The 561288-nt window shown below is 43.6% G+C and overlaps 16 protein-coding genes and 4 long non-coding RNA genes across 63 annotated transcripts; 8 read left to right on the forward strand and 12 right to left on the reverse strand.

The window, feature by feature from the left end:
• Positions 1 to 9955: 9955 nt before the first annotated feature.
• Positions 9956 to 11725, forward strand: LOC110017575 (uncharacterized). Its single transcript, XR_002293005.3, has 2 exons — positions 9956 to 10182; positions 11385 to 11725. It is a non-coding gene; the product is annotated as an uncharacterized LOC110017575 (long non-coding RNA).
• Positions 11726 to 30393: 18668 nt separating this feature from the next.
• myt1lb (myelin transcription factor 1-like, b) lies at positions 30394 to 157744 on the forward strand. Of its 23 annotated transcripts, none has more exons than XM_078940892.1 (24): positions 30394 to 30701; positions 30936 to 31195; positions 69169 to 69274; positions 79122 to 79167; positions 80974 to 81007; positions 106686 to 107140; positions 110197 to 111339; positions 117909 to 118043; positions 124357 to 124447; positions 126941 to 127048; positions 129370 to 129596; positions 131292 to 131578; positions 139849 to 140079; positions 141634 to 141755; positions 142140 to 142202; positions 142797 to 142865; positions 144310 to 144372; positions 144458 to 144541; positions 147383 to 147604; positions 148496 to 148590; positions 150611 to 150714; positions 150796 to 150939; positions 154423 to 154485; positions 155183 to 157744. In XM_078940892.1, exons 4-24 carry the CDS (start codon positions 79122 to 79124, stop codon positions 155321 to 155323), a joined length of 3927 nt encoding a protein of 1308 aa, XP_078797018.1. In that variant the 5' UTR covers positions 30394 to 30701; positions 30936 to 31195; positions 69169 to 69274; the 3' UTR covers positions 155324 to 157744. The 23 variants fall into 23 exon arrangements, with proteins under 23 accessions (XP_078797018.1, XP_078797019.1, XP_078797017.1 ...); XM_078940897.1 differs by lacking the exon at positions 30936 to 31195 and adding an exon at positions 73682 to 73707 and having other exon boundaries at positions 30556 to 30701; XM_078940896.1 differs by lacking the exon at positions 30394 to 30701 and adding an exon at positions 73682 to 73707 and having other exon boundaries at positions 31056 to 31195.
• On the forward strand, positions 119402 to 121454 carry LOC144989060 (uncharacterized). The gene is made up of 4 exons (XR_013653204.1): positions 119402 to 119472; positions 120190 to 120379; positions 120459 to 120588; positions 120764 to 121454. It is a non-coding gene; the product is annotated as an uncharacterized LOC144989060 (long non-coding RNA).
• A 6967-nt stretch (positions 157745 to 164711) lies between the features above and the next one.
• On the forward strand, positions 164712 to 217648 carry pxdn (peroxidasin). 2 transcript variants are annotated; one of them, XM_023951435.2, is made up of 23 exons: positions 164712 to 165077; positions 173835 to 173906; positions 174867 to 174938; positions 182122 to 182193; positions 186123 to 186194; positions 186857 to 186928; positions 187727 to 187896; positions 189003 to 189120; positions 192017 to 192186; positions 193047 to 193319; positions 193474 to 193749; positions 194756 to 194868; positions 195016 to 195172; positions 199721 to 199829; positions 202005 to 202162; positions 208150 to 209156; positions 209231 to 209727; positions 209822 to 209956; positions 210058 to 210266; positions 211220 to 211331; positions 211522 to 211654; positions 213396 to 213509; positions 215442 to 217648. In XM_023951435.2, exons 1-23 carry the CDS (start codon positions 164884 to 164886, stop codon positions 215580 to 215582), a joined length of 4446 nt encoding a protein of 1481 aa, XP_023807203.1. In that variant the 5' UTR covers positions 164712 to 164883; the 3' UTR covers positions 215583 to 217648. The 2 variants fall into 2 exon arrangements, with proteins under 2 accessions (XP_023807203.1, XP_078796483.1); XM_078940357.1 differs by having other exon boundaries at positions 164836 to 165077; positions 187727 to 187862.
• Positions 217649 to 225472: 7824 nt separating this feature from the next.
• On the reverse strand, positions 225473 to 227472 carry ccr6b (chemokine (C-C motif) receptor 6b). Its single transcript, XM_004082718.3, has one exon. The coding sequence runs from the start codon at positions 227470 to 227472 to the stop codon at positions 226402 to 226404; it is 1071 nt and encodes a 356-aa protein (XP_004082766.1). The 3' UTR covers positions 225473 to 226401.
• Positions 227473 to 235296: 7824 nt separating this feature from the next.
• On the forward strand, positions 235297 to 285167 carry crybg1a (crystallin beta-gamma domain containing 1a). Of its 2 annotated transcripts, XM_078940358.1 has the most exons (23): positions 235297 to 235706; positions 252234 to 252378; positions 261748 to 263054; positions 264447 to 266338; positions 266778 to 272740; positions 275879 to 275917; positions 276009 to 276127; positions 276337 to 276511; positions 277704 to 277843; positions 278548 to 278674; positions 278747 to 278782; positions 280515 to 280678; positions 280765 to 280891; positions 280968 to 281116; positions 282288 to 282414; positions 282486 to 282515; positions 282592 to 282704; positions 282783 to 282915; positions 283000 to 283139; positions 283305 to 283428; positions 283588 to 283746; positions 283818 to 283980; positions 284489 to 285167. In XM_078940358.1, exons 1-23 carry the CDS (start codon positions 235414 to 235416, stop codon positions 284575 to 284577), a joined length of 11754 nt encoding a protein of 3917 aa, XP_078796484.1. In that variant the 5' UTR covers positions 235297 to 235413; the 3' UTR covers positions 284578 to 285167. The 2 variants fall into 2 exon arrangements, with proteins under 2 accessions (XP_078796484.1, XP_011488957.3); XM_011490655.3 differs by lacking the exons at positions 235297 to 235706; positions 252234 to 252378 and adding an exon at positions 259127 to 259281.
• On the reverse strand, positions 261172 to 261694 carry LOC144988954 (uncharacterized). The gene is made up of 3 exons (XR_013653060.1): positions 261555 to 261694; positions 261397 to 261485; positions 261172 to 261310 (listed from the first exon to the last, which is right to left on the reverse strand). It is a non-coding gene; the product is annotated as an uncharacterized LOC144988954 (long non-coding RNA).
• A 1534-nt stretch (positions 285168 to 286701) lies between the features above and the next one.
• On the reverse strand, positions 286702 to 295015 carry rtn4ip1 (reticulon 4 interacting protein 1). 2 transcript variants are annotated; one of them, XM_004082677.4, is made up of 9 exons: positions 294540 to 295015; positions 294283 to 294434; positions 292239 to 292307; positions 291897 to 292021; positions 290686 to 290734; positions 289818 to 289954; positions 289562 to 289745; positions 287614 to 287706; positions 286702 to 286985 (listed from the first exon to the last, which is right to left on the reverse strand). In XM_004082677.4, exons 1-9 carry the CDS (start codon positions 294817 to 294819, stop codon positions 286866 to 286868), a joined length of 1209 nt encoding a protein of 402 aa, XP_004082725.2. In that variant the 5' UTR covers positions 294820 to 295015; the 3' UTR covers positions 286702 to 286865. The 2 variants fall into 2 exon arrangements, with proteins under 2 accessions (XP_004082725.2, XP_023807812.1); XM_023952044.2 differs by lacking the exons at positions 286702 to 286985; positions 287614 to 287706 and adding an exon at positions 289262 to 289466 and having other exon boundaries at positions 294540 to 295009.
• On the forward strand, positions 294974 to 305198 carry qrsl1 (glutaminyl-tRNA amidotransferase subunit QRSL1). The gene is made up of 11 exons (XM_011490621.3): positions 294974 to 295222; positions 295882 to 296041; positions 296115 to 296213; positions 296289 to 296385; positions 296512 to 296667; positions 296760 to 296935; positions 298850 to 298962; positions 303342 to 303534; positions 303607 to 303724; positions 303801 to 304006; positions 304787 to 305198. Exons 1-11 carry the CDS (start codon positions 295199 to 295201, stop codon positions 304990 to 304992), a joined length of 1548 nt encoding a protein of 515 aa, XP_011488923.1. The 5' UTR covers positions 294974 to 295198; the 3' UTR covers positions 304993 to 305198.
• A 2991-nt stretch (positions 305199 to 308189) lies between these two features.
• LOC101171712 (uncharacterized) lies at positions 308190 to 308916 on the reverse strand. Its single transcript, XM_004082675.4, has 2 exons — positions 308746 to 308916; positions 308190 to 308626 (listed from the first exon to the last, which is right to left on the reverse strand). The coding sequence occupies exons 1-2, from the start codon at positions 308899 to 308901 to the stop codon at positions 308447 to 308449; spliced, it is 336 nt and encodes a 111-aa protein (XP_004082723.1). The 5' UTR covers positions 308902 to 308916; the 3' UTR covers positions 308190 to 308446.
• A 1358-nt stretch (positions 308917 to 310274) lies between these two features.
• Positions 310275 to 330230, forward strand: iars2 (isoleucyl-tRNA synthetase 2, mitochondrial). Of its 4 annotated transcripts, none has more exons than XM_078940362.1 (24): positions 310275 to 310348; positions 314113 to 314235; positions 314337 to 314490; positions 314562 to 314710; positions 314863 to 314912; positions 314988 to 315097; positions 315183 to 315270; positions 315762 to 315877; positions 316070 to 316239; positions 316492 to 316582; positions 316655 to 316806; positions 316871 to 317031; positions 317099 to 317201; positions 320747 to 320840; positions 321116 to 321196; positions 321503 to 321611; positions 321683 to 321785; positions 326676 to 326798; positions 326876 to 327007; positions 327079 to 327185; positions 327258 to 327403; positions 328423 to 328613; positions 328875 to 329019; positions 329800 to 330230. In XM_078940362.1, the coding sequence occupies exons 1-24, from the start codon at positions 310292 to 310294 to the stop codon at positions 329955 to 329957; spliced, it is 2913 nt and encodes a 970-aa protein (XP_078796488.1). In that variant the 5' UTR covers positions 310275 to 310291; the 3' UTR covers positions 329958 to 330230. The 4 variants fall into 4 exon arrangements, with proteins under 4 accessions (XP_078796488.1, XP_004082722.1, XP_011488924.1 ...); XM_011490622.4 differs by lacking the exon at positions 310275 to 310348 and adding an exon at positions 313342 to 313819; XM_020713588.3 differs by lacking the exon at positions 310275 to 310348 and adding an exon at positions 313342 to 313819 and having other exon boundaries at positions 321116 to 321190.
• A 59-nt stretch (positions 330231 to 330289) lies between these two features.
• rab3gap2 (RAB3 GTPase activating protein subunit 2 (non-catalytic)) lies at positions 330290 to 352727 on the reverse strand. 4 transcript variants are annotated; one of them, XM_023951993.2, is made up of 35 exons: positions 352336 to 352727; positions 351087 to 351175; positions 350892 to 351000; positions 350732 to 350813; positions 350090 to 350137; positions 349938 to 350013; positions 349749 to 349850; positions 348009 to 348108; positions 346577 to 346675; positions 344885 to 345033; positions 342262 to 342341; positions 341868 to 341960; positions 341634 to 341773; positions 341317 to 341512; positions 341064 to 341207; positions 339084 to 339166; positions 338941 to 339005; positions 338534 to 338624; positions 338329 to 338450; positions 338049 to 338259; positions 335090 to 335187; positions 334919 to 335027; positions 334674 to 334834; positions 334426 to 334600; positions 334142 to 334261; positions 333611 to 333717; positions 333465 to 333531; positions 333289 to 333359; positions 333175 to 333210; positions 333022 to 333096; positions 332611 to 332826; positions 332449 to 332538; positions 332160 to 332366; positions 331922 to 332086; positions 330290 to 330692 (listed from the first exon to the last, which is right to left on the reverse strand). In XM_023951993.2, the coding sequence occupies exons 1-35, from the start codon at positions 352442 to 352444 to the stop codon at positions 330540 to 330542; spliced, it is 4038 nt and encodes a 1345-aa protein (XP_023807761.1). In that variant the 5' UTR covers positions 352445 to 352727; the 3' UTR covers positions 330290 to 330539. The 4 variants fall into 4 exon arrangements, with proteins under 4 accessions (XP_023807761.1, XP_023807760.1, XP_078796486.1 ...); XM_023951992.2 differs by having other exon boundaries at positions 332971 to 333096; XM_078940360.1 differs by having other exon boundaries at positions 338049 to 338450.
• A 4912-nt stretch (positions 352728 to 357639) lies between these two features.
• Positions 357640 to 360693, reverse strand: LOC144988955 (uncharacterized). The gene is made up of 4 exons (XR_013653061.1): positions 360207 to 360693; positions 359780 to 360114; positions 359534 to 359605; positions 357640 to 359389 (listed from the first exon to the last, which is right to left on the reverse strand). It is a non-coding gene; the product is annotated as an uncharacterized LOC144988955 (long non-coding RNA).
• Positions 360694 to 367242: 6549 nt separating this feature from the next.
• kcnk5a (potassium channel, subfamily K, member 5a) lies at positions 367243 to 377138 on the reverse strand. The gene is made up of 5 exons (XM_004082715.5): positions 376401 to 377138; positions 370404 to 370515; positions 370137 to 370303; positions 369885 to 370053; positions 367243 to 369766 (listed from the first exon to the last, which is right to left on the reverse strand). The coding sequence occupies exons 1-5, from the start codon at positions 376584 to 376586 to the stop codon at positions 368814 to 368816; spliced, it is 1587 nt and encodes a 528-aa protein (XP_004082763.1). The 5' UTR covers positions 376587 to 377138; the 3' UTR covers positions 367243 to 368813.
• Positions 377139 to 397596: 20458 nt separating this feature from the next.
• On the reverse strand, positions 397597 to 403645 carry kcnk17 (potassium channel, subfamily K, member 17). Its single transcript, XM_078940369.1, has 5 exons — positions 403300 to 403645; positions 403037 to 403151; positions 399778 to 399944; positions 399513 to 399681; positions 397597 to 399418 (listed from the first exon to the last, which is right to left on the reverse strand). Exons 1-5 carry the CDS (start codon positions 403513 to 403515, stop codon positions 399171 to 399173), a joined length of 915 nt encoding a protein of 304 aa, XP_078796495.1. The 5' UTR covers positions 403516 to 403645; the 3' UTR covers positions 397597 to 399170.
• A 102-nt stretch (positions 403646 to 403747) lies between these two features.
• On the reverse strand, positions 403748 to 406865 carry LOC101160611 (potassium channel, subfamily K, member 16-like). Its single transcript, XM_020713876.3, has 5 exons — positions 406526 to 406865; positions 405149 to 405263; positions 404897 to 405069; positions 404633 to 404801; positions 403748 to 404484 (listed from the first exon to the last, which is right to left on the reverse strand). The coding sequence occupies exons 1-5, from the start codon at positions 406736 to 406738 to the stop codon at positions 404276 to 404278; spliced, it is 879 nt and encodes a 292-aa protein (XP_020569535.1). The 5' UTR covers positions 406739 to 406865; the 3' UTR covers positions 403748 to 404275.
• Positions 406866 to 410182: 3317 nt separating this feature from the next.
• On the reverse strand, positions 410183 to 457032 carry kif6 (kinesin family member 6). 9 transcript variants are annotated; one of them, XM_011490627.3, is made up of 23 exons: positions 456750 to 457032; positions 455603 to 455712; positions 453603 to 453677; positions 449377 to 449524; positions 447070 to 447179; positions 439345 to 439469; positions 437777 to 437983; positions 437512 to 437655; positions 437240 to 437326; positions 431067 to 431170; positions 421490 to 421595; positions 421106 to 421256; positions 416266 to 416709; positions 415955 to 416057; positions 415458 to 415513; positions 414468 to 414518; positions 414076 to 414160; positions 413822 to 413957; positions 412834 to 412901; positions 411507 to 411566; positions 411341 to 411418; positions 410517 to 410614; positions 410183 to 410330 (listed from the first exon to the last, which is right to left on the reverse strand). In XM_011490627.3, exons 3-23 carry the CDS (start codon positions 453652 to 453654, stop codon positions 410314 to 410316), a joined length of 2430 nt encoding a protein of 809 aa, XP_011488929.1. In that variant the 5' UTR covers positions 453655 to 453677; positions 455603 to 455712; positions 456750 to 457032; the 3' UTR covers positions 410183 to 410313. The 9 variants fall into 9 exon arrangements, 8 of the variants coding, with proteins under 8 accessions (XP_011488929.1, XP_078796489.1, XP_011488927.1 ...); XM_078940363.1 differs by having other exon boundaries at positions 411341 to 411394; positions 439345 to 439474; XM_011490625.4 differs by having other exon boundaries at positions 439345 to 439474.
• An 8884-nt stretch (positions 457033 to 465916) lies between these two features.
• On the forward strand, positions 465917 to 523415 carry daam2 (dishevelled associated activator of morphogenesis 2). Its single transcript, XM_011490628.4, has 26 exons — positions 465917 to 466449; positions 479014 to 479299; positions 487296 to 487385; positions 490183 to 490257; positions 491789 to 491883; positions 493642 to 493975; positions 495855 to 495965; positions 498864 to 498967; positions 499521 to 499587; positions 499693 to 499810; positions 499906 to 500038; positions 502322 to 502380; positions 504912 to 505096; positions 508815 to 509126; positions 509402 to 509509; positions 510127 to 510156; positions 511584 to 511690; positions 512575 to 512659; positions 512746 to 512852; positions 513388 to 513476; positions 515956 to 516124; positions 516341 to 516448; positions 516689 to 516749; positions 516883 to 517014; positions 520609 to 520779; positions 520874 to 523415. Exons 2-26 carry the CDS (start codon positions 479132 to 479134, stop codon positions 521084 to 521086), a joined length of 3231 nt encoding a protein of 1076 aa, XP_011488930.1. The 5' UTR covers positions 465917 to 466449; positions 479014 to 479131; the 3' UTR covers positions 521087 to 523415.
• Positions 523416 to 525082: 1667 nt separating this feature from the next.
• mocs1 (molybdenum cofactor synthesis 1) lies at positions 525083 to 538445 on the reverse strand. 5 transcript variants are annotated; one of them, XM_011490629.4, is made up of 11 exons: positions 538119 to 538444; positions 537565 to 537676; positions 534787 to 534954; positions 533889 to 534053; positions 532650 to 532711; positions 530491 to 530602; positions 528574 to 528686; positions 528326 to 528436; positions 528117 to 528237; positions 526498 to 526560; positions 525083 to 526402 (listed from the first exon to the last, which is right to left on the reverse strand). In XM_011490629.4, exons 1-10 carry the CDS (start codon positions 538368 to 538370, stop codon positions 526505 to 526507), a joined length of 1272 nt encoding a protein of 423 aa, XP_011488931.1. In that variant the 5' UTR covers positions 538371 to 538444; the 3' UTR covers positions 525083 to 526402; positions 526498 to 526504. The 5 variants fall into 5 exon arrangements, with proteins under 5 accessions (XP_011488931.1, XP_078797525.1, XP_004082759.1 ...); XM_078941399.1 differs by having other exon boundaries at positions 525083 to 526425; XM_004082711.4 differs by having other exon boundaries at positions 526513 to 526560; positions 538119 to 538443.
• A 2189-nt stretch (positions 538446 to 540634) lies between these two features.
• Positions 540635 to 550872, reverse strand: atp6v1c2 (ATPase H+ transporting V1 subunit C2). Its single transcript, XM_023951991.2, has 14 exons — positions 550757 to 550872; positions 550321 to 550514; positions 549815 to 549882; positions 548427 to 548512; positions 547698 to 547760; positions 547476 to 547570; positions 543935 to 544017; positions 543761 to 543856; positions 543614 to 543682; positions 543360 to 543452; positions 543184 to 543271; positions 542995 to 543092; positions 542785 to 542908; positions 540635 to 541032 (listed from the first exon to the last, which is right to left on the reverse strand). Exons 2-14 carry the CDS (start codon positions 550447 to 550449, stop codon positions 540952 to 540954), a joined length of 1173 nt encoding a protein of 390 aa, XP_023807759.1. The 5' UTR covers positions 550450 to 550514; positions 550757 to 550872; the 3' UTR covers positions 540635 to 540951.
• Positions 550873 to 561288: the final 10416 nt, after the last annotated feature.

The following is a 561288-nucleotide window of genomic DNA, read 5'->3' on the forward strand; positions in this document are numbered from 1 at the left end:
CCCTGCGTTGGGCTCTTCCGGCGCGGCGGAGGGGCTGCTCTCATGGTTGGGCGGGGCCGGCGCTCTCTTTCCCCCCATGCCTCCCTGCTCTCTGGCTCTGGGGGCCTCGCGGCGGTCCTGCTGGCCCTGGCCTGGGTGGCGGATTTGTTCGCCCGGGGGGTGGTTGTTCCCTGCCTGCTGCCGTGTGGTGTTGGGGGGTTCTGGCTGCCGCTGCTGCTGCGGTGGGGGTCTTGGTGTGGGGGTGGCTGGGCACTCTCCTTCCTTCTTTTCACATTCCACCATCCATTTTAGAAGAACATAAACACTCACCTGAGCACAGGTGTTAGCTCACCTTTGCACTAATAGTTGCGTGATTGAATGAATGACATATTTCACACTAGTTGGTTTAAAGGCATAAGTATGCGTGTGTGAACACTATCTGTTTTGTGTACATGTTGACATGTGGACATTTTTGCAGCTAGCAGGTGTTGATAACATTTGAGTGTGTGTGTGGATAGGCCCCGCACTTTTTGTACTACATTTGAACCTTACCGTAATGATAAACAACCAGTAAACTTGCTCCTCTATGCTGCTTCATAGTCTCATCCCCCCCTCCTATTATCACCCCCCTACCCCCCCCTCTCTCTAACGTCCCTCTCTCTTCTTCCCCTCTTTCCTTTTCCGTCCGATCCAACACCAAAGATTTTCAACCATGATTGAAATTAATAAAGTTTGGCCTCAATTACAAAAGGGATTTATTCAGACATATCTTTGGTTTGTCTGAAGATTAACAATCCCTGTTATTAAAGTAAAATATGGCCAACACAAGAGGCCCTCAGTTCTCATCTGTCTGCCCAGCTGTTGGACAGGACAAGTTAAACAAAAAAAACAAACATGTAAACTGGTTACTCTCAGTTTTCCGTAGGTGTGAATGTGAGTGTGTATGGGTGTGCTATGGTAGCCCTGCGACAGACTGGTGACCTGTCCAAGGTCTACCCTTCACCTACGAGGGGCCAGGTTAGGCTCCAGCAGCCCTGTGACCCCTAAAGGGACAAAAACAGGTTTAGAAGATGAATGAAAGAATCTCAAATGTATAAATGACGTTTGTTCAGTAATTGTTTTTTTTCCATCCTTAACTGTATGATTTCCTTGCATGACAAATACACTTGAGTCCGTCAGGCTGATCGGGGTAGGCACTATTAAAGGCAGCAAGATGAAATAAGAAGGGACCCAAAACCACTCAATGGGAGCACAACCTTTATTCCAAATACAGACCCCATCCCAGCATGCCAGATAGCAGGCATCAGAGACCGAGCCATATAGGTAGGACCACAATCAATGAACCCGGCGTGGGGGGGGCTTGGCAGCGGAAACAAGGTCAGAGCCAGTAATGGGCTTCAGAACAGAACCGATAGCCTTAGACACTGGAAGAGATCCAAGAATTGAAGAGTTGTCTTCCTGTTTCTCCATTTGGAGAGAAAGATCAGAAGTTGTGTACCAAACCCTCTTTCCCACTCAGTAACGAGGAGCCACAAGTCTATGCCGGTCAGTAAACTCACAGAGATATAGCTTTTTGCTCCCACTCACAAATATATTTACATTTCCAGTCATCGAGCCAAACTCTGTTTTAGGGCACACACCAAAACAAAAGTTTAACAAGTATTAATGTAGCAATTGGATGATTTTTTTCATTAACAAAGCTAAAATAATCTTTTAAGTAAAATTTACAAAAGAAAATATAGAATCAAGTCTACACGAACATGGAAGTTATAGATTCTGTGTATCATGATAAACAAGATAGTTACACTGTGCCCTGTAGAGAAAACCCCAAATCAACATGACAGAAAGCCTTTCATGAGAAATTTCCCAAATATTTCTCTTGTATCTTTGCACCAAGCAACAAAGAAACCGTCATAGTCTTCTCCTTTGCTCAGAAAGCGTCACATATGAGATGTGTTCATGTGTCAGAATTTCAGGTCACCGCAGCTTTCAAACTATTTTACAGAGAACCAGTTAACTGTAACAGTTTGCCAAATTAATCCTTTTTCAGACTCTTTTTCTTTGGATCTCTGGTCAAATGAAAACATGGCCAACAATAAAATGATCCTTACTCTAAATCTTGACATTACAATGATCAATACTTTTGTTACTGGGTAAATTAGCAGTTGACACTTAAGACATCACAGAAAAGACTCAATCAGAATCACAGAAAAGACTCAATCAGAATCAGCTAAGTATTAACAGGCTTGCCTGGATTGGTGTATGGTATATTTAAATAAAGATCCTCTTTAGTCATCAAGGACTTTGTGGACTGGTGTGAGCGTAATCACCTGTGCTTGAACACCAGTAAAACAAAGGAGATGGTGATTGACTTCCGGAGGAGAACACCACAATACACACCAGTGAGCATCCAGGGCTCGGACATTGAGGTAGTGGACACTTTTAAGTACCTGGGTGTTCACCTCAACAAGAAACTTGACTGGACTCAAAACACCGATGCCCTGTATAAGAAAGCCAAAGTCGCCTCCACCTTCTGAGGAGACTGAGGTCCTTTGGAGTGTGCAGGCCTCTCTTAAGGACTTTTTGTGACTCTGTGGTAGCCTCTGTTATCCACTACGCCGTGGCCTGTTGGGGAGCAGGCAGCACAGACCGGGACAGGAAGAGACTCAACAAGCTGGTCAGGAGGGCCAGTTCTGTCCTGGGCTGCCCACTGGACTTTGTGGAGGAAGTGGGTGAAAGGAGGATGTTGACCAAGTTAACATCCATTATGGTCAACACCTCTCACCCACTACATCAGACAGTGGAGACACTGAGCAGCTCTTTCAGTGGCAGACTGTTACACCCCCCATGCAGGAAGGAACGGTTCCGCAGGTCATTCATCCCAACAGCTGTAAGACTGTACAATGCCACAGTTTAAAAATGCATGTACAAACCGGTTTTCATACATCCATAGCTCATCTGTATATTCTGTGTCTTTACTTTATTTATTTAATTTTATTATTAGGCATAACATGTGTTATGTTGTAATAGTGTACATAATTTATTACTTACTTACTTTTTACTTTTTTCTATTTTTGCACATTTTTTGTATTTGTATACTTGCACATTTGGGAACACCCCTCACTTTTGCACATTGCTGTCACTTTTCTTTTCTCTGCTCTTTGGAACTGCTGTGACAATTGAATTTCCTCAATGTGGGATCAATAAAGAATATCTATCTATCTATCTATCTATCTATCTTAAAGGTGTCTTAAATTAATTTGACATACATTTGCATTACATTTTGCATTGATTCAGAATACTTAGTTACATGTCTCACCTTTATACACTCACTGGCCACTTTATTAGGCACACCTGTCCAGCTGCTCGTTAACACAAAATTTCTAATCAGCCAATCACATGGGAGCAACTTAATGCATTTATGCATACATTCCCCTAGTTGTCATGCCAACATGTCTAGAGATTGTCTAGTTGATCGGGTAAAAAAGTTCCAGTGTGTCTAAAAAATGTAGCTCCAGGGATAAAACCTTCTAAGAATTACTAGCCTTCTAAGCAGGAGTATTACTTTGCAGACATGTACCACTAACACACACCTAATCGTCCTCACACACACCAGCCCACACATGCAAGAAAACACACACACACACATGCAAAAAAACACAATCACACGCGCACACAAAAAACACATACTTTACGCACACAAACACATGGATGTAGGTACTTACAGCATTTACACACAAGTACCATTGATAGTCAAAGAGGAGACCGCAGTGAGTATAGATTACCCCTGAATCCTTTGTCTTTGTTTGGAGCTTTACACAAAAATGTAATAATATAATAAAACAAAAAGGATTCACTTCAACTCACCTCTAATGTGATTTACCCTTGTGCTATCCTAGGCAAGGATTAGGAGTTTAATTCACAGTTTTTTTTTTCAATTGTTTACCCACAATTTCTCAAACTGGGTCATTTCTTTTCAAAAATGATCAAAATGATCCGAACAGCCCACTCAGTTTGCACAATTTTCTGATTTCAAAATTACACTCTTCAGTCGTAACATACAGTAACCTAACCCATTTGTGAAAATGTTGTCAGTTCCCATTCAGACAACACAGTCCTCAATGATCAGACACTATTGAGACCAGCTGCACACTGCCATGACAAAAAAAACACATTTGTAAAATATTTAAAAGAAAGCATAAAAAGAATGTTCTAGATTTCTGGCCAGAAATGTTTAAGAGATAATTTAGAAGAAACGTAAATAGTGACAAATCCACAACATTCCTCCTGATTAGTCTGAAATATTGGGAGGATGTACAAAAATAGGCCTGCCAAAAACTCACCAACCACCAATGCGGCAGGCTGAATGCTTTAAGTTTTTGTGCCTATATATGTCAATAGCTCATCTGCTTTTTGAATGAAATGTCTAAACTATTGATGCAACTGAACTCTGTCCAGTTTCCATGAGTGTCAGTGCATTGTTGATAACAAGGTCATTGGCTATTCTACAGATTTCTTGAGTTGAATTTGGTCCTCGTCTTCTTTGTTCAGGTTCTATCAACTCATCAAGTCCTCATTTCCTTTAACTAGGCCTTTTCCTATATTCTTCATCTACCTGGGCCTCTCTGCTTTGAGCTCCCCCCCTTTCATTCTCACTCTTCTTTTATCTCCTTCCATTTTTATTGAGGACAGGTGAACTCACCTTCTGCCTTTTATGGACCACCTGAGTGCTGGGCTTTCAAATTAGCACAGGTGTGCCTCCACACCTGGAGGATGTGGGCATCCAATTTTTTTGTTAGTGTAGTCATTTGAATATCAGGGCTTTGCAATGACAAGGAAGTGACCTCCCAATCCTTACCTGTGTCGGAGATGTGAAATGTGTACAGGTTTACAAATTACTGTGTGCCATGTTTTGCTAAAGGAAGGAAGCAGATGTTGTGTGTAACGTTGTACGAATCTGCTGAGGTGTTTTGCTCAGTGCAATAGAATTTGGCAAATTGTGTGGAAATTTTTCTTTTAGGGTGTAAACAATTGTAAAAACTGTTATTGTACCTTTGAACAGCAGATGTGCTAACGTTAAACTTTACATGCTTGAAATAAAAAACAGAAGCACTTAGATTTTGTAACTAAAACAGCAAAGGTCCTAAACAAAAATGTCTGGCTTAAGTCGGTTGTGAAAGTTTAAGTCTAGCTTCAAACAATCACAAAGCTATACTAGAAATGGAACATAAATACAGAAACGCTTCAGTTTTACAGAGCAATGGAGCAGCTGAGTAATCCCGTCTTTGACAATGATTTATTTTCTCACTCTGTGTGCATAAGTGCTTGTAGTTTGACTGTTTGCCCAGATTCAGGCTTGTTCCCTGTACTTGCATGTGTATTTGTGAGTCTGTGTCAGAGGAAATGAGGTGACCTGCTGCGTGTGAGTGCAGAATTCTTCTTTGGGAATCTGGGGTGCAGCCGGGCAATAAGGTCTGCTTTCTGTATGGAGACTCGTCCACAACAGGGAATGTGTGACAAAGTAAGGCCGAAAAGACTCACAAACATAAAATGCTTAGTTTTAATTGACGTGTTTCTCAGAACAACATACATCATGTCAGACAGAGGCATCATGTAAAGAACAATTTTTGTAGTCAAAGCTTTATCAATGTTTCCCAAACAGTGTAGAAAACACGGTTCACCACTACACCCAGGACTTCTGTAGCAATTGGACCCAGATGTCACAATGTTGCCCATTGATGGGACATCCCTCTGGACATGTATCCCCACTGTGGAAACCACAGGATTGGTGAAGATAGGACTGGAACAAGACTTGACCTGGCCGGAAAGACCATGATGAAGAGATCTGTTTGTCACCCAGTGTCAGTTTCAAGAAAACGCTGCAGGGAAAAATATGGCTGTGCCGTTTGATCACCAGTGGCTTTCAACACATAAAAAAAGAAGAAAACAGAACTCTACATGATTTCCTAGAACTGTATCCACCGACTGGTTCTGACATGTAGACAGTGTATGGATTAAAATCAATACCCAGGAGGTGGAAGAAGTTGTTAACCACATCAGTGGAGTGGACAGATCAATCAGGTTCCCTTGGCGGGCTTGAGATATTCTGTCTCTCTGTACGATTCAGTTTTGACCTAAGAGACTTGGGTCCCATTCACACCTGCCACACCCACTTGTTTTTAGCAAACAGTACTAGACATTTGGCTTCCAGCAGAATACCACCCGAGCGGTAGAGCAGGTCGTCTAATGATCGAAGGGACAGTGGTTCGATCCCCACTCTCCCCTGCCAGCTCTCGTTGTGTCCTTGGACAATTCACCATCCCTGCCTCCACTGGTGTGTGAATGTGCATGAATGTCCCGGTGATGGTCAGAGGGGCGAACTGGCAACCACGCCCCCGTCAGTTTGCCCCAGGGCAGTAGTTACCATCATCAATTGATACTTTATTTATCCCACAATGGGGAAATTCTTCTCCGCATTTTGAGTTTGAGATACAATCACTGAAGAAAAAACATTCCAATAGAAATAGTTGCGTAACTGCCTAATTGTTAAAAGCAAAAATCAATAATAAAAGCATCAAAGAAAAATCGATAACATTGAACATTTTCTCCAGAGATTGAGTAAATGTTGTCATGGTGCATCTGGCAGTCTCTCCTTCCCCTCCCCTCTCTGCTTTGCTCTCATCATTGGAACCATCTGTGGACATTCACCTCATCTACTACCAGCCTACATAAGGAGATCCAGCCCCAGTATTCATCGCAATTTCGTTGCTCCTAATGGTCCATTTCTACGAGTGTCCACCTGGAACAATCCTCTCCAAGAGCCGCCACGCTTACTCCTGCCACGCCACAACTCTCGCGTCATTTCGTATCCAGCCACGACAAAACTCAGACTACAGCAAGACTGCTGTCATTGCTAGCCATCATCAAGTTACAAACTCTAAAGACTCTCCTGCTTTTCCCATCTGGAAAAATAAATCCGTTTGATTATCTCTACAACTTCTGAGTTTTCTTCCAGGTTCCAGCATCTGGGTCTGCTACGTCATACATATCATGACAAATGTTATCAAATTAAAATATTTACTTTAAGCAGCTTTTACTTTGACGCCGATATTTAGCTAGATTATTATTAGCTTTGACTAACAACAGTGCTTCTCAATTATTATTTGGTGAACCCAAAACAAAAAATGATGTGCCCCCCCCCCCCACGCCCGGCCCCCACTTCAAAGTCGTACTTTCCGTTTTGACTATTAATATTATTTATTTATAAAGTTGTACACCGAGAGAGAACTTCACATTGATACGTAAACTGACACTTTAGCTACTATTGATAGGTGACGTCTTTATTTATTTTGATGCCGTTTGGTCATTGGGCGTCACTCCGTCTGACATCATTGATGGTCCAAGATAAATAATTTATATTTACCAATTGGACAAACTTATACTCCCCCATGCAAACTGACAATGAGAGTGCCAGCTGTTGTTGAAATGCAGTTACACTGAAGGGGAAAAAAAAGATTTTCACTGATCAAACACTTGATAACGCCCCATAGATATGTGAATACAATGGATCAGCTTCTCCTTGATGTACAGAGGTCCAAAAGAAAATGTAAGGGAGGAACAAACATTTTTATCTGTGCTCCGAAGCTTTGAAATGCTAACACCTCATGAAAATTAAGTGTTGCGATGCAAAGCCAAAGTGACGAACAGCTTTTCTCCACATCAAAATCAGCGGATTCCTGGGGATCATGTTAACGGGTCGAAGGGTTACAGTATGTATGTTCTTTAGATGTGACCATTGACAGTCGTGGTGTTAAAAACCCTTTGCATCTTATTCAGGGGGTAAACTAGGGGTGTAACAATTTGCTTTAACAATGATTCGATTCACTTCATAATTTGTGATTTCCGATCCAATTCATAGTCGATATGGTTCATTTTAAAGATCCGATTCACAGAAATCGATTCAGGACATTGTTAGCCAAACAAACAAGTAAACTAGAATGAATGTCAAATCCATTCACATGTTTGTTTCCTAAAGTTCAGCCCACTGTTGTTTTTCTACAACCAAAGAATCCACAGGAAACATTCTTAGAACATTCTAGACACTGGATGGTCACATGACTTTCTTCAAAGTCTGTCCACACATTGGACTGGAATGATGGACTGATCCATGTTTGCTGATGTCATCACATGTTTGTTTTCCGCCATGATGGTCGGGGAAATAAGCCTTGGCTTCACCCGACACCTTTTTCGGTTAATTTTGTTCAATGTTTATGTTGACAGTGTTCAGTGTCAATGCTTATGTTGATGTTTTATGTTTGCGTGTTTAACATAACCGAAATAAATGTCTCTTTCACAATGGTCATTTTAATATTTTAGTAAAATAAACCACCGTGTCGCAAATGGTAATTTTTAATATTGATTATCGAATTTTCTCAGTTTTAAATGATTTTTTTAATGGTGTAGGTAAATTCCATTCGATTAACTTGCCTCAGAAAGATGGATCTGCTTTGATCATAGGACTAGAAAGCCATTCATTGATTAATCGTTACACCTCTAGAAAACACGATCTTTGGTCTCATTACTTTAGTTGGAGACCCGTGTTCCCCACAAAAATGTAGTAGCCACAAATTGAAAATGTCTTTGTGGCCCTGGAGAGGGCGTTCGCAGCCCACCAGCACTGCATTATACAATTGCACTAGTAGACACCTTGTCACACACTGTCTCTGTCTGTCCTGCAACCCCCCATGTCTACCAGCCAGACGCTCTCAATATAGCTCAGCTCATAAACACAGAGACAAGGAGAGACACGAGCCTGGAAAGGAGAGCGAGCCTCTTGTGACTGTAATAAAAAAGAGAGAGGGGCCAGGCAAGAAATGGAGACCAGGGTGAATGAGTGTGAGGAGAACAGAAAACAGGAGACAACACAGTCATGCAGTGCTTCCTGCAGCTCTGTGCGCATCCACGTGCATGTGCACGTGTGCCGCTGTGTCGAGAGAAGGGAGGGTTGAATCAAGCAAAGCAGAATGATAAGTCAATGAGCAAGACAGATGAATGAGGGGGGAGGAAAACCTATGAGGAGACTGACTAAAGAAATTTGCTGGGATACAATAACGAGGACAAACTTTTTGTATTTTCTCGGGGACTTTAGAGATGACACTGTCCGAGTCCAGCTATATCACAGAAACAACATTTGGAGGGACCACAAACAAAAAACAACAAGTATTGTCTTGCACTTAAAACCAGCTTTGGTAGGAAGATAGGAGTTACAGAGTACTCTAACAAAACTAATGCTGATCTGAGTTTTAAAATAATGGGAATTTATTTCTCTGGTAATGTTGGATGGCTTTCTATGGTACTTTAAAATGGCATTTTGGTTAATGAACATCCACAGTTTTTCTGTCATCAAACGTAATGTCCCCACTGCTCACAAAGAGACCAACATGATATTGATGAGGCTGTGGCTCATCTGAAAAATAGAGTTTAAAAATACATAAAATGAACACAATTAATACATATATGTTTTAAATAAAAATAAAAATGGAATATTTTTTAGACATGTCTGTTCTATGATTCTGCTTTCTGTGTGGGTTTTCAATGCTTATTTGGTTAAAAAAAATAGAAAAGTAGTGAATTTACAAATTTGTCTGTCAAATACACTAGAAAGCAGCAGATGATGCACCAGCAGCCCGTGCCTCACCTCCGCCCAGCCTGCATCGCAAACACGTGACGTATTCTCCTTGTTGTTTTGGCCTTTTCATCATCATAAAAGACGCTTTATATTTATTTACTTTATTTGATTATTTCTGGCCAACTGTCTAAATCCATTGGTGCCAATTTGTGACTTATTTAATCTTTTTATCCACTAAAAATGCACATCTGACATACACATGGTGAGACCTGCAGTACACCTGCCTAAAAGTAGAGGGCGCTGGTGATCCCAGAGACTGTGACACCACAGCTAAGGAATGATAGAATTAGTGGTAGGAAGTCAAGTGCAGCCGTCAGGTTCTTCTTTATTATTGTTTAGCATCATTTTCTAAATGGAGGATTTTGTGTCTAAAGTCAGGAATTTGTGGATGCGTCTCTGGCAGTGGTCTCCATGGAGACAGAGAGACTGAAGAAAGAAAAGAAAGACTTCTACTGGCAGGTTATCAAGGTGTTTCTTCAGAAGGAGCGGCACCCAGACTTCATTTAGGAGTAAAAGTAAGTCAATAATAACAATTTTTGTGATTTTTTTTTATTTTATTTCTATGCTACATTTTTTAGAAAGAAGAAAAATGATCGAAGGAAATGTTAAACAACACACTTTAACTGTTGTCAATCAAATGGTGAAGAATCTTCTGTGTAGGGTTCATTTATTTGGGAATCTGACTGATGATGTCACTGCCTCACCTGCTGTGAACCTCGCCCCATGTCACCCTGTTAGACTAAGCATTAACATCAGCTCATACGAGAACTTATTGGGTTCCCTTAAAGCTTTTTTTTCATGTGTAGACTTCAGACTTTCAGCTTTTAAACACATCTGCATGATAAAAAATTAAAAGTAAATGCCAAAAAGCTCCTCATATGGCTAGAACTGTCATATCAGGCACTCAGAGGGGCTGTTGAGTGTCTGTGTACATGCATCTTTAGTCATTCGCCTCCAACTTCCTATTAACCTTGAGCACACCGGCTTGTAAAACAGAGAGGTGTGAATGGATGGAAGAGAAAAAAATTGAGCGTGTGAGGGGGGAACACAACATGGAAATTACTGGCTGCATGCTGGCTGGCAATCATAGCCACTCTCCTGGCTTGTGTTTCCTCCCTTGCCTCTCCCTCCATCCTCCTCTGCTGCACACCGCCACCGCCTGTCTTCCTCTCTTCTGTCTCCCTCTGCAGCAAATGCAGGGGTTATGAACAGACCGGCTGCAGCCTATTGCATAGACTCCTGCTATGCTGCTATCGATGTAAATGTACAATTTAGCTATCAGACATCCACTTTCTGTCCTGCACAGAAAATTGCACAGACTAAAGAAAGTGGGCTGGAATAATTACAGCCATCAACATTCCCTTTCATAAAAAAGATGCCTCAGCCCCTCCTTAGCTGTTGTACCCTGCAGATGTAACAAAATGTCTTGCTGATGGATATGGTCCCATTGAAAACTAGTTGAATGTAAATCCAGCACATCATATGGTCCTCTGCAGGTTTTTTTGTGTGAAATTTATCTACAACAGGTTTGTTTTGAAGAATGAAAATAGGCATTCACGCCCAGGAATATGAACTTAATGTTCAATAGGAAAAATGATGCAAGTTAACTTGAAACAATCAATTTCCTCAAACGAGTTTTTGCCAAGTCATGGAAGAATCAAACTAAGCATAATAATTAAATGTGTTCTTCTCTTTTGGGCTATGCTACAAATACAAGGCCACAACAGGTATCCCGGTTGAAGCAGGAAAGAGTTGGATGTGTGTACCTGGAGCTTCAGTCTGCGCCAAAGCCTCGATGCTGGAAGTATTCAACTATTCATGAGTGCTGGAATCTCATGTTCCCTCTCAGAGAGAGTGAGCTGAGATGAATGGTTGGTTGGAGTGCAGAGGGATGCTGCTGTTCTTTCTGTTGCAGAGTTTGGGGAGTCATGTTCTCTGCTGCTACATTTGACGTTTGAAACAACCAGGTTAAAAAAAATGTTAGCCTATATTTATGACTATACAAATAAAAGTACCACACCTGCAATTTTTAAAAAATAAAACCATGTTTAGTTCTCCATACAAACTTGTATCATTGCCAAATGAAATGTATGTACACAATCAAGATGTCCACCTAGTATCAAAGAATCCAAACATTCATTTTCGTTATCATGGCCACATAAAAACCCTATCCATCCATCCATTTTCCAAACCCCCTTAACCTCTTTTGTAATGCTGCAACTACCTTGGGGCAGAAAAGGATTCAGTCAGCCACCAATTGTTCAAGTTCTCCCACTCCAAAAGATGACAGAGGGCCTGAAATTTTCATAACATAAGGTGCGATAAGATATTCTTTATTGATCCCGCGTTGGGGAAATTCAATTGCTACACCCGATCAGTGAAAAAAAGAACAACAGCAATGTGCAAAAAAAATAAAAGGGTATTTAAAATGTGCAAAAAAACAAAGTAATAACATTTAACAAAAAGAAGAATCTACACCTATATGCACTATTACGACTTGACATATGTTATACGTAATAATAAAAATAAAATAAAGTAAAAGACAATATATTCGGTTGGGCTATGGATGCATGATAACCGGTTTTGTACATGTCTATTTAAAATGTGGCATTGTACAATCAAACAGCTGTTGGAATGAATGACCTGCGGAACCGTTCCTTCCTGCATGGGGGGTGTAACAATCTGCCACTGAAGGAGCTGCTCAGTGTCTCCACTGTCTGATGTAGTGGGTGAGAGGTGTTGACCATAATGGATGTTAACTTGGTCAACATCCTCCTTTCACCCACTTCCCCCACAAAGTCCAGTGGACAGCCCAGGACAGAACTGGCCCTCCTGACCAGCTTGTTGAGTCTCTTCCTGTCCCGGTCTGTGCTGCCTGCTCCCCAACAGGCCACGGCGTAGTGGATAACAGAGGCTACCACAGAGTCATAAAATGTCCTTAAGAGAGGCCTGCACACTCCAAAGGACCTCAGTCTCCTCAGAAGGCGGAGGCGACTCTGGCCCTTCTTATACAGGGCATCAGTATTGTGAGTCCAGTCCAGTTTCTTGTCGAGGTGAACACCCAGGTACTTAAAACTGTCCACTACCTCAATGTCCGAGCCCTGGATGCTCACCGGTGTGTATTGTGATGTTTTCCTCCGGAAGTCAATCACCATCTCCTTTGTTTTACTGGTGTTCAAGCACAGGTGATTACGCTCACACCAGTCAACAAAGTCCTTGATGACTGACCTGTACTCCAGCTCGTTCCCCCCCGACACACAGCCAACAATGGCTGAGTCGTCAGAGAACTTCTGGAGGTGACAACTGCTGGTGTCGTATGTAAAGTCCGATGTATAAAGGATGAAGAGGAACGGTGAGAGCACCGTCCCCTGAGGAGCCCCGGTGCTGGAAACCACCACCTCCGACTCACAGTTGTGTAGCCTCACATACTGTGGTCTGTTGGTGAGGTAGTCGGTCGTCCATGCAGCCAGTCGTCGGTCCACTCCAGCCCCTTCCAGCTTCTCTCTCAGCAGAGCTGGCCGGATGGTGTTGAAGGCGCTGGAGAAGTCATAAAACATGACCCTCACAGCGGTTCCTGCGTCCTCCAGGTGAGTCAGCACCCGGTGCAGCAGGTAGATGACAGCATCATCCCCCCCGATGTTCGGCCTTTAGGCAAATTGCAGTGGATCCGGATCCGATGCCATCTGGACCTACAGCTTTTCCTTCCTGGTCTTAAGTCGCATCAGTTCTCTCCTCACCTGATCAGAAGTGATGCAAACGGGGGTGGAGGTGGGGGGGCAGTGATGGTGTGGATGGGGGTGGTGTGCAGTGATGAGAGTGCTTGGGGGTCTGTGTAGCTGCTGGACTGAAGATGTGTGAAGTGGATGGAGGAGGGCTGGAGTCAAACCTGTTGAAGAACAGATTTAACTCGTTGGCCAAGCCCTTGTGTTCATCAGATGCCACCGTGCCTACTCTCTGTAAGTGACCAGTGATGGTCTTTAAACCTCTCCACACACCTCGAGCGTTGTTGTTCTCCAGCCGCTCCTCCAGCTTCTTCCTGTAGCTGTTCTTAGCCTGTCTGATCTTGCATTTGAGTTCACGTTGAACTCTCCTCTGCTCCTCTCTGTCCCCTGATATAAAAGCCCTCCTCTTCTCCTTCAGTAGGGCTCTCAGCTCAGGGGTCATCCAGGGCTTGCTGTTGGAGAAACACCGCACCCTCCGAGTTGGTACAGTGTTCTCCACACAGAAGCTGATGTAGTCGGTGATGCAGTGGGTCAGGCTGTCGTCTCCATGAGAGCTGCAGAGTGTCTCCCAGTCTGTGGTCTGGAAACAGTCTCTCAATCTCTCACTGGCCTCATCAGTCCATGCTCTCACTGACTTCTTCTGGGGTGGTTCTCTTCTTGCCCTGGGTTTGAATTCAGGAAGCAGATGCACCAGGTTGTGATCAGAGCAGCCGAGTGGGGGGAGGGGTTGGAGTCATGTGCGTCCTTAACGTTTGCATACAGCAAGCCTAGTGTGGCACTTAACGTACTGAGTGAAAGTGGGGAGAATGGAGGAGAGCGAGGCATGGTTGAAGTCCCAGCTGATGAGAAGCAGCACAGGTAAACCTCAACTATGAGAAACAAAATGACAAAAAGAAAATCCAGAAAATCACATTTTCTGATTTTTAAAGAATTTATTTGTAAATAATGGAAGAGAAAAGGTATTTGGTCAATAACAAAAGTTCAACTCAGTACTTTGTCATTTACCCTTTGTTGGCAATGACAGCAGTCAAACGTTTTTTGTAAGTCTGCACAAGGTTTTCACAAACTGTCGTTGGTATTTTGGCCCATTCCTCCATGCAGATCTCCTCTAGAGCAGTGATGTTTTAGGGCTGTCTCTGGGCAACAAGAACTTTCAACTCCCTCCTAAGGCTTTCACTGGGGTTGAGATCTGGAGACTGGCCAGACCACTCTAGAACTTTGAAATGTTTCTTATGAAGCCACTCCTTTGTTACCCGGGCAACGTGTTTGGGATTGTTGTCACGCTGAAAGACCCAGCCACGTTTCATCTACAATGCTTTTGCTGATGGAAGGAGGTTTTAACATATATGGCCCCATCCATTCATTCCTTTGCACGGATCAGTCGTCCTGATCCCTTTGCTGAAAAACAACCCCATAGTGTAATGTTTCCACCCCCATGCTTTACAGCAGGTATGGGTTTTCTATGGATGCAACTCAGCATTCTTTCTTCTTCAAACACGATGAGTAGAGTTTTACCAAAAAGTTCTATTTTGGTGTCATCTGACCATAGGACATTCTCCCAATCCTCTTCTGGATCATCAAAATGCTCTCTAGCAGACTTTAGACGGGCCTGCACATGTACTGGCTTTAGCAGGGGGACACGTCTGGCCCTGCAGGGTTTGAGTCCCTGGTGGTGTAGTGCGTTACTGATGGTAGCCTTTGTTACTTTGGTCCCAGCTCTCTGTAGGTCATTCACTAGGTCCCCTTTGTGGTTCTGGGATCTTTGCTCACCGTTCTTGTGATCTTGGGGGGAGCCCCACATGGATTGATATTATCAGTGGTCTCGTATGTTTTTCCATTTCCTAATAATTGCTCCCACAGGTGACTTCTTCACACTAAGCTGCTTACCTGTTGCAGATTCAGTCTTCCAGCCTGGTGCAGGTCAACAATCTGGTTTCTGGTGTCCTTAGACAGCTTTTTGGTCTTGGCCATAGTGGAGTTTGGAGTGCGACTGTCTGAGGTTGTGGACAGGTTTCTTTATATTGAGAACCAGTTCAAACAGGGGTCATTAATACAGGTAACCAGTGGAGGACAGAGGATCCTCTTACAGTGTCAGGGTGTTCATCTTGCTGAAGTACTGCTATAAAAAGGACTTTTTCATATTTTTAACTAGAGATTTTCACAAAGGAAGCACAGATGTGAAGACTGAGAGCAGTATTTTGGCTGTTTTTTGAAAAAAAAACCAGAAACCAAAAGCAGTGTAAGCCAAGTATATTTGGTGCCAAAAGACAAGAAGGATTTGTAAATAATGATTTAATCTCAGGATTTCTTTAGAAAGGTCTTCCAACATTGTCTGAGCAACCATCTTGGCACGTGGACACTCAGCATGCCTTCAGCTATATTAATAAGCACACAATTAATGAGTGAGACTATTTAGAAAAAACGTCTGGTAAATCAATTACATTACTTGCAATAAGTCATGGTACTGTGAAAAACTAAGATGTCATATACATAGTTTTTGTTTCACTTCACAGCTTTTCAGAATAGAGACTGTGGCAATTGTATTTGGGTGATAGACACACCTCATTTAGTGTTTTCCACATCCAGCGAGGCAAATATGTATTTGAGCCCCCTGTAATTTTGCAAGTTTTCCTACTTAGAAATCATGGAGAGGTCTGACATTTTCATCTTAGGTGCATGTCCCCTGTGAGAGACATCATCTAAAACTAACATGGGGAAATCAAGGTCTCACTGTGTTGTGTTTCTTGGTTAGAAACTAAAAAGGTTCTAAAAGATAAACATTTTCATTGTGGGATCAACTTCAACATTCTGTGGGGATAAAAAGCTGATTTAGTCAGAGTCATTCCGAGTTCATCATTAAACAGCCATGAACAAGATGTCGCTAAACGGACAAGCAGCACCACCTGACCATAGCGTCTTTAGGTTGGTCATTCAGGTGTTGCAGGTGAACTTGTCTCAAAGCTTCATCAGCAGACTTGTATCAAGACTCTGAACTACTGTCAGAGTTTGGGACAAACCCAGGAGTGACCAGAACCCAACGACCTCTGACCTCAGACACGGTTTAGCAAACGCCACACAGCTGCAGGCCCGTTTACCAGATGTGAGGGATACTCGGGTTTCCCGACCAACCATTCACAACCGACTCCACAGCTTTGACTGGAATAACACTCGACCGCTGCAGGTGACTTCACTGACACCAAGACACCGCCATGAAACTCTGTAGTGAAGACCATGTGACCTGGACGATGCAGCAACCGTCAACCGTCCTGTTCACTGATGACGGTCGGTGTTACTTTCCACAGAAATGGTGGTCATCAGTGTTGATGGACAACATGGTCTTCAGGGTTCTTTGGTGGAGGAGGAGCAACAGTCTGGACGGGGATCACCAGTCAGAGCAAAACTCATTTGGTTCTTGTAGATGGTCCAGCACCTTCAAGTTCTGACCTCAAAGACATCATAGAACCATCATCGTCACCAAATTCCACCAGAATACCCCAACTTTCCGTTTATGGATGATGATGCTCTACAACATGCTGGCAGAATTGTCACAGCTGGACTTCGTAGTTCTTTATAGGATTTGGCCAAGAATATGTCCTTACCTGAACCCAGAGGTGAAATTAAATTCTTGTTTATGCTGGTACTATAACAAATTACATCAACTAAATCTTTTAAATAGCAGTAAATGCAGGTTAGGGTTGTAATGCTTAATCCATGAAATGATTTATCCAACCATATCGGTCCGTCTGAAGTAAGTTGTTAATTGAATCAAATGCAACACTACCATTATAAGAGTGTTTCAAAATGAAATAATATAATGATTAATATCTGATAATGGATGGTAGGTTTATTTTACTATGAGATAAAAACAACCAAGTGGATCACAGCGGACAACACTTGTGATGCAGCACAACCTGAACTGAATTGAAATGTAATTTTTAGTGTCGTATGGTAAATTGCAAAATACATTTTCATTTGAATTATGGTATCAATAAACCATCCATCCTTGTTCCGACCCTGTATTATCCTTTATGGTGTCACAGGGCCGCTGTTGGGCTAAGGTGGGGTCCTTCCTGGACGGGTCGCCAGTCCCTCCCAGGGCCACATTCCACCAGGGCACATACACCTTCACACGCCGTCACACCTAGGGAAAATTTAGAGTAAACAATTGACCTGCAATTCATGTTTTTTGGACTGTGAGAGGAAGACGGAGTGCTCAGAGAAAACCCACACATGCATGAAGAGAACATGCATCTCCACAGAGAACGGTCCCAGCCGGGACCTTAATGGGGCATTCTAGCTGTAAGGCAAGAGGGCTGACCACTGCAGCCCATCTAATACCCATGATAAAATTGAATAGTAATTTTCATATTGGATTCTAAAATGCAAAATACACTTTCAAATTGCAAAGTCAACTGAGAATTGCATATTACTTTGAACTGTTGTTTATCTTTTGGCGGATCCCTTCAGGTGTTGCCACAGTGTATCAGCTCTCACTGCTTTGCACTGGTGGTTTGGTGGAGAGTTTTACGCCAGATGCCATTCTGACACAACCCTGTATTTTTTCCGGGCTGGGGACCCAGACTGAGGCCCCCTTGTGGCTACATAGTTTGGCATGTAGGGTCTTGCCTAAGAAACCAAACTCGCTGTAGCTCATTTTGCAACCTTGGAATTGAACCCCCATGGTGAAGCAGTACTGCAGTGGCAGGGCGGTCGACCTTATCAAAAGACTGCAGATTCGATTCCCACCTTGCCTGCCAAACCGGACCCCACCTTGTGGAATGTTGGTGCCTGTGTTTGGCAGCAGAGCCACCATCAGTGTGAGAATGGGACTGTGACTGGCAAGAGCATTTCTCGAGGAAGGTTGAAAGGGCAATACAATTATATGCCATTTAAGCCATTGACCAGATAGATAGATAGATAGATAGATAGATAGTTAGATAGTTAGATAGATAGTTAGATGGATAGATAACTATATTAATCCTGAGGGAACTTCCATATCCACATTGACCATTTGCCATCTCTACACGTAAACAACTGAGCCATCCAGTGCCTTTGAATTATGGGTGAAAAAATACTCACAGGCACACCTGTCCAGCTGCTAGTTAACACAAATTTCAAAAATCAGCCAATCAGATGGCAGCAACTCAATGCATTCAAGTAGACATTGTCCAGACGATCTGCTGCAGTTCAAACCAGCATCAGAATGAGGAAGAAAGGTGATTGAAGGGACTTTAAACATGGTTGTTGATGCCAGATGGGCTGGTCTAAGGATTTCAGAAACTGCTGATCTACTGGGATTTTCACCCACAACCATCTCTAGGGTTTACAGAGAATGGTCAGAAAAAGAGGAAACATCCAGTGAGCTGCAGTTCTGTGGATGGAAATGTCTTGTTGATCTAAGAGGTCAGAGGAGAACGACCAGACTGGTTCCAGCTGATAGAAAGATAGAATGTTTGCCATTTTGAGAGGGGATAAGGATCCAGCTGTATTTCATCCAACAAACCTCTGTAGACACCTAAAAAAAACAGTTTCCTAAATCAACACAGACCACACAGCTCCAAACAGCAACAGGCTCAAGTCAGACGATGTGTTGATGTTGGTAAAGATGTTGGTCTTCATCAGGAAAAGCATACATTTTATTTTTGAAACTAGTAAGAGTTTAGAGTGCAGTTCTAAAAGCACAATACTGGCCCTGCTTAACAACACTGCTGCACTTTTATCCGCTGATGCCTGTGGGTGTTTTGAGCTAAGCTGCTGTTGTCATTTTTTTCAAATCTGTATTTAAATGTGCTCTAATTTTCTAGTCAACTATGAACTATGTTTACTTGATTGTTTAAGCTATCTCAAGTGTTAAATGATAAAATAAAATAGAAAAGGACACATTGAGGGACAAGCATTTATTGTGCGTGTGGTAAGTGTATGGGGAAGTATTTGTGAGAATTATGTAAGTTGCCCGCTCTGATGCCAAACGGGTGATGCTGTCGTGCGGTGTCCTGACGCCACACTTCAGCCGTTAGTGAGGTGTAGGCACTGGCGCCTTACTCACCACGAATAAATGCTTTTACTGTCGGATTTTATCATCTCCAACATCCAGGTGGCGTGCAATGGCCGCGTAAAGAGTACGCACCTTTCCCTTTCAACAGCACTAACGAGATCCCTGCATAGTGAGCAGGATTTAGGGGTAGAAAAAAGGAAACATCCTTATGACACGCCTGCATCTCAGCTCCTTTACCCTTTTCAACCCTTACATGTTGCATGAGGGTTCACTACAACCAGCCTGCAGAAGAAAATATGCAGGAACATTTTCGCCAAACAGGCTCAACATGAGTGGTCTACGAACTTAAAATGTCTCAGTGCTCGCACAGGTTTTCACCCGCAGACGGCCCGTATCCACCCATAAGAGCAGCCGTGGCCCAGGCTTGAAGTCAGTCAAACGGATTAAAAAAGACTGCAGTCGGATGTTGTTGACTTGTGACATGGATGGTTTCCTGCTTATAAGCGAAACAACTGTTTCATGTCACACAAAAAACAGTTTCAAAAATAAAAAAACAAGAATTTTTTTTCTAAAACCAAGTATTATGGTTTTTTTGAGCCATTCCACTTTTTTAGTCTCAAACGAGAAAAGAAATTTTGTTTTTGTTACCGTTAATAATAAAAAAGGAAAAAATAATATAAAACATAAATATTTAAAAAAAAAATTAGGGCTGCACGATATGAGAAAAAGTTGCAATTTGCGATGTTAGTGATCAGTGCGTATTGCTCAGCTTGATATCGTGATCACGATATATATACATATGTGTGTGTGTAAATACATATTTTCATTTAAACACTTTCTACTGCATGAAACTTGAATGTGTCCTGCTCCCTGATCCAAGCCTGGTTACTTTATCAAACAATCCTAATTTATTTAATAATTTCGTAAAAAGTTAGACAACAGTGTCAATAAAATGTGTTCATGACCAACACGTTCAAACCCCTCCTGCCATTAAAGGTTTTCTTCAGAAAGTTTTTCATATTTTCTACATCAAGTCAATCATTAGAAAACCAAAGAAGTGTGAGAAAAGAGCTTAAAAAAGTAAACACCAAATAGGTATTTCTTTCATTTTTGTAACAATATCACATCTGCTTGTATAAAAGCTGATTAGGGATTTTAGTAGGATGTTTTTTAAAAGAGTTCATGGTCCATCCTGCCTCTAACATCAGCAGATGGTGAGTGTTTGTACATTTCTTTGGAAAAGTTTTGTTGTGCAGCAAAGAAGATGAGCGGTTAGTTCATAAAGCATTGATGCATGTGTTCCTAAAGCAACTTCTACAGTCACTACATAACCCAGCAAAATTGTTCGGAAAGCTTTTTTTTAACGTTTTTTTTCTTAAGGATTCGTTTTAAGGTTGATATGATGGAAAGTCCAGAGCCCTCCCACGTTTACCACTGAGTTTGCCAAACTTTCCAACAGACCTTCTGCTCCTTTTTGTTTCTCTTCCTCTTTCTTTTGTTGTGTCCCATCATGGGAGGTTTTGATTCACAGGACTGACAACTTTATTATGTGCCACGCTTATTATTGATATTATGCCAGAGAGGCGCAGTTGCCATGGTCACCGGGTAAGAGACATTTAATTTTCTCTCCTCCATCATCATTATCTATGGGGCCATCTGTTGTGGAAAATGAATTCAGCCTCATTTGCATGACTGATAAGCACATTCTTTATCTGTCCCACAGAAGGTCATATGCCATGGATTTAGGGACTTGGGAAAGAAAGAGCGTGAGAGCGTGAAATGATGCATGGTCTTACCTCTGTAAATGAGGTAATGTGTATGTTTAGGTGTTCAGTGGAGCATGGATGTGTGGATGAAAATGTGAGCATGTGAGGATTTTGTACTTGTGCCAGCTCTTTGTTGTCATTTGAACGATTTTTTGTGTGTGACTCTACTTTTGTTTAAACAGCATGTATGTAAAAAGAGGATTTTGTAAATGTGTGTTTTGTGTAATTGTGGGTGTTCTGAGGCGTAAACTTCTTTGTGTTTCGGTGCACGTCCTGTCCAATATTCCAATAGTCATATGTCCAATAGTTTGACTGTACATTCTGTGGCGCTGCTGCGTGTCTATAACAGTAGAAAGGTATGAACAGAGACATGGGCAGATATTTTTATCAGTTTTGGATGAAATAATACAAAATATCTTTTAATAAAAACATCTTAAGTACTGTAAAGAAACCTGCCCACCCATCTACCAACATACATACATCTTTCTCTACATGCGTGTGAGCATGAGGACCCTGTGCAGCACGTTAGCTGCACAGGGTCCTTCAGTTGATGTCCACTGTCTGTTGGAGCCACTCCTTCATTTTCACCTTCCTCTTTCTCTTGTCTTTCAGCAAATAAACTTGTTAGTTAGACATCCATATATTTTTGTGTCTCATCCAAAACATTCCACAAGATCATTCATTGGGAGAATTGTGTCCTTTTGTCGGCTTAGTCTTTCAGTTGTTAAGCAGCAGAAGGATGAGAGCTGAGGGCCTCTTGTGTTAAACAGCTGTCACTGTTACGATGAGGGGTTATGTAGCTTTGGACACAAGAGGTGTTTATTTGTATTAACCCCTTTTATTTGGGGATAACATTTATTTTCATGGGATGAATGTTATAAATCCTTCAACCTTTGTTTTCCTGTTTCTCCTTCTTTATTCTAGTATCGTCCTCCATGTTTTGCTTTGACTTTTGGTCCTTCAAATCTTGAACTTTTCCAGATATTCCAGGATTTCCAGTATTTTTGCCTCCATTGAAATACATGGGGAATCCTTGGTGCAGAAGCTCACTGGATCGACACCCGGCTCTGGCATTTTTCACAAAAATATATTTTTTCTTATTGTGCTTTTTTCACTTTATTAATGCTCAATCTTGATTATTTCTTTATTTATTATTTGCCAATTATTCCCCTTTAAGTTTCATTTTCATTCAGCAATACAGCATTCAACCCTCATCCACACACACTAATGCTACAAACATTGGCTGCAAAGACACACACACAATACTAATCAACTCACAAGCACATACACGTGTGCACACAAGCAAACACATGTCTAGCATGTAGTGTAATGGTTTTTGCCAAGGTGAGCAGACACCTTTGTTCAGGCGTGTGGTCTACTGTGGATGATAGCAATGCTATGGAAAGTAGAAAGCAAGACAGAAAATGGGGAGCACCCAGTCCCTCCCACACACCAACATCTGTGTCCTCAGAGGTTTTTCTTTTATATTACGTGGTGCTCGGTCAGAAAATATTATGTGAATTATGTGAGAGCCTATTCTTGTTATTACTAACAATTAATCAATGAATCATTATTTTTCTCTACTACCCAACCAGATCCATCTGTCTGAGGAAAGTTGTTAATTGAGTCCAATCAACCTTCTTATAGAATCTTTTCAAAATGAGATAAATCAATTATATTGATATTGGAAAATACCATCTAGACTGAGGTACTGTAGGTTTATTTGACTACGAGGTAAAACCGACCAATCACAGCAACAACACACATGTGATGTCATTAACACGGATCAGTCCATCATTCCAGTCCAATGCGTGGACAGACTTTGAATAAAGTCATGTGACCATCCAGTGTCTAGAATGTTCTAGAATGTTCCCTTTGGATTCTTTTGATGTGGAAAAACAACAGTGGTGAACTTTAGGAAACTAGAATGTAAATGGATTTGACATTCATTCTAGTTGACCTGTTTGTTTGGACACATGTTTCATTTAAACTTGATGATCTGGAAGAAATCCAAGAATCTGGAAAACTTCAGTGTTCAGTAGCAGGAATTTCTGTCTGAGTCTCACTGCTGGAAGTTTGGATGAAGATGATCTGGATCGATCTTAAGTCAAAAAATAGGATCCAACAACCTTGCTCCTACCTGGACCAACCTTGGGCCGGGTGGGTGGCTGCCTGGAGTGCGGAGCGGGTCTCCCTTGGGGGGTCCTGGCTCGTACCTGGTGTTGGGGCGGGGTGATGCCCGGAACTCCTGGGTGGTGGTGGGGTGCTCGTCTGGTGCTGTGGGCGTCCTTCTCCGGTGGGGCCCTGCGTTGGGCTCTTCCGGCGCGGCGGGGGGCCGCTTTCCTGGCTGGGCTGGGGCGGCGCTCTCTTTCCCTCCGCGCCTCCCTGCTCTCTGGCTCTGGGGGCCTCGCGGCGGTCCTGCTGGCCCTGGCCTGGGTGGCGGTCTTGGTCGCCCGGGGGGCGTTTGTTCCCTGCCTGTTCCCGTGTGGCGTTGGGGGAATTCCGGCTGCCGCTGCTGCTGCGGCGGGGGTCTGGGTGTGGGGGTGGCTGGGCGCTCCTCCTCCTTCTTTTCACATTCCACCATCCACTTTAGAAGAACATAAACACTCACCTGAGCACAGGTGTTAGCTCACCTTTGCACTAATAGTTTGCATGATTGAATGAATGAAAGATTTCACACTAGTTGGTTTAAAGGCATAGGTATGCGTTCGTGAACACTATCTGTTTTGTGTACATGTTGACATGTGGACATTTTTGCAGCTAGCAGGTGTGTTGATAATATTTGAGTGTGTGTGAACAGGCCCCGCCCTTTTTGTACTACATTTGAACCATTCCGTAATGATAAACAACCAGTAAACCTGTCTGCTCTATGCTGCTTCATGGTCTTACCCCCCTTCCCCTCCTATTATCACCCCCTACCCCCCCTCTCTCTAACGTCCCTCTCTCTTCTTCCCCTCTTTCCTTTTCCGTCCGGTCCAACACCAAAGATTTTCAAACATGATTGAAATTAATAAAGTTTGGCCTCAATTACAAAAGGGGTTTATTCAGACATACCTTTGGTTTGTCTGAAGATGAATAACCCCTCTTGTTAAAATAAAATATGTCCAACACAAGAGGCCCTCAGCTCTCATCTGTTTGCCTAGCTGTTGGACAGGACAAGTTTAAAAAAAAAAACAAAAAAAAACAAATAGGATCCAATCGGATCGTTGTTACAAAGGAATCATTACACCCCTACTAAACAGTGATTCTATAAAAAATTTTAAAGTGCAATCTCTTACATGTTTAGCTGAGCTAAAGAAGAAAAACTGGATATTTTTTCTCTTTTTGCCATAGAAGAGATGTAATTGTTGTGATAAAGACCATGCACACTTTTCTCTGTAGATTAAAATGTATCTTTTTAAACTCCTCCACTTCTCACAGACTACATCTAAAATCCATTTTAAGTTTTTTGTTTTAAAACATCAAAAAGACAAGCCCCAGAGGGTATTTTGTCTATATCTTCTGCTCAGTCATCATCAACCTTCTCAGTTGTGAGCTGTCATTTTAGGGCATAAACTAGCTGTTGAAACATTCTACTGATGCAAGCATTGAGTTGAATTTGGCTAAACTGCAAACATAAAAAGTTGACACGCATGTGAGTCCACATGCATGTAAAAAGTGTGAATATTAAAGTAAAGAGGTATCTGCAGGGGTGTTGGTAAATGTGGATTTAAAGGTGGAAGCCCCGCCGCGCCTGCATCTTCAGCGAGCCTCAGCCAACACGTATGTTCAGAGGCTCATTCTTTCACGAGGGGCGAAAAGCTTCTCATGAAAGGAACCTAATAAGTGTCTTTGCATGACAGTGTATGAATGGTACATATTAAAAACAAAGCTTTAATTTTTAAAATCTGTTCTGACAGAGAAGCTATTTGCTTTGGAGTGTTGAGGATTTCTTTACTGGTCACCTACAACATTTCTATGTTCAGGACAGATGCAGCTTATTTGCTTTCTTAAATAATCCATGTTGAAGCTGTTCAAGGTGGGATCCAAACACTAACCTTTCAGGCAGTGGAGACGGATTTATGGCTGGAGCCACAGTCAGTCTTCTGTCTTTTGTGGGATGTTTAAAAATCAATCTTTCAACGACTGTTTCTGCTCTGTTTTGGTCTACTGAAAAAGATATGAGCTAAGCGTGAACAGCAGCAGTTTCAACCCTCCTCTCCAGCTCCGGTTTTCTGTCTGGTAGCTCTCTGTGAGGCTTCTCCCACAGCCCCAGACCACGAAATTGACTGCAAGGCTGCATGGTCGTTTGTCTTTTTGTGTTAGCCCTGTGATGGACTGGAAACCTGTCCAGAGTGCAGTGAGCCTCTTACACAGCATCAGCAGGGATAGCCTCCAACCCTCTGACCCTCTTCAGGGTAAATGGGTGCAGCTAATGGATGGGTAGATGCTCGGCTGTAAATACACTTTCAACAGCAGTTGCCACTCTGCAATAAGACGTAAAACTTGTAACTCTGGGATTTCAAAGGTGAAATCTCGTGAATCTTCATCCAAATGTTTCCTGATAGATGCAAATAAATAAATAGGGACTAAATGAAACAGACTGTTCCTGGGGTAATATTTGCTCTCAGTGACAGTGTTTCAAAAGGATGCACTTTTTGATTTTTGATATAAGCAAACATGAATGTTGGTGTAGAAAATTAAAATCAGCTCAGGCTGAAACAGATACAGCTTTTATGTGTTAATGTTTGTCCCATGAAACCATGGCTGTGTGCTGCTGTTGCCTGCTGTACAGGTAAGGACACTCCCCATGGGTTTGTGTGTGCTCTGGTCTTTCATGTCTGGTGCATTTGTCATCCCGTTCCTAAGCCCCCCACACACACACACATCCAGGCACACCTATGCAGTACATGAGCAGACTGAGGCTTGTTATACTCCACTGTCTTACTCCCAATACACCAAGAATACAGCCTCCTCCTCTTCTTTTAGAATCCTCCTTTTTCTTTTCCCCTCCACCCTGCCTGATCTCCCCTTCTCAGTGCCACTGAATAACAAGCCTAACCTTCTGCAGCATTATCCCTTCAAGTCCCAAAGCACACAGATCACCCCCCCCCCCCCCCATGGCTCGCTGGGGCTTGCTTACTTCCACTCTGTAGCATCAACTACTCTAACCTCTCAGCATGCTACTTTCTGCAGATTTGCATTTTGTTTTATCTTTCAGGTCAGACGAGTAGAAATAGAAATAGACCTTTTATTAATAAAAAAAATCAAATCAAGAGCTTACATAAATCAAATCCTCATCTATGATAATATTTAGTTCTTTACATCAGGTCCAGTTGTCAATCTAATGGTAAAATTTCAATCCTAAAATTTCCCATTAAGGCCCTCAACCTTTTTGACCTTTCTCTAAGTATCATTGCAGTGGAAAAATCTCAAGATGTATACGTCCCATACTACTGTTGGTAGAAGCTGGTTAAATTGGTTAATGGCAGGTTAGGTTAGGTTTTGTTAAAAAATACATTTTTTGTTTACATTGCATAGTTAGTAAATGTAGGCAGGATTTCATTATGCTGGTTCATAACCCGGATAAATCCAGAGGGTCAGGTCAGGAAGGGCAGCCGACGTCAAATCTTTGCCTAACCAAATATGAGAATCAGATCTATGATATCCATACCAGATCGGTCGAGGCCCGGGTTAACAATGACCAGCATCGGTGCTGTTCACCAACAAGAGACAGGTGGAAATTAGACCACTGTTGGTGGAAGAAGGAGAGGAGGAGTAAGGTGTGTTGATAGGAAGAGAGAAAAGAGGAAAGTCGTGAGTGTTGAGCTGAGAGTAGAGACTTTGAATGTTGGAAAAGAAGGTTCATGAGGAGACTTGGCACTGAGAAGACTAAGGAGAGTGGACAGGAGTACAGGGAGAAAGAAGAGAGGTCAAGGAACTTATTTATTTATTTTTATTTTATAATACTGTATTCTTACCACCTTACCAACCGAGCTATCGAGCTGCTAGGAAATTCTTCTCTGCATTTGACCGATCCCCTGGGGGAGCGGTGAGCTGCAGACGAACCGCAATCGGGAGGCAGTAGCGTTAGGAGTCTTGCCCAAGGACCCCCACTGGGTGATGTTAAGTGCTCGCCCCAGTACCATTGTTTGTTCCCCTCCGGGAATCGAACCCTGGATTCCTGCGTGCCTTTCGCCTTACCAACCAAGCTACTCAGCTGCTTATGATGACTAGCATGCTAGGTTGGGCAGTAAATAGGGAGAGACTGACCTATACAGATTAGCAAGCAGAGAGACAGATATGGGAAGGACATGCAGCAGGTTTGGGTGATTGAAGATAGGGTTGGTGCGGGTGAAGTGAGGGGGGCCATTAAGAGGATAAAGGGTACAAAAGATATTTGGTCCTGATGATACACCTGTGGAGGTATGGATGGGTCTAGGACAGTGTTTTTCAACCAGTGTTCCGCGGCACAGTAGTGTGCCGTGGGAGATGGTCAGGTGTGCCGTGGGAAATTGCCCTCATTGACAACATTAAAAACATTTACCATCTCGAGGATATCAGCTCTTTGTTCATCCAAACAGGTCCTGTTAAAACACCGAGTAGTTAGGAATATAAAATATCATAAAATACATTTTCTTTCTGTTTATTTGATTCTATTAAAGACATTTCGATAAGAATGACGGTACCGCGATTTAGCCGTAGCATCAGCTGTTTGGCTAGGAAAGATAGCAGTGCAGTTTCTGACTGGATCTTAAAGCACGCTCCCAATTATTATACAAATGCTATTTTTTATGATTTACTTAAATCCTCCATGCAAATGACAGTCAACTTACAAACCATTAGAGTAAATAATAAATGTTATTGAACAAACCTCCAAAAGATAATAGTATTTTCTTCTAAACTAAAAACCTTCAAAGTCGCTGTTCCACATTCTTTCACACAACAGAGTTCCACAACATTTGACAGATTCTAGGGAACCTAAAATGGTCATTTGTTGAATTTGCTGCATTGGGAGGTCAGATTTACTGAAATCTAAAGCTATTCCAATTAAAAAATCTGGTCCATTCTTCCATGCAGACCTTCTCTAGAGCTGTGACACTTTGGGGCTGTTGCTAGGCAACACATACTTTCCGCTGCCTCCACAGATTCTGTATTGGATTGAGGTCTAGAGGCTCTCGAGCCTTGAAATGCTTTTTGGGTAGTCCCTTCTTTGTTGCCAGGGCAATGTATTTGGCATCATTGTCCTGCTGGAAGATCTCGTTTCATCCTCAATGTTCTCACTGATGTCAGGATGTTTTTGTCCAAAGTATCACCATACATGGATCCATTCATTCTTTACTTCGTAAGGATCAGTCACCCTGTTCTTTGTGCAACCCCAGAGCATGATGTTGGGGCGGCAGCTGCTCAGGAGGTTGGGCAGGTCGTCCAATGATCGAAGAGTCGGCGGTTCGATCCCCGCTCCCCCCAGTTAACTATTGTTGTGTCCTTGGGGAAGACACTTCCCCCTCCCTGCCTCCGGTGCAGCTCCACTGGTGTGTGAATGTGTGTGAATGTCCGGTGATGGTCAGAGGGGCAGCTGTGGCTACATCAGTAGTTACCATCACACAGCATGAATGAATGATGGACACATTGGAAGAACTTTGAGCGTTTGGAAAAGAGCAGAAAAATCCAAACCATTAATATTATAATTATTATAATGCTACCACCCTCATCACCAAAAGTAAAAAACATTTAGTTTATGACATTTATTCATTTATTAATGCTTTATGTTATTTTTTGTTTCAACAAATGCATTTTGGACAGTAAAGTATGAAGTAATTCGTAAGTTATTAGACACATAATGAGTATAATATTATTCCAGATTCAAAGTAATGTCTTTACACTATGTTGTTGCTCCAAACAGTGATTTGTTACTGTAATATAACATTTTTGTTACTGAAATGAGTGACTGTGACATACTTTACTGTAAACTGTCAACAGTAAGCATTTGCCTGTTTGATAACACAACCAGAGCATGATGTATAAATGCTTGGAAAAGCTAATTATTTTCTGATCCAGATCAGGGTTGGCTAATGACAATCACAAACCTTGGAGGCGACAATGTTTAGAGTCATTTCTAGTGACAGCCGTCAGATAGAGGGGTTGCTGAAAGGCCAAGTGTCCCGCCATCGTGATTCCTGAAATTACCCGTTCGTTTCCATGACGTTCTCATTTATTGACTCAAGACCGGGGAGTACATTAATTGTGTTTGGTTGGCATTAACATAGTCAAATAGGAATTTGAATTTGGTAATTTTGAACTCCCTTGGGGGCATTTGGATCCCAACCCACTGGAGTATTTATCATGGCTTTGTCAGCTGACGAGGGGGGGGCAACATGGACTTGGTAAAATTCTGCTTCACCTGGGTTGTAGGATCCCAAAACATGGTGTTTTCTTTGCCTATTCTTCTGTTTTAGATACAAAATTCTTTTGTCTTTTTGCCTTATAAGTCATCCCCAATCTGCTTTTTCTGCCTGGAGGGGCTGCTGCATTTTTAGCGGATTCTGTCGCACCCTGGGAACATGAATGAATTAGCACCTCTTCTCCGTAAGAAATGAAGCTAATTTATAATCTAATTATGATGATGTCTTAGGGATCACATTAGCATTCTTTATGTTTGCTTATCTGAGTAAATATGGAAATCATGGTGTTGTTGTCCATGTTTTCTTTTCCTAAAGAATGCACTTGATTGTCACCTTCTTTACGGCGTGAGCACTGCAAACACTTCTTCTGTCCGTGTGCAGCTCTGAACACATGGCTGCAGCTAGCCTGCTTCCACACTCATTCATCTTCCCCACTCCTAATTCTGGTGCCCAGCCAGCATGGAAGTCTGGCATGTTAATTAACAGCGAGCCGACCCGACACCTCCTTCGGTTTGCATCCCGTATCTTTGTAAACTCCCCGAAAGATCCCCCATCAAATAATGTGCAAGGCGCCGTCATTTGGGCTCCTTTAGTCTTTTCAGTCGCCCAGTTTGGTATGTTTTCAATTTCGAATGGAAGCACTGCTCAACGCTGCTCCCATCATCCTGTTTCTATCCTCCCTCTCGCTCATCTCATCCCAGCCCAAGGCCCGTGGGAAGATCTGACTCCAGGAGCAGACAGTCTGCAGCCCTGAATAAATGTAAAGAGGGAGAAGGGGAAGGGAGGGCACATTAGCAGGCAGAGAGAGAGCAGGGGCGGGAGGACATCCATGCAGAGAGAGGCGCAGACAGATAGAGAGGAGATCAGTTTGTAGGAGCGGAGAGACATAGCATTTCAGCTTCCTTCGGCTGCCTCTCCCTCTCTCCCTAACACAAACACATGCTCGCACACTCACACAAACACACACACACACACACAGCGCCACCACTGCTTTAGGGGATACCAGTCAGCTTGGAAATCCTCTCCTTTGTTGTTTTTGCTGTTGGTTAGTCTGAGCGGCAGCACGGCGTGCGCCTCCATCACTGCTGTGTGTGTGTGTGTGTGTGTGTTTGTTTGTGGGGGGAGTCGTGGAGGCGGCGTGTGAAGGATGCCACTGGCAGCACCCTGGTAAGTCAGCGTCTTCCGTCCTCCCTCTGTCTTTCTTTCTTTCTTTCTTTGTGCTCTCTCTGATCTGCAGTCTCTCCATCCCGCCTGGGATTCTCGCCTCTCTCCTCCTACCGCGCTCCTCCTCTGTGCAGCTCCTCTCTCTCCCTCCCTCTCCTCTCCTGCCATCTCTGCCTCTCTCTCTACCGGCTGCGCCTCATTGGTGTGTCCTGATTCTCTCCTATTTTTTTTCATTAGGCTCTGGGCCCATTGGTCGTCTGCCTTCCAACCATTATCTCTACTCCTCCACCCCTCTGTCATCCTTTCTGCCTTCGCTCGCCCTCCCCCCCCCCAGCCATCTCTCAAGTCGTAAAAATGATTTGCATGCAGGAGCAAAGCAGAACTTTGCAGTGAGCTCAGTGAGGGAATTGAGAGAGAAATCAGGGAAAGACTGATAATAAGAGAGGAGGCGCGTTGTGGAGAACTGGAAGAAAAGTTTCAAGAGGCGAATGCAGCTGGTAGGTAACTTCTGCTCCTTTATCGCTCCTCAGGTTCTTACATTGCTGATGATCCAGGCTGCTTGAAAATATCTGTTACTGGATTTTTGCTCATACGGCTCAGCTAGTTTGGTGTTTTGCTGTTCCTTCAGTGGGGTTTGTAATACTAGAAGTTTGTGAAAATCTCTCTTTGTCCTTCTGAACCTGAGTTAGGGTAGAAGATCGCTAAAAGCGTTGAACAGGAGTGTTGGTCCACCCCATGTGTTGTGCTGCAAACTTTTTAGGGGCTTCCTTCCCCAGCATACCTGCTTTCTATTCATCCATCTATCCAGGGACGGTATTCCTCATGCATGCTGGTCAGAGCTAAGCTGGAGTCAGTCCTTGTTGTCATTTGGTGAAAGGTCAGGTGAAACAGATTCTTAATGTTTTGCTTCTTTCTTTGGCTTTTCAGGATGTTTCGTTCCATTTCACAAACTGCTGTCTCCTCAAAATCTGAAATGACTGAAATCATTTGTTCAACTTCATCGTGTTTAGTTAAAACAGATTTTTCCCTCCTGATTCAAAGTTTCAGCTCTGATTCCATCTGAAGTCTGCAGGAAACTACTAAAGGTGCTGCAGAGTTTGGAACTGCACTAATATAAGACACTTTCCCCTCAGCTGCAGTGCCTTTTCTCTGTTTGCATGTTGCTGTGTTCCTATGTGCTGCAACATCCGTCATTCGCCACAAACTGTGTTGACTTGGCATTGGCACATGTCTGTGTTAAGAACCATAGACGGTGTGGACACAACTGGGGTCACTGAGGAGCCAAAAATAGGTGGTGAAGGTATTTTTGTAATTTAGTCAAACTGGATTAGAAACGGCCCAAATCCACACGATTTCAATCTAAACTATGAAATGAAATCTAATATTTCACATGATGGTTTTCATCTCCGTATGTGGAGGTTGTGTGAGGAGAAGGGAAGAGCAGCTAACTGAGTCAAGCTGGATCCTTTGGTTCTCCAGCAGCAGGATGAAGGAGAGGTCCTTCTCGTTAGAAGGAGACTTGTGTGGCAAGAGTGTTTTTTTTTATTGGTTTGTTTGTCATTGCAGCACTTGATGTGCTTTGCAGAGAGACTTGAGGACAGGGAGACATTCGAATGGGATTAAATTATGGTGGGAACGCTGCTCCCTGGGTCTCACTGAGACCAACGCTGCGGGAACAACCTTTCCTCCCCGGCTCTTTCTCTCTTCCTGCCATCATTCCTCTCATCTCTCAGCCTGCAGACGGAGAGCAAAAGAACCCAGCCCCTCTTAATCACAACAATCTCGTCAGAGCTGGAGGGGACAGGAAATTGGGCGCTGATGGGATTGCAGACTGTGGACTGTTAGGTCAGAAGATGCACTGTACACAGCTACTGTACTGGAGGCAGCTACTGCCTGCAACCAGGCAGGGCTGGGTCATTTTTGGAGAGCTATTAGTCAAAGTTGTCAAGTAAGAACTAAATTGAAAGAAAGGGAAAGAGGGTTCAAAGAGGTGTGGAGAAATGATCCAGAAGGTTCTTTATGTTACAAAGAGGCCATTCTGTGTTTTTGCTGTTCCAAATGCTTACCACCTGGCTTGAAGTGAATGAACAAGACAATTGTTGTTGCCAGACGATTTCTTCTTAGTGTTTTCTGTTTGTCAAACAGCAGCTGATGTGAAGTGTGTCTCTGGGATTGCTCTACAACCAACATGTCGAGATAAACGATGAACACAAAAGTCACATCCTTAGCACTATCCTGGTTAGAGGGGAAAAGGTGGAGACTGTAAAAAACACTCACCTGCCGGGGAAGTGTGATGACATGAAGCAGAAATCACAACTCTGGGGTAGGAAACGCTCCACACAGTCTTCCATCCCCGAAAAACAAGCAGCAGTAATTAGTAGAGCATGTTGATAGCTAAGCCATGCTTATAGGAGAAGGAGATGACGACATGAGGACGGCATTTCCATGGACACCAAAAAAAATCATCTGGCAAAGTATATCTTGACGCCTGTCAGACCATTAAAGACCCACTCTAATGAAAATGGTGTTTTGAACATGTTCTTGCGGCATTTTTCTCATGATGAAGAACAAAATACAAGAAAATTAAGATGAAAACTGTATTTCTGAGGATTTCTTTATTGTTGTGAAACAGGAGCAGAGAAAAAAAAGTTCGATAAAAGCTTGTCATTGTTACGTACAAACGAAAATGGGCGGGGCCACAGTCTCCCTGCTCCGCCCCTTCTGATCATCCACCTGCAGACTCAGTATTTGCTTTCCTGGTCTGACCTGGAACCTGGATCAGAACTGGACCGATGGATAGATCTTATTCTGCTGCCATTTCTGTTACAACAGCAACTGTTAGCTAGTGGGAGAGAGTGTAAACAAAGGGATCATGGGAAATAAGCGGAGGCTTACTTCCGCACAAACAGTCCCCTCCATAACTCAGAGGTGAATTTCTGCAACAGAAACGACAACAGATTTTAGATTTCGTCTAAAACAGCATCATCAGAATTAAAAGACCACTAGAAACCCTAGAAATAGATCAAAAGATGATCCGAGAGGAACTTTTAAGCTGCATTAAAAACCACCGGGCCTTGACTTTCAAAGATCCTACAAATGGTTTTGGGCCAGTATTTAATCTGGTATAAGTGGCTAAAGAAACTTGTAGTCAGTTTAATGCACATTTAGTGATAGTTAGTAGAAACCATTCCTCTCTTTTTTTCCTTCATGAACTTGTGCAGAGCCAGAAGGAGCGCACTGCTGCTGCAATGGGAAGCCATATTTCTGTGGATGTTTGTGAAGATACCAAAGGGAATCGATGCGTTCTTCCAATCAGCCTCAGTGACACGGTCAGATGAGGATGCCGAGGGGGAATGATCTATTTGAGCAGATACATTGTCAATACTGACATCTACTCAGTGTAACGTGGAGCCGCTCTGGTGTCCTTCACACATGCAGTAACGGTGCACCAGCTGCTATGCACCATTAATTATGCTGTAATGTAAATTTAATCCCATTCAAGTTCATGCAACAGAATAGAGAAGAAGTTCATCTAATGTTGGAAAAATGTTAACAGAAACAAACCGATATTGATTTGACTCTTTTTTTTCCTCTCACATGGTCACCATAATTTCTTCCAAACACCAAGGAAGGGAAAAGATCCTGAGTTGATTTTTTACGTTTTGTTCCTTGCATCATTTCTAAGCTGTGACAGGACGACTGAGACTGTGCTGTTCCTGTGCAGGAATCCTAAAGCTGGAAGGTTTTTGGATTTCAGCGCCTTACAGGTGCAGCCTGTTTGTAGAGTCTCAGGTGACATTATTAAAAATCATCTAAAAAGATCAAATGATTGTTGCTTCAGGAAAAAAGGATGATATTTGATGAGGTGGCAGAAACTCACCATTGCCCATCCATGAGGGCATTCCTGCAGGGACATCATCCGGCTGCCCCTCTCTGCAGACACACACACACCGTTCACATATTCGTGCTTTTCCGCTGGGAAAACGTGATCTATCTCCTGGCGGGCAGGCCAATTAAAAACCAATCAGGCTGCTTGGAGTGTGCTGGTAATGGGAAAGCCAAGCAGTGGAGGAAGTGGGGCTGATTAATGGACATTTTCACCTTGTGGCATAACAGCCTCCCACAGGCATCCATCACCTCAGGAGACGAGGCTGGCGGCACACCTATCCACAAATGTTTGACATATTGTAGAAGTTGCAAATGTCTGAGTGTTCAATGATGAGCGTAAAGTGCCTCACTGGGCTGCCGTAGCTTTATAAAAATGGGTCTCATCCACAGGCCGCTGAAACATTTGATGTATGACAGCGCTGGGATTAATAGCAGGCTGTGCATCTTGGCATCTTTTCACTTTTAAGACACTGCAGCACATTCAGACAGAGCCTGAGCTGTTCACTTGTTTTGACTAGTTTAACGTTGATAATAGTTTTTCAGTTGTGCGGATATTTTCAAAGCTGCCGTTTTTAATAATTGTTTTTATAGATGTGATGTTTTCCCACTTTTGCTAAAACGTTTATGCTGGAGAGTCGGGGAAGCCGTACCAAGGTGGACTGAAAACGCTGTTGGTGTCTTTCCCCTCGCTGACATTGTAAGGCAGCAAGCATTCAAAGGAGAATTATGAAGCGATGTGAGCGAGGTTTGTTCCATTTCACAAGCTGCTGTGACCTACTTCACACAGCCTGGCAGCCAGCTGTAAATAAAGATTTTCATAACCTGCTTTGGCCTTTTCCCATTAGCAGCACAACTGGGCCTTGAAGAAAATTAGGAGCTCAGGAGGAGCAGCTGAGAGAACTGCCACCAAACCATCAGCGCGCTGGATCTGAGGCTGCTGCTGCTGCTGCTGCTGCTGGCAAGAGAATACAATTAGCTTCCCTGCTAATATGACTTAGGTTGCATAAGCAGGCATGGAACAAAGGAAGTCTGCAACACAAATCTTCAGGACGGAAGCAACGCAATAAACTGGGAGAGAGCTTTTCCTGCCCTAATGCCACATCTGCTCCAAAACTGTGCTATGAGGAGCAAAACAGCAACACATCCTGCAACCGTCTTTTTGAAATTGAGTCTGCATTTACTGTTTTATTCCCTTTGCAGATCTCTGTATTCAAGGACTAAACTAGTAGAACCTACTCAATACCTTCATTTATCATGCAAGCGCTTCTTAAGAACATGTAATACTGGACCATTCAGATTGTACATGATTGATATTATTTTCTGAAATGTATACTGGGATTCATGATGTTGATGTGTTTGGGTTAAAAGGTTTTGTTCTCTTCAAATTTGCTGCTTCTAAATGTTTCATAGTGTAAAAACCAATGGTTTCACTAATAACATTTATAATTATGATTGGCACCCCAATAGAATTTAAGTGAACAAAACAACATTATTAAAAACCAAGCATTGCGTGGGTCAAAGAGATAAGAACTAAAAAAGGAAGATTGTTAATTATTGAAAGAATTAATTTAGCACAAGGAGCCTTCTGTTCCCCAAAGTTGTTACTAGAAAAAAAGACTATACATGCGTGTTGTTTTTAACACGGCAGTCAGCAAAGCTCTGTCTCTCTGTTTACAACGTTCCTGTAAATCAGATTTGTCACTTTTGCTCTCTAAAATCCTGTCACACGTGGCCACTATTAGGTGAAAATCCCTCTGTCCGGCGGGTAATTGATGATGGCATATGACAGCGGTCAGGCTGAGGGAGGGTGAGCTGATGAGACGCGGGCTGATTATTGAACGCCATGCAGAGTGCAGCTTTCAGAACATGCAGGCGCCGGGCTGCTCCTGCTTCCAGAGGCACCCATCGCTAAAGAAGGAAACCAGTGTTGACCTGCGTTTGTTTCAGGCACAGCTCAAAGTGATTATTAGTGACGACAGTAAGACACCTGATTGCATCCCCAGTTTTGGGATGTGTTTTCGGTTTGTTGGCAAGGAAGAGCGGTTAATTGAAAAATTCACATCGGCTGATTTGTGGAGCTTGAGCGCGCATGCATCTGTGCCTGTGTGTATGCAAATGAAGGTGTTCATGATTATTCTGGACGTGCCTGTGTGCGTGCTTCTGCGTAAGTGGCGGAGGGTTCTGCTGCGACGTCGGGCAGACATGATGTGCTCTGAGTCGCTGCGTCTCTGTGAGGGTGGCCTGACCTCTGCCATCAGCTCCGCTTCACAGGACAGCAGCAAATGAGAGGTGTCATTGCATGACAGCAGCAAGGCTCCTCTTTAGGACTGACGGCTCATCGAACACACACGAGCGCACACACTGGCGTTACCCAATGCACAGATGGGGGCGGGAATACTTGCACACATTCACGCAAACACTCAAGTAGAAGCAATGCCTCTAACAGTTTGAACATAAACAGACATAGATGCATAAATATTGACAAACATGCAGACTGGAATCATGGCCCAGATCAATAGCTTTGTTTTGGGAAGCAGACCGTTTCTGTTTGTGGAGAAATGATTTGGTTTCTGTTCGGACCAATTACTGCTTGTGTTTAGCTTTGCCTTGCTAGAAAATTCTACTGGGATGAAGACAGGACGGGGTGGAATAAATGAGCTCCTTTGATTTGCTTCCATCGTCACAGGCTTTTGGGAGATTAAAAAGGCCATTTTTGTTCTTAAGATACAGTTTTTGTGCAAAATTTCAGTCAAATCAATCAGGCTACTTAGTTGAAAAGTGCAGCAAGTTGAAGCTGCATTTAGTCACATGGGCAGTTATCAGCCGAGACAATATAATCCCAGGAAGGCATCGCAAAATCTGGTTGCTGCTTCTTTGGGACTCGGATGAGACTTGAACAGTGGGATGGAGAGGAGGGTGTTCTCTAATTCAGAGGGGGTCCAAACTTTTTGCAAAAAGGACCGATTTGGTGAGGTGAAAACGTTTAACCCTTGTGCTATCATAGATGACCCCACCCTTACATTGACGTGTTCTCCCTACCATGACAAAGGTGGATAAAGGTGGAAAGATTTCATGTAATCCATGGATACCAGTGAAGATCACAAATCATTGAAGAAAAAAGTGGGTCTAGATGACCCAACTCCCAACATTAAGGTGCCTAGGATAGCACAAGGGTTAAGGACCGACCAATTGGCCTTCTTTGAACTATTTAATGAACATTTTAGTGCAATGGCTCACTTCTTATTTGTTCAAATAAAAAACATTTACATACATTTTTCCCAGACTTATTGTTAATTTGTTTAATTTTCACACCCTTCAGTCCCTGTTAGCTTGTCATAGATAGCCTGTCTCGTCCGATAGCCCCTATTTATATTGAACTCATTGATAACAGACAGTCTCCTGCTATGTTAGGCACCCATAATTTTTCATATTTCCCTAAAAAACATGCAAGTTCCCACTTGTCCTTGAAGTGGTGACCCTAACTGTCACCTTTTCGTTTTACCACAGGTTTACAACGGCTTATAATGGAATTTAGCCAAAGACTCAAAGTAGGGGCTTCAGTGGTTAGCACTCTTGCCTCACAGCAAAAAGGTCCCCAGTTCAAGTCCTGGCCGGGGGACCTGAACCAGAACGTCAATGGGGGACCTTTCTGTGTGGAGTTAGCATGTTCTCCCCGTGCATGGGTGGGTTTTCTCCGGCTTCCCCCCAACATTCAAAAACATGCTTCATAGGTTCATTGGTCACTCTATGCTAGGTGTGCATGTGAATGTGCGTGGGTGTGTGATTGTGGCCCTACATCAGACTGGGACCTGTCCAGGATGTCCCCTGCCTTTGCCCATGAGTGGCTCGGATAGGCTCCAGCAGCCCGTGACCCCGAAAGAGACAAAACGGATTAGAAGATGGATGGGAGGACTTAAAGTAGAAAAAGTCTGAAATAGGCTTTTTTTCCTGAGAAGTATGAGGTGTTTTGTATAGTTCTCTGCATGCATTTTTGTGTGAATTTATTTGTCTTCTTCTACCTTACACAGTACATCTATGTATAGATATTTACACTCTCGGGATAATTACTTGTGGATTTTTTAGAAAACAATGTGATGGATGGATGGATGGATGGATGGATGGGTGATGGAGGGATGGATGGATGATGGATGGATGGATGAATGGATGGATGGATGGATGGATGGATGGATGGATGGATGGATGATGGAGGGATGGATGGATGATGGATGGATGGAAGGATGGATGGATGGAAGGATGGATGGATGGATGGATGGATGATGGATGGATGGATGGATGGATGGGTGGATGATGGATGGATGGATGGATGGATGGATGGATGATGGAGGGATGATGGAGGGATGGGTGATGGATGGATGGATGGATGGATGGATGGATGATGGAGGGATGGATGGATGGGTGATGGATGGATGGATGGATGATGGAGGGATGATGGAGGGATGGATGGGTGATGGATGGATGGATGATGGAGGGATGGATGGATGATGGATGGATGGAAGGATGGATGGATGGATGATGGAGGGATGGATGGATGGGTGATGGATGGATGGATGAAAACAAACTTATTCCAAAAAGGGGGGGGGGTGAGGGGGAATTTGATTTCATTTAATTCTATGATGAAATGGAGATTTGCAATATCGAGTGCACAGATGCACAAAGACTGCAATGTCACACAAGATAATCCTTCATTTGTACATTGGGGTGTTTATTTAATGTTGTCCATCAGAATTTGTTTGTTTCAGTAGTACCGGCTTATGCCAACCGTGGCCGTGTGTTTGATTTGGCTAAGTTGCATTTACCAGTGACTGTAATAGGTAAAGGGAGAGTAAGGAGAAGATACACTTTACCATTAGAAATCCTGAATTCAGAACGCTGCGTTACTTCATGTTGACACCAACCTTAATTAGAGTTTACTGTTCGTGGCCTCCATTCCCATCCGAGTCTTTCTGACTGGTTTATAAGTTGTCTTTTTATTAGCCAAATTACATTTGAAGGTTAGTGAAATTCTGAGCTTGCTTGTTGGGTTTTATTTTGAAAATTGCACTGATTCTCCGTGTCACTGTCTTGGCTGACTTCCTGCCAGCTTGATCTGCTCTGTGTAGATTAACATGGCTCGCCTCTGGCTGAATACCAAAATAGACTTGGCACGTATCGTTAATGAAGCAGAGCGGAGGACGCGTCTGAAATGCACTGCAGTGATTCCGATCAAACCCGGGGACCAGACCGGCAGACCGTAAGGCTTTTGGTGGAATCATACTGTGGGGTCACCCTGACCCATACTGTGTGTCAGCTTTAGCTTATGGATTTCAGTTGTCCTGCAGCCCCTTTTGTTCTGTAGAAGGGACGTTTTTGACCTGAACTCTCCATCGTCCTGCTTTCAAGTCACAAACTAGGACCCTTGTGATGAGATGTCCACTGCTTTAATTGTGTAGCTAAAAATGTTTAAACTGGAGTTTACTCTATATTTCCTTATTATGTCTATAGCTGCTTTATCTCTTTTATGTTGTAAATTACTTGTGTGCTTTGATTACCATAGGTCTAGATTTTAACATGACCTTCTTTGACTTTCCTTTAGCATTTTTGTGTCACAGCCCAAACTGACTAAATTCTCCCTACATGCTATAATATCGAATAACAATATTGATAATATTAAAGGATTTTTTTAGAATGTAGAGAGAACTCTTGGCAGGCCTCAACTGTCCAGGTAACACAGAGAAAATTGCAGTCTTTTGCATTGGTAGTGGATGGTGCCATCCTCATGACCATCTGTTAGTCTGTCTGTGCTCCACACCTCGGTTGGTCTGGATCTAAATGTCGTGGATCTTTCATTGTTATCCCACTCCCTGTAACAGGATTTTTTGCGTCCTTGTGGATGATTTGCTCAAATGGATTGTGAAGGAGAGGGGGTGTCAAAGCAAGTTTGGCCTTCTCTTCTTCATCTCGGTGCAGTGCTTAACGAGCAGGATGGCTCACATATTTACTGTTAACAAGGAGGATGCCGTCGTTTCTCATTCTCCCTCACCAATTGTGCCCCACAGTCCCATGCATAATAAATCAGACGCTCTGTGTCAGCATCGTTCTCTGCATACGGCTGAAAAAGTCTCAGTCTGGTGTGATCTGCTGCAAAATGCAGGAGAAATATGAAGCAGTGCACTCAGAGCTAGATCCTTGTTTCTCTTCCAGAGCTGCAATGTATTCAGGTCATTGCCAGGTCTCTGCTAAAACATTCCTCTCTTTGTCTGTGAGATCCAACATCTTGTTCATTTTACTCAAGTGTGCATATATCCTGCCCTGAATAAATTGTACCACACATTTTACTTTTTCCGTTTTAGCCCTCTGCAGCTTGCACCCTGAAAGGAGGCCCTGCCCTGTGAATGTGACCTAATTTTCTTGCTCGGCCCAGCATTTTCCAAAATAGCTTGGCCACAGCAGCGCGTAGAAAACTCATTTCCATCTTGCATAAGAGAGACAAACATTCCTCTCTGAATAAGCTTAGTGGTATGAGGACGATGGTGAAAATGCCAATTTTATCCTGCATTAAATCGGAGAAGTCTTAGTAATTGAACCCGTCTATTTAACAGATTATATAATCTAAACTTTGTCAAGACTGAAACAAAGAGGAAATCTATTTTTGAAACATAATCTATACAATGATCCACATTATATGTCATAACTGCGTAAGAATAGGAATTTCTGTACAGTCAGAAGCATGTTTTACCGTTAGCCTCGTGTTCTATCATAGCAAGAGGACATTACAGAGCACTACAAGGCATGAACATGCAATTTGCCCATATCTCCTCCTTGTTACAGAAACTGCTTTGGACAGAGATAATGAGGAGTAGGGGGCTGAGAGACGAATCATTATTTTAGCCGAGGCTGCCGCGTTCCTTAACGGGGTCTGTAGGGCGCCTTCACCAAGCTAATGCAGAGAAAGAGAAACAGATGGAAGGCATGATTATTTGATCTGCAAAGAGCTCTTGGTGGGCTTTGTAGTAACTGGACTAGACTGCTTAGAGGCAAGAGAGTGGGTTGTATACATCAGTGGGTGTGTGTGTGTTCTGAGTGATGTGCGCTTAATGCGCCTGGGTGTGGGAAGCTTTTGCTTGTGTTTGGATTCCCGCATGCATGCATTAGGTTCATGTGTTTGAATGCATGGGCTTCTGTGTGTTGACTCTGTTGGCGCTCACTCCAAACACACAGACTTCCAAATAATAAACAGTGGCACAGGTTTGAGGCTGATTTAGGCTTGCCTGGTTTGTGCATGGGACAGGTCTTCCCTTCTGTGTCCCAGACTGAATGTCTTCCCCTGCAGCACGCTAACACGCTAGCAAAAGGCAGTTCAACGAAACATATATGCCATTGTGTTACTTATTAGGAAGCAGGGGCGTACGGTCAGGGGAGGCAGGTGAGGCACTGTCATCATTCTCACCTGCCATCATAAAAGAGCAGTAAACAAATAAATGTGGTATAAATGCAATTTTTATGTCTGATTTAAATCATTTTTTATACCTAAAATTGTGGAATTTTACAGACTTCCTTTTCATTTACAGCATAGGCTGTGAAGTGAGGCAACACTCACCTTAAATGGTGCAACCCCATGCAAACCGGGTTGATTGTGTGATTATAGCTTACTCAGTGTTTGCTAATAATGCAATGCTTTGTTAAGTTTTTTAAACATTCTAGATATTCTTATTATATGTCCTGACTTTATTTGTTTATGTATTTTACGTTTGTCTGTCTTTCATTTCGCATTCGGATCTGACATAAAGCTGCGCTTGAAGCCCCTACGTGAGGTAGGCGGTACCTCTGCCTCCATGTAGGGGGCGCTCGTGAGCTCAGAATTGTCCCTCAGTTGTTGCTAAAAAATGGAATACGTGTCTGTTATTTTATGTTTTGCTCTGACTGACTGAAAAAATGGAGGATGAAATTTCAGTAAAAATGTCTTAAAGTTGTAACTTTCAATTGAAATGGATGAGCGATGTCAGATCAACACATCTTCATTGAGAAATGAGAGACTTTTAAAACTAAAAAAAGATCAGGAGGACTTTCACGCTAAAATCAGAGATTTTTGTCCAGAAGGAAAGCAAATTCTGTGTGTGAGTACGTGTGTGAGAGAGCGTGCATCCTCTGAGGTGCTGTCAGTGTTCTAGTCTGTGTAGAATTCATCTTGGTGGTTTTCTGGAGGAACTCAATGTACATTTGACATTCTTCCCTCCCTCCAATCTCAACCAAGTGTTTGAGAAGAATACTGCAATGCCATATGAAGCACGATCAACAGTTGATAAATATATTAGGTGTGTATGTTTGTGAATCTGCCTCTGAGAGCGTCAGTGCCTCATCAGTGACAAACGTCACCACACGTCCCTACTGGAAGGATTTGTGCATTTACAGTGTGATTATTTTTCCCTTAAAACTTCTTCAGGGTCAAACAGACCAAAACAAACGATCAAACATCAATAGACAGATATGGTTCCCTCATTAAAGGTCATGTCACACGGCCAATACGTACATTTTGTGCGTTTTCCATTGGCGTTTTTAGCTGTTCAGAATTTTTGGTTTGGTTGAGAATTACACAGATTCTGTGTGTTTTACAAAGTTTATACGCAATTATTACGTAAATTTTACACAACTGTGTGTGATTTTTGTGAGATGCATACAGAAAGTTGTGGTTTTCCACGACCGTTCCACGTGTGTCGAACGGATTTTTCATGCATGAACCACACATATCTTGTTCAAATGATGTTAATGATGCATGAATCACTCATGAATTGTATAGAAACAGCACAATAATCACACGGTTCATGTGCTACGTTGGTTTACGCGTTCTTTGCGCGGTTCATTTGTACTTCTGTGGTTTTAATGTGGTTCATCTGTGAAAGTTTCACGTAAAGACCATAACTGTTCACACTTTTTTTCACAGAGATTCACATATGACCATTTTCATCCATGCAACATGCACATAATGTATGTAGAGCTGTAACACGGGCTTTAAAGCTCCCATTTTGGAGAGCCTGTATTCCTTGATTCGTCTTTCTGCATTGCCCGAGCCACGGATCTCTACATTACGGTCACAGCTGCATGTCCATGTACCTTAGATTACTGTGAGTCTAAATACTCTGTATTGTATGGAGAAATGGTAGAGACACATGCACTTTGACAAAACATACAACCACTCTCTTTGTCCCACTGTCTTTGTCAGACAGACCGACGCAGCCTCCGAATGGGGCACATTATCACATGTGGCTTCCTGTCAGGCGAGGGCTCGGATGACGTGGCTTGCTGGTGTGTGTGTGCGTGACTGGCGGGCCACACCTGTCAACAGCGCTCTACAGGCGTGGTGGTGATGCTATCTGACAGCCTGACTGCCAGGGAGGACGTGTGTGCGTTTGTGTGCTTCGTGACCATTTGGATGAGTCACTGTTGTGCCTCCGCTGCTATATTCCCCAGAGGACCCACTAGTGTCTGACTGGTGGATGCAGTGTGTGTGTGTGTGTGTAGGTGTGTGTGTGTGTGTTTCCCTGGCTGTGAGTTCAGAACATATTAACAGCTGGCCTCTTACTCATACAGTAAACAATTACGTGAAACCATCAAAATTTTTAGAGATCCAGTCTAGAGTAGTGTTTGCACCCTGCGCCTCTGCAACACTTTCAAATATGCAATGTGCTGAAGCACTCACGCTCTCCATCTGCCGCGCCCGTATCTGCACATGCAATCTGTTTTAATTCATCCGGCAGATTTACATTAACAAATACCTTAGCAGGACCAAACACAGACGCTCATTGTATGAAAATCCTGCCGCGTTCAAAATGCTTTTTTTCATCCATTTGCATGCCGGAGTTGCAAGGCTCGCTTTCGGGATGTGACGAGAACAAACCATTCTCCAATCAGGACCACTGCAGAACCAGCTCTGTGAGGCATTCGTACCCTCCAGCGTTCTCAGCAGCACATGCATTTGGCTGAAATATTCAGGCCTGCTCCCAGTGTTACCTTGCATATATAATTACTGGATATGCTGCTTGCTGCTGATAACTCTCCCAAACAATGTTTGAAGGGGAAGGCGGCGATGAATTCCCAATGAAGTGTGAAAAAGACTGATTAAAATTGCTGTGGTCAAAAGCCAGCGCTCCAGTGTGTTCTGCTCCCATGGACCAGGGGAGATGGGGAGACAGGCACTGCAGCTGAGAATGCAAGCTCTTATTGTAACAGGAACTGATGTTTTCTGGCCTTTTTTATCCATAAAGGAAAATGTATTTCCAACATTGAACCTGGTAAACAGTTGTGTTACAAAGGTCTGCATTAAGAACTTAAACTTAGCTGGAAAAATTGTTTTTAGACATTTAAAAAATCACCAGAATGACAAGAACGCTTTGTCAATCTTTAAAAGGATCCTATTTAAGATCATCCTGCATCCTTAACTCATACATGCTAGATAAAACAAATAAAATAAACAAAGGAATAAAATAAATACATGACATTTAACCATTAAAGCTCATTCAAAGACATGCAGGGTTTGATGTTTACTTCTACATCAAACCTGCATCATATTCCTCTTAAAAAAACTTGACTTACATTGTGTTAATATTATCAAAGCTGTTGCTGTGTTGGAACAGGAATCATTTTTGACCATGAATAAATAAATGTTTTTTAAATTGAAGTCGATCTGTGTAAGTTGTGAACACAAAAATATACTAATAGTTTATTATTTTACAGAGGTATTTTTAAACGGCGTGCTTAAGAAAACCTTCTGCATGGTAAAATACCAGGATGACATCACTAAAGCTGCTGTTTGTCCACATTTCAATGATCTGAAGTGGAAGTATAGCAGAACATCTCTGATCCAAATTTCATTTACACTTATTTTTTCTTAAAACAAAAGTTTTGCACATTTTTATTTAATCTATCCATCACAACACTTGAGATAATGAATCCATAATTGTTGTAGTGTACCCTGTCCTCACTGTTTAGCTTTGCATTGTCTGCATTATAGTGTCCACTGAGCTCGACACCATGTGTCAACCACAACATATAACCTGAGGGAGTATTGACTGAGTATAGACCATGTATTTGACCGCTTTGGTGACGGGTTAACAATCTACTATTGTAAATGTTGTGATGCAAAGGGTGGAGTAAAAAAAAAACAATGTTCAAAGCAGCTCCATTTTTCCTTTGTGGGTGGTTCAGATTACAAGCTAAAACTAAAAAGGTATAAAAGTATGACAGCAAAATGAAATTCACGTGTAGCTATACAAACAAAAACAAACCACAGCTTTATCTTTTCGGTTCCGTTGCACAAACTGACTTCAGGAAGCTTTTTGTAGGATTTTGTACATTCATGCAGTAATGTTCTGTTTGTTAATGGTTGGATATCTTTGTTGTTGTTGGTGGGGTGGCGGTGGGGTGGCGGTGGGTAGGCGGGGTGGGGGTGGGGGGGCTCCTGGAAGGCCTGGGCATCAAGCTTAGGGTAGTTAATTACCACCTTGGGTCCCTTAGCCTGCTTACCTTTCCCTCAGCCCCTGTTGGGAGCATTCGTTTCTAGTATTGCCAGATGACATGGTTTCCTTTGTCCCCCCCAGAATAGCTCCCAGGAGGGCTCCACCTTTTTCACAAAGATGTCTGATTAGCTAGCTCAAATGAGATCCCGTGTTGGCCGTCTGTATTGTCAGTTTTTCTCTTGACAGTTTGGTGATGGACTTGTCAGACAAAAAGGCACTTGGCATGTTTAGTTTCTAAGCTTATCTGAATGCGTCTGCACAAACTCGCAGCAAAGCTACTTAGACTGCTTTAATCAAGTGTGCGAGCTGCCTTGATATGTGCCTTTGGGCCAACAAACACTTGCAAACTGAGGCAGTCGTTCTTTGAGTTATTTCCTTAAACTCTGATGTAAAAGGTCGTAATCAAAGAGAAACTTTCCAGATGTTTGCCGTTTCCTACCATAATGAATATGGTCCTTTCATCTGATTCAGAGTTATAGACAGACAGAGACCGAAGCAGAGATTGATGCATATGTTGGGGTTATTTTACCTCAGGTGCCAAGCGCAAGGGTTTCAACCAGGCACACTTTAAAGCTCAACACAACTACAGTCTCTGCATCTTTGCGCCTCATTGAAAGAGAAGGAGGAGACAGTGGGAAATAGGAGAAAATGATATACAAGAGGCAGAGTATGTGAGGTAAAAGAAGGAGGAGAAAGACTAGTGAAAAAGAAAAGGAAAAGCTGACACAGGTGACATCTATCAGCACAGCAAAAGCATGGGGTGGCTTTACCACCGGGTAAGACACTAGTACACCCCTTCCTGCATAAACCCCTGTTCTCCCTTCCCAAAATCTGGGAATGACTAGCAGGGCGGATTCACAACAGGGATTAGTGCTCCAGCTGCAGATGGTTTGAGCCGTGAGCTCAGTGCTCTCCGTGGGAGAGACTGCAAACACAAACATCAAGGTGTGATGAAACCGGAACGGACTGCGACTTTACTTCAATGTCCTTTCTCATGAGAAAACCTGCATACCAAATATAGACACATTTCCTTGTGACCAAGCATTCTTGCTGTTTTTTTATGAGAAACATACAAAGAAACTAAGTAATTAAATCCAGAAAAAGAAGTTGAACACGCAGTAGAAGGTTGCAAAAAGAAACACCTTCCAAAGAATAAGCAGAATTTGAATGACTATGGTACTCATGGCCGGCCCTCCCTATACGCGAATTACGCAGCCGCGTAGGGCCCCCGTCACTACCAGGGCCCCGAAGTGGCGACAAAAATTAAATAAAAAAGACCCAAATCTGGCAACCCATTTCATAGAACTTCCGTACCAACGTGCGCTCTGAATGTTGTGCAAAAGAAAGTTGCCTGCACTTTAATGATCTCCCCTTTCAGCACACCTGAACCAATCTGGCAACCCAAATAATGACGTTACACCACTCTTAGGAACGATTGGTCAACATATTTGCATCTGAGCCTGGCACACACTGTGCCATTTACGAGCGCAGTTTGTTTCAATAAAGTTGGGGGAAATAAAAAAACAGCACATTTTGTCACGACAATCAAAGCGATAACAAGAGAACTTCATGCCACAGAAAAAGATGAAGAACTTCAACATCAATCAAAAGGTAAGTTTGGAAGATGTTGGGGTATTTTTTACATTATCCAGTATTTCTGTGCAGCTGCGCAATTTTTTCGTAAGATACTAATTGATCCGAGGTGAAGTTTGCACATAACGACCCAGTTTGTCGTAATTTCCAATGGAAAACTCGAAAATAATTCTCATTCAGTTTCTTCTGCTCTCAAAAAGCATCAAAAGTATTGGAGGTGGTGCAGCGTCCACATCCCAAGAGGTTCCTGACATCACTGAAGATGTCATCTCAGGTAATTTTAAAAGCATGTAAAGTCATTAAAAAAAGTGTCTGCATAACCCTTTTTTCATAAACAGCAGCTGAAAAGTATGGAGTCCCAAACTTTTCATTATTAAATTACACAACCAATAAATCTCGTATTAATATATAAAAAGATCATGAAATTGTGAAAAACCTGCACACAGATTTTAAATGAGCCAGTAAACTATTATTAGTATTCTGCTATAGATATTTTATTAGCTTTATCATTGCTTATTGTATATTAATAATTCTTGTTTTTTAGCTGCAGAAGAAACTGCTGTCACCACTTCTACTGTTGAAAGGGAAACATTTGACTGTTTGACTTTTCACTGTTTGCTTTTATTGAAGTTCTGTATCTCATGTTCCAGAGGCTCCAAGAGAGGCGTGTATGAAAGAGGAGCAGACTGGATCCAAAATTCCACCTACCGGTACCTCAAATCCAGTTGGTCCAGCTGAATGACCAACCACAGTCTCTGATCCAGTAAGAATGGATTTGGTGCAGAGAGGTCCTTTTCAGACCGATAAAGACTTTGACTTTCCAAATTCCCCTCATTGAGCTGTTGTGTTCTTTATGTTGGATTGTTTTATCGTAATTTGATTTTCTGTTAAGTTGCTGTTTTTAAAAGTTGGAGTTTTAGGAATGTCATTTGTTGAGTGCCTAATGTTACATTAAAAAATATATATTTATATATCTATATACATTTGTCATTCATATTTATTTCTTTGCATTTAAAATTTGTTGTGCACCACTAAATGTGCATCCAACATGCAGGCAATTTACTGTATTCAATTCTTCGGCAGCAACAATAATTCACAAATGTATTAATAGAGAGATCTCATTTATATTACAACAACAGTTGCGTTTTTTTGGTGCTGCTGACCAGTTAGAGGGCCCACAAATTAAATTTCGCTTAGGGCCCCCAGAAGACCAGGGCCGGCCCTGATGGTACTCAATGGTGTTTCTGCCTGCTTGAAATGGCTCAGAGCTGCTTTTTGTAGTATAGATCAGTGTTTTTCAACCTTTTCTGAGCCAAGGCACACTTTAACCTTAAAAAAAATCCTGCGGCACACCAGCATCCAAAAATTAAAAAAAAAGGAGAAACTCAGTCTGTATTGATCTACAGCCCCTCCCTCCACAATCTCACATGCATTTTTGAGATAATTGTTGCAGAAAAAGCTGGAAACTGCAGCTGTTTTTTTCTAAAAGATGCAATAAAAGTTAAGTTAGAAGATTTAAAAACAGTTTGATGTGTGTTCGTTGGTTTCAAGACGTTTAACAACAGATCTCCTTGTGCGCTGTCACTCTCACAACCCAATGCATCATGGGAGATGTAGTGCATAAAATGGCAGGCGGAGATCGCTTTTCGGAGCTTTATTGTTTTGTTCACTTGTTCCACGGTCTGATACCGGATTCTGTGGAAAGCTACACCGCTAAAGACGAGCTTTAGCTGGTATTTTTGTTAGAATTGAGCGACTTTACGAGCTAAATCGGGACAAGGAAGTGAAGACTTTAACCACTTCTGATTGGTCAGACTGATGACATGTGATTAAGCTCCCCAAGAATGATTGGTGGAGACAGTTAAAGGGGCGGGACTTTTCCAAAATACAGCCGGAGCTGCAGCTGAATCGTGGTAACGTCATTCTTATCAAAATGTCTTTAATAAAATAAAATAAACGCAAAGAAAAAGTATTTTACGATCTTTTATATTCCTAACTCCTCAGTGTTTTATCAGGGCCTGTTTGGATGAACAGAGAGCTGAAATCCTGGAGATGGGAAATGTTGTTAAATCAGTTAATGAGGGCAATCTCCCACGGCACACTTGACCATCTCCCATGGCACACTAGTGTGCCGCGGCACACTGGTTGAAAAACACTGGTATAGATAATGATTTAAATGTTCTTTATGTCCCACCTGTGGATGATGGAACGAGGCAAAAGCCAGTGCCATGAAGGGATTTACAGGCTAGGATTTCCTTCCAACGTGCACAATTTCAAAGACCCTGCACCACAGCCTGCTTGTTTCTCTTCATCGCTCTCTCTCCCTCTACTCTCTTCTTTTGTTCTACCTCTATTAGACTTGTCCTTGACTGCCGAGCGAGCACGCAGTGCAGTCTCTGCTTGAGAGGAGCCAGTCAAACGTCTTTCGCTCTCCTGTTGTGACAAGAATAGGAGAGGACACGAGGAAGTAAAGAGAAAAAAGACACAGGGGAAGGGGCTGAAAGACTCTGTAGTTTCATTTCACAAACATTTAGTTGAAGCTATTAGAAGCTGGGAATGAGACGGGGTAGTGTTAGCAAGATGCTAGTGTAATGACTAAGCATCTGGGGACAAAGTGAGAGAAGAGCTTTCACAAACTTTCACAAAATCTTACCCATCATTCCTGTCGAGACAATTTGTTGGAGCTTTCAGGTCAAAGTGAAAAACATGTCTTTCAGGGCTCTCATATTTATGTTGAAGTCTACAGTCTGACTCTGACTCTTCAGTGACTGTTGTGGAGCGTCCAGGCGTTTCTCTCTGAGTAACCCTTGTGCTATCCTAGGCACTTTAACCTTGGGAGTTGGGTCATCTAGACCCACTAGACAGTGCTCTGAACCTTTTTTCTTCAATGATTTGTGATCTTCACTGGTGTCCATGGATAACATGAAATCTTTCCACCTTTATCCACCTTTATCATGGTAGGGAGAACACGTCAATGTAAGGATGGGATCATCTAAGATAGCACAAGGGTTAAAAGGTAAACCTTTTGAGACACGTTCACAGAGGAGGCTGCCTAACCGTTGTGCACTTCTATGCATCCTTATATCATAAACTGTGTGGCGGCTTGTCCACCAAGTCTTTGTGCTCTGGCAGCACTGCAACATAGCAACAAGCATCCCACCAGATATGGTAGCATCAGAAACCTGTTTACAGAGCTTCCTAAAGTGGTGATATATGTCCATGGTTCTTTTTGTGCAACACCTTCTTTTACAACAATATGATTTACAGGAAAAAGTGCTTCCATTCCAGCGAAGTCACTGAAGTCACCATCTATACATTTCACATGCTGTTGTTCTGTTAAAAGAACAGTCTGCCTTATGGCTCAAGGTATACGTGCTGTATGTTGTACATTAAGGTATATTAATGTTGTGATGAAGAGCCACTCCCTGCAGTGATAATAACTCGGTCATGTGTCTGGTAGCTACTACAGTTGGCCTTCAGCACCAGGATAGCATGTTGGTTTGACATGAAGTGAGAGATTGATGCTCACCTAAGCCTAAATACAGGTTTAGATTAATACCATATGTGTTTGCTTTTCATTCATCTGCACTAAGCCTCCATTACTGGGAATCTACATAGTGGTATTGACGGTTCTTTGAGCAGCTAACTATGAAAAATATTAATTTGTTCCTTATGTACCAGTATTGGTGGGTGACATTTTCATTTTTCTAGCACCTCAAGATACAGGAAAGCAGGCTGATAAACAGATCAGAGACAGATGGAAGGAGAGACAGGTAAACAGACAGATAGACGAGCAGATGAACAAAAACAGACGCAAACAGATGACAAAAAGACAGGCAGATAGCCGGGCAGATTGGCAGGGCAGCGCACAGGCTGGACGCTTTCTGGCAGAGAGGTATTGGCTGGAGGAAGTGGCTGGCAGGGAGACAGGCAGATGGACAGACAGCCATGCGCGCAGACAGCAGGACTGGAGAAATACCAGAGACAGGAAGGCAGAGAGGCTGCCAGACAGTCGTGCACCATCGGTGGAGAACATGCAGTTGGTGAAGGAAGGAGACACAGGGACAGCAGGCGCCTCTGGCATAAAGGAAAAGCGAGATCGAAAGAGACAGAAATTAAGCAAGAGAGAGGGACAGGGACGAGGTCAGTGCACAGCTGGCTGGCTGACTGTTGATCTGTGGCACTAGGCTGGCGGTGGAGGCTCCTCTGGGTGAAAGCAGTTCCACCCAGCATCCATCTGCAGCCCTCAGCCTTTCATCTCAGCTGTGATGGAAAGACGAGCCTAGACAAGGAGCCTCACCAAACCAGGGCAAAGGGGGGCAAAAAAGCCAATACTGTTAATCAAAATGATAAAATCATTAATACATTTAAATGAATCAAAGTGCTGGAAAATAAGAATGAAAACATCCCCTTCTAAATGTGCTGAGGTGTAATAAAAACACGACTTTTGAGATGAGAGCAGTCGGAGAAAGTACAGGACGTTTGTACCTCTGAGGGTACAAAAACACAATTTTTATATAATTTGCCTGATAAACTTTTAACTCCCTTCATGTTCCACTTCTGTACATCCCCTCATCATAGAGTTATACATCAAATTCAGCAAATATTACCTAGCAGATCAGCCAACATTTGAAATAAAACTATAAAAGTGTCAGCAAAAGCCACATTAAACTTAATACAGACCCAAACTGAAAACATCATGTTCCTTTAACAGAACTAAATATTGTTGGTTCATTAAATTTTGTGGCAGTGTTTTCTGTCCAAAACACTTTAAGTTTTTGTACCTGCTAAAACAGCTAAAGAGTGACGCCATATTGAAAAGGTCTGTAAATAATGAGACATGGCTCAGCAGATACAGAAAACTGACATTAAAATGCTTAATAAAAAATTAAAAAAAACTCTGATCATCACAAAATAAGTCCCAGATCATGGTATGCTTTAGTACAAGATGCAATAGATGAATGTCATTTCGAACTTTTCTATAAATAAATACGTCATTACATAAGAAACGCAAGGCATACCTGAGAAATGGTTGTGAATATATTCTAATCTACTCACTGACACAAACTGTTAGACTCCTCGGTCCATGTTTCAACACGGGTCGGTGGGTAGCCCACATCACCGCAGGCCGCTTGCGCCTTTTGTAAATGGGCGCCGGTCAGGGTGCCCACAGACGGCAAAGAGGACGCAGTGAGCACTACAGTCCACTGCCCTGGTGCGGTGGGGTCTAAAAGCACGCCAGCGTTTGTGGAGCCGGTTGTGATGCACCGCTGCAGGGAGATTCATCTGGAGGTCTTTGCTCGCCACTACAGAGGGAATCCTGGTTAGTTTCTTTTCCTCCACTTAATAAAGTGCCTTGATTAAACGGGTCATCCTCCAAAAACTTAGAAAAATAGTGGTTCTGCCAGAAAATGTGGAAATAATGCAAAGTCTAATGCTACCATTGACTTTGAATATACTAGTGAAAAGTCACATCCTTGTTTTTCCAGCTGTTTCTGTAGTTGTAGCACAGCGGTGGGCATTTGACCTATTCGACATGGCGTCCAAGTTTGTGTACGCAAGAAGCTAGCGTGTAGCCAGTCTAGTCTATATAACTCTTCGGCTAAAACAACTAAACATGCTAAAACCTACTAAAACAGCTTTGCAGGGCTAGTTTAAGGACTCTAGGTAAAAATAAACAGTATTGGGATTGTTACTTTCCTCACGCTTTGACAGCGGAAATACGGAATTATTATGTCAGTACATTTGTTTAAAGTTTTAAAAATAATGATTTTACTTTAAGTCATTCACTTGACTGCAGTTGGGCGAGGTTAATGCTACAGCTACGCGTAGGAGTGTGAATGTGTTTGCTCTCGCGTATGCATGCATGTGCGTTTTGCTTCAGGGCGAAAAGCTGCTCCAAACGTCCATCTGCTGGGTTTACAACACACCTGAGCCCACTCACATATGCACACGTGCACCCCCACACTCACATTAACAATCAACTGCACTTGTACTTACACTCGGACTCAGACTCGGACCCCAGAACCACAAAGCTGTACAGAGTGTTCCTGTGTCTTCCCTCTTTCGGCCTGGGAAGGCTCGTCTTCATGTTTGCATCCATTTACATGAAGAAATCTCACCTTTTCTCACGGTGTCACCTTGATGTAGCTGCAGCACGCTGTGCGATATCAGCCTAACAAGTTTTCCAACAGGAATTCAAAAATGCACACATATTTCACAACAGTTGTTACAAAAAGTATGAAGGAAACAAAAGAATTTCACAGAACAATTCAGGAAAACACAAACCTCTTACAGTGTCTTAGCCAAACGCTACACATGCAATACACATTTTCTGAAGCTGCTTTATTCCACAGAGCTGCTGGGGGCCGCCCGGCTACTGAAGGGCAAAGCTGGGGTGCTCACCAGCCCCCCACAGGGTCACACACGCTCACACCTAACAAACAATCAAGAGTCATCAGTCAACCTGAAGCTTATGGACTGTCAGAGGATCCTGATGGTACATGATCATATGTAATGAATATAACATGCACACTCTACACAGAAAAGCCCCTGCAAGGATCTGAGCTAGGGTCTTGTCACTGTGAGGTGAGGGCGCTAACCACTACACCACCATAGGTCTTGGTACAGAGCTATGTTCACCTGAGTGTCATGTCAGCTTGGCTATAGACAATAAAAATAATCCTAAAATAGAAAATACAGATGTTTTCCACTCATCTTAGTGTCAGAATTTCACCTTTGATGCAATATTTGTCTTTCCAGCAGATTGTATAATTGTTACAGCTTAAAATAATAACTTATTCAAATCAGTACTTGTATCCCCCACTTTCTCACCTCTTTTCCTTTTACTCTCTTTCATCCCCCCCTCACATTCTTCCCCTCTCCCTCCCCACACACACTAAATGTAACAAATAAATGAAAGAAAAAAATACGACAAAAAAGGGGTTTGTACAAATCTACACCCTGGTTTCTCAAAGTTCTATAACCTCTTTTTGTGATAGTAAAACCTGTCCAACACAAAAAGCCTTCAGCTCTAATCTGTTTGCTCAGCTGTTGGACAGGACAAGTTAAAAAAAAAAAATACTTGTGGCTTCTCTCATCTTGCATAGAAATCATGTATAGCCTACTTACATAACATGGCAATAAAAACCCAATAATAAAGTAAATACATCAAATAATATTTTTAACAAAGCCACCAGAAAAAGGAAACGTTTCTAGTTTGGTCTCAGACATAGAGTTAGGGATCACCTGAGATGATCGGGAAGCTGGTTCCAGCAACTAAAAGCAGTTTCTGCCAGCTGATTGCTTTCTCCTGATCTCCAAGAGGAAAAGGAATAGCCAGGTTAGCTTCAACAATCAGGCAGTCAGGGAGCTAAGTTCAATTTATTACCAGCCAAACTCTGAGAAGCATTGAGGTTGAGTCGTTTTCTCATGGAAGACGTCTTGGTGACCTTTCTCTGGTAACAGTGCTGCAGTGCTGTGACATCATTTCTTTTTTAAATGGTTTATTTAGTCAGCTTAAATGAAAACCATTCATCGAAGCTTAAGCACTGCATGTGTTTGTGGAATCGGCACATATTAGAAATATTTTAGCAGGCACCTGCAGAAATGCTCCTGAGTATTTTCAGCCAACTAGCCGTCACTGCTGGCAGAGACTTGATGTGAAAAAACCTCCAGGGAAGGTTTTGTTGTTAACTGTCACCTTTAGCTGAAAATTTAGGGAAAGAAAATGTAAAAAATAAAAGTTAAATAAAGCAAAGCAGGGTGAGGTTATATAAGTTCACTTCCTGTCAAGCAATCTATTAAACTCCTTGTGACAATCTTACAGGTTAATAGTTTCATTGTGTCATGAACAGTGTAATATGTTTATTTGTGAAAGTAATAACTGAATTATTTACTAGTCTTCATGGACCTATGCATATTTTCCAACCATTTTTTGACTAATTTTACCCTATGTTTGATATGTATCCCTGTATAACCTCCAGTTGTTGGTCTTCTGTTTGCTTGGATTGCTTGAAATAAACAATTTTCAAATTTCAACAGTAGCAACTATAAGACAGATGATGACGTTTTGGATGAAAATATATAATAACCCAACAAATTTTCTGATCTTTCCTGGATGTATGAAATAATGAGGCAACAAATAATGTTCAGCGAAGAATTTGTTTGTTTTTTGGTGAAAGTCGCAGAAGTAAAGAAATCACCTCTTTAATGGCTGCAACTCCGTGGTTCAATTAAGAACTAGCTTTTGCGTGGCACAAAGAATAAGCAGCCGTTTCATGAAGGAGTAGAGCCAATAACATGGAAAAAAGGCAGTTGGATTATTTTGACTGCAGTCTAAAAAAAAAAAACACATTTTACAAAATTCTTTAAAAAAAAAATGCATTTAATAAAAATAAATTGCACTGGTCTTCATGTAAAGCTAAGGCTTCTTTTCAAAAATAAAAGTAACTCAGAAGTTACTTCTTTATCTTTTGGATACCGGCTCCCTGCTACGACGCATGACTAGAACGGAGGTTGGATTGCAGTTCAAACTGTAACTATAAAAAATACGTGTTAACAAGGTTTATATTTTTAAAAACAAACTGTATTCCTATGGCGGCACGCCTTTTATTCAGTACATCACTAAAAATGTCAGTCAAAAGTCTTAGACCAAACCACTGAAATAACTTCAAACTGGGTTGTCAAGTATTTTACTCTAAACCCGTCAGTTCTGGTCTTTGGGTCAACATGCTGAGTACATACATTTGTCGATGACACACGCTTTCAGGATGAAGCTCTGGTTTAGCAGCACCTACAGGTGAACACTGATGTGGACTGAGGAAGGAAATCCCCAAGTCCTCTGACAACAAAACAGCAATACCAAAGCTTGCAAAAGTCAGCAAACTGCTGTAAAAACACTCCAGAGGTGCAGAAGAGGCTTCAGGTGGTGACTAGCGCACTGTGTGTGTTTGTGTGTGTGTGTGTATGTGTGCACTGCGTTTGTGTTCATCTCTCACTGTCTGAGCTCCTCTGAATTACTGTGTGATTCATTCAAATCGAAACAAATTTCAGCTCATGCTGTCCGGCGCCTTTGACTCCCACAGTGGAGACACAGAGCCCGCTTGAGCGGCGAGTGTGCGGACATTTTCTATTCTGTTCTATTAGGCTGCTATTTTTGGTGCCACAGGATGCCCGGTGACTGTGTGGAGCCTTGTCAGTGATGAATGTGTTTGTGTGAGAAACATTGGTGGGGTGCCTTCCCACAGGAACACGTGGATGTGTGTTTGAAATGGATAGAATTGGGGGAGATATTCAGTGTTTTTCTATTTTGCCTGCAGGACAGAAGGAGGTAGATCGAGTATGTGTGTGCATTCCCTCTCTCTCTTTCTGGCTCGCTCCCCTGCGGTGATTCAGAGCGAGTGTGCCCATTAGCTTCCCTGAAAGTGTGTATACCGCTGCTGAATGTGTGTGTGCATGAGATGTAGCTTGCCATGCTGGGGGCACCTTCATGTGTGTGTGTGCGTGAATGTGTGTGTGTGTATGCGCCTGCTGTCTTCCTGGGGTAAAGCCCCGGGACATATAGGGTCATGTGACAGGCAGCCTTATCTATCTGTAGCCGGCATCATTGGTATTCTGGGTAGACACTGGCAGTGAAGCAGGGGGCGGGGGGGTTGGCAGGAGACGGGGTGAGAAATGTGGAAGGGGGGAGGGGGGAGGAGAAGACAGAGACACGGAGAGAGAGCATTGGAGGAAAGAACAATGGAGCTCATCAGTGCATTGGGAACTGGGTGCAATCAGACACACAACTACCAACACACACATGGACACTTCCGCTCGCATGCCTGCACCTGCACACAGCCATCAGTCCTGATTCTGCACACACGTTTTCACTCTTATTATTTCATTACAAAAAATATGCCTGGGACAATTAGAGAGACCTCTTCACAAGCCCAGAACTCTAGAAACAGCAATCAGCAACAACACACAAAGAGGTGTTTCATTAGAGGGACAGGCTCCCCAACACTGGATCCCTACGGGTAAACCTCTGCCTCGTGTGCTAAAAGAAAGCTAGCCTTCAGAGACACACATCCAGCCAACCTGCATGTCCCTGCATCGATTCTTTGGATTGGGTCTCGGGCTGGGATGGCGTTCTTCTCTGTAAATAAGCATTCAGTCTTTGTGGGAAAACCTGGTACATGAGAGTATCAGACCACACAGATCTGCTTTTACCAAAACAACTGAGGACAAGTGGAGCATTAAGTGATGTCTAGGGAAATCAATGTTAACTATAAATGTACAGCCAAATCTCAAGAACCCTAAGTGAGTTGGAGGTTTGAATCCCCCCTTTTTTAGTGTCTCTGCAGAAACAAAACGTGGAACGAACAAAAAGAAGTGCCTTAAATGAGACTGTGGCTGTGTCCGAATTCCCTCCCTACTCCCTGAAATACTGCAAACCTCTGGTTATATCAGAAGCTATCCGGACAGCATTGGGAACGGCGAATGTGACGTCACCGATTTCACAAAAGGAAAATCAAATCCGACTGACGACTTTAAGAATCCACTGTGTTCTGAAGATGAAAACGTTGATAGTTCATTGAAAAAATGCATTTAAATACATTTTTATCACAAAAATTGTTCAAACGTAATAGTGGTCTATATTCACCAATCTAGTGAGCATGGATGCACACTGGTTTTTTGCAGAGATTTCTGGGAAATTCCTGGGGCACTGGATTTTGGAATTGTAGATTGGGACAGTTTTATGAAATGGTGAATGCGCTGTATAGTGCACTATGTTCTGACAGTGTGTTTTTCTTACCTGATTTATTGTAAGAGTTCCTTATAAACCAACCAATCAGATGCCTCCATAAAAGCTTGTGGTGACTGCTGGCCCCCACCTTGAACATTTGGAAGGAAACGTTGGAAACGTTGAATCAGGCTGACTCGAACCAATCACTGTCGTCTGGCTCCAACGTGGTGGAACCCATATCATGAAATTAAGGCAGCTGTATTTGCTTCATTTAGCTGGAGCCGGAGGTGAGGCGTTTTTTACATTTTTTTAGGCGTTTTTTTTTTTTTTTTTTTTATCATAGTGTGTCCAGTTCTCTATACGGTCTCTGCTCTGATATCAAACGCTGCAGCTTTGGAGCTTTTACAGGTGTTGCATGAACTGATACGAGGCTGCTGGTTACATGGCTGATCAGGGTCTGAGGACCGAGCCATGAGCCGGTCTGATAGGTGACATAGACAGTGTCTAGCTTGAAGAGAGTTTGATGGGTTTGAACTGCAGCCCAGGAGGACACCTTCCATGTGTGCTGTTCAACAACAGCTAACAAACGATGAAAAACCCGACAAAATGACAAAAAAAATGAGTTTGACAAGTTTTGAAGGGTAAAATGTTAGTTTGAGCGCGTGTGTGCATGTCAGTAAAAGGTCTCTCAGATGCCTGATGCTGCTTTAGCAGAGCAGTGCTTTTACTGCAGCCTGTCCCTCTCTCTCTTTAGTAATTTGGTTGTGGTGTATGTTTGAGGGAAAACATCTGTTTCTTCTCCCAGCTGAAGAAAAACAAAAAAGCAAAATGTGGGCTTGCTTTCAGCATCTGGGTGTCTAAAATCCAGGAGTTCCTCTGCTGGATTTTGTCCGGTGCATAAGTGGCGTCATGAGTCTCGAGTCTGCTAAGGAGAAGTGCTGCTCCTCTGAGCCGTGAGGTAACAGTCATGCTGGATGCAGTCCTCTGCTGAAAAGAACACTTTTTAGCCTTTAAGCCTCCTAAAAACCGACCTAATCTAATTTGCATTAGAGCCATTTTGTGAAAAGTGAGACGTCGTCCAGTACTGATGCCCCGACACTAAAGGTTATCAGATACCCTAACCCTCATGGACTATGAGGCTATGGACTAAAGGCTTTTGGATGTGTTTGAGTCCTTTACACTAAAAATTACAACATTGAAACTTTTGAAATGCTCAAACCCTTTGATTTACAGACTCCACTTCTGGAGCATCTGCACGCTGTGTAGTATAACTAATGAACTTTGGATTTGGAAAGTATTCAATCTTCTTGAGGTGGAACTTCTTCTCATGGCCACATGGTTTTAAAAGCCGGCTCGGTGAAAACGTGGCGTTGTGTTGACCCAAACTGTTGTTTTCACCTCACTATATTACTATATACATGGTAGCTTTTTTAAATGACCCACTGGCAAGACCTTTGAAAATGCCTTTAAAATTATTTTTGATGGTACCTAAAAAGGCACCACACTAAAAACTGAAGCCAGACCCATGTTTACTACCAAAGTCAATGTTTACGGCTGAAATCAGTCATCTGACTCAGTCTGGTGACATTTATCAGTAGCAAATATTTAGGTAGTCATGCTAAACAACCAAAGGTCCGAAGGGTTTGGGTCATGTTGGCCACCTAATGTTCTGATTCCAGACTTTGTTTTTAACTCACCAAAGAGAGCTAATGTGTTCTCACATTCATGTTTCTCTCAATAAAAGGTGGAATGGAAGAGGAGTCATGAAAGATTATTGAAATATTAACCTCTTAACTTAAAGCATAAATAGTAATACTTGGTTTTGCTTAACTTTCCCAAAGTAAAATTAGATGATCAAAGATGAAAACAAAATCAGCTGATGACCTGACCCCCTTCTTGCCGTCAGTGTTCACGCTGCACTTTTAGGGACAATGTCTTCACTACGATTGCTGCAATCTACAGTTTTTTGTCTGTGATCAGCAGATGCTGCATGTACTTTTTGGTACCGTAAGGCATCATTTTTCCACCGGCTGCTCCATCACATCTACGATAGTTTCTATTACAGTTCTGTTCAGCTTCCCTCTGTGTTTTAGCCAATCTGTGAGGTCAGGTGCATACCCTTAAAGGAGATGCTCACAGGTCATTTTTACAAGTCAAGTCTGATGTCTTTTGTTGTTTTTTAAGTCTAAAATGTTAAAGTTCATATTATTTTTGTAGTGTCACCAGTTGTCAGGAAGCCACTTTCAAACTACTTTTGGGGAGACAAGGCAGTTGGTGTTCTTGCATTTTATGCTAAACCAGAAAAAGAGAGCTTTAATTTCTAGATCTGACAGCAATGTGATAGAGCTGCAAAATGCAGATAAACAAATGAACATTGATCGTGAGTTCCAAACATCAAGTCTCCCGTCACTGAGCTCCAGTTTCAAGTCTGTGCATGTGAGACTCCAGTGTGGATTTGGAGTGCAGTTCCCACAGCTGCATTCGGCTGCACGGCTCAGTCAGGTATCATCCCGTCTGTGCTGCACGTGTGTGTTCACAGTCGCAGCGAGCATGCATGTGTGGCTTTTTAGAGTCAGGGGCGGAGCACAGCTCTGTTTTCCTGTCTTGGCGGTGTCACTCCTCGACCTTGGTGTTCTATAGCTGCTGGAGATGAGCGATGGTGTTAGCACTTCTGAGGGTGCAAATCAACCCTGCCTGTCTCCCTTTCTCCCTCCTTTCTGCCTCTCTGGCCACATTGTTGTTTTCCTCTTTTGCTTTGCCTGTTAAGAGGCGATTGGAGGCTTTCCAGTCGGATAATGGGTCACATATAGGCACTTCTGTTTCCCTCTCTCTCACACTCACCCTATTTTACAGCCACGGCGCCGAGAGAAAGTGAGAGAAGAAGACTCATCAAGTAATTAAGGCCCCAGCTCTCCCTTGGAAATTAAAGGAATGGCCCTTTGCTCTCCCCTGTCTGTGTCTCTCTCTCTTCCTCTTCCTGCTGGGCTGATTGCTGTCTGGCTTCTTTCCTCACCTGAGTATTTCACTCTCACTCCCAGGCAGCCAACCCACACTGCATTGTGTTTGTGATTACCCCACTGTGAGTAATCGTGGCAGCTGTTTGCCCAGTCTTATTTCCCCCACTCTCTGCCCTCCAAAAAGACGCCTCCCCAGAGAAAAAGAGGAGGAGTGCACTTCTTAGCTTCATGCCTTTGTGTCCTGCATGAGTAAATAACGAGACTTCTATCGGCTCTTTTCTGTGTTCTCTGTGCATCTAAGTGTGTGTTTGGCGCTCTGTTAAGCTTAGCAGGTCATGCACACGGTCAGTTCTATCTCTCATGTCCTTGAAGAGGAAAGTGGGTCAGAAAACTGCTTTTACGGAGGCTCACTCTTCCTCTTTGATAGGAGCCAAAAGCCACAAAGAGCCAGTCCACTTCACTACCTGACAGCTTCTCTCGCTCTTGAACCTCAAAGTCCAAAGCATCCCATCTCTGTCCAAAGATATTTTCTCAGACGTGCAGGCTCTGGATTGCTTTCTGAACTTTCAGAAATGGAAATCTCCATGCTTGAAACTCTCAGATGCTGTAGCCGTGATCAGCTCCATCATTTCCTGGTGTGTGCCATCGCAGCCAGCATCCTAAGCAAAATCTAAAGAAAATCTAAATAAATCAAAATTACACAGATGTTTTTACATATTCTGATCAAATGTCTTACCTCATACCTGTTTCTACATTTGTTTAGTTTATTAGCAAAAATACCTTTCCCCTTCTTTCTACATTTGTGAGCATGTGCGAACGCCACTTCATCAGAACAGATTCTTCTGTATTTTTCCCATCACACACTGAACATGATGCTGCTATACTGGTCTGCAGGCACAGATGACAGACCTTTACCAGCTTTAACCTAAAACAAGTGTTAAGAGGCGCAGAAAGTAACGCTGAAATCAGCGGATGTTTGGACCAATCGTGCTTCAGCCACACCCTCTTTTTGCAGTACAGCACTTTCTTTGAAAGTCTTAACTTGCACTGATCACTAACTGCCCCTCCCTTCTCATCTGCATAATCCCACTCATCTGTGACTGAGTAAAAAAAGACGAGAAGAACATAGATTATGTCCAAATATTCAACATGACTGAAATAAGGTGAATTGTGGCCATTAACTGGATGGATTTCACTGGGCGGCCGCAGAATATTGAACAAATATTGACGGTTGTATTCATTCTTAGGGGGAACAGCAAAAGATGTCAACATCTTTATGGGGCGGGGGGATCGACACTTCCAGAGTTAGATGTCTCAGGCTCATCTACAACTATTCAAGATTTACTTTCAACTATAGTTTGAATCAGACAGTCAGAGGATTGATGCATTTTTGAAAACTTGTGACTGAAGCTGAAGCATTCTGGGCCTTTCAACCCCAGATAACTGATTTAAAATCTCTTTGGACTGCTGTGGTATTTATGTTATTCGTAGTCAATACGATTCCATTTAGGACTTTATAACTAAGTTGTGTTTTCTGCTTTTGCACATTCACTTGGCTCCATGAAGACCCATGAGGAGAAGTGCCAAGCAGCCAGTTTAGTTAGGAGTGATGAACTTATACTGTGACAAGGAAAAACAGACGCAAAGCAGTTGTTTTTAAATAAGAATGTATGCACTTTAAACAAATGGGGTGGATAATAGATAAATGAGCGCAAATGAGATGGACCGGTCTGCAGCACCAAGAAGGTCTCACTTTACACACAAGGTGGGCTAAGGCCGTCCAGGCCAGAGACTCATCTGTATCTGCTTTGATGAGGATGGGGATGGGGACCAGGCGGCGGTGAGGGATCCCGGCAGCTGCCTTAGCGCACAGCTATCGCTGCTTGGAGAAAAAAATGAGCCCACACAAGATGGAGGGGAGGAGTGTGTACAAAAAAACCCATCCAAGTAGAAAATGGGACATTGGAAAAAAGAAAAAATATGATCAACGTAAGTTTTGATCACCATCACTGCTCCATGTCTGCCTTTTTATCATCGCCAAGCTGAAAAACATGCGGCGCTGCATATGCAATAGCCCGTGTCTCTGTAATCTTTGCCTCCAGCATTCCAAACTATTATTTAGCAATGATGTTTCCACTTGTGGCTGTACGTCTTTCCACTCTTGATACCGTTCCTTTAGTTTTCCTTTTGTGGACAGAGCAGAAAAGATGTGTTCTCTTTGTTCTTTCTTGTTTCATCAACGCCTCCTCCTAGGAACAAAGACTGCAATCGTTTGGTGGGGATGGTTTGCACTTGCGTTAAAATCCAGGCGCAAATCCATGGCTACACTCCTGCTTTTTCAAAATTGATCTCTGTGCATCCATTTCTCTTAGTTGCGTGCGTTCTGCCAGAAACACCTGTATCAATCATGGGCCACAAGGCATTGCCTGTTTTAGGAGGATTTAGTAGGTAAATTATGTGCTCTCATTTTATCGCGTGCTGTCACGAGTTATCACATGCAGATCTCTTATACATCGGGCTCCACATTCCTTCTCTGTTTTACGGAACGATTTTTACATTTGTCTGGACTAAAGAAAGGATTTAGGTCAGAATTGTGAGTAAAGGCTGGCATCCAAAGTTATCCAAACTATACAACTATTATTTTTACAAATCGTTGACAGTCATGTGAAAATCAAAAAAACTTCTGAGTTTCATGTAACAAAACTTATCTGGTCCACAACACATCTCTAAGTGGGATACTCAGACAAACAAAAAACCTAAAAACCCTGTCATGATTTAACTCAAAGTTTGTTCTTGAACACCTTCACAAAATGCCACTCTGCCTTTGACTAAACATGTGTTCTATGTTTACAAAGAGAAAGAATAGGCTGTGTGTGATCCACACAAAAATATTAAAAATGACCTCACCTTGTGTTCACTGAGTCAACTATGAATCCCTGAATGTTGGGGTTTTCTGTCCACATGCTGGCTCACTTGTTTGATAGCATACTATGTGATCTTTGTTTTGTGCAGATAGTTAGTGTGTGCCAAAACTCTCAGCTGCTTCGTTTCAAAGACTTTGTGAGGTTTTGTGTGTGCGTGTCTGCATGTGTGTGCGTGTCTGCATGTGTGTGCGTGTCTGCATGTGCGTGTCTGCATGTGTGTGTCTGCATGTGTGTATCTGCATGTGTGTGTGTCTGTATGTGTTTGCGTGTCTGCATGTGTGTGCGAGTTTGCATGTGTGTGCGAGTTTGCATGTGTGTGCGTCTCTTCATGTGTGTGTATGCATGTGTGTGTGTCTGCAGGTGTTTGCGTGTCTGCATGTCTGTGTCTGCATGTGTGTGCGTGTCTGCATGTGTGTGTCTGTATGTGTTTGCGTGTGTGTGTGTGTGTGTCTGTATGTGTGTGTCTGCATGTGTTTATGTCTGCGTGTGTGTGTGTGTGCATGTGTGTGTCTGCATTTGCGTTTCAACATGTGTGTGTGTGTCTGCATGTGTGTTTGTGTATGTCTGCATGTGCGTGTCAGCATGTGTGTGTGTGTGTCTGCATGTGTGTGTCTGCATGTGTGTGTGTGTTCAACTCTAAGAGGCAGCAAACACTGAGATGGGAGATGCAGCAGGAAGAGGGAGATGTTCTCTGCTCTCTGCATACAGATCTGCTGGTATGTAGGTCAGACAGACCCAGTCACTCCCACAGCCCAGCAGTAGTAGCTGCTCTATGCTCACCTCAACACCTCACAGGAGTGAAGTGTGCATCTTTGTTATAACAGGCTCACGTAATACTGCCCCTTGTTTTCTGTACATTTTACTAGTGGTTAGGGTTTTTGGGACTGGATTGCGACTTTGCTGAAGCTGCAAGTCTGTTTGTTTTGTCAGAGTTTAGTGCAGGACTGGCACATGGGGAGTCGGGGTTTGTTTCCCAGGGGACGCAAGGAGCTTCATCCTGATCCCTAACCATGTTGCCTCCCTGTGCCAGTCTCTAGCCTGGATAAAATACAGGGTTGTGTCGGGACATCTGGTGCAGAAAATCTCTGCCAAACCACCGCTGTGAATCAGTGACAGCTGATTGGCTGTGGTGATCAGGGAAAGCTCAACAACAGTAAAGAACAAAACTGTAGCACTTTTAAGAGATTATAAGTCTTTCAGTTTCATTTTATAAGAGGAAAAAAAAAGCTCCAATGCAGGTTTCAATGTAAATGCTGTCACTGTATGAGGCTGAAGTGAGCTCCTTTGTGTGCTTGTTCCTATTCCAGCTGAAGGCCACGTCCTCTTTGCTGTGCACTGTCTGTCACTGTCCTTGGTGCTGAAACTGCCAGACAAGAAGGAGCCTGAGCACCGTGACTGACACCCCACAAACATAACAGACCAGCAAACCTTCTTTCTCCAGCGTGTTTATTTATTTATTTACTATTTTAAATACTGGAGGGGGGGGGGGTAGATTGCACCCTGATGAAGAGTTAGTAGCTTTGGATTTTCTATTAGCCTCCACATGAAAACCTTCATTGAAGGACTGAGCCATCAGTTCTACCCTTATTGCATACACACACACACACAGGTTTGAGTGAATAATATGAGCTACTGGGGGACATTACTAATGCCCTCCACAGCTGCTATATCTAAATTTGTGCATTATCATTTGCATTTACATGTCAGTCATCACATTCATTTGTCTTTTTTTGTTTGATTTTTTTTAGAGGGAAAATTCTTATGGATTACTGTAATAAACTACAGATCAGGCTTTGATGAATTTTTGATTAAACAAGAAAAAAAGCAGTATAGTACTACAAAAATGAAATCAAACTTTGGATTTATATATACACTCACCGGCTACTTTATTAGATCCACCTTGCTAGAACTGGGTTGGACCCCCCTTTTCCCTTCAGAACCACCTTAATCCTTGGTGGCATCATTCAACAAGGTTCTGGAAACATTCCTCAGAGACTTTGGTCCATGTTGACATGACAGTATCACACAGTTGCTGTGGATTTGTCATCTGAACATCCATGATGTTGATGTCCCGTTCCACCATGGGGGTCCAAAGTGTGCCAAGAAAATATCCAATAGAAAATATTCCCCACACCATGACACCACCACCTCCAGTTAGAGCTGTGACAGTGTGGGATTTTTGAACATGATGAACCAGCAGGGAGCGCGGTGTCGTGTTTACCGCAGCCCCCCCCCCCCCCCCCAAAACCCACAAGATCCCCAAGCAAGAATGACTGTGTATGTGTGTCAGCGCTGCGTGTGTAGGAGGAAGGAGCGCACACAAGCAAGTGTGTTGGGGGTGCGTGTTGATTCTTCTGCAGCGCACGCGAGCTCTCACCTCTGCTCTTTGGTACAGACATCCTCTCAAGATAAAATATTTTGCCCAGTAATAAACGAGACTGCAGACACTTTGTCACCTTTCCAGTAGCCATGAAGCCTGACACCCATGAAGAACACGGGGCAGGAGGCTCAGCCTTTCTTTATACAGACACGTAACTTTGCGCTGCACAAAATAGTTCCCAAACAAAACATGTAGTGAAATTCATCTAAATCTAACAGTGAGCGTTCATGTTTGGTGTTACAGAGTGAAGGAGAACAGTAATACCCCCCCCCCCCCAACACAAAATCCTCCGGTAGGCGGCCGTGTCGCGCACTTAAGAACGCACACAGCTTGTAATGGAAATGAATACAATGGAAATGAATAATTAGAACGCAGTAAATTTGTCGTATTTCCTCAAGAGACGGAAACTTCTGTTGTAGAATGAGGAAATGTGTGTGTTTCTGAAAGCGCGCGCGTGTGTGTGTGAGAAGAGGGACCAGCGTGCAGTGTAGAGGGAGTGAAGGAGAACACTAATAAAAGGTTTCCCCCAGAAACCCTTGAAGTCTGAACACAGGAATAGCAGAAAACGTAAATTATCAGCAAAGATGAATGTGTTTAATGTGTTTATTATAGTTCCAATCACGCACCATATTGCAGAACTTTAAAAAAAAAAAGTGCGGTGATGCGGTTATTGTCACACCCCCACCTCCAGTCCGAGCCATTGATACAAGGCAGGATGGATCCATGCTTTCATGTTGTTGAGTCCAAATTCTGACCCTACCATCTGAATGTGGCAGCAGAAATGGAGACTCATCAGACCAGACAATGTTTTTCATCTTCTATGTTCCAGTTTTGGTGAGTCTGTGGGAATTGTAGCCTCAGTTTCCTGTTCTTAGCTGACAGCAGTGGTACCCGGTGTGGTCTTCTGCTGCTGTAGTCCATCTGCCTCCAGGTTGGACGTGTTCTGCAGACCTCGGTTGGAACCAGTGGTTCTTTGAGTTCCTGTTGTCTTTCTATCAGTTGGAACCAGTCTGGTCATTCTTCTCTGACCTCTGGCATCAACAAGGCATTTCCATCCACAGAACTGCAGCTCACTCGATGTTTCCTCATTTTCTGACCATTCTCTGTAAACCCTACAGATGGTTGTGGGTGAAAATCCCAGTAGATCAGCAGCTTCTGAAATCCTCAGACCAGACCTAGCACCAACAACCACAATCAAAGTAACTTCACTCACCCTTCTTCCCTGTTCTGATGCTCATTACTCGTACTGTGGACCACACCTAGCACATTTCTAATGCCCATTTTTAGCAGATAAAAAGACTAAATGGGTCACAAATAAAAAATAAAGTGTCTTTGATAATGATAAAAATCACAAGAACAATGAAGGGCATGCATCAGCAGCAGCTCAGTTAATGTGTGCAGTGTAGTTCACCTGCCACTTTCTCATTTGAACAGGAAATTTGTAAATATGTTACCTTTACTTTTTTATTATTTTTACCAAAGAAATGTTGAAAACCAACACAGAAAAAAGTAATCATAGAATAGACATGGCAAAAAATATTATTGGATTGCTTTACTGAGAAAAAAAAAGTGTATTCTTTTTCTTTTAATTATGTCTTTTTAAACCCCTGACTTCATGTCACTGCTAAATATAAATATTTCTTTATGCTACCTACTGGTGATTCCATCCTTTACTTGAGTGTGAGAAAAAGCCAGTTGTTGTGTGCAATGTGAGTTGGGGCAGGAAACCCCCCTGCTGGTTGAAAGTGATGACTGCACCAGGGAAGAACTGCGGCTGCTTTCACGTAACTGGATCTCAGCCTCGCTCCTGTTTGCTCAAAGGAACCAGCTTTTGCTTTGATTATAGCAGCACTGAGATAGGTAGTGGGAGATGGAGTGTGTGTGCAGAAGTGTGTGTGTTTGTGAACACTGACGGCCGTCTGGTGGGGCCCCTCCCTCTTTTGTGATTCTCCCTATACACCATCAACACCTCATCTGTTCTCTGCCATACATTCGCTCAATTAGCGGGAGCAGATGGAAAGAAAGAGTCAGATCCACAGGCAGGATTTAATGCACACACCTCCATCCTACTTCTTTTTATCGCTTAGGTAATTTTTTTGACATGGACTCCCTTCCCTCTCCCACCTCCTCGCACTTTCCTCTTTCTTTGCTCGGCTTCTCCAGCTCAGCCAAGGATGGAGAGCTGAGGAGAGAAATCATGGAGGCAGGCACGGATCATTAGCTATATTTGTCCCCACTTCCTGCAGCAGATGATAGATCCAGCTAATTACCCCATGTTGCCAAGCCTATCGCAAGCGACACGCGGCTGTCGTTATGACGGAAATCAGCGTTCACTCCGGTGTGTGCCGCATCGCTGGTGATGCTATATGATTATTCATGAGGCTGGAGTCAACGGAGAGGCGGAAACCTCCGATCCTGACAGGGCTGTGTGAATGGGATTGTTCTGAAAAGCCTTTAAAATGATACATGTTCTTCTTCTCTTTGTGCAGAAAATGAGCACAAAGGAGATGTGGTGAGCCGTTCCTCTCCAGCCGAATGTTTCAGTGGTAGGAAAGCTCTGGAGCAAAGCGCCGTCTGAAGCCTGAAACATTTCAGGTAGAAGGTTCTGTTCTCTCACCTCTTCTCTTCACCTCTCAGAAACTCCTCACAAACACAAAATATCACACAGTACAACTACAAGAGCCGTCTATGGTGTAACATATCCATACTTTTTTATACTTTGGTTTAATTTTAAAAAGATCTGTTTGACTCTCCCTTTTTATTAGACCAAACTATTAAAGTTATCTCACTGCCTCCAATGAAAATGTTTTTTTTTTCTTATCTTTTTTACATGTCCCATTTTTCTCATGCTAGAGGACATGCTGTTTAATATAAAAGAATTCAACACAAAAATTGTGTTTCTGAGTTTTTCCTTATTTAAATTATAATTGATCAAGTGCAGGCAAAAACGTTTAAAAAAAAAGCTTGTGTTTGTGATGCAGCAACTAAATTGGGCGGGGCCAAATTCTCCCAGCTCCGCCCCTCTCTGCTCATCCACCTGCAGACCAACAGATCCACGACCGTCTTTGTTTTCCTGGTCTGAGCTGGAATCTGGATCAGAACCGAACGGATGGATAGATCTGATATTGCAGCCATATTTGTTGCACTGCTAATTTTAGGATGGGGGTGTGAGGGACTGTAAGCTAGAGGTAAAGAGTGTAAAAAAGGAATGATGGCTAATCAGGCTAACTTTTGCATTAACAGTCCCGCCCACAACTTAAAAACAAATTTTCTGAAGAACTCATGCAGCTCTGCAGAAATTATGTCCTAAAAATGACCCAGAATGAAGGTCTCATCATTCCGAAGAGAGAGGTGGGCTGACTTTTTTTTTCCATAATGGCCCTCATAAATGACCATCAGATTAAATTAGAAAATTTTAGGAGCAACACCCATGTTGAGAAAATAAAAGCAACAAAGGGGATAAAAACTTCAGAATAAAGAAAAAGAAGAAGAAGAAACCTTCAGAAGGAGCAAACTCATTAAAAGACAGGAAAAAGAATCAGAAACATCTGTTGTAAGACAAGTTAGGGACACATTAGTAACTGCAAAAATGAGAGGAAAGGAAGCAAACAATGATTCAGACTCCAGGAAGTCACTCCAACCAGAAGGGTAAGAAACAAAGAAAAACAGAGGCACAGCAAAATCTGTTTCAGACAAAAATGTAACACTGGAACAAATAAACCCAACTTTCTCCTCTGAGTAATCTTTTTACGTGGACGTATTCTATAGAATTTACTTTGGGATGTTGACGCCTACATTTTCCTGGACTTAGTTGTGAGCGTGACTGTTGGTGCAAAGTAAGTCCGACCCTACTTCCCATCATCCAGCTAGCTTACAGTCCTTCACACCCCCATGCTAACATTAGTAGTGCAACAAACGTGGTGAGCAATTTTGTAGGTATCGTACATTTAGCTAGTCGTACAGTTTACATCCAGATACCATCCAGAAGAGGACAACAAAGACTTTCATGGATCTATTTGTCTGACAGTGGGTGATCAGAAAGGGGCGGAGCAGGAAGACTTTGGCCGCTGATTAAAGCTTCTGTGTCACCGCTACAAGCTTTTTCCGATTTTCAGCATACATAATAATATAACTATAGTTTAACCATCATGATTGTGTTGCTCTTCATCATAAACACAACTACTACTACTTCTACAACAGCTAATATTTGAGTATGTTAACTGATATAGGACCATTTGTTATCTGTATTATATTCAAACTGTATTGTTTTTGTCATCATAATTTTTCTAATGCTTACTGATACACAATATCTTATATGTCAATATTTCGGTATTTTTTCCATATTGTTTGTTTGTAAACATGCTTAAAGTTTTGGATATTTTTGTATAGTCTTTGTTGTGGATCTTTGCTCTGCTCTCAAAGACAGATCATTTTCTGTCCGTGCTGATAGTATCTTAAATTTTCCAGTTCCTCTAAGTTAATTGGTGTGTCTTTTTTATTATAACACATTTCTGAATAATGTCTGGTAGTGAGTATTTTAGTGCTTTACATGCCACTAATTTTGTCTGATATTGTATTAAATCCAGTAATCACTAAGTATAATGACATTGTGAATTGTAGTCCAGGAAGTAGTTAACTTTGTTTAATGTTGAAAGATTTTTGGAGATTTTCATTTTTCTATATTTATCGTGATAGTTATCTGTCAATAAGTAATCCTAAAAACTTGTTTCTGTTGGGACAACATTTATGTTTATTTGTTTACATTTATCTTTGTTGTTTCCAAATAATACAGTATTAGTTTTCTTTAAATTTAGTGATTATTTGTTGCAGTTCCTTTTTTAAATAATATGTAGTTCTTTGTTTATAATCCCAATTAGATCAAGATTATAACCATTATGGTCATTTCTACAAAAAATATGTGTGTCATCTGCAAACAGAACAAGTTTGTATAATTTAGTTACATTAAATATCTCATTAAAGTACATAAGAAACAGTTTTGGTCCCAACACAGAGCCCTGAAGCACACCACATGTAATTTCAAGATGGCTATATTGACCAAAGTTAACATGCTGTATGCTTCCTGTTAAATAACTTTTTATCCATTTCCCTGACTCCCCTTAATCAATATCATTCTAATTCACTAAGTAATATTTTTTGGTCTATAGTATAAAATGCTTTTTGAAATCAATAAATACACCAGCTGAGTGTTTTTTTGTTGCCTTTGTGATTTCTTCTATGACATCAATTGCAGTCATTGTTGTGTGCCTTTTGTTCTAAAGCCAAACTGTCCTTCGTTTGTTATTGAATATTTGTCAGTAAATTTACATGAACATATATTAAATTTTGGGAAATTGTGGTTGCAATGAGATTGGTCTATAGTTTGTGAACATGTTTTTATCTTCACTTTTATGAATCGTAATAACTTCAGTGATTTTCATTTTGTTTGTGACACAGCCTGGTAGAAATGATAAATTACAGATGTGGACGCCGATGGGATTTGAATCTAATTTTTGACCTTTTTCACCAATGGCATATCTATATCATAGCAGTCTGTAGATGGTTTACTTTTTTGACATTTATACCTTCTTGTTTTTGTGTAAGGAATATCGAGTGTTGATAGATTTTTATGTTGATTACTTTTCAGAATCTGTATTTCTGCGCTTAAATCTGGTCCAATATTGACTAAATGTTTATTAAAATGATTTATTCGAACATTCATATTTGAATTTTCATTGTCTAGATTAGCAGGACTATCTGGGTAAATTCCATTTACAGTCCTATTTTTAATCAGGCTATTTAAGATTTCCCAAGTTCCTTTTATGTTGTTTTTGTTTTGATTCAATATTTTTGTAAAACGGTTTTTCCTTGTTCTAATGACATCAGTAAGTTTGTTTTTAGGTTCTACATGTTTCTTCTGCTTGTTTGGGTTTGATCTTGAAAAATATTTTGTAGAGATTATTTTTCTTTTGACAAGCATTTAGTATTCCTTTAGTGACCCATGGAATGTTTATTATTAAAGGATATGAATATTTCTCTGTACCTCCGTTATTGTATGCTTTGTCCACCTCCAGTGCTGTACAGACAGACTTCTCTTTAACTCATTGATGTTTTCTGTTTTCATTTGTTTAGATTTACAGTAGCTGATCTGGTTTTCTTGTTTTAATTTCTCTAAAATTGTCGCACCAGGTCATGTTGTTGTTCTTGCGTTGGTGTTTGTAGGATGGAAGGACAGAGTGTCTACACTGCATGGATAAAGTCACCTGTTGTCTTTTGCTTATCTGGGTTAATTAGATCCGTGTTAAAGTCGTCCCATATAAATGTCAGTTTATTATTCATAGTGGAAAATATTTTTCCATGCACTCTTGGAGGGGAGTATTGTCTGCGTTAGGTGGTCTCTATATGCAGCTTATGATCATGTTTTTGCTTTTCATTGCAAATTTCCACTGTTAGTCATTCCAGAACATTTTGTATTGTTCAATTAATCAAAACTTTATTTGTAAAGCACTTTAACATCCACTAGAGATCCAAAGTGCTGCACAGGTAGGATAAAATACAATTACAAGTAGAAATAATAAAATATAACAGTCACAGTAAATTAAAAATTAATAAAAATATTGTTATTGACGTGTTTTAACTGGGTTGTTTTATACAGAGCAACCCCCCCCCCCCCCCTTCCCTCCGATTGTACCTTTTTCTTCTAAACACCATGTTTCTGAGCTGGCATTAATGGCTAAGCACATCTTTTCAAAAATTATTTTATAGAATCTGAATTTTGGTTCACACTTCTGTTAATAAAATGAATTACTGAGAATTTGCCATCTGAATTGACTTTAGTGTTAAATTGACTTTGAGCAGTGACAGTTATTGTTGCACAGTGTGGTACAAAAAAGTTTGTATCAAGATCAGGTTCTACATTTTGTGTGTTATTTTTTTGTGTTTTCCAAAGTTTCTGATTCGATTTTATTGAGTTTACATGCCACTAATTGCAATCTTTTGTTGCAGGGCATTTTCCTCGCTCTTCCTGTGGGGTGAGTGTAATTGTTGTACTAGTCGTGATCAGATTTAAAAACAATTTTAAGCTTAATTTTTGATGTCCTCCATCATCAGAAAAATACTAGAACAACATGCTAAAACATCAAACAGAGCGGGTCTTCATTTATGAAAGTCATCTGCTCACATGGTCTAATTTGATACTTAAACATAAGATAGTCACACATTTTGCCTCCATTCTCAAAGGTTTCTCATAGCTTGTTAGTTTCAGGAACTTTCTTTATACTTGTGTGTGATCTGGATTTGCCCTCTCATTCTCTACCACCTTTGGAGGTTTTTCCCATTTTGACTTTGGGGTTTCCAGTCTATACTCTGCACACATGTTTCCCCATGCTATATCCATTTTACATTCCCTTCCCCAGAGTCTCTAGAAGGAGCTTAGAAAAAGTTTCATCTCTTCCTTGGGAAGCACAGCTGCTCTTAGCCAGCAGGACAGTTTTTCATGGCGGTTGGAAATCAATCCCAGGTCTTCGCCAGTCTCACTCCGTCACTTTCTCTCTGTCTCGGTCTGGACTGTTTGCCCAGCGCCTGTTCAGATGATATCACTGGAGCGCTTCACACTAATTCAGATGCACTCAACATCAGTTGGTCATACATGTTTACTGCCTCTTCATGGCGCTTGGGGTAAATACATGTTTACATCAATATTTGACAGTAACAGCACAATTTTTGTGGCACTCCACTGCTCACCTGTAATCCCAGTGCTAATTTTTCTAGTTTATTTATTGCTATTTCCGTTCTATATAACTGATATTTTGATTAGCAAACAGAAAAACATTTTAATTCATCTTTTAGGCTTCCATAAAACCCTGAAGGTCCACCATTCTATAAATTAAAGAGACTATAAAATTACTGTATGATTTTATGCATCAAGTTATTTTTAAAAACAGACTATTTCCTCTATTCTAACCCAAAGACCGTTCACATGAGAACAAAGACTATTTCTTCTAGTGAACTTAATGAGCAGGTTCACATATTAAAAAAAGAATTTAGTCCTCCACTGATGACACTTATCTAGGACTAGCAGATTATGTGACGGTTTCCTCCCTGGCTTGATCTGCAGTGTCATATATTTCATAATATGGGCTGCATAAAAATAATAAAAGAGGTTTAGGTGTTGCAGAAACCTGGTGGACCAGCACTGTTTCAGAGAGAACTCTTACTTGTCATTATCTGCAGTTTGAAAACCCCACTATTATTCAGAGACGTTTGGCTGGGGAGAGCTCTGTGAGGACCTTAACTTTGGCTACGTTCACACTCCAGGGATCAATGCTCAATTCCGATTTTTTGAAAAAAATCCGATTTTTTTTTGCCAGGCCGTTCACATTTCCAATTAAATGCGAACTTTTGTGATCTCCTGTGTGACCGTGAAATGACCCAGAAGTGACCCGCATGCGCAGAAGAGTACGGTGAACGATGTCACTCGTTGTTTGCGGAAGTAGCTAACATTAACAATGGATGTCAACAACAGTGTTGTCAACAGCTGAGCCCTCTTTGCAGTATTACATTTATTTTCACAAAGGAGCCAGTACAATTACAATCTTCTCATTTTAAGATGGCATTGGAGCCAGGATCGTCTGTACCCACTGTTGTGGAATGGGGATGTGAATGTGGTGGGGCCGCGCGCGTGTGTTTAAGAGAGAGGAGAGAGCGCGTGCAGCGAAGTAAAGAATGAGGGGGGGAGTGGGGGCGCGCATTCATGTTGTGTGTTAGGGAGGAAGGAGAACGGTAATAATAGACGGCTTCCCCCAGAAGAACTGCTATTGACTCTTTATTAACCCGTTCTGGAGAATCTGAGGGTCCTAACAGGGAAGTGAACCCCCAAGGATGATCCGCCTTCTGTCCCCCGCGCTTCTGACCACGGTCGGAAAGGGAGACAAAAAACGTCATCCCTGGACAAGTTCAACACCACGCTCGGCCATTTCGCTGGAAAAAATTTAAAAAAACGCCCGGTTGCGATAAGAGCCCTGAAGTTTGGCCTGAATAGAGCTGTCACCCCAAATATTAATCCAATCGGGGACCTCGCTTCCCTTCTGACTGGTCTCAGCAGCATCGCCCGCCATGGTTTATTGTTTATGTTCTCGTTCCCGCTTACTTTAGCGCAGAATTATGACTTTTGTAGCGTATCAATGACGCACGGGTCAGATTCATGTGGCCTGGCCGTTCAGACGGAGGTCCCATTTCAAGGGTCTTATACGTATCGGATTCAGGACCACATACCCAAGTGGCCTGGGTCGCATTTGAAAAGATCGGATCTGTGTCGTTCAGACTGTCATGAAAAGATCAGATACAAGTCGCATAGGGGCTAAAAAATCGGAATTGGGTCGTTTCAGCCTGCGGTATGAACGTAGCCTTTGATGCATAATCAAGGAAAAGGTTGTTAAGTTGGGACTGATTCTAAAAAAAGTTTTGTTGTGAATCTTCATTTACTTTTTCCTCAAATAGATAACACCACTGTTGTCTCTGTCTAACTGATAAATTGACTCATGTTTAGCCTGTTCGGTCCAATTTTGTCAAAACAGACATAACCCTTTTCTTTTTACAAAGTACATTTTCTTTCCAATCAACAGCTTTCAGGTTGTATATGTAGAGACGGGGGTTTTGATTTTGACCAACGTTTGAAACATACAACAAAACTGTAGAAGGACATTTCTTTTTATCTGTCATTGACATCAGCATCACGGCTCTGTTGTCATGAGGGGAAAATAACAGCATTGATCCAGGAGCTAATTGAGGCGCAGGCAGTGAAGAAGCTCCGCTCCTAATCCCTAATACTCGGACCAACCGTCATTACGGACGTGACAATTTCTCATGAGAAGCCGATCGGAATATTTATAGAGGGCTCTCCAACATCTGCAGACATGAGCACACTGCGTAACGTGCTCCTGTTTTCAGTTGTATTGTTGTTTTGTCTAGCCGGATTGACCTGTTGACGGTGTGATTGGAACTGAATTGAGTTTTGCAGTGAAGAGCAAGGGGGACCCCCAGCAGGAGCCGCAGCGGAGTTACATTCGCCCCCATCGTACCTGGCCCCCTCCCACACGGGGCCGTGAACCACCCCGCGAGAGACCTAACCCCAGCCTGGACAAGCCGGATGGGGGAGCAGTAAACCCCCACTCTGTTTAGACTGCTGGAGGGGTGAAAGATCAGCCGATTTAAATTCCTGCCACACAATACGCCATTTGTGTATGAACCGTGCATGATTGTTGCTGTTTGTGTGCAGTTCATTAGTGATCTGTCCCTCAATTACGTCATTTGAACGTGATATGTTCGCCGTCTACACGATATAAAAGTCATACATCGGTGGTTCATGCATGAAAAGTTTGGTTGACATACGTGGAACGTTCGTGGAAAGACACAAACTTGTGTATCTTCCAAAAATCACACAATTGCGTAACACTTAATTGTAATTATTTATAAACTACATAAAATATGCATAAACAGCGTCATTCTCAACAGACCAAAAATGTTGATCAGCTCAAAACCGAATTCTCGTAAAAACCCGTCGGCCGAAAACCTTGACGGACATCTCAGATGCCTTGTCTCAATTGATCCTGAATCCTTGCTGGCGCCTAGCTACTGTCTTGCTTTAGCGAGGATCCCTCCCTGCACCATCTGACATCTCTCTCACCCTGGGAGTTCATCATGTTATTCTGAGCTCACCTTGGTCATAATAATGCGGAAACTATGGATGATTGTTGCTCTGTCTGAGCTGCTGCATGAAGGTACATCAGTGAATTTTATGGGACTCTATTAAGTCTCTCGTAAATCAACCGGACGGTGTGCGGTAAAAACTGTGAATGTTGAAGGGACCATCACCAGTGCCATAGAAACCAGAGTTCCCATGGATTTAATGTGTTGATGTGTTTAGTGTGGCATGGTGGTGGAGTGTCCACACCACCATCACCTCCCTCCGTAAACTGCTCCAATAAGATTTACAGCCTATCCTTGCTTTTCATCATTATATTTTCTCCCTTTGAAACATTTATGGGCATTCATAAAGAAACACACCATTAGGGCTGAGGGATTCTACAGTAAAGTGAGGCTGATCTTAATAAATCATGTTTAATAAAACAATACATCTAAACACGGCCCCTGTCATAGGCCAAACCTACTAAACATTAATATTTAGAGGCCTCGGAAAATACTGGAACACTCTGAGGTGTTCATCTTCTTCCACAATTTACGATCTGCTGTAGATCCAGAAGCAGCCTCTCTGCAGACATGGAGCTGTGACATCCGTGCCGGTGGAAGCCGGTCATCTGCCAATGTGGTTAGCCCTGATAGGATCAGCATCCCCTGACAAGGAAGCACACACAGCAAGACTGTGTCATCACACTTCAACAAGGTTTTCCCAAGAAAACAGATCAAATAGGCCAATGGCACTGCCTACGTCCCTGCACAGCTACAATAGGCTTAGTACTGAAACCGCGCCTTATAAAGATAAAAAGCAAGTTTGATATTTTCATCTGTTCCTTCAACGTAACTCTTCTTTAGGACAAAATGTTGTTTTTAGTCTGCCTGAGAAGTTGCTCATTCTTCTTTTTTAAAGGGGTTTATATTGATTTCTTTTTTCTTTCTTTCCTAAACAATAAGTAAGTCGGGGCAGCTCAGTGGCCTTGTGGTAGAGTGTACGCCCTGTGACTGGAAGGTTGTGAGTTCAAAATTCAGAATCAGAGTCATAGCAAAGACTAAAAAATAGGACCCAATGCCTCCCTGCTGGACACTCAGCATGAAGGGGTTGGATTGGGGGGTTAAACCACCAAATGGTTCCCAAGTGCAACTGTGTTTGCAGCTCACCACTAAACCAGGGGAGGGGTCAAATGCGGAGAACAAATTTCACACACCTAAGTGACAGATAACAGGACTTTAACTTTAATAAGTAGAAATTATGTTATGTTTACTTTTGTTTATTACTGATCTTTATTTAATCCCATTGAGATCACAAACGTCTTTTGCAAAGGGAGCCCCTGCAAAAGGACCTCCTAGCATCGGTTACCTTCTTAGCATTTCGTACTGCCCCAGTTCACACCAGACTTCATTTCATCTTTTCTATGCTCTCCACTAATCAGATTGAAATGTTGACATTTTGCCTCATAAACAGCTGTCCACAGTAAAACCACAGTGTCTGGAATCCCACTTTCTGCAGTCATTATCTAACGTGGAAGCATTCTTAGCCGACCCCCAAAACAAACACGTGTGATCTGTATGTGTGATTCAGTAAATCAGGCATCAAACGTGAAGCACAAATACCAGCCCAAGGAAAAACATTCTATTGTAATTCTATTGGATTAGTTTAAAAGGAGAAAAATCCTGAAGAAAGTGTTCAAATTGAAGATAACTTTGCTACGTGGCTCGGCGTGTTAACAGCTGGTTTGTGGCGTCTTTTCAGATGGAGGTGGATGCAGACGATAAGCGCCATCGCACACGCTCCAAAGGTATCTGCACACACTAACACGCCGCTGTTCAGGGTGACCTTCACTCCCCCAATGCAAACACGCACATACGTGGCACGCACACACTGTTGCACAAATCCTGTGCAGTCACACTTGAGTCGCCTCCCCTCCCTGCTCTCCCCACAGCATCCCCCGTTTTATGTATCGGGCGGAACAGAAATAGGAGTTATGGGATCTTTGCTCAGAATGGAGCCTCTGTAACAGGAGTCCGTACTCTGACTACACACCGTCTCAACACAAAGGATGTTAGACAAACATTTCATTTTTATCAAACATCTTCACCTCAGAAAACAGACATCTTCCTTTTTTTCCTTACGACACAATGCAAACATGAACATACTAACTCTGTCCGTTAACATGGGAGAAACCATCAGAGTCCCTGTGGATAATGTTATCTGACGGTGTGTCACATCAAAAAAGGAGATATTGAAGGGTCCAAAGGCTTGTGAGGGACACAAATCAGCACAGCTCCATGTCTGCTCCACTTGTCCAGCCATTCTGCACGCTTTGCTTTTGCTGTGTTTTTTACTGGTTTTCACATTTTAAATGTAATGTTTCACGTTTTTAAGACGATTCGTGTCCCTAATCCACACATCCACGTTCCCAAATGAACTGATTTCACTGATGACCTTCAGAACGCCTGAAACTGTTTTTCAAGAAGTCCTGTTACCCTTGTGCTGTCCTAGGTACGTTAACGTTGGGAGTGGGGTCATCTGGACCCCACAAGATAGATAGCACAGGGGTTAAAGTTTAAATCCCACAAATGAGACGGAACTGTTTAGATGCTGTCTATCAGCTCATCCATCTTGATGCAGCAGCAGTTAATTCCTGAATCTTTCCAGAAGATTTATAACAGATATAAATTTAAAAAGGTAAAAAAAAATACAACATACTAGTGCATTCTTGGTGCTGTTTGGTAACAAACAGACAATCCAATCTGACCTGCTGTGACCTTTTCCACAGGAATCTTCAAAGCTGCTGAGAGAATGAGAAGCTGTGGTGTAGCGTTTGACTTGCATGAAGCAGCTTCTATGTGATGCAGAGAGATTTCCTGACATCTAAACTAAATCAGGTTTACATTACATGCACTGCAGTGAAAAAGTCGACAAACATTTTTTAATCTCAGCCTGAGCTCGTCTCTGTAAGAGGTGTGTTTAAAAAAGTCTTATAGATTCTGTGACTAAAAAGTCTATTCTATAAAATACAATGCTACTACAGAGAAAAACAATGAAAAAAAACAGTTGAGGTAAAATTGTAAAAGTTATTTTAATAATCTTTTGTTTGGGATTAAACAAAACATAGAAATTCTTGGTTCTCCTAAATTTTCTTTTTTAACTTTGATCTGAAATGTTGTTCATTAGGAAAAAATAGAAAATATAATAAAATATCAACTATAAACATGGTCTTGGATTTGATGTACAGTATAGCTTGTTCTTGTTTACAGTAAATATTGTGCAAAAAAGGCAGTGTGTGTGTGTGTGTGTGGGTGTGTGTGTGTGTGTGCGTGTGTGTGTGTGTGTGTGTGTGTGTGTGTGTGTGCGTGTGCGTGTGTGTACTTTGACACCGAGACTGTTGACAGAGTCCAGCTCTTTTTCGTACTTCCTTTTAAACTATTCCTAAATCTTTCTTTCCTCCTTTAACTCATAGTGAACTCCACGGGTCGCTAGTCGCATTAGCTCAGCCTTTTTCACATTTTCCTGTGTGTTTTAAGCAGGAAGTCTTCTGCAGAGAGGAGTCTTCAATGTCTTCCAGCTGTAATGCTTCTCTGTTTGTCTGCTTCTCCCTCAGTGCCTGTGGATCCAGCATTAACGGAGCTTTTCAGGTCAGTGAGACCGCACGGCTTTATGACACGCACACACATGCACACACACCTACACTCACACACACATGCACACACACCCGCATGCATACAAGCACACACATGCACACACAAACACACGCAAACACACATACACCCACACACACCCGCATACATACAAGCACACACATGTACAAGCACGCGCACACACACACACTCACACACACATGCACACACTCCTACACCCACACACACCTGCATGTATACAAGCACACACATGTACACGCACACACACACCTACACCCACACACATGCACACAGTCCCGCATGTATACAAGCACACACATGCACAAACACACACATGTACACACACATGTACACCCACACACCTACACCCACACACATGCACACACTCCCGCATGTATACAAGCACACACATGCACAAGCACACAGACCAGCATGCATACAAACATACAAAAATATGCAAAAGCACACACATGCACCCTAACACACACACTCAAAGACACACCCAAACACACACACACAAACATGCACACACACACACACACACACACCACAGGTCCTCAGTGCACTTGTATACCGTTCACCGGTCAGTTGTTTTCTCAAAAAAAGTCAATGATTTCTTCCACTTTTTGGTTTTGTTTGTCTTTTTTTTAGAGACATTCGTGTTGTTTCTCACTTTTTCTGCCATATGTAATGTTGCTAAAACGTTAAAAGCAGAACGGAATGACTTGAATTAAATTCATTCTGTTTTTAATTAGGTGTAACATTTTAAACATGAAATATTCAAAAAGAATTTATTTTCTTTTATTTTGCAAAAGACTGACTAAAATAATTCAGATTGTGTTTGATGTGCTGAGAGTTTTAGCACGATGATAAATGATGAATTCATTATCCGTGTAGCACCACTTTTCTCGCTCTCTACGCCCACAGCTCTAAAGTTCTCATTGAGTGGAGTGGGTGGAAGATGGAAAACAACTTTATTTTAAAATGTTTTAAAGTTTTTGATTTTAGTAAAATTAGAAAACTTTTAACCGTGCATTCAGGAGATGTTTCACTTTTTCTTTAAACTGATGAAACCATATTAGGAATAAATCACATATCAGTAAAATAGGATTCAAAGTGCGTATTTATTTATGATTTGTTGTATTATGTATATTTTCACCTTGTTAAGAATTTCTATCTTTACATTGTTACAATATAATTAAAAGTCAATCACACAAATTCTGAACCGGATTTTATACAAGCATGTTTTATTCCTAAAAATAATAACATGTTTCCATATTGAGGGTTAAAAGGTTAATGTGGGTTTCTGCGCACTTGTCCTGTGTGTATAAATATATGTATATATTTCCCTACACTACTCTAACCCTAACCAGTGGCGGTTTTTGATATGGGCGATGTGGGCGGTCGCCCAGGGCGGCACTTCATAGGGGGCGGCATTTGCGTTATAAATAATGTGCTACTATATTCAAAGAGTAAGCTTTGCGCTTTTAATTTGAAATTGCTTCAGCTGCCGACACTTGCCACTTTTTTCCAGACGCATCAGACTCTTAAGAATGTCTTCATCCTGTTTCCCCTTCACACTTATGGTGCAAAAAAAAAAAAAAAAAAAAAAAAAAAAAAAGAAAGAAAAAAGATGAAATAACTCAGAGTGAAACAACGTAAAACAGGCACATGAAAAGGAATTAGGCAGAAGAAACCCCCGTACTCAACCCAATTTCGACAAAAGCAGGCAATGGGGATTATTTCCCACAATTACTTGCTCCGACACAGCAGACCCGACGCGCACGTGACCACCGCCCTCTGCTGCAAGATGCCTCTTTGCGGTAGTCTTTGGAACATAAGTCAAAAAACTCGAGAGGGGGGCGCAACTCGCCGGTGGCTGGCTGAATCACACTAACAGGTGATTCGGAGAATTTTCTATCTGACAATCAACTCTGAGCCGCAGCTGCGCCTCCCGTCATAGAGACGGAGCCGCGTGTGTCAGAGGGAAGGGGAGGGGGAGGGGTTGTTACGGGGGGAGAAGGGAGGAAGCACCCAGGCGCAGAGAGCGAGAGGAGGCAGGAGGTTGCAGGGGAACGGGGGCTTTAATAAACAAAACTAAGGACACAAAACCAAAACCACTGCAGACGGCAGGCTAGAAACTCGAAACACTAAACCCCCCAAACCGGGGGAGCAGACTAACATTCTATGGACCAACCCAGGAGGAAGGGAATGAAAAGACTTAAATACATACAGACAACCGAGACACAGGTGAACACAATCAGGAAGGATGGGGAACCAAAGTAAAACTCACAACAAAAACGAAACAGGAAACCCTACAAAATAAAACAGGAAGTTAAACTCAAAACATGTCAGAACAAAAAGGACACAAACTACAAAGGGCAAAGAAACAGAAACCGTAACAGGGGTGCTGGGTGCAGACCATTTTTTATGGATTGAGTTTTTTTTGGAGGATTTCTGCTGTTGGTGTTGCACAAATTTAGGGAAATGCCAAATATTTTTGGAGTAATCCCACTGATGAGTTCCAATGATTTAGTCTTTAATGTTTTATAAGACATAAAAATATTAATCACTATAAGTTTTTTTTTAGATCTAATCCCTCTGTTATGTTTCACAAAGACACACAGGACGTCACACATTAAGAAATTATTGCTAAAAATGAAGCAGTAGTCCAGCTCTAAAAAAAAAAGCTTTAAAAAATGATTGAAGAGCAAAAAATACGGAAATATTTGATTTGTAATTTATATTAATATTTCCAGGCTTTCTTTGTTTTGTTCTGCAGCATGTTCATATTTGTATAATTTTGACAGAATATATTTCTATGGAGAGCAAAATATTACAAGTTATTTAGGGTTTAAGTTAACTTGTGTTCCTGTTTTTATTCATATTTATGTTGAAAAAGTTCAGTTTAAAAGGTTTAAAAGTTTAGCTTTAGTGTGATCAGTAAATGTTTATCTTTTTTGGCCCAAAACCTTAAGCATGTTTTAACTTAGGCCCCCTGTGTGACTGAGTTTTAACCCCCCTGTAATACGAGTCTAGAAAATTCATGCATTTTTTGTGTAAAATGGCTAAAAAGAAGATAGGGAACACAACAGGATGTTGTCAAATTTTGTATGTGTGCGGGGGGGGGGGGGGGGGGGGGGCGCTGGTGGGGTTACTCGCCCAGGGAGTAAGTTAGTGTAGAACCGCCACTGACCCTAACCCTGCACTCGCATGCCAGATCTGCAGTCATAACACCCTGAATGCCTGAAAGGGTCTATAATATACAGCATGACCAAACAATTCTCTGTTTAGGACTGAGCTGTGGTGTAGTGGTCAGCATCATGGCTGAAAGCAAGAAGGCCCTGGTTTTAAGTTCTGGCCGTGTCCTCTCTGTGTGGAGTTTGCATGTTCTCCATGTACATGGTGTCACACAGCCACCATGTACATTGAAACATGTACATGAAAACTGGTCATACATGGAAAAAGTGAGAAAACTTGTGGCCTTCATGTGAAATTTTGACATATCAGGAATGAACCACGCTAAAACCACAGAAAAAGTACGAATAAACCACGCAAAGAACACGTAAACCAACGTAGAACGTGAACCGCGTGATTATTCTGCTGTTTATCTGCAATTCATCAGTGATTCATGCATCAACTACGTAATTTGAATATGATATCAGTTCTCCATATTCACCACTACGTTCAATGACTGCACAAAATAAAAATGATGTCATGTTTGAAGGGAAAAAAATTAAAAGTCATCAACTTTAGGATGTGTTTACAAAAATGATTTCATCTCATTTTTTTCTCAACAAACTTCATTCTTTGATCTTTCAAACCCCTATTTCCATGCCCCCCCCCACCACCACCACCACCTATGTGCTTCATGCCACAGTGGGTGGATCATTCCACAGTGGGTGGATCATTCCACAGTGGGTGGATCGTTCCACAGTGGGTGGATCGTTCAACAGTGGGTGGATCGTTCAACAGTGGATGGATCGTTCCACAGTGGGTGGACCGTTCCACAGTGGGTGGATCGTTCCACAGTGGATGGATCGTTCCACAGTGGGTGGACCGTTCCACAGTGCGTGGATCGTTCCACAGTGGATGGATCGTTCCACAGTGGGTGGACCGTTCCACAGTGGGTGGATCGTTCTACAGTGATTGGACCGTTCCACAGTGGGTGGATCGTTCACAGTGGGTGGATCGTTCCACAGTGGATGGATCGTTCCACAGTGGGTGGACCGTTCCACAGTGGATGGATCGTTCCACAGTGGGTGGACCGTTCCACAGTGGGTGGATCGTTCTACAGTGGATGGATGGTTCCACAGTGGATGGATCGTTCCACAGTGGGTGGATCGTTCACAGTGGGTGGATCGTTCCACAGTGGATGGATCGTTCCACAGTGGGTGGATCGTTCCACAGTGGATGGATCGTTCCGCAGTGGGTGGACCGTTCCACAGTGGGTGGATCGTTCTACAGTGGGTGGATGGTTCCACAGTGGATGGATGGTTCCACAGTGGATGGATGGTTCCACAGTGGATGGATGGTTCCACAGTGGGTGGATGGTTCCACAGTGGGTGGACTGTTCCACAGTGGGTGGACTGTTCCACAGTGGATGGATCGTTCCACAGAGGGTGGATCGTTCTACAGTGGATGGATCGTTCCACAGTGGGTGGACCGTTCCACAGTGGGTGGATCGTTCTACAGTGGATGGATGGTTCCACAGTGGATGGATGGTTCCACAGTGGGTGGATGGTTCCACAGTGATTGGACCGTTCCACAGTGGGTGGATCGTTCACAGTGGGTGGATCGTTCCACAGTGGATGGATCGTTCCACAGTGGGTGGACCGTTCCACAGTGGATGGATCGTTCCACAGTGGGTGGACCGTTCCACAGTGGGTGGATCGTTCTACAGTGGATGGATGGTTCCACAGTGGATGGATGGTTCCACAGTGGATGGATGGTTCCACAGTGGATGGATGGTTCCACAGTGGGTGGATGGTTCCACAGTGGGTGGACTGTTCCACAGTGGGTGGACTGTTCCACAGTGGATGGATCGTTCCACAGAGGGTGGATCGTTCTACAGTGGATGGATCGTTCCACAGTGGGTGGACAGTTCCACAGTGGGTGGATGGATGGTTCCACAGTGGATGGATGGTTCCACAGTGGGTGGATGGTTCCACAGTGATTGGACCGTTCCACAGTGGGTGGATCGTTCTACAGTGGGTGGGCTGTTCCACAGTGGGTGGACTGTTCCACAGTGGGTGGACTGTTCCACAGTGGATGGACTGTTCCACAGTGGGTGGATAGTTCCACAGAGGGTGGATCGTTCTACAGTGGATGGATCGTTCCACAGTGGGTGGACCGTTCCACAGTGGGTGGATCGTTCTACAGTGGATGGATGGTTCCACAGTGGATGGATGGTTCCACAGTGGGTGGATGGTTCCACAGTGATTGGACCGTTCCACAGTGGGTGGATCGTTCACAGTGGGTGGATCGTTCCACAGTGGATGGATCGTTCCACAGTGGGTGGACCGTTCCACAGTGGATGGATCGTTCCACAGTGGGTGGACCGTTCCACAGTGGGTGGATCGTTCTACAGTGGATGGATGGTTCCACAGTGGATGGATGGTTCCACAGTGGATGGATGGTTCCACAGTGGGTGGATGGTTCCACAGTGGGTGGACTGTTCCACAGTGGGTGGACTGTTCCACAGTGGATGGATCGTTCCACAGAGGGTGGATCGTTCTACAGTGGATGGATCGTTCCACAGTGGGTGGACAGTTCCACAGTGGGTGGATGGATGGTTCCACAGTGGATGGATGGTTCCACAGTGGGTGGATGGTTCCACAGTGATTGGACCGTTCCACAGTGGGTGGATCGTTCTACAGTGGGTGGGCTGTTCCACAGTGGGTGGACTGTTCCACAGTGGGTGGACTGTTCCACAGTGGATGGATCGTTCCACAGTGGGTGGACTGTTCCACAGTGGGTGGATCGTTCTACAGTGGGTGGATGGTTCCACAGTGGGTGGACTGTTCCACAGTGGGTGGACTGTTCCACAGTGGGTGGACCGTTCCACAGTGGGTGGATCGTTCCACAGTGGGTGGATCATTCCACAGTGGGTGGATCGTTCTACAGTGGATGGATCGTTCCACAGTGGGTGGACCGTTCCACAGTGGGTGGATCGTTCTACAGTGGATGGATCGTTCCACAGTGGATGGATGGTTCCACAGTGGGTGGACTGTTCCACGGTGGGTGGACTGTTCCACAGTGGATGGATCGTTCCACAGAGGGTGGAGCATTTTACAATGGGTGGACCATCCCACAGTGGGTGGACGGTTCCACAGTTCATCAATGACCCTCCTTGGGTTTCGAGGTCTTCACAACTTCCTGGTTATAATTCCAAATGTCACTAGACTGATTTCATGACAGATTTGCATTCTGCCTGGTTTCTACTTTCTTTGAGGTACAAAATCATAGCTTCTGATAGTCAGTTGAGTCTTACTCTTGCTATAGAACACATGGTACAAAACACTAATAGAGTACTTTATTTACTTCAAGTGCTTTAATTGATTGAAGTCTTGGTGGTTTTAAAGAGCGTGTCACAGTCTACCAGCAGCTTTTGGTTTGCTTTGCAAAGGTTTGGATGAAGTAAACAGCTTATTTTCTGCAAAGTGGAATAACTAACATTCAGTCTTGACTGAAAGGGGCTGGTTCTCTCAGCATTCAAGTACGCCACCTGGTCTGGAGCGAGGGGCGGAGCCTCTGCTGATGCTGTATTTGACTGATGTTACGCATGACACAGCAAAGTCTAGTGGGAGGTGGAAGAGGATGTAACTGGAGATCATTAATGCAATGATGTCTACACTTCACCTTAGGCTCTCCTGCTGTGCGCTCAGGGTACTGAATAATATTTCCCAATTTTTCTCACCTTTCCCTTTTTTGTTTTCATATTTTAGTATTTATAAGAGTATGACCAACATATTTAACCATCAGTGTTAGATTATGGGGTGTCCTCTGCCTGTTTTTGCAAACTGTTTCCAGCCAGTAGCATGCGAGTTCATCATTGTCCTTGGCTTTCTTAGCATTCCAGCCTTCCTACATATCAATAAATAATAATCCACCCAGAGGATTACTGCTCAGCCTCTAGCTGATATCTATAGATAGAAGAGGTGGGTTCTTGCTCCACTGTCCAGCGCTCCTAGTCCTCCTTCCTACTCCTTTCTCCCTTTACACCCCCCCCCCCCCCCCATATTTCCTATATTTCTTTTTCTCTCATTTTTCTTCTCTTCCTTCCATCTGTTCAGCTTTCTCTCCCTCACCGTGGTGCTGCCAGCAGAAAGTAATTAATCAAGGGATCGATGAGAAGCCTATCTCCAGGCGGAGGCGTCTATAATGTCAATAACGCTGCTCGATGGCTTCTCTCTCCTTGGAGAGCTGATAGTCTTTGGAGCTAACACTGACTTTGCATAGAGCGGCCGGGCTTAAATGATGCTGTGCGTCTGCCTCACTTTGAGATGTGCACCTCCATTCTGCATGCATTCTTCTGCAGCTGTGACACATCGGGGCATGTGTTTTTCACCCATCATTTTCTCAGTTTTAAGACTCAAAATGCACCTTTGGAGGCCATTGTTAGCCTCCTTCATAGAAGTCAACTCCTCACAACTACAACCTTAAAATGATTGCATTTAAACACAACATGCAAAACTGTACATAATTTGTGAGTCATTCAAGTAACAAATGCTTCATATAGGAGATTTATCAAAATGTCATAACAATTACAGTTTAAAAACCAACAGTCGACACAGAAGAGGTGAAGTGTTTACATAAAACGCTAAAACGCCTTTTGGTTGGTGGCCATTAATACAGTGAAAGTAACAAAAAACTTCAAATTTCATGAAAAGCTAAATAATAATTTTTAGCAGACCAAACCAAAGAATTAAATCTTGTCCCAGTGTTTCTGTTTGTGCTACGCTAAAACCTCTCTGCTTCAGCATTCCCTCCACATCCGTTCCATTTGCATATTAACACTCTGCTATGCTAATCATGTTTATTGGGGTGTATAAGCATTGCAGATGAGCTGAATAAGGACAGCTTTGTGCGATAGACCACAGGGTAAAAGCAGGAGGGAAAAAAATCGCCTCACCCCTTCTGGAAACCAATGGTTTCTCCTTGTGCTAATCTGTTTTCAAAAGACAAAAATTTGGTCCAACTTAAGCAGAATTTTCTGCATTAAAAGTGAACAGGATTTTAAACAAAGGTCACTTGACATTACAACATTTTGATCATTTTTATTAAATCATTTCACAAGTGTTTTTTCTTGCAACACAACCTAAAAAATAGAACTGAGACTTTATTTCCAAGAAAAAAAATTTTTTTTTTAGTGAAATTGTCAAAACAAGTCAGTCCCAGAAATGACCAAATAAAAAGCGAAGTAAAACAAGCCTCCATGCGTGTCCAAAGCACCATCTCCTTCTCATTACCATGCTCTCACACACATCTCAGTCATTCTGAATCTAAGAAGCTGTAACTGTTGGTTGTCCACAATTTGTTCTCCACATTTGACCCTTGGGAGGCGGTGGGCTGCAGTCACAGCCACACTTGGGGACGTCTTACCCCCCCAAACCGATCCTGTACTGCTGGTCGTCAAGCAGCCAGACACTTTCTCTCTTTCATCTGGTCTTTGGCCATCTTTCTGTGTTTTATCCTAGCACTCATTTCTGCTTTCCTCCCCAATTTTCTTTCTGGTTTCTCTTCAAAGTTCTCTGCCCCCCCCCCCCCCCCCCTGTTCCCCTTATTTTCTTCCTTCCTCTGCCACCCCAACCCCCCGCCCTCCTTTCTTCTTCCTAGCTCTTGCTTCTTTTCCGCTGTCTCCACCAGAGCTAATTCCCTCTTCAGATGGTGCGGCTCTCATTTGCATACTTATCAAAGTATTTGGACCCTCTGACGAAAGCTGTAGCAAGGTTGGGGTCATTAATATGTTAATTAGCTTTACCATGCCCCCCCCCCCATCCACACTCACCCTCAATTCGCCTTAAATGCTAGCACACTGTCCAAATCCTCCATCTAACCGTGTGCTTCACACTCAGCCCTGGAGGCCATGTGAAATGCCACAGGACTCCACAGACAGGAGTGGGGGGGCGATCACAGTCCCTCTAACATGATCGTTTTCCTTTGATCATAGTCCATTCTCAATCCGTCCATTTGTTCATTAATCCTCTCATTACTCTTCAACCACTGAAGAATTTTACAAAGGAAAGAATGATGAAGCAGACGGATGTGTGTGTTTGTCAACAAACATTGCAGAAATGGATGGATGGGAAACCAACGGTCTCATGTTTGTCTGCTTAAAGGATTGTCAGCAGGGATAAAGGAGGTCAAACATCGTCCTACTTCATTCATTACCAAGAAAACAACTTTGGCGTGGACACGGAAAATAGAATTGAGAGATATGTTATCATGCATCACAACAAAAGAACAAAAAAAAACGCACATTTGGAAAAAGCAAATGTGAAATGTCTCCAGTTCCAAATCTTCAGCTTTGGATCAAGGCCGTGTCACAAAGCCGCTACGTACATTTGCACATTTTCCACGTACGATGTGTAAGTCTTTAGCGATACATGTGTGATGAATGTCATACAGTGTTTGTTGCGTTTGTCAATGTGCTCAGACGTCCGTCAAGGGTTTCGGCCGACGGTTTTTAGCTGTTCAAAGTTGTTGGTCAGTTGAGAATTACACAGTTTATGCGTTTTACGTAGTTTATACGCAATTATTACGTGAATCGTGTGTCGCTTGTGTGACATTTCTGCAAGATGCAAACAGAAATGTGTGTCTTTCTACGACCATTTCACGCGTGTCTAACAGACTTTTCATGCATGCAGCACCGACGTATACATTTTAGATCACGTGTACGGCGCACATCTCACGTTTAAATGACATAATTGATGCATGAATCACTAATGAATTACAGATAAACAGCAGAATTATCACACGGTTCATGTTCTTCGTTGGTTTACGTGTTTTTTGCGTGGTTCATTCGTACTTCTTCCTTGGTTTTAATGTGGTTCATTCCTGACACTTCTGGAAAATTTCCCGACAGCTAATCTCACTTTTTTCACGTAGTCACGTATGACCAGTTTTCATCCGTGTACTATGCACAAAATGTGCGTAGTGTCTGTGTGACACGGCCTTACCAGACACCTAAATGTAAGTCTATCAAACAAATTCTCAACGTGTTTTTGCTTTGCCCCCAGATTTGTGCGTGGACTGTTTGTCCTTTCTGTTGCAGCTTTCATTTCTTTTTGTTAGTTCAGTTACTCTGTCTCTGTTCGTTATTATCATCAGGGACGCATCAGCTTCTGATGAACTAGGTTTTTCTATAGTGCATGATCACAGTCTGCACGTGAATCCACCTCTTTCTGTCTTGTTCTGTCACATCAAAAGCCAGGCATGAAGTTGAAACAGCCTTGTTGAAGTGATCACTGAAGGCCTCTAAGTCACAAAAGCAACTTTCAGCTGCTTTTTATTTGTACAGTGGAGGCCACGAAAGGAAGTTCTTGTTACTCTAGACGTTTGTCCAGAATGACTTTAGAAAGACATTCTGCACAATAAAATGTAAAGAAAGATCAGTTCCACTAAATGTGAAATAAATACATGTTTCATTCTTGCATTTCATTGTGAGTCTTTTACACAAACTTTCAATTTAAAACAGATAGAAGAGTCAGAAACGTAAGGCTGCACAAAGAAATGATTTCAGAACGATGCACAATCTCTACAATGAGCTTTATTCTTCTTTACAAAAAAAACTTTCATGACAGCATTTTTCTTAAATGAGATGCCTGAAGAACTGAGAGGGGGTGGGGGGTCTCTGACCTGTATCTCATTCATCTCATTGTTGATCTGTTTGGAGTCACTATCAGGTTTGAAAATGGCTCCAATGAGAACTAACAATTAATTGAAAATGGCAAGGGGGTTCTGAACAAATGCTGGTGCAAAGCATCTTGGGAATTTCTCTCCTTGAATAAATCCAAAATAATCATGTATTTTAGTTTGTCTCACAGGAATTTGTTGGACATTTCCCAGTCAAACATCAATGACTCACAAAAATGAAGAGTTTCTCTACTTTAAATGTATAAAGGTGTCTTCACTCAGCAGACTGACAGGTCTCCCATTCCTCACACTTTCCTGAAAACAAATCTGTCATTTACTGCTACATGTGGATTAGCAGAAGAATGCAGTTCAGTACAGTTTAGGCTGGTTAGGCTGCCTCAATGGCTGTTCAATGGTTCACATTCTCACCTCGCACTGTTAGGGCCCTGGTTCGAGTCCTGCCTGGGACCTTTCTGTATGGAGTTTGCATCCTTTCCTCATGAGTGTATGGGTTTTCTCTGGGGAGTCCGGCTTCCCCTCACTGTCCTAGAAGGCGATGAATCATGTGAGCAGTTGTGAGGCCCTGCAGCAGATCTGTCCGGGGTGTATGCTGCCCCCACCAAACTGTGGCTGGGATAGGCTCCAGTAACCCCATGTCCCCAAAAGGGTGAAGTGGGTTTGAGAAACGTCAAACCAGTCTAATGTATGCATTTCTATGAGTGAGGTCTTTTGAAATAATTGAAGGTTGCTATTCTACGTCATTAAAATGGCCAAATTCTTTAGCTTATGCCGTTTAGATGACCGGCAAATTGCATTGACGGGTTCTTTGTGCAAACTCCTCTACTGAACAAATTAAGATAGAGAATCCTTTTAGCTATTACAAACATTTAGAACAGCGTCTCTCATCATTGAACATTTCTAAAACCACCAACTGCTTCTAAACCAAATCATTACATTATGACTCCAATCCTAAGGATGCCCTGATAAATTCCTGTCAGAGTGTAGGCAGAAGAGTTTGAAATCCCGTCTTTTATGCAGATTCATTAAAAAAAAGAAAAGGATGTTTCTGATTTTTACTGCAAGAAACAAGTGTTCCTAATATTTTCCCTTTTTGCCAACTGTTTATGATAAAAGACAAAGCAGGAGTCTATGACAGAAAAGTTGGAGGTTTGATAATAATTGGAAAATAGGGTCAGAAAAAAAGAATGAGATAAGAGGAGGTGAAGGGAGCCTTTACCATGTTCTCTGCAACAATAGAAGCTCACAAATCCACCTGGCCTTGCCTCTAAAGACATACTTTTCTCTGTAGCAAACTAAGAGGGTGTTCAATTCAGCCCACGCAGAGCAGACTTAATAATCACTCTCACTTTGAACACAATCTCCTGTCTGTGGAAGATGATTGACAGATTGCATCCCTGGTGTCAGGTAGGCCGCCACACCCCTCCTGAGTAAGGCAGAAATTACAGAACGGCAGCAGCTAAATTACACCTTAGCAAAGACCCCTGAAAAAGGACAGGAAGGATAGCATGATGAATGAGAGAAAGATCAGAACAGAAAGGTAGAGGGTGAGTCGCGTGGGAGCATAGAGATGATTGGAGGAACAGCTCGGAAACACATTTGCTGCTCCATGCGAGCGTGCACGCCGCTGGCAGACACATCAAGGCATGCGCTGAGGTAATAGCTCTGCAGTGCCGTCGGAGTGCAAGGGGGAGACACTTAAATGCCATTTCTGCAGCCGGGATGCAGTTCATTCCCTCACACACACTGCCGGTCGGCTCTACTCTCAACCATTTCATGCTCCCAAAACACTCCCTCATGGAGCTGTCCTAGCTTCCTTTGAGGCCCAAAGCGCTGCAGAGGTTATGGGGCCATTCCCACGTGCACACACACATGCACTGCCCTACCCGTGGACACATGAACGCGCAAAGGTGGAAGTCGAACCTGCCATCTCCCCATCAGAGGTCGTCCGCTCTGCCTCTGCATCACAGCCGCCCCACAGCGGGCCGAGTACCACGAGTCTCACATAGACTTCAGCCGCAGAAGAGGTCATGAATTATGAAGCAGATGAAGACAACCTCAACCGCTGTGGAGCCGTCTGAATCTGAAACTTTAGACATTTTTATCCAAAAGTCATTTTTATCAAACATCTGCTCAACTCCAAAACAAAGATCTTATGAGTTTTATTGAAAATCTCCACACCTATGCAATGGGATGTCAAATCACTGCTTTGTTAAAAACGGCAGACGACCACGTTTTTGGACCTAATTGCTCGCATATCCCTTCATTTCAACAAGACTGAAAGTATGGAGTTAATTCAGTCTCAATAATCAGAAATGCACACAACCTGTTCATATGAAAGTGCTTCATGGTCCTGATATTTTGTTCTTTATCGCTGGAATTATGCTACATTGAGTTCTGCAGGGCTACATGCAGGAACCAGAAACACTTTTTGATCAAAGTACGGTTGTAAGTTACATAAAAGCAAACAGTAGGAACTTAAAATGTTCTTTTAAAATTCTTTTTAAAAGAGGTAATTGGCTATAAAGTTAATGTTAAACCAAGTGTGGTTCTGAGTTTTGGGCTCACTGCACCAGAAAGGATGCCCACGCTGTAAACGCTTAGCACAAACATTACTGTTACCTTCTTGAAAAGCTAAAATAAACTAAAAGCAGCTGCATTTCCAGAAGAAAATGCAGGGTTGAATGCTATTTTGCTGACTGAAAATGAAACTTAAAGGGAAATAATTGGCAAAAAAGAAATAAATAAATCATCCAAGCTGAGCTTAAATAAAGTGAAAACAGCACAATAACATAATAGATATTTTTGTGAAAAATGCCAGAGCTGGGTTTCGAACCAGCGAGCTTCTGCACCAAGGATTCCCCATGGATTTCAATGGAGGCAGAAATCCTGTAATATCTGGAAAAGTTCAAGGATTTGAAGGACCAAATGTCATAGCTGGAAAAAGCTTAAAGAGCTGAACATTTGAATAGTTGACTGGATAAAATAGCTGAAACATTGAAGGAGATAAGCGGCAAAACAATGGTGGAAGATACTAGAATAAAGAAAGAGAAACAGGAAAACAAAGGTTGAAGGATTTAGAGCATTCAACCAATGAATGGAAGAGGTGACTCTTTACCTTTTTGAGAGGTAACCCTTCAGACTCTCCTATTTAATAGTCTGGTAAAAACATTTTTAGGAAAGACATGAAAAACACTTTTAGAAATGGACATGTTTCCCATAGAGCATTTTTTCCCCATGTTTTGAAGTCGTTTGTGGATGAGGATCCACTCTGAGTATGCAGCCAAGACAGAACTATGGGTTTTTCTTCACCTGGGTAGAGTGCTATCAGCCTGACATCAAGGGCCCTTGACAGGAGCAGAGCCCTCAGAACAGACTCCTCACCTAAAGGAAGAGATGCTAGAGAGGTACACACTGACACACACTGACACAAATGTAGACGTGTGTGCTGCACACACACACAGCACACGCATCCCCTAAGCCCTCTCACACATGCACAACCTACTTCGCATGTAGAGCAGCATTCCCAGCTGAGTGCCTCTCACCAGTCTGGTAATTTCAGCCAAGAGAGAATCCAGCTTAAGTACACAGGGCGTCATGCTGACTTCACAACAGGGGGGTTGAATGGCAGAATGGCCTCACTACAGCCCTTGTTACTGATCTGGCAAGATCCAACTCATCTGTTTCAATAGCACTCCATCGTTCACACTTCCATGTGCGTGCACACCGATCCCAGTTTGTGCAGCTGTGTTGCCTCCTTGCTTCACACGGGACAATAAACGTTTGCACAGCATTACACCTTCCAATTAATACATGCACAGGCATTGTAGGTACTGAGACGCGGTCATGTGACACGCGCTTAACCTCCTTTGCTATTGAAAGGCTTTCTGTGCTAGAAGAACAAAAAAGCTCCAGACAAACCGAGATTAGTTTGGAGAGTTTGTGATCTAAAACATAAAAGCAGTGAAATAAATTCAAAGTACTCGACTTAATTCAAAACCACCTGCACCCCTCTTTGCTTCAATGGCCTCTTGAAATAACCCTGCCCATCATTATGTTAAGTTAACAAAGACCCGTAGACCACAGTTCATGACATTCCTCTGGTTAAGGTCTGCAGACGTTATAAGTTATTGTAAACTCACAGAATCTTATTTTATTACAGAACAACCACCTGATCCAATTACAATGTTATGATTACTCCACATATTTTTACACAATATTGATCGTGGTCTACAGGAAAGGTACCATCTTGATGGCTAAAAATACAAAACAACCCTCAGCCTTCCACCCCCATGCTGCAACACTTGTTAGAAAAGTTTTTGCTTAATGTATTGACAAAGTTAAGGCCCGTACACAACGGCACAAATATTCGCCAGCCGTTTTTCGCCAACGTTTTTCAAAACGTTTTTTGTGTTCACACCCAGGCGATTTTCGCTGACGGTGAGCCGAGTGAACATGCAATTTCATTCCCTGACATTAGATGGCACTTAATGTAAAACAGAAATACCCCTGTACACAAGGTGGCGCTGCGCAACTTCACGCTTCTTAAAGTCGCTTTTCCCTCAGAAGAAGAGAGCAAGTATTTACGCGCTTGTCAGAATCATACAAAGAAAACATGAATATTTCAAGCACCAGTAGCTCCAGCTCCAGTTCCAGCGATAAAGAAATTATTGTTCTGTTGAATGATGAAAGACCCCGGAAAAGACGCCGATTTTGGGTACATCCCATAGTTACGAGAAGAGAAGAACATGGGGAGTTTTATCGACTGGTACAAGAGCTGAAAATGTATCGTGAGCGTTTTCGGGGATATTTTAGAATGTCCGTCAGTGAGTGCATCTTCTTCGTCTTATTTCTTGACGGCAGTGTAGACGCTACTTGGCGTCTATCTTCTTCGCTGGTATGTGTGCTCAAAAAGGCAGTTTTGTGTTTGAGCGCCCCCAAGTTTTGTTTTACTGTAACTTCAGAAGCTCCAGACACGTGTGGAAAAGCGCCATTCTCATTGGTTGTATAGTTTTTGACGCGGCGCGTCAAACCAAAAAAGCGAACCTGAGGTGTTTTTTTGTTTAGTCACGAGGCGTTAAACGTCGGCGAATATCTCGCACGAAATTCGTCCCGGTGTGTACGGGCTTTTAGGCTGTGTGGTCTCTGGTGACCCCTCTAAACAAGCTATTTTGTGCATGTATGATCTTTAATGTTCTCACTTGATGCACACAGAGTCCTAGATGGTGGATTATTTATCTATACTGTCTTTCTAAGGACTGTGACTCACTTTAAATTGAGTCTGCTGTGTTTTCCACAACTTAGAAAAACTGCATTTTTATGGCTTGCTAATAAAAAACAACAGTTCTATGTGTTTTAGGAAATGTACCGATGCAGAATGCCTTTTCTCCATTTTCTGTTGTTTTTTTCCATCTTATGTGGAAAAAATGAACTTAAAGATTTAGCTAAAGGCCAAATGATGAAGAAAATGAGAGAAGAAAGAATAGAAGAGGTGACTGTTGTGGAGCAGGAAGTAGGAAAGATTAGTATATGGGAAGTGAGGGGGGGCATTGAAGAGGATGAAGGGTAGAAAGGCACTTGGTCCTGATGAAATACCTGTGGAGGTATTGATGTGTCTGGGAGAGATAGTAGTGGAGTTTCTGACTGGTTTGTTCTACAGGATCTTAGGTGGTGAGAAGATTCCTGAGGAATGGAGGAGAAGTGTGATGGTGTCCGTTTTTAAGAATAAGGGAGATGTGCAGTGTTGTGATAACTACAGCAGAATAAAGCTGATGAACCACACAATGAAGTGATGGGAAAGAGTAGTTGAAGCTAGACTAAGAAAAGAAGTGAACATTTGTGAGCAGCAGGATGATTTCATGCAAAGACAGAGCACTACAGATGCAATCTTTGCTTTGAGGTTGTTGGTAGAGAAGTACAGAGAAGGTCAGAGAGAGACACACTGTCTCTGTAGATCTGCAGAAAGTTTGGGTGTCCAGAGAGGAACTGTGGTAACGTATGAGGAAGTCTGGACTGACAGAGAAGAATGTCCAGGACATGAAGACTGTAAGACAGTAGTGAGCTGTGCTGCAGGGGAGACAGAGGAGTTCAAGGTGGAGGTGGGATTACATCAGGGATCAGCTCTCAGACACTTCCTGTTAGCAGTGGTGATGGACAGACTGACAGATAAGGTTAGACAGGAATCACCATGGACTATGATGTTTGCAGATGATATTGTGATTTGTAGTGAGAGCAGAAAACAGGGGGAGAAGAAGCTAGAGAGGGGGATGTTTTTTTTCTCTTTGGGAGGGACCAGGAATGATCAGGAATGAGGACATCAGAGGGACAGCACATGTTAGAGGTTCTGGAGATAAAGCCAGACTGAGATGGTTGGGACATGTCCAGAGGAGAGACTGAAGGATGCTGAGTCTAGAGCTGCCAGAGGTCTAGAGGAAGACCAGAGAGGAGGATTCTGGATGCAGAGAAGGAAGACATGAAGGTAGCTGGTGGTAGAGGATGCAGAAGACAGATGGGGGAAGCTGATTGGCTGTCGGGAATAGAATTGCTAAAAAGAAAAGAAGAACAAGAAACTTTGAAGTGGAAAGGTGGAGGGTGCCATCCTTTGCAACAGTGCTGCAAAGGATAATTGTAATCATGTTTTGTCACATAAAAAGCTACTTTTTAATCTGTGTTGTGAGTTTGACGACTTGCTTGTGATTCTACACAGCAACACCTGACAGTTGTGTTTTTTTGGGTGCCATTTAGTTTCTAGGTTGCACACGATGCACCATAAATGAATTATGAGTAAATCTGTGAGCTGTAAATAATAGATGGGAGGAGAAGTAAAAAACAAAGGAGTGCTGTTATTATTTGTTAATAAGACACTCTGGAGCATCACTAACTAGATCTCATTACCTCAGTACTCGCAGGCATACATGCACACACCCACATGCACATGCACCCAGTGCACTCACCTCACATGCTAAACACATGCCACGCTCTCTCTTGCTGTGTGACTATTTTTACCTGTGAAGCCTGTCGTTGCCTAGCACTCTGTAATTACATCCCACACTCTTCCAATGCATGATTGGAACCAGTCATGCATGGGTTAACATCGTCACCTAAAGATGCCTGGGCGCAAAGCTAATTATGCCACCCTGCATGTGTCACATACCTGATACATGTGATAGCCCTCCCAGCCTGCTGCATAACTACGGAGAGGAGTGATAAAGGTGGATGCCGTGTCTTTTGTTAATTAACAGATAAGACATGATGAAGTAACTCCATGTCTGATTAATGGATCTTTGTGGTTTTAAGGCTAAAATCTGGAAAAGGGAAGAGTGGAAACATTTCTGCAGTCTCCTTAACACTACATTTCTGATTGTGCTTTCTTCATCAGAGAGCTGTTTTCATGTAAATACTGTCTGAAAAGTCCTGAGCCGTTCATTCATCGCCTCAGTTTGTGGACATTTGTAAATGAAGAACAGATATCGACTCTCTGTCATGTATGGAAGAAACCATATTTTATGTATGTCTGCATGCACAACTTTGTAGTTATTTGAATTTGGAGATGCCGTGTGTGTGTGTGTGTGTGTGTGTGTGTGGGTGTGTGTGTGTGTGTGTGTCTGCTTATGCATGCAGAGTGTGTGCGTGCCGTTTGTGTGCAGAGCGGGATGTGTGGGGTTGCGTCTATGATTGCCTCAACTGCAGCTGGGGCTGTGGGCTGAGTAATTGCCTGTCTTGGTGGTAGCGAGCTAAAAGTCAAGTGCTCTCTTCCTGCTGTAGCCCTCATTTGGATTCTACAGAGCTAGCTAGCAAGCTAGTGCCAGCCTTGGGCCTGTATTATTCATAACTTGACAGATAGCTCTCACTAAAAGCATTGGAAGTGGGCCAGGCTGGTGACAGAGCGACAGGGAAAGAGGCACCGCTGCACCTCACTTGGTGGCTGGCAGTGGAGGAGAGGAGACATGAGGACGGGATATGGAAATGGAAAATAGAATGGAGAGGGAGCTGACTACCTGCAGACACACAAAAATCCTCCCAAAGCCAAGGTGTGATTCCAAGACATTCCAGTATTAGTTCAATTACATTCATAGTGTCTGTATAGTTAACTGACTTCTTCTGTTATCAGGCACGGTTGTGTTTTGTCCCAAACCTGACATATTTCGACGTCAGCAAGACAATTCCAGCAACAGCAGAAGTTGAGACCCAGAGTGATTTGAAACTGAAGAGAAAAAGAGGGATGAGAAAAAGAAGAACAGGCAGCCATCCACCCCCACCAAGCGCAGGAAGCCCTCTGTCTCCATGTGCTCCACCAGATAAGGTCCCATTAATCAAAATCTGCCACTTCCCTTTCTAAAAAAACAGAGGACATGCCATCAGCCTCCTTCTGTGAAGTATCTGCCACTAAAACAGAAATTTCCATATTTAATGGGAAGCTTTATTTCACCAAGACAAAGGCGACGTGGCCGACCGAGGGTGAAGGGAACAGAGTAGGTTGGAACCGTCAACTCTGTCATTAGCTTCTTCACTTGGGAGTGTGCTTTGAGCTGTAGGGTTCGTTTGAGCTTGGCTGTCATTTAGCTGGATTTTCATTGGTTCATGTCTTGTTGGACTACAATCACTGCTAAAATATTAGTTCATGTAATGTGGAGTTATTCTATTGTCCACTGCACATGATCTCAGCTGCTGCACCTCCACTGAAAGCTTTGTAAAGCCATTACTGGCTGACTCTTCCTTTGTAAGCCTCCCCTCTGTTTGCCTCCTGTGCATCGCCACAAGCCTGCAAACCGTCTCTCTGACATTACCTGCCGTCACATAAACAGGTGGTGTTTATACTTTTTCATCCCTTTTTTCCTCTATTTTATTTTCATAGCCGCCTCCCCGAGGAGAGACATCAAAGAGAATAACAGATTATGTGTGGCGAGCGCGAAGCGTGCTGGGGAGGGGGGGGTGCCGGGCCGTGGCGAGGGGAGGCGTGGGTGGGTGCAGCTGCTCAGGGCCAGCTTCAGGCTCAGACACATCCTGACCCCTAAACTCTGAACTCAGCTCTAGCCCTTCCCGGATGATTGCCCCCGCATCTCCCTACCCACAACCAGCCCTCTGCTCAAAGCAGTTGCCAAAGAAATTACATCAATGTCAGACACCCCCCCCCCCCCCCCCCCCCCGCTCCAAAGACAGGGCAGAAAGCAGATAAGCTGGAAGCATGAAGCAGAGCACAAAGGGCAGATCACTTATTCTGCTGGATGCAGCTACTACACTAGAAAGCACACTGCTGGTGTTGGTCATCACCAAAGACAGACGCATGCTCCCCCACTGCTGTGGAGCTCTGTGCCAAAACTCCTGATCATGTTTATTCTGAAACAACATGGAAACATTTGTTTGGTTGCCAGACTAGATACAAGGGCTGTGTAGAATAGGCGATCAGACGTGAGTGCAGGCATCTCTGAACAGCAGCAGATCAGCGCGGGTCCATGAAAACACATACATGACGGGTCAGAGTTAACACACAGAACTGCTGGGATCTCCTTTCCGTCAGTTCCAGCACAACGAAAGCACTAAAAAGATGAGAATGGGAGGTTTCATGTGCGATGGCGTGCAGGAGTCGTTCATTATGCAGGAGAGATTCGCTCTTCACACAAACGAAAGTCATTTCAGACGTCCATTAAGGTTAGCGTTAGTCAGTCCATTGAGACCCGACATCAACAGACCCTCATCGATCCACTGCAGGAGTCACGGGTTTGTACTAAAACTTTACTGCTTTCAATCATTATCTGTATACTTTTATTACAAAGATGACTTCAAACTAGCTTCACAGTTAATATAAATATGTTAAATGTCTGCCATAGAGTCCTCGCAGAGAAAACGCCTGCGTCTCCCTCTGCCTCTCCCCTTCATAACAGGACAACACCAATCCAGACACTCATTCATTTGCTGCCGGTTGGACGGATACATGGAAATGCCAGGGAAGAAGGAATTCCTTCTCCAAGATGGCTGATAGGCCCTCAGCTAACTAGCCTGGCTCTTTCTTTGTGCGCGTGGGAGTTTAGGTGATTGATTGAAGTCATTACAGTGGTGGAGAGACTTCTTACCTGGCTAATCCAGGAGTGATTTCAGCTGCTGGATGACAGATAGCCACATTACACCCCCTGAATCAGCTTCTTGATGAGCTCCTCTGCATATGACTTCCACCTACAAATTATGTTAAATAGCCAGTATGATGCATATATCAATGTTTGCCTGGAAAACAAAATCCCCCTGGATATTTGTTCTTTCTGTTCAACAGGTGCATGTTCTCAGGTGTCTTTCTACACTTTTTTCAATCACCTGATTTATTATTTGATGACATGTAAAGTGCAACCCAAGACAGAACCATCACATTCCAATCTGTAGATGTGTTATGTTGGATCTTAGCCCCAGCCTGTATTGGTATCAGACAAGAAAACATGTGTAACAGTGAGAGAGCAGGACAGAGAGAGACCCCCACCAAAACCCCGAAATCCATTCATTCTGATTTGGGACAATTCTTGATAAAAAGGGAAAACTGTTAACGTCTGCACACAAATGACAGATGCTGTTTGCTTCGGGTTAGCGGGCGATCGGCAAGAAGCGATTGCACAGAGGACAATAACGGCAAACAAGAGAATTTGATGAGGATTTACAAAAGCGCAGCTCTAATCAATGCAATGGTGAGCAGAGAAGGAGAACAAGGACTGGAATGCTTCTCAAAAGAAACAGAATGTAGCCCCAAATCTGGTGCAAACTGATTCGAGCACTAAGGCAGAACTCCGGGGTCACACACGGCTGACGGGCTCCAGCGGGGCGGATCAGAGACGGGGTACAGGTGGCGGTGAGGGCTCTTCATGCCAGCGGCCGGGACTGGAAACCGGCGAGAGTAGAGCTCTGGAGCAGACACAAAACAAACAGCCAGGTTCAGAAGTGACACTGACATAAAAGGGAAACAGAGATTTCAGTTCAATGTCAGCTTTATTTGCAACGACTGACTCCAAATCAGTTCTCCGTTCTCAAAACTTCAATGCTGGAAGGGGAAATGTCCCAAAGATCCTTTGCTGTGGCATTAATCCACACAGAAACGTGGGTTCATCGTCTTTTGTGCCAATACAGCAAACCAACAAAGTGGATTGTGGTGCCAGTCAGTATTTGGTTTTTATACATGTTCCATATTAGTAAAAACCGCCGCTGGAATCCGTGTTCTTTGTTAAATTCCCCTGCATGCTGTTTCTGTTTGCATCCATTTGACAAACACATGTTGGTAAATTAAATGCAGCTTCTTTTGCAGGTGCTGCTAAAACTGTCATGCTTTCTGTATTTGCCTAACTGATTGCTGAACTCATGTGATGAGTTATTAGCCTGATCATCCTAATCTTTGTTGACGGGTGTTTCCAAATCATTCTTAGACTGGACTGTTGCTCTCACTCTTAAGGCTTGCTTCCATTCAACAAACATACAACTTAAGCTTGTGAACTTTTGCCTACACACAGAAATCTTCTGGGTTTCACTAACAACATGGATTATTTCAAGACCGCAACCATTAAGTCAAATTTTGGGGGCTTTAGGACAATCTGACAGTTATCCAAGTGTCTGTGTGTGCATGCACACATGGACAAAACCCGATGATATGCAAGCTGGAGTCTTAGTCTGTTGAAAACGCCCCAAATTGCAGAGTCTGCCTGGAGCTGAGCCGCCTGCACCGAGACACTGCCTTTTGTTCTCCTCTGCAAGCAGAAGCAGCCTGACAGCCCTGAAATGATCCGCTCTCCTCTTTCACACAATCACACATGAAACTGTCCTCTTCTTTTCAGCTCGGCTACCTTGTATTCCACTAGAATGTGCGTGCACAGAGATGCTCGTCCACACATGCAGAAACGCACTCAAATATACAATCTCTCATGTGTGTCACTTCCACATTCTCTAATTTTCCTCCGTTTTTTCTCTCCCTGCATGCCGTTCTCTCATTTTTCCTCACTGACTGCGATGATGGTGAATCCCTCATGGATTTCTGGAGGGTATCACCATGGAGACGGTGCTCTGCCACACGTGTCTTTAGATCCTCCTGCTGGATATGGAGCACAGTCAGAGGTGGTTCATTCCCTCCATCTCCAGAATACTCTGTGGAGGCATAAGTGCAATTAGGGGGGCAACACTGTGGGAGAAAATTGGGGGAAAAGGGAGCATATGCAAAGTGCGATTCATGCTTAAAAAAGCTAATGTACTGTAAATTAAAGGTGGAGGAAGTGGGTGTATAACAGTAATGGAATAGGTGAGATTACAAAGGCTTAGAGAAGATGTGAATAGGAATGAATGAAAAGTGCTGGATAACAGGAAAAAAGGAGGAGGGAGCCGTGGCAGCGGCATACCTACGTCTGAGAGACAAATAGTGCACGATGCTGATGACGGGTTAAAGCTTGTGCCCCTGCTGTGAACAGCCACTAATATGACGTTTAATAAAGGCACCGTGGGACACTGTCACATTCCAGCAGTCATTCAACTGTCGGCCAAAATTAGGCAAACAAGAGCCACTTTTCTCCACTTCGCTCACGTTAATGCTTCATGACTGAAAAGCCCTCTCGTGCTTCACGAAGGATTTATTCTGCATTAAATTCCCTCTTGTTGATACTGTAAAAGTAATTGATTACATCTTGGAATGCTGGGAACGCACACAGCATCCCAAAAGGTCTTGCTTTCTTCTGCCTTCACCTGTCACCGCTGCAGCCCTCTTGGAGGATTTGTGGCTCTGCCAGGGACGATGCAGAGGGAAGAACTTGCCCTGTGGAGTTTATCTTTTTCCAATTTAAATACCACATCATTATTTTGGGAATTTTAATTATGGAGCACGGTAAGTGGGATGCAGTGCCTCTCCACTGAACATATGCATGAATCTTGAAGCCAAGGTCAGGCAAAGACGGCGCTAGGGAATGTGGGATTGCCAAGATGTGGAGGCTTCATGTGGCTTAGTCATTGTGGGGCTGAGAAGCAGCAGAGCAATCATCCCGCTGCAGCAGCCTGACAGCTCAGGGATGAGCAGGATGCTGGAGGAAACTGTTCAACACCAATAAGGTGATTAAAATTCATTTACATGCTGGGAGGTGGCTGTTTTCAGTGGGCAGACACATTGCAGATGCAACCTTTAGTTTGCATCTGCATGTTTTAAAAAAAATGTTTTAAAAGATTCTTTCTGTTTTTTCTGCAATTCTTTCTGTACAGTCCTGATCTGATCTAATCTTTTCTAAAATATGGTGAAAGAAAACCCATCTCTCTTTATTTCCTGTGTTCCTGACCTGCCATTTAATCAGTTTTAGAGACATGAAACCTCGCGGGCGCCATCACTCCAGCCCCACGGGCCCAGTGACAGACTGGCAACTGTCCAGGTTGAATCCCGCCTTTGCCCAACAGTAGCCGGGAAAGGCTCCGGCAACCCCAAAAGAGCAGCAGCGGGTTAAAGAATGGACGCTCACATCGATCAGCCATATTGGATCTGTGTTCTGCTCGCTGATGGAGACGCTGAAATCCCTGATTGGTTGACGCGACGCTTCAACCTTGCCAAAGTTCCGATTTTTGAGCTTTTGACACGCCCAAATCGCGCCGCAGGACTCAGATCGCGTCTGTACATTGACTTAACATTAAAACTTGACGCTCCTGACGCGTTTGGTGTGAACGCAGCGTGGGTGAGTTTTGAATGCTGCAGAAATGGGCCACATTTGACTGTTTGCTCTTTGGAGCTGTGCTGCAGGCCAGAGGTTGATAGAAAAACGTTGGATGAATGCTTTCCTTTTTATTATTATTCTAAAAATATGGAAAAGTGATGACCTGGAATGTCAAACACGAAAGCAAGAATACGTGTCTCTGGATTTCACGCCACCTCTCCTTGTTTTGTACCCCCCCCATTCATCTCAGCTGCTCTCCTACCTGCTGCCTGTCTTGGCAGCCGGTAACCTACCGGGACCAGTCTTTGATTTATTTGGAGAGGGACCTTAACAGAGGGACCCGGATGAGTGGCATTTTAATGTGCTTTTGAGATGTTTGGTAGCAAGAACTATTGATTACTGTGCTGCAGACCCTCCCCCATCCCCGTCTACCCCCCCCCCCCCCCCCCTTCCCTCGCTGTCTCAGAGATCTTCGGTCGCTCTGGGGGAGAGCTTGTCAGGAAGAAAACGGTTTCTGCGCAGGCTGAGATGAAGACAGTGAGACCTTCAGCTGTGGGTGGTGGTCCATGTTAGACTGTCTGAGCCAGGTGAAACTCCCACCTGACCACGCGCCAGCTGAGGGAGTATGGACAGAGTGTTGGACGAAACGTGGATATAGAAATGGAAAAACAGCAAATATTCATCCTTTCTTTCTCAATTCTTTGTCTTTTCTGACATGTATGTGACGTGACAAAGACCACTTTCTCACAACACGCTTTTTTTGCAAAAAAATCCACTATTTACCAAACAGGACGCAGGCTGCCCATAGCTGGGTAAAGATGATTCCACTCCTAAAGCAAACGCACTAACATTCAGCTCCTGTTTGAAATCTGTTTGACTTTTCATGTTTGAGCCAAGGTCAGAGCAAACACTAGAATGACAATGTTTGACTTTTGATACAGGTTTTTCCAGAACTACAAGAACTACAGAACTTGTTTTTTAACCAGTCAATCAAATTTGGTTAGTGACCAAACACATAAAGGTTCTCCTGGAAGCAGCTTTTTACTATAGTTTTTAGATGCAGCCCCTGAAGTTGTCAAAGTGTAACGTATATGAATGACTTGACCGGGCACGTGGTGCCGGAAGCTAACAGCTCCAATCTTGTGTCTCCCCTGCAGTGTGTACGGCTGCCCTTTGGCCAAGAAGAGGAAGAGCTTAGATATCGAACCCTTGGAAACCTCTCCAAAGAGGAGCACCTTACTTGATGACATGGACAACTCCACAATGGAGGAGTGCTACGACACAGACGGAACCGAGGAGATGGACGACAGGGAGGAAGAAGAGGAGGAGGGAGCCATGGAGGGGGGAGGAGAGGTAGTGGAGGAAGAGGAAGATGTGGGAGGCTACATGGACTACAATGTAGAACAGATGGAGCATGAAAATGAGGAGGGGGAGGAACGGGGAGAAGAGGAGGACATAGAAGAAGAGGACGTAGAAGTGGAGCAAGAAGAGGAGGAAGACAGTGATGAAGTCAGGGTGGAGGAGGCAGAAGAAGAGGAAGAAGAAGCAATTGAGGAGGTAGACTATGAAGACGATGAAGAAGAGGAGGAGGAAGAGCAAAATATGGGGCAAGGTGAGAGCATGACGTGAGCTGGGTGTGTTGTAAACGGGAGTGGGGGAGAGGGGGAGTCAAAAACATTTAAAGGAACGGACATGGTTGTCAGCAGCTCATCAGTTACAAACTAAACTGTAAAGATGCAAAACAAACCTGTGCAACTCTGAAGCGACGTCAAAACTCGCTTCAATGATTTGACCTCAGAGATGCAAAAACTACGTTCAGTGTTCACCATGTTAATGTATTTTGCTCTTAGCTGGTCACCATGACACCTTCCTGTCATTCAAAGACTGCTGAGTCATCCTTTACATCAGAGATGAATAAATTATGAGTGTTTCCAGTTTCTGAATATGTACAGAGTAGGAATATTGATAGATACATACTACAAACTATCAATGACCTGGACTCCAACAGCCGAGCATCCAACGCCACCGTGCAACCTTTGGCTTGTTTGTAGTTTTGGACAACAGTTCATTAAGCCATGACCAACAATCATCTGACACACTACCTGAAGGAAATCGCTGTGAATCCAAGAAGGATTTATTGACCAAAGCATCAGATCTTCAGACTCCATCAAAGGAGTCTATTAGATTCTGACTTTGAGACCGTTTAAGCCCAGATACAAAGGATTTCTTTACAGTACAGACCAAAAGTTTGGACACACCTTCTCATTCAAATGAATGGGAAGGTGTGTCCAAACTTATGGTCTGTACTGAATGTGGCTAAGAATGGTGAACCAGGCCAGATGTTGGTGGATGCAAAGCATCAGTCCTGTTTAGGATAAATTCTCCACTTTCTTCATTTATCATTTGAGGGATATACTCTTCCACTGACTATAGAGACTTTGGAATGTCTTTATGACCTGCTAGAAAGATATGTCCTTTCTGTTTGTGCTGCTTATTCACAATAAGTGAATATTTCCATCACTGGAATGTTTTCATTAAAACACTTTAAATATTATTTCACCATTAAAAAAAGCAGTCAAAATCTAAAATGCTGAAAGTGCTGCATTAATGTCAATAAAGATTCAGATTGGTTAACCCCCAAAACACAGCCAGAATATTTACGTGTAAAGACTCTAGATTCTAATGAGTTTTATTCATGAACAGCTTTTTGTGGTCCAATACAAGAATTCTGGGATGTTGCTAGTCAGAGCATTGGTTTAACTGTTTGTTCCGACAATTCCAAACATCCCGCTCCATATGTTATCTGGTCTTTCTCCTTGTGATATGCCCAACACCAGAGCTGGCAGGTTTCTCTCCAGCAGCTTCTGCTTTGCACCCCCGCATCACGATTGGACCTGACACTGCCTTCAAGTCCAATTAAGAGTGAAGCTCCGACAGAGCAGTGTGTTAAAAGTGTTTGGCGCACAACTATACCCAGAAAAAGTCTAGATGTAGCATCTAAGCAGCCACGCGCTGATTTTCCTACATACATGTGAAAACCGCTCACATGTGAACTGTTGTTCATCCGAGCCCCCAGCAGACGTCTGATCCCGAACGTTCCCGCCCCCGTCCTGAACTGTCATTGCATCCAGTAGAGAGGAAGCTGCCTTCAATTCTTCTCCCAACTTAATTTCTTCAGATCTCTTATTCTGCTCTTAACAAAAATCTTTACATTCAGATTTACAATTTAAAAATGTGCACACCTTTTTCAAATGCAGAGTAGTGCCTCGGTTCTGATTCACTTCTATACTTGTTTGGCACTTTTGTGTGCCTTGATTGCTACTTTAAGGCCGTGTCACACAGCCCCTACGTACATTCGAGGCATGTTTCACAGATAAAAGCTGGTCATACGTGAAAATAGGTGGAAAAAGTCAGAAAAGTTGTTGGCTTTACGTGAAAATTTCACAAATATATCACGAGTGAACCTCACTAAAACCACCGAAGAAGTACGAATAAACCACGCAGAGAACAGGTAAACCTGTGCCTCATTGAATTTCTTCTCTTTGCACCGGACACCACCCCATGACAGACCTGACCCTGGACGAGCTGGACGGGGGGAGTGGGAGAACCCCACTCGGTATAGATTGCAGGAGGGGTGAAAGACCGGCCAAGTTATATAACCGTCACACAAGACGCCAATGAACCGATTGTTGGCTGTTTATCTGCAATTCATCAGTGGTTTGTGCATCACTTACGTCATTTTAACATGATATGTGCGCCGTATACGTGATATAACGGTGACAAATATCCTGGAGTTTGTGTAGGTGTGTGTGCTGTGAATGGAAGGTGTGCCCTGGAGTTTCTGTAACTTCACATGAATATATTACTTTTGGGTAAATGATTTCCGTTTACAGTGTTATCCTGTTTTTGTCTTGTTGTTTGTTTGAGCGAAACAAAGGTGACGAAGAAGCTCACTGCGTGTCCGTTTGATGTGTGCATGAGTGTGAGAGAGGCCCTTTGGCTTCCTTTTGTGCACAGGAATGTAAGTGGCAAATGTGACACCAATGTGAGCAATGTGCTTTTGGTGGATGAGGGCGGAAACGCAAAAGAGAAATTGGAAGTGCTCCAGAAGTGAGTGCTTAAAATTACTGACAGAGGAGGTTCAGTAACCTTTCGCAGTCTGTCAGAATCAATTAAGAACTGAATAGAACTCTGAAAATGCTGATGATTGAATGAGAAAAGAACTTTTTAGGCCAGAGATAAATGACTGGTGGCTGGCATCGGTTGCATCTATTCCTGCAGGAATGTTTTTATCTGTTTTAGGATTTCTATAAATGATTATTTTTGAATGTAAAGGTTCTAAGACAGGTTTAACATTTTGAAAGTCACAAAAGTTCTCATTTTGTTTGGTGATTGAATAATTAAATATTTCAATCTATTTCAATCTATTCACTGAAGCTCCTAGACATTCAGAAGAATGAAGGTCAGTACTCTAAAATTTCATTTAAAGATCCTCATTGGACAAAGCATTTCTCTGAAACTCTATCCAAGCTGTTGTTAAGACTTTGAAAGTAAATCCTCATCATTAATATTTCCTTTTCCTGTTTCCATAGACCTGAAATTGGATTTATGTGTCAAAGTAAACACTAAAAATGATCCAGAAGATGATTTGTTGTTCTTTCCCAACAGAGGACAATCAGTTGAGCCCTGGAGACAGCACCAGTGAGGGTGGAGGTGGGGATGGATACAGCAAATTGGGTCCTGCAATGGAGAAGGATGACAACAACAACGATGAGTATGAAAACTACGATGAACTCGTTGCCAAGTCCCTCCTCAACTTGGGGAAGATTGCAGAAGACGCTGCCAACCGTGCCATGACCGAGTCTGAAATGAACAGCAACTCCCCCAACAGTGCTGAAGACGAGGGAGAGGAGGAGGAGGAAGAGGAAGAGGAGGAAGAAGAAGAAGAAGAGGAGGAGGAGGAGGAGGATGAAGAGGAAGAGGACGAGGAGGAGGAAGAGGAAAGTGAATTACAGAGAGGAGATCTGAGTTTGGATGTTGAAAGTGATGTTGTTCGGGAAACTGTGGACTCTCTCAAACTCCTTGCACAGGGTCATGGTGCCGTGTTGTCTGACAGTTTAGATGGACAGGACTTCGAAGGGTCAGCCAGACCTGGGGACCAGACTAACTACTCCCACAATGGTGGTAATGGACAGATGAAGACCACCAATAATGGAAAAATAGAGGGAAGTGATGAAGAAGTGTGTCTGAGCAGTCTGGAGTGCCTAAGAAACCAGTGCTTCGACTTGGCTAGGAAGCTAAGTGAAACAAAGTCTATTGACCGAAACGGACCGTCCCAACAAAATCATTACTCGTGTGGGGACCCCAGTCAACAACCACAGCACCATGGATATGGAGACTTCCACAACAGCCAAGACAGCAGACGGACACTTGATAGGAACTATTCAGACATGGATAATCTCATGAAGCTGGAGGAGCAACTGAGTCCACGCTCCAAGGCTTTCTCCAGCTGTGCTCAGGACGAGCGGTATCACACCAGCCACAGGGACTTTGATGAGGACACTGCTTCCATCACGTCGGACCGATCAGAGGAAGTGTTTGACATGACGAAGGGTAATTTGTCTCTACTGGAGAAGGCGATCGCACTGGAGTCGGAGCGCGCAAAGGCGATGCGAGATAAGCTCGCAGCCGAGGCAGCCAGAAGAGATGGAGTGAGGTATGCTCATGAAGACCATGGCCCGCGGCATGGCTACGGTGTGGAGCGTAAAGCCCGTCTTCCTGATGGCATGAAGAAGCCTTTCTTCCATAAAGGTGAGGGCCTCTTTCACAGATGGACACGGTCAGATGCACACCCAGATTCCACCAGTTTAGAATAGACGTGTTTACCTCATTTGACAAGCTCAGGTGAAATGTTTGTGTGTATGCATTGGGCTCTGTATTCCATCTGCCCTAGAGACTACACATCCCACATGCATTCTGGAAACCCCACTATAACCCCAGGACAAGCTTTTTCAGCCAATTTGGAAATTCGTATCTTGGTAACAGCATGAGCGGCAGCAGCAGCTTATGTTGTTAAAATAGGCCAGCATGGAAACATCAGAGGGTAGTCTTGTCAGGCATAAGTAATGGCAATCTGCATGGCCTGTTAGGACTGCAAATCTCATCCCTGTGATGCAGCTTGGGGTAAAGCCGCCTATTTTTAAACCTGCACAAGCACATGGGAAAAAATACTAAACACAGGCCGTCTGCTTTTCCACGAGGCCCATTCTGTGGGGAACAAGGAGCTCTGTATTTACTTATTGACTCGCAAGATAGACATAAAAGAAATCCCACAGACTCTCTGACAGCTGCCATTGCCATCCTCAGTAGAACCTCTGCTTTTTACCTTTAAAGCCTGATTTTCTTTTGATTATTCGTAAAAGCGTTCCAAGTGTTTTTTTTAAACTATGATGATTCAGTGTTTGCCGAATTGTGAAAACCTGTGTTGTTTTCTAGGACATAGTTTCTGCAGAGCAGCAGGAGTTCTTAGAAATTCACCTCTAAGTTGTGGGCGGAGTAAGCCTGCAGACATTTCCCATCATCTCTTTGTTTACACTCTCTCCCACTAGCTTACAGCCCCTCACAGCCCCAAGCTAACATTACTGCTCCAACAAGAACGGTAAACAATATCAGGTCTACCCAGTCCAGTTCAGATGAGGAAAACAAAGACGTTCATGGATCTGTTTTTTATGACAGTAGATGATCAGAAGGGGCGGAGCCGGGAGATTGGGCCCTGCCTAGCATATTTTCTACGTCATGCAGAAGATCTTTTTCAAACACCATTTTTTTCGTCTGCTCAGAAACGCAAGTTTTATGTTAATTTTTGTTACATATGTCCTCCATCGTTAGAAAAATCCTACAAGAACATCTTAAAAACAGCATTTCCCCTGGACCGGGTCTTAATTATTTCTGACTTTACTTCGTACAATGACCAACAGTCTTTATTGAGCTAAATGGTTGTGTCAATGTCAGATGACAGCAACAAATAATAGCATGCTAATTCACAGCAGGAGGATTTTACACCTCAAATGCCACACTACTCACTGCAGGTTTATATTGCAACTTAAATGCCACACAAATGCTAATTTCAAGAGCTTTCCGTGGCCTTTGTGTCTGGATAATGTTGGAATAATGAGAGGGCGTAAGGCAGTTGCATGGAGATAGCATCTGTCCTGAGGCAAGATAGTAGCAGACACTCAATGATCAGGGTTCTTCTGTGTGATTTATAAAACAGCATGACAAAGGGGGGCTTCCAGAAGAGATCTGTTCCCTAAAAGAAGCATGAGGTTGAGATGAAAATTGAACAGTATCAGAATGACCGATAAGGAACGACAGGCTCACTGACTGCACATTAATTATCCAGAGATGGTATGGTAATGGCAACCATTTACTATGCAAAGCACAGACCGTCCCCAGCCACAATCAATATCCCCTGCTTTCTAATATGCCTTCCACTCGGCTGCCTCCGCTTTGTGGAATAGATGTGTTGCGGGGAGAATAAGCATCGCATCTGTGTGCGCTTGCACTCACATGTACGGAAAATTATTTCTAACATACAACCGAAACATTAAGAGCAAAAGTAATGATGCTCTTCAAAAGGGCCCATTATAAAGAGCCACGTTTTACGTGCATTGAAAGTTCCTTATCAAGATGATAGTTGCGCTTGAGTCAGGAATGACATAGCGATACTCCTTCTAACTCACGTGACATAGATGGATAACGGTCCAACAGGAGGATTGTAGCCACGACGGGCTCAAACCAGGGTCTCATTGTACCGGTACCAAGCCCGGATAAATACAAAGGACTGTGTCTGGAAGGGCGTCTGACGTAGAATGCCAAAGCAAGTATGTGAGCCAGACCTATTATATTCATACAGGATCAGTCGAGGCCCGGGTTAAGAACCACCTATGGAGGAGGAGTTACCTTAAAGGAGGAGTTTTGTTGTTGTGGAGGTAAAAAGAGTCTCAGAGTGAGTCTGAAGATAGAAATGGAAGGTGTAATGGTTAATGTTAGTGGGTACGCCCCACAGGTAGGATGTGAGCTGGAGGAGAAATTCTGGTTGGACCTTGATGAAGTCATGATGAGCATCACTAGAAGAGAGAGAGTTGTCATTGGTGCAGATTTCTATGGACATGTTGGAGCAGGAAACAGAGGTGATGAGGAGGTGACGGGCAGGTTTGGTATCCAGGACAAGAACGTAGAAAGACAGATGGTGTTTGATTTAGCAACAAAGATAGAAATGGCTCAAGTGAATACGTTCTTTGAGAAGAGGCAGGAACATAAGAGTGGAGGTAGAAGCACCCAGATAGACTACATCTTGTGTAGACGGTGAAATTTGAATATCAGTGACTGCAAAGCAGTGGTAGGTGAGAGTGTTTCCAGACAGCATTGGTGGTGTGGTGGATGACTCTGGTGATGAATACGACGAAGAAAGAAAGGACAAAGGCAGAGAAGAGGACAAACTGGTGGAGGCAGAAAAACGAAGAATGTTGCAGGACTTTGAAGAAGCCGTTGAAACAGACTCTGGGTGGTCAGGAGGTTCTCCCAGATGACTGGAGAACGACAGCTAATGTGATCAGGGAAACATGTACGAGTGTACTTGTTGTGTCATCAGGAAAGAAAGATGATAAGGAGACTTAGTGGTGGAATGAGGAGGTGCAGGAGTGTATATGGAGTCAGAGGCTAGCTAAGAAGAAGTGGGACACTGAGAGGAATGAGGAGAGAAGACAGGAGTACAGGGAGATGCAGTATCAGGTGAAAGTAGAGGGGTCAAAGGTAAGAGAAGTGTGATGGTGTCCATTTTTAAGAATAAGGGAGATGTGCAGAGTTGTGATAACTACAGCAGAATAAAGCTGATGAACCACACAATGAAGTGATGGGAAAGAGTAGCTGAAGCTAGACTAAGAAAAGAAGTGAACATTTGTGAGCAGCAGGATGGTTTCATGCAAAGACAGAGCACTACAGATGCAATCTTTGCTTTGAGGATGTTGATAGAGAAGTACAGAGAAGGTCAGAGAGAGAGACACACTGTCTCTGTAGATCTGGAGAAAGTTTGGATGTCCAGAGAAGAACTGTGGTTTAGTATGAGGAAGTCTGGAGCGATGATCCAAAACATAAAGAAGATCTACAATGGAATGGTTCACACATAAGCATAACCAGGTGTTTAGAACGGCCAAGTCAAAGTTCAGACCTGAATCCAATGGAGAATCTGTGGAAAGAACTGAAAACTGCTGTTTACAAACGCTCTCCGTCCAACTTCACTGAGCTCCAGCTGTTTTTAAGGTGGAACAGGCAAGAATGTCAGTCTCTGGATGTGCAAAACTGATAGAGACAAACCCCCAGCCACTTCCAGCTGTAACCACAGCAAAAGGTGGTGCTACAAATTTTACGCCCAATTTTTCCGTTTTTTCTTTGTTAAACAAGTTTGACATTTCCAATAAAGTTCATTCCACTTGATGATTGTGTCCCACTTGTTGTTGATTCTTCACTAAAAATTACACTTTTATATCTTTATGTTTGCAGCCTGAAATGCAGCAAAAGGTTGAAAAGTTCAAGGGGCAGAATTTTTGACTGTAAGTTAGCGCAGTACAGGACATGAGGGCTGTAAGACAGTGGTGAGGTGTGCTGTTCTTCATGAAGAACTGGAATATGGGTTTGTAAATCAAAGGACACTGCTTTTGTCTAGCTGGACTTTTAGACATTTTTAAATATTTGCTTAAGAATCTTCTGAAATAGACAGTCAATTGTTCCAAGTTATTCTTAACTCAGATTCCACAATGACTGCTGGCTCAGCCTGACACAACGTAAAATAGTTTTCTGATTGACAGATCGAAAACATCTCTTTACTCTTTAGGTGTTTTTGGCCTCTTAAAATACTTACTGTTAATTCAGCTCTACTTTTTGAAGTATTTGGTCTACTGTATGTTGCAGAAAACAAAAATATCATGTTAAATAACACCCAAATAATATTGACCTGTCATTCTCCATAAACCGATGACAGACACATCGACACATGGGATGGAAAATCTCAAACCTCACCCATGGGATTATTTTTGAGGATCTGTAATATTTGGTTCTTCCTGGTTTAAATCCAATTTGGGGGAGGAAGTAGGAGCATGCGGACAGACATGTTGACTTCAATAGAAAGTTATTATTGGACAGACAGTTATATGTCTAGCATGATATGATTATTAAGTGAATTTTCAGTCTAGAATTAGAATTTAAATCCTAGATACTACTGTAACCTTTTAGAAACTTCTCAAAATTGGATGCTTCCAGATGTGGCAGCCTGGGATTTCTCAAAATTGACTCATCTTTAGGAGAGGACATACTTTCAAACCACTCCAGTAACCATGTTCCATTGTTACTAGTCCTTCAAATTTCCATTTAATGTTTACATGAAGTGATAGAAATTAGGTATTATGTTTACTTCCATTTTTATTTTACAAAAACAGTTTCCTTTTCTATTTTTTATCAAATGTGATTCCTTTTTGTATCATCCATCCCATTGTAGAGGAGAGCAAATGCTCTGCTGCAAACACTTGAGTGGTTCATCAAACTTACACAACCTACCTAACATGTGATACCGATCATATTTGGGCTGGAACAAATCCCAAGTTGGAAGCACACAAATCTAACCAAATGAAATACTTTTAGGATACTTGTTTTCTTGAAGTCTTTCTGAATTCCTATCATCCAAATGTCAAAGAAACTCCAAACAACTTGGGTGTCATATCTTCCTGGCATCCAATGTTCAGCTCACTTAATGTCGTGTGCTGTGTGACCCTCTCCACTTACCAATTGCAAATGTTAATGTGTTTTAAAATGAGAAATAGTCATGCTTTTGGCATATTTAAGGATGGAAACGGTTGCAAGCCCCTCACAAAGTTGCCTCTTTGGTTTGCTGCAAGTAATTGCAGCCCAGTTTACAAAAAACTAAAAACACATTTTTCACAACAGTCAATAAAAGAACTATTGTGGGAGAATAATCACAGTCAACAGTAGAAAGCAAGACTTAAAAAGGCTTTTGTTAAGCTTAAAAACTGTGGTCTCAGCAAAGCTTTCCTACAAAATGCTTATTGTCTCTAAACATCCACGCTGACTTTGACTGCAATTTGTAACATAATAGATTCAGAATGTTTTCCAAAAATTCGGTTTGATGGAATGCTGCAGTAACACATTTGAAGGGTCTATATCCTGCTGTTCTTAAGCCTTTCAGAGGAAACTACATCCATAGATATGATCACATATGACTTTTGACACACTAAAGAATTACTTTTTATGAAATACGAGTTCTTTTCAGCTCATTTTCCTACCTGGAAGTAAGACCACTCCATCTCTGAGGCTCCGCCTTTCTCTCCTTGTGGGTGCCGCCCATTTCATGACATCATCCTAGAGTCAGTCTCAGCAGCATGTCTGAGTTTCTCCCACAAAAACAAAACATCTGAACTTTTAAAAACATGGATGTTCATATTGTTCACATAAATAAAAGCGTTTAGCCGATCACCACTAGCTCCACTGAGAAAGTGGGCGTCTGTGTTAGACAGGGGGCGGAGCTGGCAAAGCAGACTCTTCCTGGAAGGGGCGGTTCCTCACTTTGTGATGTCACAATGTGAGAACCCACTTGTTTTCATGGATTGGGAGGGGCTGGTGCTCAGAGAGCAGCTTTATAGAGGAATACTCAGAAATGCACGAACAGATAAAATACCACTTTGGGGGATGTTTATAGTGAGGAAGGAAGATTATGATAGACTTGAAACTCAAAAAGGTTCATTTTTATGATATGGGCCCTTTAAAATCACTCAGTCTTTGGTGTGTAGGACATTGTTGTGTTGAATAAGACAGCAGAAACTTTAGAAAAGCTTTCAGTGTTTCAAGCTTTTCAAGCAGCAAACAACTGATCCAGGCAGGTTTTTCCCCGCCGCTCTGTCACTGACTAAAGCCCCAGCACACACCTTTCACCTGTGTCTCATGCAGTCTCTCTTTATACACTAGCAGGTTGACCTTTTCTGTTTCAAATATTAATTTAATAATTTAATTTTTGTTTGGAAAAATGTGCAGTCATGACATCACATCAAGGATTCAAATCCCATTTTTCTGTATTTTTTGTTTGTCTTTGTGTTTTCTTTTGCTTTAACAGTCACAAGCTACATAGAATTCAAAAACATCTTCACAGAATGAAGCCAGCACCTCTGAAAGACAAAGTCAGGGTTTTCTCCTCCAGCTCTGACTGAACTGGACTGTTCTGCCCAGTTTCCATAGAAAGACCATGATCAGAAACACTGAAACTCAGCTCTGCTTTTTGGTAAAAGGGTCTCATTCATGCAACTTTGTGGGTGCAGATCCTTCACGTGCAGACAAGAAGGAAAGCAGGTGTCCAACACCAGGGTGTGACGGCACAGGTCATGTGACGGGCCTGTACCCCCATCACCGCAGCCTATCTGGCTGTCCGCACAAGGACCGGGTGCCACCAGAAAGTGAGTACGCCGCATCAGATTTTCCCCAAAGTGTTTATCTATGTATTTAGCATGCTGCAAGCAAACACTTCAGTTTTTTTGTTTTTAGTGGTGTCTAGTTACTGTTGTGTTTGTTATTGGAGCACAGGCTGCAGCGAGGGGGGGGGCAGATGGGTTGCATGTGCACTTCTCTCTTGACCCTTTGAAAAGACACGTCTTTTTTAGATCCACGCCTCCCTGGTTTTGTGCTTGGTGTGCTGTGCTATGAGGGGGCAAACGAAGCCTTGCTGATGCATCGGGATGGAAGACACCATCTTATTTTCTTGGCTGCAGAAATGAGCCGATCTGACCGAGAGACACCAAGAAAACGTGATGATTCATGGCTGTTGTTTGTCGTCATAGGGCTTCTCATGTGAGGTGCATGCTCCTGCACAGCATGTTAGTGCATTTATGACTGAAAGGAGGAGGTTCGACACCGCTTTCTGGGTCTATTTCATCCGTTTTTGGACTGTGATTGAGTTACAGTGTCTCTGTTTTAGGAAACTGGAAATTTCTGACAGGACTTGATGAAAGTGAACGTCCTGTAGTCACCCATACGATGCATCCTCTTTAGTACTTTTCTTCTTTTCTTAACTGAGCTCCCTTCTGTGGACAGATACTCTGATGCAGCAGCAGGTCAAGTGAGGCAACAGGAAGCATTGGCCCTAAATCAAACGTGTTTTCCTTCAGAGTACTGAGCTATAGGCTGTTCTTTCTGCCTCCTCTCCCTCCAGAATCTTAACAAAACTGTTTGGGAAATGTTTATTAACTTTAGGATCCAGTTTAAGGTTAAAAACGCTGACGTGACCCAAACGGCATTAGAAATTAAAGGAGGTTTTAAGGATGACAAAGTTTTCCCAGTGTGAGAGCAGACTTGTAAAGACAATCTTGAAGAAAACACGTAGAACAGCTGACCTTGTGTGGAATTAAGACTCCAAAATAGAACCAGGAATGGCCCTGAATCGATTGTCACTGGATATTTGGGAAGATGATATGAGGTGCCGTGTAGGACATTATTCAGAATTAGCATTCACATACACATGTGAAATCTCTCACACACACTAGTGAAATGCTTGTATACATACAACTGAAAATGTATTCATTCACATACACATGTGAAATCTCTCACATACACATGTGAAATCTCTCACATACACATGTGAAATCTCTCACATACACATGTGAAATGCTCTCACACACACTACTGAAATCCTCTCACACACACTACTGAAATCCTCTCACACACACTACTGAAATCCTCTCACACACACTACTGAAATCCTCTCACACACACTACTGAAATTTTCGACAGAAACGGAAGGCATTTCAGTAGAAACGGAAGTTGGCTGATTATCGCGAGATAATCATTCGAAAATGGCAGCCGGTTGCGCAAGGAAAACCACCGAAACGTGTAAGTATATTAAAAAATATCCAGTATCTGTTGTAAAATATATTTGTAAATACTTAAGATGATGTGTTTAATATGTTATATTCCTCAATCAACAACCTAGATTGTTTTGAAGCTCATCAATTTCAGTAATGCTAAAGCTAACGCGAATTAGCGCCGAAGGCTAAAAACAAACGCTAGATATTACATCAAAAAGCAGTGACTTCTAACCGTAGTCACAAGTTATTAACACATGTTTTAAATGTGTTCATATATGTAGGGACAGACGAGGATGAGGAAAATCCGATCCATTTGCGGATGGAGAAAGATAGCCTGTTTGTTTTCAAGCTAGCTCGTGCCAGATGGGTAGAGACACATGATCAGATTTGACTTCATTTTAATAAACGGTTAATCGTTGTCGTACTGGGTTAAAGGTTTATGTCAAAGAGCCAGAAGAGAGAGGAGGAAAGGGCTAGAAGGGAGGAACAGCGACAGGAGAGTCTGTTAAGTTTACTTGAGTTGAAATTATTGTTCTAAAATGTAATGCAGCCATTGTTTTTCCAATTTGTTTAATAAATGTATGAACAAAAATGAATAATTTACATGTATTATTTAAATCTGAGCTATTTTTAACAATCTTAAAAGGATTTTCATATAAATATCAGATGTACATATTTAGAATTTCGTTTTATATGTTAATATTTATTTTTATACATGTTAACAATAATCCTGGTCTTCTAGAGTCATGTGTGTCACAGTTGGAGCTGAAAGGAAAGCAAAGATTTGTCCTTGCAGACAGACGTGACTCTGCTCGTCCTGCATGTTCCTGGTGTTGTCCTGCTGTGGCTCAACATCTGTGGCTAAGCAGTCGCCTTTGCTGATGCACAGAATGTGCAGAATTGAACTGCAGGCAATGATTTTCATTGCAAAGGTTGGTTTTACTTCCAGTGCCCTCAGAAATATTGCTGTCCTCCTCATCTTTATCATGCCAAATGCTCTCTTCACAACAGAGCGTGTTCTGGAGTGGTTCTGGTTGTAACTGCCTCAATGGCATTCCTCATGGGTTCCCTGTAGGGTGTCAGCAGCATGATGGGATGTGCAATGCAGGGATACCCACCATCACCCAAAAGGATCCTTCAGGTGGGTTTGTTTGATTTACATAAATTGGGCTTTTACGTAGAACCCGTGAATCATGGATTGATCCTGGATTCTCAACAAAAATATCTATAAATTTGGCATCAGAGTCACATACAGCATGCATTTTAATGGAATAAAAAAGCTTCCTGTTAAAATAACAAGCTGCATTTTCTTTTAGGGCCTTTATTCTTATGTGGCAGCCATCAATGCTCCTTGTGACCCTTTGGAAGGAGAAAGACCAAGCGAGCTGCTAAAATCCAGAGGCGACTTATGGTAGTTCATTCCCACTGGGAAGCTGGGTGACCCTGCTCATCAGCTGGAGGATGCGGTCTGCCGTCCTGTGGACAACATCGCTCACGGTGGACCGTGTCATGTCAAAGACTCTGGCTACCACACTGTAAGATGTGCCACACGCCAGCCAGAAAAGAAACACCAGGACGTCAGTCTCCTGTGACCCCCCAGAGTGTGAGGAACCCGAAGCTGATGCTTCAGGACCATCGACCCAGATGCTCGATGGTCCTGCGGGTCAACCGAAAATCCAGTCTTGTGTCGGACTGACCGTCAGCGTAAAGGGCCAGGACAGACACCTTTGTGTTGGTAAAGCAGTAGAGACGTGGAAGACCCTGGAAAATGCAACATTAATTATTTCATTGAGGAAATTAAATCACATTTTTTTAATGTTTCTATTTATTTTGATGTCTTACATTTTAGATTATGAAGTATTTATTAATTCTGGAAAATCTCGTGGTTTTTATTTGGCTGGGTTTTTGGATTTTCATTTAAACTTTTAAAAATGAAAGTTTTTGTTTTGTTTTTGTTTAAAACAAGTGATATGGTTTGACTCTGAATAAAAAATTCTAAACTTTGAACTCACAAGTGTTTCATGTAATTGGACTACACAACTCACTTGAAAAAGAATGTTAAACTCTTACCCAGCAGACTGTGTAACCTTGAGCATGATTAGTAACAAAGTTTAAGTTAAAGTTTAGGTTTAACTAAAAAAAAAGCTTTAAGTTTAACTCACAAGTTATTCTGTCTGGTCAGGGCATCCAGAGGAAATCTTCTGAGATGTCTGCTTGTCCTTGCCGTCCTGTGATGCTGCATATCTGCTCGTTTTCAGTTTGATCTCACGAAAAACGGTTGAATTATTGCCAGGAACACGGACAGATTCATTTTCAAAGCCATTTTCAGTAAGGTGTAAGAAAACTAAAGAAAAAAATGCCTCCTTGCAAGAGCCCGTTAATCGTTCAGCGGCACAAAAACAAAATAAATATTGGCATGAAAAAATAACTTGGGGGTTTATTTATGAACAAATACATTAAATCAACACCAAAGTGTTTGTAATTTAATTATTTATAAATCAGTCACGTTTTCTATGATCAGAACACAGCAGATTCATAAATAGTCTTTGTAAAATGTTCATATTTATTATGTTTTTACTCTGACAAATAAGTGTCATTCTCCGCGTTAAATAGGAGTAGTTCGCCTCCAGACCAGGTGGTGGCGGTAATGCGCCACTTTGTTTCCGTGTCAAGCGCGTTATGAACAACACCCAAAAGAAAAAAGTACTGAGCACGGGTGTCTGAATTGCTTTTAAATTCAGAGAACTATATAGAACTATATAGTTCTGCACTATATAGGGTTTTAGTAGTTAGGGATCAGGGCAGGAATTCGGACACAGGTTCATTTCCACTGAAATGCCTTCAGTCGAGCAACTTCGTTTCTAACAATAAAGTAAAAAAAAAAACGTTGTTTCTACTGAAATGCCTTCCGTTTCTATTGAAATTTTCACATGTGTATGTGAGAGGATTTTGGATAGTGTATGTGAGAGCATTTTCACATGTGTATGTGAGAGCATTTTCAGTAGTGTGTGTGAGAGCATTTTCAGTAGTGTGTGTGAGAGCATTTCACATGTGTATGTGAGAGCATTTTCAGTAGTGTGTGTGAGAGCATTTCACATGTGTATGTGAGAGCATTTTCAGTAGTGTGTGTGAGAGCATTTTCACATGTGTATGTGAGAGCATTTTCAGTAGTGTGTGTGAGAGCATTTTCAGTAGTGTGTGTGAGAGCATTTCACATGTGTATGTGAGAGCATTTTCAGTAGTGTGTGTGAGAGCATTTCACATGTGTATGTGAGAGATTTCACATGTGTATGTGAGAGATTTCACATGTGTATGTGAATGAATACATTTTCAGTTGTATGTATACAAGCATTTCACTAGTGTGTGTGAGAGATTTCACATGTGTATGTGAATGCTAATTCTGAATAATGTCCTACACGGCACCTCATAAGATGAGGTCAGTGTTCTTCCTCACATCGGCCCAACTAGACTTTTTGGGAAAGTGATACTGATGCTGTCCATTATCAATAGAAAATTGTACTTCGGTCAAAGTATCAAACACAGACACACAACTAAGTGTTTCGGATTTAAAAGAAATCTAAACGATCAGTCTTAATGTTGATTCCAGTGTCATTCATACTGTTTGCTCAGCTAAAGACACAATATCTTATGAGAATATTCTTCAGCCCAAAGGGAAACATTTGACTGAATTTCAAACATCTTGTTCTGATTTCACGAAAGCAGCTCTTTCTGAATAAAAAACTATTGATGTTTTCAGATAGAAAGTCTATTGTAAGAAAAAACTGATGATTCGTAATTTACAACTTTATGTACATGCACTATGGTAAAAGTTGTGACCATGAATTTCCCTCCAAATGGGGAGGGAATGGATTCCTCTCAGGTTTTCATTTTGAAAAAAAAAGTGACTTTTCTGAAAAAACAAGCACTTCATTGTTCTAAAAGCTCCATAACGCTATAATGGCTGAAAACAAGCATGACGCAGCCCAACTCAAGGCTCACATATGGTGCAAAGCAGCTACAGGGAAGCTTTAAACGGAGTGTTCTTCGCCTCCTGTCCTCTTCGCTCTGAATGTCCTCTTTCATCTGAGCCACGGAGCAGAGCTGCAGCTTGTGCTGCTCTTTTTGTCCCTTGGCAGAGGGCAGAGCAACCTGAGATATGCATAATGTATGGGCTTGTGGCATGTTGAGGTGGAGGGTTTTGTCCAATTACCTGCACTGAACACCAATTAGTATGTAGAGGAAGGAGGATGATGAGGGGGTCAAAGTTTGAGGGGGGGTTATAATGATGAAGCTGATGCCGATGGGGTTTGGCACGGCACGCCGTGGGTTTGGAGGCGACTCGGATTCCCCTCACACTCCTCTCCAGACCCCTCTTGGACATGTATAGATCATTAATTTAATTGGCTGGTTGCCGAGGGGATCTGAGAGCATTATGGACTGTTTTAATGGTAAACGGTAATGAAGACTGAGTTGGGCGCCTTAAACAATGCTCAGATGACAGCAAAGCACAGCCTGTCTAGGCGCTGGATTCCATTCGTCTGCCTTCACCCCTGTTCTAAGACTAATACTCTGCATGATTACAAGCTGTTTGCATGGCCCAAACGTCTCCCCACCCCTGTCTGTTGTTGGCTTTGTCGTCTCAGACTTAAATGACATCTTTTTATTCATGAATGTCACCGTACTGTGAATACTAATTTGAAAGAGCTGAATACGTGGAAGCAATATGGCGGGAAACCTCGCTTGCCCTTTCAAACTAGTGTTCATTAAAATGAAAAAGAGGTCATTTGAGGTCATTTCTTAATGATGTTTATAATGCCAGACTCCTCAAACACTAATAGAGCTCATGCGTGATTGTGAAGGGACTCCTAACCTTCCCTGTCTTTCACTCCTATCTCCTGTCTGTGCGAAGTTGTGGCAATGTATGAGAATGTTCTTAAGTGTCCTACGCCTGGCTGCACGGGACGCGGCCATGTCAATAGCAACAGAAACTCCCACAGAAGGTAAGAGCACAGCCGTGTGGAGCTTTTCATGACCCTGTGTGTTACCATGGGATTACGTTTGACCATCCCTTTTCAAATCTTCCTTTTTTCCACCCTTATTCTTCTGTTTGTCTGTTTTGTTTGATTATTCTCCAACCCGACCTCCTTCCAGATTTTTTTTTTTGTGTGCGTGTGGATGTTGTACTGCAGCACTTAAACCGCCATCTATTTAACTCTTCTCTTTGAGGCTGATGAGAATGCAGCACTTCACACCTGGAAAAATCGCATTTATCAGGTTCAAGTTTGGAGGTTGAAACTGAAATAGCTGCATGTTGTTGGAGGGGGCGAGGTGATAGAGGAGAGGAAAAAAAGAGTGACACCCACAGCAGATGCTCAGGGACTCAGGCATCGCAGCAGCCATTAGCACCTTGCTGCCACTCAGCTGGGGTGACAGGAGAGGTGCAGACCTGGGAGGACCAAAGCAGCCCCTGCTGTGCTCAGTGACACTGCTGCACAGCCACACAGTAAACTTTTACTTTGGAAGAATGAACTCATTCCAACCTTCCTTTGCAGGAAGGTTGCAGCCCCCGCCCCTGCACATCCTTGCTATTGCAGGTATTCATGAACAGAACTGCTGTCAGAGATCATTGTTTCAGTGCGGCTGCAGTTTGTCCACTAAGCAATGGTGGGAAAGGACGGCAACCTGAAGCTCTGGCTCATTGGGTCAGCTGCTTGTCAGAGGAGACGTAAACTGTTGAAATTTATCCCAAAACTGGATGGCTAGTAAGGAGCCTGTTTAATCATTCAAGCCACTTGATGTTTTAGAAACTCCTCTTGTTCCCCCATCTTGGGCAGATCTTCCAGACTGGACATTTTTCTTTGTGATGTCTTTGGGTTGAGTTGACAAGATGTTGTTTTTTTTCTTCATGTTTTACATTTAAAAACCTCAGATGTCTGTTCTTGTGTTTTTCCATCTCTGTATGATTTGTCTGTTGTGGATGCGTGTCATGCACGGATCACATTCTCATCACAGACTGATCGTTGTCTGAAAAACTCCTTTTGTCCAGAGCTTCAATGATGTTACCACCACACAGTTCTCCTCGGGCCGCGGCCCGTCGCAGAAATACAAACATCTGCAGAGAAACTCAGGACCGAGGAGGAGGGTCTGAGGGCCGGGACCCCAGTTTAGTCTAGTCGAGTCGAGTCGAGTCGAGTCGAGTCGAGTCGGGTCGGGTCGAGTTGAGTTGAGTTTAGTTTAGTCTGTTTAGTTTAGTTTATTTTCATTTAGTTTAGATTAGTTTGGTTTGGTTTGGTTTGGTTTAGTTTGGTTTAGTTTGGTTTAGTTTGGTTTAGTTTAGTTTAGTTTAGTTTAGTTTAGTTTGTTTTTTGTTTGGTTTGTTTTAGTTTAGTTTAGTTTAGTCTGTTTAGTTTAGTTGAGTTGAGTTTAGTTTAGTCTGTTTAGTTGAATTGAGTTGAGTTTAGTCTGTTTAGTTTAGTTGACTTGAGTTGAGTTTAGTCTGTTTAGTTTAGTTGACTTGAGTTGAGTTTAGTCTGTTTAGTTGAGTTGAGTTGAGTTTAGTCTGTTTAGTTTAGTTGACTTGAGTTGAGTTTAGTCTGTTTAGTTTAGCCATTACCAGTTGAATTCTATGACTTCATGTTCTTTATGATTTCATGTTTATTACACATTTATCTGCATGAAGCCCATTGAGACGACTATGGTTGTAATGTTGGGCTGTAGAAATAAAATTGACTTTCTGCAGATTCCTGTTGTCTGCAGTGGTTGTGAATAACTTCATATTACAGCTATAACTGTAAATAAACTGTGGTAAATAGTTGATTATATTCTTTATTGAAGCTACTACTATCTGTCTGAATTTAAATGACTTTTATCAACATTACCTAGAAAAAGGCAGCAGAGAAAACCCTTCTTTGCTAGTTTTTGTCTCTTCATACACAACATATTCTGGGTTCATTCTGTCTGCTATGATAATAGGTTGAAAAAAGCAAATATTTCTTAAAAAACAGAAAGTTTCTAATTTCACCTTGAAGAAACTTTTTTGCCTGAATTTTAAACTCTTCTTCTGGCCCGACTCACCGTTTTCTGTCCAGCTCCAGCGCTTTGTCTTCTGTTTGTGTGCATGTCGGTGTGTGAGAACTATCAGCTTGAAGGAAACAACCTGCAGGACGCACTTTCAAATGCACGGCACGAGAATTATTTTAAGCTGCTCAACCAGAAACATCCAAGCTGTTGTAAACCCTCTTCCTATCCAAACTGGGAATAGTGAAGGGAACTAATGAATTAGCATTTGAAACAGAGACTTTGTGAACTGCAGTCCGTGCTTTCAGACTGGGAAACGTGTTGGAGTGGCTGACGGACAGATGTGCTGCATCTGCTTTCAGCCCAGTAAACAGGCTGACGACCACTCCCTAACAAGCTAAAGTGCGCCTGATGCAAAGCTTTGTCTTTCAGATGCCTGTTCCACAGCTTAGATGATGTTTATTTTCTTATTGCAGTCTGTCAGGGTGCCCCATAGCTGCCGCTGAAAAGCTGGCAAAAGCCCAGGAGAAGCACCAGAGCTGTGACGGGCCAAAGTCCAATCAGTCATCCGACCGAGTTTTAAGGTAGTATTACCTCCTTCTAATTTTTTTTTCTCAATGGTGGGACTCTGGCACCTTAAATGTGACGTGTGTTCCAACATAAAGCACTGCTTTAATCACATTTAGGTCCGCATTTCATGTTCTGCTTCCTCCTTCTTGTGCATTGTTGAGGAGAGGCCTGACGTACCTCGGTGTTTGTTCCATGTTGGTGCTCCGTCATCCCCTGAGATCCCATTTCAGAGACTGCGTTCATTTCTCCACCGCCTGTCAAGGCAACTCGCTTTAAAAGACTTTTAGAGAAACTGACCTTGTTATCAATACAAGGCAGTGAATGAGAAGGATTGAAAGGGAGATTGGAGGGCTATGAAAACACTGGGATGAAACTAAGTGTGAATCTGAAATTCAGCTGTCGTTGCTTGATGCTATAAGAGAAAATCACATCATAAAAATGCACCAAAAGTTTACAAAATTCATTCATGACATGTACCATATTTTTTGGAGTACAAGTCGCATTTTTTGCATTGTTCTGAGGAGAAATTGTGTGACTTAAATGCGATTTTTAATAAGAGAATAGGAATAGCAATAAGAGGCTGTATGCTTCAGTATTTGCTACTGACAGCAACGCAGAGAAGAAGAAGCCCGCTCTGTCTGACGCCGAACTCATAGGAAGAAGAATTTAACAAATGTAGGGATGTGACGTAAAGAGTTTAGTAGACTTGTTAGGCTCTTCATGCTTTATGCTTATCTTCATAACGGCTCACACGTTCTGCTCATTTATTAGATTCCACCAACGTTTCATGAAGCTAAAGAAGCATCAATGTTATGTTAGGGAAGCCCACAAATATTCACTCTTTTATTGTTATGAATATCACTATCTTTTATTTATTTAAGTTAGGGAAATGCATATTAATCAATGATTTAACAGGGCTACATGGCTAAATGTGCCAGAATTAGCACAAGAGTTAATTTCCATCTGTAGTCCTTCGGCACATAAAGGAGATTCAGTACATTGAAACATCACAGACGGGATTAACACATGAAATTGACACACAAAAAAACACAAGCCCTCTCTGATGCACCTATAGAATGATTGTAAGCGTGAGCACGTGATTGATTGATTTCTAACCAATTATTCAGAATCGCTTTGAATCTCGCATAGTTTTCATAGTTTCTGATGTGAACTGAGGGTGTATTCCAAAGTTTTGTGCCTCTGATGGAGAACACTATTTCCACTATTTATTTGATAGAAGTTCCCCCGTGTGTGTTTTTCTTCAATTATTTTACTTAATACGATCTGCTTCCATAGTAACGCCATCATTACCCGTTTTCTAAAGTTCTCTGGCCATCTGCAGCGTTCAGCAGCCGGGTCTCTCCAGCCCCGCCTCTCTCATGCTGCGGATGTCCAAGGAGCAAAGTCTGCATTTTGCAGGTTTCTGCTGCAGAATGCGCTTCAGGTCTTTCAGTGGCCTCAGTCGATACCTCTCCTTGAAAATCTGCTCGTCGTTAAAGCTACATTTCGTAGCGTTTCACGATCTGTGTCTGATTTGAAGTTGAACTGACGATAACTTGACTGCTTTACGGCAACGTGGACTCCCACGTCTGATAGCGGGAGGTGGAATTTCTGCCACATTTAAGTTTGAATCTCTCTAAACTCTGATTTTTTAATGTATTTTTGCATCCAAAATAATAAAACTTTTCCAAAACTTTTCCAAGCTTTCCCAAAACTACAGACGATTTTGTTTCAATTTCCAAAACTTTTCCTGGTTTTCCATGACCGTACGAACCCTGTCAAATTCATTAAAAGGGGAGGAAGCCCATTTAAAACGTTAAAAATGAGAAAAATTATGATTTTCAAAATCCAGTATTTACTATGAATGATTCTACAGTGATATAAAAATTGTGTCGCTTGCTGGGGACCATATAAAGAGGCAGAGATAAGATCTGGTGTGTCTAAAATTTGATACATTTCTGCCAAAATAGTTACTTAATACATGAGATTTTCTTCTTTATTATGTTTATATTTATATTCTTTGGCTGCTGGAACTCATACTCCGGAGAGACTTATAATCCAAGAAATACAGTACTTTAAAATGATGGTATTTTATTGAAGGCGTGTGAGGAATGTACATGCAGTGGCTGAAAGAGAGCACAACACTCACCACCTTCAGTCATCCTTTTATGTTTTCCCATCATTTTCCATTCTTCATCCAGGAGTGCCGCTCCTTCCCCTCTCCCCCTCTAAAAAGGTTTCACACTTTTAACCACACCCCGAGTTTCTTTTCCTTCCCCTGGGCGATGTTCAGTGCCTCCGTCCAACTTCCACCACCTCGTCATTTATTTTCCAGGCCTATGTGCTTTGTCAAACAACTGGACTATCCACAGTATGGTTACAAGAACAATGTTTCCACCAGCACGCCCCGCTCCAACCTGGCCAAGGAACTGGAGAAGTACTCCAAGACCAGTTTTGACTACAGCGCCTTTGACAGCACCAACAACCACCATGTGTATGGGAAAAGGGCCATTGCACCAAAAGCTCATGGCCAACGGGACGCTTCTCCTAAAGGACATGACGGTACGGCTTTCTGCAGTTATCATATGTTTTCCCTGACAGTAGGAGCATCAGTGCTTTTAGGATTTCCTCTAAGACTTTGTAGGTCGTCAAATGAGCTCCACTTTTGGAAATGTGATTCTAAGTAATACTACTTCCAAACTGTACAAACCAAAACTAAAGACCAATAGTGTAGAAAATGCTTCCCAATGTCTTCTGTTGCAAAATATGACCACCAATCTCTGTGACACTGCTGAATCAACATGACCAGTGCTGGACGTTGAGGGAAATGGAGGTGTAGTCAGCTGCTCAGCCTCTGTAATGCCGCGTTCATATGACTGACACTTGAGGAAGACAAACATACGCTACAGATACGAGCAGGGTCTCACTAGCTGTGTTTCCATTGACTAGGAAATTAAGCATATTAAATATGCGATAGTAAATTTGCTTAATGGAAAAGAAAAAACTTGTAAAAAATTCCTAAAAAATTGTTTGTTCTTGGAGGGGGAGGTTTCTGAGGCATATCCAATTGGACGCATTCCACTAAACTGCAATGGAAACACTTTTTAAATAAATCAATCAACCGGATGGCGACACGCTTCTTGGTAGGAACTGGCGGCCTTGGACGCTCCACAGTGTGCGCCAACAGAGCGTCACACAGCTCATCAGAAGTTGAGCGTGTCATGTGGAATTGTTGGATCCACAGCTCCTCTGGAAAATCACCAACCACCATTTCCCAAAATGGCTTCATCCTTAGCCCCTCCCACATGTAAGGAGCTTGCCGCTCCACGACCTGAAGAAGACGCCGACGTCTAGTTTGATAGATGATGATGAGCGCTAGTGCCGTGGCAGAAATGTGAATGAATCTTCTGTCAATCAAAGTATTGGTCACATCCGTGTTTCTGAATGACTTATGGCGTGAGTCGGTTTGTGTTTATTCACTTAGTTAGGATTTCATGGAAACTGTGTCATTAAGAAATTATGTTTTTTCAACATTATAAAGTTTTGCATAGACGTGTAATGGAAACACAGCTAGTGACCATTGCACCAAGCATCTCTTAAAGGCAGCCAACATATGCTTCATCAAGTGCTTAACTTTATGAATACTACTTCGTTTAAATTGTACAAATGACCATGATGAACTGATCAAAGAATGGGTCTTTTGGAGGGTTCCATGAGTTCCCGACATGACCGTTTCTTTCACTAAAACAAAAAAAAAAAACACTGTTCCAAGATTCCTTATCTGCTGCATCGGCTAACAACATGCACTGTGAACAGAAAAGCACCATGATGTGGCAAAAAGTGGTAAACAGTGGAGCAGTAGATCAGGTTTTGCCATTTTAAGCAGCTGAAAGTCTCTTTTTAAACTATTGAAATGCTCTTTTAAAACAGAGGTCTTCAACCCAGCCCTGTTGACATCCACTATTGTTAAAACCGTCCTTGTCCAGCTCATCGCCCATTATTTGGATCAGGTGAAATGAATGGACGTGATTCAGATCATAAACAGTAGGTAAGACATGGATGCTTGAAAAAAAGCAGGATTGCTAGGGATGAAGAGCCCTGTTTTAAAGCCTTATCTCACCAAAAGATGTGACCAATTGACTTTTACCGTCAGGTTAGTTGACTGCACTGAGGCGTGAACATTGTAGAAAAACAATTTAAAAAAAGCCAAATAAAACCTCCTAAAGTCCTTTTTGTCATCTCTTTTTGCATTTGCAGCCAAGCGCTACTGCAAGAACTCCAGCTCTGCCAGCAGCACCACCAGCACCTATGCTCCAAGCAGCAGCAACAGCAGTCTCAGCTGCATCGGTGGTGGAGGAGGTGGGGGAGGAGGCGGAGGGGGTGGGGGCAGCAGCGCCAGTAGCACCTGCAGCAAGAGCAGCTTTGATTACAGTCACGACATGGAAGCTGCCCACATGGCGGCGACCGCCATCCTCAACCTGTCCACTCGCTGCCGGGAGATGCCCCACGGCATTGGTGGGAAGCCGCAGGACTTGTGCTCACAGGTAGGACGAGAGACGCCACCTGTCCGGACAGGTTCTCCACTCTGATACTGGCGAGCAGATCCAACTCAATTCCTCATCGCAATGTCTACTTTAACCCTTGTGCTATCCTATGACCCCATCCTTACATTGACTTGTTCTCCCTACTATGAAAAAGGTGGATAAAGGTGGAAAGATTTTATGTAATCCATGGACACCAGTGAAGATCACAAATAATTGAAGAAAAAAGGTTCAGAGCACTGTCTAGTGGGTCTAGATGACCCCACTCCTAATGTTAAAGTGCCTAGGATAGCACAAGGGTTATAAGAATCGTTTTTTGCATTTTGCTGCATTTTCTGACTTTGTGCTTGTGGTCTAGGTGGTAAAGGTCCAAACTGGCGTAGCAGTTTTTTTCTACCCATTCACGCTTTCATATTCACACAGTAACAGGGGAGTGGCTCTGCTGCCTCCCCAGTGCCACAGAAACATCCAGCGTCTCCCTTTGGGAGATGCCCGGTGAAGCCAGGAATTGAACCCCCAACCCTTCAGACTGCTTTAGCCTCTGGTCACAGCTCCCCACAGGAATACCCAGACGCATTTTCTGCATGCTGACAAAGATAGGGATGTTTTAGCTGGTAATCCCATTGATACACATTCCATGAGGCGTCCACTTGTCTTACAGTTCTATTTTGTCCAGGAATTGTATTTAAACAACAGCATAAATGGCATTTAAGATAGCACATGTTTGGGATGTCATGTCTGCAGAGATGCGGTGATGGTGTTTTCTGCCATCAAGCACACGAAAACCAGGCTGAAAGGAAGTGCAAGGCAGAACGGTAATGCCGTGTGACAGCGGAGCCTGCAAAGGAATCAGGAACTGGACAATTCAATTCAATTTTATTTGTAAAGCCCAAATTCACAACAACAGTCGTCTTGATGGGCTCCGTATCGGTAATTGAAAAAGTTAAACATAAAATCAAAAGGATCATGAATACATAGAATTCAATAGGAAAATACTAAATTGAACTAACAAACTGACTAAGCTAAACTGGACATCCCTGCCCTTAGACCCCCCCTTCGGAGACAAAAAGGAGAGGATTTAAGGAAAAATGGGCTTTAGGTCATGAAAGGACCACTATAACTGTCCTGGATGAGACGAGAAACACCTAGATACAATAAACAGACATAGATTTAAACAGCAACCGGACCAGAGTGTTACCACCTTTGCGTAACGGTAGCTTGGACAGGCTCCAGCAACCCATGACCCCGAAAGGGATTTAGCGGCTTCATGGATGGATATACAGTTTTATTTCCTCACACTTCCAACCAGTTCAATCAAATAATATCTCAAAAATCATCCAGGAGTGCCGGTAGAAGAGGTAAACATACTAGGGGTCACATTTTTAACGGAGGCGGGAACTTGTGGCCCGCCGGTTGTAGCGTCTACGTCGCTGCTACAAGCTTTTTCAAGCTGCATTTTTTTATCTGCAATACTTAGAAACACAGTTTTAATTTTAATTTCCTTTATACAACCAGAACAATGCTACAAGAACATGCAGGAAACTGCAAAAACACAGTTTTCATTGGAGTGGGTCCTTAAGGCGACAGCGCGAGCCTCAACGGCAGGACACGCCGGCGCTCCCCTTAGTGGTAAATGTATCACGAAGCATTTTACACGCATTGTGTTCCCTCATTTAAAAAGAGGGAAGCAGTCCGTGAAGCAGGACAGCAGATGATTTAAGGCGGTAAAACTCCTCAGTACACACTTTCTCACTTTTCTCTCTTGTTTAAACTGTCAAAGTTCAAACCTTCATAGAAAAATATATAATTAAATTCTGTCAAATAAAATCACATAATTATAGAATGAAATAAAGATCTGATCATGATTGAGGATCCGTGTAATCTGAACAGATTCTATACAGGAGAAACGACCCACAGATTATTAACAAGGTCAACAGCCAATCAGAGAGTTTTATAAAAAAAAACATGAAGAGTTATACAGAAGAGACCACTAAAGGTGAACAGGGATATCAAGAGACCCCCTGTGGTGTTAACTACATAGACCAGGGGTGTCTAACTCATTTTCACAGAGGGCCACATCAGCATAGTGTCTGTCCTCAAAGGGCCAGATATAACTTAGACATGTAACCTCATGTAATGAAAACTAAACTTAACTACTCCTTAATGTTAAATAACTTATTATTTATTTACTATAACATTTTAAAGTGACAATTACAGTTGCATAGAAAACATATGTTTGCTTGTTCCTCTAACATAAATCCTTTTAAATATTGTCTGCTTACTAAAACCCACATAACTGCATTAAGGAAGGTTCAAACTGTCCAAGTGAATAAAGAAAATTAACGATAAACTGAGCTACAAAAGAACATATTTTACATGTGTTACATTTCAGAAAAAAAGGCTACCACATAAAATGACATGGTGGACCACATTTGGCCCCCGGGCCTTGAGTTTGACACGTGTGAGACATACTATATGAATATTTCATTAATACATGAAAATATTAGAGTTTATTTACAAATCAAAAGCATTGCTGGCCTGTTTAAAGTTTAATAGATGTGAAGTGAACATTAATAATTCTGGTTTAAGAGGTCCAAGCGTAACTTTATGACCAAATGAAACTTTTCTTTAGTTAAAAATTTCACAAAACCAAATACAAAGAGTTTCTGCTGTTGACTGTAAAAGAGCATTAAGCAGGACTATTAAAATGATAATCAGTGAAGTCTAACAGCAAGTTCTGCTTGAAAGGCAGAAAGTGACTGACTGCCAGCAGGTTTGGTTTGTGACATTCATGAGGGTTATTTTATCACGACGGTTACCTGTAAAGGATGATTCAAAACGTTAGCAGTGCCTCCCACTGCTTTGTTATAGCAAAAACTCACGTGTTCCTGTTTTACCTGACCTTTCTTATGAGCCGTGTCCAGCAGTGATGGCTGTTAGCCCTCAGCTACAGCTGATTGTCTTTGCCAGCCTCCTGTAAGCACAGACGGTTTTTCTGAAGCCACATCAGCTGCTGTCGCTCACCTGCTTTGACAGCCTCACTCACACAAACCCATCCCGCAGTGCCGGAGGAAGTGCAGTTGTACTAACAGAACCATGGAGGAGCAGGAGAAGGCAAACAGCCATAAGCAACCCATTTCCTGAGAAAAGTGGGGCAGGAGATACTCAGTGGGACAACCTCCTGAAGCTCTGAGTCTCTGCTTAAAATTCCTTTCATTGCGTGTCCTTCCTGCTCCGGGAGCAGACGTGCAGGAAGCTTTCAGGACAGGAGAGGCCGATCAGAGACTTTTCTTTCATCTCCTCACCTCATGGCTCCTGCTGTTCCTGTTCAGTATTCAAATAAACCTTCACTGCCACATTTTCAGCCCCTTCCTCTGGTATACTCAGCATCTCCGCTCCCTGGCTCTGCATCTGCTCATTGGGTTTATTCATCGTTGCTTTGACTAAAGCTGAGTATTTTAGGTATTTTGCTCAGAATTGTGTTTGTTTTTTTTAATGATGCAATGTATTTGATGAACATATCAAAGGTGTGAAGACTTTTTGAAAGTTTAATCAGGACATGATTTCAATCTCCTCCCTGTTCATGTATGACAGCTCCTATGTGACGTGTTATATTTGTGACTACTACTGAAGCTGGAGCACTAAACACCATCAAACCAACAAGTTTTCATGCTTTAGCTTGTATTGGACTAATTGAACATCATCTACACAGAATGTGGATGTTTTTGTGTCTGTGTGGCAAACAGCATGACAGTAGCGGCGCTGACTGGTGCAGAAAACTCACCAATCTTTATGCTGTGAAAAACGTTACAAAGACTTTGCCAAGATGTCAAGCTCTGATTATAAGCAGGCTTGGACTAGAGAGCATCTAAAAATAAAAAGGTGTGGTCCATTTGAAGGCAAAGCCTCAATTCCTCACAGCTGAGTCCAACCAAACCTCAGGAATCCTCAATAAACGTCCCATGGAAGAACAAACTGAGCTATAAAATTATGAAGTGATATTTATGCCACCACATTGCGTTTGCTTTCAAAAACTTTCTTTTTTTTGCTTTATGAACTTTTTCTGCGTTTACAACACAAATGTTGCGAGATGAGACATGCGTTGTGTCTCATTTTTCCTATTTTTGATTTTGCTGACAGTTTCAGTTTAGCGTGACAAAGCTGCCATCAAACAGCTGCTGATTGGTCCAGATTCTAACCAATCAAATCACCATATTTATCGAACAGAAGAAACTGAAACAGCGCTGCTTACCCTTAATTTAGTCTCTTTACCTCTAAAAATTTTCATTTTTCATCATTTTAACAATAATTCATGCTTTCCTTCTTTCCTTTCTTTATTAGCATTGATTAATTTTTATTTATTCAGATTTGTGAACTTATGGCTGAGAATCTCTCTGAAACTGTAAAATAAACTGTAAAGTTTATCTGCTGACATTAAATCAACAGACCTGTGTGTGATCCGTGAGTCGTCCAGAGCAAAATATTGGTAAAAAGGGATTTTCTTTAAGATCAGTTCGTTAAAACAAAACAATAAAAGATTTAAAGCACATATTATTTTATGCTGTACAAGTGTTTTGAATTAAATTAACAGCAATAATAGGCAGAAGAAGGACGGCTCACCAAAGCAGACTGAATGATTTTAGCAGAAGAAGCATTTTTAACTTTATGTTCATTTTCGCAGCGCCTTATTTTTAAGTACTCGTGTTCTTTTGTCCAAAGTGAAAGAAAATTACTCATGAAAAAATGATATTTTCTCTTTACATTTAAACATTTATTGATAAAAAATAAAACAATAGTTCAGATATAAATCTAAATTTTAATAAAATGTAACTTCCAGCTGAATGGAGTCGGAGCTCGGACATTTTTTTCTGCTGCAGACGTTGTAACCCCTTGTGCTATCCTAGGCACTTTAACATTGCTAGTTGGGTCATCTAGACCCACTAGACAGTGCTCTGAACCTTTTTTCTTCAATGATTTGTGATCTTCACTGGTGTCCATGGATTACATGAAATCTTTCCACCTTTATCCACCTTTGTCATGGTAGGGAGAACACGTCAATGGAAGGGTGGGGTCACAGGATAGCACAAGGGATAAGATGTTGGTCACCACATTGACGTGAAAAAATACTAAACCTGTTTGATTTTAGCTGCTTTGCTGCTCCTTCTGGATTTTACTCTGTTAGAAACGGACCAGAATGGTTGAACAGAACCAATACAACTTCCACTGTCCATGTCTGTCGTCAAGCACCATCACTACGAGACAGAGACTCCTGATTGGTCAGAATCTCGACCAATAAGCAGCTGTTTGATGGCAGCTTTGTCACGCTAACCTGAAACTTATTAGAGCAAATCAAAGATAGGAAAAAAGCTAGATGAGACACAACGCATGAAAACATTTGTTTTGCAAACGCAAACATTTTTCTAGAAAGCAAAAAAAGAAATTGAAAGCAAATATTTAATATTTTCATTTTCAACTTCACAGCATAAATATCGTTCCATATGATCGGAAAATTATCTCTTGGAAACACAAACATCTGTGCACATCGATGAATGACGGACACCTCTGAATTTTTAGATCACGCAGGTATCATGAAAGACCGACATTTCATTCGTGGACAATGCACAGATTGTACATAGGGTGTCTGTGTGACGTGGACATAACAACAAAAGATGTGTGACAATCTGAGCTCCAATCTGGATCAAAGCATGAAGATGTCCAGGAGTTGGACGTCACAAAAGGCCCAAACTGCAGTTATAATCATTTTGGTCTGCCTAAATCGAAACAGTTTTGAAGAGGTCAGAACCTTTTCCCCAGAAAAACTTGTCCTGAAATTTGGAATCCTATCCTTAAGGAGGGATTCCTCAGCAGATAAAAAGTTAAACACTCAATTTTCTTTGTTTTTTTTCCCCAAAAAGTAGCCTTCCCAGTATACAGTCTCTCATCGGCACGTTTGTGAAACATCATTTCTGTTTTTTATTAGTATTCACAGCATTCCTTTTTCTATTTTAAGGCTTCCATTTAGCACACCTGTTGTGGTGTTAAGTTCTAATAAGTGTGTTTTTGAGTTGGGCTGAAACACAAAGGAATCAACATCAGACACCAGGAGAATCTTCCCTCAGGGACTCAGTTGAATTCGGGCTTTCCTGCTCTTCAAAATGCGAACAATTACTTTGGAGAGCAGCAAAGAGTCGGGACAGGAGAGTCAGTGATACCACATGAAAGCATGTCAGTGTCTGCAAAAAGACAAACCTCATCAAACAGAACTATTTAACGGGATTTCCTCTTGTTTGACATTCGAAGAACGTGCGCTGATTGGAAAAGGCGGGCCTGAACTCAGAAGGGGAACTCAAGGCTTTGGTGGACGTGGCCCACTTTAGCACAGAGCACACCACAGTGCAGGATTTATTTTTGGGTTTCTCAAGACTACTCCTAACCTTCAGGGCCTGCAGACCCCCACCAGTACCCCTGTGTTGTCCAATCACATTAGGTTCACACAAGATGAGGTCGCGGTCTTCTGAACACAGAGGCGTGGAAGGAAAGCCACAGAGCAGGGCTGTGTAGAGACATGTACTTGTCTCTGAGGACTGAAGACTTTCTCCTGATTTGACCCTCTTTAAGCTCACATTTACACGGGAAAGAATCTACCAGAAAAGGTTCAATCATCTTTCCAAATCGGAAAGGAAGCTCTAATGTGCATCCTAAGCAGTGATGCAAAAAGTGGGCATGCAGCGTATGTGTCGCACAGGGGCGCCGGCCATATGGGGCGCCAAACCGAAGTTGGGAAAATTATTTATAGTCCATATTTCTTAATTTCACAGCTGTTTGTGCACATATATTTACATGATATGATCAGTAACAGTAGCACATCGTAACTGATTGTGCGCCGCTCCTCCCTCTCGTTCTCGCGAGGGCCTGCAGTTGATTGTTTTTATTTGAATTGTGTGATCATCTGATGACAGCATTAAATGGAAAGGGAAAAGAAAAAAACAATCTGGGGGATCAAAACAGAAAACACAAGAGGGACAAAGATGTGGTGGGAATGAAGAAAATCTTCTCTAAATGGTTGAGAGAAAGCAGGAACGTTATAGCAGTGATAAAAACAGGCGTGGAAACATTCAAGCTAAAGCTACTATGGTAAAATGGTCAAAAGTGTCTTGCAGCTTTACTGAGCAGCATTTACAGCATCAATTATCATGAAGAGAAAATAAAGCAGCTTGTTTGTTCTGATTTTGTTTTAAATAATTTCTTTACTTAGATGTACCAAAACACTGAAAAGGTTTTTATCCTATGGCTGTAACAGCTCTAAATGTTGATAAAAGCTGCTCCTATGGGCAGAAGGGAGAAGTATGTGTGATGTGGGTTAGATGGTGTTTTTGTTTCTTTTTATGTTAAAAGTTTGGATAATTCTTTTTTTAACCCTTGTGATATCTTAGATGACCCCACCCTTACATTGACGTGTTCTCCCTACCATGACAAAGGTGGAAAGATTTCATGTAATCCATGGACACCAGTGAAGATCACAAATCATTAAAGAAAAAAGGTTCAGAGCACTGTCTAGTGGGTCTAGATGACCCCACTCTCAACGTTAAAGTGCCTAGGATAGCACAAGGGTTAAGGACTATTTAGTTTACAGCCTGTTGCTTTTACTATCACTTTGGCTGAACGACATTTTGGGTTTTAGTTGAACATTTGGAGATGTTTGACAACAATAAAGAAATCTGTTTTATTCTATCCCACCACAGAGGAGAGGGCTGGGGCAAGGCATTACTCAGAAGATTCTTCTGAATGGCCTTCAACACACAAATTTGGGGAACCATTAAGGAAATACACAGTTGAAAATAGCTCACAAAAATGTTCAGCTGGGTCAAATCCATAATCAGATCAGTAGTAATGGGATGTATACCTTTAAACAACAAAGGTGATGTGTGGATGTTTAGATAGCTTTAGGAGGGGTGAATGGGACGTTTTATTATTTGCATTTGTGTCTGTGTGCGTATGTGTGTGGGGGTTAATGTGGTCGCATGCCCCTATGACATTAGGTAGTTGCGCCCCTGATCCCAAGCGTGCACGTCTGTGACAGCCTCATCCTGAGCGAAGGTCTTTGACTGCTTTTTAATGGCATCCTCTCTGTCTTTTATCCCTCTCTCTCCATCCCCATCTCCTTGTGTTTTGTACATCCCTCTATCGTTCCTCATAATCATCTGACTTACCACAACTCTATGCACCCATCTCTTCGCACACACAAACGCACACCTTTCACATGCACCTTCCAGAGTCCAGGTCTAGATGTTGATGAGAACGGTACGTTGGACCTGAGTATGAGCAAGCGTCTGTGCGGCGGTGGTGCAGGGGATGCAGTTCTAACCCCTCTAGAGCCAATGTCCCCCCAGAGGCAAGCCGCCCTGCTGGGTTCCCGCTGCTACGGCATGGGGGACGCCGCAGACTGCTGGGACCTGCCTGTAGACTACACCAAGATCAAACACATAGATGAGGACGAGAAAGAGGTAATGGGAAAACGACACTCGACAGCTGCTCCACATCTGTGGCTCCAATATTCTTTCTGCTGTGATGGAAGGTCAATGACAGCCTTCACTTAGGACCTAATGCAACTCTAACGAAAGGTTCCAGTTCTTCTGTCACGAAGCCCCAGCGCTCCTCTTCACTGTAACACGACAGGCACGACCAGAAAGCTGCTTGTCCTTCAGAAATACCTTCAAGTGCAATGATGGTAATGGGAATCTGGAGGTCCAAATGAAGAGGAGCCTTGCTGTTGATTCCAGTCACACAGCAGCAGCTGCTGGCTGATGGGCCATAGAGTTCTGCTTTGTGCTCCGTGTGTTTAGCCCTGTTCATCTCCCTCCAGCCATTGATTCAACTCAGTGTTTCTAAGTCAAATGTTTGCATTGTCTACTATGCTTCTCCCTTCTTCTGTCTGGCTTATTGTTCTGTTTGGAATCATTACAAAGTCATTGTTTTTCGGGGAATCTTGATGAATCTGCATGTTAATTGACATCAGCATCACAGTGCATGGAGTTCTCTGCTGTTTGTGTCATGGTGCCTGCATGACGGCTTTTTTGTTTTTACATTTTGCTCTTCTTCAAAATGAATTATGCAAAGTAGCACCTTGGGAGGGAGTGGGAATAGCTCATCTCATCAAAGAACCGGTGGAAATCAATGCACCACTGCTGGGCGCGCCTGCTGGAGCGCTCAGGCGCATGCATGTACAGTATGCAGGCGTCTTTTGCCGCGTTTGAATATTCATATGCGTGTGTGTCTCTTCGGGAGGTTTTCCTCACATACATTCAAGTCCCATCGCTAGCCTACTTTTTCCTCTGCAGCTCTGCATGCATGTGTTGATGTGGCTTCGTGCCTCAGCTTTGGCTGCGTCTAATTGGAGAAACTTTTGGGCAGGAGGAAGATTCCTAGCCGGATTTGAGAGCTGGATGATTTGGGCTGCATCTCTTTTCATGGGCATTACTGTACATGCACTGTAAAGCATGGACCAAAGGATTTGCATCAATGGATGTCACTGGCTGACTGCATGCACTGCAGACAAAGCACAGTTCAGCAGTGTGGTCTGTGTGAAGTGTGACGCCACACCACAGTGACATCTAGCGACTGACTAAATTATTGCAGGAGACAACTCCCTTTGCATCCATACCTCCACATTCACGGTGCATACAGTCACATTGACTGTTTTCTAGGCTCTAAAGAACTTTCCAGACATTATTCATTTAACATTCAGACAGAATTTCCTTCCTGATACTTTTCTTGTCCTTTCCTAACAATTTCCTAGTTCTAAATAAAAAACTGTAACTGCCCCGTGTTAATGCTCGCCTTTTGTAACTGTTCAGGTTGGGGAGTCTGAGGGTAATCGTTGTGTGTTTGCATAGAGACAGAAATTTAAAATAACAGAGATTCACAATTTCGTTTCTTGCCTTGTCAGTTTGTAAAATGTGTCTCAATTTTCAAAGTTTAAGTATGACGTCTTGACAAAATGTAAATCAAACCCCACTGCCCCTCTGCTTTTCTTCCCTTTCCTCCTCAACCGCCCTCAGACGGACGACCTCGATCCTTTCCAGGACTTACTGGACGATCGTTCCTATACCACAGATGTAAACATGCCCAGCCCCAAGCCCAAGTATGTCCAGTGCAAGGAGACGAAGAAGGACCTGATAACGTGAGAGTCCTCCTCCTCCTCTCTACTCTGGCCCCACACATCCTCTGCTTGTTCCACCTTTTCTTTTTTGTCCAGTCAACGTCATCCCCCTTCTTTGCCACCACTTTCCTCTTGACAGACCCCACCGGCTTGCTGTATGTCTTTAATTTAATCATCCATGTGTCCATCCAGGATCCATGATGACGGCTTCGGTTTTGCAGTATTGTATGTGGATATGACATCACTGTGCGTCAGTTCTAGCTTTAATCCGGTCATTAATCACAGACAGTGAAGCTAAACTGGAAACAATGAAAACCAACACAAAAAACCCTTTTTAACTGTGGTTTTCACATTTGCTTCTCCTTCCTTTTGGGCTTATAAATCTGTCTATTTTTCCGGTGGCAGATGTCCCACACCGGGGTGTGATGGAAGTGGTCACTTGACGAGCAATTTCGCCTCACATCGAAGGTGTGACTTCCCTTTCTCCTGGTGCATATGAAGTCTATTTCTCTTTATTGTTTTCAGCTTACCTCAACAATGCTGTCAACCCTCTCTCTGTTTTCCTGGGCCTTTGACCACTGACATGCAAAAGCAGGAGTGTCATGGAGCTAAATTCATTCAACACCAGGGTTTCACCTTGAAGGTTTCAAGCTAAACCCAAGGATGGAGTCCATTTGTCAATGGACCTGATGTCGAGTCTTCTAAGCTGGCGTTGCTTTCAGGACAAAACGATCAAGCCTAATGGCTTTGTGTCGCAGCCTGACAGGAGTCTGCGGCGCCGCGGCTCGACATTCCCTGGGAACGATTCCAGGCGGAACATTCAGATGTTAGACTCAGTCCACGTTATAGTTTCTTAACGTTCTGAACGCTCAGAGGATTAACTGGTTTTAGCCGACTCTCCGCTCTTGCATCATGGCCTTTTTACATTTTCTGGTTATATATTTATTTCTGCATGTGATTGGTGTGAAAACAGACGTTTTTGTCTTAGAGCTGTTGCACAGTCTGTTTAATTACTGGTACTGTGTTTGTCTGTGACTAATGCTCCTCCGGTGTATTTTTCAGTCTCTCAGGTTGTCCTTTAGCAGATAAAAGCATTCGAAGTATGCTGGCCAACAATGCACAGGAGCTCAAGTAAGGCGCGAGATGACTCACTCAAATGTTTGATTTGGATGCATGACTCACTCTTCTGGAGTCTGGTGTTATCTTTGTCAATGTAAATGAAGGAAAACAGAGCATCACAAGAGCAGATCCTAAACTATCAAACAGGAACTGGTTGTGCTTTTATCCTAAAGATTTTTCCAATAAATAGGATCTTTGTCTGATTTAAAATTCAGATTTGAAAAAAAACAACAAATGCTGTAAATGTGATTGCTCATTAATTAACGAGTTGTCCAAAGCCTGTCAGAAACACAGAGTATGTGAAGAACAGTTGGTTTTTACTTACTCCTTCACTGTAAGTCAGTAAATCTTTATTTGTATCACACTTTCCTCAGAGTGACTCACAAAGTGCGTCACAATGTTAAAACAGCATCAAATCAGAGGTCATTTCTGGGAACATCCAGATGTTAGACACAGTCAACGTTTTCATATCACTCTGTGAGAACAAATATATATTTACTAATGCACAGCTGAAAACGGACACAAGAGTCTTTTATTAGGGGGAAACAGAGAAACAAAAGTTATGGTTGGAAATTGTTGCATCTTGTTTGATCTCTTTACAAATGCAACATGTTTAGTTTTGCATCAGGGATTTTTTAGGAAACACAGTTTTCAGCACCAACTGCCTGAATAAGGGCCCTGTGCAACAATTCCCATGTCAGGCTGCCTTCACTGAAGTTCCACTCAGAGGTTCTATTATCCCTCCTGCATGTGTGCTTTTTACACATTTGCTGCAGTGAGAAGGTCTGGACAGTAAGTAAAGGCTTCCATGCTTCCTCTTAGTGACATGGCTGTGACTCATGATGAGCCGTCGTCCTGGTGTTTCTTTGGCTCTCTACAAAAAAGAAACAGGCTTTGCTTTTGCCCTCTTTTGCTAACTGACCCTTTAGAGAGTACCTGTGCCTTTGCTTAAAAGGGAGGCAGAAGCTCATAGGAAGTTTTGATCAATGTCTTCAAATGGAAAACTCAAGTCATTTAGTTTTTATTTTATATATTCAGTTATAACCGGAAAATAATTGCCGCATTTCAGGACTTTGCTCACATTTGACATGATGTCTGCTGATTTCCAGTCGACGAGTCGGCATTGCTTCGGTTTGTAAATCCCTCTGAGCTTTACAATCTTTTGTATAAATCAAATATACTGTAAACTTGGCCCTGCGACGTACCGGCAGCCTGTCCAGGGTGTGCCCGCCTTCGTCCGCCGGCGTTGTGACCCCAACAGGGATATAGCGGGTTAAGAAAATGGATGGATGGAAGCTGAGTCCATAGACCTCTTTCAATGATCTAGAGTAGCCCCTCCAACATTTAACTTAGCAAATAACATTGTCTTGTCCGTGTCCTCATTTGCAGGTCAGATATGAAGCCTTAATCATGACTGATATTCATTTTTGTGTATTTCATTTGTTTTCTTTAACAGGTGTCCAACACCAGGATGTGACGGTTCTGGACATATTACCGGCAACTATGCCTCACACAGAAGGTACAGCACTAAACTCTATCATTCTGTTTGCGCAATACTTTTTCATTCAATACTTTTATTTTTATCTCACTTCAATCATCTGCAGTCTTTCAGGGTGTCCACGAGCCAGGAAAAGTGGGATAAAGATCATCCACAGTAAAGAAAATAAGGAGGATCAGGAACCCATCAGGTGCTCTGCTGATCTTCAGTCTTCACTTAGAGTCCAAGACCTGAAAGGCTGCAGTTTCCACCTGCATCTGTTCACTGCTCACCATGGGACATGCCACATGACTTTTTCATTTCCTGTTTTCAAATGATGCTGACTGAAACTGATTTGTCGAGTGTCACTCAGTTTGTTGCCGTCACTGAGTGTCCTGAATCCGTTTTTCCCTCTTTCAAAAAAAACAGGAGTAAAATATTTTAGCTCTTACAAGAGTAGGAGGAGCTCTGGAAGGCAATGTTGCCGATTGGAGGCAGAGGTTCTGCAGTCTGTGGTGAACTCCTGCAGACGCACACATGCAGAGAGGCAGCCACAAAAGGCAGAGACAAAGCAGAGAGAGATTGATCGACTCCACCGAAATCCCACAATGGGATTCTGTGGCCTCAGCCCTGAAGCTGCATTGATTTCTCTGGTGCTGCAGAGCACAAACAAAACACTTCGTCCATTTTATACATAGATAGATAGGTAGATAGGTAGATAGATAGATAGATAGATAGATAGATAGATAGATAGATAGATAGATAGATAGATAGATAGATAGATAGATAGATAGATAGATAGATAGATAGATAGATAGATAGATAGATAGATAGATAGATAGATAGATAGATAGATAGATAGATAGATAGATAGATAGATAGATAGATAGATAGATAGATAGATAGATAGATAGATAGATAGATAGATAGATGGATGGATGGATGGATGGATGGATGGATGGATAGATCTGCGACAGACTGGGGGAACTGTCCAGGGTGTCCCCCACCTTCGCCCACAAGTGGCTGGGATAGGCTATGGCAGTGCCCAGTGACCCTGAATAAACGGAAGAAGATGAATGAAGATATGTATATACATATATATATATATATATATATATATATATATATATATATATATATATATATATATATATATATATATATATATATATATATATATATATGGTGAAATATACAGTGAAACAAATAAGTATTGAACCCTCTGTGATTATCCAAGTTCTCCCACTCACAAATCACGACATTTTCATCTTAGGTGCATGTCCACTGTGAGAGACATCATCTAAAATAAAATCTGGACATTTGTTATATGATTCATTTTTATGCTTCTGTTGCAAATAAGTATTTGAACCCCTGTCTATCAGCTAGAATTCTGAACCTCAAAGGCCTATTAGTCCACCTTTAACTAGTCCACCTCCACTTCTTATCCTGAATTAGAAGCACCTGTTTGAGGTGGTTACCTGCATAAATACACCTGTCCACCCCATACCATCAGAAATACTAAAACTACTAACATGATCAAGACCAAAAAGCTGTCCAAAGATACCAGGCACAACATTGTAGACCTCCACAAGACTGGAAAGGGCTACAGGGCAATTACCAAGCAGCTTGGTGCAAAAAGATCCACTGTTGGAGCAATTCTTAGAAAACGAAGAAGAAGCAGAACGTGACTGTCAGTCTTCCTTGGACTGGGGCTGCAAGATGTCACCTGGTGGGGTCTTAGTGATAAGAAAGGTGAGGACTCACGGGAGGAGCTGGTCAATGACCTGAAAAGAGCTGAGACCACCGTTTCCAAGGTTACTGTTGGTAATCCAGTGAGACGTTATAGTTTGAAGTCACAGAAGGTCCCCAAGAACACCATCCCTACTGTTAAGCATGGGGTGATGGCATCATGCTATGGGGGTGTTTTTCTCCACATAGGACAGGATGTGTTAAGGAGAGGATGACCAGGTCATGTATTGGGAGATTTTGGGGAACACCTTCCTTCCCTCAGTCAGGGCTTTGAAGAATGGTCTTGGTTAATTACCCGAAGCCCACAGCCAGGACAACTAGGAGAGGCTCCGTAAGAAGCCTATTCAGGTTCTGGAGTAGCCAATCTCCAAACCTCAACTCATTAGAAAACCTTTGTAGGGAGCTCAAACTCTGTGTTTCTCAGTGACAGTCCAGAAACTGATCTAGAGGAGATCTGTGAGGAGGAGTGGGCCAAAATCCTTCCTGCAGTGTGTGCGAACCTGGTGAAAAACTACAGGAAACGTTTGACCTGTGGAAAGGCCACTGTAGCAAATATTAACATTGACCTTCTCAGGAGTTCAAATACTTATTCTTTATAGTGAAAAAATATAGATGCCACAGTGGGATGGGATGAGTTTTCCAGCTGTAGCTGTGAGACACTGGGTTGCAGGTGATTTAGGTATACTGAATCCTTTACATGTGGTAGGATTTCAATGTCAAAAGGAAATAAAACTGTGCTCAAGACAGTGAAAGATTTTTTTACATTAAGCTGATGTATGAGAGTACGAGTTTTCTGTTTACAGCAAATATTTTGGAAATCTGATTAAACAATGAATAGTTAATCAAGTTCATCTCAGAGTCAGATGGATAAAGCATAGAAAACAAGCATAACAGAAATCTTTGTTTCAATTTTTCTGTGTTTACAGCAACAAGCCTTGACATTGTCAGAAAACCGAGGAGTTTCTGTTTGCAATAATGCAGATGCTTTGAGGACTAACGTCAGCCTTAACCACAAGCCAATTAGTGGGAAGTTACATTTGAAGGAATTTTCTGCCTCATTGCATTGAAGTAGCACTGATGCAATGCCACTTTTCTACAACTACACTATAGCAATGACGTCATTTATGTTTATGTCCATTTTAGGGTAAAACAATCAGAGGAAATAAAAAAAACAAGTTTTTGTGGTATTTTGTGTTTAACATTGAGAAAGATTCACAAGTGTCAGGTTTTTTCTTAAAAGATAACTCAATAAAAAACTAATCAAATGTTAAGCCTGCCTAACCTTGGTCTTGTATATGTGCAGGTGTCCAGTCCCAGGCTGTGATGGTCAGGGACATGTAACAGGAAAATATGCATCCCACAGAAGTGCATCTGGATGTCCCATAGCAGCCAAGAGGCAAAAAGACGGTTATCTGAACGGCATTCAGTTCACATGGAAGTCTGGAAAGACAGAGGGCATGTCCTGCCCAACTCCCGGCTGCGACGGCTCAGGTCACGTCAGTGGCAGCTTTCTGACACATCGAAGGTGGGCCTTAGGAACCTGGCTGGAATTTTAAGCAATGATGTCAAACAGAATGACAGCTGTGCTTTTTCTGCTAGAAGAAAAATCTTTATAACTAAGGAAACTAGGGGTGGTGCTGATCATTTCAACAATGATTCGATTTACATCATAATTTGTGGTGAAAGATACATTTTGTACTCAATAAGTTCCATCGTTTGTTTAGAACGATCCGATTCTCTGATCTAAAGTGGATCCAGATCATCTTTCTCCTAACTTCCAGCAGTGAGACTCAGACAGAAATCCCTGCTACAGAACAGTGAAGTTTTCCAGATTCTTGGATTTCTTCCAGTTCATCATGTGTAAATGAAATATGCGTACAAACAAATAAGTAAACTAGAATGAATGTCAAATCCATTCACATGTTAGTTTCCCAAACCCTAACCCTAGTTTCCCAGTTCAAGCACCTTGAACTGTTAGCTCCTCTGTTCTATCCTCCACAGGCCCAGACAACCAAAAGACCAGAGGCACCTGTACTGGTCAACCCCGTACAGGTGCACTATACCTTTATGTAGATGTTAGCTGTGTTCGCGTCCACTTATTTCTCCTTTCCTTTTACCCACCACTGTGTTGAACACAAAATGTTTTCTTCCTTTTGTTGAAGGCTCTGTGATTTTCACAAAAATAAAACATATTATTGGGCAATCCCAGCAAAAAATGAATAGAATACTTGACATAATACATAATACACAAAAGCATACCTTGACGGTGTTGTGTAGGGCTGTTGTCTTGTTCTTTCTGTCTTTATTACTAAAGTTGTGTTTGCCAATTACAAAAATTGAAAAATGATTGTATATTTATGTGGAAATGCATGTTCATGCACTAAAACAATTCCTGTGTTCTCCATATTGCTTGCAGTCTTTCAGGTTGTCCTCGTGCCACCTCTGCCATGAGGAAAGCCAGGCTCTCTGGAGTGGAAATGCTGACAATAAAGCAGCAACATGCAAGCAACGGTAACTATGATCACAGCTTAGTCACACATTGCAGAAACTCAAGAGCTTGTGGATTGTTTTATTGACATTTGTTTTGGTTCTAATGATAGTAGACCAGTCACTGTTTTGTGAGAATACACAAACATGAACTGGTCTACACTGAGCAAAAATATGAATGCAACACTTTAGCTTTTACAACATGGGATCACTCTCCAGTGTCCCACCACCTGCATGAGAGCGCAAAAGGAGCTGATGCAATGTGGTTTGGGTGGCAGTCAAAGGCGGGTGCTTCGGTGGGCCAAACCCCAGTCATGGAGCATTGTCTCTGGTAGGGAAAGAACCTGAGCTTGTGCCGGAGGTTGAGCGGTACTGGCAAGATAAAGTTGGGCTCACCTACACACATAGTCGGGCTCTGAAACATAGTCCCTCTAGTGGGGTTAGACTTGGTGGGCTAGTGTAGGCTTACTTGTGAGCCCCCAGCTCAGCCACCAAATGTTGGAGTTCACCACGGAGGACGAGAGGGTCATGTCCCTTCACCTTCGGGTGGAGGATAGGTCTCTTGACTGTGGTTTTGGCTTACAGCACTTTGAAGTACCCAGCCTATCTTGGTGTCTCTCAAAGGCGTACTGTAAAGTGCCCCAATAGGGGACTCCATTGTCCTCCTGGGGGACTTCAACACCCACATGGGCAACAACAGTGGCACCCGAAGGGGTGTGATTTGAAGGAATGCCCTCCTGAATCCGAGTGGTGTTTTGTTGTTGGACCTCTGTGCTCACCATAGTTTGTCCTTAACAAACACCATGTTGGAACACAGGGGTGTCCATCAATACACTTGGCATCAGGACACCCTCGGCAGGAGATCAATGGTCAACTTTCAGGCGACCTTTGGCCATCTATCTTGGACATTCAGGTAAAGAGAGAGGCAGAGCCGTCCACCAATCACTACTAGGTGGTAAGTTGGATCCACTGGACGGGAAGGAGGCCAGGAAGACTTTGGAGACCCAAACATACTGTGAGGGTCGGCTTCATCGGGGGTCCTCAATTCCCATATCTCGGAGAGCTTCAAACAGTTACTGAGGGAGGAATGAAGGCTGACCCACAACAAGACAGAGTATCTATGGGTAAATGAGAGAACTTCAAATTGAAAGGCAAGGTTCCCTATGAGCAGAGGTGAAGAAAGTGAAGGACTTTAAGTACTTCAGGTCAACAGTCCAGAACAACAAATGGGTGTGGGAAAGAGCTGAAGAGGCCAGTCCAAGCAGGTTAGAACAGGTGGAGGAAGGATTCAGGTGCGATGCGTGAAAGGAAAGGTGTAGCAGACTGTTGGTTTAGAGATTCTGATGCAGAAAAAGGAAGCAGAGATGAAGATGCTGAGGTTCTCTTTGGGACCAGGATGGATTATTGAGTCCATCAGAGGAACAGATCATGGTAGATGTTCTGGATGTTCAGGGTAGTATTTAGATATGTTTGGACATGTTGACAGGAGGAACAGTGATGCTATTAAGAGAAGGTGGATGAGGTTGGAGCTATCAAGAAGAGGAAGACCAAAGAGGAGGTTCATGGATGTGAAGGAGGACATGAGGGAGGTTGATTTAAGCAAAGAGGATGGAGAGGAAAATTAGACAGAGAGGGATGATTTACCATGGCAACACCAAAAAGTTTAGTAACAAGTAACAAGTAAGGTTTAAGTTTGATTTTAAAAACAAGCATGAATGAAATTGGGAAAGGGGCACAACGTTTTTGCTCTGTGTACACTGGTAAATGTGTTTTGGTGTTTTGTGTCTGCTCGAAGGAAGTTCTGTCTTTATCTGCTGTCTTCTTTTTAGTTTTCCTGTTGTTCTTTTACATGTAGGCAAATCAGAACACACATGTTGTCGGCTGTTGAACGTTTTTTATTTTCAAAGTGCATTTTTCCATTGAGGAGCTAATTTTATTTCATTTTTCTTTTCTTTTTTTATTTATAATTGCTAATGTTGTTAACCTGTCTGAACAGGCCATAATAGACAGAATGGTCAGTGTTGTTTCCATCTGTCATTCATAGTATTGGATCATGAAGAAGAGATCAAGCAGCTGGATGAAGAAATCAAAGATTTAAGTGAATCTAACTCGCAAGTGGAGGCAGACATGATCAAACTCAGAACACAGGTGGGCCAAAGTCCTCCAGTCGTTTTGTTGTGTGTCTTGCTTCACAACATGGTCTGCTTACAAAACTCTTCTGCTGCACAGATTACAACAATGGAGTCCAGCTTGAAGTCCCTAGAAGAGGAAAACAAGGTGATTGAACAGCAAAATGAATCTCTCCTGCATGAGCTGGCCAACCTCAGCCAGTCACTGATTAACAGTTTAGTTAATGCCCATCTCCCTCATATGGTAAGGGCCACCAGGAACAGCAAGCCAGCTCGTGTCCAAATATAGCATCCAGTTGGGTTGTGTGAGAGTTGGACCATACTTTTTGCACATTTGTGTTCAAAACTGTGTAGTGATACATTTCTTTACATACAGTAGAGATGACATGTGCACAAGATCACAATATTTGTTGAGCTTCAGTCTAGATTGTGCAGGTATACCTGTCTCTCCTGTTTGTAGTTTTGTTATTGTACCAATGAATCTTTAAGAAAACAGGACTGGACCTTTAATGTACCTTAAATTCTATTTGTTTTCTATATCAATGGCTTGTTTTACTGCTGAAGCTGCTTTCACACCAAACACAATTTAAGCATCAAATTTGTGTCGGACGCCTCTTTTCGGCACGTGTAAACTTACAACCAGATGCTTGTCCAGAAATGTGTTCAGAAACTCGACGCTTCAGACGCGTGTGGGAGGAGCTACCGCCAAATGTTTTTAGCCTCATCATGGAAGCGATGACCGTATGTCTTATTTACATTGCATTGAAGACATGGATGTTGTTTGGCAATCAGATTTTCTATTATGAAGAGTTCGACAAAAGCATCGGTAACCACATCTCCATGTTTGGGTTCATGACGTCATTCAGAGATTCTCCCGGTACGGCGAGCTTCACCGTCTACTGCAGGAGGTGTGTCTGAATGACGCCGCTTTGAGAGGTACTTCTGTCTCTCTGTAACCCAGTTTAATGACTTCCTGTCCCGCATTAATCAGAGGAGGGAAAAAAGATTTTTTATCTTGTTGTTATCTTCTTAGAAAAATAAATGATACAAAATTCAGGAGTAGAAAAATCAGATTCTTTTCCATATTGGTTTTGAAATCCACCTACTAATTGCGTCTGCAACAAGTCGTGTCCCAAAGCTGAGTCCTTGATTGGTTCACACAACACATCTTCTTTGCTACACTTCAGATTTTCAATTCTTGACGTGCTCCAAAACAATGGATGAATTGAGGTGTGATGTCACCTGCAGAAAATGGCTTACCCCCAACTCCAGGCCCCCCAACTCCAGGCAAAATCCCTCACCTTTGATTCCTGATACGGGCGCCGCCATGTTGAAACCAGTTGACAGTGATTGGTCCGAGTCACTCTGAGTCATCGTGTCTATGGCAACTATTGTCACAAAACAGGTGTGAGCTTATTGTGAGTCCCCACCTCTTTCCACGCCACTACCACTGGAAAGCTGGGTTTCCATTGACTATGGAAATGCGCAATTTGGATTTGTGATAATAAATTCGTCTCATGGAAACATGTCGATTTAGGAAAAAAAAATGTACGGTTGGACGAGGTGGTATTTGAGCCGCATCAAAATGGACATATTTCGCAAAACTGCAATGGAAACAATTTTCTTCAAATTCAATGAGTTACATGACCAACGACTCTGTACAGTAGTAGCGGCGGAAAGATGTTTTTGCAGCTGGAGACTGAACGATCTCATGAACCCAGACATGGAGACATGATAACCGATGTTTTTGTGGAACCCTTAAACAAATAAATCTGAACTCTAAACATCCTCCGTGTCTTCCATGCATTGAAATGAGATAAACACAGACAGAAACGTGAAGGTATATGCTGACAATCCAAGTATTGCTCAGATCCGTGTTTCTGAATGATGTGAGATGGTTTGTGTTTATTTGCATAATTATGATTTAATGGAAACAGTGAAATATGTGCTACATCAACATTTCTAGGAGGTCGATAAAGTTTTGCGCAATTGTGTGATGGACACTCCGGCTGTATTCTGCGTTCCCTTTAAACAGTCAATAACACAGCTCTGGAGATTTGTACACGCCGTTGAGAGAACCATTCCAACATTTAAATCTGTCAGCATTTTTTTGAAAAATCTTAAGGAAAAAGCCTTCATGGAGGAAGTCTACTGCCATTGGCTACCCGGAATCTGTCAATCAAACACCTCAGACGTTAGACGTCAGACCAACATGCTTTTACTGAGGCTTCTGATTGGTCAGTTAAGAACTTGAATAACTTGCAATAAAGAAAAAAAATCTTTTTTAAAAATTCAGGATCAGGAAGAAGATGTTAAGATGAAGGTATTGGAGCAAGAATAGTCATTCTGACAAATAAAATGACTAGATGAGTAATAACTGTCTGTTTTCCATAGAAGTCTATGGGATTTTGCCTACCAGCGGGTACTTCCTGTTTGGGAACACTGCTGTGCACTGTGCGTTTGCACAATGCCTTATTATTGAAACTGGAGCCCCTGATGCACGAATCACGTTTGGAGTGAATCATAGAATCCTGTTAGGATTGATCTGTTATTCTGGTTTTTGACTTTACAAGATAACGTAGGGGGAAAAAAGAAAAACTTGTGGAAAAACATTTACTGCAGCCGTGACATCAGTGATGGAGCAGTGACAGACACCTGATTGCAGACAAGTTGGAGCAAACATCCAAACCATTTTCAATGAACTCGTTGAGAAATGCTGAAGACTGTAGAAGGGTTGTTCCCCAAAAAGCAGTCGACCTTTGCCAGCATGAGTCTGTCAAGGATCACGATAAGATCCAACATCTCAGAGGTGATGCCACAAAATTCAGTCAAAAACCAGGAAAAGATTCTTGGACATTTCATTACTTTGCTCACTTGAATGACAGTAAATGTGTTTCTGATCAGGATCTGAATCCTGATAGTGATGGACAGGTGAAGTTTCAGGAGAGAAAGGAGGTTAACTCCAACTTCTAATGTTCACAAATGTTTGCAAGTTTAATTTAGTTGAATTTTTCATTGATTTGCACATTTACATTCTAGGCAGGTGTTTCATTTTTCTCTGTAGCCTCTCTTGAGGCTAAAAAAAATAAAAACAAAGCTGCTTTTTGCTTTAATGTTACTGGTCCGGCCCACTTGCGATCAGACGGGTTGAATGTGGCCCCCGAACCAAAATGAGTTTGATCCCCCTGGTCTAAGGGCAGGGATGCCCAGTTTAGTTTAGTCTGTTTAGTTAGTTAAGTTTAGTATTCTCCTATTGAATTCAGTGCATTTATGATCCTTTTGATTTTAGGTTTTACTTTATAATTATTGGTATGAAGCCCATCAAGACGACTGTGGTTGTGAATTTGGGCTATATAAATAAATTGAATTGAAATGAATTAAAGGGAATCCATCACCAAGATGGACCTGATAAAGTGGACGGTCAGAATTTGTTGTGTGTACCCCTGCAACAGACTGTAGAACTTCTTTGCCCTGGCTAAAGCTACCCTGAGACCCCAAAAGAGATTAAGCGGGTTCAGAAAATGGATGGATGGATATATTGTTTATAATTGATATAGACACTGGCTCGTGATGACTCATACAGCTTAATCTCAAAAAGGGTTTGTTCTTAGTTGACTTTAATTTGCAGCTTTTAGCCAAATAGCCCTGCCATTTGTTAGATTGTAAGAACTGCTTCCTCTCCCAAATAGAGCTCACAGAAATGTGGTCTTTTTCATTCCCTCCCCAGAAACCACTGTCCCACAAAGAGCCTCTTCTGAGGACCAGTAGCTGCTTACAGCTTCACCAGCAGGTACGTTCGCCTTTGCACTACTAAAATAATCCCGCTAGCTCATACACGCATGGGGTGTGCACATGATACATGTCTGAAGGAACTGGAAGACACACCTGGCCTCACCTCTTCGCCCGTTCAGGTCCCCCCCTGTACGATTGCATGTGACGACGGCTTTATGGAGTGAACACAGAAAATACAAGCCGAAACATTTGCAACAGGTCCACCATACATCTTTAACACGATTTAAAATACTTATCTTTTCATTAAATATTTAAACCATCAAAAATATTTTGCGTTTAGTCTTTGAGGGCCGGCCTCCTGCCTTATCTGCTGCTGATCACCTGGATCAGGTGTGTTCAGCCAATAAGGAACTTCAATGGCAGGTTGATTGGAAAACATGTTGAATACTGGCCCTCCAGGCCCTTTGGGCCGTCCTGGCCCTCAAGGCCCTCCTGGAGTGGCCTGGAGGCCAAAGCACAAAGGCTTCATGAATAAACCTGAACGTGACAAAAAGCATGACCTGAAGGAGAAACAGCATGAAAACCACACACATGCTAAAGAAGAAGCTGTGGATGTTAACCAACATGAACCTGTAGTGGCTGACAGGAGAACACCTTACAACAGAACATGACCCAAACCAAAAACGTACCTGAAAAGACCAACAGCTGCCTTTTTTTTGTTTAAACTAACGAGCTGCGTGTCGTTTGTCCTCCAGGAGTCCCTCAGCGAGCAGAACTTTGACGCCTACGTCACCACTCTAACAGACATGTACACGAACCAGGACCAGTACCAGAGCGTGGAAAACAAGACCCTGCTGGAAAATATCAAACAAGCGGTTCAAGGGATCCAAGTGTAAGCCTTCGGCAGAGGAGGCCTTCCATTCCCTCAGAGACTAACACAGGCAGTGACAATTGGAACTCCTTGTGCGAAAACTTATATAGTGTTATATATTCTAAACTTTGTTCTCAAACAAAATAAAAAGAGGTATTATGATTAAAAAGACCTCAAAATCATTTTTTTTGTCTTGCTTTGAGGAAGAAGGAAAGTACTCGCAAACTAGTTTTTGAAAACATTCACATTTTGTACGTTTTCATATGAGCTGACATAGTGTCATGTAATGTTTCTAGCTGCTCATGTATGCACATTTTTAGTGTATATTTCTGAACAGTAAGCTAATGAAAACAGAGATTCTTTTTATTGCTCGACATTACGCATTTTAGATGAAAAACATTGAAACAAAGAAAAAATCTGCAAGCTCCATACTTTTTCTGTTGGATGAACGACTATGGACTTGATCATTTCAAATCTTTTCTGTCGTTGGATTCTTCCTCCTTTTTTCTTCCTGCGTGTCGATGATTTAAGATAAGAATTGCTTTGCAAATTTCTTTATTTTCTGAAAATGCTTGAGAAAAATGTCTAATGCTTTGTTTCGATGAAAAGTAAGGATGTTTCGCTGCAGATGGGGGCATTTTCAATCGGTGCTGTAAATGATTCCCACAGGGAAACTGACCGGATGTATGTATGAATGTATGAATGAGCAGTTCTATTGTAAACATCATTACACGGAAACCCGATGGTGGAAATCCCATGACTCTATCTGAGAGCCAATTGAGTCCTCGAAGAACATATCATGCATGTTCACAAACTCATTTTGAATTAGTCTGAGGTAGAAACGATGTAAAGACGTCGATCTGGAGACGCCACATTTTATTAGCCTTTCTAGGATCGGATTTGCTCAATTTTGTGTTGCTAGGATCATGAAATGTCTCAGCAATATACTTGCAAAATTATTTCTTTCTAGGGATTATATGTGATGCAATCTGAAAAAATTCAAACATATGGGTATATGCAATTTCTTCTTTATAAGCATAGTGGGGTAACATGAATCTTTTTAATATAGCCTATGTAAAAAATATTGATTTTTATACAAATCTTTTAATACAAAAAGTCTTTTTAAAAAAAGAGAGAACCTGGACATTGAGTTTCAGAAGCTAAAGTATATGAGTTCCACTTTTTTTCTGTACGATTTTGCACAGGGACACCTTCGTTTCCATGTTTTGATGTTATTACAGAAACTAAAAGCGGCACCTGAGAGCCTGACGAAAGGGTTTACAAGGTTTTTGTAAAGAGTATTTATAGAGTATGACTGCGGGACTTACAGGGTCACTGTCCCCACTTATGTGCCAGTAGACTATTTGCACTTGTCCTTGAAGATATTATCCTTGTGTATGGCAGCGTGCAATTTTCCAGGTGACCTCTTTGGCACACGGGTGGAACAACAAACTGCTTGGAGCCACTGCAGGCGTGGATTTACTACCACTGAGAGTGACACGGGCAGAACAGGGACTTTGAAATCAGACAAAAGGAAGATTATGACAATAACAGTTATACTGGAGGCTATTTTCAAGTGTAAAAACATTACAAAGGTTTTTCATTTTGCTATGTTTAGGATGATAAAGTTATCCCCCAGCAGCACTTTATATCTAATCACTGTAAAAAGAAGTAAATAGTCAATCAGTTCAAGACTTTGACAGAAGGCAGAGAAGAAGAAGGCTTGGAGATGTTTCTGGGGAGACACAATCCAGCTGACATCCCAGGGAAAACCCACCCTTCCATTCGGTTCTGCTAGTTGGGATCCTGTTCAGAATTTGCCTTGTGGGGAGCTAATGCAGACGGTTTTGGGGTTCAGCTCATCTGAATCGTATCTATTGTACTTTACTGTCCTCTTCCAGGACTCTGCTACCCATCATTCATGACTGCATACGCCTTTTCCACTGCATCGTGTCTGCAGCTTTTTGCCAATATAGTAATGCTTCAGTAGAATAATAGCTATTACCAGTTTTGGAATAATTTTTCATTATCAGTGAAAAAGGACAAGGGACTTTAAAGCACAAACCGGCTGCTCATCTGACAATGGTGCATAAACGAAGGTTGTCACACGTTTAGACTTCTGAATTTTCATATCAATTATTGTGAATCCATAAGAGTTTATTACTTTGTTCAAGCCAGTTCATTTGAAGTTGATTTCAGTGGCCATCAACAAAGACAGGATTTTGTATAAACTATTGTGCTCTGTGGAACTGAAGTTTGATTTATTTTTGTACTACACAGCATGGATTTGTTGACATTTTAATTTTGCTATAAATGTGTGAGATCACAAGTTGCTGTGATATTTCATTTATAAATTGTGAACTTTGTACAATTTTTGTCATGCTGGATGTTGACACATCTTACTCAGAATAAAAAGCAAATGTGTTGCCAGAGGCCTGTGAAGACATGTCAGCTGAGTGTTGTTGTGTTTCTGCAGAACCGACTGTTTGCTCCAACAGGTGGCAGTTGGACGAGGTGGGACAGCAGTGGACACCATGCACATCAAGTATTCACTTCAGAGCCTCTTTTGGGAGACAAAGGTATCGTGGGCCTAAAATGTCAAAAGTCTGGTGCTGTTTCTGCTTGCAGGAGTCGTGGCTTGGGGTCAGATCATCACAACCTGCTTCTCACTGCTCACAGACTCAATCTGCTCTGTTCATGGCACTTGGAACATTCTGCATGCTGTTGTGCATCAGAAGCTCCTCCATGCAGTCCAGCAGAGAACAGGCCAAAAACCTAAGTGTCATTAAGCGTGTGCTCCTTACATGTGACACTCTTGTAGGACACTGATTCTTGAGAGTCATGTCCCACAAAGAAAAGTCTTATTTATATTCAAAATAAATATTTAAAATAAAGATAAATAAATTAAAAATGATTGACATACTCACTGAGTTAGATCTAAAGGAATTGGGAATACTGGTGTTTTGTTTTAGCTTAGATAATTGCTTTTTAGAAGTATTTTTGCTTAAATGGTGTCCGTTTTTAAGAGCAAGGCAGATGTGCAAAGTTGTGGCAACTATGGAGGAACAAAGCATATGAACCATAAAAGGAAGTTATCTGAAAGAGTAGTTGAAGCCAGACTAAGAGCAGAAGTGAACATTTGTGAGCAGCAGGATGGTTTCATGCAAAGACAGAGCACTACAGATGCAATCTTTGCTTTGAGGATGTTGATAGAGAAGTACAGAGAAGGTCAGAGAGAGACACACTGTCTCTGAAGATCTGGAGAAAGTGTGGGGTGTCCAGAGAGGAACTGTGGTAACGTAGGAGGAAGTCTGGAGTGACAGAAAAGAATGTTAGAGCAGCCCAGGACATGAAGACTGTAAGACAGTGGTAAGCTGTGCTGCAGGGGAGACAGAGGAGTTCAAGGTGGAGGTGGGATTACATCAGGGATCAGCTCCTGTTAGCAGTGGTGATGGAAAGACTGATAGATATGGTTAGACAGGAATCACCATGGACTATGATGTTTGCAGATGATACCGTGATTTGTAGTGAGAGCAGAAAACAGATGGAGGAGAAGCTAGAGAGGTGGAGGTTCTTCCTGGAAAGGAGATGAATGAAGGTTAGCAGCAGTAAGAGTAGAGGATGCAGAAGAAAGGCTTAGATGGAGGAAGCCGATTCGCTGTGGAGACCCCTGAAGGAAAACATCAAAAAGAAGGGAGGAAAAAATAGTTAAAAATTGGGGTTGCAATATCCAAAAACTAGCTTGCTAGCTGCAGTACTTTTCTGCAAAGAAGAAAACATGCATTTGGATGTTCAATTGGTTGGGTGTTGGGCTGGCACACAGGAAACCTGGGTTCATTTCCCAGGGCATGCAATGAGCCAGAAAAAGAAAAATCCAGTGTGTGTCCTTAAGCAAGGTCCCTCACTCAGCTGTCTTTCTGGGTCTCACTGTCTCTGTACCGGGCATCCGACATAAAACTCTGCCAAACCACCTGTGCCAATCAGCGAAAGCTGACCCTTTCTGGCGAGCACCAAAAGGTGAACAAGGAAAACACGCAGATTTGTCGACTCCGTCAATTTATATGTTTGATGAAGTTGACTAATCCAAGAATAAATGCTTCATGTCATAACAATATGATGTTTTCTCATGGTAAAGGAAGAGAATGATATTTAACCCTTGTGCTATCCTAGGCACTTTAACATTGGGAGTTGGGTCATCTAGACCCACTAGACAGTGCTCTGAACCTTTTTTCTTCAATGATTTGTGATTTTCACTGGTGTCCATGGATTACATGAAATCTTTCCACCTTTATCCACCTTTGTCATGGTAGGAAGAACACGTCAATATAAGGGTGGGGTCATAGCACAAGATATCACAAGGGTTAAATGATATTTAACAATAATAATTGATACTTTATTGATCCCACAATGGGGAAATTCTTCTCCGCATTTTGACCCATCCCCTGGGGGAGCGGTGAACTGCAGCCTAACCGCGCTCAGGAGGCAGTAGCGTTAAAGGCCTTGCCTAAGGGCCCTCACTGGGTGATGTTCATTGCTTGCCATTGACATGGTAATTGACCCAGTACCATTGTTTAGCCCCCTCCGGGATTCCTGGGATTCCTGCATTATAGCCTCTAACCTTACCAACCGAGCTACCCAGCCATCATTTATCTGCACATTTATGTTCAAATGTAGCATGCAATTAATTTATTTTTCATTTTTGTATTAAAGGAAAATATGTAGACATTAGGAAAATTCGGAGCAAGGGAGGAGAAAGAGAAGAAAACAAAAAGAGATCCAGAAAAAAAGTATGGTTTGCAAGCTGAGAAAGGACAGAGATGAAAGACTTCAAGATAAAAAAAAATGAAACCAATGGATGATAAGAGAGAAAGGCCATGGAGGAACACGGAGAAGACCAGAGAAGGTCCAGGAGGAAGAGTTGTAGTTTGTATTCTTATTGCAAATAAATAAATAAAAATTATACAAATTAGACATCAGGTATTGCTCATAATGGTTCCTCCAATTGTTTTAAAAAAACTCTTTTTCATAAATTAGAAATACAAATGTTTCTGCTCCATTGGTTCCCGGTAGGCTCTGTCAGATCATTATAAGCTCCGTCATCCAGTAAGGTTTCGACAGATGTGAATTTGTTTCAATTATTTTAAACATCCTACCTGCACCTTTACATGGGACACCAGCAGTTAGTAGAGTTTTTGTGTTTTATCCCAACTCTCAAGAACCAGTGGTGTAACGTCTGCTGACGGTTCAGGATGAGTATTCCTGGCAGAACAGACTGTACCCATGTTAATTTCTGACTTATTTCTGTAAATAATATAAACTAGACTGTGTTACACACATAACAAAGATTCAGAAAATGTTACTTTCAAACGAATAAACTTAATTAATGGAGCATCACTGTTGAAAAGTGATTTATAATAATTGTTTCTAGTTCATGCCAGTAGATAGTGAGCCATTCTCCTTCCATCCCACCTCACAGGTGTGCCATAACAAGATGCTGTTATGGAGTCACGATTGCACAGGTGTGCCTTAGACTGGCCACAAGAAAAGGTCACTCTGAAATCTTCAGTTTTGTTTTATTGAGGGGGTCAGGGGACTCAGACAACCAGTCAGTATCTGGTGTGATCACCATTTGCCTCATGAAGTGTGACACTTGTCCTTAGCATAGAGTTGATCAGGTTGTCTATTGTGGCCTGTGGTATGTTGGTCCACTCCTCTTCAATGGCTGTGCGAAGTTGCTGGATATTGGCAGGAACTGGAACACGCCGTCGTATACGCCGATCCAGAGCATCCCAAACATGCTCATTGGGTGACATGTCCGGTGAGTATGCTGGCCATGCAAGAACTGGGATGTTTTCAGCTTCCAAGAATTGTGTACAGATCTTTGCAACATGGGGCCGTGCATTATCATGCTGCAACATGAGGTGATGTTGTTGGATGTACGGCACAACAATGGGCCCCAGAATCTCATCACGGTATCTCTGTGCATTCAAAATGCCATCAATGAAATGCACCTGTGTTCGTCGCCCATAACATATGCCTGCCCATACCATAACCCCACCACCACCACCATGGGCTACTCGATCCACAACATTGACATCAGAAAACCGCTCACCCACACGACGCCACACACGCTGTCTACCATCTGCCCTGAACAGTGTAAACTGGGATTCATCCGTGAAGAGAACACCTCTCCAACGTGCCAGACGCCATCACATGTGAGCATTTGCCCACTCAAGTCGGTTACGACGACGAACTGGAGTGAGGTCGAAACCTCGATGAGGACGACGAGCATGCAGATGAGCTTCCCTGAGACGGTTTCTGATGGTTTGTGCAGAAATTCTGTGGTTATGCAAACCGATTGTTTCAGCAGCTGTCCGAGTGGCTGGTCTCAGACGATCTTGGAGGTGGACATGCTGGATGTGGAGGTCTTGGGCTGGTGTGGTTACACGTGGTCTGCGTTGTGAGGCCAGTTGGATGTGCTGCCAAATTCTCGGAAACGCCTTTGGAAATGGCTTATGGTGGCGAAATGGACATTCAATTCCCTAGCAACAGCTCTGGTGGACATTCCTGCTATCAGCATGCCAATTGCACGCTCCTTCAAAACTTGCGACATCTGTGGCATTGTGTTGTGTGATACAACTGAAGATTTCAGAGTGGCCTTTTCTTGTGGCCAGTCTAAGGCACACCTGTGCAATAATCATGCTGTCTAATCAGCATCTTGGTATGGCACACCTGCGAGGTGGGATGGATTGTCTTGGCAAAGGAGAAGTGCTCACTATCACAGATTTAGACAGATTTGTGAACAATATTTCAGAGAACTGGTTATTTTGTGTATGTGGAAAATGTTTCACATCTTTGAGTTCATATCATAAAAAATGGGAGCAATAACAAAAGTGTTGCGTTTATATTCTTGGTCAGTGTATATATACTGTATATATATATTTGTGCAATCTGGTCCTGGTACACAATTTCCAATAACAAATAGAAAAATAAAAAATAGAAAAGAGAGGTGGTCAATCCAGATAATAAAAACAACAGGCTAAATAAACAACGGGCAATTTGCACTTCAGCAGGATTTCTCCTTCTTTCTGCAATATTTGTATTTTCCTGAAAGATCCCATGTAATGTGAATTTTCTGACTGTATCAGAGAACGGAACTGAGGGAGTGTGACGTCACCCATAGAAAATGCCGTCCACTTCCAACCAAATGAAGTCAATTTATTCACCACCAGATCGCCTCAGTAAGCTATGATGGGTCTGTGTCGGTCTGAATCTAATTGACTGTACGACAGAACTGGACTGAGTGACCCCTCCCCCCTGGCGTTCCTGACAGGAAGTACCTGCTTGTTCCAAGAAGCCAAAATCCCACAGACGTCTATAGAGAAACAATCAGCTGTTACTCTGTCATTCTGTTGGTCAGAATGAACATTCTGGATCTGACACTTTTTATAACATCTTGATAATTCTCTTTTTTTGTCATGTTTCTTTATTGCAAGTACTTGCAGTGAAATGGAGCTGTGGAAGATAAAGCTCGTACAGCATGAAAATACAAGTTTACTCCCATTGTGTCATTTAGATCGTCTGTCTGAAAGCATAGAGGAACGAAGGCCCCCTGTGTTTGAAAAAGACGTCATAAAACATTGAGTTATGGAAAGTAGGCATGAATATAACTAATTCCTACTTAATCTGTCAGTTTACTAAACAGGGAACAGGACGGCATTCTTAGTCCTGACACAAGTTAAAAGTAAGGAAAGTGTTGAAAAGGTTGACATTTTGTCACACCCATCATGACTTTAAAAGTTTGTGTTTCCCAAAGTCGCCAGCAGATGTCAGCAAAGTTCAGCTTCTGGAGAATCTGGTGTATGGAGAGAAAAGACGTGTGTGTATTCTGGCTCTGAACTTGTGTCTGTGTGTGATTTTGGATGTGTGTGTGATACTTGTTTTGTAACGCACACAATACATTTTGTGTGTTCGTGTGTATACTTGTGTATTCACATGAAATACAATTTACGCACAATCAAGTCAAGACTGCAAAGCCCTGCAGAGAGTTGTGCGCTTAGCTGAACGCATTTCAGGATCTGCTCTCCCCTCTCTACATCTACCTCAAACGCTGCAGAAGTAGAGCTGCAAAAATCATCAAAGACTCCAACCACCCCAGTAATCATTCTTTCACTTTGCTGCCATCTGGTAAGCGCTACCGTAGCCTGATGGCAAAGGCCGAGAGACTCAGGAGGAGCTTCTACCCCCAGGCCATCAGGCTCTTAAACTCTAAACGTGTATCTTAATTATTTAAGTCTACAGTTTACATTCATGCACTTTATTTTGCGTTCTATATTTAATTTTACAATACACATTTTTTCTTATTTCATCTTTACATAGCTTTACTTGTGTATATTATGTATATTTTCATCTGTGCTGTTTTCCTTAATTATTTCCACTGTCCCCAGAGCGGACCTGGCGTACATTTCACTACTGGTTGTATTTGCTAAATATAACTTTGTATGTCACAATTAAAAATTCTTGATTCTTGATTTTTGACTTGAAATGACAGCAGCTTAAGACTAACTAGAAATTTAAAACAGCTCCTACAAATCTTGAAATAGAACGCACCAGTCGTCTGATACACAAAACCACATCTACGCACAGATCGGTTACAAGTACACCAGCGGTACTTCTATGCGTTTATATGGCATAAATGTCAAGTTTTTACTAGATTTTATTAACATGACTGTATCAGAGAACTGGACTGAGCAGCTGTAATCTTGCCCATAGAAAAGGCCTCACTCCCGCGAAATGAAGCTAATTCAGTCGCCATTTTTCTGCAATACGGACGTCGCCATGTTGAAACCAGATATCCTCAGTGATTGGCCTGAGTCGCCGTTTCTATGGCACCCACTGTCACCAATCAGGGGTGAGCTTGTTGGAAGTCCACACCCCTTCCTCTTGAGAATCTGTCAATCAAACATTGAGCTGGGGAGAAGCGGGCAGCACATGCTTTTACTGAGATGTCTGATTGGTCAGTTTATAACTTGAACAACAGAAAAACAGCTGGCAGTCGCTCCTCTCTGCCTGCAGGACTAACGCCAGACCCGAGGAGCTCTCCTACTGGGACCCATGTCCGTGCACACTTCACGTGCACGTCAGGGACCTGTGTTACAGACACCATCTAGTCAATGGATGCACGTTTGACAAATCCAGAATAAAAAATGTAGAAAATCACCCATTGTTTGTGTGTTTGCATTGAGCCTGTATGCAGACGCTGCAACAACCCAATTTCCAAGGCTGGGGTCAATAAAGTATCTTGATTTTATCTTAGAAAGTACATAGAATGTGAATATAATATTAATAGAAATGAATTAGAATATAAATAGAAAGCAGAAGCTGCAGGTGTCTCTAACACCTGTGTGCCACCGTGTCTGTCGCCAGGGGTCGCTGCTGCTGCTGCTGCCGCCAGGCTGCAGGCGGAATGAATGGGCCGTCAGGGCGGTTCTGCTGGACTTTGACGGGACGGTGACGCTGCAGCTGCAGGCGCGCGCCACAGAGGGGGGAACGGGGCAGCTGGCGGGCTGTGCTCTGCTCTTAGCAATGGCGGTGTGGACTCGCAGGCTCGGTTCTCCGGGGGTCGTCGCGGCGGCGGCGGTGTTGCTGCTGCTGCTCGCCTGCGGACCGCCGTCCGCGCTTTGCTGCCCGAGCCGCTGCTTGTGCTTCCGGACCACCGTGAGGTGTATGCATCTGAACCTGGAGGCTGTGCCGGCCGTGTCTCCTCTGACCACCATCCTGTGAGTACCCCCCCACCAGTCTGCACGCGCTCTTTTCCACCACGTTCACGCGCGTTTCCGGCGGGTCCCGGTTGAATCCGGTGTGGGAGTCAGCGGGTTCGTTTGGCGGAGTTGAGGAAGTTTGCACAAAGTTGTCATTCACGCTTAAGTGGGTCCAGCCGTGGACCGCAGAGGCTCATGGTCTTCTGGGGGGGGGGGGGGGTCATGAGGTCAGTTTGTGCAGAAACATGCCATCCATGACTGCCTTCAGAATCTCCCAGAGTCTCACCTGTTTTCTTGTTATTGAAGGAAACTGCTTCCTATTTAAAAGGAACCCCGTCTTCACTCTGTGTCTTCCAAACATTTTCTAATCTAATCCAGTGATTTTCAACCTTTTCTGAGCCAAGGGACACTTTCTCCTTAGAAATCCCACACCAGCACCCAAAGAAATTCAAAAAGGAGAAACTCATAGTCTATATTGATGGACAGTCCCTCCATGATCTCACGTGCATTTTTGTGATGATTGTGACAGAAAAAGCTGGAAGTTGCAGCTGTTTTTTCTAAAAGATGTAATGAAAGTTAAGTTAGTTTTCAGTAATAATTTTCAACTAAATTATTTGAAATTTTACCCTGATAGTAGTTTTTTCCTTCAGTTAATTAACATGCAATGTTATGTAACCTCACAAAAAAACAAATATATTCTTTCTTAATAGTGATTTATTTTTTAAACGTTAGTGTAAAGGGAACTGTAATTTTTGAACAATTATATGATCACAAGATGTTTGATACATTTTACACAAAAAAGACTAACATTATATTTCTGTTTTCTGTAGCTACACAAAAAGTGAAAATGTTAAAGTTTTATTAGTTTTTCTTTTGTCTTAATCAAAGATGAAGTCTTTCAAAACTTTAACAAAAATGTTTTATTTCTTTTTAGATGATTAAATTGTTTCAATTTAGTCTAATTGTGTCTGTTGGCCACTTCACCTTAATCCTGTTTATTAAATGTTGTTATTACTTTTTCTTAAGTTTAACACATAAAATAATCCAGACGTTATTAGAAAAGTGTTTCAGTTAGAAAGATGACTTGGAGGAACTAAACTGTTCATCTCTGATTTCATCAAGAAGATTTAAAAACTGTTTGATGTGTGTTCGTTGTGGTTTAAGACGTTTAACAAGGAAGACTCATTGTACGCTGAGACGCTGTCACTTTAACCCGATGCATCATGGGAGATCTAGTGAAGGCAGCCAGACTCTAATCTCCAAGCTACATTGTTTTGTTCACTTGTTCCACGGTCTGACTCCCGATTCTGTGGAAAGCTACACCGCTAAAGACGAGCTTTAGCTGGGTTTTTTTTTTGTTGGAATTGGGAGATTTTATCAGCCGAGTCGGAACTAGGAAGTGAAGACTTTAACCACTTCTGATTGGTCAGACCGATGACGTATGATTAAGCCTCCAAGAATGATTGGAGGAGACAGATAAAGGGGCGGGACTTTTCTGAAAACAGAGCTGAAGCTGCGGCTAAATCGCGGTACCGTCATTCTTATCAAAGTGGACAAAGAAAAAAGTATTTTATGATCTTTCATATTCCTAACTACTCAGTGTTTTATCAGGGCCTGTTTGGATGAACACAGAGCTGATATCCTGGAGATGGGAAATGTTTTTAGATCAGTGAATGGGTCATCTCCCGCGGCACACCTGACCATCTCCCGCGGCACAGCGGTGGAAAAACACTGGTCTAATCAGCCACAGCCATCTTCTCAGTGTGGAAGCAGAAACACTTGAATCATTGGGACAAAGACCAAACCGGGCCCCACCGCAGACCGCCATTCCACCCGTCTGCAGCCCACAGCTACAAGTCTGGAGATGAAAGTCCTGCCCCCCTCCAATGAACGGGTTGTGTTTGACTGGTCTGTGGGAGGGGCCCATCCCAGCAGCTTTGAAGCTGCAGCCTCTGGCACCCCCACCTCACGGGTTGTCATGTCAGGACGTGACTTCCTACCCAGGTTTCCTCCAGCCTCTGAAGCGCCTTCCAAGCAGCAGCTCGACCTCCACACGCAGCATGAGCTCACACGTATGTGAGGAATGTGGAAGAGTGAAGAAGACTTCTGCTGCTACAGTGTGGCTCCAGCGCACTGGGATCTCTTTGAAAGGACGTGATGTCATGGAATAGTCGAAAAATTTATGGGATAGATTTTGACTCACTGAAAAGGTCTTAGATAGTTTTTTTTTAACTCTTTCCTTGAAAAAAAATGCTGCTTGCCAAAAATAATGGAAATACTCTGGAAATCACTTTCCAAGTGTGGTTACAAGCAAAGAAGATGGAAAGGAGACTTTGGCTCAGGCGCTGGTGTGAACAACAGTCAACAACACTGAATCCTTAACTCTTCTGGATAGCAAAGACCTTCACCCAGAGATATTCAGACAGAGAAACACAGATTCAGTATTTTCTGTTCACCTTCTTTATTGGTTTAGTTTTGATATTGTCAGAACCTTCTCCTGTGACCCTTCGTGACCCTCATGTAACTTGAACATGGACATAGCTTTGTGGCGTCCAGTGTGAACTTGCAGTTTTCGCTGGAAAATGGTGATTGGATCCAAATATTTGGGTTCTGTTATGCTTAGCACATGAACCGTGTTTCAAATAAAGCTATGAGAGAGGATGGCTATGAGGTCATAATTATTTATGAAACCAGCTCTAGCTACTGTGAAGTCGATTAAAAAGCCGTGATTCCCTATCTACAAAAATGTCAGAGAAGATTCAAAGGCGCCAACTGTTCCCCAAAGCTCACCCGCCCACAGCCCTCTGACATGTACTGAGACCATAGCACTAGTGAGGTTCTGGGAGGATAGAGCTGCCCCAGTTTCCCCTGCTTTACTCTTTAGCTGGATGCCAGTTGAAGAGCCATGATCCAGGAAGGGCAAATGAGCAGAAAAGTCCAACGTCTTCAATCATCTGCAGGAAAGTGCAGACATGAGCCTACAAAACAGCTGCTGTTCCAAAGCTAAGTAAATGAAATAAAACCCCTGGCTCATGTATTCCACGTCCCGGATTGTTTTTTGCATTTCTGACTTGGTAGCTGTGGCAGCAGCTTGTTACGACATGCATGGTGTCTGTTTGTGAAGCAGCTGTCTGAAAACCATGTTAAATTTACCATAAATCCATAGACAGCAGCATCAGGAAATGTTGAGGCTAAGCATTTTCTGAGTACATCTACTGTGTGCCCATCAAATGTTACTCTGTCTGTCCAGTATTGGAACTGATAAGCGGGTCTTTGAAATCTATCAGCATTTTTTCCACTGTAAGGATCGGGAAGACGGATCCTTACGGCCTGAATGATACTTTAGCTGCTAAATACGCCAACGATCCATGAGTCAAGTAGACGTTTATGTGTCTGTCCCAACTGTTTGTGGAAAATGTTGACGATGTGTAGCAATCCAGTTGTTTGATAATCAGGTTCCAGGCTGTCGGGATGAGAGGATTTCTGATTTATCCAACAGCTTTGTGGGGAGATGCCATGTGGTTAAGACTGTGACCCAGAGACAGTTGCAGTTTGATCAAAAGCTTGATGCCGTACTTGCCCCCAATAGGGCAGATTGCTTGGGGTCTTTGAAATTCTACACAAATGGATTACAATTTGGAGAAACTTTCTGCTGGGGTAACTGTTTCAAGATGCCCTGGAGTTTTGGCCATAAAAAGCTGCCTCACAGACAGACGGTCAATGCAAGGACATAGGTGGCAGACTTCTTGGACCAAAAATGATTAGCTCATCAGACTCCCCTGATTGGGGACGTTACCCTTGACGTTACAAAATCTCTCCACTCCAGTAGGAGGTAATGCAGTCTGTCGTTTGCAGACTGGGACATCCGGCTGGTTGGTTGGCTCTGGTCTCCAGTCCACCTGAAACTCATACCCTTCCCTGTACAGGGCCAGAAGCTGGTGGTGCCCTTGGAGGCAGCTGCTGCTCGAAGGAGTACATTTCTTAGCATTTTGACCTCAGCAGTTCTAAAGGGCCCTGTTAACAGTCAGGTGGTGCTGAATGGATGGGCTGTCTAAATCATGGGAGGAATCTGGTATTTATTGGTGATGTCAGTGTCATGTGGCTGTGAACTGTCCCCATCTTGATCTCATCAGCCACGGTCTCTGTAGAAATGCATTCATGCTTATTGCCCTAAGCTGGGGCATGCAGTGCCTCGGTTACACTGGACATTAGACGGGCAGTAAATGGAATTTGCTGCTGTCAGATTTTGCACGGTGCTCTGTCTCTGCAGCTTTTTGGAATGCAAAGCCAGAAATCCCTAAAGCGTTGTGCAGTTGTACAGGAGGAGGAATCTAGGAACAATTTCAGTTTAGATCACTGCTGCTGTTCTTCAGAAAAATAAAAACCTGAACAGTTTTTGTTGGTCCATCACAGGGCCCCACAGGGAAAAACAACCACACAATCACATCTGAGGATGATAGAGTCACCAATTCACCAATGAAGCATGTTTTTGGACTGTGGGAGGACGCTGGAGAACACCTACTTATGCACAATGAGAACATGCAAACCCCACACTGAATTGTTCCTGCTAGGATTTGAACTAGTATATTTTGGCTGTGAGGTGAGAGTGCTAACCGCTACACCATCGTGCAGCCCTTTAAAGGAATGCTTTTCTGCAAGTCTCCAAATAGTTTTACTATTATTACCTAATTATGACTACATGATATACACTGAAGGAAATAAGTATTTGATCCCTTGCTGATTTTGAAATTGACAGTCTGTCATCCTGATGGTGGTTTCATTTGGGCAGTGAGAGATGGAAAATCACAAAGTCAATGAAATCTGATTGAAGTGTTTGATTCCTTAATATTCATCAAGTGTTCTGGTTCCGTCAGTCCAGTTAGACTCTCCTAATCTACCTGCCCCTTGAACGGAAGACACCTGTTTAAACTCATCATCTGTATAAGACACACCTGTCCACGGAATCAGTCCATCAGTCAGACTCCAAACTCTCCAATATGGAAAGACTAAAGATCTTTCAGTGGATTGAAGGGAGAAGATTGTAGACCTGGACCAAACCAGAATGGATCAGCAAGAGGCGGGCGGTTAAGGGGACAACCATGCCAAAATAAAAGAACAAGACCGTCAATCCACCGTTAGGCCTGGGGCTCCAAACCAAATCTGACCTGGTGAGGTCATGAGAACCGAGAGAAATGGACCTGAAACAACACGGCAGGGGTTAGTTGATGATTTCCCAGCAGCTGGAACCACAGTCACCAGGAAACCATTGGAAATACTTTACGCCACAATGTTTTAACATCCTACAGAGTCCCATGGTTAACAAGGACCATGTGCAGGCTCACCTGTAGTTTGCCAATGAACACCTTCATGATTCAGAGAGTGACTGGGAGAAGGTTCAGAGTGAGAACCTCCTTCCCTCCCTAAGCCAGGAGGCTTCAAATGGGTGATGATGACCCAAAACATACAGCCAAGGCAACAAAGGAACGGACATGTCAAGGTCAAGGAGCGGTCCAGCCAGTCTCTGGACCTCAATCCTAGAGAAAACCCATGAATAGAGCTGAAGCTCAGAGTTGCTAAGCGACAGTCACTAAATTTGAATGATTTAGAAGTCATTTGTGACTAAGAGTGGAGCAGAAATCCTCCTGATCTGTGCAGAAACCTGCTCATCATCAGTCAATAATCAGGGTCACAAAGTCCTGATGCCTCTTTAAAAGCTCAAGGTGGGATATGAGAACATTCAATGGAAACTTGCATGGTTGTGGGGCATCCCATTGAGTTTTAATGTTGCTCTAGTTGTTTTAAGTGAAAGGCTGCCAGCGTCATTAAAAAATGAGTCACATCTTTATGAAAGACATTTAAGGGGTTCATGTCTGAACCATCAGGTAATGGAAACATGGCTTTTGATTTGCTCAGTATGTAAGTTTTATTGTAAAATTGAAACTTTCACACATTTTTAGGGCTGTTGGTTTGGTCAGTGTGCTAAACAGGAATGTTTTCTTACTGGATCGAAGGCGACGGGTAGCTGGGCCTTCTGTCTAGTACGTTTCCACAAACAATAGAGATGTTTATACTGACCAGTAGGATGTCAGCTGCGGGCAGCTGCTCATCTTCTAAATGCAGGAGAGTGCAAACTTTATGCAGAAATTATGCTTTTAATCACTTGGAAAGCAGAGGGTCAAACTCAGCAGAGTGGGTTTGTTTAGTTTTTGGTCTCTTGGTCTTTCTTTTGGGCCCGTATTTCATTCCAAAGCCAGATTGACTGTATCAGGACTTTCTCTTTGTCTTTCCCGGCTAATGGGCTCCTGAACTGACCTCAAAAACAGAAAAGCCGGTACCGGAACGCTCAGCTGGTCCATCGTGTCCGAAATGAGGCCATAGATAAAAGCAACATACCAACCTGCAGAAACATTAGGACAGTTTGTCCACCAGGGCTTTGGAAGATGCAGCCCTGCTTGTTGCTTGGATCTCAGGTAGTGATTGAAGCTGCACCTACCTCGCCCCCCTCCCCTCCCATCCCTCTGAGTTGTAGCTTCAGGCATTTGCTGCCACAGCACGTCTGGATGGTGTTCTCTGCAGCCTAAGCCCCTCGCCTCGTTGGCTGTTGCCCCGCTTCCATGAGCTTTACTCTGCTGGCTGTGGCTGTCTTTGCCCCATTCTCTGTCCTCCACATGCTTTCTTTGTCTTCATGTTGGAATGTTGTGTAGGGGTCCCATTTAAAGCTTTTTCAGAAAAACCTTCACATCAGAGGCGCAAGTCAACGTAGAAGCCATGATCTGCAGCCAGAAAACAGAAAGTTTTAACCCCTTTAGTGCGTTAAAGTGTTGATTGTGCCGCCTGCTGCCCCTGCTGTTATAACAAACCATCTTGACGTGTTCATTTACACCTAAATGTAAAAATACAGCCATTCTGTCCGCACATAAACGCCTGGACTTGTGTGAAGTACACGCTTATTCAAAGCTTTGCAACAACTAACTTGTTTTATTGTCTCTTTTTTTGGTTTAGTTCAGGAGTTGTTGTTTTTACCACGTCAGCTGATATGTCCTGACTAGTCCCTGTGTGTGGCTGACTCGTTCAAAAGATTAAGTCAGAATGGGGGGGGTCCTGAGGAGGAACTTTATGGTAAAACTGAACTAAAACTGTGGCTGAACGTTTTTCTGGGCCACACGGACCTGGAGGAAGGGGTACGGCTAGGGTCACTTTGAGGTTCATATGGACGTTTAGGCTTGGATGCATTTAAAACAGTTTGGACATTGTAGCAATGTGCATAGCGGCATGAGTTTCCATCAGGTTTTGGGATTGGTCACTGGTAAATAGGTGCAAATAACATCAGCCTTTTGGCCAAATAAGTGCCTTAAAGAAAATGAGAAGTCATTTGGGGGGGGTGAGCGACTACAGCTGGTCTCAGTTTACAGACGAGTAAACGACAGTGTTTGTGTAACACGGGGGGGGGGGGGGGGTAACCTTTGTGTGTAGCTTTTTGGTAAAGTGTTACGGTGTGAACAAGATCTGAATGTTCTTTGGTTGAAAGGGTTTCGAACCTTTTCAGCCTTCGTGTCAGCCTTTAGTTTTGTTGGGATCTCTCTGATATTGTGACTGTTTCTAAGGATGAAGCGTGTTACATTCATTTATGGACTTTTATGGTATGATGGCGACCAGCTGAACTGAAAGCAGGATAGTTATACTTTTTGGAAGTCCGTTTCTTTGGTTGAAGAGGTAAATGTCTGCTCTCCTGATTTCAGGTTTAGGCTTTACCCATTCTTTCACAGATGAGTGTCAGGTTCTTGTTATCACTACACCGTCTCTTTAGATGCGAAACACGAGACGGGGACAAAAACCTGCTGAGGACCATTAATGTCCCTCTGCTTGTTGTCTTTGTTGATTACGTCCCGCTTGTGATTAAAACCTTCAAAGGAATTCTTGTAAGGTGAGATCTGCGTCCAAATCTTCCTCTGGGTTTCTGAGGGAGGGAGGGAGGGAGGGAGGTTACGATACTCGAAGAAACAGCAAAAGAACCAAAAACATGATTTCCAAAGAGTCAACATACCTTAAATTATTCTCCAAATGAGCCTCGTCTACATAGGAGGCAAACATCTAACATGAAAGGCTCCATCTGATTGGTCAAATGCATGAATGGATACATTTGATTCGTTAAACACTTCAAGCTGCCATAAGACTGTTTTGGCACATTTAAGGTCAACATTTATCGCAATTTTTGCCGTTTCGTTACTTGCGTGAGACACAGTTTAATATTGTGATAACTATAAATTTGTAATTTATCGTGCAGGCCTAGTGAGTGAGTGAGTGAATGTGTGTACTCACCCTGTGTGTGAATGTACTCAACCTGTGTGTGTGTACCCACCTTGTGTGTATGTGTACTCACCCTGTGTGTGTGTTTGTGTCTACTCACCTTGTGCGAGTGTGTACTCACCCTGTGTGTGTGTTTGTGTCTACCCATCTTGTGTGTACTCACCTTATGTGTGTGTTTGTGTCTACCCATCTTGTGTGTACTCACCTTGTGTGTGTGTGTATTCAATTCAATTCAATTTTATTTGTATAGCCCAAAATCACAACAACAGTCGTCTCGATGGGCTTCGAAGTAAAACATGAACTCACCTTGTGTGTGTGTGTGTGTACTCACCCTGTGTGTGTGTGTTTGTGTCTACTTACCCTGTGTGTGTGTTTGTGTCTACTCACCATGTGTGTGTGTACTCACTGTGTGTGTGTGTGTTTGTTTGTTTGTGTGTGTACTCACCTTGTCCTCTTCTGTCCTCACAGAGACCTGAGATTCAACAAGATCAAGGATTTACAGCCGGCCTCCTTCAGTCGACTCAAGAACCTCAACACGCTGTAAGAACCGCAGACCCTCACTGATCGTTCTCACAGGAATTTAGTTTTCACCTCAGTTTGTTAAACAACAGTGTGAGTTGCTGAAGCAACTTGAACAGTCAACTGCCTGAAATGAGCTGCTGTCTCTGTGAAAGGCTTTCCTGAATCTATAGTGATTCTAGGATCCTCTGACAGATTAAGTTTGTCCTGGAGGTGAACGTCCGTTCTGTTTGCTTTCACACTTCACTGAACTTATCCTGCAAACAGTTCAACAGCTGGTCATTTGTCAAAGTATAAACCATTGAATTTAGTCTGTCACTTAAAAAGATGGGAATATGAATAAAATGCAGGTGAAATTCCCAGATGTCCTTGAGCCACACGTAGAAACCGTTTCTGTTTGATTGAACATATAAAGGCACATCACACCAGCTTTACTGTTTATTACGCTGATATCATGGCCACACAGCAGGACGTCCCAGGCGTCCCGCGGGGTTAAGACTGATGGGATTTAAACAATAACAATGTTTCGGAGTTTGTTGCTTCATAGGTCAAAGAGGCTATGATTGCTATGAAAACGATCGTGCCACTGACCAGTTCTGGTTTAAGCAGATCTATGCGCTCAATGTGATCTGAAAGATTCAAAACAAAGAATTCATGAGAGGAGGAGCTAGCAAGGCAGGTAGTGACACCTGTCTGTTCTCACAAATGATTCTCTGCACAATGATGGACTCAGAGAGACGCTACCGTGTCCATTAAAGCCCTGTTGTAGCACTTTATTTATTATTAATCATATTTTTAGGAAATATTTGAGTGGAAGAAGGAAAGGTGCACCTCATTTTTGCATACCATCTTTATTACATTGAAAATTAAGACTTAGAAATGACAAATTCTTTCTTTTGTTAGTTTTTGATGCCCAGCTGAAGCACATCTGTGAAACTGTCAGTGTGAAAGTTTGACGTTTTTCATTAATATTGCCTACAGGCTCCTCAACAACAATCAGATCCGGAGAATCTCCAGGGGGGCGTTTGAAGATCTGGAAAACCTCAAATATCTGTAAGTTTCTCTCAGCGGTGTCGAGTTCTGTAGTCGGGTTTTGCTGTTTTGTTCTGTCAGACACACACATCATGTTGTTGTTTTTTTCATAATTGATCCAAAAATCGGCCTCGCTGGCTGTGGATGACGGATCTAGAGGCTCTGCCTGCAGACATGCGGCGCTGCAGCTTTCAGCCGGACTTCAGGTTGACTTCTGTCCGAGTTTAGGCTGCCGGCAGACGAGGCCTCTAAGGCGTCTGCAGGCTCAAGAGTCACGAAGAAGACGGTTATCTCAGGACGACAGTCGCTGAATAACAACCACATGCAGAAAAGTTCAAGGGTTATAAATATAGGATGATGCAACATTTTGTTTTCTGAATATCTTATTTGTGCTTTGATTACATGTTTGCACGAAGAACTGTATGTTTTAAACCACAGACGTCAACAGTGTGATAGATATGTGTTTGAAGGGAGGCGGGGTCGGACATCTCTAGCTGCGTTTCCATTGGCTATGAATTTGAGCGAATTGGATTTGTGATAATAAATCTGCATAATGGAAATATTTGATATATATATTTTTTAACTTGTCACGACTCCCTTCTGCTTCTGATATGTGTTTGTGAAACATGAGTTATCATTAATTATAAAGGAGAAATGTCAAATCTATCATTTGATATATCATTTTGCAGGAATGCAGCATTTTAACTGGGAATTCCATTTTAAAGTTACAACAGAAAGAGAAAGGCAGCATTTCCACTGACTATGACATCAGGGAAATTGGGTTTGCAATATTACGTTTGTCTAATGGAAACCGACTATTTAAAAAAAAATAACTTGCATTTATCAGACAAAAAAACCTTTTAGCGCCTGGTGGTGTTTGAGGTGTATTCAAATGAACACATTTCACTAAACTACAATGGAAACACTTTTCAAATGAAATGAGTCATGTGACCAACAACCGGATGGCGATGCCCTTCTTGTGTCACAGCTCATCAGAAGTGGAGCGTGTCATGTGGAATTGTTGGATCCACAGCTCCTCTGGAAAATCTCCAACCACCATTTCCCAAAACGGCTTCATCCGTAGCCCCTCCCACGTGTAAGGAGCTCGCCGCTCCACGACCTGAAGAAGACGTCTCCTTTGATAGATGATGATGAGCGCTAGCGCCGTGGCAGAAATGTGAATGTATCTGCTGTCAATCAAAGTATTGGTCACCTCCGTGTTTCTGAATGACTTATTGGGGGAGTTGGTTTGTGTTTATTCACATAATTAGGATTTAATAAAAACAGTGTCATTGTGAAATTGTGTTTTTGTCATAGCTAGAGTTACGGCCCACAGCATCACAGACCAGATTGTAACCGCAAAATGTTCTGCCCCATTGAGTGAAAGTTTGAGCCCCGCCACATGCCGTGAAAAGTAACCAACATTTGCAAACACCCAGGACCCGGCGAAAATAAAGTTTTGACATAGTAAACTACCCCCTCCCCTCCAAGATGATGACATCACAGCGAGCTATACCGTGAAAAAATGAATGCTTTGTTTTTTCCATTGATGTTATTGCCACATGTGTAGCAGGAAGGGAGAAGGAGGCATGTCTGCAGTCAGAAAAGCATATCCAGATGTCATAAAGCATTTTTAAATAGAGGCGTGGCAGTTTGCTCCAGAACCTGCCAAATCTTCTGGACAGTTTCATTGCTGGAAAAGTGGTCTTAAGTAAATGCTGCAAACATGTTCATGTTCATGTCTGCCACAGCAGCTCTGTGGACTGGAAGAAGCTGCTACAGCCTCAATGATCTGCGCTCAACAGTCATAGTAAATGCCATTGCAGTCATGGCTACCACTACAACCCCATAGGCGTCATATAACTTTGGCTCCATGGTGAAGCCAATTAAAGATAGAGGTGGACTTTCATTCCAGGAAAATCGCTTCTAATGCTTCCATGCTCCCAGTCATTAGTCACCAGCTCTGCTTTTATCTTGCAGACGTCTCGCCTAAAGGCCGGTCGTGTTTAGAGCGTCTGCTTTAAATCTGTTAGGGCAGTTTAGCAGCAATGTGGCGACTGTTCTGCTATCCAGTAAACATGCTGGTTGTGACGTAGCTCTGTTTGGGAGGCCTTCCATGCCTCCACCTTAAAGCACAGCTGAAATACAGAGCCGTTTCTGGGGAGGAGCTCCTCAGCTGCAGTTCAGCTGAATTCCATATCTCACATGTCCACTTCCTCTGGACCTCAGGAACATCCGCCCCATGTCGTGTCTTTTGTTCTCAAAGCCGATGGCAACGTGGTGATGGACCCCTAACTCCATTAACAAGTGGAGCTGGGGTCACGGCGCCACATCCTGAGGATCCTCGTCTGTTTATTCATCCCTTTTTAGACCGCCATGCAGACGCACTGCTGCACGCTTCCTCACATGTACGACTTTGGGTTTTGCAAATCAAAGTTTGACTTCTGTCAGCGACTGCTAAGATACGGTTAACAACCTCCAAGAGGAAGAATGCAGGTTTGAACCCTCACCTAAAATAAGCTTTGATCAAGAGGCGCAGGCAGGATACACACTTCACCAAATGTACGCAGACAGACTGAAACAACCACACACGTATGCAGGCACATGCACACATGTACACACAAACATGAACATGCACACACAAACACGCACACATAAACACGAACATGCACACACAAACACGCACACATACAAACACAAAGGAAATTTTATTGGCTTTTTCTTTTATCTAGTGTCCTTGAGTGTTTGATAAGCGCTTTAACAAAATGGATTGTTATTCCTATTCTTTCTCCACTTCGAAAGCATCGCTGATCTAAAAGACTTTAGAATGACCTCTGGATCTTTGGAATGACCTCTGGACCTTTGGAATGACCCCTGGAATGACATCTGGACCTTTGGAATAATCTTTCGACCTCTGGAATGACATCTGGACATTTGGAATGACTTCTGGACATTTGGAATGACCTCTGGAATGACATCTGGACCTTTGGAATTACCTCTGGATTGGCTTCTGGACCTTAGAAATGACCTCTGGACCTCTGTAATGACCTCTGTAATGAACTTTGCACCTTTGGAATGACCTCTGAACCTTTGAAATGACCTCTGGAATGACCTCTGGACCTTTGGAATGACCTCTGAACCTTTGGAAAGACCTCTGGAATGACCTCTGGACCTTTGGAATGACTTCTGGACCTTAGGACTGACCTGTGGACTTTTGGAATGACCTCTGGGAGGACCTCTGGAATGACCTCTGGACCTTAGGAATGACTTCTGGACTTTAGAAATGACCTGTGGACCTTTGGAATGACCTCTAGAAGGACCTCCTGACCATTGGAATGACCTCTGTAATGACCTCTGGACCTTTGGAATGACTTCTGGACCTCTGGAATGACCTCTGGAATTAGCTCAGGACCTTTGGAATAAGTTCTGGAATGACCTTTGGACCTTTGGAATTACCTCTGGACCTCTGGAATGACCTCTGGACCTTTTGGAATTACCTCAGGACCTTTGGAATAAGTTCTGGAATGACCTTTGGAATGACATTGACCATTGAAATGACCTCTGGACCTCTGGAATGACCTCTGGACTTTAGGAATGACCTGTGGACATTTGGAATTACCTTTTTAATGACCTCTGGACCTCTGGAATGACCTCTGGACCATTGGAATGACCTCTGTAATGATATCTGGACCTCTGGAATGACCTCTTGACCTTTGGAATGACTTATGGACCTTAGGAATGACCTGTGGACATTTGGAATGACCTTTGTAATGACCTCTGGACCTCTGGAATGACCTCTGGACCATTGGAATGACCTCTGTAATGATATCTGGACCTCTGGAATGACCTCTGGACCTTTGGAATGACTTATGGACCTCTGGAATGCCCTCTGGATCTCTGTAATTACCTCTGGACCTTTGGAATGACTTCTGGAATTACTTCTGGAATGACCTGTGGAAATACCTCTGGACCTCTGGAATGACCTCTGGAATGACCTCTGAAACATTGAAATCACCTCTGGAATGACCTCTGGACCTTAGGAATGACCTGTGGACATTTGGAATGACCTCTGGAATGACTTCTGGACCTTATGACCTGTAGACCTCTGGAATTACCTCTGGACCTTTGGAATGACGTCTGGAATGACTTCTGGAAAGACCTTTGGAATGACCTCTGGAATGACCTGTAGAGCTCTGGAATTACCTCTGGACCTTTTGGAATAAGTTCTGGAATGAACTCTGGAATGACCTGGACCATTGAAATGACCTTTGGACCTCTGGACCTTTGGAATGACTTCTGGACCTTAGGAATGACCTGTGGACCTTTGGAATGACCTCTGGAAGGACCTCTGGACCATTGGAATGACCTCTGGAATGACCTCTGGACCTTTGGAATGACCTCTAGACCTCTGGAATGACCACTGGACCTCTGGAATTACCTCTGGTCCTTTGGAATGACTTCTGGAATGACCTCTGGACTTTTGGAATGACTTCTGAGCTAAGTTTCTTCCTGAAACTGCAAGCTGTTCTGCAGGCAAAGGGTGGTCACATGAAAGTTGATTTAGTTTTTGTTGATGGTGACAAAAAGGATGAATATATACCATATTTTATTTGTGTCCTCATCCCTAAAACTTTTGATCAGTAGTGTACTTTGATAGATGAAAAATGATTCATAGGACAGTATAACATAGTCTGTGCTTCCCAGAATTCTTTCTTCCCCAGAGGTTTTCTTCATTCCAGGGAACACTGTCACGGTCCTGAAACCTCAGCTGCATGGTTTGTCGTGCCAGTGTTTAGCTCTCTCTTTGTGTATCTGTATCCGGACGTTTTCCTCTCTGAGGAGGATTTTCAGCCGATGTGTTTCAAACATATCGGCTGTCTTTTGTAAATCGGTGTTTAGTTAGAGCAGCTGCGTCAGAGCTGTGAGAGCAAAGTGAACTTCAGTCCAAGTCCGTCTGTGCCGAGTCTTCTTCCCTAGGAAGAGTTTTTTCATATCAGAAGCTGCTGCTGTTGAAAACTTCATGGTTTAATCTAGGTTGGAGCGGATGGACAGTGTTCCAGCTTCTTCTGCATTATTTCAAATCACTACCTTTAAGCTTCAGTCTCATTTAGTGAAGTTGTACATTTTGCACTCTTCTTGAAACGTACACGTCCCAATCCTGGTTTTGGGTTGACAGAGCAATGCACTCTAATGCTGGTATATAACTTTAGAAAGAGGGGTCGTGTCTAGCGTTTTTACCGGTAATGACCAGATTCAGGCATTTGCCAATGGTTTAATAGTCTCCCATGTCATTTAATGAGACATTTTCAATCACGCTTGGTGACAGTTTGAAAGTTCCATTCCTAATGTGGTTACAATGACATCAACAACATTTTGTTATATTATTGTATCACTTTTTTACTTCATTTTTGCAAATTCTCCAGAAGGATGTCACACTAGCAGCGTTTCCATTGACTATGAAACTGAGCAAATTAGAATGACGTTAATAAATTCGCCAAATGGAAACGCGACAATTCAGAAAAAACTCGCAATTATCCAAAAAAACATTTTTGTTCTTGGAGGAGGAGGCTATTGAGGCGTATCCAAATTAACACATTTCCCAAAAACTGCAATCGAAACACTTTTTAAATGTAATGAGTCATGTGACCATCAACCGGATGGCGTCACGCTTCTTGGTAGGAACTGGCGGCCTTGGACGCTGCACAGCGGGCGCCACCAGAGGTCCCACAGCGTAACACAGCTCATCAGAAGTTGAGCGTGTCATGTGGAATTGTTGGAACCACAGCTCCTCTGGAAAACCACCAACCACCATTTCCCAAAACTGCTTCATCTGTAGCCCCTCCCACATTTAAGGAGCTCGCCACTCCACGAAGACGCTAATGTCTCCTTTTCATAGATGATGATGAGCGCTAGCGCCGTGGCAGAAATGTGAATGTATCTTCTGTCAATCAAAGTATTGGTCACATCCGTGTTTCTGAATGACTTATGGCGAGAGTTTGTGTTTATTCTCATAATTAGGATTTAATAAAAACAGTGCCATTGTGAAATTGTGTAATTCAACATTTCTAAAATTTCGATAAGGCTTTGGTCATACGTGTGATGGAAACACAGCTAGTGTTAAACAGAAGTAGGTGAGAGCAGTGAAAGTCTGGTTGATGACTGTGGGTTTGGGCATTACAACTTCATGTTTTTTTTAAAATGTCTAAAATAGGTTTTCACAATAAATCACAAATGTATCGATATCAAGCTCTGTCATACACATATCCCAAAAATCGTGATAAACGGTAACCTTAAATGTGCTAAAAAAATCTCATGGCAGCTTGACGTATTTAACGAATCAAATAAATCCCTTTATGCATTTGACCAATCAGATGGAGCCTTTAATGATAGATGTTTGCCTCTTATGTAGACGAGGCTCATTTGCTCTTATTTATAATAAACTGTTGCAGTGAAATGAAAGTGATGTTTTCAATTGTTTTGCTGTTTTTTATATGTATTACATGTTATATCATCGCAATATTGATCACAAGTATGGCGAGTTTTCCTCGTAACATGCAGCCCTAGTCCAAAACCTTTTTCCATTTTTCAGCGTTGTAGTAAAAAGGTTGATGTTCTTTGTTTTTAGTACTTTTCCCCTCATAGTTATTGATCTGTTGTCCATTTTAGTTCTCTCTGCTCTGGTGAAACATTCAAGTCTTCTTTATTGAGCCTTAGTAAAGTCTTAAACTAAACCTCTAAACACCTGGAGCAACCCTCATCGAAAACAACATTTTTGAAGTATTCTCATACACGTTTATATTCCTTTTCATACCAAAACATCTTTTTGGAGCTTCAGCGGAGACCTTTTCAGAAGGCTGAACGTAGACATAGCACAAGTTCAGCTCTTCTTTGTGCTGAAAGTTGAACCTGAGCGGAGCAGACAGCTGGAAACTATTGCTTTTCTAGTATCACATTTCTATGACATATTATGTGAAGGCGAAGCATGCAAGCAACAGAAGAATGTTTAGAAGACCAAGAACCAATGACACACTACCAGATGCGATCTTCTGAAACACTTGATTCATATTTACTTAATGCTTAGTTTTGTTCAGTAAAATCATATATTCCTGACTGTTTCATTCTTCAAAGTGAAGCCGAGCCGCGTTTAGTGGGATTTAGTGTCAGGGTCTGTGTCACTAATTCTACTGGTTGTCTTATTTTTCAGCTATTTGTACAAGAATGAAATCCAATCAATAGACAGACAAGCATTTAAGGGGCTTGTCTCTCTAGAGCAACTGTAAGTGACCCACCTTATTTACTTCTTCTTTTCACTTCTGCTCATGTGTAAACCTCTGCACCGCCGCAGCTTTGTGAGGTCTTCCCGCTCAGACGTCACATGTTGCATAAGCACCAAGCATGTTCTTGTGATGTGAGCCCCTACTGCTTTGTGTGGCCCCCATTTCTTTTCTTTGTGTGGATCTAATGCATGCCACGTGTGCACCCACCCCTGTGTGCGGTGCTGATTTGCCCCTGTTGTCTGCATGAGCGGCCCGGTCGGGCTGATGGCCGTGCACCCGGCGCTTGGCCTTCACAGCCTGCCGCCGCTGAACTGCTCTGCCATGTCTGTCCTGCTGCTGCAGAAACCAAACTCTGCTCTGATGTCTTTCTGTTCGTCTGGCTTCATGTCCCTTTGGTCTGTGAGGAGACACTCAGCTGCTTCCTGTAAGACGCCGCCTGCAGTGCCTGACACGCATTCTCTGCAAACGACAATATGTTTGTTAGTTGTTGTGATTTCTGTTGTCAGAGGGACCATTGCAGCAGTGTACAGCAGCTCTAGATTACTAAAAAGGGAATGTCCAACTCAGCTTTAGGCCTGCTGTTTTTGGACCGGATGAATAGTATCCGTGCTTAAGCATCCGTTAATCTGACAACTATTCATCCGTACAGCTAATAGTTAATGCAGCCGCAGTATATGAGCAGTCGTTTTGGAAGCGCTCTTTGACCAGGATCCCATCTGAACAATTGGAAACACCCTTTTCCTGTTAGTACATTGTGGCAGAAAAGGACTTGTCGTCCTCACATTTTGCAAGTTTGTCCCACTTAAAAAGATGAGAGAGGTCTGTTGTGTCGTCATTAATACACAGATTTTAAAGACCAAGGAAATCCCATATTATGATTTGTAAAAGAATTTATTGTTAAAACCATGCAGAAAAGAAGTATTTGGTCAGTAACAAGAGTTCATCTCAGTACTTCATGTAACCCTGGTTTTCAATGACAGAGGTCAAAGGTCTTCAGCCGGTTTTCATACACTGTAATTGCTATTTCGGTCCATTCTTCCATGTAGATCTTCTCAAAAGCTCTGATGTTTTGGGGCTGTTGCTGAACAACACAGACTAACTGCCTCCACAGATTCCCGGTTTGATTCAGGTTCAGAGACCGGCAAGGACACTCCAGAACCTTGGAATGCTTTGTGTGACGATGTGTTTGGGATCGTTGTCCTGCTGGAAGATCGTGTTTCATCCTTGACGCTCTCACTGATGGAAGGAGGTTTTAGCCCAAAATCTTACCATGGATCCATTCATCCTTTGCTTACTATGGACCAGCAGCCCCAAACCATGATACTTCCACCCCCATGCTTCACAGTGGATATAGAGGTCTAAGGATGTAACCAAAGAGTTCTATTTTGGTCTCATCTGGCCACATGATGTTCTCCTAATCCTCCTCTGGATCATCCAGATGGTGTCTAGAGAACTTTAGAATGTGTGCTGACTTCAGGCAGGAGTCCTCTGGAGCTCTGCAGGATTTGAATTCATGATGTTGTCGCCTGTTATTCTAGTAACCTTTGTTTCTGTGGTCCCAGTTCTCTTCAGCACCTTGACCCCCCCAGTGTAGATCTGGGTTGTTTCCTCACAGTTCTCAAGTTGTGCCCCCCCAGATGAGATCTTTCATGGAGCTCCAGGTGGAGGAAGATGATCAGAATGTCTCCAACAGTGGATCTCTTCTCTCCAACCTGCTGCTTATCATAGATTGGTTCATTTCAGTCTGGTCCAGGCCTACCATGTGGTCCCTGGTGTCCTCAGACAGCTCTTTGGTCTAGGTCATGGTGGAGAGTTGCAGTGTGACCGTTTGAGGGTGTGGACAGGTGACATTAATACAGGTAACCAGAAGAAACAGGTCTGTCAGGGACAGTTCCTGCTTGTCTGTAGGAGATAAATGACTATTTTCTGCCCCATTATGACTTCTGTAAAATGGGATTTCCTGGATTCTGTCTGTACATTCTGCCTCTCACAGTTCTATGATGAACATTCCAGACCTCCCTCAGCTTATCAAGGGGAACAATGGGCAGAATGTGTGACTGACAAAGACTTTATTACCCCACTGTATAAGTTTCCAGTTACATTGTCCTTGTACAAAAGATTATGGGAGTTCATCAGAACATTTGTGGATCCATATTTTGTTGTTTTATATTGATTGATTGGGTAACTGTTGCTATTCTGTGTGAAAACACTGCAGAGCTGACTTATGAGCTGCTCCAATAGTATGGGTTGGATTTCTTTGCCGTGCGTTTCATCTGAGAAATGTCTCTGTCCATCAAAGCAGAACTCCACAACCGTTTCTGGCTCATGCACTGTTTAAGGCCAGACGGTTTGGTGTGAGGAGGCAGAAGTTGGCATCAGAGATATGACTGATGGATAAGAGCGTTATTTCAGTGTCCAGTCATGTGAAGCTGCGTTCACACCCAATGCGATTCACACGCCAATTCTGCATCAGAGAGCTCGTGTCGAATTCGCTGCTCAATACACAAAAATGTGTTCATGAGCTGATGACGAGTTTGGGAGGAGCTACGGCCAGATATTTTAGATAGATAGATGACTTTATTAATCCCACAATGGGGAAATTTCATTTCTGTGGCAGCAACACGACATTCAGAAATAATCTATATAATATAACATCAATAAAGGACATCACAAATGACATTTATATTAGATAATTAAAAATATTACTAAAATTATTATGAAAAATTATTATCAAAAATGAGATTCTTATTAAATAAAGAAATAAATATTAAATATTAAATAAATACAGCTGCAAAAGTGTAAAAAACATGCGGTCTGCAAAACATGTAAACTGTAAAAAAAAAACATTACAAATTTTTTCAAAATACAGAAATAACTAATGAAGTTCACACCAAAAACAAAAACAAACAACTGTTCAGGAACAAAAAACAATTTAAAATTGAAAAACAACAACTACAACAAAAGTAAATGAATCAATGACTAAACAGAAAAAACACCCCTGGGACCGTGGAGTGTCACTTTGACACGGTGTTGTACAGTCTGATGGCTGTGGGGAGGAATGACCTGCGGTAGCGCTCCTTCTTACACTGAGGGTGCAACAGTCTTGTGCTGAAGGAGCTGGTCAGCGCCTCTACAGTTTGGTGCAGGGGGTGGGAGGAGTTATCCATGATGGATTTCAGCTTAGCTAACATCCTCCTGTCCGCCACCTCCTCGATGGATAGCCTCATCACTACATGAGGTGGTTTCTGTGTGCATCTCATTTACATGGCATGCAAGACCCAGATGACGTTTAAAGATCAAATTATGAAAAAATAATAAAATTCTAAAAAGGCGTCTCGATGTCTGGGTTCATGACATCATTCATAGACTCTCCCGGTACGGCGAGCTTCACTACCGCTAGGGGAGCTGTGTGTGAATGACAGCCGCTATCTGAGGTCATCTGTGACCCAGTTTGACGACTTCATTACCCCCCTCCCCCTCCCCCAACACTCTTAACATTCAAACTGGATGCCTCTGACGCACGAATGGCGTTTGGTGTGAACGCAGTTTGACAGCCGTCTCCTGATTTCGTTTCTAGAAAAATGTTCAAAGTAAAAATGATGGACATGGAACCTTGTGACTGCTTCTTGTGATGAGAATGTGATGTGGGCAGAATAACACCAACAGTTTATAAAAATCCAAAACATTAAGCATAAAATTAGATTTCATTAAAAATGTGTTGTGTAGTCTGTCAACTGTTACTATAGTATTTTGTTATTGTACACCAGCATATAAATGTGTAGGAATAGTTTAGACTGCATTGCATTGTTTGCTAGCTCGTCTGCATTCATGTGCTCAAGGTGTGCGTTGTGTTCCTGAAGTTATGCAAACGGCTGGTGTGTTGAATCCAGATCCCACACAGTTGTGTCTTCGTGTTGCTTTTTTCCAGGTATCTGCACTTCAACAACATCGAGTCCTTGGAGCCAGAGTCATTCAGCCATTTACCAAAGCTGGAACGACTGTAGGTGCAGCTTTAACGTTTATCCAAAGAATTAACTGACCGGAATTTGGGTTTTAGCTAATCGGAGCGTACCATTTCAATGTCTTTCTGACAAGACTTTGGGTCCGTTTCGATCTGTCTCACTTGAAAATTCCTGCTCAAACCAACAGACTTTGGGGGAGGGGGCATTAAAGCAGCAGAGTAAACCTTTAAAATGTATTTATTTTGAAGGAAAATAAATAGATAAAGAATAAAAGGCTAAAATAATTGATCAATTAAAAAAGTCATGCAAAAGCCAGATTAAAGAGGTGGGTCTTTCTTGAGCCTCTTCTTGAAAACCGCTCTGGTCTCTGCAGCTCTAAGATGGTACAAACCAGCAGATTTGGAGGTTTTTTGCCCCAAATGCTGGGAGTTTCACCAGTCCAGCCACTTATTTACACTCATTAAATAAACGAGTGAATTTCTGTTAAACGTCACCATCCATGAGCCGACTGTAACCCTGCAGTCAGACTCAAGAGTGTGATGATGAGACCAGGCATCCCTGCAAAACGCACTGGTTTCAGGTGCTGTGCTGTTTTTAGACTCATCTGAAGCCAAGACGGGTGCTTCCTGTCTACTGTTGGTTGTTTTATGCAAACAGCACACATCATTTTAAATCGACTTGTCTCTCTTCTTGAACGTAGGTTTTTGCACAACAACAGAATAACACAGCTTGTTCCAGGAACATTTTCTCATCTAAGCGCCATGAAGAGACTGTAAGTACAAAAAGACGACACACAACTGAAACACACGTGTGCTCGCCTGTTTCAGCCTCTGTAATAAAGTCCCTCTAGTTTAAAGAGGATTGATTCCCAGGGTGAAGGTGCAGGATTTGGCTGGTTTTTCTCAAGTTTAGCTGTGAGTCTGTAAATGTACAGCATTGATGAGTTCCACAAAGTCCCACTCCAACCACATTTGGATCTGTAGGCAAATTGTCCCCACTGCTCTTTTAAATATGGTTCAGCAGTTCTAGCCAAAATCCAAAATCCTGTGTGGTTTTTAGGACTTAGTTTCTGCAGAGGGCAGAATTTCTTCAGAAATTTGCTGTTGGGTGAAAAGGAAGCTTCCACTGACATCAGAATCAGAATTCTTTATTGTCGTTGTTCATATTTATACAATATCATTGTAGCTGCCTTGGAGTGGTAAGAAAAAAAATACTTTAAATAATCCAAAATATGTACAACAATTAAATACAGAGTATGAAAATAAAATAAAAGATATCCCATCATGCCTTTGTTTACACTCTTTCCCGCTAGCTAACAGCCCCAGCCTGACATTAGCGGTGCAACAGAAACAGCAGCAATATCGTAGCTATCCAGCCGGATTCCAGGTCAGACCAGGAAAACAAAGACGTTAATGGGTTTGTTTGTCTCACAGTGGATTTCTTTTAACAGCACACTGTGTTCTTCATCCTGATTGGCTGTTGGCCTCGTCAGTCAATCTCCTCTGTGCCTCCAGCACAGATAAACTGGGGTCACCTCTTCTTCTGACGGCTCTATTGTGTCTATGTGCAGGCGGCTGGACTCCAACGCCTTAAACTGCAACTGCGAGGTGCTGTGGCTGGCCGACCTGCTAAAGCTGTACGCAGAGTCTGGCAACGCCCAGGCTGCAGCCACCTGCGACCATCCCAGCCGGCTGCAGGGCCGCTCGGTAGCTACACTCACCGCTGAGGAGCTCAACTGTGGTACTGACAGAACACTTGGTTTGCAGATATTTTCGATGGTTTTCAGTCGTTTGTCATCTACTGTTTTTTTCCCTCACCAAGGCCATGTGTGGGGACATAACATGGAGTCATGACATTATCTCTGTGGAATTCGCTGCAGCATTCACAGATTCAGCTCAGTGGGACAATAGAGACTTGTTATGAAAACACTCACAATCTATTATTCAGAAGTTACACAGACTGGCGTTGGCATTCACCTTGAGAGGAGCGCTCATTTATGCAAGAAACATAAATCATCCGTCCAAAACGGACTTGTTTTTCATGCGTTACATCTGCTCGTGTTCTTCCTCTGATTGATCTAAAACCCAGTGAGAAAGCGCTACAGCGTCTTTGTCTTTACTTCCTGCCAGGCGCAGACGTCATCCTACCGCGTGCATTCACGTCTCTTTGTCTGAGGCCTGCAGACTGTTCCTGTCCTCCGGCACAGCTGGCGCTGCTGCAGACCTGGGAAACGTGCTAGACAAAGAGTCTTGACTGCAGAAGCAGCTTCTTGTTCAGTCTCTTAGAAGTCTTGGACGCATCTAGATCACCTGAACTTTGCATCTGTCCAGAGTCCTAAACCTATGAGTTTTACAGCAAAGTCTCAAAAGAAGAGAACATTTCTACCTTCCCTGAATCCAAACTGGTTCCCGTACCTGTACTTCCTGTTGCATGAAAGTATTATGTATGACCAAGTAAAACCGAATAGTCTCTGATCCAAAGTGGCCCAAACAGTTTGAGCTTCTTATATTCCTGATTATTAGCGTTACTTTGGTGCGTGTCCATCTGCTTTACGTCATTCTTTGTACGTAGAGGCCTTTAGACTGCCTAGCGGACTGCTTCCGAGCAGGACCCAGGTCAGCCGCAGAGAGTCTGTGCTTTTGTGAAAACGTATGGATACTAGTCAGGAAGTCTGTCCGGACTGTGACAGACAATGATTCAAGACTCGGCATGGGTGTGTGTGTGTGTCTGTGTGCATATGTACACACACATGGATTAATGCACACAAACATGTGTGTTTGTGTTTTCCTGTGTGTCATAACTCTTCTTTCATCACAGTTTGGTTCTCATCTGATTCTTTCTTCCAGAGCTGCCTAGAATCACCTCAGAGCCCCAAGATGTGGACGTTACGTTAGGAAACACCGTCTACTTCACCTGCAGAGCTGAAGGCAACCCAAAACCCCAGATCATCTGGCTCAGGAACAAGTATGAAGCAGTCTGGCTCCCAGGTGTCGAGTAAACCTGGACTTAGACCTCAGAAGAGATGGAAATATGTTCAGTAGGACGGGGCTGGACCCAGAAACAGGACAGAAACTGTAGGTGGATGAAATGATAGTCTCTTATGTAGATCCAGTGGTGGTAGAGGGTTCTGGATTGAAAGATGAATCTAAATCTGGCAGGATGAGCCGCTGGTCTGGTGGAGGTTGTGACTAAAGAGTAGAGCCTTGTTTGGTGTCCCGTTGGATGGCAGTTGGTGCCAATGGTGGAAGTGAAGCTGGTAGCAATTCCTGAAGGGGTAAAACACAGAGTGGATAAGCGTGTAGGTAGAAATTGGCACTTGGCATAGAGCTTGGCATAAGGCTTGGCTTTGAGCTTAGCATGAGTCAGTACTTGACTGCAGGAAGCAGACGGACTGAAGTGGGCTGAAGGGTGAGGAGTCCAGATAAAAGCTGCAGGCTGATGCGCTGATAAGTGTGGGAGGAGACCAGGATCCTGACAGAAACCACCAACAAATAGATTTATCTATAAAGATTTCTAAGCATGTGTCCGCGGACAGAACTAGACTGTTGACTGAGATACTTGCTTATTTTGAGACTTTTGATGTTTGTCAGCTGAGATCATTTTCCAGAACCACTGAGCCGCTGATCCATCACTGCAGTGTCATTCGGAATTCAAAATAAAAAATGAGGGAATTTAAGAAGAGGTAAGAAATATTTGGCCATTGCAAACTACAAGAAATCAAATGCGGTTCCAGAAAAGGGATCAGCTGAACACCAATCATGTTTGAGGCTTTGGGGAGAAAATTAGATAAAGACTCTACAGCAGTGGTCCCCAACCCCCGGGCCGCGGACCGGTACCGGGTCCTTTCATCTGGCAGTTCTGTTTTTTCACCCTTAGTTATTTCTTCCTGTTGTGTTTACTTCTTTTTAGCACCATGAGTGTGGGAAGGGGAGAGGATGATGACACCTGTGTGATGTACAATGTTTAGTGTGTCTCTGCCTCTATTGTAGCGTTGCTGCAGTGTGTCCACCACATATAACATTCCAGTCCGTGAGAATTTTGCCAGACATCAAACCGGTCCGTGGCGCAATAAAGGTTGGGGACCGCTGCTCTACAGGATGACTGTCTAAACCATAATCTTTGGTGGTGAAGAGTTTTCATCATACTGCTATTTGAAATGTGTGTTTATTGTTCATTGTTGTTCATGCCAGCTCAAGTAACAACAACAAAAAGAACTAAAAAATGATATCCAAACAAGACTTAAACAAAAAAGAGGAATGGCTTCTGCAGGCTGAGAGGACCATCCTTCAATGTTCTCATGAAAGGAAACAGAAAAAACATAGTTTTGCTGCTTTATGCTCACGTAATCCTGTTTAAAATCCTACTATTAAAATCCTACAATACTACTATTAATAATAATAATGACTGGACTTTCTGCACTTTTCCAGACACTCAAAGCACAGACGGTCATTTCTATATAAAGGACGAGTCTTGTTTTATTAATGGAAGTTATTGTTCAATGATGCACAGGCTTCATTAAAGCAGCTTCATAGCTAACAAACAGAGGTGATACCCAGAATTCCTTTGGTGTTCTCCATCGAAGCCTTTCAAAAAGTCCAAAATGCAAACGTTATGTTAAAAAGGCCATACGTTTTCAGCCGAACTTTCCTTCAGTCTGGCTCAGCTGCACCCCAAGATGCATTTACATTACATGTTACATTACATGTTACATTACATGTTACATTACATGTTACATTACACGTTACACTGCATGTACCGTAACTTTAACCCCTCCAGATAGTTTCAAACAGTTTTGTGTGGTTTCATTTCTTGACAAAATAGGATTGCTTAATTTCTGAAGCTGTGGTGTAGCGGCTCTCTTTTTATTAGCTGTGTTGTATTTAGATGTGAGGTTTGTCTACACCCTGAGAAGACTTATCTGTACGACAACGTGTCCTTCCTTTGGGAATTCAGACACTATATTGACTTATGGCAACTGCAAAACAATAGTTTGCTTAACAATTAACTCTGAAAAGGATGCAGTAAATGAGTAGAAAGTACAGCAAAAGGTTGAAATTCTTCTGCCGGCAGATGTGGTAGTGTGTGTTACATACTTCCTGTCGTGTCTGTTACATACTTCCTGTTGTGTGTGTTACATACTTCCTGTCGTATGTGTTACAAACTTCCTGTTGTGTGTGTTGCATACTTCCTCTGGTGTGTGTTACATACTTCCTGTCGTGTGTGTTACATACTTCCTGTCGTGTGTGTTACATACTTCCTGTCGTGTGTGTTACATACTTCCTGTCGTGTGTGTTGCATACTTCCTGTCGTCTATGTTGCATACTTCCTGTCGTGTGTGTTGCATACTTCCTGTCGTGTGTGTTACATACTTCCTGTCGTGTCTGTTACATACTTCCTGTTGTGTGTGTTACATACTTCCTGTCGTATGTGTTACAAACTTCCTGTTGTGTGTGTTGCATACTTCCTCTGGTGTGTGTTACATACTTCCTGTCGTGTGTGTTACATACTTCCTGTCGTGTGTGTTACATACTTCCTGTCGTGTGTGTTACATACTTCCTGTCGTGTGTGTTGCATACTTCCTGTCGTCTATGTTGCATACTTCCTGTCGTGTGTGTTGCATACTTCCTGTCGTGTGTGTTACATACTTCCTGTCTTGTGTGTTACATACTTCCTGTCGTGTGTTATACATACTTCCTGTCGTGTGTGTTGCATACTTCCTGTCGTGTGTGTTACATACTTCCTGTCTTGTGTGTTACATACTTCCTGTCGTGTGTTATACATACTTCCTGTCGTGTGTGTTACATACTGCCTGTCGTCTTCGTTGCATACTTCCTGTCTGAATGTGTGTTTTTGCTTGCAGCAATGCGTTGAACATGCGGGATGACAGTCGTCTGAACCTGCTGGAGGACGGCACGCTGATGATCCAAGACACCAGAGAGACGGATCAGGGAGTCTACCAGTGCATGGCCAAAAATGTGGCTGGGGAGGTCAAGACGTCTCAGGTCACTCTGCGATACTTTGGAGCCCCCAGTAAGTGGCGGCGTGAAACCTGGAGCTTTTCTCCTTTCAGTCTAACATTCGTCATCTCCTTATTCGTCATCTCCCTCGAGTCTCTCGGCGTCTAAAAACTCTGGCGCTTTATAGATACGGGGGTATCCACTGTGTTTGGAGCGGTTCACTTCCTGTCCGTGTGAGGACGGACACTCAATTCCTCAATATATCTGTGATATGTGATTCCTCTGAAATCACAGACCAAATAAGGTCACATAGTTCTAAAAAGCAAACTAACAAAAGGTTTTGGCTTTCCAACAAAACCAGTTTTGTTCCAGCAAGCATACGGGCGATCATTTCATGGTTTCTGACCCGACACGGAGCAAGATAATCTAGATCACGTGTCAAACTCAAAGCCCGGGGGCCAAATGTGGCCCTCCATGTCATTTTATGTGGCCCGCGAGAGCATAAAAGTTTTTAATTTCTTAAAATAAAAATTGGTGTGTATTTATTCATATCTAGGGGGAATTGGACTTCAAATATCAGATTGCTCAACTATACATTAGGACTGAAACACTGTCCATATAACCTAACCTGACAGAATCAAATTTAAAAGGATTTGCTTGAGAAACAAGCAAACATGTGTTTTCTATGCAACTGCAGTTGTCACTTTAAAAAGTTAGAATAAATAAATAATGAGTTATTTAACATTAAGGAGTAGTTACATTTATTTTTCATTACATTTAGTTACATGTATAAGTTATATCTGGCCCTCTGAGGACAGCTACTATGCTGATGTGGCCCTCGGTGAAAATGAGTTTGACACCCCTGATCTAGATGATCATGACCATAATAATCTCAGAACATTCACTGCAACCTTTCTCTCTTTGCTCCTCCAGCTCGTCCAAGTTTTGTAATCCAGCCCCAGAACACAGAGGTTCTGGTCGGGGAGAGTGTGACCCTGGAGTGCAGTGCTACGGGTCAGCCCCAGCCCAGAGTGTCCTGGACAAAAGGAGACCGCACCCCACTGCCAAACGACCCCCGCATCACAATTACCACCTCTGGGGGACTTTATATCCAGAATGTGCAGCAGGCTGATGGAGGACAGTACACGTGCTTTGCTTCTAACAATGTGGACACAATACACGCAACGGCTTTCATCATCGTCCAAGGTAAGGCCGCGGCGCCGTCCCAGGTTCCCTCCACACGATAGAGTTACTACCTACTGTAGGAAGTTGCAGCCCTTCAGGAGCGTATTATTCAAAAAGGCAGCAGCCTGTTTGTCATGTGCATCGCAACCAAACTCATGGGCCTCCTTTTGTGCAGCCACCCCACAGTTCACAGTCACGCCGCAAGACCAGACCGTCCTGGAAAGTCACACCGTCGAGTTCCCCTGCGAGGCGAGTGGCTACCCGCCGCCGGTGATCGCCTGGACTCGAGGAGGAAGCGCGCTGCCTCTGGACCGCCGTCACGTCGTCCTGTCGTCCGGTATGCTGCGCATCACCCGGGTGGCGGCGCACGACGAGGGCCAGTATGAATGCCAGGCTGTCAGCCCTGTGGGGACTGTTCACGCTTCAGTGCAGCTCAGGGTCGAGCAGAGAGGTGAGTGTGTAGGTGTGTGTGTGTGTGTGTGTGTGTGTGTGTGTGTGTGTGTGTGTGTGTGTGTGTGTGTGTGTGTGTGTGTGTGTGTGTGTGTGCATGTGTGTGAGAGTGTGAGTACATGTTAACTCTGATGAGTGAGTCTGTGTGCGTGTGTGAGTCTGTGTGTGCATGCACGTGAGAGTGTGTGTGTGGCTGTGCATGTGTGTGAGAGAGTGTGTGTGTGCATGCATGTAAGAGTGTGCGCATGCGTGTGAGAGTGTGTGCATGGGTGTGCATGTGTGTGTGGGAGGAGTGGTCGGTATCCTTCATTTGCACCTACTTTGTCATGTGCTCATGCCAGTGTCCCACTCTGACGGATGAATGCCGGAGTGTGTGAGTCTGTGTGTGGTCCTAATGTGGTTGGTTGCTGTGTTGACTTATGTCTTTATGCAGACGTGTTTGTACCAAAGACGTGTGCAGCGGATGTCGCTGGTGGGGAAATTTCCATCTTCAGTCTCTGAAGTTTAGTTTGGTCGTCACAGAGCTCATAGAGCTTTCTAAACCAGACTGAGTCATACAAACACTGACACGTATACTTGATGCAGGGGAAAGCCGTGTTGTGTCTTTGCCCATGTAAACATGTGTGAGTGCACACACACACACACATGTGGGTCTTAAATTACAGGCTTTGGTCACACATACAAGCTTGTTGGTGTGTAATCCCAAAATGACGGGTTTGTCCGTGTAGCAAAGCCTGTTAACATCTTTTAGAGTGTATGCTTCGTCGTGTTTCCTTGCCGTTACAAACTGGCTGAAAGGCCACAGCCAGGCTGCAGCTGTGCTAGAAGGCCGCTGCAGGCCGCAGAGGTCTGCCTGCATGTCCTCCCTGAAGCCAGTGCTGCACACATGCTGACTGTTGTGTGAACGAGTTTCAGACCTGCTGTAGTTTGATTGCAACATGCTCTTGACGTGTACATTTCAGTGATCCATAAATAATTAACGCGTGTGTATGTTTTAACTCATTCAGTAACGCCTGTTTTCACAAATGCTCCAAGGGACCTGACCGTGGAGTCTGGCCAGGATGTGCAGATTCCCTGCAGAGCTCAGGGCCAGCCGCCGCCTGTCCTCACCTGGATCAAGGTTAGAGCCCTGACTTCAGCCCAGAACCTGAGCTGAAGCGGTCAGAACCGATTAGGAAGAATGTGTAGCTCAGTGAAACGGTCTCTGTTCAGAGGTCACATCGGGGAAAGGATTTGGGCTCAGTGCATCTTTGTTTCTTTGCTTTAGGATGGAGTACAGGTGACAGAAAGTGGAAAGTTCCACATCAGTCCTGAGGGCTTCCTGGAGGTGAGGGACGCGGGCACGGCAGATGCTGGACGCTACGAGTGTACAGCCCGCAACCCTATAGGCTACCAGGTTGCTGGCATGGTCCTGACTGTCACTGGTAAGGGACGCTTTTAGAGTTTCCACCTTTGGAGGGAGGAGTCTGTGCAAACGGTTCATGTTATGGTTAGAGTTCTGCTTCCTGTTTTATTTTGAAGGTTTCCTGCTTGTCTTTGTTTTTTAGTTTGACTCTCCTGGTCCCTAATCTCCCCTGATCGTTCTCACCTGTGTCTCGTCAGTCCTGTTTGTACATCTGTCTGTCTCTGTGCTGGTCCATACGTCTTCTTCCTGTTTTCCTGGTTAGCCTACACTTAGGTCTGTTTGGTTTCCCTGCTCAGCAGCACTTCCTGTTATGTTAATAAACCCCTTACCTTGGAACCGTGTGGGTCCATCAACAACCCTCGTACCTGACAGTCCAGCATCAAAGTAGCGGATGAAGGAAACCCTATTGTCACTCAAATAACTTGAAAGTGACAAAACGATGCAGTAGATGTTACTGAAAATGAAACGATTCAAATGCAGAAATGAATTTTGAATTGGGGTTCAACTGAATATTAAAGAAAAAACTATATTTATCAATGGGCGCACACAGGAGGAACAGTGGAGATGCTGAGCTCAGAGACCTGGAACTGTGTGCTCTGCTAAGCGTTACGGCGGGTCAGAATGTTTGATCTCCGACTTCCAGCAGCATCCAGAGCCAGAAGCTCATCGGCTCCTCTGAGCCCAGATCTGTTCCTCTGTTTGCTAAGGAGAGCTCTCAGGACAACTCTGAGCACGGCAATGTCTGCAAACAAAGGTCATATGACACCCCGGAGTATTGTTGCGTATCCATGGCAACCGCCGTTTCTTCCTCGTTGAGAAAAAATGCAGAAAAGCAGCAACAGGTTTTGTAGTTTCAAACGTATGAGCTTCCACTTAATTGAAATAAACCGTCCATGATTGCCGCTGCCCTAACCCACATAGAGGTGGAGGGTTTTCTGACAGTCAGGGTTTGAAAGGAACAGGAAGACGGAAAGTTGGATAAGAATGTACATGTATGATGATGTCTGTAAGTTCAGACAATGCTCTACCTCTGAGACCAGCCTTTTGCTGTGATTTGGTGTCCAGTGGACAGAAGCAGCTTTCAGTCCTGCATCACGTCACTTTGCCATGATAGCATTTGATGCACACAGGTGAAAACAATATAGTAGATTAAATGAGAGAAAGAGAGAGAGCAGTTCTGAGTTTTAAGTTGTTAAAGACCCACTCCAGTGAAAATGGGGTTTTTGGTGTTTTAACTTGTTCTCGTAATATTTTTCTCATGATGGACGACGTAGATAAAGAGAATTAAGATGAAAACTGCTGCACGGTGGCACAGTGGTTAGCGCTCTTGCCTCACAGCAAGAAGGCCTCCGGTTCAAGTCCCGGCTGGGGAATGTGAAAAACTACATCAACGGGGGACCTTTCTGTGTGGAGTTAACATGTTCTCCCCATGTATGTGTGGGTTCTCTCCAGGGTCTCCGGCTTCCTCCCACCGTCCAAAAACATGCTTCATAGGTTAATTGTAGTAGTTTTAGGGGATGTCATCTGGACTTGGTTTTAAAGTTGGAAGACGTTTCACCTCTTATCCAAGAGGCTTTGTCAATTCTGAAATAGCTGGTCTAAGAGCTGGTATATATGCGCTCATGGGGGAGGAGTCAGACCTGAAACTGGAGGTGTTGTCCACTTAGCCTACGTGGTTTCGGGTCGTTAATAGTCCTTTGTCCTCAGCTGGGGGTTGGGGAGTCAGTGACTCCCTCTCCAAATGGTCGTCTCTTTCAGCGGTTAACGACTCAGGTGGAACTGGTTTGGTTTGTGGCCTTCAGGTGGAGATGTACTGCAGACTCAGGTCCACTTGGGTTGGCTCTGCGATGTTGGTAAAGCCGCTTGTGTAGCGGCTTTACCAGTCCTGTCCAGGTTGTCCCCTACCTTCGCCCACAAGTGGCCGGGATAGGCTCCGGCAGCCCCGTGACCCAAAAAGGGAAAAACGGTTAAGAAAATGAATGAATGATGAAGATGAAAACTGCAGCAACAGAAATGGGTGGTGCCAAATTCTCCCTGCTCTGCCCCTTTCTGATCATCCACCTGCAGACCAATAGATCCATGAACATCTTTGTTTTCCTGGAATCTGGATCCAAACTGGACGGATGGATAGATCTGATGTTGCTGCCATTTCTGTTGCATCGCTAATGTTAGCTTGGGGGGCTGTAAGATTGCAGGATTAAGTGTAAACAAAGAGAAGATGGGAAATGAGGGGAAGCCTCACTTTCACGGCAACAGTCCCGTCCACAACTCAGAGGTGAATTTCTGATGACCTCCTGCCGCTCTGCAGAAATTGTCCTAGAAAACCACACAGGTTCTTAGATTCCACCTAAATGCAGCGTCATTATCATAACTAAAAGACCACTGGGAACGCTTTGAAATCAGGTCAGAAGATGGTCGCAGTGGGACACTGGTCACTGTGGTGGGGTCCAGAATCCTGTGTGGTGGTGGACCTACTGTACCTAAGGCTGCAGCTCAGAGCGTTAGCTGGATGAATGATGAACGCCTTTAGTGTTTGTAAGAGACAGAAACTGCTTCACATTAGTCAAAGTCACTGACAGTAACCTAACCACAGCCCACGAGCAGGGCTTGGCAGGTGTACAGAGAAGAGGTTAGAGATCCAGTGTCTAAAACAACAATCTGGCCCTGAACGCCACAGAGAGGAGAGTGACTTCAAGAAGCACGAGCCCTAAATGATCAACGCAGCTTCCTGTGAGTGCCGTGAACGGACGCTGATGCAGAGGCACCGTCTGCTGACCAGTGGCATCTCAGTCCGGCCTGGGCTGATGGGTACCTGACAGGACGTCCGTGCAGAGGACTGTCTGTCTTATCAGTATTCTACTGTGCATCATACTTTCTTATTTGACTTTATAAATAGTTTTAGTTGCTGCTTTAAAGAAGGCAACAGGCCCCGACAACATCACCTCCAGGCTCTTCAGGGAGTGTCCAGACCAGCCCTGTGAGGTGATGATGTTCATATTTAATATGAGCCTCAGACTGTAGAAGGTACCAGTCCTCTGGAGGACTTCCTGCCTGGTTCCGGTTCCAAAAGTACCTCGTCCTACAGAACCGAACCACTTCAGACCTGTCGCCTTGACCTCCCACCTGATGAAGGCTATGGAGAGGATCATCCTCAGCCACCTCCACACCCAGGTGAGCTCAGGACTGGACCCGCTGCAGTTTGCATATCGACCAGGCATCGGGGTGGATGACGCCATCATCTACCTACAGCATCAGGCCCTGTCTCACCTGGAGTCCCCTGGGAGCACTGTGAGAGTCATGTTTTTGGATTTCTCCAGTGCTTTCAACACAATTCAGCCATCACTGCTGAGGAGGAAGCTGGAGTTCCAGGCGTGGACCAACATCTCACTGCCTGGACCATCAACAGCCTCACAGACAGACCACGGTTTGTGAGGCTGTGTGTCTGTGTGTCTGATGTGGTGGTCTGCAGCACGGGGGCACCTCAAGGGACTGTGCTCTCCCCATTCCTGTTTACCCTGTACACATCAGACTTCACCTACGACTCCCACCACTGTCACCTGCAGAAGTTCTCAGATGACAGTGCCATTGTGGGCTGTGTGTCGGGGGGACGAGCAGGAGTACATTGGGGGTCATCTCTGACTTTGTGGGCTGGTGTGAAGTTAACCACCTGCTGCTTAACACCAGCAAGACAAAGGAGCTGGTCCTGGACTTCAGGAGGTCCTCACCACCACAGTCACCAGTGAACATCCTGGGCTCAGACATTGAGTTTGTGGACACTCACTTTTAAATACCTGGGTGTTCACCTGAACAACAGACTGGACTGGACCAATAATATGGATGCTCTGTAAAGGAAGGGCCTAAAGGAGTCGCCTTCACCTGCTGAGGAGATTTAGGTCTTTTGGCGTGTGCAGACAGTTGCTCAGGACCTTTTATGACACTGTGGTGGCCTCAGTGGTCCTTTATGGAGTTGTGTGCTGGGCGGGGGGCAGTACAGGCAGAGACAGGAGGCTTAACAAACTGGTTAGGAAGGCCGGCTCTGTCCTGGTTTGCACACTAGAGTCCGTGGAGGAGGTGGCGGACAGGAGGATGTTGCCTAAGCTAACATCCATCATGGATACCCCCTCCCACCCCCTACACCAAACTCTAGAGGCGCTGACCAGCTCCTTCAGCATGAGACTATTACACCCACAGTTCAAGAAGGAGCTACTGCAGGTCATTCCTCCCCACAGCCATCAGACTGTACAACACCGTGTTACAGTGACACACTACGGACCCTCGGGTGTTTTGTTTTTCATTCATTCGTTTGACTTATTTTATAATCTGTTGTTATTTTCAGTTGTTCTTTATTCTTCTACGGCTCCTTCTGCTGTGTATTTTTTTACTTAGTTATTTTCCGTTTGCTGTTTGTACTTCTGTTTTATCTTATCTCATCTTAAAGTCTTTAATGTACAGATGTTGTTGGACTGTAGTGATGCTTTGATTGATGGAACTGGACTGGAACAATCAGAAAAACTTGATTTGAAGTGTTTTGTCCACTTTAATCTTTGCGTTGCGTGTTTTCTGGCAGTGCCTGCAGTCAGCAGAGAGGGCGACACCTTCGTGAGCACGTCCATCGAGCAGGCCATCCGTGACGTGGACAGCGCTATAGAATCCACGAGGAGGCGGCTATTTGACGGGTAGGAGGAGCCTGCACAGCAGCCACACAGACAGGATCCACCAGCACTGTCCACGCTAGTGCAGCCATGGATCATGGTGTATCCGTGATCCGCACTGATCACAGATCCACACACCCTTCATTTCAAATAATTGTGCGTTTACACCAACGCCATTCGTGCATCAAAAAAACGAGCACGCTCTTTCTTTAAATGCATCAAAGCCGCTGCTCGACGCTTGTCCAAAGTGTGTTAATAAACCGCTTGTGGGAGGAGCTTCTGTCAGCGGTTTCTAAATGATGAGATCAGGTCTATTTATTTTGAAGAGCCGCATGGATGAGCATCACACATGTTCATGTCTGGGGTCATGACATCATTCAGAGACTCTCCCAGGACATGACTGACGGCGGCGTTCAGCAGAACCGCCGTCTCTCTGTGACCCAGTTTGATGACTAGCTGTCTGGAACTGTGGCAGTCTGGAATGATTGGCTTCTATAAATAGAACATTTTGGGATGAAATATAAATATATTTGTGTGTATGCATATATATGTATTTTGAAGTACGTCATGTTGTTTTGAAGCTTCTCCAAATATCTACTTTAGTCTTTTATCCTTTTTTTGTCCTTTTTTCCTTTTTACTGCTGTAACAAAATAAAATGATCTGAACCGTGACTCTGAAACCGTGAGTTTGGTGGTCCGCTGCACCCCCACTCCACGCCATTGGATCATTTGAAAGTGTCTCATCTCACCTTTGATTAAATTCTGATAAAAATAACAGAGTAAGGAAAGGAAAGTTCTCTCAGTGCAGATTCTTTTTTCTTTTGGCTAAAATAATTTCCAATGTTATTCTCATAAAGAAAATGACCTCTCTCAATGACCTTTCACCTAGAGACTGACGGTTGTGTTTTTTCTTAGGGCTGATGTAGATTAGTAGCAGTAAAGAAGGCGGATCATCAACATTTGTAGTTGATGTTCAATTGCAGTAAAAGTGAAAATATTGTCATGAAAACTTAAAACGATGCAAACACCAACGATTCACTTTGTTTATCTAAAAAACCCAAAGTAAAATGGATTTCAAACATGAATGTAAATGAACTCTTTGCTTGGGCGTGTGCAGCTGCACGTCTGCCGTTCTCCTTGTTTTTCAGGCTCACTGGGTTCATAAAATAATGCAAAACAACATTAGTGTAATGGATCCACGTGGAATGTTCTGATGACATGAACTGTACAGACGTGTTTGTGGCGACCGGGAGGTGAGCCAGATTTGATCCACAATTCAACCCACAGAATGCAGAGACCACTGTTCTGTGCTGCCTCATGCCTGACCCCAAACACGACACCTGTGTGTTTATTCAGTTGACATGCATGTGGAGCAGTGCTTAGCGCTCTAGCCTCGCAGCAAGAAGGCCCCTGGTTCAAGTCCTGGCTGGACCAGATCACCAGTGGGGGACCTTTCTGTGTGGAGTTTGCATGTTCTCCCCGTGTTCTCCTGTGCATGCGTGGGTTTCCTCCGGATTCCTCCCACCGTCTAAAAACATGCTCCAGAGGTTCATTGGTTTCTCAAAATTGCCCCTGGGTGTGTGATTGTGGCCCTGAGACAGACTGGCGACCTGTCCAGGATGTCCCCCGCCTTCTCCCACGAATGGCCGGGATAGGCTCCAGCAGCCCCGTGACCCCTAAAGGGACAAAACGGAAGATGATGATGAATAAATGTGTTTCTTTTGGCAGTCCGACACGGTGTGGTGAATGCTGGCTACACAAACAGTTTCGACCACATTGCAATCATCTTTTGGTTTTTGTGGCTCCCTGAAACTCTTCTTTAGCCTCAAATGAATCCAGCGTAGTGTTGTGACAGATGATGCGAAGCTCGTTGTTCTTTTTGAAGGAAGGATTCCATTCCCGGTTCCTCAGCTTTGCTTGCATCTGGATTTCAGCTTGGTTAATGAGGAAGTGTTGCAAACATCTGCTGCTTTGTTTGACGTGTAGAAGTCAAACATGAGTAGTTTGATGGAGAAACATGAATGTTTATAGACTGAGCTTTGGAGATGGGCTAAGAGACAAAAACAAGAAGAAATGATAAAAACAAGGCAAATTTAAGTTAATAGTCCATCTAATTATCTGAATTTCATAGGAAAACCTTCTTGTTGACCCTTTGTTTGGCTCCGCCCCTTACTCTACTTCCTGATGTCCTCTGTTCAGCCAGCCTCGTACTCCAGGAGAGCTGCTGGCTCTTTTCCGATATCCACGTGATCCATACACTGTGGAGCAGGCCCGGGCCGGGGAGATATTTGAACAAACGCTTCTGCTCATCCAGAACCATGTCAACCGCGGTCTCATGGTGGACACCAACGGCACCGGTGAGCCTCACCAGTTCCTTTCTTTTCGTTACGGATGTTTGTGTATCTGAATGACTAACAGTTTTTGGGGAAAGTCAAAGTTTAGTATCTGACAATAACAACAGATAGTTGCCAGAACTTCAGATAAAACTGTGGAAAGAAACACAGTTTGAACAAGAAACGGCAATATTTTCAGACAAGGTTCTGGTTCTGTACTGCAGTTTTTAAACTTGAGTGCTCTATATTGAATTGGCCTGCTTCCACTCTAATGTAGAGGCCGTGTCACACAGACACCATGTTTATTTTCCACATACTACATTTCGGTCTTTGGTGATTCATGATCTATGGCTACGTTCATACTGCAGGCTGAAACTACCCAATTCCGATTTTTTTTTTTACCCCTATGCGACCCAATTCCGATATTTTAATGACAGTCTGTACGACACAGATCCGATCTTTTCAAATGCGACCCAGCCCACTTGGGTATGCCGTCCTGAATCCGAAACGTATACGATCTCTTCAATTGCGACCGCTGTCTGACCGCCCAGGCCACCTGAATCCGAATCGTACGTCATCAATATGCAACAAACGTCGTTGAAATAAGCGGGAACGAGAACGTAAACAGCAGCCATGGCGGACGATGCTGCAGAGACCAGTCAGTGGAAGGGAAGCGAGGTCACCAATTGTATTAATATTTGGGGTGACAGCTCTATTCAGGCCAAACTCCAGGGCTCTTATCGCAACCGGTCGGTTTTTGAAAATAATTCCAGCTAAACGGCCGAGCGTGGTGTTGAACATTTCCCGTGATTACTTTTTTTTCTTTCTCCCCTTTCCGACCGTGGTCAGAAGCGCGGAAGACCCAAGGCGGATCCTCCTCCTCTTCCTCCTCCCTGTTCTGACCCTTAGATTCTCCAGGATTCTCCAGAGCGGGTTAATAAAGAATCAATAGCAGTTCTTCTGGGGGAAACCTTCTTCTATTACCGTTCTCCTTCCTCTGTAACACACAACATAAATGCGCGCCCACACTGCCCCCCCCCCCCCCCCCCCCCAATTCTCTCCGGCTGCACGCGCTCTTCTCCTGTCCCTTACACAAACGCGCGCGCCCTCAACACATACACATTCCCATTCCACAACAGTGGGTACAGATGATCCTGGCTCCAATGCCTTCTTAAAAATGAGAAGATTGTTATTGTGCTGGCTCATTTTGTGAAAATAAATTTATTAATGAAAAAAGAGCTTCGCTGTTGACAACACTGTTGTCGTTTCACGGTCACACTGTAGATCACAAGCGTTCGGAATTACTTGGAAATGTGAACGGTCTTGCAAAAAAATCGGATTTTTTCAAAAAAAAATCAGAATTGAGCATTAAGCCCTGCAGTGTGAACGTAGCCTATGTCATCCAGAAGTGTCCGTCGATGTGCAGATGTCCCTTTAGGGTTTCTGCCAACTGGTCTGCACCTGAAATTGGTTTTGAGCTCTTCAGAATTTTTGGATGGTTGAGAATTATGCAGTCTATGCATATTTTATGTGGTTTATATGCAATTACGTAACTCTTATGCAATTGTGTGTGATGATTTTGGTGAGATGCATACACAAATTTGTGTCTTTCCGCGACCGTTCCACGAACATTTAAGACTATGATCAACTTTATTAATCCCCGTAGGGAAATTCAGTTGTAGACTTTTCACAAACAGACTTTCTACGCATGAACCACTGATGTAAAAGTTGTATATCGTGTATATGGAGCACATATCACGTTAAGATTACCTAATTGAAACATGAATCAGTACTGAATTGTATAGTAACAGCACAATAATCACACGGTATATGTTCTACATTGGTTTACTTGTTCTCTGCGTGTTTGTTCGTACTTCCTCTGTGGTTTTATTGTGGTTCATTCCTGATATGTGAACATTCTCGTAAAGAACACAACTGTTCTCACTTTTCCACGTGGATTTATGTATGATGTAATCTACGTAGCGGCTGTGAGACACGGCCCTCAGCAAAACCTAAGAGAAACTCTCATTCCTGCATTTCCCTCTGGTCTTCACAACCTGGAAAACACACTACGACACGTCCAGTGATGATCAGCTGCATGAAGAACACACGTGTTTTGGTTCCAGGCATTTGTCAGGTTTCTGTACCAGAATCTTTTGGCGAATTTTCTTTTTGTGGGTTCCCCAGACCCATGTAAATCTAGTTTTAATCGGCCACAAAGTGTAATTATTTGGGACAGCTGTGTAAAGCATCAGTCATTTCCTGTTTTTCCTCCCAGTTTTATACGTACTGCCATTTATAAACCGTTGCCTAATGGTTTATACTTGGTGGACAACTTATTTTGCTAATGTGAAGAAATCCAGCTTTTTATTTTTATTTTTTAAACAACTAGAAAAGGCCCATTGAACATTCATGGGTTTCATGTATGACTGTAATGTTTCATTCATTTAGAACGATCCGATTCTCTGTCCTAAAGTGGATCCAGATCACCTTCATCTTAACTTCCAGCAGTGAGAAATTCCTGCTACTGAACAGTTTTCCAGATTCTTGGATTTCTTCCAGATCATCAAGTTTAAATGAAATATGTGTCCAAACAAGTAAACTAGCATGAATGTCAAATCCATTCACATATTAGTTTCCTAAAGTTCACCACTGTTGTTTTTCCACATCCAAAGAATCCAAAGGGAACATTATTAGAACATTCTAGACACTGGATGGTCACATGACTTTATTCAAAGTCTGTCCACACATTGGACTGGAATGATGGACTGATCCATGTTGTCGGCTGTGATTGGTCGGTTTACCCTATGGGAACATAAACCTGCTGTACCTCAATCTTGATGGTATTTTTACAGATTTTTTAATGGTTTACATCAATTGGATTAACAGTTTGCGTCAGACAGATTGATGTGGTTGGATCAATCAAGTCATGGTTACACCCCTAGTCCTATCTCTGTGGATTCAGTAAACTTCATCTAAAGTATTGTGACACAATCATTGCCAATGACTGTGCTGTCATTTGCAGCTGTTGGCAAAGTTGCCGCCCTCCATCTGTCTGCCACCTTTTCAGAATGGCCTGAGGGACAGAGACGTAATCATGGAGTCCCTGACCAAGACCCTGTAAACCGCTTTTTATTAGTCTACCGTTAAACTGCAGGAGAGTAATTGGACAAACTTTAAACAGTGGGGACATTTTATGAACTGTGTTTGCAGGAACAGTAATAAAGATTTGAATGTGTGTTTGTGGAAGCATTTTACTTCTGTGTTTTCAGATGTATACATGAAAAAATCTCTGGATTTGTTCTTGGTTTGTCATTTTTCCCCATCACAAGTTCTGATGATGGATGATGCTGGATTTAGAAAGTTAGCTCTTGGTGGACAGAGAGTTATGTGTTACTTCTGCCAACGACCTGCTGATCGTGTGGCACTTTTCTAAATTCAAGCCAGAAGACCATAGAGATTCAGAGAGGATGGTTATATAGTTTAAAAGTAAATGCTATCCGTATGCTATGGTCATACATGTCGAATGTCACCGCACGGCGACCTAAAAGCAAGTTTTTTTGGAAAATTCACAAGGTGGACGCGCTGCGCCACATTTCTACGCACAGCTGTGGCCGGGGAGGTTCTAGGGAAAAGTTCGGATTTTACAGCGACCAGACGATGTCTTAACATCCAGCAGTGGCCACCAGGGTACATTTGGAAGCTGCGCGGTGGCAGTCCAGTGACTGATAGGTGGCAGGAAGACAGCAGTACAATAGTTGACTGATAGGAGGGTCTCCTAGGTCCCCAAGATTGTCTGATGATCAGCTGATTTCAGACTCCAACCACCCCCCTTCCCCCGTGCTGCGTTCCCACTGTTCGATGTTTAGAAATTGCACGGTAGCTGTGCGGGCACTCAATGAGGGCTGTTAACATGGGCCGGGGATGAAGGGATGCCAACTTGGTGATCCCATCCCCCGTTGGTCCAAATGGGGAGACGGCTTTGATGCTCCTCATCTGATGAAGACTCCTGCTGTGGTTGGACCGCTGGGACCTTTGTTTTTTTGGGTGCTGGGAGGTTGCCCTTGCTGGGTTTCTTGGGAGGTATCTTGTCTAAAAATGTGTCAATTTGTAAATTGACTAGAATGTGTGCTCAAAATCTGAGTTGCGAATGACCAATAGTGCTGAATCGCCTGCTTTTTTTTATACCCCTTGGCTACCAGGCCACTGGTGGTACTTGGTCTGGACAGTCGCCGTACGGAGACGTTTACACATCGTCCAATCAGAGCAACCACCCGCAGGTGTCGCCCAAGTTCGTGATGGCGTCATCCCCGCCTGACTGACTGCAGCCGTCTACGTTTATGACTACGTCAATAATTTTCCAAAAATCTGGTGGCGGCATGAAATCTTGAATATTCTCCCGATGCCTCCCCATCGTGACATTTGTATTTGTGACGGTAACATTGAGTTTGGTTCAGCCAAAAGTCATTTTTAGAAACTACCACTTCGGCTTTTTATACCTATTGGCTTCTTCTTTTAGTGGTCACTAGAGGGAATTATCCACCTCCACCCAAACCCTGTCCTCCTCCACTCCCTATGCAGTGAAAGAGGATGGTCTTCCTCTCTTTCCTCTTCAACCATAACATCCTTTCACCATCATCATCATCACTGTTCCTCCATCTGCTTCCCTGCATGGATCTCCGGAAGATCTATGGTCTGTTCCTCTGATGGACTCAATGATCCATTCTGGTCAAAGAGAAGCTCAGCATCTTCATCTCTGCTGCCTCCAGCTCTGCTTCCTGTCTCTAAGCCAACAACATGGCTGCTCTTCTTCACCTTTTCTTTCACTCTTTTAAAGTACCATTATCTGTCACACACCTAGGTGAGTGAAATTTGTTCTCTGCATTTGCCCATCCCCTGGGGGAGGGGGGAGCTGCAGACACAGCTGCGCATTTGGTGGCTTAACCCCCAATCCTACTCCTTAATGCTGAGTGTCAAGCAGGGAGGCATTGGGTCCCATTTTTAGTCTTTGGTATGACTCTGCCTAGATTTGAACACCCAACCTTCCAGTCACAGGGCGGACACTCTTCCACAAGGCCACTGAGCTTGGTCACCTTGGTCACACATCACACCTGAAACCTTCCTCCACCTGTTTTAACCTGCTTGGACACGCCTCCTCACCTCTCTGTTGCTCTGAACTGTTGACCCCAAGAACTTCCTCACCTCTGCTCCCTGTCATCTCGGGGACGCTCACGCCTACTCCAGTCCCTCTCATTTACACACAGATAACTTGTCTTGCTGTAGCTGACATTTATCCTCTCCAGAGTAGATCTCAAGCTCCCTGGATCTTCTTCTCTATTTACATCCACCTGGGATCCACCTGGGACACAGAGAAATGCATTGACATGCCTAAATTAGATGCACTGTGTCTGTTGGGAGTCCTGAAAGATGCTTTTCCACTCTTTTAGCCAGAAGCAGTAAACATTATTTAGCATTTAGTAGCTATAAAAAACAATTTAAAAGATGTTTCCTAATAATTCTTGCACTCTTCAAATATGAAAGGGATGTTTTGTTTTTTTCTCTGAAGGACAGTAATGCACCACTTTTCACCATCACACATTCGTCACAACACTAACCTTTTGGTGCCTGACCTTATTTCCAATTGGCATAGGCCTATTTAAAAAATATTCTTCATATTTCTTCCTTCAAGGTGGCGTTACATCAAGGGAAGTCCTGGATTGAATGGTACAATGCGAAGTACCGACATACAGCATGAAGGGATCAATAAACCTTAATCTATCAGCTGTTTTTAATAGAGCTGTGGGATCAGTAAAGGTTTATTCTATTCTGTTTTATTCTGAAGAAAACTGAGACATAAACAAATATGTTTTACTGACATGGACAGTCATTCCTCCAAATTTTAGGTGATATCTAATTATCTACCAGTTTTTAGTCGTTTTATTTTAAACATATAACCAAGGTTTCATTTGATTCACATTATAAAGACACTGAACTCTCCTTTTTCTCCACAGCATTTCGCTACAATGACCTGGTGTCGCCCCGCTTTCTGGACATGATCGCCAACTTGTCTGGATGCACAGCACATCGCCGCATAAACAACTGCTCGGACATTTGCTTCCACCAGAAGTACCGCAGCCACGACGGCACCTGCAACAACCTTCAGCACCCCATGTGGGGAGCTTCTCTCACTGCGTTTGAGCGCCTCCTAAAATCTGTCTATGATAACGGGTTTAACCTGCCGAGAGGCGCCACCGACCGGCTGCAGAATGGCTACAGGTTGCCTTTGCCAAGGCTGGTATCAACCACAATGATTGGAACGGAGACCATTACTCCTGATGACCGCTACACTCACATGCTGATGCAGTGGGGTCAGTTCCTGGACCATGACTTGGACTCAACAGTGGTGGCCCTGAGTCAGTCCCGTTTTTCGGACGGCCAGCTCTGTGCTCAGGTCTGCACGAACGACCCCCCATGCTTTCCAATCCAGTTTCCGCCCAATGACCAGCGCCAGCTGCGAACTGGTGCCCGCTGCATGTTCTTTGTGCGATCCAGTCCAGTGTGTGGCAGCGGCATGACTTCTCTTCTAATGAACAGTGTTTATCCAAGAGAGCAAATAAACCAAATCACGTCTTATATCGATGCCTCAAACGTCTATGGTAGCTCACGGCACGAGTCCGAGGAAATCCGTGACTTGGCTAGCCAAAGGGGACTGCTCCGTCAAGGCATCATTCAGCGAACAGGGAAACCCCTTTTACCATTTTCCCCAGGTCCCCCAACTGAGTGCATGAGGGATGAAAATGAAAGTCCCATCCCATGTTTTCTGGCAGGCGACCATCGAGCCAATGAGCAACTAGCTTTGACTGCAATGCACACGGTGTGGTTCAGAGAACACAACCGCATAGCCACCGAGCTGCTGAGGTTAAATCCTCACTGGGATGGAGACACAATATATCACGAGGCCAGGAAGATAGTGGGAGCCCAAATGCAGCACATCACCTACAGCCACTGGCTGCCAAAGGTAACGTCTCTGCGGTCCGGGTCCCACTTTTCACTGGTGTTGGTGTGTTTATTGAAACGTGTCTTTTCTCCTAGATTCTGGGTGAGGTCGGTATGAAGATGTTGGGACCATACAAGAGTTATGACCCCAATGTTAATGCTGGCATTTTCAATGCGTTTGCTACAGCTGCTTTCCGCTTTGGACACACCCTCATCAACCCCATTCTCTACCGCTTAAATGAGCACTTCCAACCAATCCCCCAGGGGCACATTTCTCTGCACAAGGCCTTTTTCTCCCCCTTCCGTATTGTAAACGAGGGAGGCATCGACCCTCTTCTGCGTGGCCTCTTTGGGGTTCCCGGCAAAATGCGGGTTTCCACTCAGCTTCTGAACACAGAGCTGACAGAACGGCTGTTTTCAATGGCCCACGCTGTGGCCCTGGACCTGGCTGCCATGAATGTTCAGCGAGGGCGGGATCATGGAATTCCTCCGTACAACGACTACAGGACGTTCTGTAACCTAAGCTCCGCCCAGACGTTTGATGATTTGAAGAACGAGATCAAGAATCCCATTATCAGAGAAAAGCTACAGAGGTGAGTTTCTCTGTTTTTGAAATCACTAATGAAATAATAAAAAGAAACCCCAATGCGCAGAGTTTTATTGAACGAGTCACCGTCTTCATGGCAGGCTTTATGGCACTCCACAAAACATCGACCTGTTCCCAGCCCTGATGGCAGAAGACATCATTCCTGGTAGCAGGTTGGGTCCCACCCTGATGTGTTTGCTTACAACACAATTCAAGCTCGTCCGGAACGGTGACCGGTATGCTGAAGCCACACCCACAAAATAAATCCAATGTAGGGAAAATCTGTCTCTAAAAAGAAATGAACTTTTGTCAACTACGTCTCTTTGGCTTTGGACAGGTTTTGGTACGAAAACCCAGGTGTGTTTACTCCATCCCAGCTGACCCAGCTAAAGCAGGCCTCTCTGGCTCGGGTTCTGTGCGACAATGGAGACAACATCACTCGCGTCCAATCAGATGTGTTTATGGTGGCTGAACTGCCTCATGGATTTGGCAGCTGTGACGACATCCCTCACATTGACCTGCGCATGTGGCAGGACTGCTGTGAAGGTGAGGAACTTTCACCATGTTGGATTCTACGATGTTCTTCAAAACCAGTTCTAACCCCATAAAAGTCAAATCAACTTCAGTAGCAACATGTTTGACTCCGCCCTTTGGAGGTCGCTGCAGCAAGTTATCCGCCTCTCTGTAGCCCTCTCCTCTACCCTCTTCTCGCTCACGCCAACCTCCTTCATCCATTAACCTCTTTCTTCCCCAACCATAGCATCCGTTCACCATCATCATCATCACTGTTCCTCCATCTGCTTCCCTGCATGGATCTCCAGAACATCCATGATCTGTTCCTCTGATGGACTCAATGATCCATCCTGGTCAAAGGGAACTTCAGCATCTTCATCTCTGCTGCCTCCAGCTCTGCTTCCTGTCTCTAAACCAACAACATGGCTGCTCTCACCACAGTCTGCTCCACCGTTCCTTTCATTCTTGATGACACACCTTCCTCCACCCGTTCCAACCTGCTGTCTTCCCTACTTCTCCCTCCCTGATCTTTGCTGCTTCTTCCTAACGTTTACCTCATTCATCTTTAAGACCTTGACCTCCCAAAGTCTGTTTCAACCCCTCCCTGAAAGCCCCACACCTTCAGTTTTTCCATCAACTCTCTAGTTTTCTTTACATTCAAGCTTTCTGCTCTAAGTCTTCATTTTCTCGCTCGGTACCCCCCCCCCCCCCGATGGCCGTTCTTGAACTTTCATACAGGACTGGACCTCGTGTTCCAGAGTCAAAGTTCTGCCTGGGTTTTCCATTGGATGCCCTTCCTGACAGAACTCTGCATTTACCGTCCTTATGGTTGCGTTCAGCCAGAAAAGACAAATTCTTCTGTTGGTCCTCATAAAAAAACGCTGTTAGACGTAGCATGTTGTTTAAAGTGCTGTGAAACTCTGCTTGTGTTCCTGCTTCATTCTTGTTTTTGTTAGTGAGCAGTAGTGTTGTCTTTGATTCACTAGACTGCAGAACCAAGGGTCAGTTCAACGCACTGTCCTACCACTTCAGGGGGCGCAGATCAGCCGAGCACAGCTACAGGGAAGAGAGCCCCGCCCACCGCATCCAGGAGAAACGGTAATCGTCTCAATCAGGATCCTGTTGTGCCTTCAGACTAACCAGCACTACATCACTAACACTCTAAGACTACTTTATGCCTTCTGTGCCACAGTTTGGTTTATGGTTTACATACAGGCTTGTTGCACATGAATCTAGGTGAGGATTATAGAAGTGTCATAGTTTAATCATCTGTTCTTTGTCTTTGCAGTTTAGTGGAAGAAGCTGGAAAAAGTCTGCAAAATGTTAGCGTGACCTCCATAAAAACCACCGAACCTTCAGTTGGTGACTTCCAGGACTTTGTCACAGACATGCAGAAGACTATCAGCAGCTTACGAAAGCAGGTGTGTTAGCATTTACAACCTCAAACTAGTCTGGTATTGTCGGCTTTCACAAAGAGTTCATATGAGGACGTTTATGATGTGATAAAGAACTGTGACTAGACAAAAATAACAAATACTTAGCTGCTGCAACAGTAAACAATGTTGTCAGCTTATTGATGAGTTATAGCCATGCCTATAGTGTTGTTCCACTGGTGTGTGAATGTGCATGAATGTCCCATGATGGTCAGAGGGGCCGTAGGCGGGAACTGGCAGCCACAGCTAAACACTTTATACACAAACAGACATAATCGTTTTCACATTTTTCTCTTTTGTTTAAAGGGCCTATATCATGCAATATTCACTTTTTTTAGTGTTTTATAATGTCCTTCCCTTACTATAAACAATCCTGAAGTGCTATTCTGATCTGTTCACTCATCTCTGAGCATTCCTCTAAAAACCTGCTCTCTGAGTACCAGCCCCTCCCAATTCACGAAAACAAGCGGGTCCTCACATTGTGACATCACAAAGTGAGGAACCGCCCCTTCCAGGTAGAGTCTGTGCTGCCAGCTCCGCCCTCAGGCTAACAGACATGCCCACTTTCCCTGTGGGGCTACATCAGTATTTACCCTCACCAAGTATGAATGGATGATGGACACATTGGACAAACTTTGAGCGTCTGGAAAAGCAGATAAATCTAATCCATTAATATTATTATTATTATTATTATTATTATTATTATTATTATTATTATTATTATTATAAACTATTCCTTTGAACCAATGGTTGACATGCTGTGGGTGACAACCATAAATTAAAATGTTTTCTTTTGGAGCATAAAACAAAAACCTTTTCAGATTTCTTTGACTTATTTTCTCACTGATGTTGAGGATTTCAGCAAAACTCTTCCATAAAATCACACTGAATCTTGGATTTCTGAATGGGATGTGATGTACCTCTCTGTGGATTCTCAAAGGTTCGAACAGAGGTTCACCGCTGTAGTGTGATGCAGTGGCATTAAACCAGAGCTCTGTTGTGCCTTGTGACCCCGCCTCCCCCCGCGGTGATGCCAAGTCAGAACTGCAGCTGTTGCTATGGCAGCTGTTTTCAGTCTGTGTTCAGACTCCTGCTTGATGCGTTTAGCATTTTGATGTAAAGAGAGTTTCTTTCCACTTAACTGAAGGTGTGTCTGCATTAGAAGAGCAGCAGGAGCGTGTCAACAGAAAGCTGAAGTTTCGAAGCGTTTCCACCGAGACGACATCCATCTTTCTGCCGCAGGAAGCCTGAAGCCGTCTAGACAGGCTGGAAAAAAGATTCATCAGGAACTCTTCACACTTGGTTCCTTCATATCTTAGAGGGAGAGATTCCATTGATGACTGTAAATCTCTCCATGAAGAGAGGTGTGCCTCAGGTGTCCATCGTCAGACTCCCGATGGATCAGATCCTCCACAATAAGAACTATTCATGGACTGTTATGCAGACAGCACTCAGAGAACACAGAAGTTCGTCTTTCTGCTCCAGTTTAGCTTGTTTTATCTTTTCGGGGTTCCTTCATTCCTTGAACTTCTATCTAACTTGATATTTGATTAGGTATTGGTTCATTTTTAAGTAAATATGAAATCCATGTTTTTTATTGGTCACTGTGGAACAAAACCAACAGACACTTCTGTCTGTCCCTACACGTTTATTCTCCAGCTGATGTAGAACTGGCTGTTTGTGGGAGGCTAGGATCCTCACCCACTGCTCGCTCTTTCTTCTTCAACAGATTAAAAGACTTGAATCCCGTCTGAGCAGGACTGACTGCACCGACCGAGACGGCCGCGAGCGCAAAGATGGGGAACGCTGGAAGGACGACTCCTGCTCCACGTGTCAGTGCAGAGTACGTGCAACAGTTTGGATTCCTGCTCTAGGAAATGTTTTCCTGCAGGATTTCTGTACCTCATTGTTGATCTTTTTCTTATTTGAGTTGGACATATATCTGCCGCTATCTCCCCAAGAAGCCAAAGAGCTGGAAAAAAAAATTAGGGTCTGGAGTTCAGCCATGCCAATCCATGTCCTCACAATTATTTCCATGTAGAAGGAAATAATTCCTTCTGAAATGTCCTTCCAGTGTGTAAAGGAACATAAACGCCCAACCCCATCATTCAATCCGGTCTGTTATCCAGTGGCCAACAGGAAGAATGCATTTGCATGGGTTTTCTGACATCAGAGGTTCAAAATGTCCCTGAAAGAATCAAACTGAGGTCCTTTTAGGTGAGAAAGGATAAGCAACTGCTGCAAAGTCCCAGTTGGAATTAGATCTTTAGACTGTGTATGGGAGATAATCAATTTTCTTAGCAAGTTATCAAACCAAGAAGTATTACTTTGTAAGGACAGATGCATGAATGTTGTTGTTCTTGAGGCAAAAGGCCATTCTGAAAAACCAGAAGAAGCTTCAGTCCCAGCTGAGTTTTTACTCTGATCATCCATCCATTTCCTGAAGCTGCTTGTTTTTGGGGCCGCTGGGTTACCATAGCCTCGCCAGCTCCTGCTGGCTGAAGCCGGAGTTCACCCTGGACAGTGTGCCAGGCCGTTCCTCTGATCCTCTGATCCTTTTCTCCGATCCGGTCCCTCCAGGTTCCTGCACCTTTTCCTAAACACTACAACTTCATCTGCAACTTTGCAGAACCCCCACCACCCCCCAACTCTGTGCCTCTCAAAGTTCTGTCATGCTGCAGTCTCTGGTAAATGTCAGCATGGTTGATGCAGAGAAGAGGCGAGAGACCAGCTCTCTCACTCATGCAATAAAACCACACCAGTAGTAAATTCAGTACCAGCTCTTCTTTCACACCCAGGTCTTTTAAAGGCGGGGGGGGGGAGCTGCGCTCAGGACCCATCTGCTGGTTTTTGGAAACACTTATAGCTCGCTTGGAAAAAGCAAAACTTCCCATGGAACCCTCTGACCAATCGTCTGCCTGCTGGGCTCTGTGGTTGTTGTAGTGATGCCAGAAGTCCAGCTGTCCCTGCCAATCAAGTTCATCAGTCTCAAACAGATCGCTCGCTGACGTGTGGGAGTCCAAAAGACGTCCAGAGTTCACGTTCTTTCTGGGAAATCTGAGCTCATTCATCTAATCAGAAAGAAATGCCTCGTTTTTAAGACCTCATTAAGTTGATGTGTTGATAGGAATAATAAACAAAAAAGCACAAAATACACAATTCCTACAGTTATGATGTATTTAAATGATTTGATTGACTATCCAGTGTTTAGTCAAAGGGATCTTTCTAAATAAAAAAAGTTTGTTTCTAATAATGGCGGGTAAAAAACAAATTCATTTTCAGAGGAAAATGGAAGTTGAGATTAAATATTAGTAACAAGTACATATTTCAAATAAATCCCAGTTTAATAAAGAATTTCATCCACTTACACAAAATTACACTTCAATAAACGGAAAAAGCTGCTTTAAAATTGTCTTTAGTAGAAAATTATGATTGAAAAATTTGACCATTTTTAGAAAAACCATTACAACTTCAGGCTTTTTCTGTCACTGTTGTGAAAACAAAAAAAGCCCCAAAACGTCCATTTCTGCAGCGACTGATTATCGTCGTTCCCACTTCAACAGTTTTTAGTTTTTTGCCTCCAAACCTTTTTTTTCAGACGGTTAGTCTTTTCTCCCATTTGGGCTTCTTAAATACGTCTTATCTGTACCGAAGGCAAAAGAAAAGGATGTGTAGTCATCAGCGCTCGTCCCTGACCGCCCTGTTGTCAAGGTTCCTCCACGCGTCATTGCCGTGCTGTTTGTGTGGTTGCATAACTGACTGCTCCTCCCTTTAGGACGCCCAGGTGACCTGCTTTGTGGAGTCCTGTCCACCAGTCGCCTGCCGGAAGCCCATCAAAGCAAAAGGGGCCTGCTGTCCCGTTTGCCCCCAGGAGGCAACTCCGGACGAGGCAAAAGCAAAGGTCCAGCTACAATAACCCCAAACGGACAGACACCCCTTCCCACCAGCAAACTCTGGGAGACCTTCATCAGACACTTCTTTGGGGGGACCCAAGACAAGAGTCCTCTGATTTTCCTCCACAACGTTAAGGATTGTGAGGACAGGTTGTGTTTTTGAAGTTTGCTGCACTCAGAAGAGAAAACATGGTCGTTCAAATCCCGTCAGAACGCAGGGAAGGGAAGTCGCACATTCTCAGGTTAGAGATGCCAAAAACTGGTGCTATATACTCATTTGTTATGATATAAAGACGTACCTTCAAAGTATTATCTTTTTCATGTAAGGTAACAAATCCATATTTAGTAAATGTCTGCTGTTGCGTCACATCTGAAAGATTTGCTCCTTCTGAGGCTTTTTACAGGTAGACTGAATTCATCTTTGCATCCATGGTGCTTTAGATCACGTTCAAGTACTTTTGACCCTTTTTAGAAAATGCTTATGTATGAAGAAAATGTGAAAAATGTTTGCAATACCAAAGCAACACGCCTACTGATTACTGCTGGTGTTGATGGAGAACTCCTGATGACGGAGGGAGGCGGGGCTTTACAGCGCTCTCTTCTTCTTTTCCCTCCCTGAAAGCCGTGAAAGAAACGTCCGTCATCCCAGTTTTATAGTCGGCCTCCAACACCAAAACTCTGGTTGCCCAGCTTTGTCAAAACTAGCAGACGTAGAAGACATGTTGTCACGGTTTGGATGCTCACGTGACCCCAGCGGCGGTCCGGGTCTCCTCTGGGGGCGGTTGGGGTTTGTGGACCTGCTCTTTCTCTGCGTTCTGAGTCCAGCTCCGCTGCCACAGTGAACCTGACGTCATTGAGCAGAGCGTGTGTTGGAGAACAGGCTCCTCCGGCCCTCTGACCCTCATTCCACTGTAATGGAAGCCATATGAGAGGGGGGGAGCCAGGGTGATGTTTGGGGAGGAGGCTCTGATGACTGCAATAGGAGAAGAATGTAGTCTCCTGCATACTGCTTATGTACTGTATATAGACAAATACCACTCATACTTCATGCACTGGCCCGCTTTGTGTTTGTCTTCCTTTTTGGCCCCCGGTTGTGCCGGGGGTGTCAGAGTTCCTCTGCATTGTCCTCTTCATGTCCTGAGGGAGCATCCAACCCAAATCAACAGGATCTGTGGAGTCACAGTGCTGTTGGGTCCAGCTTTCCTGCATCCTTCACCTTTCTGGATCTTCTCTCCTGGTTAGTCAGGACAAATGTTCCAGTTCTTGGGTTTCTCGGTAGGAAACAGGCCAGAAGGTTTTTCTGCTAAACCGATCCAGTCAGTCTGTGCCGCTTTTGGATTCATCTGCTGTTTGTTTTCAGTTTCCTCAGCCATCCCTGTTTTCATTTCCTTTTGGTAGAATTTCCAAGGGCCAGTAAAAGGCTCCACCCCCAGCGTGATCGGTGTTGGAAATACCCATCATGACTGTTGTGTTGTAGTTTTGCCAAAGATTGGTTTGCACTGTGTTGTATGCCTCCCAACAATAAAGAGCCACGCTTGACTTGGCCTTGTGCGTGTTGGTGCCTGCTTGATACAGAACAGATGAGATAGCGTCTGCAACGGTCCTTTAGCTTCGTCTCACCTCAGCAGGTTTTATCACAAAACTTCCTTCAGCAAACATCCGTTGGGTCTGAAGTCTAGAGATTTCTGTGACTTCAAAGGTTCACTTGTGACCAAGTAGGATTTGACGTTCACCTTTCAGCACATCCCTTCAGGGGTCGCCGCAGCCAACCAGCTTCCACTGATCCTCACAGGTGGTTTTTACGCCGGATATCCTTCCTGACTCGCCCCTGTATTTTATCCGGGCTGGGGACCGGCACAGGAAGACCCAGACTACCCCCCGTGCTACATGCCAGGCAGTAGTGGGAAGGGTCTTGCCCATGGACCCACACTGGATGAAGCTAATTTTGCCCCCTGGGAATCAAACCCTGGTTTTCCGTTTGCAGCCAATGTAGCCATTCAGCTTTTGGGACTCCAACAGTTTGTGTTAAAGCTCATTTTGACCAACAGTGTCAATCTTTTCACAATAAAGGTAATGTTTTAATGTTGTATTTTCTTGTTGTTATTTTCTACTATATTTCAATCCCTGATTATTTAGCCTAAACTTTCAATATGTTACAAATATTATAAGAAAGCGAAAACAAACTTTTTTTTTTTTTACTAAAATATTTTCTGCTTAAATTCTGCTGATATTCTTAAACGGGGACTATATCCAACATTATTATGAAGGGCAACGCTTTGCACCAGATTAGAGCACTTGAAGCTGTTTTCTATACAAAAATAGTGAAGAAGAACATTTAAAACAAGAGGCCCATGTCGTGATTATAAAAAATTTTTTTAAAATCTGTTTACATCGATCCATTCATTCGTTTTCTTGTCCAGGACCGGTTCCCAGATTATATTGCATCTTCTTTTTATCCTTTTTTTTTTTTCACTAAAATCCTGAAACGTTTGAATTTCTATTTATAATCTTACCTTAGACTGCTGACCCCCCTGGCCCCAGTCCCAGATGATGGATGGATGGACCGGGTCGCGGGGGCAGCAGTCTAAGCAAAGATGCCCAGACTTCCCTCTCCCCGGCCACTTCCCCCATCTCCTCTGGGGGGAGTGGGGAGAGGGTTAGAGAGAGACGTAGTCTCTCCAGCGTTGGAACTACAAAAATGCGACATCGATTTGGTCTGTTTTTCCATTTCTCGTAAGAGTAAACCATTCCTATAGAGATATCTCTCTTGTTTGGACATAGAAATACCTTCAATGAGCAACGACCAACAAGAAAATCAAAGAACAGAAAAGATGGAGAGTGGGTCCATAGGAAGCAGTTTTCCTGCTTTTCTTAGTTCATATTTTTTTCTGAACAAATCTTCCTGCATTTTACTGCCACAGTTGCCCCAGCTGCTGCTCGGCTGCTCTTTGCCGTTATATTGAAGCCGTACTGTGGAGTCTGAGCTTCCCGCATTTTTTCTGCCCTGTTTTCCAAAACTGAAATATGACTCCATGTGAATGAAGGGGGGGGGGGGGGGTGCATCTACCCTTACCTCATTCCCACACATTCCATTCTTCTTCTACTCTGAACCATCCAGATGTTCAAATATGGCCAAAGTATTATACCCAGACTGGTGAAATTAGTGTGTTTCCATGTTTATGTCATGTAGCTCACATGACCTTGTTCTTTAGTATCAGCCCAGAGTGTCAGAGGTTTTGAAATGTTTGACTTCCAGCTCAATGCTGGTTTGAAAATGACCACATAACTTGGAACGTTTTGTTCTGATCTCCACCAGCACACGCCGTGTCTCCATCCGTCTCCCTCTGCACCTCCTACATGCTGCCAGACCCCCACATCTCTTCCTCTGTAAGCCCCTCCTCCCAGACTGCGTGCTGGCTGTGGGATGTGAGGCGCCGGATCCCCCAGAGGAGGAAATGAGGTTTCCAGTGGTTGAGCAGATAGGGGAATTCACTCTGACACTGAGAGAGCTACCTTAGAGCAAGGCAGACCTGAACGTCCTCAACTGGGACTGTGTAGGAATTTTGATTGATGGATGGAAAAAGGTGAACAGATTGTTATGAATGGATTCTAGAAAAACTGAAATCTCAAATTCGGAAAGATAAATTGGAATATTTGTTTAAAGGTTGCTGAAGACAGAAAGCTGCAGCTGCATAACCCCCATGATGCACTGCTGTTCCCGCTCACTACACAATCATGACCTGATCAACTTAGTTACTGGAACACCGTTGACATTTCCACAGCTACATTTGTGAAGAATCTCATTCATCCAGGATGCTGTACAGCAAAAAGAAGACATTTTACAGCTTCTCCACGAGAAAGCCTCTTGGAGAAGCGGCAAAAACCTGCGGAATGAAGTCCAGATGACTTTTTTTGAAAAACGTCCAAAGCTATGAGGATGAAGGCGTGGAGTCCTAATGGCAACAAATGCTGCGACTCAACATAGCAGAACTTAATGATGGTTTTAAACGCTCAGCAGGAGGCCAAAGCCATGAGAAGAGTGTTTGCTGCCATTGACCTCTCTACTGCAAAGACAACTTTGCTCTGCAGCTTCTACAACAGAAAAAGTCCACACATCGTCCATGCTAAGAAAGAGAGAACTCACCTCTTTCCCTTACAGAAGATAATCTAATAATAAAGAGGTCAAGTTTAATGATTTGGAGCCCTTTGAAAGACTCCAAAAAGCTCCAATCAGAAGCTTTAAAGGCACCGCTTTGTCTTTTCTAGACAAACGTTCTCTTCAGTACAGAACATGTCTTCAGGTCGCAGAAAGGACTCTGATGGGTTTATTGTCTGAGTGGGAGAGCAGAGTAACCAGCCTGACAGCTAGAGGCTGTAGGTGAAGCTTAAAACAAAGAAATCCTGTTTACTCTGCCAAACTAGGAGCAAGAGAGCGATGTTTAAGGCTGCTGGGGTTTAAAAACGTTTGTTGCTCTACATTCGTTTTCACATGTCTGAATTACATGAACTTGAACCCACCTGGCAGTCGGAGAAATCGTGTCTTTTTAAGCTCCGATAACATTTTGGTTTTAAGCCACCACGACAAAGCTGACATGAATAAAGAGTACAGCCATAAAAATGATAAACGGCTTCAGAAACCAGGGCATATATCGGTTGATTTAAGGATTATAGTTATCATGTTTCTCTTTGACTTTTTCCTGTCTGGAGCCCCCCTCCAGAGATCTTTGGAGGACCTTTAACATGTGGGACTTCCTGGTCTGTGTGGGCTTTGTTCATGAAGGTGGGGGCTTCCTCCAGCCAAGCCTGCTGCTGCTGTGGCGTGGCCCACTCTATATGTTAAGAGAGGAGAGAGATTCATTTTACGTAATGTCTTTTTATGAGACTTTCTCCTGAAAAAGTCAATAAAAACCAGAGTCTGAAATGTTTTCCTGACCCTCTGAATACCAACAGTCTGCAGCTAAAGTGACTGCTGCCCTCTGCTGGTTGGTGGATTCCTTGCAGTCTCTTGCAGTCTAACTTTCCTATAAAGGTGTTGAAATGAAGCATTTCAGTGGCCTCTTTGGTTTTTGGCCTTTGGGCCTGTGCTAGACCATTCTTAGAACGGACTAGAACAGACGAACCAACGTGGACCTCAGATGGATCCAGGACTTTGGTAGTCCTGGTAGTCTTGGTGTTCAGCTTGTTAGAAGTTGAACAGTTTGAACCAGGGATCTGCTGGTCTAGTCCCAGTCACTTCTGCTTCTCCACTGTTGACTGCCTCATCTTTAAAAAGTGTAACAAATAATCGATTAATTGATGAACTGATTTCTATTCCTACGATCCAACCAGATCCATCTGTCTGAGGCAAGATGTTATAGAATTGACAAATACTATTATAAATCTTTTCAAAATGAGATAAATCAATTATATTGATATTAGAAAATACCATCTAGATTGAGGTACTGTAGATTTATTTGACTATAAGGTAAAACCGACCAATCACAGCAACAACACACATGTGATGTCATTAACACGGATCAGTCCATCATTCCAGTCCAATGTGTGGACAGACTTTGAATAAAGTCATGTGACCATCCAGTGTCTAGAATGTTCTAAGAATGTTCCCTTTGGATTCTTTGGATGTGGAAAAACAACAGTGGTGAACTTTAGGAAACTAACATCTGAACGGATTTGACATTCATTCTAATTGACTTGTTTGTTTGGACACATATTACATTTAAACTTGATCTGGAAGAAATCCAAGAATCTGGAAAACTTCACTGTTCAGTAACAGGAATTTCTGTCTTAATCTCACTGCTGGAAGTTTGGATGAAGATGATCTGGATCCACTTTAGGTTCGAGAATCAGATCGTCAACCACAAATGATGATATGAATGACATCATAACCTTAAGTATAGCAGAAATCAATGAATATGTCTTTGACTAAAAACTTTATTTAATCGTAGAAATCCTTGTCAGATCCATCTGATCACTGGCTTCACTCTGGGAACAGTCCATGGCAGAGCGGCTTTGTTTCCTCACCTTTCCCTGAGTAACACTATTTATATATTGTTAACTTAATAGCACAACTGCATAAATTATACATTTAATGACATAATTTCATTAGATGATAGAGTCAATCTGAATCTATTGTCCTATATACTTTTTTTTCTTTAAAAGAATAAAAATCAGAAAAAATGATAGCAGTTGTGTTCTTAGGGTGATGACATGTACTTTCCATCCTTACTCCTTTACCAAAACACACCTTTACCTGTTTTTCAATCCATGCATAAACTTCAGCCATTTCACATCTTTGAGCTGTTGCTGCTGTTCTCTTCCTGCAGGGGGCACCAGAGTACCTTCAGTCAGCGGTTATTCTAAGGTTGAGGGGTTTTGAAACCGGAAGGAATACTTTGAGGATCTTCTCAATCCCACATCAGGCTTCATTCACTTTAGAAACGTAGAGATCATTGGTGGAAGCACCAACCAAATTTAATTTAGTACATAAACTACACACTAAACACCAACATACACAGAAACACTCATGTAGGGCCCTGTGGTGGACACGTCTGGATGATCAGATTCTGCTGGTGAAGAATAGAGGAGTTTGTATCGGCCAGTCCACCAAATTTTAATTGCACCTCTTACACACACACACACACATGCACACACGAGAGGGAGATGGTCACATTGTTCCCTGTCTCCCGCCCCCAGACTGGGTGGGATGGGTCAGCGTCTGCTGCCCCGCTCCGGCATCAGACGGCGGCTCTCTGTCTGTTCCCCAGCCAGCCGCTCGGAGTAGAGACCGCCTCGCTATAGTCCAAGGAAACATCAATGATGCTGGGCAGCAGAGCTCGTTTGCATGTTATGACGGTAGAATACGCATATTCTACACAGACGGAGCTAAATGTGGGCAGTTTTAGTCTACAAAAACTCTGACAGGAGAAGAAAGGGCAATGTTTTTGTTTGTTTGCTTTTTTTCGTATTGGGTGCTCAGAGCCCCCCCGACAAGATTGCGCCCTGGGTGACCGCCCACATTGCCCAAAGGAAAAACCACCACTGAGAGACAGCCTGTGTCCCTGTTCATGTGTAAGTCCAAACACACACTGCATGAAGTTAAAAGAATCAATAATGGATAAAACAGGGAGAAGAGATGAAGGAGCAGGAGGATTTAAAGGATCTACGGTCAACAGTTCAGAGGAATGGAGAGAGTGGACAAGAAGTGAAGAAGAGTGCAGGCAGGTTGGAATGGGTGGAGAAAAGTGTTGCAAAAGAGTTTCAGCTGAAATGAAAGGAAAGGTCTAGAAAAGTGTGGTGAGAGCAGCCATGTTGTTTCCTAGAGACACTGAGGAAGACAGGAGGCAGAGATGAAGATGCTGAGGTTCTCTTTGGGAGGGACCAGGATGGATCAGGAATGAGGACATCAGAAGGACAGGACATGTTAGAGGTTTTGGAGATAAAGCCAGACTGAGATGGTTGGGACATGTCCAGAGGAGAGACTGAAGGATGCTGAGTCTAGAGCTGCCAGAGGTCTAGAGGAAGACCAGAGAGGATGATTCTGGATGCAGAAAAGGAAGACATGAAGGTACCTGCTGGTAGAGGATGCAGGAGACAGACGGAGGAAGCTGATTGGCTGTGGAAACCCTGGAGGGAATAGCTAAAAGGAAAAGAAGAAGAAGAAGAAGGTCTGTTGCATGTTGGGGGTCTGATGACATCACCAGCTGTGAGAGACCCGCCTCAAACAAAGACACCTCAGAGCTGTCACTAAGGACAGAGAAGTCCACTGTTTGCATCTGAAACTGTCATTTAGAAGCTTTTCTTAGATTTAGGAGGAGCACCCCTGAGAAGAAGTGGACTCAAAAATGTTAAGAATTTTTTTTTGATCATTCTATGAAGTGTTCAGAAAAATCTGTTAAAAAGGAGCATGAAGAAAAGAAACATCAGAACCAGAGGTGAGTTCACGTGTGAGAGATGAGTCACATGACTCTCATGCAGATTTGACTGAGCTTGGAGACTTCTTTTGCTGTTGAGCTTACATGTCACGTTTGGGGGAAAGCAGTGTCCAAACATAAGGCTTTAAAACTCTAAAGTCCCCTGAGAACTGACTCCAGTCGTCTTTTTGGTAAACGTATTCTCATCCCCACAGACATCAGTTACAGGCTCTGCCTTTCTTGTAGGTGTTGGTGAGAGTTGAGCGGATTTGATCTGTGGGCCGATCACACACGACGACATGAAAGCCGTAATCTGAAGCTCACAGCTATGCTCACTTCTGCTTTTGCTGCTACTGTGGTTGTTGTTGTGAGGTTATTGTGTGTAAAGTTCACACAGTTCCTTTCTGTCTGCCGCTCGCCTGTATGTAGAATTCATGATACGACGCACAGCGCTGACTTTGGTTTGACTCTGGTTTGACTCTGGTTTGACTCTGGTTTGCTGTTCTTCCCATCGTAGGAACGTCTCTCATCGAACAGAAACATCTTCAGACAATTATTTAGTTCAAAATTTACTGAGACACTTCAGAAATGTGCAATTACAGTCAATCACACTGAATGCTGGTCTCTATTTTATTTTTCTTTATTATATTTTATTCTTATTTATCATATTTTGTTGCTATTTTTTATTATTGCTTGCTTCTTTGCTCTGTATGCTCTCTATGCTAGTCAGAAGCAACATCTCGTCTCACCTGTGTATTTCTCTGCAAATACTATGTGTGGAATGACAATAAATCTTGAATCTTGAACTAATGGACAACATGTTACATACAAAACACACGGATGTGGGAGTCCTACATTGGATTTATTTACCTAACCTGTACTTACTGTCAGAAACAGACAACAAACAGGTTTATCAGATCAGTTCAGATCATTTAATAAAAGTATGAAACAGAAAAAAACACTTTGAAGGAAGTAAACAACCTAAAATGAACAGAAACAAGAAAAATGAAAAAATTCAACTCAACTTTATTTGTAAAGCACTTTCACACAACAGCAGTAGTGCGGACCACAAGAAATACAAGAAAACAAACACTAAAACACGTTAAAACAGAAGGTTAAATATAGCAAGATAAAAACATTAGAGACACTACAATAATAGAACCACATGTTGGATAAAAATGAGTTTTAGAAATGGACAGTGATGGAGGATCTCTGATGGGCAGCGGCACAAATGAATGAATGAAAAAATGAACAAAAACTGAATCAAGTAGTTTGGTTTTCTGGTTGTGTCCCAAATGAAGAAGGAAACCGTTTCCAAATCCTCTTCGGTTTGCATTTGTTGTGGACATTAAAGGTTTTTGCAGATGTGAAAATGTAAAACAGCCACAAGGTGATCAGGTTTCCCACAATCCTTTTTTAGCCTTTCATTTCTCTGATTAAGAAGTTTAAAGGGTTTATTTTCTGATGTTCATGTGGGGTAGTGTTTAGCACTTCCACCTGACTGTGGTTTGAATCTCAGCTTGGTCTTTTCTGTGTGGAGTGTGCACGTTGTCCCCGTGCACGTGGGGGTTTGCTCTGGTTTCCTCCCACAGTCAGAAACATGCTTCACAGGTGAGCTATGGGTGCATGTGAGTGGGTGGCCCTGTCACAGAGTGGCATTCAGGGGGGGCTTCGCCTTCACCCCGCAGTAGCTAGGTTGGCTCCCCCAGCCTCGAAAAGGCTTCAGCAGGTTCTGACAATGGATGGACGGCATTTGACAAGCACAATCCCCAGTCCTTCACAAAACACTGAGTCAGACAGTGGATCCATCATCCGTCCGTCTGAACCTGCTCTGTTCATGGTCGGGGTCTTGGGAATGCTGCAGCCTACCCAGCCACCGTCAGAGACCTGTCCAGGCGTGGACACCGCGGACAGGATGATGGTTTTTCTCCTTTATGAGGGTCCAGCATCTAAGTGCCAGAGGAAGCTGTTCTAGTCCCTCCGTTTGGCTTCTCAGTGGAAACTTTTTATTTATTTATTTAAGCTTTATTTAATAGGGACAGTGCACATTAATGAACATCTACCATCTGCTGGATTATAGCAATGATGCTAATTTGCATCCATAGTCCCTAGGCAGGAAACATAAAACAGGACAAAACAAAAGACAGAGTCACAGATACAATAAGAACACAAGAAAGTGGTACATTATGAGAGTTAAAAGTCAGTGGTTACAGGACTGGTTTGCTTTCAGCCACTGCTTGAGCTGTGTGTTGAAGGTCTGTAATGTTTGACACTCCCTTATGTACAGTGGAAGACTGTTCCAGAGTTTACTGGCCTTTACAGAAAGAGAATTTTGTCCAAAGGCTGTTTGTCTGTATGGAACCTCACAGTCCCCTCGAGACGAGGCCCTAGTCCTGAGAGCACTGTGAGACCTTTTTTAAAAAAAGTCAGACATGGGAGACGGAGCAAGTCCATGTAACACCTTGTACATCAAACAAGCAAATTTAAAATTTTTTAAATTCTCAAAGCTTAACAACTTGTACTTTTTCAAGCTATTACAAACATGGAATGACATTGGTTTTCTATCTAAGACCTTAAGTGATTTTTTATAAAGTGATTCTATGGTTTTGCTCGTATTTACACCCGTCAAGGACCAACATGTACAGTAATACAGTATTCAATATGTGATAGTATCATTGAATGCAAAAACTGAAGGAAATCTTTGCACTAAGTGATGATAGACCATCTTAACGCACACGGCTTTGCTTCTGTCCCCTATTTACAGGACATATATAATCTATTTCTAAATAACTGTTTGATATATAAAAAAAATCAAATAAATCTCGAATGTGGGTATTACAGAGAAACAATCCAATCATTCTTTCTGAAGGCGTCTGTTCATAGCAGTGGATCCGTTTCATACCAGCTGACCAACACAGCATGCTGAGGGTTTTCATGCACTGAATGAAGACATATTATGGGAAACATCTGATGACCTCACCCCCGAGGCGCACAGATCCGAGCCCCCCCGCGTTGAGCGAGCAGAGTAGATGTACTTTTTGCTGAAGCACCAGATGTCTGAAGTGATCTCCATGAAATGGCTCCTGAATTTCACCCCAACAAAGGCGTAGAGGATGGGATTGAGGCAGCAGTGGAGGTAGGCTACGCTCTTGGAAACGTTCAGGACGTAGAGCTTGATCTGCTCTGCCTCACAGCTTCTCTCCTTGAACAGAGATGTGGTGTGGATCAGCAAAGCCATGTTGTAGGGAAGGTGGCAGACGAAAAAAGCTACCACGACGGCCACAATGACCCTGATGGCCTTGTGCCTCTGGGTCTGAGCTCTCAGTAAGGTGTATGCAATCCAGGAGTAGCAGAATCCCATCACCAGCATGGGCAGCAGGAAGCCTATGGCCATCTGGAAGCCAGGGACCAACACCTTCATCAGTTTGGCTGTGTCAGGCTGGTTGAAAGACAGCTGACACTTCCTACTGGACGTTCCTGTGATGGGATCCTTTTCCTCAAAGAGTTCAGTGAAGATCAACGTTGGCAGAGTCAAAACCAGCGCGGACACCCAAATTGTTGAGCAGATCAGGCGGCTGTAGGTCAGCGCGCGGGAGCGCGAACCAAACGAGCGTCTGGCGTGAACTATGGCCACATAGCGATCAGCACTGATGCAAGCGAGCAACAGTGTGCCGCTGAACAAGTTGACGCTGTAGGCTGACTCCAACAGTTTGCAAGCCACAACACCCAGTGAAAAACCAGCCTGCTCGTTGAGTATTATCAGAGGTAGAGCAACCACAAAGATCAGGTCTGCCACTGCCAGATTGAAGAGATACACATCTGTCATGGTCTTGCTTCTCTTGTAGAAGAAGTAGGTCAGCATCACAAGGAGGTTGCCCACGAGGCCGGAGGCACAGATGATGGCGTGGAGGGCCGTCTTCGTGACAACCTCTGCTTGGACGGTGCCGAGGTTGCAAAGCTCGTCTGAGTCATTAGACTCAAAATAAAAAGTCTCATTTTCCATGTCTGAGGAGAGAAAGAAACAGCAGATGTCAGGTAAACGAGGCGCCGATTTCCAGAAATAAGTTTTAGTTGCTCAAAAACGTCACAGAAAACACAACGATGACAAAATTATGGACTTTTAATTGTTTTTAGCTGCCCAAAACACAACATTTCCAGACTTTTCAATTCGACTATTTTTGTTACTTACCGCAGAAGTTGTTACACTATTCAATAAATTCATGAATTTATTTTTTCATTTCTCAAAAACCTTTTTCATTAAACAACTTTCAGGGAGATTTCAGCTCTGATTGAGGGTTTTACCCCGTTTGTGCAACAAAAACAAGTGTTCTACTTTAGACGTTTAATTCCCACTAAATGACCCAATTCCAGTCCAACAACAAATGTTGAATGCTCGCCTCAGGCGCAAAAATACCTGGTTTGATCTAAGATGGTGACATGATTCTTATCAGCCGTGATTGCTGATTGACAGCAGCTACTCCTGCAGACAGACTGTAAGTAAAACAGCTGACCGGCAGTAAATGATCAGCAGTGGAGGAGTTTCAAAGCTTCCAAAGCTCTTCAAGACTCTGTTTTTAGAAAATGAGGTCGTGTTTCATCTCCAGCGGTTAAAAAATGAGCCAACAATGGTGCCCTTTGGTATTTAAAACACCTTAAAGATGAGCATTTTCTCAGGAAGTTGAGTCAGAGCGTTTTGGAATCAAACTGCTTTTGTCGCTCAAATATTTCCCAAATGATCTGCTGCACAACAAGTTCCATCCACAAAGCAGGCGTAAGCCTAAACTGAATCCACCTGTTGTTTCTATTTGGTCCGTGTTCAACACTTTGACAAGGAAAAACCCATTAGTCCTTATAATATGAGAAAGCATTTCAAAAGCCGCAAATACGAATGAGGCTTTTCTCTTTTGCACGCTTTGAGAACTCTGAAGGACACGGTTCTTTTACCTAAAAGAGAACTTTGCTGAATGATTAAGATCAGAAAGCTGAGAAAAGATTTCCCTCAACGTTATCTCAAATTCTGTGAATAGAAATTCAAATATTCAACAGATATAAACTGCTGGACAGATCCACACATGAACCGCACAATCTGGTAGAACAGCTGAAACCTTTTTCAGAACCTCTTCCTCTGTCACTCATGTCACTGTAACTTTTTCAAAATACCTTGTTTTTTTAGATGTGTCCCACATTTCAGTAGAAAAAAAAAGAACCAAACAACATTTTCCCCCTTTTTACAGATTTTACATCCAAGGTAGAAAAAAAAGCACATGTGAGAAAATAAAACCTGCCTCTTAGTTTCCAACCGTTGACTTTTTAAAAGAACAATTCTCAGACATAATAACAGAAAATATCTATCTTCACATTTCTCCGCCTGTAATATTCTGGCAGAATTGTGTTCCATAGAAAATCTTTGAGGAAGGTTTATGTTTTCAGAATGAACAACTATTTTGTTAAAGCTAAGTTTTAAACTATGAGCTCAACAGGGAAGTTTAAGTGATAAAACGTGGATTTATGATCTGATACACGGTTCTGTTTTCTTTCAGGCTTTTTTTCCAGCTTTCAGAAATCATAGTCAAAATCAGTGTTCTACATTTTTACACTAAACTAATTTCTCCAAACATTTCATAAAGAACAGAGGACAAAAACAATATTGTTGGTTTGTTAGGAGTCCATACCTGGCAGTGACATCTCAGCACAGTGACGGTCCGACCTCGATGAGCAGCAAGAGATCAGCGCCTTCAGCTCAGAAAAGAAAAGCAGAATCAAGTTAAAAGCCCTGATATCAAAGATGTGCTTGACTGATGCTCCCACTCTGTGTATCTGTGCGCCTCTTATCTGATGCTTTCCACAGGGCACTGTCACCTCCTCTGCTTTCACAGCTTGAAGGTCTGTGGTGGAATCAGAGCTTCGATTTTTGGTGACTTTGACCTGCATACTCAGTCACATCAGCAGTGTTTTCAAAGTTCAGGCAGGAACTGGTTTCTGAGAAAATGTGTCTGCGTTTGTTTGGTGAACATGCCTGACATCAGAAAGACTTTCTCTGTTTTGAACTTGTTCTGTCCAGCAGCTGAGCAGATTTTACTGCTACATTACGGGTTATATCAGGTTCGTATTTGTACAAACCCCTTTTGTTATGGAGGCTAAACTGTATTTTTTTAATTGCAGTTAGAAAATGTTAAACCCTTATTCTGATCTTGAATTCTTTTATTGGGGTTGAAATATGTTCTGTCTATCTTAAGTGTTTTTTTATTCCTTTTATCATCCTAGACATTTTCACTTCCCTTAAAGAAATTACTTTGATCAGATTAGTCTTTTTCCCTTTTCTTTTCGAAATGAAAACATTTATTCTGAGGCTGCTTTCTTAATTGAGCTGAAATAAGCTTCTGTCTTTCCTTGTTTAGACCGGCAGATGAAGCTGTTGCTTTTTTTATTGCATATTTAATGAAATTCTCCTACATAAAAGTCTGAGTATTCCTCTAAAAACCTGCTCTCTGAGCACCAGCCCCTCCCAATCCACAGAAACGAGTGGGTTCTCACATTGTGACATCACTTAGTGAGGAACCGCCCCTTCCAGGAAGAGTCTTTGCCAGCCCAGCCCCCGGGCTAAAAGACACACCCACTTCCTCTGTGGAGCTAGCGTTGATCCGCTAAACGCTTTTATTTATATGAACAATATGAACACCCATCTTTGTAAAAGTTCAGATGTTTTGTTTTTGTGGGAGAAACTGAGGCCGGCTCTGGGATGATGTCATGAAATGGGCGGAACCCACAAGGAGGGAGAGATGGAGCCTCAGAGATCGAGACGTCTCACTTCCAGGTAGGAAAATGAGCTGAAAATAACTCACATTTTATAAAAGAATGGTTCTTTAGTGTGCCAAATGTCATCACTACAGAACTTCAGACACCCAGATGCTGAAACCCGGAAGGAGACACAGGGCAGAGATGGCGTGGCCAGTAAGCGGATTTAATGATCAGGTCAGAATGAGAAGGCACAGTTCCTGGAGGTCCTGAGAGTGAGAGGCAGATTCCTGTGGCGTCACTGGTTGATCCGTCCGAGGGGTCCGGAGTCGACAGCGTAGGAGGAGTCCCGTGAAGTCGGTGGTTCGGAAGAGGCTCGTGGTGATGTCGGATGGAACAGACCAGGTGAGATTTCCAGACAACGGCTGATTCAGGCGACCACTCGTGACTTGAGGTTTTCCTGGAGATAGGTAAGACAAAGGTACATTAGGCGCAGGCTTGGAACAGGATAGCAAAACATGAACTAGACGTGAGGGCCAAGTATGCACCATCTGTCATGATTTGAATTTGTTGTCTTGTTTTTGGTCCTTGTTCTGTCTTGTTTCTGTTTCCTGTTTTATTTTGAAAGTCTTCTGTCTTGTCTGTTTTCTTGAGTTTTACTTCCTTTGGTCCCCATCAGCCCTGATCGTTTCCACCTGTGTCTTGTCTGCCCTGTCTGTATTTAAGTCTTGTCTCTGCCTTCCTCCTGTGTTGGTCCATTACCCCTGTTATGGTGTTCATGCCTTGTTCCTTGTCCCTCGCCATGCCACAGTAAGTTTTAGTTTTGTTTTGTCATCCTGCTCTGCAGCGCTTTTTGTTTCTATTAAACCCCTTGCCCTTGAACCGTGTGCCTCCGCCTCTGCATTTGGGTCCAACCGGCTCTCGAGCCACCCCACCACCGTGACAGAATGGACCAACCTTATTTTCTGGACCCAGCAGAGCGGGACATGCGGCTTTTAGAGGCCTACTGCCTGGAAGCAGAGCAGACCAGGACATTCTGGGTATTTGACCAGGCCCAGTTTGCCTCATATCCCTGGAGTGGGAGCCACCAGGACTTTGCTGGGAGCCGGCTTGCCCTGAGGGGGGGTCGTCGTCGCCGCCACCGTCCCCGTCCTCGTCCAGTGGTGGTCCCGGACGCACCACAATCTCGTCCTGTGGTGGTCCCGGACGTCCCCCGACCTGTTCCTGCTCCCAGGGGGGTGCCGCCTGCGCCCCGACCCGTTCCAGCTCCCAGGGGGGTGCCGCCTGAACCCCGACCGGTCCCCGCTTCCACTGGCACGCCCGATCCGCCTGAGCTCGGCTCCACGCCCGACCCGCCTGAGCTCGGCTCCACGCCCGACCCGCCCTTGAACCGTGTGCCTCTGCATTTGGGTCCAACCGGCTCTCGAGCCACCCCACCACCGTGACACCATCAGGGGCAACGGACTGGAGATGAATACTGGTCCAGGAGCTCCTTAAGTAGGCCAGCTGTGATGATGAAGTGAGTGGTCGCAGCTGGGCTGAATTAGGAAACCAAGCGGAGAGGAGAGGGGGAGGAGTCTGACAGAGGCACCATGAAACCAAAGATCATACATGATCATATTTGTGGATGTAGTTTACTCTGAAAGGCTAAAAAACAGCAGAATATAGACCCTTATAGACAGAACATGCATGAAAGGTATGAAAGTGAAGAATGAGCACTTCTCCTTTGCTGAGATAATCCATCCCACCTCACAGGTGTGCCTTATCATGATGCTGATTAGACAGCAAGATTACTGCACAGGTGTGCCTTCGACTGGCCACAATAAAAAGCCACTCTGAAATGTCCCAGTTTGTTTGATTGGAGGGGGGGTCTGGGGGCTCAGAAAAGCGGAGATTTAGACACATTTGTGAACAATATTTGAAAGAAATTATTATTTTTTGTTTGTAGAAAATGTTTTAGATTTTTGAGTTCATCTCATGACAAATGGAAGCAAAAACAAACATGTTGTGTTTATATTTTTGTTTTGAGTATTTAAAGTAAACGTCCTGTAATCTGTACAGAACTGGGTGTATAAATTCATTTTCCATTTTTGTGGGTGCAGTCACAGCAGGAACTGATTGTGGGTTTGAACCCTAGTCCAACCCTTAATACTAAGTGTCGAGCGTGGAGCCATGGAGTCCCTCCCAGCTCAAACCTTTGGCTGGGCTGAGCTGGAAAACTAAGTTTAGTCTTTAAGGGGATAGGAACTTTTGCTCTCAGACTAAGAAAACAGGAGAAATCCTCAGAAAGGCAGGATTCTGAAAGTTTGTCTTTACTTTAATAACAGCTCACTATGAAGCAAATGGTTAGAGGAAAACCTTCTGAGGTTTTTTCCACTGAATGGGAAGGTATTTCTCTAAAACAGAATGGAGACAAATGATGCTGCAGTACGCCCTGTGACGAAATGGTGACTTGTCCAGGGTGGACCCTGTCTTTGCCCACCAGTAGCTGGGATAGGCTCTGCCAGCCCCATGAGCCTGGAACAGACTCAGTAGGTTCAGAAGATGGATGGATGGATAGAATGATGGATGGATGGATGATTGATGGATGAGTGGATGGATGGATGAGTGGATTGATGGATGGATGATGGATGGATGGATGATGGATGAGTGGATTGATGGATGGATGATGGATGGATGGATGATAGATGACTGGATGGATGCATGGATGGATGGATGGATGGATGGATGGATGGATGGGTGGACGATGGATGGATGGATAGATGATGGATGGATGGATTGACCCATGGCGCCGCAGGAGTCAGTGATGCCTCCAAAACAGAAGGGGAAAAAGGTTTAATTTATTTCATTTTATCTATCTGTATCTAGGGGTGAAGGTCTTTTTTGTTTTGGGGTGTGCGGGTGCCCTGGGAGGGGGACATTGAGCTAGTTCCTCAGCTGCCTGCGACGCTGGGCTCCTTCCTTGCTGACTGTCTCTCAGCACTGGCTCCGTCTCTGGCTGAGGGGGCCAGTTGCTTGCCAGCACCTTCCCGCTCCCACCCAAAAAAACTTTTCACAGATGCATATGGGGCTCCGGGAACTGGATGGGTGGGACATGCTGGCGGGGCTCACTGGGGGTGACTCTCTTTGAGACCTCGTCTGCACCCGCCCCCCATTCCACTTTTACTTGCATATGAGACACCTTGATTCATCCAGGGTCTGGTGGAAGGGGGCAGGGGGGCTCATTTCTCACCGGTCCCCCACCCACCCCAATTTGAACTCTCACTTTAGACACCACACACTGCATGTTGGCACCACACACGCAGCAAACACACACTTACACAAAGGGGCCCGGTGTGTGTGTGTGTGTGTGAGAGTGCATGGGTGAGGACAGGCCCGAGGGCTACCTCGCCAGGACTCGCTGGGGCTCGCTGGTGTGTGAGGGCGCCGGGGGGGGGGGGGTGTACGGGAGGAGGGCCTGAGGAAGGTGAAGGGTGAGGGGGCTGTAGAGGATGGGGGGGACATTTAAATCTGAGGTCTGATATGTCTGCTCAGCTGCTGGACTGATGCAGATACTCAGAAACAAAAGGGAAGAACGGTGCACTGTGGTGCAGTGGTTAGCGCTGTTGCCTCAAAGCAAGAAGGCCTCTGGTTCAATTCCTGGCTAGATGACCTGAACCAGAACACCAACCTTTTTGTGTGGAGTTTGCATGTTCTCCCTGTGCACATGTGCCCCCCCCCCCTGTGAGTGTGTGTGATTGTGACCCTGAGACAGACTGGTGATCTTCCCCAACGAGTGGCCTCATAAGGGACAAAACTGGTTTAGAGGATGGATGGAAGGACAATGAAAGAAACACTTCATGTGAATGTGTGTAATGTTATGAGTAGCTGTGTTTCAGCTAACTATCAAATTGCACAAGGTGGTATTGCGATAAAAAGTTTGAAATATATTGAAAAAACGTTTTTGCGCTAGGAGGAGGAGGTTTTTGAGATGTATACAAACTGACATATTTCCCAAAACTGCAATGGAAAGACTTTCTTAAATAAAATGAGTGATGTGACCAACAACCGGATGGCGATGCCCTTCTTGGTAGGCACTGGTGGCCTTAGTTGCTGCACAGCGGGCTCCGCCCCAGGTCCCGCGGCGTCACAGCTCATCTAAAGTTGAGCGTGTGTGTTAGCCTGGGGGCGGGGCTGACAGCATAGACTCTGCCTGGAAGGGGCAGTTATACACTTTGTGATGTCACAATGTGCGGACCCACTCATTTTCATGGATTGGGAGGGGCTGGTGCTCAGAGAGCAGGTTTTTGGAGGAATACTCAGAAATGAGTGAATGGATCAAAATACCACTTTGGGGATGTTTATAGTGAGGAATGGACATTATAAAAGACTGAAAAACTCCAAATGTTTATTTTTCATGATTTGGGCCCTTTAACAGGGCCCCAGATAAAACCTAGAATGTGATGCTCTTGCATGTGGATGGCAGGTCTGAAGAGGTTCAAATAAAGAATTCCATATTCTCCAAAAAAAAAAAAAAAAAACAACCAATAACATGAGCTAGTCATGAATATTCCTCATCATATTTATGCTACCACAACAGTTCTAAAGAAAATCCTTCTGAATTTTGAATAATTTAAATTTAGATGAATCACATCTAATCAAAGTTGTTCAATAGTTTTTAAGAAAATGAATTCACCAAACTTTATGACTAACTATCATGTATTATTATTCCAACTACGTCACAGAAGTGCTCTGTTTCAGTGGTAAATGATAATAGAAGGTTAATAAAAGAAAATCGGATCATTAAATGAGTTCAAGGATCGGATCGGGACTCGGAATCCTTCATATCAGCTGATTAAAATGGATCAGGGCCACAGACCGGGACTTCAGATCTCTCCTTTGGATGTAGATTTCGGGGGAAAAGATGATCTGCTTGTTGTTGTTTTTCAGAGTCCTTTTATCAACAGATGGGTCCAAAGTCCCGAATCTCTGAGTTTTTCGGAACATCTTGGGGCCGCAGGAGCTTCTGGATCATCCAAATCTTCGGTTCTTGCTCCTTTCTGGGTTTTCCGGAGCGGATCCAGAACTGTCACGCCGCTGTTCTCGCGCGCGCGTGCGCGCGTGACAGCTGAGCACGCGGGAACCCGCTCCACAGGTCTTCCCGGTGACTCCCCGCCTCCTCTCAGCCGCTCCGCAGCAGTTCGGCTGCGGGTCTCCTCCGGCGGACAGCATGAGCAGGTCGCTGAAGATCGGGCGCCTTTTCCGGTCCAGCTCCTCCGACAAGAAGGACTCCCTGACCGATGAGGCCCCGCACCGGGACGGCCCCGGGGCGTGGACCCCGGGAGCCGCTCCCGAGGGACCCGCGGACAGCGCTACACTGTCCCGGGATGCTGAGCTTGTTTCCCCGGCGAAAGGAATGAAGAGAATCGGACTGCTGTCGTTACGGAGGAAGAAGAAGAAAGCCCGGCAGAGTGAGGAGGTCTTCCTCCAGGACGACCGCGAGGAGGATCCAGAAGACCCCATGTGAGTGTTTGGAGGGGCCCCTCGGTCCATCTGTAGGGCCACGGCCTTTGAAGTGGTCCTGCAGAAATGTAGAGCTGAATGTTTGTGGAGAAGCAGCTTCTGGTGGCGGTTTAGCCTGAGGCTGTTGGTGGAATCTGAACCCGGATTTGAACCTGCAGTTCAACTTTAACACCAGTTTAAAAAATGCTGCCAAAGGAAGTGAGATGTCAGCCTCCACCAGGACTCCCTTTGGAGCCTGGGCTCTTAGCTCACACCTGACCCCTGACCCCTGACCCCTTTGGCCCTCTGCTGGACCCTTTCTGACATTGTGCAGCCCTGCATCTCTGCGCACAGCTGCTGCCGCTGCTGCTGCAGTCACAGCTGCTGCCGCTGCATTTCTGCATCTCTGCAGCTGCATTTCTGCATCTCTGCAGCTGCATTTCTGCAGCTGTGACTGCAGCAGTAGATTTTCCCTCGTGGTAACAAGAACTTTCAGATTCAAAGCTTTTTTTTATCTGGCAGTTGGGCTGAGGGCAGTTTGGTACTTTTTTTTTCCGGCAGTGATGGTTTTGCTCTTCATGTAATGCATGTGTGACGTATCGTTTTCAGACATTTGAGGTTCAGACTTCAGCATCTAAAAGAAAGCGATGACTGATGTCAGCGTCCGGTAGAAATGGTCAGAAAAACTGACTTTTAGTCATTGCCACAGGCTTTTTTTTAGCAGAAGGATGAAGATGAGGCTTCAGTGAACCACAGAACGGTCCTGTTTAGAGGTTCTGGGGTTATTTTATTAAAAGGACATGCTAACAGAGTCTACGTTTGTCCTACTTTGAACATTTGATGATGGATTGTAACACGGCACATGACCTGTCCTCGTGATCTTAATTAGAAACGCTGCCAATCAGAGACAGAAACCTGCCGTGCAGGTGTGGTTTCCCCGTCAGCTTGGGCTGAATGTGACTCAGTCCAGAGGTGTTTTCCTCGTGTTTTTAAACTTGCACAGGAGCTCGATAGAAACGGGTGAAAACGAAGCTGAAAGCATTCAAGAGAATGTCATTGGTCATTAGAAAACCTGTTGCTCAGCTGCTGGTTACCTGTTAGTCAGGAGATGCTTCAGACTTTTAGAGCAGGGGGGGTCCAACTCTATGGGACAGGGGTCAAAATCCAAAAGACGCTTCAGGTCCCGGGCCCAACAGGATAAACATTTATGAAATACATGAAAAATATACTTTAATTAACATAAATATGAATAAAAATAGACAGGACTATTATTCTGGAATAAATCAAAGTCAACTTCAAACAATATTCATAAAATGACTAAACTAAAACTAAACTAAAGAAAGACAGAATCAAAGTGACCCGTTTTTTATTTAAAATGCTAGTTTAGTGAAGATTGAGAGAAAGTCTTTGCTGAGGAGTTCTTGTTTTATCTGACAGCCCGATGAAGGAGATGTGGGTTTTTATTGACTGGAGCTGTGATTGGTGGCCCAGTTGCTTCATGAACGTCTCAGACTCTTGAACGTTTTTTGGAGTTTGCATGAATCCTCCACAGGTGGAAGGATTGCTTCGGCCTCCAAACGAAAACACGGCTGACTGCCGTCAAACAGAAGCAGCCCGTTCAAAAGTACTGATCCAACAGAGCCAGAAGATCCGCTTCGAGTTTGTGTACTGACAGCCAGCATTAGAAGGAACACAGAATGTAGAGATAAAGCATTCTGCCTGGTGAAAGTCAGCACATGCATGGTGATGCAATCAAAGAAAAGAGATAAACTATCAACTCTGCAAAGACGATGTAGATTCCTGCTCTCACACCGTATGTGCTGTGCAGGAATCCCTGATGATCAATGGCTCTGGATTCTGATCAGCTGAACCCGCTCGCTCATTGTTTGTACAGTAGACTACGCTTTGGCTCGTTTCATTATGCTTATACAGGGTGCTTATTAACAGTCTGGTTAAGTTCTGCAGTGATGTTTATTTTGAACTCAGTTTCCTGTCAAGTTAGTCTGATTTGTGGACCACAAAACAAGAAGATCTAAAATTTTCAGATGGGAATGCTTCAAAATACCTCAATTCTGCAGAAATGAAGAACAAAAGAAGACTTTTCCTGAATTGGAAATGTTCTTTACTTTCATCCACTGCATATATCTGCACATCTTTTTTGTAGGAATCTGACATTATGTCATGTTAAAATATGCTATATTTCATCGTATTTAAATATTTGCATGCATCATGGAAATGAACCCTGCAGGATTTAGAGCAGGGGTCTCAAACTTCGGCCCGCAGGCTATTTGCGGCCCCCAAGATGATATTTTGCGGCCCCCGCCTTATTATGAAAGTTTAATGTTAGTGTTCTACAGTCACACTCACACTCACACAACACTGGCGCAGTCCTATAACCACCAGGAGCACCGTAGGGTTCTGTGTCTTGCCCAAGGCCACTTTGGTACATAGGCAGGCAAGGCGGGAATCAAACCTGATGCTCTGATCAGATGTTGACCGCTCTACCTCTGCCCCACAGCGGTCACCTAAAATCCAGGAAATTGAACTTGTGGTTTAATATGTTACATTTTCTAGCCTTGCTTGTTCAGTTAAACAGCCTTTTGTTCTAACTATTCTTGTTGTTGATTCTGTTTCTTATTTTTGTAGAATTTTGTTTGTGTTTTATTTACTTTACTTCAAATGTTTCTGTTTATTTCTTTACACAAATCCGTTTTTTAAAGATTATTAATTCCTCCTTTGGCCTGATGTGCATTTAGATCCTTTTCCAGCACCAACTGTCCACTCTGTTAGGCTGGAGACATGTTTTAAGACCAGAAGGTGGGACTTTCTCTGCTGTCCGGTGGTATCTCTGCTCTGCGTAGAGGTGAATGTCAGCGTCATCCAATACGAGGACAGTAAAAATGTCTGTTTCATCCTCAGCATCTTTCAGTGCCGTATCAAATGTAGGTTTGGTGAGCGAGCTTGGCACAGCTGTACAGTTTTAGAGCGGAGACTCAGGCGTTTGCTGAGCTTCTGTTTGGACACATCTGTTCACGCCAGCTAATGACAATGCAAACATGGACATGACGGTTTCTCTGGGGAACAGGATGTCTGCCCTTCACTGACACTGACTCGATAATGTTAGTCTATTGAATCACATAACAACTTGGCAGCAAATATTTGCAGTTTACATGTTTGCTTTGCAGCAATAGTATTAACAATACTAATGAAGGAGTAGGGATACTTTGTAAAATATTACTCAAGTGTAATATAAGCTTATAATTCAAATAGTTCATTGAGTAATTGGAAGAAAAAACAACTTCAGTAGGTTTTTATCGTCTCGTGTCATTTATGAATAAAGTTTGATTTAGTTTGATCGAGCGAACAAAAAATACATTCAATGTGTAAAATGTGTTTGCAGATACTCTGGTTTGACTAGAAACATCCCAGCAAATAGACTCTTTGGTAACAAAGCTGATATCTGAAATCTGATCTTAGAACTATAGATCAGGACTCCCCAGTCCTGGTCAGATGGACCGCCCTGCACTTTTCCTGCTTTCTGCTGCCTGGACACATTTGAAGGTTGCGTGGTTGGAGTCCAGTGACAGGTGGATGACAAGGAAGGCAGCAGGAAAAGAATTGACTGATAAGGGGGTCTCCAAGGTCCACAAAATCCAATTGTAGACTGCTACCCCTTGCCCCCATGCCGACTTCCCACTGCCACCGTCTGATTGTTAGAAATCTTCGGTAGCAGCGCCGGAACGCGATGAGGGCTGTTGACGTGGGCCGGGGGCCAGGCAGTGACCAGACGACAATCTGCTGATCCCGGCCTCCGCGGGTCTAAAGACGGCATTGATGCTGCACAGAACTCATCATTGATGGCACCACGGCGAGTCAGAGACTGCAGATTGATGATTTACGGTTGAAGCTGAGAGGACCACAAAGAAGACAGAACATTGTGCGTTCTTGGGAAGGGGGTCTAAGGGCAGGGATGTCCAGTTTAGTTCAATTAGTTCAATTTAGTATTTTCCTATTGAATTCTATGTATTCATGATCCTTTTGATTTTATGTTTAACTTTTTCAATTACCTATACGAAGCCCATCGAGATGACTGTTGTGAATTTGGGCTTTACAAATAAAATTGAATTGAATTGGGAGGCGTGTTGCTTAAACCAGGCGGCCGGTGGGACATGATGTGCAGAGACATTTACAAATCGTCTTATCAGAGCTGCTGCCGCCCAGCTGTCACCCAATTATGTAAAAGCGTTATCCATAAATAGTTTTTTTTAATACCTTAAAAAACGTAAGTAATCCAGCTACCTGCCTCGGCTACAGCAGAGTCTGAAGAAAGCAGTGAATTCGAGGATCTACAGTCTTAATCTGAAAGATAATGAAAGAACTTGGATTGATGACTGAAGGAGAAATGAACCAGAATTCTTGTTCAGTAAAAGTGGTTGTTTGGGCTTTTAATATCTCATAAGGCATGGGAGGTCCCCCTGGTGTTGTCTGCAAGTGGACCCCATTTCAACCATCATCGGGAGTGCTGCCAATAATGACCACTCTGCCAACAACCACTAAGACATGTTCTTTTCTTTTGGCTCCTCCTTTGAAGGGTCCTCACAATGCCCGGCTTGGGACCGGCTTACAAAGGTCTATATTGTGTCCCCTGTTGGTTACATTTAAAGTTCAGAAACAAGCAAAAGCCATATGACGGACAGCAACTGTCATTAAAGCTCTGACTTGATGACAGTCACAAAGTGATGTCTCAGCTATTGTCATAAATAATCAACTTTACAACAGAAACAGAGAAAAATAAGCTGTATGGTTCAGACTTCTTTGCATCTGCAGTTAGATGCCATATTTGGGACATTTTATGGTGGTACTTTTTACTACATATTTTCTTTTACATTCATGAGTGAAAATGTCCAGAAGAGGGCGTGGTCCTTTGACAGATGGACATCAAAGCTTCATTTTGATTTGGTTTGTCCTTGCTAGCTGGACGTTTTTTTAAAGAAATTTTGTGGCATCATATTTTTCCAGAATGGGAACAACCACAAAGCTAAAACACTTTTCTAGCGACCTGATCCAGGTCATCATGAGCCGGCAATGAACAGATGAGGGTTCAACACATCAGTCAGGATGTGCTGTCAGCATGCCTTAATTCAATTCAGTTTTATTAGTATAGCCCAATAGAACAGCAACAGTCGTCTCAATGGGCTTCGGACCGGTAATTGTACTGGTTTGACCCCCTAATCCAGTGCTTCTCAACTATTTTTTGCAAGTCCCCCCTAGGAATAAGAAAATGTTTCGCCCCCCCACCTCCTTCACACACACACTCGCGCGGTATAGCTTAGTATCTATAAAAATTGTGTAAGTATACCTAAAAATGTATCTTTTAATATTAACAAAAGAAAAAAAGCAATAAAAATCCACTTTTAACATATAATAACTTTATTTAGCCACAGAAACCCAGTTATAGTGTAAAACAGAAAAGAAGATAAAAGTGCCTGAAATAAAAAATCTGTCATTCCTCATTTAAACTAGAAACATTTAGACCAACTGAACCATTTGATGCTGAGAAAAATAATTTAATCAATAGATAATACTAAATGTAAATTGATCGGAAACATAAACACAGCAGCACCAATATATTTAATGTTTTCAGTCTGAAAAAACATATAAAAACATAGATCTGATTTTTTTTTCTAAGCGATGGATTGTTTATTTATGATCTCAAAAAATGCATAGCATGAGCTGAGTAATCTAAAGGCACGCCATGATCCTGGTGTTGCACAATCCAGCTCTCCGCGTACGCATTCCACCTGCAGCCTGAGCCCCCTTCCCCTCCCCTCTCCTTCTCACACACGCACACGCGTGTGACAGGAGACAGCAGCAGCTGCACGGACGGCAGTTCACAGTTTCAGGCTGTTACAAACTCTGATAGAACAGATAATAGGAAACCAATAGTGGAGCAGATTTTTTTCCAAGCACTGAGCCGCTGTCACCACCGTGCCCCAATAAATTTGCGCCCCGGGCAATTGCCTGTATTACCTGTGCCTAAAACCGCTACTACTACTACCACTATTGGAGAAGCACTGCCCTGATCCAAGCCCTTTTTGCTGAGTGCATTGGCACTCAGCAAAAAGGGCTTGGATCAGGTCCCATTTTTGGGTATGACTGAACTCACAATCTTCCAGTCACAGGGCGGACACTCTACCACAAGGCCACTGAGCTGGTCATAAGCTGATCATCTGCATTTTTAAGATATCAATATTAATACAATATAGTATTAATCTAAGTAGGGGGATGGGCCGGCCTGGCCCGGTTTATGAAACCATCTTCCCTCTTTGGAGAAATATGTATAATGGATGTAATGAAAATTGTAATTATTCCCCAAACTTCCTTACATTAGGTGAGGTAGGGGGCAATACATTAAATAATTTCTGATTACTAGCTAGTCTAACAATAAGCCTCTCCAAAGAGGAATGTTTTCAGTCTAACTTTGAATGTAGAAACTGAGTCGACCTCTCTTACATGAGCTGGGAGCTTATTCCATAAAACAGGGGCTTGGTGGCTGAACGCTCTACCTCCAACTGTACTTTTACTAATTCTAGGAACCACAAGCAGTCTTGCATTTAGTGTGAAGTGTTCTGTTTGGATGGTAAAGGACTATGAGGTCTTTGATATAGGATGGGGCCATGTAAGGCCTTATAGGTTAACAGGAGGATTTTGTTGAACTTGATTCTAGAATAAACTGGGAGCCAATGGAGCGAAACCAACACAGGAGTCATGTGATCTATCATTCTAGCTGCTGCATTCTGAACAAGCTGGAGACTTCTTAAGGAACTCTCAGGACACGCTGCTATCAAAGAGTTACAGTAATTCAGTCTAGACGTAACAAATGCAATTGACCAACACCTTAAACATCCTAGAGTAGAAGGACAAGCTGAATATTCTACAGTCTTATGTTACGTCAGAGGTGTCCATGCAGGTTATGAGGGTTGATGATCTGCTTCTTGCAGATACCTGCTGCTGATCACCTGCATCAGGTGTGGCTCCTAATGAGAAGCTGCAATAACAGGGTTGTCTGGACAGGAAACTGCAGACACGCTCCTCTACTGTTGCCTATGCTTTTTGATCTGCATTGTCTTCTAGACTAGTTCTGTAGCTTGGTGTCCTCTGCTGCAGTGGGCTGTCTGTGCTGACTGTGCTCTGCAGCAGATGTGTTTTATTCTAAGCAGCTGACATCATCAGGTACCAGAAAAACAATGTTGTCCTGGTCTAATATCAGAAGATGATGTTGGACCCTGCAACAACAGCAATACCTGATTATTTCAAATGCAACAGCATGATGTGTTTGTGGGTCTCTGTCAGGTCTTTTGTGTTTGTGAAACCGAGGAGGGTTAGAGAAGCCCCCGCTTATGGTTTAAGTGTTTCTGTGAAGTTGCCAAAGACGAGCACCGACGAGTTTCACTTGATTGAGGTTTGCCTCACACCTCTCACTAGTTTCCACCGCAGTGTTTGATTCAAAATGAGGCATTGCTGCTGGAGCCGTCGATGCCAGAGGTAGATTGTGTGGTGTGTGGCTTTTATTGATAGTTAAGTCACAAATCCCAACACACCACACTTGTGTTGTCTTTTATGGTTGTCTAATTGTGTTAAAGGGGAGGAACTTGAGAACACATTTTGAACCATTTTTCCACCAAACATGTAAAAAACATCATCTTTATTTTAGTAAAGTATAATTTATGATATTATGTAGCTATGCTGACCCTGAAAGGGATTCAGCAGCTTTTGAAGATGGATAGACAGAACTACAATATAATAATCTTAATGTTTACAATATTTTTTATAATTATACTTATTATTTGAAAGTATTAATTTAATATTTTTAGTACTGGTATTAGTAACACAGAAATGATGATGATGATGATGATGATGGATGCTGAGCCTGCAGCTTCTGTCTGCTGAAACTCTGAAATACTTTCAAAACGTTTTTTCCGTCTGTCCCTTTAGCTTACATCTCTTCAGACCTCCAACATCACATAAGCCGTGCAGCAACATTGACGCTATCATCCGGTCCTGATCCAGATTCCAGCTGATGTATGTTTGTGATGTATGTATGTTTCTACATCAGGATGTAAATATAATCCCGCTCATTATAGTCTCAGACATGGATCAGGGTTACAGCATTGTGTTTGGTGTGAGGTTTAAACTAAGCCGCTGAAGGCAAACCTAGTCTGTCAGCAGAGCTAAGTTAAACCAGGTCAAACCGTTGAACTGGTCTCTGTTCAGTGTGAGCAGCTTTTGTTTATCTCTCTACACATGCGTTTCTCAGGAAGTTCTTCTCTCCTTCGTTGGTTGATTGACAGCTTTTGACAGACTGTCAGTGCTGGTTCAACCAGAGTAGCATCATTTTTGGTGCTGTAATATCTGCACCAGATGCCAGTGACTGTGGAAAAACTGAACTTAAATGAGCCTGACACAAAGCAAATGATGATGGGACCTCAAGGTTTGCTCATTCCACATTGGTCTGTCTGCGTTTCCCACTGACCATTAAGACCAGAGACAGAACCTTACCAAAGGAGCAGAACCAGAGTGAGAGTGTCATCAGGTGATGGAGCATGTGCAGACGCCTGTCAGAGAACACAGACAGCAGTAGAGCATCAGTATCAGGTAAGAAGAGGGTTTCATTGGAGGGAACGGAGCTGACATCAGGGAAACCTGCCTTCAAAGGCTTTAGTGGTGCAGAGGAGACTATTGAACGTGTGACTGAGCTAAAGCTTCTTCAGGGAGGCGGCTCTGCTGCTCTGTTGAGTAGGTTTGAAACCTAACAGTGGTGTTTAATTTGCTGGTGAACGTTTCATTGCAGCACTTTGACAGCCACATTGTGAAACTGCAACAGATCATCTTGTTTTGATTCTTTATTGGTGCATTTTTCCTTTAGTGTTACCCGGTGAACAGGAGTGTGAATCAACACCGTCTCTGACACTCTGCTGTCTGTATGGAGGAGACTAAAGGGAGACATAGAATCAAGACTACATAGGTTTCTGGTTCCAGACCATCTTGTTCTGCTGGCATTGACGGACTTTTCTCCTGGTAAACATGACCCTGTCCAGCTAAATCAGGATTACCTCTGTGTCTTTTGCAGAGTAGAGGCTTTCTGAAATGGTCTGAAAGCTCCACAAACCCGGTGGCTGGGTTAACTCTGCACACACATGTTGCCGTGGTTGTTACTCTAAAGGCTGCTGCTTACTGGCTGCTGCAGAACCGCCCCGTGTTTGGCAAACACTTTGCCTGCAGGATTTGTTCCAGACACTCCCTCATGCAGTCAGGCATCTGTACAAACATCAGCTGCCTGAAACTAGAAAACACAAGAAATGTTCAAACTTCTATTTCTGTTTTCTATTTTGTTGGTTGTGTTTCGTTTCAAACATCACTACAATCCTGCAGAGCGTGTGCCTCCACCTTCTGCCAAGTGGCCTGTTGTGGGATTAATAAAGTATCATTGATTGATTGATTGATTGATTTAAGTCTGGATTAGCCCCATTTCACAGTATGTACTGAGGCGAGGTCTGATCTTTGGCTTTTGCCGAAGCTTTAAGGCTTGTTTTCTGTCATGTGAAATTCGATTTACCAACAGGTTCCAATGACTCATCCAACAATTCTCTCAGGATGAGTGAGTCAGAGGTTGAATATCCTCCATGCCTTGTTAGAGCTTATTCAGTAGCAGCTGCAGCTTTTCTTTCCTACTAAAACATTTGTGGGGCAAATCTGTACGGGGCAGGCAGGTGACCTATGTCAAAGTCAAAGACCGTAGGGCGTCAGTGGTCACGCACATTTTTGTCTTCACACCTAAACAACACACAAGGGTGAAGTAGGTGAGAAGCAGGCATATCGTATGGATTCCTCATCTGTTCAACCCCCCTGAACTGTGTGCACACTGCTAGGAGCCCGGTACTGCTGTTCAGGTGAAATCACCCGTTCGTCATATGTCCGTGTATCTAAGGCTGTATCCAGACTGGACACCTTTGGTTCCCTCTTTGGTTCTCACTGTTTTTCCAATAATCTATACATCAGTAACCCTTGTGCTAACCAAGGCACTTTAACGTTGGGAGTTGGGTCATCTAGACCCACTAGACAGTGCGCTGAACCTTTTTCTTCAATGATTTGTGATCTTTACTGGTGTCCATGGATTACATGAAATCTTTCCACCTTTATCCACCTTTGTCATGGTAGGGAGAACACGTCAATGTAAGGGTGGGGTCATCTAAGATAGCGCAAGGGTTAAAAACGTTTCAGCGTTCCCTCTTAGCCGTCGTCTCCTCAGTAACTGCCCTGCAGCGTGACTCCACCGTACCGATGTAAAAACATTTGTTCCTGACGTTGATACAGACGTTCAGAATTGGTCCATGAAACATAGTTTATACGACAAGGATTGCAAAGCGTAGGACTTCCATTATTCTTTCTCTTGTGGCTTTGCCCTGCCCTCATGATTCCTGGCCTGTGACTGAAGAGATCTTTAGTCCCGTTGTTTTGTTTAGAAGCTTTAGTTTAAGAAATTTTTGCCTGACGACAGTCTGAATACAGACCAAGCGGAAGGTTCAGGACTTGATTTGGAGCAAAATAAGTGGATTGGGTCTGAATACACCCTTACATCATCCTTAAAATACTTCACTATATACATCCCAATGCGTACTACAATAGTTTTCATGACGTCCCTAAAGGGAGCCACATGTGGCTCAAAAGAACTTCCAGGAAACACCTGTGCTCTTCTCTTCGACCCTCTACGGGCCCGGACAACCCAAAAACCTGCTGCACTCGTACAGGTCAACGTCTGTACAAGTGACTGAGATACTCTACAGGTTCAAAATTCATTTTCAAAAACAAATTTATGATTAAACTTTTGAATGAATGAATGAAAATTTATGATTAAACTGTCCTAAATAATGTCTGAAGGAGATTAAACTATTGATATGGTTCAGCAAGAAGCAAGGATCAGCAGGTTTTTGGAAGGACTCTGCAGTTCCAGCTGGACTTCCACCGTCAAGGCTCTGAGGTTGTGGTCTGTTTCTGGTGTAGCTTCAAGAGGTCTCATGATGGGCGGGGCTTACAGCCCTGCTGACTAGTTTAAACCAGCTCAGTGGTCATCAGATAAGTCTCTGCTAACGTCTGATGAGCGTTTGCTCGTATCTGTTTCCGTCGTTAGCCATGTTTGCTCTTCTTAAGGAACTTTTGCATGACAGCGTTTTTTACCGGAGCTCCAGAATTTCCTTTCTCAACCTTTTTTTTTAATTCAGTCGAGATCAATCCTGCTGTCTGTCAGCAGTTGTTCCTTTCACATTTTCTTGGCTTTGTGAACATATTCTTTTTATATGAAGTTCCAACTGTTGCACAACTACTGTTAGAGTATGATAAAGCTACATACCTATCACAAAAAATCCTGACTTGTGGTTTGTCATGCATGACTCTTGTGAGGTTTTGGTTAGAAAAAGTAAAAGCAAAGTATTTATTTTGACATCAGATACATTTACAGCTGTGCAATTTTAGATTTTTTTGCCTTTTATTATATCTTTCATTCTGAATCAAACCTGCAGAAGTCAGGATCTCTGCTACGTCTGAAACACTAGTTCATTGACGTGAGATGAGTGAACTCCTGAAACACTGGAGCTTTGTCTGTTCTGGAGGAGGTTGGGACGAGTCAGAGCTGGTTTCAGCTTGCAGATTGACTGTGAGGATTCTTCCGGGCCTCTGAGTGTCCTCAGGGCTAGAAGGAGCTGACTGTCGCTGCTCGCTCTATGCAGATGAGCTGCTGGAGCAGCCAGAGAAAAGCTGTAAAAAGTTTGTAACCTTTTTTGCTATCCTAGGCACTTTAACGTTGGGAGTCGGGCCATCTAGACCCACTATTCATTGCTCTGAACCTTTTTTCTTCAATGATTTGTGATCTTCACTGGTGTCCATGGATTACATGAAATCCTATCCACCTTTAACCACCTATGTTATGGTTGGGAGAACACGTCAATGTAAGGGTGGGGTCATAGGATAGCACAAGGGTTAATGGAGTTCCTGAGAAATGAGGCTGAATTTTCTTATAACAGTGGACTTCATGTATGAAGACGAGAACTGTGGGAACTGCTGTGGTGACCTTTGGATGGGGGTCATCCGGTTAACTAGCATGAACCCACATCATGTGCTGCAGACTAGGAGTGTGCCAAAATATCAATATGGTGATATATCACGATATTTGGTCCCGTGATATATTCTCGATGCGTCTTCATCAAGTATCAACCTTTTATTTACGTTTGAAGACCATGTAAAACGTTATATTAATCATCCTTTGGTAATACGATTCTTCGGAGGGTAGATAGGGGGCGCTCGTTGCGAGATTGGCTGTTGCGGGCAAACGAAAAAGAATACACATTCAAACAAAAATGGTGGATCGGAAAAACAAGGAGAGTAGCAAGAGCAGCAAGTTAAAAGACGCGCCGGCAGCATTGATTTGGGTTTTTATTGAATGCATCAGAGCCACGCTTTGACATTCCCTCTAGGAAATACTGAAAAAATTATCCCTGCCGTGTACAGACCAGAGCTATGGTTGAGATGGAGACAGCAGAAGGGGCATTCCTGCCCTTAGACCCCCCCTTCTCCTCAAAAGGCAGACGAGCGGCGTCTTGACGCTAAAAAGCCTGTGGTTCTGAAGAAAAACATGAACAAATAAACATACATCACATGCAGCTTTTCCCCAAACGTTTTTTTCACAAAGATGTTTACTTTTAGATGCACTTTAAGTTCATGGATTTTATCCCTGGTCATTTATTTTGAAAGCAGTTTATGTCTTAAATAACTTAAAGGAAAGTTCCTAGCTACTTGATTTTAATTTCTGTGAGAATTTTATTTTTGTTTCCACCACATTTGCACTAAATGGTGTAATTTATTTTTAACAAAGAAACTATATATTTGTTCACATAATTAATATCTGATTTACAGCTATTTTTTTAAATAATGCGATGGCTAAGGCTTTGTTTTTCAAAAGTTAATACCAATGTGCCTGGCAGCTACTTGACTTATTCATTTTTTAATCTGTTTACAGCAACTTTGTACTAAATAACGGCTGCTGTTCATGTTCCCTATTGTTGAATGAATGAATGAAAAGCAACAGAATGGGCGGGGCCAAAGTATCCCTGCTCCGCCCCTTTCTGAATATCCACTGTCAGACAAACAGATCCATGAACGTCTTTGTTTTCCTGGATCATTAGCAGTGCACCATTTTTGTTGCACTGCTAATGTTGGGGGTGTGAGGGCCTGTAAGCTAGTGGAGAGAGTGCGTACAAAGGGATGATGGGAAATGAAGGCAGGCTTGATCTACACCAACATTCCCGCCCAAACCTCAGAGGTGAATTAGTGCTGAAGTGCTGCTGCTCTGCAGAAATTAAGTCCTAGAAAGCGACGCCGGTTTTTGGCATTCGTTTGTCTGTCAGGAGATCAACGCTGGTTTTTATGGATGTGGTTGACATCCTGAAGACGTTCTGTGACAGCCGCTGCTGAAACAAAGGCTAGTTTTGTGGTTCTGGCCTCACAGTGGTCCCTGTGGGCTGCAGAAGCCCCCCACCCCACGTGTTAGACATCTGATAGTGTAACTTTAAGCAAAGTGGAAGCAGACTCAACAGTCTGTCCTGCAGTCATTCAGTGAAGCTTCTGCTTAGCAAAGTCAAGTAGCTGCTTGCTGCCGCTGCATTGCTGGGAGCCAAATCCATCTACTACTGCAGCAAAGGCGTGACGGCTAATAAATCAAACCATAAATCAGACGTGTGCTGGGGGCATCGATGGAACGTGACGTCAGACAGGATGACTTCAGAGGATCCTGGTGGCTGCTTTTGTCTGGACCTGCATCCAGTGGAGGAAGCGTGGCGTGGTTCCGTTTCCCGCCTCGCCGTGTTGACTTGATAATAAGCAAGAGAATTCTTGCTTTCTGATGAGTCATGAATAATTTCAGAAATGTTTTTAGCTTCCAGAAAACAAAAGGCTGCATGGATCTTTGATAACTAATTAAACAAGAGAAAGATTAGTTGTTAGTTCACATCCAAACCCCTCTTCTCACTGGTTTCTCACCTTTTCCAGGCTTTCTCCAGTTCTGGACTGAGTCCCTGGTATTTCTCCAGTTTCTCATGTTCCTTTTTCCTGATGTTCCCATCGCTTGGCACTGCCACATCCACCACCATGGCTTTCCTCTGTTCTTTATCCACCACTACAATGTCTGGTTGGTTCTCCATTACCATCCTGTCAGTCTGGATCTGGATCAGGATCTTTGCCCTCTCATTCTCTACCACCTTTGGGGTTGTGGAAACCTTGGGGTTTCCAGTCCATATTCTGCACACATGTTCCTGTATATTATTCCAGCCACTTGGTTAGAATACCTCAGACAAATGGAAGTCTTTTTTCACTTTTCTCTGTCACTTTAACCCTTGTGTTATCCTAGGCACTTGATCATTGGGAGTGGGGTCATCTAGACCCACTAGACAGTGCGCTGAACCTTTTTTCTTCAATGATTTGTGATCTTCACTGGTGTCCATGGATTACCTGAAATCTTTCCACATTTATCCACCTTTGACGTGGTAGGACATCTGGACCCCATAGGATAGCACAAGGGATAAATAAATCTTCTTAGACAAAAAATCTAAAGATAACTTTGAAGCCATATTATTCTTTTTTTCTTTAAACTGTCAAAAGTCAAGCGGCTATCAACACCTACTTAACATATTTAGTGTCATTTGGTTTTTGTCTACAGTGAGAGGGCAGGGCTGTTGAGAAAGTGGAATTACAAAAATATTAGACCAAACTCTAAACCCAGTTCTATGAAGCGTCCTGTATTTCACGGCTGAACACAAACACTACAGTCTTGCTGTGACTACGACTACCGGGACACTCCTGAAGCCGTCGTCTTCACTGCCAGAAACTTCATAAGGGCTTTGGGTCTGCCAGACCCCGTCCTGTCAGCTTTGGGGGGCTGGGGGTGGGGTGTGAAGGAAACTGTCCTCATTGGCTTCCTTTGTCCCTCCTCTCAGCCAGTAGGACCTACACCGTCAGTGTTGTGTTTCTGTTTCCTTCACCACTCCTTGTTACCATCTGTAGAGGTAACGGATGATTCAGCTGTTACCATCGGCTCTGTTCAGAACTGTTCAACTGACCCACGGACCGCCACCGGTCCACAGCTCCAGGCTCAGATTAAAACAGCTTGAATTAGGGGGTACATACATGTGTAAGTAAGGGGAGGGGGATTATAAAATCTGATTCTAGTCAGTACTATGACTGAAATGGACCAGAACCACATCAGAGTTAAAAAAAAATGTGAGTTAATTTCCCCCAAACTAAAAGCTGACATAATTTTTCAAAAACAGCACAACAGCGACGCCTTGTGGCCAAACAGAGTGTTGCACGCATCCGTCCTCCGTGAATAAACAACTCATTACAGTACGTAAGCATCATAAAACTGTCTGCCTTTGAATTGGAGTGAACTCTGCAGAAGTCATCCGACTCTTCAAAGTCCAACATTTGTGTAAATAAACTTTTTGTTTGTCTGACGCTTGAATATTCAGTAGAGCTGCAGAGTCCAGAGTTGGCCCTTTAGCTTTAACGAAGCACTTTTGGGTTTTGGGAGCTGACCCAGACAGTGAACCTGCCAAAGCCTCTGCTGACCCCCCATTGGCTGTACGGGAGAACTGGACTGAGTGTGACCACACCCCCAGAGAACGGTTTACCAACCAAATCTAAACAATCCAGTCGCCATTTTTGCACAACACGGACGCCATCATGTTGGAGCTAGATGTTGTCCATAGGCAGTGATTGGTCCGTTTCTATGGCAACCACTATTGCCAGTCAGGAGTGAGCTTGTTGGAAGGCGACACCCCTATGCCTGAAAGCCAGCTCAGGGGAATCTGTCAATCAAAGGTTTTGAACGTGAAACCGCCTACTTTCATTGAGGCGTCTGTTTTGTCAATTCATAACTCGACTAACGTGCACATCAGAAAAATTATGAAAAAAGAAAAGATGCTAAAAAATAAAAAGGGATTAGATCCAGAACGGTTGTTCTGACTGAGGAACGACTGAGGAACAGCTGTTATTTCTCTGTAGACGTCTGTGGGTACTTCCTGTTTGGAACGCCAGAGGGCGGAGTCACTCAGTCCAGCTCCCACATCCAGTCTATGCGAACACCCCCCAGCCCACCCCCCTTAAAATAGATGCACCTTCTGAAGCCCCCCGTCTGCACAACCATCCTCTGCACATCTCTAAGGTTCGTCACTCTTCCTGTCTGAGGTTTTAGTCCATCCAGTCAGTGCTGTAAGAACCCAGACCTGTTGATGCCGGGATTATTGTAGATTATTGCAGATTATTGGAGAAAGGGCCTTCAACTCATCAAAGCAAATGTTCCAACTTCCCGAGCCTGAAAAACCTCCAGCTCACAGTTTCTCATCCAAACTGCTGCAGGAAAAGGTAAATCTGTGAAAACAGCCGTAAGAAGAAGCACATCCTAACATCCTCCTCTCCCCTTCCTCTGCTTCCTGCCTCCACCAGCGCCTTCGACCAGAGGAGTGTTTGCACAGAGGGCAGCTTCCCGGCAGCTCTGGACGGACCGGACCCCCACTCCGACTGCTCTTCTATGATCAGCGTAGACATGAGTCAGCCTGGCAGCCCCATGTCCCCCTCCAGGGGCTTCAAGGTGAGGTTCACTTTTTCCTTCTTTCAGGGAGCTCGTGCTGCACGTTTCTGTGTTCCTACGAGTCTGCAGTAACAATAAATGCAGCAGGAAAACATGCTGCTGCATTTACGCCAAACTGGAGCTTTGAACAGTTTAACCTTTGGCCTGAATGGCCCTTGGCCCCGCCTCCGGTCTCTCTTACAACACCGACAGCGCAATTCCTTTGTGATTAGCGAGGACTTTAGGATGTGGGACAGGAATGGCGGCCCGTTTACAGGTTCCGCCCCTGTGGGCCTGATGCTTTATCTTTAGGCCTGCAGCAAAACAGGAGTTTTTATCTGAAACACGTCTGAGCTCTGAAGAGCTGTCACATGTCTGTGGTCACATGACCTCAAGCCCAGTTTGTGAGACAGCTAACATTTGTAATTATTCAAAACTGACCATTTAGAGAAAGAAGGACGTCACAGAATCCTGAGAACAGATGCAGATCTGAAAAAGGCTTTGGTCTGAGGGGCCCCCCCTGGAGGACGGGAGACTCAGGGAGGAGGGGTCCCTCATGACGCCTTCTGAAATCTGGATGAACGTGTTTAGTTTAGTAATTAGTCTTTTGAACGCTAAAGGTTACAGGAAAGACCAATAGAATCACCCAAAGGAGGCATTTTTCCAACATCTTTTTAATGCATGTCTTCATTTGAGGAAACAAAAAAAGATGAAAGATTTTCTCACAGACACGCCACAGACGTGTTTAGAACTAACACAAGGCTGTCCGTCCATGCTGCCTTTTTCAGAGCTTTAAAAGCAGAGAGGACTGACGGCAGCCATTCAGAAAGACACGAAGTCCCACTTCAACTATATTTTTGTCTACTGCAAAAGTGGTCTTTTAATTATGATCATGCAGTTTTAGGCAAAATCAAATAGTCTGTTGTTTTTTATTAGTTTTATATCCTGTTCTTAAGCCTTTCAGAGGAAACTATATCCACATATATGATCATATATGACCTTTGGCAAACTAAAGAACCATTCTTTTATGGAAAATGAGTTATTTTCTCCGCTTATTTTCCTACCTGAAGTAAGACGACTCGATTTCTGAGGCTCCGCCTTTTTATCTCCTTGTGGGTACTGCCCATTTTATGACATCATCCTAGAGCCTCAGCAGCATGTCTGAGTTTCTCCCACATAAACAAAACATCTGAACTTTTACAAAGATGGACGTTCATTTTGTTCATATAAATGAAATAATTTAGTCGATCACAGCTAGCTCCATGGAGGAAGTGGGTGTGTGTTTTAGCCTGGTGGCGGAGCTGGCAGAGCAGCATCTTCCTGGAAGGGGCGGTTCCTTACTTTGGCATGTCACAATGTGAGAACCCACTGGTTTTCATGGATTGGGAGGGGCTGGTGCTCAGAGAGCAGGTTTTTAGAGGAATACTCAGAAAAAGTGGATCAAAATACCACTTTGGGGTTGTTTATAGTGAAGAATGAAGATTATGAAACATTCAGATTAGTTGGTTTACCTTGTGTAGAACATTTAGGACATAGTTTCTGCAGAGTAGCAGCAGGAGTTCATTAGAAATTCGTCTGTGAGTTGTGGGCAGGACTGTTGGTGCAGAAGTGGCTAATTTCCCATCATCCATCTGCTTACACTCTCCCCCAGCTAACGTGAGGCACCTCACAACCCCAAGCTAACATTAGCAGTGCAACAAAAATAGTGATCAATTAGGCCTGGGCGAAAAATCGATTGAATGAAAATATTCAAATTTTTTGTTACGGGCAATTTAGAAAAAATAACTAAATCAAGTTTTTGTGTAATGGCGTATTTTGGCTCCCCAGAGCTTTCGTAGCGTTAAGGCCCGTACACACCGGGACGAATTTCGCGCGCGATATTCGCCGACGTTTAACGCCTCGTGACTAAACAAAGGGCACCAATGTGAGTGTGCACACCGACGCGAAAAACGCCACGCGTAAAAGCGTCATTTTTAAAAAAACGCCTCGGGTTCGTTTTTTTGGTTTGACGCGCCGCGTCAAAAACTATACGACCAATGAGAATGGGGCTTCTGCACACGTGTCTGGAGCTTCTGAAGTTACAGTAAAACACAACTTGGGGGCGCTCAAACATAAAACTGTCTTGCTGAGCACACATACATAACGGCGAAGAAGATAGACGCCAAGTAGCGTCTACACTGCCGCATAGAAATAAGACGAAGAAGATGCACTCACTGACGGACATTCTAAAATATCCCCGAAAACGCTCATGATACATTTTCAGCTCTTGTACCAGTCGATAAAACTCCCCATGTTCTTCTCTTCTCGTAACTATGGCATGTACCCAAAATCGATGTCTTTTCCAGCGTCTTTCATCATTCAATAGAACAATAATTTCTTCATCGCTGGAACTGGAGCTAGAGCTACTGGTGCTATTTACACGCTTGTATTATTCTGACAAGCGTGTAAATACTTGCTCTCTTCTTCTGAGTGAAAAGCGACTTTAAGAAGCGTAAAGTTGCGCAGCGCCACCTTGTGTACAGGGGTATTTCTATTTTACATTAAGCGCCATCTAATGTCAGGGGATGAAATTGCATGTTCGCTCGGCTCATCGTCAGCGAAAATCACCTGGGTGTGAACACAAAAAACATGGCGAAAAACGCTGGCGAATAACGGCTGGCGAATATTCGTCCCGGTGTGTACGGGCCTTTAGTTTCACACGGCGGTATGGCAGGCGACAAACAACAACATCATAGCAGACACGAAACAGCAACCGACAGCATGGCTACCGGTGAGAGGAAGTTTGTTCCCAAGAAAGGAAGAAAATCATCTGTTGTTTGGACCTGGTATGGGTTTTTGCCACAGATGTGGAGGAAGAGACCCCACGCTGCAACAATTGCCTACAACACTTGTGCACGCTCTCAGTAACTTGCACGGCACAGGGCTCCAGACTAACTTTTTTCACTAGGAGCACAGTGGCCCCCAACTGAAAATTTTAGGGGCACAACCAGAAAATTTGGGGGCGCATATGGTAAATCAACATTTTAAGCAAATCTACTAATTTCCACTGTATTACAAATAAATACTTTAATAATAGATGCAGAATTTACAATGTACTGTTTCTAATTCAGTGTCACATTTTATTCTGCACTTTTGAAGATGCAACAACAAAGTAAACAACAGCACCATTGCTGTCATGACAGTACAAATGGTAAAAAAAACGGATAGAAATTCATCTTTGTGAAACCAAATAGGTGCAGCCAAGATGCACAATAAGCGTGTTTGAGATCACCCAGGTGGACTCAACGCTGCGCAGATCACCTGGTGTGTGACGTATATTTTAGCTCCAACATCACCTGTCAATCATCACAAAAATATCAGGAGAAAGGGGTGGGAGCAAGGGGCAAACCTACCCGAACACAGCTGGAAATTTAGTACTGAACTGACTGAAAGGTGCCCTACAGACTACAAAAACCATGTGTCCTGATGGTTTTTGTAGTTGAGTGATTAATTAAAATAATTTAAAATACCAATTGATTAAAAAAAGGCTGCATATATTACAAAACATTCAAATAAATATAAAATATGTAATAACACAGATCACAGTAAGGGGGAGAGGAATATTAAAAATAAATAGAATGTTAAGGACAACTCCAATTTCCTGTTCTCTTTCAGTCTCGCTGCAGATCCGCCTTCATCTCACAGCCCCCCTGGTCTCCCCAACGATCCAGGCGAGGCGCTGGTTCATCTCAAACACGTCTATCGTTGCATTTTCCACACGTGTTTTCAGTGTGTCTAAGGCTAATCTTGTTGTTGCTCGCACATATTTAAAGTTCAAGCCCCGTTAGCTGTCACGCATGTAGGTGTGGGACATTTATTCTCCTCAGCTGACCCGACTCCCGCGGGAGCGGTGTGCTGCCGTAACGGCCGTGCATAACCGTTTGATGCGCCGCTGTGACCGTAACCAAAACCTAAACCTTCCTCCGGTTCTGTGTGACCCAGAGAAAAGTTCAGCTCGGACTGCATGTATGTAGAAAATTACGAGCGAATAGCTACGTTCTAAAGGAAATTAAGGAACTCCTTGATGTCATTCATACAAACTGGCGGGCTGCATTAACATTAAACTTTCATATTAAGGTGGGGGCCGCAAAATATCAATTTTGGGCCGCAAATAGCCCGCGGGGCACGAGTTTGAGACCCCTGCTGTACACTCTGGCACTGGTACACTAGCCGCAGGTCGGAAGAACGAATCAATAGTTCGCTTACCCGTAGTTCAGACGCAAATACCAGGTTGTGATGACATTTGTCTCCGTTTCCTTCCCACAGATGTTTACGCGCGCTTGATTGTCTCTAGGCCCCTCCCCCTCCACGCATTTTAGCCACTTACAGTGGCTTTCCCTATTCTTCTCACGACACATGCATTGGCCGCCTCACAGACCACGCGAGTGTGTGCTAGCGTTTCATGAGTATGTGCGCGAGTGTGTGTGTCTGCCTGTGTGCGTGTGTGCTCACGTCTCATTGATTATTTCATTGATCATTGACGTGCCCCTTCCACGTTTAATGTATAAAAAATACGATGGTTGGGTCAGGCAAATTTACTGGTAGCACATGTGCGACTGGATGTAAAATTAAGTCGCACACTCTCAAATTTTGGTCGCAAAATGCGACCAATTGGTCGCAGTCTGGAGCCCTGCTTCTTCCTCTTACACACCCAGCGTGCTGACACACACACACATACACAAACTCATTCAACAACACCTATATAGTTATTTCATTAGTTAGATTGTTAGTTGTTACTGTTATTTGTTAATAAAGAATACAACGTTGTAATTATGAATTGTATTCATTTGAGACGCAGCCGCCGGGGGATTTTGTGTTCGGCGGCAGGGGGGGTTGCGGTTGACCGCGACACCGAGACTCCTGCTGCTTCATCAGCTCGCTGATCAAAAGTCCCACACCGTCACAGCTCTAGTTGAGGTCAGATCTTAACGATACTGCGGTCTTGAAGAATGTTGCCCCGGGGCTCGTTCAACACCGGGGCTTGGTACCCATCACTAGGAAAGGGGCACGGTGGAGAACAATCACCAAAGCGGTCGCTTTGCATATAGCCAAAGACATGGTACCCATATATGCCGTTGAGAAGACGGGGTTTATTGATTTAATTAAAACCTTAGACCCCAGATAAGAGCTGTATTGTTAATCCTTTAGAAAATGGTGCTACTCTCAAGGTGAATGTTTGTCTCCTTTTAGTCTAGACTACAACATCAAGCCAACATTAGCGGTGCAACAACAACGGTGAGCAATATCAGAGCTATCCAGATGTACAGTTTTGTGGCAGATGACAGCTCGGACAAGGAAAACGAAGATGTCCAAGAATCTATTTGTCTGCAAGTGGACCTGAATGGAGCAGAGCAGAGAGGGTTTGGCCGAATTCTTCCCCTATCCCTACGGCTTCTCCCTACCCCTACATTTAGCCCTCCAAATGGAGAGTTACAGAAAAATAGTGTCTTGTAATTCGGACATCACTCCCACTCGATGATGTCATCAATAGTCACCGGTCATCCACGTTAGCGCGTAGCTGTCGGTGCTCAGAAAATGCAAAACAACATCAGTTTTATAGCTTCAAAAAGTCACACAAAAGCAAAAAGTTATTACTTACATTTGCAAACTGTACTTCAGAGCACACCCACGTGAAGCAATGCGTGCAACGCAGATTATCTTCACGGCGGAGGGCTCTGTTTCCCTCTGCTGCAAGGGTTTCCCCTTCAAAAGACTATTTCAGACCCCCCTATCCCTCCCAATGTCCCTACAATTGGAGGGATAGGGAGAAGCCAGAAGGGTAGGAGAGGAATTGAGATTCGGCCAGCTGTGTTTACACAAAAAGTGTGTAAACACAGCTGAGACTTTGTTTCAAAGAGTGACAGTGCTCTGAACCTTTTATCTTCAATGATTTGTGATCTTCACTGGTGTCCATGGATTACATGAAATCTTTCCACCTTTATCCACCTTTGTCATGGTAGGGAGAGCACGTCAATGGAAGGGTGGGGTCATCTAAGATAGCACAAAGGTTAAATAAATCAAAATTTGCTTTAAATTGTCTGCCGTTTGTACTTATTGCTTTCCTTAAGTACGGGGGACAGAAAATCTGGAAAAAATCGGAAATCGAATTAAAAAATATAGAATCGGAAATTGATTTTGTTTTTAGGCCATATCGCCCAGCCCTATGATCAATATCAGATCTATCCATCCGTCCAGTTCTGATCCAGATGCCAGCTCAGACCAGGAAACAAAGACATTCATGAATCTATCTGTCTGCAGGTGGATGATCAGAAAGGGGCGGAGCAGGCAGACTTTGGCCCCGCCCATGGCAGTCGCTGCATCACAAACATGAGCTTTTTCAAACTATGGGTTTTCATCTTCTGGTCCAATTGGATATGGATAAAGAAATCTCAGAAACAGTTGTAATCTTGATTTCTTGTCTTTAAAGCCAACATGACCTGATGGGATCTGTTTTTTCTAGCCATCTTTTTTTCAGACTCAAACCTGTCCAGCTAGAACTCTCATAATCTTCAGGAATTCTTAAATTCCGCTCTTGTTTCTACAAAACAAGGAGTTACGTCACGTGTTTTTCTAGTTCCAACTGTTGTGTGGACGCTAGAATTAAAGCTGGTAGTTTGATTCCTGCGCTGCTGAACTCTGCCGCAGAGGGCAGAGGATGACGGCGGGCTGTTGCTGACGGAGCACAGCGCACATTTATGGCGCAACATCTCCACCTACCTGACATGTTGCTCCTTTGAGCAAACACAACAGGAATGCTAATCCCACAAAAGCACGTTTCAGACAGGAAGTCCTCGTGAAACTCCAGGGACATCAGACTCTTCTGTCTTTTTGAACGTCTTCCTCAGCACGCTGGACTCTTTCTGAATGGCTGACAATAACCTGAAGGTACGCTGTCACACAGCCAAACCCGGTCAGATGAAGGTGAAGTTCTCTGCTCGTGTTTCCTGGTTTCATTTTGTGTGAATGTGACCTAGAAAAGCCTCCATTGACTGTCTTCTACCGACAGTCAGCTCGGTAAAAATGTGGACATTTGACAGCTTTTCTGATGTAAACGTCTCCACGCTGTTGCTTCATTTGCCGCCACTACACGGCACAACTGGGATGCCTTTCATCCATTTTTTTCAAGGATTTTTGAGGATCATTTTTTATCTAACTCCAGAGAAAATCAAACCTTTTGAGCAGAGAACTTCCAGATCAAAGTGATGTGGTATTGATATGTGTGACTCTAGAATGAGGAAGGGCGGGGTCGCCTCCTGCAGGAAAGTACCCCCCCCCCCTTATGTTCTGTCTGCTCCTCATTTGTAGGTCATATTAATTGTGACAGCCTGTCCTGCAGTCTGAAGTCATAGTTAGCTAATGTCTTTGTGACCTTGCACATTCTGAAGCCATAAAGGTCGACGTCGCTTCTCAGCTTTCAGACAGAAGAAATGAACCGCAGTGCAGGTCTGCTGTACTGTGGAGGAGACTTCTTGTCAGAACTTGTGCTGTTTCTTTTGTAACGTCTGTTGGGTTTACAGGGGGGGGGCTGATACTCAGCTTTTTGTTTTTGGCTTTTTTAGCAAAGAGGTCAAACTGAAGCTCCTCCTGGAAACGGCTCCTAACGCCTCCTGCTTTTCAGCATGCTGTTGCAGCAGCAGACATGCCTTACTGTCATTGTGTCCCTTTGAACATCCAGGTCAATGTTTCACTAGTCTGCAATCAGCTGACCGGTCTTGTTGCATGTGTAGAACGTCTGTTCACTTTGTGTTGTTGTTTGGTTCTGGTGAAAAAGCAAAAGCGCTTTTGAACAGACCACAGTGAAACAGGAAAGAGAAGAGACAGACGGACATGAAAGGCAACTGGACGCCTCCAAACACGTCAGAAACTTTGACTTCCTCAGACCCCTTAAGACGAGAGACGAGCGCTGTGTGCCTGCAGAACCTCAAAACATAACAGACGGTTAAAAAAAGACGTTAGTGAAACCAAAACTCCATCAGTCCTCTTTATGCAAACGGGAAACCTCCAGGATTTCTCCCAGCGACGCGTGTTCACATGTTCTTGTCCAATCAGTGTCAGCCCTTTTGACATAAAGGTGTGTGTGTGTGTGTGTGTGTGTGTGTGTGAAGGGGGGGTGTAGAAACTTTCCCTCAACAACTGCTGCATCTCAGTCTTTTATTATGCTCAACAAAATCAATAGAAAACAAGTTATAAGAAGAACAATAAAGGATCAAATGTAAAGATAAAAGTCATAAAGACAGTTGGTCTACCTTCAGCACGTTGGACCAAACCGATGTGGGCCTGACGGGGGACACCTGTCTCCTCTTTGTTGGCTAACTACGCCTGTCCCGCTGGTATCAATCATACTGATCAGTTATCAATAGGCTCAAACCCTGCTGCAGATGCAGGGTCTGGTTTCTCTCAAGTGTAGATCAAATCAATGACTCTATGAAAGCTGGACTGAGTGACTCCTCCCCCCTGGCGTTCCAAACAGGAAGTGGCTCCAGGAAGCCAGAATTCCATAGACTTCCATAGAGAAACAAACAGCTGTTTGTCAGAAGAACCGATCTGGATCTGATAACTTTTTATCTTTATTATAAGTTATTCCAGTTATAAACCGACCAATCAGATGCCTCAGTAAAAGCATGTGGTGCCCGCTGGCCCCCACCTCAATATTTGATTGACAGATTCTTCCGAGCCACTTCCAGTGGAAAGGGGTGTAGACTTCCAACAAGCTTACTCCTGAATGACGACAGTAGTTGCCATAGAGACGTGACTCAGGATGACTCGGACCCATCGCTGTCGTCTGGCTCCATCATGACGGCGTCTGTCGCCAGAAATATGGCGACTGAATTGGCTTCATTTGGCTGGAGCTGGAAGTGAGGCGCTTTCTGTGGGTGACGTCACAGCCGCTCAGTCCAGGTCCACAGTCGATGAGCTGGATGCAGAGAAGTAGGAGGGAGGGGTCAAAAGGTCATCGGATCAGAAATACGTTTTAAAACCCACCATTAGACACGCTTCTACCTCTGAGTCCCAGCTGGACAGAAGTTTGTTTCTTCATGAGTGGAAATGAAAATCATCTGTCAGTATTTGATCTTCATGTGAACGTCCATCTGAAACGAGAGACGGTCATTTAGACCTAGTTATTGTAACACAACTACCTTATTGTGTTACGTCCTTACTGAGTGTAAATGTGCAGGACTTTCTGTCTAATGACCTGTGCAGACAGCATGAAGCTGTCCTTCTAAACTAGAGCTTTCTGTTCTCTTTCTGCTGTCGCAGTGAGCTGTCCGTGGACCAGAAGGCAGAAACCTGCTTCTCTGTCAAACACCAGAAGATTTACCAAAATGTTTCCTCTTGTCTTTCCTCTCTTAGATCTCTGGGGAAAAAAAGGGAATGCTCGATCGCTTCACCAACTTATTCAGCGTCCGCAGGAAAAAGAGCAGCAGTAAACATCATTCGGACGCTTCGGTGAACTCGAGCTCGCCGACGTCGCCCGTGTCGCCACACTTTATCCCGTTTCAGCAGCGGGATGGCGGAGCAGCAAACCCAGCAGAGTCCCAGAACATGAAGAAGAGTGGAGACGGCGTCAGCCAGAGCTCCAGCCTGTCCTCCCTTAAGACAGATGACGGCGATCTACCGTTTGCAGACAGTAACAGCAGCGGGGGGGGCAGTGTGAGGGAGCTGAGCGTGGGTCCTGTCAACGGGGAGAGAGGGCGGGACGGGGCTGCAGCGCTTCCCTCCGCCAGCTCGTCACAGAAGGTCTTTTCAGACTCAGTCATGGAGGAGGTCAGTAAAAGGCTGCAGGTAGACCTGAAAGAGACGAAGGTCCTAAGTCCCAGTGAGGACAAGCCGTTCAGCCCCACCACGCTCGTGTCTCTAAACATCCCAGTTTCCATGGCAACGGAGACCCCAAAGTCTCCTAATTTAACCTCCATCAGCTTGGGATCCAAGAAAACTCTGGTGAAGACAGGAGAAAAAGGCCACAGCACCGCTCTGAGAGGGATAACCTTAGCCTCGTCTTCATCGCGTGGCGTCACAGCTCAGCAGGAAGTGGAACCGGAAAGCTCGGGAGGCGGGACCACGGCCGTGACATCATCCAGAAGCTTCACGGGGGAGGCGGCAGCCGCTGCATGGAGCCATCCACCAACCACTGACAGCCAAAGGGGAGGGGGGCCGCCTGCTCTGCCTTACAAAGCCGTATGGGTGGAAACTCACCTGGGGGAGGAGGAGACGGAGGGGGTGGGGGTGGCAGCAAAGGGTGGCATGCAACAAGAGGAGAAGGGCTTCAGGGCGGAGTCTCCTCCTTTGCTGGCCATACCTGTTACTGTGATACCTGAGGACGACGCAGAACCTGCGGGGGCCCTGAGAGGCCCCTCCACCCTGCCACAGAGGCCTCCTCCTGCCACCCTTCCACGGGCAACCATCTCCCTGGCAGCGTCTGCGCAGGAATTTCAAACGGTCCCACGTCGGCCGGAGAAGCCCCAAACAAACATACGACCACAGCAAGGATTCCTTCAGGGGAAACGGGGCGTCTGGGAAACGTGGCGGACTGTCAGCCTGCCTCCAAACGACACTTTCTTTGCCCAGAAGGTGGTCGTCAGCCCAGAATCCAGTTTGGAGGAGGAAGAGCTGCCTGCAGGGTCATCCTCAGAGTCCTTTCACAGAACAGAGGACAAACTGTGAGTATCGCCCGTTTCTTTCCTGCAGGAATGATTTATTGATGCCGTCGATCCTGTTAGGAAGATCTAAGCTTCCATGCAACCTGAGCTGCTGTTTCCCATGTTGCATTGCAGCAGCAGAGAACAATGAGCTCCGGGACCCACACTGAAATATTCACACACAGTAACACCTAAGCAGACCCTGTGGGGGGGTTCTAGGTTCTGTGGTTCACGTGTCAGACTGTATGTGACGTTCCAAACATGAGAAACAAGATGATCCCAGATTAAACATGAGAAACGTGTTCATGGTCACTGTGAGTCTGCCTTTGTTTGTGCAGAAGCTGCTGCTGACTTTGTTCTGTGCAGCCTTTTGTTAGAGCTTCATAGAGCTGCTGCACTTTCAGGAAAACATATCCAAGCATCAGATCGAAACTCTGGACCAGCAGCTGCTGAGAAACAACCAGACGCGTTAAATGACTTCATGAAAGTTTGGAACGTGACGCCCGGCTGCTTCTGTCCTGTAATGAGGAGAAACTGTTCTAATGACTTTGTATTAAACCGACATTTTTTAGGTCTCATAGCCTTTCTGCTGCTGGACCTGAATGTCTTCAGCTAAAAAACCATTCAGACCCACAGAATACCTGAAACCACTAAGTTGGTCTGCCTGAATGCTTTTTAACGGACGTTTGATGTTTGGATGAAAGGAATTGGGTGCAGCGGTTTCTTTGTGTATTTACACAAACACACACACACACGCACGTACACACCCAAGCACGCACATACCCCGAGCTCCACGCTGTTTGACTAGTTCAAACGCAGTCATGCAGTCGAGCATTCAGGCGGGAAAAAGTCAACCTTAAAACAGCACCGAGCTCTAGTGGAAACACGACTGTGATCATGTGATCGTGTGATCATGTGATCGTGTGATTGTCTGATCGTGTGATCATGTGATTGTGTGATCGTGTGATTGTGTGATCGTGTGATCATGTGATCGTGTGATCATGTGATTGTGTGATCGTGTGATCATGTGATCGTGTGATCATTTGATCGTGTGATCGTGTTGGAACGTCCTCACTGTTTTTCAGAGGCTGATGTTAAAAGACGTTTCTGTGAAAAGCTGTTTCTTTTCAGAAGACATATGTTTGCTTCTGATGAATCCTGCAAACATAGTAAGCATCATAAACATAAGGAATGAGAGTTTCATCCTAAAGCAAACCTGCAGATGTTACTACCACAGAACTTTTTTAGTTCTTTAACCCAAATGTTTCAAAAGTCCCAAAACCCACAGCAGGAATATCAAACCGGTCTCATGTACAAATTGACTGAAGAATTTATAACATTTTCTTTTGTGATTTTTATTTAATTTGTATTTATTTTGTTTTCCTAAAACCCTGTTTTCTGCTCCTGTGACAGATTACGAGGCCTCCAAAGTAACCGCGACACTGAACTCAAAGACAACAGCTCACTAACAACCACACAGGACAGCAGACAGCCGCACAGCAGACAGCTGGAAAACAGACAGCCAGACAGCAGACAGCTGGAAAACAGACAGCCGGACAGCAAACAGCCGGAAAACAGACAGCCAGACAGCAGACAGCCGGAAAACAGACAGCCAGACAACAGACAGCCAGACAGCAGACAGCCGGAAAACAGACAGCCAGACAACAGACAGCCAGACAGCAGACAGCTAGAAAACAGACAGCCGGACAGCAGACAGCCGGAAAACAGACAGCTGGAAAACAGACAGCCGCACAGCAGACAGCCAGACAGCAGACAGCCGGAAAACAGACAGCTGGAAAACAGACAGCCGGACAACAGACAGCCGGACAGCAGACTGCCGGACAACAGACAGCCGGAAAACAGACAGCCGGACAACAGACAGCCGGAAAACAGACAGCTGGAAAACAGACAGCCGCACAGCCAGCCGCACAGCAGACAGCCGGAAAACAGACAGCTGGAAAACAGACAGTTGGAAAACAGACAGCCAGACAGCAGACAGCCGGAAAACAGACAGACCAACAGCAGACAGCTGGAAAACAGACGGCCAGACAACAGACAGCCGGACAGCAGACTGCAGGACAACAGACAGCTAGAAAACGGACAGCCGGACAACAGACAGCCGGACAACAGACTGCCGGACAACAGACAGCCGGAAAACAGACAGGCAGACAACAGACAGCCGGACGACAGACAGCCGGACAGCAGACTGCCGGACAACAGACAGCTGGAAAACAGACAGGCAGACAACAAACAGCTGGAAAACAGAAAGCTGGACAACAGACAGGCAGACAACAGACAGCTGGAAAACAGACAGCTGGACAACAGACAGGCAGACAACAGACAGTCGGACAACAGGCAGCCGGACAGCAGACAGCCAGACAACGAAACCTCGCTGCCCGTAGTCGAAGGAAAAGCACATTCTGAGAGCCCTGGATTGGTTGATAAGTCTGCATTTTCAGTCATGAACAAATCAAAGGCACCGGTGGTGAGGATGGGGTTAAAAGGTCGTGAATCCGGCCCTGCTGGTAGGGTGAAAGCAGCAGTAAGTCAGCAGACCACAGGCACTGGACCGAAGGCCCCCTCCTCAGCTGCTGCCCAAAAGGCCAAGAACGTCACAGCAAAGACCCACGGCGCCAACGACGGAGCCAAAACAGAACCTTTGAGTAACCGTGCCTCTCCACAGGACCACAGCAGCACCGCTTCTCTGCTGCCAGTGTGGAAAAACCAAAGCACAACAGAGTCTAGGTCCAAACTCCCCAAAAGGTCTCAGTCAGATTCTGATGGAAAATCCCAGGACAAAGCATCAACAGGGTCTCACTTTTCACAGAAACAACTCAGATTTAAAGAAGCTGCCAAACTGCAAACCCCAGCTGGTGGCAAAACAGATCCTGATGGAGCCAAAACCCAGAGATCTGGGTCAGGTATCCTCTCTCCCACTAAATCCCCCAAGATGACTGATGTGAAGCTTGTTCACAGAAAACTGGACCAGAACTTTGAGTCTGCAAACCTCTCAACCTGCAAGGAGGAGGAGCCTGAGAAGAGAGGGGTAAAAACCTCCCCGTCAGGAGAGGAAAAGGGTAAAGATGCCAGAAAACAGCAGGAAAGCACCGCCTCCTCGGCTTCTAAAAGCCGCCTGCCGGTGTCCTCCCCAGTAAAACGGGAGGGGGACGATGTCATTCAGAGAAGCGGGTTCAATCTGAGAACATTCTCTGGACCAACAGACCCTGGCAGAGAAACCCGGACTCAGAGCCCGGACCCCATTGAGCCTGAAACAGCGCCCCCGCCCCCTGAAAGCCCAAAGACAGGTAAAAGCTCATCATCATGTCATGTTTCTGATGCTGAAGTGATAAACCAGCAGGCTTCCTGCTTTCTGTTTGGTTCTGCTAGACAGATTAAAGCCTTCGGCGCTGAAACCCATAGACTGTGCAGAACTGCACATAAAGTCTGCATATTGTTAACACTTTTTAGGCATCTGTATTTCTCTGATTATCAGGGCCTCTAATGTTGTGTCTTCATTCTGAATGTCAGATGAGAATGAAACATGAATATTCTGCTGTGAACCTCAGATCAGCTGGATCAGATAGTCTGATCCAGATAGTCAGATGAATCTACCAATGGTAGGTTATCTGATCAGATAGTCTTCTGTTTTCACTATCACAGTGAACTCAAGTGTGACCACATTCTTCCTCACATGATCCTTTTTGTGGGTTGTTGAGTGACAGTCTTGTTTTTTTTTTCTTTCAGGAACAGGAGGTGTGTCTTTGACCAAAGCCTCTAAACAGCTCCCCAGGAGAAGCGTCAGCCACAAAGACGCCGACTCTCCCACCAGCTGTGATCCGCTGTCACCTGGAACGGAGAAAAGCACAGTTTTAAGGTTCCCCAAGCAGAACGACAACCTGAAACAGCCTCCCAAGCGGCCTGTGAAGGACCCGGCTGAGGCCTCATCTGGGTCCCTGCGTCAAACCAGAGGCCCGAGGAGTCCCACTAAGGTCACACTCAGGAACTCCCAGCACCCTGCCAAACTGGAGCATTCAGACTCACTGATGGGCTCTGCTCCAAAGACCAAACACTTCACCACAAAAGATCACACCGATGGGAAAACAAGTGATGTGACGTCTAAATTCAAGCTGGCAGAAGAGTGGGCAGCACTGACGGGGGATCAGACCGAGACGACTGCAGACAAGCTGATGGACGGGGAGACGAGGGTGCTGGAGGCCAGTCTGAACCCTGACGCTGGGGACATTCCATTACTAAAAGACCGGAATGCAACGTTAGCTGAGGAACGACCAATGAGGGTCACAGAAAAACCTTCATTTCAACCTGCAGCCTCTGAGGCAGGAGGAAAGCAGGACGTCAAACAAGACCAGGCTGAAGCTCCGCAGCAACATGTGTCTCGCTCTCAGAGTATGAACACAAAACAGGAGCTGGAAACAAAGTCATCATGGAGCGCCGCCACAACACTGACAGACTCTGATGTTTTTGGGAGGCAAACGCAAAGCTGTGATCCTCAGTCAGCCCGCGAGAAGGAGGATAAGCCTGCATCTCTGGACGGGAACACCACTCTGATTCATGAAGATGCAACTGAAATGACATCCAAGCCTGTGGTAGGAGGCAGTGTTTACCGTGAACAGCTGACCCAGACTCACATGGAAGCTTTTACAGCTGGACCTGACTCTTTCACAGAGCTAATGCAGGTCAGGTCGACGGCAGGAACCGAAACAGAGTCCTTCAACGATGAGTCCGGACCTACTGATGCAAAGGCAGTTTCACCAGACCCAGCCACAGAGGAAACTGACAAAACCTTACAGATGCTAAAGCTGGGTCCAGGAAACAGTTCTGAGGCAGAGGAGGAGACGGAATGGAAGGATGACAGGAAAGTATCTGAAGACCAAACAGAGACTCCGGCTGTTTGGGAAATGCCCGGTTATGCTGAAAAGCAGTCAGACAAGGAGGTTCTGACCCAAATAGCACATCCAGGATGGAAGGAGAAAGACCCAAAACCAAAGGAGACGCCGAATCACTCTGCTGCAGAAACAAGGGAGTCACAGAAGGTTACAGAGGAATTCAGAGAAACCCCTGATGAAGGTAAACTGAAGAACAGCATTACAAACTCATGGAGACCGAAACATCCAGTCCCAGAGGAGAAGGGTGAAGCAAATGAGGAACCACGGTCTGTTGGTGTAAATGTCGTGCAGGACATGAGAGCAGAGACAGAAGAAGAAGGTCCCACCTGTATGGCTGAGGCCAAAGAGCAAGGGCTTTTACAGAACAATGGTGGGGAAAACAGCCCCGCAGCTCTGCAGCAGGTGGAGGCAACCGCCAAACAACTACTGACTAAAGGGGCGGAGCTCAAAGACGGTGTGTCCTCCAAACACATTGATGACGTAAAGAGAAAAGCAGCTCAAGAAAAAACATCCATCAGTTCTGAAACATCTGATGCTAAACCTAAAGACGGCAGCAACAGGATAGAAAACAACCTGACTCCTGAAGATGGAGAGACGGAATATAAGAGAACAGGAGGAAAGGCAAAAACAGCAAAAGAGTCCAAAAGCCAGAATGTTCACAGAAAACAGAAGCAAGACACGGTCGAAGGGAAAGAACGACAAAAGCATTCCGACGATAACAAAGACGACACAGACATGTCTAAATCCTCAACTAACAGTTTGGTCTGTGAGGCAGAAACTGTCAAAGTGGAACAGATACCGGCAGAATCTAAAGATGCCATAAACCCAGACAGGCCTTCACTGCAGGATCCAGAGTTCATAAGACCCGAAGAAGAGAAGAAATCACCACACAGAAATCTGGATTTAGATCAGAAACAAATCATTTTGAGCAGAAACACTGAAGCCATTGAGTCTTCAAAGAGTTTGATGGAGGAAACCAGGGTTTCTGAAAATGAGTATTACAAGGTTCAGATATTAACCACCATTGCTGCTGCTGCTGACCAAGACCAGGACGGCACAGAGAAAAGCAAACCCACTGAAGTCAGACCAAATCCTGGCATGAACAGGATGTCAGAGACAGAGGAGATCCAGGATTTAGAGCCAGGAACTGAAAGCCAAAGTCAATGGCCAAACGGAGAGACTGTTAGTGAAGCTCTGCAGGACCGAAGGGCCCAAACGACCCGCAAACATTCAAGCCACCAATCAAAAGAAGATCTGCAGGTTCCAGAGAAGACCCCTGAAGGGGGGACAGCAGAAGAACTTCACGGCCCTGACTCTGGGAGGTCTCATACCAATGTCAGTGATTCATCATTAAAGACATTAGAGAATGAAACACACAGGAATTCCCTCTGCAACCAACACAACACAACCTCCACGACTGTTGGACAACAAGGCGTGGAGCTTAAGAAGCCAGAATGTGCATTTATGAACTCTGGTCTAGAACAGGAACCTGAGGCAGAGGAGTTAGAGGCACCAGAAGACGAAGGACACAGCCAAAGTCTGCATCTGCAAATAGAAAGAACCGAAGAGGAAAACGGTGAAAATACAAAAGAATCCGCAGAAAATGGTGTGAGATCAGCTGCTAAACCAACTTCTGATCGTCTACTGGATCAAACACCTACAAGTGTTGGAGATCAAAATATAGAGAACATTCAAAAAGATCTAGAAACACTCGAACAATCAGAAAATGTAAACCTTCGATCACAACAGGAATCAGACACAGTCAGAGCTGAAGGTCACGGTGGAACAATGAAAGAACCCAACATAGATGCAACTCCTGAAACGGTCAGAGTTCCCCCTGAAGATACCAAGGACCACGCTCAAGCCGAGAGATCAAAGAGTTCAGAAGAGGGAGGGGCTACAGGGGCTGCAGTTGACCTTAGCAGTCAACAGGTTGAAACGTCAAATGTTGCACGGCAAGAGGAAGTACCAGAACCAGAACAAAGATCCAATCATATACATACTCCTTTAGAACTGAGATCCGAGACGGAGAAAACAGAGACACAAGAAAACACAACAGGATCACAAACTCAAAGGATTATTGATACGAAAAGCAGGAGTGAGAGTCCTGAATCAGAGAAAGAGAAGGATGGAAACCAAAATGTTGCTGAAAGCTTCATCCATGTCCCACCAATGGTAGATTCTCAAATATGCACAACTGGGGGGGAATGGCATGAAGAAACGGCAAATTACAGAGAAGAAGGAGCAGCAACGTCACACCCTCCAGTTCATCACATGGAGCGTTACTCAGAGGTCACACTTGAAGTTAAAGTTCAAGATCAAACAGTTGGAGGACACAGCTCAGATACGACTCACGCTTCTGACTCGGAATGCACCGAAACCATCAGAGAAGACACTGAGGTCATATCGTCACTGGAGACCAAACCATGCAAAGAACCCAGAGTTTTAGGGAAGGATTTAGGGAAAATTAAGTCTACGACCACGACGACAGAAGTGATGCTGGATGAAAGCAAGAGCGCAGTTCAAGAAGACGCTCTGTATCCGATTGAAACAAAAACGACAGCAGTAAAGAGTTTGGTGTCTGTGGATAGGGTCAATATTCCTCTGCAAGATCAGTTACCAAAAAATGTTACTAACCTAGAGTCAGCCCTAGCAAAGGAAGGCGGACTGACCGAAGCGGAAACTTCAAACACTCCATCAGAACAAGAACTGGAAACAGTGGAAGAAGATGAGCCTGAGTCACAGAGCACCACTGCTGAAGACGCCAACATAAGGAATGAAGGGGAAAGTTTCCCTCTGGAGAGTGTGATGACAGACATATCAGGTGCTGCACAGAAGATTCCTGTTGAACGAGAGGTTGAGATGGTGGAATCAGTGCAGACACTAGAATGTTTGAATGATCAAAACCTGAGAGTGGAGACAAGAGAAGGGTTAGAAGATCCAGCAAAGATCCAAGTCCAAGAACATGTAGATGGAAGGAGCAGCAGTGACACAAGCAAAACAAGCAAAAGCCAGGGCAGAGCGACAGAGTCTGAACATCCAGACCACCAAACGGAGCAAAGCTCTGAGACTCTGGGAATTGAAGGGAAAGAGACAATATGTGGGGAAGACGAGCACTTTTCAGTAAGGACGCTCTCTGAAGATACCAAAGGAAGCATTGATGTCCAACACAAGAGCTCAGCAAGTGAGACGGCGGACTCTGCTGGAGGCATCGGTGCACAACAGGTCCAGGAGATCCCGACTGCTGATCAGCACCGCGGGGAGACGGTGGAATGTGTTTTACTCGAGAAAGCTGAAAGTGAGCCTCCAATAGAATGGACTGTTGCAGAGGAAGGGGTTGAAATGAAAACGTTAGAAAAAGACTCTGAAGCTCCTGATGCCGAACGAGAACTGAAGATTCCAACACAAGAAGCTCAAGAAAAAAAAGGCGGTGACTCTGATTTAGCTCCAGGTAGTAAAGCTGACACTGACCTGGAACAGAACGTCCTGAATGAAAAGGCGTTTGAACTTGTTAGAAAAGTGATAAGTGCTGCTAGTCAGCAGCTGACGGCGTTAGCAGCTGATGCCAAACAAACACAAACCTTGGAAAAAAGTGTGTCCAATAAAGTAGACGGTGGAGACCAACAGGGACAGTCCACAGCTGTTTCTGCTAAGCTAACCCTTAAGTCCAGTCCTCAGAATAATGAGGACAGTAAAGAAGAGTCTGCTGCAGGCACTTCTGGGGATTTGAACCTCCAGACTCTGGAAAAAACCCCACCAAGACTGATGTTTCAGGAGCTTTTGTCTGCTTCAAATGAATTATTTTCAGTCCCTCAAAGTCTCGAGCGAAACGCTGGATCTCCATCCTCCTGGTTAGATGTGGAGCATGGCGGTCAACAGAAGAAGGAACACAAACGAGAGCTACACTCGTCAACAAGCTTGGATGAATCTCTCAAGCCGGATGATATTAATGATTTCATAAGGAATATCAAGGCCGGGGGAATCCCCTTTTCCTTACCCCGAAAGAAGCCAGTTCTTAAAAAACCACCATCACCACATTTTGCTTTGCCGCCCATCAAAGAGGACCATTATGAGCAAACCTTTGATCCACTGGAGTTTAAGTTTGGCTTAGGAAAAACAGGTAGGACTGTAACAGATCTTTCACCGGCCATGTTCATTAAACACAAAGCAGAACACAGGGAGAGCCAAAGCGATGCCACAGCAGCACAGCCGGCAAATGCCTCCTCTGGGGGGGAAGAACAACATCTACAGAAAGAAGAAAAACAAGCCGAAGCAGGAAAAAAAGAGGGGCAAAACAATGAGCCCGGGAAGGCCAAATCAAGACTGGAGAGCATCTCCATCCTTTCCAACCTACTGACCTCCCCTCGGACTCCTAGGAAGACTAGGGAGGAGGTTTCTTCCAGCAGCACGCTGTCTTCAGACAGGCATAGCGGAGGCAATGACGTACCTCTGCCCACCGTCACTCCCGATACAGGCACTGAGACCAGAACCCATCAAGGCCAGGCCCCAGTCCATGGGGCTGAATCCTCACATAGCCTCTCTCCTCCTCTAGCTGCTTCCCCAGAGATGGTTTTGTCAGAGCATTCAAAGGAGGACCCTAAGAGGAATAACTGGGAAGTCCAGACCCCCCAAGCCTCTGCACAAACAACCCAAAGGAACCAGAACCTCTCATCTGTGGATCCGTTCTTAAAGTCAGGCATTGACGCCTCCAGCGGGGCCTTGAAGAGCTCAGCAGGACTGACTTCACCGACAGAAAACACAGAGAAGACCTTCAGAAATAAAGGTTCTGTTACTAAACCCAAGGTAAGGACCAACAAACTGACTGATGTCAACACAAAACCAGCGCAGTATGTCAGAGGTAGAGCAGTCCCCCTCAGAGAGAAAGCTTCCCATTTGTCCGCCCGTGTGTTGAAGTGTCCTTGAGCAAGACACTGACCCCCAATGCTCCTGGTGGTTAGAGGCTGGCTTCAGAGCGCACATGTCATTCCACGCACGCTCTCACGCCATTCCACGCACACGTCATTCCACGCTCATGTCATTTCACGCACACGTCATTCCACGCTCATGTCATTCCACGCACACGTCATTCCACGCTCATGTCATTCCACGCACACGTCATTCCACGCTCATGTCATTCCACGCACACGTCATTCCACGCTCATGTCATTCCACGCACACGTCATTCCACGCTCATGTCATTACACGCACACGCTCACGTCATTTCACGCTCATGTCATTCCACGCACATGTCATTCCACGCACATGTCATTCCACGCTCATGTCATTACACGCACGCGCTCACGTCATTCCACGCACACGTCATTCCACGCTCATGTCATTCCACGCACACGTCATTCCACGCTCATGTCATTCCACGCACACGTCATTCCACGCTCATGTCATTACACGCACGCGCTCACGTCATTCCACGCTCATGTCATTCCACGCTCATGTCATTCCACGCACATGTCATTCCACGCTCATGTCATTTCACGCGCTCATGTTATTCCACGCACATGTCATTCCACGCTCATGTCATTCCACGCTCATGTCATTTCACGCGCTCACGTCATTTCACGCTCATGTCATTCCACGCTCATGTCATTCCACGCACACGTCATTCCACGCTCATGTCATTACACGCACACGTCATTCCACGCTCATGTCATTTCACGCGCTCATGTTATTCCACGCACACGTCATTCCACGCACACGTCATTCCACGCTCATGTCATTCCACGCACATGTCATTCCACGCTCATGTCATTCCACGCACATGTCATTCCACGCTCATGTCATTCCACGCACACGTCATTCCACGCTCATGTCATTCCACGCACACGTCATTCCACGCTCATGTCATTCCACGCACATGTCATTCCACGCTCATGTCATTCCACGCTCATGTCATTCCACGCACACGTCATTCCACGCTCATGTCATTTCACGCGCTCATGTTATTCCACGCACATGTCATTACACGCACGCGCTCACGTCATTTCACGCTCACGTCATTCCACGCTCATGTCATTTCACGCCCACGTCATTCCACGCCCACGTCATTCCACGCTCACGTCATTCCACCTGTCATATAACAGCAACAGTTTCCAAAGACGTGGTCATTATCACGCCGTTTTTTCTTTCACCACAGCTAACTCCTTTTTCTTCTTCTACGGTACAGCATTTAATTTCATGAAAGCTGACGCGGACAGTAATGTCATGCGATGTGTGAAAGTATAAAGTTTTATTTTTAAAGGAAGTGTCATCACTTATAGAGGTGGGCGGAGTCACAGTAGTGGCGCTGCGTGAATGGACCCTTTCCTTACGACCTCTGAGGGAAAAAAGCTCACTGTGAAAAGAGACTGTTTTTAAAACCAGATCAAGTGTTTTCACACGCACGCACGCTTGCAGGCACGCACACACACACACAAAAAAGTCTTTCAGAATATCTGAGACATGTCATTCCACGCACACGTCATTCCACGCTCATGTCATTCCACGCACACGTCATTCCACGCTCATGTCATTCCACGCACACGTCATTCCACGCTCATGTCATTACACGCACACGCTCACGTCATTTCACGCTCATGTCATTCCACGCACATGTCATTCCACGCACATGTCATTCCACGCTCATGTCATTACACGCACGCGCTCACGTCATTCCACGCACACGTCATTCCACGCTCATGTCATTCCACGCACACGTCATTCCACGCTCATGTCATTCCACGCACACGTCATTCCACGCTCATGTCATTACACGCACGCGCTCACGTCATTCCACGCTCATGTCATTCCACGCTCATGTCATTCCACGCACATGTCATTCCACGCTCATGTCATTTCACGCGCTCATGTTATTCCACGCACATGTCATTCCACGCTCATGTCATTCCACGCTCATGTCATTTCACGCGCTCACGTCATTTCACGCTCATGTCATTCCACGCTCATGTCATTCCACGCACACGTCATTCCACGCTCATGTCATTACACGCACACGTCATTCCACGCTCATGTCATTTCACGCGCTCATGTTATTCCACGCACACGTCATTCCACGCACACGTCATTCCACGCTCATGTCATTCCACGCACATGTCATTCCACGCTCATGTCATTCCACGCACATGTCATTCCACGCTCATGTCATTCCACGCACACGTCATTCCACGCTCATGTCATTCCACGCACACGTCATTCCACGCTCATGTCATTCCACGCACATGTCATTCCACGCTCATGTCATTCCACGCTCATGTCATTACACGCACACGTCATTCCACGCTCATGTCATTTCACGCGCTCATGTTATTCCACGCACATGTCATTACACGCACGCGCTCACGTCATTTCACGCTCACGTCATTCCACGCTCATGTCATTTCACGCCCACGTCATTCCACGCCCACGTCATTCCACGCTCACGTCATTCCACCTGTCATATAACAGCAACAGTTTCCAAAGACGTGGTCATTATTACGCCGTTTTTTCTTTCACCACAGCTAACTCCTTTTTCTTCTTCTACGGTACAGCATTTAATTTCATGAAAGCTGACGCGGACAGTAATGTCATGCGATGTGTGAAAGTATAAAGTTTTATTTTTAAAGGAAGTGTCATCACTTATAGAGGTGGGCGGAGTCACAGTAGTGGCGCTGCGTGAATGGACCCTTTCCTTACGACCTCTGAGGGAAAAAAGCTCACTGTGAAAAGAGACTGTTTTTAAAACCAGATCAAGTGTTTTCACACGCACGCACGCTTGCAGGCACGCACACACACACACAAAAAAGTCTTTCAGAATATCTGAGACAGTCAGCTGGAGGTGCTAGATTCAAAGGAGGTGATAGATGTTGTCAGCATTCCCGCTTCATCCTGGAGCTTAAAGCTGTCGGATCGTTCTCTACTTGAAGTTGAGGAAAGTTGTTTTTTTCACAGGTTCCTGCAGTGAGAAACTTCCACAGAAGACCTGGAAAGGTAGAAGGCCCAAGCATGCTGCATGTCTCTGTCACTGCGCTGTTTCTGTGTCATCACTCCGTTCACTGTGTTCTGTGTTTCTGGACTAAAGCTCGTCATACATGAACACGCCCAGTTTGGCGGAGAGGCTTTTGAGGTCTTTGCAGACGTCGAAGACGCTACAACCATGAAGTTGTCGGCAGTCATCTCAGTCAAAGTGGTCAGAGGATGGTAAGGCCTTTCTGCTGCTGTCTCAACATTGCAGTTCCAACTACAACATCTGTCCGTTTGCTTCAGCTGCTTCATGTGTTTGGCTGGAAGCTGAAGCTTTTCTGCTCAGAGAATCTTTCTAATTCAGAGGAAGCATCAGTGACCATTTGAAAACCTCCTGTTTTAGCAAATCAAAGTAGTAGGGAAGCTTCTTCTTCTCTCTTTTACAGCTGGCTTCTCTATGAGAAACCTGGCTTCCAGGGTGGGATCATTCCCCTTGAGGAAGGCGCGATGGATCAAATAGAGAACATGTGGACGGAGGAGGAAACTCTGGAACCAAACCAGACGGATCACCCGGCTCCAGCGTCACCTATGGTCATAGGGTCACTGCGACTGGCTGTCAGAGTATGTACTTTTTTACCACTTTGAGGTTTTGCTCTTTTTTATTATTATTGGTATCGTTTGATGGCACAAATGGATTTAGCTTCTTCTGGGTTACCTAGTTTTGAAATCACTCCTGTTAGAGTATTGTGGTGTTTTTCTGCATGTATGAGTAGCAGCATCACTGACTTTGGATTTGGTTTGTGAAGTTTAAACATATTATTTTCATCTCCACACCAATGTTTAGTAGAACATATATGTATTTAGGGTTTCATGTAGAAATAACATGGTAACAATTTCCAATAAGGGTCCCTCTAATAATGTTAGTTAATGCATAAATAAGCATCAATTAACTGTTAAATAACATGTTAACAGACACGTTTATGCATTACTAATGTATTATTTCATACAATAGTTAGCAGTTAATAAAGATTTAATGAATAAAGCATTAATAAAGGTTTCCCTATGAAATTGATTAGTGTTATGTATGCATCAATGTTTGCATGCAACTTTAATTTAGAGGAAGGAATGTTGGAATTTAGTCTTTTTAGTGTGTTTTAAAGTTCTTTCTTTGAGAATGAAAACACTTTATAACAAGGATATGTCATCTTTTTGCAAAACATTTCCTATGAATCGACCGGAAGGATTTTAAAAGAAAGTTTGGTATTCATTTAAAACCAAACAAAAATTAACGACATGGAACGAAATGAAATGAGACAAGACGAAAATAAAATAAAATAAATGAAACAACACTAGCTCTTGCTTACATAAACACAGTTTAAAGCATGAAATCACAGTAATAGAGTAAAAAAGTTGATTATCTTCCTGAACTGACTTGAGATGGGCAGAGAGCGGTGACTGGAGCAGACTTAACTGACGTGGGTGAAGGAAACAGAGAAAAGATGGAAAAGTTTGATGTCATGACAGGAATGCAGAGGGACAGACAAAGGAAATATTAGTGCTGAAGACATTCTATTGCAGGAAAAAGGAGCATAGAGAGACATAAAAATGGGGGGAGGAGCGCCGCTATGTTCTCATGCTTTCCTCTGAACAAGAGGTGGTGGAAGATGAAAAAAGAGCAGCGCTGTGCGTCTTAGAGAAGAGTTTCACAAACTTTAGACACTAGCAGTCAGTCAGGCTTATCTGTGATAGTTGTTGCAAAGCACAAACCTGCATTCCTTCCTAAAACCTCTTCTTTGTTCAAACGCGTCCTCAGGATTACAGCATTCCTCGGATTGACCTGTTTTCAGAAGTGAATGGGATGGGGAGGGTGTCCTCCTACTGCGAAGACACGGCTGAGCTCAGCTCCTATGGCCTCCCTCAGACCACGGGCTCCATCAAGATCCACTCTGGAGTGTAAGTCCAGCCAAGTTCTGCCGGATGCTTGATGCGTAAGCTGACAGAGGAGTCAGACCTGGATCTGAGGTCAGATGGTACCTTTTGGTCCTAAGTGTCCCCCCACACCTTTTAAAACGTCACAATCTGCAGCTCGTACAGTAGAAAAACTCTTCCTAGGACTCACAGGACAAAGGAGGATCAAGTTGGGTCTCAGAGACTCGGACTTCCAACTTCTCCCTCTCTTGGTGTGCTTAGTGAAATGATATAAACTTATTCTGCCCTCTGTATAGCTAAAAAAACAATCTTAGTAAACTGGAGGAGTGACAACAGCATCAGTATTAATCACTTGTGGAATCCAGACCGCATCAGTATGGAGGTGACATCAACCACCAACAGAATATTGAAGAACTTCAGTCCCTCTGGTCCCCCATAATTAGCATCACCTAGTGGGTCCGGTGGCCTGTGTGCCCCCCTCTGGGCCGGTTGGCGGGGGCTGCAGTGGTCTGGTCCGATTCTAGGCCACCTGCGTGTCCCGCACAGATGTGCACATTTTGGCCTGCAGACAGCCGTGTCCACCTGTGAGGGCAGTCCTGGCGAGTCTGGGGTTGGTAGTCGCAGCCCCTTTTAGCAGTGGCTCAACTAAAGAAATGTCTATACTTCTAAAAATGTTTGACCTGCCTGTCCCGCCTCTGCTCACGTCTGTTTCTGTGTTGTGTGTCCAGCTGGTTGGTGTACATTGATCCAGGGTTTCAGGGCTTCATGCAGGTCCTGGAGGTGGGGGAGTACCCCGTTCCTCAGAGCTGGGGCTTCCCCGAGCCGTTCATTGGTTCCCTGAGGCCTCTGCGGATGGTACAGTGAGCTGAATGTCGGCAGCACCGTTGCATTTTGGGGATTCAGTTTAACCATGTGTGTTCCTTTCAGGGGCCGATAAAGGTGGAGGGTCCCGCTGATGTCAAGGTGAGTGTTTCACTCGCTCCTGGAGGTCTCTGTTGGAGAGAGAGAGAGCGGCTTATGCTGGCAGGATATCCAGAACCTCCCTTCTGATTTATGGTGTTGATGGTTTGGCTCCTAACCAGCGGGTTGGGAAAGCATCCTCATGTCGGTGCACGCTTCAAGCTGGGGGGGTCTTAGTAACAGGAACAGCACGCTATAAACAGAGACATTTATTTACACTGTCTTTAGTGTTGTTTGACCTCTCTCTGGGTCAATGATAGAGACTGAGCTCAACACATTCTCCACCTTAAAGCTCCAGAAAGGGATTGATCAGGCCTGACTTTTAACCAGAACCTGTTCCACTGTGGGATTTAAAACAAAGGAAAAAATGGATGCAAAATGTTAAAGTTTGTCTTCAATGAGCACGAAATCCTTTATGGAGCAGAAGAAGCTGTTAGAATGAGTTTAGTTTTACTTAAGACCACCAGTGTCCAGAATCCCTTTAAATGCTACTTCAGTTTTCAAGTTTTTTGCTTCCTGGAAATTTTTGAAAGTTCTGGATGCTGCATGTCGTCTGCAAAGCTTTTCTTCCTTCTTCTTTCTCTTTCGGCTTTTCCCATCAGGGGTCGCCACAGCGAATCATCCTTTTCCACCTCACTCTATCATGGACATCTTCTACCCTAACATTAGCCAACTTCATGTCCTCTGTTAAGACATCCATGTATCTCCTCTTTGGCCGTCCTCTTGCCCTCCTGCCAGGCAGCTCCATCTCCAACATCCTTCTACCAATATATCCACTATCCCTCCTCTGAACATGTCCAAACCATCTCAGTCTGGCTTCTCTGACTTTGTCGCTAACACAGGCAACATGAGCCGTCCCTCTGATGTACTCGTTCCTTATCCTGTCTAAGAAGAAGCTGTTAGAATGAGTTTAGTTTTACTTAAGACCACCAGTGTCCAGAATCCCTTTAAATGCTACTTCAGTTTTCAAGTTTTTTGCTTCCTGGAAATTTTTGAAAGTTCTGGATGCTGCATGTCGTCTGCAAAGCTTTTCTTCCTACTATCTTAAGATTTTATTTGTCGTTCAAATGTGGAATACAGTGATCCCTCGTTTATCGCTGGAGTTGCGTTCCAAAAATAACCCTCGAAAAGTGAAATCTGTGAAGTAGTCAGCTTTATTTTTTTATTATTTTACAATGTAATACCGAACTATAGAATGAAACCAAAAACCAAAACCTCTTTTAAAGCCCATAATTTGTTTAAAACAACAATTTTAATATAGTAATACAAGGTTGGAAACACTGTCACTCGCGTATTTTCACAGTCCCAGGTGTGCCTCTTCGTCCTGACTCCGCTCCGCTGTAGCGTCTGTTTCTACTGAAGGCCCAGGAGTCTTGTTCCGAGAGAAGAACTTTGTGATGGGTAGTTGTTGGCGCTCTTTCTTTTTCTGAGCAAGAAGATTTTTATAAACGGATTTGCCACCTTCGGTTATATTTGATAACTGCAATGAACGACTCATCAAAGGGTCCCATTCTTGTGCCGTGCGCTGAAGTTCAGTGGCCAAGTTCAGTGCACAATGCACTGTAAAAATATCCACACTGTAAAAAAAATCCGTGAAGCAGCGAAGCCGTGAAAGACGAAATGCGATATAGTGAGGGATCACTGTACACTTTAAATGAGGAAGTGACAGCCCTGAAAGAAAACTCCTCCTAAACTTGGATCCAACTGAAGACAATCCCGTCTTTCTGTAAACCAGGCGCTGGTGTTTGAGAAGCCCCACTTTGAAGGGACATGCTTGGAAGTAGACTGTGACGTCTACAACCTACTGGAGCAAGACGAGGAGGAGGAGGAAGCAGACAAAGCTGGAGTGAAGAAGACATCCTTGTCTGGAGTGGGGTCTTTAAAGATACTCCGGGGTCTGTAAGTATACCTGACGACCGGAACCTTCTTGGCCCTCATCGGTTGAACAGCCTCAAACACTCCAAGCTGTCTGTTCTTGTTCCTAGCTGGGTGGGATACCTGGAAGCAGACTTTGAAGGTCAGCAGTACATCCTGGAGGAAGGGGAGTATTCTGACTGCAGGGACTGGGGAGGGTCAGAGGAGGGGCTTCTGTCACTGCGACCTGTGCTGGCTGTAAGCATCTTCTCTTTTGGTTTCATCTCTCACTCAACATTTCCTGGTTTCAAATATTTCACCGTGGTTCTTCCAGGGTTTCCAGGCCCCCCACGTTGAGTTGTTCAGTGACAGTGTCAACTTTGGTGGGAGGGGACACAAGGTGGACTTGGTGGGTCCTGTCCTGAACATGGAGGCGAATGGACACAGCACCAGAACCCAGTCCATCAACGTCACCAGCGGAGTGTAAGTCGGACCACATTTCATCCCAAACAAAGCGGACACAACTGGAGCAGGTGTCCCATGTGGAGGGGGCCAGAACACCTGTCGACAGGTGCAGGCGTCTCATTGGCTGGGAGTGTTTGTGTGCAGCGATTCCTTCAAGAGGTTGGACAGCAAAATCTAACGTCATCAGCTTCTCCAGGCTTGTTTGAGGATTTTCTTTCTATAGATAATTGTTGGAGGACGGTAGAACAGCGTCTGACTGTCATTGGTATCATCTGATAGAATCGTTGTTACTTGAGTCAGATTCAAGTTAGTACTCAGACTCTTGGGAGTTTCTCACCAACATTTGTGTCCATGTGTGGATTTTCTCACCATGACAAACTCGTCCACACTGGAAAACATGTAGAAACTGTAATTTTTCAGCCTTTTGTTAGACGTTTTTTAAGAAAGAAAAGCCAGACCTGCATAAAATTAACGGTGCCTTGTTGAAATGGACCTGGAAATGTACTGATAGAGCAGAATGAAAAACATTTTTGTCCTTTTCCTGCAGACAATAATGCTGTGGTGTGCAGGTACAAGGGGGGGGGGGGGGGGATACAGTTAAATCTCTTTATTCTAAAATCACTAAATGGTCTGGAGTTCAGTTTATGAAAATATAAATGAAATACATAAATAAAAGTTCCTAAACGCCGTTTTCAGCGGTTTGAACCAAAAGTGACGTCACATGGGGGGCAGGCTGGTCCACAGCTTGAAGCTACAGCAGAGGAGGTCAAGGTCCCTGAGGACGATGGAATCGTCTTCACGTTGGCTTTTATAACTCCGCCCACCTGTCCCCGCCTGCCGCCTGACTCACCTGTGTCTTTCTCAGAGCCTTTGTCCTTTTATGATGTTTGCCTTGCAGTTAAAGTCAGAGATTGAATCCGGGACAGAAATCTCCTCGCCAAACAAACGTAGACAAACTATGATCATCAGAAACATCTTTAAAGTTTGTTGATCAAAGTGATTAAAATCTGTTTGCTTCTGTTCTTCTGATTAGGCCAAGTTTCCATTTTTATGGAGGTTCTTAAAAGTCAATAATGAAACGGTGATAAAAGTTATGGTTTCATGGTCTCCCGTGTGTCCTGCATTGGTCTTCCTGCCTCCCATGAGCCCATGTGTGCTGTGACCTGAGGAGTTGTGTCTGTTTGTGTAGCTGGGTGGCCTTCGAGCAGCCCGGCTTCAGCGGGGAGCTGTACGTCCTGGAGAAAGGCCTGTATGCCTGTCCCGAGGACTGGGGGGCGGAGAACGGCCGGATCTCCTCCATTCTGCCCGTCTTTCATGTAAGACTGTTGGACTGAACATTTTCCTCTGAGTCTTTGTGGTTGCTGAGAGCTTCCTCTTGTCTCTGCAGGACATGCTGTGTGGATCATCAAAGTTCAAGGTCTGATTTCCTCCGTCAGGAGTTTTGACCAAACGCGCTCTGGAGGGAAACTGAGGCGCATTGGTGTGTGTTGCAGGTCCAGCTGTTCTCTGAAGAGGACTTTCGGGGACGAGAGCTGACTCTGGAGGACAGCGCTGCTGCGCTGGACGAAGACTTCACCCCCCGGTCCTGTAAGGTCCTGCTGGGCAGGTAGGGTTCCAGTGAGACTTGTGTGCTGACTGAACGGATGGACCTTTTACCAACCTGTGTGTGTGTCGGTGGTTCCAGCTGGGTGGCATACGAGGGAAGCCAGTTTACAGAGAACATGTATGTTCTGGATGAGGGGGAGTACCCCAACACGGACGCCATGGGGCTCCTCCTACCAGACTCCAAGCTCAGATCCATTCAGACGGCTGGAAACGTGAGTGTGCTTGGCAGGAATCAGGACACGTGTGGCCTCGTCTAACCCCTGAGGACTGAGTTCTGCCCCGGTTCTCTACTGCAGGAGCTGTCTCTGCCCTCCATCACCCTGTTCAGCAAAGGTGGCTGCCGAGGTCGCAGAATGATGCTGACAGGCGGCGCCGTCAACCTGCAGAGGGAAGGCATGGATCTGCACATACGCTCCGTGGTGGTCGGGGGGGGCATGTAAGTCAGCTTTTATGTTTGGAGGCTTGATGTCGTTGCTTCTACAGGACCAGGAAGCGTGGAACAACAACGATCACAGCTAAACCCAGATTCATGACGGCTAAGCTAACCTGGTCTCACTGCAGTCATGTCTCTCTGAATGGACTCCATCTGTGGTTTCTGCAGGTGGGTGCTGTACGAAGGCATCAACTTCAGAGGTCAACAGCGGCTTCTGCGGCCAGGTGAAGCCAGAGACCTGTTCGTGGTTACGGGCTGGGAGCAAATCGGATCCCTTCGTCCCTTAATGCAGGTGTGGAGGGAGAGGAGTATGGCTCGGTCATAAACAGTTGAACACATTTTCCACCTCCAGAAGATCTTGTTTGACTCCCAGCTGCAGCTTTTTCGGTGAACCTGCAGTTCCTGGACTTGATGGCAGGTTCTCTGTTGTGGTGTTTCCCCCCCTGCACAGCCTCGGGTGTACTTCTGTCTGCGAAACGGAGCGACGGGATGTCTGATGACCCTAAACGGAGAGGTGGACGACATCAAGCTGATGAGAGTTCAGGCCGTGGAGGACACGGGAGGAGCAGAGCAGGTCTGGCTCTATCAGGATGGCCACGTGTCACCAAAGGTAACGGTCCGATCGCCATCGTGTCTTGGTGGTGTTGGGTTCTGGTCTTGACCCGCCCGCTCGGTCCTCAGGTGGCAGAGGATTTGTTCCTGGGCACAGCGGGCGGCGTGGTGATGGCCGGAGCCCGGCTTTGTCTTTCCCCCGAGCGAGGCAAAGATAACATGCTGTGGAGCATCACCCAAGAAGGGCTGGTGCATTGTCACCTCAACCCTCAGCTGGTCCTGGAGGTCAAAGGTCAGTGAACACCACATTTCTGCAGCTGCAGTTCAGATTCAGGGGAGTCAGTAGGATTTTAAGTGCTGAGCAGGGATGAAGCCAGAGGATCTGGAAGGTTTTAGGACTGTGATGTGTCAACACTTACAGCAGTGACAAAAGTAACACAACAGCTCCATCTGCTGGTGGGCAGAGAGAAGTGCAGCCAGGAAAGCACTTACATGTTTGGGCCTCAAATACGTACTTCACTTTTATTATATTAAATACTATAGACTATAATGTTTGTATCATGTATATATAGAATGCATATTTGCCCTAGACATGTTAGTACAGTGGGGCACCTCTGTTTTGTCCCACTTTAATAAATGGGAGAGGCTTTTCTCATAGGTTCACTTCAGAGAATACAGGAAATCACTTTTTATTCTTTTTAATTAGGAATCAATCATGTTCTAGTAATCCTAGAGCTGGACCTGCATCAGACCTGAGAGGCTGTCATTCGGAGTCTTTCTTGTGTTTGTTTGTCTTCCAGGTGGGAATCAGTACGACAAGAACCAGGTCATTCTCAACAGTTTCAGTGAAAGCAAACGGAACCAGAAGTGGACTCTGGAGATCCTGTGACGCCAGCGAGTCTCGGGAGCAGCGCCGCAGTCGTCCTTGACGACTGTCCGTCTCTGTGATGAGAACAAGATGCTGTCGGGCTCAGAGCGAAGTCCACAACCTGGACGGTCCACCTTCAGGCCCGTCCACCTCAAAGCCGTCTGTCAGGTCGCTGGAGCGTACCATCGGGCGAAGGCGGGGTTCACCCTGGGCACTCCATCGCTGGGTTAGAGCATTTTGAGGCCTTTAAAGCATTTTTTCTCTTGTAGACCATCATTTTTTTAAATCACACCAACCTTTTTTTTTTACTGTGTGCAGCAAAAACTGTTGAAAAGTCACTCTTCTGTTTCCTTTCTGGTACTTCTGTTTCTGTGGTTTTGGTCTGTTTACTCAGATATGAAGCTCTCAAAGACCAAAGAACACACCGTCTGTGCCTGTGAACACTCCAAAGACGTTTTAGATAAAACTTCAGTCCAGTTTTAGATCTATTTTTGTAAAGGTTTCATGTCCGTGTCCTTCAGGATTGTTGCGTTCTGCTGTGAAGGCTCAGAAACGGTTGTGTCTCTGCTGCCGATTGTAAATATCTCACATTAAAGCGACTTGGAATAGAAGTTCTTTGTTTTTTTCATCCAAACTGGTCCAAATGTGGGGTAAATGTGAGCAGGTTGAGTCTGTGCTTGGCTCACAGGTCAGAGGCCTTGACCTTTTGACCTTCACCTCCAGCAAGAGGACTGCTCTTCTGGACACAGTGGACCTTTGTGATTACGTGAGTCCATCTGAAGCTTTCATTAGCTCTAGTTCCATTAGCTGCCACCTTTGTAGAACATGACTTCTGTCATGTCAACAGTCGTTGAAGAATCATTCAAGCCTCCTAACCTCAGCTGGAAATCTCTGGGACTCTTTCCAACAGAGGCCTTTGACTCCTGAATCTATTTCCAACTATCCAATTCAATTTTATTTGTATAACCCAAAATCACAACAACAGTCGTCTCGATGGGCTTCGAAGTGAAACATGAAGTCAAACGGATCATGAATACAAAGAGTTCAATAGAAAAATACTAAAATGAACTAACAAACTGACTAAGCTATACTGGCATCCCTGCCCTTAGACCCCCCTTCGCGGTAAGGAAAAACTCCTAAAAAAACGGATTCCGGAAAAAACTAAGAAACCTCAGGGGTGCCCACATGAAGGAGGGATCCTCCCCCAGGACGGACAGGGGATTTACCAGAGCTCTTAGAGAAGAATTAACTTATCTAACTCGTGGTTTGATGCATTTCTGCATGGATAGTGGTGAAGGGTTAAGGCTCGAGCTGCTGTTCAGAAAACAGGATCAACAGTCTCAATACAATACTGGTTCTGTTAGTGAGGAGCTACAGAACTTTAGGATTTGAATGCTTCAGTACTTCTTCAGCACTTTAGTACTATCCTTTTAACCCTTGTGCTATCCTAGGCACTTTAACATTTGGAGTTGGGTCATCCAGACCCACTAGACAGTGTGCTGAACCTTTTCTCTTCAATGATTTGTGATCTTCACTGGTGTCCATGGATTACATGAAATCTTTCCACCTTTATCCACCTTTGTCATGGTAGGGAGAACACGTCAATGGAAGGGGGGGGTCATAGGATAGGACAAGGGTTTAAGTTTAAAACAATGGATCGTTCCATCCTGTGAGGACTGGAACTCTGACCCTCAAACACAAACTGGTTTTCCCGTTCCCTTATCCCGAATCCTTTCCTTCATGCCGTTCTCTTATTCCCACCAGGAATTTATGAGGGGCAGGTAGAATATCAGGGGGGCGTTCTGAGAGTTTGGGGTCTCATATATCCTAAAAGACCCTAAAATTCTCAGAACACCAGGCCGTCATTCATCACGCCCTTTGACCTTTTTAACATGTGTTGAAAACTCTTCCTGACACCACCCTCTGTCCTTACCGGACTTGGGACATGCACTTTGTTTTTGTAGTACAGTGTGTGTTTTGTGGGCCATCACATTCGGGGGGATTTTCCCAGCATCTAGGGGGCCATGTCCCCCCTCCCCCATGCCTACATCCGGCCCTGGTCCAAGCTCCCCCTGACACGGCCAACAGGGAGGACCCAGAATGCCCTGTGCACGTTTATTCAGGTATAGAGCCCACGTGCACGGCTGCTGAGAGAAGCTCCTTTATTTTTGTTTTCCAGAAAAACAGAAAAGACGAAGTTCAGCAGCTGAACAAGGAATTTCAGAAAAACAGCAGCAATGAGGAGAAAGCGTAACATCCTCCCAAACAGGATCCCACGTGCACAGCGTGCTCTCCAACAGCTCGGGGGGTCACGTTCCCCCTGTGCTGACCCGGACCACCGTCTTCCCTCTAGCATGGCCCTTCTCTAGCTTCTGGAAGGCCTGAGGGACCTGGCAGAAGCTGAAGGTCTCCTCCACCACAGGCCGGATCTAGAGAGGGAAGAGGGAAGGTTCAGTCAGTGCCGATTCCCTCACCCACCCTCTGAAGGTTAAGTCGTCTGGACCTTCCCCCAAATTAAACCTGCTCTGTAGTTCAGGAGGAGTCGTGATGACACCAGACTGAGGTCACGGTTCCAATCAGAAGCTGCCACTTTGGTAGAAAACCGCCTGAATTATACAGCATTAAGCATTTTGGAGGAGTCTTCTCGGAGTTGTAGTTCCACTGCTGTAGCGAGTCTGGAAGAGCTGTCCTCCTCACAGCTGTTCAAAACGTTCTCTCTAACTAGACATGCAGCTACAGAGTCCTTTATTTTTTATTATTATTTATTCCTCCATGAAATAGTTGAATAAAAACTGGAACTTTTATAGATTTTCCTCAACTGATAACCAGAAGCTGGGTTTCTGTTCAGATTTCCTCTGAGTGAAGAGGAGCGCAAACGTAGAAAACACAGAGAGACGGACACTTTTTCTAGAAATGTTTGACGCCAGATGATTCAAGCAGCTTTCAAAGTAAAAGCCTCGTCTGTGATTCATGTAGCTTTCAAAGTAAAAGCCTCGTCTGTGAACCAAAGGTCCATTTACATTTCAGTAACAGAAACCTTTCTGGGTCAGCTCGTACCTGTCCCTTGTCCACCATGTCTCTGATTTCATCCAGTGCAGGACCACTCGGGGCAAAGAATCCCCAGCGATAGTGGACTCCTCTGAGGAGGTGCTAAAGGAAAACCAAAAGAGCAAAGGCGGGAAAACATGAAGGAAACGTCTCAAGCAATTGTCTTTGTAAAAGTGCAAAAAGAAACGTGGACGTCACTCATTTACAGGCTGTTATAGTAGGACTAAGAACGCCTCATTGAATCGACAAACTTTGGACTCTGCACTTGTTTGTGTTCTCCCTGTTCTCCATGTTTTCCCTGTTTTCCGTGTTTTCCCTGTTTTACGTGTTTTCCCTGTTTTACGTATTTTTCCTATTCTCCGTGTTCACCCTGTTCTCCGTGTTCACCCTGTTCTCCGACGTCCCCAGCAGAAGCAGGCAGACCCGTTCTATGGCATGCCCTCATTGGATCACATGGGACCTCAGCGTTAGAAATAAGGGGGGAAAATGGTTGTCATTTGGTTGTCCTCCCCAATTTTTGGTTGTCCTTGGATAACAATATTCAACAGCAACAAACCCTACTCAGATGTCAGCACTTACATCTCATTTCTTCTATACATCTAATATCAACTGCCTCTTATGATGGACATTTAAAAAACTCTTTAAATATTAAAAACAAACATTTTACTAAATATTGAAACCTCTGGTTACACAAAGCATTGCCAAAAACTTGAAACTAATGTCTTTATAACTAGTATCTTTACACAGATTTAAATATATTGGTTCTTTTTTATCTTTGGTTTTGATAATTGTTGCTTAAAGAATTTAAAATACAAAGACTGTTGTACAAATGTAGACTATCATATCAATCCCAAGGAAAAAGGTTTTTTTCAGCTCATGTCAGTCTGTTCTGTTATGAGTGAAAGTTTTAGTGTTTTATGAATGTGTTTTAAATCTTCTGTTAATGGGCCGATTATTTTGAACGTGTTGCTCAATACATTATTTGAATAATCTTTATTGAAAAGTGCACATGTAGAAACAAAGGATTCGCTAGCATCCACGCACTTCGTTTGTCAGTGGAAAGAATTTGCTGCATAAGACTCAATTCAGAGGTTGCCAAAAACTAACCTTTGAAACTTGAAAAATAGTCGAAAAATACCAAAATGTTGAGTAAAAGACCAACCAGGTTGTCACACGGATAACCATCAGGCTCATTTTTGGTTGTCCTCCGTGAAATCTGGTTGTCTCGGACAACAGGATAACCGCGTATTTCGAACGCTGGACCTGCAGAGAGCTGGTCCATAAAGTCCAAAGCTTCATGTTTGGTTGGGTGAACTTTCCTGTGATGACACTTTCATCCAGGAAAAAAATTTTAATTCCACTGAACAGTTTTGCCTTTTATGCAAATTGTTACAAGGTCAGACAAATATCAAACTACGAGCTGATGGGAAGAGAATAATCCCACCTCTATCAGGATATGCAAAGTCAAATGAAGATAACGTCGACACATGAAGCATGAACCCCGTAGAAAACACACATTTTAATAGAAGCTTCGCCGCCCAGGCAGACGGCGAGGAAATAATAAAAGCAGCCGAGTCATTTCCTGGACCGTAAACACAGTGTCTCTGTCTGCTGAAGCGTATCTATGCTGATCATTAATGACCTTTAGCTTTTGGTGGAACAGCTGGTCTGCTGTAGATCTTAGCTACAAGCAAACACCCACAAAGGGCATCTGGCTAAACTGCAGAATGCTCCAAAAAAGCTTCTTGGAGGGATTTCTTCAGAGTGAATAAGGCTGGTTGACCGGAGACGATGTGGTTCTTCTGACAAACTCAGAAGAGAATCTTTCTGAAGTTAAATGTCTGAGAACCGGCCCGTTTCATCTGTCATGTTTCAGGATTAAACTGTTAGTAATTCTGAATTTTGTTCAGTAATGCTGACAGCTTTCAAGCACCTCCGGGTCACAAGGCCGGCTTACCTTGAGGGCTTTGGAGGCCAGCGTAGCTGCAGTCTGCATCATGCCGTCGGCCACGCCCAGCCTGTCCATGTTCTGCATGAAGGGCGTCACAAGGGTGACATACTTGGACCCACTCCACGGTTTCAACAGCCCCAGCGCCCAGCGCTCGGTGTCCCCCCCAATGTTGTCCAGGATCAGGTCAAATCTCAAAAGAGCAGAAGAAGAAGTGAGCCGACGCCTCAGCGATCCACCGCGCTCGCCACAGAGAGGCTCTCACTTTTCCAACCCCGAGAGCGAAACGTCAACAGGTCCGTCCGTGTAATCCACCACATGGTCTGCCCCCAGCCCCCTCACAAACTGCTCTGCATTCTGGGAACAGGTCACGGTCACATGGGCTCCCCAGGCCTTCAGGAGCTGAAAACACACCGGGTCACTCCATCAACACGAAAATGAAGACAGAGGTTCGTCTTCCAAGATTCTGAAGAGGACGAAAGTCATAGAACATTCCTGAAAATGTCTTTTCTAATCATGACAGACATGAATCCACTCTGGATGGAACAGTGTTGAGCTGCAACTTCACCGTCACTGACATCATGGCAAGAATCCAAAAGATAAAATGTTGTAAGGCTGTTTTTGGTACGATTTCATCTCAAATTCATCTCCTGGAGTCAGAATTAGGAAAAAAAGGAGGCCCCCCACCCCCACCCCACCCCCTTACTGCTGGATGACATTGAAGACATCTTCACACCATCTATTACTTCAGTTTGTGAAGTTCCTGAAACTATTTTTATTCTCATCAGCTGGTTTAGACTACAGGCGACTGACTGACAGCCCTCTCCTCATGGGGGGGTACAGGGGGGCTTTTATCTGCGCTGAAAGAAGAAACTAGTGATGGAAAATAATCAATCATTTCATAGAGGGGGGGTAGAGAGAAAAGACTGATTAGAAATCAATATAGAAGAAAAAAACTGTTTTTATCTGACGTCTTCATGAAGTTGGGACTTCCTCTCTGTTTAAATCTAAACATCATTTTTTCAGATTTTCTTTGTAAAATAATGGAATCATTTGGTTGGTAGATTTGTTTATCTACCATCTCGTCTGGTGAGTCAGAAATGAGATTTTCTTCTCCATTTAGGAAAACATACCTGTATGGCAAACGTCCCCACACCCCCAGAACCTCCAAGGATCAGAATCCTGCAGAGATTCAGGACAGTTCAGTGATTAAAGTCCTGTAGTGTCGCTGTCCCCCCAGTGGTGCTGAAATTCAGACTGGAATCATTCTGACTGCAAATGAGGGGGTTCTAGTGATGTTCTGGTGGGGTGTTCTGGTAGGGTTCTGGTGGGGTTCTGAGGGGTGTTATGTGTGGTTCTGGTGGGGATCTGGTGGGGTTCTGGCAGGGTTCTGGGGGGTGTTATGGTGGGTGTTCTGGGGGGTGTTATGGTGGGATTCTGGTAGGGATCTGGGGGGTGTTATGTGTGGTTCTGGTGGGGATCTGGTGGGGTTCTGGCAGGGTTCTGTGGGGTGTTATGGTGGGGTTCTGGTGTGTGGTACTGGTGGGGATCTGGGGGGTGTTATGTGGGGTTCTGGTGGGATCTGGCAGGGTTCTGCTAAGGTGCTAGTGGGGTTCTGGGGGGTGTTATGGTGGGGTTCTGGTGTGTGGTTCTGGTGGGGATCTGGGGGGTGTTATGTGTTGTTCAGGGGGGGGTCTGGTTCGGGATCTTGTAGGGTTCTGGCAGGGTTCTGGTGGGTGTTCTGGTGGTGTTATGTGGGGTTCTGGTGGGATCTGGCAGGGTTCTGGTAGTGTGCTAGTGGGGTTTGGGGAGTGTTATGGTGGGGGATCTGGTAGGGTTCTGGTGGGGTTCTGGGGGGTGTTATGTGTGGTTCTGGTGGGGATCTGGTGGGGTTCTGGCAGGGTTCTGGGGGGTGTTATGGGGGGTGTTATGGTGGGATTCTGGTAGGGATCTGGGGGGTGTTATGTGTGGTTCTGGTGGGGATCTGGTGGGGTTCTGGCAGGGTTCTGTGGGGTGTTATGGTGGGGTTCTGGTGTGTGGTACTGGTGGGGATCTGGGGGGTGTTATGTGGGGTTCTGGTGGGATCTGGACAGGTTCTGGTAAGGTGCTAGTGGGGTTTGGGGGGTGTTATGGTGGGGTTCTGGTGTGTGGTTCTGGTGGGGATCTGGGGGGTGTTATGTGTTGTTCAGGGGGGGGTTTGGTTCGGGATCTTGTAGGGTTCTGGCAGGGTTCTGGTGGTGTTATGCGGGGTTCTGGTGGGATCTGGCAGGGATCTGGTGGGGATCTGGTGGGGATCTGGGGGGTGTTATGTGTGGTTCTGGTTTGGGTTCTGGCAGCCCCTCACCGTTTGTTCCCACACTTGTCCTTACTCAGTCCTCCCGTGTTGACCAGAGCTGACCAGGCGGTGGCCGCCACGTACGGCATGGCTGCTGCCTCCGTGTGGCTCAGGGACTTTGGCTTCCAGGAGATCTGCCAACATCACAGCAGAAGTGAGGAGCGGCGCCATGCAGCACAACAGAACCTTTGATTTCTGGAAACACAAAGAAACTAAAGAACCAAACACACTGAAACCATGAAGACATTAGGGGAACAGAGACCTGATGCTGGGGTAGAAAGATCCAACTCCACGCGTAAAGGTCAGACACTCACCATCTAAACACAGAGGCAGAAATGTGATGAGCCGTACCTCGTTTGCACTCAGCACCACAAACTCAGCCAAGCTGCCCTGTTTCCACGGCGGGATGGCAGCCCAGACCTGAGAGGAAACACAGCATCCCCTCAGAACGGCGTTTCTCTGCAGCAGCAGCAGTTCTCAATATTCTGTTTCATTAGCAGGGAAATCTCAACCAGTCTGGAAGCAGAGTAGCACTGAATACAAGGTTTTGGTTTCTAACCAGGATCAATAGACAATATTTGACCAGAAGTCTGTGGAATATTTAAGAACATGGATGGGAGCAGAAACACTCATTCCTCTCACAGCTCCAGTTCAGTTTAGTGATGTGGAGATTGGATCTGCAGAGCGAGCAGCCCGATCAGAATCAAGCAGAGCCAAGCGACGGGGAACGACCTTCCTGAGGTTTGGGGTTTCTGTGACGGATTTCAAAGACCTGAGATGCTTGGGAATGTTCTGTTCTCCAAATGTGAGATTCTTTGTTACCAGACTGACAGGCTGCTACGATCAGTCAGGAGACGGTCAACATGCTGCTCTACTAAACACAGGAGGTGTCCAGGAATCCTGCAGTCTGACGCAAACGTGCCTGCATCACGTTTGGAGCTGCACAGCTGAAACGCCATCAGCTCCGGCTGGTCAAGCCGTCTCAAACTCAGAAATCCTGGAATGACGTCAGAACCACAAGAGCAGCTCAGCTTAGCAGCTCGACGGCGGATTGCAGAGCTCATCCTGCTGCTCTCATCACAGACTTGGTCACCGGTGTAGGTACAAAAACTGTTCGGCCTGCAATAAGTGCTCAGGGGCCTGACACTAATGATGATGTCACACTACGGTAGCCCCACTAGGACAAACTACGTAGCGTGGAGATCTGCTCGGGTTCTACACGTTTTCATTTCACGTTTCCTTTTGTAACCTAAAGTTCTTTTCCCTCATAAGTTGTGTCTGACATTATTCTTTGTAGTGTTTATAGAGAGATCTTGCCACAGCCCACTTTGTAAAAAGATCTGTGGCTGTTAGAATGAACCTGCTGCTCCACAGAGAGAACCGTGTCTCTGATCAGAGCAGCTGGAGTCTCGTAGCTTCGTGTTCGCAGGCAGGGAAGGTGCTTTGTTATAGTGTGCGGTCCGGAGGAGGGTTCTGACCGCAGTCCGTCCGGCCGCTCTGCGTGACGCGAGCGTTTGCAGTCATCTTTAAATTATCAAGATGCCGTTTTTACCCTAAATCTAAGAACCTGTCGCTTTCTAGGACATAGTTTCTGCAGAGCGGCAGGACTTCATAAGAAATTCACCTCTGACTTGCTGTTGACGTGGAAGTATGCCACTACTCATATCCCATCATTGCTTACAGTCCCCCACACCCCCAACCAAACATTAGCAGGACAACAAAAGTGACAATCAGCATCTGATCTATCCAGCCGTCCAGTTCTGATCCAGATTCCAGCTCAGACCAGCAAAACAAAGACGTTCATGGATCTGTTTGTCTGAGAGTGGATGATCAGAAAGGGGCGGATACTTTGGCCCCGCCCACTGTAGGTTGTACGAAACAACTACAAGTTTTTCCAGCTTTTTCGGCTGCTCCTGATTCACAGCAATTTTCATAAATACGCAGAAATGCCGCTTTAATCTTAGTTTACATGTCCTCCATCATGAGAAATGCTACAAGAACATGTTAAACCACCAATAACACCATCTTCATGGGAGTGGCTCTCGAAATACCTGAACTATTCCTAACAAAAGCCATTGAACTGCAGCTTCCTCTTTCTAACATCAACCTTCTGCGTTGCTGCATCGTCTGCAGAGCGGCCTCATGTCTAACGTCACAAACTTTGATTTCCAAGCATGTGTTTCACAAGAACTCAGTCCACCTGTTCCATCTCACCTGCTGGAAACCACCTGTACTGGCTGCTCAGAGGACCTCCACAGCCTCTTAAATGTCTGAAGTGACCTGGGGGCCATGAGGGCTCTGATCCAACAAACAGCATTTTCTAAGAACATTAGAAGTTCTCTCATTTAATGTGTTTCTATCCAATCTTCTGCTTTTTTTCCTTTCTTTTTTTTACCTCATCTCTCTCTTGGAAGTATTTGACCCCCAGGCCGCACTCCATGATGACCCCGGACACATCCCTCCCCAGGATGAGCGGGAACTCACTGCCGGACCGCGAGATGCTGAGAGGATCCCGCTTCATGGAGAGAGTGGCGGCACCGTAACCACCTGGAGGAACCAAAAGCTCAGATTCACCAACACAACCGGTCTGTTCATTCCCTCTGCTTCAGAGATGAAAGGGTTCCGCCTGGCGCGCGTGCCGCGGACGTTTACCTCTCATGCTGACGTCCAGCGGGTTCAGGCCGGCGGCAAACACCTTGACCATCACCTCATTGGGGAAGGTGATGGAAGGGAAGCTGGCGTTCCGAGTGAACCGTAAAACGTCATTGCTGCCGTATTTGTCAATGACCCAGGCAGGCATGACATCCCGGCACCTCCTGGAGGTACTGATCCGCCTGCTCTGGTTCTGGAGTCTGGTAGGGGGGTTGCGCGCGCACGCTTTCCTCAGCGGAACCAGCAGACGCGTGTGCACGAGAATGTTGGCCGAAGTCATATTTACACGTTTCCAAAAAAAAAAAAAAAGTACACGTTTCCAGAGGCGAGGAGGGGGCGTGTCCAGCCACCACTAGCTAACAATCATTGCCTCGAGAAAAGAAAAAAACTTAAATATGTACTTTATGCGTGTTTATATATGTGGTTCGCTTCAGTTCAACGACCTTAGCTTGTGGAGTTTCGCTTCTTCCGTAACCGGCATCCGGACCAATGGTTTGGACAGGAGCTCTGCTCGTCCACCAATCAGAGCACTCGTTCTTCAAAGATTGTCCAATCACCGACGGGGACGTTCGGGGACCGGAAATACCCCAATCAAAATGGCGACTCTCTGGTGCAGCATCCTACTCCGTTCGTAAATGTGAGGTTTTCCCAAACCCAACATGCTCGGCTTGACCTTAAAGGAGGTCAGTATCACTAATCTCTGCTTTTCTGTACATATACACTATTTTAAAAGATGGTAGTTCACTGCGCTCGTGCTTGTTTCATGTAAAATAATGATCCCTGTGGAAACGGCGTGAATTAAAGTATTTATCGTAACTCGATCTCTTGTTTTAAACACTGGATTACATAAATAATAATTCGCCTAAAGTTTTCAGTCCTTAAAGTTTCTCTTACAGCTCAGTTTTGTTGGTCAAAAACGCTACTGAAGCCCACGAGGGACAAACGAGGAAAACCAAAATAACACTGTTCAAACACACTTAAACATCTCTTGTGTGTTTGATCAACGGAGACTGAATCTGACCAGATCAAAGCAGAACATTAAAAACAAAATAAGTATGGAGCTGAATATAAGTGAGATGAAAAAAGGGAAACGGGAGGAAGAAGAAGAGTTTTGTTTTTGTTGGGATATCAGTGCAGCATCACTGTGTGTAAAATAAAAGCTGCTGTTGAACATTCAACACAGAATTCAGAGTATGAGACTGTAAAGGATTTCACCTGAAAGCTAAAGTTGAAATAAAGTCAGCCAGAATGCAGATCTCTGTTTGGTGAGAATGACTGGATGGTCTGCAGGCCGTCGGCATGTGTGCTAGAGGACTTTCAGGTGGTGGTCTTTGGTCCTCAGGTGTCCTTGGCATTCAGGGAGGGAAGAATATCTCCAACTGAGCTTTGCAGGAAGTGTCTAAACCGCATCAAGAAAACTCAACACCTGAACGCGTACATCACTGTGACGGACGAGCTGTCGCTGACGCAGGCCCAGGAGTCTGAAAGGCGGCTGCAGCGAGGTGCACACGCATGAGCCGTGCATGACGTGTCCCACAGAAGCTGCAGGCTCTGGCTCAACCTGTCTGTGTTCAGGTGTCCCTAAAGGTCCGCTTGATGGGGTCCCCTTTGCAGTCAAGGACAACTTTTGCACTAAGAATGTCAGGACCACATGTGCCTCCAGGATGCTGAAAGGTCTGCGAGCTCAGTTCAGCTCCTGTGTTCATCTGTGTCCATGCTTTATTGTTAAGCTGCTCCTGTTTGTCACAGACTATGTTCCACCATTCAACGCTACTGTCGTGCAGAAACTTCTGGACCAAGGGGCCGTTCTGATGGGGAAGACCAACATGGATGAGTTTGCAATGGGGTATTTACTAGTATGTGGTGTATGGGTCATACGGTAGTTACTTTGGACTTTCTTAAGTTTGTAAGTGTGTGCTGGTCCTGAAATGAAATTTGAAGCCGTGTGTGCAGCTGTATGTCTTCCACGCAGGGCGGGCAGTACTGACGGGGCGTTTGGACCTGTGAAGAACCCGTGGAGCTACACGGAGCCCTACAGAACGCTGGCAGGCCCAGAGGCCGACTGGGTCATCGCTGGAGGAAGTTCAGGTGGAAGCGCTGCAGCTGTGGCCTCGCTCACCAGCTACCTGTGAGAAAGCCGCTTTCCAGCTTTATGGAGAACCTGTCAACCCAGCGGCTGTGGTTTAACCAGCGTTCTTGTTTCTGGTGATGTTTCGGCAGAGCTTTAGGATCAGACACGGGTGGCTCCACCCGTAATCCTGGCGCGCTGTGTGGCGTTGTGGCCTTCAAGCCCACTTACGGTCTGCTTTCACGACACGGTCTCATCCCTCTGGTCAACTCCATGGATGTCCCTGGCATTCTGACGCGAAGCGCCGGAGACGCATCCGTGGTTCTAAGTGAGGACATGTGATCACGTTTACACGAAATTTCAGTGCTGAGGCTGATATTAAATCCTGAAATCTCACCAATCATCAAACACTTCAGGCCTTTTCTGGTTAAAAGAAGGTGTACTGATAATGAGAAATAGAATTCTATTGAATGGATTTCATTGTTTGCGATTAGAAACACTAAGGACTCAATTCTGAACCAAGATCTAGACTGTTTTCTAAGTGGATGACAAACGACACTGATGTGGACTTTAAGCTATTTATTTAATACCTTTTACACACTTCTGTCAGTGGATGTGGAGTAGTGAAGGGGCGTTTCTGCATCTAACTGACTGCACCACGTGGGGGTGCACGATATGAGGAAAACTCGCAATATGCGACATTGGTGATTAATATTGCGATATTGATATAATTTGCGGTATATATACAAATATCAAACCAACCAAAAACATAATTTCCATTTCAATGCAACAGGATAAAAATGATACTCCAAATGACCCTCGTCGACGTAGGAGGCAAACATCAAACATAAAAGGGCTCATCTGATTGATCAACAATGTAAACGGGTCCTTCCGATTGGTTAAATGCATAAAGGGATTTATTACATTTATTCAATATTTCAAGCTGCCATGAGTTTGTTTTAGCACTTTTAACCCTTGTGCTATCTTAGATGACCCCCCCCCTTACATTGACGTGTTCTGCCTACCATGACAAAGGTGGATAAAGGTGGAAAGATTTCATGTAATCCATGGACACCAGTGAAGATCACAAATCATTGAAGAAAAAAGGTTCACAGCACTGTCTAGTGGGTCTAGATGACCCCACTCCCAATGCTAAAGTGCCTAGGATAGCTCAAGGGTCAAGGTAACCATTTATTGCGATTTCCGCCGTCTTTTGTGGTATGCATATTGCACAACTTGATGTCGCGATAACGATAAATTTGCGGTATATTGTGCAGGCCTAGCACCACGTAAAGATGGTCCTCCTCCAGATCTATTTCACGACAGGTGTGGGAGGAGCCATGATGCTCGGGACACAGAAGTGCACGCTCAGCAACTGTTCAGGGCTACATAGAAAGGAGGAGAACGCTGTACACAAAGGGCTGTGCCTAAAAGAAAAGCCAAAGACCAAAATACCATGTTAGAGAAAGATGTGGTTCATTGTCTGGCATTTCCCATCAGCTTTCACTGATCCGCTCAGGTGGTTTGGCAGAGGTTTTTACGCCTGATGTCCTTCCTGACACAACACGGTATTTTATCCAGGCTGGGGACCGGCACAGGGACACGCAGACTCAGGCCCTCTGTGGCTATATAGTCAGCAGCGTTGAAGGGTCTTGCCCACGGACCCACACTAGATGAAGCTCATTTTGCACCCTGGGAGTCAAACCCGGGTTTCACATTAGCCAGTCCTGCACTTAACCAACAGACCGCTAAACGAGAGAGGAAGAGTGCCGACATTATTTACGTCAGCACTTAAACCTGTGTGATGTGCAGCGATGTGTCTGCAGAACCTCAGGCTCTGGCGGTCCCAGTGCTCTCATGGTGTCGGCCGCCTCCTCCTCGCTACAATCGCTGCATGCGTGTGGACCGAATGTTTCCAGAAGAGGGCAAGTTATGCAGAAGAGGGGCAGCCGTCTCTGCATGTGCTACATTGATCTGTTTGCAGCCCTACCTCTGTGTGTTCCTCCTGACATGCCTGTACTGCGTATTGATCAAACGCAAACATGAATCCCAGTGCAACAGTGTTTGTGCTTTCAGCTGTCTGTAGTCGCACAAAGGATCCAGCTGTGAAAGTAGCCATGAGGGTCACATGGCCCAGCGGGTCCCCGCCCTCTGCAGGGTCATTAGCATGTAACTAGAGGTTGATCTGCTGTAAAACTCACATAGCTGTTCTTCACGTTGGCAGTAACTGTGTTGTCCACAGGTGTCCTCCAAGGTGTGGACGTCAGAGACTCCACCACAGTTCCTGCTCCTTCGTCTCATGCAGAGCTGCCTGAAGAGTTTGATGTCAGGAACCTCTGTGTTGGCATCCCTAAGGTGAGTGTTTGAAGTGGTGTGTGTTGGGAGGACTGCTCAAAGACGCACGCCGCGGTACCGGACCATCCACTGTATAGAGAACTGGCCCCCCCATACAAAACATCTCACCTCTAGCTTCTGCTAAATGAAGCCTATTCAGTCACCTTTTTTTCCGTGATACAGACGTCGCCATGTTGGAGCCAGACGATAGTGATTGGACTGAGTCACGTCTCTATGGCAACTACTGTCTCCAATCAGGAGTGAGCTTGTAGAAAGGCCACACCCCTTCCACTGAAAGTGTTTCAGGAGAATCTGTCAAACGTTTGAGGTTGGGGCCAGCGGGCACCACATGCTTTTACTGAGGCATCTGATTGGTCGGTTTATAAGTGGAATAAGTTAAAGAAAGAAAGAAAGTCCTGAAAAAATGAGGATTATCCAGAAGATGTTAAAAAAAAGTACCAGATCCAGAACAGTTCTTCTGACCAATAGAACAACTGAAGAACAGCTGTTTATCTCTCTGTCGACGTCTGTGGGAGTTTTGATTCTTGGAGTCACTTCCTGTTTGAGACGTCAGGGGGGCGGGGCCACTCAGTTCTCTAATCCAGTCAATGGACTCATCAGTTCTGCTGCTTTCTTTCCAAACATCTAAATGTTAGATTCACTGGCGGTTTTTCATTGAGGGGGGGTTTAGTAATGAAGGTATATTGATCCTTTGGTGAGTTTTTAGTCGCAGCAGAAGGAAAAAGCAGCTCAGTGCCATACTGCATTCCAGTTTGTTTCATTTTAGATTTTTGTGAATGTTTTCTCTTGTATAGAAAGCTTAATGATGTCATACAGTATTGACCTAGAAAGGACATCTTTTTCCTGTAGCAGCTGAATGACTAGGGCAGGGGTGTCAAACATACAGCCCCCGGGCCGTATTCAGCCCGCCAGATGGTTCAGTCAAGAGTATTAATTAATTATAAGGATGTATGAGGTTTAAAAAGAAACAAGAACGTTTCTAGTCCATTCCTGTGACGAGTTAAGATTTTGTAAAGAAAAAACTGAAATGCGCCATTCCACCACTAGGGGGAGCAAAGGAAAAGCAGACCAGGTGAAACAGCACATCTCTACGTGGCCGACAGGGCTCACACTACACACAAAAGAAAAAACGCAAGGCATTACTCGAAGCACAACGAAATTACCCGCAACACGACATAACGACATAACCGCAGCAACGACATAACCGCAGCAACAGCATTAACCTCAGCACAACGGAAATGAGGACTTTTTTTCCTACCGGCGGAAAAAAAACAATTCAGTTTCAAACTATTCGGCGCTCCTGAGGGCTGCATGATATTTGGACAAGATTAGGGTGTTTTCTTACTAGATAATGTAATTTCTTACAAATATACGTTTGTCTAAAAATATAAATTTACCCAGCTCTCCACATAGCGACCTCTGCATCTAATGCTGTTTGTCTTTTTTTTTTAAATTACGACTTTTAAGCCGTAGACTTACAAGAAAAAATTCATAAATTAACGAGGAAAAAACACCAAAGTTTTCCGTTTATCGGAGCCAAGCTAGAAGATGAAATATGTGGAGCATTTTGTAAAGCTTTATTTCTGGATAGGTTTAAAAAAAACAGAGATTCTGAACCTTTTGGCGACTCAAAATCAGATTATTGTCAGTGTAGCCGTCTTTCCAGGGTTCCGTGTCAGGAAAGCGGAGTTTTATATGATAAGGAGCTCAGAGACACATTTAGGTGTAGAGGACCACTGCAGCCTTTATTCTCCTTTTCATTCACATACCCTGAAGTTCATCTGTCCCCCTTACGTCATGAACCTGTCATCCAAACACCAATACGGAAGTAAACAGTGTTACATACGCCCCCGCCTCCAAATAAAACGTCCTGTTTCAACAAAACAAAGTTGAATGAAAATGGTCTGTTATATTAGCACTTAAGTCCAAAACGGCGACTGACCGCGCGTGTATGCGGTCCACACCCTCACACGCGCTCTCCCCCCCTCTTCCTGCATCGCGCAAGCACCGGTTTCAGCACGCACACACACGCGTGCGCGCGAGAACGCACGCACACACAATCACACATCCCAAAATGCTATGTTTCTTTTCCTGTTAAATATTTTCCGTGGGTCTTTAACAATCTGTTTACTGTACTTTAGATCTGTGTTGTGTGCAAATACTTGGTGCAAATACGCCACATCATCAGCAGTGGTGGATGTGTCATTACTTTTTATTAATAAGTAAAAAAAGGATGTCCCTGTCACAAGCCACTCATTTTCATGGCACTATTTAAGCACTGGTTGTTGTGTTACCGCAACATTTTGTCATTAGTTGATGCTTGTGTCTGTCCATTTTCAGAGAATGAAGAGAAATTCAACATATAGTCTTATTTTAAGAATAAAAGTGCAGCAGAAGGAGTGAAAGAGATGGTAGGGGAGCAACAGAGGAGTAGTGAGGAGGAGGAGGAAGATGAGACCGAGCAGCATGAATGACAGAAGAGAATGAGGAAGACAAAGATGAGACGGCATCAGAGGAGGGACAGTCAGCATCATTGGTCAGAGAAACAAGGCAGAACTCAGCATAAGCAGGGGCTCCACCTGTTCCTGGACCAACTGGTGAAGTTAGAATTATGTTACCCTAATAATAAAAAATTTTCATGATTATTAGTCTGAATAGAAATGTCAACAGATATAATTAATAATTAGAAGGATATTTTTATTATTATTTCAGAACAACAGATTTCATTTTTTGTTTATTATAGATATCTCTCAGTCAAGAGCCTAACACCCCAAGCAGACACACCAAAGCATTAAATATAAAAATATATATATATATATATATATATATATATATATATATATCAGTAGTAGTATCTACTAATGGTATCTACTAGTATCTATTAGTTATTATACTAGTAGTATCTACTATAAGTTTATGTTCTACAAAATATCAGTAGGCATTGATCTTTCTGTTGGTTTTCTAAAGGTTGTTTTACTACGTTTGGTAGAATGAATTTTAAAAATATAGCTCATGGTTTTTGTGTGCCACCCCAAGATTTAATGTGGCCCCCCACTGGCCACCCCCATGAAAAATTTCTGGAGGCGCCACTGTGCTCACCTCCACTTTAATCTCGTAAAATTACGAGGCTTTTTTTCCATACACTTGCTTACGGAAGAGGATTAGGGCCATGGAGAAAGAAAAAAATAGGGCATAGAAAATTCTGACCTTTTTCTCAAAATTCTAAAACTCCGTCGCACCGAATAGTTTGAAACAGATTTTTTTTTCCGCCGGTAGGAAAAAAAAAGTCCTCATTTCCGTTGTGCTGAGGCTAATGCCATTGCGTTTTTTCTTTTGTATGTTGTGTGAGCACTGTCAGCCACCGTAAATCTCTGCATGTGCTAAAAGCAAAACCTAACAGCTCTGCCTCTGGGTAAGATGCAGTTTGGTTCCCCGTGAGCCTCACCACTGTTCTATTGCTATTAGAAGGATCTGTAGGGACACCCTAATGTTCAAAATGTTGTCAAAAAGAAAAGAAGGTTGAAGTGAAGTGCTGAGCTATCCAGTGACAGACACCTGATTGCAGACAAGTTGGAGCAAACATCCAAACCATTTTCAGAGGTGAACTTATGGAAAAATGCTGAAGGCTGCAGAAGGGTTGTTCCACAAAAAGCAGGCGACCTTTGCCAGCATGAGTCTGTCAAGGATCACGATCAGATCCAACATCTCTGAGAGGTGATGCCACAAAATTCAGGCAGAAACCAGGAAAAGATTCTTGGACATTTCATTGTTTTGCTCACTTGAATGACAGTAAATGTGTTTCTGATCAGGATCTGAATCCTAATAGTGATGGACAGGTGAAGTTTCAGGAGAGAAAGGAGGTCAACTCCAACTTCTAATGTTCACAAATGTTTGCAAGTTTAATTTAGTTGAATTTTTCATTAATTCGCACATTTACATTCTAGGCAGGTGTTTCATTTTTCTCTGTAGCCTCTCTTGAGTTAATTATTGGGATTGTTTAAGCGTCAGATGTAAAATATTCATTGTGTAAAACAGAATAAACCAATTTCTTTTAAGTGAAATGCATTTTCTTTTAGATCCATTGTCCTCTGTGAATGAATGTGTCATAATAACTGATTAGTTACTATGCTGGTTGAGGCATTTTTTCCAACTGAGTAAACTGATTTTTGCTTTTATGTTACTGGTCCGGCCCACTTAGGATCAGACGGGTTGAATGTGGCCCCCGAACCAAAATGAGTCTGGACTAGGGCGTTGGTGGTCCAGCTCCTTCTTCCCTGGTCTTCCAGAAGTGCTTTCCTGTTGTGTCCAGAGTGTCGGTGTCTTTGTGCCCCTCAGCAGTGACTCTGGTTAACATGCTGGTGCTGTCTAAACCCCGGCAGGAGTACCACGCTCTGGGCCTGTCTCCGGACACTCGGGCTCAGTGGAGCCGTGTTGCAGACCTGTTTGAGGCGGCTGGCGCTCGCGTGGAGCAGGTGTCCCTCCCCCACACCCAGCACTCCATAGTGTGTTACCACGTCCTGTGCCACGCCGAGGTGGCCTCCAACATGGCCCGTTTTGATGGCGTGGAATACGGTAGGGCCTGAGCTGCCGTGTGGGGAGTAGAAAGCGTCATGTTGGGTTTTAATGGCGCTGTGACTCTACCAGGTCACCGGAGCTCGATGGACAGCTCGACAGAGGCCATGTACGCCACCACACGACACGAGGGCTTCAACGATGTCGTCAGAGGGAGGGTTCTGTCTGGGAACTACTTCCTGCTCAAGCAGTGAGCCCCCCGCCCTGTCTCTGCTGCGGTTTTTGGGTTTTTGGAAAAAGTCACATCCCCTCTTTGACCATTTCAGGAACTACCAGCACTATTTTGTGAAGGCCCAGAAGGTCCGCAGGCTGATCTGCGATGACTTCCGACGCGTGTTCGCTTCAGGCGTTGATGTGCTGCTGACTCCCACCACGCTGACAGACGCGGCTCGTTATGGCGACTTCACACAGGAAGATAACCGCACCCGCAGCGCACAGGAAGACGTCTTCACGCAGCCCGCCAACATGTCAGGTACGAGGAAGAAGAGCAGGAAGTGTGGGATGTTCAGAGCAAGTCAAACAGATGACGAAGGCTGAAACACAAACAGACTGACAGGATGTTTGCAGCTTTTACTGTAGGTCAGGAAGGATCATAAATGCTGAAGCACTCGTCTGATCCTCATGTTCTTCACAGTATACATTGTGGAGTTTGGCATCGCTTGGTGAGGGCTGTGACTTGTACTCAGGAGCAACTTTTCTTTCCTTTTGGCATGGAGACATTCTTCTTGTTGTCCCTTTTCCCTCCTGTGATGATGTGAGACAGTAAGTCATCAAAGTGGGTCACAGAGACGGGGAGGTGCAGATCCCGCAGTACAGAAGGTTAAAAATTAAATGAAAGAACTCAAGAACCCAGACATGGAGATGTGACAACCAACACTTTTGGAGGAGTTAAAAATAAATGACCCTGACCTTTCAGCGTCATCCGTGTCCTCCGCGGATTCAGCCAATGCTTCAATGTAGCCACTATAGGCTGAGAAACAGACGGTAAGACGGTAGCTTCTCCCACAGGCGTCTAGCTTATGAACACATTTTTGGACAAGCGTTGGCATCGACTTGGACCCATGAATGGCGTTGGGTTTGAACTCAGCATCACCAGGCTTGGCAGTTAGTTCAGAAGCGTTGCGCTTTTCTCCCAACTTCTACTCTGAAAGAAGGACCAGGAGCTTCAGTAAAGGGCTTTAGAGTGAAACGTGTTCCTGGTTGTCACTTAAAGCAGCGTTAGCATGTATTTCTGTGAACTCGTCTACATCAGGTTTGCCTGCAGTCTCGGTGCCGACGGCCTTGTCCAGCCGGGGGCTTCCCATTGGTCTGCAGCTCATGGGCAAAGCTCTGGACGACCACAGGCTGCTCGCCGTGGCTCAGTGGATGGAGCGGCAGGTGGGGTTTCCCTCCATCGGGGTTCATGACGACTACAGACAGTGCAGTGACACCAGCAGCACCGTCCAGACTTCGGCCTAAGTGCAGCTCTGCCAAACGGACACTCTTTTTGTCCCAAACCTCTGCAGCTTTAGGGAGAAGAAGCTGAAAACATCTGCAAGTGGCTTTCTGACAGGAAAGTTCCTTTATATCACATCCATTTGCAAGAACACATACAAACAGCAAAATGTACAAATGTATTTATGAATGCACTGTGACTGTAGTGCAATAAAGCAGAGGTACAGATACTTCAAGTGAATTTCTGCTCCTTTTTACTTGCAGTGGTTTAGCGTTTCTCACAGTTCCTGTTCTTCACATGAGGTCATTTCTCTGTGGTTTCTCTGAGTCCCCATAGCAGAAGTGGAAATGATTGCAATTAAAAGATAAGGAGCCGTTGGACTGCTGGTCGCTTTCTTCTCAGCACAGGCATGCATGTCATGTCAATCCTGTTTAAACCTGCGTCCATGTTAGAAACCTTCTGCAGGACCGTCCACCTCCAGCAGAACTACCAACCGCAGCCAGCAGGAGCTCACGCCACGGTGCAGATCTCTGCGCTGACGCGAAACCGAAAGGGTGAGGACCGAAAGCTGACCTCTGCAGCCCAACCTCCAGAGAAAAGCTGGAAATGGTTCAGCGCGACTGGACGGGTTTCTGCAGAACTCTTCACTCGGCAGAAACTAAAGACCGTCTCACAAACACGGCCTGCATTTTGCATAAACGAAAAGTGGCCATACGTGGAAAAAGTGAGAACCGTTGTCGTCTTTATGTGAAATGTTCCCATATCATGAATGAACCACAAAAAAACCACAGCGGAGGCACGAATAAACCCACAAAGAACACGAAAACCAGCGTAGAACATGAGCCGTGTGATTATTCTGCTGTTTATGTGCAAATTACTATGTAATTTTAACGTGATCTGTGCGCCGTATACGTGATCTAAAAGTTATACATTAATGGTTCATGCATGAAAGGTCTGTTAGACGCATGGTTGTGCAAAGACACATTTTTGTGTGCATCTCACAAAAATCACACACAACTGCATAAGATTTATGTCAAATTGCAAAGAAACTACGTAAAATACACAAACTTCGTAATTTTCAACTGATCATAATTCTGAACAAAACTGAACTGAAACACCCGCCTGCTGAAACCCTTGAGGGACATCGACAAATGAAAACGCAACAAACACGTATGAAGTACGTTTATCACGCATGAATGACGGACATTTGATTTGTGGACAATGCACAGATTGTACGCAGCAGCTGTGAGTTAGGCCTACAGAGGACCGATGCTTTCTTTTTCTTTTTTTCAAGTTTTATTAACATATTGATAAATACTCCAGTTGAGAGATACATTTTACCATTTTTTACAAGATTCAACATACTTGAATAGAAACATCAAAAAGGGAACATGGAACAAACCACCCACCCCATCTTAGCATGAAAATCAGAAATAGAGAAAATAAATAAATAAATATAAAAAAACAATATTGATATAGATCAATAGACCACAGGCACAGACTCAATTGGGTAACAGTTCTAGATTTGAAAAATAGTCAATAAAACATTTCCATTTGTTGTAGAATTTTTGCCTGCATCCTCTTAACCCTTGTGCTATCTTAGATGACCCCACCCTTACATTGACGTGTTCTCCCTACCATGATAAAGGTGGAAAGATTTCATGTAATCCATGGACACCAGTGAAGATCACAAATCATTGAAGAAAAAAGGTTCAGAGCACTGTCTAGTGGGTCTAGATGACCCAACTCCCAATGTTAAAGTGCCTAGGATAGCACAAGGGTTAACCAATAACAAAGCTTTTGGATATGAGCAGCCCAGTAACAGGCTGGAAATTAGGCAATGCCAGACCTCCACTAATCCTACACCTTTGCAATAGTGTTTTACTAATCCTCGTGGTTTTCCACCCCAAATGAAAGCCCCAATGATCTTGTCTAATGTATCAAAAAAGTGTTCTGGTAGGAAAAGAGGAAGTAACTGAACTAGGAAAATTAGTTTGGGCAGAATATTCATTTTTACAATATTTATTTTCTCAATGAGAAAGGGAGACTACGCCACCTCTGGATATCAGAGTTCATTTTAGTGACAAGAGGAGTGAAATTAGCAGATACAAGATCTGTATAAGAACGGGTCATGTTGATACCGAGATACTTGAATCCTAATGGGCTGAATTTAAAGGGCAAGTCTGATGGTCTGAGAGCACGAGCGCAGGATTTCTTGGAAAAAGACTTGCTTTTCTGTAAATTTAATTTATAGCCTGACAGGGAACTGAATTTCTCTAAAATATTCAAAACTAAGGGAAGTGGAACATGTACTTCCACTCCACTATCAAAGGCTTTTTCAGCATCTAGAGATATAATCTCAGGAAGTTCAGCTGGGCGTTTAGAATAAAATTGAAAAGTGTGCAGGTATTTAAAAATAATTGTCGCCCTTTTATGAAGCTGGTTTGCTCTTCAGATATTTTAGACGGCAGCACGTTCTCCAGACGGGATGCTATAGCTTTGGCTAACACCTTAACATCAGCATTGAGCAGCGATAGTGGCCTATAAGAATCACATCGCAGTGGGTCTCTGTCCTTTAGGAGAGCTATTGAAGCTTATGTGAGGGTTGGTGGTAGAGACCCCCATGCTAAAGGATTCATTAAACATGGATAAAAGTAGCGGTGCCAATTTTTCAATAAGGACTGATGCCTTCTATGCAGCATGATATCATTTCCATAAAAGGTGTCAGATGAGCCGCTGCAGAGCAGTCAGCTGTTAGACATTTGGTATCTAGAGTTCGCTCTGACCGTAACTAAATTAAGTGCTTCAAGCCAGAAGCATGAAATGTTTCCTTAAAACCACAAGTGAGCAGAATTTGATGTAAACTTTCGATGTAGACTGTTTGAATTAGACTGGCCTTATACAGGAGAGACATTTAAATTTGCTTCTGCTGGAGGAGGACACCCCAGAGCCTGCTCTCACCTGTGATCACCCCCCCAGGTGATTTTAGGGTAAACACAGTAAAGCTGGAGCTCTGCCTGGTGAGAAACCCGAGCCAGTGAGACCTGAACAAACGAGGCTTTGTAATGGGGGGAGCGGAGCCTACAAAGAATTTGGTGAATAACTCCAAAAACTCGTTTTAGTCAATGACCAACCCCCCCACCCCACAAGTCAGGTCAGAAGTTCCTCTTAAGCCCCTCCACCCCCACCCCACTGAAAGTGACAGTGATCAGAGTCAGACTGAAACGTTAAACATCTTTATTCAGGTTTTAAAAAAAAAAAAAAAGACTACAGCAGAGTTCCTACAGATCAGATCCAATCCCCCCACAGACACCAGTGATTACAGATCCAGTCGGTCCCGTGGACCTGGTCTACAGAGCCGGACCTGCTCCGGTAGTGCTCCTGTTGGAACCAGTTCCTCAGCAAACACAGCCACGAACAAGTCCACATACAACCGCGGGTCCAGCAGAGCGCAGAAGAACCACAGAACCCGTCCAGCTACTGGAACCAGCTATACAGCAGGGGGGCCAGCACAGCCAGGGGCGTCAGCAGCAGGGTGGAGCAGCTCGATCCCCCCATGGTGGACACGGCGCTGGAGTTCGCGGAGTTGTTGTTGCTGCTGCTGCTGCTGCTACTGCTGCTGCTGCTGCTGCCGCTGCTGGCCTGAACCTGGGTCACCTGTGGACGAGAGTCCCTTAGTGGACTGACACGCAGCAACACACCGGCTTCCCGCTGCAGGGACGGTGTCCCGCACGGTTGTAGGGATTAAACGCGGCTGAGATAAAGAAACAACTAACCAGCAGGGAGACGTGGACCGCCAGGACCAGAACCGCCAGGACCGCGCCGTACTTCTGGATCATCTTCAGCTTTCTTGGCGCTCGAGTCGTTAGAGGGAGAAGGATGCGAATGAAGCGGGAACCGCGGCCACGCGCTTTAAAGCCCCGTGACGTCATCAGGCAATGAGAGACACCTGCTGCAGCCGCCTTCAGTGACCGTCCGACAAACCGCTACTCAACACTGTACCCCGTTTGGACAGTCCAAAGCGCGGCACAGAACCCAACATTCTCTGGAAAAAAGAAACCGTTGAGTTTCGTGATATTATGGTCTTTATTTAAGATGTTCAAGAATACTCCACTGTTCCTATACTATGAGTCTACAGCACATAGAAGGTCTCTTTGCCCCCAAAGTGCAGATGACTGCCCTCTACGCCCCCCCCCCCCCCCCTCAGTAATTGAATCCATCATAAACAAATTCTATAAAACATTCAGATGCAAAATGCTGCAATGCATCGTTATGAGGAAAGTCTCGTCTCTCCCTTCCTCTTGTGCTGGTCCATTAACTTCTGGTCATGGCGTTACGTCTCCTTGTCTTTGTGTCCTTGTTCCTTGTTCCATGTCCCTCGCCACGCCACAGTAAGTTTTGTTTTAGTTTTGTCATCCTGCTCTGCAGCGCTTTTTGTTTAGTTAAATAAACCCACTAGTCTTGAACCCATGTGCCTCCTGCCTCTGCGGCTGGGTCCTACCGGCTCTCGAGCCTCCTCCCACCGTGACAGAATGGACCAGCCATATTTTATGGACCCAGCAGAGCGGGACATGCGGCTGCTAGAGGCCTACTGCCTGGAAGCCGAAAGGACGAGGTCTTACTGGGATTTTGACCAGGCCCAGTTTGCCTCGTATACCTGGAGTGGGAGCCACCTGGACCTTACAGGGAGCTGTCTTGCCCTGAGGGGGGGTCGTCGTCGCCACCGCCGTCCCCGTCCCCGTCCACGTCCCGTTTTTGTTCCGGCGGTTGTCCCGGATGCACCACATCCTGTGCCAGTGGTGGTCCCGGATGCACCCCAGCCCCATCATGTTCCGGTGGTGGTCCCGGACGCACCACAACCTCGGCCAGTGGTGGTCCCGGATGCACCCCAGCCCCATCATGTTCCGGTGGTGGTCCCGGACGCACCACAACCTCGGCCAGTGGTGGTTCCGGATGCACCACATCCCCGTCCTGTGCCAGTGGTGGTCCCGGATGCACCCCGACCCGTCCCTGCTCCCAGGGGGGTGCTGGCTGCACCCCGACCCGTCCCTGCTCCCAGGGGGGTGCTGGCTGCACCCCGACCCGTCCCTGCTTCCAATGGCATGCCCGACCCGCCGGGCCGACTGCTTTAGTTCTTGTTCTGTCTTGTTTGGTTCTGTTTCCTGTTTTATTTTGAAAGGTTTCCTGTCTTGTCATGTTTTTTGAGTTTTACTTCCTTTGTCCCAATCTGTCCTGATCGTGTTCACCTGTGTCTTGTCTCCCCTGCCTGTATTTAAGTCTCGTCTCTCCCTTCCTCTTGTGCTGGTCCATTAACTTCTGGTCATGGTGTTATGTCTCCTTGTCTTTGTGTCCTTGTTCCATGTCCCTCGCCACGCCACAGTAAGTTTTGTTTTAGTTTTGTCATCCTGCTCTGCAGCGCTTTTTGTTTAGTTAAATAAACCCACTAGTCTTGAACCCGTGTGCCTCATGCCTCTGCGTCTGGGTCCTACCGGCTCTCGAGCCTCCTCCCACCGTGACAAATCCACTTTCAACAAATATTAACTTTATTTAGCCACAAAAACCCTGTTATGGTCTAAAACAGAAGAGGCTAAAAGTGCCTGAAATAAAAAATCTGTCATTCCTTAATTAAACTAGAAACATTTTGACCAACTGCACCATTTGATCCTGAGAAAAATAATTTAATAAATATTAAATGAAAATTGATCTGAAACAAACACAGCAGCACCAATATATTTAATGTTTTAGTCTGAAGAAATAAAAACATTGCTTTGATTATGTTTTATAAATGGATTGTTTATTCATGATCTCAAAGTGCAGCTGTTTTCCTGCATTACCTGCTGTCTTTGTCAAATACTGACACCAACTAAACCACAGGCAGACACAGAATACATTTATGGAAAATAAAGACATCAAAATGTCTACAATATTTCATAAAGAATGACATTAGCATGAGCTGAGGAATCTAAAGGCACGCCATGATCCTGGTGGTGTGTAATAGGCAGCACTCCGCGTACACGTTCCACCTCGCAGCCTGAGCCCCCTCCCCCTTCGTTCTCACACACGCGTGTGACAGGATACAGGGGCAGCTGCACGGACGGCAGTTCAGTTTCAGGCTGTTACAAACTCTGATGGAACAGAGTAAACCAATAGTGGACCAGATTTTATTCCAAGCACTGAGCCGCTGTCACCCCGCCCCCCTTTTGCCCCCCCGAGCAATTGCCCGAATTACCTGTGCCTAAAACCGCTGCCCCGCCCCACTATTTGAGAAGCACTGCACTACAGGAAAGTGTGTGTGGGTGGGGGGGTGATCTTCTGTCCCCTTTTCCACTCCTTCGTGTCCCTTGGGGTTCACAGCCCTGGCATTCCTCAAGGAGAGGAATCCCTGAGTTCTGTCTAGGCCATGAGCCGGGGGTCACACCACATCTGAGCCTGGGGGAGTCCATGTCCCTGTGCTGCTGGTCCTGGTCATTGCCTCTGAGCGCTCCATAATTCCAACAGTGGTGGAGCCTGGTCTGCCCATGTTTACCACACTTGTTGGGGACCCCCACCATTATGGGCGTCCTCCTCTTGGGCGGGGGGAGTTGGCCCCTGCCTTGCTCTCTATGGGACGTCCTGCAAGTCGGGTGGGTGGTATGCTGCGGTGTGGGGCAGATCTTCCGGGGTCTCTGGTTCGTAGAGAGGGGTTGAGGTGTAGGAATTCATACCTAGGCATTAACCAGAGGAGACTTTGAAGGACTCAGGACCACATCTAGCTTTATGGTGGTGTTCAGGATACTCTGCCAGTGGTTAAAAACCAGACTTCAAAGTGTTCCTCAGGTCTTTTTTCATGTTTCTATGCTCATGTCTGCTTTGTGCTGTAGTATTCTGTTTAGGCCGTATGCTCTCACTAATGTTTGCTTTTGTCAAACCTGCTCGATGTGTTCAATCGAGTGTTGTCTTTTGTACCCGCCTTAGGACAACAGATGTAGTTTAGCAGTTGTGCTAAGTCTGGCATATTTATGTTTTGTTATGCTTTGCCACTATTAAAAACCAGGAAATGACCATACTATTGCTGGATGCTGAAAAAGCTTTTGACAGAGTAAACTGGAAATTTCTCATTGCCGCCCTCCAAAAGTTTGGGTTTGGGGAATCATTCATTGACTGGATTAACATATTATATCACAATCCCAATGCATCAATCAGAACTAATAGACAGACTTCTGACAGGTTTTTTCTGGGAGGAGGAACCAGACGAGGTTGCCCACTCTCCCCCTCTCTTTTTGCTATATTTATTGAGCCTCTAGCTCCAGCAATAAGACAGAATGAGAGCATTAAAGGAATTAAAACCAAACACAGCCATCATAAAATCAGTCTTTATACAGTACAGACCAAAAGTTTGGACACACCTTTTCATTCAAATGAATGGGAAAGTGTGTCCAAACTTTTGGTCGTTACTGTACATTCTTATCACTTGTACATACCATCTGCTTATAACAATTTTAAACATATTTAGATTCCAGCTCCAAATTATTCCACAATCTTATTGTGACAGTAAAAGCTGTCCAACACAAAAGACCTTCAACTCTGATCTGTCTGCTTAGCTGCTGGACTGGACAAGCAAAGAAGAAAAATTTTCCTCTTTTTCTGACCATTCTCTGTAGGGATGGTGCGTTTGACACGGATGCTTCGGCGCTTGTTTCACCTTCATGGAATTTGTTTCATGCTTTGACTTTGCACTCTGTAGTTTTGTTGTATTTTTCCGTCTTTGGCCTAAAGTTGTATGCTGAAAGTCTTGGATAAAGATGTCCTGGATCCATTTTAGGTCAGAGAATCTGATTGAGTCATAATGAACATATGGACTATGAATTGTATCGTCAGCCACAAATTATAGAATTCTTGGAAAAATGAACTAACCACCAAATTTAGAACCTTAAAACAGACAAGATTCTATGTCTTTGTGTGGGAAAGGGATGCTGCAATACTTTAACAATCACAAAAGTTACTGGATTTGGCTTAACGGTGGAACCCAACACAACAATTAGCGATACATTCAATAAATGCAGGTGTGCTGTGAGTTATTCATATGTTTCATAAGAATCCTACAAGTTGGTACATGAATGTTTTCAACAATTCCATCAAAAGGACTCGTATGGGACTAGGAGATGTTGCTAGTGTGACCGACATACACAAAGTCAAAAGTTTCTGTCACAGATGTTTTTTTTTGTAACCAGTAATTGACTAAATAAAGGAAAATGATTGAATAAAGAAACAAATTACACTGTTCTTGTGTAATGGAACTGTTGTCAAAGAAAACTCACTCTTTCAGTCTGAACAACAACAAATCCGATTTAAGTGTAACCCGATGAACAAAGGCGAATAAACAGCGACATCGTGAGGAGAATACAGAAAGGATCTAGTCAACGCGAACGCAGGGACATTTCGGACCCCATTGGCTTTCCGTACTGGTCCTACCCTTAATTTCTTCCGTACGAAACATCGCCGCTCGGAACGCAGAGGGCGGCCGGAACATGACAGCACCTTGAGCGCTTCTTTCCAACCCCACAGCGGTGTGAGACGTTCGGTCAGAGGGTTAGCTTGGTAAACGAACCGCCTGTTCTATCCATGCTACTGTGCCGGATTTCGGCCGTAAGCAGGACGTTAGCGGGATGGGGTCGGAGGTCACCCCGAGGTAGCGGCCTGCTCCTCCAGCGCGCCGTCTCCTTGAGCTGTTCTCGCGGCCATGGAGGCGGCGGCGCTCAGCCTGTGGATCCTCAGGCTGTCTACCGAGACTCGGTGCTTCTCCCACGGACGGAGTTTCCAATGAAGCTGGTGGGACGAGCACTAGTGGAGCGGGAGGTTCAGATCCAGCAGGTACCAACCGAACCCTGCTTCAGCCTGTTTTGGTATTGTGTCTCTGCATAGTTTAGAATTACTTTCTGTCTGTGTTTAATTGTAGACAGACTGAATGATACTAATAATTAGAGTTTGACAGAAATAAATCCAGTGTCGTAAACAAAGCCTGAAGGATCATTATCCACATCAGGAATCTGATGGTTTCATTCAGTTGATCTGCACTCTTCATGTAGTTCATTCAGGGTACCAGTGGAGCGTTGGTACACGCGCATGCGCACACACACGTGCTAACAGGGACTTCTCTTCTTCAGGAATGCGATTTTGCAGAGCTGTACTCATGGCAAAGAGAAAGGAAGGCCAAGAAAAAGTTCTCCCTTCACGACGGCCCCCCGTACGCCAACGGGGCCCCACACGTCGGACATGCACTCAACAAGGTTGTTGTTTAGCCCAACATGTGTGCACGAATAGAGCAAGCATGTGGCAAAACCAAACGTCTTCCTCTGTTGTTCGTGGTTGCTGCCACCACTCTCTTCAGATCCTGAAGGATATCCGGAACCGCTTTGAGGTGCTGAGGGGGCGGCAGGTCCACTACGTTCCAGGCTGGGACTGCCACGGCCTGCCCATTGAGCTGAAGGCTCTGGGAGGGCTGTGCGCCAGTGGCCTGACGCCACTGCAGATCAGACAGAGAGGTGAGACCCCTGTGACGGTCACCGGCTCGTCCTCTGGTTCATGACTCACTGCCGGGCTCTGCATCCTGCAGCACGGGAGTTTGCAGAGGGGGCAATAGCTCAGCAGAAAGCTGCCTTCCAGCGCTGGGGGGTGATGGCTGACTGGGAGCAGTGCTACTACACGTTTGACGGGCCATATGAAGCCGCTCAACTGAAGGTCTTCCAAGAGATGTACAGCAAGGTGGGCACACCGAGACACGGCTACTCCTGCTTTCCATCCCAGAATGATGATTATGCCTGATTCTCTATAAGCCGCCGTCTATAGTTGCAGAGCATTTGGCTGTGGGTTGCAGGCCCTTCTGCTAATCTCATACACTTTTGCTGCTCCTCAAGGGTCTCGTATATCAAGACTACAAGCCCGTCTTCTGGTCTCCTTCATCAAGGTGCAGCATTTACCTTCTTTCTTTGTGTTTGTTGTTGTTTGTGGACTTCATCCTTCATCTCTTTGCCCCTCACAGAACAGCCCTGGCAGAGGCTGAGCTAGAGTACAACCCTGAACACGTGAGCCGAGCCGTCTACGCCACCTTTGCACTGACAACGCCGCCACCGGGGCTCCCTGCAGAAGAGGGTAGTTGGATCATCTCCCTCCTGATTCTCAGTTCTGATGGATGTGCATGTTTAGACTCATTCTGAGTGGGCGTGTTCCTCATCAGGTCTGGACGACGTCTCTTTGCTGGTGTGGACCACTCAGCCGTGGACCCTTCCGGCCAACCAGGCAGTGTGCTACATGCCCAATGCAGAGTAAGGCTGAAGGACTTCTGGGACTCAAACGTGATCCAAACCCGTTTCTCTCTGTAAACTACAATCTGAATCAAAAGACGACTTTGTTCAATCAGAAAGGGTCTCTCTCCCTAAAGAAGTTTACAACTTTAGCTGAAGCTGTGATATCCCATACGTCTACTTGGTAATGGCGTAAATGGCGTATTTCCTTATATAGCGCTTTTCTACCTACAAGGCCCAAAGCGCTTTACAGTCACAGAGCCATTCACCCAGTCACACACACATTCACGAATGTGGGAATCGAACCTGCAATCTAACGATCATGGGTAGACCGCCCTACCGCTGTACCACGGCCGACCCAGCTTGTACTTGAATGTAGCCTCCATAGCGGGTCACGGTGCAGATGTGCGTGCTAGCTTGCTGATTCTGATTGGACGCACCCCGTCATGACGGCGGTGGGCACCCAAGTGTGTCCGTCAGTAAAGTGACCTCCGCTCTGTTGTGGGTAACAGGTACTCTGTGGTGAAGCGGGCGGACACCTCTCAGCTGCTGTTGGTAGCCGCGGAGCGCGCCGCCGGTCTGGCAGCTCTGCTGGGAACAGAGCTGAGGAGCGTGAGCACCTTCACAGGTGAACACACAGGAAAAACAGTCTTCTGTCTGAACACCACAGAGCCTTTCTGCAGGACAGCTTTGTCAGTGGCTGGATCTCATCTCTGTGTTTTATCTGATACCTCATGGTATCAGATAAAGTTCCAGCTGACCAGCTGTGTCTTTAAAAACTTCATGGTGGGGTCTTGAAGCACCTTCTTCCTCTGTTCAGGTTCTCAGCTTGAAGGTGGGATGTGCACACATCCCATGAATCCTGGCGTGCAGGTCCCTTTACTGCCAGCCAATCATGTGACCATGGCCAAAGGCACAGGATTGGTCCACACAGCCCCGGCTCACGGCATGGAGGATTACAGCGTGGCCTCACAGTTCAAACTGCCGGTGGTGGGTTGTTACTGGAATGTTTCATGTCCTGACAGACAGGAGAAAGGTCTCACTGTTCTGTTGAGTCCAACCTTCTCCTGCCTATTTCCATGCAGCTAAATGGAAAAAAACCTTTGATGACGTGTCTGTTTAGGGTCATTCATGAGGAGCAGTTTGTAGTTTCCTGTTTTGTGTTGACGTTCAGAGCTCATGTCAGGGTTAGACGTGTGTGTTCATGTCTCGCTGCTTTAAGCAGAGTGTGTTTTGTCTCAGGACTGCATGGTGGATGACGATGGCCGCTTCACAGAGCTGGCCGGACCCCAGCTGCAGGGCCTGTCTGTGCTGACGGAAGGCACCGAGAAAGGTAGACGGACGGGCAGACGTGGCTGAGAAGCAGTTGTGTTATTGTGATGCGTTTCCTCTGCTGCCTTCGCAGTGATTTCCATGCTTAGGGAGAATGGCGCTCTGGTGCTGGAGCAGCAGTGTGTCCACAGTTACCCCTACGACTGGAGAACGAAGCAGCCGGTGCTCATAAGGCCGAGCAAACAGTGGTTCATCAACACACTGTCGCTCAGAGACAAGGCCAAGGTGACAGCACCAGTGTTGTGTGTCTGCTGAGCACAGGCAGGAACTCATGGGTGTGTGTTTGCAGGAAGTGCTGCAGAAGGTTCAGGTTTTGCCAGAATCAGCCAGAGGCAGTCTGCTGGCCATGCTGGACAGACGGACCTACTGGTGCATCTCCAGACAGCGCAGCTGGGGGGTCCCCATCCCCGTCTTCTATCACAAGGACAGCGGAGAGCCTCTCATTAACAAGTGAGTCAACGCCGCACAGGCCCACAGGCCGCTGTGAACCTGCTGACCACGAGTCTGACCTCTGCAGAGACACCGTGACCCACATCGCTGAACTCTTCAAGGAGAAGGGCAGTGACTGCTGGTGGGAACTTCCCATTGAGACCCTGCTGCCCCCAAATGTGCTGAAGAAGGTGAGGAAGCAGGAACAGGTAACTTCAAACGGTGCAGACCCTCTGTCTGTTCTGGACACAACACCCGTGCTAGAACCCTTAGCAGACTTTTCCTGGTAACGCGGTTTACTGCTACACATTGGTAAACCTTGGTTTGGATGCTGCTGCTGTTTCTCTTCTTATTGAGTAACTACTGAACTGGAAAAGTGATGGATTTCTTGAAGGTGCTGTTTGGCTTTTCTCTTCAGAGCATTTCTGTTCAAACAAAGCACTTGTCCCTCAGCAGACGGGTTGCGATCTCTGTCCCCGCGTCCTCTCGTTGTCCTGGGTCTCCTTTGCCTCCTCCCGATAAGTCTCCACCTCCTTTCCACTGTTGGGAACAACAGAGCAGACCTGATCCCCCAAAGAGCACAGCAACAGCTGCCTAAGGACAGAATTCAACAAGTCAACGTCACCATAGAAGTCTCAAACTGGAGGGTGGACACTCTTTACCAGCAACTGTGGAGTGCTCTCCCTAAACCGGGTCACAGACCTCACCCGGAAATCCCAGCTGACACGGCACCAAAAGGGCAGGGAGAGGACGTTCATTCCACAGGAGACAGAGGAGCGTCCACCCAGAACAGGACATGACATTGAAGAAGCCCCTAAATTAAAGTGAAGAAACTCAGACAAGAAGCTCTAACATCCTGAAGGAGAAGTTTAGGAAAAGGGCCCCAACTTCACCATCACACCTGAAGAGGTATAGCCTACAAGAAATTGAGGATTTGCTGCTCATTTGAGAGAATCTGAAGGAAAAAACTTTTTCTCACTTTTTCTCACTATAGTTGGTGGTTGGATGAAGGCTTTTATTGTCAAAAACTTCTGTTTACCCTTAAATCCTAATGACAGAAACGTCTCACATGACCCTGTACAAGAGTTTCCCTGCTCCAGCTCTAAATCCTCGTAATTCCTCCTTTTGCATCAATAACAGCTTCAAGTCTCTTGTGGTCGTTGTGGACGAAGTTCTTTGTTTTCTTGAGTGGTAAAGCCGACTGTTTCCTTTCAGTTCTTGGGCTTTCTTGCTTTGAGATCTCCCAGAGCGGCTCATGAATACTGAGGTCAGGAGACGGACATCATTGCTCCAGAACCTTTAAAACCTGCTGTTAGACTCCACCCACTCCAACACAAACAGAGAGTCATCAAAACTTTAAACCACGTGGCAAAACGAATCCCCGCCTCAACAGAAGCCAAGAAAAAGGAAGAGGTTCATCTGAAGTCGGGCTGTGGATGTACTGAAAGGGCTTTCAACAAGCCAACATATCACACCAGGACGGAAACACAAACATCGTCATTCAGTACGTTTCTCTAAAAAATGTAACAAACGCCAAAAGCAAACCCATTTTAAACACACTGAGACACAACCGGTTCACCCCAAAGACAAAAGAAGCAAGGCAGTTGATGTAGTCCAGCGCAGTGAAGAACGCTCCGAGCTGAACCCTGGAGAAACACCTCCACGGGAGAATGTACCACTACAGGAGAACGTACAACTACAGGAGGATGTAGCACCACGGGAGGATGTAGCACCACGGGAGGATGTAGCACCACGGGAGGATGTAGCACCACGGGTTGATGTAGCACCACGGGAGGATGTAGCACCACGGGAGGATGTAGCACCACGGGAGGATGTAGCACCACGGGAGGATGTAGCACCAGGGGAGGATGTAGCACCAGGGGAGGATGTAGCACCAGGGGAGGATGTAGCACCAGGGGAGGATGTACCGCCACGGGAGGATGTACCGCCACGGGAGGATGTACCGCCACGGGAGGATGTAGCGCCACGGGAGGATGTAGCACCAGGGGAGGATGTAGCACCAGGGGAGGATGTAGCACCAGGGGAGGATGTAGCACCAGGGGAGGATGTAGCACCAGGGGAGGATGTAGCACCAGGGGAGGATGTAGCACCAGGGGAGGATGTAGCACCAGGGGAGGATGTAGCACCAGGGGAGGATGTACCGCCACGGGAGGATGTACCGCCACGGGAGGATGTACCGCCACGGGAGGATGTAGCACCAGGGGAGGATGTAGCACCACGGGAGGATGTAGCACCAGGGGAGGATGTACCGCCACGGGAGGATGTAGCGCCACGGGAGGATGTAGCGCCAGGGGAGGATGTAGCGCCAGGGGAGGATGTAGCGCCAGGGGAGGATGTAGCGCCAGGGGAGGATGTAGCGCCACGGGAGGATGTAGCGCCACGGGAGGATGTAGCGCCACGGGAGGATGTAGCACCAGGGGAGGATGTAGCACCAGGGGAGGATGTAGCACCAGGGGAGGATGTAGCACCAGGGGAGGATGTAGCACCACGGGAGGATGTAGCGCCACGGGAGGATGTAGCGCCACGGGAGGATGTACCGCCACGGGAGGATGTAGCGCCAGGGGAGGATGTAGCGCCAGGGGAGGATGTAGCGCCAGGGGAGGATGTAGCACCAGGGGAGGATGTAGCACCAGGGGAGGATGTAGCACCAGGGGAGGATGTAGCACCAGGGGAGGATGTAGCACCAGGGGAGGATGTAGCACCACGGGAGGATGTAGCACCACGGGAGGATGTAGCACCACGGGAGGATGTAGCACCAGGGGAGGATGTACCGCCACGGGAGGATGTAGCGCCACGGGAGGATGTAGCGCCACGGGAGGATGTAGCGCCACGGGAGGATGTAGCACCAGGGGAGGATGTAGCACCAGGGGAGGATGTAGCACCAGGGGAGGATGTAGCACCACGGGAGGATGTAGCACCAGGGGAGGATGTAGCACCAGGGGAGGATGTAGCACCAGGGGAGGATGTACCACCAGGGGAGGAGCACCCCACGTCCGTTTTGGGCAGTTTATTCCCACTTAAACAGACTCTCATTTGAGGACCAACATGTCCAGATTCTTGACCAGAAGGTGGATGATTTGAAAGAGGGGTCATAGAAGTACATGTTGGTCACCCTTCCCTCAAAAGACGGCGTGGCCTCAGACGCCTCTTTCTCTTCTTTGCCTTGCTGCCCTTCTTCAGTCTAAAGACCAAACCTCCAGTGTGAGCTGCCATCTCAGGATCACCAGAAGAGAGGCTTTTCGCTCTGCTTCCTCTACTTTGTCCCCTTAATGAGGCGTTTAACTGCAGGAACCTGGGTACCCACCTGGAGGACACATGTTGGACTTGGTCCCAGCATCCCTGATGAAGAGTAGTGACACGTATCAAGGAAGAAGACTAGAGGTCCAGATGCCAAGACACAGTTGGCATACATGTGATGAACTGGACTTTTGGCTCTGCCCAACCCATGAGCCTGTTTGGCAGGGACCTCCTGTCTGTGAGGGAGGAAGGAGGACCCGATTCAAAGCTCTTCCTCTCACCTTTCTCCTGCTCCTCAGCCAGTCCAAGCCTCCACCTGTCCTCCTTTTCATCAGTTCTTTACTTTTAGGCACAGGTGAGCCTGTTGGAGCCGTGCAGGATGCTAATGAATGCGGAAAACATGGAGAAAGGACAGAAGTTTTCCGGTGGAAAGCATCTTCAGGGCAAGTACTGAACGGGAATGTTCCTGTGTCTTTAGGCTGGAGCTGGTGCGGCGAGCGACTTTGTTCGAGGTGAAGATGTGCTGGACATCTGGTTTGACAGTGGATCGTCGTGGGCAGCTGTTCTCGAAGGCAAGTCAAGCTCCCAACTTCATCTATCTTGTCAGATGTGCATTTTATTTCTGTTTGGAATAACGAAGTGGGAGAAGTTTAAGTGTGGTTCAGAATGTGATAGGGGATGAACTTTGCTAGATGCGTCCTGTTCGAGACATTGGTTCGCTGTCAGAAGCTGGAGGCGGGGCTCTTCAGTCAGCTGATGTTTTGAAAATATTTAAGCGTGTTGACATTTTGCCATCTGTGAAGCAGGATGTTTTCATTCTTGTGAGCCTCCTCACTGTCGTCTGCAGGGGAGGGGCAGGAGGACCCTGAGGAGCCAGAGAGGCGTCTCCGCTGGCTCCCCTCCTCGCGCCGCAGTCCTCTGGGTGCAGGTTCATGAGTCCTTCTCCTGCAGGGGGCGGGGCTGCAGCTCTTTTCTGTGATGTGCTGCTGTTTTTGTGTCATGAGACTGGAGGAGGTTCCTCCTGAAGCTGAAACTCCCATTTGCAGGCCTCTCTCTCCCTTCTCTGCTTCCGGTGCATGTTTCTGGGTGGAGGTGGGCGGAGCTAGTTGATGCCTCTGCAGCTGTCTGTCAGAATCCTTTTTTGAATGCTGTGTCAAACTAATCTCAGCCTACTTCTAAACCCGTCCGTCCTCCTTTCTGTGTTCTGTCCTTCATGTTGCCCCCCGTCCTGCAGAGCTGGACTCCAGGGCGGATGTGTGCGTGGAGGGCAAGGACCAGCTGGGGGGCTGGTTTCAGTCCTCGCTGCTCACCAGTGTGGCTGTGAGAAACAAAGCTCCTTACAAGTACGTGAGCTGCCTGAAGACCCCCTCCAGAACCTTTTTGTTGCTGTGAAACTCAGAAGCGGATCCTGCAGGTGTCTGGTGGTCCACGGCTTTGCCGTCAGCGAGACGGGAGAGAAGATGTCCAAGTCCCTGGGGAATGTGATCGATCCAGACGAAGTCATCAATGGAGGAAAGGTGAGGACCGTCTTCTCTGTACAAACGCCAGACTTCAGCAGAAAATGGCGGGAAAATGCAGGGTTGGACACCTTCTTCAATGACTGAAGGCCGGGAAAGAGTCTCCATGTAACATGTAACATGGAAGCGGAATAAAACGCTGAAACGCTTGAACCTTACATCCATGACACTCTCAGCTAAGTCACATGATGTTACGTGAGGGCCGTGTCGCACAGCCACTACGTACGATTTATGCATTTTCCACGTATGACACGTCGGTCCATCAGGATACATGCGTGATCTACGTCATTCATACGTGTTTTTGTGTTCTTCGAGGGTTTGGGCCGACGGGTCTTTACGTGAACGTGGTTTTGAGCTGTTCAGAATTTGAGGATTGCGATGATTTCTGAGGTTCTTTGTGTTTTTGTCACATACCTGACATGTTTCAACGGACGTCCAAACATTCCAGGTATTTGCAAAAACACAACCAGCTCTGATAACTAAAGAACCTCAGTAGTCAGTTAGTAATAATGCAGTTTATACACAATTATTACGTAAATCTTATGCAATTGTGTGTGTTTTTTGTGAGATGCATACAGAAATGTATGTTTCTACAACTGTTCCACGTATGTATAATGGACTTTTCATGCATGAACCACCGATGTATAACTTTTAGATCACATATACGGCACACATATCACGTTCAAATGACATCATTGACGCATTGGATTGATCCTTTATTTATCCCACAATGGGGAAATTCTTCTCCGCGTTTTAACCCATCCCCTGGGGGGAGCGGTGAGCTGCAGACTAGCCGCGCTGGGGGGGGCGACAGCTGGCTGGGGAGAGCGGGGATCGATCCGCCAACTTTTCGGTTGTTGGACGACCCGCTCTGCCGCCGCAGCTAAACTGCCGCCCTGATGAATTGCACATAGACACGCACGGTTCATGTTCTGGCAAGGCAAGGCAAGGCAAGTTTATTTGTATAGCACAATTCATACACAAAGTAATTCAAGGTGCTTCACAAAACAGAAAAATGCATTAAAATCACAATAAATCATAGAAATAATCAACATAAAATTTACTTTAAAAGAAAAGAAAAAAAAAATTTGAAAACTGATTTAAAAATAAAGGAAGGAAAGGAAAGAAAAGTGCAGATAGGACCTTTCAGTCATATACACGGCTAAACAGAAATGTTTTAAGTCTAGATTTGAACATGAGCACAGAAGAGGCCTGTCTTACGACTTCAGGGAGGCTGTTCCAGATTTTAGCTGCAGAATATTGAAACGCTGATTCCCCTTGTTTAGTTCTGACTCTGGGAATCAATAGGAGGCCGGCCCCTGAGGTCCTCAGAGTACGAGATGGTTCATATGGCACTAATATGTCAGAGATGTACTTTGGTGCTCGGCCATGGAGAGACTTGTACACAAGCAGAGCTGCTTTGAAGTCTATTCTTTCAGGTACAGGGAGCCAGTGCAGAGACCTGAGCACAGGACTAATGTGATCATACTTCCTGGTTCTGGTCAGGACTCGAGCAGCAGCATTCTGGATGTACTGAAGCTGTTTTACAGCTCGTTTGGAGAGGCCGGTGAGCAGGCCGTTACAGTAGTCTAACCTACTGGAGACAAATGCATGAATAAGTATCTCCAGGTCTGGCTTTGACACTATGTTTTTGATTTTGGCAATGTTTTTCAGATGATAAAATGCCGCTGATGTTACTGACTTGATATGGCTGTTAAAGTTCAGGTCAGAGTCCATGATTACCCCTAGGTTTCTGACTTGATTTGAGGGTTTAAGAGACAGAGAATGAAGGTAGCTGCTGAGACTTTCTCTTTGTTTCTGTGGGCCAAAAATAATAACTTCGGTCTTGTTTGAGTTTAGCTGGAGAAAGTTGTTCTGCATCCACGCACTGATCTGTTGGAGGCAGTGGCTGAGTGAATCCACCGGCCCATATTCACCTGTTGTCAGTGACACATAGATCTGAGTATCATCTGCATAGTTGTGATAAGATATGTTATTACTGCGTATTAACTGCCCTAGTGGCAGCATGTAGAGGTTGAACAGAAGGGGTCCCAGGATCGATCCCTGGGGCACACCACAAGTCAAGGCCATGTAGTCTGAGACACAACTCCCAATTTCAACAAAATATTTCCTGTCTTCTAGATAAGACTTGAGCCAACTTAGGGCAGATCCAGAGATGCCAACCCAGTCTTGGAGTCTGTGCAAAAGGATCCCATGATCAACAGTATCAAAGGCAGCGCTCAGGTCTAGCAGGATTAAGACAGTGACTTTGCCATCATCAGTGTTCAGGCGGATGTCGTTGGTTACCTTGATAGCAGTTTCTGTGCTATGATGGGGTCTAAAACCTGACTGGAAAACATCAAATGAATTGTTTAATAAGAGAAAGTCAGTGAGCTGTTGGTAGACAACTTTTTCAAGGACTTTTCCTAAAAATGGCAGATTAGAGATAGGTCTGTAATTATTCAGTACAGTGGGATCAAGACCGTTTTTCTTCAGGAGAGGTTTAATGACTGCAGTTTTTAATGCCTCTGGAAATATTCCAGATTGAAGAGACATGTTAACTATTTGAGTAATTGATGGCAACACACTGTTCAGGACAGACTTTAGAAATCTAGTGGGTAACACATCAAGGCAGCATGTAGACGAGCTCAGACGGGTGATGGTCTCTTGGACAGTTTGGTCAGTGACAGGTACAAAGTGAGTCAGCTTAGAGTGAGTAGGTGGCCGTTCGATAGTTATATGTGTTGTGGAGTTGATGGCTTTTTAATGCCCTGAACCTTGTCATTAAAAAATACAGCAAACTCATTACATTTAGGTGTGCAAACCAGTTCTATTGGTAGCTGGGTTGGAGGGTTAGTTAATCTGTTTACTGTTGTGAACAGGACACGAGAGTTGTTGCTGCAACTTCCAATGATTTCAGAGAAGTACCTTTCCCTTGTTCTGCATAAGATTTGGTTGTAAGCGTACAACTCCCCCTTATACATTTCATAATGAACCTGGAGTTTTGACTTGCGCCACTTTCGCTCAGCTCTGCGGCACTGTTGTTTCTGTGCCCTGACTAGATCATCGTTCCTCCAGGGAGCTTTCTGTCTATGTTTTCTCAATTTAACCTTCATAGGGGCAATGGCATCCAGAACATTCAAGATGCTAGAAGTAACAGAATTCAGCATTTCATCAACATTGGCACCAGAGGCGTTTTCAGGGTTTATCATTTCTACAAACTGTGCCCTAGTGCTCTCATTTATTTGTCTCCTTTGGACAACTGCAGGGCCAGGCGGTGGTTTGGGAGCAACAGACAGGTCAAAGAATACACAGAAATGATCAGAGAGGGCGACATCAACCACACTGACATTGTAAATAATAACCCCCTTTGTGATGAGCAGGTCCAGAGTGTGCCCTCTGCTGTGGGTGGGGCAACTTACATGCTGAATTAGACCAAAGGTTTCAAGGACAGCATTGAGCTCTTTTGCATTTCTGTCATTGACATTATCAACATGAACATTAAAATCACCTGTAATTACTAGACCATCAAAGTCTGTGCACACAACTGAGAGCATTTCAGTGAAATCATCAATGAAACTTTGGCTGTGCTGAGGAGGTTTGTACATGACTATGCAGAGTAAGGGAGGAGTTTGTTTTAACTCAATCTTAAAGGACACATACTCAAATGATGAAAACACACCAAATGATAGTCTGCGGGTTGCAATATTATCTCTAAACAGTGCAGAAACGCCTCCACCCTTTTTATTTTCTCGTATTTCCGATACATGTTTGTAGTTGGGGGGAGTTGATTCGACTAGAACAATGTTTCCTGTGTTTTTGTCAAGCCATGTTTCAGTTAAAAACATAAAATCAAGATTAAAAGAAGAGATAAGATTATTGATTAAAAATGATTTGTTGCATAAAGATCTGACATTGAGTGCAGCAAGTTTGAGATTAGTTTCCTTGGGACTGGTCGAAACCTTCTTGCTGGGGATATGAACTAGATTTCTTTGATTGGACAGTCTAACTGCCATTCTACGTGGTGCAACTACAGGTATAGCACCAGAAGGAAGCTGTTCATCACAGGGCCCCAGTTTGACATAACCTTTCCTAGGACACTGGGGGCCCGTTTCATCCTAGCTCCGGGGAATAGTACGTCTAGAGGCGCGCAGGGGAGGTCGAGTTGAGGGTAGTTTGGGTGTTGGACCAGGAGGAGCGGGAGCTGGACGGGATTTGGGTGAACGATGGAGGGGGCGCGTTGGAGGGGGTTTGGATGAAGGATAAGGAGGGAGTGCTGGAGGGGTAGGAGAGCTCCTGTGTGGTGTGAGGCTCACAGGTGTTAGGGGAGCCATCTTAATTCCTGACTTAATGAGGCTATCAAAATGGCTAGGTAGGGCCATGGGTGAAAGTGGGGGGGATGAAAAGGAAAGTGAGTCTTCACTGGGAGTAGATGTAGCAGGGGGCGCCCACAGCTGGTCAGACGGTGGTATTTCTGGGGCCAAATCTGGTGGTTGTTGTTGTGGTTCTGCGGTTGGGTCCTTAGCTGGCCGTGGTTGTTGTGATGCTGGTGCAGCTGAGTCCTTAGATGGAGGTGGTTGTGGTGCTGGTGCTGCCGGATCCAAGTCTTTGACCGATGGTGGTGGTGGAGGTAGTTGTTGTTGCCGTTGTGCTGTGGTTCCTGGGACACTGGCTCGGTCCTTCCTTACTGCCTTTTCAGGGCCTTGGCCTCTTCTGCGTTGGTTCGCGTGTTCTTTGCGTGGGTTATTCGTACTTCCTCCGCGGTTTGGGAGTGTTCATTCGTGAACCCGGTGCCGTGTGTGGATGGCGGCCGTGAGACGCGGTCTGGAGGTTTTTCAGGATAGCGAGGCTGAACGGAGACGCTCCTCTGATGCGTCTCGTCTGTGTCAGGATGGCGGCGCTCCTGCTTATGGAGCGGACGTTCTTCGCTGGTGGGTTGCAGAATCCAACATCTTCTCAGAACTCCAGATTGGATCCAATGCTCTGAACTCGGCACGTGACAGCATCAGCAAGGTACCGAGAGGTCAAAGTTCGCAGCTGCACAGGCCTGTGGCTGGCGCTCAGCTCCTCTGCTGTGTTCTCCCCTCCAGCTGAGGAACACGCTGCGCTTCCTGCTGGGGAACCTGCAGGGATTCGACCCGCGCACTCAGTCCGTGGACGCCAAGCGGATGCACTACGTGGATCAGTACATGCTGCACCTGCTCCGCCAGTTCAGCATGAAGGTGAGGAGGCCCGGCCGGCTGTGTGTGTGTGCTTCCTGTGCTGCTGCTGACGAGCGCTGACGTGTGTGCAGGTCACAGACGCCTACAGCGAGTTCGATGCCAGTCGGGTCATCCGCCTGCTGCAGGCCTTCGTCACCAGAGACCTCTCCAGCTTCTACTTCAGCATCATCAAGGACCGGTGAGGGGGCTCCGTGGGGTGCAGCGGCTTCTCTGGGTGCTCTGCTGAATGTGGGCCGTCTCTGTCTGCCAGGCTGTACTGCGACCCGGAGGACTCTCCAGGCAGGAGGTCGTGTCAGACGGCGTTGGAGGAAATCCTGGACGGCGTGACGCGCTCCGTGGCTCCCATCCTGCCACATTTAGCTGAAGAAGTGTATCAGCTGGCTCCAGGACATGAGAGTAGGTGTCCCAGCAGCATCACCTTCCCTCATCAGGCGCTAAGGATTTGGGTATTTGAACCCGAGTCAGTAGCTTGAATGTGAAAGTGTTGGACGCTGATGCTGATGCAGGGGCGTGTCCTTTACGACCAGCCAAGGCTTTTAGAGAACAGAGCCGACTGGTGTCAGCATGTCCAGCCCTGCTGAAGTCACAGCTGCCAAACACCAGCAGCCACATGCAGCAGGGATGTTGGACCACTACACCGCTGTGAACAGAAGCCTCTATAGCTAACCAACAAAACGTCAGTCCAAACAAAACTAGACCCTGAGTGACAGCTCTGAGGTCCTCTAGACCCGGTTCTGGCAGAGCAGCTCTACTTAGGGCTGGAACGATTGATCGACTTAATCAATGAATCCATTTCTATTCCAACGATCCAACAGATAAATTAATAACTGATCTTGGAAAATACCATCTAGATTGAGGTACAGCAGGTTTATGTGACTCTAAGGTAAACCGACCAATCACAGCAACAACACACGTGTGATGTCATTAACACGGATCAGTCCATCATTCCAGTCCAATGTGTGGACAGACTTTGAATAAAGTCATGTGACCATCCAGTGTCTAGAATGTTCTAAGAATGTTCCCTTTGGATTCTTTGGATGTGGAAAAACAACAGTGGTGAACTTTAGGAAACTAACATCTGAATGGATTTGACATTCATTCTAGTTGATTTGTTTGCTAAAGATGATCTGGATCCATTTTAAAATGACCAGATATCACCTGAATCGTATCTTCAACCACAAACTCTGACATGAATCATGTTCACATGAATCCCTGCAGCCGTGGCTCCCATGTTGTAAAAGATGCTGAGAACTCAAACCTTCAGACTGAAGATTCATGGCCTGCCAGGTTAGATTTGCTGTGAAAATGCTGTTTCTGAGGGCAACGATGAAAACGTGAGCCGGCATTACTGCTATGCAGAGCTGGAACGCTGTGTGCTCTGTTCAGAATGACTTCAGCAGATGCTTCCTCTGCAGGAGGAGACACTCTGTTCAGGAGTGGCTGGATCAAAAGCAGCTCGGTGTGGCAGCGTCCGGGGTTGGAGGAGGCCGTGGAAGGTGCGTGCGCCATCAGGGACTCCTTTCTGGCTTCCATTGCCAGCAAAAACGCTGCCCAGTACGACCTGACGGTGGCCATCCAGCCCGGGCTGCTGTTTGAGCTCATGGAGGTGAGTGGAGCCTGCATGGAGGGGACGGCTGCAGTCACCACTGCCCCTACAGGAGCTGCCCGTGTGCGGGGGGCGCAGGTCACCAGCAGGAAATGTTAAGATGCTAGAAACCTGTGAGCCTGAAGGAGAAACTTTGTGATTCAGGCATTTGCAGAAATCCTCAGAAATATCCATCATCAGAGAACAGGAACTTGTTAAAGACCCCGTTTTCACGGGAGGGGGCACTTTGCTCAGGTTTTGACTCCAAACTCGCTTTCTCAGTCTCTCCAGGAGGAGCCCACCTCCACCTCCTCCCAGCTGGTGGAGCTGATGATGGCAGCTCGGGTCAACCTGGTCACTGAATTGCCCCGGGACCTGGACCCACAGGCACTGGTCCGACACGGCAGCTTCCTCATCAACCTGGAAGGTGAGGGCGTGGCTGTGATGACATCACAGTGGACACGTTTAGCACAGCTGTTGAGACTGACAGTCCAGCATCTGTAGTTTCTTCATTTAATGGTCCACATCTCCTGGTAGCGTCTTCATGCTCCGGACACTAGGCTGACAGTACTGATCGCACTGATGTGCCGTCCTGGAGGAGTTGCACACTTGTGAGGGTTGTGCACGCCGACTCATGGTAACGCAGGAGAGACGACACTGTCGGCCTTCAAAAGTCTCCAGAACCTCAGCCAGAAAGCATCAGGATGGAGAAGATGTCTGTGGTCACCACTTTCAGAAGCGCTTCTTCATTGGATGGTCTATTATTTCCACCTGCTGTCTATTCCACTTTCACTAAAACACCAGGAAATGATTGTCAGTCAGTGCTGCTTCCTGATTGGACAGTTTGACTGGAGTATCATCAATATATTTAGCTGTTTGTGTTTCAGTTCAGTCATGACAGAAAATGTTTGACCCAGCAGCAGGATGTACTTTATTTTGAAAGGAACTAGTTTGTGCTGCTGTCTAATGTAAAAAACTACAAAAATGTAAAACGGTTCTAAGTCGAGGGCTACTTTTCCTAAAAGAAAGGCCTAACAGTCACAAAGGGATAAAAGGTTTATTTTTCTAAGTGGGACTCTGAGGGTCCCACTGGGTTCTGGGTAACTTTAAGCATTAAAAGTTTCAGACCCAAATGTAAATAGAATCATCAGTAAAGCCTTTGTCTACAGGTCTGTGTACATAATGCTTCTATGGTTTTGTGTCTCAGGTGGTTTCATCCGTGAAGAGAGTCCCTTCAGCATCGCAGTGGCGCCCTCTGCTGGTGCCCGATGCCCTCGTTGTCGCCGCTACACTTCAGAATCGGCAGACTGCTTGTGCAGTCGCTGCCAGGCCGTCGTCTCGCAGGCTCCACCACTGCGGCCGTAGTCCAAAGGTGGAGGAGGGGCGGGCAGAACGCAGAGGTCCCACCTGTCCCTGGTTGGACGGGTCACACTGGAGCAGAGACAAAGCGGCGTTGAGGGTCACACTTCCTGTTTGAACTGTTGGTCAGTGGAAGAATAAAGTGTAAAACCCAGATCTGTACCTACGTAACCAGCTGAGAAACTCTTAGTGGTTTTAGGTCCTGGATAGGAGATCAGTGTGTCACATGAGGAAGAGGAGTTCAGATGTATTGGAAGTAAATGGGGTTGGAACCAGCAACCAGCTGATCTTGGCCTCTTTATTCCTTTGGAAAGCCATTGAGAACAGACGCACCGAAGTAAAATACGCTTCTTCTTTATTTACATCTGTGGACTGATAGAAAGCAGCAGAGACGCTCGGTTTCCCCGCCTTTTTGCCTCCAAACCGTCCGACACTTCTGATGGATTCATCTCCAGAGTCATGCACAAGTTGATGAATGAAAACATTTTAAAAGCAGCTTCTGTGTCCACACATGAACAGAGACATGATGGGGAGGGCCGTGTAACCTCCAGCGCTTAGGAAGAGTCCAGAACCAGCGGGCGGGCGGCTTCAGTCCTCAGCGGAGAGGACGTCCACAGCCTCCAGAAGGTGTAAGGCCAGGGAGTACTGGGCGTGGTTTTCTGGCAGGATTTCAATGAGGCGGCTCACCAGCCGGCTGGTCTGGGACAGAGGCACGAGGGGGCACCGCAGCTCACCGGGGTCCTGCAGCAGGACAAGAATGACAGCAGGTCAAAGGTCATGTCTGCTTGACAGAACAATATATTTAGAAAATGTGAGGAATGCAGGTCGTTTCTGAGAAAATCCTTGCAGCAGAATAAACACGTCAGCAACAACAGCTGCAGGATGAGGAGAGGTTTGAATGATCAACATTGCGATGGCGACAAAACCTTACGACGCACGAACAAAAAGCAAAACAACCAAAAACGTCATTTCACTGCAACAGTTTACGAGTCAACCATCGTCTACATAGAGGCCATCATCAAACATAAAGGACTCCATCTGATTGGTCAAACGCATGAAGGCATTTGATTCCTGAAATACTTAAAGCACATTTAATCCTTGTGCTATCCTAGGCACTTTACCATTGGGAGTTGGGTCATCTAGACCCACTAGACAGTGCTCTGAACCTTTTTTCTTCAATGATTTGTGATCTTCACTGGTGTCCATGGATTACATGAAATCTTTCCACCTTTGTCATGGTAGGGAGAACACGTCAATGTAAGTATGGGGTCATCTGGACCCCAAAGGATAACACAAGGGTTCAGGTTACCATTTATACGTATTGCAGAGCTTGATAGCGTGGTAAAGATGAATTTGCAATTTATTGTGAATTTAATTATTTGCAACAATCATGTTTATATTGATTTATTCATTTCAGGAATGAATGAATTGATGCACAGACAGGCTGCAGGGATTCATGTGAACATGATTCATGTCAGAGATTGTGGTTGAAGATACGATTCAGGTGATATCTGGTCATTTTAACCCTTGTGTTATCTTAGATGACCCAACCCTTCCATTGACGTGTTCTCCCTACCATGACAAAGGTGGATAAAGGTGGAAAGAATTCATGTAATCCATAGACACCAGTGAAGATCACAAATCATTGAAGAAAAAAGGCTCAGAGCACTGTCTAGTGGGTCCAGATGACCCTACTCCCAATGTTAAAGTGCCTAGGATAGCACAAGAGTTAATGACATCACATGTGTGTTGTTGCTGTGATTGGCCGGTTTACTTTAGAGTCACATAAACCTGCTGTTCCTCAGTCCAGATGGTATTTTCTAGGATCGATTAGAATGGATTTATTTGATTTTGAATTGATCAGTTGGATGAAGAACTGGCCTCAGTCAGATGGATTCATCGATGAGTCGACTCGTGGTTCTACACGGTTTATTCTGGGACGACGTTCAGGGCGGGGCTGGGTTTCTTACCATAGCCTTTAGCCACGTGCAGAGCGTGGGGGGCAGGCGGGCCAGCAGCTCCATGGCGGCATGGGTCTGGCTCTGGCTGTGCAGCAGCGAGTAGCTGAGCCTCTGACCCGTCAGCACCAGCAGCTGGGAGCCCAGCACGTCCTTGTCCTCCACCTCCAGCGTCAGCTGCAGGCAGACACACATGAAACGGGTGTTTCCAGAACCCATCCGTGTCCAACGGCAGCCTGTCCGGCCTCACCTCTTCAGCCCGCGAGTCCAGGCCCTGGCTGTACAGCTCACAGACGAGGTGTCGCCGCAGGATGTCTGGGTTGATCTGCAGAAGGGTCCCGAGCTCGAGGCACAGGGAGGGCCACCAGTCGGCTTTGGGTCCAGTGGAGCCAGAGCAGGCAGAGTTGGACGCGTCGTCTGTCGCCTGAACCCAGCCGGTCAGCAGCCGAAAGAGGAACTGAGACACACGGACGGAGTCATGAGGACCTGAGCAGAAAGGTCGAAGTGCATTAACCTCTGAGCTCCTTCCCGCCTCTTGCCTCCTGACGCAGGGCGACCACGGCGGCGTCCATGTCTCCGCTGGGCATGAGCTGGATGGTGGTCAGGTCTCTGAAGAAGGCGTTTTTACCCTGCAGAGCAGAAACACTGCTGTGGTCAGACCGTCTTCCTGCTGGTCCTACGTCTGACTGACTCCTGCTCACTTTGCTGTCAAACAGGCTGAGCGGCTTGACCTTCACGTTGAAGGTCATGGCAGCGTGTAGCACTGAAGCTAGCAGAAAGTGATGCTGCACCAGCGGGTAGTGGACCCCTTTTTGCTCCAGGGCCAGTTCCGCGATGGATGCAGGCCCACTGGCTCCACTCCACACCTCCTCCACTGACAGCTCCGGGGCAGAGACCTCCTGCATGGCAGAATCTGCCTGCAAGCAGCACACAGTCTCAAAAGGTCAAAGGTCATCTTTAAGATGGCCAAGCAGAGCAGCTCCTCATGCACTGTCAGAGCTGCAGGATGCTTCCTGGCTTTCAGGCACTGCTCCATGCTTGCTTCTGCCGCCGTTACTTACGTAGGAATGTAAAAAAGACAAAGGGCTGAGAGTCACCAAAAACCCAGTCACCTCCATGAGGATCTGCAGCAGCTGGACACAGCAGCTGAGGAAGGCGGTCAAGGCTTTGTCTCCCATCCCCACGTCCTGCACACAGCAGCAGCACGCCGCCTTAGCTCCAAGCCTCTGAGTTCAGACTTCACACGGAGTCCAGAGGTCACTTACCCGCCGGCACAGACGATCTTTGGGGGCTTTGCCGACCTGAAAGACGGGATTTGGGTAACTGTCCATGTACAGCTCGTCATCACACACAGAGACCTGGACTGAACCTACAGTTACCTTTTCCATGAGGTAGGCAGCTGCAGAGAAACGCTTGACGATGAACGTGGTCCACATCATGGTGGAGATACCTGCAGACATTTGCAGAGCTTAAGGGCTGCCCCTGTGAGCGGCTCGTGCACGCGCCTCGTGCACGGCGGGGACAGACCTGCTCCGTGTTTCTGGGCGTTACTAACCCAGCTGAATGTGAGGACTGGACACCAGTTTCAGATGCTCCATGGCCCAGGACAGGTATCCAGCTTCCTGAGGAAACAGAACCCCGTTAGCACGTTTTGGACCACGTTTGAGCGGAAGCTCCGCTTTCAGGGGTTTGGGTACGCGCCTCCGGGTCTTTGTTCCACTGCACCACATGCTCCCAGCAGCAGTGGGCGAACAGCAGATCAGGGGAGAGGGAGTGTGGGAACCGCTGACACACCGACCACAGGAGATCTGGAACCAAGAAACAGCAGTTTCAGCAGAATCCACTCTAAACAGAAGAAATACAACGGTAAAACACGCACGGAGGCATGCACATGCACACGCACGCACATGCTCACACACACGCATGCAGGCTCACACATGCATGTACACACACACACATGCACGCACACACACACAGATGCATGCACGCACACACAAACATGCATGCATGCATAAATACACGCTCACACACACATGCATGCATACACACACACACTCACACACACATATGTGTAACACCAGCTAGGACGATGACTGTTCTGGTCTCGAGGAACCGACGGCACACACATCTTAGCCGGTCAGAACGTTTGGAGTTTGTCAGAACTTCAACGGATCCATGTCGGATTGTTTTGACTCGGGTCAGAAATGCTCACAGAAGACAGTTGTCCATCACCTGCCATCTGGTCCTCTGGTTTCTCCTTTCCTCGTTCTTTTTCCGTCAGCATTTCTCTGAGTCGTTCGGGGGCCACGTGTTGCCTGAACACCCATTTGGAGACGGCGTCTGCGATGCCTCCTTGAAGGACAGACATGAGTGTAAGCCAGAGAACGTGTGTTGGAGCTAACAAAAGCCACAGAAAACGGATTTGAGAGGCTTCTGAACGGTTGCTATCACGATGATCGGAGAAAATCTTCCTTCCTTCCTAAAAGGAGGGAGCAGCAGAGGCGTTCATCTCTGACCTGTGCCCCCCTCCAGCAGCGTTTTGATAGAGCACTGGACCGGGGCGCCCCCTGCTGGTCCCTGAGGAGACGGCGTCAGAAGCAGAGTCTGCAGCACCAGCACGTCCTCCAGCTGGCGAACGAACACCGCCCACTGCTCCAGCTCCAGCGAGACCGCCTCCCACTCCGCCTGCAGCTGCCGCACAAGAGCAGAGGCTGCTGTGAGCGTCACGCCGCTCTGGAAGGTGGAGGGGGAGGAGCTAGCCTACCTTGCTGTTTGACAGGCTGGTGATGCTCGCCTTGGCTGCACGGTGGGCGACTAATGCAGCCAATAAAGCAGCAGCGGCATTGTGGGACTGGACGCACGCATGTCTGACTTGCTGCCACCAGGGGGAGATAGACTGTGGGTCCCAGGAGTCCTCAACTGTACCTGAAGATGAAGAGAACGTTTTTATGAACCTGGACCACAGCCTGATGTCCTTAATGAAGGACGCTAAAGGGAAGAAAGACCAACCTTTCATGTTACTGAGAGCCACGAGTTGCGTGTGCAGATTTTGAACGGTTTCCACTGGTTTCTGAAGCACTTCTTGCTCCATTTGCAGCCACACGGACAGCAGCAAAGACTGGACACAGAGAAAAAGTCTTGAACTTGTTCTCCAATCCTTCAACTTCCTTTCAGTCTTACCAGTAAGTGCTGCGGACGGATGCCAGCCTGGTGCAGCGCCTCACACACCTGATGGTTTGGACTCCTACCACTAAGACTGTCCCAGAACAGGAAGTAGCCTGTACAGGAGAGAAAACGGCGCTGAGCGCTGTGGAACAGATGACGTTCTTGTCCCCCTGGTTCCTCCTGACGCTGAGACTAAACCCTCTCTGTTGCCGTTTATGCCTGCAGCCTTTTGAGGACGGAAAGGGTTAAAGCAGCTGAAGTGTGGAGGAATGGCGCTTGCCGGGGTGGAGAGTACCATTATGTTCCATTACTATAGTTTTCTCTGGGAAAACTGTTTTCACACCAAAGCTTAAAAGCAACAGATCACACAGATTCCTGTATCGGAACCTGGATCTATGGGTTCTGTGGGGAATGACACGACAGCAGAACACGTGTGACACATGTGTGTAGACGGAGAGGGCCAATCAAGCATTTCAGTCCCAAATACTGCAGGTGATCCCACTAGAGATCAGTGAGGTCTGGAATGTTCATCATAGAACTGTGAGAGACAGAATGTACAGACAGAAGAATCCAGGAAATCCCATTTTGCAGAAGTCATAATGGGGCAGAAAATAGTCATTTATCTCCTACAGAAAAGCAGGAACTGTCCCTGACAGACCTGTTTCTTCCGGTTACCTGTATTAATGTCACCTGTCCACACCCTCAAACGGTCACACTGCAACTCTCCACCATGACCTAGACCAAAGAGCTGTCTGAGGACACCAGGGACCACATGGTAGGCCTGGACCAGACTAAAATGAACCAATCTATGATAAGCAGCAGGTTGGAGAGAAGAGATCCACTGTTGGAGACATTCTGATCATCTTCCTCCACCTGGAGCTCCATGAAAGATCTCATCTGGGGGGGCACAACTTAAGAACTGTGAGGAAACAACCCAGATCTACACTGGGGGGGTCAAGGTGCTGAAGAGAACTGGGACCACAGAAACAAAGGTTACTAGAATAACAGGCGACAACATCATGAATTCAAATCCTGCAGAGCTCCAGAGGACTCCTGCCTGAAGTCAGCACACGTTCTAAAGTTCTCTAGACACCATCTGGATGACCCAGAGGAGGATTAGGAGAACATCATGTGGCCAGATGAGACCAAAATAGAAATCTTTGGTTACATCCTTAGACCCCAATATCCACTGTGAAGCATGGGGGTGGATGTATCATGGTTTGGGGCTGTTGATCCATAGTAAGGAAAGGATGAATGGATCCATGGTAAGATTTTGGGCTAAAACCTCCTTCCAGCAGTGAGAGCGTCAAGGATGAAACACGATCTTCCAGCAGGACAACGATCCCAAACACATCGTCACACAAAGCATTCCAAGGTTCTGGAGTGTTCTAGACCAGTGTTTTCCAACCTTTTTTGAGCCACAGCACACTATAACCTTGTTAAAAATCCTGCAGCACACCAGCATCAAAAAAAAAAAAAGGAGAAACAAACTCATAGTCTGTATTGATCTACAGTCCCTCTGCAATCTCACATGCATTTATGTGATAATTGTGGCAGAAAAAGCTGGAAGCTGCAGCTGTTTTTTCTAAAAGATGTAATAAAAGTAAAGTTAGAAGATTTAAAAACTGTTTGATGTGTGTTCGTTGTGGTTTGAAGACATCAAAGGAAGACTCATTGTGCGCCGAGACGCTGTCACTTTAACCCAATGCATCATGGGAGATGTAGTGATGGCAGCCAGACTCTCATCTCTGAGCTACATTGTTTTGTTCACTTGTTCCACGGTCTGACTCCGGATTCTGTGGAAAGCTCCACCGCTAAAGACGAACTTTAGCTGGTATTTTTGTTGGAACTGAGAGACTTTATGAGCTAAATCGGAACAAGGAAGTGAAGACTTTATCCACTTCTGATTGGTCAGACTGATGACGTATGATTAAGCCTCCAAGAATGATTGGAGGAGACAGATAAAGCGGGACTTTTCTGAAAACAGCTGACGCTAGGGCTAAATAATTCTTATCAAAATGTCGTTAATAGAATCAAATAAACACAAAGAAAAAAAGTATTTTACGATCTTTTATATTCCTAACTACTCAGCGTTTTGTCAGGGCCTGTTTGGATGAACACAGAGCTGATATCCAGTGCCATGGCACACTGGTTGAAAAACACTGTTCTAGAACGTTATGGTCTCTGGACCTGAAACCAACAGGGAATCGGTGGAGCAGCACAGCTCTTGAGAAGATCTGCATGGAACAGAAGCTACCGTGTGGATAACCATGGGTTGTGTTTGAATTCCTTCACTTCTCTGGTGCACTATATAGCGTGTTTGCCATTTTTTTGCGCCGTCCGAATCAACCATGCCAAAATCGAGTGACTTAGAAGTTTTCTAGAAGTCTCTGTGAAAAACTAGTCAATGCTCACTAGATATAGACCACAATGCATTGCGTTTATAAACCATCCATGCTTTCATCATCAGAACATGGTGGATTCATAAGTACTCCTCGTAAAATGTTTATTAGATTTTTCCTCCGTGACATCGGTGACGTCAGGCGTCTAAATCCAGGACACTAGTCAGGGATTAGGGAGGGAATTCAGACACAGCCCGGTAATGACCTTTGACCTCTGTCATTGGCAACCAGGGTTACTTTTGTTTACTGACCAAATTCTGAATATTTAATTTGATAAATGAAAGATGTGATTTTCTGGATCCTTTTGTTTACATTCTGTCGTCTCTGAAGAACATTCCAGACTGTCGTCTTTTGGAGAGGGACAGCTCACAGACGGTCAAACTCTTTTGTTCATTGCCAACCCGAGACATCATGCTTGACATTTCTGTTTCATTTTGCCTGTGAAACCAGCCCCCCAGCGGTAGAGGTTGTCTTGTAAGTGAAAGTTTGCCATGTCCTCTCAGGTGCCACAGTCCTGTTAGAGCTAACGTTATGAGCTAAAGTAAAGACATAAATGCAGAGTATGGATTTACCAAGCTGGTTCCACTCCGTTTCAGACCTGCCAATCACTTGTACCTCCCCGTCCTCGGAGCACTCCATGTGGGACAGAAAAGCCTGGACAGGGAGGGGGGAGCTGGGCAGGTCCTGAGCGAAGGAGACGCCGGGCTTTGCAGCAAACTCGGCATATTGCTGCAGCACCGGCAAAACACGGAGCAGCTCATCGTCCAGGTCCTCCAGGCCGTCCTGCAGGGATGAGGGTGAGCAGAACCCATCTGCCGTACCAGACTTCCCCTGTCGATCTGCACCACTCACATGTCCCAAAGCGGGCTCAGAGCGAGCCGCAGCCTGCAGCTGCTGGATGTTGGTGTAGAGCTGGAGCAGCTTCAGCTGCGAAGAGCACAGCTGCAGCAGAGACACGTCCACCTCCTCAGGCGCTGGGGAGCAAAAACAACCGTCAGGATGTCTGCTGACAGAGCGAGTACAGAAACGCTGGGTACAGAACCAGAACCATCCTCACCCTGCTGCTGCAGCGCCTCCTTTAGGGCACCCATGACGCTGGTGAGACAGGAGGCGGTGACGCTCCTGTTGGACAACAGAGACTCCAAAGCCTGGAGACCAGATTTAGAGAGAACTGTTGGTTCATGGACACGAAGACGACTCCAATAAAAACCCTGAAAATCCCCCATTTCAAGCAGAAAAAGCCTGTTGTCCATCAGACTAGTGACTAGCTAGACTGACTAATGGAGCATGAAGTCAGAGACTCCATTCATCGAGTCCCTGTGTCTGAACTTTGTCCTGTCTCTACGAGTTTCACCCAAATGTTTCAGAAAGACCAGAATAACAGCTCCACAGGGAACTGTGTGTGACTGCAGTGGGTTTTACTTACACAGGGAGAGCAACATAAAGAGCAGCAGCCTCTTTTACCTGCTTCTTTATTGCAGGATGCTTGATTTCCAACAGAACACTTCTGGCTTCATTTTCCAAAGTCTCTAAGAAGCATCAGGTAAACAAAAGAAAACAGCTGTTATCATTCAGAAAGAGCCTGAGGAGGTTTTCTAAGTCCTTACCGGGATCCATGTCTCTGGTTTTTAGTGCAGAGGTGAGTCTCTTCATGAGATGCATGTCTTTGGCCTGTTCACTCTTTTTGTCACTGAAATGGAGGCAACACAACAGAAGTGAACCAGCATGTGTAGACATAGCTATAGAAAGTCAACATGCCGACCACCAGGACAAGACCACTGGACCAAGGTGAGGCTCCTTCATCCTGATGCTGCAGCCTTCCTGCTCTCATGGTTGCTTCGCAGCCTCTTTAATTCAGGTTCTGCCCGGTTCTTACATGACTATTGGAATCAGGGCTGCACAGTTGGGATTGATAAAGAGGTGAGTCTGATCATGTTTAGTGTTGGCACTAGATTTCATTTTCCATTCAGTCAATTCAAGCACTTTACAAACCTTCAAAACCAGCATTACAGCTACTGGAGGTGTAACGACGCAATTCATAGTCTATCAGTTCAATGATCCGATTGGATCCGATTCCGTAAATGGATCCAGACCATCTTTAGCAAACAAGTCAACTAGAATGAATGTCAAATCCATTCACATGTTAGTTTCCTAAAGTTCACCACTGTTGTTTTTCCACATCCAAAGAATCCAAAGGGAACATTCTTAGAACATTCTAGACACTGGATGGTCACATGACTTTATTCAAAGTCTGTCCACACATTGGACTGGAATGATGGACTGATCCGTGTTAATGACATCACATGTGTGTTGTTGCTGTGATTGGTCGGTTTACCTTAGAGTCACATAAACCTGCTGTACCTCAATCTAGATGGTATTTTCTAGGATTGATATTCATGGCCGACGAAGTGTGCATTATCACTTTTTAACGCACGCCGAAGCCTGAACCTGCTTCCCCGAAGTGCGTTAAAAAGTGTTAATGCACACTACGAAGGCCATTAACCCGCTTATACCATGGTCACTGACAAAAGCAATAAATATTAACCAGTTTTTAGTCCTTAATTCTTGTTTTTTTTTCCAATTTGGATCACTTTTCTCACAAAAAGCGTACTATTTGTTACATGGTGCGGCGTGTAACAAATAGGCCGCGTCGCGCCGCACCAGTCAAAATTTGGCGATATAAAGCGATGTGTATGCTGATCTTTCCGATGGGTTGAATAAAGCATCAGATCAGAGAGAAAGTTCACCTCTTACTGCTTGTTTTTGTCCAGATGATGAAGCTAAAGGTTGTTTTAAAGAAGCCGGCAAAGTGATACCAAATATTTAAGCTAGGTGATTGGAACTTCTTCTTTCACCGTGCGGTTATCCCGTGGTATATCACTTTTTAACGCACATCCAGCAGCCAATCAGAATCGAGTTTTCCCCCGGACCATGGTATAAAATCGATTTATTTCACTGAATCGATTTCATAACGTTTTAGGTCGAATGGATGGTTGATAGATCTGGTTGGATCCTAGGAATAGAAATGGGTTCACCCAAACAATCTCAATGTTGTTATAGCTTTTCATTCATACCTTCATCTTCTAAACCCGTTTTGTCCTTTTTGGGGTCATGGGGTTGCTGGAGCCTATCCTGCCCATCCTGGACAGGTCTCCAGTCTGTCTCAGGGCCACAATCACACACCAATGCACACTCACATGCACAGCTAGAGACAACTCAGAGTAACCAATGGACCTATGAAGCATGTTTTTGGACGGGGGGAGGAAGCCGAAGAAAACCCACGCATGCACCGGGAGAACATGCTAACTCTGGTTCAGGTCCCCCAGCTGGGAATTGAACCAGGGGCCTTTTTGCTATGAGGCAAGAGGCTAACCACTGCACCACCATGCACCTATTTTTTGTCCTCAACATTTTTCACAAAACGCCAAAAAGACTATTTGAAAAAGTTTTTTAAATGCTGCAAATGCATGAAACCTAAAACGGCAGAGAAACGTCCATGAATGAAGCTCAGTTCAATCTGCTGCAGCTGTGAAGGATGTCAGGTGTCCGTGTGATGATGTCTTCACTGAACAGAGCGTCTGACCCACCTGAGGGCGAGGTGGAAGGGTATGTTGACCGTCCTCAGGACCCCTGAGCTGGGGTCCAGCAGACACACCTGCTGGGTGTGGAGCTGCCAGCCCTGGCTGGTCACACTGTTCACGCCCATCAGGCGGTAGCCCGCGTACAGCAACCTGCGAGGACAGACACGATCTGCACCCATCTGGGTTCATGCTTTTTCGTTGTTATGGTAACCTTCTGGCTTTCTTATCCAATGACAGTCCAGAAAACAACCTGGTTTACCTGCAGTGTTTGCCCACAGTGAAAGCACCAACACGAGGCCCCCGCTGCATGGCCCACACCTCCAGGATTCCTCTGCGGGGGGCATAGATGATAAGGAACAGGGCGTGGCGTCTGGGCATGGAGCCAGTGGGGGAGAAATCCCGATCGCCACGTTCCTCACGAACCTGCAGCCAACCCAGCTGAGCGTCTCTGTAGCCTGAAAGTAAGACCAGAGGTTCAGAGAAAAGTCCAGAACACTTCCTGAATGGAGACTGAAGGATCAAACCCAGCAGGGAATATTATATATATATGAAACATCAAGGTCATCTTTCCTTCACCTTTCCACATGCGAATAGAAATGCCCCGGGCCAGGTCCAGCAGTGTGACTCGACCAAAGTCATCCGTTACTCCCGCCAAGGTGTTGCATGGGGACAGACATATGGACTCGCCGTGGCGTCGGGAATCTGGCAGACCAAACCTGGAAACAGAGCAGTGGAGTTTAAAGACAGAAAAGCTCCCAGCTGCCGCAGAATGTGGAGGACACTTTGGCCTTTCCATAACGGGACACCCACCGGATCCCTAAGGGGGTTGCAGGCTCAACTTTGGGCCTCTGCTTTGGAGTGCTGTCTTCTTCAGTTTTGCTCTTGTTCCATCCTAACCAGCCACTGAGGAGAAAACAGAGGAGCTCCCAGAAATGAAACATGAAGTCAACACACCGAAAGAAACACAACGAAAACAAACCAGATCAGTCTGGACTGCATGAAAAGACCCAGATTCATTGTTGAACCATACTGATTACCAACAGAGAATCACACACACACACATGCAGACACACACCGACGCACACACACATACACAGACGCACACACAGACACACCCACACACACAGACGCACACAGACACACACAGACACACACACACACCCGCACACAAAGACACGCACACACACAGACGCACACACACTACCTGGCTGCACTGAACAGAGCTGAGGTGAGTTTACTGGCTACAGCCATGGCCACGTGGGACAGCAGAGGTTGGGAGCTTCCCTGCAGACACAAAAGGACAAAGAAAAGACAACACTGCATTTACTCACTGATCTACAGGGGGGGCAAAAGTATTCAGTCACACTTCAGTTGTGCAGGTTCTCCCACTTTAAAAGATGAGAGAGGCCTGTAATCTTCATTCAAAGCTATACTGAGACTCTAACTTTAGTCTGATTCTTAAAGAATTTGATGGTGGAAAATAAGTTTATTTGGACAATAACCAAACTCTGCCAGACACAGAGACACATGTGGCAGACAGAGAAGCAGGTCTGCCACATGTGTCTCCTTAAACACGTAGAGGCTCATCAACCACAGAGACATGTAGTTTGCATAAACTCTATTCAATGCATTCTGGCTGCTCCACCACAATCATGTGTACCTTTGGTGGTTTTTATGTATCAGTTGGGTCTCTGTTAGTTTTTTGTCAATACTTATACCCCGCCCCGATAAGGGCCGGGTGCAGATGTAGGGTTTATCACGCTGCACATCTGGCTGCAGGTTTCAGTAGCTCTGTGGTTTTTTTGCAGCACGTCATGGACAGATGGTCATCCAAATAGAACTGATGTAAACTTCTAGAATTTTCCCTCATAGGATCAATGTTTCCGGTTCATCTTCACAAGGGTTGGCCTATTCCTCCATACAGCTCTTCTCTACAGCAGCGATTTCAGGCTGTGGCTGGGCGACAACCCCAAAGAGGATCTATAGTAGGGCTGGCTAGTCCCGGTCCCTGAGAGCTACAACCCTGATCGTTTTCCCGCTCTCCCTGACCAGATTGTTGCCGTTTAGCTGACTCAAGTGGTTCGACATCCTGATTGACTGAACATGCCTGATTTAGGTAGTCAGCATCGATCAGTCTGGGACCGGGGTTGGCCAGCCCTGATCTTATCAGGTAAACATCTGGAGAAGGGCTAGAGGCCACCCCAGGACCTTAAAATGCTTCTTGCAGGTGTGGTGGCATTACTGGGATGCAGCTCAGCTTTCTTTCTCCTTCAAACACGATGAGTAGAGTTCTACCAAAAGGTTCTATTTTGGTTTCATCTGACCATAGGACATTCTCCCAATCCTCTTCTGGATCATCCAAATGCTCTCTAGCAAACTTTTGACGGGTCTGCACATGTACTGGCTTTAGCAAGGGGACACTGCAGGGTTTGAGTCCCTGGTGGTGTAGTTTGTTACTGATGGTAGCCTTTGTTATTTTGGTCCCAGCTCTCAAGAAAGGTCCTTCAGTAGTTTGCTTTTAAAAAACTTTTTTTGCATTTGCATAACAAATGTTTTCATGCGTTGTGTAGAATCTCGCTTTTTTCCTATCTTTGATTTTGCTGAGATAAGTTTGAGTTTAGCGTGACAAAGCCTCCATTAAACAGCCGCTGATTGGTCCAGATTCTAACCAATCAGGTGTCTCTGTCTCATTTTGACGGTGCTTGAAGGCAGACATGGACTTTGGGTCGGTTCTGTTCGTACGGAATTCTGCCGTTTTCAACCATTCTGGTCCGTTTCTGTCAGAGAAAAACCCAGAAGGAGCAGCAAAGCAGCTAAAATCGAACTGAGTTTTGTATTTATATACATCAGTGTAGCGACCAACGTGTTTAAAACGTCTGCAGCAGAAATAAAAATGTCAGAGCTCCGACTCCGTCCAGCAGTCTATGGACTATGGCGGTAGCAATAGTGGCAGTTATATCACGCTAAGAGTAGTCACCAAAATCAAAGACAGGAAAAAAGCAAGATTTGACACAACGAATGCTGAAACATGTTTTGCAAACGCAAAAAAAGTTTTTGAAAACGAAAAAAAGTTTTTGAAAGCAACACAAATTTGAAAGCAAAATAAAAATAATTGAAAAGCAAATATTTAATATTTTCATTTGCATCTTAGAAAGTTTTGTTTGCAACGTGGTGGCAGAAATATCACTCAATACACGTGAGCCGCAGTCGACCTTTGCCAGCATGAGTCTGTCAAGGATCACGATCAGATCCAACATCTCTGAGAGGTGATGCCACAAAATTCAGGCAGAAACCAGGAAAAGATTCTTGGACATTTCATTGTTTTGCTCACTTGAATGACAGTAAATGTGTTTCTGATCAGGATCTGAATCCTGATAGTGATGGACAGGTGAAGTTTCAGGAGAAAAAGGGGGTTAACTCTAACTTCTTATGTTTGCAAGTTTAATTTAGTTTAATTTTTCTTTGATTCGCACATTTACATTCTAGGCAGGTGTTTCATTTTTCTCCGTAGCCCCCTCTTGAGTTTATTGTCGGGATTGCTTCAGTGTCAGATGTAAAATATTCAGTCTGTGTAAAACAGAATAAACCAATTTTTTTTATGTGAAATGCATTTTCTTTTAGATCCATTGTCCTCTGTGAAAGAATGTGTCATGATAACTGATTAGTTACTATGTTGGTTGAGGCATTTTTTCCAAATGAGTAAAAAAAAAAAAAAAATCTGCTTTTTGCTTTTATGTTACTGGTTCGGCCCACTTGGGATAAGCCGGGTTGAATGTGGCCCCTGAACCAAAATGAGTTTGACCCCCCCCTCCCCAACAGCCTCTCACCTCTACAGCATAGTAGAAGCCTGTGAACGGCCCGGCTCCGACGGTCACATACTGGCTCATTGCAGGGGGGCTCCCCTTGACTGATGCATTGAACCCTCCAAGGATTGAAGCATTCTTCATTTGGTCAAAGACAGACAGAGTCATAATACCTGAAAGCAGGGAAAAAGTCAGTAAAGGTTAAAGTTCATGTTTTTCTTCTCTTTTATGTCTGAAAGTACAGAACACCTCAAATAACGGGGGGGGGGGGGGGGGGCTTCTGGTAGCCAAAAGACCACTAAATGTCACATAACTACATAGGTCTGTGTCACACATTTTTACATGTCATTTGGGTTGCGGCCCATGCGTGATAAGCGTCATTCATAACGTATGGTCAGTAACGAGCACAGAATTATGTCTGTGCTGTCTCCTTGCTATTTCTACAAACTGGAAAGATGACTGGACTTTTACGTTCTCTGCATGGAAGGCCGTGCTCATTACAGTTTCTTTCTGTCACTTTAATGTGCTGGATGACAGCGGTACACCTGGGGAAGGGGTCCACAGGCTGCTGCGACATGCATGTGCAGTTAATAATAATAATCCATTTTATTTATAATGCACTTTTCATTAAATGAAACCTCAAAGTGCTACAAGATATGAATAAAAACTCAATTAAAAAGAAAAATATGTGCACATTTGAATAGAAAATTAACTTAAAACTATAAAAGTTGCACTTAACAGGCAAAGAATAAAAACTATCAGCAGTCATAGGCTTTTTAAAACAGAAATGTCTTTAAAGGGGCTTTAAAAGAGTCCAGGGTCTGTGATGTTCTGAGATGAACAGGAAGGGAGTTCCAAAGCCTTGGTGCAGCAGAACAAAATGCTGTGTTGTCTCCCATCGTGCGGAGCCTGGGGGGGGGCCTGAAGAAGGAAAATGCCTGATGAACGGAGGGTACGGGAATGTTTCTGGGGCAAGAGGAGTTCCTAGAGGTATGGTGGTGCCTGACCGGCCATGCATTTATAGGCGATGATGAGAAGTTTGTATTCAATCCAGGATGAAACAGGAAACCAGTGCAGCGATTTCAGGATGGAGGTGATGTGTTCATATTTCCTGGCTCCTTTTAGGATTGTGGCTGCACTGTTTTGGATGTACTGAAGTTTTGTTATATTTTTGTTGGGAATGCCAGAAAAGAGGGAGTTGCAGCAGTCCAGCCTTGAGGAGATAAAGGCATGGACAAGTGTTTCTGCGTCAGGAAGCGATAGAAGGGGCCTGAGTTTGGAGATGTTTCGTAGGTGGTGGAATGAAGTCTTGTATAGGTCCTTTATGTGGTTGTTGAAGTTTAGCTGAGGGTCAAACTTTACTCCTAGGTTGGTGACTGAGGAGAGAAACCATCATGCATGCCTTTATCTCCTAAAGGCATGTGGTGAGATGGGATAGAGCTGCAGTGGAGTTTGGAGCAGTTTTTATGTGGATCTGTGTGTCATCAGCATAACAATGGAAGGACAACCCATGTTTACTGATTACAAGTCCAAGCGGAAGCATGTAAATTATGAAGAGAATAGGGCTGAGAACTGACCCCTGCGGGACACCACACGTCACAGGGAGCGGTCTGGACTTGCATCCTCCCATGAGCACATATTCAATCTATTCAGTTAAGGAGGTGTCTAACGTTGTTCCTTAAGAGGACAAACGTTCCTTTGCTTAATGACTCTTACCTATACTGCTGTGGTCCACGATGGAGTCCATCTCCTGCAGCCCCCACTTCTTGTAGGCCAGGGGAGGAGGCGGGACCACGTCACTGCCAGCTGCTGTAGCTGCATGAGAGGGAGGAAACCAAAGATGGGCGTAACATTATGCTGCCTTGGCTGGCATGCTACGCAATAAACTCAGGTCAGGATAACCGATCAAAGCCTCAAGTTGTATGAAGAAGTCTTCAGTCAGTGTTTATCTTTCTACATGTAAAAGCTCCTGTTATTTTTTAGAAATGCTGCACAGATGACAGACGCACTCTCTTAAAATTAGGAAGCAGCCGTCAAACTCCAAGTTTTCAGTTTTCCACAGCTCAAACTCTTACTGAACAAGACTAGAATGGCGGGTCCTTTTCAAAACCCCATATTCTGCTTTCATGTGAGTAAAGGACAAAGTGAGCTGAGCTGTTGAGCAAATGCAAGAAGATCCTGCCATCATCTCCCCATGGCGGCCCTCATGCATCAGCAGATGTTTCTAGAAAACTCACTCTAAAAGCTTCACTTCACAACAACTACAATAAACCAACATGCTTTTTCATGAACGCCTGGTTAAACGTGAAGGCTTAGGCTTGCTTTACCCCCTCGGTTAAGAAATTTGAGGAACTTTGTTGATGTTGGACTAGGCGTCATGGCGGCGAAACGGAGATCTTCATGGAAGGACTGAAGAAGGGAAGATGGCTACCAGATTATGAAGACTCTGCCTGGAGGTGGTGTTAAGGTTAGAAGGTAGGTACATTTAGGGTGGAGGGTGAGCTCTGCTGCTGTGAGACGGTTCAAAACCAAACTTGAACCCCCCTCCTTATGATTATAAGTCAAATTAATTTGATCCTTTAGGACTCTGCTGTTTTATTTGCTGTCCCTTTGTGCGATTCTTAAATGATTCGCCTGACGGAGCATTTGTGGCTGAAGAAAACACAACTAGCTGAAACAATGCTGGCTGTTGAACTGATGCTTTTTGAGATGGAGTCTGGTTAGACCGCTGGGTATCACTGACCCACCGGAATCACTGACCCACAGGAATCACTGAGACGTGTCCCAGAACTAATCCGGAAGACGTGATATAAGAAAAAAAAGCCACACGTTCTTTGAACTTCAAACGGTATCAAAACCAAATAAACAGCTATTGAAGAACAAGTCATGAACTCAAATCAAGACTCAAGTGTCATTACTATTGTGACAAAAAGATTTGGGCAGAAATATGATGGATAATTCTATAAAACACACAGTTAAAAGCAGCTAAACAAGAGCTAAAGCTGCAGCGTAGCTACTGTTCATCTCACTGGTACCTGAATGCTGAGCAGCTAAAACTGCCCCCGCCCCCACGGCCAGCAGGGAAAACACAACATTCAGTAACACAACATGACAGCAGTCTGACACACACGAGGACAAGGCGGCTCACCTCTGGCCACCTGGTTCCTGCAAGCTCGCAAAGACTGGAAGAGACTGAAACCATCGATGGTAACCATGGCAGCGGGGTAGAGGATGCTCAGTTCTTCGTGCTTCACAAAAAAAAAAAAAAAAAAAAAGTATTAGACGAGGAACCTGATTCACATAAATGCTCTGAGACAGACAGAATGGAGAGTCGGAGCAAAGCATGGCAGCATTTTTACTATTCAAAGGCAGAGAAGCTGCTTCACTCTATAAATCCCAGAACTCAGTTCTTTATAGACCTTTAAAAAGGTAAAAAAAAAAACAAGAAATTAGTGCTGTCATGCAATTACTCTTTTGTGTGATTAACTATCCAAGACCTGTAATTAATTTAATTAATTGATCTTTTAATCTAACCTAATAAATGCTGTGAGAAGCCTGATTTTAAGCTATTTTCATAAAGGGTCTATTTTAAGCAAAACCAACTTTTCTGAGCTTTAAGTGTTTTATAATCTTCATTTCTCACTATAAACATCCCCAAAGTGGTATTTTGATCCATTCACACATTTCTGAGTATTCCTCTAAAAACCTGCTCTCTGAGCACCAGCCCCTCCCAATTCATGAAAACGAGAAGTACCTCACATTGTGACATCACAAAGTGAGGAACCGCCCCTTCCAGGAAGAGTCTGTGCTGCCAGCTCCGCCCCCAGGCTAACTGACACGCCCACTTTCTCAGTGGAACCAACTGTGACCGGCTAAACTCTTTTATTTATATGAACAATATGAACGTCCATCTTTGTAAAGGTTCAGATGTTTTGTTTTCATCTGAGAAACTCAGACATGATGCTGAGGCCGATTCTAGGATGATGTCATGAAATGGAGGAGAGAGAAAGGCGGAGCCTCAGAGATTGAGTTGTCTTTCTTCAGGTAGGAAAATGAGTTGCAAAAATAACTCATATTTCATAGATTAATGGTTCTTTAGTGTGTCAAAGGTCATTTATGATCATATCTATGGATTTACTTTCCTCTGAAAGAATTTGGAAAAGCAGAATATAGACCGTTTATATTTGTGACATTGTGGTGCAGCAAAAGATCAAAATAACTATCTTAAAAAGTGGATTGATTAAGTTTATTAAGTACAAATAAAAAAAATAAAAATCATCGGGTCGAGAGTCTTGGATTTAACACATAAAAACAGCAGGAACACTTCTGAGCAATCCAAAAATATTGACCATAACCTTTTCATCAATACCATAATACTAATAATAAGTCGTCATTCCTTATTCCAAGGTTTACCGTTTGTTGTGATCAGCCCTCCATGTACCCCATTAATGTATGATAAGGAACACCTGGTCGGCCTTTATCCTTTACATGACAGATAATAGCTGTGCCGGTGTTTTGCATTAGTTCTGGAAAGAACTACAAAGTCGCACATTAATGATGTCACAGCAGCGGCAGGCGCCTGCTGCGTACAGGGACAGTAAGAGCGATCCAAGTCGTGTTTTCAGCTGAGCTGAAATAAAACGTTCCTGCAAGTAAACAGCTGAACCTTCGTCTTCAATCTGAGAACACGACAATAATCCTGTAGATTAAAAATTGGATTAAGAAAATTTTAAAAAATAACATGCTAATTTGTCTGTAATCAGTTAATTGTAATTAATGCGATATTTGACAGCCCTACAATAAATATGGTTTTAAATCACTAATACTTCTAATCCATCAACTGATAGACCCAGAATTAGACAAAACAGAACCTGAACACCGCTCTCACCTGTTCAGCTACTCCAGGATGGCGAGGGATCTCATAGGTGCGACATTTGAGTCTGAGAACAGGGTCCTCATGCAGTAACTGAGCCAGAAGCAGGACCCCACCCTGAAGACACAATTATTTTTATAATTACAAAACAGACTGACATTAGCAGTAATGCAGCCAGAAAACCAGCCTAAGTCCAACAGGTACCTCTGTGTAAAAGCGAACATAACCAGAAGTGAAGCCGACTACAACACAGGTCCAGTCCGGCCGCCCAGTGGAGCTTCTACACACAACAACAACAAGGTAAGTACACACAAATACACACTTTTTATGTCAACAGTCGACATATTTGCTCTGACCTCTTCTGGCTTGCCAGCGGAATTGCTATTGCACTGCTCACACACTCTCTGGAGAGAAAAACCCGTTTTAACTTCATCAGCATCTTTATTTATAAAGCACTTTAACACAAATGCCACTGTACAATAAAAGATAAACACGATAAAATTGTTAAAAACTAGTTTAATAAACTAATGAATACAAACATAAAGATAAAAGAAAACTTGAGATGTAAAATAACTGGGACTGCATCATTTTGCACGCCCAATATTTCTGTTTTTCATTTCATATCCAATAAATTTCTGCTGCAGGTAGGAACACAAAGTGAATAATAATTAGAGAATGTGGTTAAGGAGGGAGATTAAGTAATGACAAATAATAATTTAGAAAACCCTTAATGCCTTTTAAAGATATCAACTCTGTAGAACAAGAGGACAACAGGCATAAGTTTAATCTCTTTTTAAGTTAAAATAATGTAAAAATCTCTTTACCTCCTTAATCGTAGCTTTGCTTATTTTGTAAATACAGTGAGATTAGAACAGGACTACAGTACATAACAGAGTCCATCAGTCAAAGAGCCGCTTCAACTGAGAGCCAAACTAAAGCTTGGGTTGGTCTTTGACATGATGGAGAAGCTAAACTACTAAGAACATAAACAATCGGACCCCTCCTCAGTGCTGAGCGTTCCACTCCAAGAAAGCCCCAGGGTCATCTCCTCTCTGCCACTCTCATCTGTACGCCACTTGGCTGCAAAGACAAACACAGAGACACCTTTCAAATAAAAACTACTGCTAAGAGTCAGGCAGACTGTGTGTAAGGTCTGACCCGAGAGGAAAACCGCCTTCTGTTCCCGGGCCACCACCAGCAGGTCAGAGCAGGGAGAGAGGGAAACGATGCAGTCATGGAGCCAGGGTCCACTTGGTGCTGCACAGTCCTGCAGAGCAGAGACAAGCTTCACCTCTGTGCGTCACCATAGCAAATCCTAAAACATTAATAATAGAATAAAGCAAAAGGCCAGACCTGTGTGGAAGAAGCACCTTCCTGCACTTTATTATTCTCAGTGTCCCATGCTGATTCCCAATCTGAGGTGTCCCAGGAAAGTTCATTATCTGGAGAAGATTCCAACAAACGTCAGGAAGAGGATGTCTACATAGAGCTTAGAGGTTTTGTCTGTTTATTTCTCTGTCATAAACAGAAGGGAAAGATACTACTGACATAAACAGAAAGGAAGTGACTTAAGCTGTGTCCGAATTCCCATCCTAACCCCTAACTACTAAAAACTATTTAGTGTGGGACTATCTAATGCTCTGAATTTTAGTGAAGTGAAAGTCTAATTTATTTGAACGTTTTGTGACGATTATTTATGAATCCACTGAGTTCTGGAGATAAAAACGTTGATGGTTTATTTGAAAAATACAATTTTTGAAAGCAAAAATAGTTCAGACACAACGCATTGTGGTCTATATTCGCCAATCTAGTGAGCATCAATGCACACTGGTTTTCCGCAGAGACTTCTGGGAAATTTCTAGGGCACTGAATTTTGGAATTGTAGATTCGGACAGCACTACAAAACAGCGAACGCACTATATAGTGAAGGCATTCAGACACAACCTTAGTGTTGAGTGTTCTGGGGCGGCAGTGGCTTAGGTGGTTGAGGAGGTCAGACGGAGATGGAAGGGTCAGTGGTTTAAACCCCGTCCCCCTCAGTTAACTGCCACTGTGTCCTTGGGCAAGACCCTTCACCCTCCCTGGTGTGTGAATGTGCATGCATGAATGTCCAGGTGATGGTCAGAGGGGCCGTAAGCGCAAACTGGCAGCCACACCCCCGTCAGTCTGCCCCAGGGCAGCTGTGGCTACATCAGTAGTTACCATCACACAGTATGAATGAATGTCCGAGAGGAAAACCAGTCCAGTGGTACAGTTCCCAAATGCCACGCGATGCTGCAGAGAGACGTGTCAGCCAAGACACTCCCAGCATCCAGACACTTGAGGTACTCAGGGAGGACTTCGTCCACTCTCAGAGCCTTGCCACTGAGTCAGTGACTTCAGCTAACTAAATACATAAACACAATGTAATGAAAAACTACTAGTTATGATCGTTCATGGTCCAGATATGACATCCAAGCTGCATCTCTCACAATAACTTTACTGGGAAACCGGAAACATGAATGTGAGGAGTCTGTTTCACAAAAAAATGCCCGTCATCATCATGGCCACATTATATGTAACCTGCCGGCTAGAAATGTGCGGCGGGAGGCAAACACTTCACCTGCTTGGTTCCGCTCCTCCGCCGCATCGGGTTTCTGACCCTGGAACAAAAAGTCCCGAACGGTTCTGAGCTCTTGGAGCCGACCAAACTCCAGCAAGCTGCAAGACATCCCTGCCGCCCGGCCGATCCCGTCGGGAATCCAGCAGACGAGGGGTCGGACAGTTAGCCTTAGTTCCTGCTAAAGGCGCGGCAGAAGACTTCCGGTCACGTCCGGCGGCGCGTGAACTTTGTGATTCCCGACGACAAACGTCCAAGTCCCGTCGAGCAGCTCCTTCAGCGACCAGGACAGGGGTTTACTCTCGCCTGTTGTGTTGATGACACATCGTTAGCATCGGAACACTGCTGCTGTTGTGTTTCCGGGTCAGGGATCCATTTGGAATTTCAAAATAAAAGCATCGCAGGAGCCTCTTGTTTTTATCAGCAAAAAAAGCTGAGTTAAACTTTTTTCATTTGAAATCAGATGTGATCGTAATTCTTCTACACTTAATATGTTCCAGTGGTGTTTTTCTCTCAGCTGAGGTCGCTCCATCAACACTTTGGAGTTTGCTGCATGCAAAGCTTTTTGACATTAAAATGCGTTCAAATGTTTTATTTCCCTTCAATTCTTCACAGAAGGATCCAGATCCATGATAAATAATTAATGCAGAGCCTTCAGCTCTGATCTGCTTGCTCAGCTGTCGGACAGGACAAGTTTAAATGAAGGACGCAAATACATTACTATGCAATAAAATCAAAAAAGAAAAAAATCATCAGAGATTGTAAAATGTTTGCAGATATACACTTTACCAAAAGTCGTACACCTGAAGTTTATTTGACTAAGTACACAGTGATTGAATATAGTAAGTAGACTACAGTACTTGCATCTGGTATGTAGGAAGTATACTAACGAAATATTTCTAAATTGGAACATTTTTATTTTCCATAATTTAAAAAGTAAACTTCAAGAATACTGCCTAACTTTAAGTACAGACTAAGTTTACTCTGTAGTACACTTACATAGACAATCTCCTCCTGATCATTTAATGGCTTTGAGCCTTTTTTTTTTCCTCTTCTGGGTCTCGATTGTTCAAGCAGAAGTCCTTCCACTACCCTACATAGAAACATTATTCACAGAAGTCCTCGCGTTTTTAGCAACATTTCTGCATATATTTAAAAACTAGATGTAGTTTGTACTACTGGAACCCATCATAGTATAAAAAAACACATTTACAAAGGTGCAAACGTGAGCTGACACCTGTGCTCAGGTGAGTGTTTTTGTTCTACGGTGGTGGATGATGGAATGCTAAAAGAGTGGAGCACCCGGCTACCCCCACACCAAGACCCCTACTGCAGAAACAGTGGCAGCCAGGGCTCACCAGACACATAGCAGATCCAGATCCAGTAAACCACCCTCGACCAGGGGGGTCCCCACAGGGGCCACAGGACCGCCACAGGGGTCCCCAACGCCAAAGAGCAGGGGGGCACGGAGAATGCAAGCTCCAGCCCAGCCAGAAGAATAGCCCTCTCTGCACATCAGTGGACCCAGCATTGGACTCCACACACTGGAGAGCCCCCTCCCCCCAGCCCCAGACAAGCACCCCACCACCACCTGGAAGTTCTGAGCATCCCCCCACTCCAACCCCAGGGACGAACCAAGGCCCCCCAAGAGAGACCTGCCCCACGCTCCAGGCAACCACTTGTCCGACCTTGGGAAAGTCCAGGAGAGAGCAAGACAGGGGCCGCTCTCCCCACCCACGAGAGAAGTGGGGGTCCCCCACAAGTGAAGGGAACATGGGCCAACCAGGCTCCCAAACTGATGGAATTTTGGAGAGGGGGAGCGCTCGAGGGCAAGAACCAGAACCCGCTCCACAGGGACACGGACACCCCCAGGCTCAGATGGTGGATAGATTCTCCAAGCTAGTCATTCTCAATTCATCAGAATAATTATTCAGCAATTTAGCAAATACTTGCATTTGTCCTTAATTATATTATAAAAGTTTTGGACTTTAAAAACTGACATTTCTTTGAAAATGTCGGTTCCAAAACCATTCTGCTTCTGGTCAACAGAAAAGAAATACAGGTTTTATTGGAAAACGTGCATTTTTGTGCTTTTATCTTTTTCAGGCTCTTAAAAATGAGTAGGCCGTGTATTTTTCACTACCTCACCTCCCACATCCACGCATATCAGTGGTACAGTGCAAGCACACATGACCTCACAAACACAAACTCAGCTCTTGGGGGTGCCCAACAGTTTCCTGAACGGAAACCTGGACACAAAAAGTCAGGAAACAATTGGGTGTCAGGGAGGTCCTTGGGCTCGTTGATTTCCGTGTCCCAGGCTGCAGATGGTTGAATTGTTGTTGCGTCTGCAGTTTTATGGCGTACAGAAACAACTCCCCATCTGGTTCCCACTCTTCCTCAGGATGGACGAACTGTTGACACACAAAAAGAGACGCCACCGATGTCTTCAGACACAGAAACAATGAACTGGTTATGCAAAAAAAAAGATGTGACATGATACATAAAGATTAGAAATGTGTTATTCAACACAGGTTCTGTGATGACGAGAACCATTTAGGTCTATATCTTATTTAGTTACTTATCAGAACAAGAAAATCGTATCCTCTCTATAAATATGAACATAAACGTTGGAACAAGAAGCAGTTGGATGTAAAATTCAAACCAAGTTCTGTAAGTTCTGTCCAAACATTGTTTATTTTGTTCCTAGTGGTCTTTTCGTTATGATGATGCTGATTTTAGCCAAGATCTAAAAACTTGGTGTTAAATTTAAAACAATTTTTCAGATTTAGATTAAAAACTTATTTATTAGGACATAGTGTCTGCAGAGCAGCAGGAGTTTATTAGAAATTCACCTCTGAGTTTGGTGGTGTGTTTTGATTTTGCGGCATCCATCTCTTTACACTCTCTCCCTCTAGCTTACAGCCCCTCACACCCCCATCCTAACATTAGCGGTGTAACAAAAACAGCAGCAACATCAGATCTATCCATCCGTCCAGTTCTGATCCAGATTCCAGCTCAGACCAGGAAAACAAAGACGTACACGGATCTGTTTATAACAATAATAATAATGCATTTTATTTGTTAGGCACCTATGAAGGAACCCAAGGTCGCCGTACATAAGAGTGAAAATAAAATTAAAAGTGGGGACATTCAGATGAAGGGAGGAGGAAGATCTGAGGGTACGGGTGGGTGTGGCGACATGAACAAGATCTGATAAATACGAGGGAGTAAGGTTGTAGATGGATTTATAAGTCAGCAGAAGTATTTTGTATGTAATCCGGTGTGTGATTGGTCGCTAATGGAGAACAGGTGTGATGTGCTGGATGGAAGGTGTTTGACAGACAATTCTGGCAGCTGAGTTCTGAACAAAGTGTAGTTTTCAGAGTTTTTTGTGGAAACCAAATAGAAGGGAGTTGCTGTAATCCAGGCGGGAAGTGAAAAGACTGTGCACTAGGACGGCAGTGGAATAAGGACTGAGGGAGGGGCGAAGACGACAGATGCTGCGAAGGTGGAGGGTGATGCTGTCGATGTGTGAAGTGAAGGAGAGGTGACACCCAGACTCTTAACCTGAGGGGAGGGGGCAATGGAGGAGTTTTCAAAGGGAATGGAGAAGTTCTGGATGCTGTTTATAATGGATTTAGTGCAGATCAGGAGAAGTTCGGTTTTATCATTGTTTAGTTTTAGGAAATTAGCAGTAAACCAGGATTTTATTGCAAGAAGGCAGTCTGTGAGGGAAGTGGGAGGAAGAGTGGAATTTGGTTTGGTGGAGATGCAGAGCTGAGTATCGTCTTCATAACAATGGAAGTGAATCTTGTCTTTACGGAGGATTTGACCAAGAGGGAGAAGGTAAATGTTAAACAGGGGTCCCAGGACAGAGCCCTGGGGCACACCTGTATTGACAGAAGCTGTGTGGGAAGTGAATGTTTTTAATTGAATACATTCGGTGCGACCAGAGAAGTTAGAGTGGAACCAGTTGAGAGGTGCGTTTGTGACACCTATGGCGGACAGTCTGTCTAGGAGGATGGTGTGAGAGACGGTGTCGAAGGCTGGCTCAAATCAAGTAGGAGGATGGAGAGTTGGCTGGAGTCAGCAGCAAGGAGGAGGTCATTGGAGATTTTGAAGAGAGCTGTTTCTGTGCTGTGAAGCGGACGGAAGCCAGACTGGAATTGTTCATAAAGGTTATTCTGAGAGAGATGCATTCGAAGTTGTTCTGCAACAGTTTTTTCAAGGATTTTTTAAAAGAATGGAAGATTAGAAATGGGGCGGAAATTGTTCAGGTTGGAGGGGTCTAATCCTGTTTTTTTTAGTATAGGAGTGACAGCAGCCTTTTTGAGAGGAGAGGGAACAATTCCAGTGGTGAGCGAGGACTGAATAACGTTGGTGATGAGAGGGGACAGGGAGGGAAGAGTAGCTTTGACCAGAACTGTAGGAAGTGGATCAAGTTGACTGATAGAGGATTTAGAATGTTTAATTAGCAATTTCATGACTGATGGTAGAGAAAATGATGAAAATGATTGTGATGAAAGTGATGTGGGTCCAACAGGAATGAGGGAGTTGGATCGGAGCCAGGATTTCCTAATAGTTCCTGATGGATGTTCTCTATTTTTGAGCTGAAGAAGGAAGCCAAGGTGTCACAGAAGTCAGAGGTGGGAGGTGGGTGAGGGTGGTAATTTGGTTGTCTGCAGGTGGATGATCAGAAAGTGGCGGAGCTGGGAGACTGTGGTCCGCCCACTGTAGCACCTATGTCACACCTACATGCTTTTTCAAATGCCATTTTTTCTTCTGGTCCTGATTCACAGAGTAAAAAAACACCCAGAAATAGTTTAAATCTAAATTTTTTTATATATATGTCCTCCATCTTGAGAGAAATGCTAGAAGAACACATTAAAAACACTAAAAACTCCATTTTGATTGGGGTGGGTCTTCAAAGCTTTTTGAAAATTGACACACCAGATGCACAATAATGTGTTAGTTTTGCCTCATGCCTGCCAGCTTGTTGTGTAACCTTCTTCGGGGTTGTGTGAAATTTCTCTTGCTTGTGACACTAATCATTAATTTTTCAGTCCTTTAACTCTCCTACATCTGAATATTGTGTGGATAGCTTTCTGTTAATCATAATTTCAAAAGCATTTTTTTAAATCTTGTTATCAAAGTACATCTGAAGAAAAGTTATGCAGTGAAAAAGAGAATTATTAGATCCAAATGTTTTAATGACAGAACGACTGTGCTCTGAACTCATGATTGGAAATCCCTGGACAAACGCGTGTAACAAGTAACCCTTTACTGTTTCTGCAGAAGTGTGTAAGGATCTACCTTTATTTGTCCGTATCTCTACAACAGCTCCAGCTTGTAGATATAGCTATAGAAAAGTTAAAGCTATACAGCATAAAGAAAAAAATGACATAAGTGTATCTTCCAAACTGCAAATATTTTATGACGAGTTTGCTTTTAATAGATTGCCCTGACACGACATTTTTGCATATTTGGAATACATTTCAATTCAGTTTTATTTCTATAGCCCAATATTACAACAGTAGCCATATCAATGGACTTCATACTGGTAACTGTACAGAAAAACACCAAAAAGGAGAAGAACATCTGGCATGTGCAGCCTCTCCTAATGTTGGAGTAAATGTAAGCCAGAACTCAGCAGTGTTTTTAGAAGTCTGGGACGTCTTCAAAAATGATGTGGCAAAGAGGTTGGTCTTCTGTCAGCTGATTCAGAGAAACAACTCAAGTCTGGCAGCATGGTGACCCTAACCCACATATCTGAATTTTGGTGAAGAATTCAACCAAACAGGAATCAGCAATTCCTGTCATTTTACTCTTATTTTCTACTTTTTCCTCCTCTGACTGATGCGGGACAGCTGTAGCCACGCAGAATTCTTGGATTTGGATGTGTGTGGAGAAAGGACACCCGGGACCACAGTTCAAAAGGGAGCACAAGAGTTTATTGAATGGGACAAAGTTAGTAGAGTCTTTGCTATGTCTGTTCATTGGAGCCAGGAGCCTCTGCCTAAAAAAAACAGAAAAAACCCAATGAGTACATAAAACTAAAATAGTAAAACCAATGCAAACACAAATAACATGCAATTTTGAAAAAAAAAACAGCTCTGGCGACTGCACAAAATCTTCCCAGGGTTATCCAAAGAAAACAACAGAGCTCCAAGAGGGGCGGGTCACAACCACACCCCTCTGCGTTCCAACGTCACCTTCCCCTCTAACAGCTGTCTGGCTCCTGGTTCAGCTCCTGCTCCGGTTCAGGCCAGTACTCGTTTGTCTTGACTCAGAGGGCGCCCCTCTGGGATCCATCCCAGTGCCACTTCACCCGGAGCTGCTTCACTCCGTGAGCGTTCCTCTGAAGGGACTCCTCCGCTGTCGGTCCCGGCACTTGGTCATCTGGTGGCTTCTCCTCCAACTGCGCTCCATCCGCTGCGCTGTCTGTCTGTCTGTTTTTGGGCAGCCATTCGCACAACCATAAGTTGGGAGGAAGCACCCCGTCATGTCCTCGCTTCAGAACCATCTTCTGTCATGTCCCACTGGTCATTAAAACAAGTCTCTCATTGGCACGCCCCCCAGTGCACAACTGTGTCCAATCCAGCAGCAATGAGATGGCCCCTTCAAGGGATTCCACAAACACAAGCAAAAAACAACAACAAAAACTGTTCACCGTGTTACACAGCAAGACTGGGTCACAGGAGGAAGTAGTGCTGAAAGCGCCATCATTCAGATGCAGCTCCTGCAGCAGACGGTGAAGCCCACCGCACCGGGGGAGTCTGTGAATGATGTCATGAATCCAGACATGGAGACGGGATTACTGATGCTTTGTGGAACTCTTCAGAATAGATAAACCCGGTCCTTCAACATACGTCACCTTGCATTGACTGTATTTGAGATATACAGATCTACCAGGGGGTCAAACTCATTTTCTCCAAGGGCAACATTTAGATGATGTGGCCCTTCCATTCATTCACGTCCTGGAGAACTGTTCTCATCGTTCTCATTCAGGGGGATCTCCTTGGACCTCATAGGAAAGATGAATGTCCTTCAAAACCTGTAATAAAATAAGTCATCAGTCTTTTATCGTTGCCTCACTTCTCTGAACACAAGAACAGTCCAGTAATTCAAAAATTAAAAATAGAAAACAACACAAACAAAAAAACTGAAGATAATAAAACATGTCACCACAAATGCTCACCTGTTTACCTGATGTTGGAGTTTCACATCGTTTTCCCTGTCAGCAGGTCTACACCTGCTTTAGGTCCTGTGCCTAAAACCAGGTTGTCATCAGTCATTCATGATCTAAGCTCAGACTTGTTTCATGATAGAAGACATCTGTTCCCACAGATAGTTGGTCCCAAACCAACATAATACTGGCAGCAACAAAGTCGAAGCTGTGGAATCACGTCGGGGAAGCAGTCGCTAAAAGTCCTGGCACTCCTACCTGAGGCCCATGCTGCTCTGAAGCTCGATTAAGTCCATCTGAAGATGAAGAGGTGCACCGTCAACAGCAGCGGTTAAGGGATGGGCGAACATGGCAAAACCTGCCTGCTGGTTCATTCATGAATTTGACCGATGTCAAGTTCATGAAGTTCACCGAGTTACTATGGCCAACCGAGCGCACGACAAAACTGAAAATGAGGCTGAAACGCTCTGGAATGCAGGGGAGATTGTCCTGTTCCAGAGGTGAAGTTTATGCTGGAATGCTGAGATTGCGTCTCTGCAGTCTCTTATTCAGTTGGGCAACAAGCTCTGCTAGGTCGCACAACCACTTTGGATCTGAAAGGTCAAGCAAAACAGTGCCTTAGCTTCACATGAAAAGTACACCTTGCTCTCTGAGCTCAAAGAATTGTTAGAGACTGCGACCTCACCTCTGTGGGGTATTGGACTCCTTCATACTCAGCGCCCTGTCATGGTGCCTCTGTCAGACTCCCGCCACCTCCTGTTTTCCACACCTGACGCAACCAGCTGTTTCCTCTCACCTCATCAGCCTGCAGCCTCTTAAGGAGATCCAGGACCAGTATTCAACGCCAGTTTGTTGTACTCCTACGGTGCTTAGTCTGGCCTCGTCATGTCTTTGCTCATGCCTGTTTTGCCTCTCGCTAACGCCTTGTCTGTTTGCTCGACTTTAGGAACTCACCCCATGAGAGCTCATCTGGTTGCTGTCCATCATCCGTGCTCCTCACCCACGCTGTGCTTCCTGCTCATTCTCCGTCTCACGGTTGCTGCCGTCAAGACCCTCCAGCCTCATCTTCTGGCCGTTGCAAGAACCCTGAAATTCACCTTCTTCCGTAACCCAACTTTGAGACCGTGAATTAAAAGCTTTTCACTTACCTTATTGTCTGCTGAGTCTCCTTCCAGGTTCCAGCATTTGGGTCTATTAAGTCTGGCGGGATCATGACACGCCCGTCTGTTTTACAAAAATCCCTGAAACTGCAGATGATTTAAACACAAATAAAGTTTCCTGCTTTGATTATTATTTATCCATTTAAAATTTTCTGCACATCCTTTGGAAGGACCATGTCCACCCCTCCAAACTGAGGAGAACAGTTCTTGGAGGGGTGGGCGTTCCTCAGAGCACACGTCTCTTCTTCTACAGACTGGCTGCCTCCCCAGTTTCAGGGCAAACAGCTTCTTGGCCGACGTGCCTTTTAGCTCTGTGGGTTTCCCATGACTCTAGTCGTGTGATTGTGGTTAAGGCTGACCAACAGCAGAGTTCAAGTACCAAACCAGGGGCCTCATTTATAAAACTTTGCGTAGGATTTGCGTCAGAAGTGGCGTACGGATGAAACATAGGACGTGCGTACGCACAGAAATATTCGGATTTATTAAACCGTGCGCACGCACATCCTACGCATCTTTCCTTTTATAAATCACAACCGATTCTAAATGCAGCGCAGCTTTTGCGGCTACATGACACGCCCATAGTTGCCCATAAATAGTCCGTGAAACGCCCACAAATTAATATTCATGGCTTTCTAAATCATGGCAAACACAGAGAGGAAATCAAAAAAACGTAACTTCACTCAATGTGAAGTAGAAGTTATCGTTGGCGAGGTGGAAAAGAGGAGAAAAGTGTTGTCTGGAGGGCCCAGTGTGGCCTTACTAATGCCAAAAAGGCACGTGAGCGGCAAACGGTGGCAGACGCCGTAAATGCTGTAGCCTCACAACCTCGGACCGTGGCCGAGATAAAAAAGAAATGAAAGAAATGATCGGACATCAAAGTCGAGGCAAAAAAAAGTCTAGCGCTGTATCGGCAGAGTGTGTCCGCCACGTGGGGGGACCGGAGCTGACCCCTCTTGATGAGAAACTGGCCGCTATTATTGGGGAATCCCTATTAAGTCCCCCTTATCGGCGTCCTCCTCCGCCTCAGTCACCTCGGTGACTGAGGCGGAGGGGACGCCGACGCGCCAGGGTCAGGGTGACACAGGTAAGAGAAATAATTAAAATGAATGCAGTCAAGTCACATGTATGCAGGCTACACAATTACAGATTATTAATATAGAACAATTTTATTTTAGTTGCTGGGTGTTCCAGCGGGGCCAGTGGTTACGATGCTGCAGCTGAGCAGCCGTCTGGACCCAGCGTCTCCACGGCACGCGGCTCTCAACCCTCCAGCAGTGGACGTGTCCTCACCGATGCAGTCCTTGAAATGCAGAGGGAAGTCAGTAGTTCAATCAGAGAGATGGCCAAGGAGTTGGGCGATATCAAGACTGACTGAAATAAACTGCACGATGAGGGAATTCTTAAATAAATAATATTTTCCACACCTCTTTTTCTTTATAAGCGACGCATCACTTCCAAACGCTGGCGCACAGCAGCAGCATTTGGCACAAATGCGTGGGGATGGGGTTCAGGGTCGGGGCCAACACAGCAATCAGCGCCAGGGGGTAGAGGCACGTTTTTAAGCTGTGCCACATTGTGTAGCACAGCACATGCCAGCACGATTTGGCACACACTGTCACTTTCACGTGTTTCTTCCATCTGCCGACGGTGTCGCCGTTTCTCATTTCACCCATTTTTGTGCGTACGCCTGGGTCAGAGCTTGCGTGGAGGACCGCACATTTTCCCGTCAAGTTTGCTTTTTATAAATCTCAACTATTGCGTAGAGAGTGGCGTACGACTTCTTTTGTGCGTACGCAACGTTTATAAATGAGGCTCCAGGTCTTTTCTTCTCCTCTGACTAGCTCTGCATTGTGGCCACCGCTGGTCCCAATAAACCTTTTGGTTCCATGGGAACATTTGGTAGGTGAGTCTTCCCTTTTTCAGCCTTCTTCCATCCAGGGTCATCAATAGGGCTTGACCCTTTGGCTTCTGGGGGGAAATGTGCTAACCAGCTGTTCATTTTCTGTCGGGTCCAGAACAGGAGCAAAGATCCACAGACTGGTGGCTTCTAAACCCACAGATCTGTAAGTGGCCGCTCCAAAAGCTAAAAGGCTTCAGTTTCAGTGGCCAGTGATTTGTCTTCTGAGTCTTACTTCAATTTGTCTGCACCAGAATCAAGTTCTGAATTAGGAGAAAATAACCGGCAAAAATGTCCTGGAAATTTCTCATTTTCATTTCTCCTTCATTTCTTTATAAAGTCCCTTGAAAGAAAACAGTTGTTATTGAAAGCAGTTAAATAAACCAGATGAATCATTTGAGAAGATTTAAAAATAACGTCAATACTAAATAAAGAAGCAACAACAGTCTGTTGATCTGAGGTTACTGCTCTCATAAAGACAAAACATGTCCTCCATTTTCTTTGGCCGAGTGCGAGACGACCTATGACATCCATCTCCATGTTCAAGACTTGGCCCAAAAACATGAGCAAGAACAAAAAAAACAAACTAAACCACAGAATCCTCACAGTACCCCTCCCCAAAAAGGCAGTTCCCAGATGCCCAAATACCCCTAGAGGAGGGGACCTATGGGAACAGAAAAGAAAAATAAGCCCAGAACACAGTTTGGGTTCCTGCAGCCTAGCAGAAGGGAGGGGTGACTTGGCAAACCCCTCCTCAACAGATATGAAGAGGAGTGGTCCCGACGACTCCCCAGGGACAGAACACCTGAAGGGGAGCAGCCCTGGTGACCCAGAAAAGGGAACATGGCCAAGGAGGAAAACTGTTTTATCTAAAGATCAAGAATCAACCAACCAAACAAGCTCCTTCTTGTTTTTCGTACGAATTTAAATTGGAATCAATCAGTAAATATATGTGATTACTGTGTTGCACAAGCAGCCTTATTTTCATTCTCTAGTTTTTTATTAGAAATTCTTTCTTAACTTCACAGGTGAAGCAGGTGGGGTCCACACTGGGAATACCCATAAACGAGCTTCCACCAGTGCCAGGGGTCTGACACGCCACTGCTGGGGGCCAAGGGAGAAAAACGCTGCCCAGACCCAAACCCAAGCAGAACCAACCAAACACCTGAGCTAAAATAGCAGTGCTGTCAGCACCAACATAATTATAAAGGTTTTTGTGAAAGGTTTTGTTAATTGTTCAAAATAACAAACAGGCATACGCACTAACACCTGACTATCACCTAAATGACTGACAGAAAAAGGAGATCCATGCTGTGTGTCCAGCAAAAGAGGACGACTACTCCAATACCAGAGTACGGTTTATAAACAGAAACTGACTTTAAGTCACAGATCACTCTTAGACAAACAGAGGCACTAAGACTGCCGTCACATTTCGCAAAATGCCACCGCGTGGCGACCTAAAACACGTTTTCAGCAAATTCAGCAGCTGGCCGTGTGGCAGCATCTATAGTCAGGAGGCGCCAGTCGCATTTTCACACGCCGAAAAAGTCAAAATTAAATATTGATTAGACAGTTTTCTGACATTAGTGAGTGGCTGTCTGGGCACATTTGGAGGTCGCCCCTGTCCAGTGACAGGTGGGTGGCAGGAAGGAAGCAGAGTGACAATTCACTGAGATTGTCCAAGGTCCCCAAAAAGGTCTGATGATTGGCCGACGTCAGACTGCCACCCTCCTGCCCCTGTGCTGCCGTCCCACTGCCACCGTCCCATGGTTAGAAGTCGTAGCAGTGCGGGTACTCGACGAGGACTGTTGACATGGGTCGGGGGCCCAGCGATCATCAGACGTCAATCTGGCGATCACGGCCACCATGGGTCAAAAGACTGCATTGATGCTGTGTTAGTAGCACCACAGCGACACCTGCAGATTGACGAATTACGTTGATGCTGAGAAGAACACAAAGAAGACAGAAGATTCTGCAAAAATCATAGAAGAGCCACGTGCACAAAAAGGGCAATGAAGAAGAAGTTGTTGGGTGAGGCATACATGTATCATCAGGTGCATACCAAACATCTGATGATGAGCTTGGTGTGCACTTCAGAGACAGACTGACGTCCAGGAATGGCGGTGGAACTCCTCTTATGCTAACAAATGTTATTAGCATCCTGAAAACTAAAGAGTTTATCCAACATGTGAATTACAGATGTCTCAGGGAGTTTGTCTGATGTCTTTTACAGTCACAACCTCTGCAGATAGCATGCAAGAAGTGGGAGCTAGGCAGCTTCGTCCTTTTAAAATGCTTAAAACAAACCTTCAGACCATGAGGCAAAGAAAATAGCTATGTCTGCACTTGATAAGATGATTTCTTCACAGGGGTTATCTCAGCCCTCCCCAGGAAAGTTTGCTATGGGATTGATTCTTCTCAGAGGAGGAAATTCGTTTGTGTTGCTTCATTTCAGGCGAAGTTGGCAAGCAGTTTGAGGATGAGCTGGCTTCATCTGTCTGAAACATGTCATGAAAGAAAACAATTAGGTGCAGCACACCTCTGGTCCCAACTTTAACAGATGATTTCAGTCCATTCATGACCACATTGGTCATGTGACAGCTGTGTCAGCTCAACATAGTTGTTTGGGATGAGCTTTCTGATCAATCTGGACAACAAAAGCATTGGCTTTGTTGTAATTTGATTGTAATTTGATTGTATTGGCTTATAAGTCCACTCAGCACAACAGGAGACAGCCCTAGAGAGGAACATACGAGACAAACACGTACAATTAAAATCCCAAGAAGAGCTGGGTTGGCCAGCTCAGCTCTGCTCAGACATAACGGGTCTGGTACCTATGTATCGGACCGTTCTAAACAGAACTCCAGAGTGGCCTTAGCCTGGTACATAAAAATGGAGGAAAACATGAAATTAAAACAATCTCACCAACTGTCCAACTGGCTCCTATGTGCTCTTCAAGTGATCTCACCTATTAAGACAATCTGACCTTTTTAAATTGATCAGTATAAACTGGATTCAGTACATTTCTGCTCTATGGGGTTCAGGTCAGGGGACATTGCTGGCTAAACCATATGAGGCCACGCCCACATCCTGAAGTCCAGATTTGACAATTCTGGCTCCATGTTGTGGAGAATTATCATCCCTGTACAGAAAGTTGGGGTGTTCTGGTGGCATTGGGTGACGATGATGGTTCTATGATGTCTCTGAGGTCAGAACCTGCACTGACTGGACCGTCTTTAAGAACCAAATAGGTTTTGCTCTGACTGGTCATCCCCGTCCAGACTGTTGCTCCTCTTCCAACAAAGCAAACCCTGATGACCATGTTGACCTCTGCGTTTCGCTCACCAACACTGGTGACCACCATTTCTGTGGAAGGTGACCCGACCCTCATCAGTGAACAAGGACGGTTGACGGTTGCTGCATCGTCCAGGTCACATGGTCTTCTCTACAAACTTTCACGGCGGTGTCTTGGTGTCAGTGAAGTCACCTGCAGCGGTCGTCTGTCATTCCAGTAAAAATGGTGGAGTCAGTCGTGGATGGTTAGTCAGGAAACCCGAGTACCACTCCCATCTGGTAAATGGGCCTGCAGTGTGGCGTTTGCTAAACCGTGTCTGAGGTCAGAGGTCCTTAAGTTCTGGTCATGGTTGTGGTCTGTCACTGGGGGGGCTCCACTCCTGGGTCTGTCCCAAACTCTGACAGTAGTTCAGAGTCTTGATGCAAGTCTGCTGATGACACTTTGAGACAAGTTCATCTGCAACACCTGACTGTCTACCACCAACCTGAAGGTGCTGTGGTGGGGCTTCTTGTCCGTCCAGTGACGTCTTGTTCATGGCTGATGAAACCGGAACAACTTACTGTCCGAAGCTTTTTAGACACACAGAATGTCGAAATTGATGCTACAATGAAAATATTTTTCTTTTAGAATTTTTTGGGTTTTGGCCCCAATAAGTCTGACACTGTGCACAGTGAGACTATTATGTGAAAAACACTAAATGAGGCATGTTTATCACCACAATAAAATTGTCACAGTCCCTATCCCAACAATCCGTTAAATTAAATAAACACTGTGTTTATGTCATCTAATGAGTTTTTTCACAATATCCCTGAACTATTGCACGAAGTGTAAGACAAAATAAAAGCTACATCTTAAAACTTCAGACTATAAAAGAGAATGAAGTTGCAAATATGCAATCCCTTGTAAAAAGAATTTTTGTTACAAATATGCAATCCCTTGTAAAAATATTTTTTTTTCAGGATTTCCTCTCTGCTCTTTGCAGATGGGGTTCGTTGGCTTCGAGTCAGGACCTCCAGTGTACATTGGGGCGGTTTGCGGCAGAGTGTGAAACGACTGCGATGAGTGTCAGCACCACTAACTCTGAGGCCGTGGTTGTTGACCGGAGAAATTCTGCCCTCTCTGGGTGGGTGGAGTGTCCCTGCCACAGGTGGAGGAGTCTCAATTTCTTGGGGTCTTGTTCACGACAGACAGAAGACTGGAGCGTGAGATTGACAGGCAGGTCGGTGCGGCATCTGTGGTTATGCGGTCAATCCTCTTCCAATATTCACCTGGGTCATGACCGAAAGTACGTGGTCCTGAATACAAGTGTCTGTAATGAACTTGCTCATTACAGAAGGAAGAGAAGATGGATGGATGGAAAAAGAAAATCCACAATTTGATTGTTTATTTTACTTTAAATATACAGCTTTCATAGTACTCAAAAACAAACTACAAATAACTTAATTACAAAAAAAATGGCAGTCAACATGGAGTTTACACACAGTGCAGCAACCAGTTTAGCGTGTTCTTTGTTAATTGTTTGGACACATAGTCGACATGTGGTCCCCACAAGTACCTTTGCTGCACAACAATGCCGCCAGAAATGCAAAAGAAGCAGTGGGAAAGAAAGGCATTTTTAATGAAATTTGAAGAGTGAAGAAACACAGAAGAGGTGCAAAAATAAAGGCACCTATCATCAGCGGTGGCAACGGCTACATTTCTACAAAACATTTTCACCAGCTGTTATGCTGCACTGTAAACACTTTACAGTTGAATGAAGGCTGTTCTGACAGGGCGAAATTCCAAATCACAAAATGTATTTTGTGTAGATACACCAAATATAAAGGGAGAAAATTCATCAAATTACAATTGGCTTTAAGAAAAGCTCCACACTTTAAACCTGTGCAATACATTTGAAACACGTGTGGGCACGAGTAATCAGAATTTTAGGACTTTATGCAATAATCAAGCTCTACCTTCATGTTTTAGCCCGTTCTTCAACTTAGCATTGATCTGCCACAGATCAATTGTCTGGCTTAGTGATAATTCAGTCGGTTGTGCTGGTGCCAGCCTCTCCAAACAGGTAGTAAGGCTGAGTCCTGTGTGCTTGTGGTTCAAAACAGACCGATATTTACAAAGTAAAAACAATGAGGTGGAAGAGCGCTAGGACAAAAAAAAGAAAGTGTTGTGTTGTGTCCCACGTAAGCACAGGTATTAGTGATGATGTCACGTGGTCTTCACACAGCAGTAACACAATAAACCTGACTGATGAGTGAACAGTGACAAAACTATCTTGAGCTCAACATACAGTGTTTTAAAAGCCTACTTCTATTTGCAATGTTTGTTCATCTAAACTTTCTCACTAGTTTGTGGACGTCTTCACCAGAAGCATCCCTTCCTTCATGGTCACAGTTCAGTTGTTATAGTTCAAACAGCAAATACATCAAATATCAAACCCTTCATAAAACAAGAAAGACGACATGAAGACTCTCCTTAATCCTTTTTAAAGCCTAATCTTTAGTGCAGTTATAAATACTTAATTTAGACTTATGTTTGTTCGTTGATTAAATTGCGCAATTTCAAAAAGCAAACTTGCAGCTGTTTAGAAAAAGCTACCACTTCCTTTATTTCAATAAATACTATTAAAACACCAATATGGTGAATAGAAATAATTGAAGCTCAAAGATCGAATTTCAGGACACACATGGTTGGACATCACAAAAAAACTCTTCAAGAACCATTTAAAGAAGACGATTAGATGTTGAAACCTTTGGGGTTCAACATGCGCTCCCCAGCCCATGTGCAATAACAGTGTCTGAACGAAGGATCCTCCTCTTCTGAACTTTTTACAGGAAGTTTGATCTTGTCTACCTTTAGGTACGACGGGACATTTAGGGATCTTTAAAATGAACTCAGGTGGATGCCGGCCAATACAGACTATTCAGATATGTTTCATACTGATCAAGGATCCGTGTTGTCTTCTTTAGCATATTCCTCCACCAGCTTCTCATAGGAGCGTCCGTGCTCTGAACCGTCACTGGTAAACACAGAGCCTTCAGATTCAGAACCGTGATTCTCCTTGTAGTTGGTTTCAGCGTTTTCATCACATGTGGTAATGGAGAGTTTTACTTTGGAGTTGTCATCGTCGTCGTCATTGTCCTCATCTTCCAGCTCTTCTAAATTATTGCTCAGAAAGTTTTCCTCATCAATAAAAGTAATGTTTGCATTTTGGAAAGTTAGGGGATGATATTCCTTGGACTCCCACATTTTTCGACAACCTGCTCCACAACTTCCCAAATCTCTATTCTCCAGGTCAACATCTTTGTCAAGTTGGTTTTCATACAGTTGGTTCTGGTCCATGTCTGGATCTGCAGGTTCCTCTGAAAGAAGAAGCCCACTGTCTGAACCCAGAAGGTAATTCTTTGACTTTGAAAAAGCAACAGTGACCCGGTCACTAAAGCTGTAGCGTCTCTTCTGGCGTGGCGAGCGGTCAAGGCTCAGGATTGTATGCCCGTTAAACACAGGAGCATCATTGCAACTCTTGGACCTATTGATCTCTTTGGCCTTTGTGTTTGAGTCACCAGATGCAAGTCTAGTCCGGCCATCATTTTTGCTGCCAATCTGCTTTATAAGGTCATTGTAGCCCTCCTTTTTCTTAGACAAAAATCCAAAAATGTTCACATCGTTAGGAGTGGGTGGCAAGTGAAGAGAAGCTTTATAAGCCTCCTTGTACTGGCGGAGCTCCTCCAGGGAAAGCTTTCGGAGTTTACGGCGTTTCTTCAAAGCTTTGTGGGCTTCAATGACCATGCGCACTTTCCAGTTAAAAAACAGTGAAAGCCAGGCCAGGCCCAGATAAATCCACACCTCCACAAAGTAGCGATACAGAGTTGGGTATTCTTTGTTTGGTTCCACACCTGCAGAAACAGAGGGGTTAGGGTTAGTTTGCAGATACTTCAAGCATAGTGATAGTACCTTTTATTTATCAGTTTAACATGGGTTAGTGTGATGCAAGTCGTTTCATTTTTTGCCTACCTGCTACTAAGTCTCCAAAGCCAATTGTGGTCAAAGTGACAAATGAGAAGTACAAGCCCTCTATGTAAGTCCAGCCCTCCTGGGACATAAAAACAAAAGGTGGCAGGACTAAATGGACCAAGACTCCCCAAAGGAGAAAGATAGCAGTGCAGGTAAACTGAGCTTTTCTCTGCAATTTAAAAAAAAACATACAGGCAGTCATAAAAAATCCTTTCAGAATCATTGACCAAAATTGTGCAAAACATCACTTACCAATGAAAACCCTCTTTTGGTTAAATATTGGCCAAGGTGCTTTGCTCTGCCACCAAAAAACTTCCCCAGCTCACTGATCCAGGTAAGACACAACGGCACTCCAAACAGCCCGTAGAAGATGCAAAATACTCTGCCAGATGACGTCTTTGGAGCAATGTTGCCATATCCTTTAAAAGGTTTTAGACAGTTAAAGTATGCCGTAGATGTAGCTCTAGACTCAAGAGTAGTTCAAACCACGAACAACTTAATGTTGAAGAAATATCTGACCAATGGTGGTGATAACGGTGGCAGCAAAGATGACAGCGTTGGGCCAGTTCCAATTGTTGAACGTCTTGCTGCCCGTTATTGTGACCCCTTGACCTGCAGCATCTGACACCACCTGAGACCAAGACACAGGAAAAAAGTTGAAATACTTCTGGAATAAAGAAAAACAAGACATTAGACGTTTAGAACAGAGTAGGCAGGAACGACTTGTAGCATCAAACCTTCCCTGCACAGCTGATGGCATCTCTAACAGTACAGATACAATGAAACAGCAACCAGGAGAGCCACATTTGACTTTTGGTTGCTCCTTTCAGGGGTTGCCTCGACGAATCATCCCGTGATTCACATGAATGATGTGGTTGTGCGTAGGACGCTCTTATTGACACAAACCCTGTATTTACCCAGGCCAGCACATGAAAGCACTGGATTGCAACCCCCCTGTGGCAGCATTTGAGCAGTTTTTTACCAAAGGCCTTCAGTGTTCTCACCACTCATTTCCATAAGAATGGAGAAGGAAGGCAGGAGCCTCACTCTTTACTGAAGTTTACATGCAAATCTTTAGAAACATGTACTCCTTGTCATGCTTCTTCTACCTTTTTTTTTTATTTTGACTCTTTTCTGTTGTATGGTGACACAACGTATGGTTGTATGTTGTATGGTGACACAACAAAAAAGACTGCAGGAAAAAGAAAAAAAAACACTGGATAGATGATATCCTTTACTCAGCCTTCATTCAAATAGTCACCCCATAAAGACTTTGATATAAATATTGTTAAAAAAGGTAAAGAAGAAAACTCACATCCATTTGAGTGTAGTAAACAGAAAAACACAGAAACATTCAATCCAGATGTTTATAATCTGGGTTCAGTTTAGCTCAGCTTCATTTTTATTGGAGACGTATCATAAAGGAGACGATGTGTCTGTAGTGATAATGAGATAGACAGCTCTGTGGACCTATTAGCCCCACGTCTTATATCATACACATTGTGACCCTGAGGAGTCGCTCATGTAATCTTTGCTTTCATTATTGCACACAATAATTGGGCACACAAAGGAATAACTTCTACAACCCTGGGGGGGTCAGACCAGAGAGGACTGGCCTGAGATGGAGCGAAGACGGACCTTCAGCTTTGACTCTTCCACTGCACTATGGGAGGGAATGTTTACCTGCAGGTCCCCCACCCCAGGGGGGCAGTCAAAAACACTCTGCCCAAGAAGTAAAATGAAGCAAGAGGAGAAAAACCAGCTCGTCTCCCTAGTCTTCAAACCATCATGTCTTAATAAAGACCTGCACCTCCTTTTACTGTTTATCTCCCAGACATTTTCCAACTTTGTTATGATTCTAATCGTGCCGTGTGCTGGTTTCTTTTTCATTGCTTCGATTGATTCATGCTGCTTATGCCATTTATTCCATGTACTCTGCATTTTGAAGCATAGAAAATTCGTCTGACAATCATAACCACGTGATCTGCACCAGATACCGTTAACAAGTCAAGCTGTTGTCCCCAGTCTGTGTTATCTACACCTGTATTTGAGGTCAGGTGAGCTGGTAATGTGAAAATAAAACTTCATCTGCCACTATGAATGTTCCCGTAGTTAACGATTTACTAAATCAAAGGAGGAATCTTTGGTCCAACTGTCTCATAACATTTTCATGCTTCTTAGAACTCCTATGATTTTTTAAGGCGGAGCCGTAACGATGTAGAGCTGGCTATCCCTCCGCCGGTGAGGTGACCCGTGTCACGTTGTAATGTTGTAACGTTGTAACATGGAGGAGAAACATTTCTTTACATGGGTGTGATCTGAAGCACAGAAGTTTACATTTAAATGTACGTAATGTCTTTTTGCGTTAGCAGGACTTTTTAAAGTTTTCAAACCGATGGCGTGTTTTTTCCTGAGCGCTGACGGCTACACGCCAACGTACATGAGCGGCGGTTATTCCTGACATCATCGAACGGTAGTAAAGTCCGGATTTGAAGAAACCATTTTTCCATACCTCCCCACCTAGAGGGTTAAATGAAGGGGTAGGGAGAAGCCGGAGGGGCAGGGAATGAATTCTGATTGGGCATTGATGGCACCCCCCACTTCACCCAGAGGCAAATGACCAAAAATGCATCTGAAATATAGAATATAGTAATAAAAATAAGTTAGTGCAAGGTAAAAATAATTGGGAAAATACCAAAACATAACATATTTACACCGTATTAATTATTCTGATGGGCCTACTGTAAAAATCGTTACAGGACGAGCTTGAGTCCTCATATGTGGTGAAAAAGAAAAACATACTATAGTCTGTGTCACGTCTCTGTCTGAGCACATGCTTAGCTCAACAACTTACTGTGGCCTAATAACTGGGTTCTAAACTGCTTTACTGTCTGCAAGAAGCAAATGTCTGTTGTTCACACAAGCAAAAGTGTTGAGCTCACAAAAAAGTGCGAGCCATTTTATTGAAATCAGCAAAAAGCTGGTCAAGTGGAAACAAGTGAGCAGTTCTCCTGTTTCACTAAACAGGTTGTGCAATACAAAGCACCAGTAAAGGTTAAAAGGTCAAGCGCAGGTCAACCCACAGCAGCCTGAGGTACAGAATACCAGACTATCATTGCATTTTATGTAAACACGCGTCTGATGCAGCTCAGGAGTTCAGTTTCAACACTTTCTGACTACTGGACGAGGAAAATTAAAACTGTACCACTACAGCAAAAATACTTCCCTTTTTCCAAATCCTTTTAGCTACTGCCAAAACCAGAAGTGCAGCTACTCTAATAGTACAAATTTTGAATATCTGCACACTGCAGGCTTAGCAGACGTGTTAAGATAACATGAAAACTATCATGATGCTCATGTTTGAGCAGAACGCCTCACATCCTTTGGCATTCTTCTGGATCCAACATGGCAGCAATGAGCAGGCAGACTTCGGTCAAGGAGACGAAAAGAAAAAACTGGAGACAGATTGGTTATTGACGGCGGGAAACCTGGAGGATTTATTGTGACCTCTTTAGAGGCTGTGATCATGCAGCAAAAGAAACAAAGACACCATCAGTCACAAGGTTCCCTAGCATTTCATTTGATTTGGGGTTTAGGAGCCCTGCAACAGGCAGACGACCATTGATAGTAAATGACAACTGGACTGACTGAGCGGCCTCTCCCCTCCTGGTGTTCCAAACAGGAAGTCCCCGCAAAATCCCGTAGACTTCTAAAGAGAAATAAACAGCTGTTACTCTGTCATTCTATTGGTCAGAAGAACCGTTCTGGATCTGAGACCTTTGGCATCTTCTTGTTCATCCCATCTTCTCGTTCATTTCATGATATTTCTGCTGTAGCTCAAGGTATTCAAGTTATAAACTGACCAATCAGATGCCTCAATAACAGCAGGTGGCGTCGTGTCAAACGTTTGAAGCATTTGATTGACAGTGGAGCTGATCGATATGAGAAAAAGCGTGCGATTTGCGATAATAATAATAATCAAAATAGCAAAACAACCAAAAACATTATTACCATTTCAATGCAATAGTTTAATTTAAATAAGACTCAAAATTACTTAAATTATTTTCCAAATGAGCCTCGTCTACATAGGAGGCCAACATCGACGAAAGGCTCCATCTGATCAAATGCATAAACAGATTTATTTGATTTAAACACTTCAAGCTGCCATAAGACTTTTTTGGCACATTTAAGGTAAACATTTATAGCAATTTTCGACAACTTTTGCGATATGCGCGCTTCACAGCTTGATATTGCGATAATGATAAATTTGTGATTTATTGTGCTGGCCTAACTAGGTGTGGCCTTCCACTGTGTTCACTCCTGATTGGAGAGAGTGGTTGCCATAGAAATCATAGAAAAAAAGAGGATGTCTGGTTCCAACTTGTTGTGGAAAAATGGCGACCGAAAGGATTTCATTTGGATGGATGGTGTGCCAACTATACAGTCAATATGAATACTAAATAAAAGATCTGTCTCTTACATAAATGTATAATTTCCATCACACCGACAGCCGGCACAGGATCGTCCATCTGCAAACGTTTGGTCAGTTCTGTCATGAAGCTGCTTTCTTTTTCTTTCATTTCACTTTTTTTTTTTAAAAAAGGGAACACACAGGACAAAAAAGCAGATGTGAAAGTGAGGTTCTTCTTTATCGGAGTTTCCAAACACAAGCAAGGCCTGTGTTTCCTTCAAGCATGTGATGGCCTTGTGTTGAGCTGCAGTCACATGTCAGGACTGACCTCTGCGTTCAGTTCAAATCATCTACTGATGCTCATTCGCAAAATAAAAGTCAGGCTAAGAAAGGAGACAATAATCCAATAAAGTTTTCCTAACAGTCTGCATGAAAACGCTGCTTTAAACCTCTGAGTCCTTTGGTTCTTATTTCACAGTAAGAGGGCCGCCTCGTTTTGCACAGCCGAATTTGACACCAAAAACTTAAGGTTTTAACTGGTACATTTACATACATGAACTGTACAAACACGCGTTTGTGTGCTGGTTAGTTTGGAGGCTGAAGGTAACAAATAAGGAAATCCAGAGAAGTTTGCAGTTCCTTTTAGGATCAGAGAAAAACGGTTTTATTTGAGCCAATCCTCCATTTGTGCAGGTCACCATGCATCAGCCTGGACCTTCATTTAATACTGTCACCTATTTGAGTCCACGGTTCCTTCAGACAGCTAAACTGATGCTACAACACTATGAAAGTGTTAAGAGTTGAACTCCCAGGAGTGATAACCGCTGCACCCCAGCACCACCCTAACTGAACTTTACCACAGCTTTAACTGCAGCACCCAGAGCCATAAACCTCGATCTTTACACCGTGACCACTTAGGCAATCCTGGAGTTAATAGTAAACTTCTCCTTCGTAAAACAAAGAGTACTAACTCTTCCGAGGGTCGTCTTCTCTTCTTAATGGTCAACGACCAGAACCAAGTTTTCACAGTAGAAAATGTGGAAATAAAGACTCTGCTCTCTTCTGTTCCAACTCCTGAAGCAGGTGTCTTGAAAAAGAGTTCAGAAAAAAGACGGCTGCTTTCAGACCGAACAATTGAACCAACTGTGAGCCGATACCAACAGGCAACTTGATCGGGTCTTGTGGGGGCTTTGGAACAGCACAGGTGGCTTTTTGTTGTCTTTGTAAAATAAGTCAGAAAGGAGAATCCTTGTGTTTGACACGGCCTGAACTCGGTTTCCTTTCCAGCTGATTATAAAAGTGCCAACAGGAAATTTCCAAACCATGCAAAGCAGATAACATTCCAGCTTCATTCAGCAGAGGATTTGGCAGCTGAAGAGATTCTGCTGTTCCAGAGGAGGGCCGTGAATGGGGGGAGGCTCAGGCAGATCCCTTTCAGCCCCCCCACACACACACACAAAGAGGAGACAGAAGGGTGCAGGAGGGGGATGGGAGACCTGGGACAACATACGAGACCCGATTCTGGCTCTGGTCATATGTGCTGAAGAGACCCAGAAGTGACGATGAATGACCGGCTCAGATTGGGAACAATTCTAAGTCAAGTTGTAGAAAATCTGTTTTTGAAAACATTTAAAGAGTCTGGATTTCATGGTGTTTGTGTATGAAAACAATCGACCATGTGTCCCAAAGCTTGTTGGCGGACGGCGTTCATGCAGTGATGCCATGAGAGCGCACAGGTCAATGACACCAGCTTTACTGTCACAATGACTGTCCTGATAAGAAATTAGCAAGGAAACATTCTGGAGCCTGTTAACGCTGAGGCTGCAAACTTGGCCTCCACAGTAAACAGCCAGTCTGTACCACGTCCTCCAAAAGCTATCTGCTGGTCCCAGCAGATAAAGGCCTCACAGGCCGTGGTGTTTGTACTCTGGAAACCCACAGTGCCTTGCAGATGGAACAGCAGGAACGTGCAGACACTTTCTGACCACAAAGTTCCATTTCAGGGAATGCTGAGCGGCAGCTGACCCTTCTTCTGCAGGGGCGGGGCAGCCACATTCACTGTCCGGTCCTGCTCTTCTACACCACATCCATTCACAGCAGCATACCTCCAGTATTCTGTCCAGATCCTCTCTGGACAGGCAGGGGTACTCCTCCAGGATCCTCTCCTTCCGCTCCCTGTACTGCGCTGCAGCCTGCTTCCAGTTGGGCTCCTCCAGCACCTGAAAGATTGCTGCCCCAATGGAGAGGTAGAAGATGATGGCAGAGGTCAGCAGCGGGCCTTTATCTACCATCCTTCTGTGAGGGACGCCCCCGGGAGCGCGCGGGCAGACAACAGAGGCGCAGTCAGGCGGCGGTCATCCTCGGCGACGCGCTTTCTGTTCAATCAACTTCTTCTCTGCGAAGACTGAAAGTTCTGTGGCGCGTGCGACAGCATCGGGCACGAGACCGAACCATTGAAAAGTTCTCTGAGCTGAGTGCGCGCGCGGGCGCTCCTCTACAATACCGCTCCACGTGCGCCTCCGCCAATATGTTGGAGAGGGGGCAGCGCGGGGGCGTGGAGAAGATTCACAGGGATCCGCCCACGCGGGTGTGTGTGTGTGGGGAGGGGGGGCATCCCCCCCCTCACCCGCAGGTGCAAAACGAAACCTGTCAGTACATGGGTCCATCAGACCACACGGGGGGGGGTCTTTGTTCAGGTTTTTGTGTCTTTCATGCAAATGTTTAAAGACAGAACTCCAAACAGGCTGGACATCTGCACAGGAAAAGTATAGAATGACCGTCAGGATCCATCTGGTTTAAGTGTTCGTGACCATTCCAGCCGGCTGTCCTGGTCTTCATCTACAGACTCAGGACAGCAACACGCTGGTGTTAAATAAATATTGTCCAGAATGAAGGCTTTATTTGGTTTGTGAGTCAATCCCAACGACAACGTTGAGCACAAATCAGGAAATCTGTGGACGACCATGTTGTGGCTGAGGTCAACTAAGTGGCACGAAGTCTGTTATTTGATTAATTAAAAAAAGAAAGATTTTTGAAAATTGATTTTTCAAGTATTTTGTTTGTTTTTAATATGTTTTCTAACTTTCAGCATTATTTTTTGAGATCTTTTTCTTGTTTTTCACTGTACTACTAATTTAATAATTTTTCCTTTTTAAGTTTTTTGGACTACAACAGTTGTAGTCCTAAAGCGAGGAGATAAGGACCCGTCTACAGCTTGCATTAATACATGCTGGTTCACTCAAGAAGGAGCAACAAGATTAGAGATTTGTGTGTATTTTATTTGATTTACTTAACCATCCATGAAACAAAATACTTGAGAGATGAAACAGAATTGAACAATCTTGCAGTTGATTAGATCTTTCTTTACATTTGGACGGATGACATGAAACCTGGAGTTCTCTGTCCTGCGACCAACACTGACACATGACTGCACCTGCACAAGTGAAGTACCAGAGTACAAATTACAGCTGATTACCTTTTAGTACAGTGAATACCAACAGCATTGCAATAAGCCTCAAGACTTATATGTATACCTAAATGTAATTTTTGTAAGTGACCATGGTTAATGCACACTTCGAAGGCCATTAAACCTTACGTAAAATATAATTCAATGGTAAATGAGTTTTAGTACAATAATGGTACTGCTTGTGTGAATGAAGTGACAAAAATTATTTTGCCTTTTCACACCCAGTGTCCTCTATCTGCTATCCTGGGTGTCGGGGGCCCTGGCTGCTGCCTCTGTGGGGGTCTCGGTGTGGGGGTGACCGCATAGTCTCCCTCCTTTTACATTCCATCATCCACCACCGTAGAGCAGAAACACTCACCTGAGCTCATGTGTCAGTTCACCTTTCCACAAATAGTATGTGACGGAATGAAACGCTTTACATGTTTGTGTGCATAAGTGTGCACCTGTGAGTAACAGTTGTGTTTTGTGTATGTGTTGACATGTTTGTGTGTAAAGGTTTTTAGAGACAACAGGTATGTTTGTAACATTTGAACCCCCCTTTCCCTTTTCTTTTATCCCCTTTCCTCTAACATCCCTCTTTCCTCTTCTTTCTTCTTCTCTTCCATCCAGTCCAGCAAAATAGGAAAACAAACATAATCAGTATAAAGTTTAAAAGGGGTTTAAACAAATATACACCTCATGTGTCAAGATACATAAACCCCATTGTGACAGTAAAATCTCCCCAACACAAGAGGCCTTCAGCCCAGATCTGTTTGTTCAGCTGCTGGACGGGACATGTAAAAAACAAAATTGTGATAGCAAAATAATCCATCTACAATCACGTTTGACTACGTTGAGGAAAAAGCAAAAGCTCATCACTGTAAACCATGCAGCGCTAAAGTTTGCTATGTTTATTTTGTCTGTCGTGACAAATTTGAATCCATATTATCCATAATAAATGCCTCTCCAGAAACAGGTTATGTGCCAGTCTTTTAAATATGTAGTTGTTAAACCTCTTACAAAGTCGAGTTTAGATCCTAGCAACTTGGCCAACTATAGACCAATATTAACTGTTAAGTATGATCAAAAAACATCCAGGAACAACGTAAGGACTCTGAAGACAGAACAGTGCTACGCGTTAGAATTCAAGAACCCAGATGCAGAGAAAGGTTTGGACGCAAAAGGAGAAGTTGAAGCTTGTTTAAGGACAGCAACAAAGAATCACCTCACAAGAGGGGAAAAAGGGAAAGGTCGGAAATCAAAACTAAGGAGCAGGGTGTGAAACATGACATGATAACCAAACAGCACACAAAAGGCTCCAACACTGAGAAATAAAACAAGGTGACTTAAATAAAGAAAAGTCTATGCCAGGGTTAAGGAGAAGAGAGTACGTCCGATAGTCGAACCTCAGATCCAGGAACAACAGTGCGGTTTCCGTCCTTGTCGTGGAACAGTGGACCAGCTCTACACCCTCTTAAGAGTGCTTAAGAGTTCGCTCTTCCAGTCCATATGTGTTTCGTGGATTTGGAGAAGGTGTTCGACCACATCCCCCGTGGTGTTCTGTGGAGGGTGCTCTGGGAGTTTGGGGTCCGGGGAGCCTTACTGGGGGCTGTCCGGTCTCTGGATGACCGGAGCAGAGCTTGGTTTGCATAGCTGACAGTAAGTCAGACCTGTTCCCGGTGCATGCTGGACTCTGGCTGGGCTGCCCTTTATCACCGGTTCTGTTTATAGTTTTTATGGACAGAATTTCTAGGCGCAGCCATGGGCTGGAGGGGTCTGGTTTGGGGACCACAGGATTTCCTCTCTGCTCTTTGCAGATGATGTTGTCCTGTTGGCTTCATAGTGCTTGGACCTCCAGCGGGCATTGCTGCGGTTTGCGGCCGAGTGTGAAGCGGCTGGGACGAGGGTCAGCACCGCTAAATCTGAGGCCATAGTTCTCGACCAGAGAAAGGTAGTTTGTCCTCTCTGGGTAGGTGAAGTGTCCCTGCCCCAGGTGGAGGAGTTTAAAAATCTATGGGTCTTGTTCACGAATAAGGGAAGATTGGAGCGTGAGATTGACAGGCCGATTGGTGCGGCATCCGCTGTTATGCAGTCGCTGTACCGGTCTGAGCTGAGCCAAAAAGCAAAGCTCTCAATTTACCAGTCGATCTTCGTTCCAATACTCACCTATGGTCATGAGCTCTTGGTCATGACTGAAACAACCAGGTCCAGAATACAAGCAGCTTCCTCCGTTGGGGGGCTGGAGGTAGAGTGAGAAGCTCGGTCACCCGCGGAGAGCTCGGAGTAGAACCACTTCGCCTCCACATCCAGAGGAGCCAATTGAGGTACTCGGGCATCTAGTCCAGATGCCTCCTGGACGCCTCCCTAGGGAGGTGTTCTGGGCATGTCCCACTTGGGGGAGGCCCTGGGAAAGACCCAGGACACGCTGGAGAGACTATGTCTCTCGGCTGGCCTGGTAACGCCTTGGGGTCCCCCCAGAGGAGGAAGTGGCCGGGGCGAGGGAAGTCTGGGCATCTTTGCTTAGACTGCTGCTCCGGCGACCCGGTCCCAGATAAGCGGAGGAAGATGGATGGATGGATGGATGGACTTAAATAGGCAGACAACTTATTCAACTCACAGGGTGCAGCTATGAACTCCAGCAGGAAACACAGGTGAGTGAGCGGAGCATCAAGGAGAAGCCACAGCAGACCTGCACAAGATCAGGAAGGGAAAAGCAAGACATAATCAAGCAGAACGTGTCAGTGAGTTTTTTTTCTCTGAAAGGTAAGATGATGAATCATGATGTGTCATGATAACAAGCAAGTCACAGTGAACGGCATGAAGATTATAACGTGCAAACTAAGCACCGCTTTGCAGTGTAGCATATTAGCTGATACAGCAGCTGCTGACACAGCTTTTACAGGTTTTGAATGTAAGCAGAGGAGCTGCAGGTGATAAATATCTGAGATGAAAAGGAAGATCACTAAGCAAAATCAGATCATAATTACATAATATGTTTTGAATAACTTTAAGGTTTGACCCTATCACCTTCAACACGGAGCACATTTACAGAAAACTGATCCCAGAAGCTCATTCTGGAATTAGCACAGAATCCTTTAACCCAGAACACACATTCCTCTGTCATTTACTCTGTGTAGTGAACTTTAATAGAGTGGATACATGTGGCAGGGAGTTAAACTGGATTAATTTTAAACTTGCATTGGATTTATTAATTTTATTGGTTTTAACATTTTACCAAGACTATAGCCAGATATTTATTTCATTGATGATGATTTATGCTTTTACTCAGGGAAATGCCTGTTTATATCTAGTTCTTCCTGTTTGCTTGATAACTCTGGATGCCAAACCTTTGTAAAAGGATATTTTAAGCGTGGGTAAATGTGTAATTGAACCATGTGAAATGGAGGGCTGCTTCCTTCTTCCATTGTCTTGTGTTTGTGCTGAGGGATTTTTTAAGCCTCTTGCTGGGAAGGAAACCTTCACAGTCAACCTGGGGTGCATATACTTTATGATTCTTCAACAAATCCTTTTGTTTTCAAATGAAATGGCAGAGCACCTAAAAACATGGTTGACTTTAATTTGTACTTTGCAGATTAGCCGTGAATAATGTGGTTATCTGCAAAATTTTATTGAGAGTTCTTTGTTTTATCTACTGGAGATATGAGATGAGCTTTCATGCCTGCCCACACAAATTACAATATCTGAAATAAACCGCAGTCCAGACCAGAGAGCTCCAATGGGATATGCCCTCAAAGGTTAGAACAAATCTGGCTCCAGGGAACCAAGTTGCAGGAGAAGGTGCACATCATTAGCCCTTGTGCTAGGCACTTTAACAATGGGAGTAGGGTCACCTAGACCCACTAGACAGTGCTCTGAACCTTTTTTCTTCAATGATTTGTGATCTTCACTGGTGTCCATGGATTACATGAAATCTTTCCACCTTTATCCACCTTTGTCATGGTAGGGAGAACACGTCAATGTAAGGGTGGGGTCATCTAAGATAGCACAAGGGTTAAAATTTTCATGTAGCACCCAATAACAAAGAAATGCTATATCACTGTTTCCACAAAACCACATTTGTGAAAACCATCATAGACAGATGTAGTCAGCAATCATGGTTTGAAAGTGTCTCCTCGGGTCTGAGTGTCTGTCAACAGATAAAATGGTAGATTCTACTTCTGAACTACAAAACAATCAAAGACAATCAGTCAAGTTACCTACACTGCTCAAAACATACAGAAAGAAAACCCTATAAAAACATCCCTGAACAGATGAAATATTTTTTGGAATGCTGTCTTCACATAGTTGTGTGTGCTGACAACACAAACACACAAAATTATGAATGAAATTCAACGTATTAGCCTATGGAGGTATGGATGTGGAATCACAGAGTGGAGAAACTCACTGCAGGCTGGTCCAGCTTGGATGCAATGTCTTTAAAACAAGTCAGAATGAGGCTCAGTAGTGGGCGTGGCCTTCACATGTGACCTCCAAGTGACCCCGGCGTATGCTTCTGATTAGGCGTAGGATGGTCAACTGGGGGATCTCCCCCCACATCTGGTCAAAAGCATCTACCAACTCTGGACAGTCTGTGGTATAACCTGATAACCTGGTACTTCTGGATGGACCGAGACATGATGTCCCAGATGGGGAACGGCGGGCCTGTCCGTGACATCAATATCTTCATGTAGCAGGAACCGCTGACACTCTCCAACCACATGAGGTCCAGCATTGTCTAGGAGGAACCCAGGACCAACGGTACCAGCATCTGGTTCCACAGGGGTCTGAGGATCTCATCTGGATTTCTAATGGCAGTCAGGTTACCTCTGGTGAGCTCATGGAGAGCTGTGCGACCCTCCATAGAAATGCCCCCCCCCAAACCATGACCCACTGCCAAAGTGGTCATGCTGGAGGATGTTGCAGCAGCAGCAGGACGTTGTCCACGGCGTCTCCAGACTCTGTCACGTCCGTCACACGTGCTCGTTGGGAACCTGCTTTCATCTGTGAAGAGCACAGAGCGCCTGTGGTGAATCTGTATTCTCTAGCCAATGCTAAACGTCTTGCATGGTGTTGGGCTGTTAGCAGAACTTCCCCTGTGGCTGTGGGGCCCTCATACCCCCCCATGGAGTCTGATTCTAACAGTTTGACCAGACGTGGACATTGGTGGCCTCCTCGAGGTCATGTTTCAGGGCTCTGGCAGTGCTTCTCCTGTTTCTCCTGCAGGAGGAGGTGGTGGTCCTGAAGCAGGTTTGTTGCTGACCTCTGCATATAATGTACTAGCCTGTCTCCTGGTGGCGCCTCCATGCTCTGGATACTATGCTGACAGACAGCAAACCTTCTTGCTGCAGCTTGCATTGATGTGCCGTCCTGGATGAGTTGCACTACCTGGACCATTTGTGTGGGTCGTAGTCGCTGTCTCATGGTACAGCTGCAGAGAGAACAATGTCAGCATTCAAAAGTCACCAAAACATCAGTCACAAACCATCAGGATGGAGAAGCAACTTGGAGTAACGTTGAGTTGAGTTCAGTTATGTTGTGTAGGTGTTGTTAAGGTTATTAAGTTGATTTGTTAAGCTGTTCCCTTTATTTTTCTGACCAGGGTTTGTTGAAGGGTTCAGAGTTCTTTTGCTAAGACCAGCCCCTGAAAAAATAGTCCTTCATCAAAACTCCTTCTCCACCAAACTTCACACAAAGACCCATGAAAATTCAGTCATTGTGATTGGCTGTTAGCCTCCTCTTAAGGCCTGTTCACACCGGGAAGAATTTCGCGCGCGATATTCGCCGACGTTTAACGCCTCGTGAATAAACAAAGGGCACCAATGTGAGTGTGCACACTGACGCGAAAAACGCCACACGTGAAAGCGTCATTGTTTAAAAACGCCTCGGGTTTGTTTTTTTGATTTGACTCACCGAGTCAGTAAATATACGTCCAAAGAGAATTGAGAATTGCTCTTTTGCACACGGAGCTTCTGAAGTTACAGTAAAACACAACTTGGGGGCTCTCCAACACAAAACTGTCTTGCTGAGCACACACACGTAACGGCGAAGAAGAATTTTCGAACTCACTGACGGACATTCTAAAATATCCCTGAAAACGCTCATGATACATTTTCAGCTCTTGTACCAGTCGATAAAACTCCCCATGTTCCTCTCTTCTCGTAACCATGGAATGTACCCAAAATCGGCGTCATTTCCGGCGTCTTTCATCATTCAACACTACAATAATTTCTACATCGTTGGTACTGGAGCTAGAGCAACTGGTGCTTGAAATGTTTGTTTTCTTTGTTTGATTCTGACAAGCGTGTAAATACTTGCTCTCTTCTTCTGAGTGAAAAGTGAGTTTAAGAAGCGTAAAGTTGCGCAGCACCACCTTGTGTACAGGGGGTATTTCTGTTTTACTTTAAGCGCCATCTAATGTCAGGGAATGAATTTGCATGTTCACTCGGCTCATCGTCAGTGAAAATCACCTGGGTGTGAACACAAAAAACGTGTTGAAAAACGCTGGCGTATAACGTGCGCCGATATTCGTCCCGGTGTGTACGGCCCTTTACTGTGTGAAATGCCACACCAGGAAACACCTCTCCAGTGCTGTAGAGTCCAGTGGCAGCCTCCTTTACAATACAAAATGTGCATTTCACCCAGACGTAGATGGCTTGGATGCAACTCCTTGACCGTAGGAACCTCCTCCATTGAAATTCCATTATGTGGATCAAGAGCTAATGAAAGGCCACATGGCTCTGTGGTTGATGACCACAGTGCAATATGTGCAACAGCATATCTGGACCATTTCTTTGCATGAAAATTGGAATTGTTGCACTGACAGCAATATATTACAATATCACACTGGAATTTACTGAGCTTCTGGGAGGGGACGTTCTTTTATAACTGTTTGCAGAAGCAGTCTGCAGGCCTATCCACCTCTGGCCGGAAGTGTTTGAAACAGTCAGTTATTTGAACAACTGAGCAAATACTTGGCAATATAGTACCGTGTATGTGACAAGCACGTCAAATGAGTTTTCAGCTACTCCAGAGTGTTTATGTCCCTGGACTTTCTATCCTATAGCTCAATATGTCAGCCATCAAGTGTCCCGTAAGTACATTTCTCAGATTTCTATTTTAGTTTATTAGTATCATTGTTGTTGTTCTGAGGATAGGTGGCTCTGTGTAATTTTTAGGGGATTTTCACACCTTTTATTCCGCAAAAGTTTCATTTTCTTCCTATTGTGGTCAGATTGAATATAACATGCAAAATGATGGGTGATCATTGTGTGAAGCCAAAGGATAAGCAACTCAGAAACAGAACAGAGCTGAAGAGATCTGAGCTAGCAGATCTTTGGTTTCATTCCCAATTCTGGACATATTTTTCTACAAAGGTTTGAACCTTGAGAGATGAAACCATAGACATATGAATAATGGTGACATCACCTACAGACTTCTACAGTCCACTACGAGAAGCCTAAATTGTCAGCTCAAGGGGCGCCGCCATGTTGGCTGGAGGTTACTCCGCCTAACTCGAACGTTCTAACTATGCACAAATATGCAGTGGCCCAAGCGGTTGAGCAGGTTGGCCAGTGATCAAAGGGTCAGCAGTTCGATCCCCACTCCGCCCAGTCATCTGTCATTGGGCAAGGCATTTCCCCCTCCTGCCTCCAGTGTGGCTCCACAGTCTGCCCCAGGACAGCTGAGGCTACATCTACATAAATATTCTACTGATCTGACATGGACCCATTTCCTTTAGTCGTTCTTGCAAATTATAACAACTGTAAGTGAACAGAAGATAGGCTGGTCACTCAAATATGTTAAACTTTCTTCTTTATTGAATCCCACACTTCAGCAGGAGTCACTTCAGCAGGAGTCAGCTACAAATCTCACATTTAAACATTTTTCTGCTTGAGAATTCTAAAAGTTGGATTGTTGTGGTGTCCACTCACCCTGAAAAAACACAGACCTGGAGAGGAACATAGACAAACATGTAACAATAAAATCGCACAACAGTCAAGGAGAGCAATAAGCAAAAAATAAACATCTACAACTTTGTTAAAAATTAAATGTATAAATATTTATTTTTTCGAGTTGTAGTTGGAAAGTTTTCTGTATGTCTTCACAGTTTCACTTTAAAAATCTGGATCATGTGACATCGGTCACTTTACATGAAGTGGACATGGAGTCTGTGTTACTACGGCATATCTGAATCCTGTCCTTATATATAAAGCATAAAAAAGAAAATAATAGGAAAATATCAATGTTTTTAACACTAAAATCATAACTAATTCAATATATAAATGTGAAGACATTTTAAAAATAATCCAGTGGAATTACTGGAATTAACAGAAAACAACCATAATATATTTTGATGGTTTAAAAATGGATAATTAGGATTGCACGGCAAATAATTTTTTTGCTTGTCAGAACTCTGACCCCGCTTCCTTGTCAGGCTGCCTGAAACGCGCCGCCGCTAGATGGCTGCAAGACCTCTGATCACGTCTGTACATAGACTCAATTGAATGGGGCGGGAAAAATCGGGTTTGGTGTGAAAACCAAACGCTCAGAGAATCTATCCGATCATAGGTCATAAATCTCGTGTTTTTTGCTGTTTGTCTTTCGCGTAGCACTTAGACACGATCTTGGTTCTGAACTGAAACAAACCGTCCCAGAACATTTACAGAAAACCTCCTTCCATTTCATGACAAACTATAAGCAGCCTGGATTGTTTGTGGTTCTAGTGGTTCGTCGCTGTGTCGCGGTTCGCCTCTCGCCATCTCGTAGACTGCGTTCAGTACTATTTTGCATACTTTTTTCAAAGTGATTTATAGCGCACTGTGTTCTGCAACCTGATTGGCTGGCAGAGTCTGTGTGAGTTTGTTGAACTGCTGACTTCACGGCACTGATATTTCTGCTGGTTTGGCCTGCACAGACTTGACTGTTCTGTAAGGGAGTTAGAGAGGAAATGCTGGATGAATGAGCAAACAGAAGGTTTGGCTGACGGTTCTGTTTCTTTCTAAATGCTCCAACAAACACAGAGACGACTGTTAATAAAGACATAAAAGCATTGCCTCCCTGATCAAAGTTTTCTTTCTTTATCAGAAGAAATTATGGCCAGTATCGCCGCATTTATAATGTAATAGCTATATAAAAATATTAATTTGTAATTACTCAGATGTAAACAGAACGTTGTCTTCATCTAGATAAACGGGTAGAAACAGACTTTTGGGCGTAATAAAATGTCAGCTGTTTTTGATTGATGGATGTGTTGATTATGGTTCTTTAACCAAAATGAAAAACTTATATGTAATGAAAATGATTTTTTATTACAAAGCTGTGATTCAACACTGGCTTATCTAAACTTTATTAGTCGGATTACAACATTCACAGGTTCACTGGCTTCAGAACAGTGATTAATTCAGAGGCTAACATTCTATTACACCCTTGGCCTTCCTTTAGTAACAGGCATGAACCTGTTAGCCAGGCATCAGGACCATGAATCAGTCGGAGTTTTGTCTGTGAAACACCTGAAAGGCTTTCTTATCCAATGAAAGGCCATGAGTGAACGCACTGAAGCCTCTTTGCCTCATACTTTTATTCTTGATTTTTTTTTTATATGTTGATTCATTTTTTTAGTTCAAGTTCATCAAGTTATGAACTGACCAATCAGATGCCTCAGTAAAAGCATGTGGTGCCCTCTGGCCCCCCACCTCAAACATTTGATTGACAGATTCTACCAAGCAGCTTTCAGTGGAAGGGGTGTGGACTTCCAACAAGCTAACTCCTGATTGGTGACAGTAGTTGGCAAAGAAACGTGACTCAGATTGACTCAAACCAATTATTATCGAGTGGCTCCAAATGGCGGCGTTTGTATCACTGAACAATGGCGGCTGTATTGGCTTCAATTTGCTGGAGGTAAGGCCTTTTCTACGCGTGACATCACATTCGCTCAGTCCAGTGATTTATGTCTGTGGTCTCTCTTTAAATGCTGTGTTAGCTTTTGAGGAGCAGTGTTTTAACAGACTTTAAACAATTTAATTGCTAGTTTGGGGTTTTTAATTTAGCGCTAATGTTTGTCAACCTGCATCGAGAGCAAGTCACAGATAGATGGGATGGAGAGAATTCTGTGGTTTTTCAAAATAAAACAATGTTCAGAACACATCTATTTTTTAAATCTGCTTAATCCCCTTAAGGGTGCTGGAGCCTACCCCAGGGACTCCTGGTTGAAGGTGGGGACCCTGGACAGGTCACCAGTCCTTCACAGGGCCTCACAACCAAACACCTAGAGACGATTTAGATTTAACCCTCGACCACCAAATTTTGGGCGGTGTGCATGTTCTCCCAGGAACCCACAGGGATAACAAGAAAACTCTACTCTGGGATTTAAACCAAAACCTTCTCACTGTGAAACAAAAGTGCTAACCACTACACCACCATGTCAGCCCTGCACAAATCCGTTCGAGAGCATTCCTGACTTAACCTTTGGTTTTGCAGCTGCACCGTCACGAACAAGGAGAGGCTGCAAAGAGTATATTTAAGGTGTATAGTATAGTATATTTATATATACATATATACACAGTGATCCCTCGCCATATCGCGTTTCATCTTTCACGGCTTTGCTGCTTCATGGATTTTTTTACAGTGCGGATATTTTTACAGTGGATTGTGCAATGAATCCTGATTGGCTCAGGGGCTTTACTGTTGTCTAGAAACAAAATGTTGACAAAATAAAATTTTGACGCTGTACTGTATGGGTTTTTCACTTGTCAACAATTTTCGTTTCTGTACATTCTGCCATTTTTTCTCTGTAAAAAAACCCACAATGTTGAAGAAACGCTCTGCGCCGACAACGGGGGCTCCGGACGCGCCAAACAGGCCGAGGAAGATCCTAACTATTGGAGAAAAAGAAAACTAAAAGAAAGTAAAAGCTATGCGGCTACGGCGCGCCATTACGGAATAAACAAATCTTCGGTTCGTTCCGTAACCCTTGTGCTATCCTAGGCACTTTACCATTGGGAGTTGGGTCATCTAGACCCACTAGACAGTGCACTGTACCTTTTTTCTTCAATGATTTGTGATCTTCACTGGTGTCCATGGATTACATGAAATCTTTCCACCTTTATCCACCTTTGTCATGGTAGGGAGAACACGTCAATGTAAGGGTGGGGTCATCTAAGACAGCACAAGGGATAAAGAAGGACGAAAATAATATAAGAACGACAGCAGCAATAAGCTTTAACAAGGACGCGAAAAGAGTTGTGACAGTCCGCAATAAGGGCATTGTGAGGATGGAGTCTGCTTTAGTTTTTTGGATTAATGACTGCAGGAAAAAGAGCATAATTCTGGATACCAACATTATCCATACAAAAGCTAAAAAACTTTATGAAACCTTTGCTAACATGGAAGAGGATGCGGATCCTGGGCCTTCAACAAGTGCTGTTCCCGCCGCCTCAAGCTCATTTAATGCCAGCAAGGGCTGGTTTGAGAAATTTCAGGAACGCTTTTGACTTTAAGATGTTTCTCTGCACGGAGAGGCCGCTTCTGCGGATCCAGCTGGAGCGGAGGAATATGCGAACAACACATTTAAAGCCATCATTGAGGAAGGAGGATACAAGCCTGAGCACGTTTTTAACATGGATGAGACAGGCTTATCTTGGAAAAGAATGCCCTCTCGCACTTTTATCATGCAAGAAGAAGCAAAGGCTCCGGGATTTAAGGCCCAAAAAGACAGCGTGACTCTAACTATGTGTAGAAATCCTGCAGGTTTTATGATAAAGCCAGGGCTCATTTATAGGTCCCAAAATCCTAGAGCCCTGAAAAACCAAAATAAGGATGCATTGCCCGTTTACTGGATGTACAGGCTTGGATGAAAAAAGCGCTCAATCACGATTGGTTCAAACACTGTTTCATTCCGGAGGTTAAGCGTTATTTGATAGGAAAAGGGCTAGACTTTAAAGTGTTTTTGTCGTTGACAACGCTGGGGGTCACGATGATGATTTGTCATCATCGCTCAGAAATAGAAAGAGCGCCAACAACTACCCATAACAATGTTCTCTCGGAGAAAGACTCTTGCGCCTTCAGTAGAAACAGACAGGATGAAGAGGCACAGCTGGGACTGTGAAATACGCGAGTGACAAAGTTTCCAAGCTTGTATTACTATATTAAAATGATTGTTTTAAACAAATTTTGGGCTTTAAAACAGGTTTTGATTTTTGGTTTCATTCTATAGTTCGGTATTGCATAGTAAAATAATAAAAAAAATGAAGCTGACTACTTCATGGATTTCAATTTCACTTTTCGAGTGTTATTTTTGGAACGCAAGTCCTGCGATAAACAAGGGATCACTGTATATATATAAAAATCCTGTGGGAGTTCCAGATCCAGACTGATAGGATGGTAATGGAGAACCAACCAAACATTGTAGTGGTGGATAAAGAACAGAGGAAAGCCGTTGTGGTGGATGTGGCAGTGCCAAGCGATGGTAACATCAGGAAGAAGGAAAATGAGAAACTGGAGAAATACCAGGGACTCAGAGAAGAACTGGAGAAAGCCTGGAAAGTGAAGGTGACAGTGGTGCCTGTGGTAATTGGAGCACTCGGGGCAGTAACCCCCAAGCTGGAGGAGTGGCTACAACAGATACCTGGAAAGACCTCAGACCTCTCAGTCCAGAAAAGCGCAGTGCTAGGAACAGCTAAGGTACTGCACAGGACCCTCAAGCTCCCAGGCCTCTGGTAGAGGACCCGAGCTTGGAGGAGAAACCACCCGCGGAGGGTGAGAGGGGCGTTGTTTTAAATATATATTAAGTATGCAAATGTATATGCATATGAGAAGATCCCTCCTTCATGTGGACATCCTGGAGGTTTCTTTCTTTTTTTACGAGTTTTTCCTCACCGAGAGGTTAAGTTCAGTACAGTTTGGATTTTATAACTGAATTTATATCTAGTTCACTTACCGGGATGATATTATATTTTGTTACATTTCTTCTTTGCACTAGGGGGGGACTGCTCCAACTCCATTGTTCATGTGGACAGTGACAATAAAGACTTGTCTGTCTGTCCGTCCGTCGGTCCGTTTGTTTGTTTGTTCAGACTCCCATATTTCATAAGACTGTAATCTCTCTGTGCAGCCCAGAAACATGTGACCTCTGCACCGGTTCTGGCCCCCAGTCCAAAGGTCGGTGCCCCCGTCTCTAGACCACTGTAGAAAACAGGTTGGGTTGTGTTCCACCAAATATCACAAAAGGTTTTGTTCATCCCTTCTCCATTCTCAGAACTGTCCCATAACAGCTAACTTCTGTTGAGTATTGTTCAGTTTAATTTAAGAAAAAAAGGTCTTTTGCAAAAAACTTTCAGTTCAAGGCCGTCTGGAGTTCTGAAATGGCGTCAGAAGTATTGGGTTTTTACGCTGCTGATGGAGGGGCTGCAGTCTTGTTTCACAAACGTAAAACAACAAGTATTGTAATACAGGCCAATTAGATAGATGATAGATAGATAAATGATAGATGATGACTTTATTAATCCCATAATGGAGAAATTTCATATATCTGTGGCAGCAAAAAACGACATTCATAAATAATTTATAAAACATCAAAAAAGGACATAAAAAATGACATTCATATTAAATTATTAAGAATATTAAAGTATTAAAAATTATAATTACAATTTTTATTGAAATTATTATCTAAAATGAGATTCATAATAAATAAATAAACATTAAATACTACTATTATTACTTATAAAAATAATAATAATAATCACAATACTAAAAATAAAATATATACAAAAAAATATGTGGTCAACTGCAACGGTTTTACGAAATGCAGCTGACAAAGATAGTTTCTAAATCAAAAAGGAACGGTGGGAATTTGAATACACAGCACACGTGAGCATAGAAGTGGTCGTGTGCACTGCCTGCCTCTGAACTGGTGTAAACCTGGGCGGAGGTTTTGGTTTGACTGCTGTTAATGAATACTTGGACCGGCGTGGCGGTGAGGCGTTCAGGGCAGGTCGCCTCAGCCTGGGAGCAACCTTTGCTGTTGGTTCACCTCACAGGTGACCTTGCTTCTGTGTTTGCAGTCTGGGCTGATCGTGGGAAAAAGGGCTTCGCATTTAACCTGTGAAATGTTTTTTTTTACATTTAGATTCTCAACAAAGCAGAATAGTAAACATTCTGATAGCAGTGGTGACTTTAAACTAATAATGTGGGAATTAGGAGAAATGCAGCCGTTTGATTTGGAGGCATTAGTCTGTCGCCAACAAGCACTTTGGGCTGCATGAAAAGCACTTTTTCTAAATAAAGCTTGATGATCACTGAAGGGTAAGAATTTGGGATTAACCACCTTTTTCAAGTCAAGTATCTTGTTGTCCAGAAATATGCTTCATAGGGTTAATTGGCAACTAAACTGTCCATGGGTGTGAGTGTGAGAGTGAATGGATGTGTGATATGTGGCCCTGCGACAGACTGGCGACCTGTCCAGGGTGCCCCCTGCCTTCGCCAACAAGTGGCCGGGATAGGCTCCAGCAACCCCGTGACCCAGAGAGGGACAAAACAGAAGAAGATGAATGAATGAATATCTTATTGTGAAAGGTTTTCCATCATGGAAACCTTCTTGTTTTGAAACGACATTTATTGTTTTTGGGCGACATTCAAGAAGGAGGAGCAAATCGAGAAGGAAGCCAGAGAAAAAAAGAAAGCATGATCACGCTTCACAACACTACAATTATGTGTGCACCTTTCTACTCACATGGATTCTCTGTTTTGGGTTCAATACTAGCAGAGTTTTCCCTAGGAAACAGTTCAACAGATCCGGAACAAACCCGAGCAGATGTTTTACATAAAATACGTTTGTTACTGAGCTGTAACAGCTGTTGACAATATAATATATACAAACTATAGATGATTATTTAGTGTTAATAGAAACAGAATTAACTTTTTTGTTTCATTTAATTATTGCTCATTCTAATTCTGAGCTGTTTTTGCATAGAGGTCTCTTTATCTCAGTGGAGTTTAGCCACTAACTGATTGTGTTCTTGTCCCACAAATATTTTGGACATAAAATCCGTTCATCTAAGCTTCATGACTGATGAGGCTGCTAACAAATGCTGAGAAACTTTGATGAATGGCTACCATAGAGATAGCTGTTGCTCTTTCTCAAAACGTTCCTTTCTTGAAGTTTTCTTAAAGTCTCACTCCAACCATATTTTCATCTATCGTAAAAATGTTCCCACTGGTCTGTTAATTATGATTAAGACCTTTTTACCTAAAATCCAAACAAACTTTCTGCAGAGCGGCAGGACCTCATTGGAAATTCACTTTTGGGTTGTGGGCGGGACTATTGGCATGGAAGTTAGTCTCGATAATTTCCCAGCATGCCATCCGTTTACATTCTCTCCCACTAACTTTTATATATAGAAGCTTTAGCTTAAAAGACGATCTATTTGTCTGCAAGTGGATGATCAGAAAGGGGCGGAGCAGGAAGACTTTGGCCCCGCCCATGTCACTGACTGCACCATAAACCTGGTAATTTTCAAATCTCCGGTTCTCATCTGCTCCTCATCCATCATGATTTGAATAGAGAATTTTTTAGAAATGCTGTTTTAATTTGAATTATTCTATGCATGTCCTCCATTATGAGAAAAACGCTACAATCACACGTTAAAAAGAGCAAAAACAGGATTTTCATCAGAGTGAGTCTTTGAAGGCTTTTCATCATTCATCTCTGGTATTCACACAAAGAAGGTCTTTAAAAATAAAGAACAGTCACAAAACGGAGAGAGTTAAATGCCCGGAGCACAACCCAGCTGGAGTCTGTCTGTTTTCTGTGTTTGTCTCGATGGATGGGTTTGTGGAGCAGTGGCCGCACCAGCATGACTCTGCCTGCTCCTAAAGTCAACCTAACGCTGCAACAGCAGGTCAAAATAAAAATAACAAGACATGTTTGTGAAACGTCCATGCAGAGCAGCTCTGTGGTCAGGGCCAATGTGGGCCCTCACCCAGAGGGGCAGAGCTGATGGTGACGGAGCTGTGCGTATGTCACAGAGGTTTGGATTAGGGCGAGGAGGAGGGGCATAAGCAGGAGGAAAAACACGTGGAGGCGGAATATGAACAGAGGTTTCTCATTGGCTCAGGGTGTCATCGGAAGGGCCAATGAAAAGACTGAAAAGAACACAAATACAGCCATATCAGGAAAACATGGACTGGGTTTTTGATGGGACACAAGCGGTTCAAGAAAACAGATCACAGTGAAATCATCACATCAGGCCAAGTGAAGCTTAAACATGACTGAAATGATTCTATAACTGCCATTTTCTGCAATGATGTCTTTCTTTGTGTAATTTCTTTCTAAAACACCATAAAAATGTTGCTTGGAGTACAGATTCTGCACAAACACTCAAACCCTCCTGTGTGGTGAACGGACAGAGACATGAAAACACTTTGTCTCCAGCCCCCCCCCCATGTCTCACCCAAAAAAACAATAAATGCTTGAACTTAATGAAAGTGCAAATACTGCAACAGTATTTTAAATAAATCCCATTCATTTTGAACTGTCCCGCTCCTGTTATTTCTGTTGGGTTAGTAGTGGACTCTGCTGGTCAGAGTCAAAACCACAGCCAAGCCAAAACACTCCGCAATTCTTCACAATGACAAACAAAACATCCACTTCTTTGACTGGGATGCAAATTGCTCACCGGATCAACGTCAGGTGTTGGCAGGATTCCTTCAGATGCTGTTTGACATCCTTTTCTTTTTTGTCACAGAACAACTCCGTCTCCAGGTGTCTTTTAGAAGAAGAAGATTCAACCTTTCTACGTTTCTGCAAAATAGAAGCTGGCTTCATAAAATAATGCCTGATGTGTTGCAGTTATTAGAGTCGGCATTCTACCCTCAGATGTCATCGTGTATCTGTGAGAAGGTCAGAGAGTAGGGAGGGAAAATGAAGGAAAGTGACTTGTCCTGAGAGGAAACCGTTAAATGAACCAGATTTAGTCATTTGATCATTTTAATACACAAATGAATAAAGAAAGTCAGAACAAAAAACAGCAATACATGCATGAAACAGCACGACTACAGTGCTGATCCATTATTATTAGGGGGAAACTATTGAAATGGTCAATCATTCCATCTCTTCTTCCACTCATCTTCCATACCTGCTTTATCCAGGTACTGCAGATCCAAATCCATCACAGGACAACGGTCCGTCTGCATTAATTCATCTTTTTGTGTGCGTTCATAATGATGTCGCTTCCTTGTTTGTCTTTTTAACAGCCATAAATTATAGAGAAATCAGCAGCTTTGACCGCAAACCTCATTAGCGTCAGTCAATCCCAGTGAAGGAACATGGACATGCTCATGGATTCAGTGGAAAAACCTCAGTCACAGTCCCATTCACACACTGATGGCGGCCTGCTGCCGAACACTGCCACCAACCTACAACCACCAGGAGCACCGTGGGCTTCAGTGTCTTGCTTAAGGACCCTTTGACACACAGAGCAGGAATTGAACCTGCGATCTTTCTTTGAGAGGTCAACCGCTCTACCTCTGCACAACACAACCCCCACACAAGCACTAAAGCATCTTTTTGCTGCAGTAAATATTTTACTCCTCCTCTTATCAGCATCAGGCCTTTAACTAGAGAACATGAAGTCATTTGTTTGCCGGTCGGTCCTGGAAAAATACTGGCCTCAACAAGCAGATTGCTGTGAGATAGCTTCCAATGCCAACGTTCTGCATTCACACAGTCCCAGAAGAGCTGCTCAAACACACCTTCCATGATGCAGATGTTCAGGCCTGAATCATGCATCTGCATAACCGGCCCTTAGGGTTTTCTCATGTTTAGAACTTTAGCTGAATGCAGGAAAACCCAATCAGAAAGAACGACAGTGAACAATCTGCTGATCAGAAATAGACTTTTCTAGTTTCAACCAAAAGCTGCTAAAAAAAAGCAGCCGTGTGATCCACTGGATTAAATTGGTCTAATTTAGAAAAACAAAACATCAACTTCACTATTCTGGCCCAAACTGTGCCAATAGATGGTTGTTAGGACTGCACCATGGAGGCCTTTTGGAGCCACAGGTTCACCTGCCAGTAAACTGCTGAGTCAAGTCAAAAAAAACAGTTCTAACTCAAGTAAGTCAGAGTCTACCTCTAATGCAGGGCTGTCAAACCCATTTTCACAGAGGGCCACATCAGTATAGTGGTTGTCCTCAGAGGGCCAGATATAACTTAGACATGTAACCTAATGTAATGAAAGCTAAACATAACTACTCCTTACTGTTAAAAATTCATTATTCATTTATTATATTAAAGTGACAATTACAGTTGCATAAAAATATGTTTGCTTGTTACTTTAGCATAAATCCTTTCATGTTTGATTCTGTCAGGTTAGGTTATATGGACTATGTTTAAGTTCTAATGTATAGTTGCCCAATCCCATATTTCAAGTCAGATTCCCCCTAGATATAAATAAAGACACACAGATTTTTATTTTTTATTTTAAGAAGTTAAAAACTTTTATGCTCTCGCGGGCCACATACAATGACATGGAGGGCCACATTTGGCCCGCGGGCCCTTGAGTCTGACACATGTGTTCTAGTGGACCCAGGCTGGTTGTTAACCCAGGTTGTGTTTCTTTGGATTCACCTGATGAGCCTAAACTGTTGTGTAAACCGTGTGGAATTATCCGTTCAGCACCGTCACAATGACACCAGCGGGAAACAGGACTGCTGCTGGGTGTGTGTGTGTTTAACTGTGTGTATGTGTTTGGGTGTGTCTGTGTGTTTATGTGTGTGTGGCTGTTTTGTGTTTAAGTGTGGTATGTGTGTGTGCGTTTGTGCATTGGTGTGAGTTTAAGTGTGGTATGTGTGTGTGTTTAAGTTTGGCATGTGTGTGTGTGGTTTCTGTGTGTGTGTGTCACACACAGCTGCTGTCAGTTGCTATTTGAAAAACATTTTCTGTCTTCTACTTCTGACTGGAATTTGATAGTCCTATCTCCCTCTCTCTCTCCCTCCCTCCCTCTTTCCCTCTCGTGCGCCCCTCTGCTCTGCCAGAGTGCGTCCGTCATCCGTCCTCGTTGGCACTGCCGGCTTTGTGCTGCACGAGCCTTAAGAGGTGTTTAGTGTCACGACGGCTTCAGTTGTTTGCAGAAGACAAACATTCACCAACATAATGACATCATAAACACCTTTATTCAAAGACACACATTCAACACAATAAATCCTTTTCTCAGCAGAGAACGTCTGTGCTTCAGATTCCATTTATTAGGAGTCACTCTACTTCAGGGATTTGTGCAAACGTGTGACTTTTGGCTGTTCAGCCTTTGTTTTATTCTCTGCTTTTTCTCATCTTTGCTTTTTTTTTCCAAAATAAAACAGGTCAATTTAGGAAACGTAATTTTCTAGCTCTGTCTCTGCTTTCACACGTTTATAATATTGATGTTTGAAGCTGAAAGTACAGATGGAATATTTCTAATGGAGAGGAAAAACAAAGTGAACAAATACTACAACCCAGTGGACAAAAGAAGAATTTAAGATAAAAAGAGAAACTTTCGTTTTCTGGCACATAAAGCCAAATGTAAGAAAAGAAACTATAGGATCAGTAAAAAGATAACTGTAAGATGGCATTAAAAGCAAAGTATTTGTGTCTGTTTTTATTTGCTCAGTTGCCTGTTTAAGTATTTTAAACTGAAGTGCAAGACCCACAAAGTGAAAATTAAGCCAAATAAAAAAATATAAAAAATTAACGAAGGAAAAAAAATATTATGTATTCTTGAAATATTCCTGAAACAGAAATGTTATTTTGTCTTCGAAGTTGTTTTTGTGTTATTTTCCTGTTGCGTGTGGATACTTTCCATTTCAATGATCTCTCTTCTCCAGAAGTTTCTTTTATTGTTTTATTGTTGTATAGTTCTTCCCATACAATTGTGAATAAGAGTTTCTCTTTAATGTTCATACATAAATATAAATGAACCGTAATTTAAAATGGAACAGACCTGTCAGCAGCAGCACCGTTTCCTTTTTAGTCTGGTAGTTCTCCACAGAAAACGGTAAACTTCTCAGTTGAAACTAAATGGATCCTTTTTTCAAAGTTATCCTGACCTCTTTAAAGACAATGGGGCTGTTCAGGTGCTTCTACAGCTGAAAGCTGCTTCATCATCGCAGGGAGTGAAGCCGGATGTTGTGCTGTGAAAGCACCACACAGGTTTTCAAACCCTTAACACAAATGCTGCTCGCTTCAGAGCAGGAGCCTAAGTTGGTTACAAACACTACACTGAAGCAACGGGACGCTACCAGAAACATTCAGTGCTGTTTGGTATCAACCTCAATGATGTGTGGAGAACAAATCTGAAGCGATGCTTATATAAGAGGCTCTCCTCAGCCGACGCTCCATTTACCCTGCATATTGAACATGCAGCTTAAGGGTCTATATCCTGTAAAACCAACTCTTTGAGCTTTTAGGTGTTCTATAATGTTCATTCCTCACTATAAACAACCCCAAAGTGGTATTTTGATCCATTCATCTCTGAGTTTTCCTCTAAAAACCTGCTCTCTGAGCACCAGCCCCTCCCAATCCACAGAAACGAGTGGGTTTTCACATTGTGACGTCACAAAGTGAGGAACCGCCGCTTTCCAGAAAGAGTCTGTGCTGCCAGCTCCGCCCCCAGGCTAACAGACACGCCCACTTTCTCCATGGAGCTAGCTGTGATCGGCTAAACGCTTTTATTTATATGAACAATCTAAACATCCATCTTTGTAAAAGTTCAGATGTTTTGTTTTCGTGGGAGAAACGCAGACATGATGCTGAGGCCGATTCTAGGAAATGGGCGGCACCCACAAGGAGAGAAAGGCGGAGCCTCAGAGATCGAGTCGTCTCACTTCGACAATAACTAATAAATCATTTAAAAATAATGTTTTAGTGTGCCAAAGGTCATATAAGATCATATCTATGGATATAGTTTACTCTAAAAGGCTCAAGAAAAGCAGGATATGGACCCTTTAACAGGTTGAGCATGAAGCAGTAAATGAAAATGTTCTGTATTTTGGTCAAATGTTCATCAGACTGCCACAGTCTATCACTGAAGCTCATTATTCCAATGCAAAGATAATTGCACATTTCTCATCAGTGTTACATTCAAACTTGTTGTTTCTTTTTAACAATGTTTTCTTGATTTCCCTAAAGACGTCTATCTAAAGAAGCCAACATATTATGCATGAGAAACTGAACTGCAGACATGCTGCCTGTTTATTCAGATGTCTGCCTTTAAAGCGATCCTTTAGGTTTTGAAGGAGGTCATGTTCTGAGGTCATGCATGACAGTTTATGTTCTTTCCTAACGTTACATTCTGACAAGAAACAGTTTCTCACAACCAGTTGTGATTTACAATCTTTCCAAAAGCCCAGCCTCAGCGGATGTTGGTTTTCTGACTCACTGAAGCGTTCTCCTTTTTTCTGCGTTACTGTGGTAACGGCTTTTGGATCTCATTCTCCTCTTTCGTGTCTGCCTCGGGTTTCGTGTCCTCACTGCCACTTGACTCTCCCTCAGGGTTTTGACCACGCCACTTCTGTTTCCAGAGAGCGTTGAGCCGCTCCAAGATGTCAATGGAGTGGTTAATGAGCAAAGCAAGCCAAGCCATCCCAAAGAAGATCCACGAGGCCATGAAAACACTGTACCAGTTTGGGTAGTCTGTGTCTGGATTGTTATCTGAAAGGAAAAACACAGGACTGATCAATTACTTCTTTAAATTACAATCAAAGTGATGGAATCAGCTGATTTGTTGGTGCATCTAAAGCTTTACCTGCCACAAAATCCCCAAAACCAATCGTGCTGAGGGTGATGAAACAGTAGTAAATGGCCTGGGAGTAGGTCCATCCCTCAAACAGCTGGAATACAGTCATGGGTACGATGAAGAAGAAAACCGTTCCACAGATGTAAGAGAAGAGGTGAATAAAAAAACGTGTGCATGTCTGAGAGAGAGGAGGAAGAAAGTGGTAGAGTTGATTCTTCATGGAAGAAAGAAATGAGGATTTTACACATCTGACTCTCAAAGGTCATCTGCCCACCTTGTGTCCCGACTTTCTTTGGAGGAAGTCTGAGATGTTCCTCTCCAAACTCAGCATGTATTTTCCAACTTTGTTGAGCACTACCAAATTCAGAGGAATCCCAAAGAGAGCGAAGAACACACAGAAGATCTGACCGGCAGATGTGCTCGGACTCATGTTTCCATAACCTGCAAAACTACCGTTTATAAGTACACGTATCTCAGTTTTCAGTTTTGAGACGGCTCAGTGGAGTCCTCAGCAGAGCACAGGCTGCCTGTTCCAAACCTGTCCAGCTTTTACAAGACAAACATGTTCATGCCAGTTCTGTTATGTTCTTGAAATATTTTTCAGTGACATTTCATTTTTGTACATGAGTTTTTGTACATTGCAAAGTAGGAGCCACAGACCAATGCAAGCTGCTTACTCTGTCCTCACTAAAATCTTTGAATGTCCATCCATCCATCCATCTTCCTCCGCTTATCCGGGACCGGGTCGCGGGGGCAGCAGACTGAGCAGAGATGCCCAGACTTCCCTCACCCCAGCCACTTCCTCCAGCTCCTCTGGGGGGACCCCGAGACGTTCCCAGGCCAGCCGAGAGACGTAGTCTCTCCAGTGTGTCCTGGGTCTTCCCCGGGGCCTCCGCCCAGTGGGACATGCCCGGAACACCTCTCCAGGGAGGCGTCCAGGAGGCATCCGAACTAGATGCCCGAGCCACCTCAACTGGCTCCTTTCGATGTGGAGGAGAAGCGGTTCTACTCCGAGCTCTCTGCGGGTGACCGAGCTTCTCACCCTATCTCTAAGGGAGCGCCCAGCCACCCTGCGGAGGAAGCTCATTTCAGCCGCTTGTATTCGGGACCTCGTTCTTTCGGTCATGACCCATAGCTCATGACCATAGGTGAGTACTGGAACGTAGATCGACCGGTAAATTGAGAGCTTTGCTTTTCGGCTCAGCTCTCTCTTCACCACGACGGACCGATAGAGCGACCGCATAACTACGGACGCTGCTCCGATCCGCCTGTCAATCTCACGCTCCGATCTTCCCTCACTCGTGAACAAGACCCCAAGGTATTTAAACTCCTCCACCTGGGGCAGGGACACTCCACCGACCGAGAGATGGCAAACTACCTTTCTCCGGTTTGAATGTCTTCCTTGAAAATCAGACAATTCCACACAAACTGCTGTATTCTATAATAGACCTCACATTGCACAGCATCCACCAATTAGAGCTTTGTGGTCAAACGTGGTCATGTACCCAGATCGAAAGGTTCGTATCATGACACCAAGAGTCCCATTGGCTCTGCAGAGAATATCATTTATGAAGATCTGAAAGGTAATTTTCCTGTCAAGGGTCACACCTAAATCTCATGTTGTAGTGCCTCATAGTGGATAAAATACGTGTTTTTAACGGTCTTACGCTTCAGAGAGATATTAAATGAACAGCACTTTGATGCATTCAACTTCAGCCGCCAGGCTAATGACCACTGCTCCAGATGTTTGATATTAGTGCACAAGGTGTTGACATCAGATGGCGTAGTTATGCAGTGGTGCAGTTTAACATCATCAGCATAAAACAAGCAATTTGTAGATCTATGCTGCGGTAGATCGTTCATAACCAAAGCAAACCAAAGCAGCGAGATCTGCGTGCCTTCTGGAGTACCGGAGGTCCAGTCTGAGGTGCTACCACTCAACACTACCCTCTTTGGCATCAGTCAGTTAAAAAGGAATCCATGCTAGTGCCCAGCCTTTTATTCCCTTTATTGCCTTTCATTGTACAATGGACAATGACAATAAAAGCAAATCTAATCCAACCTTTTACATGGTGGTTGTTATCAAGTTTATGAGGTAAAAGTTGGTGATTGCACTCTGACAGGCAGACAAGTAGACTGTGTCAGTGCAGTCAAGTTGGGTTTCATTTTAAAAATACAGTTTTCTCAAGAATCTTCCCGAAAAGTGTAAGGAGCGATGGATCAATAATAAGATGGTGAGCCTTTTTCATGAACAGGTACTGTGTTTGTTTCTTTCCATCTGCTCAGTGAAAACCCTTACATTTACAGACTGCTGACACAGAATTTGAACTGGAATTGCCAGCTCTCCTGTGAACTCCTTAACAATACAAGCTCACTCTGTGTCCCTCTCTGGTCACCAGCGGAAAACATTTCCAGAGTTCTGAGTGAAGCTCATTGTGAAGTTTTGTTTGTGCTGCTTTGCCAGCATAACTAAGCGTTAAATCTGGATCTGATTTTCTGTCTCCTGACCCTGTGTCTGACTCAGTTTGCCTGCCCCGACTCTCGTCTGGATCCTGACTACCCCGTCTCTTCTCTGATGATCTCATGCCTGTTATTGACCCCTGCCTGTCTGACCCTGATTTAGCTCTGTGGACTTTTAGCTGATCCAACAAACCTGCATTTGGATGCAGCCGTCTGGCTGTTCTGGTGACAAGACGATAGATTAGACATAATATTAAACATTAGATTAGATGTTAGATTAGACGTAATATTAAACATTAGATTAGACGTAATATTAAACATTAGATTAGATGTTAGATTAGACGTAATATTAAACATTAGATTAGACGTAATATTAAACATTAGATTAGATGTTAGATTAGACGTATTAGCTTTACTGTTTCATTTTAACTTGTTGGAACAGGTTTTATATGTAGACATTAAGGATCTGTTTGGCTGAATTTGCCTGTGGTGAAAATTACAACAAAACTCTTATGAACTCATATTTGTGGAAGCTCAATCTTTTTATCAGCCAATTGAGAGTTTCCAAACAATTTCCTCCATAAAACAATTATTTCTATTATTAACCAGTTCACTGCTTAGCAAGTCTGGCAGGAAAATGGCAGCCTTAAAGCTAAACTGTATTATGTTGCTGTTTCTCCATGACTTGACCAAGTCAGTAGTCAAATAACAAACTAATGTTTCTTTGCTGTCCTGTCATTTCCTTAGGCAAACTGAAAGGAGCCTCCAACAGTCCTGCTGTGACTCTTCTACATCATTACTATGGAGGATGAAATGCAGCTTCTCATGAGTCAGAAGAACATTTCTGGATATTCTGCTTTAAAGTTTGTGTTTTTGATTAAAGAAATGCAGTCTTGACAAAAACCACGTCAGGCCAACGTCAAAAAAATGATCATTATTTTCATTTCTCTGACTTATTGAAGCCAAAGTGAACCAATAAAGTAAGTCCAACAACACAATGAAGGTTTGTTTTGTAAAAACATGACAAAATGTATTACAAGTGGGCTGAAAGTGTGCAGGCCGTGAACTCTGACCTATGGTGGTGACCACCGTGGCAGCAAACACAGCTGAGCTGGTGAATTGCCAGAAGCCGTCTGTGGTGGTGTTGCTTTTCAAACTAAGTCCTGCCTTTGATGCTTCTTGAATGACCTGCAGACAAGAAATAACACAATGAAACAAATCAAACCAAACACAGTTTCAGGAGGTTTTTTTCGGATTTTCAACCAATCCCTTCTTCCTTCACCCCGTAAACAAGTTTCTAAACTGACCTTTGTCAACATTGTTACTGAGATCTTACCTGAGCCACATCCACCAGGCCTTGGTGGTTCAGACAGGTGTACGTTGAGAACAGCTTTTGTTTATTCAGTAAGATGTTGCTAATGTCCTTCTTCCCCAAATCACCTTCCAGCTTCCAGAAAATCACCCCTCCAATCAGCACATAGGCTACATAAACCATGCCAAGCAAGAGGATGGACGGCACCCGCGTCAGGTCTAACATTTCTTTGATTCCCATCTCGACCTGAAGTCAGCGCCTCAGCGACTGCGCTCACACTCAAAATGACCAAAAGTCTGGGACTCCTTGTCTTACAAGCAAATGAAGCTCGTCAGGCTCTACGGTTTGGCTCCCGACAGAGGCCTGACATGCAAATGCAAAGCAGCAAAACAAGGCGAGGAAAAGACAACAGCAGGCTGCAGGGACGACGACAGTCATGCTTCGGGTTTCAGCAAAAAAAACCATTAAAATATGAAAAACAGCAAGTGAAGGACTTTATTTATATGTAACATTTAGTTAAAAACTACAACTATGACTGGTGAGACCCCCCCCTTCTCCATCTGGATGAGTGTGTTAGCCTAAGATAGCAGTGCTAGCTAAGTCACTAGAGGGAGTGCACGTTTGTTTGCACAGATGTGCACTCGCATGAACTCAATACACATAAAAAACGCATTTGTGTTATTATGCAAACAAACAATAAGTCAGTTTACAGGGTTTGAAGATTCAATCACCAAAGTGGAAGAGAAGACTTAGAGGAAGCCAGCAAAGCGGTTGGACTCCTCCAGGATACGAGGCTGTTACTCACACCGTTTAGACAGAGATAGAAGGAAAACTATAGCAAACACCGTTTCCACTTTGAGCATTACATTTATCAAACGTCAACAAACACTGGTTTTGCTAACAAAACAAGAAGTGGCCCCATCCTTGAACTGGACCTTCCCATTACAGTCCAGCACTTTTAGCAAGCAGATTCAGCTTGGAGGTCAGGTGGAATTCGCTGTCAAATCTTGTGTGTGTCCTCCAGTTTCCCAGAGGACCTGTCTTCTTCCTCCTCTTGCCTAGTGAAGCCCGGACGCATCAGGGTAACAAGGTTTTCCATCATTTGGGCTCCTGTGTTTAGGATGAGTGCCAGCCAAGCCAGAGCGAAGAGGATCCAAACGCCAGCAAGGCTGCGGTACACAGAGATGTACTCCTTTCCTGGGTCAGTTCCTTTAGGTTGAAAAATGTAAAAGAAAAAACAAAAACAGGAACATTGTCTTAGAGCAGGGAACCTTTTAATCCATAAAACGTAAATAATTGAAAGCAAAAAAAGTGTTTTTTGTTTGACAGAGAAGGCCTGCTTCCTGTTTTCACTCACCCACTACATAATCTCCAAAACCAATGGTGCTGAGAGTTATGAAGGCGAAGTAGAAACCCTCGCCAAATGTCCAGTCTTCCACATAACTGAACAGCAGAGGAGGGATGACCAGAAACAGGAGGCTGCCCGAAACGAAGAACAAACTGACCACCACAGCTTCAACTGTTCGCTGGGACAAAACAACAGAGGTTATGTTTCAGATCAGAACAGATATCAGAACAGATAGGACGTGTTTTCATCTTTTCAAACAGAAGAATGACACACAGGTATCTTAAGGGGAACAACTGCAACCATCCTCCTCTCCAATCGACTCAGGTGAACGCTGAGACACTTGCCAATCTGTTTTAGGAAAGCCAGGTTCAGTGGAATCCCAAACAGAGCATAGAAGACGCAGAACACCTGGCCTGACACGGTGCTGGGAGAGAGGTTACCGTAGCCTGGGAACCAAGCAGCAGAGAGGATGTTGGAGCACAGGGCAACGGGACGGTCTGAAGGATTTGAACATTAGCTGCTCACCAATAGTTGTGACAACTGTGCCTGCAAAGAAGAAGGAACTACTGAAGTCCCAGTTGCTGGGGTTAGTTGAGTTCCCCGAGGGATTCACTCCGTTCTCCCAGGCATACAAAATCACCTGCAGTCACAGCAGACAAGCATTTCATCCAACAAAGTTTGTAGGTCTTTCTACTTCCGGCCATAAGCCAGTCATTATTCCCTTGCAAATGTTTTAGAGTCAACATCTCTGATGTCAAAGTCGTGTCTCACAGCCGCTACGCACATTTTTCACCTATGTATTTTGTTTTTTTCGTGACACTTGTGATCTACGTCATTCATGAGTGTTTCTTGTGTTCGTTGATGTGCGCAGATGTCTGTCGAGGGTTTTGGCTGACAGGTCTTTTAACAGGAATTCAGTTTTGAGCTGTTAATTATTTTTGGTCGGTTGAGAATTATGCAGTCTATGTATATTTTACATAGTTTATACGCAATTATTACGTAAATCTTACACAGCTGTGTGTGATTTATGTGAGATGCATACACAAATGTGTGGTTTTCCACGACTTTTTCACATTTGTCTAACGGCTTTTTCATGCATGAAGCCGGATGTGTACAGATGTGTAACTTTTACATCACGTATACGGTGCACATATCACTTTGAAATGACATAATCAACGCACAAAATCACTGATGAATTGTATGTAAGCAGCACAATAATCACACGGTTCATGTTCTACGTTGGTTTACGTGTTCTTTGTGTGGTTTATTCGTACTTCTGTGGTTCATTCCTCCACATCTGCGAAATTTTTACGTAAAGACCACAACTTTTCTCACTTCAGTCAGACAACTCATGCAGTAAAGACATTTATTTTCACATTATTTTAGTTTGACATAAAGCTCCGTTCAATTACATAAGACAATATCTCCATAGAAAACTTTTAGGTAATAAACTACCCCTTACATAGCTCACAGGTGGACGAACGCAACGCTTGCGGTAAAGGTAGAGAAGGAATGGACACGCATGCCTGGAATTAAATAGGACGCTGAACAGGAGAGTTGATTGACTGAACCACCCTAGGGAGGAGTAACCAGTTAAAACGCTCTGCTCGAGTTGTCTGCCCGAAATGCTCCCAAGGTCGCTCACTTTTTCTACATATGTTCACGTATGACCAATTTAATCCTGTGCAAAATGTACATAGTGTCTGTGTGACACGGCCTTAAGTTACAGTAAGTTACAGGATTCATCTCAGTGTCATGAACCACATGTTTATTCAGTTATCTGGTTGCTCTGGTTCTATGCTTTGAACCAAGTTATTTCTTTGCTTTGAACCAAAGAACCATTTAAGGTTTTTTAAGAGAAGTTGTTTTTCAAAACTCCTTGAAAATGATTTAAAAGAAAACCTTCACAAAGTTCTCCAGGGCAGGTCCATCCAGGCAAGAGTAATTAGCCAAGAAGTTCAGCTTCTCCAGCTGGAAGTGGTTGCGGTTGTTGCGCTCAGCTTCTCGCTCCAGCATTTGAAAAACGGTCGCTCCCACAAACAGGTAGATGAAGTGGGCTAAAGCCAGGAGGGCCGTCCAGCTCACTTTGACACGCACCAGCTGAAAACTCTCCATCTACCTCCCCACAGAATAAAGAGGCACAAAAGCTGAAGTCCAATAAAAAGTCGATCTCTTAGAAAAGTACGCAGACGCTGTGGTAAGCTCTACAAAGGAAATGGCCAGGGCAGAGTGGCATTCTGTTTCTAAATAATCAGAAAGTTGAAAAAATTGTTTAAAAAATAATCAAATAAAAAAGTATATGAAATGTGGTTCTCCTAAATAGCAGCTGAATCGGCGTTTTCTCTCCTGTTTTCAGCTTGGTCTGGCACTGATGATGTTGATTTATGGGTTGCCAGGGCAACAGCCAAACTCTAGGCCACCATTAGTGTGACATCTGGATACACTGTCTACTGTTTCCACTAATTAGGAAGCGGGGCAGCATCCTTAACGCAGGACAAAAGTTAATGTTTCACCTGTCAGTGGCTGAGTGTCGGGTCAAAGCCGCCTTTACAGAGGCGAGCATCACTTCATTTGTTTAAATGGGACCATTCAGGAGGCATGGAACTAACTGGAAGTACAGATTTGCCTCAAAACGTCTCATTTCAAAGTAAATAGGTGCCCAGACTGTTTATGGTGAAGAAGGAGACGAAGAAGAGGAGGGAGGAGAAGGAGAGGAAGAGGAAGAAGGAGAGGCAGGGGTTTTTGATTTTTAAAATGTCAGTATAATCAAGGATCACAGATAACAAGAGTAAAAACAATCAGTCACATAAAAAAGCAGCATAACCTTACCCACTATCAGACACAGAACATAGAACATTCTTAACCCTTGTGCTATCCTAGGCACTTTAACATTGGGAGTTGGGTCATCTAGACCCACTAGACAGTGCTCTGAACCTTTTTTCTTCAATGATTTGTGATCTTCACTGGTGTCCATGGATTACACGAAATCTTTCCACCTTTATCCACCTTTGTCCTGTTAGGGAGAACACGTCAATGTAAGGGTGGGGTCATCTAAGACAGCACAAGGGTTAAACCCCAACGACTGACAGTCTGAAGTAGGAGAGTTTAACATCTGTAGGAGCCAGAGAGCAGACAGTCATTCATACCTCCAAGATTTCAGCAGCAAGGATGTCCCAGAAAGCCTCGTAGAACTCCACAGTGAGGCCATCGATCCCAGGAGCCTTCCGGCCCTTCATGCTCTGCAGTTCAGGAAGCTGGAGAGGCTGATCCAGCTGAGAGTTCATCTCCACAGAGACGCGAGGCATCCACTGCAGAACTCCTCCATCAGGCATCATCACCATGACACACTCACTGGTGCAGAGTGAGGAATAACCGTCCACAGCCCTCTGTCTGACCTGGTCAGGTCCAAACAGCTCCTCTCTGGACAATAAGGAGTGCATCACCTTCATCTGTCCGGCTTCTTCTCCAAACCAAAAAAAGAAGCTGGAGGGAGCAGAGACATCCTGAAACTGGGACCGAACCAGTGACCCTGAACTGTAGAGTCCAGCAGGCGCTCCAAAGTCAACTTTTTGAGGAGTTCAACATGTCCTCGATTTTCAGCATGGGTTTTCATGGGTTCCAAGCCTCCAAGTCTTTAACAAATCGACAGTAATCACGCGTAACGTTGAGAGTGTATTGCTGACACAAAAGCTTCATTTCACTCTTACCACGGTCCCACCATTGCCCAAGAGAACTAAAATAAGTTCTTTGTCTAAAATGAGTCCAAAAGAAACTCAGAACATTCTTAACCCTTGTGCTATCTTAGATGACCCCACCATTACATTGACGTGTTCTTCTTACCATGACAAAGGTGGATAAAGGTGGAAAGATTTCCTGTAATCCATGGACACCAGTGAAGATCACAAATCATTGAAGAAAAAAGGTTCAGAGCACTGTCTAGCGGGTCTAGATGACCCAACTCCCAATGTTAAGGTGTCTAGGAAAGCACAGAGGTTAGAACCAGCATCAAACATTAAAACAGAATTCAAATACCAATACGAACTTTTAGTGTAAAATCCTTCACATAAAACACACAATATTAAGAGAACAGTCAGTAAAAGCAACAAGAAAGATGTTACCGAATGTAAAAACATTAAAATGATGCTTAAAACAATAAAAACGATCAAGAGACGACCTGCTCTCGTACATGTGGGACTAAGCGTGTTGCCGGCAGTCTGTATGCATCCTTGTCCAGTCATCCATCAAGCCGTGACAGCAGACCAGCTGCCTCAACGCCTGCTGGGAGAAGAGGAAGGAGGCCACGCTTTGGACAGCTGCACTGAGTCCTGCTCGATTCTGAGCCATAACCCAAGTATCAAAAGAGAGACAAGCTAGTAAAGAGGCTTCTAAAGCTACAAATATGATAATTTAACGGAAAAACCAAATGAACATTCAGTGTGATATTCAATTCACAGTTTGACTCTTCTACCGTGTTCAGATTTCAAGCATATTTATTATATTTACTTTGACTTTTTTCTTTAAAATTCTATAACTTTAGTGATAAAATTTGTTAGTAAATTGCTGTAACGTCTTTGCATATTTAAATAAAGTATAATTTAAATAAAGTATAAATGTTCCAAGCACACATAGCTCTGATGTTGCTATTAGTTTGAGTCCTTTATTCTTAATTGAATGCATCTATTTTCTCTTAAAATCTGCCATTCTAAATGTTCTTACATGAGAAACTCCTGGAATCTTTAATGGGGTAAATGCATTTAACAAAAATGACTGAACTGGTGGATTTGTCTGTGTATACAGTCTTCCCAGTCTTGGATAGAAGCCGTCTCTTCTCTACTCAGCTGTGTTTGGAACTTTTCTTTTGCTTTACGGTTTGGAAACGGGACTTGAAGCACTGAGATGTCACAGCCGCCGCTGCGCAGGCCGAGCCTCCCTGGAAACATTTCCAAGGGACGAGATTCAAGGCCAGGATGCAAAGCGTGCAGCTGCTCGTCATCTATCAAACAAAACCATGCAAAGCCATGCAAAGATGCTAACGAGTTGTTTCTCATGTCCAGAGAAACCCAAAAGAGAATTCTCGTCACTAGAATGGACCAAAGGAACAGGAAATGATTGGCTGCTGTTTATCTTTCAGTCATTCATGTGTCAATCATGTTTGATGGCTGCTAGAAACTGAATGCTGACCTCACTGGCAGGTATTCCTGCTTTTGCCAGATGCATGCTGGGACAGGACCCATCTCTATAGGCAGCAGTCAACAGCTGATTCATTTTACAAAAAAAGATGTTAAACCCTAAAATAATGACTAGAAACAGTTTCAATCCTGTTGAACAGCTTTTTCCATTGTTGAAGCATCAGAAATGATGTTTCAGGGTTTTTCCCCTTTTTCCAAATGTTTGTCATGAATCTTACATGAAAGAAATCATTTTTTAGACTGACTGTGACTGAACATCTCTGCCTGTCAATCACCGATGAACAGAGACGAACTCCAGACCATGTCAGCAGTCCACAGCTCCTATACGGTTGTTTTGTTTTATAAAAAAAAGGGATCTTTGGAGACAAAAACAATGAAAAGCGTTTTATTTCCGTGAATGTGAAGTCATTTGTCATTAAAACACATGTTGGCGTTTCTTCCTCTGAAATTCTCCCAGAATTCCTTTGTCAGCGGGCCGTCAGGTCTCATTCTGACTGGACTTCACCGCTGGGGGGCAGCTGGGAATGAAAAAAGAACAAAAAAACAAGATGACTTTCTGTTGTAACAAGACTTTTGGCCGTCTTTTTAAAAAGTTAGCAGAGGCGCTACACACCCCAATAAATCATTTCTAAAATCTCTAAAATATCAAATGTTAATGGTATTAAAACAGAAATCGGCATGAAGTGTGTTTGTGTTTGCATTACTGTTCTTGCTGAGAAGACTTTGCCGGGCTCGGACAAAAGCCAGGACGTCGGCATCCACTTGCTGGTCTCCTGTGGGGGGGAAGGTGCTGTCCAGAGTCCTGAAATGTAATCAGGACTTAAACTCTGTGACACAAAGACTTTCTGTGGATCTGCAGTTTATGAGGGACTATTGGACAAGAACAACGCTGCTTGACGGCCTTTGAAAGAGCTTCTTGCTGTTTGGTTCAGAGTTTATAAATGTAACTTCAAAGAGACACAAACATTGGGAAGACAACGTGTAGCACTCAAATATTCAGGTTCAGTCTAAGAATCCAGGAGTTTGTGCAGAAATGAAGGAAGTGCTTCTGTGTGGAAGGGCCTGGAGTTCCAGAAGTGCAGAATCTCTAAACATTGTTAGCTGGAAACACCAGTACCGTGACCCAGTTGAAAAAGATTGAAATCACATCCAGGATGACACAGTAGAACAGAAGACCCCCCCCCCCGCTGCTGTTCAGGCTCCTTAACACACTTAGGGGAAGAGGTCCTACTCGGTCTCTCAGAAACCTCCAAGTCAGACAGACTTAGAAGCTGTTGCACACTGCGTTGATAGTTTGGCCTCTTTTAGGGTTTGGATCTGAGGAAAAGGCCTCATACAGAGCTGATGTCACTCCAGAGGATGACTGAACTTTTAGGGTATCCCCAAAGTAAATTTTCCCATTGCATGTTAAAAATGCATCTAACTGGGAATGGTGACAGCTTAAATGTATGACTGTCGGTAAAACAGGCAGAACAAACGCTGAGGAAACAGGTTGAAACATTAGGAATGACATTGGGAACAATTGTACCTCCACTCTGAAGGAGGATTGATGTCAGCCTCTGCACCTCTGGAGACGCTGCTCCTGAAATCCAGAAAAGTAGACATTCTACAGAAAAGACAGGAAGTGACATCAGCATCATGTAGACTTAGAGATAATAGAAACACAACTGCACATATAGGATGACACAGCTGACCTTGCATGTTGAGCAAGAGAGGAGGAGCGACGATCCAGACTCGTGTCTGGAAACTCTTTGCTGTCAGTAGCAGACAGTGAAATAATAAATGAACGTTCTTTTAGAAGATTGCATCACATTCAGAAAGGTTTTCATTGACATCTGTATTTGTAAGGACTTCTCCTCACCACAGGGGGGAGCTGTAATCCAAAGTTCTTTTTTGTTTATTCATTCATTCATTTTTCTTCCGTTTGTCCCTTTTGGGGCCATGGTGCTGCTGGAGCCTATCCTGGCCACTTATGGGCGAAGACAGGGGACATCCCGGACAGGTTGCCAGTCTGTCGCAGGGTCACAATCACACACCCATTCACTCTCACATTCACACCTAGGGACAATAGGCAGTGACCAATTGACCTATGAAGCATATTTTTGGATGGTTGGGGGAAGCATGCAGGGGGGGAACATGCAGACTTCACACAGAGGGGTCCCCCATTGATGATCTGGTTCAGGTCCCCCGGCTGGGACTTGAACCAGGGGCCTTCATGCTGTGAGGCAAGGGTGCTAACCACTGTGCCATCGTGTAGCCCCTATTTTTTGTTTCCAGGTAGACATTTCAGCTATTTACTACCAACAGCATGTGTATAAGTAGATATGAGAGCAGTTCTACTTGAATTATATCATGTTAGAGGATGACAAAGCTATAAAGGAGCCCAAAGGACTCCGGGGGGGGGGGGGGGGGGGGGGGGGGGGGCTCCTAGATCAAAGCAGCTGGATCCAAAACTTTCAAAGAGAATCCATCGGTGCCGTGAAAAGGTTTGGGTCACCGGCTACAGATAGTCTTCAGTCACCTCTCATTCTCTGAGAGTTCAGCATGTAGAATACGATGGCTGACTTTACGATACTCTGAGACGTTTTTCAATGTCTGGCTGCTGTTATAAATAAAGATTGATTTGATGTTTGCTAAAAAGGTTTTTAAAGGCAGTCATCGTTTGCTCTGGCTGGAAGGACCAGGATTTGAATGAAGGACTTTGTGTTGGTGCCACCTACATTCCTGAAGGTCAAATACTTTGAGAAGCTCCTCCAGTCAACAATCCTGCAGAAGGTACCACAACAACAAAAGTCCCAACCAAAAGATGCTAAGATGTGTTCAGCATCAGACAATTGGAAATAAGGCTGCTGTTGTTGTTTGCTATTCCAGCAGCTAACATGCTAACGAGCAAATAGGAATCAGTGCATCTTTACACATCCTCTTTTCTGTCACAGATGAGTTCAGCTTAGACCCTGAAATGTAGATCTATACTTTATTACAGTGATTATCCAGGATTAACAGGAATAACAAAGGTCTCACCACAAACCCGGAGTTCCAGATGAGGATGGCCGAGTGTGAAATCCAGCTGTTGCTCCAGGCTCCCAGCCCTAAAAAGAGTGGAAACATGTCTGGAGCTGCACTCCACTCCTTCAGCAAAACAAGTAACGCACTCAGATGATATTAAGGGGAAAAAAAACAGTTTTTCTCAACATTACCTATGAGCAAAGCTCCAACGTGTGCAGTGTCAATATTTCATATCATGCAGTACATAAAAAGGCCCCCAGGCCACAGGACAGGAGCAGGCGGCAGCCATGGGGGCCACCGAGACAAGGGCCAAGGACGAGGCCAGGGCCCCGAGAACCCATGAGCCGTCCACCACCCAACCGGCGCCCCGTCTCCGCAAGCCAGCCCTGGCACCCGACCCAAGCAAACCAGAGATCGCCGAGCACCCACAGCCCCCCCCCCCCCCCCAAACCCTGCCCTCTACAGCCCTCCTCACCCGCCATATTATCTGACCCCCCCCGATGCCCTCCCCACTCTGTAATGGGGGGGAGAGCCCCAGAGGATCCCAGTGAGCCAGCCCCCAGGTCCGTCCCACCCATGCACTCTCGCACACATACTTACAATCTTCTGGGTGCCCCCCACCCCCCGTCGCCACGCAGTAACCCCCGCCCCCAGCACCGCACGCCCGACCACCACCGCAGCCGACAGGATACCCACAAGCCCGGAAGTTTCACCAAAGCAAGATTCGTCTGGGCTTCTCAAGATCTCATCCCATGTTTCTGGAAATATGATTATCTAAATGATTCTGAAGTACAAACACAAAACCATCACATCAGTGGAAATAAAAGTCTGGATTATCCTGAATGATCTGCTTGAATCAAAAAACTGTGGCGCGCGGGTCACCCTCAAGATGACAAGAATATATTTTCTGGAGGAAAGCCTTTAGAATTAAGACCAAAAAAGAGCAAGGATTGTCTAAGGCTCCTCCTTGACTAGTCCTCACTGATTTACGTGGTCATGTTACCTGCAGGCTGGAAGCCTCCTGGGTCCACCACTTCTGGAAATCCTTCTGGATCTTGACTTTCACCCTTTCCAACAGCAGCTGCAGATGCTCGATCTCTGTGCTCAGAGCCTTTAGGCGCCCAATGGCGCTCTTGTAACTGACACAGGACATAAGGAGCACAAGGTCAACTTCTGGAAAGCCTTGAGCATCACTTTCACCCAGTTGGTCATAAAAAGTTGAACTTTGACCTTTAGGTCTCAAATAGTAAAACATACACAATTTTTTCCCGCCTAATTTGTTCACAGAGCTCCTCCTCTACGGGGTCAAACTTCTCACCCGGGGGTTGGTTCACCTCAACACCTTCAAAGACATGGACAACAACATATGGAAACATGGACATAATGTATAATATTATCATTGTGCGTACACATCTATATATATGTTAATCTGGTACCTGATCCATAAAGTCTTAATGTTCAGAACAAAAAGATAGTTCCAGTGGGTTTTTCTTTTGCATGACTTTTGAAGGAATGATTTCGGACAGGACTAAAGCTTTTTCTGAGCCATGTGCAGAAATCATTTGGATGATGGTTCAGTTACCTGCTGTTGTACGAGGATTCATGCATGAACACTAAAGGTTTTCATCATTCAGGCATCATGATCTTACTCTGTGCTGCACTTTGTCTTCTCCTCGTCTGCAGCTGCTTCCTCAACTCAGCTGATGGAGAAAACAAAATTTTTATGTCTTGCTCAAAATAAGTAATGTACAAAAACGACACAGTCGGTACATTTGTATCAACAGCATATTCTAAAATCATAGATAAAATAAAAGATTCTGTTCAGCTTTTATACACGTTGAGTGAGAGCCAACAGAGGAGTCTGTGAAGACACACCAAGACAAGTACACAATAAAGTTTGAAGGCAGCATAAGTGTTGTGCACGTGCTGATCATAGCAGCGTTTCTGGATGCAGAGAACTGAAACAGAAACTTGTGTTTTCTCTCAGTCTAAAAATTGTACATTCTGCGATTTCAATCCTGCATTAAAATGTATATTTAAGATGATTAAAATTCTTTATTTATAGACTCAGCAATAACCAAAAGTATTTAAACATCTAGGTATTTCATTGAAACAAATCCGAACTCGCCACAGAATTTTGTCATCTGTAATCTGGACTTTTTGTTCAATATTCTGTGAGGCTAACATGTGTTTGCTGTAAAACCCCAACAGGACCCCGTCTGAAGAAACAAGACTATTCCTCCTGACACAACTGTGTTCTAAAACCAAACCATGTTTTTCGTTTTATATCCTTCCTTACAGCTTTTAGCAGCAAACGTGAGCAGAGTGTAGAACGGGAACCCTAAGTACACAGTTAAAGGAAATGTTTTGCAGAAACACAGAACCAAAATGTCTCCTGGCTTCCCTGCAGGGATTCAGCACAGCAGTCACTGACTCTGTACTGAAACTCACTGGACAAAACTGTTCTATGTCACCCTTCAAACAAAGGTGGTAAGTCTGTTCAATGCTGAATCAAGAGCATTGAGAAGAATTGTACATAAGTACATACATATATAAGTACATTATACTAGTGACTGCCTTTGGAACAGTAGGAGAGAAATGTCAAATGAAAGCTGTTAAATGCAAAGAAGGAAACTTACCAATTGTGTTTCTGACTTGATTGAGTTGCTCTGAAAGTGTTCTGGCCTCTGCAGACCTGTTCAAAGAAGGAGTTCAGGTCATTTCAGGTCATTACAGCATCATCATAATGACTTAGTGGAAGGTGATTGGGGCAAATGTTAATGGACATGTGGGGGAGGGAAACAGATGACTGGGAGGTGATGGGTAAGTTTGGTGTTCAGAACAGGAATGCTGAATGGTGACAGACTGCTGAAAGAATGGAAACACCAGTTGATCACATCTTCTGCAAAACATTTCATCTAAAAGAGATGAGTGTGAATTACAAATATTTTTTATTACATAGAAAGAATAGTTAATATCAGGGGAAAAAAAACAAAATCTATGTCAAATCATATTAATTAGGACTTTTGCACTTTTTCAGTGTCGCCTACAGCTTCATACACAGAAAACACACAGCAATGAAATGTCACATAAGCAGTAAAAAATCTCTTTTAGCAGCTGTTCTTTGGTAACCAACCTCTTCTTGATCAATTGTTTGTGATCCTCGATGATTTGCTGCTCCTCGTGGTCCTTTATGAAGATTTCAAAGGCCTCCTGTTTCCCTGCAGACAGCTGTGAACCTGGGACAGCAAAGGCAGCATGAGCAGCTTGTTGTGTCCTCACAATGATAACAGCATTATGTCTTCATAGGATTCATAGAAAATGTTCATAGAATTATCATTTTTTTATAGTTATTTTTGTCAGATTCCATAACTCTGTTTAAAGTGCATTCATTGTTATAAACAGAAGCAGACATTCTAAAATAGACCAAAACAAATACAGTCTTACCTTTTTTCATGGACAACAAAACTTGCCCTCCGTGGTTCAAAGAAAGCTGGTTCATATTTCCCTCATGAGATTCCTGAAATGTGTATACTTTTACTCTCTGGTCCTCTTGATGACCTTTGACATTTCCGTCTCTTGACTGAGGTGGAGTGGATTTCAGTTGTTGGCTCAGTGGACACATGCTGGCAACTTGTCCAGTGAGCTTTGACAGTGTGGACACATCTTCTCCAAGCTCCATGTTTTCCTCTCCAGTTAGAGATTCTGAGGATGCTTGGCCACCACGGTTCAAGGAAAGAGTGTCTGCCATTCCGTCTCCAAACCCTGGAACTGTGGAATAGTTTGGAAGACTTTGGGATGACAACTTTTGACAGTCAGTAATCCTGGAAAGCTGAACAGCAGCATCATCTGCCCTTTTCTTCTCTTTCTTCAACATTTTCACTAGAATACCTGAGGAACAGTGTTAAAGAAGTAACTCTTTTTATATTTACAAAAAAACTTGTGAGTTTATTTTTATATATAAAACCGCTCATCTTCCCCTCCGTGGGTGGTTTCTCCTCCAACCTCAGGTCCTCTACCAGAGACCTGGGAGCTTGAGGTCCTGCAGGATCTTAGCTGTTCCTGTTCCTGTTCTGGACTGAGAGGTCTGAGGTCTTTCCAGGTATCTGTTGTAGCCACTCCTCCAGCTTGGGGGTTACTGCCCCGAGAGCTCCAATTACCACAGGCACCACTGTCACCTTCACTGATAACTGGCAGTGCGTAGCTGTTTATTGCCCGGGTCTTGTTAAAGCGGTGTTTAACTCCTGAGGTGGCTGCAAGCTTTATTGATATTTTTAAGCAAACTCCTGCTCAGATTTTACCTGCACCCTGTGATTTTATGGTTGATCATTTTAATAACAGACTTCAGTCTTCCATAGATGCAGTGGCTCCGTTCAAGACAAAAACATTAAGAACCACTCTTAAAATGCCATGGAAGACTGATGACATTAAGGGTCTGAAGCAGAATTGCAGGAGAGCAGAGAGAAGATACAGGAAGACGAAATTAATAATTCATACAGACATTTTAAAATTTAAAGAACAACTCAAAATCTACAATAACTCAGTTAAACGGGCCAGAACCTCCTATTTTTCAAAAATCATTTCAGAAAATAAAAACAACCCAAAATTTCTTTTTAAAACAATTGATATTTTAATATTTTGTTTTTACCAGAAGAAACACTGGGGAGTTTTGTCCTGGTTGATGTAGAGATGCTAGGTTGACGTGTATCCCAAGTAAACATTACAACCTGCCTTTTAGACCCCATTCCCACTTCACTTTTTAAAACATTTAATGGATTCTTTGAGTCAGAGCTTTCAAATATAGTAACCTGCTCTCTTCAGACAGGAGTCTTCCCCTCTGCCTGTAAGACGGCGGTGGTGAGGCCCCTTCTGAAGAAGAATCAATTAGATCCAAAAAATCTGGATAACTACAGACTCGTATCCAACTCACCATTTTTAAGTAAAATTATAGACAAAAAATGTGTCGCTACTCAACTGAATGAGTTTTTAAATACCCCACAATTTTGAAAAATATCAGTCTGGTTTTAGGACAAACCATAGTACAGAGACGGCTCTTTTAAAGATCGTTAATGATCTTAAAATAAACCACGACTCACAGAAACTTTCTGTTCTGGTGCTACTGGATCTTAGTGCCGCTTTTGTAGATCACCAGATTCTACTAGACGGACTTAGGAGTCAAGTGGATCTCTCTTGAAATGTTCTTAAGTGGTTTTACTCTTACCTTACAGGGCGACACTTTTATGTAAGTATGGATACGTGCTCTTCAAGAATCCATGAAATAAGTTGTGGGGTTCCCCAAGTGTCGATTTTAGGGCCAATACTGTTTAATTTATATTTGTTGCCTCTTTGTGATGTCATCAGGGGACACAGTGTTGACTTTCACAGCTATGCTGATGATACACAGCTTTCCATTGCCGTGTCTCCTAATGACCATGAACCTGTTAACACTCTTTTAAACTGTATCTTAGTTATAAAGTCATGGATGGCAGAAAACCTCCTACAGCTCAACCAGGACAAAACTGAAGTTATAATCATTGGTTCTTCTGAAGACAATAGAGAGATGATTTTACCACATCTTCATAATTTTAAACCTTCTCAATGTGTGGGAAATCTGGGCGTACTTTTTGACTGAGCTAAATTTTATCCCACACATTAAAAATGTTGTTAAGACAGGATTTTATCATCTCAAAAACATTTCCAGAGCCCTTTCCTCTCTCTCGCAGCACGGATGCTAATACTTTTATTTTTTTGTCATTTAGATCATTGCTCTCTGGTGTACCCAAAAAGTCTATTTCAAATCTACAGCTATTGCAGAACTCAGCGGCACGAGTTCTGACGAGGACCAGAGAGCGGGAACACGGACTTGGGAGCGGGAGCGGTCTTGGACCTTCTTATTTAAATGATATTCTTTTAAAATATGAGCCCTCGCGGACCTTGAGGTCCTCCGGTGCTGGTCTTTTAAATGTTCCTAAGGTGAGGACCAAAACATCAGCTGAGGCTTCGTTCTGCCATCACGGTCCTCGCCTGTGGAACAGCCTGCTGGATAACATCAGGGTTCTCCAACTGTAGAGGTTTTTAAGCTTCATGGCTGTGAAGTGGACCCCAGTGTTGTCCCAGTCTGGGGCGGCACTGTGGCGATGCTCCCATGGCCAAGCTGGCTCCTGGTATGAAGAGAATCCCAAAATCTGTTTCCTCCCAGCAGACCCAAGCCTTACTTGTTTGTTTGTTTGTTTATTTATTTACAGTTACATAGTCATTATTCTTTGTACGTGGGGGTCATGGGTCATATGTTTTAACAGAGAAGTGGAAAGGCTGAAGGGTGGGTTGGGTTTTTACTGTAATAATGTGTTTTTTCTGTTTCTAATGTTAAAGCGCTTCGAGCTGCACAACATGCATGAGAAGTGCTTTTTTATAAGTCAAGTTTGATTGATTGATTGATTGTTTTTGCCATTGAGCTGGCTTCTCAAGACTTGCCTTACTCGTTGGAGGTATTTAGCTGTTAAGCTGCTCCAGGTTGCCATTTGCCTGCGGGATTCCAAGGTACTTGTAACTGTCCTCGATGTCTGCTATTGTTCCTTCTGGGAGTGAGACCCCTACTGTGTGGACTACCTTGCCTCTCTTTGTCACCATCCGGCTGCATTTCTTGAGCCTGAATGACATCCCAATGTCAGTACTGTAGATCCTGGTGGTGTGGATCAGGGAGTCAATGTCACGCTCGCTCTTAGCATATAGCTTGATGTCATCCATGTAGAGGAGGTGACTGATGTTGGCCCCATTTCTGAGTCAGTATCCATAGCCAGTCTTGTTGATTATTGATTTCAAATCCATGCTGAGTTCTACCAGCCTTATGGGGTTGGATTGGGGGGTTTAACCACCAAATGGTTTAAAAGTGCAGCTGTGAAGCCCATTGAGACGACTGTTGTTGTGAATTTGGGCTATACAAATAAAATTGAATTGAATTGAACTGTGTCTGCAGCTCACCACTCAACCAGGGGAGGGGTCAAATGTGGAGAACAAATAGCTAATGGGACTTTAACTTTAAGAATGTTTTCACATTCTTTTAGTCTGTACATCATTTAGTGCTAAATTTGGATTTGAACAAATCATAATCCTAACATAATAATGATTCAGTGAATCCACCATAAATATAAGAACAACGCAATTAAAAAATGAACGACATAAGACAAGATGCTTAACCCTTTATAGGTCCCCTATCAGGGGTGGCGAACACGCGGCTCTAAAGCCGCATGCGGTGCCTCTCGGCCAATAAGCATGCAGCTCTTTGCGTCTCATATTTTCTATTTACTGTGAGTCATTTCATAGTTTTTTCCTCTTAAACCACACTCAAATCCATCAGAGGGTATTAAAAATAAATAATAAATAATAATAAAAGTAATTTGGCAGTGTGTGTGTTACGATGCTGCTCCCGACACATAAGTGACAGCCAATCATTTGCGTGGGTTACGCTAAATGCCGGAAAAAATAAATAAACATGATGTGCGTGCAGACTGTTACTCTCATGGTCAAAATGGCGAAATTCAGAGTATAAAGAGAAACACATGACGTTTCTGGAAGAATGAGAAGATTCTTACTTTTGTACTGAACGGAATGGCAAGTCATTATGTTTTTATTATGAGCTTTTGGAAGCGGTAAAATCGTTCAAGAACAAAACGTATCCCGGGGAAAATTAAAAACTCATGCTGATCTGACACAAATTGTCTCCTTTATGAACAAGTTGAAGCTTTTCAAAGTGCACATTCAAAACGGCCATCATCCCACTTTCCTTCTTTGTGGAGCTCATAACAGAAGGCTGCAATCCAAATGAATAAAGCGCAGAACGTAACGCTGTAAACTTTACATTGCGGTTTGAGGATCTGCAGCAGAAACGACCGCAGATCACTTTTCTCATCGACCCTTTAATGCAGAGACTGACTGCCTGAGATCCTCGCTTGTCACTGATGAGGCAGCGAGTGAACTGGAGATGATTGAGCTGAAATCTCTCTAAAAGAAGGCTTGTTACGTTTTGGAGAACGGAAAAATACCTATACAAGCTGCTGTCGATGTTCTCCTCAATATATGTCTGCCAGTCCCTGTTTATTACCTTGAAACACATGAAATCAAGGCATCGGTCCATTCACTGACACTCACGTAAAGGAACTGATCAGAGAGGCTACAACTGGCCTGGGAGTTAACCCCTGGTCGGTTTATGAATATCAGTCTGCTGGTAGAGGCAGCATCCTAAGAGATCTGCAGTAGACTAAATTGACAGCAACACTTTAAAGGATACTGATTTCGTTGTCACGTTGCTGAAGCATCTCCTTCAGACTGTTCACGTCGACTGGACTCATGTGGGGAAAATAAACATCTTCCCTCTGTGTTGCTGCTGGTGGCTGTTGACTACATTGATGTCTTTCACTTTCTTTTTCCAAGATTTTCCTCTGCAAAAAAAACAGACTTAGAACTGAGAAAAACTATAAACCTATATTCTGGTGTTTAACGTTCTCCCTGAAACAGGAAAAGCACAGTCTGAAGTGGTAGATTTTAGTCATCAAATTCAAATTCAAACTTTATTTGTCACACACAATCATACACCGTACAATGTGCAGTGAAATGCTTAGGCGACCGCCCACGACCTCAAAGCAGCGAGTTGAGGTTTACTGAAGACTCATACCTTGAAATAGGAGAAAGAATGCTGGACTTTTCTCATGTCACGGCCTAGTGATAGTGTCCCATCTGGATCCGGATCATTTAGAAAGGCTTCGATCATTTCTTCCAACCTAATAACCAAAAAACTGACATTTTAGTTGTCGGTCCTGAAGCCAAGAGAAAGTTACTCAAAAACAACCAGAAACCTGGGCGTTATTTTCGACTCTAAGATGACTTTTATCATTCATATAAAACAGATGGTTAAAATTGGTTTTTATCATCCTAGAAATCTAGCTAGGGTCTGCCCACTACTCTCTCCTGCTAACATGTAGATGCTTTTATCATGAATAAAATTGATTATTGTAATGCCCTGCTTGCTGGTCTTTCAAAAACCAACATTAGGAATCTTCAGCTTCTACAAAATTCTGCTGTGCCAGTTCTCACCAAGACCAGGAGGCGGGCTCACATCGCCCCAATTTTAAAATCCCTGCATTGGGTCCCCTTAAGATATCAGTTTTTTATATCTTGCGCCTTTTATTTTTCTGATCTTTTAGTAAAATATGAACCCTCTTGGACCCTGGGACCCTCTGGTCCAGTACCAGAGGGTACTGGTACTTGGACCCTCTGGTACTGTTCTTCAAACCATTCCAGCGGTAAAAACCAAAACTTATGGAGAGGCATCTTGTCAGCACTATGGCCCCCGTTTGTGGAACTGTCTGCCAGTAGACCTGAGGGCCGCAGAGAGCTTAGCTCAAGACCCATCTGTTTAACCTGGCTTTTAGCTTATTTTCACTACTTTTATTATTTTGTTTTGTATTTATTTATCTATTTTATCTTGTTTTATGAATTTATACTAAGTTATTATGATTTACTTTAATATTTCTTATTTCAATGAGTTATTGCTTTTGTTTGTTTTGTTTATATCATCAAACAAAATGATCTAAGGATTGAACTCCTGGAGCAAAAGGTGGATGACTTGGAGCAGAATTCCAGAGCAGATGACCTTCTGCTCACAGGGCTAGAGACCAGACATCAAAGTTATGCCCCGGCTGCTGGCCCAAAAAGTGACCAAGAAGGTGAAGATCTGCCATCTGAGGAGCAGCACATCCTGGAGCAACAAGTGATCCATATGTGATATGAGAAGTAAAGACATTCGTCTGCATAGTCAACACATCTCAGCATGCCACACTCTGCCAAGTAAGGATAAAAAAAAAAGAAGAGGCCTGTGATCATTATAAGATTTGTGAACAGAAGGTGGAAATCCTACAGGAGACAAAGAGACTTAAAGGTACTTGAATTTATTTAAATGAGCACTTGACCAAGAAAAACTCAGAAATGGCTTGGACATGTCGTATCCTGAAAAAGCAACATAAAATTCAAGCCACCTGGACCAGGAATGGAAAAGTGTTCATAAAACTAAATGGATCACCAGAGTAAAACTAAAGTGGTAGAAGTGAGACAAGTGAAAGACCTGGATCAGAACAAATGAAAAACTCAAAGTTCTATTTTTGTCTAGACTGTTGACAGAACCAGACTGTGGACTTTTCTGTAGACAGCAGGACATTATTTTCAGCACAAATGACTGACTCAGTGGGGAGTGAAAACACTTCTAAATCTGATTATACGGAACATAGACTTTATGATTTTGATAATGATGTGGATCCAGAGACACATGTGTTTAATAAGGTCAAGGATACCTGCCGATATTACAGCGAGGAACAACTCAGTGAAGTTAAAACTGAGGATCGTTTTCTGTCATTCATTTCAATTGTAGAAGTCTACCAAGTAATTTTAATAAAACTCAATATTTTTTGGACACATTTAAAGGAAAATGTCAAGTTATTGCACTGTCAGAGACATGGATAAATAAAGGGAGGGAAAATAATTTGAAAGTCGAAGGTTGTGATTTGTATTTCAATAGCAGAACAAATAGGATTGGAGGGGGAGTCGCCCTTTATACTGACAACGGTTTAAAATGGAAACCGGTAAAATGAAATGCATGACTTCTGCTATGGATGATTTCATGGAAAGTGTTGCTGTGGAAATAGAGTAACAAATAAACAAAAATATGACTGTTAGATGTGTACATAGGAGACCAGGATCAAAAATTGAAAATTTTAAGGACAGTTTAGAAGATATGTTAAGTAATCTAAACCAACATAAAACAATTAGTTATCTGTGGAGACTTCAATATAGATCGCATAAAGCTTAATTCACATTGACAAACATCTGATTTTTTCGATTTATTAAATAGTAAAGGACTGTATCCTTTGATTACAAAGCCTAGCAGAATAATAACTATTAGTGCAACTTTAATAGACAATATTCTAGGAGATTGTGGGTTAGTAATTAATGAAATAAGTGATCACTTGCCTATATTTGCTAAATTTGGCTTTAGATTGCCAACAAAGTCAGCAGAAATCCACCAAATATATAAAAGAATAAAGAATGATGAAACTGTGAGCGCTTTCAGAAATGATCTCATAAATCAAGACTGGAATGGAATGTATACAGCTGATGTAAATGCTGCATATGAGGCTTTTCTAAAACGTTATTTAGATCTTTACAGTAGACACTGTCCAGACGTTCTAAGTTGACATAAATCTAAAAATAACTGAAAACCCGGGATAACAAAGGGCTTACAGAATGCATGTAAAAAAAAAAAAAAAAAACTCTATAAGGACTTTTTAAACTTAAGAACAGCAGCAGCTGAAAAACGTTATAAGGTTTACAAAAACAAGTTAACAAATGTATTGAGACAAGCTGAGAAGAAATATTACAATAGCATTCTGTATAAAAATAAACATAACATAAAGGCTATGTGGAATATTCTGAATAATGTCATAGGAAATAAGTCAGGATTAATAGAACTACCTCATTTCTTTCTTAAACACAATGCGGTCATTAAAAAGCAAGAAGACATGGCAAATGAATTCAATTCATTTTTGTAAATATAGGACCCAACCTAGCAGAAAGATTACATGCAATATACAATCAAATGATGTTAGTAGAACAGAAAATTTGATTTCCCAATCTATGTATTTATCTGATATGACTGAAAATGACATTTTGACTGTAGTATACAAACTGAAAAACAAGACTTCAGAGGACAGTGATGGGATTAATCAAAATGACAATAAATTGTATTGTCAAACCAATACGTCATATCTTTAGTCTTTCACTTAAAATGGGAATTTTTCTAGAGAGAATGAAAATAGCTAAAGTTATTCCTTTTTTCAAAAATGGAGGCAGACATACTTTTAATAATTATAGACCAGCATCATGACTTTCCCAATTTTCAAAAGTTTTAGAACAGTTGTTTGTTAACAAACTAGACAGCTTTGCTAGGAAAAAATAAATTCTTAAGTGAGAATCAGCTTGGGTTTGGTTCTAATAGGTCTACAGATTTGGCTATAATGAAAATAGTTGAAGAAAATTCAACAGCAATTGACAAAAAAAATACACAATAGGAGTTTCTAAGTTGTTATAGTTTATTTTATTTGCCGATGATACTAACTTTTTCTGTTCTGGGGATAATCTGAAAACCTTAGCTAAAAGTATTGAAATGGAAATGATAAAACTTAAAATGTGGCTTGATTACCATAAACTATCTTTGAATCTAACAAAAACAAAGTTTATGGTGTTTGGTAATAAAGAAAAAACAGAAGTGACTTTGTCCATTGACAACAGAAACATAGAACATGTGTCTGAATTTAAATTTTTAGGGGATGACAAATTAACATGGAAATCTCATTTATTTAATGTAAAAAATAAAGCAGCCAAGAGCCTTTTTGTTCTGAACAAATCCAAATAAATGCTACCATGACATATTATGCACATGTTATATTTCTCTTTGGTTCGTATTTTACATATTGTATTGAAGTGTGGGGAAATACATATGAAACTAATATAATGCCTTTAATTCTATTACAAAAGAGAGCTACTGGAATTATTCACATTCTTGTGTTTATTCTCTGAATTATTCTCTAAATTTAGATTTCACACAAATGAACTTTACATTAAGTCAGGTTTATTAAAACTTAAAGATGTAATCGAATTACAGACCTTATTAGTTATGTTTAAAGCCAGAAACAGAGATTTACCTGAAGACTTACAAAAGCTTTTTATTTTTACCACAGGAGATGAAAATCCTTGGAGAAAATTTGATTTCAAACAACAGGTTGCTCGAACAACACAAAAGCAAAAGTGTTTGTCTATAGCAGGGGTAAAAATGTGGAATTCCCGGGAGAATCAGTTAAAAAGTTGTCAAAATATTATTCAATTTAACGGATGCTAAACAAATTAGTTTGGACAAACTTGACTGTTGAATGTAATGTTTGGACTGTATATACTAAATGAATGGAATATATTTACTGTGTTAATCTGAACTGTATTTGGTGAAATCTGAGCACAGGTGATGGTGTGAGAAATGTAAATAGGATGCAACGTTTAAAAGGGAGCAGACAATTATAAGAATTGTATTCTTCAATTCTGCTCCTTTTCAATCATGAACATTTTCAATAATGTACGACAAACATGTAAACATATTGGACAATCAATAATTTTCATGAAAGGAACAAATAAATAAATGAATGACTTATTCATCATTTAGTTCTCTATGCCTTTGTTTGGTGCAGTGTGATCCAAGTACTGCCCCTCTTTCCCACTACCCTCCTGGGAAGTGATTCCAGAGTCCACTTAGCTCATCCGTGCTCCTGTACCTGACCGTGTACCTCGCCTCTGCTCCTACACCTGGCTGTGGTCTCTGGCTCGTCTCGCACCCCCAGCTGTCCCCCCAACTTCATCTAGATCAGTGTTTTTCAACCAGTGTGCCGTGGGAGATGGTCAGGTGTGCCGTGGGAAATGACCCATTCACTGATCTAAAATCATTTCCTGCCTCCAGGATATCAGCTCTTTGTTTATCCAAAAGGGGCCCTGATAAAACACTGAGTAGTTAGGAATATGAAAAAATAAAATACTACAGATGTGATTAAAGTCTTCACTTCAGTGTTCCGATTCTGCTCATAAAGTCTCTCAGTTCCAACTAAAATACCAGCTAAAACTCTTCTTTAGCGGTGTAGCTTTCCGCGGGATCCGGTGTCAGACCATGGAACAAGTGAACAAAGCCATGAAGCTCAAAAAAGCGAGTCTGTCTGCAATTGGCTGCAGTTTCGCACTACATCTCCCATGATGCATTGGGTTAAAGTGACAGCGTCTCAGCGCATAATGAGTCTTTCCTGTTAAACGTCTTGAAACCACAACGAACACACATCAAACAGTTTTTAAATCTTCTTGATGAAATCAGAGGCGAACAGTTTAGTTCCTCCAAGTCATCTTTCTAACTGAAACACTTTTCTAATAACGTCTGGATTATTTTATATGTTAAACTTAAGAGGTAACAACAACATTTAAGAGATAGGATTAAGGTGAAGTGGCCAACAGACACAATTGGACTAAATTGAAACAATTTACTCAACTAATAGGAAAGAAAACATTTTGTTAAAGTTTTCAAAGACTTCATTTTTGATTAAGACAAAGGAAAAACTAAATAAAACTTCAACATGTTCACTTTTTGAGTAGCTACAGAAAACAGAAGGGTAATGTTGTTTTTTTGTGTAAAATTTATCAAACATATTGTGATCATATTGTTCAAAAATTACAGTTGCCTTTGCACCAACATTTAAAAAATAAATCACTATTTAGAAAGAATATATATAATATATGTTTTTTGTGAGGTTACATAAAATTGCACGTTAATAAACTGAAGGGAAAAACAACTACCAGGGTAAAATTTCAAATAATGTAATTGAAAATTATTACTGAAAACTAACTTAACTTTTATTACAACTTATAGAAAAACAGCTGCAACTTCCAGCTCTTTCTACCTAGACTATAGAGTTTCTCCTTTTTTTATTTTTGGATGCTGGTGTGCCGCAGGACTTTTGTCAAGGACAAAGTGTGCCTTGGCTCAAAAAAGGTTGAAAATCACTGATCTAGATGAAGCTTGTCTGCTGGACTTTAAATATATAGTTGTAGAGTTAGATAAGTTAATTTCTTTTCTATGAGTTCTGGTACATGGCCTGTCTGTCCTGGGGGAGGATCCCTCCTTCATGTGGACATCCCTGAGGTTTCTTCGTTTTTTCCGGATTCCAATGATTGTTGGAGTTTTCGTAACCATGAAGGAATGTCTATGGGCAGGAATGCCAGTTCTATTTAGTCAGTTTGTTAGTTCAATTTAGTATTATCCTATTGAATTCTATGCATTTATGATCCTTTTTGATTGTATGTTTACTTTACAATTACGGTACGAAGCCCATTGAGACGACTGTTGTTGTGAATTTGGACTACATAAATAAAATTCAATTAAATTGAATTAAAGAAAAAAAGACAGAATACACAGATTTATTTACAAAACAATTTAAACTATAGTTACAACTTTGAGCACAAGGGTGTCCATTGGTGCACATGACACTAGAACACCCTATTGACTTTAGATAAACTATAAACCGACCTCTAGTTGTCAAACAAGATGAACCTTGTTTTACAGAGTCACACTGAACGGTGCTGGTAAAGGTGCCATATTTTCTGGTGGATAAGTAGGGATTTTTTCATACGTAGTTTGGAAGGGTTGCAACTTATACTCAGTAGTGATGTATTTGTGATTTTCTTGTAACCCTTGTGCTATCCTAGGCACTTTAACATTGGGAGTTGGGTCATCTAGACCCACTAAACTAGACAGTGCTCTGAACCTTTTTTCTTCAATGATTTGTGATCTTCACTGGTGTCCATGGATTACATGAAATCTTTCCACCTTTATCCACCTTTGTCATGGTAGGGAGAACACGTCAATGTAAGGGTGGGGTCATCTAAGATAGAACGAGGGCTAATGTGAATAGGCTCATATAATTGTTATTTTCTCACTAATAACCGGCTGCCCTTTAGCAGTTGTTTCCCACTAACACCCACTAGAGGGCGCTGTATGTGTGCGTATCAGCATTTGCTGCTGACAGCAACACAGAAGAAGAAGGCTGTGCAAATCTAACATGTCTGAACAAACATGTCTAAATTCCCAACCTAAACCCTAACTACTGAAAAACTATCTAGTGTCCTGGATTTTAAAAGCATTTCAGACACCATCCGCACTACTTTTTTTTAACGGCAAATATGACGTCACGGGTTTCACAAAGTAAAAACCAAACAAATACGAACATTTTATGATGACTATTTTTTATGATGACTACATGATGACATGGATGGTTCATACAAAAATACATTTTGTTCAAATGCAATGCATTATGGTCTGTTTTCACAAATCTCCTTCGATGCACACTGATTTGTCGCAGAGACTTCTGGGAAAGTTCTAGGGTGATATAAAAAATATATATATATATATAAAAAATAAAAAAACAGTTCTAGGGTGATGAATTTTGTAATTGTAGATTCGGACAGCCCTACAAACTGATGAACGCATTTTATAGATCATTACTGTATGTAGTGAATAGTGAAGCAATTCTGACACAACCGAAATCTGATCATTGTCCTCCTTCCTTTATGACTTTTTTCTTATTTGCATTGAGGCATTATTATTCGTCTTTCAAATGTTTCCTTCCTCGGACGAATGCAGAGTCGTCAGACCGGGTCACAGAGAGACGGCAGAGCAGCTCAAAGCGCCACCAATCAGACGCAGCTCCTGCAGTGTAGAAGTTTACAATCGCCAAACGACAACAAGACTGACAAACTCATGAACCCAGACATGAAGACCTGATTACCCAGGCTTTTGTAGAACTCTTCAAATACAGTCAATGCTTCCATGTAGTGATGGACGGTAGCTCCTCCCACATGCAGCGGGAGCATCTAGTTTATAAAAACATTTTGGAAAAGCATTGAGCATCAAATTTCATGCACGTTGAAAAAGAGGCATCAGATGTGAATTTGATGTGCAAATCCCATTCGGTGTAAACGCAGCATTATGCCGGGCTTGGCAGATTTCTTCAGAAATGCTGCACTTTTCTCCTAAAAGAGAGACTCATACTTCAGAGTAACTTTTATGTTTTCCTGTCTTATTGTGCATTTTTTTGGCTGCTGCAACTTTATACTCCAGAAAATACAGTAGTTAACATTTTGACATCACTGCAAGATGAGTCACTGAGGATTTGGACCCAAAGACATCATGGCATAAAGTACGGCACAATGTTGTTCTACACTCACTCGCCACCATATGAGGCACACCTGTCCTTCTGCTTAATAGCACAAATGTCTAATCAGCTGATCAGATGGCAGCAACTCAATGCATTTATGTAGACATGATCAAGACGATCTGCTGCAGCTCAAACCAGCATCAGAATTAGGAAGGAAGGTGATTGAAGTGACTTTGAACGTGATTGTTGGTGCCAGACGGGCTGGTCTGAGGATTTCAGAAGCTGCTGATTTACTGGGATTTTCACCCACAACCATCTCTAGGGTTTACAGAGAATGGTCCGAAAAAGTGGAAACATCCAGTGAACTGCAGTTCTGTGGACAGATGGACTACAGCAGCAGAAGACCACAGCGGGTACTGCTGCTGTCAGCTAAGAACAGGAAACTGAGGCTACAATTCCCACAAACTCACCAAAACTGGACCATAGAAGATGGAAAACATTGTCTGGTCTGATGAGTCTCCATTTCTGCTGCCACATTCAGATGATAGGGTCAGAATTTGGCCTCAACAACATGAAAGCATGGATCCATCCTGCCTTGTATCAATGTTCAGGCTGGAGGTGGTGGTGTCATGGTGTGGGGGATATTCTCTTGGCACACTTTGGTCCCCTTAGTACCAGTTGAGCATTGTTCCAACTCCACAGCCTACCTCAGTATTGTTGCTGACCATGTCCATCCCTTTCTGACCACGGTGGACCATCTTCTGATGCTACTTCCAGCAGGATGAGGCTCCATGTCATAAAGCTGGAATCATCTGAGACTGGTTTCTAGAACATGACAATGAGTTCTCTGGACTCAAACGGCCTCCACTGTCACCAGAACCCAATAGAGAACCTTTGGGATGTGGTGAAACGGGAGATCGGTATCATGGAAGTTCAGCCAACAAATCTGCAGCAACTGATGCTGTCATGTCAACATGGACCAAACTCTGAGGAATGTTTCCAGAACCTTGTTTAATCTATGCCACCAAGGATTAAGGCGGTTATGAAAGGAAACAGGGTCTAACCCGGTACTAGCAAGGTGGACCTGATAAAGTGGGGAACATTTATGTAAACTTATAAAAGATTCCAGAGAACCACAGTCTGGTTCAGGTCACTGCCCAAAAAGTCTGATGTGTTTTTAAGAACATTATTTTTTCAAATAAGAAGAAATGGAAGACGATCCCTGTTACCTTTTACAGTAATTGTCTACTAGCTGACAGGGCAGCACTTAATCAACTATTAATTTGTTTTCATATCTAAAAAATAAAACAGTTTGATTTTTTTTGCTATCATTAAACAGCCCCACAAACATAAAAATCGTTATCATATTGACTTTTAAAGACCTTCGTGTGCAAATCACTGTATTTTATACTCAAATGGATATGAAGGAGGGAAGAGGGAGGGTGAACTGTACTGGTGCCATACTTCAACATCTCGTCTGCAGTCAGCTGCTCATCCTTCTGTTCTCCCATCATCGTGGCCAGCTGCTTCTTCAGTGTTAGGATCTCCTCTTTTAAATGTGCTATTAACTGAAACACAAGTCAAAGTCTGGGGTCAATGGTAGGAAGTCAAGGCAACATCAACAGATTGCTTCGTTGTCTTCCAACAACTCAGTTGTTGTCATTTTGAACAAATTCCAGCATTATAGTGTTATAAACACATTTAGAGGCTCCAGCATATAGAACATCAAAAGTGCATCTACACGGGAATCTAACTTCCCCACTTCCTTGTGGTGCTGATGGGCGATAAAGTTTCTGTATCCCTGGAAAAGATTGTGTTCAGCAGTTTGGAAATATTCTCCATGAAATTGGAGGTGAACAGTTTTGTTCCCCTTTAATGTTGTGCTGGAGCACAAACAAAAGTTGATGACTGACAAGAACTTTTCAGCTGGGAAACATCTGCAGTGAATGACAGGAATTTATGTCCCAAGTCTACAGGCATGTCTGTTAATTTACTAGAACTGGTTTCATTTATTTACTTTAACTTATCCTGTCCAGCAGCTGAGCAGACAGATCAGAGCGGAAGGCCTCTTGTGTTGGACAGATTTTACTTTTGACACAGAAGGTGTACATTTGGATAAACCCCTATTGGATTTGAGGCTAAGCTTTATTTATATGAATTATGTTTGTGTACCTTTTGGACCGGAAAGAAAACTCTTGAGAATTGTGAATGTTTCAGATGTCCTGTAAACATGCTACCCTATCTTTTTATTTAACCTTTAACCCTATGGCGTTCAGAGAGAACAGCAAAGTAAGCATCTCATTGGACAGGGAAACCTGTTTCCTTACTGCACATATGACAGTAAACCCTTTGAATCTTGAATGTAAAAGCCAGCTAGGAGTTCATTCATTTTGTCCTAAAGATAATCTACAAGGTGAGATCTAAAAGAAACAAGTTAAAACAAGAATTTAATTTGAATTATTCTGAAACATTAATTACAACTTAATTTGACATTTGTGATATGGATTCATTGTTAATATTCTACTACCATGTCCCAATGAGTTGACAGTGAGATTTACCCTTTGCACAGTGTTTATGTGTGTAAAACATTGTTATTCATGGAGCACCTCAGCACATTAATACACAATAAAAAACAAAACAGGTTAAAGTGAAGCTCCATGCAAAAGCTTTGACTGAAACAAAACAGAAAAACTCAAGAGCGACGATGAAATTGTCCTTCCTCTCACTGAAACTGTCTGCTCAGTAGAAATGCCACTTACATGTAATCACTGGTTTTAACCAAAGTTTACTGGAAGACCAAAACTTCTTCGGCAGTAAAGAAAATAGCAAAAGTGTGCATGTCGTTCAGGAAAACCATCGAAACGATTGCTGGGAAGCCAAAAGTTCAGCAAACAGCACAATGTTGAAGTGGTGTAACACAAACTGCACTACTGTGTATGCCAAGACAAGTCAAACAACTCAAGGCGAAGCTGAGAAGAAGCAGAACTGTTTTGTGGTTTCGGGAGGCCAAACAGAAATACCCCCCCCCCGTAACGGTGTTGTAGCTTTCAATGTCTCGGTTCCCCACTTAAAGCCCCTCCCTGTGTGTCTATTTTCAAGCACTGGCTTTGCTGTAATTCTTCCAGCTGCATCTTCTGACCACGAGTTGTTGGTCAGTACAATTGTCAGTCTATTTTGGAGCGCCAACCACCGCAGTCCCACAGCGGGCCTGAAAGCATGCTGCGGTACTGACTCAGAGAATGTCACTTCTAATGTCTTCAATATGGTAAAGTTCCTGCCAGCATGACACTTCAACAGTTTGTTCTGGTTCTGGAAATGAAAACGTAAATCTTCTTTTTGTCTCCACAACAACACAGTTTGTTATTGTTACAAAACATCTCCACACTAAATGAAACCTCTTCCGGTTGTGAACAAACCAACCACAGTAAACTGTTAGCACCAGTATCACCACGTTCCACTTTTATGCATGTGTGCATTTTTCCCCAGCTTTTCTCTGACAAACAGTTAGCTATTATAGGAAACAGCAAAGCATGAGCATCAGGTGTGTTTTTATACCATAACATCACTGTAAAGAAAATGTTGGAGTTACAAGTCATTGTAAAAAATGTCCCAGCTTTGGCCAGCTTTACAGAGAACTGCTGATCTAAGGTGTTTTTCTGCATCAATAGGAAGAGGGTTACTCCCTCAAAGCAGTCGTTGTCACTTACAAAGCAAATCTTAGTTTAAAAAGTTTTTAAATATTTTATGGTACATTAGCTCAAAATTTACTCCAAGTATTCATGCACATAATACCAAAAATGTACTTATTTTGTATTAAGTATTCAAAAATCATAGTGAAATATCCAGTAACTGTTTAAAATCCCACTGCTGACAGCAGACTGGGATTAGTTTTGTCTAAATAGAAGATTAAGGCCGATGTCAGCACCTTTAGATGAACCAACAACCTTGCATGGTGCCGACCCCATGGCATTCATCCTCATCCTCTTCCTGTCTCAGGGGCTTGATAACTATTTTATCTGATCTGGCTTTTTTCCTGCTGCTTAGGCTCTAAATCTATTCAGTATCCTATAGGCCGGTGTTTCCCAACCCTGGTCATTTTTTCAGTCTAACCCCGCTCAAACACACCTGCCTCTGATGACTGCCATTGTCAGGCTTCTGCAGAGTCTGATGACGAGCTGAATCAGGTGTTCATAAGCTGGGAAACAGAAAACATACAGGACAGTGTTTCCGAGGACCAAACACAGCAGCTGGATGTATAAGTAACAGGTAACAGTAGTTCAATGACGCTACAGGTTCTGGCTAGCTTTCATGATCAACATATCTAGTTTTGTGCAGGGAGGTAGGTCAAACCATCGACCCAAACCTTAGTTAAAGAGGATCCAAAGCGCTTTACAGTCCCATTCACCCATGCACGCATTCAAACACTGACGCCAACCTACGACCACCAGGAGGAATGTGGGGTTCAGTGTTTTGCCCAAGGACACTTCAACACATGGGCGGGAACCAAATCCGTGATCTTCTGTTCATAGGTCGACCTCTCTACTTATGCATCACTGCTCACCACTATAATAGATTGCAACCTTCCATGTTTGCATTTATCCATTTTTTCCATCAAGACAGGAGCAGCAATTCAGTTTAAAACACAGTGAGCAAATGAGAAACATCCCATAAACAAAGCCTGCCTGTGGAGCTGGGATTTGCCTTGAGCTGTACTGAGTCAGACTCCGCCGGGAGCAGCCAGACAGCATCACAATTACAGGGCCAGCCGCAGACTCTTAAAAATACCTCACTAGGGTTTAGTAGTGGTCAGACAGCTCTGGGTAACAGCCGTGCAGAAGCAGCACGGTGTCAAATAGATTTAGGTGAAGAGGGGGACCAAGACATTGCTGGTATGCAGTCTAGTGACCTAAGAGGGCATTGTCTCCCTGTGTTTGTGTGTTTTTGACTTTGTCTATATTCATTGCAAAAACAAGCCCCTTAGAAATAAGTCCAAAATGATTACTCCATTGGTTGATTTTCTTTAAGTGGGTCTCTGCCCCGCTTGAGGCTCCTGTCTACAAAACACCAAAGGCTTCCCCTTTTTTTCACCTGCTTTTCTCCTGTTCACCACTCTTACAACTGGTTAGATTATCTGGTAGTCAGCAACTCCTTCATGAGGGATATTAGAGATGTTCAGATACATCCAATAATTATCAGTGATCATGCACCAGTTTCCATGACTATATCTATGAAAGTGTCACATGTATCTTTTAAAAGCTAGAGGTTTAATAATACATCTCTGCTTAAAGACATACATTTCCTTAATTGTTTTAAAAGAGAATGGGACATCTTTATAGAAACTATTGATACTCTGGATTTAACACTGTGTGCTTTCTGGGAAGCAGCGAAAGCAGTAATGAGAGGTCAAATCATTTCCTTGTCATCCAACAGAAAGAAGAAAGAAAAGGCAGCCGTATCTGAATTGGAAAATAAAATGAGAACCCTTGATGATGTGTATGCTTCTGGACAAGAACATGTTTTGAAAGATCTTAATACATTTAAACTAGAATTAAATAATAAACTCAATTTCAGCTGCAAAGATATTGATTGGTAAAATTTGCACAAGAAAACAAGTCTGGTAAATTTTTAGCTAATTAATTAAAAAACAACAAAGAAAAAACCACAATATCCTCCATTAGGGAAGAAACAGGAAATCTCACCCACAACCCAAAAGAAATAACACGTTTAAAGACTTTTATAATAAATTATATTCATGAAAGCATTAAATCATTTCTTGATCATGTACATTTACCCAAACTAAACCAAGAACAAATTACAGCCTAAGACTCGGTTCTCTCTGTGGCAGAACTTCATGAGTCTCTGCTGTGGATGCCCAATAACAAAATTCCAGGCCGGATGGCTTCCCAGCAGAATTCTACAGAGAATTCTTGGACCTCCTGGCCCCAGTTTTTTATAGAATGGTTATATTAATTAAAGATCATCAATCACTACCTGCTAATCTGAACTATGCAAACATCATTCTCCTCCTGAAGCCAGAAAAAGGTCCCACCCTGCCTTCCAGCTACCGTCCCATCTCTCTGATCAATGCAGATCTTAAATTATATGTAAAGCACCTGCTAGGATACTACAAAAGATCACTCCTGAGGCAATTCATCCTGATCAAACTTGATTAATTAAAGGAAGACTCCACAAACAATGCTCAAAGACTTATTAATCTCAAAGACTTTACCTCTATGAATAAACAGGAAGCAACCATAATCTCATTAGATGCTGAAAAAGCATTTGACAAGGTGAACTGGAAGTTTCTGCTAGCCACTTTAGAAAACATTGGGTTGGGTAAATAAAAGAAAACAAATTAAAAAAAAACAAAAAAACAAATACATAAATGAGATGGGGGAGAACCTGGAGAGAGCTCGGAGTAGAACCCCTGCTCCTCCACATCCAGAGGAGCCAGATGAGGTACTCGGGCATCTAGTCCGGATGCCTCCTGGACGTCTCCCTAGGGAGGGGTTCCTGGCATGTCCCACTGGGTGGTGACCCCTGGGAAGACCCAGGACACGTTGGAGAGACTACGTCTCTCAGCTGGCCTGGGAACGCATCGGGGTCCCCCCAGAGGAGGAAGTGGCCGGGGAGAGGGAAGTCTGGGCATCTTTGCTTAGACTGCTGCCCCGCCGACCCGGATGGCTGGCTGGCTGGCTATATGGATGGATGGGTGGGTGGATGGGTGGGTGGATGGAATGTCCAGTGTCTAAATCATGAAGACTTCATCAACATGGAAAGGGCTTGGTACCTGAGCCTAAAATGACAATCATGTGTTGTCACTGTCAAAACTCTGTGTACATGAGTGCTCCGTCAGGCACGTCTTAATCTTTAACCAAAGGTAGTCAGTTTAAACACCGCCTCCTGCCTTTTAGCCCTTTTTAGCTAAAATCCTAAAACCTGTGATTTTCTGTAGAGCAGCAGGAATTCATTAGAAATTCTCCTCTGATTTGTGGACAGGACTGTTGGTGCAAAGTAAAGAAATATTATCAGTAATTTTGTTTCTTTGTCTTTGTTAGTGAAACCTGACAAATTAAAGAAGAAACAGAAGACTCTCATTCGCCCCTTTAGGAAAAGATTGGGTAACAAATTACTGAATTCCATGAATCCAAAATTTTGTTCCAAGAAAAACAATGTTAAAAACAATATTTTTTAACACTCAAATGTGATTTTAGATGCTTATCAAAACATTTGGATTCTTGGCATTGATGCTGTCTAAAGTGGACCAGTAAAGAATGAATTCAGACGTTTTACGTTTTACCCCAGGTAAACTTTTGTTTTGTTTTCATCCAGAAAAACATACAATTTATTCTTTAAGCCACAAAAGCACAGTAATAATTAAGAGGACGGGTCTAAAAGCGACATTACTGGCCTTACATTAAGGCAATGCTGCAATTTTATTTGTTCAAATTTAGGACTAAAGTTGCACCATTTTTCCTCTGTAACAGTTAACAACATCAAAGAAAAGAGCAATTTTTTAGTGGGAATCATAAAATATAGTCAATAAAATACAAATAAGGGGACAACCTAGATCTGTTGATTTTTAATCTTTTTTAATATATCAATGAAACGACTGAGACAGTGTCTGAGAGTCTTACCAGAACAGGATCCAGTTCTTCATTCAATATGGCTTCATTTTTGATGAGAGCCACACGTTGGGCAAAGCGGCATGTGGAGATGGATTCCTGGTTCAGAATAAAAACACAAATATTTCTCAAAGACTTCTCTCTACCATAGAAACACAGAATCAACTACTTCAAATAAAAAATGTACACTTTTCATTGACAATGGCTGAGTAATAATATTTTAGTCCTATTTTTTCCACAATCAGCCTTAAATTCTGTATTTGCCATCATCTATCAATGCTTACATCAAGGTTCCTTTTATCAACTGCCAAAGTTGCGATCATGGTGGTCATGCAGTTTCCTCCCAGGCTGTCCCGTAGAACAGACGTTAGCATGGAGTTTCTGTATGGAATATGGGAGCGACTCCTCTCTGATAATGCTAAGATGACCTGGAGAAGTGAAGAAATGAAAAAGTCGTCATTTAAAACTGAAGGAAGGAAAGATTCAGTCACGTCATGTAAACACATGCAAAAGTTACAAAGAACGTTCAAAGAACAGAACAGTGAGCACCTGCTCCAGAAAGTGAAGAGAGAGGTTTATATACTTGGCTTCAGTAAGCAGCACACCGTTTAGACCCGTTTTGCTAACTCTGTCAGAACCAGCCAGGTCCACCAGGTGGAGCTTGGACCGCTGCAGGGTGGCAGAGCCAGGTTCTCGTCTGCAGAGGTGCACAGTGAAAATGCAGTGGGAGCGAGTGGAAGCCTGATTCAGAGGAGTCTGAGGAGGACCAAAGAAATGACAGAGCAATCTAAAAAAGACATCCAATACCTAAAAGAACAGTTCCTAGTCAACAATCTATCTAAATCAAACCCTTTTGTTGTTATGCTACGTTCACACCGCCCTCGACATCATGCAGCTGCTTGCAATGAAAACCCTATGTAAAGATGCGTGAACACGCTCTTCATGCTTTTGCGTTCAAAACTCTCGCATTCATGCTCAGCCACCCAAATTTCTAAGGATGTTTGTTGGCTCTATGTAGAAAACACGTGGCCATGAACGCGCGTGCCCCTTAAATGTCCCTTGTGTGCAGCGTGGCTGTTACAAATGAAGAATTTACTGCACCAAACATGTTACACACGGAAGGCGGGGCCTCGGATCTTCTGTCCCCATTACCCTCCGTTGTGAAGGAACCGGGCCCTTGGCAGTGGTGGCGGTGTCCCTTGGGTGCTGGCTTCCTGGGCCCGGCGGTTTTCTCTCCACGCAAGGAAAGGGATCCTTGAGTCCTCTGGCAAGACCATGAGCCGGGGGTCACGTCACATCTGAGCCTGGGGGTGTCCGTGTCCCTGTGGTGTGGGTTCTGGTCCTTGCCTCTGAGCACTTCAAAATTCCAGTAGTGGGGGAGCCTTGGCAGCACGTTTTCCAGACTTGCGGGGCACCCCCGGTTCTCTTGAATGTCCTCTTCTTGAGCGAAGGGGAAAGGCTTTCTACTGAACAGTGGGTGGTTGCCTGGAGCGTTGGGGCAGGTCTCCTTTGCGGGACCTCGGTTCATGCTTGCGGTTAGGGTGGGGATGGGGAATGCTTAGAACTCCCAGGTGGTGGTGGGGTGCTTGTCTGGGGCTGGGAGGCTCTGGGGGAGAACGGACACTCCCCCTCTTTTTCCATTCCATCATCCTCCACAGTAGAATACAGAACACACTGTGTGTAGTAGTGGCACACTACTCACAGAACATTTTTGCTGTGATGGCGGTTCTCTACAACCCTGTTACTATGACAATATCATGACTTTTTTTACTTATCTACACAAGTTTGTCTTTGTAGTCATCAGTAACTGTTAGCTAACTGGCTTCTACCTGAGAAAATATCATATTAGTACAGATTTCCAACTCTGTTACCTGTTAACATTGGTAACAGAGAAGCACCATGTTTTGTAATCAAATATATAATGTAATAAAACTGACACTATTGATCTGTAAGCTGAGATAACCAAGGTGTAGACAGTGTATTACCTATTATTGATTACTATGTAGCCGAAATTCAGACAAGTGAAAGTTTACTTTCCAGAATTTTGAAGCCCAAATGTCTTACAGTTCTTGAATAATCCAGAACTGAGTAAATATATACGGCTAGTTTTTTCTCACCTCTGCAATCATACGGTTAGTGTCCCCAAGAAACAGCAAGTTCAGGGCCTCCTCTTCATTTGCTGCTTGTTGGAGAGAAAGGTTCCTCAGATGGATGTTCTGATCAGCATCTTCCATGATCAATACTTTTCTGGCAAAAAAAAAAAGATTTTTTATTTAATTTTGTAATTTTTATATTTCCATAAAACATACTAAGCAGGTTCAAGTAATGAAATTAAAACGTATCAGGATTTGAAGCTCAAACTTAAAACTCTTAGTAGTAACAGGAACACCTTCACTGGAAGTTATAGTTTCAATTTAAACAATGGAAGTTATCGACATGTTCTTCATGTTTTTCCCTTTACTTTTATTCTATGAAGATCTAACTCAACATTATTTATTTATTTTATGTGCTTTATTTTATAGGAGTCAATGACTTGCTCTTAGACAGTATATCACATTATAAAAAGCATTAATTATGGCTCATGATCACAGACAATGGCAGTTTGAAAAAAGAGTGTTTTGACAGCTTGAGAGGCAGATGTGGTATCTTTCCATTTCATTACCATCCAGCTGCTAGAGACATGATTTTAGGCTGATACGTTAAAAGGGAAAGAATGACTGTAGACCACATGCAGAAAATTCTATTAAAGGGTCTTAATCATCTTTCTGAGCTTTTAAGTGGATTATAATTCCTCACTATAAACATCCCCATAGTAGTATTTTGATCCATTCACTCATTTTTGAGTATTCCTCTAAAGCACCAGCCCCTCCTAATCCATGAAAACCAGTGGGTTCTCACATTGTGACATCACAAAGTGAGGAGCAGCCCCTTCCAGGAAGATTCTGCACTGTGGAAGAAACACACACACGCTGCTGAGACCGACTCTAGGATGATGTCATGAAATGGGCGGCACCCACAAGGAGAGAAAGGCGGAGCCTCAGATCGAGTCGTCTTACTTCAACAATAACAAATCATTTATTTAAAAAAGAATTCTTTAGTGTACCAAAGGTCATATATGATCATCTTTTTGGATGTAGCTTACCCTGAAAGGCTTAAGGCAGGATATGGACCCTTTAACATGTAATTAAGGTAATCTAAAACAGAACTAATTTAGTTGTAAATAAGAAAGCTGCCCTTGTAAGAGCTAACTGCCACAACTTAAATAAATAGAATTTTAAAAATATTCTTTAACTAAATGACATAAAATACACTCACCGGCCACTTTAAGAGGTACATCTGTCCAACTGTTGACTAACACAAACTTTTAATTGGCCAATCACAAGGCAGCTCAGTGTATTTAGGCATGTAGATATGGTCAATACAATCTGCTGCAGATTGAATGGGGAAGGTAGGATGGGTCAGAATTTGGCATCAACAACATGAAAGCATGGATCCATCCTGCCTTGTATCAACGGTTCAGGCTGGTGGTGTCATAAGCCGCGGTTACATGGGCAGAATATCTTGATCGGATCAATGGTCGGGTTAAAATTCACCCGTGCACATGGGCACAGAAAACCTTTTTTCCGATTAGAACAAACGTTCCCATGGCTCACACTTTCGTTCGGAATGAATAATTTGGGCATGCGCAGTAGTGTAAAATCACCCGGATGCGGAAATAGGTCCCGTTGTAAACAAACCGCTGCCCCAGACATTCATACAGCAGCTCGGTAACATACGAGACGATCTTCCAAACGTGCTTTTTATTAATGTTATGAATATTATGAAGTGCCTGTTTGCTCATCGTTATATTTAATCTGTGTGGTCAGTGCTTTTTGTGTAAGAATTAAGATGGACGAAAGCTTAGGACAGGCTAACACGGGCTAACATCATTAGCCTGATGGATGGACACAAAATCCACAACCGTGCGAGAAACGCAGCAATCTGCAGCTTTCTAAGGACTGAGCGACATTTATTTTCTGCTCTGAAAAGTTTACACAGACCGCCCCGAAAGCCACTCTGTGAGCTGGCGCCCCGAGCTCTGTTCGAACACGGGTCCTCCTGAGTCCTGCAGCCACTAACCCAGAGCGGCGGGACGGCTCGCAGTCTGAATTCTCCCACACATAACAAAACAACAAAACGCACACGTAACCCCCCCCCCCCCCCCGACACAAAATTATTAATCCAGCTGCTCTGCTCACTCGGGTGCCAGTGGACCGAGTGAGCGTCGGGGGGCACGAAGCGCTCCTCCTCCGAATCTCCCCGGTGAGGGGTGAATGAGAGGGGAGAGCCAGCGGGGCGAGAGCGGAGCGGCGCTTTTCACGGGGCGTCCGCAGAGCGGCTGGTCGGTCCCGTATGAGCTCCAAAGCTTTCTCTCAGCGAAACACCGTCTATGCATGACGTAACCCAGAGCAGTAGTGACACACGATCGGAATGACTGTTTACATGCTCTACGATCAGATAAACGATCGGTATAACCCACCTATCTCGATCGGAAAGAAATTCTGATCCGAATGAGTCTGATCGGGGCAGAGTATTCCGAACGGCGCGTTTACATGACGCATTTTCTTTCCGATCAGGCGTTCATTCCGATTACTTTTGCCCATGTAAACGCGGCTATAGTGTGGGGGATATTTTCTTGGCACAATTTGGTCCCATTAGTACCAGTTGAGTCCCCGTTCTTTCCAACTCCACAGCCTACCTGAATAATGTTGCTGACCATGTCCATCCCTTTCTGACCACAGTGGACCATCTTCTGATGATACTTCCAGCAGGATAAGGCTCCATGTCATAAAGCTGGAATCATCTCAGACTGGTTTCTAGAACATGACAATGAGTTCTCTGGACTCAAACGGCCTCCACAGTCACCAGTCATGTAAACGTCATGTCAACATGGACGAAACTCTCTGAGGAATGTTTCCAGGACCTTGTTGACTCAATGCCACCAAGGATTAAGGCAGTATTCGCGCATGGAATTTACTGCTCGTGCTACTGCTGTTGAAAAATGTGTTCATAAACTCGACGTTCCTGACTCGTTTGAGAGGAGCTTATGGCCTAAACACTACATTGGAGCATTGTCTGTTTATCTCATTTAGAATGCGTGGAAGACAGGAATGATGTTGAGATATCAGATTTATGTATTTTAAAGAGTTCTACAAAAACATCGGTAATCAAGTCTCCATGTCTGGGTTCATGAGATGATTCAGAAACACTCCCGGTACAGTGTGCTTCACATCTACTGCCGTCTGAATGACAGCCACTTTCAGCGGTACTTCCACCTCTCTGACAGTTTGTCGGCTGCCCCGCATTTGTCTAAGGAGGGAAAATATACAAATAATAATTAGACAATTTTTTTCTGTTGTCTCAATGTAAAAAGAAAAATATTAGGAAGTTCAGGAGGAGAACAATCAAATTGTAGATCCTGGTTGTGTGGATCAGGGAGACAATGTCACGCTCGCTCTTAGCATAAACAGTCAGGACCATAAATATTTGGACAGAGACATTCTTTCTAATTTAGTTTCTGTACTTTACACGACAGTGAATTTTAAATAATGAAACTCAGATGCCATTGAAGTGCAGACTTTCAGCTTTTATTCCATTGGTTGAACAAAACGATTGCATAAAAATGTGAAAAACTAAAGCATTTTTTAAACACAATTAGGGTTGGGTGATGTGATGTCTCTTAAACTGGGAGTTGACGATGATCCAGTATGAACTGAGGGAAGTGACTTTAACAAAAATAAATAAATAAATAACAAACAAAATAGAAAAGAAGTAGTCCGCTCCTGCACTTGATTAGTCAAGTGGACCGGTGGACCGAGCGACCGTGTCTCTGCGCAGAGCAGTCGGTGTGTGTCCGGGCAGAGCTCGGACCGTCAGCTCACACAGCGGCTTTGGGGCGGGGTTTAACCTTTTAAAGCAGAAATGTCGCTTATTCCTTATAAACCGTTCAAACAATCACGTGGATTTGTGTTTCCAGTGTCCCGACAAAATAAAGGCTGATGTTATTGCAGCATTTCCCGCATGGATTTTATGTTCATCAAAGGCTAAATGTTGTTAGCCCGTGTTAGCCTCTCTTAGCCCTGGCTTCTTCCGGCTCCGTTCTTCAACAGAAAAAGCACTGACCACACGGATTAAAATTGAAATGATGAGCGAACAGGCGCTTCATAATAACCGTAACATTAATAAAAGCACGTTTAGAAGATCATCTAGTATATTACGAAGCTGCCACATATATCTATGTATGTAGCCTCTAAGCGGAACTCATTTCCTCTTCTGGAAACACTACTGCGCATGTGCGAATGATTTATTCCGACCGAAAGTGTGACCCATGTGAACGTTTGTTATAATCGGCAAAAGTTTTTCTGGGCTCATGTACACGGTTGAATTCTAATCCGACCATTGATCCGAGGCATCACGATGGTGTCTCTCTGGTATCGTCCATCGGCAAAACACAAGGATTAAACACAATCCCTTGTTTCATGGGCTCGTTAGTAATTCTACAATTGACTTCCATGCTATTGCATGGGCAGGTGTGGACAATTCCCTTATGTCATTATGAGTGAAGCAGATAAAAGGCCTAGAGTTGATTAGAGGACTCGTGCTTGCATTTTGAAGATTTTGCTGTGAACAGACAACATGCGGTCAAAGGAGCTCTCCATGCAGGTGAAAGGAGCCATCATTAAGCTGAGAAAGCAGAAAAAAACCATGTGAGAAATTGCTACGGTATGAGGAGTGGCAAAATCAACAGTGTGGTACATCCTGAGAAAGAAAGAAAGCACTGGTGAAAAAGACCTGGACGTCCACGGAAGACAACAGTGGTGGATGATCACAGAATCATTTCCGTGGTGAAGAGGAACCCGTTCACAACAGCCAACCAAGTGAACAAAACTCTCCAGGAGGAAGGCGTATCAATATCCAAGTCTACCATAAAAAGAAAACTGCATGAAAGTAGATACAGAGGGTACACTGCAAGATGCAAGCCACTCGTAAACCTCAAGAAAAGGAAGGTTAGATTGGACTTTGCTAAAAGCATCTAAAAAAGCCAGAACAGTTATGGAAAACATTCTTTGGACAGATGAAACCAAAATCAAACTCTACCAGAATGATGGAAAGAGAAAAGTATGGAGAAGGCGTGGAGAAGCTCATGATCCAAAGCACACTACATCATCAGTAAAACACGGTGGAGGCAGTGTGATGGTCTGGGCGTGCATGGCTGCTAGTGGCACTGGGACACTAGTGTTTATTGATGACGTGACACAGGACAGAAGCAGCCCAATGAATTCTGAGGTATTCAGAGACATACTGTCTGCACAGATCCAGGTGAATGCTGCCAAACTGATTGGGCAGCGTTTTATAATACAGATGGACAACGGCCCAAAACATAGTGGCAAAGCAACTCAGGAGTTTATTAAAGCAAAGAAGTGGAATTTTCTTGAATGGCCAAGTCAGTCACCTGATCTTAACCCAATTGAGCATGCATTTCACTTGTTGAAGACTAAACTTCAGACAGAAAGGCCCACAAACAAACAGCAACTGAAAGCCGCTGCAGTAAAGGCCTGGCAGAGCATTCAGAAGGAGAAAACCCAGCATCTGGTGATGTCCTAGTTCAAGACTTCAGGCTGTCATTGCCAACAAAGGGGTTTCAACCAAATATTAGTAATCACCATTTTGTTTTCAGTTATTTCATTTGTCCTTACGAGCGCATGAAATGAAGGGATCGTGTTTAAAAAATGCTTTAGTTTTTCACATTTTTTTGCTATCCTTTTGTTCAACCCATGGAATAAAAGCTTAAAGTCTGCACTTCAATGGCATCTGAGTTGTTTTATTTAAAATTCACTGTTGTAATGTACAGAAAATAAATTAGAAAAAATGTGTCTCTGTCCAAATATTTATGGTCCTGACTGTAGCTTGATGTCATCCATGTAGAGGAGGTGACTGATGTTGGCCCCATTTCTGAGTCAGTATCCATAGCCAATCTTGTTGATTATTTGGTTGAGGGGGTTCAGACCTATGCAGAACAGCAGTGGGGACAGAGCATCACCTTGGTATATCCCACATTTGATGGACACTTTTGCAAGTTAATTCCCATTGGCTTCAAGGGTGGTTTTCCACAGCTTCATCAAATCTCTTAGAGCCTTCATAGGAACATCCTGTTGATGTTGTACAGCTCCAAGCATTCAGTGATCCACGTGTGCGGCATTGAGTCATAGGCCTTCTTGTAATCAATCCAGGCTGTTGGTGTGTCGTCACCTGCAGTCTTGAGCAACTGTTCTGTCAACCAGGAGTTGATGTTTGGCTCCTCTGGAGTCTCCACCAATGCCCTTTTGTGTGTTACTCATGTATTGCTCCGTGTGCCTATTTATCTCTGTTGCAATGATGCCTGACATGAAATTCTATATTGTGGAGAGACTGCACCCTTTGAGGAATCCTTCTGGATCAGGATCGTTCGCCCTTCCGTTAGCCATTCCGTTAGCCATTCGGTGTGAGTCCCATCTACCACAGTGCGGTAAGCTTCTTTAGCCAGTAGGCATGTATCATGTCATGGCCCAGTGCTGTCCAGTTCTTCATACCTGAGACTCTTTCTTGGATGTCTGCCACTGTGATGGTTACTGGATTCTGTTCAGGGAGGTTGCTATGTTCTTTTTCTCAGAGAGACCAGCCATTGGACATTGCTGTTATGTGTTGTCTCTTTCTCCCATATACTTTCCCAGTACTGTTCAGTTTCTAGCCTTGGTGGGTCTGATCGGCTGTTTTGACCCTGACACTGAGCGTACACTTTCGCAGGTTGAGTTGCCAACCACCTGTTTGTCCGTCTGGCTTCATTGTCTCTTGTGTAGCTGTTGACTTGAGCATATCATTTGACACCATTACTAACTCCATCCTCCTTCACAGACTTTCATCACTTGGTATCAAGTCCACCCCCCTCCGCTGGTTTCATTCATACTTCTCAAGCTGCACTCAGTTTATCCAACTGAAATCCTCTAAATCTCAACCATCACTCATTTTCTCTGGTGTTCCTCAAGGTTCCGTTCTCGGTCCCCTCCTCTTTATTACCTAACTACTACCCCTTGGCAATATATTCCGTAAATTCAACATTGATTTTCATTGTTTTGCAGATGACACTCCGCTCTACCTGTCCAGTAAACCAGAATCTTCTCTTCCACTTATCTCTGGTCTTCCCAGTAAAACTCTGAATAACTTTGATTAGTCCAGAATTCAGCGGCCCACATCATCCCCAGAACTCCTTCCTTCCATCACATCACTCCCGTTCTCCAGCAGCTGCACAGGCTTCCAGCAGCTTTTAGGATTCAATTCAAACTCCTTCTCTACATGTTCAAAGCCCACCACCTGGCTCCCTCTTGTCTTAACACCCGACGGCGTTAAAGGTACCACGACAATCTTAGAACATGATAGTTATTTCACTAAACCACAGAGAGCCGCAGCACGGGGAGGAAAGAGCCGCGGGTTGCCGACCCCTGCCCCAGACTGACTCCAGCAACCAGTTGTAGAGTCTGGCCACGCCCCCTACACACTAACAGTGCCATCCAGACAGTCAGCAGCTTCTAATGGCCTGTAGGCACTATATTTTATATTTTTAGTGACTACCTCTCCACCAGGCTTAGGGTTGACTATTTCACTCTAAAGCCTAATGAAACTACATGTGCTTAGGACTCAATGAGCACAGTGTTTGTATAATAGTAAGTGGATTCTAATGTGAATGCAGTTTTGATGAATCTGCTTGTAAACACATGAATGATGCAAAAAGAAAAGAAAACCAAATGTCAGAAAAAAAGTAAACTGACGGTAAGTCCTCCAGTCGAGAAGCCTCATGGCGAGGATCCAGCAGGTCATATCCCAGTTCATTGTAGATCTCCAGGTAAGATATATGCATAGTGTAGACAGTGCTGCTGTCCTGTGAAGCAAAACTGAAATCACTACAAAATACAAATACTGGCCATTTTTCATATCACTTTGTAATGGCATTTTGGAAGACAGACGGTTACAAGCAGCCCAAATGTTTTCTACCCATTTTGCTGTACAGTGGTCCCTCGCTGTATCACGCTTCGCCTTTCAGTCTCACTTCTTTTCAGTCCAATTTTGCATGCTTCTTTTAACAGTGCATTGTTTTCTGCGTCCTGATTAGTAGCTTGTCAATCAATCTTCTCTGTACGTTCCGACTGCCAAACTACATAAAACTTTGACTGTGATATTTGCTTTTTAATTCTATGATACTGGACTTGTTTTTCTGTAAAGGCTTAAACTTTAAACACAAGGAGAAAATGTAAATATGTTCATTACTGTCTGAGAAACTTGTATTAAGTGTGTAGTAGTGAGGGTCTTCACAGCCTTAAAACATCTATAACCCTACTTCACTGATGTCTTTGTGGGTTATTTTCAGAACGTGTCTACTGCGATAAATGAGGTATTTCTTTAATATTTTGTAATATGAATCACAACCATCGACCATTAACCTTATATGAGAACTGGGCTGAGTGACTCCTCCCCCAAACAGGAAGTACCTGGTGTTTCCAAAAAGCCATCCCTTAGACTTCTATAAAGAAATAAACAGCTGTTATTCAAGCATTCTATTGGCCAGAACATTCTTGATCTCTTACCCTTTTTTTAACTTGATCTTGCTAATCTTATTTTATTTTTCATGATTTCATGATTTCTTTCTATGGTCCAAGTTACTGACGTTATAAACTAGCCAATTGGATTCCTCAATAGAAGCATTTGGTGCTTGCTGGCCAACTCCACCTACATTTGAAACATTTGATTGCCTAATTTCAGGAAGCCAATGACAGCCGACTTCGCCAGGCCTCAATAATTCGAATGTTCTCCCGAGCACGTTTTCAAGTGGTAGGATTTCCACCAAGCTCACTCAAGCTGGTGAGAGTGGTTGCCATAGAAACATAGACTCATTCCAACTCTGACCAATCATGGCTAACTGCCGACGTCTGGCTCCAACATGGCTACATCTAAGGCTACGTTCACACTGCAGGGCTTAACGCTCAATTACGATTTTTTTTGCCAGGTTGTTTACATTTTCAATTAAATGTGAACTTTTGTGATCTCCTGTGTGACCATGAAATGATCCAGAAGTGACCCGCATGCGCAGATGTTTTTTGGATGTTTGCCAAGCACCCTCAGCATCCACTAACTAGCATCCTTCCCATAGTGCATGCAGTATTCCCACCATATTCGCGGGGGTTAGGGACCAGCGACACCCACGAATACACCAAATCTAGGAATATGGAACCACCTCTCATTCCCACCCCCACGACCAAAGAATATCCTTAACCGATCCTTCTGAAACATTTGATGCTTTGTAAAACATCTATTGGAGTTTTGATCACCATAAAGTGTTTTTTTTTATTCAGACCTATAGACTGTACCATAGCATACTTTTTTCTTCCTCCATCAGTTAAGGGGCAGAGGTCTTCTTCCAGAAGAGGCCAGTTTTATCCATCATTCATTCATCCGGATGATAATTATTCTCCACGATTATCTTCTACAGCGTTTCAGGATATTTTCCGGCCACTTTTGGCTGAGTCAGCTGACGTATTTTCTCTATGCAGGGGCACAAACTTATAGCGATTCACGAACCGGTGGAACCAGCTGTTAAATTTTTCCTTAGCAGCCGGCAAGGAAAGTGACGGGCCGGCATGCTCTTCATCTCTGCTCCCCTTCTCCCCCGCAATACCTCCTTTGGACGCAAAATCTCACACAAGCGTCTAGAGCTGAGTTTTTGTGATGAACCAGAGGAGTCATGTGACTAGAAAAAATTCAGCGAATACGTGAGACTGTGAAAATTGAAACGTGAATACGTGGGGAAACACTGTACTGATCCCAGGTGTTTCTAAGGTGCACCCAACAATCATCGCAATCCAATAGGAAACTTGAAGTATCCATGCCACCTTTCGCCAACTTCTGATTATTGTTGATCCTTTAGGGAAAAGCTATAATAACCTAATTAGAATAGTCTAGTTATTAAATGTGTCCCTTGTCAAATCATAAACAGGAAATGGTATTGTTCCCTTTACCTGTCAGTGGTCATAAATGTATGTCTGATCATCTGCAAGTACGTAACAGGTGATGAGTGTGAGAACCTGGCTGAAGCGTTCAAACAAGTAGGATAGGGTGCGAGGAATAATGCCCCGATCGGCGTAGCGCTCTGCCCCTCCGGTGATGGTGAAGGTCTTCCCGCTGCCTGTCTGACCGTATGCAAAGATGGCGCCGTTAAAGCCAGCCAGCACACTGCAACAGACACAAACAGGTCACATTGCAGTTCAGCTCTTGGAACTACTTCCTTCATCAGTTCAATATTGTGAAGATCAAGGCAAAATGTTAATTTCTCCCCTTTCACCAACAGTCTGAACTATAAACTGTAATTTGGAACCCCCCCTATTGTTGGGGGTGGTCCTGAAAATGTCTGTCAGCACCTCTAAGAGCTGGTGTGCAAAGACCTTCAGTACCCGTCCGGGGTGAGGGTTAACCCTCTGGAGAGTTTGGGTGTCACGCTGAAAGTTTTTTTCACCTGGTGGGGTGGTGAGTCTGGTGCTGGGGGGGGCATTGGAGTCCTCGTACAGGGCATTGTGCGTCTCTGGTGTTGTAGTCTGTGACGCACTTGATGCCTCTCCTCATCCTCCTGGGATCATGGACATCAAGTGTCCTTGGATCCTCTGGGCGTATGCAGCTTTGGCCCTCTTCGCTCCAGCGTGCAGCTCTCTACTTGCCGCTCTGAGTGTCATGTTGACGGGAACGCAGCATTCTTGGATTTCAGCAGAAACCGCACCTCTCCATTGAGCCACAGTTTCTGGCTGAGACGACCCACTACAGTCCTGGTGCCAGTGTCGCCCTCCATGCGGTTTCTGCTGTACCTGAGGGCAGCTGATGTTAACTCCCCCGGGTTCACCTGTCCCTAACGCACAGCTGCCTCCCTGAAGATCTGTCAGTCTTTGCAGAACAGGATCACCAGGCCATTCTGTGTTAGTGCCTGGCGTCTGAGGAGAGGCCGGTAAACAGAGACCAGCATGATGGAGATGTGGTCGGAGAAGGCCTGGTGGGGGACAGCTGCATGCATCTTTTTGTTGGTGTACACACAGTCCAGGGGATTTTCTAAATGTTGGAATGGAGACATGCTGGTAGGTAACCACATAAAAGTGTTTCTGCTGGAGGGAACTGATGCTGTTGTAAAGCTCTGTTGGCCCTCCGTTAGCATAGCATTACTCAGCTTATTCTAATAAAGTCATTCTTTATGAACATTTTGATTACATGTCTTTATAATCCATAAATGTATTCTTCGTCTGCCTGTGGTTTAGTTGGTGTCACTATTTGACAGAAAGACAGCAAGTAATGCAGGAAAACAGCTGCACTTTTTGAGATCATAAATAAACAATCCATCATTTAGAAAAAAAAATCAAAACAATGTTTTTATCTATATCTTCAGACTAAAAACATTAAATATATTGTTGCTGCTGTGTTTATGTTTCAGATCAATTGAATTATTTTTCTCAGCATCAAATGGTTCAGTTGGTCAAAATGTTTCTAGTTTAAATAAGGAATGACAGATTTTTTATTTCAGGCACTTTAAGCTTCTTTTCTGTTTTAGACTATAACTGGGTTTCTGTGGCTAAATAAATGTATTATTTGTTAAAAGTGGATTTATATTGTTTTTTTTCTTTTAAGTTTTTAATGTTAAAAGATACAATTTTAGGTATACTTACACAATTTTTATAGATAACGAGTGTGTGTGTGTGGGGGGGGGGGGGGGGAACATTTTCTTTTCCCTTGCAAAAAATAATTGAGAAGCACTGATCTAGATGCAGAATGAAAAGGGAACTATCTGATTGACCATTTTAGTGATCACTGTATAACATTTTGGATCAGGTGGCTCCTGTCAAAACCAACTTATCACAGAGAAAAGTCTGACCCTGGATTAATGAAACCATTCAAAATGTAAATTCAAGATAAATCCACCAATCTCATGGTCCACAGGCTGCATCTCATGGATCTGGTGTCCTCAGACAATGAGATGGTGAAAGAGGCCAGATCTGACTACTTCTGCAAGCTGATGTCCTCGAATAAGAAGAGCCCCACATTTTTTGTTTGACACTATAAACTTTATGGTTAGTCCTGCAGCCCCAGTACCCCCTGTGTCCTGCAAAGCTCACAGCAATGAACTCCTCAAGTTCTAAGAAGATCAGAGAGCAGCTCCCACCTCCTTGTGGTGATGATTGTGTTGTGCTGGTGCCTGTTTCACACAAATGGTCCACTTTTAGGCCTGTCACTCTGGAGGACATATCAGCTCTGTTGACCAAGTTGAAAGTTCTGCTTTTCCATCTGATGTTATTCTTTCCAAACTCTTCCTAAAGGTGTTTAATGTTATTGGCCAAAGTTTCGCCGAAATGATAAACCTTTCGCTTTCTACTGGTGTGTTTCAAAACTCAATTAAACATGCCACAGTGGAGCCTCTGATTAAAAAGTCCAATTTGGACCCATCCGTTTTTCAGAAATATAGTTCTATCTCAAAGCTTCCATTTCTTTCAAATATTCTGGAGAAAGCGGTCTCTGAACAATTAGAGAGTTCCTGGATAAGAGGAGTATCTTTCATAAACACACTCCACAGAAAACCCCCACTGGTTTTCCTTTTGCTTATATGGTCGGAGTTTCAGTGTCATGGCTAACCACATAATGTCTCAGTCCGCAGACTTAGTGTGTGGGGTTCCTCAGGGCTCTGTTTTGTTTCTACAATACATGATCCCCCTGGCAAAGATCATCCAGGAGTACAGCCATGTCTCCTACCACTTCTTTGCTGACGATACCCAGCTTTATTGCTCTTTTAAGCCCTCTGAGACACACAAACTGGACTCTCTGATGCAGATAAAGCAAGGCCTCTGTAAAAAACTCTGCAGCTAAACTCAGAGAAAACAGAAATACTAGTTATTACCCTGATGATGCTATGCCAGAGATTAAGCAGCACCTGGGTTCTCTTGGCCAGGCTGTCAATCAAACCCAGCCCCTGAAACTTGGGTGTAATTTTTGACAAAGATCTGTCGCTGGAGCAGCACTCCAAACAGCTGATCCAGAACTGTTCCTTCCAGTTGAGGAACATTTCTAAGCTCAGGAAAATAGTGTCATATAAAGATCTAGAACTCCTTATTCATGCCTTTGTTTTTACATGGCTAGACTACTGTAACAGTCTGTTTTCCTGTCTGAATCAGAGGAAGCTGTCTCGCCTGCAGCTGATCCAGAACTCTGATGCGAGGATCTTGACCCACACTAAGAGAACAGATCCCAACTCCCCGATCCTCAAAGCTCTTCATCGGCTCCCGGTTGTTTACAGCTTTCAATATAAAATCTTAGTGTTTGACTTTTAGGGCCCTCCATGGTCAGGCTCCTCCATATGTTTGTGATCTCACATGGTCCCATAGACCATCTGGTGCACTGAGGTCTATGGATACATGTACATATTTATATTGAAAGGATTTTCCACTTGCAGCATATCTTAATGGAATACAACTGAAGTTATAGTTGAATTAGAAAGTAAATATGCAGAGAAAAAGTCTTGTTTTTGAAATGTGTAGCTCCTCCTGTCTAGAATACAGTAATAGCAGCCTTGTCTTCGAAATCCTGGGACGTGGAATCAACAATTCTCTGGATCAAGTTTGTTCCGTCATCTTGTCTTCTAATCACTCAAAATAAGTGCAGGTTAAATGGGGCGACTTCCACACGATTGCACTACCGACGTATACTTTCAATAATGTCGTCAGCTGAATCAACCCCCCCCCCCCTTGACTCACAAATGTTGGAGATGGTTGTAAAAACTCAAATAACTCTATGTTTTCTGTCAGACATGCTGATGGTTGACTCATTTTGGGGGGGGGGGGGGGGGGGGGGGGACATTCTTCACCTCATATTTACATTGTCCCTCTCTTTCTTTTCTTTAAAACAAAACAGCACAAAACCTAGAAAAACTATAATAAAAACTGTGTAATCTGATCTAAATAAACTAGAAATGCACATGTATACCACGGGAGCAGACCTCTGTTGTGGTTTGAAAAGCTCTCACCCTCGTGATGGCAGAGTGTGAAATGTTGCTGCCAGCCTCGCCATGTGGTGGCAGAGCTTCAAACGCCCTCCATCCTTCTTCTAAAAAAGGTTTTACTGGCTTCCTGTCAACAACCAAAGCCTGTGTGGCCTGACTTCCTCATGCAGAATACCAACAAACACAAATCCTTAGTTGTAATCCTTAGTTGTAACCGTATCTTTGGTGAAGGAACAATGAGAAATGGTTCATCCACAACAGTGTTTGACAAATATTACTAGACATTACCTGTCTGCAACAGGTCTGGCAATGTTTTCAAAAATATCCTCTTGCTTTGCATGTTGATCAAACACTTTCTTGAATCTGAAAAAGCGAAAAAAAATCAAAGATTATTGCAGCCATAAAACATTTGGTGAATCAGAGTCTCCGTCTCTGATTCTTTCCGTTTCTGAGGCGGGTGGGAGTCATTTCAGCTGTTTTCTTTAGCAGACATATTTTAATTAGGAAATAAGATGAAAGTACGTCGGTCCCAGAAAAAAATGACATATATTTCAAAAGAGGCTCACTAAATGCTCTCCAACTGTAGAGACTGTGGTTCTGGCGTCACTGACTGTGACTTTTGGAACATTCGGGCATTACGTCTGTACAGATGGAATACAAAGCTGCTGTTGACAATGCAAAGCAGTTTTCTTCTTCACAGACACAGTTGGATGACAAGTTATCTTTGGAAACATGTATACAGCCTTTGAAAGTATTTTTTAAAGTACCACTGTTAGGAGTCAGAGCTCTGTTCCCCCTCTGGTCACCGGCAGACTATTAACCCGCTACATCTCCCTGGCGCTCCAGTGCGAGGTCCTCCGATGCTGCTCACCTGAATCGCAATGACAATCACCCACCTGAGTCTCAAGCAGCGCACCGAGCCTCAGTCAGTGCAAAGTATTGATTGTGGGTGTGAGCCTGCATTACTGTCCGGACCCAATCTTCTGTTTACCTGACCCCAATTCTACTCTGATTGTCAGCTGCCTTGATAACCAAAGCCTGAACTCTAAGACCACTATGCTTGTCGTGTTTGACCTCTGCCTAAACCAGACCCTGCCTTAACGCTACAGACTCATTGTCGTGTTCGACTTCCGCTCTGTTCAATAAAGCGGCTGCACGTGGAACCAGCTGTCCGCCTGTCTGTCCGTAACAACCATGTGGGATCATTTGAGTGTTTTACATTTCGTTTCAGTTGATTTATAAAGCTCCCAGCCTGTACGGTCTTAAAGGTCACACAGGAAACATCGACAATATGTGAAATAGTGTTACTACTGTACATCCTTGTTTTTGTCTGAAGCAGAGCTCTCAGACTGCATGGATGAGCACATTTTTAAACCAAATTTGTCAAAAATGGATAATTTTAGAAGCGAAATCAGTCAACAGTTGTTCAGAGATCTATTACTGTTTACATCAACTATCTAACTATTTGAGTTGTTTAATACATGCAGACATGAAAAACATAAAATATATCTCGTTCCCACAAAATAATATTCCGTTCCCACAAATTAATTAATTTGTGCAAACGAAGTTATTATTTACGTCACAAGTTATTCATAAACACGGATTGCTGCTTAGCCTATCGGACATAGCTTCTAGCTTCATAAACACGGATGTGAGCAATAGTTGGATTTACAGCAGATACCTTCACATTTCTGTCTGTGTGCGTCTCATTACATTGCATTGAAGATACGGAGAATGTTTAGAGATCAGATTTATTTATTTTAAAAAGCTCTACAAAAGCATCATACTCGTTAGCAGTCACTTCACATCCGAAGGCTAGAAGGCTACATGCTACATAGCCTATCATTTGTTATTCACGGTGATTGGTCGAGATGTATTATGGGATATGTGTGATGCATGATGGGATACGTAGCATGTAGCCTTCGGATGTTAATAAATAGACAATAATAGATCGATAATTCTTGTTTTTTTTAATTTTCTCCCTATTGAACGAATGTGGGTCACAGAGACACGGAAGTTACCGCTGAAAGCGGCTTATGCGGCCGGATGGAGAGCATATCCGTGCATGAATGACTTGTGACGTCAATAATTATTCCGTTAGCACGAATTAATTATTTCGAGGGAACAAAATAGTAATTCGTAGGAACGGAATTTTGTTTCATGGGAACGAGATATTAATTTGTGGGAACGAGATATATTCTATTTTTTCCATGTCAGGACACGGTCTCCGCAGTTTCAAATGAAGCCGACAGAGAACTTGAGCGACCCTAAGCCCACTGAGAAAGTACCTGAATTTGTAGCTTTCCCTCTTGTTGTTCACAAATCCATCGCTCAGGTCTCTGGGTAACAGGAAGTCCAAGGAAGCTCCTGTCGGGTCTTCGTTGTCCACAGAAAACACCTGTCCGAGGAAAAGGCTGTCAAGCTGGGTCCAACAGTGTTGTCAGTGCGCTGACGCTTTCCAGGTCAGGTCAGGAGCAGCAGTCACATGTTTGCATGCATGTTTGGAAAAAAACACCATGAACAATATTGACAATCATATGAAAAATTTTGCCAGTATTTTAAGGGTCAAAAAGTGGTCATTAGAGCATTAGACTCTGTTTACAAACAAATACAATTTTTTTACATCTTTTTTTAATTACAACTTTAAAGTTGTACATTTATGTAAAAAAGAAATAATCATAAATTAACGAGAAAAAAAAACCGAAATTTACTTTTTATAGGAGCCGTGCTCAAAGATGAGAGACGTGTAGCCTTTTGTGAAGCTAGGTGGGTCTCAAAAACAGAGACCCTTGAAGCAAAGGCCCCCCATCAATGAAAATAAATATCAATAAACTGTAAATCAAACAGAGGAGCACCCAAACGTTTGGAACTTAATCAATAAACATTCAGCTCATCCAAGTCTGTCTGCTGGTCCCCTGCTGGACTGTTGCCTCACGTCCACTTTAGTCTCATCTAATTCAGTTTTATGCTTTGGTTCTCTGTGCTCCTTCTCTCTGAAATTCACACCTTTTTCTTGTCAATTGCAGACTTTGATCTCCAAATATTACTTTTTACTCCGTTGATGTTGTTATTTGTGAGACTTTGGTTTTTGCTGTTTTCTAACCAGCGTGGACAGAAAACATAGAGCCTGCCCTTCTCACCTCTGACAAATACGTCCTGGGGTTAAAAGGAAACCAGATCTTTGGAGATACATGAACTGGATCAGAGGAGACCGTGTTGGACCCACTGTGTTTCTCACATGAAGGCCTTGAAAGACCCCGTTCAGTATCTCCAGGAGGAGAAGCCGCTCGTCATGTCCAGCAGCCTCACAGCGGCACTGAACTGTTGAACTCGCTCCAGTCTGACGTTTTCCTGTCGCTTCAGCCGCCATCGTGCGTGCGTGCGTGCGTGCGTGTGCGTGCGTGTGCGGGACACAGTAAAGGGTCACCAACTCACCGCCGCCGGTTTCCCTGTGGGTTTAATGCGGCCAAAAATCTGGATCGTCTGTTGAACCATCTTGCCTCCAAAGCGCGGCCTCCGCTTCGGCCTCGAGGACACCTGACGCTGTTTGTGCTGTTGTTAGGAGACCGCACCGAAGATCGTCTATGGAGGGAAGAGTACTACTCTGGGCAGTAAATCCCGGTCTGTTTAGAACAGACTTCTATTTAGTCTCACTCCCAAACTTCCACAAACCACAGAAAACGACAGCTGGTTCCTTCATTTCTCCTCCCACGGCAGTGGCGGACTTGACAGTTTGGAGGCCCCAGGCGAACAATAAGATGGGCCCCTCTGCAGCGGCTGTATTAATTATTGTATTGGAAATCCTTACCTTGTGGGGTAAAATGTCAAATAACTTTTAGACAACAGCAATTTCTGGATATTTAGATAATATTTTAAAACTGAAATCAAATGTAAATGTTTAAGAAATGTATTTGATCTTAAACACATTATTTTTATTTAGAAAAACATTTTATTTAATGAATGCATTTATTGGTTAACCCCCCACTTCCTAGAAGGAACACATGATGATTTTGTCTTTTTTTTAATTTGTCAGGTTTTACAAAACAAGCAAAAGAAACTGAGGGTTTTTTTTTTCAATTTTTGTTTTCCTGTTTTATTTGTTTTCCAGCAAATTTGGAAGCTTGGCAACACGTCTTGCTTTTCCTCTTTTCATAGTCCCTCAGATCACAACCTTTATTTGAAATCTTTTTAAAATTTTCTTTAAATCATAATTTAATCTCTCCCAGTGCTGCCAGATAGAGTCATGGTTTTCAAGCCTTTGAGGGTTCGAGCAGCCAAAGAGGAAAACAGAAGTTTATCAAAAAATGAAAATTTTCTTCTGCAGATAGCGCCTGCCTAATTGTCTGACTGGAGTATGTAAAGGCTGTGAAGACTTTACTTCCACTTTTGCCAGTCCTCACAGCACAGCTCCAGGAGCAGAACCTCAGTCAGACCAGCAGCGACCAGTAGCACCCTCAGCCTGGCATTTGGTTTGTTGGTGTGGCAGGGTATGCTGCCATCACACAGCCTAAAAGTCATCTGAAAACCACCAGACCCAACAAAAAACACCCAAAATATGAATCAGTGATTCATTAGCAGTAATTAAATATCCATTATAGTTCTTGTATTTTTACATTTCATGAATTTAGGTGAGCTAAAATGAAGCTGGGGAGCTGCATGGTGGCGCAGTGGTTAGCACTCTTGCCTCACAGCAAGAAGGACGCCGGTTCAAGTCCCAGCTGAGGGACCTGAAACAGAACATAATTGGGGGGACCTTTCTGTGTGGGGTTAACATCTTCTCCCCATGCATGCGTGGGTCCTCTCCGAGGACTCTGGCTTCCTCCCACTGTCCAAAAAAATGCTTCATAGGTTTATTGGTCAATCTAAATTGTCTCTAGGTGTGAATGTGAGAGTGCATGGGTGTGTAATTGCAGACACTCTACCCTGCGACAGACTGGCGAACTGTCCAGGGTGTCCCCTGCCTTCACCCACAAGTGGCCAGGAAAGGGCTCCGGCAGCCCCGTGACCCCGAAAGGGACAAACAGATAAGAAGATAAATGAAAATGTATGAATAAAATTAAGCCAAATATCCGATTAAAACTACATTAAATATGAACTCTTTCTCTTTTTATTAAAACTATTTCGTTTAAAACCCATCTTTTTCCGCACCATCACCTGTTTTGTGCTTGATAAGGCAGCAGTAATTCACTTTGACAGTATCTCCACTTTCACTTCATGTCATTTCCCAAATATAGCCTGACCAGAAAGGGACACTTAAGGTGGAGACGGCATACAAGAAGAAGAAGCTACGGTTGATACAACAGAAATTTCTCTTCTGTGGAGCTTTAAACTATGGGTGCAGTAAAAACCCGGCTTTTCGTGCTTCTCATTCCAGCCTTATCTGGGTTCTGGACACATTTTTATTGAAACGTATACGTCTAACCCTTCTGGATTTGAACTTTCTTTCTGTTTAGCGCTTTTTGTGTTCTGACCCGGTTTTTTGTTGTGGGTTCAGACTTTTCTCTAGAATTATCTGTGTCGGCTCTCACTCCGCACAGGAGTATGTCTAGTGGTTGGCTTTCCTCCTTTGTTGGTTATTGCTTTACAGATTAGATCAGATCTACCATCAAACCACCATACGTTCACCTTTGTTCATGTTTGTTTCAGATTTTATACAGGTGATATTTCCTTCAGTGGGTCTAATTTCTCTCCACTCTGAGTGCTCAGAAAATCTATTGACAATTCCCTTAAGTTGCATTTATACCTAAGTATAAATGCAGTTTTTCGATTGGTGAGAGATTGACAGTTTTGCATTTACAGTTTTGTCAGTTAAGTTATTCAGAAAATGAGGTTGCATTGGGTACAACCTAACCAATCCCGGCAGGTCGAACTGTGAACTCCTTTTTAAGTTTCTTTCATAGGAATGTGTCTGATTCAAACAGAGATAGGACCCACTTCTCTGTCTAAAACCCCCAAATGGTCAGTAAATATGATGGATTCCAGCACACTACAGCAGCTACAGTTTTTTTGGCACATACCATTTGACTGTTTCCCACAACGCAGGCTATCTTTCACTTTTCCTTATCCAACTTTCTCAATTGGGTTCACAGGAAGATTGAATGACAGAAAATGTAAAGGCTGTCACAATCCTTTCATTTTACGCACAATGTTTATATTTTTGAACGTAACGGAGACTCACAGCTTGATTCAGCCAACCACATTTTCAAGCTTGCAAAACCAGTTTTCTCCGTCAGCTTTGCCAACATGGGAAGTCTTTGTTACAAAGTGCCTTCTTAGCAAAGAAACAGCACACTTCTGACCAAAGATCTGGTTTGCAGTCGTGAGTTTTTGGGGAGGCTACATTGTACATGTTGTACATTACACAGTGTGTACTGTGTAATGTACAACAAAAACATGTATCCACTGTGAACAACCTGTTGAAGAAGAAATTAACATCTTGGCAATTTGACATCGAAAGACACCCTGGTGAATTTACAGATGCCTGCTCTGAGATCAGATAACAGAAGTACACTGTTCCTTTAGTGTCTTTCTGCTTACCTGATAGCTTTTACAATGAAACAGCCTCTTTCGGTAACTGTGAGGAAGTTGATCAACAAAACCTCCCCCTGCTTGCTCACAGCAAGAAGAATATCCCCACATCCAGCCTTAGGAAAACACCAACAGTTTGGAAAATGAATCTTACTTGAACATTTCGATGTGTGCACTTGAGTAGTGTAGACAGAATAATATACTGTCACTGAAGGTTCTTGTCCAACCAGGCGACTCTGAGTACAAGTTGAATTACAGCAACAGGACTTCAATTATTTGTTCTTGGACCATTTTGACGCTCATCCAAGTGTCTTCATCAGTACGAGTGGTAGTGGGATCAGTACCTGACAGAAAAGGAAAGGAGGGAAGTAGAGAGAGGGATGTTAGAGAGGGGGGGATAGGAGGGTAATTATAGAAGGGGGGGGGGGGGGGGTAAAACCATGAAGCAGCATAAAGCAACAAGTTGCTGGATGTTTAGAATGATTACATTCAGTTTCAGATGTTATACAAATTTAAAAGGGGCGGGGCCTGTCCACACACACACTCAAATGTTATAAACATACCTGTTGGCTCCAAAAATGTTCACCTGTCAACATGTAGACAACAAAACTAATGTTCACACACGCATACTTATGCATTCAGACCAACACACATGAAACATTTCATTCAATCACGCAAACTGTTTGTGCAAAGGTGAGACAGCACCTGATGGAATGTAGACGGAGGGAGAGTGCCCGGCCATCCCCACACCAAGACCCCCCCCTGCAGCAGCAGCCAGGACTCCCCCCCAACAGACACACGGTGCTTGTTTGAGTTTCTACCATGAAAACAAACAACATCTGAACTTTTGCAAAGATGGATGTGCAGATTGTTCAGATAAATGAAAGCATTTAGCAGATCACTGCCAGCTCCATGGAGAAAGTGGGCGTGTCTTATATCCTGGGGTCGGGGCTGGCAGAAAAGACTTTTCCTGGAAGGGGCGGTTCCTCACTTTGTGATGTCACAATGTGTGGACCTACTGGTTTTTAACGGATTGGGAGGGGCTGGTGCTCAGAGAGCAGGTTTTTAGAGGAATCCTCAGAAATGAATGGATCAAAGTACCACTTTGGGGCTGATATTTGTGAAAAATGAACATTATCATCCACTTAAAAGCTCAAAAAGGTTGCATGATATAGACTCTTCAAGTTTTACTCCTAAAATGCTGTGGATTAGCATCTGAAACAAAAGAAACAACAACATTGTGGGTGGCATGTAGTAATTCTCAAATCCTTGGCTCTAACTATTTTCCGTCCAAATGAAACACAGCTGGAAAAACCTAAATTAAAGGTATGAGCTTCTGAAGGAGTTTTCTATTGATGCAATATTAGGCTTCTAGGCAAATATTAAGAACATATTTGGTTACTTGGAAAAAGATTGGCTTTATTTGGCACTTAAAGATGTTTTGCCATCCATCAGTCCAAATATCAGCTTCACGGTTTACACAGCTCAACACTGCTGCCCAGTTTGTATTTTTGCTTTGAAATGTTTGAAATGTTTCATCTGCTGAGGCTGATTTACGATAAAAGTAAATGTTTTGTTCTGGATAAAGTCTTACTATAGAGCTCCAGAAAGCAACATGGTAAACATTTTTAAGGTCCTCCAATTATTTGCAGTAAGAACAGCAAATGAATTTGCCTGGAAAATATGAGGCATGCCTCCTGCCTTTCCAGCAGCACTAAGTATTTTTAGAAAGATTTTTTTTCCTCCACTGTTACATAATGAATGCGTTTTCACTGACTGCAACACAGCAGGCCTCTTTTCTCATTCAGCTTCCACCACATGGATTTAGCTTGCTGTCTCTCCTGACACGTTTCTATTTGGCTCCTCTGACATTTTTATGGAACATTTTAGAATGTTTCATGAAAGAAGTCCTTCTATCCTAGATGATGAGGCTTTACTTTTCCCACAGAAACAGCTACATGAGTGAAGGCTCTGAGTTTGCTTCCATGTCTCGTGCAGTGTTTTATGAGTCAATCCAGGGCTACAGCATACCAATTCCAGGTGTGGGCGCATTCAAGATTCAAGATTCGCTTTATGTAATTTCACTCATTTGGCAGAGGAAGACGCAAGTGAGACGAGATGTTGTTCCTCACTAGTATGATAGTGCAAAGGAAAATATTGGAATAAAATAGATTAAAATAGCAATACAAAGAAACCAGCATTCAAACATTAAAGTGACTATGTGCATTTAGCAGCAGGCTTTTATGAGGGGGTTGGTTGAGAGAGTCTGTATATATATATTGTGACTACGGGTGGTGTGGAGGGTGGGATCGTCCTCTGGGTCTTATTGCAGAGTGGAGCTTATGAGAGCATGTAAGCATGAGGAGGACAGTCCCTCTAACAGTCTCACAGCTTGTGGAAAGAAGCTTTTTAAAATCCTGCTCGATCTGCAGATGCTCCCGAACCTCCTCCCAGATGGCCTGAGGAACAACAGACCACTACAGGGGGGCTGGGGGTCCCTAATGAAGGAGGTTGCTTTGCTGGGGAGTGCTGCTCGTATAGCTCCTCCAGGATCTGGACAGGGGCACCGACAATCCTGCTTGCAGTCCTGACAATCTTGCTGAGCCGTTGTTTGTCCTGAACCTTGCAGCTGCCGAGCCAGGATGTAAAGCTCTGAATCAGAATGTTTTCTGTGGTGCCCTTGTAGAAGGTAATGAGGTCTTGGAATTCCCACCTTCCTGAGTCTCCCGAGGGGATGGAGGTGCTTCTGTGCTTTCCTGATGACCATTGTCATGCCTGGGTACAATGGTAGGGCGGTCGCCCCCTGATTGTAATATCGTAATAGGTTTGATTCCCGCCTTGCCATATGTTAAAGTGTCCGGGGGCAAGACACTGAACCCCACCTTGCCTCCGGTGAAAGGTTGACGCCAGTGTTTGGCAGTGGAGCCGCCACCAGTATGTGAATTAGAGGATGGGACTGTGACTGTAAAGCAAGGTAGAAAAGCACTGAACAAGTATACACCATTTACCATTGTGGAGTTGGTGCAGGAGGACAAGTAATTAGTGAGATGCCCCGTGCTCACTGAGATGGGTCTCGATGTGTGTCTGGCGATCTTGACTATCTGCAGCCTGCCTGTCTAGCTGAGTGTCCATGTGCAGTTAGCCGTGTCCACGCCTAGTAGCCTCAATTCCTCCACCAGCTGCTTTGGAAGGATGGTGTTAAACGCCAAGCTGAAATCGATGAAGAGGACTCCAGCATAAATGCTTTTTTCTCTCAAGATGTGACAGTGTAAGGTAGAGAGTGGTGGAGATGGCATCTTCTGTGGATCGATTTGCTTTATATGCAAATTATATAGGGTCCATATTTATTGGAAGACTGTTCTTGATGTGCTTTAGGGCTAGGCGCTCCAGATATTTGGTCCCAATTGGGGCGAAAGTCGTTAGGGCCGCCTGGATTTGACTTTTTTGGGACCGGAGTAATGACAGCGGTTTTCAGGCAGGTGGGTACAGATGAGGGGAGTGGGAAAGAGGGACAATACATGAATCACACTGCACTAAACAGAGGCATGGAGAACTAAATGATAAATAAATGATCAAGAATAGAGGAGAGTAGAATTAGACAAAAATTGAAGACGGAACCCCAGTGCACCATACTTTCCCCAACTTCAAACTTCTAGAAGCCTAGCGAAAAACTAATTGTTATTGTTAAGTCTAATTTAAGGATGTTAACAGTAAGTTAAATATTCTGATTACTAGCTAGTCTGACAATAAGCCTGTCCAAAGAGGAATGTTTTCAGTCTAACTTTGAATGTAGAAACTTTCATGAGCTGGGAGTTTATTCCATAAAACGGGCTTGATGGCTAAACGCTCTACCTCCAACTGTACTTTTACAAATTCTAGGAACCACAAGCAGTCCTGCATTTTGTGAATGAAGTGTTCTATTTGGTTGGTAAGGGACTATGAGGTCTCTGATATAGGATGGGGTCACGCCATGTAAGGCCTTCTTGGTTAACAGGAGGATTTTGAACTTAATTCTAGAATCAACTGGGAGCCAGTGAAGTGAAACAAACACAGGAGTGATGTGATCTCTTCTGCTAGTTCCTGCTAACAATCTAGCTGCTGCATTCTGAACAAGCTGAGCTTTTTTAAGATAACCAATCGCTAACAGTGCCGTAGCCTTGAGCTGGTTAAGGAATCACCATGGACTATGATATTTGTAGATGATACCGTGTTTTGTAGTGAGAGCAGAGAACAGGTGGAGGAGAAGCTAGAGAGGTGGAGGTTTTTCCTGGAAAGGAGAGGAATGAAGGTTAGCGGCAGTCACATGGAGAACGTTTGTGAATGAGAGGAACCCAAGAAGAAGATTGAGGTTACAGGGAGAAGAGATGAAGAAGGAGGATTTGAAGACAGGAATAGAGATTGTGGACAAGAAGTGAAGAAGAGTTCAGGCAGGTTGGAATGGGTGTAGAAAAGTGTCAGAAAAGAGTTTCAGCTGAAATGAAAGGAAAGGTGTAAAAAAGTGTGGTGAGAGCAGCCATGTTGTTTCCAAGAGACACTAAGGAAGACAGGAAGCAGAGATGAAGATGCTGAGGTTCTCTTTGGGAGGGACCAGGAATGATCAGGAATGAGGACATCAGAGGGACAGCACATGTTAGAGGTTTTGGAGATAAAGCCAGACTGAGATGGTTGGGACATGTCCAGAGGAGAGACTGAAGGATGCTGAGTCTAGAGCTGGCAGAGAGGAAGACCAGAGAGGAGGATTCTGGATGCAGAAAAGGAAGACATGAAGGTAGCTGCTGGTAGATGATGCAGGAGACAGACAGAGGAAGCTGATTGGCTGTGGAGACCCTGAAGGGAAAACCTAAAAGGAAAAGAAGAAGAAAAGATAAACATGTCAACACGTGCACAATACAAATACAGCTCACATGCACACACCTATCAATACAAACATGCCAAGCATATATCATTCTGTCACCCATACTATTTGTGCAAAGGTGAGCTGATAACCTGTGTGCAGGTGCGTGTCTGTTTTACTGTGGATTGTATAAAGTGAGACGAAGGAGGGGGAGCACCCAGTCACCCAGCACCAATACCCCACCAAAGGCGAGGCAGCAGCGGTAGCCGGTTCCTACCTGACATGCTTTGACAGATGAACATGCCAGGTAAGAGTCAAACATAACCACGTCTGATAATAAAAGAACCAAGAAGTCAGTCAACAACTACAGACACTGTGAACTTTATTGCATTAAAAAAACACCCCAATGAAAACAGTGTTTTTATGTTCTTGTTGCATGATGGGGGACATTTATAAAAAAATTCAAGATTAAAACTTAATTTTTGTCCTTATAGGCAATACACTGCACCCGACCTTGCCTCTGGTGGAAGGTTGGTGCCGGTGTTTGGCAGCGGTCTGTGACTGTAAAGCACTTTGAGCCTTCCAGGAAAGTAGGAAAACACTTTACAAGTACACGCCATTTACCACTTTTCAAATCAAATCAAACTTTCTTTATACAAAATGCCTTGTGCAGCTTGAACTGCTTTAACATTTTAAACAAAAAAACATACCAAATATCCTATGAAGGTAAAAATGTGTCTTAAAGAACACATTTTTTATCGCTGACCGACGGCGGAGACCCAGCCTCGCCCAGCGGGTCCTCGCATCTCCATCCTCGGCGTCTGATAATGGCGTCCCATTATCGGACACAGATCAGTTTAGACACAAGTTTCTCGCAAGGAATGTGTCAGAATTCAGAGCACAGTTGTAGAGCACTTGTGATTTGCGCCAGCAGATTCGAGCACACGCAGAAGCACATTTGAGCAGTTGTAATCACAGATTTGAAGTCGTAACTCTAAATGAACACATGCAGGGAAATTCTCAGGAAGGGAAATTTGTCAGTTCACAGCAGAAGATTTTTACACGCAGATGCAGATTTTTTTGATGCACAGGTTTTCACATTCTATACTACAAGTTCTCACATCAATTCAACAAGTTCGTTCTTTTAGACACATTTTTACCTTCATACTATCCCTCCATCCATCCATCCCTCTCTCCATCCCTCCATCCATCCCTCCCTCTCTCCCTCCATCCATCCTCCCTCTCTCCATCCCTCCATCCATCCCTCCCTCTCTCCCTCCCTCCCTCCCTCCCTCCATCCGTCCATCCATCCCTCCATCCCTCTCTCCCTCCATCAATCCTCCCTCTCTCCCTCTCTCCCTCCATCCATCCATCCATCCATCCATCAATCCGTGTCAACGAATAGAATTATGGAGGAACAGCTGTTTATTTCTCTAGAAAAGTCTGTGGATCTTGGCTTCTTGGAGCCAGCTGGTACTTCCTGTTTGGAACGGCAGGGGGCGGGGCCACTCGGTCCTGCTTTCCCATACAGTCACTGCGTTTAGTCACTGTCACTGGAGGAGCGCGGCAGCTTTAAGGAGGGGGCGTGGCTTTGTTTTGACCGCCGTGTCCATCCGTGGACTTCTCATTCGGCTGATGAGCAGCCCCGTGGCTCGCGGGGAGGGGGGTGGCTCCCTGCTGCGCGTTCGCGTTTGGACTCGCCGGCCCGCTGACAGCGACCGGGATTATCGTTCTTACCGAGCAGCGACGGTCTCCCTGCGAAGAGTGTGAGAGGTAAGCCCGCACGCAGCGCCAGGCCTCCGCCCTCCCGTCCCGCAGCTCCCGCAGCGCTGCGGAGGCTGATCGGAGCTGCGGCTCGGAGGAGCCGGGATGACAGGGTGGCATGTCACGCAAAGGCCCCGCAGGATCTGCTGGCCCCCCTCTTTCAGCGTCGTGAGGGCGCTTGCTGGTGGTTAATTCAATCCGCTCTTTAACGAGTCGTGATGCCGTCAGCAGACGTGCGTCATCAGCCCACCTTCGTGTTTTTGTTCACAGATTTCACAGAAGCAGTGGTGATTTATTTTTAGACCGCTACAGACCGTTTTTGGCCTCCATGTATGTAGTCCCGCTCGGATTGTCATTGGGCCAAACGGACCTGCGTCAACACGACCGATACCTGTGCGCATCGATAGGGGGCGCTGCTGCGCGCGGCCCCAGAATGATTCTGTTGTTACCTGTTGACCCCTGAGCGCAGCGCTGATCTGGCGCAAACAGCACAACTCTTTTCTGACGCAAAACGCAGCAAGAATGTCTAAACGCCACTTCCATAAGAAAGCATGTATTTAGGGGAATTCTTCCAGCACTTTGCTGCTTGGATGGAAGCAGACAGATGACCGGATGATGCAAGACAGCAGACAGAGGGTCTGTGTGGGTATTTTTTCTGCACAAACTCTTCAGGTTGTTTTTTACACCACAGATTTCTCCGTCAATCAGGAAACTCCTCATCAGAGCAGAGAGTGGAGGAAATGACACCAACTGGAAAACACAAACCGAGTTCTATACTCACCTTCTTTACAGTGATTTTAAATCAACATTATTTGTTTGAAGCTGCAGTTCATGCACTTGATCACATGACCTCCTAATCCCCCCCATGGGTGTTTTATGAAGACTGTAGGAGCCTTTCAATCCGACTGAACATCTGGCAGTAATGCGGCACACGGTGGCTTGTATGGGAGACTTTTACATGTGTGGGACTTCATAACATGTGGTACCGTGTCTCATCTTCCTCATCCTCACTAATGCAGCTTTGCCCCAGTTGGTAATATTTGCAGTTTTCCTCTGGTTTTGACTGTGCTGCGTTTGGGGGCATCAAGAAAAGCCACATGGTCTGTAGTCGTTAGACTGTGGCTCAGAGAAATGAATTCCAACATTAAACAGGAGCCTCAGGGATTTCAGTGGCAAAGAAACTCGTTCTAATGCCCCTCACCTGAGGGTAAGTAACAGCTGTTTTAGCATGTGCCTCTGAAAGTGCAGAACAAACCGTATCCATGTGGATTTCTAACTTTATATTATTGCGTCTCCAGCAGGGCTGCAGAACAGATCTTTATGTAGTACCACACAGATATCTCACAAAACTGCGTCTGTTTTTAATTTTCATTTTAATTTCTCTGTTGGACTAAAGCGTGTAAACCCCATCCAGCTACTCGCGTGTTTTTCTGAGAGGCGCAAAGGAAAGAAAAACACCAGTAGCATCCAAGAGTAACAGAGCCTCCCTGCTGAAGGATCGGTCCCCCTGCTGACTGTGGACGGAGTACAACTTCTGGTTGTGTGTGAAGCAACATTTGTGCCACCGCACCACAGAACGGTGAATAAAAAGGCTTGATTTGGAGACAGCGGTGTTGTTAGCAGGGCTGGGTATGATACGGTGCTTCAGCAGCAGCTCATTTGGAATGACTGGAACAGCCAAGCAGGAACCCGTGGCGTGTGATTGACCCCTAAACCCAGGCTTGAAATTGATATAATTAAAAAAAAAATCCATATATCTGAATTCCGTCCTGGAGTTGGACACCTTTCTGTGCATTTGAGCGGAGAGCTTTAGGCTGCTGCATACTATGTTCACCTTTTTCAGCTTAAGGTCATATGATTGTTCATGCAGAGCTCTGTTTACTTTGGTACATGTACATTTTCCTCAATGAATGGATGGAGGGGTGGATGGATTTATTGTCATCTGTACACGTTCAGGTCGGCAGCATCCGACTAACCACACCCCCACAAATGATTAAACTATCAGCAACACAAATGGCCACTAAAATTGTCGCTTCCAGATCACTCAAAACCCAACAAACCCACATTATTGCACATGAAACCAAACAGCAGGACCTTTTTCATCGGTTGTGCCAAAGTCCTCCTGCGTTGATGTCCTGACTGTGGTTGGAAAGAATCTGTTGTGACTCCTGCAGGGTTACAGGTTGTATCTGAGTCCACCCCCCAGGAAGGGGGGCATGGGTTGGATGCTGTCCGTCCCTGAGGATGCTTACTGCTGCTGTTCTGTTTAAAGACGGATGGGAGCTTACAGCCAATGATTCTGTTATGACGACCTTTTGCAACCTCTTCTTTTTTCATGGTGGTGTTCCTATACCATAGTATTATGGGATGGTTTCAATATGTTATGTTTAACATTTTTAAACCTATATAGTATTTAATAATAATAATAATGGATTAGATTTATCTGCTTTTCCAGACGCTCAAAGTTCTTCCAATGTGTCCATCATTCATTCATACTGTGTGATGGTAACTACTGATGTAGCCACAGCTGCCCTGGGGCAGACTGACGGGACTATAGTGCACTGTTTTTTGCGCCCTGATTGGCTGTTGACATGTCCGTCAATGTCCTCTGTGCTGTATGGAATTGCTCAGTTTGCCAGATCTGGGTTTGGATTCTGTAATACTGGACTTATTTTGAGGAGGCCAATTCAGTCACTTGTAATAAGAACTGCAGAATGTGCATTTCTGAAGCGCTTCTCATGGGTGAATGTCTCTGCGTTTGTGATTGCTTGCGCACAAAGAGCTCCCGACCATGTCTGCTGTACTCTGTTAGACTTTGACAACATTTCTAAGAATGTTGCTTCTTCAGGCGCTTGAAGCAATTCTCCCAGAATTCACTTCTCCTCTTTGGTTCCCCCCCCTTGTCTCAGGGGAAGCAGGGTTTGTACTTTTTGGTTTGCAGAGACTTCAGGAGAGCTTTCAGAAACCAACAGAGTCTACTGCTGTCAAACCTGCCAATGTTTTCATGTCAGCAGTCTGCAGCTGCTCAGGAAAGATTACTAAGAAAATAAATTTTATCCAGAATAAAAACTCTCTGCATCAATACTTTTAGGTTCTTTTTTAACGTTCACTACAAAAAATATGACACTGCCTGTAATCCAGGCTTATTTGTGACATCACCTTTTTAAAATGTTGAGACTGTAATTAGATAGTGATGCCAATTCACAATTAATCTTTTACGCACATTTTACATGACATTAATCATTCCACGTCCAATAGAAAAATGGGATCGAGGAGTTCTGGTCATTTGAGAGGCTGGCGTGCTGTGAAGTCACTGCAAAAGGGTTGGGAGTTGGCTAACGCTCTTTTTGTTGATTCTTGTCTGAACAGGTTTCTTTACACTTAAATTAAGAAGCAAATCTTCAATTGAAAACCCGTCTAACAACAAGTGGCTTTTTTGCAGATGGGACAGGTACTCCTGGTGAGGTTTTGCTTGTGTTGGTGAACTTTTACAACACGTCATCATACCTTGTGGCAGAAATAGGATGAAAAACTCAAACACACAGTTCCTGAAGTTGAGGGAATCTGAATTTGCTCACATGACTGAAAGAAAAGGGCTAACATGTGACGCTCTCTTTCTGGTGTGCCATCTTTGAATGTTGCGGCAGAAAAGTCTAAGTCAAGGCTCGGCAACCAGCGGCTCCGGAGCCGCATGCAGGTCTTCCATCCTGTGCTGCGGCTCGCTGTGTTTTTGTAAAATAACCATCATGTTCTCAGATTGTCGTGGTGCCTTTAACACCGTCAGGTTCTGTGAGCAGACAGGTGGAAGAGAGCAGCGTGAACGCGTGAAGGGGGCGTGTCTTCAGCTGTGAACGCCGACCAGAGCCTGTTATGGGACAGAAAGTTTTTCTGGAAAGACAGTCGGTGGCGATCTCATAGGGGACACATGAACGCCCCGAAAAAAACAAAAACCACCCATTTCCGTGTAAAATTAATTAAATTTGCCTTAGGGTGCCCCTACTATCCTGTCCACTGTCTGCAACGATGACCATATGTTGCGCTGTCTGTGTAGAACATGCTGCAGGGGGGGGTTGCACGCAGTGGAAAACGACTTGGAGCTGCAGAGGTGTGAACAGGTAGAGAGGCGTGGGCGGGGCTTAGACTCACCGCTTATGATTCCAGACAAGCCAACAGCTGCTTCCAAATAAAAAATAGTTCTCATCCATAGATTTAATATCATTTATTGGGTTTACTGGATTTAAAGAAAAAATAAATAGAAATGAGTCTGCATCAAAGTGAATTTGTTTCCATCATCTCACTCATCTTAACCCAAGGTTGTGCAAAATAGACAAAAGATCAAAGGACAACGTCACGCTCATAAAGAATTAAAATAAATACCTAAATAAATATCCGGACAGCATTTTGAATCAATGCAAGTATCTCCGGATGAACTATCGCGATATATTGGCAAAAACATTTTTCTAACACACCTTGTGTTGCAGCTCCCTGTGGTTTCATTTCAGTGGGAAACTGATCCAAATGGCTCTTTGAGTGGTACAGGTTGACGACCCCTGATCTAAGTCAAAGAGAGGACTTTTAGACTGTAAAACTGTTGGGATACGCTCGGGACAAAGACAATAAGGGAGGGGGCATCAATGATGGAGTACAGTTAAGCAGATAATTGTGAATTGGTCATTTTAATGTACGGCGACGTGCTTGACTGAGGTCAATTTAAGACGTCATATAAATATATTTGTGTCTGTGTGGGTAAGCTCGGTTGGTAGGGTGAAGGATTGACACGCATGAAACCAGGGACTGGTGAGCAGTTAACACCTCCCACACATTGTAAGAGCTTTAACCCTTGTTCTATCTTAGATGACCCCACCCTTACATTGACGTGTTCTCCCTACCATGACAAAGGTGGATAAAGGTGGAAAGATTTCATGTAATCCATGGACACCAGTGAAGATCACAAATCATTGAAGAAAAAAGGTTCAGAGCACTGTCTAGTGGGTCTAGATGACCCGACTCCCAACGTTAAAGTGCCTAGGATAGCACAAGGGTTACGTGCCTGGAAAAGCGCAGATATATCCAATCCATTAGTATTATTATTATTATTATATATATAAATTAATCCAACTTAAAGTAACAATCCTCTTTTCTCTCTCCCTCCCTACATTTCCGTTGGTGGAGCCAGGGTCACTTTTACTTCCTCATTCCGCTCTGTTTGTGTTTGACTGTGGGAAAAACGATCCTCTGTCCGTGAGAGTCCCCTGCTCTGTGGGCTGATTTTCCCTGGGGGTCTTCTGTGCTCCGAGTCGCTGAGCTTCAGCGCTTGTATAAGGCAGTTGTTCCATCAGCAGCGTCTCATGATGCTAAGCAGGTTTCATTTGCCTTTTGTACTGGCGTTTCTAACACATTTTAGTACATTTTTACAACTTTATCTTTACCAACGGATCAAAGTCCTTTCGGTCATACAGAAAATTCTCTAAAAGATCTCTGATTACATGAATGAACAGTGCCATGACAGGTTAACAAGCTTTTTAGCTTCACAGTCAGACTAAAGGTATTTGTCATTTGTAGTTTCTTTTTGCTATGTACTTGATGCCTTAGTGAGGCATCAAGTTGGGACGATTTGGACCGAAAGGTTCAGTCACTGATGCTGCAGAGGAGTTGCCTACTTGTTCCAAGTTGGAGCCTGATTCTGCTTTTACTTTCACATTTGTTTGGAATTCCCCAAAATACAGGTTGGATCAGGAGTCTGCAACCTGACACTCCGGAGCCACATCGGGCTCTTTTGTTATTCCATTGTGGCTTTATTGCTGTAAAAAATAGGAAAATAATGAAAAACAAATGAGTTGTCATTAGCTTATGTTAGTTCTTTAATTAGTTTAGTTCTTTTTTTTTGTTCAATTTAATCAAAATGTACACATTTGAGATTACTGAGCAAAATATTAGTATGACTTTAAATCTAGTGAGGAGATGGTTAGTATTAGAGTCAAAACTACGGTGGCCCTGAAGTGCAAATTAATAAATCACTCAATGCAAAAGCATTTTCATTTATTTTTAAACTTATCCTGTCCAACAGCTGAGCAAACAGATGTGAGCTGAAGGCCTCTATGGTGGACAGATTTTACTCTTACAACAGGAGTTATGAACGTTCAGACATACCAGAGGTATATTTGAATAAACCCTTTTGCAATTTAGACTAAACTTTATTCATATTAATCATATTTGTAACAATTTTTGTTGGACTGGACAGAGAAGAAGAGGAGGGAAGAAGATAGAGGGATGTGAGGGGGGGGGGGGTTATAGAAGGGGAGGGGGTAGAATCACAAAGCAGCTTCTTGCTGGACGTTTATAATCATTACTGTCAGGTCTAGATGTATAACAAATCTAAAAGGGGCGGGGCCTGTCCACACACACACTTAAATGTTACAAACATACCTGTTGACTCAGCAGCAGCCACATGTAGCAATTCTGACCAATAGATTGACTGACTGAGTTTCTTTATAGACGTCTGTGGGATTTTGGCTTCTTGGAGCCACTTCATGTATGGAATGTCAGGGGGGAGGGGTTGCTCAGTCCAGTTCTCATTTACAGTCTAGGGATCAAAGTTGTGCTATGGTGCCTCAAGCTTAATGGGTTAAGCAGTGGTTTGCTGGTGTTTAAAATACCATGCTTGATGGTCATTGTGTCCTTGAGCAAGACATTTCGTCCTAGTTTGACTTCAACTGTTATAATAATTGTTTAGAAAATGGGTCTGCAGAAAAGCTTATTGTAATGTAAATAGTTTTTGTGCCAAAAGTTGGACAAGTGCTGCTGTATGTTGCTATTGAGAAGAAGGTCCATTTAAAAATTGAGCCATTCTATTGAGCCCTTCTATGATTGAACTTTGACAAACTCTTGGAAAATGACAAATAAATCTTTGGTGGTTGAAAACCAGAGCTGGCTGGTTGCAGAGAATTTCTCGGTCTTTGTGCTTCATATATTTCATTTTTGTGCATGAAAAACAAAAGGAAAACCTCACATTTCACAAAACATCACTTATTGTCACCGTGGAAGTAAAAGTTGATCAATCCAAAGAAGCTTTTCGTATGAGAGCAGTACATGTTCAGGAACACGTCTGAACAGACTGCACTAATCCAGCCACCAAAACTCTTTGGACTAATGTCTGTTTATTGTGGGTTTCTGGTTTTCCTTTTGCCCTATGTGGTAGCAAAACTTGAATACCACCTGCCAGTGTGTTTTTTTTTTTACAAAACCAGTTGGATGTTGAGGTGACTTTTTGCTCGTATGTTGCAACGGGCAACATGCACGTTACTTCTGCATTCCATGTCTGGCTCCAGAAGGCCATCAGGTGTATATAACGTACAATCCTATATTCAGGTCACAGGTTATTGCTGTGTTCATGTCAGCCACAGTCATTTAAAAAATAAGGGTGTAACGATTAATGGACTTAATTGATAAATGGATGGATGTTCCTGCAGTCCAACCAGATCGATCTGTCTGAGGTTGGTTGTTAATCGAATCAAATCAAATCTTTTTAAAATGAAGTACATGAATTATAATCGATGTTGAAATCTGGAAAACTCCACTGTTCAGTAGCAGGTATTTCTCTCTGAGTCCCACTGGTTGAAGTTTGGCATAAAGATGTCCTGAATCCATTTGAGGTCAGAGAATTGGATCCAATCGGATCGTTCTAAATGACGGGATATTGATTATGAATCATATCAGCAAACAAATAATGACATGAATCAAATCGTTGGTAAAAATGAATCGTTACACCTCTAGTAAACAAACGTGTTTAGACGCGAACAGCCAACAGCAACTTGGCATGTGACCTGTAGACCTGTATAAAACATCAACATGTTCGTGAAAAAAGTCCATACCTATTGAAATACTGCAATTCTCCCACTTCTGAGACCGTCTGTTCATTTTTGCTATCAGATGCAGTTAGCACACTTTGCTAATGCTAATCGCTTATGATTAGAGCTAAGTAGTGGTGGTCAGAACCGCCATACATCTGAAATCCACAGTCTGCTCTTCCCTGTCATCACAGGCTGTGTGGTCGCTCTCCTTGCTCCCAGACACCAGGTTGGACGGCAGGAAGTGAGTAGTTGTTCCCTTCAGAGGACGGCTCCTTGTCTGAAACGCCTGCGCCCATCAGGATTTGACGCATTGATGAGGTCAGCAGTATTAAACTCATGAGAGTAGACCCTGGTGTGGACTATCACCTGGAATATGAATATGAATGACCCGTTGGTCAATCCTCTTCCTGTTCCTGTCAGTTCATCCGTCCCCCAGCAGCTCAGACGCTATCAGACGCCTCTCCTGGGATGTCCGGTTGCTTCTCCCGACACATTTTGTTGTTGCCAAGCGACAACAACTGATGTTGCAAACCCCGCACTCCAGACCACATCAGAGTCAGAAGTGGTTGAAATGAGCCCAAAAAAGGAGTAGCAGGTATCCCACTGTACTTATTTGTAAAAAAAAAAAATCCATGACAATCAAAAAAGGGTCAGAAACAAGAGAACAAAAAACAAAACCTGAACTCACTTGTTTGTCTGTCCTTTTTCACTGCATGTGTGATCCTCTGATCAGAGCTTTGATAGCGTCTTTCCTGCATGTCGGCTCTAGTGTTCACATAGAAGAGGTTCAGCTGTAGTGACTTTGCTGCCACTGTGGTATTTAAACAGCAGCTGTCATTTGTTGTCATCTGCATGAAGCAGGTCGGCACAGAAAGCATGAAGGGCCCTAAATCTGTCAGACAGAGAGGCCGTGCTGTGTTAATCCTCACTATCATAAACACCAGTCTGTCTACGGCTGTGATACCAGCACGTTTCAAACATGCAAACTCAAATGCTTCCGGTGACATCTTCATTGCAAATAAGATAGCTGGTTTAAAGCAATAATAAATACTATATATGTATGTATAATACAATATAGATCAGAGGATCTCAGCAAGCTGCTCAACGATCTGAACAAGGAAGGGAGAAAAGATGGCATGAAAATGAACAAAAGAAAACCAAAATCATGTGCAATGAAATAGCAAGGAAAAGGAGAAGGAAAGGAATAATTGTGGATGGAGAACAACTGGAGGAGGTGGATGAGTATAAAGTATTTGGTAAGACTGCTAACACCAGGAAATGAGATGGCTAAAGAAATAGACGAGAGAGTAACATCCGCTTGGAAGAGATTCGGACAGTACAGCACGTTTCTGAGAGATCAAAAAATGCCCATGTGTCTCAAGAGGAAGATCATGAACACTGTCATACTGCCATCAATGAGGTATGGAGCTGAGACATGGTCACTTACCAACCGCCAAAGAGAGAAACTGGCAGTCACCCAGAGGAGCATGGAACGATCAATGCTGGGTGTTACGAGGAGATATAAGGTCAGGAACGAAGAATTGAGATCAAGAACAGGGGTGAAGGATGTCATCGAGAAAGTGATTGAAGCCAAAGGCAAGTGGGCAGGACATGTAGCCCAAATGAAGAACCACGAATGGGCTAAGAAAACAACAGAATGGACTCCGTGGGACAGGAAGAGAGGAAGGGGAAGACTGAAGAAAAGATGGAGAGATGACATCGATCAGAAGGCAGGCAGCACGTGGACCCAGAGTGCCCAACACCGTGATGAGTGGAGTAAGATGTGGAGGCCACCCGCCAGCAGTGGCGTGACAGGCTGATGATGATGATGATGAATACAATGATTGCATCATTGATGTTTCCATTAAGCGTGGTGAGCGCTACGCCAGGCAGCTGGCTGGACGACAGACAGAGAGCCGCCGTCTGTCGCCTCCTAAATCTTAAGATGTTTTTCTTATTTTCATGGAGACAATAATAAATGGATCCCCTAGTTTGATTCTTGTTTTTATTTTCTTGAATGAACGTGTGTCACAGAGACACGGACGTAGCAGTGGAAAGCGGCTTTAGCGGCAGGACGGAGAGCAGACCGGGATCCGAATCAATGAACCCAGACACGGAGACGGGATTCCCGATGCTTTTGCAGAGCTTTTTAAAATAAATAAGATATCTCTAAACATTCTCCGTGTCTTCAATGCAATGTAATGAGACACACACAGACAGAAATGTGACGGTATCTGCTGTAAATCCAAGTGTTGCTCACACCCGTGTTCATGAATGACTAATCACGTGAATTATTATTTCATGGGAACAAATTAATTCTTTTTTTACCCATGTCAGGTAACCGACTCCGTATTCATGAAATAACTTTATTCTTGTAAAATCTGGACTCTTTTACTCATAATTCTATGAATTGTTTTCTTGTAGTTTTACAACTATTTTATGATGTTAGTCTCATAAATTTACAACTTTCCTTGTAAAATTACAACTTTTTTGTCAATGTATTATGTTTATGACTGTATTTTTTTATGATTTCATATAAAAATTAATCACCTGGAGTCAGAAAACGGTATGTTTTTAGTTAATCTGCCCCCCCTTTGTTGTGGGATCAGTGCTTCACTGGATTCAAAAGAGTCCAGAGGTTCTGGTTCTGGATACGTCATTATGCTTTAAAACATATGACAGGATGAAACGTAATACTTGTTCTTGAGACGGTTGGATTTTTTTGTGGTTCTTGTGAAACACTTTTGCAGCATTTTCATGCCAAAGCGTTTTGCACGGCGAGCTCTGGTCAAATCATTAAAAAATTCAGAAACTGCTGATTGAAGAACATCAGCAATGGAAGCTGCTGCTGCTGCTGCTGCTGTCTCCAGCTCTAAGTGCTAAATGCAGTTTAGAGGGAGTATTATTCCTACTTGGTTGAGCACTTGCCTCGTCTGAAGCAGCGGTTCCTGAAAGTTTTTCTCTTGTTCCCCCCCTTTGGAGGAGGAAAAATGCCCCCCCCCCCCCCACACACACACACACGCGCGAAAACCTGTAACAAAATAAGCTAAATTTGATCAACTTTAACACCGTATCAAAATCCTAAACATTCCTACTGCTTGAACTAGAATAAATAAAATAAAGGATCATTCACTTTGGAAGAACAATAACGTTGAACCTATGTGCAAAAAGAAACACAAAGTTGTGTTCATGGCTGCAATTGTCTGCTTTGTGCTACACATCTGTTCTAAACCAGGTTGTGGGTTTGTTGCTGCAATTCTCAAGTCCTGCTCAGTATTGAGCCTCGCTCTGCTCTTTGTTTTCAAAGTGGCAACAGCAGAAAATGTCCCAAAGAGAGGATGGAGAATGGAAGCAGAAAGCCCCCAGCCTTCTGCCCCATGAGGGGATGCTCCCTCTCCATACAGAGCTCAGTGTCTGTGCTGTAAACCTCATCCTCAGGGTGGAGTCTGAGTGATTTCAATGGACTGATCCTCCTCAGCAGAGCTCCAACCAGCAGCTGCTGCTGCATTAATGGATCTGTCAGCCGGTCTGTTGGTTGTTGTCTGGGAAATATTTGAGGAAGAATCCTCAAATGGAAGACATGAACAAAGTGGATGATCCTTTATAAAAGTATAAATGTAGGATAATAAATAAAGGATCATCAATGTGGGGCGCGCCTCCCTGGGGGGGCGTGGAGGCATTACATCCATTCTACATGCTGTTCTCCATTCTTCAACAAATCTGATCACAGTTGCAGACAAAGGCAGGTGTAGGTATCCAATCCGTGACGGTCGCATGTGCAAAATGCACAGCTTTACTGTTCTTTGGGGTGGCTGTGGGCCAACGGTAGGGCGGTCGACCTTGGATCGGAATATTGCAGGTTTGATTCCCGCCTTGCCCACCCATGTGTCAAAGTGTCCTTAGGCAAGACACTGAACCCCACCTTGGCTCTGGTGGAAAGTTGGCGCCAGTGTTCGGCAGTGGAGCCGTTATCAGTGTGTGACTGTGTGAATGGGTCTGTGACTGTAAAGCACTTTGGGCCATAGAGGAAGGTAGAGAAGCACTATATAAGTATACGCCATTTACCATTTTAAGACGTTAAAGCCGCCGTTAACAACAATAATTACGTCCTCAAATGTCACGGTTAGGATTAGGCTCGTGTAAGTGATGTAAGACCTGCGGATATGCGGTCCTGAAGCACGGATCATTGGTCCCCCCCCTTCCAGCCTTGTCCTACCAGGTGACTCGTGCCCCCCCAGGAGGGGGAACCACTGCTTTAAAGCATGGAGGACTTTAACCCAGCCCTAACCCACATGTAGACGCGTGTTCCAGACCTGCGGCGCCAACGCCAGCCTGCTCCGAAAACAGGCAGCATGTTCGCCACAGTTCCCTCCAGGTTCCTCCACTCACATTACAATATTACCTCCACCCTTCTTATCATGCTGTAATAATTTTCTGCTTGGGTTTTTTTTTCATGGAGACAATTTCTGGGGATTCTGGTTTGTTTTCTGGTGGTAACTTTTGCTCATAACTTGCTTGTAAGCCATGTGACTGCTTGATTTTCTGTCTCTGTCCTACAAAAAGGCTTTCAAAGGGGGAAGTTCATTCAGAAGTAGTATCTGTTACAGACAATACTCATCAGATGTTGGGACACTTTCCAGGTTGTGTTTGTCAGTACATTGATATTCTTTATTTCACTTCAGGTGTAATGAATCCTCTGCCTTCATTGTGATCTTTCTTTCAGATCATGCCCACCAGAAAACCGCCTCCCTGTCTTTGAAACCCCCCTGTCTGCCCTTGCTGCTCCTTTCTTTATCACCACATCCAGCTACATCCACGCCCCCTTCTTCACCACAGCCATCATGCCCCCCAGAAAACGGACGAGGCCCGGCCTGGGCTTCCTCTGCTGCTTTGTCGGCAGTGAGCCTTTGGAGATCAACCTGAAGGACAGCGTTCCCCTTCAGCTGCTGGAGTTTACTGCCCCAATTCCACCTGCAGAGGAGCTGCATGCACGATTCTCTGAATTGGTGGTGAGTACACAAAATATTGAAGTATAAAGTATCATTGTTGAAATTGACACCATTTAATGTTTATTTTTGGAGGAGAACTTACCCAAAGTCAGGGGTTGGGAAGCTCATCAGCCAGATGTGGGTTGGCTGCATCTGGCTCGCAGAAAAATACTAAAACACTTGATGTATTTGAATCCAATCATTTCTACCGCTCACGTTCATGATTGCTGTGCGAGGAGGAGCCAATCACAGCTGTGACTGGGACAGCACTACGTTTTATTGGATTACGTGTGATGGAAATTTGTGGTTGTGAGGTCAGGAAGTAAACTTGCCTCCTTTTCATGAAGTATTCGGCAGCTAATTATAGAAATAATTTTGATGAAAAGGATGGCTGAAAGAAAAAAAGATGAAGTGTGGTTCTTTTTATCAGGGATGGACAATGGAATTTGCCCAGAGAGCAGGTTCTGCAGCGTGTCTGATATGCATCGATGAAACTGTCAAATATAAAGCCGTACTTCCACACACGTCATCCTACATCTGCGTTGAAATACCCTGCAGGCGACAGCAGTAATGAAGCGTGTGAAGAGCTACTGTGTTCCGTGTTCCGTGTTCGGAGCTGACATGGTGACTGGAATTTGGCGAGCTTTGCTGGTGCTTTGGCAACTGTGAGAGATGGAATTCCCAGATGGGAGGCCTGCCCAATCATTCATGCTTGATGGTGTCAATGAACTCATGATGACCTCTCGGATAAAGACAAAATCATCAACGAATACAATACGTACAATACGTGAATGGGCTACAGCCATTCATGTTGGTGCATGTTGCTCCGTCAGTATGTAGACCGTTTATCCCCCTGGCGGCCGTTAGCACGATATTGACGACCGTCGTTCTGTGACATTTACACATCGTCCAATCAGAGCTGCTGCTGGCTGCCAAACCACCTGTCGTCTGATTTTTGTAATAATGTCCAGCGGACTGAAGGGCGTCTGACTGCCAGAGTGGTTGTAGGTATCTGTCTGTAACAGACTACGTTAGGAAAGTCTTGCTGTTCTGCCTATGAAAGGGACAACGAGACAGGACGATTTCTTTCACTGAGTTTGCTATACAGAAATCTCCAGACGGATAAGCTTTTTCGATCTGTGCATTGTGGGGGAAAAGCGGACTCATGGCGCTTTTTTGTGAACATGAGCAGAGACCCATCCCAGGTTTTACTGCATCAGGAGACGCTTTGTGCTCAGACCTTTGGGCGAGGTGATGTTTTGAACGATCATTTCAAAAACACAGCTGGAATAAGGATTCGGGTCTGTTGCTCCACAGCAGGTCTTTGCGTTTCCTTTTCTTGATATGACAAACATCGAGCAAGCACTGAGTGGCTCCTAAAGTAAAGACGGGAATGAAAACATGACGGTAATTATATTGGCTCTGCTGTAAGGAAACAATATTTTGGGAATCTGCTGACACCAGGAGCCAGCTCAGCCACAGGAGCATCGCCGCATCACCACAACACCCACCCAAATTAGAACAGCAACAGGGAGGGTCCACTCCCAGTCGTGGGGCTGCAGTTCTGGACCCCGGCCTCCCCAGTGACGGCGAGCACCGTGGCAACAACCACAGACTAAGCTGGCAAACCCTGGCAGGAATAATCTCCATAAGGAAACACAGGCTAAAATCATCAGAAGGCCAGGAAAGCCCAACAACGCCTGTACTTCCTCCACAAACTGAAGAGGGCCATGGGTTGATCAGCTTCTTTAAAACCTCTACAGCACATATGTCAAACTCAAGGCCCGGGGGCCAAATGTGGCCCTCCATGTCATTGTATGTGGCCCGCGAGAGCATAAAAGTTTTTATTTTCTTAAAAATACAAATCGGTGTTTATATCTAGGGGGAATCTGACTTGGAATATGGGATTGAGCAACTATACATTAGAACTTAAACACTGTCCATATAACCTAACCTGACAGAATCAAAATGTAAAAGGATTTATGTTAGAGTAACAAGCAAACATATGTTTTCTATGCAACTGTAATTGTCACTTTAAAAAGTTATAATAAATAAATAATGAGTTATTTAACATTAAGGAGTAGTTACATTTATTTTTCATTACATTTAGTTACATGTATAAGTTATATCTGGCCCTTTGAGGACAGCCACTGTGCTGATGCGGCCCTCAGTGAAAATGAGTTTGACACCCCTGCTCTACAGTCTCTGTGGCCCTGAGGTTCTCTGGCAGTTCACATTTCAAAAGCAGAGATAAGGACGCCCAAGACCATGAAAACATTTACATGAACAAACCATTAAAAGAATCTTAGAATCGACCCTGAAACGCACAGGGAGCCAATGCAGCCGTTTAAAAACGGGGGTTCAGCCACTTAGTTCTCTAAGCATTTTAGGATAGCACAAGATTTTTCAGTAAACTAAAGAGAATCCATCCGTTTCCTTAACCCGCTATGTCCTTTTCAGGGTCACAGGTTTTTTGAAGCCTGATGAGGGAAAAGGCAGAGTTCACCCAGGACAACTCGCCAGTCTGTCACAGAAATGGTCAATGGCGTGTACTTGTATCGCACTTTCTACCTTCCTCGAAGGCCCAAAGCGCTTTAAAGTCACACGCTCACACATTCACACACTGGCGCCAACCTTCCACCTGAGGCAAGAAGGCGTTCAGTGTCTCTCCTAAGGACATTTCCGCACATGGGCAGGAAAGGCGGGAATCAACCCTGCAATCTTCTGATAGGAGGTCGACCACAATCACTCCCACAAACCCCTAGGGAAATTTAAGAGTAATTAAGCAACCTAAGATGCATTTTTTTGGACTGTGGGAGGAAGCTAAAGTTCCCAGAGAAAACCCAGAATGCACTGGGAGGACATGCAAACTTAACACCCAGCTGGGATTTGAACTCACTGTGAGACGAGAGCACTAACCACTGCGCCACTGTCCAAGCAGAGAACAGGGCATTGCATCTAATCTACTGAAGATAAAAGCATCAACACCTTGCTGGCGAGAGAGAGGAACGGTGGACGGGTGAAAGTCTTTACGGCCCTTTGAATGTGTGGATCAAATTCAGCTCAGAGTCAAAAAGGACGCCTAGGTTTCTGATGCAGTAAGAAGGTTCAAAACTCTGACACTTTGGTAAAATCATCTATCTTCAGGACTTATGAGTAAAACTTCAGTGGTTGAGCTGTAAGGAGTTCTCTGCCGTCCACGAATTTATGTCTAAATAAAATGAACGAGAACGTCAGCCTTTTCAGACCTGCGTCCACATTTGTGGTCATCACATTTTGGGTGGTTGTGCCATAGCAGTTTATTCTGCTTAGCTGGAGCCCTGTGACTACATGGCTAGAGGGTTAGCTCAAATATTAGCTCAGGTCTTGAGCGGTTAAGAGGTTCAAGGTCATTCAAGGTCCCCAAGAGGCAGAATATATAACTTCAAAAGTATGTGGACCACTCACATGATTCTCGGACTACAACTGGTGATGCGGTTGCTATCGTCATTATGTCATCAAGAATGAGTGTCTGTTATAAAGACGTCTTTAATGTAATTATAGACTCAAATTAAAATGTTCTGAGAAACAAACTACAGGGAGTGAGAGAAATTAGACTTTCTTCCTAATTCTGTGTCCATGTGATTCATGATTCAGAAATCATAACAAAAAAACAACCTAAAAACATTTTAATGTTTTGGTTTCTTGTCATGATGTCATTGACAGTGCTCTCACGAGGGGGGGCTTTTTTCAGCACCATAATAAAGTTGCAATCACAGTGTATTCATGTCTGGTATTATGGTTAGAAAATGTCAGTTTTTTGTGTTTGTGCTTTAAAGTCATTTTGTTTTATTTGTCCAACGTGTCTTAAAGGGCCTCTATCATAAAAAATAAACTTTAAAAAAAATATTTTCAGTGCATAAAATGTCCATTTCTCACAAAAAACAAACCCCAAAGTGGTATTTTGATCCATTCACACATCCTCTGAGTATTCCTCTAAAATCCTGCTCTCTGAGCACCAGCCCCTCCCCAGCCACAAAAATGAGAGGGTCCTTACAAAAGCTGCAAAAATAACTAATATTTCATAGAAAATGGTTCTTTAGTGTATGTCATATATGATCACATATATGGATATACTCTAAAAGGCTCAAGAATACCTTTGAAGTCTGCTCACATGGAAAACCCGTTAGCATAGCATGATAGCATCGTAGCATCAGCATCAACGACACCGCTGTCTCCAAATCAACACTTTACTAAATCTTTTGTTGCTGCTGTGAGTCCAGCAGGTTTATCCTTCTGTTCTGTCTGGATCCTAGTAAAAATCGTCACACTACTTCATCAGCCTTTTTTTTTTTTTACAACATCACTAACCTATTGTGAGTAGTATAATTTGAAGTTGATTTTTAGATAACCAGGGCTGATCAATGTAGCCAGGAGGGGCCCCAAACCAGGGTCTCCCTGTGCCGGTCCCCAGCCCAGATAAATCCAGCGGGTCAGGTCAGGAAGGGCACCCGACGTCAAATCTTTGCCTAACCAAATATGAGAATCAGATCTATGATATCCATACCGGTCGAGGCCCAGGTTAACAATGACTAGCATTGGTGATGTTCACCAACAGGAGGCCGGGGGAAATTAGACCACTGTTGGTGGAAGAAGGAGAGGAGGAGGAAGGTGTGTTGATAGGAAGAGAGAAAAGAGGAAAGTCGTGAGTGTTGAGCTGAGAGTAGAGACTTTGAATGTTGGAACTATGACAGGAAAAGGTAAAGAGTTAGATGACATGATGCAGATGAGGAAGGTAGACCAGGTAGACGGGTTGCAAGGCTACAAGCTTAGGAGCAGGGTTCAAGTTATTGTATCATGGTGAAGATGGGAGGAGAAATGGAGGAGAAAGGGAAGGGAGGGGGGGTCTCGTATGGCGTGGGCTTGTTCACCCCGGATGAAGACGGTGAAGGACGAGCATTAAAGGAAGAAAGAAACTCACCAAAAGGTGGGCTAACAAACACGACTAATTTGAAGAAGACATTTGGTCGCTCTCTCACTTTTACTCGCTGTCCGAGAGGATAAAGTGCTGCTGAGTGACCGATGGTGAGGGATAATGTTGGACCTTGGAGTACGTTAGAGATTCTGGAGATCAAGTCAAACTGAGATGGTTGGGACATGTCCAGAGGAGAGACGGTGAATCAATTGGTAGAGGGATACTGAGTCTAGATCTGCCAGAGGTCTAGAGGTAGACCAGAGAGGAGGATTCTGGATGCAGAGAAGGAAGACATGAAGGTAGCTGCAGGTAGAGGATGCAGGAGACAGAATGAGGAAGCTGATTGGCTGTGGAGACCCCTGGGGGAAACATCGAAAGGAAATGAAGATGGAACAGAACAGATTTTTAATTAATTTAATTAACTATTATTCACAATAATTCTGGAGTGCCCCTACCCCAGGTGGAGGAGTTTAAGTACCTTGGGGTTTTGTTCACGAGTGAGGGAAGACCGGAGCGGGAGATTGACAGAAGAATTGGAGCAGCGTCCGTAGTTATGCGGTCGCTGTATCGGTCCATTGTGGTGAAGAGAGAACTGAGCCAAAAAGCAAAGCTCTCAAATTATCGGTTGATCTTCGTTCCAATACTCACCTATGGTCATGAGCTCTGGGTCATGACCCAAAGAACCAGGTCCAGGTCCCAGGTGGCTCGGGCATCTAGTCCGGATGCCTCCTGGACGCCTCCACTGGAGGTCTGTCAGCCAGAGGACAGACTTTAAAGCTTTAAATGGTTAAACACCTGGTTAAACACAGTCATTACATGACTGACCTCTTGACCCAGTGTGGACTAGCTACACCTCTCCAGTCATCTGGCTCCGGGCTTTTGTCAGTTCTTGGAGTCAAAACCTAACATGGAGAAGCTGCATTCAGCTTCTATGCTCCACAGATCTGGAACAGACCTACAGAAAGCCTCAAATCAGCTGAAACAGTTCATTTAAATCCAGTTCAAAGATCCACCTGTTCTCAGCTGCTTTGATAAATTTGTGTTCAACAGTTTACATCTGCACCACTGGTCTATGCTTGTTGCAGATTTAGTTCTTCATAACTTTCCTTAAATGCTATTCTAATGTTCACTAATATATTTTTCATAGTTTCTTTTATTGTTTTATGTAAAGAATGTTGAATTGTCTTTGTACAGTAAATGTGCTGTACAGTCTTCCACACACAGGTTTTCTGGTGTGTAGACAAAAAAAAACTTTTTCCAGAAAAACATACATATATGTGCCATTATCTAATTGTACCTTTTTTTATTCAAAGGTGCATCATTGTTGCTTTTAATGTAGAAGATCACTCATTAGCTATTTTCAGCAGTTTTTAACATAATTTGACCCAAAGTTGAAAAAAGCCTTTCAATGTGTGTGAATCCTCTCCTGCTTTCTAGCTGCACACAGATCAAGACTCTTGCATAAGGGCAGAGAACGGAAATGTTTCTCCTCCTCTGGGCCATGGGAGTGAATTTCCTTCCTTGGGCATGCTTTTCATTGCAGCCATTCTTCCCGTCTGTTTTCGTGCCCTCTTTGCTGTAAAGTCATTCTCAGCTCGTGCTTGTCTGCTTGGATCTGCCTGAATGATCAAGATGGGATGAGTGTCTGTTCATGGAGCTGGCTCTGTGTGGAGTCAACGTTTACAAATAAGAGAGTGGAGGAAAAGAAATGCTACCTCCTTTAGCTTTAAAAGTGTAATGAGACTGGACTCACTATGTGTGACCTGTTCTTCTCAAAAATGGATTTATGAAGCAGAGAGCTGCTAATTCTGACGCACATTGAAGCAAAGGATATCTGTCTGGGTAATAATGGCAGCTACAGCTTCCTGTAAGTACCCTGGAGACTCCATATGACTTCCTGCCATCGAGTCTGTCTTTCCTCCATTCTCTATCTTGGCTAGGAAATCGCGGGCCTGTGGATTGTCTGCCTTTCTGTGTTCTCTCTGCCAGACTTTGCAAAGATAAAAACTAGAATTGCAAACAGGAATTACAACGTCAAAGATATGCAAACACAAGTGGCGGCCACATTTGTCATGTTGGCACAACCTATTGGATTTCCTGTCCACAAAGACAGCCTGTATACGACTCACAAGCAGGTCGCGACTCATGAGCCGCCGGTCACAACTCACGATATGCAGGTCGTGACTCAGGAGATGCAGGTCACGACCCATGAGCCGCAGGTCACCACTCTCAAGCCGCAGGTCGCCACTCGCGAGCCTTAGGTCACGACTCACGAGCCACAGATCGCCACTCACGAGCTGCCGGTCACAACTCACAAGCCATAGGTCGCCACTCACGAGCCACAGGTCGCGACTCATGAGCCGCCGGTCACAACTCACGATATGCAGGCTGGGACTCAGGAGATGCAGGTCACGACCCATGAGCCGCAGGTCGCCACTCTCAAGCCGCAGGTCGCCACTCACGAGCTGCCGGTCACAACTCACAAGCCATAGGTCGCCACTCACGAGACGCAGGTCGCGACTCATGAGCTGCCGGTTACAACTCACGATATGCAGGTCACGACTCACAAGCCACAGGTCGCCACTCAGGAGATGCCGGTCACAACTCACAAGCCATAGGTTGCCACTCACAAGCCTTAGGTCACGACTCACGAGCCACAGGTCGCCACTCACGAGCTGCCGGTCACAACTCACAAGCCATAGGTCGCCATTTACAAGCCATAGGTCGCCACTCACAAGCCGCAGGTCGCGACTCATGAGCCGCAGGTCGCGACTCATGAGCCGCAGGTCGCGACTCACGATGTGCAGGTCGTGAATCACGAGATGCAGGTCACGACTCACGAGCCACAGGTCGCCACTCAGGAGATGCAGGTCACGACTTAAGAGCAACACGTCATGACTCACAATATGCAGGTCACGACTCACTAGCCGCAGGTTGCGTGACTCACGAGCTGCAGGTCGCGAGTTGTTGCTCGTTTGTCTCGATTCTTATTAACATCTTGATTGACTCCCTCTGCGAGGAAACAATAAACAGTGTGCAGATAAACCTCTCTTGTTGTTTCAGGATGAGCTGGACCTAACAGACAAGAACAGGGAGGCCATGTTTGCCCTGCCTGATGAGAAGAAATGGCAAATATACTGCAGCAAGAAGAAGGTGAGTTGGCCTGCAGGTGCAGCCACACCCCACTTTAGAGCTGAAGGTGGGTCATGTGAACATGTGGCTCAGTTACACATCAAGGACACGCACGTGCTGTTCCTGAGAACAATCTCTTTAGAAAGGAACATATAACATCACCTATGTGAAATATAATATATGATGTTTGGGGGATTTCCTGATTTTTTTGGGGGGGTTTTGAGCAAAGCCTCCGTCTATCCTACATCGTCTCTCCCGGGTTGGTTGATGAGGGAAGAAAGCAGGCGAGGCGCTGATCAGAATAAACAGTTTATTAACATGACAAATGTTCAAATAAGAGCTCTGATTAACCCCCCCCATGGCAGCATCAGCACCGTCTGTGGTTCCATAAACATAAGCTTATGTCCACCGGAGGGGACTCTTTTATTCTCCCTTTAGATCTCTCCAGCAGAGATCTCCTTCATGCCCTGACCTCTAACCCGAACCCTTCTGGTTCTTCGTCGTTACCGACTGATCTTAGTGAGCGGTCAGTAACTACATCTGGTGAGAGTCAGCAGGACCGGATTTTTCCATGGTGTTAACAATCAGCCGATTACACAAGCTGTGAATACACTTCTATAGCCGAAAACATCACAATAGAGGTAATCCTCCAAGTGATCAGGGTCTTTCACGGGTCAAACAACCTCTGCATCCAGTCCTGAAAATATCTGAATCCTCGTGCATCTCACGTTCACGTGATAGTCTAAAGACCCTCCAAAGCTGTAGACACCTGTCCATCAAGGCCATGACTGTTACGGTTTGGAGCTCAAGAATCCAGATGCAGAGTCAGGTTTCCATGCAAAAAAGGGCAAGTTGAAGACAATTTAAGGACAGTAGATCAAACACTAAGGAGCAGCATCTGCTACAGGAAATGATAACAAGACGGCACACAAAACGCTCCAACACAGAGACGGAAAACAAGGTGACATGGACTTCAGCCGAAAGCACAGGTGAGTGGGCGGAGCAGCAAGGACAAGCCACAGCCGACCTGCACAAGATCAGGAAGTGAAAAGCAAAAACAAAACAAGCAGAACATGTCGGCGGAAAAGAGAGTACACACACCATAACACACACCTCCTTTGTGAGTCAGGGTCATATGCAGAGCCATTCCTCACCTTTCCAAGCGGTGCATGGAGGTGCTCGCATGCAATCAGCCTTCGGAGGGAAAAGGCAGGCAGTGTGATGCAGTTATAACAAGAATGGATCAGATTTATCTGCTTTTCCAGACGCTCAAAGTTCTTCCAATGTGTCCATCATTCATTCATTCATACTTGGTGATGGTAACTACTGATGTAGCCACAGCTGCCCTGGGGCAGACGGGCAGAGGCGTGGCTGCCAGTTTGCCCCTACAGCCTCTCTGACCATCACTGGGACATTCATATACATTAACACAGCATTGAAGTCACACCAGGGGCAGGGAGGGGGTAGTGCCTTGCCCAAGGACACAAAGACAGTTGACTGGGGGGAGCTAGGATTGAACCGCTGACCCTTCGATCATTGGATGACCTGCTCAACCGCCTGAGTAACTGCCGCCCACGTTGTGATGTGTGATGCATAATCAGGCATACCGTGCAGACAGGTGTGTGTGCCTGCATGTGTGCGTGTGTGTTACCTGTCTTTTCGTGCAAGAGGGAGAAGATGCAGAGATGGCCGAACTCTAGACCTTGATTGTTAAAACCATCCATCTATCCAACAATTCTGCCCCCCCGATCTTCCCACCTGTTCTTCCTTCTTGTCTGCGGCCCGGTACCAGGTGGCACACGGACCAGTCCCGGTCTGCCGCCCGGAGTTTGGGGACCGCTGCTCTACAGGACTGCTTCACCACCACCGACTGGAGTAGATTCAAACAGGCAGCCACCAACAACAACATCACTGACCTCCAGGAGCGCACAGAGCTGTCACATCCTACATGAGGAAGTGCATGGACGATGTCACAGCCACCAGAACGGGCCAACCACAGTCCATGGTTGACAGGAGAAGTCCAGAGACTCAGAACACTGTCTTCAGAGCTGGAGACGAAGCTGGTTTGAGAGGAGTCAGGGCCAACCTGTCACGTGGCATCGGGGCGGCCGAGAGAGAGGACTCCAGGAGGATGGTCGACCGCTTCAGAGACAGCAGAGACTCTAGAACCTGTGGCAGGGAATACAAGCCCTCCCCACAGACCGCTGACAGCTCCACCCCTAGCTGTGTTCTGAAAGCCTGCTGACGAGCTCACAGATGTCTTCACCGGCATCTTCAACCTCTCACTCAGCGAGGCTGTTGGCACAATCTCCCACCATCATCACCCTGTCCCAAAGAAACCATTTCCCTCCTGCTACAACAAGTACCGCCTGATCGCACTCCCCCCCCCCCCCCCCCCATCCTCACGAAGTGCTTTGAGTGGCTATTCATGCAGCACAGCAAGTCCCCCCCCCCACGCAAGCCTTTTCTTTCCTACCCTTTCTTTTGTACCCTGATCCCCCCATCTCCAACATCCCTTGCTCTCCATCTTTTCCATCCAGTCCAACAAGAAAGGTGTGCGATGATAATTAATTTAAATAGAGTTTAGCCTCAAATCCAAAAGGGGTTTCTACAAATATACCCCTCGTGTGTCAGAAGATTCATAACCTCCTATTGTAACAGTAAAATCTGTCCAACACAAGAGACCCTCAGCTCTGATCTGTTTGCTCAGATGTTAGGACAAGTAAAAAAAATGTGGAACTAAGTTGTTTAATGTTCATTTATTCTCTTTTGGTTTTGTTGTTTGTCTGTTTTACTGTGTATCTCTGCTCATGTGTAGGAGCAAGAAGACCCCAACAAACTGGCCACCAGCTGGCCTGACTACTACATAGACCGGATCGACTCCATGGCAGCTGTGAGTTGATTACTGTTCTTGCGTTGTGCCTATTGACCTAAACCTGGATGTTAACAGTCATTACAGTCCAAAAAGATCATTGCTTTCTCTCAGACTTTCAGAAACAATAGGTTGCAAGTTTTCTCTGAGCAAACGTTGCTTCCTGCTGACAGGACCACATTCTTTTGTGGCGACCCCAGCATTCACTCCCACTGATGTCACAGACTGGGCATTCGTGCACTAAGCAGTCAAGTGGTTGGGAGACCTTGTTAGAGAGCCAAACCCAAATGACATTGTTCATTATTACTCGTCAGCCTGGGGGCCAGGGAATTCCTCTTTCTGTTGTAACTGTTTTAAATGTTGCATGGAAAGATTGTTGAACAGAGAACCTTTAAATGGCTTTTCAAAAATGTTAAAGCCTTTAGGGTTTTCACTATCCATCCAACATTAATTCACGTAGAACTAGAAGGAGCTGCATTTCCGGAAGAAAATGCAGGGTTGAATGCCATTTTGCTGAATGAAAATGAAACTTAAAGGGGAATAATTGGCAGACAATAAATAAAGAAATGATCAAAGCTGAGCATGAATAAAGTGAAAACAGCACAATAACATAATAGATATGTTTGTGAAAAATGCCAGAGCCGGGTATCAAACCAGCGAGCTTCTGCACCAAGGATTCCCCATGGATTTCAATGGAGGCAAAAATCCTGGAATATCTGGAAAAGTTCAAGGATTTGAAGGACCAAAAGTCATAGCTGGAAAAACCTTAAAGAGCTGAAAGTTTGAATAGTTGAATGGATAAAATAGCTGAAACATTGAAGGAGATAAGCGGCAAAACAATGGAGGAAGAAACTAGAATAAAGAAAGAGAAACGGGAAAACTATGGTTGAAGGGTTTATAACATTCAACCAATGCTATAAAGTATTCAACCATTAATATCATTAACTGTCACAAAAGTTCCTTGGACCTGGTGAGTGGATAGGAGACAGACGGGAATGAGAGTGCAGGATTAAAAAAAAAAAGATAAAACTTTGTTTTGTTTTTTGTTTTCAATACTGTGCCAATTTACATGATTGACTAGCACACTTGCTCGTTCTTACTTATTTTACTAAGCATAATTACTTTTTCCAGATGTCTTTGACAGTAATTTACCATGAAACAGCATCCTTGATCCTCTACAAATGTGACTTGACCCAGTTTCCTTCAACTTCATTCAACTTCTTTCCATTCACGAGGAGCTTGTTGGCCTCTGTCTACAATGAAGCCATTGGAATTAGAAGTACCAAAGCATTACAAGCTAGCATCCTGCTCACAATATAGCCAAGTGGTCTAGTTTAAACAATCACACTTAACTTGTGAAGTAAAGGGGTGGGGAGTACTACTGTTGTAGTACTACTCTTGTAGTACTGGTGTTAAATTATAATGAACTTTTTCTATCTTTGACCCAGTGTTTCTTACAGAAAGCAAATAAAACAAATAAAGGTGGAAGTCAGCTTCTGAAAAGTCTCATAAACATATGAATTAACATTAGTCATTTTCTAAATATGTGCAGATGCAGACATTATTTTCCTTTGATGAGGAAGAAATGGAAATAAGGAACAAGGTAGTGGAAGATCTGAAGACGGCACTTCGGACTCAACCAATGAGGTAAATCAAACATCCTGTGTTCAATTCCTTCTTCTTAGCATGCCTTTTACAATAGAAAACGACACAAATCGCCTCATCATCATCAACTTTTTCTCTTATTTATTTTTACACTAATTATCCATATTGTGTGTCATTCTCTTGAGGTTTTGATTATTTGTGACTAAACTAAACCACAAGATTTGGCAATTTTAGAGTTCCTTCGTGATGTTTACATTTGCTACATTCTTATTAAAGGTTCCCCAGTATTTGATAATTAGTTCCATTCTAATTATCCACTGTCAGACAAACAGATCCATGTACGTCTTTGTTTTCCTCATCTGAACTGGAATCTGGATCTCAACTTTACAGCTGGATAGCTACGATGTTGCTCGCTGTTCTTGTTGCACTGCTGTTACACCAAGTTACCGTACTTTGGTGTAATGGCATTCCCTCTTTTACCGTTAGCCACGCTCGCCTTACACAGTTGACTCTCACTTACAATCTTATTTGTGAAACAGAAGTCAGTTTCCCTGGCTTCATTAAAATAATTCGGTTTCTCCTTTTACTGAGGAGACTGTGCTGCATTACGGCCAGCTGTCTCTCCATCCGGTTCTCCAATGAGGACCGCGTGAGCATGTTTGATTGACAGCTAGTTTTTATCGTTTTATCCTGTGAAGGCGGGGCGGGACTGTTGAAGGTTTTATTGGCGATCTACCGGGAGCTCGAGCGACGGGTCGGAGACCCCTCCTCTAAGCCATGATGTCTCAACTCTAGCTCCTGTTCTGCTTCATTGGTCAAATCAGGATAAAAAACAGACTGTAAGATTGAGGGGAAAAAAAGGAAAATGAAAGAATAAAGTTTATTTGGAACAGCAGCTGTTTTGTATTTTATTTTCTGTGGCCACTTTTTTCTCTCCTCTTTGCTTTCATTCCTCAATTCACAGCTTCAATTCAGACTTCTTGTTTTTTTGGTGTTGAGCCTAAACTTACAAGGGGGTGGGTCTCTGAGCCCATTGGCTACCCTGATGTGATTGACACGCGGTGACAGAGGTCATGAGAGGTCATTTCCACTCCACAACAGAATCTGTTGTTGGTACTGGTTGTGTCATACCTCCTCTGGCGTAGCGTCCAACACAATGTTGGGATGACGGACAAATTGTCATCCGTGGTTGACTTGGTTTCTTTAAGTTTATAATTGAGCAGAAGCTGTTTCCCGCTCTCGAAAACAAAAAGTCTGAATTGAAACAATGATAAATTTTTTTAATCAAGTTTTCAAAATGTCTTCAAATTTAAATCTTCTTTTTTTCAAGTTTACAATTTATTTTTCAAATTTTCTATATATGTTCAAATTGACTGTGAGGACTTTCAAGTTTAAAAAAGTTTTCAATATTTGAAATATTTTCTAAAAATGGACAATATTGTATTTTCCAAATTTACAATCTGGCTTTTCATTGGCTTTAAGCTGATACTGACTTGACACCCCCCCCCCCCTCACACACACACACACACACACACACACACATTGACTTCCATTATAAATCCCAAACTGTTGTGAAGTTTTACCAAACCTCTTCTGTGATTATGGAACAAAGAATTGAAAAAAGGTACCAAAAATCTTCAGGAATTGCTGAGGTTATGAAATCACAGCATGGAACAATGAACCTAACATGTCCGACTAGAGCAGATTTTTTTGTTTGTTTCTTAGCATGTTAAGTTAGCTGCATTGGCTTTCAAATTTTTCTTTCTGCAGTTTTCTAAGTTGTTGCTTCTGTTCCCTTAGGTTTGTCACGCGCTTCATCGAACTCAACGGCCTCACCTGCCTCCTCAACTTCCTGCGCAGCATGGACTGTGAGACCTCAGAGAGCCGGGTCCACACCTCCGTCATCGGCTGCATCAAGGCTCTGATGAACAACTCCCAGGGCCGCGCGCACGTCCTGGTCCACCCTCAGAGCATCAACACCATCTCCCAAAGCCTGCGAACAGAAAACATTAAGACCAAAGTAGCGGTGCTGGAGATTCTTGGGGCGGTTTGCCTGGTACCTGATGGACACAAAAAGGTGCTGCAAGCCATGGGTCATTACCAGAAATATGCTGCTGAGAGGACTCGCTTTCAGGTAAAGAAAATAGTTTTCCTTAAGTTCTTAGGGTCAACAGTCCAGAACAACAGAGGGGTGTGAGAAAGTGGTGAGGAGGCGTGTCCAAGCAGGCTGGAACAGGTGGAGGAAGGTTTCAGGTGTGGAAAGGTGTAGCAGACTGTGGTGAGAGCAGCTACGTTGTTGGTTTAGAGACGGGAAGCTGAACTGGAGGCAGCAGAGATGAAGATGATGAGCTTCTCTTTGGGAGCAGGATGGATCTGGAAGGAATCCATCAGAGGAACAGATCATATTAGGCCTTTGTCACAACTGCCCTTACAGCTAGATAATGGATGTCTGAGGGCAGATAACGGGCAAGCGTGTACATGCCACGCAGGTGGCCTGCACAAAATAGCGAGGTGTGCAGACTGCTTGGTGAACCATAGAACAAGTAAGGGTTACGTAGGTAAAATGCAGGCATGACGTATACATTTAACATTTTTTGACCCCCCTCAAGTCCTGCAGACTACCCTAGGGGCTGTTCACGTGATACATATGCACTCCTTTTGTGCATCTTGACTGTAAGAAATTAGACATTCAGGGTGTAGTTCATGTGGGCATCCTGAGGCGTCCTGCAGTCATGTACGTATCACGCCCACACGTATTTGCCGCATTAGCATGGGGTCAGTAAGGGGCCAGTGCTTGCACCTTACTATCAACTAGAGAGTGACGTAAGGGCACAACAGGATCACACGTACATCACTGGTGCGTGCGACCTACAGTACCCTTACAAATACTTCATGATACACTCACCTGACCTGAGGTGGTCGTGAGAGCCTCAAGCATGACCCACCTGCGCTTCCCTTAAAGAAGACCCTCCACAGGCCTGCACCACCCAGAAACAACCGTACAGGTGCTAGTGATGAACGATTTTTGCAAGGAAGCAGACTGAGACGGTTTAAAGACTTTAATGATCGACGGATGAAAATGGTGTTTTGGTCTTTTTAACATGCTAACATTGATAATGAAAATTAAGATGAAAAAATCGTTTCTGACTATCTCTTGATTCAAATAGTTGTGAATTAGGGCAGAAAAAATGAAAAATGCAGTTTGAAAAATATCACATTTGTGACGTAGGCAATGCTGTACAGTGGGCGGGGCCAACATCTCCCAGCTCCGCCCCATTCTGGTGCATCCACTATCAGACAAATAGATCCATGAATGTCTTCGTTTTCGTGGTCTGAGCTGGAATCTGGATCAGAACTATACGGATAGATAGATACGATGGTGCAGCCATTTCTGTTGGACCAGTAGGTACCAGGAGAGCTTGTAAACTGATGGATGATGAGAACAGGGCAGGCTTATTTTGCACCAACAGTCCCACCCACAACTTAGAGGAGAATTTCTGCAGAAACTAGGTCCTAGAAAACAACACAGTTTTTAGATTTTGGCTAAAATCATCACGAAAGACCACTGGGAATGCTTTGACAATAGATCAGAAGATTATGGGAGTAGGACTTTAAGAGGAGGGACTCTGATTGTGTTGGAAAATGAATGCTGAGGTTGGAGGTACCAGTTAGGAGGTGAAAGGTGATGAAAACCAAAGGGGAGGTTCATGGATTGAGTGAAGGAGGTAAGGAGGGCATGAGGGTGGTTGGTGAATGAAGAGGATGCAAGGGATAGAATTAAAAGGGAGGCGAATAGTTAGCTAAAGTGACATCTTGGTGACATTTAAACGAAGTAGCAAAAACAAAAGGCAAGGTCCCTCTGTTAGCAGAATGTCTCTTACAAAACAGAAATGTTTTTTTCTTTTAACTCAGTTTGGAATCTTCTTTCTTCATCTAATGAAAGTTTTCTAAATGTCTCTTTAGTCAATGAAGCACTTGAATACATTTATTTTTTAATCGTCCTTTTTTTTCAGAGTCTGCTTAATGAGTTGGACAAAAGCAAGGGGCGATACAGAGATGAGGTCAACTTGAAGACGGCCATCATGTCCTTCATAAACGCTGTGCTGAATGCTGGAGCTGGAGAGGTCTGCCTGCACACACTTACACCCTCCTCAGAATGCCTGTTCTTCCACTGCAAAAAGGTCATGTCAATCTTACCGGAACTAAACTGTAGCCATCCTAAAATGGATTTCCATACTAACTTAGAATTTATTCAGTAGCTATGTAATGTTCTTTTCAATTAACAGCTGCTTAAATTGAAACAAACTGCAGGAAAACAGTTTGTTTCATAGCATTTAATGTCACCAGAATTTGACAAACCTAATGCAATTTTAGGAGGGAAATATGCGGCACATAAATGTATTCAGGGGTAAAATCAGAGTACAAACAGATAAATCAACCAAATCAAGAATCATTGTGTTTGTAAAAGCAAGTGCAGATGGTGTCATGGAACCCATTGCTTTTCCTCTGGACCTTATTGTACTGGACAGTGTGTGCTGTTTGCATTAAAGAAAAATGTTGAAGCTGCATAGTAAAACTTTGGCGTAACCACTCAGCCTCTACAGGAACTACTGATCTAGTTTTCCAGTGACGGCTCAGTGTGATGCTGGGGATGAAGTCAGATGCTGGAAGCTGCTAAAAGATCATTTTCCATCCATTGTTCTCTGTGAAACATAGACTGGAGCTTGGTGTTAATAAGGTGTTAGCTCACCTTTAGACAAATAGTTTGCGTGACTGAATGAAATGTTTCACATGTGTTGGTCTGAAGGCACAAATATGCATGTGTGAACATTAGTTGTATTGTGTACATGTAGACATGATTGTATGTGAACATTTTTGGAGCCTGTGCATGTGTGTGTGTGAACAGGCCCCGCCCCTTTTAGATTTGTATTACTTCTAAACCTGACCGTAATGATTATAAACATCCAAACTTCATGCTGCCTCATGGTTTAACCCCCCCCTTCCAGAACCCCCCCCCCCCCCCCCCCCACACACACACACACACACATCCCTCTCTCTTCTTCCCTTCTTTTCTTTTCCGTCCGGTCCAACACTAAATGTTACAAATATAAGTAAGATGAATAAAGTTTAGCCTAAGTTACAAAAGAGGTTTATTCAAATATATACCTACTGTGAAAAGATTCATAACCCCTGTTGTAAAAGTAAAATATGTCCAACACAAGAGGCTTTCCGCTCTCATCTGTTTTCTTAGCTGTTGGACAGGACAAGTTGGAAAAAAAAGAGGGCAAATGTCAGTGAACTGCTGTCTAAGTTGTACTCTGTGTCAATAGAGACTTTTCTCCAGAACAGAAAAACCCCCATTCCAAAAGCCCTTGAGATCATGACCAACTATGTGAAGCACAGTGAGAGCCTGAATAACCTGCCCAGGAAAACGTTCTGTGGAAGCAGACCAGGCTGAGCAGATGATGGGATTGAGATCAGGTCTCCCACCATGGAGTCTGTTTATAACTGCAGTGGTGGAGAGGTTATTCATAAGAACATTTAGCAGAGCATGAGCAACCAACCCAAAGAGGCCTTATCGATCAGCCCTTGATCCTGACAAGCTTCAATGTGGAGAGGAAGAAGTCAGATCTTTATCTTAATTCAGGCTGTATTCAGACTGGACACATTTGGTTCGCTTAAAGTGAACCAGAGTTTGTTTCCCCCAATAATCCAGAACAAATTTTCAGGTGGTTTGGTTGGTTTCCAATTGGACGAAGCTTCAGTTCGCTCTGAGATTCTTCAGTCTGAATACGCTCCATGCTCTGGGGGGAACAACTGAACCAAATGGCCACCATAGCCGGTGGTCATGTGATGAAAAAAGAGTAGAAATGTTCCCACCATAAACCACAGACAAAGGTGAAGAAACAATGAGACCCAGCAACTCCTGGAAATGTTGTCATAATTGGTTTGAGAAAAATAGAGTTTGAAACAGTGAACTATACTGACAATGACTGCAAAGTGCAGGCATTCCATTATTCTTTCTTTAGTTGCTTTTCCCCGCACTCGTAATTCCTGGCCAATGACTAAAGGGATTTTTAGTCACATGGTTTACAAGCTTTGGTTGTAATCAGAAGTCAGTCTGAATAAAGACCAAGCGCAAGGTTCAGGATCCGAACCAACAGACTTTTCCAGTCTGACTATATCTTAAGTATGTTGGGTTCTTTAGCACAATAATCAGTTAAAATATATTTTCCACAAACATCTTTCTCTATTTTTCATTTATAATCGAGATTTATTCAGATGTATTTATCTACTACCACTGCAGATAAAAGATGTGTGTTATCACAATTTTGTGCGGTGCTGCCTAAAGCAAAAATCTATTTCCCCCCTACTTAAATGTATTATTTTAGATCGTCCAGTTAATTTTAGCTTTCCATAAAATACTTTAGCTCAGTGAGCACTTGATTTTATTTGACTAAATAAGCTCATTTCAGCATTTTTCATGTTAGTCATTTATTGACAGATTATTTTGCTTTTCTGCTGGTTTCTCAGTTTATGGAGCTGTAGCACTATAATGTATTACAAAGCAGCCTCTTAGCTGTAAAGACTCAGGGAGGTGCTGTAGCAGAAATAGTTTAGGGAAGGTCCTCTAGACTGAGCTTTTGCAGTTGAAGGCATTTTGTCTCGTGTTTGAGGGGCTCATCAGGCAGGGGATGATAAAGTGCCCCCCACCCTCTCAGTTCAGGACAAAAGACTCCCAAAACAACTTATATAACTCTCAGGACTATGTGACCCAAAGCCGCTCGTGTCTTTGTGTTGGTCACTTAATCGTCATCATCAAGTCCAACTCCTTTTCCTGAGACGCCAAGTAAAAAAAAAAAAGGTCCAGATGACCTTTTTGATACTTTTTTCCGCTAAGCAACATTTTCTTGCAATAATCTAATTAAATGCAGCTCTACAGGAAAAGCAATCTGTCTTGTTTTTGTTTGTTTTGCTGGTGACTACTTTTTGTTGTGTTTCTTTTTCTCCCCATCTTACAGGACAGCCTGGAGTTTCGGCTCCACCTAAGGTATGAGTTCCTGATGTTGGGCATTCAGCCGGTGATCGATAAGCTTCGAGGGCATGAAAATGCTACTCTGGACAGGTGAGTGGTCGTGCGTGCAGTTACTCCTACAATGCGCGGCTGGAATGTTTTAAACTGTCAACATCACACAAAGTAACTTTTTTATGGTATTTTTTTATGATGTCACTGTGATTTCACATTGAATTCAAATGGGAATTTTTCTGTGTGCTGTTTGTTTGTTATGCATGCTTGAGTTACAGTTACTCTAATCTTCAATTTCACTCCTGTTTCAATGACATCTTTCTTTTTGTTTGCATTATTTTGTCAATTAAAAAAACACATTAGAACAATATGTTTTCAAATATTACTAGTAAATCCTATTGCAGATCAAGATCCATTCATTCAGGGTGACACTCAGTTGGAGCTTTAAATCACTTCTAAATATCTATCTCAGTTCTTTGAAATGAGAAAATAAAGGAAAAAACAAACAAACAAAACTACATACAGACAGTGACAGTAGAGGCTTTTCTTGTCTTATCTTATCTTGTCTTGACTTGACTTGTTTTGTCTTACATTCATTGTCACGTCATGGTGCCGTATAGTTAAAAGAAAGCTGTTCTTTTTCCATGATAAGGCATTTGGACTTCTTTGAGATGGTACGGAATGAAGATGACTCAGAACTGGCAAAGAGATTTGATATGGTAGGTACATCTACTCTTAGATGGAAAACAAATCCGTAAAATTATGAAAAAGCTTTTGGTGTTTGTAGTCCTCTTTAAGAACCCGTCTTTGTTCTTTGCTTACAGACCCACGTTAACACAAAAAGTGCAGGTACCATGTTTGAAGTGATCAAAAAGAAACTGAGCCACACAGAAGCCTACCCACATCTCCTTTCCCTCCTTCAGCACTGCCTTCAGATTCCATGTAAGTCCATGTAAAGTGTCATTTTTGATGTGTGTCACATTAGTAAGTGGGGTTGGAGAAAGTAGCTTTAAGCCTTCCTCGGTCTGCCTTTTCAGATAGACGCGGGAGTCTGCAGTACTGGCAGCTTTTAGACAAAATCCTCCAGCAAATAGTCATGCAGGACGACATGGGAGAGGACCCCGATGCTGCACCTTTGGACAACTTCAATATTAAAAACATCATTCGCATGTGAGTTGCATTTATATGAAACAGAGCAGTGGCCACAGAGCATGTAAGCCCTCATTTCTACGATTCTCTGCATTAGAGCGCCATGACAACTCAGTCCTGACTGTATCTACAAAATTAGCTTAATACTCATTCAGATACATTCAATTCCATGGAAATTTCCATGGAGTTGATCTAGTTGATCAACTAGAAAGAAGCAGCTGCATCCATCTGTAGTAGGAGTCAATTCACCAGTCTACTGTCTTGAGTCGGTATTAACCTCAAACTGTGGTCTTCCGTTTGGACTGTTGCTTCACTGATCCGCACAGAAGCAGCGACTTCATGGTTTTCTTGTAAGCTGTCTAAATTGTAGGTGCAAACTTCAATAGCATTTGGTGTGTGGAACAGTTCATGGTCAAAACTACAACTAGGTTTACTTGTCTGACAGAATTTTCACCTGATTCCAAAGGACTCATCCCAAAAGAGATGGTTCCATGTAAACCTACTTGTTCATTCATCCTGGCTAAGATGAGGTCATACTTTTCAGAGTTAAAACTTTGGGACATGTATTTTTTACTGAGTAACAATAATAGAGAACCTTCAAAGAAAACATATTTCTGATGGTTTTATGACTATCCACTAGCTTACTGCTCCAAGCCTTAGACCTTAAGTAGCTCTGCCCCACGTCTTTTTTTCTCTCTTCTCTTGTCTACTAAACACGAGTCAGGAAACTGTAACCCTAACAGATTCACACATTTACCTTCCCCGATGATGTGCATGTATTTATTTGATAATAAAATAAAGAAGAGACAGTTTGAGCTCTTTCCGATGATTCTATGTGTATAAAAAAATTTTTTTTATAATTAAGTCTGGATGTGTTTAGGAGATGGGTTGCTTTTCAGAACTGATTGATAATTGCCTTATAGATTACTTAAGTAATTAAAGACTATTACCGTATTTTCATGACCATAAGGTGCACTTAAAAATCTTAAATTTTCTCCAAAATGTTGGGGGCGCCGTTTGAGGCGGTGCGGCTAATGTGTTGTTGTGGGACTTCAGCAGAGGACGTAGAAGAAGACGGCATGAGAACGGAGAAAAGAAGTGTGGCTGAGTGAGGTTTGTGTAAAGAGACCAGATGGTTTTTTCCACGCGTCACCGTCTCTGTTAATCTGTGACTCGCAGATGCTGTGAAAAAACAAGTGGAGCAAATGAACTCGGAGCTTTCTGTCACTCCGGGAGGCTTGACGAAATAACTCAAACCGCTGGACATTGGCGTGAACATGGCATTCAAAGTAATGTTGCGAATGGCATGGGAGCAATGGATGACGGATGGCGAACACACTAAGACTAGGAGGCAGCGCCGGGCGAGTTACACCACACTTTGTGAATGGATTGTAGAAGCTTGGGCAAACGTGTCTGCTTGCACTGTTCTCCGAGCTTTCGCAAAAGCCGACGTCATTGATGAGGAGCTGCAAACTCTGACAATGACGAAAGGGAACCTGGCGTGTTTGATAGAAATTTAGCCCAGCTGCTCATTTCATACAGAAAGGACTTTGATGGATTTTTGGATGCTGATTGATGACTAAAAAAATAAATCATAACCAACTCAGTTTTGCTCCTGCTGCCTTCCTTGCTAGTGTGTGTCCCTTCAGACACACACTAGCATTTATGTTTTACCGGTATGTGTTAACGTGCCCACGCTCTAAACCTGGTGCGCCTTTAGTGTTTGCTACATACAGAGATATCACCCATCACTGAAACTGCGCCCTATGACCCAGTACGCCCTATAGTCGTGAAAATACAGTAATACTATGTATCTGTTCTTTCTAGCTATGGCTCTGAGTGGTACACAATCTTTCACTTTTCTGTTATGACCTAAAAATGCCACATACGTACATTATATCGTACCATGGCTGTATTTCTCATTATTATATTACATTTAAGTTGAATTAGACTGTTAATCCATTTGTACACAATACTTTTTTTCTTCACACCAGTTTAACCTCAAGGTAAACCAAGTCCAAGGGTTAATAACTCAAGTCTTTCTTGAGTTGTGCTCATGAATTTTAATTTTAGAATCAATGAAGAACAAAGTGTCTCTGTTTGGGGCAACGTTGGGAATAAATATGAGTTTCTGTCACCAATTAGTGATTAGGATTAGTGTCTGATCATTCTCGGTTTGTTCCTGAGTTTTTATTTCATCTAAAGCCTGGCTTTACTGTTAAACAGCAGTAAACTCCTGTGTGTAAACACATTTTGTGAAGCCATTACTGTTCCTGTGATTAATTTAGTCTTTTTGCTTGGCAGGTTGGTCAATGAAAATGAGGTTAAACTGTGGCGAGAGCAGGCAGAGAAGTTCAGGAAAGGTATGGATTTTATCTTTTTTTTCTGCTCATCTGGAAGGGGGTCGTGGGGCAGCAGTCTAATCAATCATTCTCAGGCACCCCTCTCCCCAACCACTTCCCCTAACTCCTCTGGGGGACCCTGAGGCGTTTCCAGACGAGTTTAGAGATGTAATCTCCTCACTGACTCCTCTCCACTTTAAGAGGGGTCACCCCAAGCTCTCTAGGTGACCAAGCATCTCACCCTGTACTGTACTTAAACTCCTCCATCTGGGGCAGGAGCACTCCACCCACCCGGAGAGGACAAACTAGCCGGAACCATGGCCTTAGCAGTGCTGACTCTCATCCCAGCCACAAACCGCCCCAATGCACGCCGTAGGTCATGGCTTGATGAAGCTAACAGGACAACATCATCTGCAAAGAGCATTTGGGCCACATTTGGCCCACATGCTTTTGACATGCTTGGATTAAATGGTTTAGATGAGGGAATGCCCACGAACCCTCCTGCACCCTAAAGAGGGTGTAGAGCTGGTCCCCGACCAGGACGGAACCGCCCAGTTGTTCCTGGATCTGAAGTTCCACTACTGGACAGACTCTCCTCTCCAGTACCCTGGCATAGAATTTCCAAGGGAGGCAGAGTGATTCCCTGGTAGTTGGAACACACCCTCTGATCCCCGTTCTTGAAAAGGAAAACCATCACCCCTGTCTGCCAGTGCAGTGGTACAGTTCCCGACTGCCACGCAATGCTGCGTGTCATGGTCGTGTCAGCCAAGACACTCCCACAGCATCCAGAAACTTAAGGTACTCAGGGCAGACTTCATCCACTTCCGGAGCCTCGCCACCGAGGAGCTTTTCAATGACCCCGATGACTTCAGCTTGGGTGATGGACAGCCCCACCCCAAAGTCTTTCGCCTATGCTTCCTCAAGAGGAGGCGTGTCAGCAAGACTAAGGAGATCCTGTCTGATAATGTCCCCTGTCGAAGTCAACAACTTCCAACCTGCAGTGAAAACGGTGCCTGCAGAAAACTTCTTCCCTCTCTTGAGGTGCCGTATGGTTTCCCAGAACCTCTTTGAAACCAACCGATTGTCCTTCTCCATGGCGTTACCGAACTACTCCCAGGAGTTTTTTTCCTCTGCAACAGCTGCAGCTTCCTTAGACTGCTTGGTACCTGTCAGCTGCCTCTGGATTTACACAAGCCAGCCAGGCTTGGTAGGATGCCTTCTTCAGCTTGACGACATCCCTTACTTCCTGGTGTAGGTGTTGCCACTATGACAGGCACCAGAGACCTTGCAACCACAGATCCAAACAGCAACAAAGACAATAGAGGTAGAAAACATGGTCATGGTGTTCATTATCGACAAACTATGACGAGCACAGAAGTCCAACGACAAAACACCGCTTGGGTTAAGATCAGGGAGGACATTTCTACTAATAATGCCCCTCCAGGTGCAATTGTTGTTGTCCATGTGGGCATTGAAGTCCCCCAGGAGTACTTTGGAGTCTCCCGTTGGGGCACTTTCCAGTCCTTCTCCAAGAGACACCAAGAAGGCAGAGTACTCCAAACTCCTGTTTGACCCGTAAGCCCAAACCACAGGTGGAGATACACGAACCTCTTGTCTACCGGGGGGATTTCCAAAACTTGGTGGCTGAGCTGGAGGCTCACGAGTAAGCCCTCATCAGCCTGCTGCCTCTTGACTCAGGAATAGTAGAGAGTCTAACCCCGCCAGAGGGTTTGAGTTTCAGGACCCAGGCTGTGTTTAGAGAGCTCAACTGTATTTACTCTGTTGTGCTCAACCTCTAGCACAAGCTCAGACTTCTTCCCCCCCCAAAGAGGATGTTCTATGTCCCTAAAGCCAACTTCCATGACTGATTTTTGGGCCTTCAACTGCGACCCAAACCACATTGCACTCTTCTGCAAGTGGTAGGCCACAGGAGAGTGATCCCACGTCCTGTTTTCGCGCTGGACCTGATCGGGGCTTGTGGGAGGAGCCCTGACTGTCAGGTGCTCCCTTGCAAGCCCAAATCCTGGGCAATAGAAAAGGCCACACACAGAAAACACACAGAAAGTCAGCACTGCATCTATTTATGAAAAGACATTTCAACAAGATTGACCAACAACACGCTGACACAGGTGTTGATCTGTCATGGCGGTGCCCCAATGTCATCTAAACAATTTTTGTTTGTACACATTTTAGTATGGCTCCAGTCTCAGACAGTCTTGGATTTGAGTGAGCATCTGAGAAGAATGCATGTGATTGATAGGGCGGTATGTTTTCCATCCACCTCTGCTGCCATGTACAAGAGAAGGGAGCACCGATGGGTTTTTATGCCACTAAGCTTTCAGTCTCACTTGTTTCAATGCATTTTATTATGCTTTTTTTTAGAATTGTCAATAAAATAAATGAACCCTCCTTTAGTTCTAAGGTAGCCCATATCTATAAATAAGAAATGTTAGCTTACCAAAATGTAAATATTATATATAACAAAAACTGAGCAGCATCAGAAGCACTGCAACTGTCACTCACATTGTTGTTTATTATCTTTTTCCTTTCAGAACACGCAGAATTACAAGCTAAACTGGACAGGAAAGAGCGAGAGTGTCATACTAAGACTCAAGAAAAGGAGGAGATGATGAAGACTTTGAATAAGATGAAGGACAAGTTGCAACGTGAAGGCATAGAGCTGCGCTCTGCCAGGCAGCAAGTTCTGGACCTGTCATCTCGTGTCAATGACACAACAGTAAGTCCTGAAACCTTTCTGTACTGAATTATTCAATTTAATATGTTTTAAAGCACCAGTTCACAAACGGTGTCTTAAAGTTCCTCACAGTAGGCTACAAACAGCAGTGATTAGTAATTCCATTCGGCTCAAATCATTCAAACAAGATGGTCTTCAGCGTAAAAAAACAGGTTGTACGGGCGACCAACACGTTGCATTAAAGGATTTGGGGTGCAATGTCTGCGGTGTGCCAAGCAAGAGTCTACAGTTGAGAGGAAAACTACTTTAAACATAAGATTCAGGAGGTCACTTCTAGCAATAACAGCTAATTTGTCTAGCTGTCTTGTTTGGAGACAGTATGGTTAAGCATCTGCTAGGACTGGTTAGTGTCTGAGAGGACAGGACAGACAAAAAACTCAAAGCATGAAATGATCTGTTTTTAGAAGAGCATTAAGGTTACTAACTACAGCAGTACGATAGGAGGAAGCATCTGTTACAGGATAAACAGAAAAAAGTTTCTGACTGCAGCAGCAGAGAGACCAGAAAGCAGATGAGCAGAGAGTCACCAGACAGGCAAAGATGCAGCCAGCGACGATGAAAACAGAAAATCCATCCTTAACATCTGCTATAGAACAGAAAAGATGAGTTATTAGTAATGAGAGAGCATAAAGCAGACAAAGATACCCAGGGCTCCAGACTGCGAGCAATTGGTCGCATTTTGCGACCAAAATTTGAGAGTGTGCGACTGAATTTTACATCCAGTCGCACATGCGCGACCAGTAAATTTGCCTCCCTCACCCTACGTATTTTTTTATACATTAAATGTGGAAGGGGCACGTCAATGATCAATGAAATAATCAATGAGACGCAAGCCCACACGGACACAGGCAGACACACGCACTCGCGCACATACTCATGAAACGCGAGCACGTACACACTCGCGTGATACCTGTCTGTGAGGCGGCCACTGCGTGAGAGAAGAATAGGGAAAGCCACTGGGAGTGGCTAAAATGCGTGTAGGGGGAGGGGCCTAGAGATAATCGAGTGCGCGTAAACATCTGTGGGAAGGAAACGGAGACAAATATCACAATCTGATATGTGCGTCTGAACTATGGGTAAGCGAACTATTGATTCGTTCTTCCGACCTGCGGCTAGTGTACCAGTGCCAGAGTGTACAGCAGGGGTCTCAAACTCGCGGCCCGCAGGCTATTTGCGGCCCCCAAGATGATATTTTGCGGTTCCCGCCTTAATATGAAGGTTTAATGTTACTGCAGCCCGCCAGTTTGTATGAATGACACTTTTTCATTGTCGTGCGCGGAGCTGACATAGCAACCAATCACAGTGGGGTATATGACTCTTGGGGGCGGGACAATGACCGGGCTTGAAAGCAGGAAACCTGACAGCCCCCTCCCTCCCCGGACCACATTAAGGAGTTCCTTACTTTCCTTTAGAACGTATTTATTCGCTCGTAATTTTCTAAATACATGCAGCCCGTGCTGAACTTTTCTCTGGGCCGCACAGAACCGGATGAAGGTTTAGGTTTTGGTTACGGTTACGGCGGCGCATCAAAGCGTTTATGCCGTTACGGCAGCACACCGCTCCCGCGGGAGTCGGGTCATCTGAGGAGAATAAATGTCCCACACCTACATGCGTGACAGCTAACGGGGCTTGAACTTTAAACACGCTCGAGCAAAAACAACATTAGTTTTAGACACACTGAAAATACGTGGGGAAAATGCAACGATAGACGTGTTTGAGATGAACCGGCACCTCGCCTGGATCATTGGGGAGACCAGGGGGGGGGGGGGGGGGGGGGGCTGTGAGATGAAAGCGAATCTGCAGCAAGACTGAAAGAGAAAAGGAAATTGGAGTTGTCCTTAACATTCAATTTAGTTTTAATATTCTTCTCCCCCTTAGTATGATCTGTGTTATTATATATTTTATGATTATTTTAATGTTTTGATGTATGTAGCCTTTTTTAATGAATTGGTATTTTAAATTATTTTAATTAATCACTCCACTACAAAACCATCAGGACACATGTCCCATAATGCATTGTTTTGTAGTCTGTAGGGCAGCTTTCAGTCAGTTCAGTTTCCAGCTGTGTCCGGGTAGGTTTGCCCCTTGCTCCCACCCCTTTTTCGCGATATTTTTGTGATGATTGACAGTTGATGTTGGAGCAAAAACAAAAATATATGTCACACACCAGGTGATCTGCACAGCGTTGAGTTCACCTGGGTGATCTCAAACACGCTTATTGTGCATCTTGGCTGCACCTATTTGGTTTCACAAAGATAAATTTCCATCCGTTTTCTTTACTTATTTGTACTGTCATGACAGCGATGCTGCTGTCAGTTTACCTTCTTGTTGCATCTTCAAAAGTGCAGAATAAAATGTGACACTGAATTTGAAACAGCACATTGTAATTTCTACATCTATTATTAAAGTATTTATTAGTAATACAGTGGAAATTAGTAGATTTGGTTAGCAAGTTGATGTACGGTATGCGACCCTAAATTTTCTGGTTGTGCCCCTAAAATTTTCAGTTAGGGGCCACTGTGCTCCTAGTGAAAAAAGTTAGTCTGGAGCCCTGATACCACACGTGTTAGTGACACGCTAAAATAAAAAGTCATTTTTTACATTTAAATGTAAACGTCTGGTCTTCAGAGCACACCTTCGTGAAGAAATGCGTTTCTCCTCCGTGTTACAAGCTCTGCGCCGTTCTTCCTCCCAGCGGAGGGATACCCTGCGCTAAGTTGCTACGGATCATCCTTAAGTAAAGACTCTTTCGGACACCACTACAGCTTCAAAAACTGCCACAATCGAGGCAATAGGGAGGAGCCAGAGGGGTAGGGGAGGAATTTGGATTCAGCCTTAGTTTTAACTTGGGATTAGTACTCTGAGCCAAGATGCTACTGGTACCATGACAAAACCTGAATTTCAGTTGATAATGAGCTCAAAAGAACGAGTGAGGCTGTGCAAATGCACCGCGTACACTGCGCAAAGCTGTAGTCCAAATGCTGAAGGCAAAGGAAAGATCTGCTGAACTTCACAGCAAAGGATTCTAATTCAGCGACCTGATGGATCAGAGGGACATGCACAATGCTCTAAAAAAAAGGCTGTTGCCGTGGCGATGAGTGGTGAGATGCATGTTTACTTCTGCGTGTGTGAAAACTGAGATGCAGCGTTGCAGTGCTGACTGTCAGGTGTGCTGTAGGTGTGACAGAAGTGTTTAAGGCGGAGGCTGGACTGCACCAAGGATCAGCTTTGAGCTCCTTGTTTGCTGTGGTGATGGACAGACTGAGAGATGATCTGTGGAGCATGATGATTGCAGATGACACTGTGATGTGTAGTGAGAGCAGGTGGAGGTGGGTTAACAGAAGACATTCCAGTGGGCAGCTAGAAAACATCTTACTCTATTCTATTCTATTCTTACTCTATTCAAAACCAAAACAGATTCATGGTAATCCATAAAATCAAGCCCGTCTTATGCGCCACCCCCTCCCCCCACTTTGCTTGGTTCCCATAAAAATGAAGCAGGCAGATTCCATTTCCTTTTCTGAGAGAGGTTTTTAAATAAAATACATTTTAGTTCATATCCATGCACAAGTCAAATCTAATTCCTGCATCTGGAGTTTCAGCCGCCAATCATCTCTGCAAATATTAGGCAAGACTAACAGAGTAAAGTATTGGTGTAAGAAGTTTTTAAGGGAAATCCCTTTCATGTTTTGTCTTCCAGCATAGTCTAAATGTATTTGCATCACCTCCACCCCCACCTGGCGCCCCCATGGCTCCACCTCAGCAACAGATGATGGGTGGCATGCCATCACTTCTGCCATTCAGCTGCCCTGCTCCTCCACCTCCTCCTCCACCTGGAGCACCCCCTCCTCCACCTGGAGCACCCCCTCCACCGCCTGGCGCTCCTCCTGTTTTTGGAAGCGTACCTCCTTTGATGCCTTTGCCGTTTATGTCTGGTAACACACCACGCTCAAAGTCCGTCCCCCAGCCTTCTCACCCGCTCAAATCCTTCAACTGGACCAAACTTGGAGAGGTGAGAACATTGTTCAAACCCCTTTGGAAAATCTACTGTATCTGCTTCATTCATTTGCAATGGTGGTTAGCTAAAATGGCATCAAATTTGTGATTGTGCAGTTAACACAAAAGCTTTCTTCATCTGATATCTAAAATATTCGTTGTATCAGGTCACATCTGCAAAGTTTAACCCTAACCAGAAATTCTTTAGAAAATAGGAATCAACATCAATATGCAAACAAAGCGTTCTATTTTTGGTCATTATTGGTTTGTGTGTGTTTCTCTTTCTTTCAGAATATGATTTATGGTACCATTTGGAATGACATTGATGACCTAAAAGCTTTTGAGATTCTTGACCTGAAGGACATAGAGAAGATGTTCTCGGCATATCAGAGACAACAGGTCTGCAATAACGGGGTGGCATACTGTATGTTTGAGTACCATGTGGCAAATGTAACTGTTCATTCAGAACTTGAAGCCTTGTGCACTTTGGAGTGGGTGGGGATGTCTAGAAGTCCCTGAAAGGCAAAAGCAGAGCTAAAGCTTTCCCTGCACCTACAGAGCATTTACTTTTTCAACCAGTTCAGGTGATCATCAGGAGTTTCTCTGCTGCTGATGTTCTAATTCTTGTAGTCGTTTACAGCTGTGCTTTGACAGGAAAACGTTGACGGTTTCTTTACAGGCTTTTATTAAAGAGTAATGGCTCATTTCAAATAATTGCAGACAGATTTTATTTTTGCAGAGCTGCTTTTCTGTTCACACTAAATGGGACTCTAAATGAAATAGCCATATCAGTTCAAGAGCGTATAAAGTATCATATCTGAAACAAGTTATGTTTCAGCTTTTAATGTGTGCTTCATGACCTCCTGATAAGCAAACTTAAGGGATCTTTCTAATGCAATCTCTTCTGGGTTTTGCTTTTCAAGGGCTTTCAGTTTCTTGAGTTCTTCCTTTAGGTACTAATCTTTGCTCGTATTCTCTGTGTTTGATGTCTCTGTACTCATCAACTGCCTGACCAGGACCTGTTGACGAACCAGTCCTTCAAACAGGTTAGTTCAAGATATCAGCTTCATGATTTCTTTGCCTCTGTCTCCTGTTATGCAGCAGCAACCCAAACATGCACAATTACTGGCATTTTCTATTCTCGTCATTCAAGTGTATGGGTAACACTTTGGTCCATCGTGTATGCAAGTATGAAGCTTTTCTACCTTGATCGATCCCATTCAATCATGCACACAGACACTCACATACTAATAGGGGCTCTGCTGCCAAGCAAGGCACTAATTAGACCACCAATAAGGGGTCCTGGACACTGAAACACTCCAGCAGGATGGCAACGTCACCCTTAATCCTCCCACTGGACATCAACTGTGCGACCCCTGCACCACAGGTGCCCTAAGCTTAAATTAATGTCTGTCATTAATGTGATTTATTTGTAGCTAAACACCCAAAATAACTGCTCTGAACACTTCAGTTCACAAATTACGCCCTTGTCCAACATTAGCTGGGATAGGCTCCAAAAACCAGAGGCCCCAGAAGGGACTGAGCAGGTCTGAAAGATAGATGAATTAACAATTAGAATACTACTCAATTGATTGTTAAATTACGGATTGCATTTAGTACTTGTATACCATAATCCGGGTGGACACTCGATTTTGATTGGCTGCAGGGTGTGAATTAAGTAAGGGGTAATGGCCGACGAAGTAGGCATTATCAGAAATGAACACACAAAGTGGAAGCCTTAACTGTTACCTCTAAGTGCGTTAATTCTGATAATGCATACTTCGAAGGCCATTAATTCCATTTTACCATGCTCACTTACAAAAGAAATTAATATTCAATTTGTTTTTAGTACTTTATTCTTGTTATATGCTCGGTTTGGATCGCTTTGTTCACAAATAGCGGACAATCTGTTACGTGAACCGTCACCGACCTCGACTGCAGGTAATTCTTTTTTAGGCGTGCATTATCACTGTATATTATCACTTTTTAATGCACACCCAACAGCCAATCATAGTTGAGTATTCACCCGGCAGGTGCGTCCTGTAATACAAACTGGACCTTTTTTGTGTGTGGCATCGCACCCATCCCTCCATCCATCCATTTTCGTGACCTGCTTGCACAGAGCTGTTGAAGCAGACCAGGTTCTGTTGGGGAAGGCGGGGTCCACCCTGAACAGGTCGCCAGTCTGTTCAAGGACCACACTCGCACCCTCTCATGCACACTGAGGGACAATTTAGAGACATCAATCAAACTATAAAGCATTTTTTTGGTCTGTGGGAGGCAGCCGGGCCCAAAACAAAGCCCATGCATGCCTGGTGAGAACATGCAAACTCCACACCGAGGTCAACCAGGGCCTTCTCACTGTGAGGCCAAAGTGCTAACCCGTCTGTTGTAATGCAGCCTATCAAACTAATGTTAACATGTCAAACTTGATATGCTGTAAACTTAATGATTTATTTTCTTATCTATACAGAAAGACACCGGCTCTTTGGATGACATATACACCAATTCACGGAAAATAAGAGAATTGTCCGTGATCGATGGAAGACGTGCACAAAATTGTGTCATCCTGCTTTCAAAGTAAGCCCTCGTCATGAAAGGAATTAGCATCTTCACAGCCTTTAGGACCAAAACTCAGTCTGGACCTGTTGAAAAAAGAAAACAGCGTTTTGATCAACTTCCAATCATCCAAACTACCAATCAGAGGCAGCCTCACCTGGAATGATTGTCAGTAAACCCCCTTAATGGGATTCACATCAGAAAAACAAGATTAAAACATGTATATTAACGAGCAAAAGATTTAGAAGTGAAGAAAATGTAAACAAAGAATGCTTTAAGAAACACAGTTATAGTTTGATTGATCAATTTACAACATGAAAAGTGAACAAACAAAGAAAAATTGACCTCAAATTCAGACCAGCTTCAATAGCACAAAGTCAGGGATTTTTAGGATTATAATCAGGTGTGTGATCAACCATTTTTACCAAACAGGTAGAATGTCCAACGTATGTTGAAAGCCAGTTTGAAAGAACTGAAACAGAAAACAGCTGCACAGGAGGATTAAAACGAGCTTAGGGCTAGCCAAGCTGCTGCCAAGGTGAGGTTTTGAAGGACAGTTTCTTGTCATAGCAAGATTTTAAAACGTTGTGCAGCAGATGAAAGAAAGCTTATTACCCTTTGAATTCAGAAGATGTCGACCACAGTTACCCATAACCACAAGGGCCAAGGTTCGTCCATTTGATATTTGGTCAGAAAAGGTCGTAATGGAAGTGTTGCAGTCAAAAACCCAAACCTCCGATGTTGAAACAACACCAAGCGACTCAATTATGCAGGAAAACAGGCTTTTTCAGAGGCAACGAGCCAAGCAAAGTATTACTAAGTATTACTGATCAACTACAAAGCTTTGACTAGTTCAGCACTTTCCTCTTATTCTATTGATTTGTGTTGGATCTGTTTGTTTTCAGGTTGAAAATGACAAATGAAGAAATCAAGAGGGCGATATTGGAGATGGATGAGAGAGAGGAGTTGTCTAAAGATATGTTGGAGCAGGTACGCTTCTGTCCACCTGTGGAAGTGCATGATGCACGATTGGATCCATGAAGAGCTGAAAGAAAATGTTGTTTGCTACTTTACAGCTGCTAAAGTTTGTCCCTGAGAGGAGTGACATGGATCTGTTGGAGGAGCACAAGCATGAGTTGGAGAGGATGGCCCGGGCTGACCGCTTCCTCTTTGAAATGAGCAGGTAGAAGGAAATGCAACATTTTAAGGACATGTTTTGCATCAAGTGACCATTGATGGTTTTTGTTTTATCGATCTACAAAATGAAAAGTCAGCAGAGAAAAATCTAAATAAATTAAAATTTGCTGGTTTCCCGTCAGACTCCAGATTATAGTCAGGTTTATTATCAACCAACAGGTTAACTCTTTGGTCCATCTTGACATGAAAGAATCACACAGTTGCTGCAGATTTGTCAGCTGAATATCCATGATGTTGATCTCTCCTTCCACCACATACCAAAGGTTCTCTATTGGGTTGTGATGACTGTGGAGGCCGTTTGAGTCCAGAGAACTCATTGTCATGTTCTAGAAACCAGTCTGAAATTGCTTTGTGAAAAACAACAACTGGCAAACTGTCCAGGGTGCTGAGTTTGCTCCAGTAACCCCTTGACCCCAGGTGGTATTAGCGGGTATAGAAAACAGATGGATGTATTGGTTTTCACTAGAAGTTATTTCTTGATTAGCGTTTTTGGTCCTCATTCATCCCACTTTCTTTCACAGAATTGACCACTACCAGCAGAGGCTACAGGCTCTATTTTTTAAGAAAAAGTTTGCTGAGCGTCTTGCTGAAACAAAGCCCAAAGTTGAAGGTGAGTACACCATCCCAAAATATCTTATTCTGTAAATGTGGGGCAGCCGTGGTGCAGTGGTGGGGCGCCCGACCTCTGATCGGAAGATTGCAGGCTCAATTCCCGCCCATGTGTGGAAATGTCCTTGGGCAAGACACTGAACCCCACCTTGCCTCTGGTGGAAGGTTGGCACCAGTGTTCGGCAGTGGAGTACATGGTGCTACAATGAAATTGCATCAGCCTTGGAGTGGTGAAGAAAATAAAATAGAATAAAATAAAAAATGAAAATACTGTAACTCACATGTCTAAACAAAAATGTACAATATGTACAGAAACAATTGAATATTATATACATATGAAAAAGTATAATGGAATGAGTTGAGTTGCTATGAGCGCAGCATATAAATATTGTGTGTTATTGCACAGAGATCCGGTTATTACACAGAATACAAGATATTGCACACATGTTTAGTAGTCAGTAGTTTAGCATTTGTAAAAAGTCAAAGTTGGGTGTAGTTGGTGGAAATGTGTGTGTTCCTTAGTCTGTTCGTCCTGGTTCTGATGGACCTGTACCTCCTTCCAGAGGGCAGCAGGTCGAATAGGGGGAAAGTAGGATGGGTGGAGTCAGTGGTGATGTTAGTCACCCTGCTGAGGCAGGGTGACTAACATCACCCTGCTGCCAAACGAAAAGTAGAGACACAGTTCAAAACAGAGCAGCAGTTATAAAATAGGCCAGAGCATTCGAGTGATGTTGGAAAGGGGGAGTTTTTAGCTTCTTATTAAAGTGAGAGAGTGAATCAATGAGAAAGATGGGTAAAAGCCTCCAGTTTCAACAATAACAGTGGGTGTGTGTGTGTGGGGGGGGGGCATTGGGGTCTTTTCTTATGCTCTAAACCTATAAAGAAAAGTGCATTTATTGGTTCAGTTTTTAGATAAATTAGTCATTAATGTAAGGTGCATTCATAAAATGGGACAAAGAATAAAGCCACTGAAGAAATAACCACGCAGCTCACACCAGTAGGATTGAGTGGAAAAGGCCACTGAACTGTCTCGTCAGTCATAGATGCAGAGAGGATGGAGGACGTCCTTGTTTGATTTGAAAAGTCTCCTAGGTTTTGATGAGCGCATTGAGTACATGGAGGACTTTATTTGTACTGACGGTTGGCTGACAGTCTTTGTTTTCTTTCTTCCAAATCTTTGGTCAGATTGTTTCTTCGCTCTACTTAATAAATACCTTTTAATCTTCATTTTCTTTCTTTGGTGCTAGGAATGAAAAGAGGTGTCTACTATTTTCAAAAGTCCTCTCTAACAGCACAGCTTCCAATTCCAGCACTCTGAAGAACTGCTGGGAACCCTGGGCTCTGGAGGCACCTTTCAGTCAATCCTTCCTGTCTCTGTAGGCCTTTTGTTTTAGACATCTTTGGGTTTTTAGGGTAGGCTTGGGTTGGGGTATCATTGTTGCAAAAGATGTACCAAAGACCCTCCCACCCAAAGTTTCCCTGCATCTATAATTTGATCATTGTGACTTTGTTCTTACAAACTTACACATGCACATATTTTCAAATGTCGACCCTGTTCTTCTCCTGCCCCCTTCCCCATCTAGGATGGCAGACCAGTAGTTGGAAGAAAAAGATGGAAGTGTCTCAGGGCATTGGTACATTTGGACCTTGGGCACCCACCCAAGACTTGGGGCAGATTTGTTAGTTTTTGGTACTAGAGTTGGCAGGCATGGACTCACTTAGCAAATAAGCTCTCGTCATTCTGGCTTTGTGTGGAAGAGCCAGGCTGCTCTGGGCTGGGGCCCTCTGCCTTGGTTAATGGCTCAGAATCTTTTTTCACACCTCCTACATGAAGCTGGGCCAGCCTTCCCCTCAGCGCTGCCAGCCACAACGCAGGACTATCAGACTGGCTACCTACTGTACAGTGTTGGTCTGCTCGTAGTGGTCTCAACCTGTTATTCAATGCGAACCTCGGCATCCTGAAGAACTTCAGGGGGGTGGCCAGCCTTTGGTCTGGTGCAGGCCTGGGTTTGGAGCATGACTCCTTCTTGGGTCACCATTAGCCCAGGTTTCATGGCACTGGGCTTGCTGGGGGTGTTGTGTTGCAGATTCTCCAGGGGTTCAGGACTCTGGATCCATGTGTTCTGGGGGCCATTACAGCTGTTATGGGGCTCAGAGGAGAGGAGAGTGGTCCTGTAGTTGAATGGATAAACGTTGTTTACTTCTGTCTTCTGTGTTGTGTGTATTTTTCTGTTTTTACCTGTTTCTCCAGTCCTTACCGTCCTTTTCCAGCTTCCCTCCCAATCCCTATCATTTTCCTTCATCTGACTTCAGTAAAAAAAATCAGAAAAAAGATAACTACATCTCTGCTGGGCGTACTTTAGAACATAAACTCCTTCTGATGGATGGTAGGAGAGTGGAACAGAGTAACAAGAGGCCAGTTTGGGTTTGATGTAAAAGTCTGAACTGGCATAAATAACTTCTTCTTTGATTTCTTCCAGCTATTCTGATCGCATCCATGGAAGTCGTCCGAAGCAAACGGCTCACTCAGATCCTTGAGGTCGTGCTGGCATTCGGCAACTTCATGAACAAGGGGCAGCGGGGTAATGCGTACGGATTTCGGGTGTCCAGCCTGAACAAGATAGCAGACACCAAGTCCAGCATAGACAGGTGGGTTGGATGAGTCAGTAGTCAAGCGTTTCACGTACAATAGTGCTGTCCTCTAATGTCCAGCAGCATATGTGTTTGTAGATGACCGTTCATATAAATCATTAAAAGTGTCTCCAACATGAAAGGATGTTGGTCAGTCTAGTCTGACTGAAGCCAAACCGGCAGAATGTCTTATTCAAATGCGTGAGATTACATCTGAACTTGTAACCTCCACAGGAACATCACCATGCTGCATTACTTGATTATGATCTTTGAAAAAAACTACCCAGACATCCTGCATGTCCAACAGGACCTGAGCAATGTGCCCGCAGCAGCCAAAGTCAAGTAAGTAACTTTTCCATCTGAGCTATGAATTGTTGGAAAAGCTTTAGAGGGTCAGGGCATGTAGTTTAGGGAGACCAAAGACTACTGTTCAGGATTAGCAACGGCACAGATTTGTGGTCACAAATGAGAACACGTTTAATGGTAGGCCTTCTGGAAGACTCTAGGGTGCAGGAGAAAGCAAACATTTCCGATCTAACAGGGAAAGCCAGCTAATGCTGCTTCTTTGTTCTGCTTGTTCAGTTTGACAGAGCTGGAAAAAGAAGTGCACAGTATCAAAAGAGGACTGAAAGCTCTGGAAGTGGTGAGTTCGCTCCCTCCCCCTGGTTCTTCTGCCGTTAACTAAGCTCCTGGTTGGACTAATGCTGGTAATGTTTTGGTGTGGTGGGACCCGGTTAGAGTAAGGGGTTCACAGCTCGGGTCTGTTTTCCCCTCAGGAGTTGCAGTACCAGCAGAGCAGGCCAAAAGAACGTGGGGATAAGTTTCTGGCGGTCATTGGTGACTTCATCACCGTAGCTGGCTTCAGCTTCTCTGAGCTAGAGGATCAGCTGGCTGAAGCCAAAGACAAGGTAACGGTTTAAATACCTTTAGGATCATGTGCAACTGGAAGAAAACCTAACAGTCTACATTGATATAGCCATGGGGAGGGGGGGGGGGGTGAATTCCTTAAACTTCATGCCAAGCCAGTACATTACACACATAAAATCATGAGAAAGAACAGAGGGATTTCTTAAAGTTGTATTTTCTCAGACACGGTTTGTGTTTGTCAAATATAGTGGTAGGACGATAACCCCATCACCGCACCACAGCACGTTTTTTTGTTGTTGTTTTTTTTTTTTAAGTTTTGCATATGGTGCGTGATTGGAACTATAATAAACACATTAAACACATTCATCTTTGCTGATAATTTTAGTTTTTCTGCTAGACCTGTGTTCAGACTTCAAGGGTTTCTGGGGGAAACCTTTTATTACTGTTCTCCTTCACTCCCTGCACCACACCTCTCCCCTCTTGCGCTGCGTGCAGCCCTCAATCCCTCTTAGAGCCGCATGAAGCACACGGCTCACTCTACTCACACACACACACGCGCGGTCTCAGCAGCACACACACATTTCCTCATTCTACAGCAGAAGTTTCCATCTGAGACAATGAGACAAATTTACTGCGTTCTAATTATTCCATTGTATTCATTTCCATTACAAGCTGTGTGCGTTCTTGAATGCGCGACACAACCTGCTGGTTCATCACCGCTGTGATCAAAAATCCTACACTGTTGCAGCTCTAGTCACATACCTTAGATGTTTCGGTGGAATCACTTCCGCTTTCATCAGAGTCTTCATCAGATGGATGTGATGTATATAAAAACAGATGGTTGTGACTGAGGCAGAGTCACCTGTCAAACTTTTAACAGGTAACTCCGCCCCTTGATGTCAGTTTGCTGCTGGAGGATGTGATTCCAGGTGTTAGAAAGCAGGAAGGCCCCCTCATCTCGGTTCGTGGAAGTGTGGGCTCACTTTCGGATCTCCATCCATGATCCATCTGCGGTGTCTGTTGTCTTCAGTGAGGAGGACTTTGGTATTTTCCCAGTCCATGATGTGGTTTTTTTGTTTGCAGTGGTCCGTTATGGCTGATTTCATGCTTTCTTGAACTGCCTGTTGTTGTCTGGCTTTTGCTAGTATTTTATTTGTTTCCTTTTCTCATTCTTTCTGATGTTCTGTTTTCCTTGTGATGAAGGTGCGTCCTGTTACTCCGATGTATGTTTTATTGCAGGTGTGACATGGTATTTCATAAATGACATTGCATTTCTTATTTTGCTCAATCTTGTCTTTAAGGTGAACCAGTAGTTGCCTGAGTTTTTTATACGGTTTAACTGGGGTGGTGATGTGATGTTTTTTCATGGCCCTTTGGATGCGTTCTGTTATTCCTCTGATGAACGGCAATGTGACCATTCCTTTGTTTTCTGTCTTGTTTGTCCGTTTCTTCTACTCTGCTTCCTTGTATCTCCTCTGCTCCACCTGTTCTCATCCCTTTTTTATGGCCCATTGAGGATACTGACACCTGGTTAGTGCATTTTATATGCGTTTCCTCTCTTCCGTTTTGTCCTCCACGTCTGTTACCAGTTCTGAGCCGTCAAATAAGGTTCTTACTACGGATAGTTTGTCAGTGGTAGGGTGTTCCGATTGTCCACAAGAGATATTGGTGAGTTGGTTTCCTGTATACTTTTATTTTTATGTCCCTATTTTCGGTGTGCGTGATGTGATATGCTCAAAAAGTTGATGGAATTGTCTTTTTCCTCTTCATGTGTGAATTTGATTTGTCCTGTATCGTCTGTATCGAGCCAATACTTCCACACTTCCATGAAGCGGGATGAGGGGGCCTTCCTGCTCTCTCATACCTGGAGTAACATCCTCCATCAGCAAAAGGACATTAAGGGGCGGAGTCATTAGTCAAAGTCTGACAGTTGACTCCGCCTCAGTCACAACCATCTGTTTTTAAATTCTGGAAGCTGACATGGATCACCACAGGACGTTTAGACACTTTGATGGGTTTCCAGTGTGATACTGTTATGTGCTCGTTTTTTTCTCATCATTTTATCAAACTAAATAATTCCTAAAATTCTCAGAGGGTCAGAAACCTGGCAGTTCTTTTGACTCGGAGCTAAATGTTGTTTTTCATATTAAAATTGTGTCTACAACAGGATTTTATCATCTCAAACCTGTTGTCTGCTCATTTTCCCTCATGGCGTTCCTGATGCTTTGATTTTTAGGCAGTAGAATATTAATGCTAATCTCTTTGAGTAAATCAAACCAATACCTGCTTGGGAACTCAGCTGCACGTGTGCTGATGAGGACCAGAGGATGGGAACACGTTAAACCCGTGTAAAACTCCCTGTACAGGCTCTCTGTGGGATTCCAGATGGTTTTTAGGATTATTTTCATTTCCTACAAATGTTTCTATGGTTTTACCGTTTGCTAAACCGTGTCAGAGGTCAGAGGTACTCAGGTTCTGGTCACTCCTGTGTCTGTCACAAACTCTGACAGCAGTTCACAGTCTTGATGAAAGTCTACTGATGACACTGAGACTCACTGGGTTCACCTGCAACACCTCACTGTCTACTACCAACCTGCAGGCGCTGTGGTCAGAAGGAGCTGCTCGTCTGTTAACCCTTGTTCTATCTTAGATGACCCATTGACGTGAGATCCCTACAATGACAAAGGTGGATAAAGGTGGAAAGATTTCATGTAATCCATGGACACCAGTAAAGATCACAAATCACTGAAGAAAAAAGCTCAGCGCACTGTCTAGTGGGTCTAGATGACCCAACTCCCAACGTTAAAGTGCCTAGGATAGCACAAGGGTTAAGCGACGGACGTCGTGTTCATGTCTGTTTGAATGAAGTCTGCTGCTGAAGCTTTGAGACTCGCCATCTGCAACACGTGAATGCCACGTTGAAAAGGATTTTTTTGTAGAAGTTTTGGTTTGGCCCAATAGGTCCGACACACTGACACAGTGATGTGGGAAACAGAAAGAGTCGTGTCTGTCGCCACAATACTGTTGTCTCAAAAATCCCCCATATTCTGTGGACTGAAACAAACCCTTTGGATACAACATCCACTTCCTTTATCACAGTATCCCTAAATTTTGTGGGTACTGTATTTATACTTTAATTTATGTTACTTTACGCTTTGGTCTTGTACTTTTTCCAGTGTCCAGCTCTCTATGGGGGAGCCAGTGGGCTTTTGCTGTCTGTGGTGCTAAAGCTAGCAGGTGCCACATATTGAGGGACGTTGAGGGTTTTCTGTGCTTGGTCTCTGTTTTCAGATTGGGTTATTGAGTTTGGAAGTTTTTAAGTCTTTTTTTGCCCCAAATCTGTAAATAACTTCAATTTTAAAAACAATTCCTTACTACTACGTGGACCGATTGGCTGAAAAAATTCTAACTTTAGAATGTAGAAATTATTTTTATTATTATGATAAATATTGAATGTGTTTGACTAATAATCATATTTGATATCATGTGTATATTGTATCATTACCTGCATAAGACTTGCTGTATCGTCAAGTCTTTTTGGATGTCTTCTAGTTCGTCTCCAGTCCTGGGGAACATGAGATGGAGCAGTAGAATGCAGCTTTGTCCAAAACTAAACTTGTATTTCCTCCTTGCAGTTTGCTAAAGCCCTGAAGCACTTTGGGGAGGAAGAGGGCCGGATCCAGCCTGACGACTTCTTTGGGATCTTTGACGCCTTCCTGCAGTCGTTCAGTGAAGCTCAGCAGGACCTGGAGAACATGCAGCGTCGCAAAGCAGAGGAAAAAAAGAGAGCGCAAATGGAGACTATGGTCAGAGGTTCAAATCTGAGAACATCTCACTCAAACACCTGACACTTGTTCTTTTTGCTAAAAAAAACTGTTTCGCTTTTTGCTCCTCCTCCAGCTGAAGGTGCAGAGGGAGAGGGAGCGCCGGGCCAAGAAAGGGGACGCTTCAGAGGATGTTGGCGGGGAATTCGATGACCTGGTCTGTGCGTTGCGATCAGGCGAGGTGTTCGATAAAGACCTAAACAAATTCAAACGTAACCGCAAGCGCTCTGTTAACCAGCTGGTGGACAGTGATGGCCGTGAGCGAGCGGTCACCAAGATGGACTGCTAGGAAGGGAAAAGGAGTCGGAAGAAGCGTCTTCAGCCCAGTTTCTATTCCTGGATCAGTCCTGACTGAAGCTGAAGAGAATGTATGCAAGCAGCTGGACGGACAGCCGTGCTGTCTGGGAGGACGGAAAGTCCACATCCTGTCAGGGTCCTACGACAGATTATGCTAGACGTTGGAAAACCATGATGGTTGGAGTGGACAGAGCACTGTGATGCATTGCACCATGTTAATAAACTGTCCTGCTAACACTGTGTTCTAGGGTCTCCGTGTCAACGACTCACTGTGAGCCATTCCCCTTTGGCCTCCTTTGCTTCTAAAAAACCTCTGGACTTTTGTGGTCCCACCTTTCAGCTCATGCAAGCTCATAAAGAAGTTCAGAGGAGGGACAATAAAGCATCCCAGGAAGTAGTTTCCAGTTGTGGCTCTAGATGTTATCTGGAAAAAACAGAAGTTTCAGCCCAAAATGGAATTTTAGAAGGTTCCAGCAGAGGAGTTCTGATTCTGTTCTTCACAGTCCAGCGACAAAGTTCAGATCCTTTCGGCTTTGCTTCGTCATCGAGGAGTGCCAACGTCAAAAACCAGCTTCTTCATCACTTCACTCCAATTCCTTTATATTTGTATTCATGTCAAAATCAGGTTCATAATTGTGTGTGTGTGTGGCCGTGCATGTGCGTGCGTGTGTGTACGTGTGGCTGTGCGTGTGCGTGCATGTGTGTGTGTGTGTGTGTGTGAGAGACACAGGTATTTACAGAGATGTAGTGGTGTGTAAATTGTTGGGACTTTGTACACACTGCATTTTGTGGTTGTTGCAGAAAGGTCACACTGCTGTTGGAGGTTTTCTACACATTTTTGGTTTAAAAAAAAAAAAAAGACTTGTCTTTTTCTTCTTTGCACTGTAGCTTTTGTAGCTTTTCTGAACAACTTTCATTGGAATAACAGTGAAGTCAATCCTGACGGCAGACAGACGTTGGTGTTCCACACAGTGATATCTTCATCCGATTCCCTTAGGGAACTAAAACTTGCTTCAGGAAACCAGAGATGCGTTTTCATTGAACAGGACGGATGATCCCAGCAGGTCACGAACTCATCACCATAGAACATACCTGTTCAAATTCATGTATGTGGCCGACTGATTACAGTTTGATTCCTTAGAGGTTTTCTCTATTCAGTGATGATATTTCCAACCATTTGTATTTGTAGGAAGACTCTCTGAAAGCTCCGAAACAGCCAAAGCCTTTGCTTGGCTGAGTCTAGTTCAGTTCGGCTCCGACAAGAACACAACTGTCATGTTTGCCTTTTTCCTGCACAGAGGTTCCTGGTGCTTTTCAGCTCTAAAAATGCCACTACTGAAGCAATGATCCCAGGACGTAGATGTTAACGTACGCCTTCAAGTGCCTCTGATTTGCCTCTGTCTTTACTCAAACCAGTTCTTCCCTCAGTTTTCCCCACAGACTAATGAAAGGTTCACTCTGCGTTCAACTTTTTCGTTTATTGATCTTGTTTTTGGGTCTTCTTCAAACCACATCAGGGTCAATGGAACAGTTCCACTCTTTAAATATAGGCTGCACTTCAGGAAATGAAGGAAAGTTTTTCTTTTAAACCTCACATTGAATTGACATGAGTGCTTCTCCTTAACTCTGTGTTAGTAGGATTTTCAAATCTCTTTTCTTAATATCCGTCATACTTTATTTCTATTTTTACAGCTTTACAGAGCTAAATATTCCTTGAGAAGTGTTGAAAAATCATCAGTATTATTTAATATTAGTCTCGTAACAAGTATGTCAATGTGGCCCTTGTCTGGATGTTACTTGTAAAGATGGGGTCAGCGTCAAGTAGCGGCTTGTAAAATGCACTTTTAGGGTGAAATGTTGCCAAATGCACCGCTAATTTTTGGAGCTTGTAGCTCTAAAATCCTGTGGCACGAAAACAAGAGGAAGTGGAAACTAGACGACAGTCCAACGGAGCAGGAAGTGTTGATGATAAAAAGAATGTCTGGGGGAAAATCGTAGACAAGACGTTCATTTCTGTTACAAACGTATTTCTGCCATTTCACTCAGATCCGCATGCCTGTTTGTTAGGAAGAGCATCCTTTAAAAATGTTGCTTGCAAAAAAGAGCACACCGGTTGTTTCTACAGTTTGTACTGCCTGAGAAATATTGCACCCGTTATGTCAGGTTTTGTAACTGTGAGATCCGTATATTTGTTGTTGAGAACAGAATCTTTTACCAAAAGAATGTACAGTTGGAAAAATGCTCTTATTTGCTTTATTTAGTGTGCTATATTTTGTAAGTACACATCTTAAAAGAAAAAGAAATTAAAGAATTAAACTGGTGGTCTGGGTATTATGGATTATTTTGGCATTTCAGCACATGTATTCTTGCTTTTTTGTTGTTTTTTTTTGTCCGTTCATCCGGTTTTTGGTAGAATTACAATAAACTTCTGGCCCAGAAAACACAGTATTTTGTTTATATCTGTTTATCTAATTGAATGAATGCTGGAATGAGGGCAAAACTTTCGGTAAGTAACATCAAGAAGTGTTAAATGGGCTTCTGATTAACATTTTAACATTATTTGGCCTACAGTACAGCAGCTGTTAGCATCAGACATGTTTCTAAAATCTCTACAATATGTTTTTCAATAACAGAAATTATTATAAATTACATATATCACTATTTGACTGTTGTGTCCTCAAACAATAAAAATACTTTTCATAGAAATCATCGCTTGACTGCAAAAGAAGACCACAGCTGTCATTCTTCGGTATGACCACTAGAGGGCAGCAAAATACACCTACATCTTTTTTTTTTAACCCTTGTGCTATCCTAGGCACGTTACCGTTGAGAGTGGGGTCATCTAGACCCACTAGACAGTGCGCTGACCCTTTTTCTTCAATGATTTTTGATCTTCACTGGTGTCCATGGATTACATGAAATCTTCTCCACCTTTATCCATCTTTGTAGGGAGAACACATCAATGGTCATCTTGACCCCAAATTTTGCCGGGCATGATATCAAACTTTGCATGATGTCACTACAAGAAGGCATTTTCCCACAGAAATGGAAACAAGCATATAGAAAGAATGTGTCTCTGTCCAAATATGTATGGTCCTGACTGTATAAGGCCTTACATGGTATGACCCCATCCTATATCAAAGACCTCATAGGGCCTTACCATCCAATCAGAACACTTCACTCACTAAATGCAGGACTGCTTGTGGTTCCTAGAATTAGTGAAAATATAGTTGGAGGTAGAGCGTTTAGCCACCAAGCCACTGTTTTATGGAATAAGCTCCCAGCTCATGGAAGAGAGGCAGACACAGTTTCTACATTCAAAGTTAGACTGAAGACATTCCTCTTTGGACAGACTTATTGTCAGACTAGTTAGTATTCAGAGACTATTTAATTTACTATTAACATGTTTGAATTCAACTTAATGACAACAATAAAGTTGATACTAGGCTGCTAGAAGTTTGAAGCTATGGTGCACTGGGGTTCTGTCCTCTATTCTCATCTACTTCTACTCTCCTCTATTCTTGATCATTTATTTATCATTTAGTTCTCCATGCCTGTTTAGTGCAGTAGGATTCATACATTGTCCCTGTTTCCCCTCTACGGAGTGGGAGTGATTCCAGATGGCTCGTCTCTGCTCTTGTACCTGATGGTGTGCCTCATCTCTGGCTCGTATGGCGCCCCCAGCCGTCCCCCAACTCCATCTGGATGAAGTTCATCTGCCGGACTATGTAAAGATGTAGTTGTAGGGTTTGATAAGCTAATTCTCTCTGAGTTCTGGTCCAGACCCCCTCTGGGCCCTGACTGTACCTAGAAATTATGTTCATGAAGACTGAAGCGGTGTTCATAAATCCCCGGTTCTGTTCATACATTGTGATACTGATAACTGTCTGACAGAACTGTCTTCTGTCTTGAGAACAGCTCAGACTGGAGCCCTTTTCTCCCCCTTTCAGGGGTTAAACATGAACACATGATTCTGAATACAAGAAGACACCTCTGAAGAGTTGTGTTTATTGAAGGCAAATGAAATCTTTAACACATGTTGTACTTGTCTTAATAACAGCAGCTGCCAGCAAAACACAATATGTTTGATACGGAAATGCTTATTAGAAGACAAAAACTTCTAATTTTATAAAACAAAAGCAAACTTTGTAATGTGCTGGCAGAAGATTACCAGTAGTTACAGCCAAAACTGTATTTCTATTATTTGACATTTTCTACTTAATCTTTGTGTTTGTAGAAAAATACAGATTTGGTTACATAAAACATGGATTAGTTTATGGTTTCTTGAATTCTTTGTGATGAAAATCTGTCTTCCCCCCTGTTTTATGGACTAGCTTTATATCTGTGATGACGATATCAGGCGTTACGGCCTTGCACATGTCATAGACCGTCAGCGCGGCCACAGAGACTGAGGTCAGTGCCTCCATCTCCACCCCCGTCTTACTTGTTGTCTGACATGTTGTCGTGACGATGACAGCATTGTGAAGCTCATCGAGTTCAAAAGCGACAGAAACATGCTCCAAAGGTAGGGGGTGACACAGTGGAATAAGTGCTGATGTCTGCTTTGAAGCCATGATGCCTGCCAGCTGTGCCACAGTCAGAGCATCTCCTTTAACCAGCCGGTTGTCTTGAAGTAAGCGGAAGGCCGTCGGGCCCAACAGCACTGTGGCACAGGCTGTAGCTGTTCGACGTGTTGGTGTTTTTCCCCCGACGTCCACCATGCAAGCTCGGCCCTGAGCATCTGTGTGAGTCAAGTGGGTTTCAGCCTCATGGTGAGTGTTCTGCCGGTCGTTTCTAAAAGGCACAGTGGTGCCACTCTTGGAGCTTTGGTTGTGCAGCAGTCTAACCCTGTAGTGTGTAGAGCTGAAGTTGGCAGCCATTAGTATTGTGCAAAACACAGGGAGTCCTGGCTTCCTGAGAAAACAGCGCTTCAAATTATTTGTATGCGTCTCTACCTTTTCAGTCTTCGAGTGATAGGTGCTGAAAATGACACCAGTCCCAAGCTCTACAGAGTTTGAGAATTCACTGCAGAGACTGTTAGTCACAGTGGGTTTCTCTTTCCTGAGAAACGTCTCAGATCTTCCACTCCCAGAGGTTATAGAGCAGATCTGAAGGGCTGCATGAGTTAAAGTAGTGCAGCCTGGAAGGGACAAAAAAGCCTCTTTACGGAGGTTCTGTCTCCTGAGTGAGTGGCATACATGAGACGGGGAAGCGGACATCAACAGAAATTTGTCATTTTTAAAATGGAAAAGAGTGAGGGAAGTTTTCTCGATCCACTGTGCCGGTGGCAGCAAACCTTTGGCTGTTGCTGTGGAAAGAAACAAAGACTGACTATAAAAACATTAGCTTTATACAGCATAAAGGTGAGCAGTGCAGGACTGAGTCCAGCAGGTTGGTACGTACAGCTGAGTTACCCACCAATAAGGATCATTGGTCGGTTCTTCATCTGGGAAATACTGAACATGCCTAGAAAGGACATAGGAGGGAGAAGCAACGCTTATTCCAGTAGTCCTTAAATAACTATCTAAGCATACGTATAAACTACCAGATTAAGGAATTGGCAGTTTAAGAGACAAAAGTAACAAACGATAATGAAAAACCTTTAGCTGTAAATGTGTCCCAGTTCACGGTCCTACCTCTGCTCTGTGTAGTGTGAATGTCAATAGCAGATGCTGATACATGCCATTGTACTGTACATGGTTTCAGAAGCTCAACATTGATTTAAGAAGCAAATATGGATCACAGAACTGAGTAACCTGAACATGTTGATAGGTAATAGATGGATATGTGCGGCAGCTGGACTAATGCAGTGGCTGAATAGATCTTTAGCAGTGAAGATATAAGGAAAAGCCGTCGGTTTACGTCTCCATCTATGTTCCCACACTGTAAGCTTTAGGTCGTTACCAAAAGGATAAGAGCTCAGGTCAAACTAAAATGAGTTTCCTCTGCAGGGTAGCTTGGTTCTTTCTCCCTTAGAGATGGGAGAAGTTCTCAATATAGAGTTGCACCGCATTAAGTGAAGCCAGTTGGGGTAGCTAAAGCATCTTTTTGGATGGCTCTTTGATGTCTACCTGTGGAGGCCTTTTGGGCAGGTCCCACCAGGAGAAGGCCTCAGACAAGACTCTAGAATCACAGAACGGACCAGGTCTCCTGGCTGAGCTAAACACAGAACCGATGGAAGTTTCCGGTCTGAGTATCTCTGCTCGCAAAAATCCTGCACAATGAATGTCCTGGTGATGGTCAGAGGGGCCGTAGACTGTCAGTCTGCCCCAGGGCAGCTGTGGCTACATCAGTAGTTACCATCACCAAGTATGAATGAATGAATGATGGACACATTGGAAGAACTTTGAGCGTCTGGAAAAGCAGATAAATCCATTCCGTTATTATTATTCAGTAGTATGCTCTGGTTGTAAGATGTTCATCCTTAGAAATGTCCCCTACAGAAGACAACTCTGCAGAGGTTACAGCCATTTGAAGGCTTCATTGGCTTTATCGTTTAAAACTAGTCAAAGTCCTGCTCTATTTAAACATTCATTCATCTTCTTCTGTTTTGTCCCTTTGGGGGTCACGGGGCTGCTGGAGCCTATCCCGGCCACTTGTGGGCGAAGGTAGGGGACACCCTGGACAGGTCACCAGTCTGTCACAGTGCTGCAATCACACAACCATTCCAATCACACCTAGGGACAATTTACAGTTGCCAATTGACCTATTTTATTTCAACATAAAATAGTAAAATTAGCCTTTATGCTAACAAAACAAATGATTGGGATTTAACCTATTTACTTGGCTTAGTTTAATATTTTTGATTAGTTTGTGCTTCTATCAATATTTTAAGGTAACAATGTCAGGATCCCTTCATATAATGTTGGACTTTTTTAAAATATCATCATTATCATCATCTATTATACAGTTTGTTAAATTGAGGCAGTAATAGTGAACTGTAACCACACTTCAGTGTAATAATAAATGTTCAGCTCTTTATTTTGGACTAGTAGTTGAATTCACTGGTGTAAACATTTTACCTGCATGCTCTTTCTTCTTCCGGCCCACAGCAGCACCAATCACCTGCAGCAACTCTTCGTCAGATGCTCCACAACGCAGAATGTCTCGAAGAGAGAATTCAGAGTTTCCGAACAAACACACCTGAGAAAGCGGAAAGCAGGAGGTGAGCCCGCAGTCTGCTGGGTTTTGCTGTTTTTCCCCACAAAGCAGTCGTGATTTTGAACGTTACCTTCAGGTTTCCATCAGCAGTGATTCGCAAACGGTTGCAGGAGCCACAGAAATGGTCAGACATGGAGGATATGAAGCCCAAATGACCTTCAAAGCCTGGTACTTTAAACATCTGTTACAAACAAAGTCATTTCCTTTGAAACTACCATATGGACTATTAATACTTAAACATGAGAAAACCATGCAATGTTCAACACATCAGACTTGGATGTCTGTGTCTGTATTCAAGAGTGAATAGTCATTAAGGACCTTGGCAGTATTTGCATGTCCAGTTTGAAGCCTTTCCAGGTTGGGCCACTGCTGCTTTATGCGATCCAGCATCTCCTGGTAACTTACCATCTTCTTAAAGTTCCACTTGTTCCCTACAGAGGAAAGAAGCAGTGTTGTAGGTCAACGTGTTTTAAAATAACAGCAGTCGTTGTTTTTCCAGGTTTTTTGTCCTAAAAATGTTCTTGTGCTGTTCCTAAGACCAGGTAACAGCAGAAGGTTTGTCGTAGAAGTGTTCAGCAGGAGTGTTCCACCTCGTTTTCCTCCTTCAGGGAACAGAAGCTACAGACCCAACATTTTCTTCCTTTTCAGTGGATTCCCTCGCTACAGCACATATAGTATGCAGCATATGTACACCCCCCACAAGCATCTACCAAACTGCAGCACTCATTAGGACCTGTTAAGTCCTGATGCTGCAAGAACAACATTGTGAGCCACCGTAGGGCCTGTCACGTCCAAACAGTAACACCCTACAAAAGTGAGGGGAGATGACTAGCTCGCTGCAGGAAGTGACCACGCCTCATGTTGAGTGGTCTTTCACACTCTGAAGCAAAGACAGGCCCTTCCTTACTGCTGTAAGCTAAACAGATAGCTCCAACAATCCCACGTGAACGCCTCTGCTTAGATTAAACTCTGCCCCTAGCAGGGTTAGCAAAGCACTCCAACAGCTGATCAGATAACAGTGTGTGTCGAGTGTGGTCAATGTATATGTGTAACGCACCTATAGGACATGACGATGTAACCTCCTCTGTCCCGCAGGTGCAAAAAGAGGATAAAGGCTCAAAAGTTCAACCACCATCGAGTTGTACTCTAACGGGATCGTTTTTGGTAAAAGTGCAGGATTGGTTGCGATGTGAATTTGGACCAACTGCTGCAAATTTCTTTAAAAAACTGTACAGCCAGAGGATGAGCACCAGGACTTATCCCGTCAAAACCAACGTGACAAGCAGACACTGCAGCCTAATAGGCCCTGACTGTGGAAAAGGAGAGACTATTATCCAACAGATCCTGGATATAAGTCAGGATGTCAACCACAGACACGCAAAGGGAGCAACCTTTTAGTCCTGACACCAGTGTTCAAAGGCTTACCCTTTATAGGCATATAGACCTCGAGATGAAGATGGTCGCAAGCACAGCAGGGGGCAACCCCTTAGCAAGGGTGGACCCCAGGGTTTGCGACAATTGCGCAAACCCTTTACTACTATTAAGTAAATGCTAAACGGTTATTCAAAGAACATCAACACTGGAGCTAAAGCTCGGGTGTTGAAGGGTTGACAAACGGTGATTTCCCTTGTGCTATCTTAGATGACCCCACCCTTACATTGACGTGTTCTCCCTACCATGACAAAGGTGGATAAAGGTGGAAAGATTTCATGTAATCCATGGACACCAGTGAAGATCACAAATCATTGAAGAATAAAGGTTCAGAGCACTGTCTAGTGGGTCTAGATGACCCAACTTCCAATGTTACAGTGCCTAGGATAGCACAAGGGTTACGGCCCAAAGTCCTGTTCACCCGCGTTCACACACAGACTCTTCAATCAGAGTTGAAAGTGCTTTTGACACTTCGTCAGGCACAAACGAGCAACCCTCCAATCAGAGGTCAACCACTCTCCCACAGCGGCTCAGGACCTTGAAGAGTGATTCCTGCAGAATGGAGGAGAAGGGTACTTGTGCTCCTCTTCAAGAAGAGGGGAGATGAATGAAAAGATTGGCTCAGATCCTGTTCTAGCCTTCGATGGTGATGGGCACTACAGATAAAGGAGGGTCTCTGGACCCCCACCCCACCTATAATGCAAGAGGGGGGTGATGCACAGGACAGAGAGGTGGGGGATTCATTGTGGCAGGCCTTAAAGAAGTCTGCTTAAAGAAAGCTCTCATCAAAACGTAAGCACTCACCGTCAAACGGCATGTACTCAATAAATCGCACTTCCAGTGGCTTTTTCTCTGTTAGCCGGACAAAATCTAGCAGCTCGTCTTCGTTGAAACCTCGCATGACAACACAGTTGACCTGCAGAAAAGAGCACAGAAGACTGCTGACAGTTCTCTCTAGCTGTAAAGAAACTCCAATGTTTGGTACATCGGGGTTTGCTGTTTATTACGCTGTTTACATTGGTTCATGCCACAAGAAGGCTCTGTGTCACAGTTCATTGATTCAGCATCTGTCCAAAATCATGGCATCGAGCGGCCACATTGGATTGATTTTTCTACCCTTTGATCGAGTCACGTGCCAAAAGCTGAGTCCTGCGCTGCGCCTGACGGCAAAATCGTGCTGCAGGACCTCAGACTGCGTCTGTACATTGACTTAACATTGAAACTTGACGCCCCTGACGTTCCAATTGCATTCGGTGTGGAACGCACCTTTAGAGAAGGCTTTGTTTTAAAGCAGACGATTAAAAGAGGTTCACTGACAACCATTGTTAACCAATAAAAAACCACATTGAAATTTTTCTCCAACTGAACATGAAGAAACACTATTTGTGTACAAATTTTGCACAGAAATCTTTTTAATATTGCTTATATAAATAAATTCAATATTTATGACTTGATCATCAATAAAACAAAGAAAAAGGGGATGCCTTCATATTGAAATGTGTTTCTACTGATGTTTTAAAATCCAACTCAAATTACAGTTAAACACATAAAACATATGTCGTTCATTGATTTTAAAAAGTTAACGCACTAGCCTATATGAGCATGAAAATCTCTAAATGTATTCATAATTAATATTTTAGTAGCAGATTCTCCAGAGTGTAAGTTGAACTTTTGGGGAAAAAGGGAAACGCTTCTAAACAAACTGCTGCATTCACGCCGAACACTATTCATGTGTTAAATTCACGTCCACTGCCTCTTTTTTGTCGTACGTCACATTCAATGCTCAACTCTTGTCAAAAAATGTGTTCTTAACCCTTGTGCTATCTTAGATGACCCCCCCTTACATTGACGTGTTCTCCCTACCATGACAAAGGTGGATAAAGGTGGAAAGATTTCATGTAATCCATGGACACCAGTGAAGATCACAAATCATTGAAGAAAAAAGGTTCAGAGCACTGTCTAGTGGGTCTAGATGACCCAACTCCCAATGTTAAAGTGCCTAGGATAGCACAAGGATTAAGCTAGACGCTCCTGTTGAATGTGGGAGGAGCTACCGTTCGTTCTTAGCCTGATGTTTACATGGAAGCATTGACAGAATGAGGTCAGGATTATTTATTTTAAAGTTCTACAAAAGCATCTGTCGTCACGTCTCCATATGATGCTTCAGTCGTTCTTTTTTTCTTATGGCGATCGTTAGATTGATGCTGCAGGAGCTGCGTCTGATTGACGGCGCGTTGAGCCATCCTGCTGTCTCTATGACCCGGTATGACGACTTGCTGCTCCGTATTCGACCGCGGAAGGAAACGTTTGTAAGAAGAAATGCAAATAGGAAAAATATCATAAAGTTTAGGAGACTGATCAGATTCCATGTTTGTTTTGCACAGTGCGTTTTCTGCGCTGATGTCAGCGGCAAATGCTGTTACAAACACTTACAGCACCCTGTTACCCTGTTTATGTATTTAAATAAAAATCACAATTAAGTTTCTCATGAGTATTAGTCGCACCCGTGGCAAAATAATTTGTAAAAATGGCGGGTTATAAGCCGGAAAATGAGGTCCTTCCTTTTGGAATAGCTTGAACAAAGACTCTTCTTAAGAGTAAAAATTAAAGCCGTTGACATTTTTAAACATTATATTATTAGGAAAAATAGTTTTTGGAAAGTACTTTATTTACTTTAAGTCAAAAAAAGGTATTTTTGTGAATGAGGATGTCATTTACATTTTTTGTAAACCCTTATCGAGTCATTATCTGTGTATATTATTACAGGATATCAGTTTGTGATTTTCAAATCTTTTTTAAAAATGATTAATAACAAAGACTTACAGTACGTAAAACTTTTGAAAAGATTTGTTTTTGAAACAAAGAAAAGGATAAAGAGGATTTCAAGATCAAGAATTTGTATTAAATTTCGAAAAGGCTTTTCTGTGAATATTTATTCTAAAGCCTGTTTAAAAGTGACCCACCTTGACAGGAGAGTAGCCCAGTTCAACGGCTCTGTCAATGCCCTCCATCACTCTGTGGAAACCTGAACACAAACACAGCTAAAGATTACCACTTCCCTCAACATTTTAGTCTTTTGAATTTTGGAAAGGCCTAATGACCAATTTCACAAATATAGTAGACTTTACTTTTGGCTTCTGAGAATGAATGAAGATCTGGACACCAATTCTGTTGCAGCAGACAGAATTTTCAACCTTTTCTTTTGTTTTCATGTCCTACAAAACTCCCAAACTCTGCAACATTAACCTGATGTTTATCTTAGATTGTAGTTGGACATTAAAACTCACAGTTGCTGATTTTTAAATCTTAAATGAGGCTAAGATTACATTTAAGCTAAATGTTTAGTATAGAATTGTATACATTAGCATATGTCAGTCATTTATCTCACTAGTCAGGCCTTATCAAAGCGTACCACCCAGAGCTCCGCCCCGCTGGAACCTGCAGCGGCTCAGCAGCAGCAGCTCCGTGTTCAGCAATTTGGCGAGCTCTGCTGGTGCTTTAGCAACTGTGAGAAATGGAATTCCCAGATGGGAAGTCTGCCCCATCATTCATGCTTGATGCTGTCAATGCACCTCATGATGACCTCTCAGATCACACCATCATGATGGCAGATCACTTTGAGTCATAAATGCAGCGCCCTTCTTTTCTCTTCCCTTGCATGAGTCAAAGGCGTAAGTCCAGAGTGACAGTATGCTGTCGCTGACACACTACGTGAGGAAAGTCATCCTGTTTCGCCTGTGACAACAATGTTTATGACTCAACTACCAACAAATAAGATTTCTCAACATGCAGGAAAAAACTTATTTGTGGGGAAAATAGGTTTATCAACATCCAATTATTATTTTATTTTTTTATTATTCATGCCTTTCACCTCGTTTGATAAAGAAACAAACCAATGAATGAATGTATTGGTGTGTACTGATGGTACACACACAGCAAGCGGCCCTGACAATGTTTGCTTCCACGTTTCCACGTGAGCAGTCCTTCTCACATCTAAAGAACATTAAGACCAACCTAAGATCACGTCTAACGGATGGAAGCCTCAACACCTGCATGGATTTTAACCTCACCCCGTATTGACCAGATATGGTTAGTGTACGGCTCTCACAGCGTTACATTTTTAAATCTGCAGTGTTCATGGCCCTCTAAGCCAAAAAGGTTCCTACCCCTGCTCTAATTATTTATGAATTTGTTTGCCATACCTTTGCGTCTGGTGATAAACTCAAACTTTGCTGGGGCCAGGGTGTCCAGGCTGATGTTAATAAGGTCCAGACCAGCTTCTTTCAGTCTCGGCAAAAGTTTAGCCAAATTAATTCCATTCGTTGTTACAGCGATGGTTTTTAGGCCATCCAGCTTCCTTAGTTCAACTGCAAAAGGGTAAAAAGAAAAAGAGAAGGAAAAGAAAATTAGGTTTATCATTTGTGTCACAAAAAGTGTAACCTCTCCAGTTCTTCTCTGACTAACACCAGCCCCTAACCCCCCATCCTAACATTAGCGGTGCAACAAAAACAGTAGCAACATCCGATCTATCCAGCCGTCCAGTTCTGATCCAGATTCCAGCTCAGACCAGGAAAACAAAGACGTTCTTGGATCTATTGGTCTGCAGGTGGATGATCAGAAAGGGGCGGAGCCGGGAGACTTTGGCCTGCTGTTGTATATTTTATGTCACATCTACAAACTTTTTCCAGCAGTATTCTTTATCAGCTTCTGATTCACAACGACTTGAATAAAGAAATGCTTGGAAACGCAATTTTGAGCTCAAATAATTTTTCTATTCGTTACATCTTTCGTAACCCTTGTGCTTTCCTAGGCACTCTAACATTGGGAGTTGGGTCATCTAGACCCACTAGACAGTGCTCTGAACCTTTTTTCTTCAATGATTTGTGAACCTCACTGGTGTCCATGGATTACATGAAATCTTTCCACCTTTATCATGGTAGGCAGAACACGTCAATGTAAGGGGGGGGGGTCATCTAAGATAGCACAAGGGTTAAAAGTATTGTGTTTAAAACAGTCACTATGGGCAAACAGCTAAGAAAGATGAATAATGGTGACTTTAATTATTAACCTGTATTAAATTAACACGTATTCCATCCTTACTGATAATATCCAGAAGATCAGGTCTGATCAGAGGCTCCCCTCCAGTAAGGCGAATTTTGTCCACCCCCTCTTGAACAAAGAGGCGAGCTATAGTGACCACCTCAGACGTGGACAGCAACTGGCTCCGTGGTGTGAGCTTGACCCCATTTTCTGGCATGCAGTACTGACCTGACAAGAAAATCACAGAAAAAGCCTAAGAAAAGAAAAACATTGCAAACAAACAAATAAATAAAAAACGCCTCTCAATATCTTCATCTGTAATAATTTAGTGAAAATGACACTTTTAGTATTCTGGTTTAACTCTGATGAAACTATGATGTTTAATTATAATAAAGAGTAACAGGATTGAAGTGTAGAAATGTAAATACACTGGAACAAGCTATGAATAAATATTAATAACATTAATTTAACATAATGAAAAAGACTAACTTTGCATCAAAATCAAAGTAAAGGTTTCAAGTACCAGCATTTTTCATTGTAATGAAAAACTGTTTCAACCACAGTAATGGAGGGGAAAAATGGAAATGCAAAAGCAAGAACAAGAATAATTGACAACACTAAAGTAATAATAGGCTCTGCCTCTACTCAACTTAAAGACCCAGTCCAATGAAAACGGCGTTTTTAACATGTTCTGGTAGCATTTTTCGCATCATGGAGGAAACATAAAAGAATTCCACATGAAAGGATTTCTGAGTATTTCTACACTGAAATTGTGATTGGAGTGGAAGTGGTTTATTTTAAGCAATCACAGCTGACATTTTACAAAAATAAGACGAACAACAGAAATTTGAATCTATACAAAGATGCATCGGAGATAAGATAAGCCTTTTTTGTCATTGTACATAATAATACTATTGTAGCACCCTTGGAGTGGTAAATACTATAAATCTAATCAAAATATGTACAAGAACCAATAAAAATACAAGTAAAAAATAGAATAAAGTGGAGTGCAATAAAGTGCAGCATATTAAATATTGTATGTGGAGGTAGATGAAAGTCAGTTATTGCACACATGCGTAAGTTCTTGATATGGAGCAGAATAGGGAGGTCTGCTGCATAGTGTAGTGCTTCCTGTGTCTGCACAGTCAGTGGTTTGGAGCTGGGAACCAAGTGAGGATGAGGTGATGGGACTTCAGACTGCAGCGGTGTGGTCTCGAAGCGCGAGAAGAACGCGTTCAACTCTTCCTCTGGTGCAGCGCTGGAGTGTGCCTCGGTGCTGGTCTGTCCCCTGACGTTGGTCGGGTGTTGTAGTCCCTGACACATGTCAAGAGGGTTGTTGTTGGAGAGGTGGTCCTTTATTTTCCTTTTGTAGTCCAACTTGGCCTTCCTGATCCCTCTCTTCAGGTTGGATCTAGCGGTCCTGTCTGTGCAGTTCTTTGTTCCCTGACCTATCCCCAAATTAGAAGCTCTCCAAGCAATGATATGCTTAACTTATTACTGAATCTTCAAACAGAATTTAACTTGTTGTCAACCAGATATTTTGAAAACCTTATCAACAAATCATGGTCTGAAAGATATGAACATGGTGAAAGAGCTGGAACAGTTTTAGCCCTCCAGCTAATCAAACACAGAGACCACTCAAAAATAAACTACTGCTTTCATAAATTCTACTCAACCCTATACAACACAGAATCTCTCTTTCAACAAACTCTATTCGACTCGTTCTTTGGGAAATTAAATGTCCCCTTGATGACAAAATGTCTTTGGGGCTGGATAAACCATTTTCCATCCAAAAGCTCACAAAAACAACCAAATCTATGCAAAATGGAAAATACCCAGGACCTCTCTCTGGAATTCATGAAAAACTTTGCCCTTCGAAGAATCATTCACTTCAAGCTTGCTACCCCTAACTATGCGACAAGCAGTCTTCTCCCTTCTCGTGATTGTGGTTCATCCCATCCCATAATAAAACTCTTTCAAAAATGCTAGTCAGTCGCTTAGAGGTGGTTTTGCCCTCAATAGTGGCAGATGACCAAACGGTTGTCAATCATTCTATAATGTCAGGCATTTATTTAATGTCCTTTCCAGTCCTGCTCCACCCACCGTTCCAGAAGGGCTTCCATCTCTAGATGCTGAGAAAGCTTTTGATCGGGTGGAGTGGGATTATCGGTTTTATACCTTAAAGCAATTTGGCTTCAGTGAAATATATCGAAAATATTTATATTTTCATAAATGTGAAATCATGCCAGTGAATCCAGAAGCTGAAAACATTTAGATTTGACCCATTAAAGAAAGTTCACTAAAGTTTAAATATAAGGAATTTGGATTACACACTTCTTCAAGGACATTTAACACACAAACCCACACAAAGAGAGAGGAGCCAAGAAGGAGCCGGTCCCAGGGGCAAATCCAGGTCCACGTCTCCAAGCACTGCCCCTGTGAGAGCCCTGGACCGGCACCAACGGGACAGAGGCAGCCCGACCGGCCACCGATTCCCTTAGTGAAGATTACGACCCACCAAGCCTCCAAGGTCCAGGACCAATAGTGGATCCCCGCCTCCCACAGACAGCCCCCCAATGACAGGGCCCCCCAGATCTCATGGTCATGGTAGTTTAGTGTGCCAAAGCTATTATATAATTATATATATGGAGACAATTTACTCTGAAAGGCTTAAGAAAAGCAGGATATAGACTTTTAATATATTTTATACAGTATGTCCTCCATCATGAGAAAAATGCTGCAATAACATGTGAGAAACCCCCTTTCGTTGAAGGGGGTCTTTATTTTTGGAATAGAAGAAGCCTTTTTACACTGATCCATGTTCAAACGTTCACTTACAACGAAGGTTGCATTTCTCCGTGAGGGAAATGCGGAGGTAGTTGTGTCTGCGGCCAAAGCTGTCCGTCAGAAAGGCGGAAAAGGGCAGAACGTGGTCACCTGTCAGCCTGTCCTGGAACAGACAGGAAACCACGTGACAGTCAGGCGGGACCCCGAGTTTGTTTCCTTTGAGGACAGAAAGTAATCGATTGGTTTTAGACAATCAGAGCAACAGACATGGTGCTGAAGCATCCCGAGATATGAATGAAGTGGTTTGACGTTTTATGAATGGAAGAGATCAAAGGAGCTTTAAGTGTCCGTGCTGGAGTCAGGAGAAAGTAATCAGTAACGGTTGTAATGACTGCTGAACAGATCTAAATGATCATCCAGATCCCATGATCACTGTGAGCGTCATGCTAACATCATGTGCAATGGAGCCCGCACTTTGGTTATTGGTGCCGGGATAACCACAGCCAGCGTTCCGGTTAATTATTAACCCTGACCCGAGACGAGTCGGTCTAACTTCACCTTTAACCCGCGTCAGCTAGCATGAATGCAGAGTCATCGGTACGAACCTCCGGTCCAGGCTGCGCTCCATGGGCTGTGGTTCTGGTCGCCTTCCTCGGGGAGGAAAGTTGAGCAGAAAAGTTCGGAGAGGTTAAAGTTGACTCCTGCGCCTCATTCTTGCTGTGGTTCGCGCTGGAATACGTCCGGAACCCGCCGCCGCCGCTGCCAATGCCGCCGCTCTGAGCGAAGACCCTCCGGAACCGCCTGAAACTGGGATGTCTGTTCAGAACAGCGAAACTCCTGTTCATGCAGTTCGCCATCGCAGCGAACTCTAAGTGAAAGAGGTCCGTCCTCTGACGCAGAACCAGCCAACCCCCCCTCACAGCGCTCGGTGTGGGCGGGGACACCACAGCCAATCAGAAAAAGAGGTGGCCGCCACGCACACTGGGTAATGAAGTTTAGACAAGTCAACATCTCCAACCTGTTCCAGATGTATGGAAAATGATCGGTCAGTTAAAAAAATGGCTGATCTTCATAAAGAACTCCAAACAGGCTGGGCTCTAACCTCATCAGCTCACTATTAGATGAGCTGCAGTTACAAATGTGTCCGTGTCAACAGTGGCGGACTCAGGAGTTTGGGGCCCAGGGGCCCCGTCAAACAATAACACGGGCACATCTGCAAGGGAGATAAAAATTGATATATTTAAGAATCCCTCCTTAGGATATTGTAACGACCCAGCCAGTGCGGCTTCATTGGAGAGTTGGCCGTGCCCCCCACACAGTCTCAGAGACATAGAAATAGGCAGAGAAGGAAAGTCTCCTTTTTAGCATCAACGCCCGTTTATTTGACCACACAAACAGCCAAACAGCATGGAGGTCACTTCTACTTCCAGCCCTCTCACTCATGGTTTTCTCCCATGATTCCCCACTTCCCATGAGCTTTAGGGGTACATCACTTAACCGTTGTAGCTGGTGCTGGGGTTGCCTAGACATGATCTTGTCTTTTAGGTCAGTTGCTGCCTCGGTCAGCGTATCTGTGGTTGTTGGGGCTGTGTACCAGGCTCAGGGTTGGAGTGTGGTATAGCCTCCTCTTTGACCTGGTGTTCTGGCTCTCCCGTGGTGTTGCAATTGTTTTGTACCGCTTCAATCTCAAGCTATGATAGGAGCTGCCGTTTGTGGATGTTCGAGCATTGGGCTATCAGTTGTTTGGCAGTTAGCCTTGATTGTGGGTGATTGCGAGTTTCGAAGCATCCATTCATTCCACATTCTCTACATGTAACCCTTCTGGGTGGGATTTCTTGAGTCGTAGCAATCTAACAGAACCTTGTTCTCACATCTAGTCCATTTCCATCTTGTTCCATCAGGATTCTCTGGTCCCCCAGCACCTGACGCAGACCTTGTTTGGCCGGGCGACGTCTGAGCCGACATGACATGTGGTTCATTGTTTCTCATGTTGTGAGGTAGGCAGGAGCGTTAAGGGAGTAGCGTAGGGAGTTTTAATGATTTAAATCAGATTTATAAGTTTTAAAGTTAAACATTATGCCGTGCTGTTAGATGTGTGCAGTTTGGCATATTGTGTGTGTTTCATAACGGCTAAAATGCTTGATTCATTTGTTTAATGTTATTTAAAAGGACTGCTATTTGACTGTTTTTATTTCTGTATTTTTTACAGTTTCACTTTTGTACACCAGATTACAAGCGTGTTAATAAAACCACCTTTAAAGAGGACAAATCTTGTTTTTTTGTTGGAGCAAAGTTTAGCTAGCTGTTTAGCTAGCTGTCTAGCTAAAAGCTACGTCACATTTCAGCAAGGAAAGTAAAAGTAGTGTAGTGGATGGATTGATAAAGCCAGGTCTTGGTGATGAGTAAGGCACATGTATCTTTTATGGTGTTGCTTGTCACAATCTATAGCCTCAGTTCATCCATCTTGTTAGCAAGGGATCTGGCGTTTGAGAGAAACGAGAAACAGATTGGGTAGCGGTGGTTTAATTTGTTGTCTCCATAGCTTAGCTAGCAAGCCAGCCCTGGGGCCACGCTTTTGTTTTCCTCTCTCTCTTCTACCTTCAACTCTTCCCCACCAGGATGTTAATCCGAAGAGAGACGGGGTCCGTCTGTGTAACCCTTGTGCAATCCGATGACCCCACCCTTACATTGACGTGTTCTCCCTACCATGACAAAGGTGGATAATGGTGAATGGATTTCATGTAATCCATGGACACCAGTGAGTGAAGATCACAAATCATCGAAGAAAAAAGGTTCAGCGCACTGTCTAGTGGGGTCTAGATGACTCAACTCCCAATGTTAAATTGCCTATGATAGCACAAGGGTTACGCTTCACCTTCATACTGAAATTTGCTTGTCACCATTGATTTGTTTCACACTCGGATCTTAAGTAGTCATGTCGGCTGTACATGTTATTTGCCCGACAGATTGTGCAAAAAAACTAAACAAAAAAAGATACAAAAACATCTAAACAAGCTGAGGCGCTGAGTGCGCCGCCATGTTCTGATCAATGATTTGGTCTGTTATATTTAGTGATGGAAAGGGATCTATTAATTAAATGGCAAGAAAGATACTTGAAAAATTATAATTAGAAGCTGTTTTATTATTTGACGACCAACAGCAGACACCCAAAAAGAACATTGTAATTATACTTTACATACAACATTATTTTTGACTTAATTAGATGGATGTACAATTCCTCTGCAGAGGTGGAAAACATCACTTCGATCCATCTGATGTGTAGGGCGATTTACAATTATTTAAAAACCTACTTGTGGGTCACAATAAGTCTTGAAAATACCAAGCACTAAAGAAATATTATGATTATGATGTGATGAATTACATTTTATTTGTCTCTTTGTGCCCAACACTTTGTGAATTAAAAAGAGAGGAGGAGGTCTACAGCATGCTGGTGTTGATGGGGAAGCAGATGTAAGAAGAATACTCCTCCTGGCAGAGTCCTGGGATATCACAACTCACCTGTTTGGCAAACAGCATAGAAAAATGTGAGTAGAAAAGCAAATCAATATTTTATTTAAGTTTAAAATTCATTATTTTCCCAAAAACAGAGCAATGAACAATGTTTTTTCTTCTCCAATTATACAAGGGGGCGTGCGGGTCCCAAGCCCGGATAAATAGAGATGGTTGTGAAAAAAAGGGCATCCGACATAAAATCTTTGCCAAACCAAATATGAGAATCAGACCTCTGATATAAACCATCAACTATAACAACGACCAGTATCGGTGTTATTTACCGACAGAAGGCCGGTGGAAATTAGACTGCCGTTGGTGGAAGAAGAAGAGAAGGAGGAAAGCTCGTTCATAGAAAGAGAGAGAAGAGGAAAGTCGTGAGTGTTGGACTGAGAGTAGAGACTTTGTTGGAACTATAACAGGAAAAGGTAGAGAGTTAGATGACATGATGCAGATGAGGAAGGTAGACTTACTGGAGACCAGGTGAACAAGTAGTTTTTAATGTGTGTGTGTGTGTGTGTTTTATGAGTGTGAGCAGATGGCCATTTTTAAATTTCCTTAGGGATTATTAAAGACCTATTCTATTCTATTCTAATCTAGCAATGCTACAAGCTTAGGAGCAGGGTTCAAGTTGTTCTATCATGGTGGAGATGGGAGTAGAAATGGAGGAGGGGTTATCTTAAAGGAGGAGTTTGTTAGTTAGATGCTGAGTCTAGAGCTGCCAGATGTCTAGAAGAAGACTAAAGAGGAGGTTTCTGGATGCAGAGAAGGAAGATATGAAAGTAGCTGCTGTTAGAGGATGTAGAAGACAGACGGAGGAAGCTGATTGGCTGTGGAGACCCTGAAGGTAAAAGCTAAAAGTAAATAAAGAATAAGAAGCCAATGGTAAGCCACTTCCAAAAGTGTCCATAAAATGTGGCCTAAACCTTCAAGGTGCTCTGTCCCCACTACTGTTCTGCCCTGAGCCTTGAGCCATAGAGGCTCAGATCTACCACACCAGACAAGACCCAAGGTGTAGGCAGTGCAAAGAGGCACCTGAAACAATCCAGCACATAACTGCAGGGTGTAAGATGCTGGTAGGGAAAGCATACATGGAGCGCCACAATCAAGTGGCTGGAATAATATACAGGAACATGTGTGCAGAATATGGACTAGAAACCCCAAGGTCAAAATGGGAAACACCTCCAAAGGTAGTAGAGAATGAGAGAGCAAAGATCCTGTGGGACTTCCAGATCCAGACTGATAGGATGGTAATGGCAAACCAACCAGACATTGTAGTGGTGGATAAAGAACAGAGGAAAGCCGTTGTGGTGGATGTGGCAGTGCCAAGTGATGGGAACATCAGGAAGAAGGAACATGAGGAACTGAAGAAATACCAGGGACTCAGAGAAGAACTGGAGAAAGCATGAAAAGTGAAGGTGACAGTGGTGCCTGTGGTAATTGGAGCTCTGGGGGCAGTAACCCCCCAAGCTGGAGGAGTGGCTACAACAGATACCTGGAAAGACCTCAGACCTCTCAGTCCAGAACAGGAACAGGAACAGCTAACGTACTGCACGCTCCCAGGCCTCTGGGAGAGGACCCAAGCTTGTGTTTTATTTATTTATTTATATATCTATATACATATATCTATATATACATCTATATCTATATCGATAGATCGATAGATCGATAGATCGATAGATCGATAGATGGATATAAATTAAATATATATGTATATATACACACACACACACACACAAACACATATATTTAGCCTCTTACATCTTTCAGACTGGCAGTTGGGTCCAGATGCTTAAAAAGTGAGGAAAGAGTGTCTCTCAGCTTCTTGGAGTGCTTCTTGTCAGTTTGCAGCAGAAGGGCCTGATAATTGACGGGTAATCCATACCTGCCAGGAGGTATCATGAACAGAAGTTTAAAAGTCATTAAAACCAGTCACATACATTCTGAACAACAAATAAAGTCCGATCAGACCTTAGGACTGATTCTACAAACACTCCTATTGCTTTCAAATGAATCCATGCAATGAACAGCTGACTGAAATTCACCATCAGCCAGCGGACAAAGATTTCCTGTATAAAAAACAATTAAAGAATTTAACAGAACTGTTAAAAATAAATGGAGGGTTAGGGTTACGGTTACGGTCAAATCGAACTAACTTACGTATTTCTCTCTTTTGAGAATAGTATACTCCCTGATCTCCTGCTGTTCCCTCGCCTCTTGATCAAAGCAATACTCACGCACAATGAACCTGGGAGGATCATAGTCTATATTAAGGGAAATTTCATGCACACCACAGTGTCACTGTAACAGGATTTATTAGGCAAGCTTCTGCTTACTTGCTCTCCTGAGCTTTGGCTTTGAATTCACACACAACTCTTTTAAAGAGTGTCACTGAGAAGACTGCCCCTTCTCCATCCTCAAACAGTTTCCTGATGATCAAACAAAGAAAATCACAGAAAATCAAAGTAAAAAGCCAGTAGCAACAGTTAAAATTAAAGGACAAGATGTAAATAATTTGACAAATGTAACTTCTACAGCAGACTTGGTCTTCTTGTACAGAAAATCTATGAAATGTTTGCTGTCAGCTCACCTGCTAGACCGCGGGACAACCAACAGTGACAAGGATTCATAACTCCTCTCCCACTGCAAGTACCTGTCTCTGTAAACATGAGATGCTTAAGCAGATAATTTATCGTAATAAATATTCTCACCCCCACAAAAACAATGTGTGACTGACCTGCTCACCACTACCAGCAGAGTGGTGAGGTACTCTGAGACCACAAAGTCGTCTTCGCTCACAATTCCATGAAGACTACGAGTTTGCAGTTTCTCACTAGAAAAAATCCCACATTAAACCCCTGAGTTGCTGAGAGATGTCTTCTTTAAAATCTATATGTCTTCCAATCCTCACTTGAGCTTGTGTTCAAGGTTTGCTTTCAGGCTGTTGTATGCTGAAGCGTGGGATTTGAACTCAGTCTCCGCTTGCAGAACTTCCTGTGGGCATTAAAGAAAGGATTATGCCATCATGGTTGGATCATGACCTTCATGATAGTGACACCCAAAGGTTTTGCACTGAAGGTTGTTCTATCTTTTCAAAGCCAAGAGCTGGTAAAGAAAATGGTTTTTTCTCATTTATGAAAAACTTTTATTGTAACAGAAAATTTGATGCAAACAGCAAAAAAAAATGAATTTGAAGGAACTGAGAGGATGCTTGACCTAGAGATAACATAAATCATTTGAGGAATACCTAATTAACCTCAACATAGATATTTTCTATAGAAGAAAAATCTAATAATGTTGTTCAAATTATTGTTTTCTTTAATGACAGCACCACATATACAACAACACTATATGCATTCATATACACAAATGGCTTAACTATAAAAGCATTTATAATTAATGAAAATTCAGTCATGATTGAAAAGGAGCTGACAAAAGACAGAATATCTCACTTTTATTCGACCCCTTTATTTAAGCTTGATCAAAATCAGAGCCATAGATCGCCCTCCATACGCTTAGCTTACGGCAAATTTCAGTGGACATCAGTCCGACGTCATAGTACATGACGTGCTGCAGACTGCTTTTGATTTGATTTCATTGATTTCAAGCATTAATTGTAGTCAATACAATTAGAAAATCACATGTGCAGATGGTTGGTAATATGTATCACAGCTTGAAACAAAGAGCACAAATAGACAAGTTTGATTAAAATAAATTCACAAGTATAAAATAGCAAACTATCTTCAAAATTTGCCAATAGCTAGTTTGTTTTAATTGTGAGTCAAAGTTGATTTTCACCTGTTATTTCTGAAGAAAAGGGTAGGGAACTGTTTATAATTAAATAAATAAATATGACACAATAAATATGTCACACAATATACCAATAAATCTCTCATAAATATACAAAAAGATCATGAAATTGTGAAAAGCCTCCACACGGATTTTAAATTAGCCATTATATTATTAAATACATTTCATTTTGCTTTAAAACCTGTTCATTATTTCATAACAGGATTTTCAAATATAAATTTTTAATTATGTTGTATATAATTATAATTATATGGCTTTTTTTAGAAATGCAGATTTCAAAATCAATATTTTTCAAAGAAGCTTTGTTTTTATTCACATTGCTGTTTTGTCAGAATGACTTATTTCATTATGAGCTTTTTCAGCAGAATGAGTCTGTCTGTCAATCAGTGATAGTGGGCGGGATCTGAACGCACATTGGTTGATCCCTGGAAATCGACTCATATTCCTAGATACCCGCTCAGCGGTGACATATTTGGCTGGGTGGCTCGTTTGGTAAGGTGACAAGCTACCATGCAGGAATCCAGGGTTTGATTCCCGGAGGGGAATAAGCAATGGTACTGGGGGGCAATTACCATATCAATGGCGAGCAGTTAACATCACCCAGTGGGGGTCCTTAGGCAAGGCCCTCAATCTGTCTGCTGCAGAAGATGCAAACATGGACGACTTTGTTTTTCTAGTTTGAGGGTTCGTGTGGACCACAGTGGAGCTTTCTTTAAGCTCCGGTTGGCCGCGTCTTGAAGTGCCCTTTGAAACACTCCAGACTCTCTTTCTCTGTGCAGGATTGCTAGATAGTGTCCCAGTTTTCCAGCTCAAAAGTCACCTGAAAACCGTCAGACCCAATAAAAACACATCCGATCCTTCTGTGACCCCGGACCATGGGGGGGAGTTCTGGAAAATGCATGGGTTTCATCTGAAAATCCTCCAGGCTATTCTCTCAGAGCTCTTGGAGACAATAATTACAAAGCAGGTCCTCTGGTTTTATTTTTCCCTTTTGGGTTAACGCGGGACAGCAAGCTTTCAAACTCTGTCAGAGAGAGAGAGAGAGACACTGAACCCCACCTTGCCTCTGGTGGTAGGCGGGTGCCTGTGTTTGGCAGCGGAGCCGCCACCAGTGTGTGAATGTGTTTGTGACTGTGTGAATGGGTCTGTGACTGTAGAGCGCATTGGGCCTTGTAGGTAGAAAAGTGCCATATGAGTATACGCCATTTACCCAAAACCGCTCCAGGGCTGTCATCAAGGGAGCTGAAGCCGACAATCTCTGGGCTGAACTCAAACAAGGAAACAGAGGATTACCATGTAGAAATCTTCAAAATAACAAACTTGATCTCTCAACATTCTCCGTGTCTACCATGCACTTTCATAAATGACATGATCACAGACACCACTCCATGTAGCGACCAGGCTAAAAACATTGGCTGGTAGCTCCTCCCACAGGCAGCCTGGTGCGTTCACAGTGCTCCAGTATATAGAAACTTAGCGGCACACCAACAGCCTCCCAGCCTAACTCAGACCACTACTGTTCATGAGAAAATAGAAACCGCCAAACTGACCCTAAAACCGGCAAATTATGCCTACCCTCCCAAAGCCATTTTTACCCACAAATTTAGAACCAAAACCGCCAGATCTGGCAACACTGTGGATGTGTTGAGGTGCATACTCCCACCTAGTGTTGAGAGGTGTGCATTGCGCCGTCACGTTCGCTTAACCCATGTGCTATCCTAGGCGATTTAACATTGGGAGTGGGGTCATCTAGACCCACTAGACAGTGCTCTGAACCTTTTTTCTTCAATGATTTGTGATCTTCACTGGTGTCCATGGATTACAGGAAATCTTTCCACCTTTATCCACCTTTGTCATGGTAGGGAGAACATGTCAATGTAAGGATGGGGTCATCTCAGATAGTACAAAGGTTAAGCAACATCAATTGATGTCGTTAGGGTGCTGCTGCTTATGTCTGAGTAAAGGAGTAGCCAATCACAAAAGTCTCTCCGCCTTGTCTGGTTTCATTGACAGATAGACTCATGCTAAAAAAGCTGTACATGAAATAATAAATAAGTCATTCTGAAAAATAGCAACATGAAATAAAAAGAAAGCTACTTTGGAAAATAACTGATTTTGAAATCCGAATTTCTGAAAAAAGTCATAGAATTATAACAATATTCAACATGATTAAAATTAATATTTTAAAATCCTGTTTTGAAATAATGAACAGGATTTTAAAGTGAAATTAAATCTATTCAATAATATAATGGCTAATTTAAAATCTGGGTGCACACAATTTCATGATCTTTTTAGATATTTATGAGAGATTTATTGGTTGATTGTGTGATTGCACAAGGTCATATCTATTTATATAATTCTGAACAGTTTGGGACTCCATAGGATTTTTTTACATTTTTTTCTTAAAATCTTGGACATATGAGTTTTATTTGTAAATAAGACTCAAAATTGTGATAGCTTCCATTGTATTTTAACTGACTCGCTAACATTTAATAATGCAATTTCGAAATTGTATACAAATAACAAAACGTAAGCTTGTATACACCCTCTAATTATCTGCAGTCATTTGAAACAAATAATGATCACATTCAGTTATTTTGGCATGAATTGCCCACTTATCCTCTGTGTTACATTGGGTGTACCTTGCCGATGATGTCTACCAGGCTGGAGAGAGGCAAAGCAGGGGGGTACTTGGCTGTGTCCCACTGAAACTTGGTCACATACTTCATCATGTTAACTGAAAAAAAACAAGCTTAAGCAATGGTTTTAATACTCTGGTACAACAATGACAGAAGTGTAGGGGTACGACACAGATCCAACACCACACTGCAGGGAGTATCACAAAGTAACAACTGCTAAAATACCCCTGAGAGATGTGAGGTAAGCTTTTAGCTGAGCTGGGACGTTACTCTGATTTCTGCTGGGCTCTGTGAGAGAAGAGAGCAGATTGATGCCAAGTTAGCATAAAGGGATGGTTTAGGGGTTGTAAACTTGCTGAGTGCTGTACAGTGTTCCCCTTCTTTAATGTGGTTCACCTTTTGCTGAATTTCTTCAGAGAAATTTTTAAACAGCACACACTGTATTCTGTCTTCTTCTTATTTTTTCTTTTTTAACTTGTTCTGTCCAACAACTGAGCAAACAGATTTGAGCTGAAGGCCTTTTGTGTTGGACAGGTTTTACTATCACATCTGTATTCTGTTTACTGTCTTCTAACTGACTGTTGATCTTGTCAATCTCTTCCGTGCTGTGCCTCCTGTCAGATCAACTGCAGTTTGCCAGAGATTCATAAATATTTATGCAGATCTTTGTTTTCATTCTATAATCCTGGACTTATTTTTCTATGAATGTTTGAACTTTGCTATTTTAAACAAGAGATAAAAGTGTGAAAATGTACACGTCTGTCTGAAAAAAAGTATATAGTGTACAGTGAAGAGTATTACTGCCTTAAACATCTGTAATTCTACTTCACGGATTTCACCTATCACAGGTTATTTATCCCCAGCAATAACAGAGGGAACACTGCACAGTGAATTGATTTTCAATGGCATCAACCCCCATATGTGCTGTGACAGATGTGTTTAAGTGTCACTTACCTCCATTGACCAAGATGTTTGGATGGACTTTGTCTTCTGATGGTTCCATCACTTCATTCATACACTGGCATGTTTTTTTTATCACACTGAGCAGGCGACATGGAACAAAAGCATCATGTGCATTACAGTTTGTACAGAAAGGTAAATAAGTCTTTGAACCCCATGTGACTTTGCAAGTTCTCCCACTTAGAAATCACGGAGGGGTCAGACATTTTCATCTTAGGTGCATGTCCACTGTGAGACATCATCAAAATAAAATCTAGAAATCACATTGCATGAAATTTTAATTAATTTATTTGTATACTGCTGCTACTAATAAGTATTTGAACCCCTGTCTCTCAGCTAGAATTCTGATCCTCAAAGAGCTGTTAGTCCTCCCCTTACATAGTCCAGACATCGTGGTTTAAAGTCAAGCATGGGACAGAAGGTCCCCCTTGCTTAAACCAGCACATGTCCAGGCCCGTCTAAAGTTTGCCAAAAAAACATGATCCAGAGGATCATGGGAGAAATTCAAATGGTCGGATGAGACTAAATTAGAACATTTTGGTCTTAATTCCACTCACTGTGTTTGGAAGAAGAAAAATTATCCAAGAACACCATCCCTACTGTGAAGCATGGGGTGGTAGCATCATGCTATGGGGGTGTTTTTCTCCACATAGGACAGGATGTGTTAAGGAGAGGATGACCGGGTCGTGTATTGGGAGATTTTGGGGAACACCCTCCTTCCCTCAGTCAGAGCTTTGAAGAATGGTCTTGGTTAATGACCCGAAACACACAGCCAGGACAACTAGGAGAGGCTCCGTAAGAAGCCTATTCAGGTTCTGGAGTAGCCAATCTCCAGACCTCAACTCAATAGAAAACCTTTGTAGGGAGCTCAAACTCTGTGTTTCTCAGTGACAGTCCAGAAACTGATCTAGAGGAGATCTGTGAGGAGGAGTGGGCCAAAATCCCCCCTGCAGTGTGTGATGGAAAATGGAGACAAGCTCCTTCAAGCTCCTTCAGTACCAACAGTCTGTACCACAACTCAAAGGCAAATGTCTGATAAACTCCTGCGGCTCTACAGAAAACACAGCTTTTTGGATTTTGGCTAAAATGATGATAATTTATAGACAACTGGAAAAGCTTTGACAATAGATCAAAAGAAGACTGCAGTGGGACTTTAGCAGCCTCTCATTGTGTTAGATCAAATAGACCAACAATGAAAACCAAGAGGGAAAACAAACCAGCAACGGTTCCTTATCATCAATTAATCATGTGACATTGACATGGTGTCTGCCCATCATTATGCTCAAAGAACCACAAAACAAAGTTATTATCCAGATAAACAAAAGGTCAGAGCAAGTACAAAACATGCAGCTGGAACATGCAATTACTTTCATTGAACTAACCTTTCAGTCAGAGTGTCAAGTTTGGAGAAATTGTCCGACACACTTAGCAGACTGTCAAGGACTCCCACCTGGAGACGAAGACCAAACCATCATGCATCTGATGTCTTAGAAATCAAACATCTTATCTTTCAGGAAAAAGAACAACTTGCTCAATAATTTTAAAAATAAACTTCATTTTGAAATTCGGGAAACCTTTTGTGTGATGGACATAAAGAGTGGAGTTTCAAAAAACATTTGAACACTCAGAACCTGGGTTGACATTGATGGTGCTGAGTGTAACACGTCAGATGGAAATGTTGCCTGAAACTGTGCAGAGCAACCTGAGCCCTGATCTCTCCATCAGAGGACACCAAACACCTTCATTGTACTTAGCGTTACTTTACTGCACCAATTTAATGAAAGAAATAAACATGTGTTTCTAGTCAGGGACAACTTCTTATCTTGAACACTTCAGTTTTGTATTTACACCTTCATGCTGTTTCCTGAAAAGTTTTGAACAACCTCACCTTGAGATCTGGAATGGAAAACTTCCAGTTTGAGCACAGCTGGGCTTTGGTGATGGCACGCTTGAGTTTCTCCACACTTGCTGAAGTAGTCTTGTCCAAAGGGACAGAAATCAACCAAAAGTCTGCCATGACATGTGGTGCTTCATAAAGAGACTTTCAGTCAGAAGTCCTCTCCAGAAAAGCAGACATTAGCACTGGGAAAACCAGTAAACACATTTGGGTTATGCTTAAATTAGTTTAATCAATCAAGCTATATTAAATAAACAAAATCTTAAATATTAATAAAATAATTTTAAAACAAAATGTACCATTAAAAAATCACATTTTAGATACTAAAAGATAAAATCATTATTCAACAGATAAATGAATTAAAATCAACTAAGAAAGTTGTAATTTGTAATCTAGATGAGAACAGACAGCCTTTGCTGTCTTTTACCTGTGCGTTGTCTTTAGGACCATCCTCTGATTCTCCAGTTAGTGTTTTGGTCTTTCAGTTATGAAGGACTGATCTCTGGCCAGCAGCTCTACTTGACGACAACAGGCCGTCTGTCTTCAAGAGTCTGTAACAGGAAGCTTCACTCCAGGAAATTTGAGCAAACCGCCTTACTGGAATGGCGGACTTGTTTTTTTGTTTTGTTTTGTTTTTTTCCAAAACATTTACAAAGAACTGTTCAGTGTCCTGTGGTGATTTTGTGTTGTCTTGTTTGTGTTCCTCCAACTGTTCTACCACGGTCATAGGAATGGCCCAATTATATAGTTAGGAGGTGGAGTTAACATAGACTAACTGTTTACAAAGCAATTATTTTCTTCTTCCTCAACAATGAAATCAAAAACGTAGAACTGCTGGTGCTGCATAAATATCTTTAATTTCCCAGTTCATTCCTTTCCTTCAAGATGTTCCTTCATCAACCGTCTCTGAACAGAGAGCATCCTACATTTCAACACGTGCTCTATTGTTTCATCATCATTACAAAAATCCCAAATGTTTTCCAATTCTAAAAAGATTATCATTAAATAGCTTGTGACCAAATCTAAATCTAGACACAACCCTGCTCTATAGTCTGTTACGACCAACGTATCCCATCTTCACATCAACTCTCTGTTTCCTGTAATAACAGCTTCCTTTGTTGTCCCTCCCCACCATCTTTGCCGTCTGTCTAATATTTTGTTTTTCACCAAGCCTTTCACCTTTTTTTTGCTAACAGCAACATGTATATCAATACTAAGCTTCATAGAAGCTAGTTTTGCGTTTTCATCTGCTAACTCCTTCTCTGTAATTCCTATGTGTGCCAGTCTCCACATAAATGCAACAGAGAATTCTGTGTGTCTGTCCTATGTCCATTAAAATATCAGTGCTGCTGTCTGAATATCTGCTTTCTATACATTTAATGACCCACTGGAATCAGAGCAAATAAGGCTCTTGAGTGGTCTGACCTCCTTGATCCACTATAGAAACAACGATAAAGCAATGATTTCCACTGCCTAAACTGAAATTTCCCCACTAAGTTTCTTTTGATCAATGATATCCAATTCAGGAATTACAAATGCTGTCTCTATATCCCCCATAAGACCCTTAAGCATGGAACAAGCCCTGAGCCTTGAGCGATAGAGCCTCAGATCTACCACACCAGACAAGACCCAAAGTGTAGATCTACCACACCAGACAAGACCCAAGGTGTAAATCTACCACACCAGAAAGGACCCAAGGTAAAGGCAGTGCAAAGAGGCGCCTGAAACAATCCAGCACATAACTGCAGGGTGTAAGATGCTGGTAGGGAAAGCATACATGGAGCGCCACAATCAAATGGCTGGAATAAAATACAGGAACATGTGCAGAGTATGGACTGGAAACCCCAAGGTCAAAATGGGAAACACCTCCGGAGATGGTGGAGAATGAGAGGCCAAAGATCCTGTGGGACTTCCAGATCCAGACTGATAGGATGGTAATGGCGAACCAACCAGACATTGTAGTGGTGGATAAAGAACAGAAGAAAGCCGTTGTGGTGGATGTGGCAGTGCCAAGCGATGGGAACATCAGGAAGAAGGAACATGAGAAACTGAAGAAATACCAGGGACTCAGAGAAGAACTGGAGAAAGCCTGGAAAGTGAAGATGACAGTGGTGCCTGTGGTAATTGGAGCACTAGGGGCAGTAACCCCCAAGCTGGAGGAGTGGCTACAACAGATACCTGGAAAGACCTCAGACCTCTCAGTCCAGAACAGGAACAGCTAAGATCCTGAAGGACCCTCAAGAAATACGAACTTGGTACATTTTTTAGAAAATATAGCTCTGACTTAACAAAAAAAAGAAGAGCTGATGAGACAGAAGTAATACAGAAGATTGCTCTTCTTACATCTAAACCAACAGAGGTCCTAGATGAAACAGATAAAACAGCTTTAATAGAATTACAACACAAGTTAGATGACATTTATAAACGCAAAGCAGAAGGAGCGTTTATCTGATTTAGGAGAAGGTGGATTGAAGAAGGAGAGCAGAACTCTGCCTATTTTTTCAGGCTAGAGAAATACCAGTCCAATAGTAATTCTATTTCACAATTAAATATGAATGGGGTCATTTCTGATGATAAAAGTACCAAAGCAAAATATTGTTCTGATTTTTATAGTAAACTTTATTCTTCCAACTATTGCTCAACATCTGCCCTTACCTTTCTTAACACTGTCAATAATATTCCTCCAGTGAGTGAAGAGGACAGAGTCTGTTGTGATGATGTCATTTCTATGAATGAGGTCACAGATGCTATCAAATATCTGAAAATAAATAAATCTCCTGGAACAGACGGCCTTACTGCCGAGTTCTATAAACAGTTTTCTGACAACTTAGCCCCATTTTTGCTAAAAGTTTTTGAAGAAAGCATTAACAAGGGTGTACTCCCTCCCACGTTATCTCAAGGACTGATTACCTTGATCCCTAAACCGAGAAAGGATCCTCTCTCCTTAGATAAGTGGCGACCAATCACCTTATTGAATTGTGATTATACGATATTGGCTTTGATTCTTGCAAATAGAATAAATCCAGTCTTAAATACAATTATTGATGAAAATCAGTCTGGATTTATGCAGATTCGTCATATCTCAAGCAATATTAGATTAATTTTAGACACACTAGATAACTCAGAAGTCGTGCAGGATGACAGTCTCATTCTTTTTCTAGACTTTTATGAAGCCTCTGATTCTTTAGAACACAATTTTATTATTGCTGCTTTAAATAAATTTGGTTTTGGTCAATTCTTCTGCAATGCTGTTCAAACTTTATATATCAATAGTATTAGTTCTATAAAACTCGCCAGCAGAACTTCTCCTAGATCCTTCCTAAAACGTGGGGTAAGACACGGATGCCCCTTATCGGTGTATCTGTTCCTTCTTTCTGTACAACTCCTCAACCTACATGTCAAACTCAGCCCATTAAAAGGTTTAATTGTGGCTGAAAGGGAAATATTCATAAGTCAACTAGCAGATGACACTGCTCTCTTTCTCCGAGACACTTCACAAGTAGCTGTGTCGTTTGATATTATCCAATCCTTTTCTAAAGCTTCAGGACTCACCCTTAATTTAAATAAGGGTTTAACGTATGCGGCTCAATCTCTACAGGTTAATAACACAGTCTGCAATGCAATTCATAAAATATTATATAACTTTCTATGGAGAAATAAAACTCACTATATCAGAAAATCAGTTATTTTAAATACCTCTGATAAAGGTGGTTTAAATTGTATTGATTTCACTGCGCTTAATAATACACTCAAAGTAATCGGGATTAAGAAATATTTCAATAACCCCACATCTATCTGGAACTTTATTCCACATTTTGTATTTTCTAAGTTAGGAGGCTTTAACTTCCTGCTATGCTGTAACTACAGTATCCCAAAAATCCCTTTGAAACTGACAAATTTTCATCAACAGGTTCTCTTAGCCTGGGCTCTGATCTACAAACACAACTTTTCTCCACAGAGTTGTATTATCTGGAATAACTGTAATATTGTCTATAAAAGGAAAACTCTGTTTTTAAATAACTGGTTTAATAATGGTATAATTTTCTTCAATCAATTATTCAAAGAACCAGGATTATTATATAACTACTCAGAGTTCACTATGCAGTATAAAATACCAATAACTCCCAAAGAATTTGCAGTAGTGTTTGATGCCGTAGCGTCTGGGCTTTGCATGTTATTCAGGGGTTTCTACAGCGCTCCTCCTCTGACTCTTCATCCTCCTGATGTGCTCAAATCCCCTCTGGGTAGTTTCTGCTTCACTTACGCTAAACAGTTGAACTCAAAAATCAGAGCTTTGTTTCAAGATAATTTAGTTTCTGTTCCATCAGCTATCTATTATTGGGCTAATTTCACCTTGAGAATTGAATGGAAAAAAGTCTGATCTTTACCACAAAAATCCTTTTTTAACAAATAAAGTCAAAGCAATCTCTTTTGAACTCCTACACAGATTTTATCCAGCAAAGCATTACTTAACTAAATTTAAGGCTGACATAAACCCCAGCTGTACTTTCTGCCAGAAACAACCTGAAACCTGCTCTCATTTATTCTGGTCTTGTGAAGTCACATACAAATTTTGGAAAAGCATTCGCAAGTTTATTACCGAATCTATTTTTGCTGATTTACAACTTTATTATAAAAATATACTATTTGGTTTTCATAGCTTTGATGTCAAAGACCGTGATGCTTTCTTTTGTGTAAACATGTTATTATTTTGGGCTAAATTTCATATTCACAAAAGCAAATTCTCCAATAAAAAACTTGATTTCTTTGTGTTCAAACTTGAACTGCAGCAATATTTAAACTTAATTTCAGCTTCAAAAAATACAAAAGCTCAAAAAACAATTGACGTTTGTAAATCTTTTGGACTACTTATATAAGTTTACTCTCGCATTTTATTTTTTTATTTTTTACTTTATTTTATTTTTTTCTTTGTTCAGTTTTATTTATTTTATTTATTTTCCGTTGTTATTTCCTTTTGTGATTGTTCCTAATAATTAAAATTTTGTTAATGATGTAACACGTTTATTCTGTATTCAGAATTCTACGGTACATTATATGTGCATAATTGTTGCATTCTCTTGTTCTGTTTCTTTTTTAATTTTTTTTAATTTTATTTATTTGAATTAGGACAATGCATATTAAACAATGTTTCAGCAGCTGCTTAACATAAATATGCCAGAATTAGCACAGGAGCTAAATTTCATCTGTTGTCCTAGGACAGGATAAAAATATCAACAATTACATTTACAACACAATGACATAGCACAATATTAGAGGTAAAAATATTTACAAAGGTTATTACAATAAAAAGCAAGTCTAAAAATTCTAAGACAGTCACAGAAAAACAACAATGACTAATGTTTGCAGGACTGGTTTGTTTTTAGCCATTGTTTAAGAGCTGTTTGGAAGGTAGGGTATTTTTCCCAGTTCCTAATGTGCTGTGGCAGCGTATTCCATAACTGTGTGCCTCTAATTGACACCACTGTTTGTCTGAATTTAGTCCTGCGCCTTTGAACATTACAGTCCCCTCGAGTTAAAGCCCTGGTGCCTATTCCAACATTTGTTTTTTTACTTATAAAATCTAACAAGGGGGGAGGGGCCAGCCCATTGAAAACTTTAAAAATGAGACAGGCATCCATGTACATTTTATAACTTTCAAAGTCCATCATGCCATACTTGGTTAGAATGTCACAGTAATGATAACGCAGAGGCTTTTTGTCTAAAACTTTCAGGGTTCTCTTAAACAGAGACTTGAGGGGTTTCAAAGTGCTTTCGTTTGTCTGGGACCATGTAGTAAGACAATAAGTTATATGACTAAAAATCAATGAATGCATGTAAACCTTTGCAGTCTCAGTAGTTAGAGAAGACCTTATTTGTTTAAAATTTGACAGATTAAATTTAACAATATTGGATATTTTCTTTACATGATCTTTAAAAGTTAAGTTTGAATCAAAGATTACGCCAAGATACTTAAATTGTTCTACAACTTCCAATCGCTCCCCATTGACCACTACAGATGGTTGTTCTTCCGTCGTTGGCTGACGTGAAAAAACATACATACAGTCTTTTTAGTATTGAGATGTAAGCATGACCTTTGGAGCCACTGAAAGATTGGAACCATGGCTCCAGACAGAACTGCAGCTGCTTCAGCTTTTGTTTTGGCATGAGCATATAGAACTGTATCGTCTGCATAGAATTGTATTTTTGTTTTTTTGCATACATCTGGCAGGTTGTTCACATACAAGCTGTTGCAATTGTTCAATAAAAATTTTTTTAAAAAGAGGTGTCAAATAGTAAACAGGACAGGAATGTTGAGGGGAGAGTTTGGTTAGATTTGAAGAAACTGGTCACGTTTGTTGCTGGAGTTATAAATGCAAGGATGGAAACTAAGTCGAAAACGGAAAGAATACAAATCATTGTGAAAGCGGCGGCGAACCATTTGGACATATATGACTTTACATGGGAAAAGGTTCGGAACAACCTTAGTGCCCAGTCTATAACAAAAACCTTCACTCCAGGAAATTTGAGCAAACCGCCTTACTGGAATGGCGGACTTGTTTTTTTTTTTTTTTTCAAAAACATTTACAAAGAACTGTTCAGTGTCCTGTGGTGATTTTGTGTTGTCTTGTTTGTGTTCCTACAACTGTTCCACCACGGTCATAGGAATGGCCCAGTTATATAGTTAGGAGGTGGAGTTAACATAGACTAACTGTTTACAAAGCAATTATTTTCTTCTTCCTCAACAATGAAATCAAAAACGTAGAACTGCTGGTGCTGCATAAATATTTTTAATTTCCCAGTTCATTCCTTTCCTTCAAGATGTTCCTTCATCAACCGTCTCTGAACAGAGCATCCTACATTTCAACACGTGCTCTATTGTTTCATCATCATTACAAAAATCCCAAATGTTTTCCAATTCTAAAAAGATTATCATTAAATAGCTTGTGACCAAATCTAAATCTAGACACAACCCTGCTCTATAGTCTGTTACGACCAACGTATCCCATCTTCACATCAACTCTCTGTTTCCTGTAATAACAGCTTCCTTTGTTGTCCCTCCCCACCATCTTTGCCGTCTGTCTAATATTTTGTCTTTCACCAAGCCTTTCACCTTTTTTTGCTAACAGCAACATGTATATCAATACTAAGCTTCATAGAAGCTAGTTTTGCGTTTTCATCTGCTAACTCCTTCTCTGTAATTCCTATGTGTGCCAGTCTCCACATAAATGCAACAGAGAATTCTGTGTGTCTGTCCTATGTCCATTAAAATATCAGTGCTGCTGTCTGAATATCTGCTTTCTATACATTTAATGAACCACTGGAATCAGAGCAAATAAGGCTCTTGAGTAGTCTGATCTCCTTGATCCACTATAGAGACAACGATAAAGCAATGATTTCCACTGCCTAAACTGAAATTTCCCCACTAAGTTTCTTTTGATCAATGATATCCAATTCAGGAATTACAAATGCTGTCTCTATATCCCCCATAAGACCCTTAAGCATGGAACAAGCCCTGAGCCTTGAGCGATAGAGCCTCAGATCTACCACACCAGACAAGACCCAAGGTGTAGATCTACCACACCAGAAAAGACCCAAGATGTAGATCTACCACGCCAGACAAGACCCAAGGTGTAGATCTACCACACCAGACAAGACCCAAGGTGTAGATCTACCACACCAGAAAAGACCCAAGGTGTAGGCAGTGCAAAGAGGCGCCTGAAACAATCCAGCACATAACTGCAGGGTGTAAGATGCTGGTAGGGAAAGCATACATGGGGCGCCACAATCATGTGGCTGGAATAATATGCAGGAACATGTGTGCAGAATATGAACTGGAAACCCCAAGGTCAAAATGGGAAACACCTCCGAAGGTGGAAGAGAATGACAGGGCAAAGATCCTGTGGGACTTCCAGATCCAGACTGATAGGATGGTAATGGAAAACCAACCAGATATTGTAGTGGTGGATAAAGAACAGAAGAAAGCCGTTGTGGTGGATGTGGCAGTGCCAAGCGATGGGAACATCAGGAAGAAGGAACATGAGAAACTGGAGAAATACCAGGGACTCAGTCCAGAACTGGGGAAAGCCTGGAAAGTGAAGGTGACAGTGGTGCCTGTGGTAATTAGAGCACTCGGGGCAGTAACCCCCAAGCTGGAGGAGTGGCTACAACAGATACCTGGAAAGACCTCAGACCTCTCAGTCCAGAACAGGAACAGCTAAGATCCTGCAGGACCCTCAAGAAATACGAACTTGGTACATTTTTTAGAAAATATAGCTCTGACTTAACAAAAAAAAGAAGAGCTGATGAGACAGAAGTAATACAGAAGATTGCTCTTCTTACATCTAAACCAACAGAGGTCCTAGATGAAACGGATAAAACAGCTTTAATAGAATTACAACACAAGTTAGATGACATTTATAAACGCAAAGCAGAAGGAGCGTTTATCTGATTTAGGAGAAGGTGGATTGAAGAAGGAGAGCAGAACTCTGCCTATTTTTTCAGGCTAGAGAAATACCAGTCCAATAGTAATTCTATTTCACAATTAAATATGAATGGGGTCATTTCTGATGATAAAAGTACCAAAGCAAAATATTGTTCTGATTTTTATAGTAAACTTTATTCTTCCAACTATTGCTCAACATCTGCCCTTACCTTTCTTAACACTGTCAATAATATTCCTCCAGTGAGTGAAGAGGACAGAGTCTGTTGTGATGATGTCATTTCTATGAATGAGGTCACAGATGCTATCAAATATCTGAAAATAAATAAATCTCCTGGAACAGACGGCCTTACTGCCGAGTTCTATAAACAGTTTTCTGACAACTTAGCCCCATTTTTGCTAAAAGTTTTTGAAGAAAGCATTAACAAGGGTGTACTCCCTCCCACGTTATCTCAAGGACTGATTACCTTGATCCCTAAACCGAGAAAGGATCCTCTCTCCTTAGATAAGTGGCGACCAATCACCTTATTGAATTGTGATTATAAGATTTTGGCTTTGATTCTTGCAAATAGAATAAATCCAGTCTTAAATACAATTATTGATGAAAATCAGTCTGGATTTATGCAGATTCGTCATATCTCAAGCAATATTAGATTAATTTTAGACACACTAGATCACTCAGAACTCGTGCAGGATGACAGTCTCATTCTTTTTCTAGACTTTTATAAAGCCTTTGATTCTTTAGAACACAATTTTATTATTGCTGCTTTAAATAAATGTGGTTTTGGTCAATTCTTCTGCAATGCTGTTCAAACTTTATATATCAATAGTATTAGTTCTATAAAACTCGCCAGCAGAACTTCTCCTAGATCCTTCCTAAAACGTGGGGTAAGACAGGAATGCCCCTTATCGGTGTATCTGTTCCTTCTTTCTGTACAACTCCTCAACCTACATGTCAAACTCAGCCCATTAAAAGGTTTAATTGTGGCTGAAAGGGAAATATTCATAAGTCAACTAGCAGATGACACTGCTCTCTTTCTCTGAGACACTTCACAAGTAGCTGTGGCGTTTGATATTATCCAATCCTTTTCTAAAGCTTCAGGACTACTTATATAAGTTTACTGTCGCATTTTCTCTTTTTAGTTTTTACTTTATTTTATTTTTTTCTTTGTTCAGTTTTATTTTTTTTATTTATTTTTCGTTATTTCCTTTTGTGATTGTTCCTAATAATTAAAATTTTCTTAATGATGTAACACGTTTATTCTGTATTCAGAATTCTACTGTACATTATATGTGCATAATTGTTGCATTCTCTTGTTCTGTTTGTTGCAAGTGTTCAATAAAAAAAATTAAAAAAAGAGGTGTCAAATAGTAAACAGGACAGGAAGATTGAGGGGAGAGTTTGGTTAGATTTGAAGAAACTGGTCACGTTTGTTGCTGGAGTTATAAATGCAGGATGGAAACTAAGTCGAAAACGGAAAGAATACAAATCATTGTGAAAGCGGCGGCGAACCATTTGGACATCAATGACTTAACATGGGAAGAGGTTCGGAACAACCTTAGTGCCCAGTCTATAACAAAATCCTTCACTCCAGGAAATTTGAGCAAACCGCCTTACTGGAATGGCGGACTTGTTTTTTTGTTTTGTTTTGTTTTTTTCCAAAACATTTACAAAGAACTGTTCAGTGTCCTGTGGTGATTTTGTGTTGTCTTGTTTGTGTTCCTACAACTGTTCTACCACGGTCATAGGAATGGCCCAGTTATAAAGATAGGAGGTGGAGTTAACACAGACTGACTGTTTACAAAGCAATTATTTTCTTCTTCCTCAACAATGAAATCAAAAACGTAGAACTGCTGGTGCTGCATAAATATCTTTAATTTCCCAGTTCATTCCTTTCCTTCAAGATGTTCCTTCATCAACCGTCTCTGAACAGAGAGCATCCTACATTTCAACACGTGCTCTATTGTTTCATCATCATTACAAAAATCCCATTTACCATTAAAATGTTTTCCCATTTTAAAAAGATTATCATTACACAACTCTGCTCTATAGTCTATTACGACCAACGTATCCCATCTTCACATCAACTCTCTGTTTCCTGTAATAACAGCTTCCTTTGTTGTCCCTCCCCACCATCTTTGCCGTCTGTCTAATATTTTGTCTTTCACCAAGCCTTTCACCTTTTTTTTGCTAACAGCAACATGTATATCAATACTAAGCTTCATAGAAGCTAGTTTTGCGTTTTCATCTGCCAACTCCTTCTCTGTAATTCCTATGTGTGCCAGTCTCCACATAAATGCAACAGAGAATTCTGCTGACAGTAAACTGTGTGTCTGTCCAATGTCCATTAAAATATCAGTGCTACTGTCTGAATATCTGCTTTCTATACATTTAATGACCCACTGGAATCAGAGCAAATAAGGCTCAAGGTGTAGATCTACCACGCCAGACAAGACCCAAGGTGTAGATCTACCACACCAGACAAGACCCAAGGTGTAGATCTACCACGCCAGACAAG

Source organism: Oryzias latipes, chromosome 22 (assembly GCF_053564925.1).
Source record: "Oryzias latipes strain Hd-rR chromosome 22, Olatipes_Hd-rR_3.1".
Classification (NCBI taxonomy): domain Eukaryota; kingdom Metazoa; phylum Chordata; class Actinopteri; order Beloniformes; family Adrianichthyidae; genus Oryzias; species Oryzias latipes.

What these genes read in the sequence shown, in the direction of transcription:
- rtn4ip1 (XM_004082677.4), bottom strand. Translation starts at nt 294,819, where the DNA reads ATGACTTCGGCCAACATTCTCGTGCACACGCGTCTGCTGGTTCCGCTG. An exon ending in TCGCTCTCGGGGTTGGAAAA is followed by an intron (nt 289,746 to 289,817) that starts GTGAGAGCCTCT and finishes TGCTCTTTTGAG; the next exon opens with ATTTGACCTGATCCTGGACA. An exon ending in ACATGGTGGACAAGGGACAG is followed by an intron (nt 286,986 to 287,613) that starts GTACGAGCTGAC and finishes TTCCCTCTCTAG; the next exon opens with ATCCGGCCTGTGGTGGAGGA.
- mocs1 (XM_004082711.4), bottom strand. Translation starts at nt 538,370, where the DNA reads ATGGCGAACTGCATGAACAGGAGTTTCGCTGTTCTGAACAGACATCCC. An exon ending in GAGCGCAGCCTGGACCGGAG is followed by an intron (nt 537,677 to 538,118) that starts GTTCGTACCGAT and finishes TGTCTGTTCCAG; the next exon opens with GACAGGCTGACAGGTGACCA. An exon ending in TGGGCTACTCTCCTGTCAAG is followed by an intron (nt 530,603 to 532,649) that starts GTGGGTCACTTT and finishes TCTTTTCTGCAG; the next exon opens with GTCAACTGTGTTGTCATGCG.
- atp6v1c2 (XM_023951991.2), bottom strand. Translation starts at nt 550,449, where the DNA reads ATGGCAGACTTTTGGTTGATTTCTGTCCCTTTGGACAAGACTACTTCA. An exon ending in TTTCCATTCCAGATCTCAAG is followed by an intron (nt 549,883 to 550,320) that starts GTGAGGTTGTTC and finishes CTTCGTCTCCAG; the next exon opens with GTGGGAGTCCTTGACAGTCT. An exon ending in TTTGTAGAATCAGTCCTAAG is followed by an intron (nt 542,909 to 542,994) that starts GTCTGATCGGAC and finishes ACCTCCTGGCAG; the next exon opens with GTATGGATTACCCGTCAATT.
- kif6 (XM_011490625.4), bottom strand. Translation starts at nt 456,809, where the DNA reads ATGGTTCAACAGACGATCCAGATTTTTGGCCGCATTAAACCCACAGGG. An exon ending in AGGGAAAGCTACAAATTCAG is followed by an intron (nt 453,678 to 455,602) that starts GTACTTTCTCAG and finishes TCGCTTTTTCAG; the next exon opens with ATTCAAGAAAGTGTTTGATC. An exon ending in TCTCTTGCTCAACATGCAAG is followed by an intron (nt 411,419 to 411,506) that starts GTCAGCTGTGTC and finishes TCTTTTCTGTAG; the next exon opens with AATGTCTACTTTTCTGGATT.
- rab3gap2 (XM_078940359.1), bottom strand. Translation starts at nt 352,444, where the DNA reads ATGTCTTGCAGCTTGCTGGAGTTTGGTCGGCTCCAAGAGCTCAGAACC. An exon ending in ATCCTGCAATAAAGAAGCAG is followed by an intron (nt 338,625 to 338,940) that starts GTAAAAGAGGCT and finishes TCTGGTCTCCAG; the next exon opens with GCTTTGGAGTCTCTGTTGTC. An exon ending in TGGTCGCCCTGCGTCAGGAG is followed by an intron (nt 332,367 to 332,448) that starts GCAAGAGGCGGG and finishes CGTGTGTCTCAG; the next exon opens with TTCCTCTTTCGGCTGCTGAC.
- ccr6b (XM_004082718.3), bottom strand. Translation starts at nt 227,472, where the DNA reads ATGGAAAATGAGACTTTTTATTTTGAGTCTAATGACTCAGACGAGCTT.
- daam2 (XM_011490628.4), top strand. Translation starts at nt 479,132, where the DNA reads ATGCCCCCCAGAAAACGGACGAGGCCCGGCCTGGGCTTCCTCTGCTGC. An exon ending in GGATCGACTCCATGGCAGCT is followed by an intron (nt 490,258 to 491,788) that starts GTGAGTTGATTA and finishes AAATATGTGCAG; the next exon opens with ATGCAGACATTATTTTCCTT. An exon ending in CGAACCAGTCCTTCAAACAG is followed by an intron (nt 510,157 to 511,583) that starts GTTAGTTCAAGA and finishes TTATCTATACAG; the next exon opens with AAAGACACCGGCTCTTTGGA.
- pxdn (XM_023951435.2), top strand. Translation starts at nt 164,884, where the DNA reads ATGGCGGTGTGGACTCGCAGGCTCGGTTCTCCGGGGGTCGTCGCGGCG. An exon ending in CTGTCCTCACCTGGATCAAG is followed by an intron (nt 194,869 to 195,015) that starts GTTAGAGCCCTG and finishes TCTTTGCTTTAG; the next exon opens with GATGGAGTACAGGTGACAGA. An exon ending in AGGAGGCGGCTATTTGACGG is followed by an intron (nt 199,830 to 202,004) that starts GTAGGAGGAGCC and finishes TCCTCTGTTCAG; the next exon opens with CCAGCCTCGTACTCCAGGAG.
- LOC101160611 (XM_020713876.3), bottom strand. Translation starts at nt 406,738, where the DNA reads ATGGAGAGTTTTCAGCTGGTGCGTGTCAAAGTGAGCTGGACGGCCCTC. An exon ending in CCCTGGAGAACTTTGTGAAG is followed by an intron (nt 405,264 to 406,525) that starts GTTTTCTTTTAA and finishes CTGTGACTGCAG; the next exon opens with GTGATTTTGTATGCCTGGGA. An exon ending in TTTTGGAGATTATGTAGTGG is followed by an intron (nt 404,485 to 404,632) that starts GTGAGTGAAAAC and finishes TTCAACCTAAAG; the next exon opens with GAACTGACCCAGGAAAGGAG.
- qrsl1 (XM_011490621.3), top strand. Translation starts at nt 295,199, where the DNA reads ATGCTCGGCTTGACCTTAAAGGAG. An exon ending in AACTACTTCCTGCTCAAGCA is followed by an intron (nt 303,725 to 303,800) that starts GTGAGCCCCCCG and finishes TGACCATTTCAG; the next exon opens with GAACTACCAGCACTATTTTG. An exon ending in GCAGCCCGCCAACATGTCAG is followed by an intron (nt 304,007 to 304,786) that starts GTACGAGGAAGA and finishes CGTCTACATCAG; the next exon opens with GTTTGCCTGCAGTCTCGGTG.
- crybg1a (XM_078940358.1), top strand. Translation starts at nt 235,414, where the DNA reads ATGAGCAGGTCGCTGAAGATCGGGCGCCTTTTCCGGTCCAGCTCCTCC. An exon ending in GTGGATCATCAAAGTTCAAG is followed by an intron (nt 282,516 to 282,591) that starts GTCTGATTTCCT and finishes TGTGTGTTGCAG; the next exon opens with GTCCAGCTGTTCTCTGAAGA. An exon ending in CCATTCAGACGGCTGGAAAC is followed by an intron (nt 282,916 to 282,999) that starts GTGAGTGTGCTT and finishes TCTCTACTGCAG; the next exon opens with GAGCTGTCTCTGCCCTCCAT.
- myt1lb (XM_078940891.1), top strand. An exon ending in GGACCGGGTGCCACCAGAAA is followed by an intron (nt 118,044 to 124,356) that starts GTGAGTACGCCG and finishes GTCTGTGCGAAG; the next exon opens with TTGTGGCAATGTATGAGAAT. An exon ending in AATTTCGCCTCACATCGAAG is followed by an intron (nt 142,203 to 142,796) that starts GTGTGACTTCCC and finishes TGTATTTTTCAG; the next exon opens with TCTCTCAGGTTGTCCTTTAG.
- LOC101171712 (XM_004082675.4), bottom strand. Translation starts at nt 308,901, where the DNA reads ATGACGTCACGGGGCTTTAAAGCGCGTGGCCGCGGTTCCCGCTTCATT. An exon ending in CGGTCCACGTCTCCCTGCTG is followed by an intron (nt 308,627 to 308,745) that starts GTTAGTTGTTTC and finishes TCTCGTCCACAG; the next exon opens with GTGACCCAGGTTCAGGCCAG.
- kcnk17 (XM_078940369.1), bottom strand. Translation starts at nt 403,515, where the DNA reads ATGGGAATCAAAGAAATGTTAGACCTGACGCGGGTGCCGTCCATCCTC. An exon ending in GCCTGGTGGATGTGGCTCAG is followed by an intron (nt 403,152 to 403,299) that starts GTAAGATCTCAG and finishes TCTTGTCTGCAG; the next exon opens with GTCATTCAAGAAGCATCAAA. An exon ending in CACGGTGGTCACCACCATAG is followed by an intron (nt 399,945 to 403,036) that starts GTCAGAGTTCAC and finishes GTAGTTTTGCAG; the next exon opens with GTTATGGAAACATGAGTCCG.
- kcnk5a (XM_004082715.5), bottom strand. Translation starts at nt 376,586, where the DNA reads ATGGTAGATAAAGGCCCGCTGCTGACCTCTGCCATCATCTTCTACCTC. An exon ending in ATCTGGACAGAATACTGGAG is followed by an intron (nt 370,516 to 376,400) that starts GTATGCTGCTGT and finishes TCTTGGTCTCAG; the next exon opens with GTGGTGTCAGATGCTGCAGG. An exon ending in CTTTGGAGACTTAGTAGCAG is followed by an intron (nt 369,767 to 369,884) that starts GTAGGCAAAAAA and finishes CTGTTTCTGCAG; the next exon opens with GTGTGGAACCAAACAAAGAA.
- iars2 (XM_011490622.4), top strand. Translation starts at nt 313,571, where the DNA reads ATGCTACTGTGCCGGATTTCGGCCGTAAGCAGGACGTTAGCGGGATGG. An exon ending in TCGGACATGCACTCAACAAG is followed by an intron (nt 314,236 to 314,336) that starts GTTGTTGTTTAG and finishes CACTCTCTTCAG; the next exon opens with ATCCTGAAGGATATCCGGAA. An exon ending in CACAGTTCAAACTGCCGGTG is followed by an intron (nt 316,240 to 316,491) that starts GTGGGTTGTTAC and finishes GTTTTGTCTCAG; the next exon opens with GACTGCATGGTGGATGACGA.